Source organism: Homo sapiens, chromosome 21 (genome assembly GCF_000001405.40).
Source record: "Homo sapiens chromosome 21, GRCh38.p14 Primary Assembly".
NCBI lineage: Eukaryota > Metazoa > Chordata > Mammalia > Primates > Hominidae > Homo > Homo sapiens.
In genome coordinates this window covers 34,655,379-35,209,466 of record NC_000021.9, presented here as the reverse complement: position 1 = coordinate 35,209,466, position 554,088 = coordinate 34,655,379, and the positions used below count along the sequence as shown (strand labels likewise).

At 43.0% G+C, this 554,088-nt stretch overlaps 2 protein-coding genes and 5 long non-coding RNA genes across 26 annotated transcripts, besides 52 other annotated features; 3 read left to right on the top strand and 4 right to left on the bottom strand.

Moving 5' to 3' along the window:
- Positions 54,341–54,635: an enhancer, noted in NCBI's record as "tiled region #12281; K562 Activating DNase matched - State 5:Enh". NCBI's record gives its function as "activates a minimal TATA promoter and a strong SV40 promoter by Sharpr-MPRA in K562 cells {active_cell/tissue: K562}" and the evidence as "EXISTENCE:reporter gene assay evidence [ECO:0000049][PMID:27701403]".
- Positions 104,058–104,236: a silencer, noted in NCBI's record as "fragment chr21:36477528-36477706 (GRCh37/hg19 assembly coordinates)". NCBI's record gives its function as "represses an EF-1alpha promoter that drives an FKBP-Casp9 reporter gene in an ReSE screen in HepG2 liver carcinoma cells {active_cell/tissue: HepG2}" and the evidence as "EXISTENCE:reporter gene assay evidence [ECO:0000049][PMID:32094911]".
- Positions 115,276–115,432: a silencer, noted in NCBI's record as "fragment chr21:36466332-36466488 (GRCh37/hg19 assembly coordinates)". NCBI's record gives its function as "represses an EF-1alpha promoter that drives an FKBP-Casp9 reporter gene in an ReSE screen in phorbol 12-myristate 13-acetate-treated (for megakaryocytic differentiation) K562 erythroleukemia cells {active_cell/tissue: K562(+PMA)}" and the evidence as "EXISTENCE:reporter gene assay evidence [ECO:0000049][PMID:32094911]".
- Positions 160,165–421,666, top strand: RUNX1 (RUNX family transcription factor 1). Of its 18 annotated transcripts, none has more exons than NM_001754.5 (9): positions 160,165–160,299; positions 160,509–160,625; positions 316,504–316,542; positions 322,371–322,624; positions 328,754–328,910; positions 349,889–349,993; positions 374,866–375,057; positions 410,005–410,166; positions 416,857–421,666. In NM_001754.5, the coding sequence occupies exons 2-9, from the start codon at positions 160,568–160,570 to the stop codon at positions 417,330–417,332; spliced, it is 1,443 nt and encodes a 480-aa protein (NP_001745.2). In that variant the 5' UTR covers positions 160,165–160,299; positions 160,509–160,567; the 3' UTR covers positions 417,333–421,666. The 18 variants fall into 18 exon arrangements, with proteins under 18 accessions (NP_001745.2, XP_011528068.1, XP_011528069.1 ...); XM_011529766.3 differs by having other exon boundaries at positions 160,165–160,386; XM_011529767.3 differs by lacking the exon at positions 316,504–316,542.
- Positions 160,323–160,442: an enhancer, noted in NCBI's record as "active region_18417". NCBI's record gives its function as "activates an Ori minimal core promoter by ATAC-STARR-seq in GM12878 lymphoblastoid cells {active_cell/tissue: GM12878}" and the evidence as "EXISTENCE:reporter gene assay evidence [ECO:0000049][PMID:35858748]".
- Positions 160,803–160,942: an enhancer, noted in NCBI's record as "active region_18416". NCBI's record gives its function as "activates an Ori minimal core promoter by ATAC-STARR-seq in GM12878 lymphoblastoid cells {active_cell/tissue: GM12878}" and the evidence as "EXISTENCE:reporter gene assay evidence [ECO:0000049][PMID:35858748]".
- Positions 162,148–162,207: an enhancer, noted in NCBI's record as "active region_18415". NCBI's record gives its function as "activates an Ori minimal core promoter by ATAC-STARR-seq in GM12878 lymphoblastoid cells {active_cell/tissue: GM12878}" and the evidence as "EXISTENCE:reporter gene assay evidence [ECO:0000049][PMID:35858748]".
- Positions 163,189–163,238: a silencer, noted in NCBI's record as "silent region_13277". NCBI's record gives its function as "represses an Ori minimal core promoter by ATAC-STARR-seq in GM12878 lymphoblastoid cells {active_cell/tissue: GM12878}" and the evidence as "EXISTENCE:reporter gene assay evidence [ECO:0000049][PMID:35858748]".
- Positions 163,529–163,788: an enhancer, noted in NCBI's record as "active region_18414". NCBI's record gives its function as "activates an Ori minimal core promoter by ATAC-STARR-seq in GM12878 lymphoblastoid cells {active_cell/tissue: GM12878}" and the evidence as "EXISTENCE:reporter gene assay evidence [ECO:0000049][PMID:35858748]".
- Positions 164,789–164,888: an enhancer, noted in NCBI's record as "active region_18413". NCBI's record gives its function as "activates an Ori minimal core promoter by ATAC-STARR-seq in GM12878 lymphoblastoid cells {active_cell/tissue: GM12878}" and the evidence as "EXISTENCE:reporter gene assay evidence [ECO:0000049][PMID:35858748]".
- RUNX1-IT1 (RUNX1 intronic transcript 1) lies at positions 170,041–171,542 on the top strand. The gene has a single exon (NR_026812.1). It is a non-coding gene; the product is annotated as an RUNX1 intronic transcript 1 (long non-coding RNA).
- Positions 182,293–182,795: an enhancer, noted in NCBI's record as "fragment RE1". NCBI's record gives its function as "enhances activity of the RUNX1 P2 promoter in K562 and Jurkat cells {active_cell/tissue: Jurkat | K562}" and the evidence as "EXISTENCE:reporter gene assay evidence [ECO:0000049][PMID:21445863]".
- Positions 182,495–182,639: an enhancer, noted in NCBI's record as "145 bp enhancer 44 fragment used in the MPRA reporter construct; PK_construct_4135". NCBI's record gives its function as "activates an SV40 promoter by MPRA in K562 cells {active_cell/tissue: K562}" and the evidence as "EXISTENCE:reporter gene assay evidence [ECO:0000049][PMID:23512712]".
- Positions 182,559–182,576: a transcriptional cis regulatory region, noted in NCBI's record as "GATA motif; MPRA enhancer activity is reduced when this motif is scrambled". NCBI's record gives its function as "necessary for full MPRA enhancer 44 activity {active_cell/tissue: K562}" and the evidence as "EXISTENCE:site-directed mutagenesis evidence [ECO:0005528][PMID:23512712]".
- Positions 212,841–213,135: an enhancer, noted in NCBI's record as "tiled region #4684; HepG2 Activating non-DNase unmatched - State 7:EnhWF, and K562 Activating DNase matched - State 5:Enh". NCBI's record gives its function as "activates a minimal TATA promoter and a strong SV40 promoter by Sharpr-MPRA in HepG2 and K562 cells {active_cell/tissue: HepG2 | K562}" and the evidence as "EXISTENCE:reporter gene assay evidence [ECO:0000049][PMID:27701403]".
- Positions 218,301–218,595: a silencer, noted in NCBI's record as "tiled region #3099; K562 Repressive DNase unmatched - State 14:Gen5'". NCBI's record gives its function as "represses a minimal TATA promoter and a strong SV40 promoter by Sharpr-MPRA in K562 cells {active_cell/tissue: K562}" and the evidence as "EXISTENCE:reporter gene assay evidence [ECO:0000049][PMID:27701403]".
- Positions 219,307–219,416: an enhancer, noted in NCBI's record as "active region_18412". NCBI's record gives its function as "activates an Ori minimal core promoter by ATAC-STARR-seq in GM12878 lymphoblastoid cells {active_cell/tissue: GM12878}" and the evidence as "EXISTENCE:reporter gene assay evidence [ECO:0000049][PMID:35858748]".
- Positions 222,048–222,097: an enhancer, noted in NCBI's record as "active region_18411". NCBI's record gives its function as "activates an Ori minimal core promoter by ATAC-STARR-seq in GM12878 lymphoblastoid cells {active_cell/tissue: GM12878}" and the evidence as "EXISTENCE:reporter gene assay evidence [ECO:0000049][PMID:35858748]".
- Positions 234,888–234,977: an enhancer, noted in NCBI's record as "active region_18410". NCBI's record gives its function as "activates an Ori minimal core promoter by ATAC-STARR-seq in GM12878 lymphoblastoid cells {active_cell/tissue: GM12878}" and the evidence as "EXISTENCE:reporter gene assay evidence [ECO:0000049][PMID:35858748]".
- Positions 235,001–235,295: a silencer, noted in NCBI's record as "tiled region #10330; K562 Repressive non-DNase unmatched - State 8:EnhW". NCBI's record gives its function as "represses a minimal TATA promoter and a strong SV40 promoter by Sharpr-MPRA in K562 cells {active_cell/tissue: K562}" and the evidence as "EXISTENCE:reporter gene assay evidence [ECO:0000049][PMID:27701403]".
- Positions 235,108–235,157: an enhancer, noted in NCBI's record as "active region_18409". NCBI's record gives its function as "activates an Ori minimal core promoter by ATAC-STARR-seq in GM12878 lymphoblastoid cells {active_cell/tissue: GM12878}" and the evidence as "EXISTENCE:reporter gene assay evidence [ECO:0000049][PMID:35858748]".
- Positions 248,324–248,879: an enhancer, noted in NCBI's record as "NANOG hESC enhancer chr21:36332885-36333440 (GRCh37/hg19 assembly coordinates)". NCBI's record gives its function as "activates a minimal SCP1, AML or CMV promoter by ChIP-STARR-seq in primed H9 embryonic stem cells {active_cell/tissue: H9 hESC(primed)}" and the evidence as "EXISTENCE:reporter gene assay evidence [ECO:0000049][PMID:30033119]".
- Positions 300,781–301,075: an enhancer, noted in NCBI's record as "tiled region #10978; K562 Activating DNase unmatched - State 5:Enh". NCBI's record gives its function as "activates a minimal TATA promoter and a strong SV40 promoter by Sharpr-MPRA in K562 cells {active_cell/tissue: K562}" and the evidence as "EXISTENCE:reporter gene assay evidence [ECO:0000049][PMID:27701403]".
- Positions 319,140–319,939: a silencer, noted in NCBI's record as "silent region_13276". NCBI's record gives its function as "represses an Ori minimal core promoter by ATAC-STARR-seq in GM12878 lymphoblastoid cells {active_cell/tissue: GM12878}" and the evidence as "EXISTENCE:reporter gene assay evidence [ECO:0000049][PMID:35858748]".
- Positions 320,240–320,919: a silencer, noted in NCBI's record as "silent region_13275". NCBI's record gives its function as "represses an Ori minimal core promoter by ATAC-STARR-seq in GM12878 lymphoblastoid cells {active_cell/tissue: GM12878}" and the evidence as "EXISTENCE:reporter gene assay evidence [ECO:0000049][PMID:35858748]".
- Positions 321,080–321,129: an enhancer, noted in NCBI's record as "active region_18408". NCBI's record gives its function as "activates an Ori minimal core promoter by ATAC-STARR-seq in GM12878 lymphoblastoid cells {active_cell/tissue: GM12878}" and the evidence as "EXISTENCE:reporter gene assay evidence [ECO:0000049][PMID:35858748]".
- Positions 321,400–321,459: an enhancer, noted in NCBI's record as "active region_18407". NCBI's record gives its function as "activates an Ori minimal core promoter by ATAC-STARR-seq in GM12878 lymphoblastoid cells {active_cell/tissue: GM12878}" and the evidence as "EXISTENCE:reporter gene assay evidence [ECO:0000049][PMID:35858748]".
- Positions 321,590–321,679: an enhancer, noted in NCBI's record as "active region_18406". NCBI's record gives its function as "activates an Ori minimal core promoter by ATAC-STARR-seq in GM12878 lymphoblastoid cells {active_cell/tissue: GM12878}" and the evidence as "EXISTENCE:reporter gene assay evidence [ECO:0000049][PMID:35858748]".
- Positions 322,070–322,841: an enhancer, noted in NCBI's record as "H3K27ac-H3K4me1 hESC enhancer chr21:36258923-36259694 (GRCh37/hg19 assembly coordinates)". NCBI's record gives its function as "activates a minimal SCP1, AML or CMV promoter by ChIP-STARR-seq in naive H9 embryonic stem cells {active_cell/tissue: H9 hESC(naive)}" and the evidence as "EXISTENCE:reporter gene assay evidence [ECO:0000049][PMID:30033119]".
- Positions 322,266–322,405: an enhancer, noted in NCBI's record as "active region_18405". NCBI's record gives its function as "activates an Ori minimal core promoter by ATAC-STARR-seq in GM12878 lymphoblastoid cells {active_cell/tissue: GM12878}" and the evidence as "EXISTENCE:reporter gene assay evidence [ECO:0000049][PMID:35858748]".
- Positions 322,416–322,525: an enhancer, noted in NCBI's record as "active region_18404". NCBI's record gives its function as "activates an Ori minimal core promoter by ATAC-STARR-seq in GM12878 lymphoblastoid cells {active_cell/tissue: GM12878}" and the evidence as "EXISTENCE:reporter gene assay evidence [ECO:0000049][PMID:35858748]".
- Positions 322,842–323,613: an enhancer, noted in NCBI's record as "NANOG-H3K27ac-H3K4me1 hESC enhancer chr21:36258151-36258922 (GRCh37/hg19 assembly coordinates)". NCBI's record gives its function as "activates a minimal SCP1, AML or CMV promoter by ChIP-STARR-seq in naive and primed H9 embryonic stem cells {active_cell/tissue: H9 hESC(naive and primed)}" and the evidence as "EXISTENCE:reporter gene assay evidence [ECO:0000049][PMID:30033119]".
- On the bottom strand, positions 324,415–373,154 carry RUNX1-AS1 (RUNX1 antisense RNA 1). Its single transcript, NR_186614.1, has 2 exons — positions 372,521–373,154; positions 324,415–325,984 (listed from the first exon to the last, which is right to left on the bottom strand). It is a non-coding gene; the product is annotated as an RUNX1 antisense RNA 1 (long non-coding RNA).
- Positions 326,495–326,544: a silencer, noted in NCBI's record as "silent region_13274". NCBI's record gives its function as "represses an Ori minimal core promoter by ATAC-STARR-seq in GM12878 lymphoblastoid cells {active_cell/tissue: GM12878}" and the evidence as "EXISTENCE:reporter gene assay evidence [ECO:0000049][PMID:35858748]".
- Positions 340,894–341,559: an enhancer, noted in NCBI's record as "H3K27ac-H3K4me1 hESC enhancer chr21:36240205-36240870 (GRCh37/hg19 assembly coordinates)". NCBI's record gives its function as "activates a minimal SCP1, AML or CMV promoter by ChIP-STARR-seq in naive H9 embryonic stem cells {active_cell/tissue: H9 hESC(naive)}" and the evidence as "EXISTENCE:reporter gene assay evidence [ECO:0000049][PMID:30033119]".
- Positions 341,560–342,227: an enhancer, noted in NCBI's record as "H3K27ac-H3K4me1 hESC enhancer chr21:36239537-36240204 (GRCh37/hg19 assembly coordinates)". NCBI's record gives its function as "activates a minimal SCP1, AML or CMV promoter by ChIP-STARR-seq in naive H9 embryonic stem cells {active_cell/tissue: H9 hESC(naive)}" and the evidence as "EXISTENCE:reporter gene assay evidence [ECO:0000049][PMID:30033119]".
- Positions 342,968–344,167: an enhancer, noted in NCBI's record as "P300/CBP strongly-dependent group 1 enhancer chr21:36237597-36238796 (GRCh37/hg19 assembly coordinates)". NCBI's record gives its function as "activates an origin of replication core promoter dependent on BRD2, BRD4, P300/CBP, MED14 and CDK7 cofactors, with strong dependence on P300/CBP, by STARR-seq in HCT116 cells {active_cell/tissue: HCT116}" and the evidence as "EXISTENCE:reporter gene assay evidence [ECO:0000049][PMID:35650434]".
- Positions 343,208–343,487: an enhancer, noted in NCBI's record as "active region_18403". NCBI's record gives its function as "activates an Ori minimal core promoter by ATAC-STARR-seq in GM12878 lymphoblastoid cells {active_cell/tissue: GM12878}" and the evidence as "EXISTENCE:reporter gene assay evidence [ECO:0000049][PMID:35858748]".
- Positions 343,528–343,697: an enhancer, noted in NCBI's record as "active region_18402". NCBI's record gives its function as "activates an Ori minimal core promoter by ATAC-STARR-seq in GM12878 lymphoblastoid cells {active_cell/tissue: GM12878}" and the evidence as "EXISTENCE:reporter gene assay evidence [ECO:0000049][PMID:35858748]".
- Positions 372,471–373,670: an enhancer, noted in NCBI's record as "MED14-independent group 3 enhancer chr21:36208094-36209293 (GRCh37/hg19 assembly coordinates)". NCBI's record gives its function as "activates an origin of replication core promoter dependent on BRD2, BRD4, P300/CBP and CDK7 cofactors, and independent of MED14, by STARR-seq in HCT116 cells {active_cell/tissue: HCT116}" and the evidence as "EXISTENCE:reporter gene assay evidence [ECO:0000049][PMID:35650434]".
- Positions 400,612–401,111: an enhancer, noted in NCBI's record as "H3K4me1 hESC enhancer chr21:36180653-36181152 (GRCh37/hg19 assembly coordinates)". NCBI's record gives its function as "activates a minimal SCP1, AML or CMV promoter by ChIP-STARR-seq in naive H9 embryonic stem cells {active_cell/tissue: H9 hESC(naive)}" and the evidence as "EXISTENCE:reporter gene assay evidence [ECO:0000049][PMID:30033119]".
- Positions 400,612–402,197: a biological region, named in NCBI's record as "RUNX1 element RE2".
- Positions 400,626–401,136: an enhancer, noted in NCBI's record as "510 bp RUNX1 intron 5.2 fragment used in the pGL3-pro-L1A2G and pGL3-pro-L1G2A reporter constructs". NCBI's record gives its function as "activates an SV40 promoter by reporter assays in K562 cells {active_cell/tissue: K562}" and the evidence as "EXISTENCE:reporter gene assay evidence [ECO:0000049][PMID:26374622]".
- Positions 400,730–400,798: an enhancer, noted in NCBI's record as "69 bp RUNX1 intron 5.2 fragment (20bp+rs2249650(A/G)-rs2268276(G/A)+20bp) used in the pGL3-pro-S1A2G, pGL3-pro-S1G2A, pGL3-pro-S1A2A and pGL3-pro-S1G2G reporter constructs". NCBI's record gives its function as "activates an SV40 promoter by reporter assays in K562 cells {active_cell/tissue: K562}" and the evidence as "EXISTENCE:reporter gene assay evidence [ECO:0000049][PMID:26374622]".
- Positions 400,730–400,798: a protein binding site, noted in NCBI's record as "69 bp EMSA probe (20bp+rs2249650(A/G)-rs2268276(G/A)+20bp)". NCBI's record gives its function as "binds PU.1 in K562 nuclear extract {active_cell/tissue: K562}" and the evidence as "EXISTENCE:protein binding evidence [ECO:0000024][PMID:26374622]".
- Position 400,778: a transcriptional cis regulatory region, noted in NCBI's record as "rs2249650 polymorphism that affects RUNX1 intron 5.2 activity in reporter assays". NCBI's record gives its function as "contributes to RUNX1 intron 5.2 enhancer activity most effectively when present as A vs. G in reporter assays in K562 cells {active_cell/tissue: K562}" and the evidence as "EXISTENCE:reporter gene assay evidence [ECO:0000049][PMID:26374622]".
- Positions 400,998–402,197: an enhancer, noted in NCBI's record as "MED14-independent group 3 enhancer chr21:36179567-36180766 (GRCh37/hg19 assembly coordinates)". NCBI's record gives its function as "activates an origin of replication core promoter dependent on BRD2, BRD4, P300/CBP and CDK7 cofactors, and independent of MED14, by STARR-seq in HCT116 cells {active_cell/tissue: HCT116}" and the evidence as "EXISTENCE:reporter gene assay evidence [ECO:0000049][PMID:35650434]".
- Positions 401,415–401,484: an enhancer, noted in NCBI's record as "active region_18401". NCBI's record gives its function as "activates an Ori minimal core promoter by ATAC-STARR-seq in GM12878 lymphoblastoid cells {active_cell/tissue: GM12878}" and the evidence as "EXISTENCE:reporter gene assay evidence [ECO:0000049][PMID:35858748]".
- On the bottom strand, positions 424,581–463,642 carry LINC01426 (long intergenic non-protein coding RNA 1426). Of its 2 annotated transcripts, NR_038885.1 has the most exons (3): positions 463,451–463,642; positions 427,277–427,342; positions 424,581–426,886 (listed from the first exon to the last, which is right to left on the bottom strand). It is a non-coding gene; the product is annotated as a long intergenic non-protein coding RNA 1426 (long non-coding RNA). The 2 variants fall into 2 exon arrangements; NR_038886.1 differs by lacking the exons at positions 424,581–426,886; positions 427,277–427,342 and adding an exon at positions 461,100–461,686.
- Positions 462,261–462,555: an enhancer, noted in NCBI's record as "tiled region #10169; HepG2 Activating DNase matched - State 5:Enh". NCBI's record gives its function as "activates a minimal TATA promoter and a strong SV40 promoter by Sharpr-MPRA in HepG2 cells {active_cell/tissue: HepG2}" and the evidence as "EXISTENCE:reporter gene assay evidence [ECO:0000049][PMID:27701403]".
- Positions 462,762–463,261: an enhancer, noted in NCBI's record as "H3K4me1 hESC enhancer chr21:36118503-36119002 (GRCh37/hg19 assembly coordinates)". NCBI's record gives its function as "activates a minimal SCP1, AML or CMV promoter by ChIP-STARR-seq in naive H9 embryonic stem cells {active_cell/tissue: H9 hESC(naive)}" and the evidence as "EXISTENCE:reporter gene assay evidence [ECO:0000049][PMID:30033119]".
- Positions 463,262–463,763: an enhancer, noted in NCBI's record as "H3K4me1 hESC enhancer chr21:36118001-36118502 (GRCh37/hg19 assembly coordinates)". NCBI's record gives its function as "activates a minimal SCP1, AML or CMV promoter by ChIP-STARR-seq in naive and primed H9 embryonic stem cells {active_cell/tissue: H9 hESC(naive and primed)}" and the evidence as "EXISTENCE:reporter gene assay evidence [ECO:0000049][PMID:30033119]".
- LOC107985515 (uncharacterized) lies at positions 465,529–482,630 on the bottom strand. The gene is made up of 3 exons (XR_001755016.1): positions 482,450–482,630; positions 471,980–472,041; positions 465,529–466,836 (listed from the first exon to the last, which is right to left on the bottom strand). It is a non-coding gene; the product is annotated as an uncharacterized LOC107985515 (long non-coding RNA).
- LINC00160 (long intergenic non-protein coding RNA 160) lies at positions 472,285–485,660 on the top strand. The gene is made up of 6 exons (NR_024351.2): positions 472,285–472,357; positions 474,711–474,781; positions 475,426–475,506; positions 476,388–476,558; positions 485,271–485,421; positions 485,514–485,660. It is a non-coding gene; the product is annotated as a long intergenic non-protein coding RNA 160 (long non-coding RNA).
- Positions 485,400–486,177: an enhancer, noted in NCBI's record as "H3K4me1 hESC enhancer chr21:36095588-36096365 (GRCh37/hg19 assembly coordinates)". NCBI's record gives its function as "activates a minimal SCP1, AML or CMV promoter by ChIP-STARR-seq in primed H9 embryonic stem cells {active_cell/tissue: H9 hESC(primed)}" and the evidence as "EXISTENCE:reporter gene assay evidence [ECO:0000049][PMID:30033119]".
- Positions 491,244–540,473, bottom strand: CLIC6 (chloride intracellular channel 6). 2 transcript variants are annotated; one of them, NM_001317009.2, is made up of 7 exons: positions 538,705–540,473; positions 503,387–503,440; positions 502,078–502,187; positions 501,398–501,523; positions 500,661–500,767; positions 499,929–500,110; positions 491,244–493,146 (listed from the first exon to the last, which is right to left on the bottom strand). In NM_001317009.2, exons 1-7 carry the CDS (start codon positions 540,076–540,078, stop codon positions 492,985–492,987), a joined length of 2,115 nt encoding a protein of 704 aa, NP_001303938.1. In that variant the 5' UTR covers positions 540,079–540,473; the 3' UTR covers positions 491,244–492,984. The 2 variants fall into 2 exon arrangements, with proteins under 2 accessions (NP_001303938.1, NP_444507.1); NM_053277.3 differs by lacking the exon at positions 503,387–503,440.
- Positions 524,758–524,817: a silencer, noted in NCBI's record as "silent region_13273". NCBI's record gives its function as "represses an Ori minimal core promoter by ATAC-STARR-seq in GM12878 lymphoblastoid cells {active_cell/tissue: GM12878}" and the evidence as "EXISTENCE:reporter gene assay evidence [ECO:0000049][PMID:35858748]".
- Positions 538,761–538,840: a silencer, noted in NCBI's record as "silent region_13272". NCBI's record gives its function as "represses an Ori minimal core promoter by ATAC-STARR-seq in GM12878 lymphoblastoid cells {active_cell/tissue: GM12878}" and the evidence as "EXISTENCE:reporter gene assay evidence [ECO:0000049][PMID:35858748]".
- Positions 539,741–540,180: a silencer, noted in NCBI's record as "silent region_13271". NCBI's record gives its function as "represses an Ori minimal core promoter by ATAC-STARR-seq in GM12878 lymphoblastoid cells {active_cell/tissue: GM12878}" and the evidence as "EXISTENCE:reporter gene assay evidence [ECO:0000049][PMID:35858748]".
- Positions 540,474–554,088: the final 13,615 nt, after the last annotated feature.

Sequence of the window (554,088 nt, the reverse complement as noted above, 5' to 3'; positions counted from 1 at the left end):
TCCACTGGCTACTGTGCCGTGAGCTTAGCCATTACCAGGCAGCATTGTGTCAAGATGCCAAATCCTGTTGTTACTATTTTTGACAGCAGCTGTAACTTACCACCCAACCTTGGAATTGGAGGTCCAGGAAGGCCCATGTCCTCAGACACATCTGGTGCTGTTGCTAAAACCAGCTCTGTTTTGTCTGTATTGACAGCATACTGAAAATATCCAAGCTTCTCTGAAACAGAAAATCTGACAAGTAAAAATACCTCTGTAATGGTATTGAGTAAAGGAGTTGAGGTAATGGGTTTATTCATTGTAAAAGCAGCTGGTTTTCCTTGCGAATGTTTGTTTGGTTTAAAACAAGGGAAGATCCGAGTTGCCAAAGGAACGAATGGAATACACTGTAGTTTCTTTTCTTTGAGCTTTTTGGGCTTCTAATGGAAGTACAGGATCCTGCCAAAAAGCCCTGAGCCCCTTTGTCTGGATAATTTATTAGATAAGGTTTAAAATTCTAGGATACAATCTTTTCTTTATCACATGCCTCACTTTGTGAGTGAATCATCACTCACACCCACCTTCCCAACATGAATTCTACGACGGGGAAAAAAACCCCAGCTCAGCTTATTCTGGTGGAATACTGTGTTATGTTAAACATTTTCTTCTTACCTGGTGGGATCAGAATATATTTTAAGTTCACTTGATTTTTGCTGAGCCACAAAATATTCTTGGTGAGAGGGGTGTTGACACTTACCTATGCTATAAGATGAAGGGAGTATCGTTTGTGCGGTAGGAAGGAGAAAAGAGAATATCAATTTGGCTTTTTGTTACAAAACTAGTGGGAAATGAGGTCTTTGGTGACTTTTGTCTTTACTTGCCAAGTTTGTATATATGCCACAAAACACAAAACTATTTACCGTGAAAATGCACAGCACGGTTTAAGCTCCAAAGAAGGGTATGCAGATTTAATCAGCCTTCTGGGCTGGTAGTAGTATCATCATTGGTGTTTTCTATTTGGCAATGGGTGTTCTGAGGAAGAAGGTAAAGAGGGATACAGTGACCCCGAGGACGAGGAGGACCTCAAAAACCCGGGAGTAGTGTGGATCCCACGGGACGGAGGGTTCGTGATCACGGAAAGCCTCTCCAAACACAACACAACTTCATTTTTGATCTACGTTTTTCATATTTCCCAGAACCGTGGGCTGTTTACAGAGTCAGGAGAATTTTTGCTTTGACATGAAGTAATCTTGTCCTTTGGGAGCCCCCGAAAGTTAGCCAAGGTTTAAAAGAGTTCCAGAAACCACTTTTCAGCCCACTGTGAATTTGTGGGCTTTACTGTGGTGGGTGCTTGTGTTGGAGGAGCTAAACAACACTGCCAGCATTTTTAAAGCTTTTTTTTCTTCTTATAAAAATCTGTTGTGCTGTGAAAAATCATAAAACTACTTCAAAATGTTCTTCACTGTCGTCGAAATCAGCTTGGCTCAAGATACTATAACATCTAAAGTTAATTATACATCAGTAGTTTATTTTAACATTATCTGGGGCTAAAGGAAATAAATGAGAACAAAAATGGAAATAATTCGATAAAGCAGATTGTTTTTATTAAATATATTCATGTCTATTCAAATTATTTAAGCCCACATAGCACAGCAATTTCTGAGTGCCCCACAGCTAAAGCTGCAGGAACTGAGCAAATCTATTACTAGTTCTGCGTCCGCAGTAGGCTCCAGAGCCTGTACAAGGCTCTAGAAGGTTCCAGAAAGTTCCAGCTCTCAGATGAAGGGGTCATATTAGACAGAAAGGTAGATCTGGTCCTGCCAGGGTGTTAGGGGCATGGTTATCCTTTCCCTGAGATGGAAACTAGTAACAGTTCTCACATGATGATACACCAGGCTCAGGGAACAGGGCAGCCAAAGCCACACCCGGACACCCGCAGGGGTCCTGGAGAGACTCCCGGACTGGCGATCTCAGGGAACAAACCCCGCTTCCTGACAGGAGCACTGTGAGTGGCAGAGCCCGTGGGAGGCTAAATGTGACCCTGTGAGGAGCAACTGAGTTACAGGATGTCCTCTGTGCTGGGTGGAAGATAACCAGGAAGGAGCTGGACACCTACCCAGCCCCGGGGTCGTCTCCTCCCAGGTCTCTCCTGGCACGTCCTTAACACAGAGTGGTGCCTGGGAGGTTCCCAGCACAAATGCTGGTGCTGGGCACACAGGGGCCAAGGAGACAGGCCAACCCTCCCCTCAGCACTCAGGGTCTGCAGGGAGACCGACTGGAAACAGCTCCTCCCCAGGCCTGGGTGCTGCCCAGAGAGCCCGGGCCCCAGGGTCCTCTCCCCCGAGGCTTTAAGATCCCAGTTTCTACATTTCCCTCTTTATTCCAGAATGTGTGATTTTCCCGGTGTGATTCCCTTTTGTCTCTTTCAGTTGCAGAGCCACACAAGGGTATGCACTATTTCACTCTGATAGGGAAGAAAAAGTGTTTTCACAAATTGAAGTGTGTTGTGGTGGTGTGGGCACCCGCATGGTGAAATGGCAGAGGCATCCCTTGTGAGTGGTTTCTGTCCCTGGGAAGGTTTTGGAAGGCACAGATTCCTTTGGTATAGTTGGAACCTAATGTGGAGACTGCTGGTGGCAGGCATTTCCTAAACATGTGTGGAAGGAAGGAAGGAAAGAAGGACAGAAGGAAGGAAGGGAGGGAAGGAGGAAGGGAGGGGAAGGAAGGAAGGAAGGAGGGAGGGAGAAAGGGAAAGAGGGAAGGAAGGAAGGAGGAGGAGGGAGGAAGGAAGGAAAGAAAGGAAGGAAGGAAGGAGACAGAGGGAGGGGAGGGGAGAGAAGAGAGTCAGAGACACAGAGAGAGGAGGGGGAGGAGGGCTGAAGAACACAGGCGTTCAGACCTCTTCAGGCCTTGGTCAGTCTGAACATTCGTCCACAATCTCATGGTCACCTCCACCCCGACCTTCCTTCTTCCCACTTGTCCGGACATGCGAAAGTCTCCTAGCCCAGGCAGTTAAGAGAGGAGAAGTCATCATTCATGTGCTGCCAACACCTTTGAGTTAGACACGGCCGAGCTTTCTGTAGGTCTGCCTCTTCCAGCGGACACCAGCTCTCCCCACCGGCAGGCAGCAGGGCCCTCCCACTCTTGGGCTCCACCTCCTCACTGTCCCCAAGGCAAATGGAAAGCCAGGTGTGTGTATGAATTCCAGCAAGGCAAAAGAAGCAAGAAAGAGAGCAACTGAGATGTGGAGATTAAAAATAGGATAAACAGGAACTGAGAAGTCTGGGTTTCTATTTTTCTGGTTCACTTTGTTTTCATGCTTCCCTCAGTGAACTCTTGTAATTGTAGTCTCTCCCAATTAAGCAGTCATTTGTAGCTCAGGATAAGAAAATAAAGAAAATAAGACTCCTGAGTTCCCTGCGTGTAGAATTCCCCACCCCTCATCCTCAGAATGCATTCATTCCCAGCACACATGAAAACAATTGTCTGTAGGAAAAGAAGAATCAACTTTAGGCTTTGCCCAGAAATGCCAGCACAGTTCCTTCCATGGTGGTCGATGACCTCAAATTGGAAATGTGATAAATATAAGAATATCTATACCACATAAAAAACCAACAAGCTCCACACTTTGATTTTGCCCTATTCAGGGCAAGCTCTGATGTAAGAGGATGTCGGATGAACACGGATGCCCACGTGGCTACCCTAGGCCAGGGTTAAATCTCCTGGTGGTGAAAGCCTCTGTGCTACAGGGGAAAAGGTGTGTAGGCCGTGTGTGTGTGTGTGTGTGTGTGTGTGTGTGTGTGTGTGTGTGTGTATCCAGGAGATCAGCAGCCAGAGCTTCATTTATCACGGCTTTGCTTCCTAAAATGTAACTGGAGGCACAGAGAGCTCTTTATAAATCAAAAGGCCCCTAGCTTCCACTAGCCTGAAACAGTAGAGACGGTGGGAGCTGCCTGTGTTGAGTCTGAATGAAACACCCACTCAGCCCAGCTGCAAGCTATCTAAAGCAAATATCCCGACAATGGCCTCTTGCCCAGAAACGGCCTCAGCAGCCTGCCTCCCTGGACAGGAAGGAAGGCGCTCTGGAACAGAACCACTGCCCACGTGGTGGTGGGGGTGTGGGGAGCTCTCTCCTGGTCCCATCTCGCATTTGCCCCAAATCAAAGTAGAGGCTGCTAAACGGCTGATAGAGAAAGATGGACCGTCTAACTGCTAGTCAATGTTTATTGTATTCTTAGAAGCAGCGACTCTTCTCAACTTCCTGTGATCAAAAACGCTTGTTAATCGTTCTTATTAAAAGCCAGATCTCCCAACGTACAACTTTGTTGCACGTGGACTGAATTAAAAGCAGGAGATTGTTTTCATCTCTAGAATTCAGCGAATGCCAAAACAAATGTACATGAAATTGCCGGCCCTTTTTTTTTTCTTTCTTTCTTTCGTTATCTCTTTTCCCTTATTTCCCCCTACAGGAGGCAGCGAAACCTAGTAAAGAAAAAGAGGAAACTGGAACCTGAAGCTCAAAATTACGGGCAGGGAACTCGGATTCTGTCTGGGTGGAAGTGTTAGGTCACAATAGGATCCACTCAACCATCATGTTGCTTTTACTTTTCTCTCCTGCTGGTTTTCCGGGGGTACAGGTTTACAGTATGTGTCAGTGACTGAGACAAGCCCTTCCAAAGTGGCCGTTTTCTTGCTAATGTTAAATTATTTTTGATGCATTTTCTCTAGATTCCCCAGTTCTTGCAGGAAAACATTCAGAATGTGTTTTGATAAAATAGTAGCTCAGAAAAGCTCGTGCATCTTAGAAGCTTGCCATTTAAAATACAGATGTCCAGTTAAATTGAAATTTCGGAGAAGCAACTAATTTTGTTTAATGTTCAGGTAAACAATGAATGATAAAATATTACATGGAGTACATGTATGCTAAAAATGTATTCATGTTTATCTAAAATTTATATTTAAGTGGGTATCCTGTAGTTTTTAAATCTGATGACCCAGAACAAGTCAGCTCATTTGACCACATGTCTGCTGCACATATAGAGAGTTGAACACGTTCTAGGTAGTAATTATTCCCTGATACAATCATTTCGTCTTTATACCGCTACTCAATACCAGTACCCAGAAATGGTTGAGTCACCTAATGTAATTTTGCCAATCTGTTATGAGGTCATAGAAGACCGTCACTGGTAAGCTGCATAGAGAATCTAGGAATTGTTCTAACCGTGGTTCCTGACAAGCTCAAGCCCTCTAGACTTTACTTTTCCACTCCTCTAGCTTGGCTGGAAGGGCTGTAGCCACTTTCTGACTTTCTAGTCAGAGAGCCTTGAATATGAAGAAGGGTGGCCACGTTTCCATCTGCGAGGCTGACAGTCAAGGGCAGGAGTGTCTACCGTTTGCACAGTAGTCTGACGAAGGATTTCTCCCCAGTTGATTCCAAATTCATAATTTTCTGGAGTATAAAGGGACTGAACAGTATGGAGGTAGTCTAAGACATAAGACCTTCCTTTCAAAACTCAACTGCCAAAGTCAATGGAGCTTGCTACCACTTTAAAAACATTCCCAGGTCCAGCACACACGATCTAAAATTAAACTTAATTATCATCACTTGGAGATGCTCTATTAGAGGAAAGTCTGTGAGTCAATATGAAACGTCCTGCTGATCATCATCTGCAAAGTGGCCGAGCCAAGAACTGCTGGGACGCTCTGGCCACATATGGAACAGGACATGATATACATGATCTGATACTCTCATCTTAGACATACATTTTCTTAAACATCGAAAACAACAGAACGATTCTCCTGAGTGACTGTTGGATATACCTTTTTGTATTTTAAAAATGTGCTTGCTCCACTCACAGGGACCCTGCTGCCTGATCACTCAAATCACCTCATGGGAAACTCTGAGAAATGCTTTATTTAGAAGCAGTTCGGACTGTGAGTCATGCAACATTTTGCTGTGTTTTTCTTCTTCAGTTCTCCTGCTCCCATAAACATTTATAGGAAGACAGGATATTTCACTGCGTTTCAAGAGTCCATCTGCCACAGATGCTTGTTCCCCACCTGAAGTCATCAACTTTCAGGAAAGAAAATATCTGGTTTTCTTTCAAATGCTGATAAAGAAAAAAAAAATTGGCAAGGAAAAAGGATGACCCTTGAGTAGAATTACCTCTTCCCTGAGTGTTTCTCACGATTCTCTGTAAAGCATTGGTAGTTTAATGCTGGAATCCACCCTGTGGTCAGAGGCACAGTTTTATAAGATTAATAGTATTCTAAAGGAACACAACAACAAAAGATTAATAGTATTCTAAGGCAAAGAAGTCGCAAAGGACTTTGTCCCCTTCATGAAGCAGTGGAAAAAATTATTCCTTTTCTTTTCGAGGGGAGGGTGTCTGTGGGGAGTGGGGAGTGGCAGGCAGTGTCAAAAGCTTACTTTGACTTCCTGATCACATTTTCCTTCAAAATTTTTCACATTTCATTTAAGCCTGCAAGTATCCACTTACTGAAAATGACCTTCTTCGGATCTAAGAATTCTGATATAATTTAGTTGATTCCTTCTTGATTCTAGGGTAAGTTTATGGGCTTTCTTGACTTTGGATTAAAAGGCAAATTTCCTTTGAGATACAGAAGATCTCTCCCTTTATGCCAACATCAATCCTCTTTCAGTAGCAGTTTCCCAATATTTTCTTGATCTAAAAAAAACAAACAACAACAACAAAAACTTCTTTATTTTTGTTTTTCTCAAACACCTAGTTATCTACTTTCTTTTTGGATACTTTTCCTTTTATGTTTTTATTACCCTTTGCCTTCAGTATGTTAGAAGGAGGTTGCCAAATTTCCTCTGAATATTAGCTTAGTCACTAAGAGTACTGGATTTAAGAGGTTGCTTTTCTCTACTAAGCAATACAAAGTAGATGTTCTTGATTATGTCTCTTTTTAGTGGTAGAAAACAGTTCATAGTCATCACTGAACATCATTCACTGGGCCTGGAACCTGAGTCTGAAGGGTTGAGGAAGGCAGTGTCATGCAGTCTTGGGGAACAGAGGCTCTCTGGAGCCAAGACACCTGAGTTCAAACCCCAGTTCTGTCACTTGCTAGCTGTGTGAGCTTCAAAAATTGAACTAACTACTTGAAGCCTTGGTTTTTCCCTCTGTAAAATGGAGAAAAAAGTGGTACCTACCTCATTGGGTTGTGAGGATCAAAAAAGTTGATATTTGTACTTATAACAGTACCTGGTACATGGTAAGTGCTATGAAAATATTGCTATTATTGCTATTGAAAGATTGGGCCTATGGAGACACACTTAGGAAGCTAGACATAGAAATTTTGCACATCATTAATAATGAATGAATGAATAGTATTAAAATGTATTTGTTCAATAAATATTTAGGGAGCAATTACTCTGTACTGAACACTGTGCTAGGTGCAAGACACAAAAACTCAAAGCTATAGAATGTACTCTAAGGGAGCTTAGGCTCTGGGGAGAAAGCTATGGGCATTGTGGGCAGACCAAGGCTGTGGTGTCAGATAACTTTCAGCTCAAGCCCAGCCCCATTAGTGGAAAGGGATTGGGTAAGTGAATTTTCTCACTTGTGAAATGGGGATAATTCTACCTTATTAGGTTGTTTCAAAAAGTAATGGAGAATACAGAACATATACACATGTATTTTAAAAATATACTTACCCCAGTAAAAACTCAGTGAATAACATGTGTTATATGTTACATATGGACATGTCTATGTCTGCATATAGGTATTTAGAGAGGGAAAGAGAAGAACTATGATATGAGTTGATAGTCACTCTAGCAGGTTTGTTCCAGGCAAAGTCAAAGCCCAGAGGGAGGGTCTTGAGCCTGCCTAGAGAATCCCAGGAAGAGAAGAGGGGCAGAGACAAAAAAGACAACTAAGAGTCCACCTTTGCAGAGAACAGGCAACCTGGGGCCAATCAACCATGCGTGCAGAGGCCTGGAGGCTGAAGGACTGGTAGGTTTGAGACAGCTAAGAGTTCAATATTGTGAAACAGAATATGCAAGGCAGAGAGGCGGTAAAAAAAGATGTTGCACAAACAAGCAGGGACTAACTCACATCTTTGTCAGAATGTCACTTTCTTACTGATTTCTTCCCTGACTACCCTATGTAAAATGAACCCCTCCTCCAGCATTCCCTAGAATCCTGCCCTGCTTTGTTTTTCTTTGTCACCTTGTACACAAGTCACCTTCTAAAAATAAGTATAAATATACATGTATGTATACAAATGTACATATACATGTGTGTGCATGTCATACAAACACACACACATGCATGAGTTATTTTGTTTATTATCTGTCTCCTCTCAGTAGAATGGAAGCTCTACCAGAACAGGGATTCTGTTCACTGCTATTTCCTTAGCACCTAAATCAATGCCTGGCACACAGTAAGTGCTCAATAAAAACAGGTTGAACTGAATAAATGACTGCATAGCCTCCTCCGGCAGGCAAGAAAGGTGAGCTCATTCTTTGGTCAGAAGAAACTTGAAAAATCCTAAGCAAGGGAAGATGTGATCATATTTTCCTGTTCTAGAGGCATTGTTCACGGTGGACCGTCATGGAGTCCTTTCAATGATTTGAGCTAGCTGCATGAGGGCCAGACCCAGAGAGTGAGAGAACTGGGAACAGCTGGCAGAACTGGATGGCAGATTGGAGGGGACATAGGGAGAGTGGGCAGGTAGGATTCCCTCAGGTGTCTGGCTTGAGCAAACAAGTGTTATTCATGGAGAAAGGATAGGAACATGCGTCAGTGAAGCCAAGAAAACTTTTAAAAAATAATGCTTTTATTCCAAGGAGGGTGAAAGATATCATAGATGCTCAATAGCTAATGACTGATTGATTGAAAATGTAAGGAAAGAAATGGTCTGGTAGAATCCTATTAATTATTAAATCTATAGCTTTCTGAATTACCTGTGGCCTAAGAAAGGTGATGAGACTTGGGAAATGTCTTATGTAAAAGAAATGGGAAGGATTCACTGAAAAAAAAATCTGTGAAGAGCAAATAACTTTTTGAAAGACAGCATTTCACTTCACATTATTGTTATTTGCTTTAACGGGGAATCCTGTGCAAGCGCAAAACTTGTCTTCTCAGCTTTGAGTACTGCATTCTGTCCCTGTGGACTGGCATCCACAGGAGAAGCTAAAGAACCTGTAAAGGGCTGGGTATGGTGGTTCAAATCTGTAATCCCAGCCCTTGGGGAGGCTGAGGCAGGAGGATCGCTTAAACCCAGAAGTTTGAGATGAATCTGGGCAACATAATTAGACCCCACCTCTACAAAAAATATTAAAAATGTTAGAAGGCATGGTGGTGCACAGCTGTAGTCCCAGCTACTCAGAAGCTGAGGCAAAAGGATTGCTTGAGCCCTGGAGGTCAGTGCTGCAGTGAGCTATGATCGTGGCACTGCACTCCAATCTGGGCAACACAGTGAGACCCCATATCTGCAAAAAAATTAAAAAATTATTTTGGCATAGTGGCATGCACCTATAGTCCCAACTACTCAGAAGGTTGAGCCAGGATGATTGCTTGAACCTCGGAAGTTGAGGCTACAGTAAGCTTTGATTTCATCACTGCACTCCAGCCTGGGTGACAGAATGTGCACAGAAGTAAAACTCAGTGAATTTCCATCAGAATTCCTGGAACTCCTTTAGGGGCAGATGTGGCATTGAAGAGTCACCAAACCTGCATTACTACCCAGCTACAATAAATTTGCTGAGCAGCTTTCATAAGTAAACCCATGGACAAGCTATCATCTCCCTGACCTGGTTTGTGTGAAATTGCTGGTTAGGTTGCTGAGTTGCTTCCAGTTTTTGAAGAGGGGTGGTGTCCCTCAAAGTCATGCATTTGGTGTGGCTGGATGAAGCGTCCTCCCAAACACTGAGATCCAATAGCCCTAGACAATGGCAGGCCTGGCAGCCCGCCCTGGACTGGACTGGCAAATGCTGATGGGACGAGCCTTGCATGTGGCATTATCGGTGGATGAGCCTTCTCAGAGCCTGTTGTTTGGAGCAAAAGAGAGTATGGACATTTCAGCCTTTACTGTAACATGAGAATAAGAACACCCATTGTGCACTGCATTTATGAATTAAATGTCATCAGACCGTCTAGTGCTTAGCACAATACTGAATAGGAGGATGCAGTCAATGATTGTTAGTTTCACAGTCCTTGGGGTGTTCGACCCTCTCTCTTCACATCAGGGATGCTGAAATGTGTACATGTGCTAAAAGAGATATGTAGGAATAAGTTCTTAAGTGAAGAAAGTAGAAAAAATGGGAAAGTACCATGCTGAACATGAAGGTCACTGAGTTTCATGAAATGACTTGGTCAATTTTCTACATTTAGGTCTTTAGCTGAAATGTACAAACAACTGTAAACCAATTCAACATTTGTATGATACATATGTGTGTGTGTGTGTGTGTGTGTGTGTGTGTGTGTTCTATGACTGTTGATATTTTGAAAAAAGTGTTTTGTTGTGGGTGGTTCTTTTTCTTTAAGCTGTGCTTTTAGAAGTTTACTATGTTCTTAAATATATCTTTTACATGTAAGTGAAATCTTTGTTTCCTAAAAAAAGAAAAAAACACATCCTTGATTTTGCAATGGAAATCAGTGAAGCAACTGGCTATCAGAAATTCACTTTATAATATTTGAGAAGCTCCAAATTTAGTGGGAAGTACCACTAAACCAAACATATCAATATCTAGTGTCACTTTCACTTTTCTCTCAAGGCAACTTTGGCAAGACTCAATATTTTGAAACAACCCGTACATATGAATCCCCATTTGTAGTTTGTTTGTTTTTTTAAACTATCTTATTTTGAGTTAATTAATTTACCCCTTCCAAAGCCTATCTTCCCTCCCATCAGTTTCTCCAGGTTGTTTTCTTCTATGTTATTTTTCCTTTGTATTATAATTTGCCTTGTATAAGTCAATTCAACATCACACATCAAACACTAGCTATGTGTTTGTGTACTATGTGTTGTCACATCACATAAATTTAGAATCCGCTGAGATCAGAACAACATTTTATTCCTTTCTTTTCTTCCTTCCTCCAATTCCCAAAGTAGAGAATTCAGAAGAGTGGTGCTTGCCAGCAATTTTTGATGAGAGATCAAGCTGTTGGGGAATGTTCTTCTCCTCTTATTTCATTCCATTTGAATCTATGACTGTTGAAGTTTTCCACGTTCTTATACTGACTCAACAAATGTCCCCAGGGGTATTTCCATCTTCTAAGCATTAGTTCACTTTCTTTGCTTATTTACTCCCAGTTGCTTCGTGAACTGAGCCAGGATATCAGTGATTAATGACTCAGTACTATTTCAGGAATCCCCTGCATTTTCCATATGCTGACTCACCTACAGTTTTCTATGTTCACCTGTTGGGAGCATGGCTGTGGCATAGGACATGTGGCTTTGGATGGCCAGAAGGCCCTGAAAACTTATATGCAATTGCAAAACTGCCATCCGAACAAAGCCCTTTTGCCTGTTTTTCTTTGGCACTTTTCTTCCCTTGAGCAAGTTCCTTGAGAATAGAGATGGATTTGTCTTAGTCATCTTTGAATCAGCAATGGCTACCTTAGTACTTAGGGTTGCAATAAAATATCTGTACTCAATAACTATTCATTGAATGATGGAGTAATGTAATCTTGAGGAGTCTCAAAGACAGTTAATTTATGTTTGGTGAATTGTAATGGTTGTAAACGTGGAAGAACCATTTTAAGAAGATAAAGGCTTAGGCCAATATCCAGGAATAACTTAAATGCCTAAAGTCTTGGAGTTACTTAGAAAGAATGGTATGATGAGAAAACCATAAAAGGACCAAAAAAGAGTCAAAGCAGTTGAATGAAACCTGCCAAAGGTTTTATTACCATGCAGCCTTATTGGTGTTGATTCTCTTAAGCTGGTCTTTCCTGCAAAACACATCCCTTGTTTTTGTCTGTCTTTAGCACTAAACCCAACTCTTTTGTTCATACTAACCCCTTTCTTCAAATATATGACATGAATTACACGAAGTAAGTATGCACGATGTGTTAGGGATCCCCACAGCCATTCTCAGATTCAATGACTCACTAGAAAGACTTACAGGACTCAGCATATGGTCATATTCACAGCTACAGTGTATTATAATGAAAAGATACCAAAGGAGATGATCAAAGTGAAAAGGCACATGAGTTCAAGTCCAGAGGAAACAAGAAACCAGCTTCTATGAGTCCTCTCTCCCAGCGCAGTCGTACAGGACATGCTTAATTCCTTTAGCATTGAATTGTGACACATGTTGTCTACCAGGGAAGCTTGTTAGAGATTCAGTATCCAGAGTTTTTATTTGGGGCTTATCACATAGGCACTCTTCCCCTAACACACACCAACATTCCAGACTCTCCAAGAAAAGCAGGTGTTCAGCATAAGTCCCATTGTGTTTATAAACACTTCAGGTATGGTAAACCAACTTTATCAATTAGTTAAAGCTTATCAATTAATTAAGCCACTCTCTAGTGGTGGAAACATTACTGAAATCCCAATTTTCAGATGTGAACCAGGGACCAACCTTGCAAGTAGGTGTTCATCAGGCTAGCAGTCTCAGGACTGCTATATTTACTGTACAGTGTACACCAAGCTCATCATCTTTCCCTATCTTGGAATATTCCACCCTCTCAATCCCAGCTCTGTGCTTTGCTGATTTTATCATTCAAACTTGAACACAAACAGTGTCTCCTAAAGAAGCCCTAGCTGGCCGTACTATTGAATGTAGCTCCTATACCAAGTCACTCTCTACCATTGTCCAGCCCCTTTTGAATTTCATCTGTATGTTCCATGTTGGAAGGGATATTTGTTTTGTTACTTTCTCTACGCTCTGGACCCAGAAGAGTATCTGACCCTTACACAGGAGTTCAATAAATATTTCTAAAATTAATTGAATGACTTAGCCCTGTCAGAAGTCCTTTTGTTCATTTATGTGCTGACTTTTATGTTGTCAGGATACTTGGCACCCTGGAATGTGATCTCTGCTAAGTTGGACTTCTCGTATCTTGTTTTCTGCTGTATCTCTAGCAGCTGGAAGAGCGCTGAGCACATAGAAAGCTCTCCTCGAATACTTACGGAGGCTGCATAATTTATAAGGAAAAGAGGTTTATTTGTTTTACAGTTCTGCAGGCTGTACAAGAAGCATGACACCAACATCTACTTCTGATAAGAGCTTCAGGAATCTTCCACTCACTGGGGAAGGTGAAGAGGAGCAGGCTTGTGCAAGTCACATGGTGAGAGAAGAAGCAAGAGAGAGGGGAGGGAGGTGCCAAGGTCTTTTAACAACCGGCTAGGGGGTGAACTCTTGAGGGAACAAATAGAGTGAACACTCACTCACTACTGCAAGGACAGCACCAAGCCATTCATGAGGGACCCACCTCCATAACCCAAACACCTCCTACTAGACCCCACATCTAACAACAGGGATCAAATTTCAACATGAGGCTTAGAGGGGACAGATATCCAAATTATGCAAGCCAGTTATTATTCCGTACATTCTGATCTGTTTGTGGGAGAGATGGAACTGTATTTCTTCATAATTTCCTTCCAAAAGTATTGATAGAATACAGACTTTGTTTAGTCCATGTACCACAGTAGTCACTGGAGATTCATAGGTGACTGAACAAGTTCATTACTGGATTTAAGTTGTCCGTAGATGAGTAGGGTTAGACAAACTCATGTGAATCATTGTAAAGCAAGTGCAATGACTAGAGAGATAGATGATAGATTAGATAGAGGTATATAGATATACATAAATACATATATGTGCATATACATATATATATGTATATTACACAAAAATGCATGCATTATAAAGTAAATGAAATAATAGGTGCAGGTATAAGGTTTTATTCATATAGAAGGGAGAGGGCTTAGGCTAGCCTAAGGTGTCATAAGAGGAATCAGAAAGAGATAGTCCCTGAGCTGAATCACAGACCCTTCAAGGAGAACTGTGACAAAGTGGGTTTGGAAGCCTTCCAGGCAGGGCATCCTTGAGAACTTTAGGAGTTCCATATTGACAGCATGCATGAGTCAGGAGGAGTGAGAGTATTTCCTGGGGAGGTGACCAAAGTTCTTGCTAAGGCACTTGGGCTTTGCTTTGGAGGTGATAGCAGCCACTGAAGGGTTCATTCAAGGGACGTGCCATGTTTTGGTTTGATTTGGTACCAGATAATTCTGGTGACTCCAGGGAATGGCTTTCAGGAGAACACTGTTGATGGTGGAAAGAATGATTAGAGGCTCTTGCACTTAATCAAGGCAAGAAATGACTAGGGGCCTGCAGAAGCCAGAGTAGAAATGCATGAGAGGTGGAGAGGAGGTGGAGATAGGAAAAATCAAGAAATAACTTGGAATAAAGTAAAAAGAAGTTGTAGTGTGACTGGTTAAGGGCAAAGGCACAATGATGCCTGCAAGTTCCATTTCTCTAAATTATATGAGTGAATTGATAGGGAACAGATAGGAAGACAGAAATTTGTAGGAAAGATTTTGAGTTCTGTGTAGTACAGAGAAAGTATGAAATACCTGTGGGTTGTATGGTGTGCAATAAACAGCTGGATATGTGCATCTGAAGCGTGCTGTGGTGGAGGCCAGCATGAAAGTTGTCCACATTGGAATCTATGCCCTATACCAGGCATTGGAAAGCATGGGCGTGGACAGCATCACCCAGGAAATAACCAGGTGGGGTGAGAAGATAGCAAGCTGAGGATAGACTTCTGAGCAAAAACATTTCACTGATGAGCAGGAGAAAATGTGTCTGAGAAAGAGCTAGGAAGGGTGAAAGGAGAGCCATGAGAGCGCAAAATCACAGAAGCAAAAAAGGTAAAAAGCTTCATGAGAATAAACTTTCAAGATCTCTTCAAAATTTGGCTGGAAAAGTCCAAGCTCTTTAGTTTGCCATACCGGGACTTCCATCTGGCTTGGGGCGTGTCTGTCCAGTCTCTTTTCAAAAGAGGCTAGGACACCAAGAGACATGGAAATTAAAAAATGAACTTTTTATTAGAATCTTCAGTAAAAATATTATTGATTTCCTACTGAGAAAACTATTATAATTGGGTACTATGATGAAAGTCAGATTGCAAAGGACCAAGGAAGAAATGAGAAAAAAGTAAAGTGCATATAGGAAATATATATTGCTGTTTTGAAGACCTGTAGGTAAGATGGTGATATGGTTTGACTCTGCATCCCCACCCAAATCCTATCTTGAATTCTTATCCCCAGGTATCAATTGAAGGAGCTAGCATGAGGTGATTGGATCATGGGGGCAATTTTCCCCATGCTGTTCTCACGGTAGTCAGTGAGTTCTCATGAGGTCTGATGGTTGAAAAGTGGTATGTCACCTTTCGCACACACACTCTCTCTCTCTCTGTCTCTGTCTCTCTCTCTCTCCTGCTGCCATGTAAGATGTGCCTTCCTTCCTCTTTGCCTTCCGCTATGATTGTAAGTTTCCTGAGGCCTCCCCAGCCATGCGGAACTGTGAGTCAATTAAACCTCTTTCCTTTAGAAATTACCCAATCTCAGGTATTTCTTTATAGCAGTGTGAAAATGGACTAATACAGATGGGAATATGTAGAACAAGTTGGTGGTTAGTTCACCAAAACTAACCACCTGGAAAGTTCAATGCAGGAAGGAATGTTTAAATTGGGAAAACCTGGATGTATTAGTAGTCCGAAGTGCAGGTTCTAGCTGAGATTGGAATATTGGAGAGATTGAAGATATGGGACAGAGTAGGGATGATGAATGAAAAAGACTTGAGGAGAAGGAAAGAGATGCAAAGGCATAACTTGGAGACTTCAACAAAAAAAAGAGATGCCTTATGGACTGAAATGGGAATTACAGATGTTCAGGATTTATACATATATTAAAATAGATAACACTTGCAACAAAGTTGGGGAAGACACTGTCTGTTTACTTTAATATTTTATTAAAGTGGCAAGTTTGTCTGCCAAAATTAATGAGCTTGTATGAGATAGAGTTCTTGAGAAGACTGATGGAGCTTTTTCATAGACATTGAAGGGTATTGGAAAATGAGTCCCTGAATAGGAAGTAAATAAATTTATGGGAGATATTGGGAACCTATCTGATATATCAAATAATATATTTTTTCTAACAGTATCCAACCACTTTGTTATAGGAACTAAGAATGTGGCTTGAAACATTGATCCAATTTTGTAGTTTTGTTGAGGGGGTGTTACAGAATGATGGAGGGCAAGGAAATTGAGGGTCCTCGTTATTTTAATGATGGGATCCAGGGGAGGAAAAGAGGCCAGGAGAGGCTGATTCTGAAAGAACATTAGGTACCAAGGGACCTGGTAAATCTAAAAACCACATAGTTTTAGGAGTAACAGTAAAACCCAATGAATGAAAATTTTTTATCAGAAAGTGGAACATTTGTATTTGAGAATTCAAGGATGGAAAAATTCCAGGATTTAACCTTAAGAGGAAGTACCTGAAATGGAGCAGAGATGAAGGCCACTGGAGATGTGGAAGTTAAGATGGACAAAGGAAGACATTAGAGGGGTCATCCATCTGAACTCCAAAGTCACTGGAGATTATGGTGGATCAGTGGAATTTGGGTGGAGAGAAAACTTTGTCTCAGAGGCTAGATTTTTTGATAAATGTATAGGATTGGCTTGGAAGACAGCAGACAATTGAAACAAGTGGAAAAGATGATATGTAGAGAATTAACCTCAGTGGAGCAATGATATTTAGAGGGCATAGAGGATAATGATTTGGAAGCCTGTATGGGAAGTGAAGAGAGTACTTAATCCCACCTCAGGTGCCTAAGACCTAGAAAAATGATCTGAAGGGGCTTCAGGGAGGAGGTATAATGCTCAAAGAGAAAACAAACCACTCAACCAAACTGAAGTCGTATTTTACCCCTAAAATCCTTATCATTGGCTTCATCATCAGATGTGTTAACAGTCTACAGGTATCTTGCCCTCTCCTTAGCAGGTTTAATAATTACAACAGACACTTTTTAAAAACAATGGATATATTTGTATTTAAGCCAAAGTGATCTAGGCAAGCTCACATTTATTTATATTTATAAAATAAATTATGATATTCCATTAAGTAATTTTCTGCCAATTATTTTCAAGAGAGGATTTAAAACTGCTTTTTGGTACAAACATGTATTTCATAAAATTTTTCATGAAGTTAAGAATATCTGGTTGTCATTGTTTTGAGATGAGCTGTTTAGGGTGTAGGAAACTTTACTATGGGGAAAAATGCAGATACTATAAGTAGCATAAAGTCTGCTATTGACAATAGCACATTAATAAATATTACTATCTGGTTGTCATATAAGATTAATGAGTGATTATTTAGGGTTGAATACATATTAAAACCATTGGGCCACAAGGTAGCCTATTAAAATAGTGCAGGTGTGAAACTGCAGTATAATCCAGGAGCTGATAAAATATGGAAATATTTGTCTATCATTTAAAAACTATTATTCCATATTCATAATTTTAAATTCTTAATGTTTTTTGCAGAAGTCAGCAATTTGGCAGATCCTATGTGAGAGAACTAAACAGTTTCATAAGCTATCCAGGTGTCTCTCTCAGAATTACTCCTCAAAATGTTTTTTAAAAACATTATTCTGGAAAAGCATTGATTATGTAAGAAATGTACTGACTGACAGATATTTTACTCCTGCTTACATTATGATCTTTGTTGAACATATGAAGGCTTTTAGGAACTATTTCAATTTCTCTGAAAACATAGTATCATGTAGTTGTAAGTGGTAATAAAAATAATGATAGAAGCTAAAAACAAGCATGTCTTATGTCCTTGGCATAATATCAAGTGGATTTATTTGCATTATTTTATTTAATTCTCACATCCCCCAAAAATCAAAAAACCTAAAGCAAATGCTTTTATTCTTTCCATTTTAAGGATGAAGAAATTGAAGCTCAGAGGTAAGTGAGTAGAGGGTCAATTTGATGGCTTGTTGATGTCATCAAAAATCTGTGCTGTGTCTCTTGTTCTGCACAGAATCCTCAGGTCACAAGATAGAATTAATTGTTACGGAGGTCACTTGTAGGCACAGCAACAGCTGGCCGGAGAAGGGAGACACGTCCTTCCAGGCAGGGCTTTGTAATTAGAGAAGAAAACCTTTTCCAAAGTGCTCGAGATGCCTGCCTTCAGGTCCCAGTCCACAGCCAATACTCATAGCCCAGCTGCATGGGGGCTGATACATCTACTCTCTGATATTTTGGGACGCTGGTGGAGGGGAGCTTTCTGAGCAAGGAGATGTGTGGAGGTAGAAAAGCGTTGAGTGTAGACAACCCACATGGCTTACCACCCTACTAACTCCTTCATGCTTATACAGTTTAACTAATAGAAATCAAAATTTCATGAGTACTTATGTTTCCTGAATGACAATATGTAAGGCAAATAGAGCAAACATTGTGCTCTAATTTAAATGAATTATACCCAGACAGATATATTTATTTATTTGACTCTAAATAAGCAATGCTAAAGAATTTTAATTGAGAGATTGATTAAATGAAAAAGTACCCCTAGATAGAACAAAGCCAAATATGTCTCATATTTGTCAAAACTAATTGGCATTAAGATATTTACCTGTCTGGTGAAATTGTGTTTGGACTTGGGTGTCTTTTAATCTAATTTCTATCTTCCCTTACCTTCCTGTGGGCCAGAAGTCCCATGGTTGTCTGGCAAAAGTTTAACTGGACAAAGATAACTACATCAGCAATGTTGTTGAGCTCTCCCAAATCAAATGAATTGGAAGACTCCCCAGTGATGCTTAAAACTCAGCATAGAATGTCTTTATGTGAACCAGAACTTCATTTGACCTTTGCTAGCTTGAGATCAGTAGCAGCAGCCAGGAGACAATGACTCATTTCTGAATCAACCAGGATAATTTTCACACCTGTCTTAAAAAGCTTTGCCCCAGGAGTCCAGAGTCCCAGGGAAAAGACACTCTGTCTATTTCTAAAAGCCCTTCAAAGGAAACAGGGGCCACACTTACAGCCTAAGGGGCATTCGTTCTATTGAAAGAATGGGGTTACAGCATTGTGCCAGACCCCATGGCTACCATGGTTGGCAAAAATGTATTAACATATCCAAACACCAAAATCACCTCCAAGTAGTAGACAGGGCTATGCTGAAACCAAAGTTTAAAAAGGAAATTTGGGCAGTGTGCTGTGACTCGCACCTATAATTACAGCTACTTGGGAGGCTGAGGCACGAGTTGCAACGAGCTGAGATCGTGCCACTGCACTTCAGCCTGGGTGATGGAATGAGACTCTGTCTCAAAAAAAAAAAAATTGCTCCAAGTATAATTTGAAACACTAAGTATTAATCTATCTACCTATCTACCCATCTGTCATCTATGTTTCTATGAATATAACTACGTACTATCTGTATATATCTGCACTTTCCTATAATACAGATATATCATGATGGCTGTTTTAGAAAGGGTATTGTGTTTTTGAAATATTTTATACCTAAAAATATCTTTTAAACGTTTAGGGTGTGTATGAACACACAGACAGGTTATTATTTACATCCTCGTAATGCCGATTTGTCTTCCAGAAACTGTGAACAGCAATTCATTTTAAAGTTACTTTGGTATTTGGAGATGAACAGCTTGGTTATTCTTTGTTCCCTATCAAGCATCTGTCAAACTCAAGGATGAAACAGAGTGTTTTGTGTGTTTGTGAGCAGTTCTCCTGAAGTCACATGATTTTTTTCTTTTGGTAGCCCTTTCTGTATTAGTAAATATGTAAATGTATCCCCCACATGGAGCTTTCAACTGTGAAATTAACCTATCCCCAAGGCTTCTTTGAGTAAGACCAGGTGGTTCATACTATTTCCCTTCTAACTACAGCAAGAATCCCCTAGGGAAGAAGAGAGGAAGTGAGATTTTTGACATTTGTGCCGTGAAAAAGTGTCAATAGGTAATCTGAAAATGTCCAGAGGCATTCTACCAAAAGCCAGTGAAAATGATCTAATAAGTACTAACTTTTTAACTGTTAATTTGTGTAATACAACACTCATCTCTCTTTCTTGCTTAAAACAGAAAGCTCCCCCGCTCCCTTCTCGCATTTAAACTACAGTTATCAAAGGTTTAACGATTTCACCATTGGACATAGTTCAAACAGTACAGGCAGGAAAGAATGTTCAGCTGTCAGGGAACCAGCGCAGCCAGGGTGCTCCAGACAAATCGCTGTACATCATCAGCTGGTTTTAATTAAGAGCAGACTCTGTGCTGATTTTTCTCCCCCCCCCCACCCTTTCTTTGGTGAGTTTACACAAAGTGATTTGTAGTGTTCTGTCTTATATGGTATCTACTCCATTGGAAACAGAGGATGTTCGTGAAAATAACTCGGGCCAAAGTTTAAAGCAGATTGGACTATCTAAAGGATAACTTGAGATTTTTTTTTGTTTGTGTGTGTGTGTGTGTGTGTGTGTGTGTTTTATAGTTCACATCTTCTTTTTTTTTTTAACAGTTTACAGTTTTAAAAATATTTCTTTTTTTCTCTTTTTTTTTCTTTTTTTATTATACTTTAAGTTCTAGGGTACATGTGCACAACGTGCAGGTTTGTTACGTATGTATACACGTGCCATGTTGGTGTGCTGCACCCATTAACTCATCATTTACATTAGGTATATCTCCTAATGCTAGGATAGCTTGAGATTTTTATCTCGGCCCTCGAAGAAGAATGAGTTAAGTTTATTCATTTTCCCTTCTAAAGGGCTGAGTCTTTTGCAAAGTAGGGTTACATGGTTATTATTATGCTAGATTGTTATTAATGCTGATCTAATATTAAGGACATTTTATCTTGTAGTCAATGAAAAAATACTTTATGCTGCAAAGAGCTACAGTCAATAGATATCTTTAGAGCTTTATTTAATCAAAGTTTCGTTAGTGAGTAAAGACATTTTTCAGCAAGTAAAGACTTCCCTCAATGAGTAAATCCTTTTGTAGTCATCAAACAAAAAAAATATAATTACTGGAAGACACCTTAGAGATATGCAGTCTGACCCTTTGATTATGCAGATGAGAAGATATTGCTCTCCTGAAGAATGAATGAATGAAACTAAATACCCGGGCTTAGAGTTTTCCCTGAGGCCATGGGCCTTGGTACTCAGAGTGTGGCAGGCTGCATGCATATGACTGACTCCTTGGAAAAGGGGGTCTCAAAATGATTTAAAAACATTTAACATACTAACACAAAAGATTATGTTAAATACTAACACTTCTCTTTTACATGAAAACTGACAAACGCAACACTCCATTTGACTAATTGGCCATAGTGACCAATTAGCTGATTGGTAAAAGCAGAATTAGAACCCAGTATCCCCTAGTTGCCTTGAATAACATCAATCTTTTAATTTAATGTACTTCATTCAGAAATTAAATATTGTTCTTCACACAGTGGTTATTTTCCTCCATAGGCCTAGCCATTTTCTGGCCATGGAAGCACAGTGCAGCATAGTGGCCATGGTCGTGGACTCAAGCCGATCTACCGGGGTCCCAGTCTTCCACCTATCATTTACTCACTGGGGAAACTCAAATGAGTCCTCTAGCTTTCTCTGCCTTGGCTTTCCCATCTGAAAAGTGGGGGTAAAACTGTTACCTCCTTTCTGAAGTGGTTGTATTAACTATTAATATGTGTAAAGCTTAGCACTGTGCCTGGTACACAGTTCTATAGACACGCTGGCTTAGTAATGTGGATCTTCACCCTTCCTGATCCGACTTCCAACAACACGACGTCAAAAACTCAAGGCATCCTCTGTGGGCCTTTATTACTCTGTAAATTATCTTGGATCCAACACTCTTTGCTGTGGTTTTGATGTCTTTTGAGAAAGAGGAGGCTTGTAAATAGTCTTTCAATTTCAGTAAAACTCACTGGCATTTTTAATTGAAATCGTCAAGAGCAATGACATGCATACTACAAAGTGTCACTTGATGCCACCTTCAGGAGTACAACAGGGGCTGAATAGGTCACTGCCTTGCTGCAAGGAGACATTTGAGATGTCCTCATGTGACTCTGACTCCACATTGAGGTTACTCAAGATCACCAATTTATGAAGTTATAGAGAGACGAACCCAAACTCACCTTCTAGTTTTAGTAAATCACCACTGTGTCAGAATAGTTGTAAATGGCATATTCTGATTAATCACATAATTGGCAGAGAGGTTACACATATGTCATACCCAGTGCATCAAGCTTTGATGAATTACCAAAGGTTGGCAAATGGTGACTTGGGGAACAAATCTGGCCCATATCTTTTTTTTTATATGGTATCATGGGATAAGCATAGTTTTTCCTTTATTAAAGCATTGTAGGGCCTGGCGCAGCGGCTCACGCCTGTAATTCCAGCACTTTGGGAGGCTGAGGCAGGCAGATTAACTGAGGTCAGGAGTTTGAGACCAGCCTGGCCAACATGGTGAAACCCTGTCTCTTCTCAAATATAAAAATTAGCTGGGAGTGGTAGTGGTGCCTGTAATCCCAGCTACTCAAGAGGCTAAGGCAGGAGAATCACTTGAACCTGGGAAGTGGAGGTTGCAGTGAGTTGAGGGCACGCCAGTGCACTCCAGCCTGGGCAACAGAGTAAGACTCCATCTCAAAAAGAAAAAAAGCATTGTAAAAATAACAAAGAATATGCAACAGAGCTGCTTTTAGCCACAAAATTTAAAAGATTCACTATTTGGTCCTTTATAGAAAAAATGTGTTGATCCCTGAGTTAGGGTTTAACAAAATGAATCTAACATAAAGGCCACGTGGAGCATAATGTTTGTGATTCCAAAGGCACTTCTGACTCTTACAATATCCCAGGTTCAAGATTACAAACATCAGTTAGGATTGGACTACACAATGGTTAAAAGTAGGAATTTCTGAAATCAGACTGCCTTGGATGAAATCTAGACTCTACCACTTATTAAGTGTGTGATCTTTATCAAGTTACTTAATCTTCCTAAGCCTTGGTTCCCTCACCTGTAAAAAATGAGCATTATAAAAGCCACCTCATCCGGCTGATGTGAGGATCAAAGGAGATAATGCATACAAAGCACTTTGCACATGGGAAGTGTTCATTAAATGTTAGTTGTTGTCATACTTCCCAGAAAATTAGTCTGATTTCTTTGAACTTCCTGGTTATTTACAGGTTGTGTGATTCCAAGTAGACAACACTGTCATCCTGGCCAGAATGACCTATCCAGTTTCCTGACTCTAAGTGGGATATCTAATTGATGATATGTGCATTACAATGCATCAGATTTAGAAGTTCTATATGTGGCTTTCACCGGTAGCTGGAGCATGAAAAGACTGAGGGAGGAGGTTAATTCCTGGTGTATTCTACACTCGCATTTACATGGCCCTGCCATTCACCCATTCTGGTGCTGGTAGCCACATGTGAAGTGTGCACAATTCTGCACCTTCTAGCATCCTTAGAGCCTTTGGTGGCTTCAAAATGGCTGTCTTGCCCCTAAGCATTGGCCTGCAGTCACAAAGGCAGGATGGGTCTAAGTTCACATTGACGGCAACTCCTGGCTAACACTCTCAGCAAAAGGTTGCTCCTTTAATTCAGATGCCGGCATGGAGGAGGTAATGTACAACACATGAGATGAGTGGAAAACGAAACTTCATTTTTATAAGCCTCTCAGATTTGGGGGTATTTATAATATATTACTATAACATAACCCTGCAAAGTCTGATTCTTGCAATAACCAACAGGAAAGATCTACTCCTGTGGGACTTTCTAGTAAATCCAGGTTACTCAGATAAGGAGCATCACCCGTCCCCATTTCTAAATACAAAATTTAGAGAAGGGAGATCTTTGAGATTTGTGATTTAAAGGCACGAAGTCAATTAAGAAAAGGTAAATAACAGGCTGTAAATCATACTGGGAAGTGTTTCATCCATGTCCGAATGTTCTTACCTGCTTATATCTGTGTTTTTATGAGTCGAAAAAGTATGAATTTTCCTTTAGGCTTACATGACAAGTATTTCCTTTTAACACTTTGATTAAAAAATATATAGAAATTTTTGGCAGTAAGTAATAGCCTACCAACAAAACAAAGCCCAGGACCAGACAGATTCACAGCCGAATTCTACCAGAGGTACAAAGAGGAGCTGGTACCATTCCTTCTGAAACTATTCCAAACAATAGAAAAAGAGGGACTCCTCCCTAACTCATTTTATGAGGCCAGGATCATCCTGATTCCAAAACCCGGCAGAGACACAACAACAAAAAATTTCAGGCCAATATCCCTGATGAACATCGATGCAAAAATCCTCAATAAAATACTGGCAAACCGAATCCAGCAGCACGTCAAAAAGCTTATCCACCATGATCAAGTTGGCTTCATCCCTGGGATGCAATGCGGGTTCAACATACACAAATCAATAAACGTAATCCATCATATAAACAGAACCAATGACAAAAAACACATGATTATCTCAGTAGATGCAGAAAAGGCCTTTGATAAAATTCAACACCCCTTCATGCCAGAAACTCTCAACAAACTAGGTACTGATGGAAAGTATCTCAAAATAACAAGAGCTATGTATGACAGACCCACAGCCAATATCATACCGAATGGGCAAAAGCTGGAAGCATTCCCCTAGAAACTGGCACAAGATAAGGATGCCCTCTCTCACCACTCCTATTCAACATAGTATTGGAATTTCTGGCCAGGGCAATCAGGTAAGAGAAGGAAATAGAGGGTATTCAAATAGGAAGAGAGGAAGGCAAATTGTCTCTGCAGATGACGTGATTGTATATTTAGAAAACCCCATAGTCTCAGCCCCAAATCTCTTTAAGCTGATAAGCAACTTCAGCAATATCTCAATGTGCAAAAATCACAAGCATTCCTATACACCAATAATAGACAAACAGAGAGCCAAATCATGAGTGAACTCACATTCACAATTGCTACAAAACGAATAAAATACATAGGAATACAACTTACAAGGGGTGTGACGGACCTCTTCAAGGGGAACCACAAACCACTGCTCAAGGACATAAGAGAGGACACAAACAAATGAAAAAACATTCCATGCTCATGGATAGGAAGAATGAATATCGTGAAAATGGCCATACTGCCCAAAGTAATTTATAGATTTAATGCTATCCTCATCAAGCTACCATTGAATTTCTTCACAGATTTAGAAAAAAACTACTTTAAATTTCATATGGAACCAAAAAAGAGCCCATATAGCCAAGACGATCCTAAGCAAAAAGAACAAAGCTGGAGGCATCATGCTACCTGACTTCAAACTACACTACAAGGCTACAGTAACCAAAAGAGCATGGTACTGGTACCAAAACAGATATAGAGACCAATGGAACAGAGCAGAGACCTCAGAAATAACCCCACACATCTACAAACATCTGATCTTTGACTAACCTGACAAAAACAAGCAATGGGAAAAGGATTCCCTATTTAATAAATGATGCTGGGAAAACTGGCTAGCCATATGCAAAAAATTGAAACTGGTCTCCTTCCTTACACCTTATACAAAAATTAACTCAAGATGGATTAAAGGCTTAAATGTAAGACCTAAAACCATAAAAACCCTAGAAGAAAACCTAGGCAATGTCATTCAGGACATAGGCATGGGCAAAAGCTTCATGACTAAAACTCCATTAACAATGGCAACAAAAGCCAAAATTGACAAATGGGATCTAATTAAACGAAAGAGCTTCTGCCCAGCAAAAGAAACTATCATCAGAGTGAACAGGCAACCTACAGAATGGGAGAAAATTTTTGCAATCCACTCATCTGACAAAGGGCTAATATCCAGAAACTACAGGGAACTTAAACAAATTTACAAGAAAAAAACAACCCCATCAGAAAGCGGGAGAAGGGTATGAACAGACAGTTCTCAAAAGAAGAAATTTATGTGGCCAGAAAACATATAAAAAAAAGCTCATCATCACTGGGCATTAGAGAAATGCAAATCAAAACCACAATGAGATACCATCTCACACCAATTAGAATGGCAATCATTAAAAAGTCAGGAAACAACAGATGCTGGAGAGGATGTAGAGAAATAGGAACACTTTAACACTTGTTGGTGGGAGTGTAAATTAGTTCAACCCTTGTGGAAGACAGTGTGGCTATTCCTCAAGGATCTAAACCAGAAATACCATTTGACCCAGCAGTCCCATTACTGGGTATATACCCAAAGGATTATAAATCATTCTGCTATAAAGACACATGCACATGTATGTTTATGGCAGCACTGTTCACAATAGCAAAGACTTGCAACCAACGCAAATGCCCATCAATGATAGACTGGGAAAAAAAATGTGGCGCATATACACCATAGAATACTATGCAGCCATAAAAAAAAGATGAGTTCATGTCCTTTGCAGGGACATGGATAAAGCTGGAAACCATCATTCTCAGCAAACTAACACAAGAACAGAAAACAAAACACCGCATGTTCTCACTCACAAGTGGGAATTGAACAATGAGAACACGTGGACACAGGGAGGGGAGCGTCATACACTGGGGCCTGTCGAGGACTGGGGGGCTAGGGGAGGGATAGCATTAGGAGAAATACCTAAAGTAGATGACAGGTTGATGAGTGCAGCAAACAACCATGGCACATGTATACCAATGTAACAAACCTGCATGTTCTGCACACGTATCCCAGAACTTAAAGTATAATAATAATAATAATAATCTGAAAAAAAAAAGGAACGAAATTTTCCACAGATCTGAAAGGCTGACAAGCAAGATGAAATTTCCAGCAAATATTGGAGGTAGGTCCCCCAGATGGAACACAGAGGTGGGGTGAAGAAAGCAGACTTTTTTTTACAAGGTTTGGTAGACAAATAAAGTTTCTCCATCTCTCAAAACAGTCTTTGGCCAATGACAAAAATGTCCCCGTACTATTGAAAAAAAAATGTAGCCTGTGACTTACAGAAATATTGCAGTAAACTATTTGAGCCTCTTTCAGCCTCAAGCACAACGTCAAAGGGCTTTTATATGTTGGGAAAGATAAACCAACTTTTCCTTCTTTTTGCTTTATCAAAGAAAACATCAGTATATTCTATAATATTTCTACCATGTAACTTTAGTTAATATGCAAAAATCTTAGTGGAAAACTGCTTTTAAATTATTTCTAATTAACAAAAACTGTCATCTTTGATACTTGAGAAATCTAGGCTCAGATAATGAATGCGGGCTTTCTTAAGAATTTGATTGATTTTTTTCTTAGTAAGATTTTCCACTGGCAGTATTTTTCTCCATTTAGTCCTAAGAAGATGTTAAGGAGGAATTTTGTTGTACATTACATGTTGTTTTGTATATACTGTGAGTGCAATAAAATACTTGTTTTCCATTTCTTTAAGGAGTTATTTCTGTTTGCAGCACTGCCTTCTACTGCCATTAAAAGATTTCATCTTTGTTCATGGAATAAGTTACTAAAATAATCTAAATTTGTCCTGTTTGAGGAACAACTCTTCAGACTCAACTGGAGTAGAAAGCAGTGGGAAACACTATTCTTGAGGGTTCTGTGCAATTTTCACTAGAATTCGAGCCTGATTGCCTGGTCTCCCTATACGTCATCAAATGTATGAGTTAGTTCCGCTCTTGTTTTTCTTGAAATGCTCTTCTTTGACCTAGCAATGAAATATATCCATAACCATCATCTCTTCTATTTTATCCTTTCATCAGAATTACAGATATGAGATGCAGTTAATAATGATGAAAATTTAAAATTTTTTTTAATGATCAGTGCTGGTGTCGTGCAAATGGTGGCTTAATTAGAAACAGCATTTAATCCTGAAGCCCTTGGGGTCCTTAGTGTTCCATCTGTCCCATGGTGATTACTGTCCACTCACATTTTTTTCCAACTCCACCTCCGCCAGGAATGTATTTATCCTCCTTAAATATATCTCCTAGTGGGATTATTCTCAAGAAATACCTAAGCACTGTGGCCAGTTCTGTGATTCTCCCACTTCATCGACCTCTTCCATTGTCTTCTCAGGACCCAACAATGGCGACTTTCCATCTCAACAGGAATTGTGGTATTTTTCTCCTTTTCAACTGTAAGCCAGCCCAACAGGCTAGGCCAGCAGATGAAACCTTTTTTTATTCACCTTCCCTTTTTTGTTTTGGGTCTCCTGTAGCCTCCACCGGGAACTTTACATCTTATTTAATATTTCTCACAATGACTCTAAAAATAAGCGCTATAATTATTGTTATTTTGAACAGATGAGGAAACTGAGGCTCAGAGAGGTTTAGCGTTTGTCCAAAGGTCATACACCCAGGCTACAGAAAAACTGTATTATTCCAAAGCCTTCACAATACATTGCATCTTTCTCCAGCTCCTTCCGGGTTAATAATTTTCTTTAGTGTTTTTCTTTACATTATTTTGATCCATGTCAAATCTTCTTTCTGTTTGAATGAATCACATCCCTTCCCTCTCTTCCAAAGCATCTCTGATAAATCTTGCCCCCATCCATGCATTCATTCTTTCACGAACCAGTGTTTCCTAATCATCTCCTTTGCACAAGGTACTCACTGCATAGCCTTCTATTATGTAAGTCAGACATTGACATAAAAATAGAGTCATCTTGTTGACACTCACTCCAAAAAGACAGTCAAGATATGAACCTTGGGGTAATGTTGGTCAAAGTATGTGGACTTTCAGTTATAGGATGAATAAGTTGTGGATGATCTAATGTACAGCTTGGTGACCATTGTTAATAATAATTTATTGAATACTCAAAATTTGCTGAGAGAGTAGATCTTAAGTGTTCTCACTATACACACACGCAAAGGTAATTAAAGGTGATATGTTAATTAGCTTGATTATGATAATCATTTCACAATGTTATGTAGATTAAAACATCACACTGTATACCTTAAATACCTACTTTTTTGGCCAAGTATACATCAATAAAGCTGGAAGAAAAATAATACAATATTAAATTATAGAAAAAGATGTGGATCTTTCAAACTGTACATTTTACACAAAAGATAAGAGCTAAAGGGCTCCGATTTTAACCATGTTATTAAGCAGCTGCAAGTATGAGTCTGTGATTTTCTTCAACCATATGGCAGGATTCCCAGCAGTTGCCCATAGCCCATAAATGAGTCACATCTCTTGACTTCAGTGAAGTTAGTGGTTTAGAGGTGGGGGAACAGCAGGTGGATATGCTAGGGGTAAGGACTGAATCAGTCTTCAGCCCTAAAATGTTTTTTTAGAAATGTCCTCTTCAGCATCATGCACTTCTTATAATCTTGCAACCTTCATGTTTTTTCCTATGTAAATACCTGTTGATCTCCCTAGGGACCAGTTTTTATGACCAGGTTTAGTTTGAGGGTAATTGGATTACTTGTGTCATGGACTGCATTTCTAAAAGAAGTATTTTGATAATTTTTCAGATTAATGGCATTTATGTTGAAATATTTTCAACTCTATGAGAAGCCCTAGGGTTTCTCTTATCAGTTTCTTTTAGTTTTTTTTCCAACATTTTTAAATGAAAAATTTCAAACATAAAAATAAAAAGAATTGTACAGAAAATACCCACACCCACCACCTAGAATCTGCAATAATTAGTTTGTTAGATGTGCTTTATTATTATCTAACTGTTCTCTATCCATCTGTCTATCCATCCATCAGCCCATGTTATTTGTGTTGTATTTTGAAGCAAGTTGCAGGCATGAGTACACGTCATCTGTAAACACTTCTATGTGCATATCATTAGCAATAGTTCAATGTTTCTTTGTGTATATTTTTAGGAAAAAAAACTGCCTGAAGTGAAATGCAAAAGTTTTTACAGGTATCATTCTAAACTTTTGACAAATGCATGCATATGTACAATTCAATCTTTGGCAGGATATAGAACAAGCCCATAACTCCAGGTAGTTCTCTCATGCTCCTTCTCAGTCAATTCCCACCCACTTGAAGGTAACATTTATTCCTTTTATTTTTAATTATTCACGAAATGCTGTTTTCCAAATGAAGATTAATTCAGGGTTTACATATATTCTGCTGTTGGAATTTGGAGACAAATCATCTATTACTACCTCGAGTATAGAATCTCAAATAGGAGCCTCACACTTGCCCCTTGTCACACTTGACTCCGTTTGTCCCTTCTCTGAGTGTTTCCTCCACCATGGGCCAATGGTTGATTTGTCTTTTTGTGATGTCCAAAGCTGCTTGAACAAATTTCAGGGAAGTTAAGGCCAACACTCTGTGCTTCCCCTGTTTGGCCTTCACAGCTTCCGTTTTTCAATTGGTGTTCCCCCATTTGGCTTTGGACATGGTCTCATTCTTGGGCACTGCAGTGTACTGGGTGCAGAGACCACTTGTAACAGGCAGACACTGGAGATTTTTCTGCACTCACTCACTGGGGCTTCTTGGCATCATCTGGCATTGCCCATTTGACACGGGGTACTGTAGAGTGATAGGAGCACCTGCTGAAGCTATACTGCACAATGCTCAATTCAGGTCCAAATGTTACTCATATGACACATGCTTCTGACTAAGCTGATTTTCTGTATGTGTCACAGGATGTCATGCAATGGAGTGACCTTTTCCAACATGAGCTGGTACATTCCATTGTAATCAGAGGGTTTTTGTTGGATTTTCTACTTCAGGAATCTGCCAAAGAAAAGTTGTAAGGGTTAAAAAATAAATACATAAAAATAAAAATAAAAAACTATCTGTTGTAGAGTGAGTGCTCCTAGCTCAGTGGAGAAGAAAGATGACTGAGAAGCTGCAAACTTGGGCCCAAGGTATGTATTTGCCATTGAAATGTTCCTGGGCAAAAGCATGAGAAATGGGGTAGGGCATTAATAACCTATGACTTGCTTCAAAACAAGCCTCAAGAGTTTCATCAGCAGATATAGAGGAACTCTTTGAAAAAAGTAAGGAACACAACACAAAGCAAGGTAATCTCAGGCTCCTGTAGAGGCACATTTTCCACAATGGTGGCTCACACACAAAATAATCTCATCCTGTAGTTCCCACCTATAGACTGACAGGTCTCTAGGTTCTTGTTGGATATTCTTGTTGCATAGGTTCTAGGTTATTGTTGGCTATTCCAGGGTATAGGCCAATAATGGTAAAAAACGTTTACTAATATTTCTTGGTTCTTATCATAGTTGTGTGACTCCTAGTAGAAAGCATGTGCAGCCAACATATTGTGGAAATTGGGGAGAATTTAACTAAAGTAAATATTTACAGATATGTAAGCTTGGGAAACTACTAATAAGGAATTATGAAGCAGCCAGCCCAGGAGCGAGCAATCTCTAGGCCTGAAAAAGCGAGGCGGAAACAGTGGGTCCTCCAAGTCTCTAGAGAGGTAGAACTGCAGAGAAGGGAGTCAACTAAGAGCTCTCCACACATCTTCCCACACAACCGAATCCCTAGGGGAACTACAGCAAGGCAGGAGGGAGGGAAATTCTTGTTTGATTTAACAGTGCTAATGGGACATCCAAGAAGATGTTTTTCAGGTAATTGGAACAAAGGTCCAGAGCTCTTTGGAAGAGTTGGAGATCAGAGTTTGAGAGGCATCATATGTAAGCGGAGAGACTGTTGAAGTCATTGGAACGGATAACATTGTTCAGGGAGATGGTAAAGACAAGAGAATAGAAGCCAGAAATGTGGACGAGCAGGAAAAGGGTGGGCAATGTGGGGGAGCCAAGGCCTCAGAAAAGAAGCGCTCCAGAATTGAAGATGTCAAAGGAGAGGGCTTCATTAAGGAAAGAAGAGGGAAAGAAATAAACATCTCCTGAGCTGTTAGCTTGCACAGGCTAGGAGCTGAGACAGCTCATTTAATCTTATTGACATTCACATGAAGGGAGTTGATGTTCACATTTTGCAGAAATTAATAAAAACAATTTAGTTGAGAGAATTTTTACAAAAAGACACACACCATATTTCTAGTACTGGTAAAGATGAAAGCCAAATTCCACTCCTACTAATTAGATTTTCTTCTCCATGAGTTAGGGGACAAAGAGGGTGGAGTGAAAGTGTTTCGGGTGGGGGTGTTGATGAGAGTGGTGCATGGACAGGAGGCTGTGGTCTGAGAGTTGACTTTCAGAGTATATATAAGCTCTGGGAGGACAGTGGCTCCAGAGGATCACATTGCACTTTGCAAGTGCTTGCCTGTACAAGGTAGAGATGTGTGTGGTAGATGAAATAATATCCTCCAGCTCCCCAAGATGTCCACACCCTAATCCCTGGAACCTGTGAAAATGTTACCTGACACAGTGGAAGAGACCTTGCAAATGTGATTAAGGTAAAGGTCTTGAGATGAGGGATAATCCTGGATGGGCCTGATCTCATCACAAGGGTCCTTACAAAGGCAAAGCAGGAGGGTCTGAGGCAGAGAAGTTGTCACAGTGGAAGCAGAGATGGAAATGAGTGTGGCCGTGAACCAAGGAATGAGAAGGGCAGCCTCTAGAAGCTGGAAAAGGCGAGGAAATGGTTTCTCCACCAGAGCCTCCAAAAGAAGTGGTCTGCTGATACCTTGATTCTAGACCTAGAAGATCCATTTGGGGACCTCCACCGTCATAAGATCATAAATCTGTGATGTTTCGAGCCACTAAGTTGGTGGGAATTGATTACAGCAGTGATAGGGTTTGGCTGTGTCCTCACCCAAATCTCATCTTGAATTTTAGCTCCCATAATTCCTATGTGTTGTGGGAGGAATCCAGTGGGAGACAATTGAATCATGAGCATAGTTTTCCCCTTACTGTTCTCATGGTGGTGAAAAAGTCTCATGTGATCTGATGGTTTTATAAGGGGAAACCCCTTTCACTTGGTCCTCAATTCTCTCTTGTCTGCTTCCATGTAAGATGTGCCTTTCACCTTCTGCCATGATTGTGAGGCCTCCCCAGCCACATGCAACTATGAGTACATTAAGGCTCTTTTTCTTTATAAATTATCCAGTCTCAGGTATGCATTTATGGGCAGTGTGAAAACAGACTAATATAAGCAGCAATGGAAGGCTAACACAACGTGCCCTAAAGGCCATGTGCAAACAATCCGTTCATTTGGACAGCCACTCTGCCTTCCTGTCAGTACTCCCAATTCTCTCCCCCACAGGTCCCACTGTCACCACCAGAGGAAAACTTACTCTTACCTGTGAGAACTGTTCCCTCTTATGCTATGTATCCAAGCTCCAGCAGAACATCTGTATCTTTTGTTCTTGACGAATGCTTGTTTATTCCTACCTCCTTGTGTGATGGGTGCTTCCTGCTGAACAAAGAGGTGGGAATCTTACCTTGGGGGCATGCCCTAGATCCCCCAGTGGGAGCTTGGCTTCTGAGTCCCCATAGTATCCTGGACCCAGGGGTGACATTCTATAGTGCCCCTCATGGTTTAGTTTGATTCTGGGTAAAGAGGGCTCGCACAAGGATATTGAGTAGCAGATAACTAGAATAGTCACCCAATTTTGAGACACAACTTATTTCTAAGTGTCTGTAAACCAAAACATTATTTTATATTTTCATAGTCACCATGACTGCATGCCAACTACAGAGCAACTGTACCTTCCAACTGAAGTAAGAGATAAATCATACATATTAAATAGGGCATGCTAGAAAACCCCAACAGCCAATCAGAGCAAGCAGAGATGGTCATTCCACCAGGGGAATACGGTCCATAAAGGTGCTGGGCCTGAGCAGCAGAGTATCACCTAACTCCTCAATGCAAGCCAAGGGAAAAGAAGGGCTGAGGCTTGCCGAAAACGTTCCCAGAGCAACAGTTCTCAACTGATGTTGCCAAACATGTTGCAGTCTTAATTACCAATAGTAGTCCAAGAACAAAACTTTGAGAATAGCTTACAGAAATGAAAAACCCATAAGGCAGAATCAAGAGCAATATCTTTTTCAAACATTTGCATAGTAGTATCTTTTCCAAATATTTGCACTCTAGCAGGCTTTCCTGAATAAATGGATATGTTTATTTCCTAGGGCTCTTATAACAAACTTACACAAACTCGATGGCTTAACCAACAGAAATTTATTCTCTCATAGTTCTGGAGACTAGAAGTTCAAAATCAAGGTGTCAGTAGCACCATACTCTCTCTGAAACCTCTAAGAAGGAATGCTTCTCTGCATCTTCCAGCTGCTGGTAGCTCCTGCCATTTCTTGGCTTGTGGGTGCCTCACTTTGATCTCTGCCTCCATCTTCCCATGGCCATTCTCCCTGTGTGTCTTGGCTTGGTCCTCCCGTTGTGCACGTCTGTCCATGCATCTCTTCTCTTGGATTAGGACCCACCATAATGACCTCACTTTAACAACTTAATGACATCTGCGAAAGACCCTTGAGTTAGTATTCTCAGGTTGTCATAACCAGATACCATAGACTTCGTGGTTTAAACAACAGAAATGATTTCCAATTTCATCCGTGTCCCTACAAAGGACATGAACTCATCATTTTTTATGGCTGCACAGTATTCCGTGGTGTATATGTGCCACATTTTCTTAATCCAGTCTATCATTGTTGGACATTTGGGTTGGTTCCAAGTCTTTGCTATTGTGAATAGTGCCGCAATAAACATACGTGTGCATGTGTCTTTATAGCAGCATGATTTATAGTCCTTTGGGTATATACCCAGTAATGGGATGGCTGGGTCAAATGGTATTTCTAGTTCTAGATCCCTGAGGAATCAGCACACTGACTTCCACAATGGTTGAACTAGTTTACAGTCCCACCAACAGTGTAAAAGTGTTCCTGTTTCTCCACATCCTCTCCAGCACCTGTTGTTTCCTGACTTTTTAATGATTGCCATTTTAACTGGTGTGAGATGGTATCTCATTGTGGTTTTGGTTTGCATTTCTCTGATGGCCAGTGATGATGAGCATTTTTTCATGTGTCTTTTGGCTGCATAAATGTCTTCTTTTGAGAAGTGTCTGTTCATATCCTTTGCCCACTTTTTGATGGGGTTGTTTGTTTTTTTCTTGTAAATTTGTTTGAGTTCATTGTAGATTCTGGATATTAGCCCTTTGTCAGATGAGCAGGTTGTGAAAATTTTCTCCCATTTTGTAGGTTGCCTGTTCACTCTGATGGTAGTTTCTTTTGCTGTGCAGAAGCTCTTTAGGGACATGGATGAAATTAGAAATCATCATTCTCAGTAAACTATTGCAAGGACAAAAAACCAAACACCGCATGTTCTCACTCATAGATGGGGATTGAACAATGAGAACACATGGACACAGGAAGGGGAACACTCTGGGGACTGTTGTGGGGTGGGGAGAGGGGGAAGGGATAGCATTAGGAGATATACCTAATGCTAAATGATGAGTTAATGGGTGCAGCACACCAGCATGGCACATGTATACATACGTAACTAACCTGCACATTGTGCACATGGACCCTAAAACTTAAAGTATAATAATAATAAAAAAAAGAAAAGTACTCAAATGATATATATGTTAACATCAATAACTGAATTGTTGATGAAAGCAAAAGAAATTCTCTCATTGATTGGAAATGCCTATTAAAGTCAAGCCTTGGTAGCACCAAAGCTGAGAAAAACAAGATAAGTCACAAGAAAAAGGGAGAGAAGATGATGTTCATGTTTACAGCCCTGGGTTTCAGCTTCCCTTCTTTTTGGCGTTATATATTTCTGTGACTTCCATGGAAGATCAGTTGTGCATTTAAAGGGATGTTTGTTATATTTTATCCAAAATTTCTAGATGTTTTAAAGTCGTTTTTAGGTTATCTATTCTACCAGAGTGCCAAAACAGCAGATGGAAAAGGGATGCAAAGATGTCAGAGCTTAGCTGCACTGGTTCCCCCAGTGCACTCCAACCATAATTATCCTGAAGCCTGCAAAAGAGAATAATGAGATAAAGGAAGACTGATTCTTGATTAAAGGAGAAAATAAAGATAACAATTATGATAAGCAATAATGATTGTGGTGATGATCAGTAGAGAAAATAGCACAGACAGCATAAAACTGTGAGAAGCAAGACCCACAGCTATTGTAACAACTGGTGAATAAAGATAACCTTACTGGAGATGAAGAAAAAACAACTAGAATGGCATTTAACTCAGAAGTAAAATTCCCTAGTACCCTGTTTGGTACTTAGCCAACGTGGGCACCTCTTGGAATTAAAAAAAAAAAAAAAAAACAAAAACAAAACTTAAAAGATAACAACTCAACTTAGCGTTTGACAACAAACATATGATGTCTGAACAAGTTGGAAGGCAGCAGTTCTTTTGCATTAGCTAGACCATATCTAGAGGAGTATGTTCAATTGTGGGTATCTAAATTTTAGGACCAATGACAGAATACAATGTGTCCAGAGAAGAGAGTGCCAAAGAATAAAGGACCTGGAAAAACATCATGTGAGGAATAGAGGTTATGAGAATGTTTAAACTGGGAGGAAAATGGCACAAGAGAAATATGACATGTCTTCAAATAATTCAGAATACCATTGTTGCTATCAAAAGAAGAAATCTCCCTCTATTAAACTAGGGACTTCAAGTCTTGGTCTTTACTCATTCTCTCTTCCTTCACTTCATATCAAAGGAAGCATCCTTCTTTTCATTAACACTAATTCTCCACTTGTGCTCTTTATTCTATCACTTTCTGCTTCTTCTTGAATTTTGATCATCTCTTCCTCTTGCATCTTCAAGGCAATCTTTCTCCATAAACATATACATCTTTCCACTATTTAAAAACAAAACAAATGACCAAAGAAACTTCCTGTGAACCTGCTTTCACTTCAAGCTTCTATCCGCTATCTTACTTTTCTTTATTCCACACTTTAAGAAAAGTCATCTTCCCTCTTTTAGGCACAATTTTTGCCTAGTTTTGTTACTGCTGTATCCTCTGGCACATAGTAGGCACTCAATAAATATATGATAAATGAATTGATTACATGAAAAAAAAATAAACAACAGAAATGTATTTCTCAAGTTCTGGAGGCTGGAAGTTCCAGATCAATGTACACAAATTCAGTTCTCAGTGACGTCTCTCTTCGTGGCTTGTAGATATCTGCCTTCTTTCTGTGTCCTTTTATACTAGAAGAGAGGAAATGCTTTTTCTTCCTTTTCTAGTAAGGCCACAGTCCTTCCTGTTGGTTTAGGGCCCCACCCACCTGACCTCATTGAACCTTAATTACCTCCTAAAGATCTCTGTCTCTAGGTATAGTCACACTGGGGGCTAGGGCTTCAAAATATGAATTTGGGAGGGACACAATTTAGTCCATAGAAACCTCATTTTCAAATAAAATCACATTTATAGACACCAGAGGTTTGGACTTCAATGTATCTTTTTTGGGGACATAATTCAACCCTCAACAAAAGGTCATCAGTGTAGGGGTTCCAGTAAATGTGTCTGGAATTGGCATTGTCCCCTGGAGGGTGACTCCAGAGAGCCCACTTCCCATGTATGCCCTGGTGACAACCCATCCGAGAACAGAGACTCTCCTGCCAGCCCCCTCGGGGGTCCTGAATCCCAGAGCACAAAGGTAGCTGTAGCTGGGATGAGCTTGGGAAAGCAGCACTCTCCCTGCCTACACTTCCCACACAGGCCCAGGAAGGATTCCCACAAGCCCCAGGCTGCAGCAGCCCATCACTTTGGCAGGGGAAAGCAAACCCTCCCACATGGGCCCAAGCTGCTGCCTCTGGCCTGTGGCACTGGGGGCTTTTGCCCCTCTTTCTTCTGCTGCACAGATACCTTCGACATGTTGAACACACAGGGGGCCCGAGTCATTTCCTTCTTTTTTATGACACTGATTGGTTGCATATGCCCATTCTGTGTGGATCTGTACTGTCTGAGGCATTTGACACACCCGAAGCCCATCCTAGTGAGCTTGGAAAGGGCAGAGACCTGGAAGTCAGACACAAGCAGAACCACGTTAGCTCAGGGAAGCTAGAGTGCCTCCCTGCTCCCTGGGCAGGAAATAGCCTCAACTACAAACCCCACCTCTCACTGAGGGGTGTGCCTGTGGCATGACTGGGAGTCTGGAATATCTGCTTTTCAGTGTTGGTATATACATGAGTCTCGACAAGTTGGTTAAGCTCCCCAAGGCTTGCCTTCCTCATCTGTAGAATGAAGCTGATATTGTGTCTGTGGTGAGCATGTCTACGCAAACCTACCCCCAAAGTCCAAGGAAGCTGAGAGGTGAAGAAAGAGGCTGACAAATCCAGTTTCTTAGAAAGAAAAGTTGAATAGGGACTTAGGAACAGAAGCCATGTCTGTATTTCGGGCAGTGGCAAGACGAGATGGTTGATCCCTATGCTGTTACTCCCCAGACCAAGGGCTTGAGGACCATAGGGAAAGGGGGATTCCGAAGGGATGTATAGGACAATGGAAGTACGATAACACCAAGGTTGTTTAATCTAGGGGCAGGATTTACAGTAAGTATCTGCTCTTACCTAGGAAATAATAGACAAACAGGAAATCTTACAAGCCTTCCCAGAACTGATGTTAATCAGAAGCCAACATGGTAGATTAGCTTCCAAGATGGAGTTGCTTCAGCCTCCGCATACCAGCACCTACCACAAAAGATCATTGTAGAGACCAAGTGAGATGATGATTTTAAAATGCTTTGTGTATTATGCTTCGTACTGGTGATTAATTGTCCCCAAAATTAATAGTAATGCTTGCCATTTTTCTACACACATGCCTAGTAATATGTGTGCATCCAATGAAGCCTTTTATTGAACACCCAGGGAAGAAGAGAAGGAAGGAAGGGCTGCAAGATCCCCTTACCCACTGTTTGAAGCCACCTGCACAGTTCCCACCAGCTCTCCCACCCACCAGGTTGAGCTGGGGTGGAGAGAAGGAAATGTCAGATCTCTGGGGCATGTCAAGCTCCACCACCACCCAGGAAGCCCCATCATGAGCTGATTTAGGGAATGTCTTTAATGTGGCCTCTAGGACCTCTAAACCCTTTATAAAGTAGATTTATGCATGTCTCTGCTTTCACGACTCTTTTAACTCCAAGCTTGAGTTGTATTTGTTTCCCTGGTCCTGCCAACTTAGCCTTGTGATGGGGAGGGAAGCTTCTACTGAAGTGAGCTGTCACCCATGTAAAAGGAGTCTGCTATGATTTGCATATGTGACACAGCTGGTCCCAAAGCCAGGGGTGATAAAATACAGAGCAGAAGACTCACCTAGGACTTAATTATACAATGGGGATAAATGTTACCTACACATCATTTTGTTGTTAGAAGTATTCCTATCACTTATAATTTGGAAGAAAGCTTGTAAATTGAAGAAAGGTAGGTAACTGTTTGCTTTTGGTAGGTGAAGAAACTGAGGTTCATGGTGTTTTAATGACATTGAAGTCAAGAAAATGGGAGTTTAAATACTGCCTCTGCCTGTCTACTCATTCTATGATTTAGACAAGCTTATTATTTTCTTTGACCTTGCATTTGTTGGGATAACAGTATATATTTTTCAAGGTCATTGAACAGAAGAATTGGGTGGCATATACAAACCACTTAATTTACAGCTTGGTACATAGTAGATTATCTTACCTAAAGCAATGAAAAGTGATGCAAGTCTACAGGACAAGCATTCAGTAAAGGTCCCTGTACTTCAAACCCCAGGACCTAGACAGGGATCAGCAATTTTTTTCTGCTAAGGCCCAGATAGTAAGTATTTTGACATCACAGGTCATATAGACTCTGTCACAATTATTCAACTCTGCTGTTGTAGCAGGAATGCAGCCACAGACAAATACATGATGAATATTACTGTGTTCCAATAAAACTTTATTTATAAAAACAGACAGTGGGCCTGATTTGGCCCCTGGCTCATAGTCTGATGACCCCAGGTGTATATAAAACTATGTTTAAAAGCTTGAGATAATACAAATGACAATATCTATTAGATAAACCCTATTTGTCTTTTCATATTTTAGTTTCAACTCTCCCCTTTCTGAGAAATTTTTTCTTTCTGACGATGCTGGGCAGACTGAAGGCTTTCTGTGACCTCTGCCCTTTGAAGACATGACATGACGGCTACCTCCCCATTGTGGGGAGAAGGCAGGCCCATTTCCCAGTGGTCTGTGAGCTCCCAGAAGTCAGTGACTATGTCTTTTCATCTGTCTCAAAAGTGTATATGGTGAACAGCGATACTTCCTTATCTCCCCAGGAGATAGAAAAATAGTTAAAGGGCTTAAGCAGTAGTTGGGGGAATTTAGACTCACTGGTGATTCTCAGCGAGGGGTGACTTTTCCTTCAGGAGGGCATTTGGCAATGACTGGATGTATTTTGAGGTTTCTCTACTGGGGGGTGGTGTATTGCAGAGATGCTGTTAAACATCCTACAGTGCACAGGACAGCCCCCGACAAGAGAATTATGCAGCCCCAAATGTCAGTTGTGCTGACGTTAAGAACCGTGGACTAGCGAAAATGAAGCATTGTATAGGCTAAGAGCATAAATCACTGCACTTTGCAGTTTGTACAATGTGTCTGACCCTACCCTTTCAAAGGAGTGTCAGGAGAATCAAATGAGACAAGCAAGTAGAGAGACTCTGCATAAGTCATTAAGTGTTGTGCAAAAGCAAAGTGTTTATGGTGAGTTAACCAATCCTGGAGTGCCCATGCCTTGTAGGCTCTGAACATTCTTCAGTTCATCCGCCTAAATCTCCCCTTCAGTTTAAGCCTTTTTCCCATCACGCTCTTCTCAGCAGGAATGGGAGTGCCTCTGGCCACCTTTCAAATGCGGGGGAACTGTGAACCACACCTCAGTCTGCTTCTCTGCAGGCAAAATTATCAAATTCCTTTTTCCTTTTTCCCAAGGTCCTATTTTTGAAGGCTTTAATTACTTTAGTTTTGACAAAGACTCTCCTGTGGACTTGCTCCTAGCTTGCCACATACCTCCCACGATATTCAGTCTTAGCCTAAAAGAGCTTCCAATTAATCTTCCACTTGGACAGAATTACCCACTGGTTTTTGTGAGCCACAATGGCTTTTATCTCATGTACTTACCTGCGTGTGACATGGGTGATAGTCTGTCTTCCTGCTGAAAGAGTTGGGCCCACTTTTCTCTTTAATGTAAGTGAGCAAAGTGAGAAATTACAGTGGCGGTTGGTTGGAGGACCTGCTCTAAAACACCTAGTTAAACAAGGTGCACAATTCCTTGTTAGGTGTTCGCCCACTTAGGGCCACCGTGTGGGGCATGGTGGTAATCTCTCTCATTTGGTCATAATGGGTTGAATTGTATCCCCCTCCCAAGAGATATGTTGAAGACCCAAACCTCCAGTACCTAAGAAATGTGACCTCATTTGGAAAGAGGGTTTTTACAAAGGTAATCATATTAAACTAAGGTCATCAGGGTGGACCCTAATCCAACATGACTGGTGTTCTTATAACAAGGGAAAAATGTGGACACAGAGGCACACATGGAGGAAAGCTGATGTGAAGATACAGAGAGACAACAGCCACCTATAAGCCCAGGAATGCCTGAGGCTACAGAAGCTGAGAGAGAAATCTAGAGCAGATCCAGGAGTCCAATACCTTGATATTGGACTCCTGACCTCCAGAATTGTGAGACAGTAAATGACTCAATTTGTGGCACTTTGTTACAGCAACCCTAAGAAATTAGTATGGTCATTGATGCGCTGGCTAAGTTTCATGATCCGAGCAGAACATTTTTGCCAAGGATTTTTAACTGCCATTCCTCTTCATAGCAGATGCCATCACTGGCCCACCCATTTCCCTGCAGTCTATCTCAGTGGCTGCCAGCAGCCATGTGGATAGCCTCTTGCATCTCCTGGCTGAGGGCATCCTCTGACCACAGACACACACCCAGGTATAGAACAGACTGGAAGTGCCAGCAAGTTCCTAGAGTGACCTATTACCAATGAGAGGCAGCAGTTGCAAATAAATACCCCAGTTTCTTCACCTCTGGTTAGGATCACTTGGACTGGGTTCACCAAAAATTTTCAGAGGGTCCCCAGCAGGCCTGAGTCCTATTTGCCTAAAATGGAACCTACTAATCAAGGTGTCTCTTTGTAGCTTTCCACCCTCTACTTTCTCAGTTCCCTGCTCCCTCACAGTGCTTCCTGGCATCACCCGCCAAATAAAATACTTGGCCCAAATCTTTTTCTTTGGGTCTGCTTTTAGAGGAATTCAAACTAAGTCACTCGATAATGGGCATGTGAATGCCTAGAGTTGAGATCTGAGAGGCACTATCATCCCTGCAGCTTAAAACCAAGTAAAAGGGGGAGGAATGAGGTAAGGAGCCACACAACATCAGAGGCAAGGTTGGGACAGCCGATAGACTCAAGAGGTTCTGGCCAGGATCATGTCTGAGTGTGAATGGTCCAATCTACTGCCATTGAGGCAGGCGGTTAGCCCTACACTCATTCATGAACCCAGACAGCAGACACTGCGTGAGAGAAGGCCAGGGTCACAGAAGGAGAGAATATTCCCTGAACTCAAGGAGCTCATCTTCTTATAGGAAGAGACCAAGGTATAAAAAATCTGGTTTAAGTGCCATGAGACAAATGCTTAGTGGGGACCCTAGGGAACCAGATTCTGCCTAAGGAGTGTGGGGCTAGGGAGTGGAGCAAGATGGGTTAAGGGTTTGGAGGAGCTGGGTGGGTGTGGAGGGTGTGATGATGGAACAGAGAGGATGCACACCCCTGACCCTGAGAGGGGCACGTGCAAAGGCCCTCAAGTAGGGAAACATTATAGAAGCTGTGAGGTGTTCACGAGGGGCTGGGGTCCCCTTCTGAAGAGCCCTGGATGTCGTGCTAAGGAATTTGTATCTCTCACCTGTAGGGAGTAGCCAGGGCTGGCTTCATGAACAGGTGACCTGATCAGTAACAGGAGGCCCCATGCTTAGAAGGGTCCACACTCGGGTTAATGTTCCCCTGTCACCACCTTGAGATCCTTAATTCTTTTTCAACAAGGGGCTTCGATTTTGCAGTGGGTCCTGAAAATTATGTGTCCAGTCCTGGGCATAAGGAACCAAGAAATGAATACCCTGAAGAGTGGTTCCGAGCCAAGTCTATGGTGTATGTGTTGGAGATTTCTAAGGATGGCAGGGTGCTGTTGGAGCTGGGCAGGGAACCAACAGTGATTACTCCATTTGGGGGATTTTGAGGAACTCAGCGTCCAATCAGAATTTCTGCTTCCGATTATGTTAGGTGTGAAGGTAGTCAGGCATTCAAGGGATAATTTCTTTTCCTTCCTTCCTTCGTTCCTTCTTTCTTTCTTCCCTTCCCCCTTCCTTCCCTCCCTCCCTCCTTCTCTCTCTCTCTTTCTCTCTCACTCTTTTTCTTTCTTTCTTTTCTTTTATTCTTTCAATATATTTGAACTGTTTTCAAGCCCGTCGGTTTATTAATCTATTACTAAACAATATTTATTATAAAGTGAAAACCCATCTTTAATCATGTCATTTTGGGATGACAGTCAAGACTAGAGACTAAACAGTCTCTAATCTTACCATAAATTAGGCAGTATTTTTTTTCCATCTCCGAGTATAATTCTTTCAGTGTCTCTGTGAGGAAGGCGTCTCTACCCTTTTTTCACAGATAAGAAAAATGAAGCTCGGGGAGAGTTCGGTTCATTCAGGGTAAATCCAGACTTTTCCAGGGTCACCTCCAGAGTAGGAGTTGCAAGCCAGGACTTCCCAGGTGTTTTCTCCTCAAGGGCCCACTGTATTCACCACCCACCTCTCTCCCTAAATCATTCTCCTACTCTCATCTCTTCTGTAAAGCTGTCTCCAATGGGAGGTCTTCTTAACGCAGTCACCATATTTTGTATCCAGTTTTGTATCTGTTTTATGTCTCCTTCTTGACTGTCCTTTAGATTTGCCAAGTGTTTCTGAGTCTTTGTGAGGAAGTTCAGCCTTTCTCCACAGCACAAAATGTGTGCCTCCTAAGTACACACACTTGGCCACCGTATGGGTGCAAAGGGATTAGCCACGCCTGACTGGTCTAACGACAACCCCCTCCATTTGTCTGTCATGACTGATTTAGGTATAGTCATGTGACCTCGTTTTGGGCAGTGAGACCTGAAGGAAAATTTGGGGGAGGTTCAGAGAAAAGTTTTTCTCTGTCAAGAAAGAGTCACTAGATGGATATAAAATTGGTATGTCAGAGAGATGCCTGCACCCCCACGCTCATTGTAGCATTATTTACAATGGCCAAGTTAGGAGATCGACCTAAAGATTCATCAATGGATAAAGAAAATGTGGTATATGTACCCAGTGGAATACTATGCAGCCTTAAAAAAGAGAGAACATTGTGTTAAGTGAAATAAGCCAGGCACAGACAGACAAATACCACATGATCTCACTCATATGTGGAATCTGAAAAAGTCAAACTCGTAGAAGCACAGAGTGGAATGGTGGTTTCCAGAGGCTGGGGATGAGGGTTGGGAAACATGATGGTCAAAGGATACAAAATTTCTGTTAGACAGCAGGAATCAGTTCTGGAGATCTATTGTGCAGCATGGTGACTCTAGTCAATAACAGTATGTTTTATACATAAAAATTGCTGAAAGTGTAAATACCAAGTGTTCTCACTACCAAAAAATATGATAAGTAGGGTGATGCATATGTTAATTAGCTTGATTTAGCCATTCCACAAGGGATACATGTATCAAAGCATCATGATGTTCACAAATATATACGTTTATTGCTCGATTATTAATAAATAAATAGAATGAGTCACTAGAAGATTCAGACTCCCTCTGACCTCTCTACATAGCCTTTTATCCACCCATCTTCCAACCACCTGAGTGACCCTGGGTAAGTCACTAAAAACATATAAGGAATATTTTCATATACACTCATTTTTTTTTCAACTCAGATGAAATTCAAAAATAATCTTGATCATTTTAAAAGTGAACATTTCAATGGCACTTAGTACATTCACGATGTTGTACAACCACTACCTCTATCTACTTGCAAAACAGTTGCATCACCTGAAAGGAACTCTGTGGCCATGAAAAATCACTCCTTATTCCCTCTCCCGCAGCCTATGGCAACCACCAATCTACTCTCTGTTCCTGTGGATTTTCCTATTCTAGATATTTCATATAAATAGAATCATGCAGTATGTGGTCTTTTGCATCTGGCTTCTTTTGCTGGGTGTAATGTTTTTGAGGTACGTCCACGTTGTAGCATGTATCCAAATTTCATTCCTTTTTAGGGCTGAATAATACACCATTGTCTGTATATACCACATTTTCTTTATCCATTCATCTATTATTGGGCGTTCGGGTTGTTTTCATCTCTTGTCTCTTGTGAATAATGCTGCTGTGAACATAGGAGTACCTGTATTTGTTTGAGCATCTGTCTTTAATTCTTTTCAGTATGTAGGTAGGAGTGGAATTTCTGGGTCGTATGGTAGCTTTAACTCTTGGAAGAACCATCAAACTGTTTTCCACTGTGGCTGTACCACTTTGCATTCCACCAGCAATGTATATACCCTACCTTGTTTTGCCATGACTCCACCCTGATGAGGTTGGGTTACTTTATAAAGAAGGATCCTGAGACTCAAGGATGTAAAACCATTTGGCCAACTCAGTTTGTCAAGTGTCAAAGTTTGATTCCACATCTTTGACTACAGATCCCATTCCTTTCCATTGTATACACTTCTCCAGTCTTCAGCTTCATCCTTTGGAGAGAGAAAGCAGAGATCTATGAGGAATAAGCTTATCCAAATGCTGTCTAAGAATTCTGATAAAATCCCAGTGCAGGGCCCCAGGTGCTGAATACTGTGTTCACATAAGTATATATGTTTACTTTGCAGACTCAGCATCTGCAATCATACCTAGCCCCTAGTAAATCCTCAGAAAATATTTGTTGAATGAATGAGACTTATGCATTTATCTGAAAGCCTTTCATGTCTCTGGTAGTTAGCAAACCATATGCTGCCTTTTCCTTAAGATCTTTCTTTGCAAATGTGGCACATTCAGAAAAATATAGGACTGGATCGACCAGATGTGATGTGACTAACAATGGTAGAATGTCTCTCTCACACTCTAAATTGAAAATATGTTGTAATCAGATGTGTCAGTAGTCTACCTCAAATACAGTGGCAACGTGCCTTTCTCCGTTTCACTTAATATCATCTGATTATTTAATCTACAGACATACATCACTGATGTATTTTAATTAGCATGTTTGCTATGTATTTATAAATCAGTTTTCACCTTCTAAGACTTGGATGTTTTGCTGTCAAGAAGTCACTAGTACTAACCCCAAATAATGAATATGTTTTATAGTTAACAAAATTTTTCCCAGATCAATAAGGTTAATAAGTGATACTGTCACTTGGGCATGTTAATAAATTTTTTAAAAAATAGGCTGAGCCAGCTGAAAAGCTACAACTGGAAATAGATTATAGCATTTTGCCCCAGGCTTTGGCAGCAATTGAAACAAAGTATTTTGAAACACAGCAAATTGGCATTTCTCTGACTTCCAATGTTCAGTCTCTCCAAGCGGGACACCTGGTTCAACTACACAAAACAGCTATTCAGAATTAGAGTCTGGGCTTTTGTTATGCAAAAGGTAAATGAGGGTAGCATGAACTTTTCCAGGAAAAGCTGTTTTTACTTTTTACCCTAGGGAGACCTCTCTTCAGAAAGAAAGAAAAGAAAAAAAAAAGAAAACTGGTACTGACAGGAGATCAGAAGTTATGAGGATGGGTGGGTTCGAAATTTACTTTATAAAAGAAAACTTCATGCGATGCTGTAAAATGTTTCCACTGTAAATGAATTAAATTGAACCCCAAACCTACCCTGCTTGGGAACACTAGGTTCCCGTGGGACACTCTGAAGAGCTTTCACCAGGCTCACCTCTCCCCAACTCTCAGACTACAGAGACTTGCTTCTATTTGAGTTGCATTTATGTTGTAATAGAAATAGTTTGACCAACACTGTGGTTGGCTTGCTAAAAGAGGATCTATGCCCTATATGATAACATGTCTGTGACCCTGTACGTGTACTCTCATGCGTGCGTGTGCTTTGCGTGATACAGTCCAAACAAGGTTGGAAATTGCACTTGAATCTAGTGTTTGAGGTTGGTCATGCTACCCAACCCATGAATGGGAAAACCCAAAGTCCAGAGTGAAGGAGAATGCAGTGAAGGTTCTTTGACCAAAGCAGGCTCATCCAAGATGCCTGGCATTTGGTCCTATGACTTGTAACCCTTTGGATCCAATGGCCTTCCTATGCTGTGTTGGGTGGGTGTTAGGCAAATGTAAGGCCAAACAGCTTCAAAATCGAATTGAAGAGTCCTTGTTGGATGAGTATTAAGAGAGTCAGGGATCACCTGTCATTGCACCCCAGGATCAGCATCTTAGGGAGCCAGGCCCCAGACAGGCATTCTTCCCTTTACTTAATTGGTAGCTATCTCTTGAGTGACCAAGTGCTGGTGCTGCTCTGGGGATGGGACAAAGCCGTGCTCTCAGGGAGCTCACCTCCCAGCAAAGAAGACAGATGATAAAGACAGAACGAGGCCATTAAGTCATAGCATTTCAGATGATCAAAGTGCTGTGAAGAAAGCAGGAGGGCAGTGGGAGAGGAGGAGCTAGTTTAGATTATAGAATTGGAGAAAGCCTTAAGGAGCAGCGTTTTGGCAGAAACCTGCACAGTGAGAAGGGGCAAGCCTGGAGAACATTTAGGGGAGGCATCAGAGGAAGAAGGTACAAAATGTCCTAAGGTAGCAATGGTGCATCTGAGGAAAGCATGACTGGCCAGGATGAGAGTGACCCAGGAGGAATGCATCAGCGAGGGTACGCAGGATAGGCAGGACCAGAGTATGAGGGCCCTGTAGGGCAGGGTCTTCCTGCCTTGGCACCATTGGCATTTGGGGCTGGATAATTGTTTGTCATTGTAGCTGGTGGCGAGTCCTGTGTACTGTAGAATGCTAGCAGCATCCCTGGCCTATACCCACTAGATGCTATTAGCAACCTCTCCCCACAAATTGTGACGGCCAAAAATGTCTCCAGACATTGCCAGGTATCTTGGGGGTGGATGTGAAATCACCCTACATTGAGATCCACTGCTACAGATTATGGCAAGGCCTTTAGATCATGGCCTTGACCCTCAGCTTTAGTCTAAGCATGATGGGAAACCACAATAGAGTTTTAAGCAGGGGAGTGCTACAATATAACTTACATTTCAAAGGGAACCTGGCTGAGGGGCCAGATGGAGACTGTGGGGAGCAAGAGTGACAGCAGGGACTGGCGAATGTTCATGAAAAAGATAAGAGCAGGACCAGAAGCTTGGCTTCTACAGAAGATGGAGCTTGGGAAGAGATTTGCCTCTTCATGCGTGTCCCCGGATAGCTCACCGTCGTACCAAATGATAGGAATAGGCTCTTGATAGGAATGGGCTTCAGAAGAAGACGGCTTCTTAGGTGGCTGAGAGCTTAGTGGTCAGGAAGCCAAGGCTATGGCTTGGCCCATATCTAACCAAATAGATTTGAACAAACTCTACCTTGGGTATATTACCTTTCGCTAGCCTTGACTATCTCACAGTCACAAGGAGCACCAACTGCAATATTGCAATAAACCAACCCGAAAACAAACTTTCATGTTGGAGGGTCTTTCTTCATCTTGCCACTCCATTGTGGGGAAAATGCAGGTGCCACCTTGGTCTGCAGGCCTCTGAAAGCAAGTGACTTGTCATCTCATCTATGTGCTCCTCTCAAGCAGTGCATAACCTCCTGTAAACCTCTTCTTGGAGGAACTGAATCACCCTTGACTTTGAATTGCTAGATCTTTTCACCTACATCTCAGCTCAACATTTCCCACAACAGCACCCGGATGTTGTCCTATGTGGACAATGTCACTTCACCTCCAGAATTCAAATTTCTTTTTTTTTTTTTTCTTTTTCTTTCTTTCTTTCTTTTTTTTTTTTTTTTTTTTGAGACGGAGTTTCGCTCTTGTTTCCCAGGCTGGAGTGCAATGGCGTGATCTCGGCTCACAGCAACCTCCACTTCCTGGGTTCAAGCCATTCTCCTGCCTCAGCCTCCGGAGTAGCTGGGATTACAGGCATGCACCACCAGGCCCAGCTAAGTTTGTAGTTTTAGTAGAGATGGGGTTTCTCCATGTTGGTCAGGCTGGTCTCGAACTCCGGACCTCAGGTGATCTGCCCGCCTCAGCCTCCCAAAGTGCTGGGATTACAGGCGTGAGCCACCGTGCCCAACCCAGAATTCAAATTTCTAATCTTAGCTTCCACAACCACTTTGGAAGCTCTTATTGCAATTCTCCCACCCACCTTGCTGCTCTGAGTTTGCCTCCTAATTTCTTATAGCATTTCTTGATTCTCCGTAGGATCCTCTGCCTCCTCTCCTTGTTTCCCTCACTGACTCATCTTTCTTGGCACCACTCTTACCCGTTAGTGCTCCCCCGGGTTTTGTCCTCAAGGCTCTTCACATCACAAGTCTAGACGTTCTCCCAGGAAAGCTCCTTCATTCCCATAGCTTTAACTATCACTTCCATGTAGATGACTCATACCTTTATTTTCCCAGACTCAGGATCTCTCTAGATCTCCAGACCTTGATTCTCTGCCTCTAACTTGACCTTTCCCCCATTAGGGATGTCACCACCAAACCTCTCACCTAAGCTAGGCATTCAAAAGGTATCTTTGATTCTTTTCTTTCTCTCTCTCTCTCTTTGTTTCCCCAAATTCAGAATGGTCCCAGGATATTGTGATTCCATTGTTTTCCTTAAATATGTGGTCTCCTGAGTCATCTTTCTAACACGCATCTGATCATGTTATTCCCCTGCCTAGAAGTTATTGATGGCTTTCAGTTACTGGTTGTCAAATCCCAAGTCCAGTCTCCACGGCATCCTACCTTTCCAGCAACACCTAACTTCATCTTCTTACCCGGATAATTTTTATTCTAGCTCCATAGACACTGGTTGTGGTCCCTAAAATACACTATGTCCCCACTCCTTTTATTGCCTCCTCTAATTGTAATTGCTCCACCACTAATCCCCTTCTTTTGTATCCAGTCTTTCTCCCTTGTCCCTTTTCTACTATGCGAAACCATACCCATTCTTACAGACCAGGTGTAAATGTACCTCCATCCATAAAGCCACCTTCCTTGTGCCAGACAGAGTCTCCTGCTCCATTTTCTGGGTTCCCAGGGCCTTCTACATGCCTGTCTCTCTTGCTTGATTAAGCTCCTTTACTGTTGTAGCCATGTTTCATCCATTCTTGAAGCCCTAAATTACCTGGTATTACTCCTGACTTTCAGGGTGTGCTCTGAAAAATAGTAGTCGAACTAATGAACAGTGTCTCCTGCGATCACTTCTGATGGAAAGCTCTTCCTTGTTCTACTGTGCCTAAAATGCTGAGATTACAATCAAGCTCATGATTGGAATGCAGCAACAGAGATGTAATTATTTCAGTAGAACTAGATTCAATAGAACAATTGGGGGGAGTAGAAATAAGGTACTTATTTTCATACCTCAGGTCCAAAATATTGGGGACATGGCTGAGTGGAGAGAAAAGAAAAATAAAATAGTCTTGTTAGCACCACTTATAGAAGACTATTCCCGATTGCCTAGCCAGTAAGAAAATACAAAAGATATTGCCTCATTCTAAATTAATCTATAATTGTAATCAAAGACAAGATACATCCAGTATTTTACCAATAATTCGCTTTGTTTTTTTTGTTGTTGTTGTTTCTTTTGTTTGTTTGTTTGTTTGTTTGTTTTTTGAGATGGAGTCTCGCTCTGTTGTCCAGGCTGTCCAGGCTGGAGTGCAATGGTGAGATCTTGGCTCACTGCAACCTCTGCCACTTGGGTTCAAGAGATTCTCCTGTCTCAGCCTCCTGAGTTGCTGGGATTACAGGCACATGCCACCATGCCCAGCTAATGTTTGTATTTTTAGTAGAGACAGGGTTTCACCATATTGGTCAGGCTGGTCTCGAACTCCTGACCTCAGGTGATCTACCTGCCTCGGCCTCCCAAAGTACTAGGATTACAGGCATGAGTCACCACACTCAGTGGATTTGTTCTGTTAAAGGCAATTATATTGAAATATAGCTGTCAAAGTAGTTTCTTAAAATTTGTGAATAGTAACAGTTATGTATCCTTATTGACTCATTCAATATCAAGACCTATTGCCAAGTCAGACCAACCAGGTGATTGACTTGGTGGCAGGTTGATTACATTGGACCACTTCCATCATGGAAGAAGTAGTGTTTTTTCTTACTGGAATAGATGGCATAGATACAGATTTGTCTTCCCTGCATGCAATGCTTCTGGCCAAAACTACCATCCGTGGACTTAAAGAATTGCCTTATCCACCATCATGGTATTCCATAAAAAACTGCTTCTGATCAAGGAACTCACTTCACAGCAAATGAAGTGCTGCAGTGGGCCCATGCTCGTGGAATTCACTGGTCTTATGTTTCCCTCCATCTTGAAACAACTGGTTTGATAAAACAGTGGAATGGCATTTTGAAGACTCAGTTACAGTGTCAGCTAGGTGGCAATATCTTGTAGGGCTGGGGTAAGATTCTCCAGAAGGCTGTGTAGGCTCTGAATCAGCTTCCAATACATGGTCCTGTTTTCCTCATAGCCAGAATTGATGGGCCTGCAAATCAAAGGGAGAAAATAGCACCATTCACTGTTAGCCTTAGTGACCCACTAGTAAAACCTTTGCTTTCTGCTCTGATGACCTTATGTCCTTTGGCCTAGAGGTCTTAGCTCATTTACCGTATTAGTCTGTTTTAACACTGCTAATAAAGACTGGGCAATTTAAAAAAGAAAGAGGTTTAATGGACTCACAGTTCCACATGGCTGGGGAGGCCTCACAATCATGGCAGAAGGCAAGGAGGAGCAAGTAACATCTTACATGGATGGCAGCAGGCAAAGAAAGAGAGAGAGCCTGTGCAGGGAAACTCCCATTTTTAAAACCATCATATCTCCTGAGACTCATTCACTATCATAAGAACAGTGCAGGAAAGACCCGCCCCTCATAATTTAATCACCTCCCACTGGGTTCCTCCCATGACACATGGGAATTGTGTCCCCACCCAAATCTCATCTTGAGTTACAATTCAAGATAAGATTTGGGTGGGAACACAGCCAAACCATATCAGCTCCTGGGAAGGGAAGAATGCTTCTACCAGGAGACACACAATGATTTCATTGAACTGGAACTTAAGATTGCCATTCTCCCACTTTGTACTCCTCATAATGCTAAATGAACAGGCATAGAAGAGAGTTACTCTGCTGGTAGGGGTGATTGATCCTGACGAGTAAGGGGAAATGGGACCACTTGGAGGGAAGGAAGAGTATGTTTGGAACATAGGAGATCCCTTAGAGTGTCTTTAGTATTACCACGCCTTGTCATTAAGGTCAATGAGAAACTACAACCACCCACTTCAGGCAGGGCTAGTAGTGGCCCAGACCCTTCTGGAATGAAGGCTTGGATTATTCCACCAAGTAAAGAACCATGACTAGCTGATCTGATTGCTGAAGGCAAAGAGAATACATAATGAATAGTGGGAAAAGGGAGTTGTAAATAGCAGTTACGGTTACATGACCTGTTATGGAAATGAAGACTGTAATTGTCATGAATATTTCCTCCTTATTTTGTTCTGAATTTACTTGTGTGTATGTATGTGCACACAGATATAGGGCAAATTTCTGTGTTTTCTTCCTTCTATTATTCCTTTATCATGAAATATATAATGTATTGGTTTTATATTACTGTTTTTGAGTACAGACTATCAAGGAGAAGAGTAAACATTACTCAAGGGCTTTATCTCCTCCTCTTGGGAAAGGGTTAGCACATTTTTTATTGTGAGCAGGAAAGCTGTATCATGTCAGGCAGAATTATAAACTTGCTACTGTCTTCATGTGGTGATTAATTAAATACATCTTAAGGAGATGAGTATGTGTTCCAAGTTAACAACAGGTGGACTTGTAATGGTTAATTTTATGTCAACTTCACTGGATCCCAGAATGCCCAGGTATTTAGTCAAACATTATTCTGGGTGTTTCTGTAAAGGCGTTTTTGGATAGGTTTAATATTTAAACTGATGGACTGAGTAAAGTAGATTGCCCTCCCTGATGTGAGTGGGGCCTCATCCAATCAGTTGAGGCCTGAAGAGAACAAAAGGCTGACCCTCCCCCAAGTAAGAGGAAATCCTTCCTGCCTGATTACCTTTGGGCTGGAAAGTCATTTCACCGTCAGCTCTTTTAAGTCTCCAGTTTGCCAACCATTCTGTTTCTCTGGAGAATTTTGGTTAATATAGTTATCAAAATGCTTCTCTAAAAAATTGTGAATAATAACAGTTATGACTCTTTATTAACTCATTAAACTCATTAAATAACATGACCTATTTCCAAGCCCAAGGACTGTAATTTCAGGGTAGTGATGAGCATACACAATATTTTGGTACATTTGTAAGCACTATAATGTGATTTGAAGCTATCCATTATTTCAATCAACTGGTGAGAAAGTTACCCCCCCCCGCTTTTTTTTTTTTGAGACAAGATCTCACTGTGTCACCCAGGCTGGAGTGCAGTGGTGCGATCTTGGCTCACTGCAACTTCTGCCTCCCGGACTCAAGCAATTCTCCTGCCTCAGCTTCCCAAGTAGCTAGGACTACAGATGCACACCTTGCTAATATTTGTATTTTTTTGTAGAGACACATTTTTGCCGTGTTGCCCAGTCTGGTCCCAAACTCCTAAGCTCAGGTGATCTGCCCACTTCCGCCTCCCAGAATGATAGGATTACAGACGTGAGCCACCGTGCCTGGCTGAAAGTTACACATATTTCTAATACTACTGCAATTTCTTTTCTATATTTATGATAGAAGAAAATGCTATGTTTGAGTTAGGAGTTTGTAAAAATAAAGATGGAGTTTGTAAAAATAAAGATGTATTTTGTCCCAGCCAAGTTCACAACAACCCTAACCAAGGACCCCTCAAAGTGTCCAACAAAAGGACCCTTGAGATAAAGAAGAGCTACTGTCCCTCCGCTCCTTCCTGCATAGACTACACTTTGAGAAACTACCTTCAGAATGACATCACTATTTTCCAGCGGGTTCTTCGATTCTCAGGAAAGCCAAACATCTCAGTGATATAATGTGTGCAGTAGACAGGGAAACTGAAATGGACCTTCGTAAACAAAGGGAGTGAAGTCCCCTTTTTCATGATTGATTGGTATCTGGGACAAAATCTTTATCTGTTCCTTAAACTCATTTTCTCCCCTCTGGGCCCCTAGCATAGTGTTTCCATGTGACAGATACTGAATTTGCTGGATGCATGGCTACAGATGGATAGACTAATGATCCCACAAAAACATCACTTGAAGTTGCAAAGAAAGCATCGGCCTCACATAGGATATGTTGATGATGTCTTTTTTCTCGAATGTTCTCTTTCCTCTCTACTCATGCCATCCATGAGGCCCCAGAGCAGGTCTTTCCTTAAAGCAGCTGCTTCTGAACACTGCCGAGCTCCATCAGCCTGGAACCATGTGGCCTTACCTTCAGTTCCTTCCACACTAGAGGCAAAAGGGTAAGATGAGTGAGCCTCAGCCACTTGGTGGGGGAAGAGGTTACATCGCAGCAGGAGCTCTGCCCTCTTTGGTTAATGAGTCCTTTTCTAAATACACTCAGTGAAAGCACATCCCCCTCATCAGATAACAGAAAGTGTCATCATTTCAAACAACAACGTTTTGTTTTGTTTTTTTTCTGAGACAGAGTCTTGCTCTGTCACCCAGGCTGGAGTACAGTGGCGCCATCTCGGCTCACTGCAAGCTCTGCCTCCCGGGTTCAAGCCATTCTCCTGCCTCAGCCTCCCGAGTAGCTGGGACTACAGGTGCCAGCTACCACGCCAGGCCAATTTTTTTTTTTTTATAGTAGAGACGGGGTTTCACCGTGTTAGCCAGGATGGTCTCAATCTCCTGACCTTGTGATCCGCCCACCTTGGCCTCCCAAAGTGTTGGGATTACAGGCGTGAGCCACTGCGCCCAAACAACTTTTATATGAATTAACTTACATGTTAATCCTAATGCGAGCCCCAAGGAGAACTGGGAAATACAAAAAGAGGTGCAAATGCATTTCTGATCCTGCAACCCAAATATACATGCTACAGTTCTAATATTTCAGTGTATTTCCTTCAAGAATGTATAATATTTTGCATAGTTCTTTTTCTCCTCTGAGGATTTTTGTCAAGAATACATAGGAATTGGGAATTGTACCAGTTTGTGATAATTCTGGCATATGCTCTCTTGTTTACTTTCCCCTCCACTTAATATAACTTTTTATTTTATATATGTGTGTGTGTGTATATATATATATATTGCTTTTACTTATAATACCCTTTTACTAGCCACATATTATTTCACTAAATGTGCCATCATTAATGATACATTCACACCGTTTGATCTTTTCACTGTCACAGATAAGCCTGCAATGAGCATCTCTGTTTATCTATTTATTTTTCTATACTTATTTTGTTCTTGGGATGCCTTCAGAAATGTGCAAATGCTCCGTCCAAGAATGAAATTTCTTAAGGCTTTTAATATACGTGGCAACCAAGCTTCTCTCGATATGTTTTTTTTTTAAGTTTAAATATGTTGGTGGCTTAATTATCTAATCTGAAGGAAATGCCTGAAGTCGGAAACAATCTATTTTCTTTCATGGCAGACAAGTCTAGATCTTTCTTTGTGCTACCACAGGAGAGGCAGGGTCATCGAGTACAACATGGTGGTTAGAATATCACACTCAAAGTTAAACACATGGTTTCAAACTCCAGCTGTGCTCCAGACCTGCTGGGTAATCCTGGGACAGTTATTTAACCTCTCTGTGCCTATGTTTCCTCATGTTTAAAGTGAGGATAATAACAGTCTTTGCTGGGTATGAATACTCTGAGGATTAAATGAGTTACTTCATGTTAAGTAGTTAGCAGACAGTATTACTTCAACAAATTAATGGCTAGTATTATTGTCAGTCCCTAAGAACACAGTTTACAATCACTATGCTACTATTAATACTGATATATTTAGGGCATAATTTATTATTCTATTATTTGCTTTTTACTTCTACCTGTTTCTATATTTCTTTTTTCTTCATCCTTGTGTTCTTTTGCTTTTATGGAATATTTAAAATTTATTCTATTTTGATTATGAAGTAGAATATGAGTGTGATGGTTAACACTCTTTCAGTATTTTTTTACAGCTTACCTAGAGATTGCAGCTGGCTTTCCTGACTTACTCAAATATGATATAAATCAGTACTCTTTGCCTCATCTCAGTTAATGCAAAGACTTCTTTTCACTCCCTTCTAACTTATTGCTGTTGTTGTCATTTATTTTAATTGCATACGTATTTCTTTTTTTTTTTTTTTTTTTTGAGACAGATTCTTGCTCTGTCACCCGGGCTGGAGTGCAGTGGTACAATCTCAGTTCACTACAATCTCTGCCTCCCAGGTTCAAGCGATTCTCCTGCCTCAGCCTTCCAAGTAGCTGGGACTACAGGTGCACGCCACAATGCCCTGCTAATTTTTATATTTTTAGTAGAGATGGGGTTTTGCCATGTTGGCCAGGCTGGTCTCAAACTCCTGACCTCAAGTGATCCACCCGCCTCAACCTCCCAAAGTGCTGGGATTACAAGTGTGCACCACCATGCCTGGAATATTTCATATTCTATTCAAGTGTTATTATTATAGATTGGTATAGTCAAGATGCATTTCAATTTACAGACATATTTGCCTTTTCTTGCTTTTTGCTCCTTCCTGGAATCATTTTCCTTCTTCCTGAAAAATATCTTTAATATCCTCTTTAGTTCAGGTTTACTAGTGACAAATTCCCTGGGTTTTTTGTTTGTTTTGGTGGGGTTCTTGGTCTGAAATTGTCTTTATTTTGTTTTCATGTCTTCATTCTTGAAGAATATTTTCACCCTATATAGAATTCCAGGTTGGAGGATAACTTTCAGAATTTCTTTTATTATCTTCTGGTTTTCATTATTTTTATTTTATTTTATCATTTTATTATTTTTTAATTTTCAAGGCAGCAACTGTGAATTAATGTTCCTTCTCCAAAATTAGTGTTTCTTTTTTCCTCTAGTCTCTTTTAAGATTTTCTCATTGTCCTTGGTTTTCAGCCATTTTCTCTGATGTAGTTTTCTCTGAATTTATCTTGCTTCTTGAACCTCTAGCTTGATATTTTCTGCCAGTTTGGAAAATGGTCAGTCAAGGCCTCTACATATAACGTATCTACATCATTCTCATTCTGTTATTCTGTTAAAAGGAACCTCATGACATCTATGTTAGAACTTCTGTCTCTTACCCTTTCTTCTATATTTTTCATACTTTTTTTTATCTCTATGCCTCCTTCTGAATTTTTTTAAATCTATCTTTCAATTCACTGACTCTCTCTTACTCTTTGATATGCTTCAGTCCTTCCACTGTTTCTAATTTTAGCTATTGCACTTTTCAGCTCTAACATTTCCCTTTAGTTATCCTTACAGGTCCCAATTATTCATCAAAATTTCTTATCTTTTCTTGTAATCTCCTTAACCGTTTAAGCATTGTTATTTTAAATCCTGTGCTTGGTAACTATTATCTGGAGCCCCTTTGGGTCTGTTTCTATTTTTCTTTTCTTATTCTTCTCTGTGCCTTAATATGTTTGATTGACTGTCTCATGTATATAAAAAAGTATAAACATGATTGAAGACTTTATCTTTAACCTAGATAAAGAAGGAAGGTTTATTTTTCTTTATAGCAGGTGGCCAGAAGTATCAGCATTCTAGGATCAATTTCAAGGACTGAGATAATCATAAAACAGACTTCAGTTCTTGTAAGGCTACTTCACTTTTCATCCACCCTTGCTCCCAGGATATAGTACTTGCCTGTCTTAATCTAAAGCATGGAAGGTTATCCAGAAGCTTCTTCTGGGTGGGCCCTGGACTTCCATTTTTCTCCCACTCACTACGCGAAGCTGGCAAAGGCCCTGATTACCTTTGCAAGTTCTCTCTCGAGAACTCTCCTCCCTCTTCCAGTACTGGCCTCTGCCTTAGGGTAAATTTCATCTCTCTGTTTCTGCTTTCTCTTGGATCTTGGCCTTTACTGCATTAAGAGCTTTCCAATGCCTTCAATTAGATGATGATGATAATGAAGATGACAGTGATACGTGTGTGTATGTTTTGCCTCGATTTCAAGTTGTCTTAGCATAGAGTTGGTCCAAATCATCTGCATCATCCCATCTACTATTTCAGGAAGTAGAAGTCTGGAGTCTGTTTTTCAAAGGTATGTGTTTTTTTAAAATATCATTTTGAAAAGAGAGCCAGGGAAAAAAATTATGTTTAACATTTTCAAACTTAGTTTACTACAAATTCTTTGTTTTTGTGAGGCAGCCCATGGAACAAATGTTCCATGGCATCTCAACTTACAAAAGTCTTAGATTTCAAAAGGCTCTTCCTAAGAATTTTGCTTTTAAGTTCAGAGTGGTGTTAAACAAGGAATCATTGTATTCACTTTTATGCAAAGTTAAGTTACAAGAAGAGAACTGTGTTTCATGGTTTTCCTGTGACTCATCCCACTCCATGTAACATTTGCCACTCTCTCACCACTTTCTCTTTTTCGAAAAAAATACTTCTACTTTTATTTTTATTGTAATCATACACACAGGGAACATGAGATTGGTTAAGAAGAATCCTAAGGTCAGGTACATAATAACATTTTTAAAGTTTTATTTTGAAATAACTATAGATTCCCAGAAAGTTACAAAAATAATACACAGAGTCCAGTGTACCCTTCACCCAGCTTCCCCTAATGATAACATTTTGTATAACCACAGTACAATATCAAGACCAAGAAACTGATGTTGTTAGAACATCAATTGTTTGGCTCTTAACTGTACTGCAGATCTTGTTTAATTTTCACCATTTTTTACATGTGGTTAATACTTGTATGTTTGTATGTGTGCATGTGTGTGTGCGTGAAATTCTATGCAACTTTATCTAGTGTATTGATTTGGGTAACTACCAGTGCAACTAAGAGGCAGAACTGCTCTGTTACTACAGAGGTCACTCTGTGACCCCCTCAGGTCACCTTCTTACATTCATACCGCAGCATCATCAACCCTGGCAACCACCAACTTGTTCTCCATCTCTATAATTTTGTTCTTTTAAGAATGTTATATAAATGGAATCAAACAGCACAAAATCTTTTGCCATTTACTTTTTTTTCACTAAGCATAATGCCCTTGAGGTCCATCAGGAATGACATTTTTACTCCTTTTTCATCTTTCCTAGCATCTTTGATCCCTGTAAGATGCCATTTTTTAAATTTCCTTCTTTTTACAGAATGAGAAAATAAGACACAGGGAAGATAAATTATCAAAAATCATGAACAGAAGAAATGAAAGATTTCTTGACACTCCAGTTCAGAGTTACTTCCAACAGACTTTGCTTCCTCTAAGACCACTTCTTTCTTCCTGACCAGTTTGGAACAGATCAGCTAAAGGTCATGGTAGATAAACACAGCCACAGAATAGTTAATCGAAAGTTGGTTCTATGAAAATCAAATACTTGACTTTGCCTGAAGCAAAGTAGTGCATTATTTTCCATTAGTCAGAACTATCGGGCTGGTAATTTGGAAATCAGACGCATACTCTTAAAAGAATGTCTAAATCTGAATGGAATTTCTAAGCTCTTAGCTCAAGAGATGATTAATTGAAAAACAAGAAATGGATGCATTGACTGTGTTTACAAGTGATATGTCCTGGTTTTATTCTTTATCTGTTGTCATCTTTGGGGGTTTCCATTAAGGTCATCAAATTTTGAATAAGCCTGACAAGCATTCAACAGCTTTCAGCAGTGGGAAAGAATGTTTATGGAGGGGGCAAGAATGTTTTCAAGTCCAAGAGCAGACATTAACACTGAGGCCTGCATGAGTACTCTTGAAGAATCTTTTTATTTTATTGTATTTTATTTTTAAAGTACTGGTTACAAAGACGGCTAACATATCTCTGTAGCCAAATTTTCATGAGTGGCCTCCTCCCAAGGCTGTCCAGTTTGGACTGAGGGAGCCATTGACCCCAGTCTTTACCTGCTGCAGACTTTTCTTTCATGAAGCCCAGGAGAACATCCAAGGACTGGTGGGCCCTTACTACCTTTATCTAAGTGCTGATCACACTGTTCCAAAGGCACTTGGAATTGGTAGAATTTAGGGACAGGAAGGAAGTAGACATAATTGCACAGTATCTTACACGATTGGGATCCCCGACCAAACATCTCACTGGAGTCATGCTGTTTTCGGAGAGTATGAAACTCTATTCTTGGCACAGCAAATGTAGCCATGCAATTTTAGCCTAAGAAACCACAACTTGGTTCTTAAAAACATTAATATCTCAAGCACATTCTCTCCCAAACCACGTTAATATTCATCTTCAGAGATGTGCTGAATTTTATTGCTGGGGTCATGGTTCAATTAGTTATCTCCCCTATAGATATGAGAGTTGATCTTGTATTTGGGAAATTAGTTGACACAATTTATTCACCTCCTTACACGTGTTATAACAGGTGAACTACTCTCTCTTTAGAGGGTTTGAAAGTTCATTTAGTCTTTTTCCTTTAATATTTTTCATCATAACTGGATTTCTATTTATTTCGGTTCATTGGGTATTTACCTCGGAAAGTATTTCTTTCCATTTTAAACATGGTGAGCATTATAGTGGCTTAGAATAGATTTGAAAGCTAGAAAGTGTTTATCTAAAATGAGTCAGATTTTGAAGATTTTGCTGTTCTCCCATTAATGCTTAATGATTGCTTTTTCCATCAAATGAGGGAGACTGTGTAAAGTTTCCTAAGCAAGGAATGTCAGCTACTAGGAAGGAAGATCTTTTCTAATTCTCCCAATCTACAGTTCACAGACCTGAGACAATTTAAGATGTGGAAAATTCAAGTTGCGGAAAAAAGGCTAAAAATGCCAGTTTTTGAAGATAATATGCCCTTGGCAGAAAGGCAACATCTTTTTCCTAGGAAAAGAGCTTAAATAAGTCTTGTAAAAAAAAAAAATCACTCGGTATGTTGGACATCAAATACCTCTTAAACAAATAACATTTGGGTGAGCTAACTGCAAAGGTACCAATTGTGTATTAAATTTTCCTCTAAATAAGAAACCCATGGACATAAAAAATAAGGGGGAAAATTCACAGCTTTTTCTCACACCATAGGGTGGAGGCCACCCACTTAGTTTGGGGACCCTGCACTCTTCACATTCAAAGTAGATCAAAGCACTTAAAAACTAAAAGTTGACAATCAAGGGATATTTTTATAACACAAGGAAAAAAAGTATTTTGCAGTTTCCATCACACATGGGAAGGTGATTAATTGTATTGGAAGCGGGGAGGCTTATAATATTCAAAGAAATCATCTTAAGTGCATATCTTCTTCCTCATTTATACATACAAAGAGCTGTATGGCAATGCATAGGAAGGAAATGGCACAGGAAATGAACATTTTCAAGAACTTATTATTGAAGTTTATAATTTATATACATTTATTGTCTTCTCAATGATTACAAAGTCTCTAAAGGTAAATGAACAGTTATCATTTGCACCAAATGACCATCCATGCACTTCAGAAATACCATAAGATAAAATATAAAGTGCTGCTTTAAAAGACCATCAACGGATTCTACCTTGCAAAACCCCACCCATCTAACAATGCGATCATTTTATCAGCTTTTCTCCTGGAATGTGTTTTCCAAAGATGAGGCTGTCCTGACTTGTAGGAACAATAAACAATCTTGGGAGATTAAAATAAATGACTGCAGGCTTCTTTTAATTTTCAGCAAACCCTTTGTGAGAATAAAAGAATCACTATCCTTAAATAATTGTAGAATTACATCATTGATCAACTATGTCCCCAGCGGATAAGAACTCAAGGTGAGACATAGCGTGTGAAAAGAATTGCTTCTTTGGTAAAACCCCTCAGTAATGAAAAGTTCCAGACAAAGGACCTTCTCTCTCCATCCCCTGCACCACCCCTCCTCTCCCAACCCTAACGGGGGAAATGACCAGAAAGTTCGGTTGAGGGAGTGTGACATAGTTCTGCATATATTTGCCCTCTCTCTCTATGATTAATCATAAAAATATTATTTGTGGGTTGAAAGTGGCTTTGGAGAAAGTGTTTACAGGTATTACACACTTTGAATATTTGGGGAAAAACTTACTTTATTAACAGAAAGTTGATTCCAGTGGCATTTTTTCCTCCAGGTATGTTACAGTGGGTTTTAGTTTGTTCTGAAGACATCTCTGGGGTTGCATTTGTGCTAAGGTTTCTGAAGATCACTCCATAGTCACCATTATGATGGGAAAGGGAGAAAGATATTAAGGATGGGTTCTACTGAGTGGACAGTAGTCCTCAAGGGAGTCTAAACAGATTTTCTCTGAATACTGGAAAATGTGAAACAACAAATCAATAGGGTTCTTTAAGATTTTCTCTGGGCAAAAAGTGTCTAAAATGGTGCTTCTGAAATAGTGTATTAACTGTGTTACTTTGGAGGATGATATGACTATTTTATGTTTGTAGGTCAAAATGTTTTTACCCTTCTGTTAACTAGCCTGGGAGGAAGAGAATGATGACGATGACACTGACCATGAATAAAAGTGGGAAGTTAGTATATTCCGGATTCCTTCATAAGCATTTTTTGTGACTTTACTAGTTTATATTTGTCAACAATTATCTCAGATAAATACAAGTATTATTCCCATGAAGAAACCGTTTTCAAAATCTTATAATGCCCATGGTCCCAGAACAAGAAAGCGATACAGCCGAGCTAGAAGTCCCTCTGTGTCTCTGAGCCCTCACTCACTTTTTGACGGTCTTACACAGCAGTGACAATTTACAATTGTTATATGAAGGTTTTGTACAAATCCTTGCCATCTGAGAAGTGAGTGACATTCAGATTCTACCAGTTTTCCCTAACCAGATAGATGATTTTTCTTTACTTAATCAGTTGCTTTACAAAAAAAAAGGGGGGTGCTGGCGAGAAAGAAAAACAAGAACATAATTTTTTAAAATGCACATAAACACACAAACTGTTAGAAGAGTGACCCTGACATCCTTTGTCTCCTGTTATCCAGCTAGTGGCAGAACCAAGCCCTTAACTGAGGTCAGGGTTTGATCAATTTTAATATTTTAGTTTGAAGGGGAGTGAAAGGTTGGTTCATCTTTATAACTTTTTGACACAGTTATATTTTGACAAACTAGTTTGGTATAGTAAAGTAAGTTCAAAGCTTTCAATATATACATAGGCACTCTATTCCCAAACCATTATCATTGTATAGCAATGTTTAAGGGAGAGACATTTGCATTCACACATAATTTTTTAGAGCATCCAGAGAAACTACACACAGTGCTTTTAATTGTCTGTATCTGGAATTGCAATTTGTATTTTCATCTTTCTGGGCGGAAAGTGCCTTTTAGACAGGAAAGGTCTAGACTTGCACCTTAGCCGTCCCATAGTTGCGTTTCCAGCAGCCCAGCCTGGGCTCTAACTCTGCAGCAGTCTGGGCACCCTGCCAGCATGGAGGGACTCTAAATGTGTGGAGGAAAATTTTGCAAACATTTTCTACTTTCCTAAGATTTATTTGGGGACATGAAATTAAATAAGAAAAATATACTGCTTAGTAGTATCACTAAATTGAAATATTCATGTGGAAACTTGTCAGCAATTGTAGCATGTGAATCAAACCATGGACTCACTCTCATCAGACTTTCTTATCAAAAACAACACATGATGCTTTGAGATCCAGGTGTAATTTCCAGACACAGAAGGAAGCAAAGTGCCTTTCAAAGGCAGAACTGTTGACCATTTCAGCACTGTCTGCCTTTTCCTGACTTGGAGAACAGAGCACAAAGAAAGAAGTTAGGGAGGAAATTTCAAAAGTTGTAGCAGTAAAAAATGTATCCGGCGTTGAGGTGAATTGTTCAGGGGGCTGGCCTGGATTCTGCTGGAGGGATGGTGGCCAGGACCCTGCAGGGCAAAGCCTGTAGATTGTCTTGCCTTTTGAAGACACCTCCAATTTCTGTAGCTGCTACAGGACAAGTGAAAAATTGGCAGTGACACCTGTTCTACAAGAAGTCAGGACTTTGAATGCGTTAGGGGCATCAGAATTAGCCTTGCATTGCAAGCCTCCCAAAATGTGCAATTCTGACATTTCTAAGAAGAGTATGTTTTATTCCTAGTCACTTTTGGGGCCATGGTTGATATCATAGAACATATGGCAAATTTTTGCCTATTGTCATCTATAATCAAACCATGCAAATTTTAGGCTCAACACAAATCTAAGCCTTTGCCAGAAACCTTCCTCCAGAGAGCCCTCTAGACTGAGTAAAACCTTTGTCTGTCAGACTCTTCCCTTTGTAAACTAATTCCGTCATCATAAGGCTCTCTGAAAGGCAGCTATCACTATTTAACCTAAAGAGCAATGCAAAAGTGATCAATAGAGAAACTTTCAAGGTTGGCGTTTTCAAACAAAATTTACTCACTTGGAAAATGTGTTCATAATTTGTTGCATCCTTCTTAACTTTGGGTACAAATAAACCATTTTAGATTTAAATCTAATCTGCATTGAATCTATATATGAGGATTGTTGTAATTTCTGCAAAACAGGAGAGTAAATTTCTGTTCATTTATTTGTCATTTTTCACATAAGATATTGTGGCAGTTTGAGGGGAAAATTGTCCCTGGTGCCTTTTGTTCTTGCAAGAATCTCTAGGTTTCCACTCGTATGCTGTAGTAAATATTTGTGGTTGACATCCTATGGAAACACTTTTTATAGTCCTTACCATAATCTTAGTACTGAAAATAGAACTCAATTGACCCATAGGAGTATTTTTAATAGAGATGACTTTATTGTTTTTTATATTATGAAAATTATGAGTACACCTTCTAAAAAAATATTTAAAAATAAATTTTATAATGCCCCAAATCCCAACACCCAATGGAAACATTGTTAATATAAGAGTGGGGGCCAATTTTCCAGCCACAGCCATTTCAAATTCATTATTTTAGGAAAGTGCTGTATTTCACAAACAGATGAAAAGCCTTGTCCAAAGTCACACTGCTAGTGACTCAGTGGCAAGATCAGGGCAATCAACCATCCCAGTTTTCTCAGGATTGTCTCAGGATTGTCTCAGGGATATTAAGTCCCACATCCCAGAAAACCCCCCAGTCCTGGGAAAACCCAGATAATTAGTTGGTCACCATAGGCAAAACCAGTAGAGGACCCCAAGCCTAGGTTTTTGTTGTCAATGTAAACCTAGCCACTCATACATGAAAAATGAACTTCTGTGATATATAGTTTGGTAACTTTCTCTAATCACTTCTATATATGGAACATATTTCCATGTCAACAAGTGTAAATCTGCAATACAATTTTTAATAGTTGCATGTTATTCCACCATGTGGATCAATAAAAATTTATTTCACTAAACATTTACGGATGGAGGATTGGATTATTTCCAAAGGTTTGATATGATAGATAATCCTATGATGAATAATTTTCTTACGTATACATCTGAACACACTTTTCTCTTAAGACAATTTGTTTGAGATACAATTACCAAGTTAAACAGTATACACATATTTTGGGCCGAATGTGGTGGCTCACGCCTGTAATCCCAGCACTTTGGGAGGCCAAGGTGAGTGGATCACCTGACTTCAGGAGTTCGAGACCAGCCTAGCCAACATGGCAAAACTCTGCCTCAACTAAAAATACAAAATAGCCGGGTGTGGTGGTGCAGGCCTGTAATCCCAGCTACTCCAGAGGCTGAGGCAGGAGAATCACTCGAACCTGGGAGGTGGAGGTTGCAGTGAGCTGAGATCGCGCCATTGCACTCCAGCCTGGGTGACAGAGTGAGACTCCATCTCAAAAAAAGTAAAAATAAAAATAAAAAATATACACATATTTTAAGGCTTTGGTATATATTGCCGAATGGCTCTCCAGAAATCTTATGCCAGCTTGCTTCTCACCAGTAGTTGCTTTCACTACCCAAATGGATTTTATCAATCTTTCAATAATTCATAATTTGATGAATGAGTATCAATGTGTCACTAATATTTTAATTTACATTTCTTTAATTATTAAGAATAATAATTAAAGAAGAATAAAAAACTAATTTTATGTTTTCATTGGCCCTTTAAAATTTTTTGTGTGTCTATTTTCTATTCATTAGTTTTGATCAGTCTTGTATTGAATTAGTCATCTTCTTATTGGTTTCTAAAGGTTCTCATATAACCCTTTATAATTTATGTTGCAAGTATTTTTCCAAGTTTATGTTTCTTTCAACTACCTTTGTGCTATCGGTAGTGGTGATGGGGGCCACACAGAAAATTTTGATTTCTAAATGCTTCATTTAATTCCCAATTTAAATTTTTTTAATATTTTTTTTTTACCCAATATAATTTAAATTTTTTCTGCATATTAAAAAGAAAACTCTTACACTCAGGCATTATGGGAGTCCACATAATGTAGTGGACAGAGTGGGAGGTAGAGTCAGAAGGGGGGCATCCAGCTCTGCCTTGCCCCCCAAGTCAGCAGTGGCTCTGCCCATGGTTTCTCATGGGTGAGATTAGCTTCATCAAGCCCATTCATTTCATCAGCATCACAAGAGAGCTTGATCTAGGTCTGTGGTTTTCAGCCTTGGCTGCCCTTAGAATCCCCAGGACGATTTTAAAATCTCCAGATACCCAGGACATACCTGCGACCATCTAAATCAAAATATCCAAAGTGGGATCCTGGCATCTCCATTTTTCAAAGCTCCCTGGTGATTCCAGTGTGCAGCCCAGCTTGAGACCACTGATTTGGACTATGTGCTTTCCAGACTTGATGATTTCATTAATTGTTCCTCAGGCCTCTGGCCTATAAATTTGGATAGACAGACTGGGTTGGGTTCCAAGAACCTGTGTCATGAGCAAGCATTCAACAATTCTGGTATTTAGGCATTTTAAGCCACACGGAGCCATCCAAGGGTCCTTCCAACTCCAGGAGTCAGTTATTGTCTCCATCTTTCTGGATGGCCTTCTTGCAGAAATGTTATTCTGAAGCTGAAGTCATGAGTGAAGACTTGAATTATGTCCCAGGAATTAGCACTGTGACACTTACCCATTTTCCCTGACACCATCACAGATCCTTCAAACTGTATGAGACATTGGGAATCATCTATTCCAAATTCCTAATAAGAACCCAGAGGGACACACCCAAAGTCACACAGTTATTGAATGGCAAAGCCAGACCTAGGATCCAGGCACCTCAGCCCCTGATCCAACACTACTCTCCTAGCCCCTGTTACCTCCTCATGCCTCAGTCTTTGCATCTGTGAAGTGGGGGCAAGAGTCTCTTCTTACCTTCCTTTGAGGAGTCTTCTGAAAATGGATGAGGCAATGTCTGCAGGGCTTATGAGCAACTCAGATGAAAGGCACCATAATAAGTACAAAGTACTTATTTTTCACATCATACTTTAAAGCTCTGTAAATGTTGAAAGGATCTTTTTATATAAACAAGCAGAAACAACAGTAAAAAAAAAATAAGTAGCCCCTTTATCTCACTTTTTATATCCCCAGACTCCCTTTCCCCATTAATTTTGGTTGGCGTTGCATGAACAGCATGTTCGCCTGGTTGGGAACAGGAGGAATCGGGGCTCGTGTGGATGACAAAGCACAGTTCTACCTCACCTCCTCCTGCATTACTTTCCCATACCACTCTGTACTTTGCCTTCATAACACTAATTTCAGCTTGTGCTAAAATCCTTATCTTCACAAGCATTTGCTTAATGCCCATCTACCCTGCTAGACCATAAGCAGCATGAGGCCAGGCACAATACATTTCATGTCCCCAGATCCTAAGACAGTATATTCCCCAGGGATTTTTTAATAAATGAAGGCATGACTCTGTGAATTATTGGGGCCAGTCAAAGTCCAAGGCTCATCCCTGAGTGAGGCCATCAGGGATGAGCCTCCTGTGGCCAGGAGCGGTGGCTGACGCCTGTAATCCCAGCACTTTGGGAGGCCGAGGCTGGCAGATCACTTGAGGTCAGGAGTTCAAGACCAGCCTGGCCAACATGGTGAAACCCCGTCTCTACTAAAAATACAAAAATTAGATGGGTGTGGCAGCAGGCACCTGTAATCCTAGCTACTCAGAAGGCTGAGGCAGGAGAATTGCTGGAACCCAGGAGGCGGAGGTTGCGGTGAGCCAAGATCGCGCCAGTGCACTCCAGCCTGGGCAACAGAGTGAGATTCCGTCAAAAAAAAAAAAAAAAATTGGTGTGTGTGATGCTGGCTTTGACTTCAGTCACTGGGGTGTATGGGAGGTAGGTATGGGACTGGAGCAGTCAGCATTTTAGTTGACTTGACTAAATTATAAGTGTAGATAAGACAGTTCCCTTTGCAGCTGAGAGCCCGTTATGGGATAGTATGCATTACCTCATTCATTATGGCCAAAACTCTGAGAAGCAGGTGTGCTTGGCCCCATTTTGCATAATCCCAGCCTCAGCGAGGTTGAGTAACTAGTACAAGATCACACAGCTAAGGTTTTAACCAGGTGGTTATGTTTCTTTCTGTAACGTCACACAATCTTCCTGTAATATGAACTTGGGTCTATTTCCCTATACCGTTCTCCTTGATCATAAATAAGTCGGCTGCATGAAAGACAAAATGGTCCAGTGTTTGCAGAAGGATACGGTCAAAATACTTAACAGCTCACATGCCACAGCCTCAGCAGTAGGGACAAATGCTGATTATAAAACCCCTAGTTCATTCCACTGAGATTCCAGATAACATACAGGACCTCCATGCACTTTGAATTTCAGATGAACAACAAATAATTATTTTAGTATAAGCAATACAAAGAACATACTTATACCAAAAGAAAGTTTATGCGTTGGGTTGGAAGGCCTGAGCTTCTGATCTGACATCAGACACGTCAGAACAGCACCACTGGGAACAGGTCACTCAAACTTGCTAAGTCTCGGGGGTTGATTTCTGGTGAAAATGTAAGAGCTTAACCGGGCAATGCTGACTTAGAATCAGTGCTTAAAAATGATTTGTTTTCTGCCTGGCGCGGTGGCTCACGCCTGGAATCCCAGCACTTTGGGAGGCCAAGGCAGGCAGATCATGAGGTCAGGAGATCAAAACCATCCTGGCTAATATGGTGAAACCCCATCTCTACTAAAAAATACAAAAAAATTAGTTGGGTGTGGTGGTGGGCGCTGTAGTCCCAGCTACTTGGGAGGCTGAGGCAGGAGAATGGCGTGAACCTGGTAGGCGGAGTTTGCAGTGAGCCGAGATCGCACCACTGCACTCCAGCCTGGGTGACAGAGTGAGACTCCATTTCAAAAAAAAAAAAAAAAAAAAAGATTTGTTTTCTTTTCAAAGCCTGAACAGTTGTGGTTGGGGCAAGAATCTCAACTCTAGTCTAATCTATGTCCTGCATCCTATTGTGATTTCTGTGCAGGCTGTTATGACATAATTTTTATGATTAATGAATTTATATCCCTAGCAAATTCCCTACCCTTTTAGCTGAAGGGCAAAACAATGCAAGTTTGAAAAACTGTTAAGATAAAACAGCAGCATTACTAACATATACATTTATGTTAAAACACATCAGCACTGATCCATCATCATAATATATTAGTATACTATGTATAATATCATATTCATCATTTAATAGTGAATGCATATTAAAGCCATCCAAATGCCCAAAATGAGTTTTCCCTAGATTGTGGGCCTAATGGCTAATTTTTCTTTTCTTCACACATATCTACATTCTAACTTTTCTGTAGTGAGCATGTGTGGCTTTAATAATTTTAAAAAAGAGAGAAAGAAATTACTTTTATACTTTAGTCACCAACTAAGAACTTGACAGTCTATGAGGTCAGAAAGGCAGACGTGAAGGGCAATAAGGCTAAGCAACAAAGCTTCTTCCAGAGGAGCAGATATATTTATGGAAAAATGCAGCAATTCAACTCAGAGTGAAAATGCAACGACCATCACTAGAGAGTGGAAATAATCAGTCAACGAACCCAGGTTTTGTCTACATGACATAAATAACTCTTGGGGGTGGGTTGCTTTTTTTTTTTTTTTCCGTTCCATTGGCCAATTTAGGCATACTGTGAACAGAGAATTTGATTAAGCTCCAATGTAGTGTAAGGTATGGCTTAAAATTTGTTGTTAATATCCTTGAACCCTCACCTGTCCATAGCACCCACAGGAGCAAAAAGCACCACCTTCATTACTGCCCACATCCTTCCCAACTGCACTCTGTGTTCGTGGATCTGACCTAATGGGTGAAACACTGGGGTGTTTTCTCTATTAGAGCAATGTCATGAGGCAAGGGTGTGCTGTCTGCCCCTTGAGAACATTTGTTTGTAAAGGGGTTAGAGTTTTTAATATATATGCAAAGAATGATAATGAAATGTGTCTGGCCTGAACATAATCAAGCAAGATTCCATCGAGTTTCAACAATCCAGCGCGCCAGGGTTGAAGACATTTTTACCGTAACTCGTATTTTCAGCCCTGTGAAGTTGCCGCCCACACAGGAAATGACTTGGAACAGGTGGTCCTCAGAGCTTGCTGGTCTTGTCTGGCTCCGTGGGTAATGCTTGTGGGCTCCTGAGTCACTGAATAATTATGAGCCTGAACAAAAGGCTCTCAGATAAGCCCTCAGTCAAGACACAGGGAAAGGCAAGGTGCAGAAGATGACTGTCTGAGCGTGCTAACTGTTCAGAGCGAGTTGATGAATGAGGCTCTGGAGGAAACAATGCCTCCTTGGTTTTGCTCTTCTTGGCTCCCCTGGCACCTGGTGGCAGAAGGACGAGAAAGCACAGGTGAGGGGAGTGTCGTTGCACACCTTGGCTTTTAATGAACTTAAATGCATTAGAAAACACCCTACTTAGAAACAGTCCTCCCAGAGACAATGAGCTCTTATTTCTGCACTGTGTGCCCAGTGCTGTGCATGTAGAGGCTGTATCTCTTCTCATCCTTTCCCAGGATGGGAAGTGGTGATATAATCTTTCCCATTTCACAGAGGAAGGAACTGAGGCGCAGGAGCTCACATACTTAGCTTTATCTTTCATGAGGGGAAATGGATGGGGTTATGGGCTCAATTATGTCCTCCTATACACACACACACACACACACACACACACACACATCTGTGTATGTGTATAGAAGTCCTAACCCCCAGTTTCATGGAAAGTATCCTTATTTGGAAATAGGGCCATTGCAGGTGTAATGAGTTAAGATGAAGTCACATTGGAGTAAGGTGGGTCTCTAATCCAATGTGATAGTTGTCCTTATTTAAAAAAACAAAATGCCTTGTGCAGACAGGGAGAGGGCCATGTGCAGACAGAGAATTCGAATAATACATCTACAAGTCAAGGAGTGCCCAGTACTGCTACTGGCAACCACCAGAAGCTATGAGAGAGATGAGGAAGAAGCCTCTTTTACAGTTTTCAGAGGGAGCATGGCCCTCCGACACCTTGATTTCTGACTTCTAGCCTCCAGAACTGTGAGACAATAAATTTCTGTTATTTTAAGTCACCCAATTTGTGGTACTTTGTTATGGCAGCTCCAGAAAACTAATAGAGATGAGAACTCACATGTATTGGGGGCCTGGTATGTCAATGTTAATAGAACCTAAAATAAATAAATAAATAAATAAATAAATAAACAAACAAACTTCATCAGCTACAAGTAAGAAGGAATTACTAACGTGAGTATGTGATTCAAATGAAAATAATGTGAGTGGATAATGTATGGCCGAGAGGGTATAAGAGTTAGTGGTTCTGTTAAAAAGCACAGAAATGAGAAAGAAAGGGGTCCGTGTGCAAATTCTAGAATACACCTCTTGATGGGGGTGAATTAGACCCTACTTTAGGGGAAAAAAAAATACAGGTGAACTCCTGCCACCTCTATCCAACTGCAAAGTTAGAGCCACAGTGTCTACAAAACCACCTTCACTTCTGACATCAATTTCAAGTTCAGGGGGCTCTCAAAAACACACTCAGTGTCAATAAGTCACTAGAAGGAGCACAGGACTCACTAAAGCTATTCACTGGTGATTGCAGTTTATTACCGGGAAGAATGCAGCTAACATCAGCTAAGGAAAGAAGCACATAGAGCGGAACCCAGAGAGTACCAAAGGCAGGGCTTCCATCGTCCTCTCCCTGTGAATAACAACAGCATCACTTTTCCAGCATGCTGTGCAACAACACACCACGCAGGGAAACCCACCCGAGCCTTTGCATCCAGGGGCTCCGCTGGGGTCTTATCACCACCTAGGCATGGCTGGCTGCCCAGGTAACTGGGCTCAGTTCCCAGCCCCTCAGACCAAGCTGAGACCACATGACCTAAAGCCCCCATCTTCACTAAGGCTTGTTGATGTGACCCAAGGCCCCACCCAAAATCACCTTGTCACTATCTGGCTGGTCCAAGGCCTGCAGGCAAACAAAGCCACTCCTATCAGACATGACATTCCAAAGGCACAGATCACTTCCCAGAAGCTGAGAGCAAAAGGCCAGGCCTTTCTCTGAGCATATTTAGATTCTTTACTTCACCTTAGGTTACATACAGTCCTCTGTTTTTCCATCTGACCCAACCCTGATAAACAGCTCCACAACCCCAACTCTGGGAGCAACCTTTCCTCCCGGTAGAGGCTTGGAATGAGAAGGGATATCTCTCTCACCTTCCCACAGGCTCCCTTGTGTGTCTAGAGCAAAGTCTTCTCCAAGCCTCTCACAGGAAGGAGTCTTTGTGCAGCTGGGTCTTCCAATGTCCAGTTTGCCTGTGCTCACCAGGCTGGCTGTGTCTAGGAACAATAAGAGGCTCAGCCCAGGAAAAGCAAGAAAAACCTAGTTTTGCTTTGGTCAGCAGGGATGGATATGGGACAGTAGAGATGAGGGTCTTTGAAAAGGTGAGAAGACAGCACCCTGGCAGCAGCAGGACCCCAGGATGAAGGCCAGAGCCACTGAGCCAGCAGCTATCCCTGTACCAGAGACGCTGATGGATGAGGGTCCTCCCACAGCCCAAGTGGGGGTGGGGGAGGTACTTCTCTTCCTTGTGATTCTGTTTTTTATGCCAAAATACGGTGCGTGTGACCCTTTTCAGAAGCTGCCTTCCATAACCAAATTAACCAAAAGGAGCAGCAGATAACATTTATGTATTCTTCCTCCTGATTCTAGAATCAGTGACTGTTCCCTTTTCTGAAAGTTCAGAGTGTTTTTGGAAAGCAGCTGCTTCTCTTCTGCCCATAAGAGCATTCATGCATCTGTCTAATTTCTTACATTTTACCACCAAACAGTATAAGTTATTTCCACATTTTCATGCAGCATGCAAAACCATTTAAAATATTTTTACAATGCAGACAAAAATTAGTGTGAGGGAACAAGTTGCCTGAGCAATACTCTGTCCCAGCTGCTGCGTGAAAAGGGTCTTCCATCCTCCATACATTTTTTGATGCAAAATATGCTGCAGGCAAGAGGGGCAATTTTAAAAGGAAAACCAGAAAAGAAATGGAAAGAAAACAGAAAATTAGTGTAATCATTTATAGCCAATTTGAACTTTTTTCCACGACTTTACAGGATTTAAAAGACTCATTGAATGGTAAATGACTGAAATAAAAATATTGTTTAATGGAACTCTATGGACAACATACCTGCAACTGGAAATGGAGTTAAAGTTATCAAAATTATTTCCATGGATCCATGAGACCTACAGGATGGAAGAAATGTGTTTCAAATCTTGAGTTTTGACCCATCATTTGAAATTCATTTTCTCTGACTTTTCCATAAGCCATGCCAATGAAAACAAAGGAACCAGCCCTTGCCCCAGACCACAGCTCCCCCCGGCCCACCAGGCTCACCAGCTTTCTGACGCTGCCATGTGGATTCAGATGAATGCAAGCAAGTCGTCCTGGCGTCTGTTTTTCATTGACAAGAGCAGAAAATTAGCATCACCTTCGGCCAAATTCTGCGTTGTATTCCATAATGCATTAGGGGTCCCCTTCTGATTTTATTTCACGTTTGGCTTGATAGCACAGTTTCCCTTAACTTCAAAGGTTGTTCTCTGCCTGAATAGCTTATCCAGCTCAGAGGATAAGAAATAGGCCTTTATTCTAAATGGGGATTTACCCACCAAACCTATAAGAGAACCAAAAGGCAAAAAGTTCTTGATAGTAAAGTAAAGTAAAACCTTAATAGGACTTTTGATGTACAAATGCTTCCCTTAGTTTAGAAAAATCCAGATGCAGCCATATTTCTACATGATGACAAATTGTCATAGACTTCCTGACATAAGCCACTGCAAACCCTAGCAGGCAGAACTAACTGAATTTTTGCTTCTAATCCTGATGGGGCATTAGCAGGACTCAGGCTTTGCATGGTATGTTTGGGCTTTTCCAGTTTTACATGGATTTTTTATAGTATATTAATATCATGCGTAATGTCAACATTTGGAAAAGGTTCGTGACTGACGGGGCTGAAAAGGCATATTTCTCCAACAGCCTGTTTCTATAATTGAAGTCATTCTTCTTCAAGACTCAGACCACCATATGCTTCCACTTTTTTCCCCCCTGTTTTATCGAGAGACCTTGGCACACTGGATTTCAGCATAAATTTCAAATATATTAAGACAGTTCCAAAAACGCAAGCCAGCTCACCCTCAGCTCCTTGTGGTCCCCTCTCAGGAGAGTTTACTGAGGCCTGGACTCCTCTCAGCTGTGGTTGGGGTCAGCCCTAATAACAGTAATCACTGAGGTTTATTGAGTGTTTACTATATGCCAGGTTCTGTGCTAAGTGTTTTATGTGTGTTAGGATATTTAGTCCTCCCAAAAACTCTATAAAGAAAGATGAGAAAACTGTGGCATGGAGACAAGGAGTTTGTTCAAGGTCCTAGGACTAGTGCATTCATACAAGCCTTCAATGCCCAATCCCATGTTCTTCATTTTCACTATATTGACCCAGATCAGCAGACTAATGCCTCCTCACCACCCCTACACACAAATACACACCCACACACATCCCAACACACACACTCATTCTTGAATATCTCCCTTTAGGGACTCTCACTTCTGCTACTGAGGGTGCAATACCTTCTTCCACTCCCTGGCTCACTCTAAGCCCTCGTAGGGGGAGGAAGATTGTTCTTTTCCTGGCTGGGGTCCATCATTGTAAAATGCATTTGACCCACAACTAATTTCTTCCTAAAGCCACCCACCCGGGTGACAGAGAGATAACCCAAGACAGTACATATTTGTTAAGCACCAATTATTTATGAAACATGTGTTATTATGATGCAGCAAACTGTTTACAGACCCCTGCCCTTCAGCTACACACACACACACACACACACACACACACACAAACACACACACACACACGTTTGACCTGCTGGACTCCTGAGCCTTTGTGGAGTATTCTGCAATCCTGATTGGAAAGGATTGGAAAAAGGAAATTGGAAAAATCCAAAGGAGGATGAGTTGCCTGTCTTAGAAAGGACCCTGAGTCATTCCCAAGAGAAAAGAATCAGGAGTGATGAAGGAGAGACTGAAAAAGAGAACAGGGGACTTTGAGAAGAATCTTTTCTAAGGAGAAGTCTTACAGCCCTTAACTCTGTCTTTCCAAGGATGTAATCCTCCCCGTTTTGCCTCTTCAAGAGGCTTCAGTAAGAACTTACTTGACTCCCTGATGCTCTTGCAATCAGAACTGTATCTCTTTGAGATGTGTGACTTTGCCGAGCCAGGACTGATGGTGCAAGTTGAGCATCGGGAGGGGGTTAGACTAGGTCCTACCAAATACAGAAGGATGACCTCTGACCTTAGGGAGCTCACACCCTAATATGCTGTTTAAAGAAAATAGCACACAACTTTAGAGCAGCATAAACACATCACCAGCATGAGGTTACAAGAACAATGAAAAGAGACGTAGTGTTAGGAATCCAACCGGAGATGGCTTCTGTGTGTTTCCTGGAGAGATAGGTTTGGGACACGAGTGGAATTTGGAGGGGAGCTGTCTATGCATGAGGACCCTTTTATCCTGTCGCGCTTCCCACCTAGGGTAACCACTTTGTCCCGTGTCCTGGGAAGCCCACCAGCCCTGGGCAAACCAAGATGGTTGGTCACCAGACTCCTATCATCAGCCAAGAGCAGAAGGGCCTAACACTGTACATGTGTCCCACTTCATGTGTGCTCTTTATGCCTCATTTTTAGACAAGGAAACTGAAGATCAGAGAAATAAGAAGATTTGCTCAAGGTGACAAAATTAGCAATGGCTTGGGTTGGGATTTGAGTCTAGACACGATTCTAACATGAAGATACCTCATTGTCTTCCACTATTTGTATTTGAAGCCCTCAAAATTTTTCTCATTATTTTTAAAATTTTACTTCCTATTATTTCCTACTTATTCTTTGCACTTAGGCACGAGGCCAGCTAAAATGCTGTTAGTAGTAGAGTTGCCCTGTTAAATAGAGTGAAGGCTGTTCATGTGGATTTTGATTCTACTGCTTTACAGATACTTATAAGGTAGACTTAAAATGTACTGGAAGGAAAGAGGATGGCATTGGGGTTTGAAAAAGGCTTAGGGAGCATGAATAATAATGGATGATGAGAAAATTATTTTTAAGATACTGTATATAATTCTTTTTTTTTTTTTTTTTTTTTTGTGAGATTGAGTCTCACTCTGTCACCCAGGCTGGAGTGCGGTGGCGTGATCTTGGCTCACTGCTACACCCCGCTCCCGGGTTCAAGCAGTTCTCCTGCCTCAGTAATCTTGAGTAGCTGGGATTACAGACAATGTGTAATTATTTTACCAAATCATTACACTAAATATGTATACTCCAGAACCCTGCTACTCACCTTTTTTAGAACTGAAGCTATTTATGAAATCTGGAAAATAAGCTCTAAACAAGTTTATGAAATTAATAAAGATGCCAGCCCTACTTTGCTGATGGATAGGTGCCTATGGAAACCAAATAAGACAATGAATGTGAAAGTGCTTTGAAAAGTCACAAAGCATTAATTTCTGTAATGTGCCATTTTTATCTCAATGTTATTATTTTATGTGACGCATCAATGTTTTCTCTCTTTTTTTTTTGAGACAGAGTCTCACTCTGTCACCCAGGCTGGAGTGCAGTGGTGCGATCTCGGCTCACTGCAAACTCTGCCTCCTGGCTTCAAGCAATTTTTCTGGCCTCAGCCTCCCAAGTAGCTGGGATTATAGGCTCCCGCCACCACACTTGGCTAATTTTTTGTATTTTTAGTAGAGATGGGGTTTCACCGTGTTGACCAGGCTGGTCTCAAACTCCTGACCTTAGGTGATCCACCCACCTCAGCCTCCCAAAGTGCTGGGATTACAGGCGTGAGCCACCGCACCCAGCCAATGTTTTCTCTTAATGACCTAGAATTATATTGCTCAAAGTTATTGTTCAGGTTTAAAAGCGGGGGGAGAGGAGGTGTTGCAATATAAGGGTTTGTGGGATTTGCATCTTGTTCCAGCAGTACAGATGTGTTAAATATGAATGAAACGTGATCCTGGAGATAAACTCCCTGTCTCCTACATTTTTCCACAAAATCACATATTAAACGCCCTGACTTCAGGAATACTATAGAAAAATAAATGGGTAGATGGAGGGGTGGGATGGGGGTAGGGAATAGGCTGAATGGGAAGACGGATGGATAGGTGGGAAATGGAGAGATGAATGATGATGGAACCCATCTCTTGGGTGAGTGAGATACTGTTCTGACCCTGGGCCATGATGCATTGAGCTAATTCTGGTCAGGTTAATTGTGTCAGTCCACAGTGTGCTGATACACATGCGTGTGTGCACACACACACATACGCATGCACACACCCATCTGCTCTCAGGGAAGCCTGCTTTGGCCTCGTGCTTATTAGCATGTATCACCTTGAAAGAAAACAACCTTTGGCATATCTGAATATATGCCTCCAATCCCTTTGCCCCTCAACTCCTTCTTATAATAACACAAGTAAGCAGGCTTACTGTGGAGCTGGAAGGGTGTCTGTGGCACTGAGAGTTCCAGGAACTGCAGCTACACAGGGTGGTCCACCTCACCTTCTCTCTGCTTAGTGTCAGCCCTAGGTATGCACCAGATGTTTACATGATTATTATTATTCTTAGTGGGAACCAAGGGACCCATGGTATAGTAGAGGCTGGCCTGTCCTCTACGTCTGAGGCCAATGCCACTGATTTCATGGCTCCCCAAGGAGGCCCAGCCAGCAGAGCCCTTAAGTTCTTCTTGGAAAGGATTGTACCTGTCTCCTTGTTGGGTGGAGCATGGAGTGGCTTCCCAGTGGCCAGCCCTGGTGGACATAGGCCAAAGCTCTTTTGCAAGTTGAAGTTACCCAATGCTCCTGTGGTTGACAGGGGCTGCCAGTGTATGCTCCAGAGAGGTCTGGGTGGCCAGGTCTGTCTCTCTCAGACCCCAAACCAGAGTCTGACCTACCCTCCCCCAGCCTCCAGCTTGTCCCTGTTCAAGAGACTCCCAACATCCAGACCAGAATGAGTGCTGGAAAATACACAGCTACAGGTGTGCTAAGGAAAACAAAGAAGATGAACGGGACTCGGTCCTCCAAGGGAGAGGCCCCAAGGCCACACCTACCAGTGGTGATTCCAATTGAAGAAGAAGAAGAGAAAAACTGAAAAGGGATGAGACTCTTCAGGGATATGCAATTACAGCACCAAAAGTAACTTTGGAGAACTAAGAAGCATGCTTTTGATATTGAAAACAAATAAACTGAAAAAATGTGAATTTGTGTTTCAGAAAACCAAAAAGAAATATCTTACAGTTTGAATAAATCTCAAAGCAATGAAAACCATAAAAAAAGAAAACATAAGAGACTTGGAAGATATAACACAAATAGTAGGGATTTCAGAAGGAGAAAACAGTGCCTGGGGAGGGAAAATTTAAAAGCAATGAAAAAGCAAGAGAATTAAGGTATCTCTGTGACGCTAAATAAATGAGTTAGCCTTGACTATCGGGTACACATTGATTGTATGGGTTTTTGGTCATGGTATGGAGGTATGATTTTTTAATCCATCCTTGCAAAGGCAAGCTTGCATTCCTTTGGGTAGAAAGTGGAACTTTGCCTGGGCAGAAAGGCCATTTCTGGTTTTAATTTCTGGGTAATGAATGGAAGTAGACAGAAGGCAGATCCTAAGAAGGTGGGAAAGATGATTCTTTCTCTCTTTCTTGGTCTGAATGTTTAGGCAACTCATATGGAGCAAATTGCTCCCCAATGTTGCAGTGTAAAGACAAAGTAGGTAAAATACAGGAGAGGTGGAAAAAATACCAGGTGAGCTTGAGTTTTGCTGGTTCCATGGAAAGGGTTGAGCCTGCAGTATCCCCAGCCTTCTCATTCGTGTTTCCTTAATTTGTGATGTTCACTTTTCTTGTCTCACAAATTTTAGTAAAGCCATTTTGAATATTTCAAAATATTTAATGAGTACCAGTAGCCCCCTGGGTCCACACAGGCATGGCAAAAATTATCAGGACTATTCCCATCACCAACCCCAAGCCAAGCAATTGGGAAATTGCAAGAGCTTAATCTCTCTAGAAGAGGATTCTGTTTAGAGTCTAACTGGGTAGTTCTGGGTTTATTTTCTTGTTTTCTTTTATGCTTTACCACCTTCGACCCAGTTTCTGTATATCATATCTTTGGATAGATATTTCATCTGTGATGGATGTTTGGCAAATTAGCTGACTTTAAGTCACTGTATTTCAAATAGGATCTGTGAAGGCTACTCTCCAAAGCAGATGTGGGTGACCTATATATAGCTTATCTACTTCCTATGGGAGGAAGGACAACATCCTTTGGTACTCTGACCTACTGATACCCTCACTTCTTAGAGTTAGGCTTCTGATCTTGGCCAGAGCCACCAACAATGCACCTACTTGAGTGATAGTAACATGTGAATGGATAATGTATGTGCTCTTCCAGGATATTAAACTCAGTGGACTGTACAGTTTGTATGATATGATGGATTAAATATTTCTACCCCCCATTCATATGTTAAAATTCTAACCCCCAAGATGATGGTATTAGATGATGGGGCCTTTTTAAGACAATTAGGTCATGAAAGAGTAGGCCTCATGAATGGGATTGGTGCCCTTATAAATGGGATCCTAGAGAGCTCTCCAGCCCTCTTTCCACCATGTGAGGACCCAGCAAGAAGTCGGCCATCTATGAACCAGGAAGTGGGCCTTCACCAGACACAGAATTGTCTAGCACGTTTGTTCTTGGACTTCCCAGCCTCCAGAGCTGTGGGAAATGAAATAAATGCTTATTATTTAAGCCACCCAGTCTGTGGTATTCCCATATAGCAGCCCAAACTGAGACACAAAGCCTCTACCACACTGAGGCCTCCCCTGCTTTATCACATGAACCTCTATTAAGACACCAGTATTTACAAAGCAGACATGGTTCCTACTTCTTTCACATACACATCTGAAAACCTAGCCTCAAAGAAGAGCATAGTAGTATATTTTGTGTCTTGCACCTATGGAACCACAGAATGTTCTAGGACAATATGTCTGGAATTCCTGGTAGAACCAAGAACTGCTACCTTACACAGCAGAACCTAAAATGCTCCAAACTCCCCAAGTCTTTCTTTGCTTGACTTGTTAAGGGACCCTAGCTGGGAACTTGACCTGAGTTATTAAGACTAGTTTAAAAATCCTTGGCCTACATGCCAAGGCTGTTGCCCTGTGTTCTTTGGGCTCATTGCAGCTCTGAGTCGCTCGCTCCTGCTGGTGCAAGTAGGCCAAGGAGACTTCCTCCTGCCTGGCTCAGTAGGTCTCAGAGAGGTGAACAATAGGGATGCTTCTCTCAGTGAAATAGTCTTAATCATCATGTCCTAAATTGGGACACAATCTTTGGCTGCAGGGATTCTTGGAGAATGCCATTCTGTGTGTAACAGGGCTCTTGTGCAGTTTAGGATTTCCACAAATATCAAGACGGAACTTGAAAGACACCAGAAGGATTTGAGTTAAACATTAGGCCAGGGAACAAATTGCTTCCCAAAGACCTGTTCAACTCCTTGACTGGAAGTTTGATAAGTCTCTAGGAGAAAAACATGTGAAAAGATTAAGCTTGGTTTAATTAGACAAAAAAAGTAGGATATATGTCAATAGAGATAAATCTGCCTAAAGTTTCAGAAATCAGACTTCAGCATCTGCAGCTGCTCACTTTCATGGCCCTTGTAAGATTTATATGCACAATTTTATTGTAATCATTAATCTAGATGATCTAAGATTATGTTATTGCATTAAAGGCTAAAGTGATGAAAAGATCAAGGCGTTTAATGAAGTGCAAAATTCATCCCACTTAAAAAGAGCAATGTTTCCTTCCCAAGGGAAACCCCAACAGAAAATGAGGCTTTTTCATTTAAGTTGTTTTTGTTTAAAATCCTGGATGGCAGGATAAATTTCTGTCATTTTCACACATAAATAGCAACAAGTGGCAATGAGGCAATTGAATTCCTTGGCAGTGAGTCTCACATGCCTTCCTCAGTTTAATGAGACAGATCAATAGAAGGTAGCTTATGTAACTGAAGGGCAGAGATAAATAATTTTAACGCTCTCCCAATGTTGGTTTAGGAGGTAAAACACCTACTGAGATCTTAGAAGCTCAGGCCCATCACAATTCTGGCTCATCTATCTTTCATCTTCTTAAGTTTGCTATTTAGCTGCAGCTAAAATTTTGTTAGTTTGAATATGTATATTTAAATACATATTTGGGCTCATTGCAGGTCTGAGTATTTGAATATATATATATATATTCAAAATAGTCTGTTCTGAAACTATAATAGATAGTTCTGAAAATATCTATAACTATATATTAATTAGTTTATTCTATCTGAAATTATTTCTTCCTAACAAAGATATAGATAAGACTTAAGAGAGGAAATTAAGAAAGTAAGAAAGAAAATAGGTATAGTATGAATGCCATAGGAAAATCTGGCCATCTCCATTTAAATGGGAAGGAATTGTGACAAAATAACTGATTCCTGTTTGCCTTTGGTCATTAAAAATGTTAAGAGAAACACAAAGGAAAGCACACCACATGGAGAAACTGTAAATAACGCACATATGAATAATTCTAAATAAAGAAGTAGATGACGACTGGGGTGGATTCAGAATCTTTCCAACGTAGGAATTTTGAAACATTTATTCACTTTTCTCTTTTCGTATGCAAACAGAAGCAGATTGCAGCACAGCAAACCTTGCGCTGAAGCGTGGCTCACAGAGATGCTGCTCACAGATGAGTACTGACGGGGTGATGGTCAGCAGATGGGGAGACAGTCATTGGCACAGGAGTGTTCAGAAACAGTTGTTCATTTAAACCACAGCCAGTCAAAATATTGAATGAACTCTTTCCCAGGTCCTGAAATTCTACATTTTCATGAACAAGCACCAGATGCCAATCACTCTTTCCAAAAATGAGTGCACACACTATTTTCACCACTCTCTGTTGCATGACTGGCACCATTCTGCTCATTCTTATGCTTTTTCAGATGTGCCAGTATTGTTTCATCTTTCTCATCTAATAGCTCACAGAGGGGAGGCTTTATGCTGTGTTACACACATGGTGAGTGTCAAAATGTGGAGCTAACTAACCAATTCCTCAAACTTTGGGGTCTTGTAAAAACCACAATGGTGTGTTTCTTTTTTCTTTTTTAAATTTTTTAAACTGTTATATTTCAATAGGTTTTTGAGAAACAGGTGTGTTTGGTTACATGAATAAGTTCTTTAGGGGTCATTTCTGAGATAGATTTTGATGCACCCATCACCTGAGTAGTGTACACTGTACCCAGTGTCTAGTCCTTTATTCCTCACCACCTCGTACTCTTTTCTCTCAGTCCCCAAAGTCCAACGCATCATTCTTATGTCTTTGTGCCCTAATAGCTTAGCTCCCACATATGAGTGAGAATGTACAATATTTGATTTTCCATTTCTGAGTTACTTTACTTAGAATACTAGCCTCCAATTCCATCCAGGTGGCTGTGAATGCCAATATTTTGTTCCTTTTTATGGCTGAGTAGTATTCCATGGTGTGTATGTATGTGTATATATATATATACCATATTTTCTTTATCCACTCGTTGATTGATGGGCATTTGTGCTGTTTCCATATTTTTGCAACTGCAAATTGTGCTACTACAAACATGCATGTGCAAGTATCTTTTTTGTGTAATGACTTATTTTCCTCTGGGTAGATACCTGGTAGTGGAATTGCTGGATCAAACAGTAGATCTATTTTTAGTTTTTTAAGGAATCTCCACACTGTTTTCCATAGTGGTTATACTAGTTTCCACCCCCACTACAGTGTAAAAGTGTTCCCTTTTTACTGCATCCCCACCAACATCTATTATTTTTTGATTGTTTTGATTATGGCCATTCTTGCAGGAGTTAGGTGGTATCAGATAATGGTTTTGATTTGCATTTCCCTGATAATTAGTGATGTTGAGCATTTTTCCATATCTTGTGGACCAGTTGTATATCTTCTTTTGAGAGTTGTCTATTCATGTCCTTAGCACACTTTTTGATGGGTTGTTTTTTGTTTTTTTGTTTGTTTTTTCTTGCTGATTTGTTTGAGTTCTTTGTAGATTCTGGATATTAGTCCTTTGTCAAATGTATAGATTGTGAAGATTTTCTCCCATTCTGTGGGTTATCTATTAATTCTGCTGAATATTTCTTTTGTTGTGCAGATTTTCAAAAGTCCCATCTATTTATCTTTGTTTTTGTTGCATTTGTTTTTGTGCTCTTAGTCATAAAGTCTTTGCCTAAGCCAATGTCTAGAAGGATTTTTCCAATGTTATCTTCTAAAATTTTTATGGTTTCAGGTCTTAGATTTAAGTGTTTGATCCGTCTTGAGTTGATATTTGTATAAGGTAAGAGATGAAGATCCAGTTTAATTCTTCTACATGTGACTTGCCAATTATCCCAGCACCATTTGTTGAATAGGGTGTCCTTTCCCCAATTTATGTTTTTGTTTGCTTTGTCAAAGAACAGTTGGCTGTAAGTATTTGGCTTTATTTCTGGGTTCTCTATTCTGTATCATGCTGTTTTGGTGATTATGGCTTTATAGTATAGTTTGAAGTTGTGCAATGTGATGCCTCCAGTTTTGTTGTTTTTGCTAAGTCTTGTTTTGGCTATGCAGGCTCTTTTTTGATTCTATATTCTTAGGATTGTTTTTTCTAGTTCTGCGAAGAATGATGGTGGTGTTTTGCTGGGAACTGCATTGAATTTCTAGATGGCTTTTGGCAGTATGGTCATTTTCACAATATTGATTCTACCCATCCATGAGCATGGGATGTGTTTCCACTTTTTTTGCATTGTCTCTGATTTCTTTCAGCAGTGTTTTGTAGTTTTCCTTGTAGAAGTCTTTCATGTCCTTGGTTAGGTAAATTCCTAAGTATATTTTTTTTTTTTTGCAGCTGTTGTGAAGGGGGTTGAGTTCATGATTTGATTCTCAGCTTGGTCACTGTTGGTGTATAGCAGAGCTACTGATTTGTGTACGTTAATTTTTGATATGGCCTTTCTGTCCCCACCCAAATCTCATCTTGAATTGTTATCTGAATTTTAATGCCCACATTTGGGGAGGGACCTAGTGGGAAGTGATTGGATCACAGGGGCTGTCACCCCATGCTGTTCTCATGATAGTGAGTGAATTCTCACAAGATCTGATGGTTTTATAAAGGTCTCTCCCCCTTTGTTCAGCACTTCTTCCTGCCACCATGTGAAAAAAAGATGTTTTTGCTTCCCCTTCCACCATGATCGTAAGTTTCCTGAGGCCTCCCCAGCCATGCTGAACTGTTAAATAATTAATCCTCTTTCCTTTATAAATTAACCAGTCTCAGGTATGTCTTTATTAGCAGTGTGAGAATGGACTAACACAATTTTGTTTCCTGAAATTTTGCTGAATTTATTTACCAGTTTTGGGAGCTTTCGGGATGAGTCTTTAGGGTTTTCTACATATATGATCATATCATCAGCAAACAGCAACAGTTTGACTTCCTTTTTACCAATTTGGATGCCCTTTATTTCTTTCTCTTGTCGGATTGCTCTGGCTAGGACTTCCAGTACTATGTTGAATGTTGAATAGAAGTGGTGAAAGTGGGAATCCTTGTCTTGTTCCAGTTCTCAAGGGGAATGTTCTCAACTTTTCCCCATTCAGTATAATGCTGGCTGTGGGCTTGTCATAGATGGCTTTTATTACCTTAAGGTATGTTCATTTTATGCCGATTTACTGACGGTTTTAATCATAAAGGGATGCAGGATTTTGTCAAATGCCTTTTCTGCATCTATTGAGATGATTATGTAATTTTTGTTTTTAATTCTATTTATGTGGTGTATCACATTTATTGACTTACATATGTTAAGCCATCCCTGCATCCCTGGTATAAAACCCACTTGACCGTGGTGGGTTATCTTTTCTGTATGCTGTTGGATTCATTTCACTAGTATTTTGTTGAGAACTTTTGCATCTATGCTCATCAGGGATATTGTTTTCTTTTTTTTTTTTTTAATGTCCTTCCTTGGTTTTGGTATTAGGGTGATACTGGCTTCATAGAATGATTTAGGGAGGATTCCCTCTTTATCTTTTGGAATAGTGTCAATGGGATTGGTACCAATTCTTTGAATGTCTGATTGAATTCAGCTGTGAATCCATCTGGTTTTGGACTTTTTTGGCAATTTTTTTATTACCATTTCAATCTCAGTACTTGTCATTGATCTGTTCAGAAATTCTATCTCTTCCTGGTTTAATCTAGGAGTGTTGTATATTTCCAGGAATTTATCCATATCCTCTAGCATGTCCTCTAGGTTATCTAGTTTATGCTCATAAAGATGTTCATAGTAGCCTTATATAATCTGTTGTATTTCTGTGGTATCAGTTGCAATATCTTCCATTTTGTTTGTAAATGAGCTTATTTGGACTTTCTTCTTCCCTTGGTTAATCTTGCTAATGGTCTATCAATTTTATTTATCATTTCAAATAACCTGCCTTTTGTTTTATTTATCTTTTGTATTTCTTTTGTTTCAGTCTCATTTAGTCCTGCTTTGATCTTGGTTATTTCTTTTCTTCTCCTGGGTTTGGGTTTGGATTGTTTCTGTTTTCCAGTTCCATGAGGTGCGACTTTACATTGTCTATTTGTGCTCTTTCAGACTTTTTGATGTAGGCATTTAATGCTATGAACCTTTCTCTTAGCACCACCTTTGCTGTATTGCAGAGGTTTTTATAGATTGTGTCACTATTATTGTTCAGTTCAAAGAAATTTTCAGTTCCCATCTTGATGTCATTGTTGACCCAATGATCATTCAGGAGCAGGTTATTTAATTTTCATGTATTTGCATGGTTTTGAGGGTTCCTTTTGGAGTTGATTTCCACTTTTATTCCACTGTATTCTGAGAGAGTACCTAATATAAATTCGATTTTCTTAAATTTCCTGAGATTTGTTTTGTGGCCTATCATATGGTCTATCTTGGGGAAAGTTCCACGTGCTGATGAATAGAATGTATATTCTGCAGTTGTTGGGTAGAATGTTCTGTAAATATCTGTTAAGTCCATTTGTTGTAGGGTGTAGTTTAAGTCCATTGTTTCTTTGTTGATTTTCTGTCTTGATGACTGGTCTAGTGCTGTCAATGGAGTACTAAAGTCCCCCACTATTATGTATTGCCATCGATCTCATTTCTTAGGTCTAGTAGTAATTGTTTTATAAATTTGGGAACTCCAGTATTAAGTGTGTATATATTTAGAATCATATTATCCTGTTGGACTAGTCCTTTTATCATTATATAATGTCCCTCTTTGTCTTTTTTTTAACTGCTTTTGCTTTAAAGTTTGTTTTGTCTGATATAAGAATAGCTACTCCTGCTCACTTTGGGTGTCCATTTGCATGGAGTATCTTTTTCCACCCCTTTACCTTAAGTTTATGTGAGTCCTTATGTGTTAGGTTAGTCTCCTGAAGACAGCAGAAACTTGGTCAGTGAGTTCTTATCCATTCTGCCATTCTGTAACTTTTAAGTGGAGCATTTAGGCTATTTATATTCAATGTTAGTATTGAGATGTGAGGTACTATTCTATTCATCATGGTATTTGTTGCCTGGATACCTTTTTTTCATTGTGTTATTGTTATACACGTCCTGTGAGATTTCTGCTTTAAGGGGGTTCTATTTTGGTGTATTTGAGAATTTTCTTTTCAAGATTTAGAGCTCCTTTTTAGCAGTTCTTATAGTGCTGGCTTGGTAGTGGTGAATTATCTCAGCATTTGTTTGTCTGGAAAAGACTGTATCTTTCCTTCATTCATGAAGCTTAGTTTCACTGGATTCAAAACCCTTGGCTGATAATTGTTTTGTTCAAAGAGACTAAAAATAGAACCCCAACCCTTTCTAGAATTTAGAGTTTCTGCTGAGAAATCTGCTGTTAATCTGATAGGTTTTCCTTTATAGGTTACCTGATGCTTTTGCCTCATAGCTCTTAAGATTCTTTCCTTTGTCTTGACTTTAGATAACCTGATGACTATGTGCCTAGGCGATGATCTTTTTGTGATGAATTTCCCAGGTATTCTTTGAGATTCTTTTATTTGGATGTCTAGATCTCTAGCAAGGCCAGGGAAGTTTACCTTGATTATTCCCTCAAATATGTTTCCCAAACTTTTAGATTTATTTTCTTCCTCAGGAATGCCAATTATTCTTAGTTTTAGATGTTTAACATAGTCTCAAACTTCTTGGAAGCTTTGTTTATTTTTTAAATTCTTTTTTCTTGGTCTTTGATGGATGGGGTTAATTCAAAAGCCTTGTCTTCGAGCTCTGAAGTTCTCTCTTCTTCTTGTTCTGTCCTGTTGCTGAGACTTCTAGTGTATTTTGCATTTTGTTTAAGTGTGTCCTTAATTTCCAGAAGTTGTGATTGTTTTTATTCATGCTATCTATTTCACTGAAGAATTTTCCTTTCATACCCTATATCATGTTTTTTATTTCTTTAAGTTGGACTTTACCTGTCTCTTGTGCCTCCTTGATTAGCTTAATAATCTACCTTCTGAATTCTTTTTCTGGCAATTCAGAGATTTCCTCTTGGTTTGGATCGCTTGCTTGTGAGCTGGATGATCTTTTGGGGATGTTAAAGAATCTTGTTTGTCATATTACCAGAACTGTTTTTCTGATTCCTTCTCATTTGGGTAGACTATGTCAGGGATGATCTGGGACTCCAGGGCTGCTGTTCAGATTCTTTTATCCCATGGGGTGCTCCCTGAATGTGGCGTTCTCCCCCTTCTCCTAGCAGTGGGGCTTCCTGAGAGCTGAACTGTAGTGATTGTTTTTGCTCTCCTGGGTCTAGCCACACAGCAGAGCTTCAGGGCTCCGGGCTGATAGTGGGGAGTGTCTGCAAAGAGTCCTGTGATGTGATCTGTCTTCAGGTCTTTTAGCCATGGATACCAGCACCTGCTCTGGTGGAGGTAGCAGGGGAATGAAGTGGACTATGTCAGGGTCCTTGGTTATGTTTTTGTTTAGTGTGCTGGTTTTATGTTGCTTGGCTTCCAGCCAAGGGGTGGCACTTTCAAGAGTACATTAGCTGCAGTCCTATAGGGAGGATACAATCTTGTCTGAGGGACACCTGGTTAAGTGTTCAGGTTTCTCAGGCTGTGGGCAGGGCCACAGAGCTCCCAAAAGATTATGACCTTTGTTTTCAGCTACCAGGGCAGGCAGAGAAAGACCACCAGGTGGGGTTAGGGATAGGTTTGTCTGAGCTCAGCCTCTCCTTTGGCGGGGCTTGCTATGGCTGCTGTGGGGGATGAGGGTGCGGTTCCCAATCCAATGGAGTATTGTATTCCCAGGGGGATTATAGCTACTTCTGCTGAGTCGTGCAGGTCACCAGGGAAGTGGGGGAAAGCCAGCAATCACAGGCCTCACCCTACTCCCACACAGCCCGCAGTCCTAAAGGCTGGTCTCACTCCCACCATCCCCCTCCAACAGCACCCAGTCTATTTCCAAGCAGCTGGTGACCTGGGTGGAGAACTTGCCCCACACCACAAGCCTCCCTTCTGAGAAAGCAAGCAGACTTGCTTTTCAGCATCTCAGGGAGCCCACAGTAGTGAACCCAGTTCCTTTGAAGGGTCTATGGATTCTCTCGGCTTTCCTGGCATGTTTCTGTGGTCATTCTTGGAGCAAAAGTTTGGGATGTGAGTCTCCACACACTGCTCTGTCTGTCCCATGGGAGCTGTAAGCTAGTCCTGACTCCTATCCACTGTCTTATATAGGATCCCCACAATAGTGTGTTTCTTGCACTGAATTGTATAGAGAGTTTGACAGCAAAGCTGGCGTTGGGAGAGATGGTCACAAAGAAGGTTAATTGTGTGAGTACCACTTGCATCTCCAGTTTCAAACATGGACTGGGAGAAGAGGAACCTGAGAATTAATTTTTATCCTTTTCCCAAGAGCAGACTGGGAATTAAAATCTCCCATTGGAACTTGCTGGTGTTGAAGATCAGAGTGGATTGAGACAGACATTTGGAAGTATCACACAAGGTTTGAGTTAAAGCAAAGTGGGAAATAAAGACTCATTGGCACAAAGTGCAGCATCTTAACATCACAATGGATTCCAGTTTTCAGGCCGTAATAGGTGCTGAAAAATGTCATGTCACTCTTTAGGCATGAATGCTCCAGAGCAGATGTCTCTGCCAGAAGGGACCCACCCAGGGTGAGGGAAGGAGCCCAGAAGTGAGAACCAAGAGCCGCATGATCAAGGCTTGCCTCTGATGCTAATTGGTTTTGGAAGCTCAAACAAGGACATAAATTCAGTGGCTCTCAACTCCCCTGTAAAATAAGGCCATGTGGATGTCGAAGGTCATTGCTCGCTCCTTAGAACATTGCAGTGTAAATCACAAAGGAAAAAACAAGGGCTACGACTCTACTCATTCATGTTATTTGTAGCCTAAAAACCTTCCAACTGAAGATTTCCTTCCCAAGGCCACAGGGATGAAAGATGTGTGTGAGGTCATCCTTTTCTTCATACCCAGAGCTATCACTTTTCAACAAAAACCCAGTAGCCATGAGTGTTCTGAGCATTATTTGAATCTTGATAGGCAATAAGAAATCATTTGCAATTCTCTTAGATTGGCTGTTTAACTCTAAGCCTAATTCTTAATACTATATTCACTTTCTAGATTACCAGTTTTAATCAAGCTAGAATTATTAGTGAAGTCATCACACACAGTCAAGTGTCCAGTGTCCAACTTGCTCAACCACATTTGCCTTATCTTTTTCTAAGAAGCACAATCTCAACAGAAAAATTTGTTGGGGGAAAAATCCCAGCAGGAAAAGAAAAATTCTGGCATGCATTAGTGAGTGAAATATGTGAAGATCTCTATGCATATTAATGACTATTAATAGACACCTTCCCCGGTGCATGTTTAAACTTTAGCAAAATTTTAAAACAAAGTCATGCTGATTTATTATACATCTCAGCATGATTGCTTTTCCCTTTATTTTATTCATATGCTGGATATAGGATTTAGGGGCCTTCCCACATTTGAGGTACAGAGTTGTGTTTGGTGAGTGTGCACGTTTGTAACTGATTAGCTGCACTCAATACAGATGCCAGGATGGCGGTTCACACTACCTTGGTTGTAAATCCCTGCTCTAACCTGCGCATTTTGGAATGTTTTGTGAGCAAAATGTTTTTGTGACAAGCAACTAAAGTTGATATGGGGAGGCAGACTGGACATAGGAAGTCTGACCTAAACTCTTTGAGCTGAGTGTTGTTTCAGTGCTGGAGTCGGGGAGGAGGGAGGAATATGTCCTCGGGATTACTCCAAGGCAGTTTTGACCAACACCCCTGACCACAGCCCACTCATTGTGCTATCCCTACAGGAAAGGTGTGACTGACCCCAATTCTCATAGCCCTGGGAACCTGGGAGTGTTGAGAAAAGGACAGCAGAAGCAAAAAACTTTTCTTTTTTCTTGTTTCAATTTCACAAGATGTTTAATTTTAAGAGGTGGAAAATAAACTAGTATCTATTTTGAGAAACTAAGAAACACAGTTATCACATCTCATCTTTACAAATATGAAAATATATATTCACAAATATTACATTCATGGGTGGGTGTGCAATATATATATATATATTTATAAATATCATAGTTGTTACCCTTATCTTTGCAAATAAAGGTATACTGAGGGGATTGGTTCCAGTACCCCCAATATACCAAAATCTGCTCATATTCAAGTTCCACAGTCAAGCTTTCAGAACCTGCTGTATGAAGACAGTCCTCAGCACACACAGGTATTTTCAATTTGTGTTTAGTTGAAAACAATTTGCCTATAAGTGGACCCACACAGTTAAAACCAGTGCTATTCAAGGGTCAGCTGTATTAACTCATTTAACTCTCATTATCTCTATGAGATGCTATTTTAATATTCTTTTTTATTTTCATATATTTATTTTTATTTGAGATGGAGTCGTGCTCTGTTGGCCAGGCTAGAGTGCAATGGCATGGTCTCGGCTCACCGCAACCTCTTCCTCCCAGGTTCAAGAGATTCTCCTGCCTCAGCCTCCCGAGTAGCTAGAAATACAGGTGCCCACCACTGCGCCTGGCTAATTTTTGTATTTTTAGTAGAGACGGGGTTTCACCATGTTGGTCAGGCTGGTCTCGAACTGTTGACCCCGTAATCCACCCACCTCAGCCTCCCAAAGTGCTGGGATTACAGGCATGAGCCACCACACCAGGCCTATTGTTCTCATTTAACAGATGAGGAAATAGAGGCATGAACAATTTAAATAGCTTATGAGAAGTCACATAGCCAGCAAAGAACAGAGACAGGATCCTAGTCCCAGCAGGCCAGCTGCAGAGCACATGCTCTTTATCACCACAGTCCATTCCTTTCCCAGATAACCTATGCAAGGGGAGGCTGTCTGGAAGGAAAAGGAAAAGTTCTTCCAATGTCCCTCATGGGAAGTCTTTGCATGCTCCTTTCTGGGACTTCAGGCCTCATTGCCATTGCCCATGTCTTCTCTTATGTCCCCTCAATGGGCCTCCCAGTGATGCGCCACCATTCACCTTGACCCCAACCTGAGTCATCCCTGCCTGAGGCAAGAGGCATGTCTTAAGGTTCATTTTCCTTCTTCATGTCTTGTGGGTCTTCACAAGAAACAACCCCAAGCTCAGCCCATGATCATGACCCCATTTTCAGCACTGGGCTCCTGCCACTTGGTGCTCATTCTTGCAAATCAGACCACATGTGGGGCTGCCAGTGGTGGCTTTCAGGGTGCTGATCTGCTCCCAGACCCAGCTCTCCTTCCTGCCCTTCCATATTTGCCTGCCCAGGTCTTTGCTGTCCCAACCTAGAAGGTTACCAGAGTTTTTCCACCTCGGTACTGTTGAAATGTGAGGACAGATCCTTCTTTACTGTAGGATACTATCTTGTGCATTGTAGGATGACACCCATTAGATGCCAATCATCCCAGTTGTAATGCCCCAAGATGTCTCCAGACATTGCCCAATAGTCCCTAATTGAGAACCACTAGGCTGGATTTAGACCTGAATCCCTGCCATACTACAGTTGAGCCCTTCCCTGGACAGCTGCCTTACATTTCTCTGTCCCAGCCTTCACCTTGGATCCTACTATCCATGCACAGCTATTCCTGGTGACCACAGCCTCACACTCCAGTCCTCAGCCCACTGGATTTTCTACATCGGTGATCTACCTTCAGGTTGGAAACCCAGAACTGGCTGTTTCCAGAGTTGGCAAGATTATAAGATGGCTTGGACACTGGGTTAGATCTCTCTACTGGCATGTCCTCTTCTTTAGCCAAGTCACTTCTCCTAGCCCCCATGTGTGGATGTTATTCCTGGTTCCAATTCTGCCTTGAGAGAGCCACCATCCTTCAAACTTGAGACTTGAGCTAGGACAGAATCTTGAATTCAGGACCAAACAACCAACTCTGTACCTTAGCATTTATTTCTTAATGCCAAAGTGTCTAGGGTGGAACACCCAGGGGGAAAGCAGGTAAATAGCTCCACCCCTCAGCTTTTGGGAATTTGAATCTGAGCAGAATATATATATATACACACACACACACGTATATGTATATATGTGTGTATATATGTATATATATGTATATATGTATATATGTGTATGTATGTGTATATGTATATATGTATATATGTATATATATGTATATATGTGTGTGTATATATATATGTATATACACACACACACATATATATAAAATAGCCAATTTAATGGTGGCAAGAGCTTGCATTTGTGCACACACCCAACGAAATCACCTGGTAGCCAAAGAGTGAGAAGTATTTTATAAAAGTCAGTGGAGAATTTAAAGCATTCATTTTATAATTTTTATCTGATAGAGTCCATTTGCTGTATATAATTTAATTCAGAGCAGATATACAGAAGTGCATTTCAATAACTAAGTCCTGGTCTTCCATATTATCAAGGGTCTCTTATGGACCTACCCCGTGAAGTGGCCACAGAAGAGTAAGTCAGCCCATGGGGTCTTCCAGCTTAACAGGACAAGTGGTAATAGCCCCTAAGGAGGTTTGGGTTCAACAGTTTATGCCCATTGAGACACATTTGTATGTTGGACAATATGATGGTTAATTTTATGTGTCAACTTGACTGGGCCACAGAGTGCTCAGACATTTGGTCAAACATTATTCTGGATGTGTTTTTGAGAAGTTTCTAGATAAGATTAACATTTGAATCTGTAGGCTGAGTAGAGCAGGTTGCCCTCCATAATGTGGGTGTGCTCATCCAATCAATTGAAGACCTAAACAGAATAAAAAAGGCTGAGCAAAAGAAAATCCCTCCTACTTGACCATTTGAACTGGGACATTGGTCTTTTCCTGTCTTTGGACTGAAAACGAAAAATTGGCTTTTCAGGGGTTTCAAGCCTACCAGCTTTTCAACTGCAACCTACACCATCAGCTCTCCTGGTTCTATAGCCTTCAGGCTAGGACTGGAAATATACCATCAGCTCTCCTGGGTCTCCAGCTTACCAACTGCAGATTTTCGGACTTTTCATCCTTCATAATTATGTGAACCAATTCCTTATAATAAATCTCTTTATACACAAACATCTCACACATACAAACACACATCCTATTAGTTCTATTTCTCTGGAAAACTCTTACTAATACAGACAAGATACATAGTATCAGTACTCAATGAATATTCCATCAGAGGTGACCTTACGGTTCAGTAAAACTACTAACCATTAGCTATCCCTGGACATGTAGAATGTGAGTAATACAATTGTCCAAGCTTCCAAGAACATAATACAAATGACTTTTCATGTCATCTGAACTTGGGTTAAGGCAAACTGCATCAAAGAAAGAAAGAATGACTGACAGCCCAGGTTAAATAAGAGAGTGCTTCATGTTCTTAGCAAATATTGGTATTAGCTCTAAGAATCCAACAGTTTGGAAGACCTGGATGATACGTTAAATTAAAAATAATGACCATGACAATATTATAGACATTAACAGGTCAAATCTTTATTAAAAACATTTCTCTTTACTAGATTGATAAATATATGTTGTAGGAAGTTTAGAAATTACTATATGGCCGGGCACTGTGGCTCACACCTGTAATCCCAGCACTTTGGGAGGCTGAGGCAGGTGGATCATGAGGTCAGGAGATCGAGACCATCTTGGCTAACACGATGAAACCCCGTCTCTACTAAAAATACAAAAAATTAGCCAAGCGTGGTGGCACGCACCTGTAGTCCCAGCTACTCAGGAGGCTGAGGCAGGAGAATGGCATGAACCCAGGAGGCAGAGCTTGCAGTGAGCCGAGATAACACCACTGCACTGGGCGACAGAGTGAGATTGTGTCTCAAAAAAAAAAAAAAAGAAAGAAAGAAAGAAATTACTATATAAGCAAAGAAAATGGAAAAAATAAACCTATCTTTCATGGTTTTATGATACAAGGACAACCATAGTCAGCATTTGGTGTGTGTCATTTGAGTCCTGCTACCCCTTATGTGTGTACAAACACATGTAAACATGTCTGTGCATATATGTACATGGATGCACATGTGTGTACATGTACATAGATACACATATCCATGTCATACGACATACACTATTTTTACTATGTTTTCTGTTAGTATTTAACATATGTCATGAACACCATCACGTGTTATTAGACATACATGTGCCCATGTCAACATTCACCATGATTGCTTGACAGTCAGTCCTGAGTCTGGGTGCCCAGTGCTGGCACCCTCAAGTCCTAGCTCTCTTCTTCCACCTCATGCTCCTCTTCTGACCACTGAGGTAGATACCTGAGCTGCTCAGGACATTCTCATACACATATTTTCCCCACTTTGGACTGCATTGTTTTGGTAGGATAAGCCCCTAAAAGTAGAACTCTGGATCAAAGGGTATGGAGGCTTTGGGGACATGCTGCCAAATTGCCTTCCAGAACATTCTGCCAACCTGCAGCCCTTCCTGCAGCATGTGTGCCCCGTCTCCTCATTGTGAGGACAATAAATCCTTTCTTGATGTATTAAAGGGTGCTCCTTGGAGCTGCACATTTAACAGTTTGCGAACAGGAATATTTCACTCAGAATATTTTTTTTTTCTCTGAAAGATCGTGTCTTCCTTTGTCTTGTGGATTTTGGCCTCAACGATTATCTTTCCAGCCAAATTGGGCTAAATAAGCAAGCAAATGAGATATATTGAGGAGAAAAGAGTTCCCATTGTATTTCTCCATTCATGGATGATACCCGCAACTTCTTCGGTTTAGACAGTGTTTCTCTAAGTTCTCAGGAGAGCTGCCTTAACTTTCCCTATTTCTGTTTTTTAAGCATGTATTTTCTGATTATAACAATTACACAAGCTCTTATGATCCTTCAAAAAGCAACATGAAATAGAAGACACAGCATGAATTTTGGAAAGAGCCCTCTTATTTGTGACCCAGATCTGCCCCCAGAACATTGAGTTTGGTCAAATTACATGAGAGCCTGCCTTTACTTATCTTTAAACTGTAATGGAGTGTCTAATCCCTGTGAAATTAGGACAATAATTCCTGCCTCACACAATGTCAGGGTTCAGTAAGATAATGCATACATATAAACATTTACAAAAATGCTACTAACTAGTACTAAATGTGTAATGACACAATTAAACAGAGTAGAATGAGAGAACTCTGTATTAGTTTGCTAAGGAAGCTATAACAAAGTGCCACAGCGTGGGTGTCTTGAACAAAATGAATGTATTGTCTCATAGTGCTTGAGGCTAAAAACCCAAGATCAAGATGTCAGCAGCAGTCATTTCCTGTGAGGCCTCTCTCCTGGATTTGCAGATGATGATCTTTTCCCTGTGTCATCACATGGTTACATGTCCAAATTACCCCTTCTTTTTATAAAGACATGAGTCGTGTTGGATTAGAGGCCACTCTAATGACCTCATATTAACTTTATTACCTCTGTAAAGGGCCTATCTCCAAATAAGACCACATTCTGAAGTACCGGGAGTTATGACTTTAACGTATGAATTTGGGAGAGACACAATCCAAAGCATAACAAACTCTGTAGCTGAAAGGAAATTTAGACCTCCTGTATCATAATAACCTCAACCACTGGAAAGGCAGGTTCAGAGCAGGTGATGTGATCCACCAGAGACCTCCAGAAAAGCAGTGGCAGATCCAGGAATCAATCTTCCTAGATGATGAACTCAATTGTTAACTCAGTTCCTCATATTTCAATTCACTTTTATTCCCTCACACACTCAAGTATACATGGACCATTTTAAAACACAGATTCTAAATTGTCTCAATAAACGAGCAGACGAGGACTGTTCTTCCCTTCTTCTACAGAAGACGAAGGTTGCTCAGCTGCTCAGCTGGAAGGAGAGATAATTTCTGGTTTAGGTCAAAAAATCACTCTGTGATATTACTGTGTTCAAACTCAAGTATATTAAAGTACCCAACCTAAATGTTAATATAAAAATGCACACTCAGGTAAAGATTGGGAAAACAGAAGTTAAATTTTATAGATTATGTTCTACATGGTAGATACAATGTGTTCAGCATTTGCACATAGCTTATGTCAATTCAATATATGTGCATTTTAGGATCATTTAGTGTTTTTAACTATCTTCCTCAATGTTTGTGCCCAACCACAGGAAAACTAGAGGCTGCCTTTTCATCTTAGGGGATGGGAAAGTCAATTTTTTCCCCAGACTTGGCACTAGCTATTGGGCAACCACATTAAGTCTTCAAACTCCTTTGTACCTCAGTCTTTTCATCCAGAAAATGAGGATAATTGGCTCTGTGTTCTTTAATCTCCTACTAAATAAGAGATAAGATTGCTAAAGGCACTGAATTTACTAGATGATCCTGACAGAAACACAGCCAGTAAAAGTACTGGGATTACTATGTATTATTTCCTACAGGCCCAGCCTCAAGGAAAACATTTTTGAAAGTTTACCTTGGATGAAAAGTGGGGGAAGACACTTAGAAGTCAAACAATGTGAAGAAAATGGACATAAATCTTTTGCTCAATGTTACTATAAAAGCTAACATTTATTTTAAATGGAGAGGCTTGAGAAGTTTTTCCTTGAACGTCATGTAAGCTGCCATGATGGGGATTTATGAATGAAATCGATTAGGCACTAATTTTCCAGGCTTCACTTTCTGGAAATGGATGTACTGTGTTTTCAGAGTGCAGCATCTCCAACAAGGTTACCAGAATCAAAGCGGTGACTTTGGCTTCCAACGTTGTCCTTTCCTCCTTCCAGCTGGAGGCCTACCAAGGAAGTGACTAATAGAAAAAACCACAGGTGTGTGTCTGCACCCCAGAGGCTCAGGTACGTGGAGATGGGACCTCAGGAATGGTTAAAACATTCTATGTACATCCAAATACAGACATGGTGAGAGGGAAGCAGTTCCACTGTCACTTCTCAAGCACTCCTGATGTTCATCCTCCAAACAAAAGCAACTGTCATCCCAATGCCTTCTAATTTCCATGGCAGGTGCTGAGTATTTTGCCAGAGAGCTGCTGTTCTTGCCAGAGATTTATTAGGCTGGAAATATCCTTCCCACTTTAGGTCAGTTGAGTGGATGGGTGAGTGTGTGGAGCTAGAAATGGAAATTACTAATAAAAAAGCAATAGAACTGTATCTTTAACCATGCATATGTTTCTCTACAGCTCAATTATTTCTCACCTTTTCCAAATTGCCCTCTATTCACTCTTTTAATATCAAGGTCACAGAGATCCGTAGCTCCCAGATTCTAGATTGGTCTCATCCCCGCACATAGACCCTTGTGCTCATAATTGTAGTTTCCAAGGTATATTGAGTCTATCTCCACAAATATTGTTGACATATTATGCCTTTTGTTTTAGTTCAGTCCCTATGTCTTGTCCAACTATATATATACCATTAAAAACAATGGCAAAACTGCACTTTGCACCAACCTTCGAAATATATATATTCCATGTATATATATTCCAAACATATATATGTAATATTATGTAATATATGTAATATTCCATATATAAACATATATATGGAATATATGTTTCTAAGTTGTCCCTCTATGTGGCAGATCCTGTAGCCCATTTAGCAAACATTCTCTACTCCTCCTTTTTTCTCCCTTGTTTGAATTCTGACTTTTGTCAAGTATCAACTAGAGAGCTCGTAATATCCATAGAAAGTGGGTACACCCCAGGCCTAGGGATGAGTAGTGACTCAGAACTGGCCATGAGCTATGAAGGAGCACCTACCAGGAAATTGTGAGAACAATTTTTGGTCCCCAATTGTAGTGGATTGAATTTTGACCCCCCCAATGGTATGTTCAAGTCCTAATCCATGGCACCTAGGAGTGTGGCCTTATTTGGAAATATATATAGTCTTGGCAGATCTAATCAAGTTAAGATGAAGTCATACTAGATTACCATGGACCCTAATTCCAATGGTTAGCATCTTTGTAAGGGTAAGAAGATGTAGATTTGAACATACAGAGACACAGAGGAAACACACAGGGAAGAAGACCATGTGAAGACAGAGGCGGAAATTGGAGTGATGCAGCTACAAGCCAAGGGATGCCAAGGATTGCAGCAATCGCCTGAAGCTAGGAGAGATGTAGGAAAGCATCCTTCCCTAGAGCCTTCAGAGGAGCGTGGCCCTGCCAAAACCTTGCTTTTCGACTTCTAGCCTCGGGAACACACTTCTGCTGTTTTAAGCCACCAGTTTGTGGTACTTTGTTATGGCAACCCTGGCAAACTAAGGTACTGATTAAAGATGAGAGGGACACAAGCAGGTTTTTCTCTGCCATAACAACACCCCTGATTCTGGCTCTTATTTGAGGCCATGATGCCTGAAGCTACACCAGTCATCCTGTGGCCAGGAAGCACAAAGCCAATAATGTGCTCTAAGCATCACAGAGCATAGCATCAGGAAGACCCGGCGCCTTCTGTAGATATCACTGAACATCTGAACCCAATCAGCCACCGCTGGCTGTCACCATTTGGGTTATATGAAAAATATAAACACTCTTTATTAGCCACTTTTTTGAAGTGTTTACTATTACTTGCAGCAGAAAGCATTTTTAACTGACATACACTGTCTATTGCTTTTAATTACATACAACTTTCTCAACTGCACATCTGATCATCAACTTCCCAGTTACTTTCCTAATCATGTCCAAACACATCATTCATTCAGAACCCATCACGATGGGCTCTAGTTTCATCTACTATTCCCCTATCTAGTTTCTACACATTCGTGTACACAAACTTTTCATTTCGGTGAAACTGGAAAGAACCAATGTTCTTGAGCACACTCTACCTCTATTTGTCTTGATTTCTATGCCTGAGACATCCTATCATGATTGTTCATTTTTCTTCTATTCTTAGTATGTAAAACTGCAAAGTGCATGTCAGTACCGTGGCAAAAGTAAACGATTAGGAACAAAATTAGTGTCTGATCATCCAGGATTGGTTCACTACGCTATGACACATCCATACAATTGAACCCTCTAGAGCTTTAAAAATTTTATAAAAGCATAACATTTGATGATGTTATATGCAACATTCACTGTTAAGGTATTTCATAGAAACAGAGAATCAGAGTTTGAAAAGTCTGATGAGATGCCTAGTAGCCTGTTGTCTGTGATTATTTCTGGATAATAGGATTTGGAAGTAATTTCATTCTTTTTTATACTATTTTAATTTTTCAGATTTCCTACAGGTATATATTACCATTAAAATAAGAACTATGTATTTTTAAATCCTAAAGAATCTTCAGGGCCCCATTTGACATTTTCAGAAAATCTTCCCCGGATTTCACTGCAGGATCATCTCCTCTTCCTTTGCTTTTCAAAACAACGTTTGCTCTTCCCTGATGGCATGTGGATCACACTCTGGCTTGAAATAGACTTAGTAGTGTATGTATTTCTTTTACCACATTTTAAGCTTATTCAGCACTTAGATCATGTTCAGGTCATCTTTGTCTCACCCATGGGGAACAAACAAAACACTCTCTCAATATTGTGGAAGTAATAATTGCTGGCACATATTGAACACTTAATATAGCAGAATAAAAATAATTCTATGTCATTTCGTGCAGTCCATTCACTATTCTAATATGGAACCTGAGGTCTTGAGAAGTTAATTTGCCCAAGAAAAGAACTTTGAGCATCCCTGAATCCTCCCTCTTCTTTACCTTCATCTCCAGTTCCCAGGTTTTATTAATACTTGCTCTAACATGCTTTCTAATGTCCTTTCTTCGTTGTCCATCCTGTAGTACAGGCCATCTTCCTCTCACCTAAACTATTACCATTATTTAATTAGTTAGGTTTTTAGTTCCACAATGTTTTCTATTCTATAATTTGTTATTAATGTGACTATTGGTTTATTCAGTCAAAGTATGTTTGGATTTATCCACGTGGCTACCAATTTTTCTTTGCTCACACTCTTGATCATATCTGAGGTTTGAGATATTTCTTCTGTATTTATGTCCTTTTTCCCCGAAGTATGTCCTTTAGAAGTTCCTTTCATGAGGATTTTTTTTCAAGGTGAGAGTCCTTACATCTTATTATATGAAAATGTGTTCAACCTTGTTTTTGAAAGGTAGAGTGGCTTGGCAAAGTTATTTTCTCTTAGAATTTTATCGTCTTTGCGGATCCATTATTGTCAAAACTTCTGTTGATCTGATTATTATTCCTTTTGATGTCTGTCATTTCTCTAGGGCTGCTTTTAAGTTATTTTTATCATCTCTGGCATTTTGTAATGTCACTATAATACAAATATCTCCAGATCCAGAGGGGACAAATGTCCCCTCTGGACCTAAGGCCTTTGTCTTTCCTAATATCTGAAAAATCATCAACCTTTTATCCTCAAACATTTCTTCTCTCTCTAGTCTCTCGTTTTGAAATTTTAACTAGTCCTTATCATTCTTATTCACCCTTTCATATTTTCTGTCTTGTTGTGTCTGTGTGCATCATTCCACATTTCTTCAAACCTATATTCTAATTTGATACTTTCATGTTCAGTTGCTCCACAAAAGTAGGGCCTGTGTCTCTCTTGCTCACTCTCTTCCACACCTGAAACCTAGGAGGTGCTTAAAAGCATCTCTTGACTGAATGAATTAGTTTTACATTTGGTGGGATATTGAGGCTTAGAGATACCAGAGACTTGCCCAATGGCCCACCATAGCTGCACAGTAGGATGGTACAGCCCTAGGTCTGACTCCAAAGCCTGTGGATCAGTAAATGAGTGAATGAACAAATGAAAGTAAAAAATAATAAGAAAACAACTTCGTCCAGAGAGTAAAAATGCAAGTCATGATACTTTACGCATCTTCTCCTGATCACCGAAATGAAGAAGTTTTCTCAGAGCTTTTCTCTCTTTCCATTCCCAATATTTAGAATTAATCCCTCAAAATATCTCTTTATATGACTCCAGGACAGCTGTGGGAAATCACCGTAAGATTTCTCTCAAACATACATCAGTAGATGACAATCGGCGGTGGCATTTAGCATCTTCCGTTCACTTTAACTCTTGTTTATTGAGCATTACTGTGCCGGATGCACTGGTCACCTGGGGAGTTACAGAAAAATTATGATGGGGCTGGGCGTGGTGGTTCACGCCTGTGAATAATCCCAGCACTTTGGAGGGCGAGGCGGGCGGACTCCTTGAGATCAGGAGTTTGTGACCAGCCTGGCCAACATGGGTAAACCCCGTGTCGACTAAAAATACAAAAAATAGCCGGGCATCATTGCACGTGCCTGTAATCCCAGCTACTCAGGAGGCTGAGGCAGGAGAATCACTTGAGCCCGGGAGGTGGAGGTTGCAGTGAGCTGAGATCATGCCACTGCATCCCAGCCTGGGCGACAGAGCGAGACTCCATCTCAAAAAAAAAAAAAAAAAAAAAAAAAAAATATGGTGGGACCTGACTTTGCAAAGCTCAAACTACATGGTGGAATTTTCAATATGGTTCAGATTAAGAACCCAATATACTAAGATCAGAATATCTCGTAGAACTTTCAGGGACTTTCTCCATGGCTGAGTGGCCTCTTGTATACTGGCTGTTTAAAGCGAGTAGGCAGAAAATGAAGTTGGGAATCACACGTCGGATACATTCTTAATTTCTCCCCAGTAACACTGCGTTAGTCCTGGCACATCTCTGAAAAGCTGAAAACCTTGTCATAGGTTTTTCCAAAAGCCTTGGCTGATGGCGCTCGCGTGACCTACTGGGCAGGGCTGTGCTGTGCTGTGCTGGGCTGGGCTGGGCTGGGCTGGGCTGGCTCTGGCAGGACCTACCCAGGCACAGGCTCCTAAATCACCCTTTATCCTTGCCCCTTCCTGCTGTGTTGACAACAGCCGGAAACTCCTTTGAGAGCCTCAACCCAATCTCACAACTGTTGACGGACTTTAGAAAGAGTTTCTTCCCTGGCAGATAATTCAGACTGAAAGGAACAAACATGTTGAAAACCCCATTCAAGGAAAGTTGTTACTAAGTGTGAACAATGCTGATGATAACAGGGCTTTCTCGGAAGACCACTTAGAAGAGCATTGTTGTTGCCATTTATTTCAGGCCGCCAGGCTCTTATAGGCTCTTATCTCGCACGTGCCATGTGCTCCCACTTATCTGTCAGCAGTTGGACTCCACTGAAGCTGACAGTGACGTCCAGCTCCACACGACTGACCACCAAGTGAAGGTCAGGTGGCAGGAAAGAGGTTGCTCTCTCCTACATTTATTCTCTGCAGAATTGTGTAAGTGGCTCAACAGCAGTAAGCCAAGAATCTCTCTAAAACTGTCATAGTTATAGTTGTACTTAGATTTTGACTTTACTCAGGTGCCTAAAACAGCATCAGGATCTTATTTGCAGCAGCACTTGGAGATATCAGATGAGTTTCCAAATGTCCTTTGAATACTGGGGGCACGTATAGTTGAATAGCCATGGGGAGAACTAGCTATACATTGGATCAAATGGTGTCCACAGTCCGTGTAGATGTCCAAGGAGCTGATGCCGTACAGTGAAGCAAGGTTAAATTTGCAGTATTAAATTGAAGGACTACCAGGCACGGTGGCTCACGCCTGTAATCCTAGCACTTTGGGAGGCTGAGGCGGGTGGCTTGCCTGAGCTCAGGAGTTTGAGACTAGGCTGAGCAACATGGTGAAGACCCATCTCTATTAAAATACAAAAAAAAAAAAAAAAAAAAATGGCCAGGCGTGGTGGTGCCTGGTTGTAGTCCCAGATACTCAGGACACTGAAGCACAAGAATTTGCTTGAACCCTGGAGGCAGAGGTTGCAGTGAGTCGAGATAGCACCACTGCACTCCAGCCTGGGAGACAGAGCAAGACCCTGTCTCCAAAAATAAATAAATAAATTAATTAATTGAAGGACTGGTGTGACCTCTGTACACATACACACAGTCTGCAGGTTTGTGTTTACACATATAGGTTGTATGTACACACACACATATGATATTGAAAAATCTATGCCTATACATAGACACAGGGAGCATTGACTCTGAAGCTAGACTGGCTGGATTTGTACTCTAGCTACTTCCCTTAAGAGGTGTGTGACTTTAGGCCAGGCGCAGTGGCTCACGCCTATAATCCCAGCACTTTGGGAGGCTGAGACAGGCAGATCACTTGAGGTCAGGAGTTCGAGACCAGCCTGGTCATCATGGTGAAACCTCTTCTCTACTAAAAATACAAAAATTAGCCAGGCATGGTGGGGCGCACCTGTAGTCCCAGCTACTCGGGAGGCTGATGCTGGAGAATTTCTTGAACCCAGGAGATGGAGGTGACGGTGAGCCAAGATTATGCCAGTGCACTCCAGCCTGGGCAACAGAGTGAGACTTCATCTCTAAGAAAAAGAGATGTGTGACTTAAAATATTCAACCTCTCTGTTCCTTTGTTTCCTCATCTGTCTACCTCAAAGTGTTCTCAAGAAGATAAGACGAGCTAGTATGCTTAAAGGACTTAGGACAGTGGCTAGCGGTCAGGGAGTGCAGTAGAAGTGCTTATTAAATAGAATGCTCCCTCTCAGTTAAGAGGGAGATATGGCCTCTGTCTCTGGCTGAGCAGCCATGAGTCCAGCTACCTCAGAGGTTCTACCCCTAAAAATCTACAGATGGATTGGGTTAGTGGGGGGTGACCAGTAGCCTCTGCCATGCCTGTACCATAGGTCTAACTTTTATTTTTATTCATGTGAATATGTGAGCCCCTCAGGAGACAGCAGACTCCACTGGGTCAGGGACAGTTTGAATGTATTCCACTGTTTTCTCCCCTACATATAACAGGGTGCTTGGCCCATAATAGGTGCTTAATAAATATGTATTGGATATTTAATAGAATAACTACTACTATTGCTAGTGCTGTTGCCACTAATACTACTATTACTATTATCCTCAGGACGGGATTTAATTTTCTGCATCATAAATTATTGTACTGAAATAGGGGTTCCTGAAAATCATGTATAAATCGTGAAGATAACCTCCCAAAATGGTCAAATAATAATAGTAATAAAAAATAATGTTCTCCCTTTAGGTATTTACCCAGTAATGGGATTGCTGGGTTGAATGGTATTTCCGTTTTTAAGTCTTTGAGGAAATGTCACACTGTCTTCCACAATGGCTGAACTAAGTTATTCAACACTATTCACAATAGCAAAGACATGGAATCAACCTAAATGTCCATAAATAATAGTCTGGATAAAGAAAATATGGTACATATACATGATGGAATACTACGCAGCCATAAAAGAGAACAAGATCATGTCCTTTGCAGGGACATGGATAGAGCTGGAGGCCATTATCCTTAGCAAACTAACACAGGAATGGAAAACCAAATACCACAAGTTCTCACTTATAAGTGGGAGTTAAGTGATGAGGACACATGGACACACAGAAAGAAACAACACACAATGGGGCCTTTTGGAGTTTGGAAGGTAGGAGGAGGGAGACAATCAGGAAAAATAACTGTTGGGTAGTAGGCTTAATACCTGGGTGATAAGATAATCTGTACAACAAACCCCTATGACACAAGTTGACCTGTGTAACAAACCTGCACTTGTACCCTTGAACTTAAAAGTTTTTTTTTAAAAAAGTTAACAGTAATAATTAACTTTGTTGTATAGAACAATAGAATAATAAATAGAAAATAAGGAACTTTAAAAGTCAAAATTAAAAAATAAAGAATAAAAATAATCGAGGCTTTGTTCTGCAAAATGTGTAGTATCAAATAAATATTGGGAAAGTTTACAGAGAAAAATAATACTAGTGGTGTCAAGTAATTCACAGTCAGGAATAACTTGAAGAGGCACAGAATGAGTGATTATGTTCATGTACCAAATGAGTAGGGATAAAATATAGTTAACAAATAAAATGCATGTTGGATATTAATGCAGGAAGGTAAACACCATTATTTGCCCTCACCAGGATATAAGGAAGCAGGTTTTTAATTGGCCTAGAACACCAAGGTCTAGGAAATGCCATGTTCAAAAGAAATAGGATCAATAGCTAAGCCAGTCAAAGCCATATACACCTGGAGTGAAATGTGTGACCATGATGGAAGAATGTGCACAGAGAGTTTGGTTGAAGATTAAAGGAGGGAGGGAGAGTGGGACGATGCTGGAGACCACCCATCCAGATGGAGGAAGCACTGATGTTTTCCAGGCATGGATCAAACAGCACAGATGCTGCCAGAGAGGTTGGGTGACTGCAGAGGGAGGGGCCCGGGTGCAGGGAGCCCACAGGGACAGCTGCTAGAAATCGACTTCAGTCCAAAGAGGAAGCGAGGCAGAGCTGCTTCTCTGGATCTATTCTAACCAAGGAGGAAGTGACGGGGGCCCTGGAGATAAAAGGAGCAGGTTACTCTAGAGCCTCCCACAGCCAACCATGGGTGAGCTGGGTATTGTCAGGTGGGTGACCGCCTTTTGAGGAGGCAGAACTCTAAAAGCTTAGAGCAAAGATTGGTGGAATTCTAAGACGTGAGCATGAAACAAGTCTGGAGAGGGAAGGGTCCTTGTTCATAGCACAATCCCGACTGGGAAGAAAATGGGGAAGTATCTCAAGAGGTAGCCAAACAGGAAATTCTCTGGTAAAGTCAGACGTAAGAACACTTGTACAAAAAAAAAAAAAAAAAGGAAAGAAGATGAACATAAATGCAAGTAAGAAATAGTGTTGAGAATCTTTGTGCTTCAAAGAAGTTTGCAAAATTTGCTAAGACCTAAAATGAGAGTCAAGTAAAAGAACAAAGGCAGGACAGATCTTCTGTAAGGGCAGCTAATATATAATGTAAACAGACAACAGAGAGAAAGGATAACAGCTCAACTGGGTTACATTAAACAAGTACTGACTGGCTGTCTTCTCTGTAAGCCACAACCAGACATAGGGCCATGACCCTGCTCATGAGGAACTCATGGGCCAGATAAGGAAAGTATACAAAGAACAAATGATGATCAGGATGGTAAATTTCCATAGTATTGGGTATCTCTAAATGAGAGAGTTCAATTGGTTAAGGGATTCATTTAGGAAACACTTCATCAAGGAGAACTCAGTGGTAGGTTTTGCAGGATTCCGATAGGGCTCTTGGATTGAGAAACACTTTAAAGAAAAGCAGAGGAAGAGAAACCTGTTGAAGATCATGAGAAGAAATGGTGGGAGGAGGAAAGAGTTAACCTGGAGTAAACTATCATAGAAATCTAGGAGATAATTTCTCCCAACAAAGCACCTGTAGAAGTTGAAGAACATGAAACAAATGTGCATGAGAATAGGAAAGTCCCAGTAATTTAAAGATAGTTTGAGTGGCATGCTGGAACAGAAACAAGGTCCCCAGAAGGTTTATGAGATGAGGGAGAGCATTAATTAATTCCAAAAATTTGCCTGTGATGGAAGCAAAAGAGAAAGTGGACAGTATAGAAAGATATAAGATCAAGGATGAATTTTGTGCTTTGTTCTTATTTTTAATTTGGTTTGTGGATGGAGATTTAAACATAGTTATTATATGTGCTTAGAGGGAAGAGGCAATAGAACGAAAGTTACTAGAAATGAAAGATAATGAGATGATTAATAAGGCATGACCCTGAAGGATGCAAGTAGGGGATAGGAACTGGAGTCCATGTGGGAACATTAGCTGTGAGAAGTGGGTATCACTTTTTCCATGGAAATTTCAGGGCTCTGAGAGTAGGTCCATCTGTAACCAGTGCTTGAGACAGAGCACTGAAGGTGTCACTTTGAGTCAGTTTTCATTAATTGGAGTATTAAGAAGACCTGTCACCCCCTAAAAGAAAGAGAAGAGATAGTTCCAAGGGGGATTTGAAGACTGTAGAGAAACAATGATTTAGGGGAATGGAAGAGGAAGGTATTATGGGACCTGTGGAAGGAGAGTGGGATATAGCTGAGCTTCCAGTTCAAGCTGGAGGCTATAGCTGCATAGGGCACCAACCCTCATGGTATGTGAGCTTCACCAGTAGTCCAGGTGTAGGAAGGGTGGATGGTTGTATTAATCCAGGGATGGAGTTTACCAGTGAGTGTGGTGGAAAAATGAGAATGGGAAAGAAGATGTAGACAGACAGAGGCTGAAGCCATGAGCTTCATGGCTTCAAGGCAAGAGCCATGAGATCCAGGCCACTAAGCAATAGGAATGAAGGCAACAAGGAAATGGAGCAATCGGAGCCCCTAAGAGATCAAAGAACAGGTGTAGTAGGCACACAGAATGATGACAAAAGATAACACAATATTATGGGCAGTGAGAGGGATCCTGGCAGAGAAGGAAGAATTCCAGGTAATATGCAGGGTGTGGCCCTAGGAGAGTGTGCCTGGAGTTGGGGGAATTGGAAATCAATGAAATTGAGAACGTCAAGAAAAGCGTGTTGAACGGAACATTTTCTAAAACTCATTGCTATGTTTATTTGTACACAGAGGAAACATGTAAGTGTGCTTCTATGCTAAGGGGAAGGCCTAGTAGAGAGGGAGATGAGGATACTGCAGAGAGGGAAGAGGGTTGAGGGAACAAGGTCTGGAGGAAGCAGGAGAGAAAGCAGGTCAGAGCATGGCTGATGGGATTGGCAGGAGAGAGAGGAAATAAGGAGCAGGAATTAAAAACGGGTCTGGGTACAGATGCATTCATCTGGGCATTTGAGGCAGGAAGCTGAGGCCGGACAATCTGCTGTGAGACAGGAGGACAGTGAAGCAGAGCATGGGAGAGAGGCAAGAGCTTGGAACAGCCGCGGGAGCTTCCTGGTGGGACTGGTTGAAGGATCTTAGTGATTTTCTCCAGCTGGGCTCAGCCCCCAGGCTTGAGAGTGGAGAAGGCCAATGATGTATGGGTTCCCAGGTGGAATTTTGCCAGCTCTGAATGACAAGTAGACAAGGAGGGAGAGAGATTACCAGTGAGAACTGACAAACCCTGGCAACCAAGGAGGCCGGGCTGGATAAAGAGGGAAGTAAAGCCAGGTGGATCCAGATGGACTGAAAGCAAATGGAGGAACCGAAGTTCTGGGAGGACCGCGGGAAATTAAGAGTGGGTGGAATGAGAATAAACCTCTGAGGGGGTGTAGAGTAAGATGAGGGAGCTGTGGCTTAACGGAATTTGTGAGGATGATTTGGGCGTTGGACTTAACTGGAAGCGTTCTGAATCAACACTGAGATGAAACGGCAGTGATAGGAGTTGACCTCATTACAGTTGAGCTGAGGCATCACAAGCATCTTTCTCTTGTTTAACAGAGCTGGAGAGCTGGGAGACCTGTCTGTTCCACTTCAACTCTAAGAGTCCATGAGCAACTCCACCTAACACACATTGAAATACATACCAGTCAATAATCGTATTTTCCATAAACTCTTACCTAAACCAACTACAGCTCAGGGAGATGCATTTTCATTTCCTGTCTTCCCTGCACACTCTACATGCATGTGATGCTCCTTTACAGTACAGCGCATGCATGTACAGTGCATGTTGCATTTCAGGGAAAGGAGGAGCTAATCTATGGCATCACTAGTTTTATGCTTTGAGACATGGAGATTAAAAGGCCTAAATATACATTTTCCCCAGGTGAGTCCTGTGAGAATGAAGTTTCATCCCTGGAATTAAGCTCTTTGACAGCCCTAGGATAGGAGTCTATAAAAATAAGGTATTATTTGTGATAGGGGATTTCTTACTTTATAATAAAACCACAAAAAAAAAAATAGTAAAAGTGTAATAAGCACACTTGTTTATTTAATCTAACCCAAACATATTGGCTACAGTTTTTTCTTTATATCATATTATTGGGTTAAGTTTTTATATTCCTCTATATAGGAAGAGAGGTTTATTTGCAAACAGAGCAAAACACCCCAGTGGTAACTTGATTTTTCTTTAAACCTCCATATATTGTAGTTTAAACTGCAACTAAATGAACAATGCAAATTATTTATAAAAGCCCAGTTGAGTCCATGGGACCGCAGTACACACTGTGACATGCCAGGAGTCACAAGATGGAGTGCCATGAAGATAAAGTGCATTTACACCCCCTCTATCCCTCCCTGTCTCCACAGCTGCATGGCCACCCTCAGCACCAGCATAAACCACAGTTCCCAAAGACCAAAGGTCACCCTGAGGGATCCAGAATTAAAACACACCAGAAGGTTTACTTTTTCTACAGCTATGTTAAGAATGACCTAAAATGAGATAAATAATAGATGGGAGGGGTGAGAGGAAGAGAGAGAGAGAGGGAGATGGAGGGTAGGGAGCTATAGATGGACAAATAAATATAGTCTATAAAACACCCCAAACATCCAGTTCTTACCCCAAAGATGCAGAGCCATCTGAAAATTATGAGTTTCCATTTGCTTCCTACCTCCAGAAATGGCCAATCCTTGTTGCCTTTATTCCTAGGCCCAAAACTCTCTGGCAATAGGCAGGCCTGCCAGAGGCATTAAGTATAACTCTGGAGTTGATTATTTTAGGTTGGAGTCAGGTATTGTCCAATGTGCAGATGGCCAGGGAGGAGAAAGTCTCAGTGTTAGCTTTTATTTAAGTGATGATCTTATCTCCTCCACACACAGCATATTACTATCTCAAGGTGTTAGAAAATAAATTTCCTTAGGTCTAGAGATGGGTTTTAGGTCAGCAAGAAAAAAGCATTGCAAGCCAAGACTGTAGCAATGAAGAAAGTACCATTATAGTCTATCCTGCAGAATAAAGCTCACTACAGAAGGCTCTATACATGCCTGAACAAATGAACACATGAATGCACACAGCCAATTTCATTACCTAATTCCCAGGCACATTATATCAAAAATACCATTCAAATAAGATTAAACCACATCTGCTTGCAGAAATAATAGGCTTTTCTGGAAAAGTCTCAGTAACAGGATGGATTCTACCATCTTGTTTGTGTAGACAAACAATCTGTGTGATTCTGCCATGTTTGTGTATCCTTGTTATGGCCTCAGTGATGTAATTCATGCCACTTATTGACTTGGACAAATTATTTCAAGAGGTAATTAAAATATTTTTATTTTGATGTACCTGATGGATATAAACTTAGATAAAAATTGATGGATATAAACTTGGATAAAATATAACTTGTATAATTACAAAGCATCAAAGAAAAGGATAAAATCTCACACATTTCTATTTTGGATTAAAGACTGTTAGGCAACCTCTTTAAGTGACAGATGCTATCACTCTTACACCATGCAAATGAAACACAGATAGATTTGAATATTGAGGATGTTTATGTTAATATGTAACATAACGTTTGTGATCATATGTAAAGTTACAAACCCAATGACACAAATATTAACAGTAGGCAAACTATCTCCCTGACACTGTAAGCTTCAATTCTGTCTTGGCTTCTTTGTGTATGAAACACTTGTCAATATGCTGCTTAAAAATATTAAACTCCCATCACAGTGACTCAAATTGTTAAAATGATCTTTGAGGCAAAAAGTCAAAATGTTGAGGTGTATTTTACTAATGTTATAAAACTAATCTCTACAGAGTTCTCAAATAAGACAATAAATGGACTATTCTACTCATCAGTTGTTCCAATGAGACCATACGTGGTGAAATTTAAAGCTGACCTTGACATTGTTCTCCATGGACAGTGGGGAGAAGGGAAGCCCAGTGAGCAGTCTAAACTCTTTGGTCTTTTCAGATAATCAGAATAAAGAATCCCCATGGCCCGCAGCTTGCCTTGCTCCTCCACTGCATTCTACAAGGTTTAAGGATGGAAGAACAGAGATGTGTGAACTAGGCTCTGTAGACGTCCTCCCTGGGTTGGAGTCCCAGCTCCACTTCTGACAGCTGTGTGATCATGGACAAATCACTCAACATCTCTGAACCTAAGTGTCCTTATCAGTTGAATGGAGCCTGTAACGGTGCATATCTCATAGGGGTATGCCAAGGATTAACCAAGAAAATATAAACTGTGGCCAGAAATTAAGCACTCCAGAAGTACTCGCTATTATTGTAAACATTTATGAAACATTGTGAACCAGGGCTGTTTTACCTTTAAAATGGTTCATAGATTTTCTAGGAGATTATTGGGATCCATATGATTCCAAGACATTCTCAACAATATTTGTAGGGTACTGACCACATGCTCACACTCTGCTACGTATGGGATTCAAAGATAAAGAAAAAAATCACTAAAATTCAAGGTGATAACATCTAGTTTCTTTCCTCCTGTCTTTTTTTCATTTTAAATAATGGTGTAAATAAAGGTCATTGGGGGCAGATGTATGAGAATGACTAACTGTGTCTAGGGAGTCATTTCAGAGAACATTTAGCAGAAGTGGGTCACATATGGTTAGGAGCTTCACAAGGAAATATGAGTTGAAAAAGAGAGAGAGTGAAAATGGCAGAGGAGGAAACTTTATAAGTAGGAAAGCCTTTGAGGTAAGACATATGAGCAATGTGTTTCCAGATAGGGTTGAGACATTAGATGTAACTGATGCTTAAGATGAGGGGGGAGGGTGAATAAACCCAGAAAGCCTCCTGGACCTGTGGCTGTGGATGCTCTTGAATGCTGTGCTAAATTTGTTTTTTACCTGATATGGATGTGGGCAAAGGGTTAACCAACTAAACCTTCTCACCTTCTGTGTCAGAATTCATCCTTTGATTAGCTGTGTTCTCCTGGTACCTGATATGATGTTAGCTGTACTCCTGGGTGACATTCATTAGCATAAAAATAACCCTGATGGGTAGCTCACATCTGCACTGGGGAAGACTACAAATGAACCCAATTAGGGTACCCTGTTTTGAGATTTCCCTAAAGAAGAATTATAAGAGTGTGGTGACTCTTATAATCCTTAAGTGGATCGTAGAAGGAGTTATACCTCTGGAGATCTTGCAAGATATGCTGGTATAGAGCTTGGAAGCCAGGGTAAATTTCATGGGAGCCAATGTGGATTCATCTCCCTGCTGTGTAGACGACTGTTGCAAGAACTTCAACTAACAGGAATGCTGAATGCCACTAGGCTAGCAAACTGTGTCTCCTGTTCTGTATCCTCTAAGAGTTGAATATCAAGTGATAATTTATGAGCATGAAGATTTAGTTGAACATCAAGAAACTTTGGTAGGCATTGCAATGGGTAACAGAGAACTCAAGGAAGCAGTGAAGTAGGACTGTAGAAAGATAAGTCTGAAAATGTTATTCAAATTTATATTTATTTTAGCTATGGGGAGGAGTTTTCTAGAATGCAGAATTTCTTTATTTTTATTTTTTTACTGCTCCTTGCAGAGCATGGCTACTAGGCAGTGTGCCCAGTGTAGCCAGAATTTCTAAATTAAAGGATTTTATATGATTGCATAAAGCTCTAAAAATAAGACATTTGCTCAAAATAAAATTTGGAGGGCAGCTATCTTGACATGCTTATGTTGAAGGGTGAGGGAAGGTTTGTATGACTAATGGAAACAATAGAACAAGCTGCAAATGGTTGGGAAATTGTTTCCCTTGTCCAAAAGATACATTGAAATGGGCTGTTATGACCTGGTTCACCTCACATTTCTACAGAAATTAGATAATAATCAGTACAGAACCAAGTTCAGGTTTTACACATTTTTTTCCACCACATCTCTGCATGAAAATACATCAGACTGAAAGGGATTGCATTCACTCAGCAAATATGTGCTAAGATCCTTCTGTGCCAGCTCTGAAGATGAAAAGGTATGCGACGTGGTGGTCTCACCCCTAAAAAACCAAACTGTCTGTCTAGTGAGGGAGACAGACACACAGCTAATTACATTCAGTGTGCTAAGTGCCTGTAAGGAATATGCCCACATTCTCATAGGAACCCAGAAGGAACTATTAATTATGCTTAGCGGAACCTTCTCAGAGGGAATAACATAGTAGTCTGAATTTTCAGGAGTAACATCTTAGTCCAGGATGCTATAGCAAAAGACCACAAACTGGGTAAATTTTAAACCCCAGAAATTTATTTATCATGGTTCTGGAGCCTGGAAAGTCCAAGATCAAGGCACCAGGATGTTTGTCTGGTGAGGGTTTATGTCCTGGTTCATAAATGGTGCCTTCTTGCTGTGTCTTCACATGGTCGAAGAAGCAAGGCTCTCTCTGGGATCTCTTTTAAGAGCACTAACTTCAGAGCTCTTCCTTCATGTCTTGGTGATATAGTTTGGATATTTGTTTCCTCCAAATCTCATGTTGAAATGTGATCCCTGATGTTGGAAGTGGGGCCTGGTAGGAGGTGTTTGCATCATGGGAGTGGATCCTTATAAATGGCTTAGCCCATCCCTTTGGTGATGACAGAGTTCACACAATATCTGGTTGTTCAAAAGTGTGTGGCATCTCCCTCCTCTCTCTTTTGCTCCTGCTCTCATGAGGTGACATGCTGCTCCCGCTTCATCTTCCACCATGAATAAAAGCTCTTTGAGGCCTCACCAGAAGCTGAGCCGATGCCAGCACCATGCTTCTGTACAGCCTGCAAAACCATAAGCCAATTAAACCTCTTTTCTTTATGAATTACCCAGCCTCAGGTATTTTTTATACCAACACAAGAACAGCCTAATACACCGAGTGTCTTCCCAAAGGCCCTGCCTCCTAATACCATCACCTTGAGACTTAGGATTTCAACACATGAATTTTGCAGGTACACAAGCATTCAGACCCTAGCAAGTAAATAGCAATTTCTAGGTAGAGAAGAGAAAAACTGTGTGTATGCGTGCATGTGTGTGTTTATGTGTGAATATGTGTAGGGGTCAGGTGGGCAGAGGGTGGGGGAAGAAGGTAGATGAAGCAAGAATAGCAAAGAAGCTTCACATGGTGTTGACATCACATGCCACACTTTGCTCTGAGCATACACTCCCTGCAGATATTTCTGCCCACAGCAGCAACCTGTGCTCTGACAATAGAAGGACTGTCTTAAACTCCTCCTGGTGGATAAGCCACTGGCCAACAAGATTGAGTCTACAAATGGCCTTTTCTTCACTTGGACATACCTTGACATTTCTTACACTGTTATCACTAAACATTCCCTTCTGGTGAGCAGTAGGCTCCTGTTGTATGATGCAAATCATAGATGTATGGAACTGCTATCTGGAGATAGAAAAACAGGAGTTGCAGATGACTCCTGCCATCGTGGAACTAAACCACAGTCTAGAAGAGGAGAGCAAGTTTATGTGGGTTATGCATTACACTAAAGGTAAGAGTATTTCATGGTAGGAGAAGGTGTGCAAAAGAACAATATAGTGGTTTATCTAGAGTTAGATTACTAAGGGCCTTTAGGGGCTTATAAAAAAATTAGACATGATGAATATTGCAAAAGAGAGACGCTAACAGGGGTTTTAAGATGTTATATCTGGCAGCAGTATTATGTCACTCAGAACTGCAGAATTGCTGAAAGAAGTGGACATTCAAGGGAAAGACCAGACTGCCCAGAGATGAGCATAAAGGAGTCACTCCAGCCTGAGATTGGAGGAGAAAAGGGAAACAATCTAGTTTATAGAGCCCATGGATTGGAACCACGGGGTAGAAGCAGCCCTGGCTAGAGCTGCCACTCAAGTGGAGAGAGAGGAAGAAATACCCAGCCAGTACCTTCTCTTCCCATCAAAACTTTAAACTTTTCTTTTTCAAAAGGCAACACAAGGAAATAGAAGGGGCCTGAACAATGGTTCATGCCTGTAATCTCAGAGCTTTGGGAGACAACGCAGGAGGATCACTTGAGGCCAGGAGTTCAAGACCAGCCTGATTAACATAGTGAGATCTCATCTCTACAAGAAGTTGAAAAATTAATCAAGTATCAAATGCCCATCGATGATAGACTGCATAAAGAAAATGTGGTACATATACACCATGGAATACTATGCAGCCATAAAAAGGAACAATGCATTAGCTATTTATCCTGTAGGGACATGGATGTCCCCAGATGGAGCAGGGACACGGATGGAGCTGGAAGCCATTATCCTCAACAAACTAACACAAGAACAGAAACTAAACACTGCATGTTCTCACTTATAAGTGCGAACTGAACAATGAGAACACATGGACACGGGGAGGGGAACAGCACACAGTGGGGCCTGTTGTGGGGGCAGAGGGAGGAAGAACATCAGGATAAATAGCTAATGCATGTGGGGCTTAATACTTAGGTGATGGGTTGATAGGTGCAGCAAACTACCATGGCACATGTTTACCTATGTAACAAACCTACCTGTCCTGCACAGGTATCCTGGAACTTTATTAAATTAAATTAAGTTAAATTAAATTAAATTAAAAAGAAACTACCTACATTAAAGTCATCTAGTTTTAGGGAAAAGGAGTTGAAAATGCAACCAACTCTTGGTGAAATGTACAAATAAATCTTTGTTATACTTTATTTCAAATAAATTCTTTTCAAATTAAAAAATTTTCACTGGGTATGGTAGTGCCTGCTTATAGTCCTACGTACTCAGGAAGCTGAGGCAGGAGGATCATGTTAACCCAGGAGGTTGAGGCTACAGTGAGCTCTGATCGTACCACTGCACTCCAGCCTGGAAAACAGAGCAAGACCCTATCTCTGAAGAGAAAGAGAGAGAGAGAGAGAGAGAGAGAGAGAGAGAGAGAAAAGAATATAGAAGGACATGCCACAGATTGAAAGAACATATTTTTAAATCACATCTTTGATACAAGAATTGTGTTCAGAATGTATAAGTAATTCTTACAGCTCATAATTAGAAGACAAATAGCCCAATTTAAAAATAGGCAAGAGATTTGAACAGACGTTTCACCAAAGAGGATGTGCAGGAACATAAAAAGATGATCAGGATCATTAGGAAAACACAAAATAAAACTACAGTGAAATACTACATCATATCCAGTAAGACAGCTGAAATAAAAAAGACAGACAAATACAAGTGTTGAAAAGAATGTAGAAAAACTGGAACCCCCAAATTTTCTGATGGAAATAGAAAATGGAATATCCAGTTTGCAAACAGCTTGGCCTTTTCCTAAAAAGACAAATGTAGACTTACCACATGACCCAGCTATTCCACTCTTAGATGGGTACCCAAGAGAAATAAAAATATGTCAACACAAAGACTTGTTGGTAAATGTTTATAGCACCATTATGTATAATAGTCAAAAACTAGAAATGATACAGATGTCCATCAGCTGGTAAATCAATAAACAAGTTGTGGTATATCCATACAATGGAATACTCAATAATTAAAAAGAAACAATTACTGATACATGTTACAACATCGATGAGTCTCACTGCATTATGCTAGGTGAAAGAAGGTAGATTTGAAAGGCTCCTTACTATGTTATGGACATTATGGAAAAGGCAAAGATATGGGAACAGATATCAGATTAGTGGTCCTCAAGTGCCAGTGGCAGTAGGAGAGGATTGACTACCAAGAAGCTGGAGGGAGCAAAGGGAGACTTTGGTGGTGGTGAAGATGATCTGTATCAAGTTTGCAGTGATAATTTCACAGCTGTTTGTCAAAGCTCATCCAACTCTACACTTAAATAAGTGTATTTTAACATACTTAAGTTACACTTTAATAAACATGACTTTTAAAAATAAGCGTTAAACTAGTGGCAGGCAGACCAGCTAGGAGAACACTGCTGAGGGGGAGGAGCAGTGAAGAAAGGGAAGGGACTTGATGAGGAGTAGCCTGCCTCAGAAAAAGGAACACGAGAGAGACAGGCTTTCTGGAAGTGCAAGAGTTTACAATTATAAATAAAGAAGGCAGAATGATAAAATACATGAGCAGATGTGACAATAAAACTCAAAGTAGCCCCTCCACAGAGGGGAATAAACAGGAAGGTTCTGGTAAGTCTGACAAAAGCAAGGGAGAAAAGCATTCATGCAATCACTCATACATCCATGCGTTGACTCACTCGTGTCCACTCGTTCATGCATGATGCATGCATGCATTCAGTGTTTATTTTGTACTTAACAGTGGGAAGTAGCCAAGGGCAAATAAGCATATGGAGAGTTGAACCTACCTTCTAGGAGCAGAGTTCCTGAGTGCAAAGCCCAACTTTAGATTGGTTTAATGGTTCCATGTTTACCTCATAGCAGTTACCTCCCAATTTTGTATTCCAAATGTTAAAGAGAAGTCCTTTCATCCCCAGGAACTAGGCCCATGCTGAAGTCAGGATAGATCCTGCTTGGCCAGAACCAGCCATGGAAATCCTAATCTCCTTCACCAGTGATTAACAAGAGATGAGAACATGTCTTAGTTCTCCACAATGAAACAAAAAGGGCTTCACTTTTTGAATCAAAAGCCAGCTTAGGAAAATGCCTTTTGTGTCAGTTTCTTCCTTCCTGCTTGGATAGCTGGAATAAGAATCCGTCATCTGGAGCTACATCAGGCATCTTATGACTGTGAGGTGACAAGTATGAAGAGAAAAAGCCAACTGGTCGAAGATCACAGAGAAAAAAGAATAGAAACAGCCTGGGTCCTTCACGACACAAACCATCTGTTGCACCAAAGGTAAAACCATCTACCCCCAAACTTTATGGAAGATAACAAAATTATATCAGGATTCTGGCAGAGGATTTCAATGGGAGTCATCTCTGGGTCCACTTATGAGGTCAGAACCTAGCAAGAGCTTACATGATTGTGCATGCAGTCCCCACCCCTGAGGCTCTTCAAAAAGGTGGAAAGAGGACAGAAGTTAGAAAGAATATGTAGGAGGGAAAGATCCTGGGTTCCGGACAAAAATGCCAATCCCTGAGATGGAAACTAGTGGGAAAATAACAGGTATTAGAGACAGGATAATAGATTAGTTCCAGTCTCTGGAGCAAATGGGTGACAATAAGAACTAAAAATCAGAAAAAAAAAAAAAAAAAAAAAAAGACCCTTTGGGTCAGGAAAAAGGGGAAGGGAGTCCTAACTGGTCAAAGTATTTTTTGCACCCATGCAGAATGAACCCAAAGTATCCCAAGAATGAACCCAAAACATCCCAACCAGTTTATCTTGTGGTCACCAAGTCATTGAATGCAAATGAGAATGTGATTTACAATCACGTGATTTTCCATCCGTTTTAAAGGGTAGGCAGGGAGCTCTGAAATGGACAGATGGGGAATTAGGAGTTTGGATCTGTGCAAAGACAGTAAGTCAAGGCTTTTTGAGAATAGTCACGGGGTCATGCAGTTGAGCATCTGAGAGATCTTTGATAGCCGGCTTGAGTTTCTGTTCAGAGTTGAGGTTTCCTTCATATAATCTTTCTCCTTCTTGTGCTCCTCATAAAACCAACATTTTCACAAGGCAGCACTGCTAGGAATAACTCAGAAAAACTGGATTTTAGGAGAGAAGTAGAGACATAGTAGGAGATTTTAAGTTTTGGTTTTATGAAACAATGGAACCTTTTAAGAAATCGATGTGCCATCTTGAGACTACATTGTCAGTATCTTGTTCTACCTATTTCTCATTTTCTGTGTTTTAAAAAGTCAATAAAACTTTGGTGGGGTGACTATCCTTTTTCTATTTCTTGCCTTATAGTTTGGTTGTAGACCCAACCCTGCCTGAATACAGATCTCCAGCCATTTCAACCCAGCTTTGTCCTATCACACAAGTTTCCTTTTTGCAGTGTTCTAGCTCTGCCAGAGTTGACTAGAAATTGACGATCCTAAGTTTTCTTAACCAAAATCAAGGTAGCGGAGGCGAAGGTGAACTTGGTAGAAAAAACAGACCTTAATCAATGTTACAAAATGTGCATCTGGCCCTTGGTCTGCACTGCACTAGAAGTGTAATTTTGGAATAGTAGGTTAATGTCCCCTGCATCACAGTTTTTTCACCTTTCAAAAGGAGTCATTCATTCCAATTCCACTTTACACGGTTATTGTGGGGATGAAACAACAGTGAATAGCATCAATGTTTCTGAATAAAAAGGAGAAAAATTAAAATGAGACTGCGTGCTTTCAGCACTGATATGTTATAAAATTATGAAGAATTAATTTCCTTATTATTATTTTATTATATAATAAAATACAGAAACATAATGAAAACAATTTTAACAAATTGATCCCCTTGTTCCAACTTCCCTTTAAAGCCCAGAAATTTATCTTATCTAGTTTCTGTATTTATATGTAACAAAGAGCTAAATCAAAATGTAAATGCAAAATAATCATAAGTATTGTTTTATTAGGCATGTTTTTCTGACATGTTATTAGTTACATCATAGAAGACAGCTCAGTCAGCATCTTATGCTCTTTATCTTGCAAAAAGATGTTACCACACTAAAATTGAATTCTCACTCAAGATCCAGCATGGTAAAAATTATTTGACAAGAATAATGCTTTTCAATTGTTAGACAAATTTGTCCTATAGAATTTTTAGTGTTTTTAAGTGAGCATTTTTACTGAAGTTTAACACTTCTGATTCTAACTCTCAGGATTGGTTCATTTTCAGAAAATGAACAGACTTACATAACCACCCTACAAATAAGGAAATGAAATATTATCAGCACCCCAAAACTCCCCTTGTGTCCCTCCCATCTACCTCCCTCTACTCCCCAAAGATAACAGCCAACCTGACTATTTTCACTACAGATTAACTTTGCCTCCAGTTGAACTTCATATGAATGGAATCACAGAGTCCGTGCTTTTTATTGCAACTGCCTTTTTCTCTCAATACTTGATTTGTGATATTCATTCACTTTGTGTGTAGTAAGAATTCATTTATCCATTTTCATTGCTATGTGGCATCCCATTGTATAAATACACAATTCATTCTATTTTTCATGGAGATTTGGGGCTGTTCAGAATAGTACTGCTATGAATATTTTACACATGACATTTACTGCACATATCTGCGATTCAGTAATGTATAAACTGAGAGTGCAATTTCTAGTCAAAGTTTATGTGTATGTGTAACTTCAGTAAATACTCCCACTCATTTTGTCAAAAATGATAGTACTAATTTACACTCCCACCACACTGTAGGAAAGTGAGCATTCCTCAGTAACACTGACTAGTGCTGTAAGTTTTGTTTGTCTTAGTCATTCTGGCAGATGAGTGATGCAGTTCCACTATTAATTTTAATTTGCATTTGCCTTACTCAGTTGATGTTGAGCATCTTTGCACCTGCTTATCGGCCAATTAAATAGCTTCTTTTTCTGACTGCCTGTTTAACGTTTTTGCCCATTTTCCTATTTGGATGTCTGTCTTTTTCTTAGTGATTTGTCATGAGTCCCTTGTCACTCTCACTCTGTGACATGCACTTTCACCCACTTAATGGTGTCAGTGTGATAAACAGAAATTCTTCATTTTAATGTGATTCAATTCATCAAATTTTCTTAATGACTAATGCTTCTTGTGTCCTAGTTAAGGACCTTTGCCTAGCTCATGAAGGCAATGAACATTATCTTGTGTATCCTCTAGAAGCTTTTTAATTTAACCTTTCACATGTAGATCTACAACCCATCTACATTTAATTTTTGTGTATGGAGTGAGCTAGGGTTGAAATTCATTTTTTTTCAATGTGGCTGTCCTTATGAATATTTAAAAATCATTCTTTTCCCACTGGATGTTTTTGTTTCTCTTTTTTTCTCTTATCTTTTTTTTCTTTCTTGCCATTGATCTATTTTCCCAAAAGCAGTTATACTAACTTACCCAGTACCTTTGTACTGATATCACAGCTTCAAATCTGGTCATTTAAATCCTCCGACTTTGTTCTTGGAGATAAACAAGGCTCTTATTGATCCTCTGCATTTCTGCCTACATTTTTAAATATCAGCTACTCAATTTCCACACACAAAAATACAAACTTGTAGTGATTCTCATTTAGACTTCATTGAATCAAAAGTTCAATTTAGGGAAAGTTACTATTTTTGTAATATTCTAATTCATGGAAATTATTTATTTATTTTCTTGTGTTTATTTTTCTTTTTTATGTTCTTTTTACTTTCCCACAAAAGCATTTCATAGTTTGTTGCATAGAAGTCTTTCCTCTCTGCCTCAGCTTGAAAATTTTTTACTGGCCTACATTCTAAACAACAAATCTGCTCTCCAGCTGTGTGATCCCCTAGTAATCACATATGTGACACGGTTAAATCAGATATTGTAATTTTCATTTTTTTTCTTCTTTCTTGGTTTTGTTTGTTGATATGCCTGGTACTGTTTATTAAATCCTAAACACTATGAAAAATCATGTAAAATTTCTGAATTATTTTATGTAATTTCAAAAAGGATTTTCTTTGTCTTCTTGAGGCAGATCCCTTAATCCAATCAGAAATTGAGCTGGTTTCAAATTGGATTTTAGTCTTACAAGGCTTTATCTAATTTCTGGCTTGCCCTTATTCCTGAAATATAGTACAATCAGCCCTTAGTAACCACGGAGAATTGGTTCTAGGGCCCCAAGCAAATACCAAAATCCACAGATGCTCAGGTCCCTTTTGTAAAATGGTATAGTGTTTTCATATAACCCACACATATCCTCTTATATATATAATCATCTCTAGATTACTTATAAATTCTAATGCAATGTAAATGCTATGTAGTTAGTTGTTATAGCCTATTGTTTAGGAAATAATGACAAGAAAAAAAGGTCAGTACATATGCAATACAAACAACCACCTTTTTTTCTCCCCTGAGTATTTTCAGTCCTAAATTGGTTTAATCCATAGACGCAGAACCCACCATTAGGGAGGTCTGACTGTACTTCACGGGTTTCAGCTGGGTTAATAACTAGGCTCTTCTCCTTTGGCAGGCTTTGAACCACATTTTTTTCACTGCAGTATCATGAGATATCCAAGAATTCTGCATCAAGTTTTTGGCCTCTTAGCAACTGATTTCTACTCAGTTTATCTACCTTTCAGCAGGAACAATTTAATAATCAACCAAAAACTTTACGAGAAAAGCAGCTCAGGGTGTTGGTCTCATTTCTCTCTGCTTCCCTTTCCTTTGGAATTTTGGCCCCTCAAGTCCTGGTTGCCTTAGCAGGGCTGAACATCAATTTTTGTCTCCCTGGGGCCACGAGACTCACAAAAGCTCTGCTCAGAGTCTCTTCCTCTTTGCCACTGAGTTATTCCTGACTCACTTGCTCAGCCTCTTTGCCCAGGATATGGACAGGAAAAAGCCTTAGGGGAAAATCAGCATAGAATGGCAGGTTTCTCTTTCCCTCAATGAGCAGGCTTTCTCTTTAAGATACTGAACCCTCAAATCTAGTCCATTTTAGTGAGTCTTTACTCAGATTGTGTGTGTGTGTGTGTGTGTGTGTGTGTGTGTATGTGTGCATACTCTACTCAGCTTTTCGTTTTGTTATTGATAGCAGGTTTTGTCCACCTCTGGCTGGTCCTTCAGAGCTGTTAGCTGAAGCAGTGTCTGATAGATTGAAAAAGCAAAAAATAAAGGACTCATAATAACCTTTCTAGTAAATATCCTTTTTTGCCCCTTTAACATAGCCTGAAAGAAGGAATGTGAAAAAAAATCTCAGAATTATCAAATTTCCCCATAGAATTTCATGCCACTGATAATATTTCAGGCACAAAATGTTTTCTGTTTTTAAAGTTTTTCCATATATTGGACTATAAATTCTTAAATTATCATATATATGGTAGTCCTTAGTGCTGGTTTCCAGATATTCTGGTTCTTCCTTCTTCTGGCACTTCCACCTTCTAGAGGATTCCCCATCCTGGCTCCTCTGTGGTGGGATACAACTTGCTCTGGCCAATGCATTGTGAGTATAAGTAAAGTGCCTGTATTAGCAGTTATCTCATTGCTATAAAGAAATACCTGAGACTTGGTAATTGATAAAGAAAAGAGGTTTAATTGGCTCATGGTTCTGCAAGCTGTACAGGAAGCATAACAGCTTCTGCTTCTGGGGAGGCCTCAGGAAACTTACAATCTTGGTGAAAGGCAGAGGGGCAGCAGGTGTGTCTTACAGCCAGAGCAGGAGAAAGATAGAGGGGGGAGGTACTACACACTTTTAAACAACCCAGAGCTCATGAGAACTCACTCGCAACAATAGTACTGGTACTAAACCACTCATGAGAAACCACCCCCATGACCCAATCACCTCCCACCCAGCCCCCACCTCTAGCATTGGGGATTACATTTCAACATGAGATTTGGGTGGGGACACAAATCCAAACTATATCAGCCCCCCATTGAGACCCCCAGAGTTATTTTCTTCTGCCACTGTGACCATTACTGGTCTAAACTGTCCTGCATTTTAGGGTGAAAATGAGAACAACATGGAACAGAATTCCTTCCTAAGCCTCAGGAGATAAATAGCATGGGCAATAAATTAACCTTGTTTTAAATCATTGAAATCATGAGGTTGCTTGTTACTGCATCATAACACAGCTTATCCTGATTCATACATTAAAGATTGCAAGAAATATATAGAATCCCATTTTATTGATAAAATTAAACAAGGCTCAGATTCTTGCTCAGAAAAGCTCCTTGCGAACATGAACATGTCTTATTTATTTTTATTGGCCCTTCATCTAATATAGCTTAGCTAAACTATGCAATACAGAAGATGACTGAGGAATTTCTGAGACGACTGGATGAATGACCAAATAAATTCCTTTGTGTGAGTCAGTATACATAAGAAGACAGGAAGGCAGGATATTATGATCTCACAAGATAAATCTGGATTCAAATCGTGGTTCTAACTTTATCTATGTGACCCTGAGCAAGTATCTGAATTTCTCTAAGTCTCAGCTTCCCAAACTGTAAAATGAGAAAAATAATATCTGCCTCTAAGGGTTGTTAGGAGAATTGAAAGAGATAACTTTGTGATGACATTAGCCTACATTCTGGCACATACTAATACTAAAAAATGGCAGGCATTATCATTATCCCTCAAAAATTAGCGGGAAGAAAGAAAAGTATAGGAATCAATGTAGGTGGGGGATGTCAATATTTAATAAGTCACTGGTAACTTTTCTCTAGATTTATATCAAAGTCAAAGAAAAGGAATCTGGAGAACAAAACAAAGCTAGTTTCCAGAAAAATTAATGAAAGGCAAAAATAACTGAATCCATTAATCCATTCAAGAAACTATGAAATTAAAATATGAGGTGTGAATATGTACATATGTGTATTTTATATATATATATATATACACACACACACACACATATATATATAGGAGATGTATTTGAAATTTGAGACATGAGATGGATGAATAAGCAGGTAAACAGACAGATACATACTAGTTAGATATTAAGTGTAAGGGTTATATTAAAATATATTGGCAAAGCTCTCTTGAATAGAATCACTTTAGTGCAAATGAGAAGAGTTTCTAAGAAGAGAATGATTGTTACTTGGACATGGAGTCATTAAAAGGAAAAGACTAACAGCCTGGAAAAATGTACGTCATTTATGCATGCCGATGATGACACGAAACTTCCGAAGTTTCATTTTAAGAAATCCAGACTATAAGCAAAATACTTCTGATCACTAATGTTACAAAGATTTTCCAGAAAAGCCATGTTTGAGCTTCAGAGAAGTGGGTAATAAGATGCTAATGCAATCTCTACATCTTAAGGCTTGAATGGGGTGGACATCCAATATGGCGCACTCACAAAGCTGGCAGCTGACGCCGTCATCTGGGAGCATAGATGGGCTTGTTGACTAGGCCTACACATGGCCTCAGCATGACAGCCTGATTCAGAGGCCAAAGCCCAAGCAAAAGGTACCAGTCCTCTTAAAGACTAAGTCCAGAATGGCATAGCATCACGTTCACCAAACTCCATTGGTCAAAGTAGCCCCAGGCCAGCTAAGATTCAAGTGGAAGAGAAATAGTATAGTGTCTTAGTGCATTTTGTGTTGCTATAAAGGTATACCTGAGGCTGGATAATTTATCAAGAAAAAGGGTTTATTTGGGTCACAATTCTGGCTGGCTGGAAAGTTCAAGATCGGGCATCTGCAACTGGTGAGGGCCTCAGGCTTCTTCCAGTCATGGGTCAAGGTGAAGGAGAGCAGTTGTGTGCAGAGATCACATGGCAAGAGAAGAAGAATGGTGGGGAGGCATCAGGTTCTTTTTACAACCAGCTCTTGAGGGAACTAATGAAGTGAGGACTCACTCACCCCTGAAGAAAGAGGGTATTAATCTATTCCTGAAGGATATGCCCTCATGATGCAAACGTCTCCTATTAGACCCCACTGCATCCAACACTGGAGATTGAATTTCAGCATGAGGTTTGAGGGGAAACATTTCCAAACCACAGCAGACAACCATCAAAAGACTGTCAGATAATTTGCATCCATCTTTATTGTGCCACACTCTAGTACGTAGATGTCACTATGCAAATATCTTTCTAATGAGTGGGTGATTAAATACTTGGCCACCTTATGCTGTTCCTGACAAGGATGTTTTCTTTTCCTCTACCTTTGAATATATCAATTTTCTACACGTTCCAAAATTTTTAATTCTTCTCTTCCACTTTCCATTGTTACTTGGAAACATTGTTACTATCTTCCCTCCTTTTCCTCCTTCTTATCAATTTCTTCCTTTTCCTCTCCCTTTCTCTATCCTGCTCTCCCCAACACACACACACTGATATGGTCTGGCTCTGTGTCCCCACCCAAATCTCATCTTGAATTTTTTTTTTTTTTTTTTTTTTTGAGCAGAGTCTCACTCTGTTGCCCAGGCTGGAGCCATCTCGGCATACTGCAACATCCACCTCCCAGGTTCAAGCTACTCTTGTGCCTCAGCCTCCCAGATAGCTGGGACCACAGACATGCACCACCATGCTGAGCTAATTTTTGTATTTTTAGTAGAAACGGGGTTTGGCCATGTTGGCCAGGCTGGTCTCAAACTCCTGACCTCAGGTGATATACCTGCCTCAGCCTCCCAAAGTGCTGGGATTACAGGCATGAGCCCCAATTCCCAGATTCATCTTGAATTTTAATACGAATTGTAGTGCCCACGTGTTGGGGAAGGGACCTTGTGGGAGGCGATTGGATCATGGGGGCAGTTCCCCCATACTGTTCTTGTGATAGTGAGTGAGTCTCACGAGGTCTGATGGTTTTATAAGGGGTTTTCCTCCCCTTTGCTCTGCATTTCTTTCTCCTGCTACCTTGTGAAGAAGGACGTATTTGCTCCCCTTCCACCATTATTGTAAGTCTCCTGAGGCCTCCCCAGCCATGCAGAACTGAGTCAATTAAACCTCGTTCCTTTATAAATTACCCAGTCTTGGTTATTTCTTCATAGCAGAGTGAAAACAAACTAATACACACACACATCTCCCATGACATGGGACAATGGCAGTAATAAGACAGAGCTGGAGACTCAGGCCCACACGGCTGGTGTAGATGCTTCTGGTAAGTCATGTGTTTGCAAGTTGGCAATACCCCCTTTGAAGCTTGGAAGCAAAAAGAAAGAAAACAGCAGATGTATATTTTTCTTCATTGTACAAATTTGTGGTTTCAAGTCTACACTTTACAAAATATGATTTTCCTTTTTCAAATAAAAAAAGACTGAAAGATCTATAAATCACAGAGGCATCACTGAGTAACATCTTGATGATTTAAGTGTAAATGCGTAAGAAACATATGGATTCCATTTCATACAAAGAACACACATTGGGAGTGAGTGGGGGAAGCATCTGGCAAATCATGTTTCTGGTTTGGTAGAATTCACAGAATTGGGAGGTGTAGTTCAGGACATGAGCAGCCCAAATGCCAAGTGTGGGCTGAGCTCATTTCAACCTGATGCCAAGGCAAAGCTGGAGTTTTCATTCACGTTCACATACACCTCACTTAGGTCTTTTTCTTTTTTCTTCACATTATAGACTTGGCAAAATTTAAAGATTCCTTCCATTTTGGATTCATATGAGCTCTAGGTCCTGGCATGAGGAAAGTAATCTAATACAAAATGACATAAAGTTTGGGAAAAACGACAATTTGATCTCATGTTCACTTTAATATGGAAAGGTTGAATAACATTCAATTACAATTCATTCCAATTTTCATCTTCTCAATGAAAGACGAGGGGCTGCTGAAGAGGGGTAAGCAGGGAAGATTCTAGCATCTGTGGGTGGGGTGAGGTGGGGAAGGGGTTCTCCTGGAGCTGTGAGCAGCCCTGCAAAGATTCAAGAATGCAGAACAGTTTGCATTGACATGATCGTCTACCTTTCCTCCCTTTTGGTGACTAACTAATTCACAAGAAGTGCTTAAAAAGAACAGAATTACTTTGCTCTGGATTAGACATCAAGCATTTGAGAAACGATGATCACTAAATCTAACCAGAACTATAGATGGGGAGAAGAGAAGGAAGGCTGGTAGAAAGACAATTAGAGATGCTACGCACGTGTAAGGGTGTCAATTCCATCCCCAGGTAGGATGACAAATTTGAAAGTTTGTTTCTGCCTGTTGATCTACACAGACCCCAGCAGTGATCTGTAAATGGAATGAAGACCATCTGCATTGATTTGCACTCTTAAGTGTATTGTGCTTTCTGCCCCTCTCATTATCCTAACTCTGGCCATTCTCACAGGGATTCTTCAACTGCCCAGGTCCTGACCTCCACCTCCAATAGCAGAGCTGCACAAAATATCAGAGCGCTCTTCTGAAAAGGCAAGTCTGATCATGCCACTCTCCAGCTAAACAGCCTTTGGTGGCTCCCCAGTGCTCTCAAACTAAGGCCTGACTTCTGCAACATCTCAGAGGAGGCACAGGACAGTCAGCACCCAAGCACAGCCCTCTGGCCGCATCTGTTCACGCCCATAACCTTCACCTTCTAACATTCTGTTTTCTACCCATCAGGAATTTATTTCAGCTTCTTAAGCTCATGGGGGTTTGTTGTTGTTGTTGTTGCTGTTGTTGTTGTTTTACTTTAGGCTTCCTCTCTGCCTGGGATGCTCCTCCTTCCCCTGCCTCCCTACTTTCTCTGGCTCTCACCTATCTTTCTCCAGATCTGGGGAATTTAGCCCAGATTCTTTGGGCTGACAATTGAAGTCTTTCTCCACATTCTTTCGACAGCCTTTACTCACTTAGAGATGCTGTGACCTCCCCTGTGATTTGGTCCAACTGAAGACTCCTTGCTAACAGAAGCAAGGCATCCACTCTCACGTCTCCAGCACACATAGCACCATGCTTGGCACTTATTAGGTGCTCAGAAACAAGTCTGAATTTAAACCCCATTATGCACTGCAGTGTGCAGGTGTGACAACTTTATGTGTCAGCTTGGCTAGACTACTGTGCCTAGTTGTTTGGTCAAACACCAGTCTAGATGTTGCTGTGAAGAAGGTATTGTATAGATGTAATTAACATTTACAATCAGTAGACTTTAAGTAAAGTAGATTATCCTCCATAATATGGGTGGGTGCCAATCTCTTCTAAGACGAAGGCCTTAGGAGAGAAGCCTGAGGATCCCGAAGAAGAAGGAATTCTCCTTTAGACTACACCTTAGAAGCCCTGCTTGAGTTTCCATCCTGCTGCATTGTAGAATTGGACTCAAGAACGCAACCTCAACTCCCACCTGAATTTACAGCCTCGGAGCTGGACCTACAGACTTCAGACCTGCCAGGTCCACAAGAGAGAGTGTTAGTTGTGGGTCTGTCAAGTCTATAGATACATGGTCATATACGGCCTAACGAGAGGGATACTTTCCGAGGAATGTGTCATTAGGTGATTTTGTCATCACATTAACACCACAAAGTGTTGTAGATGACATAGCATGCGACACACTCAGGCTAGATGATCTATTGCTCCTGGGGGGGGACAAAACTGTACAGCACGTTACACTACTGAATACTAGAGGCAATTGCAACACAATGGTAAGTATTTAATCCCAGCACTTTTGGAGGCCGAGGCAGGCAGATCACAAGGTCAGGAGATCGAGACCATCCTGGTCTCGATGGCAAAACACCATGGCAAAACATGGTGAAACCCCGTCTTTATTAAAAATACAAAAAAAAAAAAAAATTAGCCGGATGTGGTGGCGGGCGCCTATAGTCCCAGCTACTCAGGAGGCTGAGGCAGGAGAATCACTTGAACCTGGGAGGCAGAGGTTACAGTGAGCCGAGATCACACCAATGCATTCCAGCCTGGGCAACAGAGCAAGATTCTGTTTCAAAAAAAAAAAAAAAAAAAAAAAAAAAGGGCGGGGTGAAAGGGCACACCTGTATAGGGCAATTACCATGAATGGTGCTAGTAGGACTGGCAGTTCCTCTGCATCAATCAGTGAGTGGTGAGTGAAGGGGAAGGCCTAGGACATTACTGTGCAATACTGTAGACTTTACAAATACTGTGCACTTGGGCTATACTACAGTTATTAAACATATTTGTTTACACCAGCATCACCACAAACACGTGAGCAATGCATTCTGCTATGATGCTACAATGGCTATGGTGTCACTAGATGATAGGAATTTTTCAGCTCCACTGTATGTTATGGGGCCACTGTCGTATATGAGATGCATCATTGACCAAACTGTCATTTCAATGTGTATGTGATTTTCTGTGTGTATGTGATTTTCTGATGGTTCTGTGTCTCTGAAGAACTCTAGTATAGTTAGAAAGGTAACATCACCAATTTCTATTTTGACTCTCTATTCTTTCCATGAAACTCAAAACTCATCTCCTCCAGTTTGGCAATGCCCTCTAGCCCAGAGTAGATGCCCAGTCCCAAGGCTATGCCATGCCAAGACATGGGCTGGGAAAGTGAGGCCCAGGTCTTCAGTAACCCTCTATTTCCAGGCAGGAACCTGCTGAGGGGGCATTCACCCCACCTGACCCTACATCTTCTTTGCCACACAGGTGAGTGGTCCCATCTGCCAGGCCCCTTTAGGCCTGGATTTCTCTCCCTCAACTACCTTGATGCCCCTCTGGAACTGACAGATGTCATTCTGCTGTATAAAGAACTAAGAAGCACTCAGAGACCTGTCTACCTTTGTAACCCAAACAGCCCCGAGTGTAAGCCCTTTCTTCCTTTCCAGAGTTTTATCCAGGAAAGAAGGCCCTGCCCAAGGTCTACACCCAGGAGGGCTCAGCAGCGTTTCCCTGGGACACATCAACTTCTAAGTTTCCCGCTCTCTAATGGGTTGAATAGTGGGCACGAAAAAGATATGTTTGTGTCCTAAGCCCCAGAACCTGTGAATGTGACCTTATTTGGGAAAAGGGTCTTTGCAGATATCACTATGTTAAGGACCTCCAGACGAGATCATTGTGGATTATCCAGGAGGCCCCTAAATCCAATGACAAGTGTCCTAATAAGCAAGGTAAGAGGAAAAGACACAGACCCAGAGGAGAAGGTCACATGAAGAGGCAGAGATTGGAGTGATGCAGCCATAAGCCAAGGGACACTTGGAGCCACCGGAGCCTGGAAGAGGGAAGAAGCCTTCTCCCCTTGAGGCTTTTAGGAGAGAACAGCTCTGCCAACACCTTGACTTCAGACGTCTGGCATCCAGGACTGTGAGGGAATAAATATCTGTTGTTGTGAGCAACCAAGTTTGTGTAATTTGTCACAGTACCTACAGGAAATGAAGACACCCCCGATTGCCTTCCCTTTTAAGGGATTCTTTAGTAGTCAAGATGAGGCATGGTAGGCTACCCTTACTCATCATAAAATTCCCCTCATCTAATGCCTATGCCAGGAGTCTTTTCCAGTCCCCCTTTGTACTAGGGTCCCGGTACTCAGGATATCAGTAAGAAACTAGCTGATTAAACAGGAGGGGGATGAATATGGAAGGTGAAAAACATTACATCAGGGAAATCCCTTTCAAGTGATCTTTCCTGAAAACATTAAGAAAAAGACTATTTTCTCTAAAATTGTCCTGAATTCTCACTTGGAGGGTAAGAACACAGTCCAATAGCCACATGACTTGGGACTTCATCACAAACGCTGCTTTTTAAAAGGCGGAAGTCAACCCATCCCCATTCTTGCATTTGCTTTTATAAGCGTACAACCATCTTTGCTAGATTTCCCTAATGTGGGAAGTCAACTCTCTGTGACCAAAAGAATTCCCATTCACTAGGAAATGATTTCCGGAGTGAAACTTCTTTGGCCCAGCAGTGGTTCCTGACTATTACTTGTCATCACTATGCATCTGAGACTCTGACTTCTCTCTCAGTTCCATAGGTTTTCCTGGATGCCTTTTCCCAATAACAGGGAAACTGCCAGGCCTTGAAAATCTCCAAGGCTCTGCATGCTATGCTGACCCCAGAGCCCTTCTGCTGAGTAAAGTTATAAATTACCTGTCACTGTCATCGTACAATGATTCTGTGCTGGCTTTGCCATCATGCAGACCTGGGTTCAAATTCTATCTTTGTTTTAATGGCTGTGTGTCTTGTAGCAAATTATTTAAACTCTTGGAGCCCCAATATCTTTCTCTTTACCTAAAGTAAGAGAGTTATGATATGAAAAGGAATTAGTACTAATTGTGTCATCTTTTCTCTAAGATTTTTTTACTTGTTCCTAAACTGATTCTTTACCAACCATACTAGAATATAAGGTAACTATTAACCATAGTGCTCTATACGAATGCTTAATAATACAGAAAAGGTCTGTGTGGTATTACTACATGAAAAAAGGATATTAAGCAGTATGTGCAATATGATTTAAATTTATATCTAAAAAAAGAAAGAATCTATAGAAATTATTGCATAAAAACTTATAGAGGAATAGAAGACATATACTGAAACAAATAGTGGTCATCCCTAATTGGTGGTATTTTATGTGTTGTAAATGTGTCTTTTTCTTTATATTTTTCAAATTTGCTGTATTATACTTACTTATAATCAGAAAAAAAATCCTGAATCTAAAATAAAAGTTAAAAAAAGAAAGAAAAACATATTTGGTGCAACTTTGGATAAGTCACTTAGCCTGTGTGCTTATTAGAAAATAAGAGCTTTTCACTATCAAAGGACTATATATGTGTGTGTGTGTGTGTGTGTGTGTGTGTGTGTGTGTGTGTGTGTGTCATTGGACTAAAAGGGAAATTTTAGCAACAAGTAGAAGCTCAGTTGCTCTAAGAATGCTGTCTGCTGTGTACCTGTGAGGGAGTGCATATGTGTAGCTGTGACATCTACTAATGCAGTAAGGGCGTGGACTTCATGGGCATGGACCTTGCAAGGGCCTGCGGGTATCTTGCACTCAAAAGGGCCTTGAGCTTGGTCCAATGTGTTTTGGCCACCATCTTGAAATTCTCAATAAGTTTTGGACCAGGAACCCACATCTTTATTCTATACAAAACCTCAAAAATGATATAGCTTGTCCTGAGTGTAGGTGACTGTGTGCATGTGCGAGTGTATGAGGTCTTGTGTATATTTTAAGAAATTGAATACAGTGAGAATGATGGATGCTAGATGAGGGAAGGAAGTGTGTGCAAACATGGCCAAGCCCGGAAGAAGCTAAGGCAGAAATGAAGTCAGAGTCTACTGGGAACTGACCAAGTGGGAATGGTAGTTGATCTCCTTTTGAAATATATCATAAATGTATATACTTAAACATATCTTATATATAATTTTTGAAATATGTAATTTGCTTGCAAACAAAACCAATTAATTCTACAGATTAAACTGAACTCTGTTTAAGGGGCTTTCTCCTCTTTCTCCTTGGTTCATATTAAACATTTGAGAATTTATTCTCACTTTAGATAAGATTCTAACTGAAATGGAAGAAAGCTCTATGAAAATAAAAAGGCTTCTTCTAAATGAATCAGTTGGCTCTGTGAGGGAAAAGTATTAGCTAGAAAGACACAGAGTTAAATTGTCCATAGGATCCGTTTCTGCCACTGAAATCCTTAACATGATCTATTAACCCGGAGATAAAAGATATCTTAGGGATTTGTGTAAGACTTGGCCGGATGCCCCCAGCTTTGCTCATCCTGACACTGAAGGCTAAGGTAATGAGGCGGGATGATAGAGGATGGGTGATCGTGGTTGGCTGCAGGGACTTCATTTCAGTGAATGTGATTGCCTATTTTGAAGTTGTATTTACCATACTGTCTGGGACTTTGGGGTGATGTCATCTTATCTCTGGGAGGAAGCTGGTTGCTGCCTGTTTCTGAATTAATCAGTTCCTTTCTTAGAGAAGTACCAGATTTTACACCAAGTAATTGAAAAGCCAAACGTTTGAAATCAGGGTCACCATCCCAAGAATTACTCAATCTCTCTTGGACCAAAGAATCCTTTTCTTATGTGTTCTTTTATAAGTGCTACAGATTTATTTTTTAATCATAGTAGCTAATTTTTAATTATGGAAAAATAATATGAAACATAGAAAAATTTTTGACACCCCTGTGTTTGTCTTTTTCAAACTGCCTCAGCATTCCAGGAGCTATTTTAAATATTGGATACAATGTGCTCTATTATTTGACATTTACATCCTTTGTTACTTTTAGAAATTGGGCACATTCAAGCTCACAGCTAAAAATGGGAATTTACAAAAATAACGGGTAGGTGTGTTGGTAGCAAGGAGCAATGGTCAACTTTGCTCCTTGCTCCCTACAGAAAAGATGCCCGTGTCTATATTAGGCAGATAAACTTTTAATGTTGTAACTTTTATTCAAATTTCATACTTACAAATGCTAATTTCATGCCCTGGCATGGTGCAGAGGTTAAAAATCTTTTCTCCCTTGTAGGTGAAATGTATCAACCAATTATCCTTCTTATCATGAAGAGTTCAGTAACTCCAAATTCCGAAATTTAAGAACCTTAGGATAGGTCACTAATTTTCTTTAGCTAAAAAGTATAAAATAAGCACAGTGTGTTTATCTAGGACAGTGATTTTTACACTACAAATACAGTTATAATTTTCTTAAAACTAGATATGAGTATGTTCTAAAAGGTTACACTCAAAAATCAAAATGGTTTTTTGATCTGTTGGTAGAGGTGATTTCTTTTATTTTGATTTTCCTTGCTATGTTACCAAGTTCCATATACTCAAAATGGTTGAGACATTGCTCTTATTTTCTGGATTTTTTTTAAAGGCTCAAGCAGTCAGATTCCACAACATTTTGTACTCTTTAAGAAGACTGGAAAATGCAAAGTGCCATTTAGCCAGTTTGCACAGATTCCAAAAAATGAACCAGGTAAATTTCCTGGTGTAGTTCCCAGTGTATTAGACTTTCTATTGCTGCTGTAACAAATAACCACAAACTTAGTGGCTTAAAACAAAACAAATTTATTCTCTTACAGTTCTGCAGATTAGAAATTTGACATGAATCTCATGGGGCTAAAGTCAAGGGGTCAGCAGGGCTGCATTCCTTTCCAGAGACTCTAAGGCAGAATCCATTTTCTTGTTTTATTCAGCTTCTAGAAGCTGCCCACATTATTTGGCTTGTGGACTCCTCCTCCATCTTCAAAGCCAGCAAAGGGTGGTTGAGTCTTTCTCATGTCATGCCACTCTGACACTGATGCTTCTGTCTCTCGAGTCCACTTTTAAGGATGCTTGTGATTACATTGGGCCCATCCAGAGAGTCCAAGCCAATCTCCCCATTTCAAGGTTCTTATCACATCCATGAAGCTCTTTTGCCACGCAAGGCTACTTACTCGCAGAATGGCCACTGGTGGTTACCAACCAGTTTAAGTCTTCCTTCTTCCAATACCTTGTATGAGTTTGACCTCAGTCCATCCAATTCAGAACTTGACTATAAGTTATTAGTTCTAATTTACCATATACCTACTATTTCATTGAGCTTTGGGAATGTTAAGGATGTATCTGATCTCTTCACTGTATCGCTAGTTCACATGAGACAAATGGACTGTCAGTCTTTGCCCATAACTTCAGTGCCCAGCGGGGGAGTCCCAAGGATCCTCTCCAAGCCCTTCTGTGCCATGTTAATGAGGAGCCAAGAAGGGAGGTTCATTCCTTTCTGCTCTGCTTAAAAAGCATCCGTTAGATCTCTGCTTATTTTAATAAGAAAACAAATAAAAGGAAATTCTCTCAATTCACTTTTAAGAGTTCTTGAATCTATTTGAGAAGTGGAAGTCTCTTCTCTCCTCCAATATTCAAACTAATTCCTTGAAAGGTGATGGTTGGAGATCAGGAAAATTGTTTTCTACCCTCTGAGGGCCTTAACCCTCATCTATAAACAGGTCTGCACTGAAAACCACAGAGAGAGAGATGTCCACAAGTGAGCAAAATCATCCCATGGTTTAGGCTAGATAAACCTCACCAAAAAGGTGGCCTTTCAAAAGTGATGCTACATTTGTAAAACAAAGATCTGGGTTCTGTAGCTGTCCAAAGAACCCCATCAAAAGAAGGAATCAGGCATGTATCTACTGTCTATGTTTCTCTCCCAACAGGTCAACCCTTCTTCCCTACCTAATCCCCTTGCTTTTCTCTGCACAACCATTAGAAGCTTATAATAGAAATAGTTTTGTCTGTATGTAGTGGAAAACACCAGTTTAAACAGGATGTTGGAGATCACAACAGCTGACCCAGAACACAGGCCAGAGCAGACATGAAAGCACGAGCGTTTCATTCACAAAGGTTTTCTGGGACCAGCTCTTTCTCAGCCTAAACAGAGTCACGCACAGGCTGGCCCCGACGCTCTCACACTGCCTCCAGAGTGGAGGCGATTGCTTTGAAAGCTCTGCAGAGCTGCAGCCTCCGTGGATGGCAGCCATGAGCAGGACTGGGAGCAATTAGGAGTTGAAGGGCTTGTTCCTCTCCAAAGCGAGCCCTTCTGCCAGCGACTCCCCTTGAAGAGCATGAGGGAGGGAGCACAGGCGTCCCACGCCTACTTGTTTTCTTTGCTTTCAGTGGGACAGTTTCAACTGATTTTGATTACCCTGGCGCCAAATAAATGAAAACATTTCATAGACATATAATCATCCATCACTGTGAAGAAAGGAAAAATGTTTCATGTTCAGTATGTTTATAAATATACTTAATGAAAAAAGGACAGTGCTGTCTTTCCTACCACCACACTGCTGCTGCTGTTGGCCAGATAGTCCTGCTTTCGGATCACCCCAGATCCCCCGCCAACCTGGCCTCAGCCATTCTGCTGATAGCCTGATGGCGCCCAAGTCGGTCAAGAGGAAAGGCCTGCCCCTCCAAGGCCACCTTCTAATCTCTAGCCCCTTTCCTAAGCAAGATGAGACAGTGTGCAGGGCCAGGAAAAAGGTATGTGGCTTGCAAATTAGAAAAGCAAAAGCCAACCATTTTTTCCAGCTGACTTAAGGCAGGGCAAGTGAAACAGCACCATTTCAAAGGATTAACAGTTGCATGTGCAGAATCAGCACAATCCTCACCTGGAGTTTTAGTTTTTATGTTTTTATTCACATATATATATATGTATATATATATGTATATATATATATATGTATATATATATGTATATATATATATATGTATATATATATATACACACACACACACATATATATATACACATATATATATATATACACAGAGAGAGAATTCTAGTCATATATATGAATTTATGAATATATAGGAATTTTATTCATATATATAGAGAGGGGGAGAGAGAGAGAGAGAGAGAGAGTCTCACTGTCTCACCCAGGTAGAGTGCAGCTGATATAATCAGCTCACTGCAGTCTCCACCTCCTGGGCTCAAACAATCCTCCTGCCTTAGCCTCCCAACTACCTAGGACCACAGGTACACACTATCATGCCAAGCTAAATTTTAAATGTTTTTGTAGAGGTGGGGGGCTCACTTTACTGCCCAGATTGGTCTCCAGCTCCTGGCTCAAGCAATTCTCCCTCCTTGATTTCCCAAAGTATTGGGATTACAGGTATGAGTCTGTATCCCAATGTACATGCACCTGGTGAGGGTTTGGTTTTAAATGAATGCCACGCTGAGTTTCATACAGCATGTGGGTTCTTAGCACCAAGAAAGACCTACGTTGTTGGTCTGAGTATCCCATTTGTGTACATACAATGTGCAATGGCATTGAAGGTAATTTTGAGTTTAGGATTTATACTTGCAGTGATAAATCTTTTGAAGAATCAAATCTGAAGCAACAAATTCTCTCTGGTGTCTTTCTTGTCCTGGCTAGGTCTTTTAATTTTAGATCCCACATGTTCGTGGGCATAGTAAATGCCCACAGATCTGTCTCAGAGGCATCAGTTGATGACTAATAGTATACATGGTCAAACAATGTGGGCTGTCTCCTACACATATTTAATTATTTGGGTCTTTTTTTTCCTAAATGTCATTTCTCACAATGTGTTAAATATTGGCATTCACATTTGACTCATAAGCAGAGCCAGACCACTGGGGTTTGCAAGAAACTCTTTACAAGCCATTTATGCAAAAGACATCTCCATTTTAATCACAGAGCACCACAAGAGTGGGAAAATGCATCCATTCTAGTACTCCAAATTGCGCTCTTTTCAATGTCATAGGAGCCTATTTCTCACTTCCACAGGGCAGGGAAAGCAGCCCAGGCAGCAGTAAAGGGGGAAGGCCCCAAAGCACTGTGATGTCACGAAACCTGGAAGGGGAGAACCTGGGACTATATTTACTTTAAGAGCTTGTTAATTCTTCAAGCAGAAATAAATGCAGAAGTCCAGATTTTCAGTGTGCCACCTTCCTCTGGTATGGGAGTCACCTAGAGCAGGAATAAATGTCTGTTCTTGCAGAAGGTGGTGTCACAGCAGCACATTTAAAACCTCTTCATATTTACAACAGGCTCCCGTGATGTCTTGCAGCCCTGCACCACTATGTACAATCTTCTCTGACTCTCAGGATGCAATTTTCAGACCCAATCTCAGAGTGGAGTGAAAGAAATGTTGTTTATTGGGATTTACACATCCTCTGCGGATGCTTTTCAGAATCTGTCAAATTAGTGGAATTGCAGGCAGGCTCCCCAGCCTCAAATGAAATAACAGCAGTGATAGTTCACAGATGCTTTTTTATAATTTACAAAGCAATTCAATGTGCATTGTCCCATTGAATTCTCATGACCATCTTAGGGAGGTGAGAAGTTGTGATTAAGGACATGACATGACTGCCTCATGGTCAGGCAGCCGTGAAAACACTGGGAACTCTAAGCCAACCAATGCCAGCCCCTCCCACTTTCCACTCCACAACGCCACTTCTCGTGCCTACAGTAAGGAAATGAGGGATAATCTAAGGCCACCCGGTGAGGTTTGGTCGTCACTATTTATTTATTCTATTTGTGGCAGGTTGATTCCAAAATTAACCCCAACTCTTCAGCCCTCCTTGTACACACACCCTTTGTAATGTGAGTTTGAATCTCTTCCAGTTAAGAGACAAAGTCTATTTCCCACCCTTTGAATCAGGGCTGGCCTTATGACTTGCTTTGGCCAATAGGATGTAGTTGATATAGCAATGTGCCAGTTCCAAGCTTTAAGACCTGCAGAGGCTGTACACATTTCTGCTTACTTTCTCTGTCACTTCCATGTGAACGTGACTGTGCTAGCATCCTGGAGGATGAGAGACCACATGGAGGTTAGTCCAGGTGTCCCAGCTGAGGCTGTCCTAGGCTAGCTGGCCCCAACATGTGAGAGAGCCCAGCCAATATCAACAGAACTGCTCACCCACCTTCAGCTGACCACAGTTGCGTGAGTGAGCTCTGCTGAGACCAGAAAATTTGCCCAGCTGAGGCATAAGGTGTGAACAATGATAAACATTCATTGTTGAATGCACGTAGGTTTTTGGCATGTTTGTTCTGCAGCATGATTGTAGCAATAGATAACTGATACACCACTTAAACAAAAACGTGATGGGCTCCTACAGCTTTCCAATTTTGAAAGGCACCAGAGCAATGAATTAGATATCCCCTGTAACCTCCAAATTTTACAATCTGTCAGGGAAGATAAGACTATAGCTATATAGTCTAGGGTGGTACACGATATTAATTTAATGAGTGATAAAAAGTGCTCAGAGTATTTTGAGAAAGGAAAGATTTATTGATCATTTTGAATTACGGCACAATCTAGAACTGCTAACTCACACCCTCTCTCATTGAATAAAATCTAAAGTAACCTAACTGTATTCTGACTTTTATAAACAAAAAGTAGGCCTGGACATGGTCAACTTATATTATCCCTCAACGATAATTTTAAATCTCCAAAAGAAATGTATGGCCCCTTTGTAGTATAATTGAACACCTTATAAACAATGTAAATCGTGGAGACAAGAAAGACAAGAAAATTTGGAAGCCACCTCCTACAAACCCTCTGAACTTTAGAGAAAATATTTCTATTAATCTGAAGCAAATGATCCTTGTGTTCATCTACAAAGCATGTGAAATTTGAATTCCTATTGAAACAAATCTCTTCTTTCCTATCTTAACTGAGTCTTGGATTAAGAACAAAAACAAAAAGGAAAGGTAAAGAATAGCTTGGACACTATTAGGCCATGGTGACTTGTGCAAAATTTGGAGCTAGCCTGCCTAAGTTTGAAGCCATGGCTCCCACACTTTCTATCTATGTGGACTTGGAAATTATCTACCTTCTTTTTTTTTTTTTGAGACGGAGTCTCATTCTGTCACCCAGGCTGGAGTGCAGTGGCGCAATCAGCTCACTACAACCTCCGCCTCCCGGGTTCAAGCCAATTCTCCTGTCTCAGCCTCCCGAGTAGCTAGGATTACAGGCGCATGCCAGCACACCTGGCTGATTTTTGTATTTTTAGTAGAAACAGGATTTCACCGTGTTGGCCAGGGTGGTCTCAAACTCCTGACCTCAGGTGATCCACCCACCTTGGCCTCCCAAAGTGCTGGGATTACAGGCGTGAGCCACTGCTCCCGGCCTATCTAGCCTCTTTATGCTATGGTTTTCTCATCTGCAATGAGAATGAAGATGAAAAAGGGGTAATGAAGATGAAAAAGGGATTATGAAGATTAAATCAGGTAATCCATGTAAGGTGCTTAGCGAGAGAGTCAATCTATGGCAGCTAATATATAACTAGCAAACTCTTAATGCATTTCATAGTTGAAGACATCAACATTAAATATTTTTGTCTTTTATTAATTTTTAATTCTCTTTTTTAAAACAGCAGTATTTTATAAGTCATCAACGATGGTTAATTTGATAATTAAAATAAATAAGATTATTACTTTCCTTTTCTGTTCATGTAAAAAAATCTTTCCAAGTGAAAATATGATCACTAGAGGAAGAGAAAACATTTCCTGTTATTATTCTTATTTTATATGTGTTTTAAAGACTATTCTCTTACTTTGGTTGAAATGCAAAACTTCATTTGTCCATGTCTACAAGAAATATTGGGTTTATTTGTTTAAGAGCTTAGATCTACTAAAAGATTTGAGAACTTATTAAAAGAGGAGTCATTTGGCAATTAATAAGATATGTAATATACCCAAGATGCTGGAAAAAGTGACAATGTGCTCAAAGTTAAGTAAATTTTACTCCCTTATCCCAGACCCCAGTGCATATAAAATCCCAAGCATGAGTGAATGACAAGGGGAAAAATAACAGAAGACTGAAGTTATTATCTAGAAAATTCTGGCCAGAAATTGACATAAATCAAAAATATATTTACAGTGTTTATCATCTGGATATTTTTTGAAAAAATAAAAAAATTACAGAGAAAACTCACCAACAAAGTCACAGGGTGTCAAAATCTGGAGAGATTTGCTTAAGCTAGATATCTGCCCCAAAGAGAAAAAAACTACTGAGGTTTAAATAGCCAAATAAGGGGTAACTAACATTATGAAGATAGTGAGGACAGTCAATGAGAGATTAATTTAAATAAACACACATGTTTAGTCTGAAAAGTCAAGGTGCAAAAGATGTGATTTACATTTTAACCCTTGTGAAGACTACAAATTAGAGTAACCACTAAGTCAATGCCAACTCATAAAATATTGGTAGCTAGGGGGAAGGGCTTGAAGTTTAAACAGAGTGGTACAAGTAGGACACAACTCTACTTTGCCCAGCAAATAAGTGTCTAGAACTTTATGTCACCTAAAACAGATTTTTGCACTCTTGATAAGCATGCTGAGGACAGGAACCCTGTTTTACGCATTTCTGAACCACTTACCTGCTTCCCCCAGAACCAAGACCCAAGTCCAATATAAACTAGTTACTAACAGAAGGTCTGTTAAATAAGTGAATAAGTAAAATGATGGTGAACTTAGATGAATGCATGGGTAGCGGATCCATAGTAATTTACTAAGGAAACACAAATTATTTGGGATGTAAGCCTTCCTTTTTTTTTTTTTTTTTTTTTTCTGAGACAGACTCTCATTCTGTCACCCTGGCTGGAGTGCAGTGGTGCTATCTCAGCTCACTGCAACCTCCGCCTCCCGGGTTCAAGCAATCCTCCTGCCTCAGCCTGCTGAGTAGCTAGGATTACAGGCATGCGCCACCACCCCCAGCTAATTTTTGTATTTTTAGTAGAGACAGGGTTTCACCATGTTGGCCAGGCTGATCTTGAACTCCTGAACTCGTGATCCGCCCACCTCGGCCTCCCAAAGTGCTGGGATTACAGGCGTGAGCCACCGCACCTGGCCAAGCTTTACTTTTTAATACATGAACATCTACTCTTCCTGTAAGAGTCAACCAACTAACAAAAAGGCAATCCTGGCATCAAATAAAGATAAAACAATGGGTTAGGTGGTCATTGGTTAGAGTCAATGTGTCAGTCAGGGTGGGCTAGATTAAGGCCACAAACTACACAAACTACCCGATCTCAGTAGTTTACAATCACAGAGATTGATGTCTTCCTCAGCTGATTGATTGATGGCTTCAGGTGAGTGCTGTCAAGACCTTGCTAGTCTCATGACAGGAAGATAAGCAAAAGATACAGAAGGTATGATGGCGAGCCACAGTGGGGCACAGAGAATATTCTGAATAGTAGCTCAGTCCCACTACCTGTTCAAAGAAAAACTTTAGACACGTTCAATTTAACAGAATGTAGGAACAAACAACGACTCATGAATCGGGCACCCCCCCACCCCGCCCCACCCCCAAACCAGAATAGATTCAGAGCAACCCCAGGACTGCTGCATGGATAATATTTACAGACAGAAAAAGAAAAGTGACGTACACAAAATAGAAGTGGGTACAGAAACAGCTGAATTGGTGATAGCTCAGTGTTCGCCTTTTAAGAACACAGGTTGAACAGTTGGTCCCCATGATTGGCTGAAACTCAACTGCTCAGATTGACTGAGACTTGGCTACTTGTTACAATCGTAGGCTACTGTCTGTTTAACCATCAGGTTAGGTTACAGTTTGCTATGCGTGGAGAAGCTGTTAGGCCAACCTTAAAATATGGATGGAGGCAGCTTTGGGCCAAACTTAATTCAATTTAACATACCCAAGATGATAATTCTAATTTTCAGGTAGGTGATTGCAAACATGCTTTCTACATGTTCCTATGGATAGCCCATATCATTGTTGTTCTAACAATTTTTCAAGAATTATTTAAAGAAACCATGTTCTTGATGTTTGGGGACCAAAGTAGAAAGTGACAAAAACAACTTCCTAAGTAATTTACTATCTGCAGGAGGGAGCATGAGTAAAAACCATGTCTACCCAGTCTTTCACTAATAGGTTTGGGGTAATGTTTCTTCCCTTTCATCATCATTTACGCAAAATGTCACATGGCACATTCGTTCATGTTAAACAGCAACACAACATCACCACCAAATAAGAGCTAATATGTACTTGGTAGTTAATATGTACCAAGAATTTTTCTAAGTGCTTCACAGGCATTAACCAATTTAATCCTCACAATGACCCTATGGGGTAAGAAATATTATTATTTCCATTTCACAGAGACCTTATGAAGGACTTAATGGTATTATTTCCATTCAACAAGTGAGAGAAAGGAGGCACAGATAGTTTAAGTAGATGGCTCAAGGACACGTAGCTAGTAGGTGGCTGAACTGGGATTACAAACCCAGGTAGCTCCAAGTTCATGTTCACAACCTCATTCTAAATTGTCTTGCTCAGTAAAACGGTGTCCAATACATAGAATGTGGTCAAGAAATGCTTGTTGAATGACTAAAGAACTCAGCCCCAAAGGTATGAAATGGTGGTGGTGTTTTTGAATGTCTCTCCCTATCTTCACCCTTAATCTCCACTTTCTAATTTTCTTTGGGATTTTTCTGCCAAAGCCATACTTGGGGGGGCGGGGAGGGGGAAAGAGAGGTCTAATTTTCCTTTCAACAATTTTGCAATTAAATGTTCCACAGATGACAACAAAACTAGTTATGTCCCTCCTCTTTCTCTGCATTAGTTTTCCCAGCACTATACATAACCTGTATCAGTTGTTTACTCAAAATAAATCAGGAGAGAACCTTCTTAAGAAAAGTTCCACGTCTTTGGCAGTATTGAAATCAGCTGTCCCAGGACAGAAGTGGGAGGGAGTCCTAGACCCAGATCTGGGACCCCCATCCCCATGAGGAAAGTCAGAAGCCAGCAGCCGCCCATCCTTGGGTGTTTTGTTGTTTGAGCATTTGCTGTCCGCCCATGGTGGTTGGTAATTGCTGGATTCATTGTATGCATTTGGTCTCTCAGGTGTATTTCCTAAACCAACATAAAAAGAAAATGATAAGGGCAAGCGCGTGGAGGTGTTTATGTTTTCAGCTCCAGCCAATTACTTGAGACCTAAAACAACAGTTAGTGCAGATGGAAGGGTGCGGATTATGATGCGGACTACAATGGAAACCCAAACCTTCTCTTGCAGAGCGAGCCCGGCACCCAGCTGTCGTCCACTTGCATTTAGTGTAGCTGCCACCCAGCAATTAACGCGCCTGGGCTCTCCTTTGGAAACCGAGCAGAGAAGAACAATACCACAGCGAGTTCGCCTGGACCCGAAAGCAGGTGAGTCCCGCATGGAGAAAACAAGGTAAATGATCCCTTTTGCCATTGTTTCTTACTGGTGGGCAAACCATTAGCAGGGTGAGCCTGGTATTTAACACTTCTCCAGGTCCTTGAAAAGGATGCAAGAAAAAAGGAAAAAAAAAAAATCCACAGCAGCCTGCAGTGATTGAAGTTCAATGGCGTACTCTATTATCTTCTCCTGTATGTTTAAATAAACCCCCAAAGCTTTCTGTTTCTTAGGTGAAATGTGTCCACATGCATGTCTCACATCTTGGCTGTCAACAGGGATTGCCAGATTAAATGAATTAAAGTAAATGAATTAAATCTGCCCAGTTAAGTTTGAATTACAAACAAGCAATGAATAATTCTTTACCCGTGTCCCATGCTGTATTTGGGACATGCTAAAAACTCATTCATTGTTTCTCAAAACTTCAGAGTTAACAATACATGCTGTTTTTTGTTTGTTTTTCTGTTTTGTTTTGTTTTGTTTTGCTAAGTCTGGCAAGCCTACCCTCAGTACATCAGAGAAATATGTCCTTGGTAGGGATAAACTTGAAATTCAAAGGAAGTGATGGGCCAAAAATATGTTTCTCCATTAAGGTGAGGGTTTGAAGTACGGTGGAATCACCTGATTTATCCAAATGTTTTCAGTCCACTCAAAAAGAGAGGGTAAGCTAAAGCTCCCTAGATTGGATAAGTGATAGGAATAAAAATGGAAGTCTTGGAGTTAAAATGTGTGTATGTTGTATATATTAATAGGTGAAGGGCTCTGAGTCTAAAGGAATTCATGGTTGAGTCTGCTTCTCACTACCTTCAGAAGCAGGTCCTAGGTAGTCCATGATCCACACTGTCCTGAATACAGCAGAACACAGAGACATAGTTGTCATCCCCGAGTCATGACTCCATCTCTTATTTTGAATTTCCTTTAGCTTCTCTGAAAAGGGTGCACTGCGAGGTACGCAATTCCAAGCAGGATGAAACTATTTTATCAGCATGATTTCCTGGTTTCATCTGAATTACCTGGGAGGCAGAAACCTAGAAGGCTGTTGTTGAACACTTGAGTAGATTCAAGGAAAAGATAGGTGGTGTGTGGGATTAAACACGAGTGGCAATATATTTATAACTCAGGCATCAGACAAGATAATCTCTGCATATTAAGATGCTGCAGAAAAAGGATTAATCCTTTAACTTATCATTAAATCAGTTATCTCCTCTAGATCTGCCCTCTGTGTGGTTGACTAACTACAGGAATGGGGAATACCCAAAGGTAATATGTTAGGGCTTGCCCAAACATTCGTGCCAAGTGAGGCCAGAGTTTAAAGTGAAATCAATATCCTGGACTAAAGCGTGTGTGTGTGTGTGTGTGTGTGTGTGTTTGTGTGTGTTTGTGTGTGTGTGTTTGTGTATGTGTGTTTGTGTGTGTGTTTGTGTTTGTGTGTGTATGTATGTGTGTATGTGTTTGTGTGTGTGTCTGAGTTTGTGGGTCTGTAGAGTTTTTGCAGTCAACCCTAATAATAGTAATTTATATTCTAGAAAAAAATGATTTTAAGTTTTATTTTTCTCAATTAAGACACAACTCTACGTTCCTCTGTAAGTAGACAGCAGGTATAGAGTGCCACAGAGAATGCAGCTAAATCAGAAACTTTCTGAAGAATCATTTTGCTGGACAGTCTTCTAATTGCTTCCTCTAATTATCATAAAAATAATAAAGATTTAGTAATGCCAATGAGTTAAGAAGTATTATATTAACTGTGTTGCACACTGAATTAAACAAGCCTTCTTGAGGGTCTCACGACAAAAGATAGACTACACTAACCCAATCACCTAAAGCCAAGAGCCGGGTCTTGGCCATATCTATATCCAAGTGTCCAACCCAGCATTGATAAGGGGAAGGGGATGAGTAATAATTAATAAATAAATCCACTGCTACTCACCCAGAAGATGTACAGACCATTATATAAACCATTATATAAGAGTCTTATCATGGATATAAAGAGTTATTTTAAACACAAAGAATTCTAATCATACAAGCCACTTAATTTTTTTTATTGTGGTAAAATATACATAATATTTATCATTTTAACTATTCATTCGTGTGCAATTCTGTGCCATTAATTACATTCACTTTGTTAAGCGACTATCACTGCTATCCATCTCCAGAATTTTATCTTTCCAATCTGAAATTCTATGCTCATCCAACAATGGTTTGCCTTTCCCTCAACCTGTCAGCCCCTGGTAGCCTCTATTCTACCTTCTGTCTCTATGAATTTGTCTATTTTGGCTACCTTACATAAGTAGAATCGTACAATATTTGTCCTTCTGTGTCTGGATGATTTCACTAAATATAATGCTTTTAATGTCCACCCGTGTTGTAGTGCACATCACAATTTCACTTCTTCTTAGGACAGAATAATATTTCACTTTACATGTACGCCACATTTTTTCTATCCATTCATCCATTCGACTCAATGGACACATTGTATTGTTTCCACTTTTTGAAAACTCACTTGATTTTTGTCTTTCACTATTCTTTTAAATATATTCAATGTGGGCGATCCTTTCTCTGCCTCTCACTTAGATAAGAAAAGTCCTATGGTCACTCTAAATCGCAGAATCTCAAATCATCAAAACTGAAAACTTGATTTGACTCCCATAGCCACAGTTGGAGCCTACTGGGGCGACTGCTTGGTTGGGTTAATGGAATGTGGCCAAGCTCCTTTCTTCCAGCAGCCTAGATTCCTCCATCCACCCTTACTCCTTGCTAACCAAGACATCTCACACTGCCATGCTGGGGAGGGTGAAGGGAGACAGGGAGGAGGATGGGGAGGCTGCTTGTCTGCTGCTAGTATCAGATGGCTCAGCTCTCTCTGGGCCTCATAGATGTTTATTGCCAATTGCTTCTGCCCTGTGTACTCTCATGGGTTCCACATTGATTGGCACTCCCATTAGGGTCCTTCTGCTGAAACTGCCCTTACAGAAGCTGTACCCTCTCTAGGCTATCGGCCCCTCCTCCCTTCCTTCTTGGCTGCTGCTCCCAGTGGTCTGTATCATAACCTCTCTGGGCTAAAATCTCCTTGCCTGAAAAGTCCACCTTCTTAGGCAAAATCCCTTTTAAAACAATGCCTAGCCAACATCTCGTTTAGGGATTCCATATTTGAGGATTCCTAAAGGGGCATGTGGGAAGTTCCTAATGCTATCCCTGTCTATCCTACTTTACAAGAGGACACTTCCACTCTCCCAGGGGATAAGTCAGACCTCGACTGATGGACGCATGCTCCCTGCATGATCCGATTCAAGCCCCTCTTGCTAGATTTCATGTGACAGACAGGCTCCCCTCTATGCTTTGGTCACTAAGGTCGGAGAAGACGAGTGCATCAGTTACATTTCAATCACTCTCTTCAAAGACTTCCTTCTTCAGTGCCCACTCTTGACCTTTTTATATCTTCCCTGAGGATCAGGTGTCCAAATAGTTCTTGAACACTCTTTGGAAATCCCTGGACACCTCACTCTGTTATCCCATATTCATCATATCTTAATAGCACCAGTGGCCACAGCATCCTGCCAAGACTCATCACCTACAGCTGCTGTGAACTGTCCTTCTTTTTGAAGGACCATCCCTATTTACCCCACAACAGCCCATCTCGAACATGCTTTCAAAATCTAGCTGTTGGAAGTCCTAGCCAAAGCAATCAGGCAAAAGAAAGAAGGTATCCAAATAGGAAAAGAAGAAGACAAACTATCTCTCTTCACTGGTGATATGATTTTATATAGAGAAACCCTTAAGACTCTGCCAAAAGACTACTAACTGATAGACAATTTTAGTAAGGTTTCAGGATACAAAACCAGTGTACAAAAATCAGTAACATATCTATACACGAATAATGTCCAGGCTAAGAGTCAAATCAGGAACACAATCCCATGTGCAATAGCCACAAAGGAAATGAAACACCTAGGAATACAGCTAACCAAGGAGGTGAAAGATCTGTACTAGGAGAACTTCAAAATACCACGGAAAAAAATCAGAGGTGACACAAATAAATCGAAAAACATTCCATGCTCATAGGTTGGAAGAGTCAATATTGTTAAAATGGCCATACTGCCCATAGAAATTTACAACACTATTCCTATCGAACTACCAATGTCATTCTTCACAGAATTAGAGAAAACGATTATAAAATTTATATAGAACCAAAAAAGAGCCCAAATAACCAAAGCAATTCTAAGGAAAAAGAAGAAAGCCAAAGACATCACACTACCCAACTTCAAGTTGGGTATAGCCTTCAGTATAAGGCTATAGTAACCAAAACATCATGGTACTGGTACAAAAACAGACATGTAGACCAAGGCAACAGAATAGAAAACTCAGAAATAAAGCTGCACACTTGGAACCATCTGACCTTTGACAAAGCCAACAGAAGTAAGCAATGGGGAAGGACTCCCTATTCAATGACTGATGCTGGGATTTCTGGCTAGCCATATGCAGAAGAATGAAACTGGACCTTTAGCTCTCACCATATACCAAAACTAACTCAAGATGGGGTAAAGATTTAAATGTAAGGTATCAAACTATAAAAATCCTAGAAGAAAACCTAAGAAATACCCTTCTCAGCATTGGTCTTGGCAAATAACTTTTGGCTAAGTCCCCAAAAGCAATTGAAACAAAAAAAAAAATTGACAAGTGGGTCCTAATTAAACTAAAGAGCTTCTGCACAGCAAAAGAAACTATCAATGGATTAAACAGACAACCTGCAGAATGGGAGAAATTATTTGCAAACTATGCATCTGACAAAAGTCTAATACCCAGAATCTATGAGGAACTTAAACAAATCAGCAATCAAAAAACAACCAATTAAAAAGTGGGCAAAGGACATAAACAGACACTACTCAAAAGAAGACATATCTGTGGCCCAAAAACATAAAAAAATTGCTCACTGTAACTAATCATCAGAGAAATGCAAATCAAAACCACAATGAGATACCATCTCACACTAGTCAGAATGGTTATTATTAAAAAGTCAAAAAACAACAGATGTTGGCGAGGCTGTGGGAAAAAGAGAATGCTTATAAACTATTGATAGGAATGCAAGTTAGGTCAGCCACTATGGAAAGCAGTTTGGAGATTTCTCAAAGAACTTGAAACAGAGCTACTATCATTATACCCGAAAAACACATGCACTCATATGTTCATCGCTGCACTTTTCACAACAGCAAAGACATGGAATCAACCTAGGTGCCCGTCAGTGGTAGCCTGGATAAAGAATCTATGGTACACATACACCATGGAATAGCACACAGCCATAAATGAGTGAAATCATGTCCTTTATAGCAACATGGATAGAGCTAGAGGCCATAATGCTAAGTGAATTAATGCAGGAACAGAAAACTAAATACCACATGTTCTTGCTTACAAATGGGAGCTAAATGCTGGGCACACATGGACATAAACTTGGGAATAATAGACACTGCAGACTACTAGAGTGGGAAAGGAGGTGGGCTGTGGATTAAAAAACTGCATATTAGGTACTATGCTCACTACCTGGGTACAACACACCCATGTAACAAATCTGCACATGTACCCTCTATACCTAAAATAAAACTTGAATTAAAAATAAGAATAAAAAATTTTTTAAAAAAAGCAGGAACAAGGAGTACTCAAAATCTTTCTTTACATGTAATTTATCTCTGTTCTATCAAGTACATGCTATATTAATATTTTTGAATTAAATTGAAACAGAAAAGCCATATAATCAACATATATATTCGAACAACATCAAAAGAGTAATCATTAACTTCATATTAACTTTCTATTCAAGCAGAGGAAGAACTGCTCATCTGCATGCCAGCAAAATTGGATGTCACCCTTCTGTTTAGTCTGATGAGGTGTCATGAAGGAACAGACCTCAAGTAACTCTTTCTTATCAAATCTGTTGACCTTTCCATAGTCTTTGTTTTTCATGCCTCTCTGTTTTCAGCATCTAACTCTGTTTCCCTTCCCTCCCTTGACAATTCTTCCTCCCTTGGCTTGCACTGTACTCCCTTTATCTTTGTCCTACTTCACTTGCCAGCCTTCCTCTGGCTCCTTTCTCCTCCTACTCCTTTCTTTTATTCATTCCCCACCTTCAGTTTTATATTCTCTTTTACTTTGCAAATTAACTGACTCAGTCTTGCAGCCACAGCTGCAGCTCCATTCTGATGCTTTCAGAATCTCTACCTCTTCTGCAGGAACTATTGCCACAATAATTCAGTCTTACAAGCCACCCAATAACTCTATGGCTTGAAACAACAATCCTGTATTATTGATCGTGTTTCTATGAGAAAGCAAGGCAGTCTGCTGGTTATGGCTGGGTTTGGCTGGCCAGTTCTTCTACATTGGGCTGGAGCTCAGTTAAGTGGCCAGTGGTCAGCTAGCTATCAGCTGGTCTAGGATAGCCTCAGCTGGGAAGACTGGCTCTTGTCTTCCATGTGTCTCACCTTCCCATACACCAGCCCAGCATATTCTGATGTGGAAGCACTTTTCCATTTTAAGCCTCTGGTTACATCAAGTTTGTGACTGTCCCAAAGCAAGTCATAAGGCCAAGCTCAGGGTCAGAGTGGGATGAGACCACAGTTACAGGGCAAAGGGAAAGATTACAAGGAGGTCCAAAAAACTGAGGCTCTTAATGCAGTCAACTATCACAGTCCCATTGCTTTCCATTCCTGCTACCCACATCCTTAGTTAAGGAGCTCGTTACTCCATAGCTGAATACTACAACCTCTGGTTCCCCAGCCTCTAGTCCTAATAAAGCCTCATCCATCCATTTATCCATTAATTCATTCATCAAAAAGTTTCTGCATATCAAACACAGTGATAGATGCTGGAGATACAGTAATGAGCAAAAATAGCCAAGACCTCTGCTATCAAGAGTCAATAGATTAATCAAATAATCATAGATGCCACTACTGGATCAATTTTCCAAAAGTTCTGATTTCATCCCCTCACTTTCCTGGGTTTTGGTGACTCCCCATTATGCACAGAATAAAAGCAAATTTGTCAGCCTGACCTTCAAGGTCCTCCTTTACTTGGACCAAGTTCTGTATTTCCAGACGGGTCCTTCTCTAGTCTCCTTCATCAGCTCCTCTTTCTCTGCCAGGTTGGGATCCTCACTTTCTTCCAAGCTGGGCTTATTTCTGATCTGCCTTTCACCTCATAGCCCTTCCCCTTCTTTCTCCTCCCCCTGTTCTTTTGTCGGTCAAAACTGTACACGTCTAGTACAGACAAAATGAAACTTGCATATGTTGTCAAGGTCCAGCTCAGGACTCCATTATTTTGTGGCTACAAGTTTTTCAGCCACAAAACCCCTTCCTGACTCAGACACCGCCCTCTGCCCAGCTCATGGTCTCTGCTTAGTTTCATGAGCCATACCCAAGGTCAGGACAATGGCAAGGCAAGAGAGGCACCTAAGGTGCAAAATTTAAGGAAGCCCTCACCCTTCAGGTTGTGCGACACGGGGTCGACACTGAGAGTCGATGCCTCTTTAAATTTTGCATCCTGGGAGCCTCACTCACCTTACCCTAGTTTTAATCCTGGCCATACCTGTGCTTTCAGTATTTGCTATTCATTCATTTCCAATGTGAATGGCTTATAAGACTGTAAACCTTCTTCTAAGTATAACCAACCAGGTTCATCTTGTCCATGGCTAGAAAATAAATACTCAGTGAAATAATTGAGTACTCAATAAATACTCAGTGAAATATATAAGGTTGCAGAGAAAGTGGGGTGTTCCTGATATTTGGTAAGGCCCAGGAAAAAGATCAGAAGAGATAAACAATGCAGGGATAAAGGGGGAACTGAATAATTCTACCTAAGATTAAGACAAGTAAATTTATGTTGCAATAATAAAAGAATTATAGGAGGCCAGGCGCGGTGGCTCATGCCTCTAATCCCAGCAATTTGGAAGGCTGAGGTGGGTGGATAGCTTGAGGTCCGGAGTTCAAGACCAGCCTGGCCAACATGGTGAAACCCTGTCTCCACTAAAAATACAAAAAATTAGCTGGGTGTGGTGGCACATGCCTGTAATCCCAGCTATTCGGGAGGCTGAGGCAGGAGAATCACTTGAACCCAGGAGGTGAAGGTTGCAGTGAGCCAAGATCGCACCACTACACTCCAGATGGGTAACAGAGCAAGACTCCATCTCAAAAAAAAGGAAAAAAAAGAATTATAGGATCACAGGAAAGCAATGTTGCTATGATCCTTGGAGCATGCTACACACTAATTATATAAAAGCATAAAAATCATGAGCCCAAGCAGGGTGTGGGGGGACAGACCCAAATGTAAACTCTAATAGATAAGGAAATGGAGGAAGGGCTCTTAGAGTTAGGTTTTGAGGAGAAGATAAAGCTAAATACACACATACATACATATGTATATGTATACACATATACACGTGTGTGTGTGTGTGTGTGTATGTGTACACACGTAAATAGGTATGGCCATAGCAAATATAGAGGGGTAGATAGAAAAGAGGTCCATCAATCATGGAAATGTGATTTAAAAGTAGCAGAAATTGGCAAGTGAGACCAATCAAAAGGATAATGATGGGATTCTTTGTTTAAACACAAAAGCACCACAGGAATAGGTTGAAGATCACCTGCAAAATTTGACAGTGCACGCTCCATGAACTTCTGTTCATTGATGACAGTACTAATGCAGACATAAGAAATAAAATTTCCAAGTAGCTCAGAATTTCTTTAAGAGCTGCAGGTAATTTCTGAAACCCCCTAATGTCTGTTCAGCATCAACTCTGAGTCTGAGTAAGGTCTGAAGGCTCAGTTCACACACTATGCAGTCCATGTGGGCAAAAGATAATATCCTTGGGACTTCATTTTCAATATAAAGTTAGAGAATTATGAACAATGCTAAAATGTGAAAAAAGCACAGGGAGACCAACTAAAAGTAATATTCCACAATAATCGAAGGCCTTTATAGCTCTGATGTGTCTGGCACACAAATAGCATTGCCCTCTGACTATGGAAACCAGAAGAATACTCTTCCTTTTTACTCCAAATAATGCTTTAGTTCTGCTAATGCTTGCTAATTCTCCAAATTATCTTATCCTGGAAGGATTAGTATCTCAGATACAAGCCTTGTGTGTGAAACAGTATCTTCAATTAGTATATATTTGATTTCATATGTGTGTATATACATACATATATACACACACAAACATTATACACACACACATATTATACTTGTTAGTGGGAATGCAAAATGGTACAACTGCTATGGACAACAATGTGAAGGTTTCTCAAAAATTAAAAATAAAACTACTATATGATCCAGGAATCCCACTTCTGGGTATTTATTCGAAAGAATTGAAATCAGGATCTCAAAGAGATATTTCTTTATACTCCCAAGTTCATTGCAGCACTATTCACAATAGGCAAAATGTGGAAAAAACCTAAATGTCCATTGGCAGATGAGTGAATTAAGAAAATATGGTTATATGCATATAGTGGAATTATTCAGCCTTAAAAAAGGAGGAAGTATAGCAATATGCAACAACATAGATGAACCTGGAGAACATTATGCTAAGTGAAATAAGTCAGCCATGGAAGGATACATACTGCATGATATTACTTAATATGAGGTATCTAAAATAGTCAAACTCATGGAATTAGCAAGTGGAACAGAAGTTACCAGGAGAGGAGGGAGAAATCTGAAATTGCTCGGTTGGCATAGTTTTAATTAGACGTGATGACTACTTTCTAGAGATGTGATGTACAGCATAATGCCTATATATAAGTATTTTTAACAATACTGTACACTTGAAAATTGGTTAAGAGGGTAGATCTCATGTTAAATATTCTTACCAAAATAAATAAATAAATAAATAGTATACATGATATGTAATACATATATGTGTAATATAATATCATATATAATATACAATACATATACATACATCCACATATATTTCAAGAGCCAGTGATGGCTTTATGTGGTGGATCATTCACAATCAGCCCCAAATGCTTGAAAGATCATATCCTGGTAGTTATAGTTACGTTAATGTGGGGTACAAGGTGATTTCTTCCTTCTGCTTTGAATAAACTAAAAACTTGAGAAAGAAATGAAATCAGAACCAGAACATAGACAAGATCATTCTTCCTGCTCTCCTTCCAAAAATCCAGCCAGTTTCTATACTGGCAAGAGGAAGGAAAGGGAATTTAGAGAGGAGGAAATTAAAATACACACCACACAATTTTAAGTACAATATTTTGTTTCTCAGTTGAGTTGATATTTTTATTTGATTTGGACATTTTGAGGATCTGAAAGAATTTTAGCCTGAATCTGTAGAGCTGAGTATTATTATTTCAAAGGAACATTTAATTCAAAAATTAAGTGGTGAATACTAAAGATCTCTGTAGCACCAACTACAGAGGGTATTTTCAGCTCGATCCTACTGGGTCCTCTCAGTTAGGGCCCTAAAGTCATGCCTTTATAATCCCTGGCAAGTGCAGATATTAAAATTCACATACTGGATGTTTCCATATTGAAATGTCAACCACAGATCTCTTTCTTGTTCCATTCAAAACCACTTTGCATAGTCCAGTTACTGACCCTCATAGCACCCCAGTGAAAAAGGCAGTGTTATGCTTTAGTTTCTAAATAGCCATGTGAAAGTTTGGTAATTTGCCTACCCCAGGGAAAAGAAGTAGCATTTCAATAAGAGTGCAAAGTTCCTGAATCCAGGTGCTTTGATCAGACTTGGGACATTAACCATTATTTGCCACATAAACTGAACTATTGAATTGTACACTATCTGACCAACATGAATTCTGGCTTCTCTAACTCCAAGTAATTTTAGTTTCCTCATTTCCCTTTGCTTTCCCTGCCTGGATCTCAGGCTATAATTAGCGTCAGGTTGGAGGAACTGGCTGGAAAGTTCAGTACCAACCCGGAATGTTTTCCATCATTTGACCAAACCTCGAATGCTGAACATTTCTAACATTCAAAGAGGGTTTGTTTAAGTTTTCCAGTTTTACCCTCCTGGTTTCAAATGCCACCAGAAGCAGAAGGGCCAAAACTCTGTAAGGAGAAGCTATTTTAAACAAGCTTTCTGGCCCAGAGCAGCCTGAAAGGACCCAGATGCGTCTGAGAGAAGTAGCCAAACCCCTGGGTGCCTGCACAAATGGAGCCTCTGGAACCTGGGAGGCTTGGCTGTTCCAAGGAAGCACAATTCAAGAGTGGGCCCTTTCTTTTGCAGCAAAGGAGGGCATGACCTCGGCAAGGCAGTGGCTGGAGAGCGGGGCCAGGCAACCCTCTGGGAGGGGGACAGCCCATGGCAGGACTGCAAGGCCACCTGCGACGCTGCCTGCCACGTGGACACGTGCTGTGTGTCTGGAAGAACTCACAGGATTAATGTGTTTCCAAACTGCAGACTAGGTGAAAACTGAGAGTCTGGTGCCCCCAGAGGAAAAAGCCTTCTGTTTATATACACATGGCCACCAGCTAGGCAGATGGAGCACAGGGAGAGCCTCCCTACATTGTGTGTCAAACCTCAGACTGTAAACTTGACCCAAACACGGCACTTGAGATGAGAGGTCCGAGTGACAATCCAAGAAAATGCTACCTTAGAGGACGTGGGCCTTGCCTCTTGTGGGTTTCTGCTGTCTAGAAACATCCAGGGCTTACAAAATTATGTCAGAGCAACAAAGTAGAAAAGTTTCAGAAAGCTCAAAGGAAGAAAAAGACATCTCAAAGAATGCAAACACCATGTTATTATTTCTCTACTAAATTCCAATAGATGCAAGGCTTTCCTCAGCAATGTTTCTCAAACTTTAATGTGTATAGAATCACCCGAGGAACTGTAAAAATACAGATTCTCATTCAGTAGGCCTGGGATACAGCCCGCAATGCAGAGTCTCAACAAGTTCCTGGGTGCCATCGACACTGCTCACCTGCAGTCTGCAAGCAGAGGAGGAAGCAGTTGAAACTCTTTCATTTGAAATAATTCTCCCTAGCTGCTCTTCATATCATTACATAACATTCAAGTGGCAGGTTGGTTTCAATGTCTGCCTTTTTTCTTTCTTTTTTCCTTTTGAAATCATATTTCCCCAACAATACCTCTTCATCTAGGAAAGGTTAAGAAGTAAATACTGAGGCCAGGCGCGGTGGCTCCCGCCTGTAATCCCAGCACTTTGGGAGGCCGAGGTGGGTGGATCACGAGGTCAGAAGATCAAGACCATCCTGGCTAACACGGTGAAACCCCGTCTCTACTAAAGATACAAAAAATTAGCCGGGCGTGGTGACGAGCACCTGTAGTCCCAGCTACTCGGGAGGCTGAGGCAGGAGAATGGCGTGAACCTGGGAGGCGGAGCTTGCAGTGAGCTGAGATCGCACCACTGCACTCCAGCCTGGGCGACAGAGCAAGACTGTGTCTCAAAAAAAATAAAGTCTTGGGTAGCTTAAATTTGAATTGCACCTTTATCTAAAGAAGTGAGAGGCCTGTGCGGAAGAGAGATGTGTCCTGTGTGGGCACCATCATGAGTGTCCAGGAAAGAACATCTTTAATAGCTGGGCTTCTAGGGCTCCCTAGCTGTCTCAAACCATTGGATTTGCCAAAAGCAGGTTATAGTCATCCCATGAAGCTTTGATGTCTACGTCCCAATTTAAAAATCATCCCTGACCTCACTGTCAGCATAGCATGGAAGTTTCTGGATAGGACATCTGTTAGAAAACAGATTTAGAAAATAAGGAAAATCCACGCTACATAGAGAAAATTCAGTAGCATTGTCCTCCTGGGATTTTAGACTCCATCCAATTTGGGTGGTCCATCTCTGCCTCCATTTTCTGGCCAGAGAATCTACTTTATAATAGACATGTGGAGTTCAGAGATAGCATGCGGCAATCATGTAATGAATATCCCTAACAGAGGGTGCTTTGATTGGATTGGACTGCACACAGAAGTCTATACATTAATTACAGGGTTATGCAGGTAAACATCTGTCAACCCTTTCTAGTATTTTCATAGGGCCATTAAAAAAGACACCTGAGCATTTTCTCCCCACCCCGCCCCCCCACCCATGGTGGCATTTAGAAGCTGCAGCCAATATGAGCGAGAATGAAAACTGTCATCCAATTCCTTGGCAAAGCCACAGTCCACTGCAGACTCTTGGGTACAATCCCCAAGCCAGAAACCCAGGGTCTGAGTCACTTGCAGGAACTAGGACAGAGGGTGTGGGTCAATACACAAACTTAAAGAGTCCTAAACCGTTCTAGTTAAGTTAGGATTAAGTATTTCTCCAGGCGGTTCATTGATGACAGACGTGCCCTTTTGTCTTGGGCTCCTAGGGAAGTGGTAAGGCCAAGTTCACCAGCAGCTGGCTGAGGCTTTACTTATTGTCATGACCTGGAGGGTGCCCAGAAAAGCTCCAACTGTTGCCTCACCAAGCTGCGAAGTTATGCTGCGGCTGCCGTGGCTGTTAACCCCGCCCAGGAAGGCCGTGCAGGGCCAGCGTGCAGGCCTTTGTATTCTGCCCCCTGGTGCCCTGTTGAAACCTCAGTCCCGAAGATGACAGCGTATAGTGAGGCTTCAACGAGCCCCAGCCTTAGAGTGTCTTTACACTCTAACCTGTCCTACAAAGACCCCACTGGAAGAAATAGATATCTGGCTAGAGCTAGGCCCAAAGAGAAAAGTTGAGAATTCAGGCCGTTCACTGCCTCATCCAAACCCTTCTCCTAAGCATCTGGACACCTAAGGCTAAAAGCATCTGGGGAGTTTCTAAAATTAAATCTCCCAAGGATATTCTGTATGGCCCCTTGAATTGCTAAGTCATTATTAAGTGTGAGTCGACTCTGCAGTGGCAGCTGCACATTACAGCCCTCGGCTCTTAGGGCCCTTCCAGGGAATATTAAGTGTGGGAGAGAAAAATGAACCTGGTTTGGGGTTCAACTCAGGCTTGACTTTATTAGGGAGGGTAACAACACAGGCCCATTATGTTCATTATGTTCACAGGGGATTTGCACTGAGAAGCAATATGAAACACGCATCACATTTAAAGATTCACGAGCCTCATAAAAGAGATGTAGCACTATTATTCTTTTTTAGATGTTAGCAGTGTCAACATGTGGCCAGCTAACTTCTCACAAGTGTAAGAGAAAGCGGTCTGTTGAGTTTCAATTCCTGCTTTAGTCAAAACAGGAGTAAGTAAAAATTGTGTCTGTTCCTTTTGAAAGACTTGTGCCATGGAAGCTACTATCGTTGTGGGTCTTTGTGTGTGTGAAATTAAGTGGATGAGGGAAAACCGAGGGAGTGTTGTGGGAGTTCAGCCTTTCTGAAGTGCCTGTGCTGGCTACTGCAGCTTAGAATCCAGGACTGGCATTTACAACCCATCATCACACAGGTTCTCTTGACCCTATGTGTCGAAATTTCACGTGCGCAGAGTGCTATGGCGGATGTAGGCAGAGCAGAGCCAAATGAATAAGGTAGTAAATCAGGAAAATAAGCCTTTCTTCATCTTGGAACTACAAAACAAAATGACGTTTTAGTTGTCAGCAGGTAAAGCCAGTGGGGCCGGAAAATGAAATACGTGTGACCACAGTGGTTTGCCCACTTACAAAATTATCCTGTTTTTAGCATCTTCAAACAGGCATGTCTTTCTAAGGTAGAGGACGCGCTATATAATATTCATTAGTCAGCCCCAGGAGAAGTGTCTCCTCCTGGTTCCCCTTCTATTGTGGCATCCTCATGTGCTCAAAGTGTAGTTTTACCTACAGGTGTAAATTAGCCTATTGATTTGAATTGAACTAGAGAAAGGCAATACAGGGAGCTTTCCCAAGTGACAATACAAATAAACATCTGCAGAGTAACCACTGCTTTGTCCCAAATACAGAAATTCTCTCTGCTTTGTTTTCCTTTAGCTTCCTAATTTGTGTGTGTGTGTGTGTGTGTGTGTGTGTGTGTGTGTGTGTTAAGACTGTACTATGATTTTATCTCTTTACTGAAAGAGATACATACTAAAGTTGTCCATTTAGGGGGAATAAAACCACATAATTTTGGTTTCATTAAAACAGTCCTTTTATTTCAAAAGTAAAATTCTTTCCCTTTCCCAGGCTTTAAAATACCTGTGAGTTGCCAGCCCGTTGTAGGGGTCAGACTCTCACCAAAACATTTCTTTTTATTTATTTTTCCCTTTTATAGTTTCACTTATGCCATGATAGACGTTACCAAGGACTTAACTCTCCCGGAGCTGATGCCTAGCATTTTAAATGATGGGATCCACATCCTGTCGGAGCAGCGGCTTGATGCCAGCGTTGAATTACTATTGAATAAGCAGCAATGAAATCTTTATCAAAATAATCAGTAGTTCCAAAAACCACAAATAACAACAGGAGCCGAGTTGTACTAAATCAGCAAAGACCATTGAGATATAATAAGTGACTGAGTCACTTTTTTCTACATCCCCCCCTCTTGCAAAGTCTACTCGGCTATTTTCTTGCACAGCCTGGGGGAGGGCAGGTGGAGGGAAGGAAGGGCATTGCTCAGAAAAGAAAAAAAAAAATTGACATCACTTAAGTCACATGATTGGCAAGAACCAATTGAGATGGGCTGTGGAAAGGGGAACAGTTAAATTTGTAATTTGGGTTGTGTGAAAACTTCTTTGGGCCTCATAAACAACCACAGAACCACAAGTTGGGTAGCCTGGCAGTGTCAGAAGTCTGAACCCAGCATAGTGGTCAGCAGGCAGGACGAATCACACTGAATGCAAACCACAGGGTTTCGCAGCGTGGTGAGCATCACCAACCCACAGCCAAGGCGGCGCTGGCTTTTTTTTTTTTTTTAATCTTTAACAATTTGAATATTTGTTTTTACAAAGGTGCATTTTTTAATAGGGCTTGGGGAGTCCCAGAGGTATCCAGCAGAGGGGAGAAGAAAGAGAGATGTAGGGCTAGAGGGGTGAGGCTGAAACAGTGACCTGTCTTGGTTTTCGCTCCGAAGGTAAAAGAAATCATTGAGTCCCCCGCCTTCAGAAGAGGGTGCATTTTCAGGAGGAAGCGATGGCTTCAGACAGCATATTTGAGTCATTTCCTTCGTACCCACAGTGCTTCATGAGAGGTGAGTACATGCTGGTCTTGTAATATCTACTTTTGCTCAGCTTTGCCTGTAATGAAATGGCAGCTTGTTTCACCTCGGTGCAGAGATGCCTCGGTGCCTGCCAGTTCCCTGTCTTGTTTGTGAGAGGAATTCAAACTGAGGCATATGATTACAAGTCTATTGGATTACTTACTAATCAGATGGAAGCTCTTCAGAAATGTTTTAATAAATACTTAGTTATGCTGTTGGAGTGTTCAGTCGGTGCGTGAGAACTTTGTCAAGTGCGAGTAAGTTGTGCTGGTCTTGTTTAAAGGCTTAGAGATTATGAAGCTTGCACGAAGCTCCCTGGGTTTTATTTTGCTGTCCCTTGCCCGGAATGCCTGTGTCTGAGTTATCCTTAACTCGGCATGCTGTGTGGCCCAGAATGCAGCCTGCCCTGGGGCTTAGCAGGCACATGCACAGAGCCAGCCAGGAGGGCTGGTGCCAGTGTGGGGCAGGAGGCGGAGGCTCTCAGATAGCCTTGCACCAGCCTGGGGACTTCAGGGCCAAAGTGGCAAGGCAGCTGTCTCTATAAGGCAGAGAGTACAGGAGACTGACAGACTTGGTTAGGTTAAAATCATCAGCATGGGGCTGTGCTGTGTTTTTCCTTGTAGCCTCAATGCAAAGAGACAACCAGCATCTTTCAAGAGAGAAAGGAAGCAAATTGTGGCATACCGAGGTCTCTCTGGAAAAGGGCAATAGAGAAGTTTCCCGAGTTAAGCATTCTCGCAGCTTAAGTCGTTAGATTACAGGCTTATGAATAGGAACAGCCAGGGTGGAAAACCTGTCTCCATTTTTGAAACCAGCCTCTTGAAATGGACAAAGCTGTGGTTGAGCTGTGAGTGTGTGAGTATGTGTGTGCATGTGCGTCTTGTGTATCTTTCGTGGTAAAAGAGGGCTGTGCTTAAACAAACAAAAATAATAACATAAAATGTCTCAAAGGCATTGCCGTGTGCGTCGGGGCACGCACTCTGACCAGTGCCTGCAAAGTGTATCTTGATGGTTTGGCAAAGCTGAGATGGAGTGGGCTGGGATGGGAGAATAATTAATTTTCTGGCTACAAACTCTCTTGAGCACCCAAATTGTATCTGTGACTCATTATTTATTCATACAGCTAAGTGAGCAGGGGAATGCAGAGGGCTTGCCGGCCACTTTATCACAGCAAATGCTATTGTGAATGCACGGGGCTGTATGTTTCCGGGTCCCTGAAATTAAAAAACTTGATGAGAGAGAGAGAGAGAGAGAGAGAGAGAGAGAGAGAGTGTGTGTGTGTGTGTGTGTGTGTGTGTGTGTGTGTGTGTGTGTGTGTTGGAGATGGCAAGAGAGAAGTTAAAGAGAAAGAGAAGAAAACAAGTCATTAACCAAGCTCAAGTTTCAAATTAAAGAGTTTTCAAGTGCTTCTTTACTGGCAGCAGAGGGAATTTTAGTGAAGTTGAATCATGCAGACGTGCGTTAGTCACTAGTCTTGCAGCGTCGTTTGGTTGGTAACACAGAGACACCGGCCACTGGTGAAAAGCTGCAAACGGCTCCCTGGCTGCATTTCCTCTGGGCTGCTAACAAGCAGAGGAAGCAATATTTGTATAGAATAACAGAAAAAAAAGATCTTCCTGGCTTTACTCTGCTTTCAGTACCCCCTCAGAACGTGTATTGTTTCCTATTTTATCAACTCAGGAAGGCAGATTCAGGAAATTTTTAAGCATTCCATTGAGCAATAGGTTGGGTTTCAGTGTGCAGTGCTGGCCCCTGGGGCTCTCCTTACTGGCCAACGGCAAAGATGGTGAGGGACACGCTGAGCTATGCAGACATCAGGAAATAGCAGGAGTCTGGCTATCTCCCGGACAAGCCCAGGGCTCCTGTGCCCGATGGACACTCAGCTGACCTGCGCTAGGTTAGGAACAAGGGTCGGTTAGCTTTCACGGAGGCAGTGTAGGGAGGGCCTGAGCTCGCACCAAGACTCAAAAGGGATCATCTGGAAAGGTTTTTCCACTCCTTCCTTTCAGTGAAAGGAACTCAGGGTTCTTTAGAATCTCTAATTTGGTAATATAATATTGAGATTTGATGTCAGAGGGCCAAGTGAAATCTTGGCAATTTCCTGGTTAATTTCATCCAAGTGATCCATCAACATAAAGGTTTAAATTGTCCAGGTTAACTGTCCACATCATTCACCCAAGCCGGAGAGGTAGCAAAATATCATTTCTTTTGATACCGTTTGGTCATCATCTTAGAGCTTGATGCTAGAAGAATCACCATCCCTGCCAACAAATGGCTCTCCCCCAGAGTTCTCAGCCTGTTGCCATAGCTGGGCCACTCGCAGTGGTCAATGCGGTCACTTCTGGCTGCCTATAATTTACAGCGTGTGTTCCCTCCCCAACGGCAACTGTGAGCCGAAAGGGAAGACAGCATCTTTGTTTTCTTCCTGGGATGGTACTTTATCAGTCCATGCAATTCTCACAGAAGGAAACCTGTAACTCATTTTTAGCCAGATACCCATGTGGAAATTGGGGGGAAAGAGAGGAGTGAAGCCAAGCAAACCATTGTTCCCTTCCTTGAGAGAGGCAAGCCGGAGTCTGAGAGACTGGCACATGAAATTGATGTGGTCTACCACAGAGAACTCGGGGCTTTTTCTATCACACCACACCAGGTTCCCACCGAATTTGCTTAGGAAGGAAGACAAGATGCGATTGAAATTCCCTGGAATTATCACACACGGTGTGCAACGTACAATTCTTGCCGAACCCAAACTTGGGTTCCCTTGAAAAGTGCAGTGTGTCGGCAGAAAGAGTTGAGGTAGGTGTGGGGAGGAAAAGCCTCGGCACGTACATATTTTTGCAAAATGGCTCAGGTAGCCTTGTTCTTAGAAGTGGCTTAGTGGTCTATGCAAAGCCTGAACACTCACATGCCTCTGCGTTCCTAGAACCACAGGTAAAAATCTCAGCGAGACCGACTCCCTGCTTGTCTTCTCAGCGGTTCAAGTTTACCCCACTGAAGCAGTCTTTCAAAGGGAATTGCCAAGTACAAAGCTGCATGTATAAAGTATGTTCTTCTCTAAGCATCGGCTTGCCGCTCTTTTCAGAAGAATATTTATTAAGACACTTCTTCTGGCTTGACTGAACACTTAAGATCTTAAGACTTCAGGCTTAAGCCACAGAAATTTATTTTCACACAGTTCTGGAGGGAGACTGGAGGTGTGAGATCAAGGTGTCGGCAAGGCTGATTTCTGGTGAGGCCTCTCTCCTTGGTTTTGCAGACAGCTCCCTTCTCCCTGTTTCATCACATGGTTATCCCTCTGTGTGTGTCTGTATCCTAATCTCTTCTTATAAGGATACCAATTGCATTGTATTGGGGCTAGCCTAATGACGTCATTTTAAAACCCTATGTCCAAATAGTGTCAAATTATGAGCACCTTGGGGTTAGGACTTCAATGTATTAATTCTAGGGAGACATACTGCAGTCCCTAACAGTGGGTCTTAGCAAATCTGACCCACCCTGGCCCACAAGGAAACTGTGGGATGGGGCATCCTGGCTGCTCTCTTGGATGTTAAAGAATCAGACTGTAGTTCCTCCTTTGTGAGATGGAGTTTCACATCTGAAACTGCCCACACATTTTGAAACTATAAAAAAAAAAGGTGTGATAAAACTATCTAAACTCACAATCATGCCTTTGCCATTTAGACTTTTTGCACGCTAAGAAACTGTAGAAAATGACGAGTAATTTTGAAATGTTTAAGTGTTAAAAGAGCAAATGGCAGCCGCCCCAAAGAAACCTCCTCTTGGCTCTGCTTTCTTGGGGAGGATTGTCTTTGTACTTCAGACTGACTTTATTAGTGGGGTTTAGGGGGCTGTAGGAGGCCCCACAGCTGCTCACACACCGAGTACAGGGGCATGGAGCAACCAGTAGCAGAAGCACCTTTGGAAACAGCAACTGACCCGATTCTGAATGGCAAGAAGCCTTTCTGAGCTTTTGAAAGCAAATGAGTAGCTGAGACGTTCCTACATTCTCTCAAAATAGATCCGAAAGATGTGCTCAGAAAATATGTAGCCCTTTACTGAGAAATCAAGCCTGGTGAGATGCTGGGACAGAGGACGGCTGCACAGCCGCTGTGCACACACAGACTTTAATAAGGAGCCCAAGGCCTAGAGAGAAGAGTCTGGAGGCATAAGAGCACCTGCTATTAGAGAAAGCAATGGCAGGAGGTCTGTGCAGGGAATGTGCTCAGATGACACAGTGATGGCCTTTTCTTTCTTTTCTTTTTTCTGGCTTTCATCAAATAGCATATAGAACTTCTCTCTTGAGCCTTAGTTTCCTCATCTGCAGAGTAAGGATTGCAATAGTACCTGTTATTAAGGTAGCTGTGTGGACCGAATTAATCTGTGTAAGGTGCTTTGCCCAGCCATATAAAGTAAGCAATAAATCTGAATGGTGGCTATCAATGTTCAGTTATCTAAGAAGGCAGCCAGTCAACCGCTGTCTGCTCTAGGGAGGGAGAGGTCACAATGCCCTGGAGGACATTACAGGAGGCTCCCTGGAGAGAGGGACACAGGAGTTGGGGGAGGGGAAGTTGGGAACAAAGGAAAGAAGGAAGAGTGGTCTAGGCCGAGAGTACAGCCTGGGCAAAGTTAGAGCTGCAGGATCCCACATGGGCATGGACAGCAGTGGGTAACTCAGTCCACCCTAAGGGCTTTTCACCAGCAGGTCAGCCTTCCTTCCCTTGTGGAAAAAGAACGAGAGCCCTTTATGAAATTCAACTTAACAAGTTTTGATTTTAAATATGGAGGCTAGTTGGGGCAGGATGTCATGCTAAGTCTTTGATCTGAACACACAAGGACAACAGAGATGTCTCTTTTCATTGAGACTGCTGGTGTAGCTTTATTTTCTCCAAGGCTCTTCTTAAGGAAAAGGCCATTTTGCCTGTATACCTTTGAGCAGGTTCTCTGGGCCTCTGAGAGACTCCCATTTTCCCTGCTCCTTGGGAACATTTGTAATCATGTACTTTGTCAAAGCCCAGACATGAAGGTAGCTTTGATGGCTTGTCTTGTTGGAGGCAGCAGAGGAGGCCCACACAGGAAACTCAAGCAAATTTTCAGTTTCTCAGGTAACTTCCTAGTGACCTAGATGAGTCAATAGATGTCTTTGTGTCTCATTTGAGTTCTGCAAAATGGGCTAATAATATTCTAGACAAGCTTGCATCTAAATTACCAAGTTCCTGTTGGAAGTCTTTACATGCATCAGAAAGAGGTACCATAAAACACATCACAAATCTTCTTAGCTTAATAACACAAAGCCACTTAAAAATATTTTATTTTCTGTTTAGAAAATAGTTCTCCCATCATTTCACAAATGCAAGATATTTTCCCTCATTTTCGTAATTGCTTTCTCCAACTCCCATTTTTCAAGAAATCTTCAGAAGCTACACTGGTGCCTGAACAGATATTAAAATGTTCAAAGCACTTTTCCCACAACTCTTGTTTCTCGGCCTCCCCTGCTCCTCCCCATCAGATGCCACCAGTCCCCTTCTTTAGCCTTTTTGCTGAGCCTCCAGCCAAGGCAAAGAGGTATGTCTTTCTTGACCTCTTCCCTCTCATAAAATATAATAACTAGGATGTCCTGGAGTGGTAAAAAGGGAGCATTTCCTTTGAGATCTTTGCTGACCGTGAACACAATCAGGGAGTACTTTACGAGAACACAGGCTGGCTCTTGAACACAAAACAGGGCTCAAAACCTCCTGTCACCTTCAACATGCTGGGAGGATAAGCTCAGACACACTGCTCTCACTTGCGCAGGCTTCACTCTTTGTTGGGGAGACACGTGTTATACTCTCTTGGCTCTCTGAATCTCTCTCTTTCTCTCCCTCCCTCATCTTGCAATAACACTGAGTAATGATGCCAGAAAGGAGCCAAGGTGGAGGAATAAACACTAAATCCGAAACATGACGGAAATTATGTATTTTATTGCAGTGACAGAAAGAGTAAGGCCCTTGCTCAGGTTTACCCATGAAAATTATGTTTGGCTGCACGTAGAGAAAAGCTGACCACAGTGGCTTGAGCAGACGGGCAGGAGTTCCAGAGTGAGCAGTCCAGGCTGATACGGTGGGGTGCAGGACACTCCTATGTTTTGGTCCCACCATGCTGAGGCCAGGGAGAGATGGCCTGCACCTCTGATCTGTCCAGGCAGAAAGGACATGGGAGGCCTCAACCCCTTCTTGTGGGTCCTGGTATTTTTATTCAGGAAGGGAAGCCCTTCTCTGCAAACTTTCGCTGACATATTGCTTAGGCCACAACTAGGTCACAGGCCTCTGGCTGGAGGGAACTGAGGACAATGGAGTTGTCACTTTCCAGCCTGGAGAGTGGAGGGAAGCAGAGAGGAAGGTAGCTGGGAGCAGATGTCTCGTGAACCCAGAGCCACATCTGCCAGACCTGGTGACAAAGACAGGCTGTGTGCCTTCCCAGTCATATCTTGTATCATTTGTTTTCTGTGCCAGCTGGGCTTTGGAAACAAATGCAGAGAAACTTTATGTTCTTCCTTCATTCCCTCTTGGAAGTTGCAGATGGATGCCAAGGGTGAATATTTATTGTTGACCCATTGAAAGCAAACTGGACAGGAGAAGGGATGAGGTGGGGGAAGGGGCTAGGTTAAATGGATCCAAGTTCACACCTATTTTCAGTGTCAAAGCCCCAAATCACACTTGAGCGTCTCCTCAAGTTAGAATGAGCAATAGAAAACCAGACAGCCCTGTATCTATGGGAATGTTGCTTGCATCAGAGCCACCACACCTTGCTGTGAGGTTGATCGGTTTCTCGCAGCTGGAAATAGTTGCTTCCCGCCCCCCATCTTCCTCACTCTTTTAAACTCTCAAAAATCCCCCAGCCTCCCAAATTTGTTTTAATTTTTAAGAGAATTCTTTTCTACAAAAGAGGGAAACCTTCTTTCAAATGGCCCTTCATAAATTTCCCTAAAGAGGTTTTTATCTCTGATAGAAATATGAAAAACAGATAACCAGATAATTGCCCTCTATCTAGGCTTTAAACACTTATTCATACATTGAATTTCTGCAAGTTACAGATGATTGTTGCTGTGTGATTACTGGCCCTGTCTATTTCCTCAGCATGGATGCAAATCTTTCTCCCTGAGAAAGTCATTGCTTCGTTAAAAAAAAAAAAAAAAAGAAAGAAAGAAAAAGAAGAAAGAAAGGATGAATGAAAAGAAAGTTGTTATTCAGTTTTTCTCTTGAAATTAGAAATTTCTTTTTGTTTTGCTTTCATTTTGTTTTTCTGCAAGATCGGTGTTCATTTAGAGAATTGTTGATTTTGTATGCAGCACTGCCCTCCCATGCCATGGTCCATATGTGTCCATTTTTTGATGGACTTCTTTTTAAACAATGAGTTCCCCAAGACATTTTTGGGGCCTCAAATGGGAAAGGTCATCACAAATAGAAATCTCAGTTTGCTAGTTGGGCTTGCTCAATCGCTCTGCTGATCTCAGGACTGATGCTGCTTTGCATAAATGCGAAGTTCATGTTAAATTGATTCTAAATCAAATACTCAACGTATTCAGTCTTGAAACATGTCCATTGGGAGAGAGAACTATGCAGCTCCAACATTTTGCAAAGATTCTACTTTGCTTTCTTTGCCAACATCCAACTTTTACTTCTGGGCGTTAGAATACCCTCCGTAGAGACTGTGACTTCTCAAAAGAAACTTTGCTAGTCTCGAATGGAGAATGAAATAATAAGATTTGAGCAATAAATCAAATATAGCCTGAGAGCAACACCACAGAGCAGCCTCTGTCATCTCCTCTCCTTGGGAGGTACGTGGGTCTTGATCAGCTCTCATGTGCTTCTGAAAATGTGTAGGTTTTCATATATATGTTTTTCATTGTTAGTAGATCCTAAAGAAAGACCCAGAAAATCTTGCAGCAGTCAGCTTGCCAGATGGGGGTTATGTTAAAAAGAGCAAACAGAAGTCAGAGCTCTGAACACACCGCAGGGTATTCCATAGTCACATTCCATTGTGGGTGAGTTTTTGTTGTTGGTTTTTTTTTTTTTTTTTTTTTTTGGATGGAGTCTACTAGCTCTGTCACCAGGCTGGAGTGCAGTGGCCCCATCTCAGCTCACTGCAATCTCCGCCTCCCACGTTCAGCCATTCTCCTGCCTCAGCCTCCTGAGTAGCTGGGATTACAGGTGTGTGCCACCACGCCCGGCTAATTTTTGTATTTTTAGTAGAGACAGGTTTTCACCATGTTGGCCAGGATGGTTTCGATCTCCCGACCTCGTGATCTGCCCGCCTCAGCCTCCCAAAATGCTGGGATTACAGGTATGAGCCACTGCACCCGGCCCATCCTAGGTGAGTTTTTTAAGGGAGACAAAAAATGTCAGAGTGGCACTCATTGCTCAAGAGAGAAGCACTTCCCCTTTTACTGTGCAAAATTTTATAATATGTATAGCTATCAATGTTTGTTTCTTATTACTGCCCCAGAATGTGCAAAAGAGAGTTTAGGTCAACTAAGATACATTGGTTTGAGTGCCATTTTTTTCAGGAGCAGTTTTAACACCAACCACAGTTTGCTGCACTTTCTTACACAGCTTCTGTTTGCACTTTGAACTCTGTGCACTGAGCCCCTCATTCCACACCATCTGCAGGCTGCATCTGGGCAGCTTCATCCAGCTCGGTAACAGTCACAGCTGAACTTGACATTCACCCACTTTGAAAGTATAGAATTCATAAAATCTGAAACCACATATGTGTATAAAACCCATGCAAGAGTGGGTAGGAACTAAAAGGAGGAGAAAAAGTAGTCCTCCCCTTCAGGAGTGTTCTCTCTTATCCCAGCCCCTTTCATGTAATGAATGGGTGAATGGGTGAAAATGAAATTATTTAGGCATTGACTGACAGGTAGGAACAGAAACTCAGGCTTCTAGTTTATTATTATTTATTATTATTGAATCTACTGTTTCTAAAGATGAGAATGGCTTTTACTTCCAAAGTTCTAGAGGAGAGGAACAACGTTAAGCAACCTTAAACAAATATTAGCACTGTGAAAGGTGCAGGGTCATATAAAGAAGTAGAAGTGCCGACAATGAAAATTCTATCCAACTGTCAATCATTCCATATCATTACTTCATTTTTTTAAATAAAGGCTGTGTCTCCCATATGCTTCCCTCCAGGTTGTATTCAAAACAAAGAAATAATTGTATTACAGATGTGAATAAATCTGTTTAAAAAATAAGTGAACCCTGAGACATATGAACTATGAGACATTGTTCTATATGATGCTTTGTAAGTTTTATGTGCTGTGTCATAGAGTTATATAGAGTTATGTATATATATAGTTCTGTATAGTTTCAGTTGGCATCTAAAAATTATATAACTTTATTTTTTAAAATCTATAATTATAAATATTTTTAAACTGCTAGAAAGGAAGAGCCGAATATTTGGCTGGAGTGATTTTTAGACATTTCTCTACCTTAGGGCACCAGAGAGGTTCACTTGCCCAGGGTTCCATAGCTGGTTGGTGCCAGAGTCCGAACGAGAAACCAGGTCTTCTCAGCTCCTGTCACCCACAGTTTTGCAGACACTGAATTTATGAGGTGGATTCCATTCAAGCATGCACATAACTAGCAGACACTTCTCCTAATCCTCCTCAATTCCCCTTTGCATTGCTCAGATACCACAATCCTTTGCAGGTTAAATCCCTTCACCTTGTGAACTCATTAGGCAGGGCAATGTATATGAATCCCTGAGTCCTTAAGAACGTCCTTAGGCTGTGTTAGAAATGCAGTTGCCATAGGAGTAACCGGCCCCTGCTGTCATTTGGATGTTCTCTCTTCCCCAAAATCCAGCACCACCTTGGTTAAGCACCCACCATGTGCCTGCCCACCTGGCTCCTTAGGCAATGTTACAATTAACCAGGTTGGTTTTGATGAGGGTCTAGGGCAAAATTTGAACCACCACAACAGCCAATGTGCACATCCATGCAGAGGGTTCAGAGATGGCCTCGGCCAAGGCTGCCAGGCTTCAGCTCTGGAAGGAGCCCTGGGAAGTGGGAGATCTTTGTATAAAAATTGGAACCCAAACTATAATTCCCATTAGGGATATATATGCTCACATCACTCCTGATTCAAAGCTCAGAAGTGGCCTCTCAGGAGAAATAAAGGTCTCTCTCTCTCTCTCTCTCTATCTCACACACACACACACACACACACACACACACACAGAGAGAGAGAGAGAGAGAGAGAGAGAGAGAGAGAGAGAGAGGCCAGCATTCAAAATTCCCATGCTTAGGGAATCCATTGGGACTTCTCCCCAGGATGTACTGAATTCAAGGAAGCTTTCTCTAGGTGTAGCAGAAACTGCTGCTGTCATGTCTCTGCTCACCAGGACGTAGCTTCTCTCTACAGACCTTTATTTCTTTCCCTGGAGGCTTCAGTCCATGTTGAAGTGTAAACTCCACTCAGCTCCAGGAGGAATCGTGTTTTCTTTATCACCAGGGGCTTCTTCTACGAGTTGCCTTTGATAGGGAGGCCAGGAGGAAGATAGGCCCAAGCTCAGGGGTGGGATCGGGGAGCAGGAAGCCTGTGGGCTTTAGAATCGAGGTATTGGTTTCTCCCTGTCACCATCATCCACCACCTGTGTGAACTTGAGCCATTTATCGAACCTCACGGAGCCCCAAGTTTCTCATCTGTAAACAAGGGGAATGAGCCCTACTTTGTATGGTTGTCAAGAGGATTTGAGACAATATGTATAAAGCAATGGACACGCAGAGGAAGTCAATAAGTACAAGGTAACTCTGAAAATGCCACCAAAGGGAGGCTAGGGACAGGAAAGCCATCTCCGCCAACCTCAAGAACGTGGCCCCGAAGCTGTTCCAGGAACTGGGCATGTATGAAGATAAAAAAAAAAAAAGAAATGTCTGCCTCTCTCATCATGTAGCAGTGCAGAAGTGATCTTGGTGCTCTTTGGCAGAAGGCTGAGTTTATGAACTTTAAAACCGATAGTAATAACAGCTAGCATTTATTGAGCATATGCTATGCGCAAGGCACTTGCACCGTTCCAAGCATTTTCTTGCCTTACTGTATTAAAATTTTGGCACAACCCTGTGAGTAGGTGCTCTCATTATTAATCCCACTGAGTGAAGGGGAAGCATGGCCTGCCAAGGTTACGTGACCTGCTTGTGGTTAGGCTGCTGGGAAAGGTGGAGGTGCGGTCCAAACAGAGGCAGTTCCTGCAGCAGAGCCCACTGTCTGTCTGCCCGTGGAGGGGACAGGTCGGTGTTGAGAATATCTGTTTGGCACATGAGGGAGTTTAGCCTTACAGAGCGAAAGGCTTGCCAAGGCCCCATGGACAGGAGGCGACGCTGTGGGGTGGCACCAAGCTGGGGCACTGGCCACCATCCTGGACTGCTTTTCTGACTCTGGATGCATTTGGTGGCTTTATGGCCCCACCACTGGTATCCAGACCTCTCCTGCCCACGTGTTTCTCCCATCAGAACTGAGAGAGATGTTCAGGCAGTTCCCAGACAGCCCACAAGAAACACGCCTTTAAGCCAGGGGTGCTCAAACTTGTTCCCAAGACGATGGTGACATGCTGGGGTGGGGAGAAACCACTGCTATGCCTTCTTCCTGACCGACCAGTTGTTTTCATTTATCAATCTGAGAATCCATCGAAGGTGATATCAGGGTGACATAAATGAGGCACTTCCTGTGACAAACTTAAGGCGACACTTGCTCCCATTGTTGTACAAGGCTGACCTTGCATTTACATGGGCTTGAGAGCGCACCACCTTGAATTTTGTGTCCCAGGTATATCTCTTGCCCTGTCCCAGTCCAGGCCATGGAACACATGTACAGAAGAAACCACAGAGTGATGTACCCAGCAATCAGGGGCCTGCCACCTGAGTCCCTCCTTCAGGGGTGGACCACCCCAACCCTGACTGACCCTAGCCAGGGTTTTCCGTGAAGCTTGCCCCAAACACTTCTCATCCACTTATTCCTGAGGCTAAAATAAAAATCGTAGCCAGAAGCAGTTGTTTCAGCTGTGATAGCAAGCAGTGGCCTCAGTCACTCATGTAAACAGGACCTCATACCACTAAGTGTCAGTGGCATAACAAGAGTTGAGATGCACACGCCTACTGGTTGGCCTTTGAGAATGGCCTTTCTGCAGAGGCATTTGTCATTTCACAAAGTCCATGTCACCAGTCCTCTGACATCATGATAATTCCTTTTGTCAAGAAGTTGGGGTTTTTTTCCCCTTCTTTTCCCCCTTCACCTTTATTGTATAAAAGGCATTTCTCCTCTGGTTATTCTACAACAGACTACTTCAGAGTCACAGAAAGTTCCTTCCCTTTCTGGAGGGGTTCGGCATGCTGAAGGATGCAATCATAAATGACTTTCTCCCCGCAAAGCCTGCTCACAGCCAGCCATGTGAGTGCCCTGATCAATGGAAATGCAGGGGGCTGGCCAGCCTCTCACGGCTGCTCTGCAAACATCTTAATGGGACAAATTAAAAGATGTGCAAGCTAATTATTCTCCACAATAAACAATAATAATATAATAAAATCATAAAGCTCCTTAGGAAAGGAACCTGCTTTTCTTATACAGAATGTACAATTAACAGGAAAGTAAAAATTTCATGCTATAAACTAGAGATTATATTCTGGGCATCCTTGTGATTTGCTGTGCTTCTTCCGGCTTATTTAGCACTTTCTGCACACACGCCAGGGCTCGGTGGCCCACCTGCTCCCTGCTCCCTCTTCTGTCTTCCCTCAGGGATAATGGCCTCCACTGTCACCTTCAGACCCAACTTGGGTTCTTCCTGAGGAGTCCTGGCCCCCAGACCCACAGCAGCCTCTGGGGAGGCCCAGAGTTCCAACCCTTAACCCTCTCAGTTTAGGATCAAACACATCATTTACATGGAAGCAGTTGGAGTTGTTTTAAACAGCCACATCACATCTCTCTATTCCTCTTTTCAATCACAACCACGTGACCTGAAGGAGCAGAAAGCAGAGAGAGACCTGCAGTGAGCCTGGACAGCCCCCACCTGTGCCCCACATGGGTTCTGAATCTGGAGTCCGCGTCAAACGAGAGGGAGAGGGAGGAACCCTTAGTGCTGTCCCGTGTCCTCCGCACTGTTGTCGTGAACAATTCTGGCTGACCCACTAAAGTTATGAGATGATGCCGTTTCATTGTGGCTTATGAATAATGAGAACAAATAACATTCACTTGCAATGGTGTGAGGCACACTGCCTCCATTGTCTCTTTTAATCAAAACCTCACGATATAGGCACAGCTACTAATTCCCACTGGCTAAAAATAAAAAATAAAATGAAGCAAAAACCAGGTTACAAAAGCAGCCCAGGCCACACGGCTTCTAGGAGGCAGAACTCGGTTGGAGTCCAGATTCTCTTCGGCTTTCCCACTCCCATCTGGCCTCTCTGTGATGTGACAGGGTGTGGGGAGGAGAGTTTTACAGGTGCAGCCTGTGGGGTCTGAGAGCCTGTGTTCAAATGCCAGCTCTGTCCTTTCCCGCTGAGTCACCTTGAACAGGCTACTCACCCTTTCTGTTTCTCCCTTTTCCTCATCTGTACAGTGTGACGATGATGATTACCCATGCAGCTGTTGCGAGCACTGAATCAGAAATACATAGAATATGCTGCCCGATACATGGTCGCTATCATCATGGACTTTTCCTTTCCACCCTGATTTGATTTTAAATTGGACACTATTTGACTGGACTTTCCCATTTTCTTCCTTACACACTACCCAAACCAAATCTAACAAGTGAACCCCAAGTGGGTTATCCCAGTGAGTGCGCGTGGTCACTAATGCATCCTTGTACACTGGATCTGTTCACTCCTGGCAGCAAACGGCTGATGCTTGGGATGAGGTGGGGAGTATAACAGGAACAGACTCAGGCTGAGTAGGGGTCTCAGCCCTGGCTGATGTGCCATTGTACCCTGATCTTCCTCCTGTACATCTCTCGGGTAAAATGAGAGAGCTAGTGGCTGGGATTACTCAGCTCCCATGGTCAAGGTGAAAGGCATCATGGAGGCTGAGGATCTGCCCTCTGCTCACACCAGACAGGGTTTCCCGACCTCGCCACAGTTGACATTTGCAACCGAATCATTCTCTGTTGAGGGGACTGCCCTCTGTGCTGTATGTAGGCTGCTAAGCAGCATCCCTGGCCCACACCCACTAGACACTAGTGACAACCCTTCCCTCCTCATGTTGCCACAACCAAATGTATCTCCAGACATTGCCAGATGACCCCTGAGGGGTAAAATCTGGAATGTTTTTTGGAGAACCACAGCTCCAGAAAGACCTTAGGAACCGAGGTACTGTTGCTGCTTCCCACAAAGAAATAAAATGATGTGGCGGGTTTGACCCTCTTTAGCATGTTTGCCTCCCACACACCTAATTTGACCTCTACCCCACCCCAGCCTACTAATGCTGGCTACAGATGTCCACAAAAACTGACAGTCAGTGTGCAAGGGCATGAAATTAAGACCATCAGCCATGTCCCCGACGTGAAGAGCAGAGAAGAAAAGGCAGCCATGACTCTGGCCTGCTGGCGCAACAAAGGCTTGCCATCTCTGTTATCTACACAGTGGAGACAATTACTCTCCCTAATTTTACAGATTGATGACTGGGCTATAGAGTGGCCAAATATTTCATCCAAGGTCACACAGCTGGGAAATGGCAGGGCTGCACTCAATCCTAGTCTGGTTTTGAAGTCTGGGTGCCTGACGAATAAGCTGTGCATTTTTCAAGAGAAGGCCTTCTAGAGAGGGTGTGACTTTGGTACTCTTGTCCTGTGAAATAAACTTAAAATAAGTTATCTTCGTGTCTAGTTATAGATGACATAGGAAGTAGGATAATGATTTGGTAATCAAAGAGCCCTTAACTCTTTTAAAATTATTGGAAGTAATAATAATGCTGTAATTCTGAGTCCTCCCAGTGCCTGATTTTGAATAACTCATTTTCCTTCTCTTTTCCTAGTGGGGATCATCAGTATTTCTTTGAAGACTTTAAAAATCTAGGAGGAAAGTAACCTAAAAGACAAGATAATGATAGATTTCAAGGACCTATAGATAATACATTTAGTCAAAAGTTTCAGAAATCCCAATGCATATTTAGTTTCATTTTTCTATGTGTTATTTTCAAATCCTCTCTGGGAGGTCACTTCTCCATGCTTATTTGAACAACTTGAATTTCTCCCGAAATTTCTGGTAGTAGTCATTAAAGGCACCTGACAGGGCTGTTGTTCAGCAAGAGAAGTCATTGCACAGGTTATGAGAGTTGGGACATGTGTCTGCATGAGGTGTTAGAGGGACAGAGAACAGGAATCCCACATCCCCATCACAGACATGGATGGACACACTCCATCTGCGTTTGCTCCCTGAAGCAGTAATACTTCCAGGCTGACACTCTGATGACCATGTCTTCTAGGATGCTCATTGGTAGCTCGTGCAAAGGATCACATTCTTCTTCTTGCTCTGGTTTATTTGCTCTTACCAAAACATAATTCCAGCTTTTCTGTTTATGAGTGTGTTCTTTCAGAGACTCTGAGCAATTTGAGAGATGGCTCATATGTCACTTACCTCTCCAAAAACAGAAACTGGCAGAATTTGGGCACTCAAGAAATGTTGGATGGATAGATGAATAGGCAAATGCATGGATGGACAGATAGTTGAATGAATGAATGAATGAGCCAGCAGATGGACAGATGGACAAATTGATGGATAGATAGAAGGATGAATGGAAATGAATGGATGGATAGGCAGGTAGATGGATAGATAGTTGAATGAATGGATAGATGGATGGATGAATGATAGAGGGATGGATGGATAGATGGATGGATAGACAGATAGATGGACCAATGGATGGAGGGAGCTTCACCAGTCCTGTGCTTATGGCTTAAGTGTAAAAACATCAGTGGATGTAAGCAGAAGAGGCCACACTGATCTCCTCTCACATACAACCACAGCAGGAAGTAAGTAACTGGGATTTCCACCCAAACTTGGTTCCCCTTAATTCCTGTGATCAGCTAAGGGTAAGAAGCTGTATGTGGGAATATTAGAGCAGAGAGGAGCAGGCAACATGGAGGTGGTTCCAATTCTGTCCAGAGGTGCCAGGCTGGAAGTCATGTAGGTGTCCCTTGTGGGAAGCTGGACAAGTGTGCAAGGAGAAGCATGTGAGAAACACCACAGTCAAGGGACATCTTACTGCCCATGAGCTGATTGGCTCAGGCTTTAAATTGAATACCTGTGTAGAAAACAAATGTCTATGACCAAGAGGATTCATAGTCACGGGACTGATCATAAAGTCTGGTCCGTTTCCCATTGGGTTATTTACAGGACATCAATCAAAGAACAGAAAGGATGCCCTCTTTTCCACTTTATCAGCTTAAATAGACTTTCTTAATGGAAAAACTCAACTCTTATTTTTCCTCTTCAAAAAAGGTAACTAGTGGGATAACAGAAGAGGTTTGCTAAATAACTTAGAGTAGATTCCATTCAGTTCTAAGTCCACCTATTTCAGCGACACTTCAGGAAGGTCAGTAAGGGCAAGGATTGTCCCACTTATCCAGCCCATTATTCTCAGTACTCTTTCTCCATATCTTTCTATTTAGGGGAAAATCTCCTTCAGTGAAATGTTGAGAGGTGATATGACATATGTGTGTTCCTTTTCCATTTCAAGGCTTGTGGCATGTGTCAAACAATCTGTAGGAGCTGGTGCTCCTGATCACCCCTGATCATTCCCCAAAAGCCCCTCTGTACCCAAATGCTTCTCAGCCAGGCTTGGCCTGCAGTCACTTAGAAGCACCCATCTGTGCCCATAGCCACATCCACATCTAAGACAGATTCCATCTGTGTTGAGGTTCATTCTTTGTTCCATTCAGGAATGTTCCTTAGTGGATCCTCCACCAAAATAAATAACTTCTTTTTAAAAAATATTTCCATAGACAGATAACAATGGTAGGTACCTTTAATGTACAGTCTTTTTAGATTTAACTTTTTAGGATTCCACATATACATAAGATGATGCAGTGTTTGTTCTTCTATGCCTGCCTTATTTTATTTAGTGTAATGTACTCCAAGTTCATCCATGTTGCTGCAAATGACAGGGTTTCTATCTTTTTTAAGGCTTAATAGTACTCCATTGTGTATATATTCATCACAGTTTCTTTATTCATTCATCTGTCGATGGACACTTAGGCTGATTCTTTATCTTGGTTATTATGAATAGTACCACTATGAACATGACAGTGCAGATATCTCTTCGACATACTGACTTCATTTCCTTTGGATATATACCAAAAAATCAAGAAATAAGATTTCTGGATCATAGGGTAGTCTATTTTTAATTTTGGGGGGAACCTCCATACAGTTTTCCATAATGGCTTCCCACCAAGAGTGTGCAAGAGCTCCCTTTCTCCACAACCTCACCAATACTTGTTATCTCTTGATTTTTCTATTTTTTTGAGACGGAGTTTCGTTCTTGTTGCCCAGGCTGGAGTGCAGTGGCACGATCTCGGCTCACCGCAACGTCTGCCTCTTAGGTTCAAGCAATTCTCTTGCCTCAGCCTCCCGAGTAGCTGGGATTACAGGTGTGCGCCACCATGCCCAGCTAATTTTGTATTTTTAGTAGAGACAGGGTCTCTCCATGTTGGTCAGGCTGGTCTCGAACTCCTGACCTCAGGTGATCTGCCTGCCATGGCCACCCAAAGTGCTGGGATTACAGGCGTGAGCCACCGCACCCGGCCATCTCTTAACTTTTTGATAAAAGCTTTCCTACCAGGTGTGAGGTGATAGCTCACTGTGGTTTTAATTTGCATGATGAGGAGTGATGTTGAGTATTTTTTATACTTACTGGACATGTGTGTACCTTTTTCTGAGAAATGTTTTTTTCAGGTCCTTTGCCCAGTTTTTAAATCACATTATTTATTTCCTTGCTATTGAGTTGTTTGAGTTCTTTATGTAGTTTGGAAATTAATACCTTATCAAATGCTATGATTTGCCAGTATTCTTTCCCTTTCTGTAGGTTTTGTCTTTATTCTGTTGAATGTTTCCTTTTCTGTGCAAAAGCTTTTTATTTTGAAGCCATCCTAGTTGTCTACTGTTGCTTTTGTTGCGTATGCTTTGAGATCATATTCAAAAAAATCTTTGCCCAGACCAATGGCAAGAAGCCTCTCCCCTGTGTTTTCTTCCAGTAGTTTTATAGTTTCAGGTTTTAGGTTTAAGTCTTTAATCCATTTTGAGCCGATCTAATGCCCTCTTATCTTTGCAATTTTTATACTTTTCTTTAACATTTTATCTCCTGGTTTCATTTCCCATGGGTCTATTTAGTCAATCTCCTTTTTCATTTATTTAGACCATATTTATTGATCTTGCCAGTTTAGTTTTTCCTCATTACTTTTCTCTTCTTCTCCATGCTTGTCACCTTAAAATATCTTACACCAGTGGTTTTTTTATTTTTTATTTTTTTTTGAGACAGAGTCTCACTCTGTCACTCAGGCTGGAGTGCAGTGGCACGATCTCGACTCACTGCAAGCTCTGCCTCCCAGGTTCACGCCATCCTCCTGCCTCAGCCTCCTGAGTGGCTGGGATTACAGGTGCACACCGCCATGCCCGGCTAATTTTTTGTATTTTTAGTAGAGACATGGTTTCACCGTGTTAGCCAGGATAGTCTCGATCTCCTAACCTCGTGATCCACCCGCCTTGGCCTCCCAAAGTGCTTGGATTACAGGCGTGAGCCACCGCACCCGGCCTCACCAGTGGTTTTTACCTGGAAGAAGGAGGCAGTGTGAGGAGGAAGGGGGTCATTTGGCACTGTCTGGAGACATTTCTAGTTGTCACAACTCAAGGGATAGAGGGGACTGTACTAACATCCAGTAGGCAGATGCCAAAGATGCTACCAAACAGCCCACAATGCGCAGAACAGAAATGTGATCGTGACAAGGTTGACAAATCCAACCTCGTACTATTACCAGGATCGTGGTTGTAGGACTTGCCAGAGTCCTAGAAGCAGAGTTGGGGGCACCACTGAAGTGGTGAGGAGGGTGCCAGGTGACCAATAGAACCATGCCAGAAGCCCAAGACGGAAGAAATTCCTACAGAGGTCAAAAGATCCCCTTAAGAGAGAAGCTAAGCACTAGGACCAGCAAGCTGGACCAGGAAGAGCAGTAGGCCTGTGATTGGGATGGTAGTGAAGGTGCCTGAGGCAAGGAATGGCTAGGAACACTAGGAAGCATTTCTCCAGAAAGATACCTCGCCAAGGGCTGGGGCCCTGTAGGTTGCCAGCACCAACCGTGTTCCAGGCTCTCTCAGGTGGTCTCCATAACTACCCCACTCACCTGCCCAATGCCTTAGAAGCCAACATTGTTATGCTGGCTCTGTTAATGAAAACACTGAGGCTCAGAGTTTAGATAACAAAAATTTTGAAGCTCAGAAAGGCTAAAGAAGAAAACCAAGGTGACACGGCCAATGATGCTAGCTGTGTTAGGATCAGAACTGAGGTGTATTGGCTGCTTTCCACTAAACCATGTTAAGCTAACTTACTAGTATACTACTGTTCTTTCAGTCTGCTTCATTATATGTAATACACTTGAAATTTCCTTTAACTTGAGCTTGGAGTTGGGCATTTGAGTTGACAACCCATCAGGCAGAAAGGAAGAAGGGAAGCCAGCCAGAGTGGAAGAGATGGTGGAGCAGAGATGGTGGAGAGAGGCCACCAAGAGCTCCATCACTAGGCAGTGAGTGTGAAGGGCAAGCATCCATCGTTTGGCTCATAGGTTTGGTGACCTTGATTTCAAGTGGAAAATTAACTATATTAAACAAAAAGGAACCCCTCTCCAATTCACACTGCAGACAGATGAGCTAGGGGTCTACACTCCCTTTTTCCCACTTCCTCTGTGTCTTTGATGACTGTATAACCAGATTCTCATGACACTCTCACCACTACCCCATTTCTCTTCCCAGCTTCTTCTGATCCTAGACCCATAGAGAGTGTCCCTGCTTAATAACACTCTGTAAAACATGTTGGTGATAGATAAGCCATCGGTAAATTTACTGAATGATCCATGTGGACATGACACTGCGTTAGAAAGTAGTCTTGAACATAAAGATTATATAGCATGAAATGGCTTCAGAGAACTTACTGTCTGGTCAGGGAGGCAAAGCCTAAGCATGAGAAATATTCAGTCAACAAAATGAGAATCGAGTGGCCTATCATTAATACCACAGCAGTGGCAGACCAGGAAAGTAACTGCTTGCTGAGTGGGAAGCCATGATCTGAAGAGAGTTCGGAGAGGAAGATGGAAGTCATTTTATTCCAGGGCTGGGGAAAGACAGAGGAGAAGAAATGAATGAGGCAGCCAGGTGGCTCCAGGAGTGCTCAGAGGGCAGTGAGGAAGTCACTGAGGCTCGCCTGTGAACAGCAAAATTGAAGCCAGGTCTTTGAATGCTGCAGTGAGAAGGTTGAACTTAAACCTGCAGACCAGGGACTCCTAAACTTGGCAGTACATAAGAATCCTCAAAGCGTTTGTTAAAATGCAGGTTCCCGGCACCCACCCTGAGAAACCATGATGAGTGAGGCAGAGAGGCCCAAGAATCTGCATCTTAATAGCCCTGTAGTCCCAGCCATACTTTAAGAACCTTTCTGTAACAGGAAGTCTTTGACTGGTTTTGATGAAGTCTAAATGAAATCTTCAGGAAACTTCAGGCCTAAGCAAAACTGAGCAGAACCTATTTTTACAGCTGACAACTGGCACTGCCTCTGGAGGGACCTCTATGTTCTAGCTGCTGTCTGGAGATTTTATTCATATACCATGGATTTCTTAGTCTAGTCTCTCAGTTCTCAGATACTACTACTAATTAAACATGACTCAGAAACATGCATTTTTAAATGTAGGCCACAAGATCCTAAAGCCAGTCTGAGATAACATTGGATCTAGAATATTCAAATATGGGCTCCAAATTCTGTACCATTACACAAAACCATTCAACTTCTGAAAAATGTGGACACGTGTGAGTTCTACCTGCAAGATGCAAATGTTTCATTGATAGGAAAGAACCTGTGGTTGGGCTGGGGTTTGTGTGTGTGTGTTTATATTTATTTGCCACATCCCACCCTTCCTCCCCCATCTCTTGGCTCAGAACCTAACTTCAACTCTCCCGAATCCCCAAGGCCACTCCCAACTAGGATTTTTTAAATACCTTAACCATTTCAAACTTTCCTTCCCTTTGGAACCTAAAGGAATTTCATTTTCCATTTTCCATTAGCAAGGTGGCTCCAGTTAAACCAGGGCCTCAGGAATAAATACAGCTTGGTTTAAATATTTGCACATCTATTAGGTTTTACTCTAAAGCAGACTGTCCCGACGACGCCTTGCTATTCACAGTGTGGTCTTTGGACTGGCAGCATCACTACCACCTGGGAACTTGTTAGAAGTGCAGAATCTGAGGCCTCAGCCCAGACCTGCTGAATCATCGTCCCCATTTGCTCAAGAGCCCCGTGATTGGCCTGATTTTCATGCACATAAAAGTTTAAGGAGCCCTGCCTAAATCTCCCGCCTCCAAGCTGTCCCCGAAATGTTGGCCTCTCTGCCTCTGGACGCTTGCAGAGATGGGGTAGTGGAATCAGTTTCATGTGGGGGTAGGGTGCGGGCTTCACCCCCTCCCTTCGCCCCCTGCCCCTCCACCCTGCCCTTCTTGATGCTCTCCCAGCGGCTGCACCTGCAGAGTTTTCACTTCTCTGGGAAGCCTCTTGACACAGACCCCGTCCTTGCCTCTAGGGTGGGGCCGCTCTACTTCTTTTCTTTCAAAGAGCCTGGGATGCTGACAGCCTCAGATGGAGGCATCCTGTTTGTCGAAAAATAAACCGGCAGTTAAAGCAGGGTTGCGAGAGCGAGAAAACCACAGGCCTGCGCGCCGCTGATAACGCGCGGGCAGGCAGCTTTTGCAGAAGTTCCGTCGCTGCGGCGCGCTGCGCACCAGAGCTGCGCCACCGCCTCCCTTCCTGTCTGGGCCGCTCGCGTCCCCGCCGTTTCTGGCTGTTGCTTTCTGCGTCGCTCTTTCAGTTACTTCGCCCATTGCTTTTTCTAAAGGATCCCCTTGCTGCTCCGCCATGAGGGATGGATCCACCAACAAGTCCCCGGGCGGATGCGCGCAGATCCTGGACCCATAGGAGGCCAAAATTTACGAGCTGTCATGAAAATGACACCGTTTAAGAGAAGCTGAAGTTGCTTTCTCTTCTGCAGTATGTAATGCTTTGACCTGGTTAAAATAAATAAATAAATAACAATTTAAAAAGAAAGAAAGAAATACAGAAAGACTACATCCTCATGAGGCCTGTAATGCCAAAATGAAAAGGGACCCCAAAGTGCAATATCCAGATTGCTTTTCTTCTTGGAGAGAGTTGACCTGGCCTGATTCTATGCGGTGAATAACTAATTATCAATCTTCCCCTTTTGAGGGGTATTAAAGCCTCTTTCCCCATTTGCCTGTTATCAGATAAGCTAGGCAGATGAGAAGTCAGTGGGTAACCACAGGTATAACCACGATATTCACTGGAAACCAAAAGATTTGACCCCCCGAGGTAAAGAATGTACTTGAAAATAAACCTGAAAATAGTTTTACAGGAGCTGAAAAACTCAGTGTTCCCGAATCAGTAATACGAACTTCTCTGAGCATTAAAAAGTACAAGCACTCCTAAAAAGGACATCTTGAGTCACAGAAGATGATGCCTGTTGGGGTTGATTGAGTCCCTTTGGAAGAGACCCCTGTGCCACGGTGCACCAGAAAGTCTCCATCATTGTTGGGGCCTCTGCAGTTGTTCCAGCTACCCAGTGCTTTTTTATTATTCTTCTTGTCCGAAAACATAGAGTAGAAACAGTCCATACTCATTCCTTAATCTTCCTGTGTTCATAACGAGCAAGCACCCTAGATGAGTAAGAATCTACCTTATTTTTAAGAATTAGCAGAGAACCATATGAGTTTCCCTTTTCCTCCCCTAGAAACGTCCTCAGGTTGGCTAACTTTCCTATTGAGCAATTCCTCACAGCAATCACTCCGCACACCTCTCATCTGAGAGGCTGTCTTCCCATTCCTATGAGCTTTTCTTCCTCTGTCTCATGGCCTCACTCCTAATTATTCATGTTCTCCTGCTGAAGGCCCCTTGACCTAAATATAGAGACCCGTATATTTTGGCTACTCATGTATAGACCCTAATAATGAATAACTCAACTTTATGGTGACATAAAGGAGGAAAACTCAGGCCAAAGAATGTTTAATTCTTAGGGAAGAAGGAGAGAGCTGGCCAGGGATAGCGTGTGCTGGGTGTTAATAGCCACGTGCATAGCCTGTTGGGGAACTTGGCTCTCTCTTGAATCTGGTGCAGGGCATCGGAACGTCTGGGGGAGGAGCAGATAGGATGCTGCTCAGGTTGAACAGGGCTGGACCATGAGAGCTTTGAATGCACTCAAGAAGGAACTTTCTTCAGTGGGCCGGGGCCAGGCCAGATTGATGAATGATCGATTCCTATTATTTACCTTGAGGTCCTCATGGAGATATTTTAAATGGACTTCTTTCTCATTTATAAACTGTCATAAACAAATGACTAAAAGATGTCTAAGTGGTGACTAGAAAATAATAAACCTCATTTTAGCCATATATTTCAGAATTTACACATCTGTTATTGTAGTGTCCTTCAAAGTCATCCCCTGGGAGGGAGAGGGAGCACCATTCTAACAGCACCATTATTACTTTAAACATCTTCGGATCTGCTTTTTTGAAATGACTTTCAGAGTTAGTTTATTGGCTAAACAAGTAAATCCTCCTTACTTTTAAATCACACCTCATTTTTGAACAAGACAGGTATTGTCAAGCTTCCTTGGTCACCTTATTTGTCACCAGTCTTGATCTTAAATGCCTTCTGGCTGTTTCTAAAAATCAGACCCATCACTTATATTCCAGACATTGAGGCTATTCTAAAGCATATGCACCATTGTATGAATTCTAACTGGATGCTGAGAATTTCATCATCACTAGAAAAGAATGTCAAGTTGCAAAGTGACTAGGATGGAAGAGGCAGTATTAGCTACAACATCTTAGGTGTATGTTTAAAAAGTAATCTCCAAATTAGTCACACCTAGTTAAAAAGAAAATAAAAGCCTGGTGCTGTCATACTGTAGTACTTTCAGGGCAGGAACCTAACTATATAACTGATCCTCACTTTCTGAGAAGTTAAAAGGATGGGATGCAGAAAGTGAGTTAAAAGTCAGTTCTAAGTCTTTTGAAGAATGCCCAGAGGTCTACTTTTACCACAGACATGCTCTGATTACTAATAGCACACACATAAAGACATTGTGTTGTATTAGGGTATTGGTTAGGTTGCTATGAGAGAGAGATTCCAAATTATCAGGGCTTAAACAAGATAGAAGTGTGTTTCTCTCTCTTGTAGAAGTCTCAGTAGATTGGCATGGCATCTTCACAATCACAAAGAACCAGGTTTCTGCTACCCTGATGGGCTGCCTTCTGCAATGCCTGGCATTTACCTCATGGCTCAAAATGGGTGCTCCAGCCCCCAACATCACATCCACATTCCAGCCAGCAGCAAGAGAGAATATGGAAGGGGAAGATCTACTCTTTCCCTTGAAGAGCAGGATCTGAAATTTGCCCAGACACTCCTGCTGACAAATCATTGACCAGAACGTAAACAAACATATGGAGGCACCTAGCTGTAAAGTAGGCTGGGAAATACAGTCTTTTGCTGTGCAGATATGTGCCAGGCTAAATATTTATTTGTTTATTGATTTGTATTTATTTAATATGTTGATATATATTTATAATTAGTATATAGTATATATGTAAACTATATAAATATAGTAAAATATATAATAATTTAATACACACATATATAATAAAATATATTTCACCTAATATTTAATTTATGTGTTTATTATTTTTACAAAAGAAGTCTGTGACACCATAAAACTGGTACCCACAGATGCTCTCCTTATTCTCACTTCCACCCATCCTCAATTGTGTACCCACTTGTGAGCCGTCACTCCTGTAAATCAGGCAATGTTGACTGGATTCCTGTGCCCCCCTTTCATTTCCCACCCTCAGGCTCCAGTCCTGTCTTTATCCAGATGCATTCACAGCTGGAGACTAGCCAGGAGAGAAAGCAAACCATTGGCCTCAATGAGGCAGGGCTGGAGACCAAAGTGCAGGGAAGCCCTACTCTGCCCTGCTAGCCCCGCAGGTCAACTTGAACCACCTGAGTGCCTCTGGCCTCCCGGCTAGGGAGGAGACAGTCATCCACAGTCCAGCCCCCTGCCATGAGCTGCAGCCTCAGTCTGATCCACCCACCCACCTGGGACAGGGAGAGAGTGACAGAGGAGAAGGGAAATGCTTGCAGGTGAAAATCTGCCTGCTTTTCCTACAGCAATGACATATGGGCTTCGAGTAGTTTCTGTTTGCATCATCTCACAAGACTTGATTGTTAATTTTCCGGAGTTTTGCAGGCTGGCAGTTAAACAAAGACATCATGCAAAATTAAATTATGCAAACTTAAGAGTTAAACAAAGGCCAGGTGTGGTGGCTCACACCTGTAATCCCAGCACTTTGGGAGGCCAAGGTGGGCTGGTCACTTGAGCCCAGGAGTTTGAGACCAGACTGGGCAACATGGCAAAACCCTGTCTCTACAAAAAAGTACAAAAATTTTCCAGGAATGGTGGCATACACCTGTAGTCCTAGCTACTGAAGAGGCTGAGGCTGAAAGATCACTGGCCCTGGAGACTGAGGCTGCAGTGAGCCGTAATCATGCTACTGTACTCCAGCCTGGGCAACAGAGCAAGACCTTGTCTCAAAAAAAAAAAGGTCAAAATCACTAAAAAATAATCTCCGCCTTATTATTATTATTATTATTATTATTCAAACAGAGTATCATTCATGTTGCCCAGACTGGAGTGCACTGGCGCGATCTCGGCTCACTGCAACCTCCACCTCCTGGGTTCAAGCAATTCTCCTGCCTCAGCTTCCTGAGTAGCCGGGATTACGGGCACCCGCCACCACACCCCACTAGCTTTTGTACTTTTAGTAGAGATGGGATCTCACCATGTTGGCTGGGCTGGTCTCGAATTCCTGACCTCAGATGATCCGCCCGCCTCAGCCTCCCAAAGTGCTGGGATTACAGGCCTGAGCTACAGCGCCCAGCCTCTGCCTTATTATTTTATTGCAGTTTACAAAGATCTATATGCACTTGTTTCTTATCTCTAAATGGTGGAAATGCTCTAACATAGAGTGTTGCTGTGAGAGGAACTATAGTGATCAGCAGTGATTGCTGAAATCTGCACATGTTATAAGTCAAAGCTGTTTATCCTGAAGAGCTGGTTGTTAAATGTTCCCCAGCTCCTGCTGGTTTAGGGATAGGAGATTACTGATACCAGACACCCTTCAGGCACTCCTGCGGGGCGCAGGCTAGAAAACCAGCGGACTCCATCAAGAGTAAGACCGAGAAGGAACCTCTCTTTACCACCCAGCCTATCTCTCAACATGCCCTTGCCTGCACACACCTGGTGCAGACGCTTCCACCCTCTTTCGTCTGTTCAAAGGTAAGCCACATTCCTTTGCCCGGTGCTGCTGGTAAACCACGGAACCGCCAATCAGCTCCTTCAAGACTATTGTCTACACCCGCTCTCAGCTACATGTTAGCCCGTGTTCAGTCTGGAGGGGACAATGATCCCCAGCAAACTGCTTCTGAAGCTGGAGTTGACTGTTTCACAATATAAACACATGTATTTCACATTGATATGTGTCTTGGGGATCATTCTCGCCTGCTCCTGGAGTTCTTGCCAGCCTCTTAAATGGGAACTCCTACCCTTTTGGAAGCATTGAGAGAAGAGCTCTGAGCTTCTATCTGCCTCTGCCTTCTTCCGCCTTATGAGAGGAGAGGCACATCCAATGGGAGAGATTGAGAGAGGCCTTCTGGGGACAGCCTGCCTGATATGGTGCATTCTCCTCTGCCTCTGTCTCCCTGGATGAGGCCTGAGGCAGGGCCCGCTCCCACCCCAGCTATGTCCTGATCTCAGGGCTCAGCAGAGATGAGGTCAGCGCAGGCCCCTGTGGCTGGCTGGGTAGGTCCCTGCAGGTACTTCTCATGCTCTGGAAGAAACCCCAGATGGGCTCTTTCTCCAACTCAACTCTACAAGCAAAATGCTGGTATTTACTTCTTCATTTGATTTCAGGGGTTTATTTCTCAGTTGCTTCAGAGCTTGACATGGGGAAGATAGTAATGTTTAGCTCAGTGTATTTATATATTATGTGTATGTGCACACGCATAGTGCTCATAGTGTATTTAAGTGACTATGTTTGGAGCTTCTATCATTATTGCTTATTCCACAAATAGCACACAGAAACATTTTCCCTGATAGAGAAAAAAATCAGCACCTAGAAAGTTAAGACCATTTATTTAGTTAGTTCATAAACACTTAGACAGTGCTCGCTCGCTATGTGCCAGGAATTGTTCTAGGTGCTTTGCAGATAATAACTCATGTAATCCTCAGAACAATCTTTACATAGTAGATACAGCTATTCACCCCATTTTGCGGATGGGAAACTGAGAAACAGATTGGTGTGCAGGGTTACAGGGCCTGACTCAGACTGACTCAGACTTTCTGGCTCCATGGTTCAATTTTACTTTGCCAGTCATGGGGAATGAGCATACTCCAAAACCTAGGGACAGAGTATCCCTGGTGGACACTGCCAAGATGGAATTTTCTCTTGAGAAAAGACTAAAGCTAAACATGTTATTGTCTCCCCAAAGTCATTACCCAAGTGCCTCAGCCAGCCAGCCTGAAGGTAAGTGGAGATGATGGGAAGCCCCAGATTCTTTGTGGGGACCTCATTCCCCTTCTCAAAGCTACTGACAAGGACTTAGGTCAGAACGTTCCATAAGTCCCCATAGAAGCAAAGTGTACTTTTAAAGGTTGTAAATACATTTTATAAATGAGACACTATTTAAAGGCATTAAACAAGCAACAGACTTCATTTATTTAGTTATTTGGGGGTTTTCTAATCAAGATTCTCACTTGCACATCAGCCTAGACCACAGAGAATCAGTCCTGGCTTAAATCTAAAACTGAGATGGATGATGGGGCAAGAGGAGGAAGTCGATGCAGCAGCCAGGTGACGTTGGCAGCTTCCTCTTCCCCATCCTCGAGGGGACAGTGACTAAGAGAGTACCTGGACCAATGTTTGTGGGTGCTCATGGAAATTCCTTTGCATAAGCCAAACTCTTTCGGGTCTCATTGCCTTCTACTTTATCCTCCCAGATCTCACCTCTGCTTGCTTTGCCTTCTCAATAAAAAGCCTTAGGAACATCCCCAAAGGCCTCAGACATTAGAACTAATTACATCTGTCTTCAGGAGCCACTTTCTCCATGAGGGTGATCAAACCCAAACACAGAAGCACTGTGTTTTCTACCCGTGGGTCACAGCAGCCCAGGATTCATCTCTGCTCCATTAAAAGCATGATGCTATGATGAAAAATGCTCAAGGGATCATTCTTTTGTTTATTACCAGGTCCTCTGGAAAGTAAGGTCGGGGAGGAACTAATGAAAACTTTCTATAGAGAAGGGGAACAGTTGTGCTATTTTGGTTAAAAAAAAAATCTAATTGCAACTCTTAAAGATTTAGAAAATAATACTTTTTCAGTTTTTTTATTGCTATATATACAGTATTAAATCATTTTGACTTGTTTTGCTGTTTTCCATATTTGAAATATCTGGAATTGGGAAACCCTAAGACCCAAGATGAATCCTGGTCCGCCTAAGACTATGTAAACAGCCCATTATCTGCTTCCCCGATACCAAGTTTGTCATGAAATTGACAGCTTCCTGATAAGGGCTTTCTATTTCTATAACCAAGCAGCCCTTCGCTAGAATCTTCTGGGGTCAGGAGAAAGTTGAAGCCGCGTGCACTGATCAGTGCACGATTTTCCCAGTGAGTAGCTGTGTGCAAAGGGCAATGCTAATTGTCCCCTTGTTCTGGCGATGGACTTGGCTTCGGCAGGTTTGGGTTTATGATTAACTAGGCAGAAGGCTGATTGTGGTTGTCGATCCCTTCCCTGGAAGGTTGTTTGCATAGGTCTTATTCAGCTTTCTGGGGGGTGTGGGTGTGATCCTGTGTGAGGTGCAGAGGCTCAAGGGCTCAAGGAGGTTTGCCACATTTTCTTGCTGTGATTCCAGAATGCTTTGTCCGAATATAGATAATCATTGAATTATTTTAATTTTTTCAGCATTAGCATTTTCTATGAGGTTGTTGCTAACTTGCTCAGTGCACTGGCAGTATTATGCCAGGCCTCTTACAGACATAAAAGAAAGCTATGTATCTTTGTCTCCCAGCAGTTTGAGGACAGAAGACATATACCTGTGGAATAGGTGGGGAGAATCTTAAACTGCACAGGACTAAGCAGGGCATGCAGTAATACCATAGCCATTCAGACGACTGGAAGGCTAGAAGGTGTCTCGAGCCATTACAGAGGACTCAGGTCAACTTAGGATTTTGCTGTTAAAGGAGAACAGGGAAAGGTATCCAGGAGAAGAAAGCAGCACCTGCAAGGCAGGAAGTGCCAGGTGTGGTTGAGGACGATGAGTGGATCACTTCAAATGAAGGGGATGCAGTGTTAGAAGGTAATGATGGGATGGTTGACCAGTTCAGGTTAGCCCAGGCCAATCTAAGCCAGATGGTAAGACTTCCTCCTGAAGGCAGTAGAGACCTATGGAGACTTTTGAGCTGAAAGTGTGGTGAAATTATTCCCTGTTTCCCTTCAACCCCCAAAGAAAACCAAGCTGCCTTTGTTCGAACAACTAACGTTGGCTGAGGGTGCTTGGAGAGTCAGCCCCAAGCTAAGTCTTAGGCCTCCAAAAAGATTAAGATAATCCCTATTCCTGAGGGGTTCCTGATCTCATGCAGGTTCACTGCAGATCGTTGGGCAGGTTGGACACTGTACAAAGGCACCCCACTGAGGGGGACTGTGGGAGGTGAAATCCAGCCTTGGCTCTGCTTGCCAAATCAAGGGTCCCAGGGTGAGGTGTGACTGCGTAGAGGAAGGGGCACCTTTTTCAAACAAAAGGATCATCCACTCACCAAGCTGTGTTCCTGAGGGGCTGCGTATGTCCAGAGTGCCTTATTTAATTCCCCCAAGTTAAGTGATAATTCAAACGATATCAGATCACACTAAGAAATCAAATTACTTGGGCCTACAGAGGAAAGATTTCTTATGAAAGGTTTGTAAGATATATGCATTCGTCCGCTCAGGCTGCAAAGTACCACCGACTGGAGGACTCAAGCAACAGAAATTTATTTTCTCCCAATTCTGGAGACTGGAAGTCTGGGATCAAAGTGTTGGCAGGGTTGGTTCCTTCTGACAGCCATGAGGGAAGGATCTGTTCCAGGTTCACCTTTTGAGATACTAGGGGCTGGGCCTTGGAAATATGAATTTGGGGCCAGGCGCAGTGACTTATGCCTATAATCCCAGCACTTTGGGAGGCCGAGACAGGCAGATCACTTGAGGTGAGGAGTTTGAGACCAGTCTGGCCAACATGATGAAACCCTAAAAATACTAAAAATGCAAAAATTATCTGGACATGGTGGCATGTGCCTGTAGTCCCAGCTACTCCAGAGGCTGAGGCAGGAGAATGGCGTGAACCAGGGAGGTGGAGGTTGACGTGAGCCAAGATTGCACCAGTGCACTCCAGCCTGGGTAACAGAGTGAGACTCCATCTCAAAAAACAAACAAACAAACAAAAACAGGAAATATAAATTTTGGGGTATGGGCACAATTCAGCCAGTAACAATATACTATACTCTCCATATTATTCATTGATTTAATATCTGGGGTGCCCTTGCTGGACCCAAAGCTACCAGCCCTTCCAATTCAAGTGGACAGTTCCACCGTTAAATCTTTGTTCTTTAGCTAAAGACTTTACTTCTTTCTCTGGAAGGACTGCTGGTCCTTTGCACCCGGGTGAATGCCCTGCAGCTCCTTTCCTGAAGACGGCTATGATAAAAGCCCACTGGAGAACACAGAACTATGAGAAGAAAGATGGCTAACACAGACTCCCCAGTGCTCAGTCCCCCAAAACATAGACCCAGAGTGATTCATAGCAGGGCAAACTTAGAGTTCCCACGTTCCCTGCTCATTTGATAGATCAGCACCTTCTGGCCCACGGAGGTGAAATAACTTATCCAAAGTCACACCAGATAGCCTGAAAAGTAGACCTCAGGTGTCCTCATTTCAGTCTCCTTGGCCCCTATCACAACTGGCCCCAATACTCTCTCATGTTTTCCAGTTGCTTAGGCGTGTGTAAAATGAGCCTGATCCCTAACCAAAATGTGACATTCTGACATCTGCAAATTGATGATGCAATTGTCCCCCCACTCTCCTTTCGGCACCCTTTGTTCACTCGGAGCTCCCCTAGCACAATAAGCTTTAGATTCTTCATTCCTGACAAGCCACATAGGTTGTGAGAATTATTTAAATATAAAAAGCACGTGTGCTGATCTGTCAGCATACCCCAAGACTTTGCATATTGAAGTCTCTGATCTCAAACTCTGGAAAGAAAGGCTTTACCCCTATCAAAGGCATTTCTTACCCTAAGAAAGTGGAGGAGGTCTGGGTGCAGGGAACAGAAGGTAGACAAAGACTGATTCCCCACTTCATACCTCCTAAATCACAAGTGAGCCCAGCTTGATTCTGAGGGAGGCCAGCTCCACCCACTCCTTCCCACCCCCTCCCATTTTTGCCTCTTTTCCATTTAAACCCTCACCCCCTTCCCATTACTGCTCTTTGGGCCCTTACTCTGCACTTTATGAGCTTCTCTGCCTGCCACCCACCCCTAGGCCTTGGCTACTCTGTATCAGCTACACACACACACACACACACACAATGTGCACACACTGCAAGTCCCAGAGATTCTACGGATTCTGATACAACAGGCTCTTCAGTAGGCTAATGTAGAGCCTCTTGGATGGGAAGGACATGAAACAGCCCTGGATGGAAGGGGGCCTGGGGCAAGTGCTAAGAGGTCCCCAGCATTCCTGTCTTGGTCCCTTTATACCTGGACCCTTCAGGCCCCAGAAATGGGGTATCAAATGACTACACTAGCCCCTGGACCATGGGTCAGGACAGATTAAGGCTGTTCTGTCCCCTCAGGCAGAAGAAGGAGCAGGATGAGGGAATTGAACTGTACCTATTTTATAATTTGCCTGAGTTTAAGAAAGGGAGAGGATGCTGCTTCTTCCTCCTCCAATATGCAGTCCCTCATCTTAGGACCCAGATCTCCAATTACTTCTGCAGCTGGCGTATGGTGGGCAAAACAAACTCCAATGGGCCTGGGCTATTCCATAAGCCTTATTCCCACTGTAACTTTATTTTAATAGAAAGCTTTACTCAAGCCCCAAACAACTGACTCACCAGTGCTCTTTAGGAGAGAAGCTGTCTACAAGAAGCTGTGTATGTCCTGCAACCTTTGTTCTAGATCAGCCACTTCACCTTGCAGTCACACCCCACGCGCAAGGGAAGCAGAGAGCACTGAAGACAATGGCATGTTGGGTTGCAGAGAAACAGCAGTGGAAATATAGCTAACCATATCCAAGGCCTGTCTTAGGCAAAACTGCAAAACAAGCATTGTTTCCATTATGCCCAGCATCCCCATTTGGTCTCTTTCCCATTGATGGACTCTTCAGCGTTTTCCAAAGCTGTTATTAGGTGACCAGGCTACTTGAGTAGTTCTGAAGCCTAAAATAACATGTATCAAGTATACTATCATAATGAAATGAAACTCACAACAAAGGTCACCCAATACACATTTGATAATTTCTGTAATTGCTACTGGGCTGCAGAGTGTGGTGCAGGACAACTTGTACACTGGAGTCATAAAGACTGAGGCTTAACTCTCTGCCCTGTCATTAACTAGCTCTTGACCTTGAGTGACCTGTCCACCTCTCTGAATCTCAGTTTTGTTGTCTGTAAAACAGGGACAACGCTTACTCCATAGAGTTCTTGTGAAGTTAGTGGGAGATGATGCAAGTCAAGTTCTCTTCTAGTCCAGGGCCTGGAACACAGTAAGCACTCAACAGATGCTCCTTTGCTTCCTCCTTCCTATGTGATCACTAAGTATGCCTAGTAGGCCATTGACTTTCGCATGATCAAAGCCTGAGATGAGTTTTCTAGTACTTGTTATGAGTGGCTGTGTTTGATGTTCGCACCTCAGCCACCACCTCTTCCACCACTGGCATCATTGTATCTCATTATTGGCGAGTAGGACGAGTTTCTTTTACCATAAAGCACCTTCTGTGATAAAGCAGCCTTCATCCTTCCAAACCCATTATCCCATGGTAAACATTCTCTTGTCTCCTAAATATGCTCAAGAGCTTCTCATACCAAAAACAAGGGGAAGAAAGCTAACACCTAAATATCCTGCCTTGGCTTCCCCTAGCAACAACAAGAAGAAGAATTATTAATTATTATGTGGTGTCTATTCTAAGCACTTCCCATATATTACCAAGTTTAACCCTCACAGCAACCCTCTGAGTTAGGTAGGATTATGATCCCCACGTCACAGGTGTGGAAGTTGAAATGCAAAGGGATTTAGGAACGTGCCCAGGATCTCACAGCCAGGAAAAGGCAGAGCTGGTGAATGAACCTGGGCAGTTTGACTTCAGCATCTCCGCGCTTATTCACTCCACGTTGCTGCCTCTTCTCCATCAGCTGTTTTCTCTCCCTCTTCTCCAAATCTGTCAAGAGTTGAGTGCACTCCCTTCCTTGTTTCCTCAGTTCCTACCAGGACAGCTGTGTGGGCTGTGCAGCATATGCTCTGCTATCCAGACCTTGTGGGAAACCCAGGGAGGGAAGACCAGGCTCTGATCAGAGCATCACCATGTGCTGCCAAGGGAGACGAACAGAGAAGTCGCAATAGTGCAGCAGTGAGTGCTGTGATGGATGTTTACAGGGAGCTGAGGGCTCCATGGCACACAAGAGTAAACGGCTGCCTCGGCAGAGAGGGCTCAGCCCCGTCTGTGGCTGGAAAGCAGAGCTCTGAGGACGCCCTGGCAGTGCCCATGGAGGAAGCTCCGATTTGCTAACATGGGTTGCTGTTACCAAAAGCACACATTGTAAAAACTATGGGGCAGTGGTTTCTACTGGCTCCCCTGGCTTAACATGTTATGGTTCTGGGTTTTCAGAACCACTGATAAGGAGAAAGCCATATCATGCTTGACCTTCCCAGGAACTCTTTGGAGATAAGCTGAGCCCGGATGTTTATCTCCTTTCCGTATATGTGGAAACTGAGACTCATGCGTTATGAAATGTGCCCAAGGCTAGAGATGACTAAGTATCGATCCTGGACTAGAAGGAAAGTCACCAGATTCCTAATCAAGTGTGTCTATGCCACTACTCCTCACCTGAACAACTATACACCTAGGCAGGATGTTTCATTGTTTAATTCAGTTGCTGCAGGAGATTGAAATATTAGACTGATTATGTATGGCACGCAACATGAAAACTGGACCCTTAGATACCAGCTGAAATTGTCCATTTCCTTAAAAAATCCAATTAATTAAAGTACAGCTGATTCTGGTTAACTAAGATAACTAAGATATTAATTTTTAAAATTATGTGTACTTTTGTCTTATTTCAAAAGTTCATTGGAGCAACCTTAAAACATCAGACATGTTTAAAGAAGTTAACATGACCCATAATCCTAGTAATTATTCCAGGTCTCCTGTTATCATTTGATGTCCTTTTTTCCATAATGTTAAAATGTATTTTTATTTGGCATCATACTCAAAGTGCTGCTTTGTAAACTACTTTTGTCTCTTTTAAAATGTTATGAATGAATATATTTTATTCATTAAAAATTCTTCTAAAATATCACCTTAATTTTTGCATGAATTTCTATAACACAGTAGTTTACTTAAATGGCCTTAAATTGTTGATAATTTAGATTGTTTCTAATGTTTCAGTATAATAATGTTGCAATGAACATCTCTGAACATAATCTTTGGGTGCATTTCTGATTACTGCCTTAGGATAAGTTCCTAGAAATAGACATCTGTTTCAAAGGCTACAAGGATTTTTAAGAGTTTTGGTACGGACACATTGCCCTTTCTGGAAAGGCTGTGCCAACTTATATTCCACCCCACAGTGCATGACGGTGGCTATTTTGCCTCCACTCTTATCATCACTGGACATTATCTCCACTTTGTTTTATTATTTTTTTTCATTGTAACTTCTCTCCAATTTGGGGATGAGGGTCTTTAATAAACTCAACTTTGCAATAACCTTCACCTCTCGTAATAACTTCTCAGAGTTGCTGTTATTCTGGTAGCCATTTCTTCCTGTCTGCAGAGCTGTGAAAAGCAAATAATGAATAAACTCAGTTGATATTCAGTTATAAACTAGATTTATATGTATAAAGGTGCTTATGTGTTGGTCTCATTTAGATTAGATTTTATAATATGCAAGGGCCAACTGTCAAATGTGTTGCCTCAGACTTTTTTTCTTTGCTGCAAGGCAAGGGTGAAAATTCAACTAAATCTATAGACCCCCAATATAATGTTATTTACTTACAGGTACCAATGGCTTACAAAAGGCAGGACATTTTTAAAGAAGGTAAATGATGTAGATGTGTGTATTCATATTGGGATAGTATGTTTGTATACATGCGATAACATGGACGTTCACGTTGTTCAGTCATCGCAAGAACTAGTGTTTAAATCAGGGCTCAGCAAACTGAAGTCCGTGGGCCAAATCTGGCCTGAGCCTGATTTTGTAAATAATGCCTTATTGGAATACAGTCATGCCCGTTCATTTATGTATTATCGATGGCTGCTTTCTTGCTGTGACAGAGTTGAGTAGTTTTGATAAAAACCTTATGCACAAAGCCTAAAATATTTATTGTCTGACATTTTACCATAAAAGTTTTCTGACGCCTGATTTCTACTCTACTTTAGAGTATCTAAAGGGTTTTCACCGAGAACACTTTCCTTTCTCTTTACCATGCTGTGACAGCAAGTGTAATCATTCATCTCAATGTATAGATGTGTAAATGAATCTCTTCAAGGTTAAATTATTGTCCAAAGTCATGCTCAGAGATTTTGTCATATGTCCATATAGATGTGGACATATGTCCTATGTCATATGTCCATATAGATGTCAAACCTGTGGGTCACTAATTTTTATTAATCCAAGTATTTTGTTCATTAAGAGAGAGTCGCCACCTCTAAAAGTGGATACCATTCAAGTCGATCTTGCCTTAATGATTCAGAAACCTGAAGCATCTTCAGAAATATCTGAGAGTTATACAAAAATCTATTAATTTATCATGGCTCAGAATTATAGATGTGAGAAATAGTCTGGAATCCCCTACAAACTTTGTAAAAGTGACTTTAACAAAAGAATAATTTCCCACTGTAATTTATTAATATTCTACTTGTTTTTCTCTCATAATCCTAGAAAAGGAGGTCATGTGGGTATTTGGGCTTTTGGACTGCTGGGCCTGATAAACAGGAAGGTCTTGGAAATTTCATCACGGACAACTAACCTGTACTCTTGGAGCAAGGCATCCAGACACATACACAAATAATAGATGCACATGCCAGCCGATTTTTAAACTTGCCTATTAAATTTGAATCTCACGTTAGATATGGAGGATTAAGCTAACGATCATATTTACTTTAGTCAACTATTTTTTAAAAAATCCCCCTAATTCAAAGTTTGTTTCTGACCAGCTACCTTCTTAATCCTGTAGCACCTGCCAGAAGACATCCAATAACCCACTCTTTAGGTCAGAGAAAAACATACAAAAGAGAAAGCTTTGGCTGGAATGACTCATGTTACAAGCCAGCTGCTTTCCAGAATCCGTTAAGCTTTAGGGTCCAGATCTCTTTTTGTGGCTTTCTACAGACTTTATTTGAACAGAGAAATTATAACAACACTGCCCACATAAAAGTCAAGGAAAGAAGCTAGTTGGGGTAGCGAGGGTGCCCTAAATCTTACTATACTTTAAAACAAAATGGTAATTAGCAAGAATTCTTGTCTGTTTCATGATGATAAATGCTCTTCTGCTTCCACTCGCTGTTGAAGTGATGAAACATGGATGGGATCAATTCCACTTGACAGTCAGCAGAGCTCTTGTCCACAGGCAGTGGCCATGGAGGGCGCTGAAACCCCTCCTGGCATTTTTTTATTAATGTAGATTTATTGCTTACCCTCCTCGGTTTCCTATGGATAATGCCAAGTTGTTTTAAGTTCTTTTCTGTTTCAACCCACGGAGGGATCCACCTGATCCCCAGACATTAACATATGAGTTGACAGCAAAGAGCCATGTCTATTCCAGGGATGGAACCTTTACTTTATCCCAAGTGACAACTCTTATGAATTAGTAGTGGCTGTCTCACTGCCCCGGAGCTGGGGCTTGAGAAGGAGTCTCGGTAGGAAAGTTGCCTGGATCAATTGTCATGTGTGTCATGGGCTTGGGATCAGGAAAAGGCCTGAGAAGGTGAAGCATCTTCACTATTCCTGAACTACTTAACCCTTTCCCTGTTTGTCCCAAGAATACTCACCAGCAGTGCTTGCAGGTGCACCATTTATCCCCAGTTAACTTTGCCATGAAATATCTCACTTTCATTGTTATTCACATCACTTTTAATGGCAAAAACCGGAATTATTTCTGCACCAACCTACTAGCAAATCGACTCTGGAAACAAAAGATATCATTCTATTTATAGCATTTTGATTTTGGTAGTGGTATCTTCACTTACAAAATATAGTAATTCTCAGTCACTGAAAATGTGAATTCTAGAAAACATAGCATTCCTACCTGTGATGTTCACATCATTCTCGAACAGTTGTTGGCTAAAGATGCATTTGATGAATCCGATTTTTCCAGAATAGATGATTCTGATGTTTCAGATGATTCTAATGATAGTTCTGTTTGGAAATAACTCCAAAAACAGTTTTTAGATTTTATTTTCACATTGAAAATCAGAGAGATTTTCTTCAGCCTCAACGAGTGTGTTTATGTAAAATTACATGAGTGCTGGCAGCGAGTTGCACATTTTTTTCTAAATGGGAATGGCCTGGGGTAGTTTCCTGTGTAGGACTTTGTGAATGAGTGTGTGTGTGTGTGTGTGTGTGTGTGCGTGTGTGTGTACTCACGGTAGTGTGACTGACCATATTTTATGTTTACCTGTTGATTCATTTAACAAACTATTATTAAACATCACTCTCTACCAAGTAGCATCACAGAAGCTAGGAAGAGAGAGAGAAATGCAACAGACAGCCAGGCAAAAACATTCTCGTCAACAAAGGACATGTCTTAATGTGAAGTGTCTGGTAAGAAGGCACAGAGCACCTAATTGTCAGGTGCTTTGAACCTCTGCATATTTAAACATTAAGGCAGAAGACCAGATTTTTTTTTAAAAAAAGGAGTGTAATTGATGGATTAAATTCCTAGCAGTTGTTGTTACTACCCCAAATCTATATTGGATATGTTTTTAAAAATAATGTTTTTGGAGCTTATGGAGTAATAATGCCTTGCTATTGGTATAAATTTAGGGAGGAAAAAAAAACACCTTGAAACCAAAATATGCAATATGGTTTTGTATGCCTTATAGCCAGAGATGAAACAGAACCCAACTTAATATTGCCACACAATATTCAGCTGTCACAGACGTCGTGCTTTCTCTGAACAGTTCTAACCTAGGCCCTCATTACCAATATCAACTTTCTATGCAGTTCTGTGTGAACACTCAGGATAGACTTTCATCCAGCCTAGTTATACCAGCGTGTGATTTGTCTAACACAGCTTCAGCATCAACTGATAGGACCTTAATGCTTGCAAGTGGCATATGGTCATCTGCTCATCTTTTACATATAAGAAAACTAAAGCACAAAAATGTTGAAGTATTAGGCCCAAGCTCCATGTTTGGTTAGTCAAAATTTTAAACCCTCCTGAAAAAAAATTAGAGTCACCCTTTAAGTATTTAGTTTCCATATTTTTTACTCAGTCACCTTCATTCCATCTAAATCAGAAGCATGGTGTGTCCCTGTTGTCCCTTAAGGGCTGGCAAGAGGAATGAGCAGGGCCAACTCTGACCAGTCCAGGTCACAGTGCATAAATGGGAGAAGTGCCCATTGTCCTCTAGCAGGCCTGGCTCCATGAAGCCTTTGAACCACCTTGATCTCCGTTTTTCAGTGATGCATGCTTAGGTGGCTGAGATGCTCATATAAGTGTGTCTTATCCCAGGAATATAATAATGTGTAATTAACACTAAAATTGCATTGACCGGAGTGTAATTATTCTTTGGAGAATCCGCCCAAACTTCATGGGCTTGTAGTGCCTCAAGATTATATTGGTGAACAACACTCACTCGGTGGGGTTTGTGCAGAAGTGTTGGTTCCTTCCTTGTGGATAAACTGCTAGAAAGCAGAGAAGACATCGGGCAGGATTTATTTCAGTCTTTAAAATCATATAACATTTTCACAATCCCAATTTGGGCCCCTAAAAGAACACGTGATCTAGCAGAGAGTTTTATCCTCGCATCAAATGCTAACAGTTGTTTTACCAACAACATTTGTGAGATTTTAAGAATAGGATACATCATGGAAAGTTTCAAGTGCAGTGGAGTTGGCACAGGGTTAAAAGATGCAGCAGGACCTCCCTCCTGATAGACCAGATTTCCTTTTGACGCAGTTCTAAATTCTTCAGGGCCAACAGGGAGACCACTGATAATTGCCTGTAATTCAACACACACACGACCTGCTCTCCTAAAGCCAAGCATCAACCTCTCCATTACAGTCGGTGGGCTCCGTTTTTTGTTGTTGCTGTTTTTCTTTTCTTTTCTTCTCTTTACCTTTCTTCCCTTTGGATCAATGGCTCTTTTCATGCAAGGTCCTACTTGACGTTCTAATAGAAGTGTAATTTTATCTTCTTCCAGAAGCCTACCTTATTCAAAGTCTGTAATGATCATTCCATAATCAGTATGGTTAGAAGCACCGAGTCCACCACTAGGTATCTGCCATATCGGTGATGAAGGAGAAGAGGGTGAAAGTGGCAGAATTAACCATGCTTGAGCATGTTCTGGGCTCACTGCTATAGAACTTTGATCTTTAAATATTCTTGCAGTGCACATTCAGCAAATATACTGAAGTAACAAAATTAGAAAGTCTGCCTATGCAGATGTGCACAACCTAACTTTTCCCTTTTTCTCTTTAAATGCTACTGTGGTCTGCCCCATCCTCATCAGTCCTCAAGGAATTCTCCCAGCCCAAAGCTGAGACAAGCCTGAGCATCGATCCTTCCAAAGACGTGTTAGGTTGACCCTTGTCTTTGCCTCAAGTCACCCTCACGTATTGAACACCTTCCAAATGGTGGCTGGAAGTTGATGCTAGTTGCTATGGAGGAGGGAGGATCAGAATGTGAAGAAATAACCACCAAATACTAAAGAAGTCCTCCTCTAGATGAGAATGGAAATGCTCACATACATTCCCCTAATATGAGGCCAACTCGAATGTGTACATGGCACCACCATGAAATTGCCATTGGTTGTAGGAAGATGAACCAATTCTGTTGGGGGGAGGGGCAGGGAAAGTTTTTGGAGAATGCAGGTTTTAACTGAGCCCTCAGGTTAGATGGAACTCCCCAAAGCAGATGAGGGAGTGAAGAGGACATTGGTGCCAAGGAGCACCATGGATCAGACACTGAGAGCTAAAAAGGTACAGCATGTGTTTGTGAAAAATAGCATGGCCCAGGGGTGGTGGCCGTGGGGTAGATGGGAGGAGGCAATGGAAATAACAGGGAATAAACCTGGATCCATAAAATGGGGCTGAGTTCTAAAGGGCTGTGAATGCCAGGCTGAAGAGCTTGGGTACCAGGGAGGATCAGGGACATATTTTAAAGCTGGAACATGAAATAGTTCTGGATTATAAAAGGATCTCATCGGCGTTTGGGGGTAATAGGAAGATAAGTAAGCTGATCAGCTTGGAGGATGTTGAAACAGTAAATATCACAAAATAAAGGGCCTGAACGAGGGTGGTGGCAGTGAGAGTGGAGAAGAGGTAGGAGAGAGGCCACCAAGGGGGTTGGCAGATGACTTGCTTCTGAAGAGCAAGGAGTAGAGGCCAGCAAGAGGTGACATGAAGGTCTGGACTCTGGTACCCAAAAGGGCTGCTATCCTGGAGGAGAAACACTGCAGGGAGACAAAGGGTGGAGCCAGGGAAGGGGAAGTGGTGGCACATGTCTGAATATATTGAATGTGGTGGCTTTAGCACATCCAAAGGACGGCGGGTCACCTAGAGAGCAGGGCTAACTGCAGGGATGCAGGGATGGAGACCCAACCGGGCCAGGGCATTAAGGCACAGTTCTGGGGTGGGGCTGGGGGAGAGCATTTCCCCCAAAGCCTGAGAGAAAATGTGGTGGCAGCCACAGCGTCTGTCCAGAGCACAGCTACATGTCCACTGCCCATGGGGCTCAACCTCCAGGACAGCCCTGCCCCGCAGAATAGAACACAAGCCCGCAGATGAACGTTCTGTAGCCACAATCAAGTAAGTGAAAAGAAACACGTGAGATTAATTTACTAATATTTTTAACCCACTATAGCCAAATGTTACATTTCAATATGCATTCTATATAAAAATTATTAATGCCATAGCTTACACTCTTTCTCTTTCCCGAGTCTTTGAGATCTGGTGTGCAGGTTACACTTTCGAGCTGTCTCAGCCACATGCTTCTTGCCCACATGGGGCTGGTGGCACCAATACCAAGCAGTGCAGCTGTAGAAGCCACCTAAGGTACCTCCTAGAGAGGGTGACAGTGTCATTTGTCCTCCTTAACTGGGTACTTCCCAGAGTGGAAAAGGAGGTGGCAAGTACAGTAAATGGGGACTGTCCTGGGTGAATCAGGAGCTCCTCTCTTCTATCTTTCCAGCACGTTTTGCCTGGTAGAGAAAGGCTCTGGGCAGGCCTTGATTCAGGCTCAGCCTTCACCCACTCTAAAGCACCACTGAGCCCCAGGATCAAAAGATGTGGTGACACCACTTCTCCATGCTCCTCATTCACCACTCAGACAAAGGAAATATTAATAACGATAATATTGACCAGCATGTACTGAGCACCCCTTATGTGCGCGGTGCTGTGCCCAGCACTTCCTATGTAACAACCAGGATACTGGTATTATTGCTCTCCTCTTCTGATCCAGAGAGGTTGCCTAACTTTCCCAAAGTCAACCAGCAGAATGGAACTCCTATCCATGTCTGCCTGAGGCTCGTTCCCAGGCCCTTAACCTCTGAGCCATGTGGGTAGTTTTCTTCTATGTCTGCTAGAGGAAGGGTGCTCTGGAAGGCTTGAAAGAGAGAGAGGGGGAGAGAGAGTAGTGTGGCTTTATTGTGTTAACCAGATGATGTCCTTCTCATTGTGTTTCCTGAAAAGTACATTTAGTTCAGTTTGCCTCCTTGAGGCTTTTATGGAGGCAAAGCAGATTTTCAAGAAAAACATTGAGGCTGTTTCATGTTTAAATCTCCAATCTTCCACGTGTGGGTGCCTCCATCTCCTTCACTGTAGCCTTTCTCTCAAAGACAATGCATACAACAACTCCACAATCCAGCACCTGGATGCAACGCTTTAGTTTAGCTCCTCAGCACTCAAAGGCCTGGTGACCTTAATAGATGAGACTTTTTGTCTGCCTTGTCTTAGAGAATGACTTAAAATTGGGATGAGCCTGCCAACAATGATGTGAGCAACTTACTCACTGTCAGAGACCCTGGAGAGATGCTTCCCAGCTGTGAAGACGTCATCCATAAAAACACAATCCCAGGCATTCCAGCTGGAGTGGACGTACTGGTCGCCACACATCCCAGTTGAAAGAAAGTGACATTAAATGTGTCAAGGCCATGAGGCACACCTGCAAATGTGGCAGGAAAATCACATAATAGTGCCACCCCATACTCACCTGACACTGGCATGAAATTCAAAGGGTACTTAAAAGATAAGAGATGGAGGGGAGGAGACTTCCAGCTGCAGCCAAAAGCCATGTTCTTCCTCCATGTACAGCATTTATAGCATGAGGGAAGGCAACTAGCTGGCGAGTGCTGAGCAGGTATATCAGGGTCGGTCCAGCAGAGTCTGAGCTGTAAGAAGGAAGCTAAGGGATAGCTAGGATCATGAATGTCCTTTATGATTAGGTGCCAGGGATGAGGATGGAACTGTGGAGCCTGTCTTTTAAGTCATATAGTATGTCTGGAAAACTGATAGTTCCTAGGCTTAAAAATAGAGAAGCTGTAATATGAAGGTTCTTAGTATAGATTAACTAAATTATTAATTAAATTATTCGTGGGGTATGGGGTGGGGCCATTGGTCTGATCTGACTCCAATTTGACTCAAGTGTGGAATTTAATTGTGGTGCTTTAGAGGACAGAAGAGGCTATTTCCTTGCATATACAATGAGTCATACAGAATCCTAATGGTGTTTATAGGACTGTAGACAAATTGTGGGGTCAGTGGGGGTCTTTACTGAGTAAAATGCAGCCTCTCTCATCTCTGTCTGTATCTCTGTCTTCATCTCTCCCGTTTCCTCATCACTCCATCACATTGGGTAAGCATATTGGTATGAAGAAGAAATTCAACTCTAATAAAAAAAAAAACATGATTTCTGGAGATCTCTGAATACATCAATAAAATCTACCTATGCCTTCTCTTTCAACAATTCAGTGGTGACAGCAGTTTTTGTGGTTTATGCTGTGGATAGAGAAAAGCAGAGGTGGTTAGTCTTAAAACTGTGGCACAGAAATTGAAGCTGATAATAAGAATTTTAACCATGTCTTAGGAAAAGCCAAATCAAAGTCCCCTGCTGATAAGAGAGTGAGATGAATTTGAAACATGGGCACCACATCCATGTTCTTGTAGGCCTGGTTTGTGGTCCAGGGCCAATTGTAAGCTGGGATCACAAGACAGACACTTCTCCAGCAAGCAGACAACAAGGGAAGGTCTGAACTTAAAGCTGCCTCTCTTGTGAGCCCGAAAGTTGAATGTCTCTGTTTCCCCAAATACATGATCCCTTGTCATTTAATAAAATCTTCAGGTACAGAAGCATTAGAAGTGGGGTAGAATCAGGTAAGGTCCTGCTTCAAACAGTCCATGGACCATTTGGGAAAATTAAATGATTACTTCAACAATGGACGGGGTGATAAAAACAGGATCAAAGTTCCCAGGTTCTAGTGTAAGCTTTATCTGTGACTTTACTCAAGACACGCCCTCAGCTAGGTCCTGAAATTGTCGTGCTGTTCTATGGAACACAGATGGGGAGCTGATTTTTCATAGTCCCTTGAGATGTGCCATAATGCTAAGGTCTACAACTCAGAAGCCATGATGGGAGCCACTATGGCCAAGCAATTGAGGTCTTGTTAATTCATACAAAAGTGGTGTCTTGGTTCTAGCTTCTGGGCCTCTTGTTTTCTAGAATTATTTGATACAAGAAAGTTCTGGCACAACCACAGGCACTTTGTCATCCCATGGAATGTCACCATCATGGATGTGACTGGTATCAAACCAGTCTCTTGGTCCAAGTGTACACAAGTAGTCAATGGCTGGCAGAGTCACGATGAATAACCACAGTTCTGTATTTCCAAGTTCTCCCTTCTTTGACTGGACCATGTCTAGAACACAGCTAATGCTTTCTCATCCCTTTATTTTCTCAACAGTAAATGGTGGTGGAAAAGGTTTACCACTTTAAAGAAATCTTATATGGGTGGGATTATAGAATGTGTGTGGATTATTTTGAAAATATGTAAATATGTTGGATCAATAGATAAGTAGAATTGGAAGGTAAATGCCTGTGCTCTAGCTAAAGAGTGTATTTGAACGAAATAAATCTAAAGAATATGGTTTTCTTTTTTATTTTTTTCTTTGTGAGTGTGTTAAAGATACAGTTTCTCCAGGTTGGATCACAGTGCTCATTTTAGGCACTGCAGCCCTTTCAGTCTCAGGGTAAGAAGCATCAGTTTCTCCTCTCAGAGAGACAGTGGGCTTCTCTTCCTAAGGGAAGCATCTGCCCCTGAGAATGGAAATACAGGAACTAAGCCTTGAAGAGGTGCCATTACAAAGTGTTGAGCTTGGAGATAAAGCTGTGGCTTTGTGGTGTTCTGTGGGAGATTTCATGGCTTCATGAGGTCAGTGATGTAATTCAGGCAAATGTTCCCAATATCTATTTAATATAAGACATGGTTGAGTCATCTTTTTTTTTAAAAAAAAAAAGACAGCTTTTCTCCTTCTTGTTCACTCATTATCATCAAAGTAAAAATCATAAGTTAAGTATGTGCAATTGTACATTTGTTTGGCATGTAGTCATGTCTACATGTACTGTTTCCCACTTGTGGGAGTCTCCCATTACCGTTCGTCCTTGTTACTCACATGCAGGCGAACCCATGATTTTCCTACCAGCTGTCTACTTGCTCCCTTGCTATTGAGACTTGCTCTCACCCAGCCAAAGTCAAGTTCTTGGCATCCCACACTTAGCCATAACTGCATCTCCACTCACATGGGGTCCTTTGCCATTACAGATTAAGATGGATTAAGATACACTGATGACTTTTTCAGACTGGGAAATGATTTCAAATGTATTCTGATTCAAGGAGCAGTACATTGGAAGGAGAGTTGATGATGTGAAAACAGCCCAAAATGAATTTGCTTTTCGAGTGGGAGGAAATAGATGAACTCACCACTTCTTTGGGTGTGTAATGAAGTTGTATTGTTCTTGCACCACCATGTTTTGCCACAATTTTAAATTCTGTTAAGGAAAATGTGAGGCGAAAATCCCATTAGTAATCACTTGTTGGTCTTGTCTCATTACAAAAATAATAAATGTGGATGTATTGGTTTTTCTCATACATTTTACACTCATGCTTGCATTTGATAAATATTTATCTTGAATGCCTGCTATGTGCCTGACATGTTTTAGATGCTGGAAATACAGCAGTGAACAAACATAAAACTTCCTGACCTCGTGAAATTTGTATTTAAAGGGGAAATTATAAAAATAAATAAGTAGGCCGGGCACAGTGGCTCACGCCTGTAATCCCAGCAGTTTGGGAGGGCAAGGCAGATGGATCACCTGAGATTAGGAGTTCAAGACCAGCCTGGCCAATATGGTGAAACCCCGTCTCTACTAAAAATACAAAAATTAGCTGGGCATGGTGGCGTGTGCCTGTAGTCCCAGCTACTCGGGAGGCTGAGGCAGGAGCATTGCTTGAGCCTGGGAGGTGGAGGTTGCAGTGAGCCAAGATCACGCCAATGCACTCCAGCCTGGGTGACAGAGCGAGATACCATCTCTAAATAAATAAATAAATAATAAATAAATAAATAAATAAATAAATAAATAAATAAATAAATAAAATGTGCTGTGTGGGAAAATGATACTAAGGGCAATGGAAAAGCATAAGACAAATAAGGGGCAGCTGGGGGTGCAAAGCTGGTGAAGGAGGGGCACGCTGAGAAGGTGATGAGTGTCATGTGGCATACTCACCTGAAGGAGGTGACACTGGGAGCCATGCTAATGTCTGACTCAGGAGCACACCAGGAAGGAGAAACAGCAAGTGCAAAAAGCCAGTTAGCATTTCAGGATGGGTCTTATTATTTCTGTAAAAATAGTAATAATAATAATAATAATATTGGGATTTTGATGGGGGATTACACTGAATCTTTAGTTTGCTTTGGGTAGTATAGTTATCTTAACAGCAGGTCTTCCAATCCATGAACATGAGGTGCCTTTTCATTTATTTTGTTCTTTAATTTCTTTGAGTAATATTTTGTGGTTTTCAGTATATGAGTCTTTTGCCTCCTTGTTTAAAATTTACTTGTACATATTTTGTTCTTTTCAATGTTATTTTGAATGAAATTGTTTTCAGTTACCTTTTTGAATTGGTCATTGCAAGTATGTAGAAACACAACTGCTCTTTGTGTTTCTATATATTCTACAAGCTTGCAGAATTCACTTATTATATCGAACAGATTTTTATTTCAGGATTCTTTAGAGTTTTCTACATATAATATCATGGCATCTGTAAAGAGATAATTTGACTCCTTACTTTCCAATTTGGGTGTCTTTTATATGTTGTTTTCTTAATTGCTCCGGCTAGAATTTCCAGTACTGTGTTGAATAGAAGTGGCAAGAGTGAACATCCTTGTCTTGTTCCTGATCTTAGGGGAAAAGCTTTCAGTAGTTTATCATTCGGTATTATGTTAGTTGTGGGTTTCTATATATGAGCTTTATCGTGTTGAAGTTTTCTTCTACTCCTAATGCATATTTAGTCTTTATTTGGGCAATTAAAAAGTTTTGGGAAAAATGAATAGTAATTATTATTGCCAACATTGTGAATGTAATTAGTGCCATAGAACTATAGTTAAAAATTCTTAAAATGTCAAACTGTATGTTATATATGCGTATATATATATATATATATATATATAAAACCATAACTCAAAAAAAATAATAGGCCAAAAACTTATTGAATTGTACATTTGAAATAGGTGAACTATATGATATGTGAATTATATCTCAATAAGGCTATTAAAAAAACTTTTAAAAAATACAAATAAGAAACTATTGCAAATGGAAGTAAAAAAAATTATAGAGACGGTAAAGAGAGTGACTGTTTTGGAGGTAAAACCAGCATTAGTCGATGACTGGTAGATGGAGGGAACGAGCAAAAGAAAACAGGCATGGAAGTATCACATGTTCTTCAGCGTAAGAAATCTGGAAACTGCAATTGCCATAGAGGACTATGGGAGGAAGACATTTGGAGGGAAAGACCAAAAGTCTGGATCTAGAGACATTCGAGGTTGCCTTTTGCTTTCTGCTGCCTTATCCTTAGCTCAGCCTGGCACCAGAAGAAGTGGCTCAGGGACAAACTAGTAACCAGGTGTTCCCTGCGTGTGCAGGGCTGTCATTGAGAGTGACTTCCATTCCCATTTTCCCTGGAACAGAACTCAGATTAGGAGGCCATACCAAAAGGCAATGATGTGAGAGACGGTTGAGAGAGATAACAAAGAATTTCCCAGTATTAAGAGTAGTTAATGTTACTTATACAAGTCCAAAGAACATGAAGCACTCAACTATGGGAACATGAATAAAATAGCTATCTGCCTGCCCTTCCGGAACTTTGCATACAGTCGTGTATGGTAAACATTTGTTTGCCAGTTGATTGTTAAGCTTTAGTGCCTGATGAAAATTATATGAGGCTGGGTGCGGTGGCTCACGCCTGTAATCCCAGCACTTTGGGAGGCCGAGGTGGGCAGATCACGAGGTCAGGAAATCGAGACCATCCTGGCTAACACGGTGAAACCCCGTGTTTACTAAAAATACAAAAAATTAGTCAGGTGTGGTGGTGGGTGCCTGTAGTCCCAGCTACTCAGGAGGCTGAGGCAGGAGAATGGCGTGAACCCGGGAGGCGGAGTTTGCAGTGAGCCGAGATTGCGCCACTGCATTCCAGCCTGGGTGACAGAGCAAGACTCTGTCTCAAAAAAAAAAAAAAAAAAAAAAGAAAGAAAGAAAATTATATGATCGTCTTCCCTCTAGATTTAAAAAAATCAGTAGACACAGTTTCCTTTTTGGGAATTATAACACCTCTTCCTTGAGACAAAAATTCCTTAGATACCTTTCAGCCTTGAGTTTTAAGATGTTTCAGTGCCTTGTATCCATAGTTCTAACTTTGGACATCATTTGCTTTTGTTTGGATTGCAATCAAATAACTGTTTGTGTAAAAGTCAAATATTATAAGCGTGGCTCCAACATCTTGGGTGAAAGCTCATCTCGTTCAGCCCGATAAAGATGAAGCTTAACCACTAGGTAGAGCCAGCTGAAATCATTTGGAAAATTTCACTTAGCTTTAATCTAGCAGGTTCCTTTCTGTTGAATGATACCAGTGGCGAGTTCCTTAGAAAGCTTAGTCTGACGCAATAGTCACACTTTTAAAAGGAGGAAGACCAGGATTTACACCGTCTTGTGCCTAACGGGAGAGAAGAGAGGGAGCCAGGTCTTCCACTCATTTTCCATGTGCTTTCCGTGGGCTGAAGGCCTAACCACGTGTGGTCACAAAACCCAGCACTGAAACAGCTGTCCCCTTTCATCTCGGTCCCCACATGTCGAACACTAGATTGTGTGTGTGTTTTCAATACTCTCTTCCAGGGAGTTCAGAACACACGTGTTCCTTTTAACTCCTACCAGACCCTGAGATCTGCAGGCCAAAAGGACCATTCTGGAAGGAGTTTGGAAAGATCAGGGGTCAGCTGTTGAGCAACAGCCTGAGAATCAGGAAGCGCAGGTCTCCCAGGTCAGCCCCTAACTCACTCACCCTCAGCTGTGGGGGCTCCATGACCTTGATGTATCTTGGTTTTGTCACCTATAAAACACAGATAGCAACACTTCCAAAACAGACACTAAATGGAATGCATTTTGTGATCTTTGGAGAAAAGGCAGCCTGTTAACATATGCTAACAACGTGTTATGCTGGGGCAGGCCTGGAGCCACGGCCTCCCATCACCACCAGAGTCATTTCATTTCAGGAACCTCTGCCAAGAACAGCCTGATCACCCCAGCCTCCAAGCTCCGGCTCTGGGTCCAGCTGGCATGAGATAAAGGGCCACTCTGCCCAGTTGTGTGTGCTGCCCTGCTCACCCAAAGGCCTGAATTCAGGGCTTCCAGTGCTGATGGCCAGCACAACTCACCTATTTCACCTAAGAACAGACCTCCTTATTGCCATGTGCCTGTCTCCCATCAAGTCTATTAACTCTCTCATTGGTGGGATAGAGCAGTCTAGGCTGGCTCCTTCAAAGAGAATGGTTTTGCTTTGGAGCACAGATTTCCCAACTGTACTTCATGGGTGGATATTTAGTAGGGTGAGAGCGTTTGTGGTTTGTTTTGGTCTTAAGAAAAAAGAGGCCGGGCACGGTGGCTCACGCCTGTAATCCCAGCACTTTGGGAGGGCAAGGCGGGCGGATCACGAGGTCAGGAGACTGAGACCATCCTGGCTAACTCGGTGAAACCCCATCTCTACTAAAAATACAAAAAATTAGCCAGGCATGGTGGCGGGTGCCTGTAGTCCCAGCTACTCGGGAGGCTGAGGCAGGAGAATGGCGTGAACCTGGGAGGCGGAGCTTGCAGTGAGCCGAGACTGGGCCACTACACTACAGCCTGGGTGACAGAGCAAGACTCCATCTCAAAAAAAAGGAAAAAGAAAAAAAGAAAAAAGAAGCTGACCAGATGAGATGAGGACTGGGCTCTCTGACTCCCTCTGCACTCTGTGGAGTTGACTTTCATGTTGCCCAAAGCCAAATAAAATTCTCTGAGGAGGAGGATGAAGGATGGAGGTGGGGGAGGGAGCAAATGTTGCCAGGAACTGTCGCTGTTATCTCTGAAAGTCACACGGTGGTCTCTGGACGTTGTGTGGTCCCTCTGAGGAAGCCACAGGGACGTTCTCAGGAAAATGGGGCTGATCTCTGTGGCCCCTGCTCAGGTCCCCTTTTCCTAAGCCCCCTGCTTTTCCTCTTCATCCCCTCTCCCAGCCCTTCTTGCTTCCCTAAATATTTTCTTGAGAGGAAACGAGGGCAGCAAAGATATTAATATTGACAGGCTCAACCCTTTCCTGATGGTCTCAAAGTTTAAAAGAGAAACATAGAAGATGCAATGCTTACCCAAGTCATACATTTGAGTGGTAGATGTCTAGATAATGTCACCAGGGCAAGGCAGAGGCAAGGGAGATGGGGGAGGAGAGTAGAGATGGCCCTGGATGTGCCAGGTGACCATACGCTCAGCCCAAGTGAGAGCCCAGTCCTGGTCCTTCCACCCCATCTTGCAGAACCTTCTTTCCACATGCACCCCAAATGCACAGAAAAGGCCAAAATGAAGCGCCCAGATTGGGGGTGTTGGGGAGAGAAGGATGATGGTCTTGAGTTATGAAAATCATCTTGGGAAGTTTGCAGGAAAAGAATAGTGCCTGGCAAGGCCCCTTCTGCACTAAGCTCCAAAGCAAGAGGAAGTGGGGTTGAATATCAGCATGAAGAATTTAAGATAGACCTAGGAAAGCATCTCCACACAGAAAGAGCTCTTCAGCCTGGTAAGACGTTCCTGCCTGGGGTGTAAGCCCCTCTCTTTGAAAGTCTCCAAATAAGCAACAGTTCTATCATCTATTGAAGCTGATCGTCAGCAAGACGACTTCCAGTGCCAAGACTACTTTACCATCTAATTTTAGCAATCCCTCTTGGCAAAGGAAGAGTTTCCCCTTTCCTCCGGCTATCTGGTGTTCCACACACCATCTCCTACTGCTTCCTTTGATGTTGGGGGATTCTGTGGACTCAAGGCCAGATACAACACAGGAAGAGACACACTCATAGGCATTACACTGCCCTATCTCACTGCAGCAATAAGAGGCCTATTTTTTTTTATTGTGAATTTGAGGCACTCAGTTTGAAAAATATGGGCTGTCAGGTTTGGGATTAAGACTCAGTATTGATCATTATGTCTACAGCCATGCAAAAGTTTCTTTTACTTTTAAGTGCTAGGATGTTTAAATCATGATTTTATTTCAGTTGTTCATTTAAAGATTTCATTCATGCTTTTAATTCACTGTCAGTGAATGCAATTTAAGCCCATCACATAATGATAGAAAGTGGCTGAAAGCCATGAGAATATGTTTCTCATTGTGGAAACTACAAGTTAAGTCATTTTCTTCTCCCGAGTAAATTTCTTCAGTTTGGCTAAGGGAATTTTTTTAAAAGGAATCATAAGTTCTGAATTAGTTTTTCATCTCAGATGTTAACCCTATGGAAAATGTGGCAATGTTTCTGAGATTTGCAAAATATTGTGATAGTATCTATGTCTTATTGCTCAAGATCTAAACTCTTATGTTTGGGAGTAGGGGTTTGCTGTGTATGTGTGTATTTTTTTTTAACATCTTGGCCTCACAGTGTAAAGTGATAAGCTCAGGAGGAATGTTGTGCTGCAGAACGCCTACATTACTAGATTACTTACGGCAACACTTTCTTTAATGAGGATCTCTGTGAAACCATCTTTTTTTCCACTTACAGTTTCAATAAGAGGAGATCAGTTATGAAATTAAGTAGGAGAGAACAATAGAGAGAGAGAGAGTTCAGCATTCCTCTTCAAGCTAGCTAATATTTTTAAAATGTCGACACTGTTCCAGGAACTCTGCTTTTTAGGCCAAAGATTCTGCCCTGGTCTTCGTCCTCTCCACACCCCCAGCATCTCGTGGGCTGACACATCAACAGGGTTTGAGAAAGAGACACAAAAGGTCAGACGCATGACACAGCAGGAACCCAGGAGGACGTCCCTGCAGCCTGCTCTCTTCTGATAGATCTCCCCCAGCCCCCAGTTCCCAGCCTCTGACCCCAGTCCCACCCTTATAATGTCCCTTTCTCTCTATTTTCTCTCCTGTACCACTTTTCCCTCCATTTAGCCCTCCTCCTCATCCCCTCTTAGGCAGAGTTATCACACCTGAGCTCTACAACTGAGCTGAGCAATATATACAAAACTCAAGCCTGGTTTAGGCAGGCCTGACCCCTGGGATAGGTCAGGGCGGTGGTTCCTTGGGAGAATTCCTGCTTGATGAGATGGAAGGTCCAAGTCAATAGCCTCATGGTCCTCCCAAGTCTGACAGTCTGCTATTCTACACACCTGTCCACAGGCTGCAGACATATAAAGGTAAATGTTCAGGTATTAGAAAATATTCAAAGAATTCTCAATGTTCAAAATTCTGAAAAGCAAATCTATGCTGAATGTGTGGTGGGGGCATTCTAAAAGATAAAAAATGATGGCTACAAAAAGCCAAGTATAAAAAGAAACACGTACATATACACACACATACACCTACACATGTACATTCGAAGAGGCAGAGGAGAGACAGAGAAAATAATTAAGACAGCATTAGTTCCTAAATAGCCTTTTCTATAAACTCCATGACAACAAAGGACAATGAGTAAACTGCAGTATCTAAAGATTTAAATCTCAGAATACCTGCCAGATGCCAGGCATGGTGGTTCACGCCTATAATCCCAGCACTTTGGGAGGCCAAGGCGGGTGAATGGCTTGAGTTCAGGAGTTCGAGAACAGCTTGGGCAACATGGCGAAACCCTGTCTCTACAAAAAATACAAAAATTAGCTGAGCATGGTAGCGCACACCTGTAGTCACAGCTACTTGAGAGGCTGAGGCAGGAGGGTCACCTATGCCCAGGAAGTCAAGGCTGCAGTGAGCTGTGATCACACCACTGCACTCCAGCCTGGGTGACAGAGCAAGACCTTGTCTCAAAAAAAAAAAAAAAAAAAAAAAGCTCCCAGAAAGTAACAGCCTTTATTTCAAAGAGGTCAAGTCTCAACAGAGTTGTCATACTTTTTTTTTTCAGTTAGGAAAAATGATGACTTTAATGGATTACTCATTTTATCGCTTTTAATTTACCAAAACCAGTGAGAAATTGGGTTCCCAGCTCATTAAGTTCCACCCTTTGTGGTCAGAGCTGAAAGGGTCAGAGAGTCTGCTGGGAAGGGTGGAGTCTGATGTGTAGGGCCAAAGGGGACATAGTGGCCTCACAAGGTGGGGCCTCCGTGGCCACCAGCCATGCTCAGGAGCCGGTCCCCACCCCTCAGTCCCCCAACATGGCACAGCCTGCTTGGCATCCATTGCTGACTTCGGCTACCAGTCAAGTTTCCTTTCGGGCTTAAATGCCACGGGTGTCCATGCGGGGCTGATTCATGTTCTCCTAGACTTCTTGCCACCCTGTTCACGGGCCTGTCTGGAGCTCCAAGACACTTGCCTGCAATGGCGTTGCGGTTCCAGCCAGGAAAGCCAATTAACTGCTTCAGAAGTTGGCTGAAGTCTCTGAGGGTGTACGGGAACAGAAGTGCCCAGTCAGTATTAGGCTGGAAGTTAATTCCTCTTTTCTTAGGTCAGTCTATATCTATTGACCAATTTAACTACAACCACAAAAGTCTGCATATATGTGTATGAGTCTAACATACCAAACCCTTCATTATGTCCTCATCAGTAGAAGAAGATAATAGATCATTTCGTTTATTTATTTTTCTTTTTAATTTTCAATTTTTACGGGTACGTAGTACCCGTAAATGTAGGTACCTAGGCATTTAGGTGCATAGTAGGTGTATACGCATAGCAGGTGCACAGCTGTGGAGCTGTGATCACACCACTGCACTCCTATGCACACATTGTACCTATACACATCTCATGTATGGGGTACATGAGATGTTTTGATATAGGCATGCAATATACAATAATCACGTCATGGAAAATGGGGTATCCATCCTCTCAGCATTTATTCTTTGTGTTATAAACAATCCAATTATACTTTTAGTTATTTTAAAATGTACAATTAAATTATTATTGACTATGGTCACCCTGTTATGCTGTCAAATACCAGGTCTTACACATTATTGCATTTTACATAGTTTACACCATGGGTAAATATTTTATCCTCCTTCCCAGTTTAGAAAATGTCTTGGAAGTTTTTTTTTTAATTTTCTTAAAAAATATATGAATAGCAATGGTAAAAAAAAATGTGGTTCCGTCTAGATGTTCTGGTACTGTTAAATGATCCAATGGTTGTCAAAACTTGCTCTATGTTTATCATCACAACCTTTACTTTCTCCTTCTCCATTCACTAAGAGGGGGCTGACCTTTCCTCTGTTGCTAACGGGGCTTTTGAGACAATTCCGTATGTTGCCAGCCGGCCCGGAGGGAACAACCCTTTCCCCAAAACCACTTGCTTGACTTCAAAGGATATGAAAAAATCTGCTTTTAGGAAAATTAGTGAGTGGAGAATCTCAGTGAATGATGTGGAATAAATTAGAACATTGCATTTATGCCAGGTCATTCATGTCACATTCCTCAGTCACATACCCGTGTGTGTGTGTGTCTGTGTGTGTGTCTGTGTATGTGTGTGTGTGTGTCTGTGTGTGTGTCTGTGTGTGTGTGTCTGTGTGTGTGCGCCTGTGTGTGTCTGTGTGTGTGTCTCTGTGTGTCTGTGTGTGTGTGCCTGTGTGTGTCTGTGTGTGTGTGCGCCTGTGTGTGTGTCTGTGTGTGTGTCTCTGTGTGTCTGTGTGTGTGTGCCTGTGTGTGTCTGTGTGTGTGTCTGTGTGTGTGCCTGTGTGTGCCTGTGTGTGTGTGTCTGTGTGTGTGCCTGTGTGTGTCTGTGCCTGTGTGTGTGTCTGTGTGTGCCTGTATGTATGTGTGTGTGTGTGTGTGTGTGTGTGTGTAGGGACAAACAAACAGACATTGTCCTCTGACTCTATTCTGGCTCCTATTAATGGTGTTTTACCTGAAAAGGCAAATCAAATGGAAAGTCCCTGAGGTTCCTAGGAGCCCCTCTGGTACAGTTTTGTTTGCCCCTAGAACTGCTTTTTTCTCTGAAGTTGCTCTTTTTTTAAGATAATGGTTTCTACCCTACATCTTACCTTACCCCATCCTATAGCTACATCAGTATGCTTGCATTTAAAATTATCCCTGTCCAGGAGTGACATCGCTAAGGCATATAGATTAGATTGGGAAACTTGGCCTTCTGCTCTGGGAAGTTTAAAAAGCTTCTGAAATTGCCACGTCTTCCTCAAAGCAGTCACCCTAGAAGTAGAGCAGAGGTGATGGCGTCCGCCAGATACGAGGTGAAGCACCCAGCACCTTCCACGAGTGCTTCCCAAAGGCCCCAGATGCCCTTCCTGGCAGGGCAAGAGAGTGGTCCTTTCAGGGAACCGTCCACCCTGCTGGCAGCTCTGCCTAGAGAACCACCCGGAGGGAGTCTCCGCTCCCCTCCCTGCTGAGGCCTGGGCGGGCTGCCTGCACAGTCATCCTCCTCATTGCTAGCCCTGACATGGAGAAACTGGACTTGGATGGGCCCCTCTGGCCACAAGGTAGCTGCATTGCAAAGCCCTGCCAGGCCAGCTCGAGGACTGGCTGAGTCTGAGCTTGCTGGGCACTGCCTGGGCTGCCACGAAGGCGTTTGTGTGGATATGCAGCAGTGAACATGGCCAAAGGGCATCGCCATCCCATTTCTTGGGTTGTTTTTTTTTTTCTTTTTTTTTTTTTTATATTTGTAATGTTTAATCTTGTGAAAGAAACGTCATAATCTTTTGAGAGGGGAGTTTTTCTTTATACCTCTTATCACTCTCTGAAATCACCACTTGTTTAATGATTGGGAGATTCATGGCTGGTCACCCCTAGGATGTTAATTCCATGGAGACAGAGACTGGGACCAATCTCACTGCCTAATCCATCCTCAGTGCCCAGAACAGTACCTGACTCATGTTCACTTCAGGGATTCATTTTCTAAAAAGGGAGATTGAAGCCCCAGGTGGCTGCCTCCTGCTTTCCAAAGTCTGGCTGCCGGGAATGTGCCCCAGGCTCCTGGCTCGTGCTCCAGCACTGTGTACCTCCCAAAATGCCATCTTGGGAGAGGAACATGCTGGCCTGCCTGTGCAATGTGTGCGCCATCTGGGAGTCCCCCACTACATCCACCACCGGGCAGAACTTCCAGGGAAGCAGGCCTGCTGGCTCTGTACCCTGTCCTGGGAAGGGGCAGAAATGTCCAGGCCCCTGGAGACACCGCCCGCTTCACTCTCCTGAGAGGGGGTGCGTTACTTTCCCATGCTTGCCATAACACATTACTACAAACTGGGTGGCTGAAAACAACAGAAATTATTTTCACAGCTTTGGACGCCAGAAGTCCAAAATCAAGGTGTTGGCAGGCCCTTGCTCCCTGTGCAGGCTCTAGGGGGAAATCCTTCCTTGCCTCTTTCTACCTTACAGCAGTTGCCAGCACTCCTTAGCTTCTGGGCTACATCAGCCCAGTCTCTGCCTCCAGCATCATATGAGGTCTTCCCTCTGTCTGTCCGTTTTTTCTTCTTATAAGGACATCAGTCATTAGATTCAGAGCCCACCCTAATCCAGGATGACCTCGTCTTAACCAGTTACTTCTTCAAAAACGCTATATCCAAATAAGGTCACATTCTGAGGTTCTATGTGGACATGAACTTTGGGGAACACTACACAACCCAGTTCAGACCATACAGACGTGGGAGCCGTTCCCCTATCTACCACTTTGTAGCCGTGTGACTTCAGGCAAGTCACATCACCGCTTTGTGCCTCTGCTTTTCCACCTGTAAAACAGAAATAACAGTCATCATCACCATCATCATCATCATCATCATCATCATCATCGTAATCCCTGCTAGGAATGCTGCCGGGCACATAGTGATAGCTATGCAGTTTGGTCAGATAAAGTCAGCCAAGTGCCCGTAGCTGCTATGTAGAGGTAAACTGCATGGACAGCCATGTCATCAAGGGCCCCACTGGGGGTGACACAGAAGGGAACAGACTCATAGGGCCAACCAGAATGCACAGGGCAGGGCGCCTACCCAGGCTGAGGGAGCCATGGCAGATGTGAATATTCTCTTTAACAAGGGGTATCTAGCCAAGGGAAGAGAGGACCGAGGGAATTTCGGGAGGAGGTAAAGGCATGTCCAGGGATCTAGGGGCAGGTAGGGGCCTGGCATGTTCAGAAAACCTGAAGCAGCTGGGATATAGCAAGAGAGGCAGGCAAGGTGGAACCACAGAGGCTGGGCCCCGGTCTTCGCCAGCGCAGCAGTGGAGACAGGCTTCCAGCATTGCTCCTGGCTTTAGTGATCAGTGATTCTCTAACCCCCTGGTTGGACAGAATGACACAGCGTTCCCTTGAACTGTACGGCTCTTTGTGCAAATAAGTGAGTGACCTGTGGCATTCTCCTCATGAACAGAGTTACAGATGTTTCTATGAAAAAGTTACTGAGCATTTGTCTGCTTTTATGCAAAATGTATAGCAAAAATTTATTCCCCAGCCGGGCACGGTGGCTCACTCCTATAATCCCAGCACTTTGGAAGGCCGAGGCGGGTGGATCACCTGAGGCCAGGAGTTCAAGACCAGCCTGGCCAACATGGTAAACCCTGTCTCTACTAAAAATACAAAAATTAGCCAGGCGTGGTGGTGGGTGCCTGTAATCCCAGCTACTCGGGAGGCTGAGGCAGGAGAATCACTTGAACCCAGGAGGCAGAGTGAAACTCCGTCTCAAAAAAAAAAAATTATTCCTCATATCCCAACATTATATCCGTTAATGGAAGAGCCCCAGTGGTATGGGTGCACGTCTCTGTGGTTCATCATATAACAGCAGCAGGATAATGAAGCTCAACCTCTCAAAAGCTTTCAACTAAAACCCTCCCTCTGATCCACCTTTTATGACTAGGCCTATTGCACTGGCTCATTTTTCCCCACTATGGCAAAGATCCATCACTGTTTCTTTTTAGCACCAGGAATGTCACACAGCGGCACACGTGCAGCTCTGCCATTCTGGGGGTTCCTGCTCTTCCCTGGGGAAGCTTCCAGAAGAAACTGCCTTGTCTGCAAGTCTTCCGTGGTTTGTAGGATCCAGACCCTACTTGCATCACAAACAAACTCATTTTAGAGATTCTGGTTTTAAAAAGAATCTTCCTATTTTGTCGGATCTGATGCCTCACCCAGCTGCATGAAATATCTGATGATTACTGGTGGTCAGGGGTCTCTGAATGAAACTGACAGGCAGAGACATTCAGGAGGGAGCAGCTCAGTGCAGCAGCACAGAGATAGAACCTTAGAGCCTTGAGTCAGTCCCTGTGCAGAAAAATGAACGATAGAGTCATAGAAGCTCAGAGTGGGAGGTGAGACTTGTAATTGTGAAAACAGCTCACATTTACTGTGCATCCGTTTCATCCTCCTTCCACCCTGTGAGCATGCTCCCGTCCCCAACCCATGAGGAGTGAGGTTAAATGACTTGCTACTTGGAGCGTAAGAGGTAATCCACCTTCTCCCCAGTGTACAGATGTGGCAGGCAAAGCCCAGGGAGTCTCTAGGGCCTGCAGAAGGGAATGAAGCATTGTAAGAGCTGGATCCCTGTGGTTTACCCTTCGTGCCAATGCTTATAGTGAGCTGAAAGGCTTTGGTCAGAAATCTTACTAGACATTTCAGCTTTTGCAGCACAAAGACATTTAAATTCTACCAGAACAAACACTCCTGTGGCCAGTTTTTCATAGTTTTTTCAGAAGCTGCTTTGGGTGGATTTGATGTATCAAAAGAGAAAGAATCATCCTCAGAGCTTCCCAAGTAGACTAGGAGGAGAGAAACTGCTTTAATCAGGGACACATCATGCCAGGCAGTTGCCCAAGGGGATGATTTCAGAAGCCTGGGAAAGACCCTGGCTTCCAAAAGTAACTTCCTCCCCCACACCTCCTAGCACAGCCTCATGCCTTTGACTTCAAGCTTAGGTAACCTCTGAGAAGTCAGCTCTCCTAGAAAGGTAAAACTATCAGTCATTTAAGCTGTAGTACGAACTAAGAAGCTACCCCAAGCAGAGTAGAGAATGGCAAAGATCAGTATAAAGAGATCTGGGGCCGGGCGCCGTGGCTCACACTTGTAATCCCAGCACTTTGGGAGGCAGAGACAGTCAGATCACCTGAGGCCAGGAGTTCAAGACCAGCCTGGCCAATATGGAGAAACCCCGTCTCTACTAAAAATACAAAAATTAGCTGGGTGTGGCGGCGGGCGCCTGTAATCTCAGCTACTCAGGAGATTGAGGCAGGAGAATCGCTTGAACGTGGAAGGTGAAGGTTGCAGTGAGCTGAGATCATGCCATTGCACTCCAGCCTGGGCAACAGAGTGAAACTCCATCTAAAAAAAAAAAAAGAGAGAGAGAGAGAGAGAGATCTGGGCCAGCCAAAGGCACATGTTCTGGATCTCTCCACTTTGCCTGAACCTGCACCTATTGGGATCATCTCAGTTCCCTTTGAGGATGTGGGGGCCTCAGAGCCTGGAAAGCCACACCCCTATTCTCCTGCCCACTATCAGCTACTGGATCAGAATCCACCAACTGTTGACAGGTTCAGCCAGTGTTCTCAAACAACCTCATGTGCAGGGTGCTCACTCAGGACAGGATTATGGGTGCCGGAGGAGACCATCCCAATAATAATCATAATAAGTTGTTGCACACACTGTCCGGATGTCAGGTGAGGGGATGAGTAGGGAAGAGCCAATCAAAGCTGGAAGCAGCAGTAGAAATAACAAGCTACTGTTCTCAGGGATGGCTTCATGGTAGAGGCAGCATCTCAGCAGGTCCTAGGGGTAAGAATGAGTTTGGCAGATGGAGATGGGAAGGACAGTTGTACAGGAGCCGAGGCGAGTGCCCACAGCACAGTTTTTGAAAGTACTAGATGATGCTGCAGCACAGAGCCACAGCAGGACAGCAGGCTGGGCAGCTGAGCCCTGCCATCCCCTTCCCTGGGATCTGCACCGCCCTGGTCCTTCTGGGCTCATGTATGAAAGGAGCAGCCCCAGGAATGTTGATGAAAGATGAGACTACACGCCTGGTGTCCTCGAAAGTGCAGCAATGCCAGTCTCTTAGCAACCATGTTTCCCCCGGCTGTGTCCACAAGTCCTTTGCAGATACAAGGGAAGAAGGACCGTACTGACCCCAGGGGCACCAGGAGCTGGGCTTCTCTGATCTTCCTTGGCACCCCTCCTCTACCTTAGCTGGCACCCGATGTGGTGCAGGCAATAGGGATGTCTTGGGATCCTAAGCCCAGCCTTGAGGAGGGGCGCATACTGACTTGTCTACAATTATAGGATGCTAGAAATTTACAGAGTGAATTCACAAACAGCAACTCCTCTGAGCCCCACAAAATCCTGCAAGAGAAAAGAGAGGTGGCATGAATTGTCTCATTCTATAAATAAGAAACCAAACTGAGGTTCTAAGAATCTCCGTGATTTCAGGCCACCTGTGCCCTGGGGATGGGAGTTGTTCATCAGCCTGGATCTCTGGCATCACACAAGACTGTCCCCTCTAGAGCAAGTCTGCACACGAAGCTAGCATTTTCCAGGCACTTCAAGAAATCTTGTCTTTCATTTTCTCTTTTCTGAGTGACTTGGGGTTCTGCCGAATTCCTGTTTCTGCAGAGGGCTGTAGCCTTTTCTCCTTTCCACATACTTTGGTGCTCTCCTAGCTAGGATAAAATGCTCTTTTTTTCCCCCTCTTTGGTTTTATGAGAATTTTTTTAGCGATGTCAGACTTCAAAGGAGGCCTCCTAACCATAAAGATCTCAACCAGACTCACATTTGTGATTCTTTCTCATGCCTGCGTGAAAAGGACAGTGGTGCTAACACATGGCTCATCTCCCCCTTGACATTCAGCCTCCTTTAAGTGATTTTACAAAGCCCCCTCACTTTCTCTTTCGGGTCCTAAATTAGTATGTCAGGAATCAACAGCTGCCTTCTCAGCCAAGAAGCTGGGCGCCTGGGGACTTCATTCTTCACCGCTGTCTGGAGCCCCGAAGATCTCTGTGCTCCCTGCCTCGTGTCAGCAGCCCGCTCCCCTCAAATGTCTGGCTTTCCTCAGCAACTGGCTACATGCTCCTGTTCTTGCTAAGTCACTGAAACCCTGGCCACAAGGCGGACGAAGCGAGATTTAATTGAATCTTTCAGCAATGATTCACAGAACAAAGCCTGACTGTCTGACCTGGAAACCACACAGTGGGGAGTTTAGAAACCCCGAGCCTAGTCAAAACAACGTTCCTCTTTCAGCCATTGATTGAAGTTCAAAGTAACAAAGCCGTAAGTCAGAACAAGCCATTGTCATGGCAAGGGCGGTGCAAGAAACACACTTACCTGGGCATGCAGCCTTGTGGGGTGAGGCTTCCCTGGCCTGTCAATCATGTCGGTCCCATTGGGACTGGCTTCAGGGACAACATGGCCTCCTGGGAGAAACTTCCCAGCTAGTCAGTGAAGCTCAGTGGTTGAGGTTAGGGGACTGTGTTAGTTTCCTGTGGCTGCCATAACAAATTGCCACAAACTGTGTGGTTTAAAACAACAGAAATGTATTCTCTTACAGCCCTAGAGGCTAGAATTCCAAGATCAAGGCGCTGGCATTTCTGTGCTCCCTCTGAAGGCTCCAGGAGAGGATCCTTCCTTGCTTCCCCCAGCATCTGGTGACTCCCAGCAACCCTTGACATCCCTTGAGTCATCTTTGCATTACTCCAGTTTCTGCCTCTGTCTTCGCATGGCATCTCTCTGTGTACCCCTGTGTGTCTTCTCCTCTTCTTATAAGGATGCTGATCATTGAATTTAGCAGCCAACCTAATCTAGTATGACCTCATCTTAACAAATCACATTTACACAAACCTTATTTCCAAAAAGCGTGACAACCTGAGGTTCTAGGTAGATGTGGATATTTGGGAGACACATAGGGAACCATGGCTTTTTTGCTAAATGCCACATATCTCCTGCTCCCTGCCCCCATCTTGTGGAGTTAGTTATTCCATCCTCAATTTTGAGACCTCCTCCACAGACTAAACTCTTGGTGCATGATGTTGAATCTTGACCTTTCAACTTTCAGGTTTGAGGAAACAAACAGTGCCAGCCTTTGACATAGGACCCAGTGTGATTTGATGGAAAGAGCATTGAAAGTTAATGCAAGGCAGACTGGAAGGTGAAACAGTGGACAGTATCTAGGGACATAAATGATCAGCCAAAACAGTCTGGGCTGGGTGCAATGGTTCATACCTGAAATCCCAGCATTTTGGGAGGCTGAGGCGGGATCCCTTGAGCCCAGGAGTTCGAGATCAGCCTGGGCAACATGGCAAAACCCATCTCTACAAAAAATACAAAAATTAGCCCAGTGTAGTGGTGCATGCCTGTAGTACCAGCTACTTTGGAGGCTGAGACAAGGAGTATCTCTTGAGCCTAGGAGGTTGAGGCTGCAGCGACCATGATCGTGCTATTGTACTCCAGCCTGGGTGACAGAGTGAGACCCTGTCTCAAAAAAAAAAAAAAAAAAAAAAAGTCTGGTCAGAGTTGTTGATAGACCACCAGACACTTTCTCTAAAACCATTTGTTACACCGCATACCACATCGTTGGAGAAGGAAATGTTGGTGGCAGTGAAATGACTATAATAATATAATATAGGATAATAAAATATGAGTGAATAAAATAGGTGTGTACCCCATTCATAACAGTCCCTGTCTGTCTGTGAGAAAGGAAGCCAAGTCCACTGAGGAATATTAAAGAAACCCCCATATGGTATCCCCAAAGGGCTCCACCCTAAACATTTGGAGTAGGGGTCAGTATAGGGATTGGTGTGTGGTTGCCCTGAGAGTGTTTTAATGCTCACCATGGGCTGAGAGCTTTCAGAGAAAAAATCGTGTCATCTCCAAGATCTCACATTCTGGAATGTTCTTCCATCCACAGCTTCTACTCCTTCCCTGCCTATTCCACTCCTACAGATTGTACTTGCCGTCTTCATGGTGACCCCAGACACCTCTGGCTACCTCTGCTCTCCAAGCCAGTCAGCAAGCACCCTTTGACAAACCTAGTTCTGCCCCGATGGGCCTGAACCCAAGACTGGGTCACTCCATTGAGGTCCTGCTGGCAGCCTATTACTCCCTGCTCTGTCATCCCTATTGCAAGAAACTATGATGAGACCATAGGGAAATGAAGGACCCATCAATCTAATATCAATATTAAATTACTGTACCTTTCAATGGAGTGCTAAGTTCTTTACCTTCATTTATTAACTCAGGATGACCACTTACTTTCTCTGCTCTTGTTCTAAGTCTTCTAAGTATTATTGGAATCACATAACTACTTTGACACAATTTTTTCATCCTAACCTGTGCACTGAATACTCAATATATCCATGCACAACCTCCTACCATGCTATATATTTTGGGGCTATTCCAAACCTGGCCTGGGCTGCCAGCCCTGACCCCCATACCATGCAGCCTGTCCTCTGGGAAGATCCTGTCACCCCTGTATTCCTGAGAAGAGAAATGAGTTCTATGGAAAGTACCTGATCACTTCCTTCCTTCACATGACGGGGTCTATCTGCATCTTCATGTGACCTCTCTCTGATGGACATTGTATTTGCCCAACTACTTTGCAGACATGTGCCACATAACTGTGCTTCTGCACTCAAGCCCTCCAGCTTCCTCTAGAACTGTTCCATCAACCCTTCATTCCCTTCTTTTCCTTCCTGCACTTCTCTCCTCTCCACTCCTGGTCTCTCTCCACTGGCTGGGCATTTCTCTTGTCTTAAAATACTCTTCTTTTTGATTCTGCTATTTCTGCAAGCCACCAACTTCTTTCTCTTCTTCCTTTTGCCACCACTTCCTCTGAAATAGTGAATCTCAAACCATTTTTCCTCCACAGCGCACCAAAGAGCCGTAGCTATTGCAGTGGCCTCCCCCACAGATAAGTTATATGGAAGACTGTGTATAGTTCTATAGTTTTTTTTCTGCCCTCATATGGGACCTTCTGGTGCACAATGACATACTGAGATTGGCCACTTTGCTAACTGATTTGCTACTCTGGGGCTTATAGTCTAGGCCACTTCATCCTCCAAGAACAAATTATCCATCCTTGGCCTTGCTTTTTCACACTGTGATGATTTCTTCTGTTATCTTATTATCACTGCTTTTTCCACATTTTTTTCTCTAGCTACTCTTCCTTCTCTCTTACTCCAAATACATCCTAGACCCTGTCCCAGGCTCTCTTCTCTCTCTGGTCCACCTTGTTCCCTTTGTGAATCTGGCCACTCTTGTCTTGAACACCATAGACCCATGACTGGCAACTCTAACCCTCCAGCTCAGCCCATTTCTGGGTGCTGGCCTTATTTTCAATTGACTTCTGAACACATCCACTGGGGATGCCCCTCTGAGGAACCTTGAGGCAAATATGTCCCCAGCTGAATTAATCATCTTCTCAGATTTTCCAGCTCCCCTATTTCTGGCAGCAGCACCATTGGCCCCTGAGTCAGCAGGGCTAAACTTCAGAGTTAATGGTGATGACCCTGCTCCACCCCCACACCAAACCACTAGCTAAGTTTTAGCTACTCCACTCTGCTATTTCTGCAAGCTACCAACTTCATTCTCCTCTTCCTTTTGCCACCACTTCCTCTGAAATAGTGAGTCTCAAACCATTTTCCCCCCACAACACACCAAAGAGTTATAGCTATTGCAATGGTCTCCTCCACAGATAAGTTTTATGGCAGACTGTGTGTAGTTCTAGGATTCTTAGTAATCTAAACCCCTGCCCCAGGTAGCCAAGAATCAAGTTTGTTGTACTCCCAGCACACAAAAGAGATTGTCTTAGATAAGACAGTAAAGAGATTGTATATCATTATCATTTCATGTAATTACCTTTTATTTGACATTTAGAACATGCTGTTAGATGTTCTGATAACCCAAAAATCAAAATGTTGATAACAACTTATGAAAAAGTGAAAGCTCTGTAGTAGAGTAATAAATTTATTTTGGTGTTATTAGTAGGGGTAGTAAATTTAAGTAGCTTTTCTTCTACCCTCATTTGTAAGTCTGTTAAGAGTTTGAGAGAAATAAGGGCCATTGTCTCTGGAAAGAATGACTCATTCAGTAGTTTAGCTTAGCGCTTCCTATGATTCACATCACCATTCGAGTTTCTAATGCTTAACCTTCCTAGAAGCTACAGTGAAAAACAAGACAGATGCCTGGAGTATGATTTGGTGGGTTCAATAAAGCCTTAATCCTCCAAAATTTCTACCTCATGCGCTTGCTGGTTAACAACACATTTAATGCCTTCTCTCTTTGTAACCTACCAGACATCATGGATGAGAGAAAGAACCAAAAAGGATGAAGAACTAGGTGCCTGGAATGTTCCTAAAGATTCACTTGGGAAACAGCTTAATATAGTGGACTTTGGCAACAGACCAACTAGGCTTCAAATCTTGGTTCTACCACCTAACGGTTATAAGACCTTGAAAGATGGTTTAACTTCTGAGTTCATTTCCTATTTCAAAAGTAAAGATAGGCCACATGCAGTGGTTCACACCTGTAATCCCAGCACTTTGGGAGGCCAAGGCAGGCGGATCCCAAGGTCAGGAGGTCAAGACCAGCCTGACCAACATGGTGAAACCCCGTCTCTACTAAAAATACAAAAATTAGCTGGGTGTTGTGGCACGCGCCTGTAATCCCAGCTACTCAGGAGGCTAAGGCAGGAGAATCACTTGAACCCGGGTGGCGGAGATTGCAATAAGCCAAGATCGCGCCACTACACTCCAGCCTGGGTGACAGAGTGAGACTCCATCTCAAAAAATAAAAATAAAAAAAGTAAACATAGTAATAGTATCGCAATCATTAATGAGGCTATATAAAACATAAACAGAAAATTGACAACTAGGTATGCTAAGAGGAGAGTGGATGGTAACTTTCCCAATCCAAACTCTCTCCTCCTTCCCTTTCTTTCTCTTTCTTTCCGTCACACACACACACACACACACCCCTTTTGACTTCATAATTGAGCCTTGGACTAACCCTGGGACCCTAGTAAGAGCTACCCCTTCATCAACAACAATCTTTATTTTACTTAATGAATGATGTAAATGGTAGTTCCCTGGGTAGCTTGGACTTAGAAGTCTATCCCTAGAAGAATTCTCTACACCTTGTATGTGGCACAAAAGACTAAATCCTTGGTAAGAAAGATGGTAGCGATTTATAGTTATAATGACTTGAGTAGATAAGCGCTAATATCCATGTGATAAAGGAAAGGCAGGAAATGGACAAAGGCATTTAGTGACCTGCGGATGAAATGAAGTGCCTTCTGTCTGTACGGCTCCTCCAGCATTGGCATGTACTAACGAATGTGCCCAGCGAACTGGCATTGAGCACTTCTGTCTCACTATCCAGCTGCATTTTTAGCAGCTGTTCTGAGACTCACCCTTGCAGGCTTTTGGCCAAGCATCAGCCCCATATAAAGAAGAGAGATTTGTTGAGGGGGGCTCCTTGCTGCACTGATGGCAATGACCTACAGATACAGAAAGACCGGTCTCAGAACCATTTTGTAGCTAAGGAAACAGATACAGCCATTGTGAAACATCAAGCCATATTATTATAGTGAAAAGAGACAAAAAAAAATAGGCCACCACTGGGTGTTTTGGAACATTTGAATAATCAAGCAAAATGGATTAAATTAACTATCAAGTAAAATCTTCTTTGAAAAATCAGTTACCAATATGGCAGGAAATAATATTATTCTGAATTCCATGGCTCATGTGGATCCAAATATTTGTAAAATCTAGTCATTACTAAATCCATAAATAATGAATACTCTTTTTTTTGGACTTTCAAATAAATTTTCCAGGAGAAAGTTAAATCCATTCCTGGGTGAGCTTAAGCTGATCCATGCAAAATCTATTCCTTGGCACCAGGCTTCTAGAATAGGTCCAGGGACTCCATATTTTTATTTGCTCAATGTTTCTTGTTTAAGGGGAAGCTTGAATAGTACCATTACAGATTTTCACATCTAATTTTCACCGAAATTCAGAAGAGTATTGCCATGCCTCACTTATCCTAAACAATAACAGATTTGTCATTCTGTCACCAGCAGAATTAAGTGTGTGTCCCAGGTTTCCATGGTTGGAACAAGGACTCCAAAGGGAAGCATCTATTTTTCTCACATCAGATTGGCGTGGAAGTTAAGGACTTCAAAACGAACTCCACAAGCAATGCTATTAAAGCCGCTTCCTCATGTTTAGACCCTCAGCTGTTGTTGATCTTAGGAGGGACCCTTCCACAGACTTGTCTTCTCCTTTGATATTTTAGCCTCTTAATAATTTTAAGTCAACCATCCATAGCTGACAGTTTTGCTGATAAAGTACCTTTATAATGATAGACTTGGTGTTTAAATTTCCGCCTACGTCTTCTCTAAGTTGGTGACCTAATTGTAGCTGATGCTTCCAGTAGAAATACTCACTTGGTAACCTCAAGCTATTTCTGGGCACAGCTGAAATAAAGCAAATTGCTTTTTAAGCTGATGATTCCAGGTTCTGTGTCTTATTTTCCATTTCTTCTTGTCCATTTTTCCATGTAAGTTTTATCTGCTACCTACAAACCATGAAAAACAAATTATTCCATTCAAATCTTTGGAAACGGCTGTTCACTGGCACACAATCACAGTGTCTTGATAGTTTTTCTGGTTTTGAATTTCTGGAAGGGAAATCCTCCTTCTGAGGAGACTTCACTTTCCGTCAGTAATGGGGAAAACTGTTTCCCTCGGGATAGCAGAGGTCATTTTAAAAGAGAACACTCAGCAGAAATGAAAATCCAAACAACTGATTTTTAATTCGTGTCTCTTTGTTCAGTGATGTTGGTCCTGATTCTGCCTATGAGACGGGAATAAAGAGAGATTTCGGGAAAAGTGTGAAGCCAAACATGGGTGCTATTTAAATACCACCCTCATAATTTGAAACAAGACCCAGCTCCTCCTATCTTCACAGGCAGAATACCCCATCCCCAGGCTACGTAGGACCTGATAAATGTGGGGTGACCCATACTGGCCTGGCTTATGCCCACTGGCCTGCGTTGGTGAATAAATTGTGTGGTCTCTTCCTTGGTGTGATTTTTCCCTGGGTACTTGCAAGATGCCTTATTTAGAAAGAAAACGACAAGGCTAATGGTTCCAGAGAACTTCGTCCACTGTTTATATGAAGAGACTGAGACTCAGTGGGGCTCCACAGCCTGCTCTTCAGTGACAAAGCCAAGACCAAAGTAATAATAGCAGATCTTTATATAGCCTTTGCTGTCAAGCCAGGTACTTATACATAAGCGCTTTATGTATATTGACTCATTTAATCCTTCCACCAACCTGCAGGATTCGTGTTGTTTAATCCCATTTTACAGCAAGTAGCTCGCTTTCGGCCATGCGCTAGCAGGGGCAGAGCTGTGTTCTGGGGCAGGCGACCTGGCTCTGGAGCCCACTGAGACGAACCCAGCACCCTCCACCTGGCAGACCCAGCACTCCTCACTCTTGGTCCTACCCTCTGTTCTCTGTTAGGTTGCTTTGGGACCAAGGGGAGAAAAAAACTTGTTAATGAAAATGGAGCCCAACATTTCAAAGCTGATGTTTTTATACTACTGTGAACATCATCAGAGTGCTATCTAATGCACTTAAAACCGACATGACTTTAAAACAGACGTGAAATAGACTTGCCAGATAATATATAGACATGTCTTTAAGCAAACATTGAGCAAAAGGTACCTCGCTGGTAACAACCATTCAGAAGGAAAGAAACGCTGTCATAAAATAATTAATATAGTCATCCCAGACAGAATGGCTAAATAGCAGTCTGGTGGTTTTTATGTTAGCATTTGTTTGTCAAGGTCTTCCTGAATGAGACTGTAAGTCCCTCCAAACCACATATGTGCCTATGTAGTTCTCTTGTAGAGCACCTGATAAAATACCTATGGAAAGATTTTTTTAATAAATATTGTAATATTGTTCAATGGCAGTTATAGAGAATCCTTGGTACTGACCTTTGAGTTGCCAACCTATGCAAACAAAAAAAAAAAGCATTGGTTATAAAGACTATGACTTATAAGAAAGACTTATGAGGATGTATAGCATATAACGCTTGAGGCATATCTTGGAGCATATATCTATGAACAAAATCAAATCCAAAAAGACTCTTTCTCTTATTCCGGGGGCTGTGGGTCACAGATGCTATTCCAGAACCCAGGCATGGGAATATATGCAGCATCCTCCAGACTTGACAGTTCCCAGTCAGCTGTGCTTGACTGGAGCCTTCAGGGCTCAGAGTTGCAGGCGAGATGGAAATTACGAGAGATCTTTACTCTCTCAAACTCAAGGGATAATGGTCTGTCTCATAAGAACCTACCTGGCCCAGGATGGACAAAGATGCTGTGTGTGTGTGTGTGTGTGTGTGTGTGTGTGTGTGTGTGTGTATCTGTGTGTGTGTTTTGTCTGAGAAGTCTGGCAAGGGAGAGACCCCAAGGTCACCTGAAAATCTCCTCTTTGCATCCAGGTGGCTTAGGAAAACATGCTTCAGTATCAGAAAAAGAAGCCTTCCAGCAGACAGAGGTTTAAACAATACAACAGCCCACAGTTTATCAGTAGAACTGGCAGAAACAGCAGACTATCCTTCAATTACCCTCTACAGTTGTTCATAAATATTGGAATTTCCTTGCCTTGATCTGGCTCACAAAATGAGCAGCAAATGTTGAAAAGTTTCGTGCTTTTTAACCAGGAAACACACAACTATGAAATATGTGAAGCTGCAGTAGACAAGTTTTAAAAAAACAAAAACTTTCCAATAAAGTAATGGTCTCCCAGTGACATCTTGTTATACTGGTAAAAATAGATCCCTAACTTTGACAGTATATTTTTCCTTCTGGGAAACTACAAATAATAACACATCAAAATTATGCTTTTTGTCACATTCCTGAGGACAGTAAAAATGAAAGGAAAGTTTATTTTTTATTTGTAAAACAACATTTCCATTCATTTATTCCACAAGGACCACTTATTTTTGAGTTCTGTAGAAAACTAACGTAGAATGAGCACCCTCATACTTATCAATAGAAAGTAAGTCATCATGGCAGAATTTTTTACAGATTTCTCATTGGTCAAAAAATACTGTTTATGGGCGGGGCGCGGTGGCTCATGCCTGTAATCCCAGCACTCTGGGAGGCCGAGGCGGGCGGATCATGAGGTCAGGAGATCGAGACCATCCTGGCTAACACGGTGAAACCCCGTCTCTACTAAAAACTACAAAAAATTAGCCGGGCATGGTGGCACGTGACTGTAGTCCCAGCTGCCCTGGAGGCTGAGGCAGGAGAATGGCTGAAGCAGGAGAATGGTGAACCTGGGAGGCGGGGCTTGCAGTGAGCCAAGATCACTGCCACCGCAATCCAGCCTGGGCGACAGAGAGAGACTCCGTCTCAAAAAAAAAAAAAATGCTGTTTACTCTAAAGACATTGGACATTTTACACATTGCCTCATGAATCCATGATGAAAACTATGAAGTAGATGGAATAACAGTTACCTTCCTTACATAGCAATAGGTCACACTAGAAGGATGTTGGAAGAAAGATGGAGACAGCTTTTTGGCCTCTCCAGCGACATTCTCCATTCAGGTTTACAGCCAAGTCATTCCAGTGTGTTTCCAAGCTCCAAATATCTTTGTAGAAGTAACTTCTAAAAGTATGTGTGAAGTCACACATAATCCAGTCTGGATCAAATACCTGACTGTCCCCACTTCCATGTGTATATGTTGTAATGACAGTTTAAAGTATGTTTTGGGATTGAAATCCTACCCCTCTCTCCGCAAAAGCAGGTAGTAATAGGTTAAAAATGATGAACCATCAAATTATAGTTTTGGCTGATAGGAGTCTTGGAGTGACTTGACCAAAGAAAAATTGTATAAGATTGTCAAACTGCTTGGTACCTAAATCCATAGCCCAAGCTCAGTGAACCAAGATAACCCTCCTGGGGTAGTTTTCCAGAGCTTGTAAAAGCAGTAAGTTTTTTCCTCTAAATGGAAGATCATTGAAAGATAATAGCAGTTCACCAATTATTATTATATTGGCTCAAAATTCCCTTCTTCAGAAGGATGAGCCATCGATCTTTGGGTACAGTGGGGAATTCAACACCGTGTAGACTACTCTTATTTTTCAAATTTTTCTTTTCTTTTTAAAGACAAAATGGATAATTTTGATTGATTAAACAGAAATTCACACAATAGCCATAGTCAGTAAAACGGCAGCAACAACAAAACACAACATTATATGCTCAACCACTCTAATTTATTAAATTATACAGAGATTTCTCCAAAGAATATCCATTGAATTGGTGAAGATAAATATTTTCACAGCTATTACTTAATGGAAGGAACATTTCCCCGTTTGAGTGAGGTAATTTGGATAGCAAGAGTAAATTCAAGACTTCAGAGGCATACTATGTTGATGCTCACCCTCACACTGCTATGTTTTGTGAGATCCACCTCTAGCATTTTTTTTTTTAACTTTTCTACCGATATCACCTAGCAGAATGCGTAGCAAAAAATAAAGGCAGATTATTTTACAGGAAACACTGGTAGCCTAAGGGACGTATAATAACCAACATGTAACTGATCATGGTGCTCTAGCAATATTGTCTTCCCCAGTAGTTCTCTAGGTTCTCTGTTTGATTTTTGAATCAAATCTTTCACATAGCCTATCAATTGTCAACCTATTTGGCTAGGAGATTGTATCCGTCCTCCCTTCTGTGACGCAGACTTCACCAGACATCAGAGAGCTTCCACGGTGTTCGTCAAAATGTCATGGCAAAGCAAGCTTGGGCCTACACCATGCAGTCCCAATGGGAGCAATATTGCACCCAGGGGGATGAAAATTAGTATTCAGGGATAGAAAAAGTCTTACAATTATAATGACTTGTGGACCTCCAAAGCTCAATCCTACTGGATAAAACTTATTCCTTAGTGTTTTACTTCCCTCATTAGGGAGAATTTAAATTTAATTTTATTTTTCTCCTGGAAGGATAGTGATCATGAAAAAAGGAGCCCATATATTTGAGGAAATTTTTCAATTTGGGAAAGGCAGTTGATGATATACTCTTGCAAGATATGTGCTAATAAATACTAACTTCAAAATGTAAGCAAGAGCTTTGTATTAATCTGTAATCTCAACTAGATCTCATTGAGCTTGAACAGTGTGAAAATGATTAGCTTTTCTTCTGTAATTTTTTTTTTTTTTTGGAAAGACCAATTGATGTATTTTTTTCAATCTCCCTCCAAATTTCCAATAAGACACAAGTAATTTTCAGAGTTAAACTCTGGCTTTCACCTACATTTTGTCCTGATTTTGTGAATACTGACTCAAAAATATTTGATAGCTTTCTTCTGCAGATAAAACACAACTCAACTGGCCGTGAAACCAAGACCTTCCATAATTTAGTCTCAATCCATCTTTCCAAAATTACTTTCCTTAACTCTCCTTTATAAACTCTTCACTTCAACAAATAATCCTCTCTCTTCTCTGTTTTCAGCCACCCTGTCTCCCCTCCAAAACTATTTCCGCCCCCCAAGAGCTACACACCCAACTGCTCTTCTGTGTCACAAATGTCACTGTTTTTACAAAGATTTTTGCAATTGCTACCCTCTCCACCCCTCCTTCCCTAGCTAGAAGCCTTCTCTCCCCTCTTCTAAACCCACACAGCTCACCATTTGGACAACTTTTAGGAAGTTTAGCACTTTCCACCACACACTATTGTTTTAAGTACAGTCACCCCCCAGTATCCATGGGGGTATTGGTTTCAGGACCCCTCTGGAATAACAACATCTTCAGATGCTCAAGTCTCTTTTCTAAAATGGTGTAGTATTTGCATATAACATGTGCACATCCTCCTGTATACTTTAAATCAACCCTAGATTACTTATAATACCTAACATAATGTAAATGCTATGCAAATAGTTGTTATACTGTATTGTTTAGGGAAGAATGACAGGAAAAAAGTCTGCGCATGTTCAATACAGACAACCATCCATATATACAGATCTATACGTAGAGAGATCCACAGTTGGTTAAATCCATAGAAGCAGAGCAGAGCTTCTTTATGAAGCCAAATATGTATCTTCATAATATCCCGGAGGGCAGAACTTCGGTCTGATTTGTAGGTATTGAGGTCTAATGAAAATAGCTAGGGAAAAGATCCAGGGGGAAGTCTTTTCCTCCACCACTTACTAGCTGGCTCTGCCTAGTATTACACTTGCTTGCCTTCTCTTTTAGCATATGGGCAATTTATCCAATCACTCTGAGCCTAGTTTCCACATCTAGCTGGCTCTGCCTAGTATTACACTTGCTTGCCTTCTCTTTTAGCATATGGGCAATTTATCCAATCACTCTGAGCCTAGTTTCCACATCTATAAAATACGGTGAGAACTTAATAAGTTAAAATTTCTAGCACATAGTAGATATTTAAAACATATTAAATAAATTCATGCCATTATAACGTCACAGTCTGTTACTTAAAATGTTTTCCTCAAAAGTCTCAATGGCTGACTCACAAAAACAGATTTGTTAATGGATCTGTTAAAATAAACAAGAGCAAAATAGCCTTTGCTATTTTTGTATAGTGTTAATCATTCTGTTCCTTAAAGAAAAGTCCCAGGGAACTACTTAGTGTGGGGAAGGCCGTTTCTAGAAGGAGTGCCGGCAGAGAGCAGGAGCAGGAGTTGGCATCACAAAGCTGGTGCTGTCTTCATCTACACCACATTTCATGTCAACTTCATTTTATTCATTTTGTGCCCCTCATCTGAACCCTCAGTTTCAGGTTTGGGAAACAGAACCAAATGGAACATGAAATGTAAAACAAGGTCCAGCCAAACACAGTGAGCTCTCTCCGGCTTCAAGTCAAAACTTGGCTGAACCACAAAGCTTCACCTGGTTTTGAGTAAAAACCACACTGAACCACCTTTTTTTTTTTTTCACGGTTTCGGTTTGCAAATGGGGTTTCATGCAAAGCTTGCCCTCGTTTCCGTAGAGTTCCCTGGCAGAGGACAGGCAAGTCTTCAGCTAATATGGACTCTGCCCCATGAGCACCCCTGGCCAGCCTGTGTGGAGGTGACTGGTGGTTACTTATTGTTCGGATCTCAGAAGGCCTGGGTGTTGAGTAGTCTTGCTCGTGTGATGATTAAGATGACAGAAAACTATCAGGCATATCAAGAAGAAGTACAATCAGTTAGTTTCTCTCTTTGCACTTGGCTTTTACGAAAACAGAGAAGAAAATTTTTGAAAAGCCATGAATTTATGAAGGGGTGGGAGGAGCATAGCCTAAAGCTCCATCTACGTGTGGAGGCAAAGAGATCTGAAACAATTCTTTGGATAATCCAGGCCAAAATTCCGATTCATCAGAAATATTGAGATAATAAAGGCAAAGTGGGCTAGAAGAGTGCACTTGTGGAAGTATGAAAACAAGCTCAATTTTCCCCTCAATGTGTAAATGTAGATAAAGCCATCATATCAGCGATGCATTTCTCCCTGGAGACTTGTAGTGGATTTGGTGTCATTCATGTGCTATGCTGGCAATAGTAGAAAGGATTAAAATGTTCCTTAGAAGCTAACAGTGTCAGATGAGCCATTTGCCCTGGGTGGTGATGACATTTGGGAATAAGGTTTAATATAAAGTGTCTCCAAACTGAGTTTTCTATGACATGGAGGGAGGTTTGTGTTGTTCTCTTGGTAAATTAAACTAGTACTTGGGATTTACAAGCAGATTTATAGGAGGATTGTAATGATGAATGCATGAAGAATGGATTGGATCAGTGATAAAACATTTATTATATCAATACATGCAAAGTTTGGAAAACTGTAAGAGAAAATAAATGGCCTCTTAAAAATCACTTATATATGTATAGTATCATAAAATTCACATACAAAAATTTCCCACACATGATGACACTGGATTAGTCCTGGAAAGATTATGTGACTTGTCCAATCCAGGTCAGGAAGCCAGTACGTTGCAGGGATTTGAGCTTCCCTCGTTCTTCTCCATTCACAGACAAAAATTTGTCCTTGGCATGATAACTATGTAGCAAGGGAGACAATCAAATACACCAACCACTACAATATAACATCACAGGCACCAAAGTGGGACTATCTTTTAGAGATGTGAGGGGCCTGAATAAAAGATTCCTACATCTGCCTCCTCCCTTTGTCCATATAAGCATGCAGGACTGAAAACTATGAGATAGTCTCTAAGAGACAGATGGAGGGAGAAAGAGCCTTACTGCCTATCTCTAGTGAGCTGGGGAATCCATTCAAGTGATTAGTTTGGGATATATTGGTTTTGAGGATTCCATGAAGTACACAACAAGAGCTCTCAAGGTTCTCCAGAAATGTCAGTCTAGAATTCCAAGGAAATAGTTCTGGGCTGGAGACATGAATTTGGGAGTCACTAATGTAAAAATAATAGATTAATGATCTCACCCAGAGCAAGATGTTGAGGGAGAAAAGTCAAAGGGAGCATCAGGCTCTCTCCAACCCGTGGGTCCAGTTGCATGCAACTGGACAATGGGATTATTATAAAAGAAGATGCCTGCCAAATGATGCCTGCTGTATGGAAGGCTGCACACCACCAATCTCATTCTTTGTAGAGTTAATCAATGCAAAGTCCCAAACCACTTGGTCATTTAAGTAGAAAGTCTTGTCTCTCTAAACCTAACATTTCAACACCTTGCTTATACAGAAGATCAATCAAGAGAAATGTTTTATTTTATGATAAGATTCACAACAGAATTCTATCAAATAGCAAATGTCTTTAGTGATGGTAACATATGATTCATTTGACAAAGCACAAAGCAAAAATTGCATTTATCCATACTTTTTAGGAACAGGAGTTTGCTTTTGGTTATTTTCATTTGTTTGCTGTATAGGGCAATGTATATTGTACATTTCTTTGAGTAGATAATGAGCAAGTGGACACATGAGGCCAGAGATATAAATAATTTTTACTTCCAGAGGTTATTTGTCATGGAACCTAGTAAAACTTCTATTTATTTAATTACCATAGAATTGGAAAATGTTTTGCCATAGAATATTGATATGAAGGCAGAAACCAAATGGACATTTCCCTAGATGAAAAGTATGAATTCAAGGCCCCCAGTGGTCAATGTTGGGCTCCTTAGTTCAATATTTTAGGAGTCATCTGAAAGTCAGAGCAGGACAGGCAGTGAAATTTCCAGTTTTTCTGGTAAAAATGAGCTTATCCAGGTGCCATATAAATGGAATGAACTACAGAAAGATTTGGGTAGTGGATATAAAAATGCCATGTAAACTTGAAAGTTGGCCTGTTAATGTGTTCAGGAGAAAGTGTTCTAAACTATATTTTTAAAATTATGGTCTCTAAGAGATCAGTTATAACCCTGCAAAGGGTCATTAAAATCATGCCTGAGATCATTCCTCAGTGAAGACATCAGTGCAATCCACTGCTTCATCAGGGTAGGCCACAGAAATCCTTTATTAGGCACTGGTGAACCACACAACATGTTGTTATGCTTGTTCTGTAAAATATGTGGTGCTTGAGGTTTGATTGTTGCAATTCATGGGCTCCAAAGAAGCCTTTCTGTCCCCTCTGAGCTGCCGGAGTTTACCTCCCTATCTCTTGCCCTCACATGGGAACCTGTGCCCTACCTTCTGGTGTAGTTAGGCCTGTATTCCCTCCTTCACTTCAGTGAAGGCTAGATATGCACCTTTCCTTCTTTGACAAAGACTTTGTTCATAGTATGTACGCCATACATAATAAATGATGGAAGGGTGGGTGGATAAGATAGATGGTGGTTGGATGGATGGATGGATGGATGGATGGATGGATGGATGGATGGCTGATAAAAATTTTAAATGTATCTGGAAGGTGATAAAAATGATCCAGATAGTAAAGTACCTTCTTAAGATAAAGCAAAAGAATTATCATTCTTTAGAGTGATTATAAGGAAGAATTAATATTAACAAAATTCTCAATGTTTGGCCTTTCCCAGGATTCTCCTTATCAATCTATTATTTAGAAATCAATTAAGGGAAGTTAAGAAATTTTAAGTTACATGCTATATCTTTTAAGATCAGAGTCTTCATTGGCAGCTACTGTGTGTCCTCATAAAATCTTCTTTGATAAAAAAGAACTGATCTAACACTGTATTTCTTCATAGCTCTAGGAGCCTAATACTAATAAGTCAATTCAAACTGTAGATAAGCACAGCATAGTATACATAATCCCAGGCATTTTGGACACATTCTTCGACCTCCCTGAGCCTCAGTTTCCTCATGGACACAGCTGAAATAAATGTATAATACCTACATAAACTATATACCAACATAACCTTATAAGTTTATGAGGATCAAATGGGCGATAGATATAAAACCCTTAGTTTACAAACAGCTAGTAAGTAGTTGAGCCATTACTGCAATCCAAACTTATCTAGCTCTGGAGACCTTTTTTTTTCTTTTAATTTTGAAATAATTTGAACGTACAGGAAAGTTGCGAGAGTAATACAAAGAATGGCTGTATACTCTTCACCCAGATTGACCAACTGTTAACCTCTTGCTACATAAGGCCATGGTTTTCATCAGTGTGCAGTGGGTCCATCATAGTCCATACAAGAACACAACCATGGTGCCTGCCTCACAAGGTTAGTGTGGGGATTAAATGAGTTTGCAGATGTAAAGAATAATATGCACACATTAAGAGTGCACCAAAGTGGAACACGACCTCTGACCAACGTAGGAGCCCAGTGAGGTAAAATGTAAAGGGTGAAGGGAAGTGGAGGGCTGAAAAAACACTGAAGGATTTTTCTGAAGGCTGAAGGTGACTTTTGAGGGCAAAGGCCAATCTTAAAACCCCAGCCATCCAGGATCAGAATAAAACAGCAGTGCCCCTGTTCTTCTGCCACATCTGTCTTCTCCCAGGAAAAGGGCTGAATTTGAACAATCTGCAAAGCATATGAACTGATTTAATTTGGAAAAGTAAGTGCTGCTATTGCCAACCTGATTTCGCCACCCTTAATGGTGTTGGAGTCATCTGTGGTGCTTCCAAAACTAACTGCTGTGATGAGTAGAATATCTCTCCACCACGTCTCCTGACATACCCCCAGCCTTGAAGTGAAAGGTTCCTTTTCCTGATGTTGCCATGATTCTGGGAAGTGAAAAGAGACCTTTCTAAAGCATCTATTTCATTTAGCTGCACAAAGTCTTATCTGAAGGCATGAAAAAGTGTTAAATACCGTAGCCCACATAAATTATCTCAATGCATAACAAGTGTGTTCATAAAGTAATTATCTCTGGAGGCAAGCCATAGCTTGGAGAAGGAAGACATGAACGTCTGCCATCCAGCCCTTCACATCTATGGAGGCTGCACATGGTCACTGCAAGAAATGTCAAAATCCCCAGAACAGATATGATCCATACCTTGTAAAATGTTCTGTATCCCACATAAAACAATCCTCAAGATGATCAATTTTGCAAAGTAAGCGTGACACCAGTCTTTTGTCTTTCTTTCAGTTCTCATTCCACTTTTGACTTATTTGTGGAAAGTTATAATTAGATTCTGCCTGGCCTTTGTTTTTTTTTTGCTTTAACTGATAAAGCGCTGTAAATCCTGGACATCACCCACGAGTGCAGTCATTTATGAATTTTGCTGTTTTTTTTTTATGCATTGCACCATATGCAGACCCAGCTAAGAGGCATGGGTCCGTGTTCCTGGCATGCAGGAGAGTCACTGAGAGATATCATATGGTCTCCTGGCAGAAGTACAAAGTGCCTCTCGCTGTTTGATCTACTGTCTTAAACTTAAATGCAAAATCTGATAATTGGGTCAGGCAGAAGAAACTGAGCAATAAAGTTCTTTTCATTTCCTTTTGCTATTTCTCCACGTTTCATCTTTTCTTCCTTTCTTGTCCTCTCTTTCTCCCATCCCCATTTTCTGTGTTTTTTTTTTCTCTGTTGGCCCCTGCAGGAGACAGCCTGCCCTGTGAGTAGAATGGATTAGAAGAGATGGGTTTGTGGCTAGACAACCTGTCAGAGGGTCCCCAGTCACCTCCACCTGCTCCCTGCTCTATGCGCATTTTTGCTCCATTAGCAACCACACTGGGTAACCATCTTCAGCTTGCAAACACCAAAGTCGTGGCAGGTTTACATGTTGAGAAATATTACTGCCTTTTCAGACAGGGTTGTGTTTGATGTAAAAGGAATTCATCGTAGTCGCCCCGGTTTGGGCCATTAAGCAGACAGAGGCCTGTACTTCAAAGGGCGCAAGAGATAAATGAAAACTGAACTTCCTCTTCACACTGAAGGAGACCTGTAATAGGAAAAGCCTGACTTATACCTTTCTGCTCAACAGTTTCTAAATGGGGAGGCAGAACTCTTCCTTCTTGATTTCATCACTCCAAGAACTATTGCAGAATTGCCGGCGGGGTTACTGAATTGTTTTAGCTACATGTAGAACCACGTAGGTCTCCTAAAATACATGAATTTGGCACTCGCTGCAGAGTTCAGAAAAGTTCAGAAATGACAACACTTTCTGTTAGCATCATTCTTTCAAATCACAAAGGGCAGTTACCCTCAGGTGAATCATAGAAGTTTTCCACAGATCAGACCACCTGCTCACAGTAGTAGATGCTGCATGGATACCCTCAAGCAGAGTTGGAATGTTCCAGAAACTCCTGGGGTTTGGGGAGGGGGTGCCTGGCAGCCAGGCACACTGGTTGTCCTCATCTACACCCCGTACTGATATTAGTATAGACAATCAGCTGGACTCAGGATAAAGAACATTCTAGAGGGTCTTAGTCTTGAATAAGAAGGCAACAGGGAGGCCACTGAGGAGCGGTAAGGTAGGAAAGGTGTTTGCCTCATGAGGATGTGGAGGATAAGTTTTCCCAATGGTAGCAAAGCCACCCTCTTCCGTGCTGGCTGCCCCACCTGTGGCTCCCCAGGCCACCGCTTTCGGAGGGTCTTGTCCCACATTTGGACTCTTCAGAGGCCACGCCAAAGGACCCTTTCTACCAGGACCTCCATTTCTGAAGCTTCCTAGCATCCTCTCTGATGATCCCATACTGCCTTGCAGCTCTAAGAGACTCTGCGAAGAGACACATTGCTTTGGAGGAATCAGCCCCAGGCCAAAGCAACAAGCAACACCAGAGTCCTGCGGAGAGCTGAGAAGCAACTCGCCCACTCAGACATAGACACACAGATGGACAAACTGGGATGCAGTCCTGGATCTAAACAACTCTGCAACCTGCCTCCTGGGGACATTCACGCCCTTGCCACAGTTGCAGGAAGCTGGATCGGGCGTTTGGGGCTGGTGAGGGAAATACAGCAGCCTGGAAATGTCAATCAGTGTTTTTCTCAGACTTTAAGGCACTGGGAAGTGGGGCCAGGGAGGCGTCCACTGTTTCTCTAGTTGCCTCAGCCACAGCACCTACATTAAGGAGGCTGCAAAACTGGTTTCAATCTGACGTGGAAAAGATGTCTTTCAGCAATTGGTGATTATATGAATTGCCACTCCCTTCGATGGAAGCTGCCTTGGAAATAAAGGCAGTTGCCCTAGTGAGTTCAGTGTGGTTTTGTCAGTCTTCTAGCTGCAGTCTTTCACTCAAACATTTGAGACCCTGCTAGGGAGAGCTCAGAGGATCCCAGTGTTGGGATTAATGAGTCACCCTCACTGTCACAATCACCTCAGGCCTCGTCATTTTATGTAATGTGACTCTGTGTCACTTCTCACCACTATGGGGCTGGAGAATCCTTTTCTCTTTAAAACACTACATTAGACCTTTTCAACTTAACACCAGACTCTTAGACACCCTGTGCATGCCTGCAAAAGGGCTGATTTGAGACAACACTGAGATCCTGTGTTCAGGGCTGGATGGCGAAGTTCAGCCTCCCCCGTGACACTGACGTGGCACAGTTGAGTCTCGGTGGCCTGGTGAGGGGTCCATCCATGATTCCATCAGTCCAGACGAAAGCTCAATGGGAAAACGCTATTCTTCTTTTTTTTTTTTTTTTTTTTTTTTTTTTTTTTTGAGACCGAGTCTCACACTGTCGCCTGGGCTGGAGTGCAATGATGCGATTTTGGCTCACTGCAACCTCCACCTCCCAGTTTCAAGCGATTCTCCTCCCTCAGCCTCCCAAGTAGCTGTGATTACAGGCGCCTGCCACCATGCCTGGCTAATTTTTTGTATTTTTAGTAGAGATAGGGTTTCACTATGTTGGCCAGGCTGGTCTCGATCTCCTGACTTCATGATCCACTCGCCTTGGCCGCCGCGCCCGGCCTGGGAAAATACTATTCTTAAAAACACGTTTGTGAATGTGTTTTCATTACATCCCTAAGATTTTTTTCCACTTACTGAAGAAATTGGATAATTGCATGAATAACCTTTTTATTTTTTAAATATGCCCTTACTCTTAGGACCCCTGCGCTCTCCTTCCTTCACCTCATCTGGCACATTTTCATGAAGAGAACGATTTACAGCCACTGCAGTTCTCTCGTTTGTAGCCTCCATCACCATAAAAAGTGAAAATCGAAAACTCTTGGGTGGAAATTAATGTAGATACAACATTACTACAATTCTTTTATGGCGTATATAACCATAATAGCATTTTCAGTGGGAAAAGCAAAAATAAATAGAAGGGCAAATGATGTTAATTTCCATTTGCAGCAAACGCATAATCAGATCAATTATCTGATCCTTGGGGAAAAAGTAAGTTGTCATTGATTGGTGGGGTGAAGCCTTCTCTGAATGTCCATGACAGAGTGAGATACTTATGGTGTTGTACATTGAAAGCAGTCAATGAGGGGGTGTGGGTTGGGGGCTACCTCACGCCTTCCTCTGGACAGCAGGGCAGTAAACCAAAGCATCTTCTTCTCCCTTCATTGGCCATGTGGCTTTAGGCAAGTGGCTTAACCATTTGGAGCTTGATTTCCACATCTGCTAACTGGGGATAATAAAAGTATCCACCTCATAGCATTGTAAGGTTAAATAAATTGATCCATAGAATGCACTTAAAGTGGCGTGAGGCACTTAGTAAACCCTTGAAAAATGTTTGCTTATCATTTATTATTATTTTAATTATTATTCATGATGCAAGGTAAAGAACAACGTTTGGACTTAGATAATGAAAATCCAAATTTAAGCTCCACTACTTTCTTGCCTTGTGATCTTGGGCAAATTAACCACTCTCAGCCTCAGTTTTCTGATCTGTAAAACAGGGCTCTATCTAATGTATAGAAGTGTGCAGATGAAGTGGGGTAAGAAATGCAAGAGCACTATGTAACTGAATGTGAGACCTCACCAATGTGCCTTTCTCCTGGGGACATCAGAGACCCACAGGAGGGGACTGCTCCATCGAGACCGCCCTGGGATGTGGCTGGCACATAGCCATCCCTGTCCTGGCATGCAGCAGTGAGGATGCTTACTTTCCCAAACTGTTAACCACAGGCCACACAGGTGTCACCAGGTGTGACCCTTAGCAATGTCCTCCTCAGCTTCTCTTTGCAGCTCTGGGGCCAGGTCAGAGAATGGCAAGGCACAAGGAGGTAGATACTTGATTCGGAAATGCCCTAGATTTCAGAGCATCCAGCTTCACAGGACTCCCCTGCCTGGGTGTGTGTGTGTGTGCTCTGTGTCACAGATTTTCATCTCGAGAGTCCCATAACTGGTGAGTATGACCACCAGGAATTCTAGGGAGGAAATGGGGCTCCACAGAAAGTAAACAAGGACATGCAGTTCTTTATACAAATATCCTGCATGAACACTCCAAACATCCTTTTTATTTTTTTGCCATGAATGGGAAAAGCTTTTTTTCTCTTTTTTTCTTTTTCGTGTTTTTTTCTTTTGTTTCAAATTCTTCTCTTGGCTCATTGCTCTTAATGCTTTGTCTCCCTAAAAGAGGTACCTATGTAAAAACGGAAGTATCTGGCCCTACGCAGTGGAAAAAGAGACTAAACCCGAGGCTGCGAGATCATCAGGATTGCATAAAAACGCTCCAGATGATTTTTATTTTCCTTTCCTGACTGGTCTGTTACTGCTTTCTGAAAATTTGGAAATAAAGTGTGGATTATAGGGCACTCAGATCTGTGTGTGTAGATGTGTGGATGTGCATGGCAGTGTGTTGGCATGTGTGTGAGGCTGTGTGTGTGCACGTGCGGGAGCATATGAGTATGTGTGCATATGTGAGAGTGTGCATGTTGTGGGGGACTGTGCACTTGTGTGAAAGTGCATGGAAAGGAGTGTATGTGCGTGTGCATGAGCATGTATGTGTGGATGTAGCATGTGCATGGAAGGCTGTGTGTGAGCATGTGTGTGTATTCACATCCCTGCCTACATTGGTGTGTGCACGTATGTGAGTGTGCTTGTGTGTGGTAGGGTGCGTGTGTGAATGAGTACATGCATGTGTACAAGCACATAGGTGCAAGCATAAGTGTGCATGCGTGTGAGTGTGAGCCTGTGTGTACGTGTGTGCTGAGAGCATTGTGGGTGTTGGTGCTTGTCTAGCCAGCCATCATGCCCTCAGGGCAAGTCAGAAGAGATCATAGGTATTTTGCATTCAATGCGCAGGTGAGGAAGCTGAGGCCCAGAGGACATAATTCACCTGGTCACAAAGCTGGTTTGTGGCAGACACTGGATCAGAAACCATCATACTACTTTTCCTTACTCTTTGCTCCTCTCTGAGACATCACCACCTACAAGGCTGATTCCTCACCTCTGCCTCCCTCAACTTTGTACTTCTTCAACATGAAGGCATAGGGCGTGTCTGTAATTCTAGATTAGTACCAAAATGTCCTTTCATGCCAAAAAGCACACAACCTTCCTTTGTCATCTGAACTTCTTTTCTTTTCTTTTTTTTTTTTTTTTGAGATGGAGTCTCGCTCTGTCGCTCAGGCTGGAGTGCAGTGGTGCAATCTCGGCTCACTGCAACCTCTGCCTCCCGGGTTCAAGCGGTTCTCCTGCCTCAGCCTCCCGAGTAGCTGGGACTACAGGCGTGTGCCACCATGCCTGGCTAATTTTTTGTATTTTTAGTAGAGATGGGGTTTCACCATGTTAGCCAGGATGGTCTCGATCTCCTGACCTAGTAATCTGCTCACCTCGGCCTCCCATAGTGCTGGAATTACAGGCGTGAGCCACCGTGCCCGTCCCATCTGAACTTCTTGAGTTCAGCTTCCATGGTGCTGCTGTTGGCATCACTTGTTCCAGGTCACTTGGTTGAGTTTGTTGGTTGTTCTCTGTTCCTCCAGTGGTCAGCACGTATCCCCCAACTGGGCTAGACCCTTATCGCAGTGGCTGATACTTCCTCTCCCTCATCAGTTCTGTGAGTACAGGGGTAAAACCTGGAATGAATGAATGAATGAATGAATGCCATCCCAATCTTCCATCTACATGATAAACTTTATCTATTTGAAATTGAGGCATGCAGGCTCTTAGAATATACAGAGATCAGGTGTGCTGCTTGCTTGTGCCAGGCTCAGGGTTCCTTGTACCTGACAGTCAGGCCCAGTGGGTCTCTCGAAAGCCTCCCTTCTGGAGGAATCTGCTCTCACATTAACTGTGCTCTGGATCTCCCTGTTTCAGCGTCGGGGTAGAGACAGCTGTGCTGAATAATGCCCCATTGATTCACCGTCAAAATCCACATCTTGTCTCGCCTCCGGACCTGCCCAGTTGTGATACTTCTTGGGGGTGGACTATAGCTTGAACAACTTACAGATCAAGGGAGGGAGAATCAAAGGCCACCCTTGGCTGTCAAAGTTCCCTTATTTCAGGTCTTTTCTTCTCCTTCTCCCATGGTTGCTGGGCAAATAGAAGGATGGATGTTGAACCTCTGAGTGCAACCAGCTCACATCATATTTGAAAACATTGAGGTTCAGTGACCAATACTGAGCTGCTCAGTCAGTGGCCAAACTAGGACGAGAGACGACTCTCAGTTCTGGGCTTTTTCATCCTCACGTAGCAGCAACCTGGTCTTACAAGGACTCCTCTCTGCAGGAGCTTTAAAAGGCCACTACTGTCCTGGACAGCCTCTCTGCAGATGTGCCGGGGGGAGGAGTGTCATCTTCCACGTGGACCCAGCACCTTCGTCCCAGTTGGCCATAAACACAGAGCAGTGGTTCAGGGTTCAGGGAAGCCAGGACTGGTCTTTGGAAACCAAAGAGTGTGCTCCTTCGCACCCTAGGTTCTTCGTGGGCGTTTCTTCTGTGCTGCCTGCTGGGCTGAGCGCTTAAAGATACAAACACCAGAGTCCCAGCCCTGTCCCAGGAGGACTGCAGTCTAACCTGTGCTCTGTTAACAGAGTTCTCAGCCTTGACTGCTCCTTAGAACCGCCTTCGGAGCTTTTAAAACTCATTGAGAACAAAGTGCTGATGTTGGGCAAGGGTGTTTCCTCCTTCCCTCCGTTTGCTGGGGGCTCTCTTAGATGATAATAGGGCAGGCCTGTGATGTGGTGGCAAAGTTCAAGAATACATATTCAGATTTTATTCCCATAGCCAAACTCACCAAGGTTGTCAGGACAGTGACAACGGTGAGGCAGGAAAGTGAGCACTGTGGGTCAACCTACTCATTTGCTTCTCAGAAGAAACGCCATGTTCCCCATCTCTGAATCACCCTTTGCAAAATGATTGCAACGCGAATGCGTATGTCTGTGAACGAGGGAGTGGAAACTTGCGTGGTGCATAAATCTGGATTTGGACTGTATAGCCGAGATCTTTTGGCTTAACTTTTTCACCCAAGCACAGCCTCAAAATGCCAGGGTGGCGTGGTAAAGAAAAAACACACAAACAACAATCACATCAATGGTTGAGCAATCTTAAGATTTAACAAAATAGAAGGGAAAAATCTTGCCAGATTACTACAAATTTTTATAAGTCGTTCCTTTACTGGCTGTTTGGTGATATTATCTTTTATATGCTAGCAAAAGGGAAGAGTTAACAGGAGAATGAAAAGCAGAGAAAGAAACTTTCTTTTGGTCAAACAGAACATCCTGTTTTGAGTTCTAAACAAACTCTTAGTTGTGGAGTTCTCAGTCCTTTGCCTCAGGCGAAACACAGCCTCTTCTTCCTAAATGTTTAAAAATATTTAGTGGGAGCAAACAGTGCAATGAACTTCTCAAACATCAAAACAATCTATAAATGGAAAAAAAAGAATTTAAATACAACTTACAGCTGGGCACAGTGGCACATGCTTATAATCTCAACACTTTGGGAGGCCAAGGCAGGAGGATCACTTAAGCCCAGGAGTTTGAAACCAGCCTGGGCAACATAGCAAGTCTCTACAAAAAATTTTTTTTCAAAAATTAATCAGGCAAGGTGGCATGCACCTGTAGTCCCAGCTACTCAGGAGGCTGAAATGGGAGGATCACTTGAGCCCAGGAGATTGAGGCTACAGTGAGTTGTGATTATGCCACTGCACTCCAGCCTCGGTGACAGAGTGAGACTCTGTCTCACAAAAGGAAAAAGAAAAAAAAATTCCACTAAAAACAATAAGAACTGTTGAATGTACCAGAATGCATACTGACAGAAGCACACTAATTCAGAGACATAATTTACTGAAAAATAGGAATCAATCCTTCAACACCAAATATGCCTGGTCCTCCCTCTTCTTATGGAAAATTTATTTGGCAAAGAATATTGTCTGTGTGTCATGACTAAAATTGTTGCTCACCTAGGGACTGTAACCGCCTGACTTACGGCCAGGTGTCGTTATTAGTAAAATATACGAGCTGCTACTGCTTGCCTTAAAGTCACTTTCCTCTGTCCTGCTAATACATTGTTAAAGAAAGTGATAGGCTCTTCACAAGCTACAAGGAACTGAAGTTCAGATGATCAGAATCACTAAATTGCAAAGTCTGTTGTGGAAATTTTACCCAGACTTTTCTTCAGATATCACAATTTGTCACTCTCTCATGTAGTGAGTCAAAATATTTAGAAAACGTATGAATGTCCTTGTTTCTGTTATTGTTATTATTATTATTATTATCATTATTATTATTATTATTTTGAGATAGAGTCTTGCTCTGTCACCAGGCTGGAGTGCAGTGGCGCAATCTCAGCTCACTGTAACATCCGCCTCCCCTGCTTCAGCCTCCTGAGTAGCTGGGACTACAGGCATATGCCACCACGTCCGGCTAATTTTTTGTGTTTTAGTAGAGACGGGGTTTCACCATGTTGGCCAGGATGGTCTCGATTTCCTGACCTCATGATCCATCCATCTCAGCCTCCCAAAGTGCTGGGATTACAGGCGTGAGCCACCACGCCCAGCCATGAATGTCCTTGTTTCTTAAAGTTTATTTGGTTTTGTTAAAATCTTGTCACTAATGAGGAGCTTTTATAGCTCCCAGACTACCTACGGCTTCTTATGCTACAAGACTATTTTATCTTCACAACTGTCTGCTAATTCCAAAGGACTCAGCTGATGATACAATTCCTGAATAAGAGGGGACCTTTGCAGGCAGCTCCCCAGCAGACTCCTCCTAATCTTCCCATTGTCATTCACCCCAAGACATTTACAAGGCTCTTTGTCCAATCTTCAGGCAGCTTTCCCTTCTCCCTGTGTTTACAGACACACACATTAAACACTAAGAGTTTGTTCATCGGTCACAGCCAGCACCATAAGGGATTCTTGGGGTAAAAATTATACACAAGCAACAAAAAATAAACTGCCTCCTAGAACTCAGCCACGGTTGCAGCCACCAAGCACCAAAGGGCCCTCTATTGCTTCATCTTAAGGCTGGGCAAGTCTCAGAATGTCTTTGACCTTAACCTTTGATTGATTCTATCCATGAAAGCCTCAGCTTACTGGTTTACATTTATAACACTGACAGATGTAACAACAAAATCCAGAAATCTAAGTAGTTATTGCAGTATGTTCCAAAATAGGTGTTCCAAATCAGATTCAGTGACCCAAGCTTCTTCCATCCATGGCTCTTCCATCTCCCAAACGTGTCATGTTGGTCTGCACCCAGTCAGCAGGAAAGGGTAAGAGTGGAGGATCTTGCAGGGGAGCCTTTGGGACCAAGCCTGGGATGCTCCCCACTTCTGTTCATAGTCCACTGGTCAGACTCAGTCACAAGCCAGCTTCCACCTATCGGGAGCCGGGGCAGCAGGGAGCCCAGGACATTTCTGTAGTCATGGACCCAGGAAGAACAGGAAATGGATTTGGTGAACACATGGTTGAGTCTCTACCACACACAGAACAGCTGTGTTCCTGGAAATTCCCAGATTTTGCCCCAAGCTTCTCTCTTGTGACCGATGCCCCGATCTGGTGCTGGACCCCTGCCTGTGTTACTGAGTTCTGCTCTTCTGTGTCTCTGCTCGCTGACCCCCTGTGCAAGCCGACCTCCACATGCCAGATTTCCCACTGGAGCCCTCTGAACATAACCTCACCTGCCAGCCCAGTCCTACACCCCTGGTGCTCCCCTCCTCATCCAGGTAGCCCCCTTGACCCTGTTACTAGGTTGCCCACCCTGCACAATTGCTCCTTCTCTAGTCCTCACTGTTCTTCCTCAGTACTGATGGGTTCCCAGCAGGGATCAGCCTCTCCCCAGAAGACTAGGCTTATCAGCTTTAGGACCAGCTGGAGGCACTCAGTGCTCTTGATACTTTTTCCTTCTAACTCCAGTTCCCAGCTGAGCTTTCTCCCTCAGGTACTCAGGTTCCTAAAGAAATGAACCACCCACCACCACTCATCCCAACCCGGATGAGATGCTTCCAGCTCCTTAACTTTTTCTAAATATTTGCTTCTTTAGTACGTTCAGGTCTTCTTATCTTCTCTCTTCTGGTCTTATTTTTAATGCACTTCAGGGCCTTAACTCTGTGTCTCTCTCTAACTGCCAAAGGAATCTGTAGTTTATTTTCTTTCTATTTATTCACCAACATCCACACTGCATTTATGATGTGCTAGGCACTGTTCTCCATGCCTTAGTATTAGCTTGTGTAATCCTCAGAATCCTATGAGGTAGATACATTGTTATCCCCATTTTGAGGTGAAGGAACTGAGGGACAGAGAGCTTGCGTACCTTGCCCAGGGTCACGCAGCTGGTAGCTTCTCCCAGGAAAGTCACAGTGCACTTCTTTGTTCCCCTAACAATACCACTGGAGACCTGTAGCTCAAAAAACATTGAGTCTTTTTTTTTTTGGATATGTCTTTTTTTATTATTATACTTTAAGTTTTAGGGTACATGTGCACAATGTGCAGGTTAGTTACATATGTATACATGTGCCAGGCTGGTGTGCTGCACCCATTAACTCGTCATTTAGCATTAGGTATATCTCCTAATGCTATCCCTCCCCACTCCCCCCACCCCACAACAGTCCCCAGAGTGTGATGTTCCCCTTCCTGTGTCCATGTGTTCTCATTGTTCAATTCCCATCTATGAGTGAGAACATGCGGTGTTTGGTTTTTTGTCTTTGCGATAGTTTACTGAGAATGATGATTTCCAGTTTCATCCATGTCCCTACAAAGGACATGAACTCATCCTTTTTTATGGCTGCATAGTATTCCATGGTGTATATGTGCCACATTTTCTTAATCCAGTCTATCATTGTTGGACATTTGGGTTGGTTCCAAGTCTTTGCTATTGTGAATAGTGCCGCAATAAACATACGTGTGCATGTGTCTTTATAGCAGCATGATTTATAGTCCTTTGGGTATATACCCAGTAAAGGGATGGCTGGGTCAAATGGTATTTCTAGTTCTAGATCCCTGAGGAATCACCACACTGACTTCAACAATGGTTGAACTAGTTTACAGTCCCACCAACAGTGTAAAAGTGTTCCTATTTCTCCACATCCTCTCCAGCATCTGTTGTTTCCTGACTTTTGAATGATCGCCATTCTAACTGGTGTGAGATGGTATCTCACTGTGGTTTTGATTTGCATTTCTCTGATGGCCAGTGATGATGAGCATTTTTTCATGTGTCTTTTGGCTGCATAAATGTCTTCTTTTGAGAAGTGTCTGTTCATATCCTTTGCCCACTTTTTGATGGGGTTGTTTGTTTTTTTCTTGTAAATTTGTTTGAGTCTTTAGAGCAAGGAAGGACTTAAAATCATTTGCCTAGCTGGGCTGGTTTCATTTTACGAATGTTCACTGAGCCTCTGTAGGGGAGGGGAAGGGGTTCGCCATAAGCACACAGCTGGGCGCTGGCAGTGTCTAGACTTGGAGTCCCGTGTTGTCTACTTGCTCAGTAATGGGCACTGTTTCTGCTCTGTTTTGTCCTGGCCACACATCAGCCTGTTAGACAGCCCTTTATCTCACAGGAGGTAAATAATTGTAATTCTTCTGAGTGCCCCCAAATTTGTCTGTCTTTCAAAAAAGATGAACTAGAAGGAGTTATTATTTTACCGCCATCCTTTACAAGGATGCATTTGTTGGGAGACTTGTACAAACAAACCACTGGCAAGAGAAATTCCCATTGGTGGCCTGACGGGCAAAAGGGTTGGCTACTGGGACAGACATCCTGCCCCATACCCCTCAGATGAAGCCATAGAGTAAACTGCCTACACTACATGTGCCGATAGCCGGACATGACATCAGCCTCGGGATTCCAGATGACCCTGAAAAGGCTAAAGATTTCCAAGACAAGAACACTTCAGTTTATAAACACAATCAAATGGCCAGAGGAGGTGTGTGCCTCATTCCGGGATCCTTGCAAAAGCTCAATGATTATGATGTGTGAATATCATCATGATGTGTGTCTAGAATGTACGAATATCTGAACGGCCCAGAGGTCTTCAGTCTATCACCCTGTTATCCTCGGATAATAGAGAAAGGATGAGGGAAAAGCCCAGGCCAAACTCCAAGTGGGACATTTTTTTCATGGCACCCAGGTGGCACTGGAGAGGTACACAGGCACCCCTTGCCCAGAATTCCAGGAGTACTTAATAAGGTAGTCTCTCAGGGGGCCACCTCGTTAGCTCAAGGAAGCATTTACCTTCCAAAGACAAATGAGTTCCTGGCTTGCCCCAGGTAAGGGCACTGTGTGTTGAACTTTTCACATTTCACGAGCCATCCTGGCTCCTGGCTTCCTGTCACAAACATTTATATTTCCTGCTCATTCGCCCCTAGTGTTCCAGGGAGTAGTGAGGTTTTATAATTGATAATTATCACATTTAGTGCCCCATAACGCTTTTCATCTTCAAAGCAGTTGGCAAATATTACCTAACACACCCACGATGTCGGCCAAGTCAGAGTTTCTCTCCCTATTTGGCAGAGAGGAGACAGCCTGGCCATGCGTCAGGTGAGCATCAGGTCACAAAGCTCAGAGGCTTCGTGGCCAGCTTCTTTCTTGTGTCACCTTTCCCTGGCATCAGATCCACTCCTTCCAAAAAGAACAATGTGGGTGCCTGTCCTAGGGGCACAGGCTGTGCTCTGTAACCCGTGGCCCTGCCACGTGGAAATCATCAGGTTATTTTTAAGCTCATTCTTTGCAGCAAGCCTGGTGGGTAAATTCAAGACTGAGGAACAAGAGTTAGTTTACCTCACAAATGGAAGTAATTTTGTAAGCTTTGAGGACTGAGATCTATGATGTAGTGGTATGCCCTGCATATCACTGTATATATGGGAGAGAAAAAGAGGAAGAGGAGGAGAACGAGCAGGATGGGGCAAATGGGCTCAAATGTTCTAGCAATTCAGATCAACTTTGCTCAGTAACCAGGGGCCTTAGAGCCACAGCCCATGAGTGAGCTAGTCACCCATTCATGCCCAAGAGCACAAAAACACAAAGTGGTATCTAGGGCGTGACATCAAAACAGCATTCATCAGGCCATTTGGTGACAAACAAGACTGGCCAAGAATGTGGCACTGTGTAAACAAAATGGCCCAGTCACTGTGTTTTTTATTTCAGTGGTTGTATCTCTATGGAGCTGCAGACATAAAAGTGGCCTTTCGAAGACCCAAGGAGCTTGAAATTTCACAGTAACAACTTCAACAAAAAAATGACTGTGTTCTGTCTACTTATATCCTTGTTCTGTATGTTCACAATTCTCTACCAGTTCATCTTTCAAATGAGAGACTTTTTTGAGTGAATTTTCAGGTAAATTCTGCCAACCAAAACTATTGTAACCAGAAAATGTATCTTCTTTCTGCTTGGGCTATGGCAAAATTCACAATGAATCTTCACACAGTTAAAGCTGGGCATGACGCTGTCTGCCTTAGTCACTGGAAATCCATCTCACTCCACCTGTGTTGCAGCTCATTTTAGGGTTTAAGGTTTGTGCCAAAACCCACATCTCCACCATCTCTCCCTTAAACAGAAAAAACAAAAACACATCTTTTGCTGAATTTTATTTCAGAAACAGGCAGGATTTACTACAAATGTGCTGTTTTGTTTTGGCTATTAGCTGAATTTATTTTTATACTTTTGCTTGCATATGCATGAGGAAAAAAAAGATGTTAGTTGAACTAAAAGAAATTTGAGCCAAACTCCTCTTGACAGTTAACCTGGTTGAAGTGCAGTTGACTTCTTGCCTATTCCGGAAAAGCAACCAAATGTTCCCAGTAGCTCCTTAATGCAATTACTTGATTAGAGAAAGGCATTTCATTTCCTAACCACTACAGGAATAAGCAATATAGCTGTCAATAATTTTTCAACAGAGCTTCAGGCATGGTGGTCACCATTCAACCACAATTTTATATGCTCATTAACGCATTTCCATCAATGCTTAAAAATTCACCTTCGGAAAGCCTGGGAGTCTTAAGGGATTTTGCTGTTAGGACAGCAACCTTCTCCTTCATCTGTTTTCAGGTTGTTATTCTGTTGCTGAATACTCAACACATCAATGATTTGCCTCAGTCTTCCGTTTAAGTCAAATCGGGTTACATTCAGTGTGCCTGCCCTCTTGGCTCCCTTTGAGTTCAGAGTTATAATCCTGAGAAAGAGTAATGCCATCTCCCTTTTTCCCCTTCATGGACTTGCCTAGCTTTTCTGACCAAGTTATTCTACACCACAGTGTGCTCTAATGATAAAAATAATTGCTTCCATATATGGAGCACTTACCATGGGCCAGATATAGTCCTAAAGTCTTTGTTCGTATTGTCTCATGCAATCCTCACAACTGCTTAGAACAATCATCCTCCAACTTTAGTAAGTGTAAGAGTCCCCTGGATAACTTTAAAAAAAAAAAATAGACTTCCTCCCACCCACAAAGATCTGGATTCGGTAGCTTCCAGATGGGCACACAGTGATTTGCAGTGTAATAGTCCTGTGGGTATTTCTGATGCAGGTTTTCTGTGCAACCATACTTTGAAAAATAAAAAACTGCCCTAGGAAGGAGGCACAGCCATTATTCTCATTTTTATAGATAAAAATCTGGGGCTGAAGAAGTTAAGAAACTTGCCCAAACTCACCCAGGAATCAAGCTGAAGGCTGTATTTTCCAACTCCGAATCCCATGCTTCTCATCAAAGGTGCACCACCTCTCACTTATTTTCCTTGCCAAGAAGTAATGTCAAAATCAGAGTAATTAATGCCAGCTGCCATCACAAATATTCCCATGTTTCAATGTCTTCATACCACCAACGCTTATTTCCTGCTCACACAAAGACAGATGCTTTGAAAACTTCTCCTCTGCGAGAATCTCTTCCACGCAGTGATTCAGGGTCCCAGGCTGCTCCCACCTTGTAGCTATGGCATCTGTAATTCAAGATATAATGTCACTACAGTGAGGGGAGAGAGGGTGGGTGGGATTATAATATAGGACACCTTTAAGTTCTCAACCTGGAAGAGGTTAGCTTATTCCCACTTACATCCCATTAACCACAATCTAATTAGTTGGTCCTGCCCTAACTGTAAGAGAGGCCAAGGAAAGGTTAGGATTACATGGATATTTGTTGAACACCAGAGGGAGAAGTCAGGGATATGTCATAAGCTCCTGAAGTTCCCTAGCATCGTTAGCCCCTGGGGTTGGAGCCCTAATTCTTTACCCTCCTGCCTTTGAGGCTCTGCTCCAGCCTGACCCCTGCAATGAAACAATCAGACAATCACTCCTGCCACAAGGAGTCAGAAGGGATATCCCAGAAGGGATCCCAAATAACTATTTCCCCTCTCCTTTTCTCCTTTCTCCTCCCACTTCAGTCAAAGACAGCTTTTTAACCCAGGCCTATGACTGTAGGACTGAATCTTATAAAAGTCATCTCTACTCAATTATAGCCAAATGTGTAAAGGAAGATGACTCTTTCTGTAGCTTAAGATATCACCACTGAAGTGATATGTTTAAAGAAAGAGACTTAAATGTGCTGGTAGATAATATCTCAAGTGACACAAACTTGCAGTTTGGTTTAGATCTGGGTCCACAGAACAAGGTCTAAAAGTCTATGACTAGTCAATGCTTTGCTGAAAACTTAAAGAAAATCATTTTGGAAATATCAAAGCCATTTTTTTGCAACCAACTTGCCATCACTTAAGCTCAACTTCTTGGAGTCCAGGCTTTCTTTTGCTTACTGAGTTTTCTGTTCCACTTCTTATCTTCCTCCATCCAAGGTACAACAAGCTTTTCTTGATACCTTCTTCTTAGCAGAATTAATTTCTTCTCTCTCTGGAATGCTCCCCACTGAGTTTATGTTTTCATTAGATCATTGGATCAAGTCACATTCAGACCATACTGTAGTGAGTTGTGGATTTGTCTTTCCTAAAGACTAATAAATATATCTTTTCCAGCTTTCCTGTAACTCCATAAGTTAGAAGTTGCATTTAGAGATCAGAAGAAAGTAGTCATTTAAACAAAATAAAAGTTTATTTCTTTCTTATGGTAATTCCAGTTGTAAGTAGCCCAAGGCTGACTGGGCAGCTCCACTATGTCATCAAAAACCTAGACTCCTTATATCTTTCTTCTCCATCATCCCCAACACTTGGCATCCATTCACAATGATGTTTTGTGGCCCAGGATGGCTGCCTGAGCTCTGGACATCATGTCCACATTCCAGTCAGAAGGAAAGGGAAGGAAAAGGCCCTTTAGAAAGCTTCCCTGGGGGTTGCATGCAGAAGTTATTCACACGACTGTGCCAAGCTACATGAAATGATGGGAAATGACATCTCTTACCTAAGCACACTGTTATCCTCAACAAAATCAGGGTTCTGTTTATGGCCACTTTTTGAAAGGAAGAATAGGAAATGGACATTGGGTATCACACAGAATTTGCACAAAACAGGCACTTGTCAACGCTTGTTGCATTAAATTAAGTTCACGTAGACGCATAATAATGCTGTAAAACGTAGATTTAAAAAAAAAAAAAGTCCCCAAAACAGAGACTTCTTGACTGAACTATCATAACTGTAGCCATCCCTTAAGTCTTTGTGCCTTTGTGCTTTGTGCCTGTCAGATTTTTAAAAATGGAAATAGCAATAGCCTTATACTTCAGTTGGAAGGGCAGCTGGGTGATGGCAGGAAGGCCACATCCTCTTGAGTAGCAAGCCTTGCGATTAGATGCCAGCTTGATCAGACATAGCCTGTGTGATTCAGCTCAAATTACATAACCTCACTGAGACTTCATCTGAAGATAAAAAGACCTACATACCTCCTGGTGTGAGGAGGTAGTTAATGAGAAACAAAAGACCTGCCTAACACCAGTACCCAGTATGTTCCCAGCAAACAGTAATTATGACCTGAAAGTGAGAAGAAAGAGCAGCTGCACAGACCTATGCATCTTGGTTATATTAAACGTCCCAAATATCAATTTCTTTTTCTGTAAAATGAGAACATTATTTTTTACCTTCTAGAGAGGTGTTGAAGAGATGATTAAATGAAATAATTAAATAAGAGAGCTGTAGAATCATAAAGCTATTGCAAACTTAAATATAAATTCACTCCTTCAAAGCATATATATTGACCCCATTCCATGCCAGACATTATCACGTATGAATAAAAAGTACCAAGTGGTGCCAAATTGCCACCTCAGGTACCCCCGTATAATGACAGGCCAATTCCATACTATTTTTTTTCCAATTTTAATAGCCATGTATATATTTTCTTTTTTATTATTATTATATTTTAAGTTCTAGGGTACATGTGCAGAATGTGCAGTTTTGTTACATAGGTATACACGTGCCATGGTGGTTTGCTGCACCCATCAACCCATTACCTAAATTAGGTATTTCTCCTAATGGGTTGCTATTCATCCCCTAGACCCCCATCCCCCGACAGGCCCCGGTGGATGATGTTCCTCTCCCTATGTCCATGTGTTCTCCTTGTTCAACTCACACTTATGAGTGAGAACATGTAGTGTTTGGTTTTCTGTCCTTGTGATAGTTTGCTGAGAATGGTGATTTCCAGCTTCATCCATGTCCCTGCAAAGGACATGAACTCATCCTTTTTATGACTGCATAGTATTCCATGGTGTGTATGTGCCACATTTTCTTTATCCAGTCTATTATTGATGGACATTTGGGTTGGTTCCAAGTCTTTGCTGTTGTGAATAATGCCGCAAGAAACATACGTGTGCATGTGTCTTTATAGTAGAATGATTTATAATCCTTTGGGTATATGCCCAGTAATGGGATTGCTGGGTCAAATGGTATTTCTAGTTCTAGATCCTTGAGAAATCGCCACACTGTCTTCCACAATGGTTTAACTAATTTACATTCCCACCAACAGTGTAAAAGCTTTCCTATTTCTCCACATCCTCTCCAGCATCTGTTGTTTCCTGACTTTTTAATGATCACCATTCTAACTGGTGTGAGATGGTATCTCATTGTGGTTTTGATTTGCATTTCTCTAATGACCAGTGATGATGAGCATTTTTTCATATGTCTGTTGGCTGCATAAATTTCTTTTGGGAAGTGTCTGTTCATATCCTTTGCCCACTTTTTGATGGTGTTGTTTGTTTTTTTCTTGTAAATTTGTTTAAGTTCTTCACAGATTCTGGATATTAGCCCTTTGTCAGATGAATAGATTGCAAAAATTTTCTCCCATTCAGGACATAGGCATGGGCAAAGATTCATGTCTAAAACACCAAAAGCAATGGCAACAAAAGCCAAAATTGACAAATGGGATCTAATTAAACTAAAGAGCTTCCATAATATTTTTAAAAGAAATTATCCTATTCAAAAGAATTATAGTTTTTTAGAATGACACAAAAGGAATTCCATGCAGCTTCTCAAGTTTGAGTGACAGGGGCCACTTTGGTGGGATTGCTGTCATTCCACCTCTCGCCGACTTTTAGAACACATTATGGTGTGGCTTCAAAACATCTGAGTCACCATGTGAACTATCCCTTGGGCAGATAAGTGGATGAAGTTTCCCCACCTGCAAGGATATGTCTAACACTCGGCAGCACTGTAAAACACGCATACCTTGTCACTTGACTTCCAGAGGCTATTGACAAATTGCTGCTAATGTCTCTTCTAACAAACTTCATAATGAGCTATTAAAGAGCACTACATCAGTAGCACTGCAATCGTTCACTAAATGTCAATAAAGGATTTATAAACAGAACTTTAATTATATTTTCTGGGATTCTGCAGAGTGTCAGTGCCTCCCCTAAACCACGCTGGAAGTTAGCACAGAGATGGACACCTGTGGGTCTTATGGTGGGAAATCTTGGGGGGCCATCCACAGGTACTCTGCCTACCACATATCCTCTCTGAAATGTAACTAAGTCATCACCTAACTATGTGTGCAATTTTTTTCTGAGACAAAGTCTAGCTGTTTCCCAGGCTGGAGTGCAGTGGCAAGATCTCAGATCACTGCAACCTCCACCTCTGGTTTCAAGTGATTCTCCTACCTCAGCCTCCTGAATAGCTGAGACTACAGGCACCCGCCACCATGCGCAGCTAATTTTTGTATTTAGTAGAGATGGGGTTTTGCCGTGTTGGCCGGGCTGGTCTTGAACTCCTGACCTCAAGTGATCCACCTGCCTCGGCCTCCCAAAGTGCTGGTATTACAGGCATGAGCCACTGAGCCCAGCCTATATGTGCAGTTATGTACAAGGCATTTCCTTGTTAAGAGCTTGAATCTTTTTGCTTATAGGCTCTTTTTGTTCATTATACTCTAGATCTGCAGTACAAAATTACTTTCCCATATTTCCTCAATACAGTTTCTTTCTCATAATTTCTGTTATTTATAATATAATTTGAAAAATAAAATATTACTTATGTGTACTAAACAACAAAATAAGATGCGGGTTATGAATGTTAAACAATGTAGCTGTGTAACAATGTAGCTATACCTATAACACTGTAGCTAGAAGACCTGTTGCAATGACTTAACTTTGTATCAGTCTCTCTCCTTCCAAAACCTGAGGGGCTTCCACCAAATAATAATCATGTTTGTTTAGCATTTGGCAGTTTATAAGGAACTATAACAATCATTTAATTTTAACTCAATTTGGTGAACGATCTCTAAGGCTGCTTCATGTTATAAAATTCTATGATCCTATGATGTCAGTTCAGCCGTGATTCTGTTATTCTCAGCACAAGATGTCAAAGCCCCATCATCCGCTTTATGCCAGTCAGTTCGGAGGGACATCACATGGTTTACCTGAAGGATCTATAAATTCCTTGAAGAAGGGCCTCGTGTATTATTCATCCTTGTACTCCCAGGGCCTAGTTCCTTGCTTGACAGAAAGGATATGACTAGTGAACATATGTTGTGCGTTGGCTAACGATGAGAGTAGGAGGCCCCCTTCCCACTCCCACTCCACGCTGTGACAGGACGGCAATCTTAGCACAGCCTCTATCAGCCTGCCCTCGCTGGCGCGGGTGTGGCATCCACAGCGATTGGGGTTGGAGCTACCTTCGTGGTTTTACTCTTAATTAACAAGTACACCTAGGGGAGGCCAATGTAGTAAGCAAAGTTCTCTTGCCTCATTCCACTGGTAGGTTACATCCTCAAACATCACTTTAACCATTCCTCAGCCAAACAAAGCATTCAACCCAGCCACATTGGAATGTTTCTCTGCTGAAGGTTGCATCTCTGCTTTTATTACAGAAAATTGTATTTTTAAAAATGACAAACACAATTCACTTTCCAGAAATTAACTTCACAGTTCAGCAGCTGGGGAGCGTCTATTCAATAAGACAGAGGTTACTGTTTTTGAATCTTGCCATTAGTAAAACTCTCCAGTAAGCCTCAGAAGTGGGCTAATGGCAATATTTAAACAACTTGCTCTACTGATACTGGTTGTTTAGTGAAAAGGACTTTGGTGTGTCATTTAGCTCATTTCCCCCACTTTTAGGTCAAATGTAACTAAAACATCACACACATCTGTTCATCTCTTTCTTCCAAATCTCCAGGCAGTGTAGCTGTTTGGGGGGATGGGGTAGGGAAGGAAATAAATGAACATCTCCAGGCAAGAAATTCTGCACATCCCGGCCGGGCACAGTGGCTCACGCCTGTAATCCCAGCACTTTGGGAGGCCGAGGTGGGCAGATTACGAGGTCAGGAGTTCAAGACCAGCCTGGCCAAGATGGTGAAACCCTGTCTCTACTTAAAATACACACACACACAAAAAGTAGCTGGGCACAGTGGCGGGCTCCTGTAATCCCAGCTACTCAGGAGGCTGAAGCAGGAGAATTGCTTGAGCCCGGGAGGCGGAGGTTGCAATGAGCTGAGACCGCGCCACTGCACTCTAGCCTGGGTGACAAGAGTGAAACTCCATCTCAAAAGAAAAAGGAAAAAAAAGAAAGAAATTCTGCACATCCCCTTGTTTAGGCACCCTGGAGATGGGCTGTAAGTGGTCTGCTCTGTACTGTCCTAGCTCTCCAGGTAGCCCCATCCTTGTCAATCAGTCATTCCCAAATTAGGAAATTAGGGAAGGGTAGACCATCACATCCACAAATGATACCACCTCATTCTCATCCCACATTCTCACAGCCCCAGAGCAAATGCCTGTGAGCCATGGCCCTGTCCCTGAGAGCCTGAACCTTGAGTAATTTAAGCAAAGCACCTTGGACCTCTTCTGAGAAATTCTCCTCTCAGAGCCTGTTCCTATACAGAACTTTTATAAAGTACTTTTGTGGCTGAAAACCCCGAGAGAATGAATACAGAGGAATGAAATGCAAGTCACTCTTGCTTGAGGTGGGGCAGAGATGGACTGATCCTCTTCCACAAGGCCCCCGGCATGGCCCCGTGAGGTCAGGTTAGGTGCACGTTGGCAATTTCTGCAGCTGTTGTTGGAGAGGTGTTGCCGTTGCTATTGATGTTTGGCTTATTGATGTTTGGCTTTTTAATTTATATGAAGAAATGATTTTTTAAAAAATATTTACCTATTCTAAATCTAGAGCTGAAATATGAGCCTTCATTTCAAAAGTGAAACCCCCCCCCAAAAAAAAAAAAAGATTTCTTTTGAATTTATGTCGGGGTGGGAGTGGGGATGATGAGGGTAATGGGGAGAGAGATGAAACAGCAGCCCGGAAAACCCACAGGAGGGGAGCTGACTGGGTGCTGGGGTCTAAGGCTTGGACGAGAGCAAAGAAGGTGAAATGTCCTCGGAGGACTGAACTCAGAGGCCTGCAAATACTTCCTCGCAGCATGACAGTCACTTTCCAAATGTTAGCAACATCCCACGTTGTCCAGAAGCGCTTCTATAAGGACCTCAGAGGAAACACTTTGGCGAAAGTTTGGAAGTTAGGAGTGGGTTCGTAGACAGCACAGCTGTGAAGTCCCTTCAGACTGTGGCGGACCTCTGAGGGAAATACAGGGAGAAAAATAAAGGCTTCTGTGGAGGAAAAAAGTCTTTTGTGCCATTTACCATGATAGACAGGGCTTCTGTGAAAACTATTTATACCACCAGTGAAATAGCTGTGCATTCCTGCCATCCATGGGACATGTTTATGAACACATCAGGGGAAAAAATGGACAAAAACAAAAGACAGGGGCTTCCTTATAATGATAAGGATTTCTGCTTGCAGGAAATAAATTAAGTTGTAGCATATTCACATGTATTTCTATAAATAATAAAATGTGAGATTGTTCAGTCACTCATGTAAGAGTGTGCGTGTGGGTGTTCATCTTTATTCTAAAAGCTGCCCCACCTAGAAGCCTTGTAAAAAGTCATCAATTTGAGCAGCAGATTGGTAAATAGATACATGTTTATATGGCACACGTGTTTCATTACATCAACATAGCTGAGAGTAATGGTAGCCAAAAAAATCTGAAACTTCATCCTTCAATGTTTATTCAACTAACATGTATTAAATTCCAGCTATGAACACAGGGCTATATTGTGCATTATAATAATAAATAAAATTTAGTCTCCAGACTCAAACATCTTATAATCCATTTGGTAAGATGACACATGCAAAGCCAGGGAGAACAGTCATTGAACCACTTGAGGCACAGATAGAGTGCCATGTGTGACCAGAAGAGGGAGAGAGTGTTATGACTATGGGTTGAAGAAAGACCATGGTAGAATTGGCCTTTGAGGTGGTCTGTAAAGAATGAAACTGCTTAACTAAGGTGAGGAGAAGTAGCTCATTACAGACCCAAGGGAGGACCTAGTGGGATGCAAGTGCATGAGTCTGAAGGTGGACGAGCTTGCCTTTTCTCTGGAGCTCAGCGACATGTGATGCCTACATGTAGAGTCACATAGGAATTACCAGTCCCTTTGTGATAAATGAGAAAACCTAGAGAAAGCCAAAATGTCACAGCCCAAACTCACTTATGACTGCCACCCCATCCATGTCTGTAGGTCACCAGACAGCCCTGACCCAGGAAGCTCTTGTACACTCAGCTTGCAAAGCTGTACCCTTTGATAAATAAAGCTCTGCCCCCAGCAGCCACTTCCTAAATTGATTCATCAACCACCTGTTGCTGTATTGCTATGAGACCCTCTACAGTCTTTTTTTTTATATAGCACATGAATCAAGCCGAGCTATGGAAAAGTACAGCACCTTATTGTAACTTCTCAAACATCACCAAAAGAGGAAGTCTTCCTGGAGACTATGTCAACAGAACTGGGCCTTGAAGGATGGCAAGTGCAGAAGTGTGAAGGAGGAGAGTCCACACAGCTCTAGGGGCATATACAAGGGGACAGAGAGGGGAATGTGCTATGTGATCTGAACCTCCCCCCAAGCCCATGGTATTTGTGGGACCATGGCTACATGCTTGAGAAAGAGCAGGAGAAAAGGTTAAAAACATTAATTTGGAGGGTCAGGATAGAATAAGGCATTTGTGAAGACAGAAATGTCACAGTGATATCATTTCTTTGGCAAGGTTCATCTGCAAAACGTGTGAGGCACGGAACAGAGTGGAAAGAGACTGGCATGAGGGAGAGCAGTTCAGAGAGGGAATTCATGAAGAGCTGAAGAGAGGAGGTGGCAGGACTAACTAAAAGTGGGACAGTCACTTGTTATAGTGAAGGTAGAATGGACAGAATTGGGCAACTAATTAAGAGGGAGAACCCTCTAGGAGAACAGGAGAACGCATCCAAACCTGGAAAACCAGGAAGAGAAGATCCTTGGTGAGAAGCAGTCAATGAGTTTGCTTTGGGATATGTTGAGTTCCCAAACTCATCATGAGGTGAGGCTTCCAGGTAGCAAATGAAGACATGGGACTGGAGTCTGAAGAGAAGCCAGATCTGGAGAAAGAGCTTCGATAGTTCACATTCATAGATACAATAGTCAAAGCCCAGGAAATACCCAATTCTACAAGAAGGTTGTACACAGAGAGCAAAGAAAGCCTTAAAGAATCTTACTTTAGGGAGCAAGAACAAAGAAGATGAAAGGAACTGTCAGAGAGGTGAAGAAAAGTCTCGAGTTGCCACAGTGTGGAGAACATACCAAGGATAGAGAGCTTTTCAAGGAGGGCATTTTCAAGGGTGTTGCAGAGAAGTCTGGGAGGGAAGAATTGAATCAACTGGTGGTACTTTGACATTTGAGAAAGCAATTTCAGGAGAGCAGTGGGAGTAAAAAGCAGGTTCCTGGGGCTGAGGAGTGGAAGATAGTGAGAATTTGGAGGTGGAAAATGAGGCTGCTTTTTGTGGGGTATGTGGCGGAGGAGTTGGTAGGGGAAAATGTACTCTCAAAGAAACTAGGCTGCAAGGCCAAGGTCAAAGGATGGTGGGTTCCACTCATTGGGCAAGCCTGAGCATGTTTGTAAGCACAGAGAAATGGACCCGAATATGTTTGTGAGATTGTAGAATTGTTTTATTTTTGAAAAAGAAAAATTCTAGGATGCCTTTGGCTGTATTTTATGTAACTATGATACTATAGTCCATCTGAAACTGTAGATGTGTGCATACTATAGTTCATATCTGTAAGTGATCAATAAATGTTTACCACTGTATGGCTGGCACATCACAGATACTCAACAAATATTTTTGGCAAATTATACATCTTGATAATATCTATATTGGCATGCCTGTTCTCCATGAAATAACTTATTTAACTGTGCTCATATTAATCTTAGTTATGAAACAGATCATTTAGAAGGTAACATTGGAAACAAAAGGCTAAACTCAGATACATAATTTGCCAGGCCTCATAAACTGTGCTTTGATGTTCTAACAACTTCCCAATAAGTCAGAAGCCATCTGTTAAACAAGCAATTCATTCAGAGTGGAGGTATTAACATTAAACTGTCTTTCATATAGTTAGTCATTAGTTATTATACTATCTGTCTCTCATATAGTATAGTTAGTAATTACTGAAAATAAGATAATCCTATTAATGGCCACAACATGATTCTGATGGTTAGTATATTCTCTAGCCACAAAAACCCAGACCTAGGCCTCCCCAATTCTGCCATTCACACTGCAGCATGTGCCATCTGTCCTAAGAGGAGACGACAGGCTCTCCTCTTCCTCCATAGATTTCATTTGAACTGTGAGAACCAAGTTTGCCAAATGACATTTGTGCTAGAGGAAGCACTCACATGAGGCCAACCACCCAAAGCAATACAATATTTAACCACATATTTCAGTGCTGGCATTCGTACCCACACAAATATTAACCAATCAAAACTTATAGTCTCCTTGCCAAATTCTCAGAAGAATGGCTGAAGAAGTATCACATGGTCTGAATCTATACAACTTTACCCAGATTCCTGTGTAATTCAGGGGAATTCTCTAGTTTTGTTTAGTACGAGTGAGAAACTCAAAGAATAAGAAAATTGTTGGGGACAGGCACAGTGGCTCATGCCTGTAATCCCAGCACATTAGGAGGCCAGCTGGAGGACTGCTTGAGTCCAGGAGTTCGAGACAAGCCTGGCCAACATAGTGAGACCCCACCTTTACAAAAGACAAAAATAATTAGTAAGGCCTGGTGGCATGCATTTGTAGTCCCAGGTACTTGAGAGGCTGAGGCAGGAGGATCACTTGAGCCCAGGAGTTTGAGCCTACAGTGAGCTGTGATCACACCACTGCACTCCAGCCTGGGTGACAGAGCAAGACCTCATCTTTAAAAAGTAAAAAAAAGTCTTGAGGGCTATAGTAAGCACAAGAAATTATTTCCTTAAACTCCTTTTTTTTCTTCCTACGCTATTAAAAAGGAAAAGATTTGGGGAAAAGAGAAAGGGTGTGATATAAGCAAATGCTCTATATCGGCAAATCTCTCTGTAACTTTCACCACTACTATCTCTGTCAGGCGAGCATAAAGTGAAAATATTTAGCTCAACATTTGTGTAGGAGGATTTGCGAGGGTTCCAAATTTTCTCCCCACAATTTTGCAAAATCCAGTTGCCAATAATCAGGTAATTTTTACTTGAGTGCTTTAGAGCAACCCCAAAGACTGAATTTTATTTATCTCTGAGTCTCTTTAGGGGGTGAAAAAACATCAACATAAACAACTGAAGGAATATCACCTGGTAAAATCATTGACCCCACACCGGGACTGACTCCATGTTCCCTCCCCAAGCCATATTGGCTTTCTATAACAACTTCTGTCTTTTGTATGAAGTAAGATGGATTTTGATCCGTTGATCCCCTTATCTTTCTTTGGTGTAACAACTGGAAAACTGGCAATTCATGTGAAGTACTTTGCCAAGAGGATAGTAAAGATCCTTTTAATGTTTTAAGCATCCTTTGTTGAGTTATTGTGTGCTGGAATGGGCCTAAGGTCCATTGTGTGGTTCATGTTGGAGCCTGGATGGGTACATCTGGTAAAGACAGCAAAGAAGTTAAAGGGGGAAATGTTCCTCAAGACAGATTCTTTTCTGTTTTTCAGTTCCTGGGCAGTTCTTTGTATTTTTCCACACAGGGTGAAAAACACAGTCATAAAACCCCGAACAGTAGAACAGTCAGAATGAAATTAGTTTGTTTTCACTGAAGCATTTGTGCTTGTTTCCTTCAGAAGCTGATCTTGATGACATGATTGATTGTCCCTGTGGATCCTTCCCCTTTATGCTTTCCATATCCCCCAACTGCTCAGAGATTGACCGCGTGCCAATGCAGGCAGAAGGGACACGGGTTAAAAGCTGCCAAGGCGTACTCGCTGCCCTCAGCCCAACACAGGGAGGCAGTCCTAGGAGCTTGACTTGACTTCAGGGTTCACAGTTGATATGTGCATCTGGTCCGGGGAGAAAGAGGGAAACTTTCCTTCAACCTGACCCAAGGCTCTAAGCTCACTTGCTGCCTCACTCTTTTCCTCTCATAACACAAAGTTGTGCCATGCTGAGTGGAGCCTCCTGGCTCTGAAACCAATGTGGTTTGCCATCTAGATCAATGCAGACTTCATTGTGCACTGAATGCCAGCAAGAGAGGGGCATCTGGTGTCATCTCAACCATGGAAAGGGTACATTAGCCCTGCTAATTGTCCTCACCACTATGCCTTAAAAATCCCCACTCACCCTTCCCAGGTGGCTGCAAAGGATCACTCATATTCACTTTGTGTCTGATCCTGGTATTTAATGCCATTTGTATTCATCAGACTAATGGAAATATCAATTAAGCCCAGTCAAGACTAGCTCTTAGAGCAATAATGGACACTTGTACCTGAGCTCAGAGCAGAGGGAAGAAAGGCATCTGGAGGTAAATGGTGAATGACGGTCAAGTGACTATGAAACCTGCAAGTGAACCAATAAAGTTAAAGTATTGGTACAAATTTGTACACATTTATATAGCCTTACCAGGTATAGTCATCAGTGTACAGGCAAATGATTTTTTTTTTTTTGCTTGAGTGCATTAGAGAAAGTCCAAAAATGCAGTCTTATAAATCTTGGAAAACTGCAATTTAAAATAAGCTGTGGAAGATCACCTAGCCTAATAATTGAACCAACACTGGGATCTAGCCCCAAATTCTATCACTGTGAGCACACAGGCTCACTCCAACATAGGCGGAACCTCGGGGAATGATTTCTAAATATCCCATTACCATAAAATCTCTGGTATTTGAATCTCACTAATTCAATCTGGTATTTGATGGATGCAGCAGGGGGTGGCCGAGACATTCATAAAGTTTGAAGGTACTTTTTCTTCATTGTTTCCTAGTTTTCCTTGAGGAATCAGATGATATTTTGCATAGTTCAGAGTGCCCTCCAAAAGAAAATCAACAGTTTAAGGAGTTTTCTGCATTACTGAGATGAAGTAAGCTTACAAGCTTTAACTTGCTGCATATGTCTCTCATTAAAGAATCTTCCAACCTTCAAAAAAAAAAAAAAGGAAAAAAATAAAAGAAAAAGAAATCATCATCTATAGCTCAACATCAAACAATAAAACTATTTTCAGCCTTCCATACCATTAAGAAATTAGATTCTATACATTAATATTTCAGTTATCTGGCTTTAGTAAAATCACCTTCAAAAAGAATGGAGGTGAATAGAGATAAAACATTTTTTTGTAGAGTATATGGGCTGACATTTAAGTGAGTTCTTTAGTAAGAGTCTTAACATGTCATACATGAGAAGACAAGAATTTTGAAAGACCGATTGGTAGATTATGTTAAGACCCACAAAGCAAAGTATGTTTCTTTGGTCCCATGTTTGTGTAGGTCTTTGTGTCTCACAGCCAGGCTCTCTGTGTAGTGAAGTTAGATGCCCTGCTCAGGATGTGTTGAATTGGGCAAAAATCCGAACCCACATGAAAGAACAGAGAGCTATTCTTACAAAACAGCAGGTGGATTGTATTCAGGAGGAGTTCCAGGAGTTGCTGCAGGAAGAGAGAAATTCCAGGAGGAAAGGAGGGAGACTATACTAGTGGTTTAGAATACGGTTAGCATCAGCAGGGAGTCACTAGCTCCCTCTGCTCCTACCACAGGCACCCTGGAGGCACAGAGGCTAAAGGGAGCCAGAGGGACTCCTGGACATTAGAGGGAACACAGGGTTGTCACAATCGTGGACGAAGGCTTATCAGAGGATATTCTTGTTGTTCACACACTGGTCAGATGACTGAGGCTAGAGAAAGGGACAGAGTAATTCTGTCCGGACCTTTAGCATACAGGAACCTGAGGAAAGACCATTCCATACTCTGCATAGAAGTGGTAGCCACAATTCTTCTATGGCAGTGACAAGATCCGACATTTCTAGTTCTCTGTGCTGATATTTTAATAGTACTGGCTCATTGCTGCCATTGAGAAGGCAACCTAGACCTGAGTTTATTTCAGTCCAACTTGAAGGGAGCAAATATATTTTTGAAAAAGCCAAAAACACAAACCAAAGGTTTCTGAGATCAATGGAGGAGATGCCTGCTATTCCCTAAGTGTGTCTAAATTCCTGCACCACTTCTGAAAGTTCTAGATGAAGCGTCTTCTTACCTCATGTGGGGAGCAGCACAGTTCAAGGCTAAGTGGAACTGGTTAGGGGAGAGACTTCTGAAGAGTTTACAAGCCTTTTGCTCCTAGAATAAAACTCAATGTAGCTGATCTTGTTTCTTCCCTCAACTCTGACTTAGGGCATAAAGCACATAGGATGAAAATTCTCCTTTTTAATTCATCTCTGGGTTAGAGAATGTATATGTATATATGTGTATTCACCTGCACTCATACATGTAAGAACATGAGCATTGCGCTATCAGAGAACTGATGTTAAAAACCATGAGGAAAATTATTCCTGCTGGGTGCCATTTATTATTTTCTGTGTGTTTAGAACTTCGCTTGAGAAATTCTAGATTTTGATGATTAACATAAAACACTTTTAACTGGGACATTAAAGAACGAATGGCTGTGTACCACTTGGGAGATCACATGGAACTCTTTACTTAGGGTCCAAGAAGTCTAGGCTGGGGCTCATGTGGAAACTGCCATCATTAATTTTCCTCATAAAGCATTAATGTTTCCCCATCCCATTGACAGCTTCCATTCCACAAGATTCTCAGTAGCCACTTTCTGGCATTTTTTTCTCAACTCATACCACCCATGAGGCATGCACAGCAAAAAAACCATCGGAATTTACTGTGTACCAGAAAAAACTAACATGATTTTTTTACAAAAATCTGTTTGGACACGGAAAAGAATCCAGAAAAGTTATGAGGCTGAAATGCTCCAGCCTCATCATTGCAATCATGAAATGGGTGGCGGCTGTTGATTTCCCTTTAAATTAAAAACAAAAGAAAATAGGAAGGGGAGAGGCATGCTTGGTTACATGTTGCGCAATCGTTGGGCTAACCTGAAAGGTCTTGTCTGGGAGGAAGAAAAAATAAAAATAAAAAAACCTGGAAACAAAGTGATACAAAGATCACAGCATTTGAAATGTTCCAGAACTTTCCAAACCACTCTTATAGACGCTGGTTGGGATCTTCCCTAACACATCTTCCCTAAAACAACAGCTTCTACAAGCTATTGTTTTCACAGATATGTTTCAACTCCCTGGATGGAAAGGTTTTTTTAGGTCCTCTCTAGTTAGCCCCTGTTGCAGTGGGGGGATTTTTGGTGCTTATGTTCCAAACCTCCCTGGGGCCTAAGTGCTAGTGTGTATTTAAGGTGCTCAAGACTGAGACTAGAGGGCCCCTCTTTCTTCTCTCATTCTGATATGGCAGGTGGACCCGGATTTGCCTGGGCAAACTCTCTCTTACGTGTTTTCTGCTATGAACGTGTAACTTTCCTACATATCACACATGATCATTATATTCTTCTCCAATGGAAGAATCAAAGTCTATTTTAGTAGTAGATAAAGCTACACAGAGGCAAAATGACTGCATCGTCAATTGGCAGCCCAGCAGACATGACCATTTCTGCTATGAAAATAATATTTGTTCATCTGATGCTGTTGTCTGCAGAGGCAGCTGTTAGAATAAAAAAGTGTATCTGTTGAGCCTAGCAAAGTATCACATTCTATTTCTTGAACTGTTTTGTTCCAGAGGATAATTTTTTGTGGAAAATCTAACATTTGATCCATTACGATTCTCTAATGTAGAAGGCATCTATTAGATACAGCAACCATTTACTTGTTTTTACAAAGTATCAGATACTGGCAGAGTATGTTCATGAACTAGTCATCTGATTTATTTATACATTTCATCTATAAAAGTTTTGTGAAGGGAACATTTAAAATAAGAAATTTGCCGCTGTTTGAGCCGAATCTAGAAAAATGTTGTAACTATGAGTTTTGCCAGTGGAAGAATAAAGTCCCTTGATCTCAACACTTTGACACATAGGTAACAAAACCAAGATCACATTTTACCATCAGATTATTCTCAGGAGCCTATCTGATGAAAAGTTACTATCAGAAGGTTATTCCTTCTGCTACTCTATGTGCAAGCAAAAACATAATAGGGATTGTAATAAATGATTATATCAAGCACAACAAAATACTGAGAAGAAACAGAATGTTATCTGTTACAGAGGTTTTAATGAAGGGCCAAGTTTCCAGCCTCATTTTTAAACAATGTGTGTTCATCATTTTCAGACGATGTGTCATTTGGCAGGTCAGGAAGATCTCCACATATAGCAAAGCATTAATTTCCAAGAATAAAAGAAGGAGGAAGAGGAGGAGAAGGAAGAGAGGGAGGAGGAAGAAGAAGGAGGAGAAGGAGGAGGTGTAAGAGGAGGAGGAGGAGGATTGCAGAGCAGAAAGAAAATGAGAGAACTATAAAATAAAACTTGTCTGCATTAGACCCTGAGCAAGATATTAGACTGAGAGAATGTATCTAAGGTTAAGAGAGAATAAAGCCATTCCGATTTTTCATTCTAATAGGAACCTAATTTATCCCTTAATTAGTAACTGAAAGAGTTTAGTTAAATATTAAGTTCTGAGGAGGAGTCACTTACTTGTTGTTTTGATGGGGATGACTCAGTGAAAGAAGATAAGCAGAACAATTTTACTTCTCCTGGGAAGATAACTGGCATGAGACTACTTCAAAAAAATCATATTCAATACATATAGGCATTTAATATCTCAATCACTTCATGGTAACTTTGAGGCTTTTCACTGTGTGGATATTATGTAACTCATGATTTATTAATTGCTCCTATTAATCAAAATGTAAACTGCAGAACCCATACATGTCACTAAATGGCACGGCACTATGCATATCTGAAATGCAGGACTGCCTGCATTATCGAAGCCCTCAATGAACTAAGATTTGGCATGTTGGGGAAAATATGTAAAAGAAGAGATGATAAATTTAACTTCCAATTTCTTCTAGAGAAGGGGACCTTTTGTGTTACCATTAAATCCATGAGTCAAAGAGAAAACAATTTTAGAAAAAGAAAGCTCAACCTTGCCTGGCATTTTCTGTTGAAAATCTCCGGAAAGGCAGGAGAAAACTAGGATCACTGGGTCAGCGGGGATGTTCTCTTTCTTCCTGCACCCAGGCAACAGGGTATTGTATCTTTTCTTTCTGGTTTTTTTTTTTTTCATGGGAAACTGCACCACCTCATAGAAGCAGGTATAAAAGATGAGCCCAGAACCCCACATTGAGCCTCAAAAAACTTTCTGATCCAATTTCTCAGAAATTTTTTCCAATGGAAAGAAACTATTCCTTGAATATTTAGAGCGACTTCACATAAAAAGTGACTGTTAATAAGGTAATCTTGCAATATGCTTGATAGTTATTTAATTTATTATTAAGTTGTATCTTACAAAGGAGATAAAATGTATATACTGAGGAATAAAAGAAAACTTCATCGATTAACTTATAGGCATGATTTCAGAGACATTATCCCCAGAGCCTATGAGTCACTGGAGGAGTTCCAGCTCAACAATAGATTATTGTACCTTTTTTTTTTTTTTTTTTGGCTGATGGCCACAATGTTACAATGGCATGTTCCCAGGTCCATCTGTGTTTTTAAATATTACAGTAACAATAACAATAATAATAATAATTGAGTATTAAGAAAAGATGACATTAAACAGAGAATGTTGCATAAGTCAGTCCAGCAGAATAAATGATAACCTAGTCTTTGATTCAGTGAGGCTTTATTAGGTGACAGGTGACAAAGATTGGACCCATGTGTGCATAATCTTGCGTGCTTCAGGCCAGGCCTCTGTCTGTGTAGGGAGCAAAGAGACATGGCACGCCTAGGTCAGTCATACAATAGAATCCTTTGTCTCCCCTCTGTCTGTTCTGTGCAGAGTTTTTTAAATAAATACTTTTTAAAAAGCCAAATAGAGAATCATTTTCAGTTTTTAAATCAAATTAACCCCTTTTCCCACTAAACCACCATAAATTATAGTCTGGATAGGAAGAAAAAAAAAGAATTCTTTTCAACTGTCAAGTATTTACATAGAAATTACAGAAGATGTTATATGTTCTGCTAAAACCAGAGACGAATGCTTCGAGAGCTTTAAAACAGAGTCTTTTCTTTTCCACTCCAGCCGGCAATTACAGCAAGCAGACTGCACCCATGGGGTCTCCCGGCCAGGATCCTGCTAAGCGTTCTATCTGTCGATATTTCTTGCCATGCTGAGACTTTCTTTTGCTTTGTGCATTCGAGTGTTCTTGCAGTCCCATCCCTGGGCAATTAGATGAGATGCCACACCTGTAGCAGCCTCGTACATTTACACAGTTAGCAGCTTTTTATCACAAATGCCTTCTATGGGGACGCCCATCCTGTTTCCATTTAAATTCGTGAACATCTGTTACACAGGAGATGGGTTAGCTACCAAGCACTACTGTTAGATTTCTCGCCAGCAAGTCTCATTCCTTCATGTGGTTTCTGTTTTCTTCTTTAAACAGTTAATTATGTTTTATTCTTTCTTCTATAAAAGCTAAATTTAGCCAAGTTTTGTACTAATTTAAAACATTTTCTGGAAATGACAGAGTGCTATTTTTTTTTAAAAAAGAGGGGGGCTGAATTCTAAGTAGTTATCACAAATGAATATGAGGGGGGAAACGAACATGGCAGCTTGTGTCTTTAAGTCTCAAATTTTATTTGATGTATGCAGACAAACAGCACTTGAGTCATAAATTCAATTCACAGTCATTACTCACATATGTGTTGTGATTCAAAGGGGGGCTTCTGGGAAGGGGGGTCTCCTGGCTTTTTATCCCGCCATGTTAGTCACCTCTTAGTGTGGACTGAAAGTAAACTCCGAATTCTGTTTGTCACTGGCTGCAGCTGAGTACAGCCGTGTGCTATGTATAAACATTGGCAGATGTACTGTTGTGTATACCAACTGCATTAGCCCATTTGCTGTTTGGAGGTATCTATTATGTTTGCTTTTTAAGTTTTAGTCAACACGTTAATATAAGGAGGAAAACTATAGCTCTAGTGGACATGCTGTATCCCAGTGGTTCTCACCTGGGAAAGATTTTACCCAGGAAGGGACATTTGGCAATGTCAGGAGACATTTTTGGATGTGACATCAGGAGTAGGGGAGGCTAATGGCATCTAATAGGTAGGGGTTAGGGATGAGCCAAAACATCCTACAATACACAGCATAGCTCTCCACAGCAATGATTCATCCAGCCCAAAATGTCAAGAGTTCTGAGGTTGAGAAACCCTATGTTAACCAGGTTACAAAAAAAAAAAGTGTCTCAACTTGTTCACTGAAGGGCTAGCTCAACTATTATTGTCATTCACAGCAATCATATTCTTACCACAATACTAAAATTCCTGAACCCGAGAGTTTTGTTGAATATGTTCAAAGTCATATTTAAACATTATTTCATTTCTTTCTTCAACTTCCATATACCGTATGTGTTTGTGAAGGTATTATCTGTGTAAAAAATCAGAAACTAAGAAACCAGGCACTTGACTCTTAGGATGTTTGGATATCAGAGTCAGGATTTAAACCAAGGTTTAAGTCCAACCACATCCCAGTTAGGAATCAGCAATGCTATGACTCCGTGAAGGAAATCATGGCAGTGGAAGGAGAGCTCACAGCTGTAGGACCCATTTCTCGGTTGTCTTCAGGCTCCCAAAGAACACATCAACTAGAATCAGCTAACGCATGAGTGACAGATTATTTTCATTATAGAAGTGTATTTCTATTTGCTCTCTAAGCCTCTTTATTAATTTCACTCTTCAAAACATATACCACTGGGTTAAGAATTCATTAAATGTAAAGATGTCACATTTTGAATCATCAAATGTAGAATAAAGACAGAATCAAAAACATGAAAAAATAATAGCAGTAAGGGAGAGAGAGGGAAAATGAATATGGGGAAGTCTAAAAAATGAAAAAGGGGAAAAATGAAGGAATATGCCTGCTGTTTCCTAATGAGTAGCTGAAAGTCTTCAACCTATGAAGCCTCCTGGATCATCTGCCAATTGTTCAACACAACTCCCACCCCTGCCTTCATCCTCTTTCCCTGATTCACACCCTCATGGCCTCTTTTCATTACAGTCAAGGTCCATCCCAGCTTTGACCTCATGAATCCATTATGCCCTCCTCTGTTACTGCTAGACCTGCAGACCCAGTGTCCACAAAGATGCTCCTATATTCTTTATTCCTGCTTCTCTGGAATGGTTTTAATGCCCCCTAAAGCACCAGCATGTGAATCGACCTTTGTGTTCATATCATGGAGTCCTCTTAGCTCCTTGGTGCCTCCAAGGCCAAGCTTCCATCACCTGCCAAGACACAGCGAGCTGGACCAATATTTGTGTGGCAGGTTGGGTGTGACATGAATGTCAAAGCCACCCTGAATTGAGGGATTCTGCTCCCCTTTGTTGAACTTCCTTTGGGTGGTAAGCCAGACATTGTCATTCAGCAAACATGGTTTCAATAAATATCTAGATGCAATCAAGAGAAACATGAAAATGACATGGCCTCAGTCCTCCAAGAGTTCAAATCTAACAGAAGGGACAAAAAGTGTCTTAGCCTAAGATGATTAAAAAAAAATTAAAAAAAAACTTGACTCAAAAGCTTATATGCTTTTTGGGGTGGGGCAACAGGGTGTACAGTCCCAAGGAAGTAAAAGTGAAAGCAAAAGAAAAGGCACAGAGCTAGTCACAGCTCATGAGAAACTTAGCTAAGCCTTTGCTCTCTCAGGACATACACAGAAAAGCTGTACGAATCTGCTGTGTCTTAGAACAAAGGCAAGCAACTTATCTGCTGGATTCTCCCTATCCACTGCCTCTCATTGATCAAAAGTTCACCCAATACAGTATTAATTCCCCCTGCACTTGCAAGTTGTTACCTGGAACCCCCAGGTAGCCACTGGGAAATCCAAGCATCTCTAAGTTCTGGCCAAGTAGCACATAGGTACAGCTGACTCCTCTTGTCAGTGAGCATCACACATGGGAATTCTTTGGTCTGTGATGGCAATAGCAGCAGCTGTGGCTTTATGACAGTATCCTTTGCCCCATTTCCAAGGCCACCCAGACCCAGAAGCAAGACAAACTCCCAGGCACTGAGCCAGGAAGGTCTGGAGTGGTGCGTGAACGGGGTCCATCACACCAGTGAGTTCAGTGCAGTGTACTGCATGCCCAGCCAACCCAAAGACCAAGGCAAGACCTAGGAACTTTTTATTTCAAAAGGAACATAGGTCTTGAAAATACTCTACTTTCAGCTACTATACGTCGAACACAGTAAAACAACAGTATTTGTTCCCTTTTCTGGTAATAAATCCTAATGACTCCAGCTTGCCAGAAGTCATAAAAAAAACATCAAAACTTGCTGAAGGATTGATAACATCCCACCACTCATAAAATGTCAGATGTTGGATTCATTGTTAGTGACCTAAAACATTAGAAACTTAGATTCAATGGAAAATAAGTGTAAACACATCAGAGCAACACAGCCTAGCTCTGGATGTAATTTGACCTAGTTATGTAGACATTTGGAAACACTGGCTTCTACCTGAGGGGCTACTTGTAGCATGTAACAAGGACGCATCTCACAGTACTCATGCACTAACAGCTCTGCAGAAGGGCACTGAAGGTTGAGGAAGAGGTGTTTAGTTTGAAACAAGTCCACCATCGAGATGTTCCCAACCACTAATTTTCCAAGATAAACTGTTATGTCCTGTGTGTATAGCTTTGCAATCCTGATTAAAGCCAACAGCTTTGGGTGAACACACACCACATTATACCCATATCTGTCCCACAATTTTTGTGCAAACTCTCTTAATACCACTTCAAAAGCATGTGATCATTATGCACACGTACATGTACGTACTAAAGTGAGAAATAGGAGTAGAAGTGAATGCATAAAAGAGGATGCACATGCAATAAGAAGAGAGATGGGTATAATGTAGGACAGACTGGCTAATTGGTCAGAAAATCATGGATGAGAGAAATGGGTAAATGGGAGAGGAGTATGGGAAATGCCGGGGGTAATGAGGTTCCACTAGGCACCGTTGGTTAACATGAGATCAGAAGCATGGCATGAGCATTTTCTAGAATGTATCACTTAGTAGTGAGAGACAGTGTGGGGAAACAAACAGGGGTAAAATTTAGAAGGAAGGCAACTTGGATTTGAATCTCAACTCTACTACTTGAGTTAGTAACCTCAGTAGAAGGGGTATAATATTGTCCCCAATATTAGGGAGCCATAAAGATTCAATGATACATTGTATCACAAATGATATCACATAATGGACTCCTCAATAAATTGTAACTGTTTTACATAGGTAAAGATCACCGGCATGGTTTTCTAAAAGAAAATCATAAATCAGCTATATGGAAAGTGATATGCAGGAAGTAGTCGTTTAGAGGGGAGAACCCACAACCCAGCAGTGGTATAATGGTAGGTTTGAAGAGGACTGGAAAGCTATGTCTGAACTGGGGACATCTCTACAGAGGGCCCTGCCAACACCTGAAACTTAGAATGTATAAAATATAACTTGTCCTCTTTTCCTCAAAACCAGCTCCTCCTCCTAACTTTCACTTACTCTTTCATTCATTCATTAATTTATTATCATATATTACTCAATAAACATGTTTATAACATCTATACTGTAATAAGCACTCTACATGAAAACAGATAAAAAGAATACAACTCTCTATAAATTAATTACCTTCATTATAAATTAAAACACCCTCTCAATCATCCAAAATGGGAATCTCATGGTTATCATTTGCTCCAAGGCAGTTCTAATGTTCCCACATCTGCACTGTCCTTACCTTTTCTTATTTAAGCTCCTAGTTTATTGGTTATCCTCCCCCACTTCAGTCCATCTTACATATGGCCAAGTTTGCTTCCTAAAAGTTCAGATGTTGTCATATTGCTATAATGCTCAAGACTCTTCCACTCCCCACTGCCTAAGGAATTCAGTACAGACTTCTCAGGGCGCTTTGAACACAAATCCAACCACTCTACGCAGCCCTATCTCCCACTGTCCCCTCCACAAGCTTCATTCTTTATTAAGATGGGGACTATCTGGTATGCAGATAGCCAGCCACATCTTCCCCTCTTGCCTGTTGCAGACATCAATAATTGATCACAGCACTCATTCTTGCTGTGCTCAGTTGTGGTCTCAGTGTCCTTCCTTCAGCCAATTCCAATCAATCAGAGTTGGGACCCCAGATAAACCTTATTTGGCCATCCCTCCTCTAGTCATCTCATCAGATAAAAGAACCACAGTCTATTTAGGCGCATATATCACGTTATATACATATAAAATATAATACATATACGTGTATATATAATGTAATACATATACATGTGCATAATACATATACATTATATACATATATAATATAATATATACATTATATATAATATATTGTATACATTTATATATGCTTTATATATAATATATACACGTGTATATATTATATACATGTATATATTATATATACACATATATATACACATGTATATATATATATAAATGTGTATATATATATAATGCATGTTGATTAACTTGTTTTCAAATGCAGACAACCCTAGCAAACAAAGACACTACCTTCCAGACGCTTAGAAAAATAATAATATTATTGGAGGGATTCTAAAGAAGTGAATCACCTCTAGGCAGCACAGATGTGTAAGGAGGATTAGCACAACCCAAGTCAAAATTCCTTTTATGCGTTCATCAGAATGCTGGGCTCCAAGAATCACATAGAGAAACTCAGAGGTAAATTAGATAATCCTTCTACTAGACAACAAAACCCATCTGATTCCGGCCCAAATGAGAAGTGGGTGGCAGTGATGGGGCCTCTCTTGCCAATTCTAGCCAGCTCTGTCTGCTACCATTGTGACTGCTTGTGATCTCTTAGGATATTGGATGTGAGTTGCCTGGCAGATTCAACCAAGAAAGTTTGGAAGGTTAGGATGAGGAACTGTCATCTTCTTCAAAAAAAGTCTAGGAAGAAATGGGTGACCTTACAATTGAGAAACTACTTCTATATATGGTTCACTTGCAGTTTTCTTCCTTGTCTTTTCTCAAATCTCAAAATTTTATCTCTGAAAGGAATTGGGTGGAGTGTGTGTGTGTGTGTGTGTGTGTGAGAGAGAGAGAGAGAGTGTGTGTGTGTGGCAGTGTAGCCATTCAGTATTCATTCCAATTGAAGAACTCAATATGAAATCTAGAACTCTGGACTCTAAGTGGTGCAACAGAAATTTCCACGATTATGTAAATAGTCCATAATTTTACACTGCCTAATATGGCGGCCACTAGCCACATGTGCCCATTGAGCACATGTCCCCTCTTGCCTGTTGCAGACATCAATAATTGATCACAGCACTCATTCTTGCTGTGCTCAGTTGTGGTCTCAGAGTCCTTCCTTCAGCCAGTTCTAATCAATCAGAGTTGGGACCCCAGATAAACCTTATTTGGCCATCCCTCCTCTAGTCATGTCATCAGATAAAAGAACCAGAGTCTAGGTTCATACTATTCAATGGCTAATGTTAGTTGTAAAATTTTATTTATTTATTTATATATATATATATATATATACATACACACACACGTATAATATACATATATAATATGTATATATAATATATATACATGTATATATGTATATATAATATATATGTATATGTATGTATTTTTTGAAATTTGGTTTTTGCAGCTAAGAAATTAATATTAAATGACATTAATTTAAATTCAAATATATATATTTATTTTTAAATATATATCTTTATGAGATATATTTTCATGAGATATGTATATATATGGAGAGAGAGAAAGAATTTATTCTTGAAACATATGTCATTCATTTGTCCTTACAAAATAAAGAGTTGTATCTTATTCTTTTGCATCTACTATAGGGACTAATACTTAAAAGGGGATATATGAATACTTAAATACTAGGAAAGTTTCAGAATTTTCCGGGATGACAACAGTTCAAGGAATACCTGGATGGCAGCTTCAGGAGCTCTGAAGAGCTCACTGTAACATAAGGAGTTGTATGTGTGTGTTAAAAAGGATAGACAGTGACAGCAGAAGTGACTTGGGTAAAGAATATTCAACTAAGGTCTTTTGAGAGGCTGTAAGCTGGTTCTTAGCCTCATCTCTTAAAAAGCCAATTTTTGTTCATGTCACTTGTTATTCTCAGATGAATTATATATTGAGTATTTTAAAAATTTTCCTCACTGGTATTTTATTCAAAACCAGTGCCAGTCTCCAGTGTCATGTTGTTCAGCCAAAAGGTATTCCCTCAAGGTATTGATCTGGGCATCTTGGCAATCATGAAACTCAATGGCAAAATCTATAAAAAGTCAAACATATGAGAATCTCTCTTAGATAAAGAGCAGAGAGATCAGCGTCCTCCCTGGATGTACTCTTTCTCTGTTGTCCCTCACCCACCGCCCCTAAAAATGTATTTCTGAGAATAGATCTATTTCTGTGAGTTCATAATGAGTCAAATTATCAAAGCCATGCTATTTCCAGGTGATAAACTGCTGGCCCCAGCTTTTGTGTTTTTCCTTACAGTGGTCCATTCTACAGTGTTGCTATAGAAGTGTTTTATAACCAAATCCCTAAATAAATACACTGTGATTAAGTCAGACAGCCTGTTGAGAACCCTAACGTGTATATGATTTTCCAGGGAAGGACTGCATCTAATAATTTGCATTACTGAATTTGAAAGGTAATCTGCTTCTCATCTTCCATTTTTCTGGTGACAAGTTGCTTCAGGCTGATGTACAGAGTTGAGATAAAGAGGACATGCCTAGATGCTTTCTACAGGTTCGAGAATTTAAGAGAGAAGGGGGAGCTCTAAAGTGGATTTGTACACAAAGTGAAATCTACCCCCCCCCCCAAAAAAAATCTGTAGAAATAAGCTTGCAATACTCTCAGGGATTTTCTGAGCCCCGAAACTTAACACTGCATTGTGTGGAGACTGTTCTTTTTTAATGAGCTTGGCAATGAGGTGGAAGTAGTCATTATGGGATAACCATGGACACTGACCACAGCTGTGGGCTTAACAAAAAACACTACTGTTTTGAGTTGTGCATCAGATCTTTATCTCAAGAAACATATAACTTTGGCCAAAAAATCTAAATCAGCCTTCTAGTTGTAACTTGGCCTTTTTTTTTTTTTTAAGATGGAGTCGCACTCTGTCGCCCAGGCTGGAGTGCAGTGGCGCGATCTTGGCTCACTGCAACCTCCACCTCTGGTTACAAGCGATTCTCCTGCCTCAGCCTCCTTACAGGCATGCACCACCATGCCCAGCTACTTTTTGTATTTTTAGTAGAGGCGGGGTTTCACCACGTTGGCCAGGCTGGTCTCGATCTCCTGACTTAAAGTGATCCATCCACCTCGGCCTCCCAAAGTGCTTGTATTACAGGTGTGAGCCACCGCACCTGGCCTCGTAACTTGGCCCTTATAGAGATGGGTATCAAGATAAAGAATCTATGGCAAGAATATTTTACTTCAAATTCTTTTTGGTAGTATGGCCATTCAGTATTCATTCAGCTTGAAGAACTCAGTATAAACCTAGAGCTCTAGACTCTTAAGTAGTGCAACAGAAATTTCCACAATGATGTAAACGTTCCATAACTCTACACTCTCCAGTGTGGTGGCCACTAGCCACATGTGGCTACTGAGCACTTGAAATTTGGCTATTGCAACTAAGAAACTAATTGTAAGTGATATTAGCTTAAATTTAAATTATCACATAAGACTAGTGGCTATTTATGGATGTTGTCACTCCATAGTGATGACTAATTCTGGCCGCTTATTGAAGTTACTTGGAGAACTTTTTTTAAACACCAAAGACTGGGTCCTACCCCTCAAGGATTCTGATTTAATTTGGTATGATAAATAGCCTGTGCATTACAATTTTTTAAAACTCTCCAGGCAATTATAACGTGCAGTATATTTTGAGAACCACTGTTCTAGAGAAGACATTGCCAGAGCTAACTCGCTGGTCCATCCATTAGCTGTGGATGGATTCACATCTCTGAATCTTATCAACCAAATATACAGTTTGATTTGTGTCCCCAAAGCAAGCTCTTTTCAGACAACAGCCTTCACGAGCCTACTATGTGGCAGGCCCTCTGTCTATACTAACAGTACCATTAATGTGCTCTAAAATATTCATTGTATGGTGCTCTGCGCTTGCAAGCTTCCATCCATGTCCAAAGTAAATGGCAAATTCGAGGCAAGGGAACCTTATTGAATTCAGAGTCTGAATATACAGGTAAGTCATCTATAGTCAAAGGAAAAGGCTCAGGAGAAATGAGTAGCCCCCTGCATCCACCCAAGGCGCAGAGGAGAAGAGAAACCGTTTTTGACCCAGGGCACTTGCATGGCACTCACCAACATCTGTCCAAGACAAAGCATAATGTCTGGGAAACTAGTTGCATCATAGATAAGAGTCCGCAAATGAGAAATCCAATTCACAAATGAACATCAGCTTGCCCTACACGTGCGAGTCCAGAGAAATCACACATGTGGCTTGGTGTCTTGTGCATTCTGTGTTACGTGGAGTGTGGCAAGGGAAGAGGAGGCTGAAGCCCAGCCTGTTACTAAATTTGTTAATGGTACTTCCCAAGACTGACTTCTTTTCCTGCTTCACAATCCTGTAAACTCCAGCTCTTTAATGGCCTCACTTTCTTTATGAATTTTCCCCCTGCTCTTATAAAGTGGGAGTCAAACTTTCTGAAATACTTGAATTCACACTTTCTTTTTTTTCCTACTGCTGGCGGAGCAACTCTTTGGGCAGGCAACTGGTTCCTCAGCACTAAACGACTCATTCCAGCAACTGACCTTTGGACAGTGCTTTAGCCAAAGGGACCTCTGGGGAAAGGAAATGCAGTGAGAGAAACCACTCCAGAACTGCTGAGCCACCCTTTGTAGACACTATCTGCAGCTCTTCCTTGCCTCACACTTTTCTGTTGAGTAGTTTTGATTTTCTCTCTAAGGTGCTGATGTCTTTAGGGAATGTCTGTTTTATCTGTCTGGCCAATGGTGAAAGCTAAATGCTTTCACCATTCTTCCTGTGCTTAGAAAAGAAATCCTCTATTAAATCTTCAGTTCTTATTGCATTATGTTAAATCCCACCTGGAGAGACTATTTCACATACCTTAACCTGATATGTTCAAAACATTGGTTAAAAAGCCTGCTTTATAAGAAACCCCAAAGAGCTTTAGAAAAACACAATTTGTGTTTGTTGTAGATCAAAATGCTGACAGATTTAGTCAATAATAAATATGTGCTGTAGAAAAACACAATTTGTGTTTGTTGTAGATCAAAATGCTGACAGATTTAGTCAATAATAAATATGTGCTGTCTTTTTTTTTTTTTTTTTTTTTTTTGAGACTGGGTCTCACTCTGTTGCCCAGGTTGGAGTGCAGGGGCATGATCATGGCTCACTGCCCTACTGGGTTCAAGGGATCCTCCTGTCTCAGCCTCCTGAGTAGCTGACAGGCATGTGCGACCACTTGGGCTAATTTTTGTATTTTTTTGTAGAGATGGGGTCCCACTATGTTGCCCAGGCTGGTCTCAAACTTTTGGGGTCAAGCAGTCTGCCCACCTCGACCTCACAAAATGCTGGGATTACAGGTATGAGCCACCACGCACAGCCTGTCTTTTCATATTAAGCACATTTGTATTTTTAAAATACATACTTTTAATTATTAAAGGAATACATAATTTTTTTATTAGAAAATATAATTAAAGCAAAAGGTTAATCAAAATTACCCAAAATATTACCATTTAGAGATAACTTCTGTTAACAATTGTGTATATGTTCTGCCCTTATTTTTGCTTTGAATGACTGTGATAAGAATAAGTTAAGTGACAGAGAAGCACAGCTTTTCCATGGCCCAACGAGATGCACAAGGAAAGCACTCTATAGTACTAGCCTTTGGGAAAAACAGGTGACTCTACACCCTTCTGACTATTGTGAACTCCCATCTCCATTTCATGCACCCATTCAACATTTACGTACCAATTATTTCTCGAACCTCTTTCTGAGCCATGCTGTAATCATGCTAAAATATTTCATCATTTTTCTACCTCTAAGGATCTTACAATATAATTAGCTGTATTTGTTCCCTAGGGCTGCCATAACAAAGTACCACAAACTGGGTGACTTAAGCAAACAGAAATTTATTGCCTCAAAACTTTAGAAGCCAGAAGTCTAAGATCAGGAAGAGCCGGGCTTCCTCTGAAACAGGAAGGGGAGAATCCTTCCTTACCTCTTCCCAGTTTTTGATGGTTGCCAGCAATCCTTGACACTCCTTGGCTTGTAACTGCATCACTTCAGTCTCTGCCTTTGATATCACAAGGCTTTCTCCCATTGTGTCTGTGTCTTCCCATGGCTTTCCTCTTCTTATGAGAACACCAGTCATCTTGGATTAGAACCCTCCATAATGACCCATCTTAACTTGATTATAATTGCAAAGACCCTATTTCAAAAATGGTCACATTCACAAGTACCAGAGATTAGGACTTCAACATATCTTTTAGGAGGGACACAATTCAACCCATAACATTGAGGAAGTGAAAATAAACTCACATGATCCAATTCAAGAGTAATGAAAGACCTGTATAATTATGTTTTCAGATACGTAACCCAAACTACCAGTGCTATGGAAATTCATACAACTGTTCTAAAGGATAACATAGTTTGGGAAGAGTTTATGGACTTCATTGCACCTGCATAGAACTCACTGGGAAACACAGATTGGGGATGTTAAGGACTCAATGTTTGTATCCTCCCAAAAGTCATATGTTGAAGCCCTAACACCCCATGTGATGGTATTAGGAGGTGGGGCCTTTGGGAAGTAATTAGGTCATGATGATGAAATCTTCATGAATAGAATTAGTGCCCTTATAACAAGAGACATGAGAGCTTGCCTCCTCTCTCTCACACATACAATGTGAGGATACAATGACAGCATGGCCATATGCAAACCAGGAAGCAGGCTCCCTCCAGAGCTGAATCTTAATCTTAGACTTCCCAGCCTCCAGAACTATAAGAAATAAATGTTTGTAGTTTAAGCCACCCAGTCTATTGTAATTTGTTATAGCAGCCCAAGCTGATTGAGACAGGGAAGAAATGGAAATTTCAGGAAAGAGATAAAATTGAACTCTTCAGCATAATAAACATGATACTCCTTCAAATGGCTCCCACGTTCCTCTTTGGTCTCATGCCCAAGGAGACTTTTTCAGTGATACTAAACCGCATAGGAGTCTCCCAAACACCTTCTTCGTTTGTACCACCATGACTGTGCACATGTTGCTTATTCCAACTCGAATGTCTCTCCTCTTCTCATCACCAACACACCACAGCCACAGGTCAATTTCCTACTGTCCTTTAACAAACTCTACCCTGATATCACTAGCTCCAGGAATTGTGTGCCTTCCAAGACAATTAGTCACCAGCCACCCTGTGCCACCTCTACACCTTGTAGCTATTGAGTATTAACCTGTTGTACCTTAAGGAAAGAGACTGTGTTCCATTCATCTCCATATTCCCAACACAGAGCACAGAGCCTAGCACTTAGCAAGTGGTCATCAAAGATGAACTGAAATTTAGTTGAAATGAATTGAAGGAAATGAGGAGAGGAGCTAAGTTGGGCCTAGCAAAGGGACAGGATCCCAAGTTGGATTGATGGGTAAGCTGTTGTGAAGAGAAGTTAGCCATCATAGGGGAAGAGGCAAAACCACCATGGCGGGGGGTGGGTCACTGAGTGAGTAAAGGCCCCAACTTGTGAACTGCCCTGTCACGTATGAAAACACAAAAATGTCAATACAACAACAGCATTAGATTCAAGAGGGGGAAGACAGGAGATGTGGACAGTGGGCCCAGTGGCCAGGACCTCCTGGCACTGGGGACTATAGAAGGCTTTCAAGCAGGGAAATGTGTTCAGATTTTAACGCGAGAGACATGGCTCAGCAGCAGCGTGGAAGATGGCAAGGTGGGAGTCAAGGCCAAATCGAAGAGATCTACTAAGTAAACTCCAGAGACCAGCAGTGGGGAGGAGGTGAGGGACATAACCAGAGGATGGGGAGGTGGTAAAATCAACAGAGTTGCAGTGTTGGGAAAGAAAGACTTGAGCTTTTGCATTTGAATGATGGTTGACAGAATTGCTGTTCACTGAAATGGGAAATATAAGAAGAGCAGAAGGTATGGGGTCAGCCACAAGTTCAGGTTGGCCTTTGTGCACCTTGAATTCCCGTGGAATGCCTAGACTTTATAAACTAGGTCAACAACTAGGTTATGGTTTTTAGAGTTTGGACTTTTTTTAAGTAACAACTATAATTAGAGTTTTGTTTGAAATGAAGTTCTGGCTGTTCAGAAAGGTGCCACAAGTTTTCATGACGTCACAACTTAAAAACGTGCATAACTGTCATCAGGGTGAACAGGGCCGGTCTCATCACTATTCAGTTTCTTCACAAATCCAATTCTGAACTGGAAAGAAATGAAAACCACAAAGCTAACTGACAGTGACAGCCCACCTCTTAAGGAGCCCAATTTAAATATAGATATTTCATCTTTACTGTTGCACAAGATGAAAGGGAATCAGCAGCCCCTGGGTGCTTGATAGTCATTATTTTTCTTTTGGGGCACACTGAGCTATACAGCCACCCGTCCTAACGGCCAAGGATAAGCCATACCATAACAGAGGTAATCAAGACATAACTGTATCATGCTAAGGTGAGAAAGTTGGCTGTTAGGGTCTAATACATAAATAGGACATTGGTAATGACCATCTGTAGTTTTTTGGGCTTACATATTATTCTAATCAAGGCCATGCCAATTGCTATCTATTTTCTCCCTCTATAAAATAGGGTAATCATAGAACCTACCTCTAAGGATTGTTGTGAAGATTTAGAATGATAATGAAGGTGAAGTACTTAGAATAGTGTCTGGCTTAGTATAAGCGCTCAATCAATGGTAGATACTTATTCAGTAAAAATGATTCTGATGTTTTCCATCTGTTTATGTCAGAAATTCCCAAGCAGCAGAAACCCAAATTGAGCAGAAAATATCCAGCCTCTCCAGGTGTCACTGGTGCTATCCTACCAGAAGGACAATGAGGAAGAGATGAGGGAACAGGGGGCTTCCCCAGGCCTCACCACCAGGGGGGACTCCAGCAGGCAATTGTGGTGACCCTACTTGTAAGGACATCTTGCAGTTCTCCAAATTCCCCCATGCTCCTTCATCAGCCCATGTGATGTAGATCACTGTTTCTCTCTTTCTGGAAGACTCTTCACCCCTTCTCTCCCTTACCCTGTTAATACCTGCTTGGAACATCAATGTAACAGAGTAGTTAAGAGCTATAAAGTGATGTGCTTCTTACTAGGTATGTGACCTTGGCCAAACTAATCTCACCAAACCTTAATTCCTTGTCTTTGATATAAAGACAGTAAAGTACCTACCTCATAAAACTATTAAAAGAATTACATAAAATAAGAGAGATCAAGTTCCTAGCCCAGGGATGGTACATTGCATGCATTTCTCTTCAGTTCTGGTCTCTCCACCGCTACCAAACCCCTCCTGACAATCCTGGAAGGGCAAAGCACAACTGCTGTCTTCTCCTCTAGAACCGGCACACACCTTGCTTGTGGCACACAGAGCACCAGCCTCGAGCCCCCCACTTACAGTCCTGTCTCCTCTGTTAGAGACACTTGAAGCAGAATCCTCCAGATCCAGCAGGCTGCTCAGTACATGCTGGGCGGCCATCAAGTGTCTATTAAAGACATAGATGAATCTATCAGGAGGGTTGGAAGTATTCAAGATCAATTAATTAATATTATCCTATCCTGCCACAGATTTTCAAAAGGGATTGATCATAGTTGAGTCTGTCACAATTTTTAAAAATCAATTATGTAGGCCTGGTATGGTGGCTCACGCCTGTAATCCCAGCACTTCAGGAGGCCGAGGCAGGTGGATCACTTGGGGTTAGGAGTTCGAGACCAGCCTGGCCAATATAGTGAAACTCCATCTCCACTAAAAATACAAAAAAATTCGCCAGGTATGGTGGTGCACACCTGTAATTCCAGCCACTAGGGAGGCTGAGGTAGGAGAATGGCTTGAACCCGGAGGCAGAGGGTGCAGTGAGCCCAGATGGTGCCACTGCCCTCCAGCCTGAGCAACAGAGAGAGACACTGTCTCAAAAGAAAAAAAAAATGATTATGTCAATAGAGTGAATAAGAATGTTTATATTTGTGCACTCTTGTTCATAGCAGCATGGGTCGCAATAGCCAAAAGGTGGAAGCAACCCAAGCCCATTGACACACAAATGGACAAACAAAATGTGGTTTGTACATACAGTGGAATATTGTTTAGCCTTAGAAAGGAGGGACTTATGCTACAATATGGATGAAGCTTGAGGACATTATAATGAGTGAAATAAGTCAGACACAAAAAATACTGTACAATTTCACTTAGATGAGTTTCCTAGAGTAGTCACATGATAGAGACAGAAAGAAGAATGATGATTACCAGAGGCTGTGGGGGAGGGGGAAACAGGGAGGTGGTGTTGACTGGTTCAATGTGTAAAGAGTTTTCATTTGGGAAGACAAAAATGTTCTGGAGATGGAAGGTGGTGATGGCTGCACAACAGTGTGAATATATTTAGTGCCACATAACTATGCACTTTAAAATGGTTGGGTTCAGTGGCTCATGCCTGTAATCCCAACACTTTGAGAGGCCCAGGCAGGCAAATCACTTGAGGTCAGTTGTTTAAGACCAGCCTGGCCAACATGGTGAAACCCCGACTCTACTAAAAATACCAAAATTAGCTGGGCATGGTGGCAGGCTCCTATAATCCCAGCTACTCAGGAGGCTGAGGCAAGACAATCGCTTGAACCCGGAAGGCACAAGTTGCAGTGAGCCAAGATCACGCCACTGCACTCTAGCCTGGGTGATAGAGTGAGACTCAGTCTCAAAAACAAATCAAAAAACAAAAATACAATTGTTAAAATGGTAAATTTTATGTTATATATATATGTTACCACAATAAAACTAGAAAAAACATGAAAAAATGTTTATTTAGCTCCTGGTATTTACACAAAAGGACTTTCTTAGTGAGTATGTGGCTTGCCCATGTGGATGTGTATATATAACTTCTCAACATATCACATCACAAGAGAAATAGGGATGGCCTCAGAACGCAAGTTTTTAACTCTAGGTTTTATGTAAGGAACTGAAAAGTTCCTTAACAATCTAAAAGTTTAAGACCTTCTCCAGACAGTCATACCAAAAGATCTTTCCAGGTGTTCCCAGGTATGTAAAATATACAGCTTAAATATGAAACAAAGGTACAAATGCTTACATGGGATTTTTTAAGTGACTATCCAATTTGGTCTGAAACTGGTAAATTTCATGGTGTGTTTCCAGTTGGAAGCTGCCCCCAGTAGGTAGTACCAAAATCCACAAGCATTTTCATTCTTGCTTCACCTCATTGTGCAGAAATGGGACAATCACCGTCTCTAATAATGGCCATAATTTGCCATCAGGAGGAGAAAAGGCTGGGGTTTTGGGAAAGACCTTGGTTGTGGAATAAGAAAATAGTGAAAGAAACAAAAGAGAGTGGGAGTAAAGCCTCAAAGTGTGCCTACGTGCTAAAATGTATCTTTGGGAAAAAAATAATTGGGATTCCCAAAATTGGTAAAATAGTATGGAGCCAAGTTTCTAAATATGAAGAGTACTTTTTTCCTTGATGATGGTTATTTTGCTATGTCCACACACCACACATGCAATTAGAATTCATTTCAGTGTTTCTATCTGCACCTGGAAGGTCAGCTCCTGAAAGGAAGAGGCTTTTGCTGTCTGATTCACTGCCCAAGTCCAAGTACCTAACGCAGAGCCTGGCAAGAACATCTGCTCAATTACCGTGAGGAAGGAAGGAATGCTTAAACCTACTCCAGTATGTTTCAAAAATACAGCACTAATTCAGGATGTGCTTGTTCCTTTCACAATTTGATTCACATTGGAAAAGTTTCATCTGAAATAGTTCGTTCTAATGTCCTACAATCGTTATTTTGGGCAAAAACCTAAATCTAATAATACTCAATTATCAAGCATCAGTTACCAAAATGCATGCCACTTCCTGAATCTAATTTTGTTTCAATTCTATAAGGAGACCACTCAATCGAAGAAGAAAGTATTTTTATCTCCATGCTAATTTGGTAAATCATTTTTTCCCCGGAAGAGTCAGGCTCTGCTGGTGTGAGCCAAATATGTGGTGAGAATAAGCCACTAAGGAGTGAGTGAAGCCCCCAGACTTATTGCAGCAAAAGGCAGGCCAATGGTGCCTGGTCAAACCCACAGAGAGCAGGAGCTTCCATGCAAAATCGATATAGTTATGTAGTAAGTCAGTAGGTCAAGAAGTCAAAAACACGGGATGGGTCCCTTATCTGTTCTCCAGTAACAGGGCTCAAACGTAAAATGTGGTCTTGAATGAGTGTAGTTGTCTTGGTTCTCACTGGTCACCAGATCAGGGATCCCTCACAAAAGTCCCTTCTCTCCATGGTCATCACTTTTCAAAGACTATACTTGCAAATCCACCTTATTAAGTTTGAGTACCAAGGGAAACAGCTTCGACTAGTTAAGACCATGCCTCAGGAACCAAATTGTCTAGGTTCAATCCCAGCTCCTCCAGCTGTGTGATCTTAGGCAAGTTAATCAACAACTGTGTGCCTCAGTTTCTTCATCTGTAAAATTAGTGTAATAGGAACAATACCTACCTCATAGCATTGATGCGAAAGTGAAAGCCCTTTTTGTGTTCATTTATAATGAATTGATATATTACAACAGTGTCTGGCATATACTAAACATTATGATATATCTCAAAATACACTCTACTGTCATTTCACACATACATTTCATGTATCCTTTTATTGTATTTTATTTTTTTGAGACAGAATCTCACTCTGTCACCAGGCTAGAGTGCAGTGGCATGATCTCAGCTCACTGCAACCTCCATCTGCTGGGTTCAAGCGATTCTCCTGCCTCAGCCTCCCCAGTAGCTGGGACTACAGGCACACCACTATGCCCAGCTAATTTTTGTATTTTTAATAGAGACAGGGTTTCCCCATGTTGGCCAGGATGGTCTCGATCTCTTGACCTTGTGATCCACCTGCCTTGGCCTCCCAAAGTGCTAGGATGACAGGCGTGAGCCACCACGCCCGGCCTCATGTATCTTATTTCATGTACTTTTTTAAATTTGTGAAAGATTTACAGTATAGGCCTCAGGATTTCAAAGCCATGATATTCCTTCCTAACAAAGAATAAAATCAAGGGCATCCATGGCAGCACAATATATAAGATAAGCAAATTTTAAAACTAAAATAATCTGTTAAACATAGATCCTTCCTTCCACATAACCCTTGCAAGGGGGGATGACTATTTCACTGGGTACCAGTGTTAATCTGGCAATGCTGATAATGATCAGCTACATTTTTTTCAACTCAGACCAGGGGACAATTGTCACAAACCTATGTTGAGAAGTCTCCCCAAGAGGTTTTCAAGGTGAGAATATTGTCATGCCCCTGCATCTCTCATCTCATGAGCACCCCCAAGGGATTGGGGTGCTTGGATTATTGCATAGCGATTTATCAGATCAACTTGACCTTAACACACAGCATCATCACTTGGGTAAAAGCCAAGGACTTTTTTTTTTTTTTTTTTTTTTGAGACAGAGTCTCACCCTGTCACCCAGGCTGGAGTGCAGTGGCTCAATCTCAGCTCACTGCAATCTCCGCCTCCCGGATTCAATCAATTATCTGCCTTAGCCCCCTGAGTAGCTGGTACTACAGGCACCCACCACCAAGCCTACCTAATTTTTGTATTTTTAGTAGAGACAGGGTTTCACCATGTTGGCCAGGCTGGTATTGAACTCCTGACCTCATGATCCATCCACCTGGACCTCCCAAAGTGCTGGGATTATAGGCATGAGCCACTACGCCCGGCCAAGCCAAGGACTTTATAACAACCTCTCATTCTTCTGTTTATGCGTTTAGGGTCCTGACGAGCCATCTTACAAATTGATTCTGACTTCCAGTGATGATGATTGACTTGCCTTTCATACTGACCAAGCCCCACATTCATTTCAATGCTTGTATGAGGGCTCAACGTTCCAGGCTTTCTCGCTTGCTTTCTTTATGTGTCTGACCACCTTTCCATCTGTCTATCTTCTTTGAGATATTTCTGCCAAGAATGAGAGAGATATCAAGGGATGTTGTCATTTTATTAAATTTGTTACCCAGCAGAAATGCCTCTGATTGATGTAGTATTAAAACTCTGGTCAGCATTTCTCTTACTGTCTAATAACCAGTCACGCCTTTAGGTGTAGGATGTAGAATGCTAATGCAGAATTCCAATTCTTTTTGTTCAACTGAAAACTGCCTGATGATTTGCAATCATCCCAGTCACCCAGGCTAAACACCTGGACATCTGCATCTGTGCCCTAGCCTCACCCCAATGTCTAGGCTCCAAAGTTCTGAGTGTCCTCTTTCACCCTGTCTCCATCTGCTTTCTCTTTCCTTGGCTTCCACAGCCCCTTCACAAAGACATGTGCCCTATCTCCCAGTTGGCCGATGGGCTTTCAATCTCTGCCTACTCATTCTTTTCACTGATTCCTCAGGCTCTACCTGAAGCATGGTCACTTAGGTTTCTCTGCTGCTCAGAGTCCTTCTGTGATGCCCACCTGCCCATGGGAAAGAAGTCTCCAAACCCTAGCCATAGACTTAGTTATAGGACTTCTACTGTGTCGGAACAGCATGGGGTCACAGCATGGCCTTTGCTATTTTCAGTCCTGAATCTAGGTCCTGGCTCTGCCACTTGCTGGCTGGGTGTTCTTGGGTATTACTGACCCTCCATAAATCTGCTATTTTATGTATAAAATTAGAGCAATCATGATGCCTTTCCCAAAAGGATTTTGTGAGCATTAAGTTAGATAACACATAGAAAGACCTGGCAGCTCAGAAAATGCCGCCGCGACCCAGGGCTGGCCTCCCTTCCTGGCCTTCTGTTCTGCCTGGGCCCTCTCTTCCCATGCTGATATGTCCCGCAGCTGCATCCAACATGTGCCATTCCGTGACATCCCCTGTACTTTCCCTCTTCCTTGACTTTGCTTATGTCATGTGAGCTAGCTCAAATTCCTTTCCCATTTTTGCCTGTCTAAACCCTGCACTCTTTCCAGACTCAATCTAGTCATCATCTCCTCCTCCGAGCCTCCCTCCTCAGCCCTTTCAGATGGAACTCATTTCTCCCCCTTCCTGTGCTCCCATAACACTTGCCTTATACCTCTGTGATCTCATTCATTGCATTCTACATCGAACTCTCAGTATTTGGTAATCACACTGCCACTTCCACTAGACTGTGCATTTATTAACAGTGAGGGACCATGCCTTCATCAAATGTTACCCCTCAAATTCTCCAGGACAGGACTTTGCCCACGGGAAGGGCCCATATTATGTTCGTTGAACATGGGGTTCATGTTTGTTGCTTTCTTCCAGAACTCTTTAGAGTATATTAATGATCAGGTAACAGAAATTATCCCTTTCTCCCACCCGTGAAACACAAACTTATAGCAGCTGTAATGCAGCCCTGCATTTAACAGGGGATCGTGTGTCTGACATGCAATACCAATGAGCCACTGGCGTTGCCTTTCACTTGTTGTGTCAGAAAATCAATCAGTGACTTCAGCAAAATCTTGAGGCTTTCTGCCATCACTAGAATCATGGTAAATAATTCATGACTCTTCCCCCTCTCCCCTTCCCCACACACACAAAAAACTCTTCTATTCTTAACCCAAATAACTTTCAGAATATGGATTACTGAATCTGCTTGGATCTCATTACTGTACTTTCAAAGAGTTAAGAAGACAACCTATATCTCTGGGTAAAAGCTTTTCACTTCCAAAAACGAGGAATGTGAAGAGGCTGTTGATATTCAGCACTTCAGACCCCAGAGAATACTTTTTTCATATTTGTATAATGTTAACTTTTGTTCTCTATCTCAGCAAAATAACACTGACCTAGGAAAAATGGAATTTGCAAGCCTTAAAGTTTGAAGATAATTATAAAATGAGTCACCCAAACATCATTGATCTCTTGCACTTATTCCTCTGGTCTGACAACACCTTCCACTTTGCCAAGAAACAACAAATATGTTAAAATACATGATCAAAGTAGTCATGTGATTGTTAATAATATTTTACATTTGCATAGAATGCTTCTTCACATGCTTTTAAAATGCTTTTCCCCTTTGAGGCTCATAAAACAACCATTCTCTGCAATTAAAGCAGATTCCATGAACATGAGTCTTTTTGCCTATTTGTGTTTAGGCTGGACAAGGAAGAATGAATGGTCATGTAAACAGTTACCAGAGGAATGTCAAGTATTGTCCTCAGCTCAGCAGGACCAGATCAGTGATGAGCTTGACTTTACCTGTGAAGTGCTTCCTATACACACCTCTTCTTCCTCATAAAGGGTGCACTCCCTTGTCTCCACATAGTCATTAATTCTTCCCTTCAATTTTCCTCCTGTAAGTTTTGGTCAGAATTTAAGATGTTTCCAAAATATTGAAAAATCAAATAGCATAATATGTTAAGGTTTTTAAACACTTTTTCTACATCTTTCTTCTGGTACTTTGCAATTAAAAAAAAAGTTCAAGTCCTATTAACTGGGCAACTGCTAGGGTAAACAAAGTCTAAAAGCGGTCTCGTTGAATATCTCATTTAGTCCTCATAACGGTGCTGTAAAGGAGGAATCGTTATCCTCATTCTATAATTCAGGAAACTGAGCACGAATGACCAGGCCAAGGTAAGGAACACAGCTGAGAAGCAAGGCCTCAGCTCACTGTGCATCAGGTTTAAGTGGGCTCGTTCTGCCATCATCACATGTCCTGGCTTTACACTCAGATTGAAGGACATGCAATGAATGGCAGCCCTCTTGAGTTCCAAATCAATTAGGACACAGGCAAAAAGAAGTGGGACACATGCAGATCCAAATGCCAGCTCAAGGCCAAGTTGCAGAATGGGGCTGTGAAGTGCAGCCACACAGGCTTCCCAATGCTGAATTCTCTCACCTGTCTCAGGCGCAGTTGAACCAGTGTAAAACATGCCACATGAAGACACTGACCAGAATGTGTGCTTCCTGCAGGCACTAGCTCCAAGTGGAGGGAGGGAGGAGGGAACTGAGTTCCCTGAGTTGCCACTTCCTTCTCCCATACGCCCAACTGACCATATGAAGGGGAGAAAGGCCAGAGTGATAGCTCCCAGAAGTGGGGAAGAAATGCTGCCCCCCGTGAAATGACCCTGTCAAGAGATTCATATTGTGGGTACAGTAGGTGTTGAAATATACATGGTGACTTCCTGGCAGTTACAATATCATCCTCATCACAGAATTGCCACACAAATCCCTACAGAAGCCAAAATGTCAGGAGGTCCTTGTTCCTAATGCTCCACTGACTCAGTGCATGACCCAGGGCAAGCCACTTAACTAATCTTGGTCTTAACGTCCCCATTAATAGTGTCTGCATTGTTGATGGGAATCCTCCCTGTGTATAATTCTTCTATCATGGAATGTCAATGAATGGATCTTGCAAACTCAGCTACAGACAAACTCAGCTCCTGCCAGGAGACAGCCGCTCTCAGAACAAAGCTCATATTTGCCTCCTTCCAAGAGTCCTTAGCAAACCACGTTTTGATGGAATGGCTCCTGCTTCACACTGACTGAGAGAGAATTCCCTCGGCATAGCCTGAGTGACTTTAATCCAGAGTGTTGGCCATATTGAGTAACAGTAGGTTATTTTATGCCTCCTGAATGTTCGAAGTCTGAGCAGCTACACACACTGGAACCCATATTTTACCCCATTGACAGCCTGGAAAGGACATATGGTTTAGATTTTTAGACAACACGCCATGTAAAAAGCCTTTCCTTTTATAGAGGCATATTTTTAGAGTCTCCTAAGCTAAACTCTGGGTGGAATTTAATCCATACAGCCCTCGGTTCAATCAAGAGCCAAAACACAACTTCGTGTCAGTGTAATACATTGTTAACTGATACGTCAGAAAATCAATTAATTACTTTTAAGAAGCAATTAAAAGTAGCCCTACGATGCTGCCATGTGAATTATTAAAGAATACAATGTAAAGGGTCCCCATGCCCACCCCAGATTGAAACCTTGTGGCATAGGGTGGTGCAAAGTATGCATTCTGCCCTGTCTCAACTGAAATTAGTGTGAGTTTGAAGGGGCAAAAAAGTAAAGAGAAGGTGACGAGGCTTAAGACGTGTGGTGTCCAGCTGACGCAGAAGGCTGCAGATGCCACCAACCACTGTTCCCAAAGCTGACACTCCTGGCCTGGGGTTTCCATTCTGTCTCTACACCATCTCTGCAGGAGATCCACTTCCATCTGCACCTCTCCATTCTTTTGTGGGTGAACAGCCCCGCATCAGAACCCAACAGGTTTCTTCCTTTCCTGAGCCCAGTTCATCCCAGAGAAAAGTCTACGCAAAGCCACTGCTCCCTCCTTCTCCTGCCATTATTTCTCTTCTCCTTCTCCTTCTCCTTCTTCTTCTTTTTGAGATGGAGTATCCCTCTGCTGCCCAGGCTAAAGTGGAGTAGCACGATCTTGGCTTACTGCAACCTCCATCTCCCGGGTTCAAGCAATTCTTCCTGCTTCACCCTCCCAAGTAGCTGGGATTACAGGTGCCCACCACCACCCCCAGCTAATTTTTTGTATTTTTAGTAGAGTCAGGGTTTCACTATGTTGACCAGGCTGGTTTTAAACTCCTGACCTCAAGTGATCCACCTGCCTCAGCCTCCCAAAGTGCTGGGATTACAGGCGTGAGCCATCACGCCTGGCCTCTCCTGCCATTTCTATGCCTGCTTCTAGATTAAACTAGACCAGGTGAAGGCCCCCCAGCCCCACCCCAAGTGAAAGGCCAGGGGCTTCTCCCCACACCCTAGTTTGCATCGGTTTGGAATGTTGAGCTCAGATCCAATCACTACTCATCTGTTCATATCCTATCTGTCATCACACATGTCCTGTATATCTGGAAACAATTACGTGACTGATCCGGAGTTTCAGGTATGCATCAGATGTGTGCTTTCCAAATGCCTGCATCTCAAAGACTAGGAAGGCAATGGGAACAGTCTTCTGAGGGTGTAAAAAGAGGGACCCAGGCTGGGGCAATGGGACTGAGGGGACTATATAGATGAGTCTTCCTTGCTGTGTTTCTGTAGTTTTGACTTGGCCAGAAATGTTTTCCATCGGAATGAGAAAAACCATATATTTGCATAACCAAAACATCGGTGCAATATGTTAAGCAGAGGCCTCCTCGACCTACTGGCCAGTTGTGGTTGCCACTATGCCAGAAACTCAGAAGTGGTTGCTTAGGTTGTTGACCGCAGCAACCTCTAAAGCCCTCAGGGCACCCAAGAGTATCGCAAAACAGAGAGGACGGGTGATGGAGATTTCCCAGGCTTCTAGCCTTACTGCCACCCAGTGATAGAAGAGTAAGTAGCAAAGGAAAATATTTTTTCACCACTCAATGCCTGGCAGTCATCATCTCCTTGCTCTGAGATCTAGGATGCCTCAGGGTACGTAGGCTGGAGGAGGTGGCAGCTACAGTTCATTGTCATCGATTGATTCATTCATTCTTAAGAAGTGTCTGTTGACTATCTACTCAGTTCCAAGCACTTTTCTTGATGCTGGGCAGTGAACAGGACAAAACTTATCCTTCACTCCATCCACTCCCTCTGTCACTTGGAGGATGGACAACAAATACATAAACACAGAAATCAAATAAGACAAATGCAATGGTGAAAAGAAACCCGTGCATGTGACATGATAGTTGTGATGGTTCAGGGGTAGGGAGCGGGGTTACTTTACCCATTACTTTAGTAGATGACGGTTGAGCAGCCATGGGGAAAACTGGGGGAGTTTAGAGACAGGAAAGTGGTCCAGGCAGAAGGAAAGCCCCTGAAAAGGTCCTGAGGCAGAAAAAGCTTGGCGCGTCTGTGAGACAGACAGAGGCTATGGCAGAGCAAGCCGAGGGAGACAGGTGCTCCCAGGTCTAGGTGATGGGCTGGGCTGGTTTCCTCCAGGGCCTGGAATTCTGAGTGCCCTGGAAAGCCGTCAAGGAGTTTGGGTGGAGGAGAGACACAATCTAATGTGTATCACTCTCTGGCTGCTTTACTGGAGTGGGGCAAGGGCAGAGCTGGAAGGATGGCCAGGGGTTCACTGCAGTGTGGGGAGGAGACATTCGCTGCCCAGGAGGGTTGGCTGCAGAGGCTGTTCCTCTTTTCTCCCAGCCACAAACTCCAACCCTGAGCAGACTGCAGAGGGTTCCTCTATCTGAGTATGGGTTCAAATGCAGCTGTCAGGCACCTTGGTGGATCTCCCATTCCTCTGTCCTCATGTATGTAAGATCTCCCTCCCAGGGTTGCTATCTATGAGATGTCTGGTAATAGACGCAGGTGGCAGCTGTTGTTAATATCACCTTTGTTCCTTACCTGATCCCAATAAATGTATTGTCGACATTGATTTTCATCAACCTTTATTCAGCAAATATTTGTTAAGCACCTACTCTTCTTCTCCTGGGTCCTGTACCACCACTAGAAGCAGCTGTATGATGCATATCAGGAAGAGACCCCTTCCCACCTAATGGGATAGCTCGTCCTGCCCCCAGTGAACTCCAAAAAATGCTTTCTGTGCCCTCTTTGCAGGCCTTTTACTGAAATATTATGCGATATTTAAATAAAACATCAGTATGAGCTAATTGGAAGGCTGAGGCAGGAGGATCACCTTGAAGCCAGAAGTTCACAGCCAGCTGGGGCAAATAAGGAGACCTCATGTCTAAAAATGTTTAAAAATTAGTGGGGTGTGGTGGCGTGTGTCTGTAGTCCTAGCTACTTGGGAGGTTGAGGTGGGAGGAGCCCTTGAACCCAGGAGCTGGAGCCTGCGGTGAGCCACTGCACTCCAGCCTGGGCAACAGAGTGAGACCTTGTTTCAAAAAAAAAAAGAACAACAATAACATAACGACAAAAAATACAAAACACCAGCATTTGCATTCAGAGTCCTGACTGGAAGCATGTGATTCAGGAGCAAGCCCGCCCTGGACATGGTCCTGGCCTGGATGAGGACTGAGGCTGGCATCCACTCACAGGGCAGCACCTGGACCCTGTCCAGCATCTGAAGAGGGCTTCATCTGGCACAGAACAATTGCAGGGTTTCACTGGGGAAGAGCGAGGCTTTCTGTCTCACCCTCATGTCCAGGGCTGGTGACAGAGAGGACAAAGGGCAACCGACAGTGGCTTTTGCCTCTGCATTTAGCTTTCATTATACAGTTCTTGACTTCAGAAAGACAGTTCATTTGTTTCTTAGTTCCCAGAAGCCAAAATGAATTCTGTACCAGAAAAAAAAAAAACAGTTCTGAAAATTATCTTCATTGCTGGAGTTTCTATCAGGAAATTACCAAAAGGAGAAAAATAGGACCTGGGAGAGTCCTGAGTGCTCCAGCCAGTGAGGAGAAGGTGGAGAAAGCAAGAGAAGTTGGAGCCCTTTGCTGGCTTGCCAGAGACTGGGAGCCACATGGATGTGGTTTCCCTGCAACAGAAGGCTAAGGGTGAGCTGCAAAGTCTGAGAACCCACTGGGAAGACAGCACTGAACTAGGAATATGGCGAGTGTTCCAGCTGGTTTGTAGAAGCTGACTTCAGAGCCAATTTATGCAAATCTTGATTTGTTTAAAACTACATTAATCACTGGCTTCTTTCAGTGGCCAAGCTGGCCTGTAGAAGTTCCTCACACTGCAAAACACTGGGGGCAGCCCAGGCACAGCTTGGTAGATAATAGTTGAAGAAGAAGGAGGAGGAGGAAGAGGCGGAAGGAAGCAAGGAGGGAGGAGGTAAAGAAGAAGAAAGGAAAGAGGAACTGGAGGAGCAGGAGGAGGAGGAGGAGACAATGGAGATCATGGTGTGAGCAGAGGAAATTTGATGAAAGGACCCAGAACCCTAAAGATTAAGTTTTAGTCTTGCTAAAATGTATCAGCTTGGCTATACTTTGCAACAATGAAACAAGCTCATCTCTCATGGAGGATGGCCCTCTGTAGCCAGAGACCCGGGGGACTTGCCTAAGGCAGTCTTCCAGACTCAGCTGAAGAGGTCACTCTGGAGAAGTGCAGGTTATCAAATAGAACACCATCTTTTTTTTTTTTTTTTTTTTGAGGAACAGTGACCTGGTCTGTATAAGAAAGTGATACTCTGTGTTTGTAGCCACATGTGAGCTGCACTGAGAAATTGCCTCTGTGCCCAGAGAAGGAAGGAGTACCACCTTCTTCATCTATCCCATCCTATATTTTCACTGTTGCAGAGGAGGGTTTGATGTGAGACATGCAAAAAATGACAAGGGAGGAACAAAGTAATAAACCTATCTGATGTGCTCCAAGTGGATTCTCTCTGTTTTCCACATTTAAAAGATATAAGTGATATGAGCAAGCATTTTAATTCCTCAAGCAAGGTTTGATACTCAGTTCCAGAGATCACCATATCAAAGGCAAGCGAAGCAAGAATCTTAGGGTCGGGTGTACTGTCAGGAGCATGGGGACTGCACACGGGAGTGAACACAGAGTGGTCCTGGTGTACTGTCAGGAGCATGGGGAGCCACACGGATCAGACCCCGAAATTAGCCCTACCTGCAATGCGGCCTTTAGTACAATCCTAGACAAGTTGAACTTTAAGATTCAGGTTTAATTTGTGCAAAACTAAAAGGCATAAATTATTGGTATAGGATAATCTATTGCATTATCTTCTAAAGGTAATGAGATTGTACATCTTACCCCTAGCACACACATACACACACACAGACACACACACACAGACACACCAGCCCCAAGAAAATATAGAAGAAAGGTCAATGGCTCTGTTCCTCTTTCTTTAGAATTATAAGATAAGCCTGTTACATATCCTGAATCATTGGTCCCATTCTATGTATATGCAAAAGAAGTTCAAAGGCTGACTTTGACAAAGGGTGTTTGGAGAAGGATGATAAAATGTGTCTGATAAAACAAACACAAAAGACTTTTGCAATAAAGACCTACAAATTGGGAAAGCAGGACTTGGGCAGCAGGGTGTGAAACTGTGTTATCTACAGCTTCAGCACAAAAAGATAGTGGCTTGCAGCAGAAGTCTTTATCTGGCCTTCACAAGAATGGAGATTGCACCTCCCCCGACCCCCCTGTCCACAAAACCCAGGAAACACCTTGCAGAGTTGATGCAATATTTGCTATCCCAGCCCTTGGTGACAGTTAAAATAGTGTTACAACATAAAATTGAGCAACGACCTTGCTGTATCATCCAAGACTATGTTTTATACTACTTTTTTTCCCCGAGGACATTTTGCACATTTTTTAGTTCCTCCCTTACTTTCAGTTCAGATCATTAATGGGAAGAAACATTGTCTCTTCTTCCTTTCCAATACAATTTAAAAATACCTTCCTGATTGACACTTCAGGAAGAAGATTAATAATAGTTACCCTTTTGCATCTCATTGCATTATTTCTTGAGAATTTCAAAGAATTCTCTGTATCTCTTCTTGGAGATGTATCATTACTCTGTTCGAATGACTTTTTTGGGGCTGGAGTTTAATTTATGTGATTGCAATCAGGAAACCACTTTGAAAGGGAAGAAATCCATTTAGCTTTGCATGAGTTGTAAATTTTCTGTAAATACAATTTCATAAGACCCTCCCTTTTTTAAAGAAGTAGCAAAACGGCTCTTGGAGGAGTGGCAGAGCATGGGGGTGGACCACAAATTCACAGGTCAGGGGGTCCCAGATCAGCCACTGTTTCGGGAGCTTAGAAGAGCCACTCACTTTTCAGAGCCTCCTTTTCCCTCTATAAACTAAATGGATTGGACAAAATGTTTGCTAAGAATCTTTTCACCTCTAAACAAAATGACCCAATGTTTGCTAAGAATCTTTTCGCCTCTGAACGAAATGACCCAATGCTATTCCACAGAAGGATGGCCTTCAAAACAGCTTCACTCTGTTTTATTTCATAATAATCCTTCACCTCTCATGACTGTTTAGCTTGACAAGGCACTTCGGCAGTTATGATTTAATTGGTTTTCTTGATAACTTTTACATGGCATGATTTTAGACTTGGCAAAGGTGGAAGCGGAGGCACAGAAAGGAGAACTTCAGAGAGTCACAGGGAGCCAAACACCAAGTCAAGTAACAAATTGAGTACTAAGAAAATAAGACATTTTAGGCTAGAGGCTTGCAAACTTTTTGAATAGCAAGAAACAGTAAGAAGTAAATAGTATGCCAGGGCTCAGGGGAGATACATCAATCAAAAAAAGAGCTTCAGGAAGCAGTATTCACCCTTACTACTGATGAAGCACTCTATTTTCCAGTTATTCTGTTCTATTTCTTCTTCTTACCTTGCTTTTGTTATTATTATTATTAACAACCAATCTATGGGTCACAACCTATTGTTTAGAAGTCACTGTTTAGAAACTTTTCACATGGCAGCATACTTCTTTTTGCTAAATTAGAAGTCTATATCTCCTTCTCTGTGCCCCTTACCTGTGGGCAGATGCTAAGTGGGATTCTCCTGTTTAGGTTTTCTTGCTGTCAAGAGCCCCCAAAGACTGTACACCAGGAAAGTGCTGTCCTTAGAGTCAAGGTTTTCACTGAAGGGGGCACATGACCCTCCTGGCTGACTTTGAATACACGATCAAGTCCTCATGAATAATGAATACTAATGACAATATCAAAACACCTATTTGCATTGTACACTCACTAAAGTCAGAGGGAGAATTGGGGCTGCTCCCACAAAAGGGCACGTGACTCTCTAAATAAAGAGCTTTAATGCATTTTATATTTAAACCATAAGGCCATGGGCTCAAACCCAAACTGAGATGGGCTCTGCTTCTTAAGTACTATTCTGGAAAGGCATTGAAATATTTATCCATCTATCTGGGTTCTGTGTTTCTAAAGCAGTTCCTTTCCTTGTACTGCAATCCAGAGTGGGCCTGTTTGCAAATCCCCTTTAACTGGAGAGTGGCTGCCCTTCAGAAGCAAAAGGAGTCCTTTGGGAAAGTCATTGTCTATGAAACTTATTCAATGAGAACTATGAAGAACAGCCTTTTTTTATTTAAATGCATGTAATTCAAAGATTGTCTACTCTGTGCACTGACTGGGTCAAATTCTTACTTTCACTGCTCCATCTCTATGTGGCCTTGGGCAAGTTGTCTAACTTCTTTAAGCCTTAGGGGATAATTGTTCCTAAATTAATAGTATTACCAAAAGGATTAAATGACATAATGCACAGAAAGCCCTTGCCACAATGTCTGAAGCTCAGAATAGCTCAGTAAATGTTAAGGACCTCTACTATTTGTCCACTAAAATTTGCTCAGTTGTTATAACCCTATTAGCACAAATAAGGCTTTTGCTTTTGAGGAATGAATTCCACAGCTTTCTCTGTCCTCACGGACTAGCAACACTTAATGGATTCCTAGTGACGAACCAACCCAGTTTCTTAAACCCCCAAACCTGTCAAAACCCAGCATAACCCAAATCTAATGCATTCGTAGGCTGCTGTTCTGCTACCCAGTCTCTTCCTGGTATGATAAACTGTTTTCTTGACCAACAAAGCCAATAGTATGTACACTTATATATTAGTTTAAAAAATAGAAAAGTACCACATTTACTTTCGAAAATCCAAAACTTTGTCTCAAAGGGGAATTCAGGTTATTTTCAGAAATACTGAAGCTCCTTCCCTTTTGTTCATAGCAAAATAAACAGACCACCAGGAGAGAGGATTCTTGTTTTATAGGTTGCTATAGAGGAGTTATGTGAGGTATACATACTCAGGGCTTCAACATTTAAAATTTTTAAAGATCAGTAAAGAGAGGATGCTTTTTTTCTAGAGAAGTTTTTATTTTTAGGTTCTGTAGGGGGAAAAGCTACGTGATAAGTTTCAGATGATCCAGCATTTTCTAGATATTTATCCCACACTTAATTTTTTTAGATCCAGATATTTCAAGCTTAGTAAAAACCAAGGAAGTATTAACTTTTGTTGTATCCATTCTCTGTAACTGAAGAACCAATGTGCTTTTATGCTTCCATATAACTTCCTACTTTGTATCCAAATTTCCTAATTTTACTCATAAGCATTCTAGAACACTTTAAAGATGACAAGTTAACAGAATAACATTCTGGCTAAAGAAGTTTTTCTCTTGCTCTTTACCTTAAGGCAGTGTCATATCTTCACTAAAGGAATGTCTTTTGGGGAGAGTGGGATTAATTAAATCTGTGTTTACCATGATCAGAAAAGAGCATCATACACAACGGTGAAAATAAAGCTTACACATAATAACGTTATTTCCTTCTCATTCCCAGTAACGGAGGGGTTAACCTGAAGTCTTAATCCATTTCCACTCTAATTGGGAAAGGTGGGGGATGGGGAAATCATTTAGGTAGCAAAATGAAAATTGCTAGCCTGGATATGCCTGAGGCAAAAAGAAAAGAATGAATTCTCTTGTGAGCGAGATTAGTGAGGGGGAAGAAATATCTACATCTTGCACTTCATTTCATGTTGTCGTTCAATTTGCCGGTGTTAAATAATGACCTCCAGAGCAGTGGGTGAATTGGGAGAAGGGGGCGTGCGGGTCTCCTAGAGTGAGTTCACTGTGCACGGTGTCTGGGCACTATGTGTCTATCATTCAGCTCAATCAGGACCTGACTCAATTTGACAGCGCAGCTCCCAGGTGTAGAGGTTTGCAGACTAAAAGTGGAGCCCCCACTGGCATATTTGGTAAAGTTTTCTTCTTTCCTCCTTAGAAGTCTACTTCATTATTTGGTGTTTTTGGTTAAAGAGAAGGCTAAACAAAATGATTTCTATTTTAGAAACTTTACTATTTCTGCATTAAGGAAAAAGACTTGATCTAGAATATTCTTCTCTAAAACGTGAGGTTCTTCCTAAACCGAGAAGTTGACAATTACAGAACCTCCTAAAACAGAATACTTCTGAAACAATCTTAAAGTCCACATTTATGTAAATATTTGCTGCAGGCCCCCCTTGAGAACTTACCTAGAAGTGCTGTATCAACCAATAATACATTTTAAATTCTCCTCAAAATGGGTATCTTCACATGCATTTGAATTGTTAAGATAACTAGGAAAGAAAAAAATGGGAGTGTGCTATGTAGTTACTTAAGATTAGTGCACTAATTGGTCAGTGGTTCAACTAGAAATGACCTATAATTTATTTTTGGGCTCATTTGTGGTAATATTTTGGTGATCATCTGTTTCTTTGCTCTGGCTGTTTTCAAAACAACCTACTCTGCAAAAATATGTGATAACATTTTTCAAGTGTTGTTTGTATGTTTCTAATAATTTTTGGATGATCTCTGAATATAGATTTCATTGCACGTATAAATATAAATTAAAAATTAGCTATCAAGTCATATCTATTTTCAGATGTTTTAGTTTAATTTTATTAAAAAAATCTTTCCACTCTTTCTCTCTACCTTTCAAAAAGATAACTCTACAGAAATATCACCATTTTTTAATTCAAAAATTCTAGCAAAATTTGCCTTACCTTTTAGAATATAGTTTTAAATGGTAGTATTTTTCTAAGCAAGTCCAAAACAATCATATAAAAAAGTTTAAATCTCACTTAACTATTGTTTGAGAGGTAGACAATGATGTTTTATGAGAAGTCTCCGCAAAAAATGTTTACTATTCCATTTCAATGTATTACCCATAAAAAGGTATCATTTATTGAATATCAATTGTATAATAGTAATAATGTAACCTGAAAATATGTAACCATTACAATACAGATCTTAGCAGTTTCATGAAATTTAGAAAATATAATTACGTAATTAGAGAATAGGATTATTACTTCTATTGTTGCTTTTTCCAGCTATTTTTTATTTCAGACTACAACATGAAATTTTAAAGTTTTTGTAAACTATGGCAATTTCATGACCCCACAAGAAAGCAGGATATTGATAGTCTTAGCCAACTGTTTCTTATAACAGTCTGTTTTCCAAATTTGAAGATAACAGGATTAATATGAAAGTATTTGCCATCTTATCCGAGTGCCTATAGAATACTCTAAGGCTGATATTTGGCAATTTATTATTTAATTGACAAATGTAGATATCTCAGCACTTCCTTCACAGATCAAGACCTTGTAAGCAAGACTGAGATCAAGGTCTTACTCTGGATTCTTGAGTAGACTTTCTATGTCCCAAAACAAATAGGTGATTCGGCACCCAAAATTTAGCTAAAGCTTCTATATTCCCTTTCTAAGGAATTCTGCTATGTTTGTGGGAAATTTCTCTATAGTCTATATGGGATCATAAATAGGAAAAATTTTATTTTAGTAAAAAAGTCACAAATTTGAGGTAGTAACAGTTGTAATAATAATAATGAAGCTTATCTGTTTATTGAATAGGAATTAAACTATATTGTACATCCATATTATTTTTAAACTATTATTTTGTAATATACATAGTGAAACTTCACTAATTTGGTGGGCATGGAGTAAACAGAATTAATCAAAGAGCTGAATTGTAATATTTTTAGTGATTATAATAATAAATTATTTTGGATAACACTGAGTAACTGTGGGTCTATTCTCAATCACCATGTAAATTATAGAATACGATAGCAACATGTCTGTGATTTTCTAGAAGATGCAGAATCTCAGAGTTATTTTTATGTGTATACTTGTTTTAAATCATATCTTCTTGAATCTGCTTTTTAAAACAGGCAATACTTATGTGAAATTAGAGAAAACCTATGTGAAATGGGAAAGTCCTTAAAATGTCCTATCTCTAGTTGATTCTGGGTCCTCTTTTTCCTTCCTGGCCCCTTCCCACTCGAAACCCAAGTTCACTCTAGCCATATGCTGACATGGGTAAGCACCAGACCCGGGCCGATTTCCCACAATTCCAAGTGGCATTTGCATAAATGTTCCTGGAGCTGGAAAACCCACCTTGTCCAAGCCTCTTGTTTTGTGGATGAGGAGGCTGAGGCTGGGGCAAGGTAAGTAACTAACTTGCTCACATGGCTAGTAACAAACTTCCTACAGGTTCCTCTACCTTATGAGATAGTGAGTACTCCTGCACTCAAATATATTGGGGTTCATGTTAATTGCATGAATTAATCCAGTCATCAATAACTCTAAATCTTAAATTTTGAATTTGGAATCTGAGTGAATGATTACCTAGCTATCATTTGAAGATAATATATTTGTGTGTGTGAATCTCATGTATACCTTTATATAGAATATATATGTATTTATGTCTTTATAATATATATTGATGTCTTTACTCCAAGTATCCAAGAATTAGTTGTCCATGTAGAAATTTGCTGTTTCAGCCAGCTTTGGGGTATTTCCTTTGCCTGTCCTGTACCCACCATTGTCCACATTTAAGGTCTAACATAGACCTACCTACTGCTCTACCAGCTCACCAAGGGTCGTCTTATCAAGCTGGTCTGCAGTTAATCCCCTACCCTCCTCCCTTCAAGAACCAATTAAAATCACTCTGTTATTTTTGAACACAAAAGTTGCTTAAGGAAAAAATACTTTCTATCTCATAATTCTCCTAGTGAAAGAGTAAATTATAAACACAAAGAATCCAAATAAATGATTCTGTTTGGGAAGGAGCATTTGCTGTGGGATAGCATGTGGGACATGAGGAACAGGACCCCTGCTTTCAATTCATACATTCATTCATTTCTTTTTTACTCAACTTAGAAAAATCATGTCACATTTCCTATTCATTGTGGTGGAAATAGCTTTAAATATATTAACTAAAATGCCTCAAATAAAGCAGATTACAAAAGAAAGCAGACTCCAGAAGTATTAGCAACTTTATAGACTCTGCATCTATCATCCACCAGAAAATCTTACTAGTGTGACATTCGCCAATTAGGGAACTGAAAGCCATGGACAAGTCCCTAAACTCCCCTCCCTGGAGCGCAATTTTCAGATGCTCCACTTGGATACTTTCTCACAATGCTTAGCTGAAGGATATCACTCGAAGAGAAGACTGGTTTCATGTGGAGAGTGACTTCTCAGTCTATCTCTTAAAACATAACCTCTGTCTGTAGCTGACGGAACCAAAGAGCATGTGGAGAAGGGCCCACACCAAAGAGAATGTGGAGAAGGGCTCACACCCTTTCCAGGGTCCACACGTTGGCCCCTTAACCTCTGTCTTCAACCCGTAAGACTAACAGATAGAAACTGGTATTGTTATTATTATTATTATTATTTATTTTTGAGACGGATCTGGCTCTGTCCCCCAGGTTGGAGTGCAGTGGTGCCATCTCAGCTCACTGCAACCTCCGCCTTCCGAGTTCAAGCGATTCTCCCGCCTTAGCCTCTCGAGTAGCTGGGACTACAGGCACGCGCCGCCACCACGCCCAGCTACTTTTTTTATTTTCAGTAGAGACGGGGTTTCACCATGTTGGCCGGGCTGGTCTCAAACTCTTGACCTCATGATCCACCCGCCTCTGCCTCCCAAAGTGCTGGGATTACAGGCGTGACCCACCGTGACCAGCCAGAAACTGTTATCTTTGCACAAAAGAGACACTTGGACCTTCAGGGGTTCCCAGCAGCCCCTTAAGAACCAACACAGGCAAGTAGGGGCAGTGGTTTCTGTTGTGAACCTCTCCCCACATTCCCGCTCCTTGGTTATTTCTTCTGATGAGGATGGATTCCATAGCTTAGACCATTAGACCAGTAGCTCCCTCACTGAATTGATCTATTACTGTGTTTTAACTGGTAGATTGCCAGCAAACTGAAACATTGATGGCTTTTTGAAAAATTTATATGCTATATTTCAAAATAAACCTGTTTATAGGAATTCCTATTTGAGAGTGAGTATCGTTTAACCAATTGGAAATTCTATTTTAAAATCATGGCCTATTAAAAATAGAACCTCCAATTTCTGATCCATAATGCTTATATTTAAAAATACGTCAGGTGTGTTTCATAGGGAACTGGTTTTGCTGGAAAAGAAAGGGACAGGAGATGCTTTTGTAATATTGTTTCCGAGCTCAAGGAAACCAAAGCACTGTTTTATAGGCTGAGGCATGCATGACTGGTGAATGTTAAGTGGAAATGAACAATGTGTGAGATTAACTTGTGGCTATCCATGGCTGTAAAAATGCATTAGTGGTGTTGTCAGTGGTTAGTAGGCCTTTGCAACTCAGTTATTGCTGCTGAGTATGTGTGTTCTTCCACCTTTGAGTCAATCAAGTCATGCTGTAATAAAAATTCTGAACTTTGCTTCAGGACAGCTCAGAGGGAAAACACGAGTCAAGTAAGATGCACTATTTAGTGGTCCTCACTAACAGCAGTTTAAAAACAGCTCACTCAAGCACTAGCAGACTAGTAGCAAAATTGCTATCCAGGGTGAATTGTGTTTTGAGTGGTTCCTGTAGAACTGTACTGTCCAATATGGTAGCCACTAGCCACAAATGAGTATTGACCACTTGCAATGTGGCTAAACCAAATTGAGATGCGCTATAAATGTAAAATACACACAGACTTTTGAAGACATAGTACAGAAACAAAAGAAAAATGTAAAATAGCTCATTAATAATTTTCATATTGATTACATGTTCAAATGACAATGTTTTCAATAGATTGGGTTAAATAAAACATATTAAAATTTATTTTGCCCATTACTTTTTTAATGTGGCTACTAGAAAATCTTAAATTATGTATATGACTCTCATTATATTTCTATTGGATGTGCTGCTCTAGAATAAGAAAGAATGTCCACATAGCTTTTGTTTGTTTTTTGTAGAGATGGGGTCTTGCTATGTTGCCCAGGCTGGTCTCAAACTCCTGTGCTCAAGCAATCATCCAGCCTTGGCCTTCCAAAGCACTGGAGTTAGAAGCTTGAGCCTCTGAATTCAGCCTGTCCTAATGGTTTAAAGGCAACTTGTCAGGATCTAATAAGGAAATTTGACTGGTAATACAATGTTTTGACCATCTTGCAAGCTGCTGGCTGCAACCGGGCACTCTGCAGGCAAACTGCATGGGCTGAGAATGGGTGAGCTGATTACTAAATCTTAAGTGTCCTCATTTGTAAAGTGAAGGGAGTAATGATGGACCACTCACTGCTCAAGAATTAAATGGGATAATGTATGTAAAGCAGCTCCTTGTGAGGCCTGATAGAAGATGTACTGGTGACTTCTATTACCATACTTGTCTTGGTCAGCTCAGGCTGCTATAACAAAATACCACAGACTGGGTGGCTTAAACAGCAGACATGTATTTCCTCACAGCTCTGGAGGTTGGGAAGTCTGAGATCAGGGTACCAGCACGATTGGGTTCGGTGGAGGGAGGGAGGGAGAGAGAGAGAAAGAGAGAGAGAGAGATCAATCTGGTCTTTTCTTATAAGAGCATTAATCCCATCATGAGGACCCCAGCCTCACAACCTCATCTTAATCTAATCACCTCCCACATATCCTACTCATAGCAGCACATAGAGGATTAGGGCTTCAATGTGAATTTTGGAGGGATACAAACATTCAGGCCATAACAACAGCTTAAAAAGTCCAATCGCACCAGGCGTGGTAGCTCACACCTGTAATCTCAACACTTTATGAGGCCGAGGTGGGCAGATCACTTGAGGTCAGAAGTTCGAGACCAGCGTGGACAACATGATGAAACCCCATCTTTACAAAAAATACAAAAAGTACCTGGGCATGGTGGCACGTGCCAGTAATCCCAACTTCTCAGGAGGCTGAGGCAGGAGAATCACTTGAACCCAGGAGGTGGAGGTTGCAGTGAGTGGAGATCATGCCACTGCACTCCAGCCTGGGTGACAGAGTGAGACTCTGTCTAAAAAATAAAAATAAAAAGTTCTATCTGAGATACTGGATCCTCCAACTCTGAGTGCAGACCTTGAACCAGCGGCAGTGGCAACACTGGGAGCTTATGGGAAACCAAGAATCTCAGGCTTCTTCCGAGACCTGCTGAGGCAGAATCTGTAGTTAACCAGACTCACAGGGGCTCAGGTACGCATTCACTTTCTGCAGTGCTGCCTAGGGAATTTAAAGGTGAGTAAAACACAGCCTCGCTGGCAAGGTGTTCACAATCCACTGGTGCGTTTGTGTGGGAATGAGAGTGAATCTAGAGAGATGAAGACAATTATCTGGTGGGCTGTTAGGAGGCTCAATAAAAAACACCCCTGCTCTCCGGTGATCCACAATCAACAGTGAGATGACAAAGGAGTCAAGCAGATGGAGATAAAAATACCAGCTTGGTCACTGATAGAACTTTTGGAGAGCATGGCTTAGGTATGTGGCTTCCTGCTACTGAGCTCCAGAAATAGGGAGACTCACTCACCAATACCCAAGCAGTGTCTCCCCAAAAGAATAAGGAGAGGGAAAGAGCATGCCCAGGGTACTTGTTTTCTTATTGCTGTAAAACGAGCAAATTGCCAAGCTTAGCACCTTAAACAAATTTAGCCCACAGTTCTGCAGGTCGGAAATCTGGTGGTGCTGTACTAGATTCTCTGCTCACAGCTTCATAAGGCCAAAAATCCAGGGGTTGGATAACCTGAGCCCTTACTTGAAGGCTTTAGGGAGAAATTCACCTCCAAGCTCATGCAGGTAGTTGGCAGAATGCAATTCCATGGGGCTGTAGCATAGTGGCCCTCGTTTCCTTGCTGGCTGTCAATCAGGGGTCACCCTCGGCATCTAGAGACTGCTCTCTAGTTCTTGCAAGTGCCTGCTCTGTCTTCTAGCTACAATGCTGACTTCACTTCTGCCCCAGCCTGAGAAAACACTGTGTTTGTAATGGTCTCCTGTGATTAGATTAGGGCTACCAGGAAAATCTCTCTGTTGCATGAGTCAAAGCCAACTGATTAGTAACCTTAATTACATATGCAAAAAAAAATCTCTTTTTTTCCATGTAACATAACCAGAGCATGACAACTCATCATATTCCCAGCCCCAGGGATTAGGGTGGAAAGTTTGAGGGGTTCATTTTATGCTTCTGCCTTCTACAACCAGTTTCTGCTTCCAACGCTACTAACTAGGTAATTCAATCTTTTATGGTGGAGGAGGAATGAGGGTGTAAAAAGAGGTCAAGAGTTTTACACTAAGGAATGTTGTTCCACATGGAAACCTGAAGCCAGGGAAGGGGTGGTTCCACCACTTCCTCTCACCCGCCCCACCACCCAATATATTTAAATAGCTATAACCCAAAATATATTATAATTCAAGTCACATAGGAGATGTGGAAATGATGATAAAGCATGTGATTGGTCTTTAAGAGGCAATTTCACCTGAGGCAGAAGGATCTGCCCCCCTCCAAGATGAGGACAGGAAGGGTAGCTCTTAATCCTGCAGAACTGTGCTAAAGACCTTGCATTGAATTCCAGATGCCCAGGAGAACACAGCAGAACTATGGTGCAGGAGACTAATCTGGAAGTACTGTATACAATTAGCAGGAACCCCCTTTTTCAGAGATCTTTGTAAGAAATCTTCAGAGAGGTAATGAGAACTTGAACCAGAATGATGTCAATAGGAATTGAAAGGTGGGGGCCGAATTGTTATCAACCAAAGAAATCAAAAAGAGATCTTGGCAACAGACTGGATGAGGGCAAAGATCAATCCATGGATCCAAGTCTGGAAACTGGGAGAATGATGGTGCAGTGGGGAAAACAAGAGGAAGACCTGGGTTGAAGTGGAAACTGATGAATTTTATTTTCAGTAAAATACACATGGCAAACACTAATTTTCTCAGGTTGCTTCCATCTTACACACATGCACACATATATATACACAAACACCTCTCAACACTGGTCTTTCTCTCCTCCTGCTACCTCACCAGTTTCCCTCCCTCCTCCAACAAATTTCATTCTCTCCTTCCCTACATCCCATTCGCTTTCTACTCTCTGCTCCATTTCTGCTGCTGCCACTCAACTGAAGCTCCTTTGGCAAAGGTTACATGGCACTCTCTGTAGACAAATCCAGTGGAATATTTTCATATTTTCAGTCCTTGTTTTCATGGCCCCTTTGTGGCCTTTGGGCCATGGTTTTCCTCCAAAGCTGGCATTTTCCTTTATTCTTTTCTTTTCTTTTTATGAGACAGAGTCTCATCCTGTCTCCTAGGCTGGAGTGCAATGGCACAATCTTGGCTCACTGCAACCTCCGCCTCCTGGGTTCTAGTGATTCTCCTGCCTCAGCCTCCTGAATAGCTGGGATTACAGGTGCCCACCACCATGTCTGGCTAATTTTTGTATTTTTAGTAGAGACAGGGTTTTACCATGTTGGTCAGGCTGGTCTCGAACTCCTGACCTTAGGTGATCCACCTGCCTTGGCCTCCCAAAGTGCTGGGATTACAGGCGTTAGCCACCATGCCCGGCTGCATTTTCCTTTACTCTTATTACTTATTCTCTCCTCTTTCTTTTCCTAGCTCCATCTCCTTGGTTGCTCCCTCTTCTGCTCACCCTGGAATGTTGATAATCCCAGAACCTGAGAATGGTCTCTTCTCACTGGAAACAGTCTCTGAAACTAGCATAGAGTTTGATTGTACCCTAGATACAATCTGAAACTACAATAGATATTCTAAGGATGTTCAGCTCATTATTTCTACATGAAACCTCTCCCCAGAATTCCTGTTTTCCCCACCAGCACCTCCTATTCTGTTCTGGGCATCCAAAGCTCAGAGAGACATCACGATGTCTCTCTGTAAACCCGCTGTTTCTGGTCTTCTCTACTACTATTAAAGGACAGATGCTGGGGAGACTCCTCCCCCTCCCTCACCTCAATCCCCTCTTCCATCTCCATTGCTTAATCCAGATCCTCATGACCCCTTGTCTGACAACTGCTATAGCTCCCCACTCCTCATCTCTACTCCCTCCAACTCACCGAGCTGTTGTTGACAGACTTATTTTTCTAATATATATATTAATTTTGTTATTTCCCTGTTTGGCTTTGACAGATCAATTTTCCCGCATGTTGAAGTTCACATTTCCTCAGGTTGCTTGTGCTTCCAATGACCTATCTACGTCTATGTATTTTTGAACTGCTGCACTCCCTCCCCCACTCCCCAACCTGGTCTCAAACCTATGCCCCAACTGTACTGGAACTGACACACTGATGTGTTTCATAAACTCACGCCCTTATTCATGATGCTTATTCAGCCCAGAGCACCATTTCCCCACCCCACCGTCACCTCCCTAAACCCCTCCTCTAGCTCTTTGAACCACCTAAAAATCTACCCAACCTCCAAAAGTCAAGTCAAAAATCACCTCTGCTAGGAAGGAAGTCTTTCCTGAGCCCACCAGGGGCTGTTGGCCCCTCTTCCTCTTATATTCCCTCCCACCAGTTCCTGGGACCCTGGACATGTGTCCACCAACAGCCATGACACTTCTTTACTCTCATCTGTTTGGTGTTTGTCATCAGTGAGCCTAGCACCTTGCCTGGGACAGAGGAAGCATTCAAGGAATGCTGAAGGCAGGTGAATCAAATACCTTGTATCTAGGAAAGTCCTAAAGATGCCCTTTTAAACTAGTGGAGGTGGGAAAAGACTAAAACGCCATTTTATATTATTATCAATATAAAAGCTTCTCAGCCAAATGGACCTTGGCTTTCTCCTCAAACTCTGTGGATGACAGAAATGACATTAAAATCTGACTCCTAATGATATGAGGTTTGCATGGTGAAGAATTTCCAAGATATTTTCTGATCTAGACCCTGAGACGGGGGGGATAAAAGTGAAAGATGAGATCAGAGTTAATTTTTTAGAACTCTACCAAGGATAGCCACAAAAATAATCATGATCCAAAAGGAACATAGCTTACCATGCATGTGGACCTATATGTAGATATGAATATGTGTGTGTGTGTGTGTGTGTGTGTGTGTGTGTGTGTGTGTGTGTGTGTTTCTATGTAGGTCAAGAGTGATGTGAATTTGGGCAAGTTACCTGAACTCTCCAAGGGTGAGGTTCCTTATCTGTAAAATGGGGGTAGCAATGATGTTCTTGTGAGGATTAAATCAGGCAAAGTATATAAAAGCACTTCACCCATTGCCTGGCATATAATTACATTCAATGGGGGATGTAGGGAAGAGAGAGACAGAGAGAGAGCATGCAAGCTAGCACACTGGAGGATGGGCTACCAGATTCATTGTTCACTGTCTTAAACACACGCAACCTCCCCTCTCTTGCAGTTTGGGTTCTGGCATCTTTAACAGTTTCATGGGCAAATCACTTCAAACCTCCACAGGTGCTACTTCACCTGGGCAGCAGTTGCTCACCCCCTACCCCTTCCCCCTCCCCAATTTAACCACACTTGCTGTGTTCTCAAGGCTGCTGATACACAACAAACTAAGAAAGTTTTTAATAGTTACCAATCACAGTTTTCAAAATCCACTCATTTTTGCCCTTGTTTTTGGGTTTAAAAAATCCTGGCATTTTCCTCAGAATTGCTGAACTATTAGGTGTGTAGATGAACTTGTGTTTTCTTGCTCTCCTACTCCAATTTCTTAGACTCAGACATGGAAAAGCTTCTCTGGGTCTCAAGACATAATTTCCAGGGTGCGTGGTTCCGCTGGGTGTGCTGTCTGGTCAGTCTTACCGTTGTGGATTCCACACCCCCACCCCACTGCCCCAACACCTATTAAAGCTGAGCTGACGTAACTTCAGGATACATTTATTATTTCTTACCTTATCATTCACAATTAGTGCAAATGATTAGTTCTCTGCCTTGCTCTTTAAAAAGAAAAGTCTTCATGGAGTCATTTTATCTACTTGTGAACCACAATCTCGTTTTTTTTTGGATGCTCCTTTGAGACTATACATATTTAATTCCTTTAATATTTCATCATAGAGCAGTCCTTCAGAACCTCTTATTTTAGTTGTTCCTTTTACTTTGGCAAAAATATAAGACTAAAGAAGCTGCAAATCTTGTTTTCCTGCCTATTTAAACAGCATCTAGAAATCTGAAGTAATTGTCTCCTCTTATTTTAAAGGTTTTTTTTTAAAAAAAAAAAAACAGCATACTAAATATTGTGGCATGGAGTTGAAAGCTTTAGGTCTGCAGCATTTGAAATGCTCAAATCCTGTCTTTAAAGAACAGTATTTCCTCTTTGTGACTCAGTGCTGTTATCAATATACAAGGCTGATAGAGTAATTTCAAATTCACAACATTATATGTAGATATTCAAAGGAAAGAAAAAGAGCTTCATGTGACTTTGCTTAATGGGTTTACCTATAGTTGTAAATGTATACAGTAAGTGATCCATATTTGGGAATTATCATGTAACAATTATTTCTAATAATAATTGATATAATCTATTAGAACTTGTGAGAGGTTTCGATGTAAATAATTTACCTGCCTAGCAGAGAGAAGGGAAGGAGAGTAAGCAGGGGAAAATGTTTCTAAAATGTCCTATCATTGGAAGTAAATGATCATAAATGTTTTTGCGTTAAGTTAGGGTTTGGTTTTAATTTTCCCTTGAATTCTAATGTTCCTACACCTTCCAAATATATTTTAAATCTTCATTAAATAAATCACATTTTAATCACACACGGAGCTTAAAAGAGGTGATTCTATGACAGATATTCAGTATTAGCTAGTGAAGGAGAACATTGGTTGAAGGTACCTAAAACCACGTGCATAAGGAACAGTTTATTTCTTATTTGGTGATTTACTATTTCAAGTCATTTTTGTGTCAAAGCTATAAAAATCTCCAGTGCTAAAAAGTGTAAGAAGAAATGAGCTAGCAAAAAAAAAAAAGTCGGGGGAAAGTTAATTTTTAAACTTGCATTACTTTTATTTTCCTACTTTCTGTTATTTCAGAATGCATACTTGGAATGAATCCTTCTAGAGACGTCCACGGTATGTTAAATTCCAAGTTATATTTTTAAATAAAGTACACACCTTCATAGATGTGTATATGATTTTATATCTATGTATCTCTATGTATAACTTGTGATATAATTTAACCAAATAATTAAGGCTGTTTCTGCTGATTCCAATATACTTAAAAGCAGTTCTCCATATTGTAAATGTTATACCATATAAAATATTTCAATGAAAGCTTAAATGATACCCTCAGTTCTACAGCGTTTACCATAGGTGCATTCTGATGCTATTAAATGCCTCTATACAACTCTCTAAAAACAAAACAGAGCTTGGCTTCCCTCACAGCCCAGCTTATTACCTGTGTTATAGCAGTGGTAATGCAAGATTTTTATGAGAGTAAAATGTTTACTAAGCATTCCTAAATTTTAAAAAGATTAATTTTAAAATGTCCTCAGCTTGCTACTTGTGAGGTACACAATGGGTTTATGAAGTGAAAGTGAAATCATCACACATTAACCATAGCATCCCACAGAAACATTCAGATGGAGGAAGGATGTAATGGAAGAACTAAGGGCTCTCCTCCCCCCTCTCATAGTAATTAGATTTGAAAAGTGAAGTAATCTCAAAGCCACTTCAGAAGAAAAAAATGTTTAATTAAATTCCAATGTTCAAAACTGGATAGTGTGTATGGCAGGTGATTTGTACATACATGTTACTCTTCATCAAAATTGTTTTCCATCCCTGTGACATCAATACAAACTGCAGCTATTTGGTTCCAAACCATAGCAAGATACATTCTATTTTTTAAAATGTAAATGGTCATTTAAAATAGAAATAATTCTTTTAGACGTACTGCATTTTTACAAATGTGATTTTGGAAATATATTGCTCGCAAAGGGTAATTTTAAGAGAATTGTTGAGATTCTAATCCCATCTTTATGCATATTTTGGGGAGGCTTTTGAAAGAGCAAAAAGGTAAAAGATTTAGTTATCTTCTGAGACCACCTATAGTTCTTTACCTAAAGTTGTAGAAGAAAAACGTCAATGCACTGTTACTGTTTTCCAATGAAATTATTTTTCTTCCAACTAACCAAGCAGTACTTTTTAAATCCACTGCAGAAATGTACATTTCATTCCTGTTGTGAGCCGTTTTCAATTCTCCTCCCTCCCTCTCCCCGCAACAAAATTTGGAAAAATCTGTCACGTAGCATCCGCCCAACGTATCGCTTCGTTGTATTTTTTTTTTTTTTAATTTTGCATTATGACAAAAGTAAATTCTAGCATTACTCCAGGGAAACACTGGGAATGAACCTGGTAATGTTTCCTTTCCTTTCTCCCTTAGGCAAAGGAAGGGGAATTCTGTATTGTCGCTAAAATGAGCGCTCTTGGTGGAAAGGAATTCCTCACTTCGTACACGCTGTGGCTGTCCTTGAAAGTGCAGGCTCCGTAAAATGCCCGGCCGACTAAGGGGTTCCCTTTCCCCGGAGCCCCTGCCTCTTTCCATTCATTTTAGATCCTCAGTAAGGAAGGGCAGAGGTTGGTCTGTTTCTTCTTTTCAAGAGGGCACCGCGCTGCGCAGTTAACAGCCTGCGCCGCTCCGGGGAAACCCAAATGTCCCGCGATCCCATCGAGTCAAGGAGCAAAAGCTGTGATTGCTATCAGCTTTTTGTCGGGCTTCAAACTCGGGGTTTATCGGTTGAAACTCCTAGCTGAGCAGCTCCCACGACGCTGCCTCTGACGGCTAAACTCGGTGCATGCAAGGCTGGGACCAACTTTCCTTACTCGATAAAGGAACTTGACTCCCTCCTGGGAGACCGCAGCCCGAGTCCGACTCGCAGCCCCCGTCGCGGGGTTTAGGGTTTTAGGCAAGCGGCCCGAGACCCAGAGGAGCCTCCCTGGACCTTTCCGAGGGGCAAATCACCCGAGTCTGCTATTTCCCCTGGAGTCAAAAGCCTACTTTTGGAGCCGCCACACCCTCGTGCTCCCTCCCGCATCTCGGGGGTTCCGGGGGATGCACGTGGGGGTGGCCCCAGGAGCCCTGGGTGGGATCTCGGGGAAATGCATTGGAGACCAGGCGAAAAGGTTTCCCTTGCCCAGAACTTGCCTCTAGAGCGGGCCGCGTCCGAACCCGCAGGCAAAGGCGCTGCGGCCCCTGCGGGCGGGCGGGCGCGCGCGATGCACTCTTCTCAGGGACAGAGTTAGAAAGTGGACGTTTGGGCGGGGGGAGGGGGGGATTTACAACTGGAATTAGGCTTAAAAAAATCATTTTAAAAGAAAAATGTAGTAAGTTTTCTTTCCGAGACCCCAGGTCCATTAAAACAAAACTGAACTCGGGTGCTGGCAGTGCCCAGGGGGAGCGGAGGCGGAGAGGGTTGAGGCCGCGGGCCGCCCGCCTTAGCCCCCCGGAAGCCCGGGCTCCTGAAGCACAGATAGCCAAGAGCGGCCCGAGTCAAGCCCCAGGAACAGGGGCTTCGGGAAGAGACCCCGACCGGGCCGCACAGCGGGGAGGCCTGGTCCGAGAGTCCCCACCTGGCCGGCTGCGACTCTATATTGGAACCTCGGAAACGCGCCTTGGCCGTTCCAGCTCAAGTGGGCTCTGGGGCGGCTTCCTGTCTTTTATCCTCGAACGCTAGTTCTTCCCGGGCGACCCGAAGGCCACGAGGCGGGCCGCACAGCCCCGCGCCGTCGGGGGCGTTCCGGGAGCTCCGGGGACTGCGCGCGGCGTCCAGGGAGGGCGGCTGCTGCCCCCTGGCGTCCGCCAGAGCCCGCGGCGCGTCCCGACAGCTCCGCGCAGTCCGGGCCCGCCCGGGAAAGGCCTCCACGCCAGTCAACCCCGGCCCCCTCCTGCGTCCGGGCCCGCGGCAACGCCCGGGGACAGTCCCTGCGCGGCAGCGGCCACAGCACCCTAGCCCTGGGGGAGGGAGGAGCGGGCGTCAGGGGCCCCGTGAGGTCGGCGAGGGACCCCCGCGCCGGGGAGCTTAATTGAGGGGCTCCGCGGGGACCACAAAGCAGCCCGCGGTGGAACGGGGCCGGGATCCGGGGACTGGGTTGCAGCCCCGGGGTGGATGAGAGGCCCCGGGAGGTGCAGGGCCCGGCAGGGAGGGCGTGGAGGGACTCATGGTGACGGGAGCAGCCTCCGCTGGGAGGGAGCCCCGCCGGGCGGGGTCGGAGTTGGCAGCGCACGCCGGACCGGGGGCGGGGCCCTCCGAGCTCCGCGAAAATGCCCGCAGCACCGCGGGGACCGGCGCAGGGGGAAGCGGCCGCCCGCACGCGAAGCCGGGGTGGGTTCCGCACCTGGGGCCGCTCGAGCGCACGGGGGCGGGGAGAGGAGCGGGGGCCGCTTCCGGGGAGCCGGAGGGGAGACGCGGGGCCCGGGCAGGCTGTCCGGCTGCTGCGGGTGCCGGCGCTACAAGGCCCGGGAGCAAGCCGCGTGGCTGCTTTCAACTTTCCTTCCAGCCGCGCGTTCTTGGGGTCTTTCCTGACTAGGAAACTCTTCGCTGGCCGCTGACGCACGCAGCAAGTGAGACGCGCGGAGGGATCGAGCCGCGGCCCGGGCGCAGCGGTAAAAAACACCCATTACAGAAACCGACCCAAGGGAAGACGCTGAGAGCAAACGGCACGCGCGGACGCCGTCCGGCCTCATGCAAGGAATCAGCGCCGCTTCGCCGCAGCTGCCAGCCGGACGGTGCAGGAGCGCGGAGTGGCTCCCCCGGGCCCCGCGGCCAAATCGCACCCCCGCCCTGGAAGCGGAGGCCTGGCCCTGGGCGGCCGCGCAGGATCTGGGGCCGTCCGCGGGCTGCAGCCCGGTTCGGGAGCCTCGTGGCGGCCACTGCGCCTGCCTGCAGCGGCTCGCGGGGCCGGGCCTCTCCGGGTGCGGCGCGCCGGCCGGGTCCTCCTCGGGCCGGCGGGGCCTGCTTTCTTTTTCCAGGTCTCCGGACCGTGGCCACTCGCGGAGCCGCACAAGCCTGCGTGTGGCTGCGGAAAGGGGTCCGCACGCGGGCGGGGCCCCGGGCCAGCATGCAGGCTTGGATGCGGGGCGCGGGGGTGGCCTCCGACTCCCCGCCCGGGCTGCGTACAGTAGCGCGCGGCGCGGCGGCGGGGGCGCGCGGGCCAATTCCAGGAGCCGGCGGCGGCGAGCCGCGCCCTGGCTGATACCGGAAAGGCCTGTGATTGGCCGCCGGCCGCCCCTATGCAAACGAGCTGAGGGAATGGAATTCCTCCGGCCGGGCTTACAGTAAAAGCACGTTCATTTCCAGGCACTCTCATTCATAGAGCCAGCGGGCGCGGGCGGGACGGGCGCCCCGCGGCCGGACCCAGCCAGGGCACCACGCTGCCCGGCCCTGCGCCGCCAGGCACTTCTTTCCGGGGCTCCTAGGGACGCCAGAAGGAAGTCAACCTCTGCTGCTTCTCCTTGGCCTGCGTTGGACCTTCCTTTTTTTGTTGTTTTTTTTTGTTTTTCCCCTTTCTTCCTTTTGAATTAACTGGCTTCTTGGCTGGATGTTTTCAACTTCTTTCCTGGCTGCGAACTTTTCCCCAATTGTTTTCCTTTTACAACAGGGGGAGAAAGTGCTCTGTGGTCCGAGGCGAGCCGTGAAGTTGCGTGTGCGTGGCAGTGTGCGTGGCAGGATGTGCGTGCGTGTGTAACCCGAGCCGCCCGATCTGTTTCGATCTGCGCCGCGGAGCCCTCCCTCAAGGCCCGCTCCACCTGCTGCGGTTACGCGGCGCTCGTGGGTGTTCGTGCCTCGGAGCAGCTAACCGGCGGGTGCTGGGCGACGGTGGAGGAGTATCGTCTCGCTGCTGCCCGAGTCAGGGCTGAGTCACCCAGCTGATGTAGACAGTGGCTGCCTTCCGAAGAGTGCGTGTTTGCATGTGTGTGACTCTGCGGCTGCTCAACTCCCAACAAACCAGAGGACCAGCCACAAACTTAACCAACATCCCCAAACCCGAGTTCACAGATGTGGGAGAGCTGTAGAACCCTGAGTGTCATCGACTGGGCCTTCTTATGATTGTTGTTTTAAGATTAGCTGAAGATCTCTGAAACGCTGAATTTTCTGCACTGAGCGTTTTGACAGAATTCATTGAGAGAACAGAGAACATGACAAGTACTTCTAGCTCAGCACTGCTCCAACTACTGAAGCTGATTTTCAAGGCTACTTAAAAAAATCTGCAGCGTACATTAATGGATTTCTGTTGTGTTTAAATTCTCCACAGATTGTATTGTAAATATTTTATGAAGTAGAGCATATGTATATATTTATATATACGTGCACATACATTAGTAGCACTACCTTTGGAAGTCTCAGCTCTTGCTTTTCGGGACTGAAGCCAGTTTTGCATGATAAAAGTGGCCTTGTTACGGGAGATAATTGTGTTCTGTTGGGACTTTAGACAAAACTCACCTGCAAAAAACTGACAGGCATTAACTACTGGAACTTCCAAATAATGTGTTTGCTGATCGTTTTACTCTTCGCATAAATATTTTAGGAAGTGTATGAGAATTTTGCCTTCAGGAACTTTTCTAACAGCCAAAGACAGAACTTAACCTCTGCAAGCAAGATTCGTGGAAGATAGTCTCCACTTTTTAATGCACTAAGCAATCGGTTGCTAGGAGCCCATCCTGGGTCAGAGGCCGATCCGCAGAACCAGAACGTTTTCCCCTCCTGGACTGTTAGTAACTTAGTCTCCCTCCTCCCCTAACCACCCCCGCCCCCCCCCACCCCCCGCAGTAATAAAGGCCCCTGAACGTGTATGTTGGTCTCCCGGGAGCTGCTTGCTGAAGATCCGCGCCCCTGTCGCCGTCTGGTAGGAGCTGTTTGCAGGGTCCTAACTCAATCGGCTTGTTGTGATGCGTATCCCCGTAGATGCCAGCACGAGCCGCCGCTTCACGCCGCCTTCCACCGCGCTGAGCCCAGGCAAGATGAGCGAGGCGTTGCCGCTGGGCGCCCCGGACGCCGGCGCTGCCCTGGCCGGCAAGCTGAGGAGCGGCGACCGCAGCATGGTGGAGGTGCTGGCCGACCACCCGGGCGAGCTGGTGCGCACCGACAGCCCCAACTTCCTCTGCTCCGTGCTGCCTACGCACTGGCGCTGCAACAAGACCCTGCCCATCGCTTTCAAGGTACTGGCCCGGAGAGGGTGGTGGGAGGACAGGCGGAGGCCGGCGAGGCCGGGGGAGATCCGCGAGGGCAGCGGCCAGGCGGGCGGGGCCGGATTCTGGAAAGGGGCCCCCGCAGCCCCGGGTCGGTCTTCCTAGCTTGGGATGTGGGGGATGCTGTGTTGCCGTGGCGACCCTCGGGAGGCACTCGTCTCAGCTTTCTGGGGCGGCCTCCCAGGAGGGCTGAAAACATCAGGGTGTCCCCAAAGATATCCACTGGGAGCCGGTCGGGACCTCCCTGGCAGGGGCCTTAGCTTTGATACAAAGTAGGAAAAGTTATAACCCAGCCCGGCAGAGACAGCCCGTCTGCTAACTTACTGCTGCCCCTACCGCTGGATTAACACCCAAACCATTTTGTCTTCCTCAGATGAAAGGATCAGGAAATAAAATAGTAAGACTTTTCTGCCTTCAAGTCAGTGAAAAGAAACTAACTAGGGAAACTGTCAGGGATTTTTTTTCCCCTTCTCTAACCGCCCTATAGGAATTAGCATGTCCAAAGTCCACAGCGGGCGTAGTTAAGTTTGCAAAAGTTTTCTGAAGAGTTCTCTGAGCTTTTTAGCCTGCTCCTGCCAGAAGCCGCAAGTATCGAATCCTGTTTCTTTTCCCGGAACCGTTCTGAATGCTATCATCAGCTCACCTAGATTAAGCCAGGGGTAGCGAAAGGTGACGAGGCTGTTTTCGGAGAGCCAGGGGTCCCAGCGGCCCGCTTTCCTGCTAGAGGAGGGGGCGGCGCGTAGCCGGAGACTTCAGCGCGGCGGCTCCAAAGATCTCCCTTCACTTTTCACCCCTGATCATCCCCAAAGCTTTGAGCTGCCTTTAAAAACCTTGACCTTCAACAGGGGTATGAAAACAACCCCAGGCGTTTCTAAACAATCACCCTACTACACTAGCAGCAAGCAGTAGGAATTTAATTTCTGCAGTGGAGATTCTGTTTTGTCTTTGGTGGGTTTGAAAAGATGCGACTAAGTAAAATCAGTGCGGGTCATTTCCTGTTCGTTTAAAGGGCGAATCAAGGCAGGTGGTTCCAAGTGTAAAGATAAGCTACTAAAAAAAAAGTTTAAATAATTGTCCCCTTTAAAGGGAGATTAATTTAATATAAGCTTTTTATAGTTCCAAGCCTCAGCTGGGTCTTGATCTTATTACAACGACGAATATTCACTTTTTAAAAAAGTATTGTTGCGGTTATTTTTAAGCTTTATACAGTTTCCACACTTAGATTGTGATTTCTAAAACAAAACGAAATTTGCAGTTGGCTGTGTCTATAGATTGGCCTCTTTTTCCACTCACTTTTCTAAAAGCAGTTTTTTTTGTTTGTTTTGTTTTTTAGTGGGGGTGGAAATGAGGAGAAGGAACGAAGGAACGTGGTGGCTTGCTTGACTCTTTTTTCCCTCCCTCCGTTTACTTAGATTTGGGTTTGGGAGACCATTTTACTTTTAAATCATTCTAACCCTTTGCCTAAATGGACTCAGCGATGACTCTTTAGGGCACCCGCATTGAGAGGGGACCCAACAGGGTTGGGCCATGGGGTCACTATCAGATAAAGAGCAGAGGCAAGACGGGCTGATAACCACCAAAGGCCATTAAAACCTGGCTGCCCCAATGCACTAGGGCTCTAAGAGATTTGTGGCTTCCTTTTGGGGGGGAAATCAGGGTCTCTTCTGAACTCCCTCCTCTGCCAGGGAACCCACACTCAAATATATTAAAAGACTAAATGATTAATAAATAATCTTCAGGAATTGGAGCAATTCAGAGTCTCAAGCCATTACATGAAAGTATTTATTTTCTTCTAAAAAATGAAAAATTATACATATTGCTTTTATGAGCTGTCAGAATTCTTTCTAGCAGAAACCATAATAACCATAGAGTTTCCTTTTTAAAATGACTTTTGGCAATTCACTTAAAAACAATTAATTTGTTTTATTGAGTGATAATCTATAGGCTACTAAAAATCCAAATACAGAGCTCTTGAAAAAAGTTCAAGCAGATCCCCTGAGAACATTTAGGGGAAAGGAAAGGATAGCAGAGAAATCAGACCATTTGATTATTGTCTGTCACCACCCCAATCCTCATAAAAAGAGGCTTCTTCCTGGAGGAGACCTGCTCACTGCATAACTAGAAGAGTAGACAAAATGTTCAGTGAGACAGTAAACGTGAAGGGATAAAATGTTAGGGATAAAAGCAAGCAAAACATCAAAACCTGCCTACATCCCGGGCTCATTTAGTGTGTGTCCCTGGCTTCACTCTATCTGCCCACCCAACCACCTCACAAGCAGCTTCAACAGAAATTATTACTTTAAAATTTGGATCTTAAATAAGCCGCAGGCAATCTCCCTAGGAAGTTAACCAGTAAATAATTATTATATTCCCTATGGTAAAGAGAAGCAAATGTGAAACAATGATAAGGCCTGATGATATTGATGAAAAGATCACTGAAGGCCTTCTTAGGAATCTCCTGAAGTTCTGTAGGTAAATCCTCTACGTCAATCTTCTGAACTAAAGAGAGATTTAAAATTATGAATTTTCTTTAAAATAGATTACAATAACCCTACTTGCTTATTTTGAGCCCCAACCTGTTCTCCCCCTACTCCTTCCCTCCCATGGAACACCTTTATTTTTTACAGTATGAGAGATACATGTTTTTTACTACTAAGAAAACCTTAAGTTTGCTGTGTGTTTTGCTGTACTTACAGAATTAGCCTAAAAAGCTGTTTTGATGACTTAGGATGTATTTGGTAATACCATGGTGTTATAGCTTGTTCAGGCCCTGGTACACCAGAGTCCAAAGACGTAAACGTGCCTTCAGCAGGGAAGTTCGGAGGTCTTGGATTCTGATGGTAATATTCTTTTCATAAAAAGGAAATAAGTAATATTTTTGTCGGCAAGATCACAGTCCCTAGCTATGCCTTAAATATCATCTCAGCTGAATTCTGTGTTCCACTCCACAGCCTTCTTTGCAACACTGGAAGGTTAACGGATTTGAAGTAAATGAATTGTAACTGTAATTTCAACCTAATTAGAATTGGTTTAAAATGCCAGTTTGGACCGTGAACAGGCTAGCCAAGAACAGTATTGGGAGGTCCATGTAATATAGAAGAGAGTTGATATTTGGCCCAACTTCCTGATACTTTAAAAACAGAGAAGTAAAACAAAATATGAGATATCTTTGGCCAGCAAGTCCCTTCTTGCCTGTTTGGTCTGTGTTAAAATGTAAATGTTTGTGTTTCCTTACCTATTGTTTATAGCTTTTCATTCCAGTTGTTTCTTTTTTCTGTTTGAAGTTAGATATTTTTACATTCTCTCCATATTGCCCATCAGTGACAAAACCTGTATCAAATTAGCACGCATGTTAGTTTTGAATTAAAAAGAAACTTTTTAAACCTGGCTTAAGTATGCTTGTTAACAATTGGACGATATACAGTATTAATGAATTGCCCTGGATTTACTAGTTCCCCTTTACCCACCCGCCTCCACCAAAAAAAAACCCTCAGAGATCAATACAAGGCCAAGTGAATGATATGTAGGTGCCCAAATATGGTTGATTCTGCTGCATTTAAAAAAAAAGAGGAGTGGGAGTTAAACTTCTAATTTTTTTCTTCTTAAGTTCCAACATCAACAGCCTTTTCTTATTTAGCCTCCATGATAATTTTATTCTATGTTTGTTTCGACTTGGCGAAGGTCTCCTGAATTTGCCAAATTACCAATGAGGATAGTATTGGAAAGATGAGAGAGGCACAGGCTTGGAGCACTGTGAGGGGAACAGCAGTAGGAGGCAGATAATTCAGAATACATTCCTGTAGTTATAAAAGAAGATTTATTTATTTTCACCTTTTTACAGATCCAGACCCAACAATGAGTTATTCAGTTTGAAACCCACGTAGTGGAGGCAGTCTCTGTATACCTGCTGAATGTTGAGTTACAATAGAGAAGCCTGGGTTACCACAGGGAGAGGAGGATGAGGAAGTAAAAATATGTGTTCAAAGAGGGCATTTCAACACTGTGAGCTAACTTTACAACGGGAAGTGAAAATCATGAAAAAAAGGGGAAAATTTGTTGTGAGAGACTAAAAAGAGCAAAATAAAGCAAGCCCATTTTTCGGGAATAGAAAAAAAAAAAAAACAGTAGCAATAACCAAATAACTGATCAGGGAGATTTATTTCCGTGATATCTTTTTAAAACAAAAAGGGAATTGTCGTATCACTGCTCTTAATTAAATGGCAACAAACACACTTATAATGGGAACTAAATAGCTAATTAGAGGGTGCTTGGGGAATAAATAGCAGAGTTTTAAAATCTCCTATATGGAAAACATGTCCAACAATTGGAATGAAAGGATTAAAAAGAGAGAAAAGGCCCAGACCTTGTTTGGCAGTGCAAGTTGGATAAAATAGAGGAAAATGCCTCCCTGCTTCTATGAGACTAGATTATCCTGGTGTAGTCTTGGGGTTGGAAGTATGTTCATCTCTCATAGTGAGTTAGTTCGTGTTCTGTGCCACAAGGACTGAAGCAGTTCTAATGAATAAAAACAATAGATAGTCATCTGGAGGCCACAGGGAAAGGGTGATGGCTAAGCAGATCATGAAAATGGGAATCTTGAGAAACATGACTTCGATATCATACAAGTGAGTCTATGGCAGCCTTTTTTACATATAGAAAAAGAGGCCTGAAAATATATACTACAAAAAATTATGTAGCAGTTATTAAGGTAAAAATTGGGAAGTAGGAGGCAGAGGAAGGAGTGATAACACTAGATTAAGGAATGCTTTACTGTTACCAATTCAAAAACAGCAACCAAAAATGATGATGTAATTGGAATGAGTAATATAAATGTCACTACTGACTTTACCGTAAAGAATGTCAGAAATGATCAGAATAAATACAGCTTGGGGCATTTCGATTTGAAGTTGTATGACTGCTTTGAAAAATAGAAACAAAGGAAATACAGCCAATAGTAAATGTCTAGACCAAGAAAATAGTTTCTAGAAGGCCTAAATGATAGCCAAGAAATTGATGCTATTGTACAAAGTATCTTTAGGTCATGCTTTTCAGAGTATTTTACTTTGGAATTCATTTTCTTAATTACCTGAGTATAAAAACATTTATCTACCAGTTTTCTCCAATAGCCCTGATAAGACTTCATACTTACTCAGTTACATTAAATAAATTCCTGGTCAAGATCAGCTGGGCTAGCAGAAAACCTCAGGCATCTGTGAGGACATGAGTTTACACACGCTGAGACTCACAGATACAAAAATGCAACCCAATTCCACCCCTGAATTGAGGGGAGTGCATAGAAGTGAATGTCCCGTCTTTCTGAGGTCTGTTGATTTTGTAATTAGTAAACGAAGGGTGCATTTCTGATTTTTTTTTCTTGTGTGCTAGAATTCATTGCTAGTAAAACTCAAGATAATAGCGATGAGTAGGAGGTATCAAAGATGAACTGTAGAGGGACAGTTTAAGTTACTTAAGAATCGTCAGCAAGATGAAATCTACTTTTAGCAGAAATTGGGTTTTTTTGTGTTTTTTTGTTTTGTTTTATTTTCTAAAAGTAAAGTCTGCACCTTGTTCAGCCTGTTAGTGGAGGTCTGAGCAAGTAAAAGATGGGTTGGATTATAAACTTACAAACACAGGATGTTCTGTTTCTCAAACGGGAGAAATTAAGAAGAGATGCTTGTATTCAGGAGACGGCATAGCTACTCAAAATCCTTGATATCTTGCTATGGTTAGTCTTGTTCCAACTGTGCTATGTGACCTACTATGGCTTTATGAGGTAAATTTAGTATATGTGTCACTATTTGAAAATTTACATATAGTTATACATAATGTATTAGGTTGGTGCAAATGTAACTGCAGTTTTTGGAGTTAAAAATTGCAAACACTGCAATTACTTTTGCACCAACCTAAAATATAATAAAAAAGTGTCTTCTCTTTATAACTTTTCTGTTGTTTTGCTTAAGTTATCATTGCTATTCCTCTGCAACCTAAAAAGAAATCATTGAATATACATTTAATTTTAGAATAATCACTACACAAATGCCCTAAAAGTGTATGTATAACATCCCTGATGTCTGCATTTGTCCTTTGACTGGTGTTTAGGTGGTGGCCCTAGGGGATGTTCCAGATGGCACTCTGGTCACTGTGATGGCTGGCAATGATGAAAACTACTCGGCTGAGCTGAGAAATGCTACCGCAGCCATGAAGAACCAGGTTGCAAGATTTAATGACCTCAGGTTTGTCGGTCGAAGTGGAAGAGGTACGTTATCTGTCAAAACTATGCTTGAAACACGTTTCATGGCAACAAACCCACATTTCAAAATTCTAGTGATTTCTGTGATGGAATCCCTAGAAACTCGGTCTGTCTTAACATTCTTATTGCTATGTCAAGCTCTTAAAAATATTTATTTGAAGTTTAATATTTTTAGCAGAATCTCTATATTATTGCTTTATGTTACTGAGTGGATTTAAGACTGATTTGGAACATGCAACGTAGGAATTGTGAATTTCAAAGAAACGCCTGAGATTTTTACTAAAATGCAAAAAATATAAAACTGACTTTAATGAAACTAGGATTATACAATTACAATGAGGATTCTCTCTTGGATAACAATACAAAAGCTATTTAATGGAAACTGTTGACGTATGATCTGTGGGCTATCTGTGAAAAGTGACAGAGTTTCGAATGACCACTTCTAATAATTTTAGGGATTTCTAGTGTATGATGTTGAAACATGGTTTCAAGCAAGCTTACCTTTTTAGAAAAAGACATGAAGAAATAATGTTAGTACCATTGATGGCAGTATGATCTTCCTGTTGTATTTCTTTTCAATGCCTTATTTAGGAGGAGGGGTTGGGCCTGGTTAGCATTTTAGATACTAATAATATTAGAGATTGGATTATCCAAGAAATTGTTGCATTACTTCAGCTCCATGTGTGATTTTATTTTTCCTTGCCTTTAACTCATTATCAAAGCATTAGAGCAGAAATAGGAATCTTGGCTTATTGTAATTTTTTCTGGTTTCCAATTATTTTCAAGTATTATGTTTTCTTTACATTGTAAGAACCAAATCATATTTTATAAATAGCAACAAGTAGTAAAAGTTTAGTTGAGGGAGGTAAGATAGTTTTTTAAACTCATTTTTTGTAATATAGTACCGATTAAGCTTACAAATAAGTTATTTCAAGTATAATAAAAAGACTTATGGTAAATACCTAAATAACAGTAATAGTTCTCGTATTGAAAAAAATGGAAGCACCAATCAAACAACATTTAAAATAAGAGAAATTATTACTCTTTAAAAAGGCATTTAAAAACAAGAAAATCTCAGTTCTCAGAGAATTTGATTAGTCAGAAAGGAGAAAGGGGTAAATGTGAGTTGATTATTTTGGTGATTATTTTTGCTATCCTAGCTATCTGGAGCATTTTCATAATAGAATCATAGCTGGAGAAAATAAAAAATTTATATAATGTGATTGAAAATATATATTCATAGTACTATATTAATAATAGGGTAATGCAAAGAAAATTATATCCACTTTTTGAAAGCATGAGTGATGCTATAAGATATAAAAGCATAAGTCATTAAATGGGTTCACTTGTTGTATTAAAAGTCCCCACCTTTCAGTAAATGGAATTTGCATTATGATTCAGAGATGTGTGTCTAGAAAACATCTTAAAGGCTTCGGATGAGTAGCTGGCAGAGTGGGTGAGAAGCCAATAAAAAACAAAGGCCCCACAGCCTGGTCCATGCCCATCGGCCTAGCTAACTCTCTTAATTCAGTTCTTGTGGATTTCTGCTGTTAGGAATCAATAGCTAAGTATCATTGAATTGCTTTTCTAGAGAAAGTGTTATCATCATACTATGCATCTGTGTGGGTCTTCAAGTTAGGTTTTGGTCATAAAAGTTTTAAAAACTATTTAGTGATCCGTGCCAGTGACATTTTCCCACAAGAAGTTCAGTAGTGGCTTTCCGGCAATGCACAGTAAACCAGTGATAATAAAAAAATGAGATTTTGAAAGCAGTGTGCTTTCTTTTCTGGCATTGATGGCTGATCTTGCATCCCTCATTGACCATTTCTGTTTTGAGTGGGTGACTAATAGGTGCTTGTGTTTACTTGGGTAACAGTGAACTGTTTCCCCAAGGTGTGGAGTGTTTGCATTTGGCTGCAGGATTCGTGCCAGTATGCCCTTGAGTTTGCATAAACCCCAAAAAGTAAAATAGCTGCAACCAAGGCTGGGCTGTCTTCCCATACTCTGGAATGAGAAAATTAATTGAAATGCCATAAACAGACAATATTTTGAACAGACTCTCCTTCCCACCAGTGATAATAAGCAATAAAAAATACGGAAACCCTAATGGAACATTTGACCCAATTGTAATTACTGTGGATATGAATATTGTTGGTCTTGAGATGTATATATATATGTGTGTGTGTATATATATATATATATTTTTTTTTTTTTTTTTAGTCAGCGCTACAAAAGTAAATGAGCTGTCTGAAGGCCCGATTTGACTCTGTCATAATTTCTTTCCATAGTCATAAAATATAACTTGATTTTTCTCTTTCAAGTGTAAGTGTCAACACCAAAGCCTGCCAGATTTTTTTCTTTCTTTTTCCTTCTTCTTCTTTTTTTTTTTTTTTGCAATTTGCTTCCCATTAGGAAGAGAGCAGATCATTCTGACTAATTTTAACAATTAGTCTTAATCTTCCTCACTGAATCTTACCTTTAACAGTTTCATTACGTTTTATTAAGTGATCTTAAGACAACTGTCTCATTTTCTGTTTTTGAAAATGTGCTTGAAAATATACCCTTGGCATGAACACACCACGCCATGGCTCAGAAGGCCCTGGCTCTTGGCTCATCCAAACTTTCAGTGCCAATTTTGAATTCTGTCAAAAGCCACCAGTCTGATGGATTCTCCAAGGGGCCTAGTAAGTGGTGCAAAATGAAAGGTAGAGAAAGAAGTTCTCTTTCTGTGACCAGCTGCCAGTCCATGGGGATTGTAAACCTCATAGAAACTGCCAGAGGTTGAACATGGAAGGGTTTTTCTCTGTTCTACAAAACGAATCTATCTGGGCGCTGGCTGCCATCCAGGATCACAGCTCCTAACCTCGGGTTCATTCCGTAACTGGGAAAACCTGCCTGTCCGGCTTTGATGGCCTCGCTGGCTACACTGGCCCTGTAGAAGCCTGAACCTTCTCTCTTTTCTTCCATTCCCTCCTTTTTCTCCTTGGCAGTTTAAATCTTGGTTCAGAGTGTATCTCACCCTTGGAATGTTTCTCTCTTTGATTCAGTATCTCCATGTAAATCGACCGCTCCTTTACAAAGGAGGAAGAGATAGCAGCTCCCAGGAGATGAGGGTTAGGGAGCTCTGGGGACCGGGCTGAACTCCAGAGGTCATGTGAGCACAGAGGTTATTGTTCAGAATAATTCACATTTTAGCCAAATGGACTGGGACTCCATGACACCCCCAAAAAATTGAAGTTCAGGGTCAAAAGGAATTCTCTTATGTGAAACGAATTCACTGAGCAGCTTATATCAGTTTACATCTGCAGTTGAGGCAAGTGCTACATCACCTGCCACCTTTAGAATGACAAGAAAGTGTATCATGGCTTCAGCTGAGAGAAATTTAAGAAATTTTAGCAATTGGTATCCGGGCACAGTGGCTCACACCTGTAATCCCAGCACTTTGGGAGGCCGAGGTGGGTGGATCACCTGAGGTCAGGAGTTCAAGACCAGCCTGGCCAACATGGTGACACCGCCATCTCTACTAAAAATACAAAAAATTAGCCAGGTGTGGTGGCGGGCGCCTGTAATCCCAGCTACTCAGGAGGATGAGGCAGGAGAATCGCTTGAACCCAGGAGGTAGAGGTTGCAGTGAGCCGAGGTTGCGCCACTGCACTCCAGTCTGGGCAACAAGAGCAAAACTCCATCTAAAAAAAGAAAAAAGAAAAAGAAATTTTAGCAATGAAATCTGTGACTGCTTCATCCCAGTTGGAGTATTTAATCAGTCAGAGAATAACTGATCAATCAGGAAATACAGCTTTAGTAATTTCATTTCAGAACCAAAGAAGAAATCTCTCCAGCTGCTTTATCAGCTGCATTGTTGCTGCAGGAGGAAAGATGGTCTACTGCACATTTCTTTCTAGTTTTTTCTTAGAATATGATTTTTAATCTTTGGGGAACATCATAGATACTTTTGAAAATCCTTTGGAAGGCTTTTTCCAAGGACAAAAAAAAAATGCACGTGTTCACTTACACACAGAATTACGTATATCATTTCAGTTTCTAGGCTACCAGAACTCATTTATGGACCTTCTGGGGATCCACAGACCCTAGGCCAAAAATTTGTGAATTTGGAACTTTGCATTGATCATGGAGGGCCAGCTTAGCCCTATGCCGCATATAGTAGACACCTGAAAATGAATAAATACATGTACAAATGAGCTAGACATTTTCTTGAACCTGTGCTGTTTTGGTAACACCTGTGTTTTTGTTATCGCCGGGGTCTGGTTTGTCTAATTAAGAAAGTAGATCTCCTTGAAACCACTGGCCAGGCCTTTGGATGGCCATCAGGTATGCCCACATATCATCACGGGTAAAGGGGAGGGGGCCTATTCTGTCATTGAAAGGACAGTCGCTTCCCTCGTACTGTGTCCACACCCAGCCCTGTAAGGCCAAGTGTTCTGTGGCCTGTCAGGATGGCGTTGAGTTTCTTGGCGGAATTTGTGTTTACATTGACCTCCCTGGCAGCTTTAATCTTGCCCACTTTCAAAATAGTATCCTTTCCCAACACATTTATACAATGAAATTCCTTCGGTATGTTCTTGCTGTGAATATCTTCCCAGACATAATATTTATCCTGTCACAATCTGGGTTATTGCATATTTGTGTAATGTTAGTTGCTTAAGGCATTTTCATTCTTAAATTATTCTACATTATTTGGGCTAAAGTGTGGGAGGTTGCCCTTCAGGTGAGTGGAAGACTGTGGTCAAGAGGAAGGGAAGGTACATTTAGGGAAGGATAAACGGTACTGATATTCTAAACAAAGAGACATGGCTTGGCTTTATGTAGCGGTTGTTACCAAGAGATGATCTGAATGACTCGCAGTATTATCGTAGGATCCCAGTCCTTCTCTATTCTATTAACAGATTCATATAATAGAAGAAGGAAAAATTCATCTGACCACCCCAGAGTTGTTTCACGGGTAATGTTCATGGTATAAACTGGCAGTCAGATCTCCTGGAGAGAATATAAGGAAAAGACATGAGTTATATTAAAATCAACTCTCCCATTTTCCCACTTTCTTCTGTTACATACTGATCTACACTTTAAAATAATATATATACTGAAATCTGTATTCAGATCTCATTGCAAGCAAATATAGATGAATAAAGACCCAGTCTCTGATATACCAAGCCTCAACCAGCCCTAACAAATGCTGCTTTTCGACGGGCAGGTCAAAAGCTTGCCTCCATGATCTGATGTAGAATTCATCTCTAGAGACCAAGTTTCTCATTTCGGTTTCACATTTGCCAATAAAAGGATAGCAACACTTTCCTAAAGCAAGTTGCTCCCTGCCCTGCTTAAAGCCTGGGGTGGCCCAGTCATGGCAAGGACCAGCAGGAAAAGCTTTCTTGAAAACTGCTTGTGCTTGCAACAGGCAGTTTCGCAGTTGATCCCTTCATAGTTTTCTTGCTGATTTTGTGAAGTGTCAGGCATTGCTGATGGCGTCACACAGCTTTTTTAAATTGAGGTTATTTGTATGAACAATATTTTATAGTTTGATGGGCAGAAGCTGTACTTCTCTCCACCCACCCTCAACCCCTTCCTTGCCAGCCGGCTTGTGTTTGGTGGAGGCATTTCTTTTTGGTCGGGACAGAAGACTATCAATCAGAAAGTGCCTGCAAGAGAAATAATGGTTGAGTGATTTTTAGAGCTTCCTGTTTCAGCAACAAGCATTATAGACATAAACAGTGATCCAGCCAACGGCTGCAACCCTGCTCTGGTTCTAATAAATCAGTTTTGTATTTTCTTTTTTGTGCTGGTTGGCAAGGGGCAAGAGAGGGTGGAGAAGGTTGGCTAAAGAAGAACATATTCTGTGTTTCTGGTTTTTTTGTTGTTTTTTTTTTAAGGAAAAATTACTTGTTGACAAGGAGAGATGGTGTACTGTCTTTTTTTTTTTTTTTTTTTTTTTTTGAGACAGAGTTTCCCTCTTGTTGCCTAGGCTGGAGTGCAGTGGTGTGATCTCAGCTCACTGCAACCTCCACCTCCCAGGTTCAAGCGATTCTCCTACCTCGGCCTCCCAAGTAGCTGGGGATTACAGGCATCCACCACCACGCCTGGCTAATTTTGTATTTTTAGTAGAGACGAGGTTTCACCATGTTGACTGGGCTGGTCTTGAACTCCTGATCTCGGGTGGTCCACCTGCCTTGGCCTCCCAAAGTGCTGGGATTACAGTCGTGAGCCACCGTACCTGGCCGGTGTACTGTCTTAAGGCTGTTTTCTTTCTGTAGATGATTATGACACAAGTTCAGATCAGTAAAGAGATGTTTATGAATAATCATATACTGTCAATATGGGGAGAGTGTATGCTTTTGAAGGCTTCATTGATTCTTAGCCAGTGGAGTGTGTGTGCGTGTGTGTGTGCGTGTGTGCAAGGGGGAGAGAGAGAGAGAGAGAGAGAATGAGAATATCCATACTTCCATTGAGAGACTTCTTGGGCCAAATTATCTTTGAGGACTAAATTCATGCTAATAACATCTTCTCATCTAAAGCCCAAATAAAGCAATTAATGGAAATTAATAAGTGAGCAGTGTGGATTTAATGAGCTGCCTATGAATACTATGACATGCGCTCGTTTTGTCGGCTCCCTGGCGGGGCATGGGGACAGATCGCAGCACTTCAACGTCTGTATTTATAAACATGCATTCCTGGACTTCAGGCAGCGCGCATACTCCATCATTGGTTCTGCTGTGAGTCCTACATTCAACGGAGATGTATTTTGATCTCTGTTGAAGACAGAGCAATCGACGGCATTCAGTTTGCACTGCACTGATTTGGGATTCCAGTACATTGCCCAGTCCCTGTTAGTCTATATTGGGCAGCATGTCCCATTCAGGAGCTCCATTTGACATCACCGAACGTTCTCCAATGAAGGTGTCAGGCAGTTGAGGTCCATAGAGGAATCCCAGCAACTTCCTTTGAGAGGCTCACGGCCATTCTGCTGCTAGACTGAAAATGCGTTTCCTCTGATTTCCTTAGTGAGGAAGCATTCATTTAGGAGCCATTTAAACTGTGTTTTTCTCAAAGAAGATGTAAGTACATTTCCTGTTTATTTCTCAACTTAGATTAATTTGGGCTTTTACCTTGAGATTTAAGACCATCATTAAGAATGTATGGGCAGGGCCATCTGCAGAACTACCCCACCTCCCCCATCACCTATCCCAAGGACGTGCCTGTCCAGTTAATAGGAGGGCTGGCCAGCACTCTGGGGTGGTGTATGGCCCTAATTGAGTCACCGTATGCAAACCAAGGTAAATCACAGGAATATGGGCAGATTGAGCATAATTGGTCATCTGTGTGCTCATCAGATCTCTGGAGGTGGAAACACTCCAGTTTGCTCAAGGCATTGGGTTGGGGTCTTTACAGATTTTTTTCCTTCATTCTATTTGAAACTATTGTATAGAGGATAGTCAGTATTAATCATCTATCTTTCTATCTATCTATAATTAGTAAGGAGCTAGTCTAACTCACATCATAATAAGGCTTTGTCTGCCTCTTTAAATGGTGTGTCTCTAGTACCTAGGACAAATGTCCTGCCTTCATTATTCTATCTGAAACCACTGGGCAGTTTATTATCAGTATCTTGTCTCCCTGCTTATCAATTTTGATCATAATCTTGCTCAGTGTTTCCCAGCTGGGGTGATTTGACTCCCAGAAGACATTTGGCAATATCTGCAGACATTTTTGGTGGTCGTGTATTGGGTTGGGGAGTGCCGGTGGCATCTAGTAAGTAGAGGCCAGGGATCTACTAAACGTCCTACCATGAACCTGACAGCCTCCCCAACAAAGACCCAAATGTCAGTTGTGCTGAGATTGAGAAACTCATCTAGCTCCAGTCATGCGTGATCTCGCCCTGATCATGCATAGGTTGTAAAATGTTTCCCTTGCCCCTTTTATTCTGACATTCTGCCTCCCTACAAACTTATCAAAATGTATGAAAAACTTATTTTAAATTTTATGAAAAACTTATTTTTAAAACATTGCACAGAATAAAAAATAGAGAACATCACTGAATATTAAAAGTTTTTTTTAAAGGGAAAACAGCAGTGTTCTGTATGCATAGAATTGCACCATCCCCCTGGCGCCACTGACCCTGCCTGCTATCCTGGGTCAGGGATGTGCAGTGGCTGGAGGAGTGGCTGCAGGTGGGGGTGGTACACACAGCAGGGCAGCTTCTCCGAGAAGGCTCCCCACTGTAGCCACCCCCTCATGAATGTCACACAGGTGAGGTCCACGAGGACTGCAGAAACTAGGAAGCCCTCTGCCAGAGGCTCACTGCTTTTCCCTGAATACTTCAGCAGAGAGTCCATGGAGCCACTGATCTAGGAATGGGAATTGATGTCAGTGGACAGTGTCCACTCATATTAAAAAAGTGATAAAGAGCCGGGCATGCTGGCTCACACCTGTAATCCCAGCACTTTAGGAGGCCAAGGCAGGAGGATCATCTGAGGTCAGGAGTTTGAGACCAGCTTGGCCAACGTGGTGAAACCCCATCTCTACTAAAAATACAAAAATTAGCCAGGAGTGGTGGCACATACCTGTAATCCCAGCTGCTCTGAAGGCTGAGGCAGGAAAATTGCTTGAACCAGGGAGGCGGAGGTTGCAGTGAGCCGAGATTATGCCACTGCGCTCCAGCCTGGGTGACAGAGCAAGACTCCGTCTAAAAAAAAAAAAAAAAGTGATAAAAGCAAGGTCTTGGTGTGTGTCACTGACAGACAACTCCCAGACACCAAAATGGCTCAGTCTGCATACCCTAAATAAAAATGAAGGCACTACGTGGCAGGAGGGGAGACAGGACCAAGGTTTGTGGGTTTGCCGCCCACAGGATGGGCTTGCAGATGCCACCCGCAGACAGATGGCTGGGTTCCTCTGGAGCTTTATCCCACCTGCCCCAGCATGTCAGTTTTGCCATCACCGGTTTTTACACTGAGATTCAGGGCACGATGATTTGAAAACAAAAATCCGTAGGGAGACTCCCCTAGGTGTTCCCAGTGCATCAAGGTAGAGCCTGCTGCAGGTTGAGTTTCTGGAATAGGTCAGGCTGTGTCTGCTTTGTTTGTTTGTCCGTTTCCTTGCTTTTGTGCTGCATGGGGACCCTCACGCCTAATTTTCCTTCTCCGTGTATACATCTGCTTCCTTTAAGCTCCCTACAGTAGAGCAACGCTCCTAGATTCGACAGAGATCACTTGTGTGTCATGTAATCTGTGACTAGTAAGCATTAACTATCCAAATGGGAGTTCGTGGACGGTGTCTGAGCCAGGGACTGCACAGAGCTCACGAGTTGCTGTAGGTGTGCTCTAGAGAGAAGGTCACTGGGGAAAAAGCTTGAAAACAGCTGTGGCATGCAAGGGTGTGTGTAGGAACGGAGACCCAAGCACTGTGGAAAGGAAGATGTGCTCAGGAGCCCCGAGGAAGTGGGCTCACAGGAATTTTCCAAAATCAAGAGATCCAGCCTTTAACTAGAAAGCTCCAGGTGGTATCATGAGTGACATTAGATGATGCCTGATACATGGTCTGTGAATGAATGACTGTTCAGGACTGTTTGTTTTTTTGTTTTTGTTTTTTTTTGAGATGGAGTCTCGCCCTGTCACCAGGCTGGAATGCAGTGTCGTGATCTCAGCTCACTGCAGCCTCCGCCTCCTGTGTTCAAGCAATCCTCCTGCCTCAGCCTCCCAAGTAGCTGGGATTACAGGCTTGCACCACCACGCCTGGATAATTTTTGTATTTTTCATAGAGACGGGGTTTCATCACGCTGGCCAGGATGGTCTCGATCTCTTGACCTCGTGATCTGCCTGCCTCGGCCTCCCAAAGTGCTGGGATTACAGGCATGAGCCACTGTGCTGGGCCCAGGACTGTTTTGATGTTAGGCAGTACAGCCTAGTGGTCAGCACGTGGACTTTACTGGCTTCCCCACTGTGTTTCAACTTGGGTGTTGCTGACATTTAGGGCCAGTTATTCTTTGCTGTGAGTGGCTTTCCTGTGCATGGTTGAACATTTAACAGCACCCCTGGCCTCTACTCAGGGGCTACTAGCACCCACCCTCCTGGTTGTGACAACCAGAAATCTCTGAAGCCATTGCGTCATGTCCCCTGGGGGCAAATCGCCCCTGGTTGAGAACCACTGGCTTGGAGCTATCTGTCCTTGAACAAGCTACTTGACCTGTCTAAGCCTGATTTTGCCCTTGTCTGTGGGAAGACAGAGGGACAATGAGGATTGATTACCTGAGACAAGACATAGGTTAGGAGTTGTTACTTTTTGCAGTGACACCAACACCATGGGGCAGACAATGGGGACTCTGTGAGTGCATAGCAAACAACAGCAAACAGCAACAACAACCAGAGGTCTGCTTTTTTTGTTTGTCTAAATGGGTGAGCTTCCAAGGAGGAAACACAATCCTTATCCTTATTTCAGGGCCCCATACGGTTCTGTGGTCGTGAAAGGGTTATATGCGGCAGGCCCTGAGATTCCTGTTAGCAATAGGAGAAACGAAATTAAATATGTACTGTAATTTGAAGCACTGCTTTTCATGGGAAAAGAAGTTCTCCCAACTCAGCCTTTCCAACTCTTTTGTCCAAACATTAATGGCATGCAAATATTTATGATTCATATGTGCCCCTTTTAATTCCCAATCGTATTTTAACAGTAAACACTTCATTTTAATAATGAAGCAGAATAATCCCTTTGTCCTGTCGCTGGGTTACACAGGCTGGCACCTGGCAGCATCACATTCTTCCTGAGTGATCATTGCTGCCTCCACCCAAGTTGAAGGGGTTTTGTAGCAGTGCCACGGCAGCTCGCCTTGGACTACTTGAGGACTTCCGGATGTTCCGCTGGAAGCCATTCTTAAGGTTGTGTCTCAGCATTTTCATAAACTGCAAGTGAACATCCATGCATATTTTTCTCTTTTGGCCACGTATAAACTCAGCACTGGTTCATCTGGCTGTCACTTGGAAGGGTTCTTACTACACTATTATCTTGCATTCTGGCCAAATCCCTGAACTCTAGATTACACCGAACCCATTGTGTCCTATTTAATATTCCTTTGATTCGTAATGATGACATAGAAAACACACACATCTATTAGCGATGATTCTGTGAGTCCTAGAAAAGTAGCATAATGTAATATGAGAAGAGGGCACACCTGTAGGACTCAGATGTGCCAGCCTCAGTCTCCCCATCTGTGTTCAATAGGTTTAAGAGTGCCTTTCATCTATGACTTATATCATCTATGTTAGGATGATAAAAGCGAGATGGTGTGTATGTAACTATACTTAGGAAGAAGAGCTAGGGCCCCTCTTGATGATGTTCTTCCTTCTACAGCGAGAATCCCTGAGGGAGGAGGGGAGAGAGCAAGCCAGAGGCAGCATGGGTCTTGCTGAATTTGAAAAGTTGGGAATGATGCTGTTTTTCAGGGCCCACTCCTCGATGGCAAGGAATTTATATTCCTTGGTCCTGCTAAGGGCCTACTAAAATGAGAGTGCATGAGATAACAGCAGGCATTCCATAAGTATTCACAAGTAAAAGCCTATGTAATAATAATATAATTACAAACTTTTATTGGGCATTGACCCTGTGATGGAAATATAGTACCTATTCCTGTTTTATTAGAACTCTCCCTCTGCCCCACCCCCCAAGGTCATTTACTAAGGGCATTTCTTTCATTCATTCATTTATCAGATATACATTGTGCACCTACTGTGTGCCAGGAACTGGGCTAGCATGAGAAATACGACGGTCAGCCAAAGAGAACCCACAGCCTTGGGGGCTAGTAAGGAACATGGCAATTAAGTAGGCCATCCCTGTTGTGAGTAGATAACACATGATAGATGGGTGTGGCGGGAGCCAAGGCTCAGAGGTACAGAACCTGGTGAAGGTTCAGAGGGTCTCCCTGGACCACTTGTCATTCACTTGAGACCTGCAGGTGACAAGGAGACTAACCCGGTGGAGGCATGAAGAATCATGTCCCAGCAGAGAAAGCAGAGTGAGGAAGGAGCACCTGGCCTGTTGGGAGCTGAGAGATGCTCCAGTGGCGGTGGTTGGGGAGTGATGGCGGGGAGCCTTACAGAGAGATAGGGCGGGGATTGCCTTAACATCCACGTTGGGAATTTGGTCTGATCCTAATGAAATGGAGAACCACTTATAACTAACTCCAGATACAAATTGTGGAAAGATACTTGGCTTACAGTTTAAAGAATGGAAAGGACATTTGGAGGGTGCGTGGGGAGCTTAGAGACCCATCCAGAGACTGAAAGCTCTCCTTTCTCCTTTCAAGCAGCGCCAGGCATGTGTATATCCAGCTTGCAAGGACCCCATTTGGTAGATGGCACTGTACCTAGAAGTCAGCTCCCTCCTCAAGCTTGCCTCAAGCTTCCCTCTCTTCCCTCTCTACCTCCACACTCACCTGCCTTTCTTCCTACCTGCAGTGGCAAGTGCTGCAAGGCTGGTGAGCAGGAGCTGACGCCCCCCAAGCCTTCCTTCCCTGAAGAATGTCCATGCCTCAGGCCTCCCAGCTGCAGCTCTGTGTGGCCTTGGGCTGTGTGTTTGAGGCACCCGGCTAGGGGCACTATCGGAATCAGGAGGAGGCCAGGCCCAGGAGGTCACTTTGGTCACTTGCCCTGTGTGACCCCAGCCCAAACACACAGCCTGATGGATGAGTGAAGACTGGTAAATCTGGTGGCTGTCCTTGGGGGAAGCACAGGGCAGCAGGTGTGGCCTTGGTCTCCAGGGGGCTGCGAATTCAGGGTTTTGGGGTGTTTTGGTTAAAACTTGGTTCCCCAGCTGAGATCCTAGGGAACTGTGGTATCAAAAGGAAAAGGAAGATTAGAAAGGGAAAATGAAATCTCAGGAAAGGAAATGCAAGATTGCATGAGAACATCATGGTGTTTTGTGGGATAGGTGATATTCTGCCAAATAAAGAGGCCCGCCCCTCCACTCCTTTTGCAAACCTGAGCTTTTCCCCTGCCTGCAGTTGAGCCCAGCATACCTGTGCCTTGGAAAAAGCAAGCTATGCCTTCCAAGTGAAATTCGACGTTGTAAAGGACTGGCTGTCAAACTGAAAGTTTGCAGAGTGATTCATTGATTTTTAGAGACAGGGTCTTACTCTGTCACCCAGGCTGGAGTGCAGTGGCGTGATCTCGGCTCACTGCAACCTCCGCCTCCTGGGTTCAAGTGATTCTTGTGCCTCAGCCTCCCAAGTAGCTGGGACTGCAAATGTGTGCCACCATGCCCAGCTAATTTATTTTATTTTATTTTTTATTTTTATTTTATTTTATTTTATTTTTTATATTTTTGGTAGCAATGGGGTTTCACCAAGCTGCCCAGACTGGTCTTGAACTCCTGAGCTCTAGTGATCCTCCCGTCTTGGCCTCCCAAAGTGCTGGGATTACAGGCATGTGCCACCATGCCTGGCCTCATTTATCAAACTTTTCTTTATTGCCTCAGAATAGAAGATACAAAGATGAATAAAATTCTGTCCCTGTCCTCAAACAACTCATTTTCATAGAACATCTCCAGAGAAAATGCTTTGCATGTCTTCGGTTTTCTCCAAGTAAAACAGCTATTTTTCAAACAATCCATAATTCCAAACAAATGCCATTTCCATGGAAAACTGAGTTCTATATTCTAAGGACCTGATTTTCAGTCTGACTTTTGAGGGTAGTCCTGGTGCCAGTAGCTTAGGCCTCAAGTCTGCATTTTGCATGTGTGATGTGAGTGCGATTGGATCAAGCAATCTGCAAATACAGGCACTTTGCACACAAGTATATACAGTACGCCGACATCTTAATTCAATTCAGCATGGAGAATCAGGAAATTATGTGCAAGTTGAAGGATTTGTATCCCGTCCAGAAATCCCCAAATAAATTAATTATACAACTCCACTGTCAAAAATAGTGGCAAATGTTTGGGTAAGGAAATGGAAGAGGAGCATAAGCATGAATTTTGGCTGTTAGGTTGTTCCAGTGGAAAAGTGAGAAATCAAAATTAAAAATACTTCATAAAAAATACTCCAAATGCAGACTACTCCTGGAATCCGAGGGTACGTTAATTTTTATACTTAGTTATCCGCAATTAAAATTAGACCCAAAGCCATCTATTGTAAAAGGAGAAATCTCCCTGCAACCTTTCAGGATCTTGTGGGATTTCCTGAATTTGCAAAGAGCAGAACCTGAGCCTTCACTGACTCTCTTGGTTTTTAAAAGCTGCGATGTTTTTCTTTTATTTTTCCTTTCTCACTCTTTGGGCGTTTCAAGACTCTGGGCACAACTGGCTTTCCTGCAGACAAACACAAGAGTGAAAAATGTTGCGATTGTGTTTCCTAAGGACTCTGAGCCCCCAGGGCAGACGGCTCCTTTGTGTCTGCAGCCTTCCTTTGCGTGACAAAGGGCAAGTTTCACATCCCCTGAAACTGTCCCCAAAAGAAGAAGATGACTCATGCTTACAGACCTACACTAAGGAGAGTGACAGGAACAGAGTCTGCTGCAGAGCCAACTCAGGTAGACCGGGGATACCTGCAAACTAGACCTGAGGAGGCCGAGTCACAACAGGAGTCGGGGCTCGCCCGTCAGACACGGGGTGTTATAGGAGGATTCTGCTCTGATGTGGCCTGGATGCACTTTTAAATATGTTCTTCACACCTAGGCAAGAAATGACCCCGAGCTGCATGTCTTTTTGCTTTGTAATCTCCTTGCCACCCTCAGCTCTTTGGGGAGCAGTGTGCACATTTGAAGCAATCCTGAGGTTTAGCCACTTCCCAGATGTGGTGAGGAAGTGGAGAGTGCGCTGGGCCATGCGGAACTGCAGGTTCCAGCCGTGGCTTTATTTGACCACAATTGGCTGTCAGAGTTCACCAGCCCCAGGGCCGCCAACGTCAAGACTAATCAAGCCTAGACCTGGGGCCTCCCCGCTGACTGGCCCTGGGGAGTGTGTCATGGCAGCGAGTGTCCAGGAAGACTCACCCCTTGACCTTCTTCCCAACTAAATAAAGCAGTTAGTATTTTGCCCTGGCATTTGGATGGACACACTGGCGTCGAGGGAGACAACACATGTTGCAGTGAGGAGCACTGGCCTGGCTTGTTTACATAGCATATCAGCCACTCACAGTTGTGCCTTACAAAGGTCGCCAGCTGGCGGGGCAGGAGTGAACTTGAACTTGAAGTTCAAGTTGCGTTTAGGCCTGGTAGCAGCCCCATCACCTGCTGAACACACACACACACACACACACACACACACACACACACACACACACGCACAAAACCCCTCCTCATGTCAGACGTCAGTGCCTACTTCATCCCCAGCTCCTTCTTACGGGATCTGTCACAGCTCTGGTCTTTGTGGAATCACCTTTATCATGTCTTTAATGATCATTCCACTGACATTTACTGAGACCTTTCCCTGTGCTCTGCTTGTATATTCAGCATTCCATTTAACCTGCAGAACAATGCTACGAGATGGAATGACTGTTATTAACCCCCTTTTACAGATGACAAAGCTGAGGCCCCAGAGAGGTCAAGTAACTTGCCTGAGGTCACACAGCTAGCAAGTGGCAGAGCGAGGTTTTGAACCTAAGTAGGTTGCCTTGAGAGTCCACACTGAATGAATCACCACTGTGTTTCCACCTTCATGGGATTTTATATGGAATTCTTCTCTCTCACTGCTTCCAAGCCTACATCAAGACAAACCTCATCTGCCCTGTTGTTTTTTGTTCTCACCTTCTTATTCAGTATGAGTGTCGTTTGGTGCTTCTAATGGTCTTCTAATGGTCCTCCTGGAACCCAAGCCCTGGCTGGAACTGATGCTGCTGTGGTGGTCAGGGTTCAGTGAGCAGGAGGAAGGACTTGGTGTTTACCCCTTGTTTACCCCTTTCCTTGGCTTCCTTCCATGCAGGCCACCCTGTGACCCCGTGGTGGCCCCCTCTGGAACCAAGAGCTGCCGACTTCCAGCAGCACACACAGGATCAGTGCTGGGGCCATCTGTGCACTGACCAAAGCCTCTGCTGGCCTCACCAGACCAAGGCCAGTGAGTGCTTCAGGGAGCCTTGGATCCTCCAGGCTGCCAACAGAAACACCGGCCCTCTCGGCAGCAGCCCCATCCTTCCACCCCTGCACTGGGTCCTGAAAAGCCCATTTTGGGGCCGTTGCTATTTAGCCAACCTGCCCTCCCTTGCTCTCCTGTGATTTCTCACTATTCCGGCTGCAGCTCGCTGGGAGAAACACTTGAGAGTCTTTTGTGCTCCACACCCATGTACTTAAAATACCAGGCCTATAGGTCATTTCAATGAGGGAATTTGGCTCATAACACGTGTGCCCCGAGGCACAGATCCTACTTCTGCAGATGCTGGCCAAGAAGGGCTGTGTCCCAGCCGCCATGGGGTGGGGCCACAGAGAGGGCAGGGCCACGTGGAGGGCAGAGCATGTGGCTCCTGTCAGGTGCGCCCGTTGCTGACTGCAGCCCAGTATCAAGGCTCTGCTGGGTCTCATTGGAAGAATACAAAGGACGTGTAAGGCAGTTTTCGTGCTGTGGAAAAATGTCACCTACACCTGTGAAGAAGTCATCACTGTGTCTGTAAGATAATAAGCAAATGTCCTTGTACCCAAAGCTGTAAACAAGAGCCCTTTGTGAGGGAGAACCACATGACTGGCCAAAACGCCCCACCTACTAGTGTGTGCTCGGTGGAAATGTCTTGTGACTGTGCTTAAAATGAAGGGCATGATTGGGAGGCCAAGGTGGGCGGATCACAATGTCAGGAGTTCGAGACCAGCATGGCTGACATAGTGAAACCCCATCTCTACTAAAAATACAAAAAATTAGCTGGGTGTGGTGGTATGCACATGTAATCCCAGCTACTCGGGAGGCTGAGGCAGGAGAATCGCTTGAACCCGGGAGGCAGAGGTTGCAGTGAGCCGAGATCACGCCATTGCACTCCAGCCCAGGAGACAGTGCAAGACTCCATCTCAAAAAAAAAAAAAAAAAAAAAAGATGGGCATGAAATAATGAGAATTCAGATAATGACCATTCATTTCACAAATTATCACTTTGATTAAGTTTTACTCCTGATTATATAGGTTAGTCTGTGGTTTACCAGATGGGGTGTCATGAGTGCTCAACTGCCAGAGGCCCAAACGCAGCTCAGTAAGAAAATGCTTTTGAGCTATAACCCAGGTTGAGTACCATTGGTACATTAGAATCACAGAGTCAGATTTTACTTTTTGGGGCAGTGGTAGGTGTGGATAAAGTATCTCCAGTCCAGATTTCTTGTACTGGTGCTATTGGGTTTGCGGGTGGAGATTTATGACCTCAGGGATAATAACCGGAAGAACAGTGAGTAGAAAGCTCAGGGATATGAGTTTTGCTGTATATCAAAGCTGTGTGACTTTGGGAAAATTACTTAACCTTTCTGGGCCTTAGCTTTGCTACCTATTCATCAAGAACAATAAAATCCATCTTGTTTATTTCATGAGATTGGTGTGAGGACCAAATGAAATAGTATATGGGAAGGTGTTTAAAAAGTTGTAAGTTCTACACGACTTAAAAATGCCAGTATTATGAATGCAACCATTCTTTGTTGTCATTTGGGTAGTCGTGGATAGCGTGGTGGTAGGAGAGCCACTATCGGAGCAAGACTGTTCCAGAGGGTAAAACACACGCGTGCCTGTAGAGCAGTTGTCACTGGTAGAGCCATGATGGGAGCTCTTACTACATTGCTATTTGTACTGAGTTAAATAGTGTTCTCCAAAAAGTGTATGTCCACCTAGAACCTTAAAATATGGCTTAAGGTCTTTACAGGTGTAATCGAGATAAAGTCATACTGGACTTGGGTGGGCCATAAGTCCAATGACTGATGTCCTTCTAAGAAGAGGGAGGGGACACCCAGTAGGAAGACAGTCATGTGAAGATGGAGGCAGAGGCTAGAGTGCTGCAGCTGCAAGTCAGGAAACGCCAAGAAATGCTGGCCACCATCCGAAGCGAGAAAGAGGCAAGGATCCTCCCTAGAGCCCTCAGGGGGAGTGTGGCCCTGCTGCCACCTTGATTTGGGACTTCTGACTTCCAGAATTGTGAAAGTCTTAATTTCTATTGTTGTAAGCCACCCAGTTTGTGATAATTTATTACAGCAGCCCCAGGAAACAAATACAGTATTTTTATGAAGTCACTGAGGTGCTAGAGTTGTAGGCAACAGAAGAATCACACGTGGACCTGCCCGCCTGCACATGGCTATGGGCATCTCAGGCCAGCTGCATTCTTGGAAGATGAAATCAGAGAGTTGAAAGGGACATTGCATGCATCCCATGAACCCCCCTCATTTTGCTGATGAGGAAACTGAGATCTGGAGAGGTAAAATCGTTTGTATTGCATCCCCAAACTTGTAACTCTCTTGCTGAAAGAACCACCTCAGTCTCTCTCTCTCTCTCTCTCATACACCCACATGCACCCCTAGACCTACTCAGGACTGGGACAATGGCATTATCTATTGTTGTGTCCTCAAGGGACTTTTTTTTTTTTAATTTTAAATACCCCCTCTCTCCTAAAGCCCCTTCCCACTTGCACCCTTTCCCACCTTTCTGTGAGGGCTACATGGGTATATAGAAAAGGGTCCCCACCTTCTGGGAGACTAGGTCTACACAGCCGCAAACTGCATTCAGTATGACACCCTAAATAATCAAAGGTGAAGGATGATTTATGAGGCAGCCCAAACAGCCATAAAGCAAAATGTAGTCATCAAGGAAGGCTGCCTGGAAAACAAGTGACTGAGTGACTGCCCGTTGCCAGATGCTGAAGGGCAGGAAGACTCGGGTGAAGGGTGCAGCAAGGAGCCTTGGATTGGCGAAGTGGCTGGAGGAAGGAAGACCTCAGCATCTCAATGCCATGGCTCATGGGTAGAACTCGGAGGGTGCACACTGGGAGTCAGGTATGCGGAGGAGAGGGGGTGAGTGAGAAATTACTTGGGGCAGGGTCTTATTAGTGAGAAGATCCTAAAAGCAGGTTCTGGAGTTCAGTCTTGATGATACAGGTGATAACCTTCATGGGTTCTTGACAGAGAGGGAACAGGCTGACCATGAGGCTTGTAGGACAATCTGTTAGTCAGCTCTGGAACATGTGGATGTGGCTGCTCCCCGTCTGTGGCTGTCATTGCTCCTGGATCTGTTCTTGGAAAGCCAGAGACTGCCCAGTGAGATGGGCAGTTGCCCCCAGGACCTGCCTCCCTCTGCGGCAGCATCTTCCTCCACATCACATCACATACCCTGCTTGCTGGGCCTGGCCAAGGCCTCTTCTACCCAGTCCTCTCCTTCAGCTAGATGCCACGGTAGGAAAGCATCCAGAGTGTCGCCTGATAACATCTGAACGATGTCCTAAAACTGGCAAATCCCCAAAGGCCAACAAGACTCGTCTCTAGGTTCTGGGGACAGGCCAGTTGATGGGAAAGATGGATTTGGAGGCAGAGTCTCCTGGCATCCCTGATGCTCTGCTCCATGGAAGTCACTCCCCAGAAGCATCCTCACCTCGTTTATTGGACAGGTCAGCTGAGACTTTAGTTATAAAGGCACAATGGGCAGAGCAGCCTTCATCATCTAATTGTTACTTGCTATTGCTCTTTTTATTATAGACTTTAATACAGATAGAATCCACATCTTTGGGGAGTGTTCGGTGGAGATTTCTCACGATTAGGAATCGTGGCTTGCTGTGGCCAAAGATTATATTTTCATTGAGCATTTTTCTGTGGCCTTCCTTTGTATTAAGACACGCATGACATTTGTTTTTCTGTGGCCTTCCTTTGTATTAAGACATGTGTGACAATTGAAAATATTTTCCTTTCATCTGTCTTTGATTTACTTTATGCTACATGATTAAGAGGAGAAACTATGTTGATTAAAGAACTACTGTATTGATGTAGGAAGATTGAACATCAGACTTAATCAAATGTTAGGGTCCTATTATAGACCCGTGAGAAACAGAGAAGAGAAATAAAGCAGACAACATACACACACACACACACACACACGCACAGACACACCCTGTTGAATACCGTGTGCCAGATAACTGTTTTAACAGGGTTACTCACGGTAAATCATTTAATCTCCCCTAAAACTCTCTAAGGTAGGAAAATTTGCATGTAACCATCTTCCTGGTAAGGATACTGAGGAACATAGAGGTGTCTAGTGACTTGCCAAAGGTCAGCTAGCCAGATTTATCTTCTGAATCACTTTACCAACAAGAAATGTTTTTAGATTAGTAAATCTATGCAATGAAGATTTTCTCACCTTTTATAAATATATGTAAAATGTGTAATGGAAATTTTGTGCATTTTTTATTACTAGTACTTATTGAATCTCAGTCTGTCAGTTACATATACTTAAGTCCATTTATGAGTCATCAATTTTATTCTGACTGATCCCATGAGTACCTCTAATAACATCTGGCATTTTCAAATAATATTTAAAATCAGCCAGACTTCGTCTTTTAAAAATATAGACAGAATGATTCTAATTTAGCCTGTTTTCAAACTTAGAAATTCTATCTTTCCTGATCTTCAAAGGTACAAAGTAAGAAGAGAAAGATGGATATGGTTTCTTCTACTCTTATTTGCCCTGAATTATAAATAATTGGGAAAGATGGGAGCAGGGAAGTTGGGAACCAGAAGTGGAGAGCTGCCAATCTGACTCTATGGTTTCCGGAAATCCTGACTTAACAGAAAATAAATTCTAATCTTTCTTGATCTTGTATTGTTTATTGATGATTACATTAAAGCCATATAACTATGTGAAGTGTTACACTTAGGCAACTATCATAGGTGTGTATTCCAGAATTGAAGCAAAGCCAAAATTCCGGGAGTGTTGTCAAAACTGGTAACTTGTGCTGAAGGGCTGGACAGCATAAATTAATGATTGGTTATTCAACAGATATGTTCAGGCCACCAACCTCATTCTGTTTTGTTCTCTATCGTGTCCCCACAGGGAAAAGCTTCACTCTGACCATCACTGTCTTCACAAACCCACCGCAAGTCGCCACCTACCACAGAGCCATCAAAATCACAGTGGATGGGCCCCGAGAACCTCGAAGTAAGTGCATCCACTTGGGGCTGGTACACCCTCCAGGCTGGTACACCCTCCAGGCTGGTATACTCAGGGACCATGTCTCAGATTCCTTGGGTTCAACCTTTCCCCCAGGGGGATGTCAGGCCCCCGTAAAGCCAAAAAGTTGCATTGTCAATACTCTCGCTACTCAAAGCTTGTTTCTGTGCACTGAGCTCTTTTTGAAGCATCCTTTTAGAGGGCAAAAGGAAATTAGGCTGACTGAATCATATGTTAGAACCATTCAGGGCAGCATGAAACTAAGGACTGCTTCCTCAATATACAGTAAAGTTCAACAGGATCAGAAACAAATAGTAAATGGAAGATTGGCCAGGCACAGAGGCAGCCCAAAGAGGTCTGAGGGTCAGAGTGGACCACAAGGGAGTAATTACCGTCTATGCTGGCCTTTTATTAATTCATGAGGGCCAGAGATGAAAACTATGAAAATGACCCTTTTCTTTCTATGGCACAGATCAAAATCTTATTACAGGCATTTTTAAGATAGAGAGTGGGAGGGTAGAAGAATGTCTGGGGAAAACCAGTAAATATAGAAAGATAGTACCAAAAAATAACTCCTGTGAGGGAAGCTTTTAAAAAAATGAGTGAGGTTGTTTAGTCTGCAGAAAAGATGTCTTCACAGTGACTTAATGACTATCTTTGAGTAAACACCAGAGTAACGCTCTTTTCCAGAACCACACCCTTCCCCAGGATCTGAGGCTGGGTTACAGTTCCAGGTCTGTGGAACTGCCCAGCACCCCCGCCCAGCATCCAGATGTCTCCAAACCGTATCAGGTCCCTGGTGGAAAATTAATATACTCTCTTCTTGGAGTGAGGGATATTGAAAAACAGGGCTTCCTACTGTCCCCAAAAGCCAAGATGCAGGGAGGTCAGGTTGTAAAATGAAGTGGTTAAGAATTTGGGCTTTATGGGCAAGCCAGTGGAATTCTTAAGCCTTCAGTGAGCTACAGAGCCTTGCTGAACCTCACTTTCCTCTTCTGTAAAATGGGGATAATAATGAGAGCTTCTTTATAAGATCAAGCCAAATGATGCTGTGTGCCTGATGCAGAGAATGAAGGCAGGAAATGTTAGTGATCCCCAGTAGGGCATCCCTGCTTTCATCCCTGGCTACTGCTCCAGTCCCCTCTAGATGACCTTCCCTGCATGGTGGTTTCTAGGTGGGGTTTTAAGGTAGTTCTCTGCAGGCTATCCTGTGATCACGGCAGCTTTTATGGCAGCCTTCCCTGTGGTCCTGGCCACAACCTCATGGCATCTGGGTCACCTTCTGGAACCATTCCCCAAGCTGCATCAACTTTCCCAAAGTCCTTGAGTGGATGGAGCTCTGCAAATAATCACCATGCCCACCAGGGGCAGGCCACCAGGATATGGTGTTCCTCGTCTGCTTTTTCCCTTCCTTCCATTTGCTGTGCTCGGTGACTCCCTCCAGATCTGACTGCATTTTTCCCCAGAGGGCCCTCTCAGCTTTTTCTGATCGAGACTTTCTGGCCATGCCTAGACTTGGGAGACTGTGGGACTTGATAACAGACCCTGATTCTTCTTTATGAGTGAAAAGCAGGCCATAGACACAGACAGGACCACACAGGTCTAAGGAATGACTGTGAGCTCTTCTTAGGTTTCCAGAGTAGGAATGTCAACCTGGACATTCCTACGTTAATGTAACCCTGCATTAAACAGAACATAAACACCAAAGCAAGTTTGTTCTCCACAGAGGACCAAAGAGGAAGCAGGCTTGAATTATGGCAAGGGGCCTGGCTGGGAGGGAGGCAGTTGTTAGGTATAAGAAAATCGACTTTGAGGGTGACTAAACTTAGAGAAATGCTCCTTCAGGAGGCTGTAGAACCACTGTATTTAGAACTAGAAGCAACAGCCGTCTCTGGGACAGTTGAAATGCCGACCAGCCTGAAGAAGCCGAAGCCAGGTGACCCTGGGTATACCCTCTACTTCTCTTATTTCCTCATGCATAAAGAAGGCTGGGTTTTGCCTCACTGCCAGCATTTCCTGTAACATTCAAAGAAATAACAAAGTTATTGAGCTTCAGAAAACAAATGGTGGCGACTCTGACTTTTAAGAATTGGCAGTCAGAGGGGAAAAAAGATGTCTATGCGATTGTAACGGTCTGGCTGTATATACAGTTTACTCTGCCCCTGCTGTTTTACAACTTAAGAAAACAGTTGTTATATGGAGAAGCACCCTCTGAGCAGACAGAAGGGATTTGCGCCAAAGAAGCATCCATTTTTACACAGTCTTCCCTGCCAAATGGAATTTGGGGCCTGGGGAAAAACTAAATGCGTGGAATAAGTATAAGTATGATATATAGAGGTGCAATAGCCCCAGGTAGAAAGTCTCACATTTTACAAGGGACTTCTAGAAAAAAGCCAAGTGCATGCAGACTCCCAGGTTGACTTGGGTAATGCTGACTTTTCTATTTGCCCTGTGAAGCAAGAGGGGCCATCACTGCTAATTTTAGTATGCTGGTTTCTTATGGTTTGAACGTCTTCATTCAGGGTGGGAACTTTCTATAGTAAGCTTTGCTCACAGTTGCTTTCCAGTGTAACATAAAGAGAGGACACTGCATGTAAATCAGGATGCCCAGATGTTGCCAGATCTCTGGATGAATAAGACCTCCCGAGTCCCCTCCATGATTATGGTGCAATGAATTCTGGGAAATCCTGGCAAAATGGCCCTGGCATTGCCAAGGTCAAATTGAATCATTTTGGAAAATTCTCTAGTTTCATAAAATCAAAGACAATGAGAGCTAGGAGGGGCCTGAGAAGAGCCTTTAGGATCATCACCCCATAGGTAAGGGAAAATAGCCCCAGAAAAATGAAACGGTTTGCCTAGCTTTAAAAGAGATAGTTGATGATGAAGCGTTAACAGAATGAGGAGTTCCTGATGTCTACTTCTGTGCTGTCCTTCATTTATCTACCTGTCCATTCATCTGTTCATCTCTCTATCCATACCATACTGTCTGTACATCATCTATTTCTTTCTTATAGACTCTTTGACCTGGCCTCGGTATCCTCACATTTAAAATGAGGAGTTGGCTTATATGATTGGCTGGCATATTTGGCTCATCTCGAAGACTGTCTATTATAGAAGGGCAAATGGTAGTGCCTCATTGCAGGTGTGGAGCCTTTGACTTGAGGTATGCGTGCAAGCTTAACTAAATAAAGCAGTTATCTGGCATTTGGAGGGACAAACTGCCATTCAACCTGCCATTCCGCTGACTAAGTTAAGGACTGAGAATGAGAAGCTGTGCCACAGCTCGTCTGTTTTTCATGCCGACGGGTAAACTTGATGCATCCCTCCCCTCTTCCAGGGTTTTCAGTGGTGAAGCTGTAGCCAAAAGTATACGCCAAAGGGAATTTAAAGTGTTTTTCGTTTCAGATGGTTTCTTGCTCTTTTACAGTAATGGACCTGCCCCTTAGAAAATCAAAACTTGTTTTTCTCATATTCCATAGGATTTTAAGAAATATCTTAGAGTAATATAGAAATTATTAATTGTTGAAAAATTAACTTTATCATGGAGCAAGAGCACCATCAAAAGGTATCCTCTGCCTGGAATGGGTTCTTACCAGCACCAAGGTGGGCTCTGTTTTCGGTTAGCACGTAGAGCACTTAGTAGCTTGTTGATATACTGAGAGTGTCTCCTCCTTAAGCACAAAAGATAGAGCGAAAGGATTTTTCAAGAAAAGGATATTTGAGAGTTTTTTGTTTGTTTGTTTGTTTGTTTTTGAGACAGAGTCTCACTCTGTTGCCCAGGCTGGGGTGCAGTGGCACAATCTCGGCTCACTGCAACCTCTGCCCCACTCCCAGGTTCAAGCGATTCTCCCGCCTCAGCCTCTGGAGGAGCTGGGACTACAGATGCCCACAACCACTCCCAGCTAATTTTTGTATTTTTAGTAGAGACGGGGTTTCACCATGTTGGCCAGCCTGGTCTCGAACTCCTGACCTCAAGTGATCTGCCCACCTTGGCTTCCCAAAGTGCTGGGATTGCAGGCATGAGCTACTACGAATGGCTGAGAGTTGTTTTTTTAATGTATGTTTTATATTTCTAGGATCTAATGAAAAACTCCAGCTCTCAGCTCACAAATCTGTAATTTAGGTGTCTCTATGCTAATATTGAGATCCCAAAGCATCTTCTCTACAGAGATTTCATTAAATAATTTCAATGCAGGAATTGGTTCAATGCCATGGAGGAAGATATTTTGCCAAGGAGAGGTTGAGGAGAGTGAGCAGTGGGGACCCTAACTGACCCGTCTTGGGGGGCTGGTCCTGGTGGTATGGATTGGGCAGCCTTTACCTGTCTGGTCAGGTGTTTGTTACGTCTGGAACATTGAGAAACTAAATTAAAAATCAAAAAGGTTAATTAACGTATTGGCCATTTCTGAGATAACTTCTGTCTGTCCCCAGGTTAAAGGAGTCTTTCACGTGACTGTGTTCTGCTTGAGCTCTTGATTTTTTTGTTTGTTTGTTTAATTAAATATAGTTATTTCTATTTTAAAAGTGAAAGAGCTGGCTGTAATTTTGGAAAGGTGTAACCCAGCAGATGCCGGGAAGTACAAACCTGGAGGGAAGGACAGGCCTCTGCAGCTGCCCCCCTCCTCACAGGCAAGGATGACCATGTCTAGAGCTCACGGGATTCCTTTTGGGTGGAGGCAGCGTTGCCTCTGCTCTCTGGGCAGCCCGTCCTTGAGGACCAGGCTGTTAACGTAGAGTCTTGTGATGTGGTCTGTTTAAGGGTGGGGCTTCTAGCATCCATACATCAGGTGACATCTGGGATACTGGCTTAGAGGGCAGCTAGGGAGTAAGGTAAAATGTGCAGCTTTCTTTTTTCTTTTTTTTTTTCTTTTTTTTTTGAGGTGAAATCTCACTCTGTTGCCCATGCTGGAGTGCAGTGGTGCGATCTTGGCTCACTGCAACCTCCGCCTTCCAGGTTCTAGCGAGTCTCCTGCCTCAGCCTCCTGAGTAGTTGGGATTATAGGCATCCACCACCATGCCCGGCTAATTTTTTAATTTTTTTCATAGAGATGGTAAGGTGGAGCCATTACTTACAAACTGTAGAGTGCTTCCTGAGGCACTAGCTTTCTTTCTGTCTGATTTTTGTTTTTAGAGGGAGTTATAGTTAAAATAGGTTGATCAAAGGGCCTAATCTTCACTCAGCTACTTTTTAAAGTACTTGGTTGAGATCATGTCATATGAGTATAATTCTTCTATGACTTTGAGTGTGTATAGCAAACCTATTATATATGTGAACATGAGAAATAGGATCTTTATATATGGAGAATGTGCTTCAAGTGAAGAAGAGAAATGCATGAAAAGTACCTATGGGCCAGGCGCAGTGGCTCCCGCCTGTAATCCCAGCACTTTGGGAGGCCAATGCGGGCGGCTCACTTGAGGTCAGGAGTTGGAGACCAGCCTGGCCAACACAGGAAAACCCCATCTCTACCAGAAAATACAAAAATCGGCCTGGTGTGGTGGTACACGCCTGTAGTCCCAGCTCCTCAGGAGGCTGAGGCAGGAGAATCGGTTGAACCCAGGAGGCGGAAGTTGCAGTGAGCCGAGATGGTGCCACTGTACTCCAGCCTGGGTGACAGAGTGAGACCTTGTCTCAAAAAAAAAAAAAAATGAAGGAAGGAAGGGAAGGAAGGGAAGGAACCAACCTGTAAACTGGTGGTGATAATGGACCTAAAAATAATTGCTCTTAGGATTGAGTAACACCTAGTTCACATTGTTATTTTCTCTTAATCATAAAAATACTCGATAATAGCAATAGCTAACATTAAATAGTGTTATTTGCCCAACACTGTTCACAGTGCTTCACGCATATTAATTTATATAATCTTCAAAAGAACAGGCAGGGAAATTGAAGAAAAAATAAATCGTATACCTTGCCCAAAGTCACGCAACTAGTAAGCCAGCATGTAAACTAAGGCGTCCAGATGCTGGCACGCACCGATGCCAGGGTCTGTTTTTAAGAACTGCACTGGCCGCTTTTTGAGCTTCATGGTAATGTAATTCCTGTATTTTTTATTGGGAGAGTTTATCAGTAAAGTTCTGGGTCACATACAGTTTTCTTCAAGAAAGCAGAGCCCTGTTGCTTTGGCATTCATCATTTTTTTTGTACTGACAGGAGGGAATCAGTGTTTTCCCCGGCAGGGCTGCAGGAAGTACCCTCCCCTCCCACACCTCCCCAGAGTTCATAATACACAGCCATGGCCATGCTGGTCACAGGTGCCAGCAGTTGGTTCTGCTTCTGTCACCAGGGTCCACTTGGGGACCTGGCATGAAGGGGGACCTGACCCCGGGGTGTTGTACAACATAGACCTCTTCTTCCGGTGTTGGCCTTCACGAAAGATGGGTAAAGTGGAGTGACCTGCAGAGTAGTGGTCCAAGTCTGGGTCCCCCTTTAACAAAGGGTTTCGTGGAGGGCCCGTGTGCACAGCACGTAGCCGCCGGGGGGATGAAAAGATGTGTCACTCTTTGCTCTTGAATGATTATGAAAATGTCAGATGGTTTTATGGATCTGTGATCTCAGGATTGTAATTACCAATCCACAATCGCATTGCTCACTGGGAATTGCTTCAAGCGTATTTTCCAGGTAGTGAATGATGAGCTACTTAATTCCTCTTCCCTTGAATTCATCAGATTTGGACTTGGACTTTAGTTCTTTCTAGATGCAATCCTGATCCACACAGGAATTAGAAAGTAATTCTTCCTCCCCTCCCACCTAAAGCAGGAGCAAGGCAGAGGCTCAAAGAGGAGGAAAATGCTGTCGTGACTCACATCCCCTCCTCCCCACTTTGAAAGGCATTTCAGGCCAAGCTGAAAGTTCTGGGGGAACTTCCCCCTGGTACTTTTAATTCCTTCTGTGTTAAGCTCCTCAACTACCTGATGACTTGGCAAAGGCAGTTTTTAAAGCATTAATAATAATCGTGCCTAAATGTTTCCAGCGAATTTTAGAATGTCTTTCTGTTGAATATTTTTAGTAGTATCAAACCAGTCCAAGAAGAAGAATTTTACATGCATACAGACTTCCTTGACCCTAGAGTGGAGGTTAAGGTCTGAAAGGGCCCCTGGGGTGAATGGGAACCTAAGAGGACCGTGAAGGGAATGGGCTTCTGTCCCAGAAGCGGCAGTAACCCACCTGGTGCAGCTCTGAGTGAGCTGGCGTGGCCTGTGTATTCTTGGTAACTTTTCCTGTCTTATACAGAAACCACTGAGGTTTTTTGTGTGTGGTTGTTGTTTTGTTTTGTTTTGTTTTGTTTTGTTTTTTGAGACAGAGTCTTGCTCTTTCGCCCAGGCTGGAGTGCAGTGGCGCCATCTCAGCTCACTGCAACCTCCACCTCCTGGGTTCAAGCAATTTTCCTGCCTCAGCCTCCCGAGTAGCTGGGACTACAGGTGTGTGCCACCACGCCCGGCTAATTTTTTGTATTTTTAGTAGAGATGGGGTTTCACTGTGTTAGCCAGGATGGTCTCCATCTCCTGACCTCAGCTGATCCACCCGCCTTGGCCTCCCAAAGTGCTGGGATTAAAGGCATGAGCCACTGTGCTTGGCCACCACTGAGATTTTCTAAGATGGCATTTGTATTGCTATAGAAAGAAAACAAAATAAGAGTTCCTTCCAGGTAATGTGAAAACCCAAAGAGATGATCTAGGCACCTTCTCAATCCAATGTGGGAGCAGAGAAGAGGGAAGAAACTTACACCATTACATTGAATTTCTCTTTCCGTCTGGACCCTCGCAAAACCATATCACTAATTTGAATGCCACACCAGTGAGGTCAGGATCTAAACTAATATATTGCAGTCCTTGTTAGAATTCATTGTATGACATGCCATAAGAAAAAAAAAACCCTGTCTGCATTTAGGCTTCTGTTTCTTAAGCTTCAAACATGTAAAAAGTTTTCTGGATCCTGAATTTAGGGACCTGGGTTTTCACACTGGTGCCACCAGGCCAGTGGGTGTGAACTTGAGCAATTATCTTAAATACTTTCGTCTTCATTTTCCTCTCCTGTTGAACCAGGCAATGGGACGAGATAATCTCTAAATTAGTTCTCATGCAAAAAGGGTAACAAAATATGGTCAGCAAAATAAAGCCGTAAGTTCGTTCCCGTAAACTGGCCCCTTAGAGGCCGAGGCCTCCAGGCCTTCCCTGGGCAGTGCCATCCTAAATCACATCAGGCAAATCCACATGCACTCAGGTGGTACATGAGATAGACGTCGTTTTTTTGCTGTAAAGTTTTTAAAGGGCTTTCTAATTTGTTCTGAAATTCTCTGGCTGTAAGTGGCTGCCCTGCCTTCTCTGCCACCAACATGTAATCAAGACTAGGGGTTGAGGTCTCCATTTTGGCACTTGCTAACACTATGAGAGCCGATTCCTGGGGGAGCAGCTGGTCTGACTGAGCCTCTCCAAAACGGGGACAGTTGGTAGTACCACCGTCACATCACTGGAAGGCTGAATGCAGCAGCCTCTGTGGCTTAGAACCATGCCTGGCACACAATACATACTCAAAAGAGGACAGGTATAATTCAGATTTAGTCTTGAAATCCTTCTGGAAATGAGAAAACTTTAACCAAAAAAGATCTGTGGCTCCTAAATTTAAAAATTCATGAAGTTGCCATAATGGTACACTTTTTTTTTTACATTTAATTAAACATTTATAAATTTTGATTTATTTTTCTGGATTTCGTTTTGTGTTGAGACCCAGTAAAATTTCTTTTCTAGTATAGCATGGGCCCTGGAAACACTCTGGGCACTGTTCCTAAGTCACTAACGGGTGAAATGGCCTTGCCCCCAAATGTTGCACTTTGTGAAAAAGTCAGAAAGAAAAGTCACGTGTGGGTGACATCAAACATCAGTGCTTAAGATCTAACACATGGGTCCTGTTCAGTAGAGGCATGACACAGCTGCAGAAGTCTCCACACTGTCCTAGAAACGTGACGTGTAATGTAGCAGGTGTCTTGGGGTCGGAATTCTTGTACTAGGCAAATGCAGTGTGTCTCCCAAGCGTGCCTGGGATCTCTCCCCGCAGCCAAGCTTTGCAAGCACATAAACATGGCCGGCCACCCACTGAGTTTCCTAAATCAGTGACCAGCACTGGAGACCCTTCCATGTGTGCAAGGCAGCTCCGCCTGCTGCCTGTGTCCTTTGGGGGTCTGATGGGGCAGCCCCAGTCTGAGATGGTCAGGCCTTGTCATTGGGTGCACGTCTCCCATGGGGATGGATGGACCCACAGCTTTCAGATGGATTGCGGTTGGCAGTCACAGCATCCCAGCACATTAAAATACATCAACTCCTGTGCTTTCAGGTAGATTTAGAATTTTTCTCATACCCTAGCCACTTTCCATTTTTCATTTTGAAAAATTTCTCCTTGAGTTTTCTCAAAGGCTTCAGTTTTTTTTGTTGTTGTTGTTTTTTCCTGTAAGCCATGTAACTAGGAAAGGCATTAGTAAGAATTTGATACACTGGGTCTCATGGAACTCCACTACTACCACCAAAATAATAATAGTAATAATAATAATAATAATTCCAGTTTAGCTTAAATAAGTAAAAGCTACCCCCTTACACCATATCTGCATTTAAATTCATTTGAGCTGATAGGCAATTTCTGTGTTCTCCTGTTCATCGCATATTCTTTTCCTTTAAAGGCAACTTTTAGAGAAGGTTTGCTTTTTTTTGCTATCAAAGTATTAATTATGAAAAGTTGGCAATACAGAAAGGGTAAATTAGGTATAATCTATTACCGTACATTATGGCTATATTATCAGACATATCACAAGCCAGTGACATTTAGTTGGATGTGAAATTCCTTTTTTATAGTATGATTGACACATGGTATATTTTCATCAACTTCTATGTGTAAATTATGCCGTGTCACTGGTAAAATTTGCTGTCATGAATAGCCAAATATTCTGGATTCACATTCATAGGTGAAAGCCAAGCTAATATATATATATATAATATATATTATATATATACTATATATTATAATATATAGTATATATATAATATATATACTATATAATATATTATATATAGTATAATATATTATATATACTATGTATATAGTATATATAATATATTATATATACTATATATAATATATATAGTATATATAATATATATATAATATATATTATATATTTTATATATAATATATATTATATATATATTATATATATATATATGTACCCAAAGCAAAGTTCTTTTCTGTTTGCCTTTTCAAAAAGTAACACAATGGAATCAATCTGCCAACTCTCAAGACCCCTAGAAAGTTATTTAAAGGCAGTACATTGGTTTGGTACTTTCATGATATACATATACTTAGTTTCCATTAAAGCAATTATTGACAAAAACCCAGACTGCTATTGAAATCTTTCAGTGTACTTCCATATACTGAAATGTCGAACATTTGATACTTGTTTGATTTTGTATTTGTTTTTGTTCACCATGGCTTAAAAGTCATATTCTGATTATTTAAAATAAAGAGTAAACATTTGAAATAAGTTCCTAGATACTACATAGATTTATGGCCCTTTGAATATTTTCCTGGTACCACCTTATTTTCACTTACCTTTGAAGTGGTTGTATGATATTTCCAGTTCATTCATTTGAAAGAGCTAGGAGAAATATGCGGAGCCACGTCCCACGCGCCTCTCGGACACTACTCGCCAGGCATAGCCCAGTGTTTCAAAAGTGAACCAGGGGGCTGGGCGCGGTAGCTCACGCCTGTAATCCCAGCACTTTGGAAGCCCGAGGTGGGCCGATTACCTGAGGTCAGGAGTTCGAGACCAGCCTGGCCAACATGGTGAAACCCCGTCTCTACTAAAAATACAAAAATTAGCCGGGCATGGTGGCAGGCGCCTATAATCCCAGCTACTCGGGATGCTGAGGCAGGAGAATCACTTGAACTCGAGAGGCAGAGGTTGCTGTGAGCCGAGATTGCTCCACTGCACTCCAGCCTGGGTGACAGAGTGAGACTCTGTCTCAAAAAATAAAGTGAACCAGGGTGCTCAGGTAGCCTCGGTGAGCGAGAAAGGAGTTTGGAGCTTCAAGTCTAAAACTGCGTTTCACAGTTTTCCCATCTGTAGAATGGACTGCATGATACCTCTCTTGCTAGGGGATGTGAGGATTAAAAGAGATAGCCTGAAAGGCGAGCTGGAGCAGTGGCTGATGGCGAAGCTCCAGAGCTGGCTTCCTGATTCAGCCTGGCCTCCCCTTCGGGATCAGATTAACCTCCCCACCCTCAGCCTCCTTGGGTATAAAACCAGGAGTATGATATCCCTCTGTTGGGGATTATTGTGCGGATTGAATAAAATAATTCATGTTAGGGCATAGCACCGTGCTGGGCACAGAAGTGTTCCTTAAATATTAGCTGCTATTATTAAAGCACATGCTCTAGACGGGTAGGCCCCTTGACCATGTCCCAAAGACCTTATGAGAGGAAACAAATGGAATTCTGTTCAAGTGGGGGCCAAATATTTACCATTGCCAAGTACTTAAAAAAAAAGAAGAAAAAAAAAAGCTTGGCAGATTTGGCCCTCACAATACAGTACAATAAGGGCTTTTTCTCTTTTCCTTCCATACTACCTATTATTAATTCCAATTACTGCATCACTGAACTGGCTTCAACAAATGTATTCCTCATTGAAACATAACCCTGTCAACCATGTTGCCCTACTTCCTTGAGGGAGAGGTGATCTTTTTCCAATTAAAGGTTTTATCAAAATGCAGTTCTGCTTCTTAACATGAAGCACCTATGCTGTTGTGTGACCTGCAAAGCTCTGAGCATCTAGAAGCTTCCCCTGGGTCATCTATAAGATGGGAATAATACTATGAGTTCTGCCTACTGCACAGGGTTCTTGAGGACACATTGAGATAATATATATCAATGTGCTTTTTAAGTAGTCTGTCAATTAGATAATATAAATATAATTAGATAATTAAAAAATAGAAAATCTATTATTGTTTTGCATGTACTATATTAAAATCTTAGGGATTTTAAATAAAATTAATTGATTTATTGAAAGTAGATATTATCTCGTCGTGTCTTTCAGGATTGGTGAGAAGAAATTAAAGAGAAAAAATTTAAACATTTAAATCAGACCCCACTGTGAATCCATACTTTTAGAAATTTTACCTTTTTCCATTCACATATCTTAATGTTTTCTCTACCTACAACTAGATACCCTTTTTAAATGTTGGAAACAAAAGAAGTAACCTTGGCAAATAGTTGAGAACTGAGTTTTATATGAATATACTTTTCTCTTGCAAGACCAAATACAGTTTTTCTTCTAAAACTCTGTTATTCCATTTTCTTTCAATGAAATGCTCACAGAACCAGAAGGCTTGGGAAGAGGCTCAGAGCACCTAAGAGTTGCTGAGTCCGTATTCCTTTTTTCCCCTGTGGCTTTTTATATATGCTGCTCGCCTGAGATTTCTGGATTTGATTTCAGGGAGGTGAAATGTTACACCCCTGAGTCTCAGTGCCAGTTTCCCAGGACGAGTCAAAAACTGCAGCTGCTTGGAGGTGAGAATCTTCCAAGGCTCCAGAGGCCAGCTCGCTGTCCTGTTCATTTGCTGACATGCTGCCGGGAGCAGCTTCAGAGAAACCCGTTCTATTCTTCGGGTGATTCAGCCAGTCTCAAAATAAATAGGTAGCTGAGTGCAGGGAGAAAGAACTGGAAACCACTGAAATTTGAGTCTTGAGGGCTGGTCTGTTCTCGGGAGCTGCTCTGTTGAACTCTAAAAGGAATCTTGAGCCCTGGGCGAGGGAGTGGCCTGACCTGGTGGAAAGACTGCGGGCCTGCCCGTGGAGTCTATGTCTGGCCCTGCTAGCTCAGTCAATCTCAGCAGCTCATGTCTCCTCTTAGACCCTCAGATTCCTCATCTACAGAAGGAGAAAGAAGAGGAGATTGAATGATTTTTAAGGTCTTTATCAGCTTCTAAAAGTTTGATTTGATGGTTGTAGGAGCAATTGTTCTTTCAAAGCACCATCTTCTAACCTCAGGAAGGAAAGCCCAGGGGCCCCTGGGATGTCCTGCCAAACTGGGAAGACAAAGATTGTGACTGAGAAGGTGGGGGCAGGGCAGGAGAAGGGGGAAGAAGGGAGAATGGATCAACCCCAGGCCGGGGAAAGAGATGAATGAAGGTCCACGCCAGAGTGACATGCTCTAAGTAGGGGAAATCTTCCTAACTAGAGTTCCCATGACTTTGGCAACATTTGAAAAAAAAAAAAAAAAAAAAAGACATCCTTAAACCCACAAAGTACTCAATTGTCCAAGCCCCATTATGGCCAACTTCCCAAAGCTGGCTGGTCAGAGACCTTGGTGTTAATTCCTCAGCCAACTAAAAAAAGATGGTGTGAGTTCTGTTGACTTAATTGTTGGAGTGTTTCTGAGTGGGGCCGCCTCCCTCCTCTGCCTCCTCACAGTATTATGGGCTATTCTGCATTACCTGCCCTACCTATCTTCATAATCTAGCCGCAAACAGCTTTGGTTGACCACACCACTTCCCTATTGAAAGTTAATACTGTTTGACTCATTCTGTGTTACTAACCTGAAGCCAAAGAAAACAAGGCAGAGAATAACTGGCTTGTGTGGAGTTTGGAAAGCTCTTGGAGGCCCTGCTTTCAAAATCCTATACAGTAGCTTTACTATATCTCTCCGCTGCAGCTGCTGAGAAAATGAAGGAAGCAGAAGTGGTTAAAAAAAAAAGTTGGGGGTGGGGAAGAGACTGGGAAGGGAGTGGGGCGGGGTCCCCCTCCGGCTGGGAAAAGACAGGGTAATCTGCGGCAGTTTATGAGGGCTGTCTCCCTGAGCTGAGGTCTTGCTTTCACACACCAGAGTGTTCACACAGAAGAGGGACTGTTGAAGGAGTTAAAAGGAGAGGAAAGTTCAAAACAGTTGTTGAAAAGGCAGCTCTCCTATTGCCTGCGTAACACAGAGGAGCTGGGAGGCTGGTCTCACCAGGCCAGGCAGCCATAGGCAGAGACTCAAGGTAGACAGGCCAGGGGGAAGTTGTGTACCTTTCGAATCGGGAAAGGATTGAGGAGGGGGAATGTTGCCGGACAGAAGGCTGTCCTGGGCGTCCATCCTTGCCCTCCATCCCTGTCTCCATCCCTGGCAAGGATGGAACCTTCCCTTCCTTCATTTCCTAACTGGCTCAAATGTGGTCACCAAGGTGAATAGGAGGCACTAGTGTCTTGGAATAAACAGAACTTTCCCTCCCAATGTTACCTGGCAGACAGTGGGACCAGCATCTTCATCACCATGCTGTGCTCTGTGGGAGTCTAGGCAAACAGCCACTTGCCCATTCAGGTAACTTTAGAAGAGGTCTCCCTCCTCACAGATGCCCTTCTCAGCAGGTGGCTGCTTCTGGCACGTGGACAACAGTGCATAGAAGTGAGCCTGATGCCTGAATGAGGCTGTCATGACACAAACAACCGGAAGCCTTATTTGTGAGGGAGGGTCAACGTTCTGTTCAAAACAACTTGCTGCGGTTGGCTTTTGTACTAGTGAGTACTCAGGAGCTGTGAGTGGCCAGGGTACCCTGTCCTTCTGTACCAGCCAGGACCTGCTCAGCCATCTGTCCAAGGGCTTTGCAAGGCCAGCCTAGAACCTCAGTTGGCGTCTGTGACAGGAGAGAGCGTCAGAGTCAGATGCTGTTCCCCTGCTGTTGGGAAAGTCCCCGAGGCCCAGGGGGCAGGGCTTTTAGAAATAGGAGGGAATTTCCTTCCCTCTTTTTAGAAGTACAGAGGAGGAGAGATCATCCTCCACACTGCTGGATGAGCATTCCAGAATAAATCTAGTCCAGGAAAGGGGCTCACTCATTCATTCATTCACTCACTCACTCATTCATTTATTTGTCCAGCATTTATGGAGGCATCACCCAACCTTGGAAGGGCCCTGCCTTTACCTCGGTCCTGTCCAAACATGCTCAGTGTCTCTGCCCATTATGTATGAGATCTGCTGCTGCGGGAGGGGAACTGAGATTCCTGCAGGGAGGTTAGGAGGCCAGTGTGGAGAGCCTCAGTGCTGGTAACATGCTCACGCAAGCAGTGTGTGTGCGCCTCCTGGATCTTCTTCTCCTGGCCCCCAGGTCTTGCCTGTCTACCCCAGGACTAGCCCTGCTGATGCCTGAACTCCAAAGCCATGTCAGAAGCTCCAGGCAGCGTTCTGTGAGTCAGTGCTCATATCTCCATAGTGCGCCACCCGCCACCAATACTTTCTTTCTCTTCTGCAAGTCGCCTTCTCTTTAGAGTCTGTCCCTGGGCAGGAGCTACTCTGATCAACAAATCCATGTCACTGGTGGTTACCACTCTCTGGTTACTTTTCAGTTACGCTGTAACTGGGGGTTTCCTTGAGATAAGACCTTAACCTAGGGAGGGTTGCTAATATTTGGGATTATAGGCTGGTAGAAGAAGAAAAACCTTGAATTTGGGAGCTGTCTGCACCCTTCTTAAGAAACTGCCTCCACTTCCCCCACAGAGGGCTACCTCTGGTCAAGAGCAAAAGCCAGCAGGTGGCTTCTCTGCCCTGAGCTCAAGTTACCTCCTTAGTCACCAGACAGAAATGGACAGTGAGCCCTGGCGACCGGGGATGGCAGATTTAGATTTTGAGTGCTCTGCTTTTAGGAGAGGCCCGAGTCTCATGTGAGTGGGCGAAAAACTCCACTGCTCGTGGCAATGAGCCCTGGACTCAGGGAGCAGAGTTTTGTTTGGGTTTTTGTCCCGTGAGTCTTGGGCGCATGGTGCAGGGGGGCTGGGGAGGGGCAGGCCTGTGTGCGTCTCTGGCTTGAAGTTGTATTGGTTGTTGATCTTGCCTTGGCGTTGGCCAGCCTTTCCTGTCCATTGACTGTTGCTTGCTACACTTGTCTTGGCCCATGTCCTGAGGGCGATCACAGAACGGTGTGTGTGTGTGAGTGGATGTATGGATGTGTGATGGATGTATATGTATGTATGTGTATATGTGTGTATGTCAGTATGTGTGTATGTTTGTATATATGTGTCCCCATGTCTGTATATCTGCCTGTGTGTATATGCATGTGTGTCCCTGTGTGATATATGTATATGTGTGTGTGCGTCTGTATATATGTGTCTGTCCTGGTTTGTGTCTGTATGTGTATGTGTGTCTGTGCATGTCTTAATATATGTGTCTGTGTGACGTATGTACATGTGTCTGTGTGTATTTATATGTGTGTATCCCCATGTGTGTTTTATATCTGTGTGTGTGTCCAGGTGTCTGTGTATGTGTGTGTCTGTATGTGTTTACATGCATGCCTGTGTTTGTGTGTATATGTCCATGTGTGTCTGTATGTGTGTTTATACATGTGTGTCCATGTGTATCTATATTTTGTTTTGTTTTGTTTTTTGAGACAGAGTCTCGCTCTGTCGCTCAGGCTGGAGTGCACTGGCATGATCTTGGCTCATTGCAACTTCTGCCTCCTGGGTTCTAGCAATTCTTCTGCCTCAGCCACTTACTTGTAACTGGGACTACAGGCACGTGCCACCATGCCCGGCTACTTTTTGCATTTTTTAGTAGAGATGGGGTTTCACCATACTGGCTAGGCTGCTCTCGAACTCCTGACCTCATGATCTGTCCGCCTCAGCCTCCCAAAGTGCTGGGATTACAGGCATGAGCCACCGCGCCCAGCTGCATCTGTATGTTTTTATGTGTATGGCTGTGTCCGTGTGTATGTTTGTCCATGCATGTCTGTATGTGTGTATGTGTGTGCATGTGTGCCATCTGTGTTTTTGTATGTCTCTCTGTGTGTGCGTGTGAGAGGGTACTCACTACAAAGAAACAGGAGAAGCTGGTGGACTTTGCTTATGTCAGAGTGCCACTCTCAACTCAGCAAAAGAGCCTTTGACCTATTCTTTTTGATTTTTCACTATGAAAATAAATGAGTTTTCCTGATTGATTTAATTTTTTTTTTTTTTTTTTTTTTTGGAGAGGTCTCCCTCTGTCACCCAGTCTGGAGTGCAGTGGAGCGATCTTGGCTTACTACAGCCTCTACCTCCTGGGTTCAAGAGATTCTCCTGCCTCAGTCTCCCAAGTAGCTGGGACTACAGGTGCGCGCCACCATGCTTGGCTAATTTTTTTATATTTTTAGTGGAGATGGGGTTTCACAATGTTGGCCAGGCTGGTCTTGAACTCCTGACCTCAAGTGACCCGCCTGTGTCGGCCTCCCAGAGTGCTGGGATGAGCCATCAGGCCCGGACTGATTCAACTTCTAATGAGACAATTCTCATGAAACTGCTCAGTTATGATATTGTATTTTTTCTCAACAAGAAGTTTTTCTGTAGTTACATTTCAGCTGAAAACTTTAATTACAACTTCCTTCACCTGAAATGATTTCTGCTTTCCCACAACCTAGTGGAGGGTGATTGGACAGCACCAATCATGAAGGACCTGAGTACTCATTCATTCATTCAGCCAACATTAGTGAGCCTCCTAGGCTCCAGTTGGTTTTATAGGTGCTGGAGACATGGCTGTGCAGAAAAAATACAAAATCCCTGTCTTTGTAGACTTTACAGTCCCATGGGTGCAGACAGACCCTGGATAACATTAACATGTGCTATGGAGAAAACCTAAGCCAAAGGGCTAGGGACTGGCTGGATGTGGGATAGTCTGCAACTTAAAAGGGGATCTCCAGGAACTCCTCAGGGAGAAGATGACATTTCAGCAAATACTTGAAGGGTGGGAGGGATCAGGTCCACAGGGATCTCAGGGAAGAGCTTCCTGAGCAGAGGAAACAGTAAGTGCAAAGGCCCCAGGGCAGTGACACAGGGGCAAGAGCAAGGTGGCCACTGCTGCCGGAGCAAAGAGGGGAGCTCAACCTATCTGCCTTCTAGTTTCAAGTAGGAGGCATTTGCCTTAGAAAACAGGCTTAAGAAAATGCCACCTGACCTCAGGTGACATGACCTGTACTTCATGTCACCTGAGAGGCCACTGTAGGACCATGGTTCGGGAAGGCCCAGAGTAGGAAAGCCCCATACACAGGTGGACCCAGTGAGTGCTTGCTTTCCTGTTACCACCCACAAGAGTACAAAAGCTCTTTCCGACCAAAGGCTCTGCTATTCCTGCTGGTGATTCTCTGGGGCTAAAGCATCACCCCTCTAGAAATCGCTGAGTGGGTAAAAGGGATTCCTAGGAAGTGGAGGTATCCTAGGGGACTTGCCAGGATTCATCCACCTCTAAGAGGCTTAGGGGCATGAGCTAGAGGAACAGGGGCCTGCACAGGGAGTGTGGGCGGGGTGGGTGACAGGTACTCACCTAAGACTTATGTGCCTACTGCCACTGATGGAAAAGGTGGGCATTCAGGGCAGATGTCTCATTGTTTTCCAACCCAGACAAGAAGCTGGGAAATGAGAGCCTGGATGAGTGTTCCGCAGAGTGGCTTTCTTCCCAGGTGCAGCCTCTGACAACTTCCTAGCAAATTTTAAGGTGTGTTTAATGTCCCACTCCCTCTGGACTCAGCCTTGGGATGGTAGAGGGGGAGGGGTGAAAGCAGAATGGAATGTCCCAGTCAGTAGGGTAGCACGAAAGGCTCTGTGAAGGCTTAAGGGAGAGAGGAGGGCACCTTTGAATACTGAAGTCCAAGGTCACTCATAACTAACTGTCCAAAGGGTCACTGATGAAACAGCTGGAGGCAGAGGGAGAGTGAATTCTTAGGACACCTCGTGCAAAGCTGCTGACCCCCAGCACACAGAAAGATAGAGCAGGCCAGGTGGGATCGCAGGCTGGGCGACCTGGTGGGGATCAAGACAGAGCTCTGAGACCAACCTGACAGCTAGACTTGGCAGTGGCTCCCGCAGCCAGGTGTCTGCCTGAAAAAAGACAAAAGGGAAAACTTTGAAAGTCGTAACCTCATTAGAAGTTGTTCAAGAAAGACCGTGCTTAGAACCAGTTGAGTAGATAATGGCAGCAGATGTAATTGTTGTGGATGCTTTTAGAGTCCCTTGGAGTAATCCTTCTTAGTCTCTTAATTCCAGGCTTCCAGATACGGAGCCTCAGTGATGAAGAGACTTGTTCTTGTCCACAGCAAAGGTTGGTAGAAAAGCAGATTTAGAATGGAGAATTCTTAACGCCTACTCTAGCATTCACGTTTCCCTGGGACCATGTTGTTTCTCTAGAGGGGAGGAGGATTGTGGCATCTGCATTAACACCCGGTCCTGTGGGCACTCAGAGAACTTAACTGCTGCATTTGTGGAACGGAATAAAGGTTCCATGTAACCCTTCCCTGCCATTCCCCAAAGTCTTTCTATAGATGGCACAGCAGAAATTACTTCCTACTTGAGAATCTGGGGTTCACCTTAGCAATCAGACTGATTATCATGACAGTGACTCTGACAGAATGTGCCCAGTTATTGTAGGAGACAGAGACGGTCACACACCGGCCTATCTGCAGGGCAGAGTTTGGGCATTTTCAGCTGCTCTGTGTGTATTGAAGAGTTAAAAAAATGAAAAGACGGCCAAATAGTTATCACCAAAAGGAGGCCGTCAGTCATTGCTCATGAACACAGTCTAAACACAGTTCAGGCATATTTAGTTCGCGTGTTTCTCCCCAGCACACAGCAAATCAGAAGCAGGCAGGAGAAGGGAAGTAGTAATGCACATTGGAAGCTTGAGTATCAGGAGGAGCTCTCCCTCTCATGCAGATATTCCCAGCGTGCTCCCTGTATCGGCAGCCTCAGCATCACCTGGGACCTTATTAGAACTCCAAATTCTCAGGCCCTTCACCCTAGACCAACCTACCAAACTAGAATGCCCAGGTAATTCCATTGCCCACTCAAGCAGGTGAAACACAGCCTCACAGCCTGCAGGTCACAGTGTGGCTGGGGCTGTCTTCTGATTCTACACACACACTGGGAGCAGAAGTGAGATGGTTGAGGCAGAATGCAAAAGTTCAAGTGCTTTCGTGTCTCTGAGATCTAAAACTATGAAGCATTGTGCACTTCTCCACCCTGTTCGCTTTGAGTTCACAGAAATGTGTATTTCTAGGTGCACTGAGTGTACATCCCGAGTGTGTGTGTCGGTGGGTGTTGAATTTCTAGGCACACTGAGTGTACATCCCGAGTGTGTGTGTCGGTGAGTGTTGAATTTCTAGGTGCACTGAGTGTACATATCTGAGTGTGTGTGTCCGTGGGTGTTGAATTTCTAGGTGCACTGAGTGTACATTCCGAGTGTGTGTGTCGGTGGGTGTTGAGAGTGTGTGTGTTTTCAGACCTGCCCTCTTCCTGTAACTGGCCGTGTGAGATTGGGCAAATGACATAACCTCTCTGAACCTCACTTCCCACACATTAGTTAAAAACCAAGGCTGATTTCTGTGGCCATTCTCCAGTTCTGAAGTACTCCAACCTTGTGGTGTTGTCTTAGCTTAACGATATGAGAAGAAATTGGGGTGGGGGAAAGTGAGGCTACCCATAGTTACGTAGCACTGGACAATATATAAGCATGCATATATAATATGAATTAGAATGTATACTGACATACTATATACCATTATATAGTTTATATTATATAGTATATATAATATACATGTGGTATGGTAAATAATATTGAAGAATATTTCCCAACATTAAATTAGCCAGCATATGGTTAGGTTTGCAATTAGGGAGATTTATTTTACCATCTGCAAGGGGCTTCAGGAAGAGTCACATTCAGTACTGTCACTTTGAAATCCTAATGACCCTGCAACCTAAAGGTTAGACTGTGATACCAGGAAAAGTAAGCTGTTCTCTACACACATTGATTTCTTTTCCATTGTCATAAAACAGTAGCAAATCAAAGGAAGAAAACCCCATATTTTTATATCCAGATTCATGTAGTGAGTATCCAATTGACTGGCCAACATCTTCTGAAATACAGATATCCTTTTAAAATTGACTATATAAAATTCTTATATGCTTTTAGAAGAACCACAATTTTATACATGTATATACAGAGAGAAATATATCTTTTTGGTATTATGCTTTTGCATAGATTTGGCTCAACGGCTCATCATGACAGTCTTCTGAGTATATACCTTCCTCATTTTTCTGCTAAGAATCTATCAAGAAAACTAGTAAACCCATATCGGAAACATAGACTAATATGTTGTTGACTGCCAGAAAATTCTTTATTCTATCTAACCAAAATTTTCCAAGAAACGGTGGCAATTTAACCTTATCTGGTTTCTTTAATGGAAGATCATATATTACATTTATGTTACTTACAGCCACAGATCACAATGGTGTCTTGAAAAAGGCAGCTCGGTTATCAACGAGATATGCATACCTGCTCAGTTTATTTTGTATGGCAGAAAAGTGAAAGCTGGTCTCACTATCCGTCACAAAATATCATAACATTTAAGGATGGCCTAATGAGCAGCCAACCCCGAAAACAATAGGAATGCCTTTGGAATGAAGTAAAATTTTGCAAACGGCATTGACTTATTTTTATTATATACAATTTTTTCCCCTTTTTTGGATTTTTATGACTCTGCATACATAATAAAATTCCAAGCAAGTACTTTCATTTTTTTCAAAAATGAGAAAATGGTACTAGAAGAATTTAGGACCTTTTTCAACTCTGCTTAAGATTAAGATGTCCCAGGGTGAAATCTTGATGTGCCCACTACTTTAAAGCACCGCCCTGTAAACATTCACAGTTGATTCCAAACATGCTGAAGAAGCCAAGCTGCCAGCATGCAGGTGTTCAGAGCTGCATCCTGGTTCTACCCAAGGGCTTGACCCAGGGTCGAATTCCCTGTTGCCCTCTAAAGCCCGGTACTCAGTGAGAAAGAAGAAAAGTGAATTGGATAGTAGACATTTTCCATACTCCTCTATTTAACATTCGGGGGGCAAATGAGCCTTTTAACTGAACACAGATACAGGAAACTGAAGACATAAAGTATTCATTTTCCCCAGCTTGAAAGTTTATATCGGAAGTTCCTATATTTCATGCAAAATATTGCTATTTGGCACATGAGGTCTGATGGTTTCAGAAAGTAAGAATTAGATGTTCCTTCGATCTAGCTTGTAAGTGCATCCAAACCACACCCTGAATATGATAATGCTTCTCATTTCCCCTGTGCCTTGGTGTCACAGCTCTCCAGCACCATTGTGAGCCTGAGGGTCAAGACCCCTACCAAGGCAATAACGTTCCTACTGACTCCCAGGAACACACGTGGGGAGAGTGGAATGGGCTCTTCCCCAATCCTCCAGCATTAAACTCAGCCCTGAGACTCCCAGGGCTTAGAAAACAGCTTAGAGTGAAGAATTGTTTTCTCTGAGAGTTATGCCTGAACACTTCTGCTAAAGCAGACAGTCATCAGTTAATCTCTATAAATGACTACAATTTTGGCAGGTATCAGCTGGTATAGAAATTGCTCACAAGTTAAAGCTCTCATTTCTAAGTATATAGTAATGAGGGGGACTAATTAAAATAAAAAACAAAGAAACAAACAAACAAAAAATACCTCACGTTGTGCCTGACCACAGGACTGGCTTACCTGGAATGATGATTCCTGTTGGGTGTCTCCGTGGCACAGGTCCCCACGCTTGCTGGCTAAGAGAGACACAACTGCCAAGAGCTGTTTTTCCAAGCTGTGGCTGTAGACTCTACCACGTCAAGTGCTGTGTATTCAGAATGACCTCGCTCACATCACTCTCCTGGGTCACCCACTGTCCTTGACACAGTGTTCTTCAAAAATGCCACTAAGTGCCTGAGGAATGTGAAGTTTTGAAATGAGCACAAAACCTGCCGGCAGCCTTTGCCGACTGGCATTATTTCTGAGGCAGATAGAGCTCTCCACAATCATTGTTCCTGCCTTCTTCTTTACCCCAACTCGTAATGCCAGGCATTAGACTGTGGTAGGAGGTTAAAGGGCTGAGTTATTATGTTTTGAATGGTTGTTCCATTGGAATTGTTTGTTTTTCTGCAAGAAAACTGCAGATTTTTCAGTTTGATCATCAGGAAGCCAAGGATCTATGGCAGAGATAAGAGGAGGGAGGAGCTAAGGAAGGCTTCATCCAGAGGCACTGAGTCACACCATGGCTGACCAACACAGAGCGCTCTAGAAAAAAGACATTTTCATACTTCTGAGGGAAAGGGATGATGGGGGTTGCTGCAAGACCTGGCCCCATGGCCTTTCATCCACAAAGCCGGTGCTTAAAATACGCAGCCAAGAACAGGCCTCCCACATGCATGCTGAGCCTGCGTGACTCAGGCTGTTTGCGTTCAAGTCTCCTGTTGTGGGCTGGAGCGCTGAATCAGAGTCCAGATTTGCCTTGGTGACACATGACAAGAGGGGCCATTGCATTTGAACTACATAAATATTATGCTTAAGTGTTTTTCCTCATTTTGGAGCCAAACAGGTCTCGTTAATGATAAAATCACTGCAATATAGTGGGCCCTTTTTTTCTGGTCTGGAATTTGAGACAATGTCAACTGTGCCAAGGGGCCTGGCAGCAGGAAGAAATGGCCAGCCATGGAGATTTGCAGCCATCATGCAAGTTATACCATTTAATTTTATAATTGTAGCCATTGGGAGCTGGACTACAGTGCACTTCTCGTGGTCTGCTCTTACCCCAGGCTGCGGGAGTGGAATCAAGGGGGCCTCTTTCTAGTCTAGGATTGGGTCAGGGCATGTGAAATAGCACTTTATGGGGGCAGCGGGCAGGCTGTTTCTCAGTCTGGCTTTGGGGACATTTGGCAATAGGGAACAGAGGTTGTGCAATCGATCAAGGACTCTTTATTGGAACCATAAGGCTGAGGAAGCAGCAGGAGGCCATTGTCTTTAAAAGAGAAATGAATGGCCCAGGCCTCCTGTGGCTACCTCCCTACCTTGGAGCCTCAGCTTTGCACGACAGGACTGGCTCTGGTTTAAGGACATTTTGAGAAAACCGTAGGCCCCAGTCCCCCATGAGTGGCCTCTGCTTGCTGCTTCCTGGTGACGGTTGTTTTGGTGAAGAGCATGATGAGGACACTTGCTATCTATATAGACACTGAGGGGCCCACCATCCCACCCTATATAGACACTGAGGGGCCCATCATCCCATCCCACCAGTCCTGAGCCCCCTGGGGAAGCTCACCAGATAGGCTGTAGCTACCTCTGGGCTCCAGTGGGCCTATTCTGCTGGGAATATTGGACAAGACACAGGCGAGGCCTTCCTGTCAACTCCTCCTTAGGGGTACATGGGGGAGTCGGCTTCAGGGAAGAAGGAATGCTTGTGAAAAGCCTGTGAGGAGAGGGAGAGGGAGAGGGGCTGAGGGGCTGAGGATGCCCTGCGTGTACCTGGAAATGGGACCTCCCCAGAGGCTGTGGGTTTGCAGCCACGCCTCATTTCCTCTTGGAAGGGGCCCTACCACTAAGCTGCGGGGCCCACTTTGCCGCCTCTAAAACGTGCCAGTGGCTGGGTTTGCAGTAAGGAACAGCCGTTCTGATGCCCCTGGGAGGCCACCTTTCCTGGCTGCCACAGCATAGCCCCTGGCATGTGGCCATGTGCCAACAATTAATGCGCCTCTTTCCCTCCCGGCATCACCACCACCGCCAAGTTCTGTATCTCAGTGAGTTGTGCCCATTGGAAGTGGGTGTAGAGGGTTGGGGAGGGTGCCAAGGCCCAGACTGGGGGAGCACTCTGTGGCCGAGGCGGTGAAAGGGGGCCCATTCTGCTGAGAGGACAGTGGCCCCAAATTCAGCTGGCATATCTCTAGCGAGTCTATGTTGGGGTGAGGGGAGAGAGAGGGGAAAGACAAGAAAAGCCCCAGTTTTAGGAAATCCACAATACTTTTTCTGATCTCTTCCCTCCCTCCTTCCCTCCCCCCATCCCCTCCCCTCCCTGCTCCCCACAATAGGACATCGGCAGAAACTAGATGATCAGACCAAGCCCGGGAGCTTGTCCTTTTCCGAGCGGCTCAGTGAACTGGAGCAGCTGCGGCGCACAGCCATGAGGGTCAGCCCACACCACCCAGCCCCCACGCCCAACCCTCGTGCCTCCCTGAACCACTCCACTGCCTTTAACCCTCAGCCTCAGAGTCAGATGCAGGGTAAGTACCAGATGGAGCCCACTGCCCGCCTCTCCTGCACCTGGGCCACCACCCACAACTGGCCCCCATGTGCACACACCTTCCCAGACCAACTGGGGTTTCCCCTTGATGCTCAGAGAAAGGCCTCGAACCAACAGCACCACCTGGGAGCTGTTGGAAATGCAGAGTCTTGGGCCCCACCCACCCCAGACCCACCGAGTCAGATCTGCATTGTAACCAGATCCCCACAAGGAAAAGCACTGCTACAGAGGATACGAGGAGCTCTGGGTATGGATATCCATATTGGATAGATAGCTCTCTTGAATTTTTTAAGAGTTAGCTTTGGCTATGCTATTTTTTTACCTACCCATTAGGCTTGAAGACACACACGCAGACACACACACACACACACGTCAAGCAAAGTGAAGATGGGATGTTTCAAGTTCTCGCTATTGCCAGATTATTTGTGGGTTTTGTATCTAGTGTTTTTTTATTATTAAGAAATAGTTGAAATGTATGGATGTCATCACATCAAGGGTGTTATTTGCAAATCAATAGAGAATGCAGGTCCCCCCAGCCCATGGGGCTAGCTGGCAATTACTAAAGCGCTGTAAGATGCAATAATTGCCTAAGGCCCACTGTGCCAAATTAGATAATACAAGAAGTTCATTTACACTGTAGACCAGTGACGTCAATGACTGTTTGCTCTGTGATACCGTTTCAAAAATCCAAAATGCAGACTTTTCTCTGTGCCATGCAGGATGCAGCTGTGTGTGATATGGTTTACAGTAATATTTCTTTCTCAAAGTAGCAGGCTTGTTAAGGAAAAGATAAGCAACACATCTGGGGAAAAGGGCAGGTGGCCAGCAATCGATGTGGTAGCTCTTTGCCCCTCTCGGACAGCAGGAATTAGCTTCCCCAGGCATTTTCTGTATGTGAGTTGTATTGTGGGATGTACAAATATCATCTGTTCCTTTGGGTTTCCAGGCCAGTAGCTCTCTATTTTGGGTTCAAACATGGGTTCTCAGGCCGGGCGCGGTGGCTCACACGTGTAATCCCAGCACTTTGGGAGGCCAAGGCGGGCGGATCACGAGGTCAGGAGATGGAGACCATCCTGGCTAACATGGTGAAACCCCAACTCTACTAAAAATACAAAAAATTAGGCAGGCATGGTGGCGGGTGCCTGTAGTCCCAGCTACTCAGGAGGCTGAGGCAGGAGAATGGTGTGAACCCGGGAGGTTGGAGGTTGCAGTAAGCCGAGATTGCACCACTGCACTCCAGCCTGGGCAACAGAGCGAGACTCCATCTCAAAAAACAAACAAACAAACAAACAAAAACATGGGTTCTCAAAAGGCATGCCCACTGTCTCCCATGGAGCTTGACAGCCCATGCCATTAGCTCTCACTGTTAGGTTTCTGGGGAAGGTTCTTCTACTTGATTGGAAAATTTCCAAATAAATCTTTCCAGAAGATACTATGCACACAGCTAAGTGGCCTGTCTGTGGAGTAACCCTTTTGTAAACAAACAGAAACCTAAAGCTTGATGTTTTGGGGGGCTGCCTGTCATCTATAGGTTCATTTAGGTGTATTTAGGAAGAGGATCCATGAAACCACTGGTTTCCTGTTACATAATAATCATTAATAATGATTTAAAATGTGTACATTGATTTTTTTTAAATTCCAAAATACAAGCGTATATGGTAAATTAAGTCAAATGGTATGTTCAGTGAGCGAGATGGGCTTGGGGCAAAACAATACTTTGCTTCCAAAGAGGATACAACTCTCAAGGAGATTCTTTCATCTTGCCTTTAAGGTCATTTAAACTAATTCACATAATCTTCAGAAAACTAATTCACATCATCTATTCATGTGTAAAATCAAAAGGAAGACTGTTTTCTTAGTCTCTCGTTGCCTAACTGGCCATTTATACTACTAGGTTGATTAAGGGATTTGCCTTTTTCTGCTGATATGGGAACAAAAAGTCTTAAGCATTTTTAAAGGCAATGGAAAATTCAGCCACATGGGGGAAAATTGATATTGTCACCATTGAGTTGCTCTGTTTCTTGGTGAAGAGTGAATCTAATCTGATTTCCTTCTTCATCAGATATGCCTCTTTAACAACAAAAACAAAAAAATGGGGGGAAGTTGCACATTGAGTTCTCATCCTCTGAAGCTCCTGGGCAAAAGCATTATTGTGGACCGTGTGATGGGCATTCGTCAGCTCTTTGGAGACCTATATGCTTAGTAGAGTATCAGGTTTAACACTAAGCATCGCCCCTTTTTTGTTCCTCTTGAAAACTTTTACTTCTGCAACATTTAAGAAATCATAACTCGCTTTTAGAGTTCCTACGGGCTTGGTTGCTACTCTAAAGAATGTGTGAACTATATTGCTGGTGTTCTTTCTTTCCAAAATATGAATTTGATATTCAGTACTTCACTTGTAAAATTTTAGGAACAACTTTTAAAAAATAAGTATCCAGAATATTTTCATGTGAAACAACTTTTCCTTTTCCTTTTGTTCTTTCTTTCCTATAAGAAAACGCTGTTTTACGCTAATCATGTTTTGAGTAGACCCTTGGGCTTTTTCTCTTGAAATTGGAAAGTTAACAGGTATAATATGCAAGTCTTGTTCAGCCAAGACCTTCAGTTTGTTCTTGACAGTAGGAAAATGCTTATTTTCCAGGCTCAGCCCTGAAATTTCTATGTTATATTTACGAAGATACTTTAAGAAATACAGCATGTGTTTCTGGCTTTCTTTGAAATGGCAGTGGTAGTTTTCAGAAAAATATCCAATTTGTCAGAGTAGTTCCACAGTGGTGCTGTCCAGATGCATGAATGTTTTTCAGCTTTACAGAAATGTCAGTAACCGGGGGTTTGGCGAGCTTGCCGGGATTTATAGAAAGGCTCAGGAACCCTACCTTGCTAGGACTTTGTCAGAAGGGTTATGCCAGCTCCTCTGACTCTGTCAGCAAGAAAATACTGATATAGAATAGCACCAATACTTACCTAGAATCACATGTGCTGGAGGGTCACTCAAAATAGACATCTCAAATTATCTGAAGCACGGTACAGATTGAGAGGGGGCAAGTTGTCATGCCACTAAACCACTGTTTATTTGTTGGGGTCTTAACTATTAAAGGGCTGAGGTTTATTTCAACTTCCTATTTTACCAGGTCTTAAACTGGTAAAGCCATTTTGTCATGAAATAGAATAGAAAGCCATTTTGTCATGAGTAGACCCTTGGGCTACACGTTTCTCCCAGTCAGGACACCATCATTAACTTCTACGATCGAGTCTTAGAATTCTTTTTTAATTTATTTCAAAAGATAGAACAGGGCAGATTCTAGAGCTAGTGGTACCGATGCCTGTTCAGTCACAACTCCCACCTAGAGATGGGTTTGGGCAACCCGAGTGAGTGATTTTAAAATTTCACCCCTGATTGACCAAATATGATGTATCACATTTAAGGTGTCGTAATTTCCTCCTTTCTGGGAATATGAGGATGGAGTAATAGATGCTGGTACAGAAAACTGAAACCTAGATAAACTAGGAAGCCCATTTTGTTGTTCTTCTGCATGCTGGTTGTCATAAGCATGTAGGAAGAAGATTTAACTCTTTAACTGGACCAGTTGTGAGCTATTTTGACGTGGGTCAGACATTTGTACATATTATTCCATTCCCTCAACAATCCTGTGGTATCATTTATAGACAGAGAAATCGAAATTCAGAGGTTAAAAATTGCCCAGTATCTCAAAGATTGTAAGTGATGAACTTGGACGCAAACCCAGACCTTCCTTGCTACAAAGCCAGTGCAAGTGGGATGGCCGTTCCCTGGGCGTGCACTCTTGGGTCAAGGATCGATTTACTACAGGGCTGACCAGTGTCGAGAAGAATCCCAATCACCAAAGGAGGGATGGAAAAAGTGTTGGGCTATCCACTCACTTGGCATTCTTGTATTGAACATGTTCTATTATAATTAGATGTTGATAATAAGAAGAATTTTGGGGCCAGGCTGTGTGGTGGGCACCTTAATAAACTGTCTCCTTTGGTACATGTGCATTTGTTTATAAAGTTTGGGAGAAAAGAAAACTCAGAATAATGAATCTCTAAATAAGAGTGAAAGAGGGGGTATATGAGCAGGGAGAAGGCTTACCAGCCACTCTGTTTACTTTATTGGGGCCATTGCCTTCCTACTTTTGAAGTTCATTGGGACCAAGTGCTTATCATCCAAACCCAGTCAACATCTAATCCACTTTTATGAGTATGCGTGCCTCACTTTGAGTGTTCCATATGGCCAAGAGGGGTCCCTGACCTCTCAAATCATCTCTTGATTTTTAGTATTCCAAGTAACTTCTGTCTTGCTAATTATTTTCCCCCAAAATTAAAGTTACTTAGGAAGGACTATATTCTGGTGCTGCTGTCTGCAAAACTCTGAGATACTGAAATGACCCTGTTTCTCAGTTGTATAGAGTTATTTAAGTCCGTCTGATTCTCTCTTTATCATCTGGATAGACAAAAGGAAGAAAACCTTTCCACCTTCCTGTAGGAGAAGGAGATAAATCCTCTTTCCAGCCTTGGAGGTAAAATATCCAACTGCATTGCATTGCTTTCCTTTCTCTCTCCCTCTCCTTCCCTCTCTTCCTTACTCTTCTAGCAATTTGAAGTTTGAAAACAAAGGGAGTAGGGACTATTTGATTACCTTGAAAGTGGAGGCTACAATCAAACACCAGAAATCCTCATATGTGAATCTATAAATGGTCATTTAATGGTTACACAAAGTAACATATTCAGAATGTGAGAAATTAATTTATATAATAGGCTATAAACATGACAGGTGAATGATTTCATTTAAAAATAGCTTTTAACAAGGTGTAGTAGGGTATGAGAGCCTTTCCAGGTCTATAGCATTATAATCTTACCCCGACAACAAGCCTGAATCAGGTGTTCACAGGAATAAATAAAAATAATTAAAGGAAAGAAGGGAGAGAGAGAGAAGAAATGAAAACCAGTGGGATGACTGCAGAGATTCACTGCAGGGCTTGATCTTAGTGATGAAATATTTCTTCTGTAGACTGCATATGTTCTGAACTTTCCCCTTATGCTTGTAAATATGTAGGCCAGCACACCCATGCACTAAAAGGTTTCATTTGGAAGATTAATAGTTTCAGCAAAGTTGTAGTTGGAGCATGTATTTGATATTGATGGCTACATATCAGAAGGCTTGAGCTGGGAATCTAATAGCCAAGAAAGATAGCAGATCATAGTGGCTAAGAAAGAATGAGGGCTCAACAGGCAGACTACCTTAGTTTCTACCACATTCACTATAGGACTTTTGGCAAGTTACTTAACCTTTTAAAGCCTTAGTTTTCTTATCTGCAAAAGACGAGTAATAATTATACTAGCAGATCCTAGGACCACTGTGAAACATAAAGCAGTGGACATTAGAGCCAGCCCATGGTTAACACTCAAAAACTGTTAGCTGTTATGATCAACATCAATAATATCAAGTTGTCGTAGTCTTATATATTATAGACTGGGTAATATATAAAGAAAAGTTTATTCGGCTCATGGCTATGGAGGCTGGGAAGTCCAAGAGCAAGGTGCCATCATCTGCTGAGAGTCATCCCATGGCAGATAGGTGGAAGGGCAGAGAGCATCTGTCAGAGAGCTCACTTTTATGACAAAGCCACCTCCATGATAACTAACTTACTCCCTCAATGGTAGCATGAATTCATTTGTGAGGATGGAGCCCTTATGACTCAATCACCTCCCAAAGGCCCCACCTCTCAACATTGCCATGATGGCAACCAGGTTTCCAACATATGAACTTTTGAGAAGACACATTCAAACCATAGCATTCCACCTCTGACCTCCCCAAATTCATGTGATTCTCATTTTAAAAATACATTTATTCCATCCCAGTGGTCCCCAAAGTCTTAACTCTTTCCAGCATTAACTCAAAAGTCGAAAGTCCAAAGTCTTGTCTAAACCAGATATGGGTGAGATGCAAGGAAACATTTAAAGCAAATTCCATTAGCTTTGTGAAATCAAAAACAAGTCTACTATAATACTTCCAAAATATAATGGTGGGACAGACACAAGGTAGAAATTCCTACTCCAAAAGAGAAAAACAGGCAAGAAAATAGGGGTAACTGGTCCCATATAAGTTCAAAATCCAACAGGGTAAACAATATTAAGTCTTAAAACTGGAGAATAATCTCCTTTGACTCCATGTTCTGCCTTCTGGATACAATGGGGCTAAGACTAGGCCCCCAAGGCCTTGGGCAGCCCTGCCCCTACAGTTTTGCTGGGCTCAGCCCAAACTTCACCTCTCTCACGTTGAAGTCTTGTGTCTGCAGCATTACCAGGCTAGAGTTGCACACTGGTGGCTCTGCAGTTCTGGGTTCTCAGGGATAGCCCCAATTCTGTGTCTCCATTAGGCACAGCCTTAGTGGGGACTCTTTGTGGCAGCTTCAACCTCACATTTCTGTTCAACATTGCCCTGCTAGGTACTGTCTGCAGTGGTATTCCCCTGTGGTAGGTCTTGGCCTGAGCTTCTAGGCAGTCTGTGGCATCCTTCGTAATCTAGGTGGAGGAAGCCATGCTTCCACAGCATGTATTCTGCATGCCTACGGAATTAGCACCACATAGAGACCATCAAGGCATACTGCTTGTGCCCTTCAGAATGGCAGCCTAGGTATACCTAGGCCCACTGAAGCCACAGCTGGGGTGGCCAAGGTGTGCTGCACCAGGATGCAGGAAGCAGAGACTAGAGGCAGCCCTGGGCAGTGAGCCCATGAAGGGTGCCCCAGGCCTGTCCCCTAAAATCATTCTACCCTCCTAGAGCTCTGGGCCTATGATGGGAGGAGCAACTTGAAGATCTCTGAAATGCTTTTCGGGGTCTTTCTCCCATTGTTTTGATGAACAGAATCTGGCTTCCTCGCATTCATACTAATCTCTTTGGCAAATGGTTGCTTGGCCACACCCTTAGTACTCTCTTCCAAATACACTTTCACTCTTTACATGGCCAGGCTGCGAATTTTCCAAATCTTTCCACTCTGCTTCTCTTTTAATTGCAAATTTCATCTTTAAGTCATTCTTTTGCTATCACATCTCACTATATGTAGTTAAAAGTAGCCACACAGCAGCCTCAATGCTTTGCTGCTTAAGTATTTCTTCCACAAATATCCTAGTTCATCCCTCTTAAGTTCTGCATTCCATTAAGTCCTAGGACACAGACACAATTTCACCCAGCTCTTTGCAACCTTATATTTTATAAATATGGCCTTTACTCCAGTTTCCAATACCTTGTTCCTCATTTCTATCTGCAGCCTCATCAGAATGGCCTTTACCAGCATTCTACCAGCACTCTGGTCACATACACTTAAGTAATCACTTAAGTAATCTCTACGAAGATTTAGACTTCCCCTAGTTCTAAGGTCTTCTTTCAGAGCCCTCACCAGAATTGCCCCTAATGGCAGAACCGTTCTTGGCAATGCAGGCTTTTTTCTAGCCTGCTCCTCCAAACTTGTTCAGCCTTCACGGTTATACAGTTCCAAAGCCACTTACACACTTTCAGGTATTTGTTGTAGTAACAACCCCACATCTTGGTACCAACTTTCTGTCTTAGTTCTTTTGTTAAATGCCTGAGACTGGGTAATTTATAAAGAAAATAAATTTAATTCACAGCTGGGCACAGTGGCTCATGCCTGTAATCCCACCACTTTGGGAGGCCAAGGCAGGCAGATCACTTGAGGTCGGGAGTTCGAGAGCAGGCTGGCCAACATGGTGAAACCCCCATCTCTACTAAAAATACAAAAAAAAAAAATTAGCTGGGCATGGTGGCACACACCTGAGTCCTAGTTACCCGGGAGGCTGAGGCAGGAGAATCGCTTGAGCCGGGGAGGTGGAGGTTGCAGTGAGCTGAGATCATGTTACTGCACTCCAGCCTGGGTGACAGAGTGAGATTCTGTCTCAAAAAAAAAAAAAAAAAAAAAGAAAGAAAGAAAACAAAAGAAATTTATTTCATATGGTTCTGGAGGCAGGGAAGTCCAAGAGCATGGTGCTGGCATCTGGTGGGGTCCTTGCTGCATTAACCCAAGGCAGAAAGCAAGGGGCACAAGAAAGCATGTGCAAGAGAGCTTGCTTTTATAACAAAGGCACTTCACCAATAACCCACTCACATGATTATGGCATTAATCCATTTATGAGGGCAGAATCCTCATGACCCGTTTGCTCCCTGCAAAGGCCTCATCAACACCACCACAGTGGGATCTAAGTTTCCAACATGTGAACTTTTGAGGGACATAATCAAACCACAGCACAAGTATATTAGTTTCCTGTGGCTGTTTTAACAAATAACCACAAACTTGGTGGCTTAAAACAACAGAAATGTATTCTCTCTTAGTTCTGGAGGCCAGAAGTCCAAAATCAAAGTGTTGGCAAGACCATACATTCTCTGAAGCCTCTAGGGGAGGATACTTCCTTATCTCTTCCAGCCACTGGTGGCATTCCTTGGCTTGTGACTGTATCAGACTGTATCATTCCAACTTCTTCTTCCCTCTTTATATGGCCTCCTTTGTGTCATCTCTTTTGTCTAAGGATACATGTTACTATATTTAGACCCACCCAGGTAATTCATGATGAACTCAAAATCCTTCACTTAATTATAGCTTCAAAGGCCCTTTTCCAAATAAGGTCACATTCACAGTTCTGGGGGTGAGGAAATGGTTCTGGAGCCACCGTTCAAACTGCTGTATCTTTGTACAAAAGACAGGGGACATCAGACCATTGACCAGGCACAGCAGGTGAGTCCAGAGATAACTCTCCCAAGTCCATCCCCCAGAACAAACATGGTAGACAGGTAAATGTGAACTGAACATCTCATGCACAAATGCCCCAATCGTGTTACTATAACCTCAGTCCATCATTTGTTTGAACGCAACATCATAGTATTTTTATTTCCCAGCCAGAAAAATGTATGATTTTTTTTAGATGAGATCAGATATTTCCTTAATATTTTCTAGAGCACCTATACCGATGGAATCAGAGGTCCTGACAGTGATAGAGAAAGAGCTCTCTTCCCTGTGTCCCGGGAGCAGTGCCAGATGGGGAAACAGGAGGCCCAGGTGCCTCTTGTCCTAGCCTCCAAAAGCTCATGACAGCTTAGATGGTAGGAACAGAAAAATGGGAACAAAAGATGACATGATGACCAAAGCCAGACAGTTGGGATGGACTCAAGAATTTGACCTCCCAAAGCCAGGCATGTCACTGTTGTTTTGAAGCAAGCTGCCTTTTAAAAAAGTGACTTGATTGCCAGGCATTGTTGACTACACACCCATTTCTAAAGGATGGTGATTTACAAATCGCCTGAAGATAGTCTTTCAAATTTGGACATTTAAAAAAGAAACTTTTACTGTAGTCATGAAGTAGTATCAAAGTTTACCACAAGTTTGTATTGAGAGAAGAACAAACAATATATGCTAATATGAAAAACAGCTCTACTTAGAAAGCTACTGCTTGGGTTTTCTTATTAGGCATAGTTCTCCAGACTGAGTTGGTTTTACTCATCTACATGATTTTTCCTTGCCTTATGGAACAGAAATTCAGGCCCACTCGAATTCAGTTATTTTAGGGCTCTTTAAAATCCAGTATTTGTGATTTAAATGATGCGGAGGGACTTTCATTACCTGTGTCTTTGCTTATTTCTCTCTGGCCCTCAGAACACCCCACCCTGACCTTTAGGGGAAATTGACAGAGGCAGAGGGTTTCACCTGCCTCAATTGTCACCAGCCCTGTTACATTCTTCCTTCCAAGCCTTAGCCTCACAGGGACCTTCTCATTATTGAACAATTGCCTTCAAAGCAGTAGAATAGCCCAATTGTTATGGAGATTAAAGATACCGATTGCAAAACTCCTGTAAATAAAATCTTCACTGACAAACCCAGTTTCTTTTCATAGGCTTTTCTTCTGTAATCTCTTTCTGGCAGAACATCTCATGTTTTGATGTTAGAGATTCAGTTACCAACCACAGTAAATAAAGCAAAATAATAATAGAAAAATAGTATAGAACTCACCCTAAAAACAAACATTGGCCAACCATGTTTATTTTTTGTCTCTCTTTGCACTCCTGAGAATTGATAGGGGAAGAATGTACCACCTCTAATTCAGGTGATTTCTGATTAGCAAGCTATGGAAAGTCTTCAGGTTGAGTTTTAGCCAGTTCACGCTCCCCTAAATGGCATGGAATAGACTATTTTCTGTTTTAAGAAAAAATAGAACAATGGCACTAAATGCTTGACTGAATGTTTGACTAAATGTTGACTGAATCATGGATAGGAAAGATTGGGCAGAAAAGACAGCCACTGCCTCCAGACACAGGATGCCACAATCCTGGGCACCATCATTATTCCATACAACCTTAGGGTCATTTTTAGGGTTTAGAACTTTCTCAATAGGGTTTCAAGATTTTGAAAAGTGTCTTCCAATTCTGATCTCCGTAGATCCTGTTATGGGAATTAACCTTTTTGGAAGGGGATTCTTGTTCTTAAAGATGAAATTCCCTACTTTCTTTCCTGGAGGGAATCAGTATGGGCAGAGGGAAGAGGAGATGGCGATTCTGACCTGTGTGTCTCATGTCACCTAACACCTATGGGGTGGCATGAAACTTGAGCTTTAAAACACACCAGGGGCCAGGCACAGTGGCTCATGCTGGTAATCCCAGCACTTTGGGAGACCGAGGTGGGTGGATCACCTGAGGTCAGGAGTTCGAGACCAGCCTGCCAACATGGCAAAACCCCGTCTCTACTAAAAATACAAAAATCAGCTGGGTGTGGTGGCGGGCACCTGTAATCCCAGCTACTTGGGAGGCTGAGGCAGGAGAATCGCTTGAACCTGGGAGGCAGAGGTTGCAGTGAGCCGAGATCAGGCCATTGTACTCTAGCCTGGGTGACAAGAGTGAAACTCCATCTGAAAAAAAAAAAAAAAAAAAAAAAAAAAAAACCCACCAGGAATGGAAATGGTGCTTAATTCCTCTACCGTCTTGGTTCTTCCACACAATCTGAACTGGGTCACTGAATCTTAGCCTCCGTAAGTCAACATCATCAGTTCCGTTTAATAAGACTTGGGCCACTATAATGTCCAGCTCAATCCTCCTGGAAGTATGGAGGACACTGCAGGATCCTTCAGTTGATGTCATAAAAGCAAAGCATCCCTAGGGAAGATCTGTGAGTCAAGCCTCAAGGCCCTCGCTGAGTCAGCGCTAACTTGAGTATCAGGAGCTCACCCGTCTGGGACGGTTAAGTCTCCCAGCCCTGTAAATTGCCAGTTCCTGCTATGGATGATGTCCTCTTTACCTTACGGCTTTATGTGTTCAACCTGAGTCATTCTAAAGCCAGATCCAAGACCCAGAGAGCTTATGCTGTGCCAGTTCCTCTTTATATCACTGGAAGGACTACATATGTCCAGTTGCTTTGGGATTTTTTTAAAGAACATCTCAAGATAAAAAGGGAGGAAGAAATAATGTGACTAGGGATTGCACTTCCTGGAGTTGCAGGTCACATGAGGGACACGAACATGGTGGTTTGATTAAGTCTCGCGGGATTATAACACTGTTGTGGCCACTCTCACTCCATTAGTGCATCTCTCCGCACATATCAGATAGCAAATTATATAATGATAAAGTTATTAAAATATCTGTAAAAGTCAGCACAAGCTCAAGGGCTCGACTTGGCCTTTCTGCCCACTAAGTGGTTTATTTAGCTCTCTCATCTCAAGGCCGGTTAATCTTCATCTATACTTTGTTGTAAATCACCCGCTATGTGGAACAGCCATAACTGCCTGAGTTTTAAGATGCGCTTCTGTTGGTCGTCCAACAAGGCTGGTATCTTAAAGATGAATGCAGAAGCTTTTGAAGCATGAGACTCACCCACTTCCCCGTTTTAAAATGATAGCCTTTGTTTGTGATTGTGTCTATACCTGGGTTATCACAGAGCAGTTATGACAGCAAGATTATGACAAGGACATTGCCTGGTTCACATGTTTACTGAAGGGAGTAATAAAATAATGATAGCTCGTATTTATAGAACAGACCAATGTTGCTGGTTCATTGAATCCCCACCACCAGTCACCTGTAGGTGCATGACATGGTTAGGGGGAAGCATTGCCCGGAAGGTCCTGCCTGTGGTGTCTGGTTTGTTTTCACGTGACCCAGCACTGTTTCCTTTACCACCAAGTCCCAGTCCCTCATCTATCATGTAAGTGATTAACCAGGTTGTCTTCAACACTAACATTCTGTCATTCTGGATACTGCAGTTCCCGTGAATTAATGGTCACCCCTAACTAACATTCTCAGGAAAACCAGTAGGGTTGCCCCAGAGCCCCTCACTCTGCTGCTTATTTGGAAGGAGCCTTTATAGTTCTGCTGTGTGAGAGGCTCTGAGCCACCATATGTTCCTAAATGAGAGAAGCCGTTGCCCAGACATGGATCTGTTTAATTTAATATGATTTACCACAAATTACGAAGCATGACTTCAAAATTGAATTTGTGCAAAATTACTGATGGCCAATTCAGTGGAAGGGAAGGGAAATCTTGTTATTCCTATTCCAGAATCTCTTCCTGATTTCCTCATTTGATTCTTTCACGCCTTGGGGTAGGGGAGGGGAATGCATTCGCGGCTCTATAAAGAATTGTCCTTATTTTCGAACTTTCTCCCTGGTCACACATGGCTCCCTCAGAGGAAGACACAGCACCCTGGAGATGTTAAGGCAGAAGTCAGTTCTTCTGTCCATCCCTCTCCCCAGCCAGGATAGAGCTATCTTTTCCATCTCATCCTCAGAAGAGACTCAGAAGAAAGATGACAGCCCTCAGAATGCACGTTATGAGGAAGGCAGAATGTGGGTCTGTAATTCCTCCGTGTCCCTTCTCCCCCTCTGCAAACCGTCGTAACAATAATAGTTCCTAACACATGGGACAATTGTGAGGATTAAATGAGTTAGCCTGCAGAAATCACTTGATGCACAGCACATGGGAAGCATTGTGTGTATTTATTAATCCTTCACAAAGTCTTTGAGATATATTTTTATCAAATATTTAGCATGGATCCCGGTACACTTTCAATACTTAATAAATGGTCAATGTTATTCTTTTTCACTATTATTGCTATTTATGTGCTCTTATTGGCGGCATTGTTGTATCACCAGTTAGTTGTACCCATCGGTCCTCTCCAAGTCACACAGCTACTCTGCGATAATTCCCCCGGTGTCTCCTTATTCCTCGGGAGCCCCAGAGTGGATAAAGGTATTGGTGGTTTTAGTGGTATTTTCATTTGAGTTTTGTTTCCTTGGATAAACCCAAACAGGAGACCTTCCCATAACCACTGTTCCACAAGACCAAATGGTAAACTGTTAAAGTTGAAAGGACCTTAAACTTCTTTGCTCAAAGCCCTATATTTTACTCATGAGACACTCGAGGCCCAGGGAGTTTCAGTGATTTTCCGAACTAGAGGCAGACCTAACATCCAGGTTTTCTGGCTCCTGGCCCAGTGCTCTTCCCATTGGCTGGTTCGGGTCTGCCTCAGAGGTAGCCTCAGAACAGTCTCTAGGGTTGGTGTGGATCATTCACTTGGGCACTGAACCATGCTGTACGTCACACTGCCTTTTTCTGGAAATACACCATCTCAGGGAGATGCTAGGTCCCATGGTTGGGTTCAGTATCATGTGCTGCTTCTGAGTCTCCATTTTTAAAAGGTTGAATTCGTGCTAAGGAGGAGTGATGCTTTTTTTTTTTTGAGACGGTGTTTCACTCTTGTCACCCAGGCTCACTGCAACCTCTACCTCCCGGGTTCAGGGGATTCTCCTGCCTCAGCCTCCCGAGTAGCCGGGATTACAGAGTCGGGATTACAGAGTCTGCCACCACCCCCAGCTAATATATATATTTGTATTTTTAGTACAGATGGGGTTTCAGCATGTTGGCCAGGCTCGTCTCGAACTCCTGACCACAGGTGATCCGCCCGCCTCGGCCTCCCAAAGTGCTGAGATTACAGGCATGAGCCACCATGCCTGGCTGGAGGAGGGATTCTTAAAGCATGCAAGGAAGGGAAGTCCTCCTCAAAGCCACACCTACCCTCCTCAGCCCCACTCAGCAAGGAAGGGAAATCCTCCTCAAAGCCACGCCCATTCTACTCAGCCCCACCCAGCAAGGAAGGGATATCCTCCTCAAAGCCATGCCCACCCTCCGCAGCCCCAGCCGGCACCCCAGCCCTGCTCCCTGTTGGGGACAACCAGCTACAGGAGACCGACAGGTCACTTCCTGAGCACAAAGCCCACGTGGGTAGCAGGCAAGGGTGAACCCTGACCTGTCCCATTACTTGCATGAATTGGATGCATTCAACAAATGTGAATGGTCAGCCTCTTTGGTGTTTTTAATGAAGCAGCTACAAAAGGATTTCTTTTAACCAAGTTTCACCGTCCTGTGTGATTTTGAGTAAATACCATCCTGTGCCGATTCCTCCCACAAGCCCGGCCCTTTAAGCCTGCTTGGGGGCTGTGGCTTGGGCTGGCGGGCCAGAAGCAGGATGGCAAACAGGTGTGCGAGTGTGACAGGGCAGAGGCTGGAGCCACAGCTGTGGGAATACGAGGCTTTGGCAGGCCGAGGCCAGGAGGGGCGGGAGGCTGGTGCTGACTGATGGTCCTGTCATCCCGGTTCAGGATGCCACTGCCAAACTTCATGCCAATTGCTCCCAACAGAGTACACGGCTATGAGAGGGAGAGAGCTGGGACCAGATGAAGGCATCCCTGTGACGGCCACGTCCTTGTCCATGAATTCAGGGTCAGGGTGACGAATGGCAGGGCCAAAAGCTACCCTGGAATGTCACAGGAATTTGCAGAGACCAAATGCCCTTCTTTCAGAGGCACCAGAGTGGGGGCTCCCGCATTGACGGGTGGCTTCTGGGCCCCCTCCCTTCACTAAGACTTGGTGACTTGGTAATCCTCCCTCCTCAATGAAACTTATCTAAGAATTGATTAGGAAGAGGGACTGGAGCATGGCAGTAACTAGCAGTGCAGACCTGTCATCTCCATCTTCCCCTCCCATAGCGTGTGGCTCTTGCCATGTCATGACCACACTCCCGGGGGCTCGAGCTCTGGGCTTGCCTCAGCAGTCTGAGAACCACAAGTTTCTAAAGAACAGGTATGAGGAGGAGAGACTTTTCTTGCTCAAAGACATGGATCCACTCAGAAACAGCATTCAATGGTGCTGTGAGTTTCCTCCCAAGTGTAATGACCTCCTCTGACTTGGGCACTTCTTACAGTGACTTTGAACTTCTGAGCATTAGAGATGAGTGAATCGCAGAAAACTAGACCCCTTGTTAGATGGATGAGCCCAGAGAGGTTAAGAGACTTGCCCAGGGTCACACAGATACCACCCATATCAGAGCGCTCAGCTTTCCTTTCCCCTCCTCCCCAGCTTGGACACATTCCTAGGATTTGGATGTAGCAATGTGAACCGTCCTGAGCAGTCCCTTCAAAACAGCACTTAGGCGAAAGAGGGGCTGTTGGAACAAGACAGGACAAACACCCGTGTGCCTCTGCACGCTGCTCCACCCAGTTTCTCATCTTTATATTACAGAAAAAGAGTCTCAAATAACCCAAACAGGCAGGGTATGATCTGCAGACAGTCTGCAGGCATCTGCCCAAGAAGCTGCCGGTCGGCTGGTCCATCCTCCTCTGATTTATGTTGTGTGTGTTAAGCCTTAAATTGTTGAGTCTCTGGCTGGCTGCAGTGGTATTACTGGAGGGCTGGTGCATGTTTTCGGCTCACAGAGCTGGCTCCGGTACTGGAGGTGTTGGCCCCGAATCAAGTCCAATCTCACACCTGTCTGAGACAATGAGGGCCTTGTTAGACACATCTCCAGTCGAGGAGGTGCAGGCTGCTTATTTTTCACATTCAGAACCAGAAGGAGGGGGGTCTGGGACAAGGGGGATGGGAGAAGCCAAGGGGAGACGGGAAATGCTGGGGTCAGCTGCCTCTCGGGCCCTTTCCCTCTCCTTCTCCCTCCTCCCTTCCCCCGCTCTTATTTAATAAACTTCTCCTTACTTTTGGAAATTAAAAAACAAACAAACAATACTAACAGTTGCCCTCTTATGAAGGATAATTTCCTACTGCAGAACAAGGAGCTCGTGGCCTGTTGTAGGATAAATTCCCAGTCATCATGGGAGTGGAGCAGCCCAGGGGAGGAGTGGGGTGAATAGGCAGGGGCGCAGCCCCCACCCCACCCCAGCACTGAAACTTGAGCTCTTTGCACACTGAGGGCGCCTGTCAGTGAGAGGTTTTCTCTTCTGGTTTTCCCTCCACTGCTGACATTTCAGTGACAGCCGCAGAAAGTAGAGGGGACTTTGTCCCCAGCTCCATATTATTCATTGATGAAACCGCAAACTGTTCTGTCCTGGTTCAGCCTTCCTGTCCCCTGTGATCAGAGCAGACAGAGCAGGCCACCAGGACTTACGTCTGCAGACACTTTGCAAATCCAGTTCTCAAGAGGCCCTGACATGAGGCGGCCCCGGGCAGGAGTCCTTCTGGGTACAGGCTGGCACCCCTCAAGGGTGATGATCGCTCTGAAGGATCATTACTTAGTCAAAGCCACCCTGAAATGACTTTCTATTGCAGGACCACACGACGTGGAGGCCCATAGTGTAGGAGTCAGGAAAAGAGCTTCCCAGAGTTATCAAAAACCACTCTTTACTGCGAGAGCCAACAGTAAGGAGCCTGTGTAGAAGAGCTAAGAAAATCTCACACATGTAGTGGCCATGTCTTGGGGGCTTGAGTAACTCGACAAATCTCCCAGCTCTGTTTGTGATCAGGTAGGCTCTTACCTGAGCCGGGAGGCATTTAGGTGCCAGCAGTCACTCAAACAAGGAATGGGCAGCCCTATCCTTCTCATCCATACACAACTTATTTAAGCACTAAGCCCCATTGCTGACTCCTAATTTGGCCTCAGCGACACAACAGGGAAAATCCATATGCTGTTTATTTCATTTGAGACTGAGGACTTACCAGAGATGAGGTTGCGCCAGTCTGTTTCTTGTAGTATAAATCATTTGTAGCTCAGCCACCCTTGTATCTCTGTATGTACATCAGTTGACAATCCCAGAGAAACAAAAGGACAACTTTTCAGAGGCAGCAGAGTGACAGACGGTGAATAGCAATGAGCATAGGCAACCTGGACTTCTGGCTACACTCCAGCCTGAGTTTGAATCCCCTCTATGTGACCTTGAGTGACGTGTGAAGACCCAATGTGCTCACTGTTGATACTTTGGCCTTCAGAGAGTCCAGGGACTGCACTGCATAGGTTCCCTTAGCCCTGCACTCCTGGTAGAACCTGTCTGAATATGTCACCTTTGGAGGAAAGTGGCCGAAGAAGCAGGTGTTGCTATTTCAGGTCAGCTGATGCCAGGGAGGCCTGATACCTATGGAGACCATGGAACCACCAGTTTCCTGTCTCCTTCTCTAGCCATGCCTCCCTGCCTTGTTCTGGGCCACAAGGTGCTCCATTCTTCCGAAGCTCATTCTTGCTCTGAAATGACCAAAAAGTCAAGCCAACGAACAGGAGGGAGGCTGGACACTGAGGTGGGTGAATGCTGCAGATCTTCCTGCTTGATCTCTGAACACCCATGACCAGTCCTGCCCACAAGCTTTGGTCCATGCTGGATGCCTACCCAGAAAGTTCCTTCCTCTCCTCCCCACCACATCCCCGAATCCTGCCATTCTTCAGGGCACCTCACCTGCCCCATCTCCTCCAGAACATCTTTGTCCTCACTGAGGCCCAGACTGACTCCCTTCCCGACTCCTGACTGATCTGTTGGTCTCTGTCACTTTGGCATTTCCCCACACATTGCCTTCTGCTGTTACCAGATAGGCTGCATGTTTGAGTGACGCTTCACCAACTGTCATGGCTATGATTTTCCACCATCTGTGCTGTAAGACAGTAAAAACTCAACCACCACCACCGAGATGCCATCCAGGCAGGCAACCCTGAGCGTGCCCCCACCCGCTACACACTCTTCTCCCCAGAGCACATCAGGGTTCTGAGATCAACAAGTTGGAAGGAGACTTCCAGGTGGGCAGGAACGCTCTCTCCTTCCCAGGACCCCCACGAACCTAGCCCAGAGCTGCAGAGAAAGGGGTGCATGAGTCGTTGAGGAAGGATTTTTCCTTGCTCCTGGGACAGCAAGTCAAAACTGTTTGTTTTAGGTTTTAAGTTAATTTCAGAATATCCTGCCCTAAACAATTTCTTTCCTTACATAGCACCAACTCTCTGCTGGGGCCCTTTGGCTGTTTCCTTTCTCCATTCTTTCCTTCTCCTTTCCCAGATCCCAGCTGGGAACCTGGGGGGAGAGCCTGGCTGGCACCACCTGCCCTTTCTTGGGCCATTTCCCTTCTTGTTTGTGATGAGGAGGAGCCTAGGAAGTCTCCATGCTTCTTGGCTTTCTGGCCCTCATCACTTTCACAGCCTTCTGCTAACTAAGCTAGTGAGCCCCCCTGCCCTTTCCCATTCCCTCTCTGAGGCCAAACTCTCTCATCCCAGCTTCTTTCTTTTCATCTTCCTTCCTCTAAAGACTGCTCAGCCTCATCGGAGGCTGCCTTCTGAATCCTGACCCTGCTTTCCACATTTTGTAAGACATCTCGGCCCCAGAGTAAGAGTGCATGATTTACCTACCACTTCCTTGGATCCCAACCCCTACTCACTGCTAGCTCCTGGCAGTGGCGTTCTTCCTCCTTCCTTGGTGTGCAGATGTGCCCCTGTGTGGCCTCCTTCTCTAAAAGCATTCTAGATTGTTCTTGGTTCCAGCACTTCTGAAACCCATCCTTCCAAGTTTACTCTTTTTCTTGCTATCCCTCGTATTTTCCCACTCCTCATGGAAGCTTCTTTCCCACACCCACCCTGTGCCCTATGGCGGGGGCTTCAGGACCCCCAACCCCAGCCCTGGAGCGTTTCAGTGCTGCCATCCTGCTGGCTTCACTTGGTGCTTCCTCCACAGCAACTACAAAAGCCAAGGAACCTTCCCCAGTCCCTCCCCTCCCCAGCATTCTCCTAGCAGAATTACATTTTAATTTTCAGCTGAATGGATGAAGAACCATTCCAACACCTCTGTGTCACCCACAGTTGTCTAAAACACACAAACAAAAAAAAGTCTGGGTCAGCAGAGGGGAGACCATGGTCACTCTCCTTGTCAACCTTCCCTTTGCCCATTCTTTGTTTTCTCTTCCCTCCACCTCTGTTCCTCTGAAACCTCTTTTGTTCAAATCAAGGGGAAGGTAATTCAGAGGTGCTGTTGAGACTGGTTTGCTTTTTAATTTTTTTTTTCAAAGAAGACGGGAAGTTCCTGTTTTTTGGAAAGGTTGTTCATTTCCAAAGAAGTTACACAGCCAGTCAGCTATAGGATGATTCCTGGCTGCATTTTTTCGGGGTAGTACACAATACAAAAAAATAAGTCAATGAGAGAGAGAGAGTCAGTCAGTGAACACAAAGGGAGATGTTATAATAGGCTTTTGTTGGTACTTGCATTTTCTTGTTGAAAAACAGAGCAAAGACCCCGAGGTGCTGAGGTGTGGACAGAAGCCTGATGTTATCAGGCCCCCAGAAATCCTGCCTGCAGTCCAGTGGCAGGCAGGATCCAGAACTGGAAAAGACGGAGGCAACTGGTCCTGCTCAGCACAAACGGTGCTTTTAGTCTTTCGTAAACAGCCTGTGCCCCAGGGCTCAAATCCTTCAAAAGTTTGCCTGGGTAATTGCATTTCATTGCTGTCTGGCATGTGCTCATCAGTCTAATCTGGAGGTTCAGACAGCCAGGCCAAAGCTTGCGAGACTGGAGGAGAGCGAGCCTGTGAATTTAATCCACTTGAAAGACAGAATAATACAAGTGCATCTAACTCATTATTTTAAGTGATGCTAGTCGAAAAGGGGATGGTGCTTTCCATAAAAGCATTTAAAATCAGCACGCTGCAGTTGCAGCCACTTGGCAGTTTAAGGCCATTAGAAGAAAAGGCGCACACAGGTGACAGTGTGATCCCTGTCGCCGTCTGCTTGTCCCTGAAAGCCTTCCTCCTCCCCACGACCACCTCAAAACACAGAAGGCAAAAGGAATGGTAACTTCCATCCCTAATTTTGACTTTGGGTTATTTGTACATTTACAGCAACAGACACCAACTTTTATTTGAGATTTGGGGTCATTTTGGCATCGTTTCAGGGTGGAGAGAAGACATAAATGAAGTTAGGACTTCCCAGTCCATCTCACCAAGCTCAGGATCTCACAGAGCTATAAGCAGGCAAAGGTGTTCCCCACCAGAACCATCTGGACAATGTGCTTTCCAGTGACTTCTTTTTTTTTGAGGTTTAGCTAGGTCTTTTTGTTCTGTCAGTACATGGTAACTAGATTGATGGGAGGGTTATAGTTTCTAACTATCATGTAGTTAAAGCAGTAGTCTACAAAGAGCCAGAAGGTCTGTCCCTGCTCTGTTGCTATCTGCTGTGGAGAATAGGGGGAGTCCCTTCACCATTCCGCACTGCAGCTTTCTCTGAGATGGGGCTGGCATGGTTGTCTCTGCTGTCTCGGAGGTTGCTTTCTGCTCTATCATTCCATAAGACATTAGAATGAAACCTTAAGTAATGTTGACGGTGATTTGCGTCATTATCTAGTTACATGTGACTCATGCCCAGGAAGCCCAGGAGAGGCAAGTGCTAGCCTGTACCCTCCCAGATGGCAAAGCCGACGGTCAGCTCAGGAGCAGTCTTGTTGGTAGTTCACACCTGCAGCTCACCCAGGGCTCAACATGCCAGCTCTAAGTCTGGGTGCCAGGCCATGAGACTGAGAGAGCAGTCGCCTTAAACCTTACATGGGGATGGAGTTTCCCCCTGGGTGCATCATGACTGCAGCCACCCAGGATTCTCACAAGGGCTCCAGAAAGTGCTCACCACACACCTCATCTCCTCATACCCCTCAGTTCATTTGTACTGTGCCCAGGGGACAATGCTGTGTTAGCTTTCCCCGATCCTGAAGAGCACCTCTAGAAGTCACATCTTCCGTCTTGTCATCATGGTAGCTGAAACCATTGTGGCAGTGTGTGCTTTCCCTGAGCAAGGTTTTCTTTGACACTTTAGGGCACGCTTGATCTTGTGGGCAGGATCATTCTCTGTTGTAGGGGCCATCCTGTGCATTGTAGGATGTTGAGCAGCATTCCTGGCCTCCACGTACTAGATGACAGTAGCACTCCCCCTTCCTCAGTTGTGGCAACCAAAAATGTCTCCAGACATTGCCAGAAATCCCCTGGAGGAGAAATCACCCGTTTGATGATCGCTATTTAAGAGTAATTGGGAAATTCACAAGGATCTTCTAGTCAATATACACAGGATCTCAATGCCTGAAAAAAATGTGAGTTACTTAGCTATCTAAACTTGGTAGTAAGTCAATTTTGACCCTTCAGTTCTGTAGGTCCTAGCATTCCTGTCTTCCATAGGTCATCCCTCTTGTTGAGCAAGAGTTTCATAGTTGTCTGCTATCTCAACCTCTACATTTAATTTTTTTAAAAAAAATTACTCCATTTTAGCCCAAGTATATGGCTTCTATGAGAAAGCCTTCCTTGGCCTTGTAAATCAAAGCAGTTCTCTGGAGGGAGGTTTCCCACTGCTGGGCTGAGTATCATCTTTCTCAGGGTGACCTCATCTATTGAAGTATGAAGGTTGTATTTGAAATGCCATTTACTTTCTCTAAGTCAATAAACGAAGCTGTGGATCTGTAGATCATCAGAGGTCTGCTTATTACCAAGCGGTTTTGTGTGTGTCATTTTTTAAATCGAGATCTGTGTTGGAGTTTAAAAGAATTCTGGCAGATTTCCATTTGCCTTTCTGAATCAGAGTTTGGGGTGAGCGAGTGTAGATTGCCCCTAGATGAATCTGACTTTATTAGTTTGTGTCCTTTGTTCAGAGCACCAGGGATGAGCTTATGAAAGCACAAATGGCTCTTATCTTCAAGTGTTTCCTTTATGCTGCAAATTCCACCTCACCAACCTGTGTTATTAACCCACTGCAATCCCAATTAGTTCACATCAAGGTCAACTCTTTGGGGTGTGCAAAATGGCTGCAAACTTAAGTGAACAAATTCCCCTTGTGTAGCTCTCACATGAAGGTGGGGGAGAAGACTGCAGCAGGGGAACTTAGAAGAAAGAGGGAGTTTTCTGATACCATAGAAGAAAGTGATAGTGATTCCCCTTGGCTCACAAGCCAAAGAAATCCAATTATTCCAAATAATTCAAAACTTGCATAGGAACTTGTCACCAAATGAGGGAACATTTTAGCCTCTTATTCACTCTGTTGCTTGGTGGCAAATATTTAAGAAATTTCAAAAAATAGAGAGGTGCAAGAGAGCTATTTCTCAGGGGCATGGAGGTTTCTTGGGGGCATTTCTCGGGGGTATAGAGGGCTGTTTCTTGGAGGCTATTTCTGTGCATGGAGAAGCCTTGAGTTTCAGAGGTATAATAAACACTACTCCTCCAGAAATATGTCTGTGAAAAATAAGCTGGAGCGGGTGGGTCTGCAGGACACTGTGTTTAGGAATGAAGGCTGCCTGTCCTGCCATCTCTCAGGAGCTCCCATCAGAACAGACAGTAAAGACAGGAATGGCATGTCTCCAGTTGTGGGGCAAGGCCCCTCCTAGTGTGAAGAAAATATACTTCCTGGATCTATCATTATCTCTAGCATATCAGAGGGGGGAATAAAAACAACTGGGGTGGCAAGGCCCTGCTGAAAGAGAAACTCATTGTTCTGCACATTCAGAGACTTCCTAGTTGTAAAGCCGTTCAGAGCTCTTGGAGGTGAAGGGGCAGCCAGGGAATCACATAGAGTGAAAGACCTGTGTGCAGCGGCCAGGTCAGAGGGCGTGTAGAAGACGACATGAAGCATTCCCACAGGGCAGTTCCCTGAGGTTCTGTCCTCCAGCTCTTGCTGCAAGGAATTCTAGAAGCCTTGGCCTGATGTGTGGGAAAGGAAAACAAGGTGAAGAGGATGCAGGTAGGAAAAGAAGAGCTGTGACAAGGTAGTCAGATGGGAGGACTGCATGAGAAAAACAGAGGAAGAGAGCACAGAAGCAGCCCTTTGATTTCACTCGCGTTTATTGAAGGGGACGAGGCACTTCCACTTGGGGAATTCTACTTCCCTTTGTCAGGATATCCTTCAAATTGGGAGCATGGAATGGAAGCTCTTAAAGAAAGAACGGTTGCCATTCATTGTGGGTCACACTTCACAAGACAAAGAGCAGTGAATCCTCGATTTGTAAAATGCAGCTTTCAGAATCTGTGTTGTGGCTGGCACGGTGCAACACTGCTGTGAGGCCCTGACGCAGCTGTGTTCTGCAGGGTGGCTATGGTGCTCCTTGTGAAGGAGGAGGCTGCTGCTCTGCAGGAGGAAGGGCTTATGTTGCATCCTAGCGGTGCATGCTACCCCGCTGGAATAGTGCACCTTGGAACTCTGGCTGCCTAAGGAAGGTCTCATTTCTGGTGGCTTTGTGAGACCAAGCCTCTCCCTCTTCTGTTACCTGGAGCAACAACCAGCTAAGCCAACAGTACTCTCCAGACACTGTTATCCTTTCCTGGAAGGGCAGGGGAGAGAAGACTGTTTCCTGCCTTCAAGGTGCCAGCTACTGCATTGACAATATCGGGCAGAGGGGCACATTTCACCCTCCCAGGAATCTAAGGGACAGATGCAATAACATCTCCTTATGGGGGGAAACTGAGTCTCCAAGGCATTAAGTTACTTGCTTCAGCACACTGTGAGTGAGGGGCCAAGCTAGGGTCTCTGTCCTTACCTCTCAGACTGCAGAACTATGCCCTTATTGTATCCTTACTGAAGCCCTTTTGGCTTTTAGAGAGACAGCTCTGGGATGAGGTTCCCAAATCCTGAAAATGTTTGGGGCCAGAACAAACAAAAGCATCTTTATGTTAAGCCATATTTCATGTTTATTGTTTTGAATTCTCCTTTTCCCCCATTCATATGAGTTTTTCTTCTGATTTTATTAGAATGCCATGCCTCAGAGTTTGCTGCTTAAAACCAGAATCCCTGGCATAAAATCCAATAAGCCTGCCTTAGGGCCCATGTCATATGGAAGCAGAAGACAACAGAGACTGCTTGCTGGGCTTCAAGCCACTCTAGAATTTTTCAAACAGTTCTAACATTTTACAACATCAAAAAAGTGCCAAAGTAAAAACTAAGGCTGCAGCTAGGAGAATGCCCACTGAGAAACCCGTGGTTGGGTTTGTGTAGAGAGGAAGGCTTTTGAGATCACTGCTCCATGCCCCCTCGGCCTCTCCCACCAGAGGTCTGGCTCAGGGACAGCACTTGGGCACAGAGAGCTGGGGCAGTGGCAGAGATGGATGGGGTAGTCACCAGAGGAAGCCCAGGCTGCAAACTGGCATGACACACACCTGTGTGGAACAGATCTCCATCTGAGCTGGGCTCAAAAGCATCGTATTCTCCAATATCGACAACTCATAGGTTAGGGGGTTCATCATTTTGTAGCCTCTGCAGTCCCAGACGTAAAGTCACTTCTTTTTTTTTCTTGCGTGCTGACACCCTAAGGCATTACATGGACCCTGGCAAATCTCAGCCATGTTACTTAACATGATCTGCCCCAGCGACAGCTCTTAACTGTATCTGTTTAGCCAGAGATATCACAGGTGCCTCTCTAGGAAATCCCACCGGCCCCTCATCAGCACAGTGGAGATTGGCTGTAAAGCACGGCCTTCCATGCCCAGCCTGGACTGCAGGTTGGAGATGACAGTCTCCCAACCCAGGCCTTCCAAGCATAGACTATCAAGCGTGCACAATCCTCTTGATATCAGGTGCCACCTCAATGGAGTGTTCTTCAGAAAATTCTGTTTCTTTAGCTGTGTGCAGTCCTGGGAGATGCTGTGCCTCTTCTGCTTGAAGCTTCCCAGCTCCCACTTGAGGTGTCAGTGATTTGTTTTACTGGAGTGAGTATCCTCATTCTCCACCAAGGGTCCAGTCTCAGGATGGAGGCTGCTTGAGATATCCCAGCCCTCAACACAATATTTCTGGCTCATGTTTTTCAAGGAACTAAGCGGGGCAAAGGTGCCAGAGGAGTAGAAGGGAGCAGAAAGTTGTCTTTACCCTCCTGGAGAAGAAGGACATGGAGGAGTGGAAGGAAATAAATAGGGTGGCCATAGAAGAATCTAAACATCCATGATGTGCTGGTGTTGCAGGAATGTACCCAACCTGTCTGTAGAGCTCCTTCAGGCCTGGAAAGTTGTATACGGGGGGCAGAGGTGCAGAAAGTGCACAGTGCAGAAGATCCTTATGGAAAAGATGTCTGCAACAAATGTTTATTTAACAAAGTACAGAGAAAGAATCTGTCTGCAAGGGAGGAGGCAGCAGAAACCAGAAGGTGCCTTCTGTTCCCTCTGAACTATGGTCCCTCCAGCTGTGTGCACTGAAGGCCACTCTCCCTCTGCCTCAGGGACACGATGCCAACTGAGAATGAGACATGTTCTAAAAACACCCATCTTTTCTGGAAGCTAGTGACCTATCCTTGAACCCTCCCTCCAAAAGCACTCTGCCTAAATACGTAGCCCTTTCCCAGACGTGTCTCAGACTCATCTGGCTGAGGGTAGCAGCCTCGTGGTGCAGGGTGAACTGTTTCCCCTGGGAACCGTCTGACAGTGCTAATGAGGAATTGCATTTTGCGTTTATAGAGCACCTTTCATCTGTGGATCTCAAAGCTGCCCCACAAACATTAATTAACTCTCACACCTGTGAGGCAAGTGAGCCTGGTTACCCCCATTTTTAGAGGTGAGGAAACAGAGGTTTGAAAAGAAAAGGACTCCAGGGTGAACCAGCAGGGTTGGGGGCGGCCTGATGTGAGGAACCAGCATTCTTGATTCACAGGGCCCTGACCACAAAGCCACAAAGCTTCCCCGGCGAGGTGATGAATACGGGTCCCGGAAGCAGGGAGTGGTGGAGAGGCGGACACAGGGCTCCCTTCTTCCTTCCCGCAGGCAGCCTGCCACCTCCCAGGCTGGCAGGTCGGCAGTGAGGATGGGATCCCTCAAAACCTGAGGCCTTTAAAACAGCATACCCAGGCAGGGTTCTGCCCCGGCTTGGTCTGTCTGCTTCTCTTCAAAGTAATTGCTGGAACAACGAATGCATCTGAGCTACACATGACTAACCAAGATGTCTGCAGCCGGCCAGAGACGAACGGTTGGCAAATCCTGGAGCTGTTTCACAACCTCCCTTTTTTCCAGGATCCAGAGCTGGTGCTGACTGACTCATGTTATCATGGGATTTCAATGATATAGCAACAGTGTGCTGAGCCGGTGTCTGCTACCTGGGGGTACCTGTAGTAGGAATAGGTGACTGCTCTTCTTACTTGTGCTGTGCCGGAGCTTTGCTCCCTGCTGCAGAGGCCAGAGGAAACACTGCTTCTCAAAGACAGTGGAACTTTCAGGGAAATGTCCCTTTCAGAGCAGAGTCACCCACCCCCAGGGACTCTGAAAGGCCCCTGACATCACACACCTCTGACAGATGTGATGCTGGGAAGCATCTGGGGTCACCCCCTTTGTCTGCAAGGGGAGCCTAGGCCTTTCTTCCCAGGGGTCCCAGACAGTGAGATGCAAACCACCACTGGGGCTCGCCCTAACACATCACCCTGGAAACTGACTCACATCTCTGAGTCCTGAGTCACATCCTGTTGTGTGTTCTGAGGTCTCCAAGAGGGCATTACACCAGCTCCCCATGACTGAGGTGAATCTGGAGGGAACCCTGGGAACGTCCCTACCTTCCTCCAGGATGAAGGAGGGAAAAAATTCCTCCAGGGAAATAACCAGGGCTGCCCCTAGGGTTTATATGTTCACCAAGCTGATTTGCCTTTTTCAAAAATAGATGGTAGAACCCTGTGGTCTATGTGACTTTTATTTTTAAATAGCTCTGAGAGATGACTGAAAGACCTGGCGTTTTAAAGATGTCAGCCACACAATCAAGGAAGGGGCTTTCTAACTATAACCTTCTCCAAGCCCAGGATGAAGGGTGCCACCGCTCAAGGGGTGCTGTTGGAAACCCAGCTTCTGAGGGTGGGTGTTTAAAAGACCCTAGAGTGGACAGTCAGAGGAGGGCCGGGAGGGGTCTCTATCCATCTTCTCCCAGCGCCTGTGGGGAGCACGAGGACAAAGAGGGATGTTTTGAACTTTTCAAAGAACAAGATATTTTGTTCTATTGATTTTGTCTATTATTTTCCTGTACTTAATTTCACTGGTTCCTAGTCTAATTTTTATTATTTCTTCTCTTCTGCTTGCTTGAGGTCTGTATTGCTATTTTCTCCAGTCTCCTGAGGTGGAAGCTTCAGTGACTGATTCTGGATCTTTCTTTTCTAATATATGTATTCAATGCTATAAATTTCCCTCTAAGTACTGTTCTATCTGCATCCAAAAATTGTAATAAGTTGTATTTTCATTTAGTTCAAAACATTTTTTAATTTCTCTTGAGACTTTTTATTTGACTCATGTCTAATGTAGAAGTATGTTGTTTAATCTCCAAATATTTGGAGATTTTCCAGTTATCTATTATTGGCTTTTTAATTTAAATCCATGTGGTCTGAGAAAATACTTTGTATGCTTTCTATACTTTTAAGGATCTTAAAGTGTGTTTTGTGGCCCAGAATATGGCTTATCTTGGTGAATCTTCCATGTGAGCTGAAGAATGTGTATTCTGCTGTTGTTAGAGTATTCCATAAATGTTAATTAGATCAAGTTGACTGGTAGTGCCGTTTAGGTCAACTGTGTCTTAATTTTCTGCCTGCTTGATGTATCAATTACTGAAAGAGGGTTGTTGAAGTCTCCAATTGTAATAGCGTATTTACCTATTTCTCCGTGTAGTTCTATCAGTTTTTGCCTCATGTTTTTTGACACTCAGTTTTTAGGTGGACATATATTAAAGATGCTGTCTTCTTAGAGAATTCACCCACATTATCATCATGTAATTCCCTTCTTTATCCCTGAAAATTGTCCTTCCTCTGAAGTCAGCTTTGTATAAAATTAACATCGCTGCTCTGGCTTTCTTTCAATCAGTGTTAGCATGGTGTACCTTTTTCCATCCCTTTACTTGTAATCTGTATAAATATTTTTATTTAAAATAGGTCCCTTGTAGACAATATGTAGTTGGGTCTTGTCTTTAATCCACACTGCCAATCTCTGTCTTTAAATTGGTGCATTTAGAGTATTCATATTTAACCTAAGTATTAATATAACTGCAGTAGTATCAATCATATTTATAACTTTTATATTTGTTGCACCTGATTCTTCCCCCCACACCTCTTTTTCTACCTTTTATAGGTTTAACTGAACATTTTATATGATTCCATTTTATCTCCTCTGTTAGCATATTAATCATTCTTTTTAAAAATGTTTTTAGTTACTGCCCTAAAGTTTGAAAAGTACATGTATAACTAATCTACATCTAGCATCAAATAACTACCACTTCTTCCTTCCTGTTTATATCATTACTGCCTTTTATTTCATTTATCCACATGCTATAATCACTCAATACTTTGTTACTATTATTGTAAACAGTTATCTTTCAGATCAGTTAAGAAAAATAAAACTTAATTTTACCTTAATATAGTACTTTTCTAATGCTCTTCCTTTTTTATGCAGTTCTTTTTGACATTTCTCATAGGGCAGGTCAGCTGGCAATGAATTATTCCAGTTTTGTTTGTCAGAAAATATCCTTATTTCTTTGAATTTGAAGGATAATTTTGCTGAATGCAGAATAATAGTTTGGTAGCTTTTTTGTTGCAACACTTCATGTATTCTCCTTTCTTTGTGTTTGCATGGTTTCTGAAGAGAAAGATAATGTAATTCTTATCCTTTTTCCTCTATGGATAAGGTGTTGGCTTTTCCCCCTCTCTAGCTTCTTTCAAGATTTTCTCTTCTCTTTGGTTTTTTGCAGTTTAAATATGATATGCCTGGGTGTAGATTTGGTATTTATTATGCTTGGTGTTCTCTGAGCTTTCTGGATCTGTGGTTTGGTATCTGTCATTAATTTTGGAAAATTCATAGCCATTAATACTTCAAGTATTTCTTCCACTGTTTTCTTTTTCTTCTCCATCTGGTATTCCAATTACACATTACATCTTTTGAAACTTTCTCACAGTTCTTGGATGTTCTTTCTTTTTCCTCTTTATCTTTTTGTTTGGTAAGTTTCTGTATCTTCAAGTTCATTGGTTCTTTGCTTTGTCATGTTCTGTCTACTAAGTAAGCCATTCCTCATTTCTGTTAGGGTGCTTTTGGTTTTTAGAATTTGCTTTTGAGTGTTAAGAGTTTCAGGCTGGGCACGGTGGCTCATGCCTGTAATCCCAGCACTTTGGAAGGCCGAAGTGGGTGGATCACCTGGGGTCAGGAGTTCGAGACCAACCTAGCCAACATGGTGAAACCCTGTCTCTACCAAAAATTACAAAAAAAAAGAAAAAATAGCTGGGCGTGGTGGCAGGTGCCTGTAATCCCAGCTACTCGGGAGGCTGAGGAGGAGAATCACTTGAACCCAGGAGGCGGAGGTTGCAGTAAGCCAAGATTGCGCCACTGCACTCCAGTGTGGGCGACAGAGCGAGACACTGTCTCAAAAAAAAAAAAAAAAAAGTTTCCATCTCCCTGCCTACATCATCCATCTCTTCTTGCACCTTGTCTTCTTTTTCCACTAGAGCCATTAACATGTTAATCATTGTTAAATTCCCTGTCTTGTAATTCCAAAATCTGTGTCACATCTGGGTCTGGTTCTGATGCTTGCTTTATCTCTTCAGACTGTGTTTTTTTCTTGCCTTTCTTGTAATTTTTTATTGAAAGTTTAACATGATTTATCAGGCAATAGGAACTTAGTAGGCCTTTAGCGTGAGTTATTATTCTCATGTACCCAAGAGTTGGGCTGTATTTAATGTTTTCAGAAGGTACCAGAGACTTCAAATTCCTCTAGCGTCCTTGTTTTTGTCTCCCATGTCATCTGTGAGCTTCTCTATGAACTCCTCCTTAGTCAGTATGTTGAAGCTCTTTCAGCCATAACCCACTGTTATAATAATATATTGGATCCTGTGAGAATCTGGTGGAGTTCCTGAATGAAAAACCCACAACAGTGCACTTCCTCCTGAAACTGTAGCCCCTAGGAGTGTCTTATTCGCACACTAGTCTGTACTGAGCCTCTAGCAATCTGTCAAAATCACCATTAAGTGTTCTCATCAGTTTATGAATTCAGAAATTCTGCTCCCAGCAAGCAGACCTCACTATGATTCTCTATATTTGCCTGCTTCTCAAAATTTGGGGTTGCAGTTTGCCCTGCAACTTCAGCTTTCCATTGGACTTAAGAAAAGTCATGGATTTTCAGTTTGTTCAGCATTTTTTCTTATAAAAACAAGAGTGATGACTCTCAAGCTCTTTAAATTTTGGAACTGAAACTAGAAGCAACAGGACATTCTGACATGAATTATTTAAAAGGGTCATTGTTGACTCTAGAGACATTTTAATATTGCTGCATCAAAAGATAAAAGCATTCTCCTTTCTTCTTGTGTGATATATGCCGTGTACACCTCTGAGCTCACCACTAACCTCAACTCTACCTTATCCCTAACTTCCCATTTCAAATGGAAGGGAATGGGGATCAAGGAGTAGAAGGCCTGTTTTACCCATTATTGATGATTAAAAAGCTGAAAATAACCCATCACAAAATGGCCTCAGTAAAGTGGCTGCATCAGACATCATTTAGCCTGGAAAACCAGTATGCATAAAGGCTCAAATTTAAATTTTTGAATCCAGTGTTTTTTATTTATTATTATTTTTTTTTTTCTGAGACGGAGTCTGGCTCTGTCACCTAGGCTGGAGTGCAGTGGCACGATCTTGGCTCACTGCAAGCTCCACCTCCTGGGTTCATGCCATTCTCCTGCCTCAGCCTCCCGAGTAGCTGGGACTACAGGCGCCCGCCACCATGCCCGGCTAATTTTTTGTATTTTTAGTAGAGACAGGGTTTCACCGTGTTAGCGAGGATGGTCTCGATCTCCTAACCTCATGATCCACCCGCCTCGGCCTCCCAAAGTGCTGGGATTACAGGTATGAGCCACTGCGCCCGGCCCTGAATCCAGTATTTTTTAATAGAAACATGAGTTGGTTGAGATACTGAGTTCCTGCCTTCTCCATCCTAATCCCAAATTTCCAATCTTTGGAAATTTGCCCCTTTACCATTTAATCTCCTGAGCCCAGCTCCTCTCCAGCCTGAAGAGTGTGTCTGTCAAGACTGTAGCTGTGAACAAAACACTATTACTTGAGCCTTATCCTGGAGCAAATGTGTGTGGTCTCACCAATGAACATCAGATAAGTCCCTTGGCATGGATTTCTTTTCCTTTTTAGTAATACAATCATAAAGGTTATTCAGACTTATTGAGCATTTACTATGGCCAGAAATTGTGATACTTGCTTTCCATATAGTTTATCTCACTTACTCCTATTACCCTTTGAAGTCAGAATTCTAACTATGAATCAGAGAAAATAAGTGACCTGCCTAAGGTCATCCAGTTGGTTTATGGTGAAGGCAGGATGCAAACTGAAATTTGTCTGTGATTTGAGTTCGGTGCTTTCCCTAGTCTCCTCCTCTCAGAGGCAGAACATAAGCATGTAATAGATACCACTAGGGTTCTTGTTTCTACCTTGGGAACAGCTGTTTGCAAGTCCAAATTAGGCAGCTAATCTAGCAGTTAGCCCAGATACAGCCCTTGGGCACCCTAGTAGCTGTAACTTCCAGAAGGCAGGAACCTTCCATTCACTAGTGAGTCCCCAAAACAGTGGCCCAAGTGAAGCAAAAATGTTTGTTGGAAATATGAGTGAATGAAAAAGTAATTTCATGAACACATGAATGAATAAATGAATGAAGCAACACCCAGTATGATGATTAATGCCACAGGAAGATGCCTTTCCAAGCATCACAAGATCCTGGGATCTTCACTGACTGTAAGTGCCTGTGGGGCAGGGACCATGTTGGTCTTATTCATCACTCTCCTGCCAGGTAAATTAGCACATTCCTGGCACACTGTAAATGTTCAATAAGCTTTTGTTCTTTTAGATGGATTGACTTATCAGAGGCAACTCTTTCAAGAACAAGTAGCCCTGTGCTCTGGAGAATGATTTACAGTGGTTCTCTTCCTCAGCCTGGGGCCTTTTCTGGATAACTCCCATCGTACTCTCCTCTACTTCCTCTTCCTAGAATACACAAATTTATTATTACAGGCACCACTCTTCACCCCACATCTGATTCTTCCCTGACTCTGCTTAATGTACAAGTAAAGCAAAGAAATACTGTGTAGGACCTATTGGAATTAGAATCCTGCTCTGTCACCATTGGAAAGGATTTAGGGATCACCTCCTTCGGAGGTGAGAATAAGAAAGTGTCAGTGAGTAATCCAATGTCACCCAGTTGCTCACCAGACAGAAAGACCAAGAGTTCACCTCTCCTGCCTATTAGTCCAGTGCTCGGGTGGCCCATGAGTTCATGTTGGCCCTGTCAGACCAAAGACAGTAATGAATATTAAACCCAGAATGCACCATATTATCAGGCCTTTTTTGTTTTTGTTTTCTATTAGTAACACAGGTAGAAGAGGAAACAACTAAAACCCCAACATTAGAGGCTCACCATCCCCACCTTCTGGCCCACCACTGGCAATGAACCCAAGCACAGGTCACTGTGGTCTCATGAAAGAAAACTGATGTGGGGGTTGGGTGGGCTTCAGGGTGTTGACTGCCATCTTCCCCTCCAGCACCTGAAAAGCTAAGTTATGGTGTGAAGTCAGAAAATGTGGAATCTGCAAGCCTGTCTTTAAAAAACAAAAAAACTCATAGAACTTGGACTTTAATCATAAAGATCATTTTACCAAAGCATATTTTTTAAAGGCTGTGAAATATTATGCAACGTTTGCATGGTTTAATTATGAGTTTAGAAAAGCCTAGCACGACTTTTTCACTACAGTAAAACATGACGGAGCATGAATCATGGCATAGTACTTTATGCTTAGTGTGGCTTTAGACATGGGGTTAGAGGTGTGAGGCTGTCTACACAACAAGGCGTGAATTACTGTACTGCAGTTCACACCCCGGGGGGCTTTATGACAGTTCTGAAACCTCTTTTGTTTGCTTTTAAAATGATTAAAGTATTGGAGTACTATATATTCACTTAGTAAATGTGTGTATCTAGTATATACGCATGTCTTATACAAAATATCTAAGTATATGATTTTTTTTTCACTTGGAGCAAAATACTTGCAGTAGCATGGGGATATTGAACCGTCTGCTATTTCTGTTTGCCTTTAGTCATTGGAAACACTGTTAGCTGTAAGATTACACAGGAGCTTCAGCCAAGGTTGAACATTTATTTTCTGCTGAGTTTAAAATGGACCAGCTCCTTTTGTTCCTTGCCAGCTCTTTAAATCCTCTAAAATTTGGAATAAAATGAAGACCTTTCTTTAATATTAGATTTCAAAGATTCCAAGTTAAACTATTTGCCTGGGAACTACCAGGTTTTTTAAACTTAAAAAATCAGTTATTTTCACTCACACACAAAAAAGAAAGAAATGAATCAGTATGAGGGAGGGAGGGAGGCTGTCAGGAGAATACTGGGGAGGAAGACTTGGGTCTCCAAATGTCTGATTCTGTTATCCACTGTGGCAGCTTCAAAGAGATAAACAGAAAGGCAAACTTGAACTGCTGGAAATGAAAAGCCCCTGGAGGAAGCAGATCTGAATATTTTATAATGAGCAGAAATAGCTCATTTCTTTATGTCCTGACCTATACAAAACTTATACCCAGTATTTTCCTAAAGAAGTCTGCTCTTCCTACACTGCTACCTGCAGGATCATGAAGCTCTGGCTATGAAGACCCTTGGGAGTTACGGTAGTTCACTGTTATCTTTGTCCACAAAGTTGGGACATAAAGAGAAAATTAATGTTTAACTCCAAAGAAATGTAAAACTGTCTTCTAGTGGGACAGTGTCCAATTTAAGTTTCCTTACACATTTGCCTAAGAATAGCGTTGGTTTTCCTCCCCTTTTCATCTGCAAACAGTATGATGCTTTTGAAAATTAAGACTCCTTTGAACGCTGGAGTCAAATTGACAAAATCCACTTTGTCTAAATCTTTTGAAGTCAGACTTTTGTCTCTTCTCTATCCCAGGCCTCTTATAATGGCAATCTATAAAATACCTGCTAAAAACTCTGACTTTTAAAAGTTGCAAACTCGAAGTCCTGAAAAGGAACAGAAGGCTTGGGTTGATAGGGCCAGTTCTACTGCTGGGTTTGTGAACTAGTCATTAGACCTCATTGCCGGTTTCCCAGCCAGACCTTCTTTCCTGTCATCCTTGGGAGAGAATTCGCCTTACTATAAAACATTTACCAGCCCATGGAATACTTTTTGCCAAAGGTAAAGGTATAAAAAAAAAGCCCAAAACTCTACGTTCTTACCGAACACAGACAGGTGATCCCCTGAGTTTATAAAATGTTTCTGATGATGATAATTGTAATTATTGGCAAAGCTGAAATCATGTCAGCAGTCATATGATACTTGAAGTTCTCAAGTGCTGCAGTTCAACAGTCTGGACATTAATACTTCTACCTTGAAAGTGTAATCCATTCCTCTCATCATTGTTAGCATGATTAAATAAAACCTTTGGAAGGAATAGTTATCAGGTGAAAATCTCCAAGAATCAGTCTCTTTTGGGGGAAAATAATCCAACAGAGGCAGATACTTGGACTTGAGTAGGCTTATTAAACCCTGGTACATAGGCCACATACATGTATGTGACATATTTGAACAAGGGCCACTCATTTCTTATTAAAAGACATTTTTTAAATCCCACCCCACTTTACATATAATTGACCTTTCTGATTCTCTTCAGATACAAGGCAGATCCAACCATCCCCACCGTGGTCCTACGATCAGTCCTACCAATACCTGGGATCCATTGCCTCTCCTTCTGTGCACCCAGCAACGCCCATTTCACCTGGACGTGCCAGCGGCATGACAACCCTCTCTGCAGAACTTTCCAGTCGACTCTCAAGTAAGCCACTTGAAAACACATTCTTTGCAGCTGAGCTGGGGTGGAAGGTCCAGGAGACTAGAGGTGCATGAAGGAGTTGGCAGAACATTATTGAGTAAAACATGGTTTAAAGGTGACCTATCTCTACTCTGAGTCCCATGCCCATGCACTGATTTTCTTGGATACATAAGAGGCAGAGATTGTGGATGTGAAGGCAGAAGTGGCTTGGAGAAGTAGGTTCCTTAGACATCTAAAGTTGTTCACATTTGGCAAGAAAGGATGGTGACTGAAGGGTTAAGAACAATATAAAAAGCCAAAGTTTTCAACTTTTAGGACTCATTATTCCAAATGAATTCTGGACTAATGGGACTGGTCCATGCGGTGGTGGTAAATTTTCACAGATCACATGGACAGCACACGGGAGTACATGTGGAATGGGAAATAAATACAGCCGCCCCTTGGTATCCATGGAGGACTGGTTCCAGGACCCCCCATGGATACCAAAACCCATGGATGCTCAAGTCCCTCATATAAAATGGTATATTTATATATAACATATATATCCTCCCATGTATTTAAATCATCCCTAGATTACTCGTAATACCTAATAAAATGTAAATGCTATGTAAATACTTGTTATACTGCATTGTTTAGGGAATGACAAGAAGAAAAGTCTGTATATGTCTAATACAGACACAACCATCCTTTTTTTTAATAATATTTTTGATCTACAGTTGGTTAAACAGGTGCAGAACCCACGGATATAGAGAACCGACTGTATACCCCAAATTAGACATTCCAACTAAGCGCTGTTCATACAGAGGCCAGAGGAACAGCGTGAAAAACTCAGGTGTCATGGTTAGCATAATTGTTGTTAATATGAGCTCATTAAGTATTAGTCATTTAACCTATGAGCCCTTTGGGCTTGGCACTCACCTTTGCTCGTGGGCAGGGAAATCAGAGTTACAGAGAAAAATTCCTTTGTTGAAGGCAAAAGAAGAAACTTAGTGTTTGGGGCTTTGAAATTGGAGCTGCACCAAACTGTGAAAATACTTCAGAGAACTTCAGTGTTATGATGCCTGCAAACACACTCGCATGTGTGTTGGGGGAACGGGGCGGGTCTTGCTTTTCAGCTCTTGGGATCAAATTATAGCAGATTAGGGGGCAGGCACAGGGGCAGTGGAGTCATGTCTGCCATTTTAAATGTTGTGTAATGTTGTGTTTTCCAGACAGTTGTGATTACTTCAGGTTTCACCAGATGCCTTAGCTGCTGTTCAGAGCTTCACAGAATGCCTTCTAAGAGCTTCACAACGGCAGTACTATTGACATTTGGGGCCAAATAATTCTTTGTTGGGGGGGGTCTGTCCTGAGCATCGGAGAATATTTAGCAGCATCCTTGGCCTCTAGATGCCAATAGCATCCCCCTCACCCCAGTTAGGACAATAAAAAATGTTTCCAGACATTGCCAAATTTCCCAAGGGGCAAAACTGTCCCCAGGTGAGAACCACTGCCTTCCAGTGTTCTTGGGTGGTACAGTAAAATAGGAAAACCAACTTAAGTGCTTGGTTTTCACATTACTTTTGGCCATTAATGCCAATATTTTCATGGTACATTCTGCTCCAAGGCATTGAGAGTAGCACAGGTATCTTGGCATCTTGTTTAGCTTGTGGTTTCTAGAAGCTTATCCCTCAAGAACAAAGGCACTTGTCAGCTTTTACTGATTGTTCTCAGGGCACCCCTCTGCACACCGGCTACGGTCTTCACCTGAAATAATGCCTGTTCTCCTTCAAATGTTCCTGCTATGGGTCTATCCTTTGGAATTTATTACATAAGTCTTTTGACTTGGTCATCACCCAAGATCAGCACCTTATAGTCCAAGAACCCTAGGGGCCAACTCCTCCAGCTGACTGGTGTTCAGATGGTAGGGTGACTTTTTAAATAAAAGGAATGAGTAACATGTGCACTCCAAAGTCCCATATCACAGTTACATTTGTGAATATCCTGGACTTCAATCACCCAAGGAGTAAGAGAGAACATTTTATGGCATGGGAGTGTGAAGTAGATAAAAACCATGCCTCATTTCAGAACCCAAGAATGATTCTTTTCTTTTTGGAGGGAGGACAGAATTCCAGATGAGCTTTCACAGTGGCATAGAACAGTATGGGAGACTGCTCTTCAATTTGGCAGAACTCCCTCTGAGAAATCAAGCCTGGAGCACAGGCCTGAAAAGTGTTGTCATAAACCTGGAGGCAGGAGGGGGGTGGAATACATAAAAGGAAAGTGGCTGCCTGGCCGACAGCTTTGAGAACCTGACACTGCTCTGTGGCTGCTTTGCCTTTTAATCCAGCCCGACAGCTTTGTGCTCTGCCCCTCTTCCCGGCCCCAGCCCCACCTGGGCTTCCTTCTGCGCTGGGGACTTGGACTCTGTCTGTCTCTCTCTCTCTATCCTTTGCAGACAGACTCCACACCTTGTCTGAAAAGAGTTGTCATCTAGAGGTTTACTTTTTTTTTTCTTTTTCAAAAAAAATTAATGTTTAGCTGCCAACCTGGGCGACAGACAGCATGCATTAATCTGAGTCATGCAAAAGCTCCTTTTAAGGCAGCCATTACCTGCTCAGGTTGTTTAATCCTCTGGGGGCAGTAGGAGGGGCCCTGTAGCGAGGCTGCTTTCATCCATGTCAAGCTGGAGAGCGAAGACTTGAGCTGTCATGGCAAATATTTAGCCCCATCAATGGGAAAACACTTCCAACCAAAATACCTGGACCTCCTAAGCCCCAGATTTCCTACTCTTAAAAACTCTCTGTGAATATCAGGGGATCCCAACTCCCCCCACACTTCTGCTGAATCAGGGGACACCAGGCCAGCCAAAAGGACAGAAGAGCTACAGCTGGATGGGTGAACTGCGCAGACTGATGGGTTTGAATAAGGGATCTGAGACAAGACACAAAGATGAAAACCAACATTTGAATATAGCATTTGAATCTGAGCATATCTAGAAGGCCTAAGATATTGTATTATCAAAATGTGTGTAAAAAAGATAGTTTGACCAAATGGATGGTCTTTTGTAGTATGACGTTGCTCATGTGTACATAGAAGAAGGATCACAGGCAGCATTGCAGCTCTTTCTTTTGGATGTTCTCCTCACAAGTGAAAGAACTATTTTCCCCCAACAGCTGAGACCATAACATCATTCCAGTACTTATGTCCATGACAAATCACGGACTCACTCTGGATTCCAGTAACTTGGTACCATCACCACATTACCATGTAGTAGTTGGAACCTACTGGCAGAGCATGTCCAGACATTGCTGTAAAACAGGGTGACCTTTCGTTCATTTTCCAGTGGATTCACCTTTTTGTCTCAGGGCAAATGAAGCAAGAGGAATAATGGGCAGAGTCATTTATTTGTGTCCAGAGTATTGCATCAGATGACAACAAACTGACTGTATTTGCCTAATGCTTTTCCTCCTGTCCCAGCTTCTCCGTAGACTCTATAAATCTAAATGGAAAAATGGAGTAAAGCTTCCTGTTAACTCTCAAACATGTCACAGCTCTCCATGTCAGCAAAAACAAGTGACACAGGGCTTGCTCACAGATGGCCCCAAAGAGCGGGCAGGGATGAACCCTGTGGAATGAGGTGTGGCCTGGCTCGAGAATGACTAGAGTGTGGCCAAGGAAGGGCAGCCTCAGAACCACTGTCCGTTTACAACGTTTTCCCTGCCCACATGTCTGCCTGGCTTTGAAAAGATTAACAGGAGTGTTTGTTTGAAAGTCAGACTCCTGGTTTCCTCATTAGTGAAGGGATCTGCTACAGACTTGGGCTGTTTCTATAAACTTTAATTACCTCTGATGAGGAGTGTATCCCCTCATCACATTCACCCCAAAGGTACAGAGGAGTTCATTTTTAAAAATGTGTTAGAGCAATAAAAGGCCATTAGAGGGAGGGAGGATGGGGTGTGGAAGAGACGAGAGAGCGAGCGAGAGAGAGAGAAAACACACTAGCTCTCCCTGCTGGAATAATAGGCTTGAAATATGAGGAAGTTGATCAACTGCCGCTGCCTTCCAAAAACAGATTAATCCACCTTGGTAGCTTTCCTTTCAGAGCAAGCTTTTGGCTCTGTCGACTTTCTCTATCAGCCTGAACTCAAAAGGACACAGGCCACATGCCATCTGAGCTTAAGAGTTATTTTGTGTGTTGATCTGAGAACTTCACATTTTAAAACAATGAATTCATGTTTCTACTGTTTGTTGCTGTCTGTGGATTTGCTGATATAAAGAGGAGAGTCCTAGCCTGGTCATTTAATGAATAATTCTAAGGAACCTGAACTTCTCCAGGGTGCCCTTCTACATCTGCAGTGGTGGTTCTCAGCTGGGGTGACTTTGCTTCCGTCACCCCACCCGCAGGATATCTGGCAATGTCTGGAGACATTCTGAGTTGTCACAAGAGGGGCGGGCGATGCTACTAACACCTAATGGGTAAAGCAGAGATGCTGCCACACATCCTACGATGAACGAGACAGCCCCCTCCACCCCAGCAAATCATGATCTGGCCCAAAATGTCAACAGTGTCAACAGTTGAGAAACTCTGATCTACAGATATAGGGAACCCTGCCTAATACACAAATCCTCCGTAGTTCCCAAGGGCGGCCTGTAGGTAAGAAAAATGCAGAGAGAGCCAGTGAACCACAGGACAGCCCTAAAGCCAGTTGGTGAAACTGTAAATCCATAATCCTAACAAAATAATGTACAGTCGTAACAAAGTGAGTTTTAGAGACAAAGCTTTACAATTTCTGGTAAAATTTCCACATGTGCAAAAAACAGAGTAGATAAATCAAGGTCCTACATCTACTTGTGTTAACAAACTAGTGAAGTGCATAATAGAGAATACCAGGTGAACTCAAGGCAGTACTGTTTCTAAAATTGTGGAACTAGTATGAAAGTAGATATGGAGAGGAGGAGTGGTAATGGTATTCCCTGACATTCGCTCAGCAGTTGCTACTGAGCCATGCATTCGCTTAAATACTAGGAAATTATCAATTTTTCAACTGTCGAAGGCCTATAAAAATGGCAATTTTCTATCATTCAACCTAAATACTATGTGTAATGTATTATTATATATTAATATTGTTAGGATATATATTATGTATAACATATTGTGTTAGTAGTAACATATTTGTGCATCCTTTACATTAGTGTCAAATTATCATCTGCTATATTAATATCACAGATTAATTTATATTATTGGTATATTAATATATTGATCAAATAGAGGGTCAGCAAACTTTTTTCTGTAAGGGGCCAGAGAATAAATATTTTAGGGCTGGGCACGGTGGTTCATGCCTGTAATCCCAGCACTTTGGGAGGCTGAGGCAGGTGGATCACTTGAGGTCAGGAATTCGAGACCTGCCTAGCCAACGTGGTGAAATCTCATCTCCACTAAAAATACAAAAATTGGCCAGGCCTGGTGGCGGGCGCCTGTAATCCCAGCTACTCGGGAGGCTGAGGCAGTAGAATTGCTTGAGCCCAGGAGGTGGTGGGTGCAGTGAGCCGAGATCACACCACTGCACTCCAGCCTTGGTGACAGAGCGAGACTTTGTCTCCAAAAAAAAAAAAAAGAATAAATATTTGCTCTGTGGCTCCTGCAGTCCCTATACTGACCACCTGACTTTACAGTAGTGGCTCTAAAGCAACCACAGGCAGTACATGAAAGAATGAGTGAGGATGTGTTCCGAAGTATGGATGGACACTGAAGTTTGAATTTCCTGTCATTTTAACAGGTCAGGAAGTATTCTTTTTTGGATTTTTTTTTCAACCATTTAAAAAATGTAAAATGCATTCTTACCTCCTGGGACATGCAAAAATGCCAGATTTGGCTGGCAGGCTGCAGTTTGCCAACCCTAGGATTATATCAACATTTTATATACGTTATACATATTATAGTATATACTATTGCACATTATATCTATACTATACATATTATGCTATACTACATCATTTCATATATCATGTCATATTACATTACATGATATTCTATATTACCGTATTATATTACTGTATATTATACCATCCTCCTGGGCAGTAGCAGCCTCCTGATCCCCGTCCTCCTGGGCATAGCATCCTGGGTGACCTCATCTTTTTGGGTGGCAGATTCTGGGTAGAAACCCTCTCCCTAGGCAGCAGCATCCTCAGTAGCCCCCATCCTCCCAGGTGGTAGCAATCCTGTGTGGTTCCAATCTTCCTGGGCGGTAAATTCTGATAGAAACCCATCTCCCTGGACAGTAGCATCCTGGGTGTCCCCCGTCCTCCTAGGCGGTAGCATCCTGGGTGGTCTCCATCCTCCCAGGTGGTGTCATCCTGGGTGGTCTCCGTCCTCTCAGGAGGTGGCATCCTGAGTGGTCCCCGACCTCCTGGGCATAGCATCATGGGTAGTCCCCATCCTCTTGGGAGGTGACATGCTGGGTGATCCTCGTCATCTCAGGAGGTGGCATCCTGGGTGGTCCCTGTCCCCCTGGGTATAGCATCCTGGGTAATCCTCGTCCTCTTGGGAGTAGCATCCCGGGTGGTCCCCGTCCTCCCCAGCAGTAGCATCCTGGGTGGCTTCCCATCCTCCTAGGCGGTATCATCCTGGGTAGCCCCCTGGGGCAGAGGGAAGAGCTGTGGCCTCCGCAACCTCCTACTCACTTCCGCTCCGTTCTCTTGCCCGCCCTGCAGCGGCACCCGACCTGACAGCGTTCAGCGACCCGCGCCAGTTCCCCGCGCTGCCCTCCATCTCCGACCCCCGCATGCACTATCCAGGCGCCTTCACCTACTCCCCGACGCCGGTCACCTCGGGCATCGGCATCGGCATGTCGGCCATGGGCTCGGCCACGCGCTACCACACCTACCTGCCGCCGCCCTACCCCGGCTCGTCGCAAGCGCAGGGAGGCCCGTTCCAAGCCAGCTCGCCCTCCTACCACCTGTACTACGGCGCCTCGGCCGGCTCCTACCAGTTCTCCATGGTGGGCGGCGAGCGCTCGCCGCCGCGCATCCTGCCGCCCTGCACCAACGCCTCCACCGGCTCCGCGCTGCTCAACCCCAGCCTCCCGAACCAGAGCGACGTGGTGGAGGCCGAGGGCAGCCACAGCAACTCCCCCACCAACATGGCGCCCTCCGCGCGCCTGGAGGAGGCCGTGTGGAGGCCCTACTGAGGCGCCAGGCCTGGCCCGGCTGGGCCCCGCGGGCCGCCGCCTTCGCCTCCGGGCGCGCGGGCCTCCTGTTCGCGACAAGCCCGCCGGGATCCCGGGCCCTGGGCCCGGCCACCGTCCTGGGGCCGAGGGCGCCCGACGGCCAGGATCTCGCTGTAGGTCAGGCCCGCGCAGCCTCCTGCGCCCAGAAGCCCACGCCGCCGCCGTCTGCTGGCGCCCCGGCCCTCGCGGAGGTGTCCGAGGCGACGCACCTCGAGGGTGTCCGCCGGCCCCAGCACCCAGGGGACGCGCTGGAAAGCAAACAGGAAGATTCCCGGAGGGAAACTGTGAATGCTTCTGATTTAGCAATGCTGTGAATAAAAAGAAAGATTTTATACCCTTGACTTAACTTTTTAACCAAGTTGTTTATTCCAAAGAGTGTGGAATTTTGGTTGGGGTGGGGGGAGAGGAGGGATGCAACTCGCCCTGTTTGGCATCTAATTCTTATTTTTAATTTTTCCGCACCTTATCAATTGCAAAATGCGTATTTGCATTTGGGTGGTTTTTATTTTTATATACGTTTATATAAATATATATAAATTGAGCTTGCTTCTTTCTTGCTTTGACCATGGAAAGAAATATGATTCCCTTTTCTTTAAGTTTTATTTAACTTTTCTTTTGGACTTTTGGGTAGTTGTTTTTTTTTGTTTTGTTTTGTTTTTTTGAGAAACAGCTACAGCTTTGGGTCATTTTTAACTACTGTATTCCCACAAGGAATCCCCAGATATTTATGTATCTTGATGTTCAGACATTTATGTGTTGATAATTTTTTAATTATTTAAATGTACTTATATTAAGAAAAATATCAAGTACTACATTTTCTTTTGTTCTTGATAGTAGCCAAAGTTAAATGTATCACATTGAAGAAGGCTAGAAAAAAAGAATGAGTAATGTGATCGCTTGGTTATCCAGAAGTATTGTTTACATTAAACTCCCTTTCATGTTAATCAAACAAGTGAGTAGCTCACGCAGCAACGTTTTTAATAGGATTTTTAGACACTGAGGGTCACTCCAAGGATCAGAAGTATGGAATTTTCTGCCAGGCTCAACAAGGGTCTCATATCTAACTTCCTCCTTAAAACAGAGAAGGTCAATCTAGTTCCAGAGGGTTGAGGCAGGTGCCAATAATTACATCTTTGGAGAGGATTTGATTTCTGCCCAGGGATTTGCTCACCCCAAGGTCATCTGATAATTTCACAGATGCTGTGTAACAGAACACAGCCAAAGTAAACTGTGTAGGGGAGCCACATTTACATAGGAACCAAATCAATGAATTTAGGGGTTACGATTATAGCAATTTAAGGGCCCACCAGAAGCAGGCCTCGAGGAGTCAATTTGCCTCTGTGTGCCTCAGTGGAGACAAGTGGGAAAACATGGTCCCACCTGTGCGAGACCCCCTGTCCTGTGCTGCTCACTCAACAACATCTTTGTGTTGCTTTCACCAGGCTGAGACCCTACCCTATGGGGTATATGGGCTTTTACCTGTGCACCAGTGTGACAGGAAAGATTCATGTCACTACTGTCCGTGGCTACAATTCAAAGGTATCCAATGTCGCTGTAAATTTTATGGCACTATTTTTATTGGAGGATTTGGTCAGAATGCAGTTGTTGTACAACTCATAAATACTAACTGCTGATTTTGACACATGTGTGCTCCAAATGATCTGGTGGTTATTTAACGTACCTCTTAAAATTCGTTGAAACGATTTCAGGTCAACTCTGAAGAGTATTTGAAAGCAGGACTTCAGAACAGTGTTTGATTTTTATTTTATAAATTTAAGCATTCAAATTAGGCAAATCTTTGGCTGCAGGCAGCAAAAACAGCTGGACTTATTTAAAACAACTTGTTTTTGAGTTTTCTTATATATATATTGATTATTTGTTTTACACACATGCAGTAGCACTTTGGTAAGAGTTAAAGAGTAAAGCAGCTTATGTTGTCAGGTCGTTCTTATCTAGAGAAGAGCTATAGCAGATCTCGGACAAACTCAGAATATATTCACTTTCATTTTTGACAGGATTCCCTCCACAACTCAGTTTCATATATTATTCCGTATTACATTTTTGCAGCTAAATTACCATAAAATGTCAGCAAATGTAAAAATTTAATTTCTGAAAAGCACCATTAGCCCATTTCCCCCAAATTAAACGTAAATGTTTTTTTTCAGCACATGTTACCATGTCTGACCTGCAAAAATGCTGGAGAAAAATGAAGGAAAAAATTATGTTTTTCAGTTTAATTCTGTTAACTGAAGATATTCCAACTCAAAACCAGCCTCATGCTCTGATTAGATAATCTTTTACATTGAACCTTTACTCTCAAAGCCATGTGTGGAGGGGGCTTGTCACTATTGTAGGCTCACTGGATTGGTCATTTAGAGTTTCACAGACTCTTACCAGCATATATAGTATTTAATTGTTTCAAAAAAAATCAAACTGTAGTTGTTTTGGCGATAGGTCTCACGCAACACATTTTTGTATGTGTGTGTGTGTGCGTGTGTGTGTGTGTGTGTGAAAAATTGCATTCATTGACTTCAGGTAGATTAAGGTATCTTTTTATTCATTGCCCTCAGGAAAGTTAAGGTATCAATGAGACCCTTAAGCCAATCATGTAATAACTGCATGTGTCTGGTCCAGGAGAAGTATTGAATAAGCCATTTCTACTGCTTACTCATGTCCCTATTTATGATTTCAACATGGATACATATTTCAGTTCTTTCTTTTTCTCACTATCTGAAAATACATTTCCCTCCCTCTCTTCCCCCCAATATCTCCCTTTTTTTCTCTCTTCCTCTATCTTCCAAACCCCACTTTCTCCCTCCTCCTTTTCCTGTGTTCTCTTAAGCAGATAGCACATACCCCCACCCAGTACCAAATTTCAGAACACAAGAAGGTCCAGTTCTTCCCCCTTCACATAAAGGAACATGGTTTGTCAGCCTTTCTCCTGTTTATGGGTTTCTTCCAGCAGAACAGAGACATTGCCAACCATATTGGATCTGCTTGCTGTCCAAACCAGCAAACTTTCCTGGGCAAATCACAATCAGTGAGTAAATAGACAGCCTTTCTGCTGCCTTGGGTTTCTGTGCAGATAAACAGAAATGCTCTGATTAGAAAGGAAATGAATGGTTCCACTCAAATGTCCTGCAATTTAGGATTGCAGATTTCTGCCTTGAAATACCTGTTTCTTTGGGACATTCCGTCCTGATGATTTTTATTTTTGTTGGTTTTTATTTTTGGGGGGAATGACATGTTTGGGTCTTTTATACATGAAAATTTGTTTGACAATAATCTCACAAAACATATTTTACATCTGAACAAAATGCCTTTTTGTTTACCGTAGCGTATACATTTGTTTTGGGATTTTTGTGTGTTTGTTGGGAATTTTGTTTTTAGCCAGGTCAGTATTGATGAGGCTGATCATTTGGCTCTTTTTTTCCTTCCAGAAGAGTTGCATCAACAAAGTTAATTGTATTTATGTATGTAAATAGATTTTAAGCTTCATTATAAAATATTGTTAATGCCTATAACTTTTTTTCAATTTTTTTGTGTGTGTTTCTAAGGACTTTTTCTTAGGTTTGCTAAATACTGTAGGGAAAAAAATGCTTCTTTCTACTTTGTTTATTTTAGACTTTAAAATGAGCTACTTCTTATTCACTTTTGTAAACAGCTAATAGCATGGTTCCAATTTTTTTTAAGTTCACTTTTTTTGTTCTAGGGGAAATGAATGTGCAAAAAAAGAAAAAGAACTGTTGGTTATTTGTGTTATTCTGGATGTATAAAAATCAATGGAAAAAAATAAACTTTCAAATTGAAATGACGGTATAACACATCTACTGAAAAAGCAACGGGAAATGTGGTCCTATTTAAGCCAGCCCCCACCTAGGGTCTATTTGTGTGGCAGTTATTGGGTTTGGTCACAAAACATCCTGAAAATTCGTGCGTGGGCTTCTTTCTCCCTGGTACAAACGTATGGAATGCTTCTTAAAGGGGAACTGTCAAGCTGGTGTCTTCAGCCAGATGACATGAGAGAATATCCCAGAACCCTCTCTCCAAGGTGTTTCTAGATAGCACAGGAGAGCAGGCACTGCACTGTCCACAGTCCACGGTACACAGTCGGGTGGGCCGCCTCCCCTCTCCTGGGAGCATTCGTCGTGCCCAGCCTGAGCAGGGCAGCTGGACTGCTGCTGTTCAGGAGCCACCAGAGCCTTCCTCTCTTTGTACCACAGTTTCTTCTGTAAATCCAGTGTTACAATCAGTGTGAATGGCAAATAAACAGTTTGACAAGTACATACACCATATCCAATTGGTTTTGTCTTTCTCTGAGATGGAGGGTTGGGAAACTGAGTAAGGCCCACTGCACACACTAGGAAGATACCTCCAGTGAACAGCTTCAGGCTGAAGCTATGTCCTCACCCCCGGTGCTCCTAGCACACTCTGGCTTCTGAAGGCATGAGGGCCTGGAAAAGGCGCAGGCTCCCAGGGTTGCTTCTTTGCATATGAAAGAGCACTGAAGCATGTTTTAATGCTTGTTTTAAAAAATAATAATAGGCCGGCGCGGTGGCTCACGCCTGTAATCCCAGCACGTTGGGAGGCCGAGGCGGGCGGATCATGAGGTCAGGAGATCGCGACCATCCTGGCTAACACGGTGAAACTCTGTCTCTACTAAAAATATAAAAAATTAGCCTGGCGTGGTGGCGGCTGTAGTCCCAACTACTCAGGAGGCTGAGGCAGAAGAATGGCGTGAACCCGGGAGGCGGAAGTTGCAGTGAGCCGAGATCGCGCCACTGCACTCTAGCCTGGGCGACAGAGCGAGACTCCATCTCAAAAATAATAATAATAATAAAGAAACTAAAAAGAGTTACATGACACTAGCCAACCCAAAGTGGAAAGGGCTGTATGTTCAACCTAAGGCCAGGAAGCTTCATCTGCCTTCATTGCTGTACATTGCAGGAATCAGGCTTGGGTAGTGGTTGGGAGTTTTTTAAAAGAAATACTTCTCTCACCACCACCCCAGTGCAAAGTATCTTTAGTATTTTAGTTTCAAGACTCTGGGTTCAACTCAAGGTATCTTCCCACCAAGAATTACTGTCTAAAGTATCTTCCAGTTCTGTCACTGCTGTCTCATGGGACCTCATGACTGATGCTAGAAGAAAATCTTCAGCCGAATCAAGTTTAAAGGAGTTTAACTGAGCAATGAACAATTTGTGAATCGGGCAGCCCCCAGGAACACAGCAGATTCACGGAGACTCCAGGGGTGCCTCGTGGTCAGAACAAATTTATAGACCAAACAGGTAGAGTGATGTACAAGAATCGGAAGTGAGGTACAGATACAGTGAGATTGGTTACAGCTTGGCGTTTGCCTTATTTGAACGCAGTTTGAACATTCAGGAGTCTATGAGTGGTTGAATTATGACCACTGGGATTGGCCAACCCTTAGCTATTGTTACAGGTGCATACTATTAAGTTAGGTTTTTAATTTTGTCTGACCATTAAGCTAGGTTACAGTTCATCCACAGGACTCAAATATAGAAATATGGAGTCCTTCTCAGGCCATATTTAGTTTGCTTTAACATTGATCTTAAATGGTCTGCAGGAGGACCACAAAAAATGTCAGGAACCAAAGTGGGGTCAGCAAGAAAGGATGTGACCTAGAAGTCACCGCTCCTGAGCACAGGTAGGAAACAGGGGTAGGATCAGGCAGTACATGGACATGGCCATGCACAAAGAAGAAGAAAACAGAAGCTTGTCAGTGAGATGCTTGATTACCACGTCTCTAGCCAGTCGTTAAACTAAACTTTAGTGTCAGAGAGATTTTGTACCTTCTGAAGAGCTCAAGTTATTTCAGAGGAGAAACCTAGGCCTGAAGAAGAAAACAACAAACATTTGTGCCTTGATGTTGACCTTGATCGCCTGGCTGAAGTAGCGTTTGTTATATCTCTCTTCCAGAATGTTACCCTTTTATCTCCCCCGACTTTTCACTGTCCCCTTTGGAAGGAAGTCACGATGCACAGCCCCACTTAGGGAATGTGGAGCTATGCTCTCGTTTCCTTCAGGAGGCAGGAGTCCTTGGCTGAGGACACCAGGACACCCCCCACCCAGTGGCCTCATGCCTCATGGGAAACAGAGCCCAGGTGTCCTCCGTGTGAAGGCTCTCTCTGCTCCAGAGAGGACAGGTAGCTCCTCCCCCTGCTAAGGTGCACCAATGCCTACCCCCACCCCTCCAGCCTAGAGGATCCAAAAGTTCAGAATGTTCAGGGTTCTAGAAGCAGCTCCACATTGCCCACTTTGGGCTGTCTTTGTATAAGGCCAAGCTTTCCCACCCACACTCCACCCACCCTCCAATAATGTAGACAAAGTCCCCACCAGAGTTTCCCAATGTGGCTCAGGATTCTAAGAAGTCACCACCATTTCTTGGGGGTCGGGGGAAAGAACTGGCTGGGGTTTATCTTATAACCTCACAGAATTCCCCACATCTTTATTCAAAATGAGCCCACCCTGTGGTCATGACGATGCTTACCTGGGTTCCCAGAATCCTAAATCCCAGAATCTAAAGGGAACTCACAGATGAATAAATGCAATCCTCCCTCAGATGTATAAATACCTCTCCCCACCCCTTGGGGTTTCTCCACAGATAGTTTTGCCTCCTTCCTGACTGATATAATAGAACTAAGTTCTCATGTTCATGTTTTTTTCAGAGGGAGAGAAGATGGCATGGAATGTGTTTCCTGGCCCAGTGGGAGGAGTGTGAGTTGTGTGGCAAATTTTAATATTGGTAATTAAATTTTGCATACCTCAAATTCTCCTTCTAGTTTCAATTTCATTGATGCTGTTGTAAGAATTAATTAATGTTTTGAAAGTGTTTTGAACATGAAAAGTCTTACACGCATACAAAGTATGATTATTTGTTATTACGAATAATTGCATGCAGACACTTTTTTTCCTCTCACCGCAGTGATTCTGTGAGGCTTTCTGCGGACAATTAAAAGCAGCAATGTCTTGCTTACAAAATGGCTGCCTTTCATCAAAAGCTTATTCTTACAGTCATTCACATATTGATTCATTTATTCATCTAACATTTGTTGAATGATGGGCACTGGGGAACTGAGGATAGTCACAATCCATGAACCAGGCAGACAGACAAAGCCAAGTTTATGGACCACACTCTTACAAGGACCCCACACTTCCTATATGGTTCTGCTATCTCCATCTTAATTTTTTTTTTTTTTTTTGAGATGGAGTCTCATTCCATTTCCCAGGCTGAAGTGCAACCGTGCGATCTTGGCTCACTGCAACCTCCACCTCCCAGGTTCAAGTGATTCTCCTGCCTCAGCCTCCTGAGTAGCTGGAATTACAGGCAGACACCACCACGCCCAGCTCATTTTTGTATTTTTAGTAGAGACAGGGTTTCGCCATGTTGGCCAGGCTGGTCTCGAACTCCTGACCTCGTGATCTGCCCGCCTCAGCCTCCCAAAGTGTTGGGATTACAGGCGTGAGCCACCGCGCCTGACCCATCTTGAAATTCTTAATAGTTTCTTGTAACAAGAGTCCCTGAATTCTTATTTTGTACAAGGCCCATGAATTATGCAGACAGTCTTACAGACAGGTAAACAGACATCCAAAGTATAACATATGGGGCTATAACATAGGTATAAAATACTCCAGAAAGGTACTAGTGAAACTCAACCTGAACAAGTTGGGGAGGACTTTAATAAATAAGTGACATGTGCTTTCAAAAGACAGATGGAGGTTTTCATGCCAAAAAAGGAGAATTGTAATCTGTACAGAAGGAGGGCATGAACCAATTACACACATTTTTTCCTAGAAATCATGGTAAGATGACCAGGTTGACATTGAATTCCGTTGAAGCTCCTTGCCTATGCACTTCGGGAGAAATGTATGAAAGTGTTAGGAGATGCAAAGTAAGAAACACTGCAACTAAGCAAGCTGAGAATAATTTTATCTGAAGGGTGATAAAGGGACAGTTCTCAGAGATATTTCTGTGTCCAACATTATGTGTATGCACTTATATATGCACATAACATACACATGTGCATACACGCATGCACACACTGTTAGGTCAGCTGCTTAGAGCACCAGGCTGATAAGGCCAGGGTCATCTGAGCCATTAAATGTACTGGATTAAAGTGCCATGGGGATGAAATTCTGGGTTCAAATTCCTGAGAAAACTTACTAGCTTTGCTCTAAGTCATGGCCCCAAAGTGCTTCCTAGCCTCAGGCTGCTGTCTGTCAACAGTAATCCAAAACAGTACTAGAAGTCCCCCTACCACACACACACAGACAGTAGCCACCTAGAAATATCCCTGCATAGGGTCATTATTGTGTCAAAAGAGAGAGAGGGACAAAGTTACTATTATGGGTTGGACTGTGTCCTCTTAAAATTCATATGTTAAAGTCCTAACCCCCAGGACCTCAGAATGTGACCTAATTTGGAAATAGGTTTGTTGCAGATATAACTAGTTAAGATAAGGTCATCAAGGAGTAGGGTAGACCTCCAACATGACTGGTATCCTTATAAAAAGGAAAAATGTGGACACAGAAACACGCACACAGGGAGAATGCCACATGCGGATGAAGGCAGAAATTGGGGTATTGCTTCTATAAGCCAAGGAATGCCAAATATGGCCAGTGACCCCCAGAAGTTCAGGGAGAGGCCTGGAACAGATTCTCCTGCACAGTCCTCAGAAGGAACCAGCTGTGCTGACACCTTGATCTCAGACTGCCGGCCTCCAGAACTGAGAATAAATTCCTGTTATGTAAGCTGCCCATGTGTGGTGCTTTATTTGGGCAGCCTTAGCAAATTAATAGAGACACAGCCATGGAGAAGGCCCAGATTTTCTCCTAAGAGGCATGGGCTGTGGTGCATCCTGCATCCCCTTCCTGTGCCTGGCGCTGACTCAGGCCTCGCCTCTGCATTACTCCCCTGCACCAGATGAGCTCAGCCTGCACCCTAGAGTCAATGTGAGTGTTCAAGCGTGGTGTTTGTCACCGATTTTATTTCCCAGAAAAATGTCCCATGGGAAGGGGTGTGATCTCAACACTCCCCTCTCAAGTGTTCAAAGTGGATTATCCACCTGGTGAGACAGCAGGCTTTAATCCTGTTTGGCTTGCCTGGGTCACCCAACATCTCTTCCCCATCAGTCAGTGTGTGCTGAAGGAATGCAAATGACATACCATGATCACAAAGCAAAATATAATTAGTAGGGTAAATGTGCTGAGTGAAGACATTTATAAAATGCATTGAATAGAGAAAGCAGAATTTTTCCAGAATTGGGCTTAATTGTCCTGCTCAGTACAAATGGCATCTACCAGCCACTGAGAATGCTCCCTCCGGGTTGCTGTTGTAAGTCCTTGAATGAAACCTTATCATCTGTGAGACGGTGAAGCATAAGAGAATGCTGCCTGAGAATGCTCCCTGAGGCACAGTTGTAACTCCAACACGGGCTCGCTGGGGTTCTGTGGGCACGTTGCAAAATACCTCTGCACCTCACTTTCCCAGTCTGTAAAATTAAAATAATAGGTTTATTGTGAGGTTGACATGCATTGAAGCACGCCAAGCTCTTTGAACAGTGCCTGCTACCTTATGAATGCTCTAAAAAATATAAGCTATTATTACCCAGTAATTCGTTCAACAGCTCTCTGTCCTGTGCTTTCTCTCTGCCTATTACTGGGGATTCCAAATTGAATAAGACCCAGATCATGCCCTAGGATAACTCACACTCTCCCTGTGTCCTAGTTCCAGAGAAAAGAACCACATCTCTGGTGGGAAGAACTGCATAAGATCGGTGAGTTTCTAGATACCAGTCTGTATTAGTCTGTTTTCATGCTGCTGACAAAGACATCCCCGAGACTGGGTAATTTATAAAGAAAAAGAGGTTGAATGGACTCACAGTTGCACATGGCTGGGGAGGCCTCACAATCATGGCAGAAGGCTAAAGGCACTTCCTACATGGCGGCTGCAAGAGAGAAAATGAGAGCCAAGTGAAAGGGGGAACCCCTTATAAAACCGTCAGATCTTGTGAGACTTATTCACTACCACAAGGACAGTATGGGGGAAACCGTCCCCCATGATTCAATTATCTCCCACCAGGTTCCTCCCACAACATGTAGGAATTATGGGAGCTACAATTCGAGATGACAGTTGGGTGGGATTACAGCCAAACCATATCACAGTCTCAGGTATCTAGCAGCCTGGGCAGGCACTAGGTTCAGACGTCCACATGAGATGCGTTTCGCCACCTGTGTGCAGCTCCTCTGTCACTGAAGAGTCAGTCACCCGCTGCAGGTGGGAGTGGCGGAGGATGCATCAGAAATGGCCACAGGAGGTGCTGGGAGACCCACATACCAGGTTCAGCTGAGTGAACTTTTATTCATTTTTCCAGGAAGTATTTGTGGCATCTACTCTGTGCCAGGCCCCATGCCAGCCACAGGAGACGTGGCAATAAACACAGACAGAATCCTCTCCCTCCTAATGGGGAGGCAGACCCTAAGCAAATTAATAAGTAACATATTGTATGGTGGACGGGGTAATTGTTTCCTCTAGGGCTAATATAACAAAGAACCACAAACTTGGTGGCTTAAAACAACAGAAATGTATTGTCTCACAGTTACGGTGGCCAGAAGTCTAAGATCAAGGTGTCAGCAGGGTGGATTCCTTCTGAAGGATCTGAGGGAGAATTTGTTCCAGGTCTTTCTCCTTCTCCATTTCTGGTGGATTCTGCAATCCTTTGTGCTCCTTGCTGCTACAGTTTAAATGTGTCCCCCAAAATTCCTATGTTGAAACGTAATCACCAACCTGGCAGTAGTCACAGAAGTGGGGCCTTTAGGAGGTGGTTCCGTCATGAGGTTGGAGCCCTCATGAATGGGATTAGTGTCTTACAAAGGGCTGGAGGGAACCAGCCAGGCCCATTTTTACCCTTTTGCCCCTTCCACCACGTAAGACACAGCATCCATCCTCTCTGGTAGCAACGAGGCATCATCTTGGAAACAAAGACCGAGCTCCTGTTAGACACCAAACCCACAAGTGCCTTGGACATCCCAGCCTCCAGATCTGTGAGAAAATACATTTCTATTGTTTATAAATTGCCCATTCTCAGGTATTTTATCAACACAAATGGACTAGGATGCTTGCCTCGATGCATCACTCCCATTGCCGCCTCCTTCCTCAAGACCTTCTCCCCTGGGGGTCTCTATGTCCAAATTTCTCTGTTCTTACCAGGATGCCAGTCCTTGGATTAGGCCCACCTGAATCCATCTTGATTCATCTTGATTGTATGACCTCATCTTGATTCTATCTGGAAACACCTTATTTCCAAACAAGGTCACATCCACAGGTCTTAGGCGTTAAGTCTTGAATATAACTTTTAGGGGACACAATTTTAGGCACAGTAGATGAGGATGTGGCTATGGAGGGCCAAAGAGATGGACACACCAGGGTTGGGGTGCTACAATCCAGGGAAGGGCCCCCTGTGAAGAAACTGGAAGGATGTGGGAAAGTTAGCCAATTTAGGTAAAAGGAATAGTGAGTGTAAAGGCGGAGCTCGCCGGAGGCCAGTGTGGCTGAAGGACATGGCATCACAGAGGTACCTGGGCCAAGTTCCATAGTGCTGCCATTGTGAGATTTTGGCGTTTCTTCTGAGTGAGAGGGTTTTGAGCAGAGAGGTAACACGAACTACTGGGAAGTTGCTAGATGCCTGTAGAGGGCATCTTGGTATATATAGAAAAGGGTGCCCCTTCTTCCAGGTGGGTGCAGCCTTGGAGAAAGGTACACAGCTCAGCCAGTGGAGCAGGGTTGGGTTTCAGTTCCCATTCACCCACTGGGACCTCCATGTAAGAGATTATTGCAGTGGCAGAGGTAAGAAGTTGTTGGATTCTGAATCTATTCTGAAAGTAGATCCAACAGGATGTGCTGTTGGATTAGATATGGTGTATTAGTTCATTCTCACATTGCTGTAAAGAACTACCTAAGCCTGGGTAATTTATAAAGAAAAGAGGTTTAATTGACTCACAGTTCTGCAGGCTACACAGGAAGCATGGCTAGGGAGACCTCAGAAAACTTACAGTTGTGCTGGAAGGTGAAGAGGAAGTAGGCACGTCTTACATGCTGGGAGGAGGGGGAAGGGGAAAAGGAGGAGGTGCTACACACTTTTAAACAACCAGATCTCAGTCTGGCAACATGGCAAAACTCATCTCTACGAAAAAAAAAAAAAAAAAAAAAAAGATGCAAAAATAAGTTAGCCAGGCATGGTGGCAGATGCCTGCGGTCCCAGCTACTTGGGAGGCTGAGGTGGGAGGATCACTTGAGCCAAGGAGGTTGAGGTTGCAATGAGCTATCACACCACACTGCACTTCAGCCTGGATGACAGAGTGAGACCTTGTCTCAAAACAAAACAAAACAAAACAAACAACAACAACAACAAAAAAACAGATCTCATGAGAACTCGCTATCACGAGAACAGCAAGGGGGACGTCCGCCCCCATGATCCAAGTCACCTTCTACCAGGCCCCTCCTCCAACACTGGTGATTATGATATGACATAAGATTTGGGCAGGGACACAAATCCAAACCATATCATATGGTGCATTAGAAAAATACGGTTTGGGGCCTAAACAACTAGAAGCATGAAATGGCCATTCTCTGAGATGAAAATTTGGAGAGGGGCAAGTTTATCTAGGAACCCCAGTCTGATAGTGGGGCAGAAGGGAACCCTGAACTCAATGCTCTTCAAGATTTCTTCCAGTACAACTATGAAGAATCCACTCAGGTGGAAACTGTGGTAGCTGAAGAAAAACTGGTCTGCCCTTGTCAGGAATGGTGCATGAGAGCCATATACATGGACTTAACAGGAAAGCAGTATTCCATCTTCCAACATGTATTCGGTGATCCAGATCTGACCCTTTGCAAAGCCAGAAGACCCTTGAACTGTCCTCCCCATGGTCTCATTGTCCATGTTAATAGGTGAGGAATTTCCTCTTCCTTTGGCCTTACTGCTGATGGGCAGTGGGCTGAGTGTTGGCTCCACCTTCTCCCTACATCACCTGGCAGTGAAGAATGGAGGGAGTTCACTAAGCCTGTGCGTGCCTTGAGTTTGATTGTCAAACAGAATTCCTTGCATGTTAAAACCTACAAAAGCAATAGGATTTATATAGCTGAAATACTTGTACCTTTCTTCCATTAAAGAACTTTAGAGAGGTAAAAATTTCTAGTTGCCTACCCCAATATCGGTTTTCCTTAGTCATAGATTCCCTTGGGGACATGACGGCCTGGAAGAAAGACCACACCACCCAGCCTCCTCACAGCTTGGTGTCCCATATGACAAATTTCTGGCCAATGTTATCTAAATAAAGGTGGGTATGGCAGTTTCCAGAAAACTTTCTTTAAAGTTTACATGCTTTGCCCATTCTCCATTTCTGCCCCAGCCCTACTGCCTGAAATGAAGAGGTGATGATTAGAGAAAGAGCACCACATCCCTAGAAGGGTGGATGGTGTTAGGAGGAGCTTGGCCGAGTGTCTTTGTGGAGGCCCCATCCCAACCCTGGATTGCTTGTGTCTGGATTCATCTACCATGAAAGAAGTTAAACATCTATCTCTCACATAAAGCATTCAAATGTGGGGTTCTCTGTCACTGCAAACAAACCGAATTATAACTGACATACACGTAAATGGTTTCTATGAGTCAACTTTGGCAGAAGCACTGACCAGGGGTAAAAGTGCTTTATCTTCTTTCAGATTCTGATTTCTTCCAGATTCTTAAGAGCCCTTCAGGGTGTTCAAGGACTACAAAATAATGAGGCAGCGAGGGGAGGTGTGAGGGTAGCACTAGCATCTACCATAAGGTGCTTCCCCTGCTAGTTCATCGGCAACTCTGCCCCAAGTTTCCAACAAACCTAAAATGTCTAGGTGGATTTGTTAGAAACCACTTCGACTGTGATCCATGTGCCTGACAAATGCCCTTAAAATTCCATCCAACTTTAGAGGTTTTTGCAGTATTTCCATGTGCCATTTTTATTTGCCATCTTGCTTTTTTAAATATTCAATATATCTAAGGCCATCTCTCTTTTTTAAATCTTTGATAAGCAGTCATCAAATTTACAGTGTTTTGTAAATAATGAATTTTTTAAAAACATTTTGGTGTTGTCTTAGTCCATTGGGGCTGTTATAACAAAATATCATAGACTGAGTGGCTTATAAATGATAGGAATTTTTTCTCTCAGTTCTGGAGGTTGGGAAGTTCAAGATCAGACTGGCAACATGGTTGGGTTCTGGTGAGGACGCTGTCTGAGTTATAAACAGCTGACTTCTTGCTTTGTCTTTGCATGGTGCAAAGGGTGAAAGAGTTCCCTTGGGCCTCGTTTGTAAGGGTACTAACCCCATTCATGAGGCCTCCACTTTCATGACCTAATCACCTCCCAAATGCCCCACCTCCTGATACTCACTTTGGAGGTTAGGATTTCAGTATATGAGTGTAGAGGGTATGCACACATTTAGAAAATAGCAAGTGTCATTTTTCCTTGTGAATAAATGAGAGACTTTTAAGCCAGATTTTCTAAAGATACTTTTCTCAAAATTTAGTTAATATTTTTTTAGTTAGTTTTAATCAATTATGTTACCTTGTGTTTAGTTTTACATGAAGAGCTTACAGATGTGAAACTTTCAAAGAGGTGAATTTTAAGAGAATTAGCCATTAGGTGATCAATCATTAGGCAGGTTTTCTATGAATTGGTTTTGGGTGACATGCTCCTTGACACATGTCGCATTTCCAGAACCTATGCTCTATAAACGTAGTCAAATGACTTGAAATCTCCAAGTCTCAGCTTCCACACATGTAAGATACAGATTTTTAGATACCCATCTCATTTAGCTACTGATATAAAAGGGAAAAATAAAAAAGAAGACAATAGAAAATGTCAGAGAGGATAAAGAACAATGACAACTCTCACACTTTGCAGGTGGGAGTATAAATAGATATTACCAATTGGAAAAATAATCTGACATTACTCCTAAAAAACTGAACACACACTTATAATAAGTCCTAGTATATCCCTAAGACTATTTCTAGTAGTGTTTTCCACTGCTAGAAAAATACTTCACAAACTCCTTTCATGTGTACCCGAAGATGTATGCAAATGCTTACAGCAGCACTTGTACTAGCAAAAAGTGGAAACAACCCAAATGTCCACAACAGAAGAATAGATAATAAGTTGTGTTACGTTCTTGCAGTGGAATAGTATATAGAGATAAACAGGAATGGGCTGGGCACAGTGGCTCATGCCTGTAATCCCAGTACTTTGGGAGGCCAAGGCAGGTGGATCACCTGAGGTCAGGAGTTCCAGACCAGCCTGGCCAATATAGTAAAACCCTGTCTCTACTAAAAATACAAAAATTAGCTGGGTGTGGTGGTGGGTGTCTGTAATCCCAGCTACTCAGGAGGCTGAGGCAGGAGAATCACTTGAACCTGGGAGGCGGAGGCTGCAGTGAGCTGAGATCACGCCAGTGCACTCCAGCCTGGGAGACAAGAGCAAAACTCTGTCTCAAAAAAAAAAAAAAAAAAAAATGGACTACCATTACATACGGCAAGATAAGTTATGGTGAAAAAATCAGAAGAGCACACAGAGTATGATTCCATTTATATAAACTTCAAAAGCAAACAAAACTAAATGATGTATTTTTTATGCAAGCATATCTAGATACTTTTAAAAATCTAGGGAAATGATTAACACAAAATTTAGGATCCTAGTTTACATTTGGTAGCAGAGGGGGAGTGACGGGGGAATTCTGGGATTCAGTTGTTCTGTTTATTAGCTTAGGTGGTTAAAGAATGCATATTTATTTTGTCATTATCCACAAAATTTGGTTGAAGTAGACTGCTAACATGATCAAAACTCAATTTTGGATCAACTGAGTTTGCTCTGGTCCATAGTCCTCTTGGAATCCCATAAACTAATCTGTAATGTGACCATTAAATACCTGTGGTCACCAGGGGAACCAGGTAGAAAAGCTTCGGATTCCACATTCCAGTGCCTGTGGTTCTTGTATGCAAGGTAGAATTTATTTCTGTTGCATCATTTGGGTCAGAGGAAAACGCCAACGTGCCGTTGAGGCTGAAAGTATTCATCAGTGTAAGTCACATGGTGATCTGACTTTCTTTGAATGTTTCTTAACAACCGCCATCCTCAAAGCCCTTACAATGTCCCTGCAGTTGTTTATGAGCCCTCTCGGGTTGTTCCATGAAACAGAGGCTATAGGCATGTTGTCCATAGATTAGCCCTTCCGGATGTGGCTAATGGTTTCAATACCAGGCAACGGGGATATATGTTTGTGGGCACTGAGGAGTAGGAGATGGTTAGAGACCCTTCATCAAAGTAAAACAGAATGGCACCAACCACAGATTTAATTCAAAAACAAAACACTATTGGTTGTGGTTTCAATTGTCTCTTTCTTTCTTCACAAATACCTCACATCTGTGTAAAGATTGGCTCAAACCCCACTTAAAAAGCAAGCCCTTACCAAGATTCTAGTTCATTGATTAACAAGGAGGGAAGAAAGCTTGCTTTATGCTGTAAAAAGTTTGATTTAATTGCCCTCCTCCCTGGCCTCTTTTTGTCTAAATTGCAAAGTCCCGCAGTCTTGAGACTCTACTTGGATTTCCTCCCAATATTTGAATACATAAATATAGGTCTGTGAGTACGCTGCCACCGTTTATGAGCCTTTTAAAGATCAAAGAGTCATTTTCAGCTCTTGGGTTTGTCACTTTAAAACATACCGTACTTTACAATTTAATGGGTAGTTCTTTCAGAATAGCCCATTAGCTCTCCCCATTTCTGTCTTAACAGAATCCTACAGTTTATATAAAGAAGAAATGCCTTTAATGCAGGATGCAACTCAATTTCCAACATCTTAAAATGCTCAGAATCTCCCTTTACTGGAGCTGAGTTTTAAAGGGTACAGTTCTGAGCCACCATACATGTCATTCTAAAGATGCCAGTAGCTCTGATTCAAAATTGGTTGGTCACATTGACAAAAGAGAACATCAAAAAGTCAGGAAGAAGTAAGAGTCCACAGAACACCACTTCTCCAAGTGCTTGCAGAGCTTGAAATGTAAAGAATGACTCTAAAATTATGTAGCCTGGGGACCAGGTCATATTGCGTAACAGGTTAACAGTGACGATCCTTGCATGTTTACCTAATGTTTTTTGGGGCAACACCTTTAAATTCAGCATTGGGTTCAAATTTGAACTTTTGGACAGCTTCAGTATTTCTTACACAGATTAAGATGACTATAGAACAAATAAGAGAAATAATAAAATGAGGAAAAATAAACATCTTAAACTTTTAGTTTAAATTGATGCACTGGCTGAAATCATAAGCATGATCTGTGTGTTCACAGAACTGGTTCTCAGAAGCATACCAGGTTGCCTGCCCTAAAGTTAGGTGGAGTTATTTATTTGGTTTGTGGAAAGTAGGTTTTGAAAGATTACTACCTCCATCGATGGTGGTGGAATAGTGTGTTACAAATTAACACTCACACAGAGAAAAATTAACAATTTTAAATCACTTCTCTCTCTCTCTCTGTGTGTGTGTGTGTGTGTGTGTGTGTGTGTGTGTGTGTGTGTGTGTTTGGAGACATCAAACCAAAGTAGCAAGGACTTGAGGAGCCAATATCTTGGGGAAAAAAGGAAAGTTAAAAAGAAGTGAGAAGTGAGATAAGTCTGACATATGTCCATTACTTTATTTTTCTCCTCAAGGCATTTTATGTTTCTCAGAAAGATGCTGAGAAGCTAAGAAACTTCTGCATGTCTTGCAGGGAGCAGGAACAAAATTGGAGTGAAGGACTCTCCAAAGAAAAGAGGTGCTGGTAAAGAGCACAGGCTTTCCACTGGGGTGCTCAGAGAGCTATACTTGGGAGAACAGCCTCACAGGTACTGAAACTCAGACTCTAATCACCCCAATATCTGCATAGGCAAGTCATTCCAAACCAACTGACTTCAAAACATACAGAGCTGCAAATTGTCTCAACAATTTTTATACAAAATGCTTTGTGTTTAATTGCAAATTACTTCATACACCAGGAGACATGAACACATAACAGAAAACTGAGAGAAATCAACAGAGAAAGGAACAGCCTCACAGGATTTATCAGATATTTAGTTTAAAATATATGTGATTAATAAATCCAAGAAATTAGATGGCTATGTGGAAACCCTCAGCAGAGAACTTGAACCTGTAAAAAGAAGAAAGTGGACATTCTACAACTGAAAAATGCTTGAACTGAAATTAAGAAATTAATGAATGAATATAATAGTAAGTGACAGAAAGCTGAAAAAGGAATTAATGAACTGGAAGATCAGTCAGAGGAAATAACCAGATTGAAATAGTTTTGTTTTGTTTATAAATGGTACATACAGAAACATACAAAAAGAAACATAAGAGATGTAAGGTTACATGATGAAAGGTCCACTATGTATGTATTCAAAATTCCAGGAGAGGAGAATGAGAATAGGTAGGAACAGTGTTCAAAGAGACGATAGCCAAGAAGTTTCCACAACTACTGAAAGGTAACAAGCCACAGTTTAAAAAGTGCTAAAAACACCAAGCAGGATAAATACAGTCATGTGTCACTTAATGACAGGATAGGCTCTGAGAAATATATCATTAGGCAATTTTGTCATTGTGTGAACCTCAGAGTGTGTTAGTGTGTACTTACATAAAACTGGATGTATACATATTTTTAGTTACACACACACACACACACACATATATATATGCTTCATATGAAAAACCAAATGTCTCAGCACCAATACTGAATATCAATCATTTCCCCTATTTGATTTGTAATGCCAACATCAAGTGCCGTACATCAGGTTTCTATTTATGCTCCATTACAATCTTATAGGACCTCTGATGTGTAAGTGGTCTGTCATTGACTGAAACATGGTTATATGATGCATGACTGTACTAAGAAAACTACATCTAAGTACATCATAGTAAAACTGCATTGAAAACCAAAAACATGGCCGGGCACGGTAGCTCACGCCTGTAATCCCAGCACTTTGGGAGGCCGAGGCGGGCGGTTCACGAGGTCAGGAGATCGAGACCATCCTGGCTAACACGGTGAAACCCCATCTCTACTAAAAATACAAAAAATTAGCCGGGCGTGGTGGCGGGCGCCTGTAGTCCCAGTTACTCGGGAGGCTGAGACAGGAAAATGGCGTGAACCTGGGAGGCAGAGCTTGCAGTGAGTCGAGATAGCGCCACTGCACTCCAGCCTGGGCGACAGAGCGAGATTCTGTCTCCAAAAAAAAACGAAAGAAAGAAAGCAAAAAAGGAAACCAAAGACAGAAAAAACTGTTAAAGCCAGAGAAAAGAAAAAAGACATATTATCTTCAAAGAGCAACTGTAAGACAAATGACTTCTAAACAGAAAAAGTAGAAGTCAGAAAGTAATGGAGTGGCATCTTCAAAGTGCTAAAAGAAAATAACTGCAAACAGAACTCTTTACTCAGTGAAAATATATTTTAAAATAAAGACAGAATAAAGACAGTTTCAGATCAACAAAAACAGAAAATTTGTCACCAGAGTATTGCAATACAGAAAAATTATAAAAAGAATTCTTTGAGAAGAAGCAAAATGATTTCCTATGGAAATGTACACTGCAAGAAGGAATGAGGAGCAATGGAGATGGTAAAATACAACAGTATGAAACACTAAAAATATCTTGTGAGGCTTAAAAATAGACAGAGAATTAAAATATGTGATAAAAGTAACCCTACAGGCAGGAAAAAACAAAGTATCCTATGGACTTTGCCTTGTCCATGAGTGATTTAAAAGGTATTAATTTACATTAGATTTTAACGTCAAAGATGCGTGTTGTAATTTAGAGTAACCACTAAAAGAAGGTATAATCAACAAACATTTAGCAGAGCAAAGGAATAAAAAATTATTCCAAATAAGGCAATAAATATGTATTAGCTGTCTACTGATTTGTAACAAGTTGTCCCAAAACTTAACACTTAAAACAACAAAACATTGAATGTTTCACAGATTCTAGGAGTAAGGAATTTAGGAAAAAGCTAAGCTAGATGGCTCTCAGAGTCTTTCATGAGCTTGCTGTCAAGGTGTTAGCCAGGGCTTCAGTCACATGAAGTCTTGCCTGGGGTAGAAATACAGTAACTGCCCCCCGACCCCCACCCATTAACCATGGTTTTGCTTTCTGAGATTTCAGTCACCCACAGTTAACTATGGTCTGAAAACGTTAAATGTAAAATTGCAGAAATAAACAACTCAGAAGCCTTAGATTGCACACCGTTCTGAATAGGGTGATGAAATCTCATGCCAACTGGGACGTGAATCATCCCTTTGTTCAGTGTATCCGTGCTGTATACCCTTCCTTTCATCACTTAGTAGTCAGTCATCTCAGTTACCAGGTTATCTGTTGCGGTATCACAGTGCTTGTGTCCCAGTCACCCTTATTTTACTTAATAATGGCACCAAAGCACAAAAGTAGTGCTGCTGGCAATTCAGATAAGCCAAAAAGAGGCCAGAAAGTGCTTTCTTTAAGTGAAAAGGTGAAAGTTCTCAGCTTACTAAGGAAAGAAAAAAATCATATGCCGAGGTTGCTAAGATCTATAGTACAATAAGATATTTTGAGAGAGAGAACCACATTTACATAACTTTTATTACAGTATATTGTTATAATAGTTCTATTTTATTAAATATTGTTAATCTCAATTAATATATAAATTAATTATAAAATTTATAAAGCAGGTACATGCCTTTTTTAATCTAGTCTTTAAAAATCACTGACTGTCATTTCTGCCTTATTCTATTTGATAGAAATGACTCCCTAAGTCTAGGCCACACTCAAGGAAAAAGAGATTAAGTTCCACTTCTTATCAGAGAATCTGTGGACATGGTTTAATACTGCAATAAAATGAGAGAAAAAGAATTACAGAAAATGAAACAAATAGAAAATCAAAGACAAAAGGGTAGATTTCAAACCACATATCTCAGAAACTATATTAAATACAAAGATTAAATGTTTTGGTACAATGACAAAGACTAGGAGACATGATAAAAAATATGCTGCTAATAAGCACAACTTAAATATGAGTATACATTTAACAGAGTAATGGAATAAATAATTACTTTGAATAAATAATTTAAGGCTTATGAATTGTTGATTTCTGCAATTTTCCATTTAATATTTTCAGCCTATAGTTGACTGTGGGTGACTGAAACCTCAGAAAGCAAAACCATGGTTAAGCGAGCATTACTGGAATTCAACCCCAGTAAAGCCTTCATATGACCACGGCGCTGGCTGACACTTTGATGGCAAGCTCATGAGAGGCTCTGGATTAGAGCCACCTCGCTTAGCTGTTTCTGAATTCCTTACTCCCAGAATCTGTGGAATATTAAATGTTTTGTTGTTTTTAGGTGTTAAGCTTTGGGGTAACTGGTTACAAATGAGTACATAGCTAATACACACTGCCTTTCTCAAGATCTTTCTCAAATCTTAAATATGATAAAGATTTAAAATAAAAGGATGGAAGTAGATATACACCATGCAAACACTAACCAAAAGAAAGTGTGTGTAGCCACATCAATACTAAAATAGTCCTGAAGGCAAGAAGCATAACTGGATACAGAGGGACATTTTATAATGATAATGACATTTTGTTATAAAAGGGTGAATGTACACAGAAAATATAATAATCCTAAACTGATATGCCATTAACAACACAGACCCAAAATATAGAAAACAAATTTATCAGAACAATAAGGAAAAATAAATAAAAGATCCACAATCACAGTAAGGAGATGGAGTATTTTAATACGCAAATAATAAACTTAACCTATTTGATACCTATACAGCACTATATCCAACAACTGTAGAGTAAAAGGCATGGAACATTTAAGGAAAAATAAATAATAGATCCACAATCACAGTAAGGAGATGGAGTATTTTAATATGCAAATAATAAACTTGACCTAATTGACACCTATACAGCACTATACCTAACAACTGTAGAGTAAATGGCATGGAACATTTACCACAAATTGACCCTATGCGGGTTTACAAAGCAAGTCCCAACAAATTTCAAAAGATTAAAGTCATACTGGGTATGTTCTCTAACCTCAGTGGGGTTGGATTGGAAATCAATAACTAAAAGGGAATTAGAACATTTCCAAACATTTTGAAATTAGGCACTACACTTATAAATAAATCATGGGTTTATGCAGAAATCTTTAAAGAAATACATATATTAGATATAAATATATGTAATATAAATTATATATTACAGATTTATATAGAGATATACAAGTCAATAAATATAAATTATATATGCTATATATTGATAAATATAAATTAGAAAATACATCAAAACTGTAAAATGTAGCTAAAGCAGTGCCTGGAGGGAAATTTGTAGCTCAAAGAAAGTAGATAAAAGGGCCGGGTGCAGTGGCTCACGCCTGCTATCCCAGCACCTTGGGAGGCCGAGGCGTGTGGATCATTTGAGGTCAGGAGTTCAAGACCAGCCTAACCAACAGGTTGAAACCTTCTCTCTACTAAAAATACAAAAATTATCCAGGCGTGGTGGCATGTGCTTATAATCCCAGCTACTCGGGAGGCTGAGGCACGAGAATAGCTTGAACTTGGGAGGCAGAGGTTGCAGTGAGCCGAGATTGTGCCACTGCACTCCAGCCTGGGCCACAGAGTGAGACTCTGTCTGAAAAAAAGAAAAAGAAAAAGAAAAAGAAAGTAGATAAAAGGAAATGATACAGATAAGAGCAGAAATAATGAAATGGAAAACAAATGCAATGAAGATAATTTTAATTGGCCAAGATGAGTTCTTTGGAAAACGTGTGAAACTCATAAGCTTTAGGCAAAACTGATTATGAAAAAAAGAAGGAAAAAAACCATCAATGTCATGACCAAAGAAAGGGAGACTTCACTACAGACATTAAATAGATGTAAGATATTATAAGCAACCCTATGCCAATTAATTGAAAATTTAGATAAAATGAACAAATTCACGGAAAAACACAACATATCAAACTGACAGAAGAATAAAAACTCTCTAAATAGATTAAATAATAATTTAATAACTAATTATTAAAATAATTAGTTCCATGATTTAAAACCTCCCCGTAAAGAAAACTTCAAGCCCTGATATTTCTTTGCTGAATTCTCTCAAACACTTAAGGAATTAATAACACCAATTTTACATAAATTTCTTCAGAGTTTAGAAGAAATAACATTTCATTTCATTTTATGAAGTCAAAATAACATTAATACCAAAACCTAAAACAAACATTGCAAAAGAAGAAGGGAAAAAGTACAGAACAATCTCTCCCATAAGCACATCAGCAAAAAGCCTAAACAGAGTATTATCAAGCTGAACTCTGCAATCTACAAAAGAATAATATATCAGACCAAGTTGAGTTTGTTCCAGAAATTCAAAGTGGTTTGCCATTTAATAATCAATTAATATAATAGACTAGCATAAATCATGGTGTATTTATGCAATAAGATACTATATAGTCCTGAAAATTAATAAACTTATTAACAAAATTAATAAATTTATTAATAAAATTAAAGTTAATAAAATTATTAAGAATAAACTGCTGCAACAGCAAGATCTATCTCAGAAGCATTCTTTTTGTGTGTATGTGGTGCCATCTCGGCTCACTGGAACCTCCACTTCCCGGGTTCAAGCAATTCTCCTGCCTCAGCCTACCGAGTAGCTGGGACTACGGGTGTGCACCACTACGCCTGGCTAAGTTTCATATTTTTAGTAGAGATGGGGTTTCGCCGTGTTGGCCAGACTGGTCTCGAACTCCTGACCTCAAGTGATCTGCCCAACTTAGCCACCCAAAGTGCTGGGATTACAGGCGTGAGCCACTGCACCCGGCTATCTCACAAACATTCTTTTTTAAAACACAACTGTTACCTTCGTGTTTAAGAAGCAAAACATAAAATAATACATACTGTATGATTCTGTTTATATAAAGTTCAGAAATAGGCAAAACTAATCTATGTTGTAGAGGTCAGGATAGTGATCACCTCTACAAAGGATGCAGCAGGTAGTGGTTAGGAGGAGGCTTAAGAGAACTTCTAGGGTCTGGATAATACTCTATCCCTCATATGGGTGTTAGGTTCTCAGGAGTGTGTTCATTTTGGAATAACCCATCAAGCTACATCATTAGTTATGATTTATGTATTTTTCTGTCTCTCTGTATATTTTCATGCAAAAACCTCTATAAATGGATTTACACATTGGAACTAAAAGTAGTTGTTTAGATATTCCAGATCTAACAATCCAAGTTATATACTAAATCAAAGTTGCATAGCATTTACAATCCAAAAAGTGCATTTGTACATTACTTGTTCACTCTTCACTTTAGTCATCAGAGGTAGCATAGGGTGTACATGTTTCCATTGTACATATGAGGAAATGGAAATACTAGTAAGTGCAGTGATTTTTTTCAAGATTACATAGCTACTATCATAATACCAAGTCATCCAAAAATTTTAAAAACCCAGAATTATTGAACTATCGACCATATATTTGCCTTGGACTACAATTTAGCAAAGTTCATTTAAACTACTTCAGTTAAATTCATGAACATGGCTATATAGACTCCATTTTCCCCCACTGATTTTTAGAGCCAGATTATCCAGCGTAGGGTGATGGATAGAACACAGACTGCAGTAAGGCCAAATGTTGGCAAAAAAAAAAAAAAAATCCACACCTTGCCATGAATTTGGATATGGTACTTCATTGTTCTAAACCTCACTTTCCCAATGCACAAAATGGGACTAATAACATACCTTTCATAGGGTTATTATGAGGGGTAAATCAGATGACATGGAGGAAAAAAATGCCCCGCAGAGTGCCTGAAAGTAACTTGTGCTCAGTTATGGCGGTTTTACCCCTTCCTCCCAGCCACTAACTTCATTTAGGAGGTGAGTCATCTGCCCCATGGAGGTCAACCCAAAAGCTCTTCAAATAATCATAGAATAAGGCATAGAGGGGCACTTGAATTTATCTAATGCAGCAGAGGCACCTATGGGTGAACTGGCTCATTCAAGGTCATTAATTAGTCAGACACAGGCCAGAATCCGTCCTTTCCCTTTGGCAAGTGGTAAATGTTTCCAGAGTGCATCCAGGATCATATTTTGGCATCCTGCTGTTGGGAATGAGGCTGGGGCACAAAAGCCACTGAAGTCAACCCAGCCATGGACTGGGGCAGCCCAGGGTCACAGGGGCATTTGAGGTAAGGAATTGAGACTCCATTCCCTGCATTGAGAAGGATCCAGATAGAGGCCCTCCATGCATGGATCTATAAGGGATATTTAGAGGGACTCAGTTTTGTTTTGTGTTTCCCCAAGACTCAAGTCTACCTGGTGGCTTCTACTTCCAGTAGATGATTTTATTAAAGGGGCCACACACATTTTTGGTAAGGGTGACATGCACCCCCAGAAAAGAGACAACAGAACTTCTCTGGTGCAAGAGCAGGGCTGCATTTAGCCATACTCCTGCTAAGTGACAACAGCAGTAACAGTAATGGTGGCTGCTGGCAATCCTCATAAAGGACAAGCCTATTAAGTGCTAACCCTGTGCTTGGCTCTTTATGAAGCACTTGGCATGGATTATCTTATTTAAATGATCTTTGAAATAACCTCTTTAAAATATTTATAGACATATAAAACAATATATGTCTATATATAGACACACATATATACACATATATACCCATACATGGCAGCCTCTCCATCCTTCAGACAGTCACCAATATGTATGGGTATATATGTGTATACATATATTCTTTTTAGAGACAGGGTCTCACTATGTTGCCCAAGCTGGTCTCAAACTCCTGGGCTCAAGAGAGCTGCCTACCTCAGCCTCCCAAAATGCAGTGATTGAAGATGTGAGCAATCACACCTGGCCAAGAGATATATTATTATTTTCATATTACACATAGAGCAGCCGAGCCTTAGAAAAGTAGCTTGTTCATAATTGCACAGCTAGTAAGTGGCAGAGCCATGACTCCAACTGAAGTAATCTCTCTCCAGAACGCATGTTCTTGGCCCATATTCTATACCACCTCCCTACAGAGTAGGTTCTTTGTTTAGTGAATACATTAATGAATGAGTAAATGAATAAGTGAGTGAAAAGAAATATGGATTGAGTGCCTATTACATTCCATGCAGTGAGCTAGGGCTACTGCTAAATTTCCAACTTGCAGGTAGATGATGTCATCAGGTCCTGAGATGAAGAACACAAAAGTTCGAGCATCTGTGAGGCGGAAGGTGGTGGACTGAGTTCTGGCCATATGATGCTAGGATGTCCATGCGGGACATTTTGGGAGGTCTTCATCATAATCTCCCCACATATTTTCTTTCCCTAAGTAAGTCTCTGATCCATGCAGAGATAGACAACAGACAAGCTGAATTTCTCTGGGGTTGCTCATGTATATGTCCACTGAGCCTGTCAGGATCTTCCTGATCAGACTGGTAGCTCTTAGAGAATAGGGACTGTTAGCCTCACACACTTGCAGGTCTCACATCACTACTCACTGATTGATGATTCAATGTGGCTGTTCTCAAACTTGGGCCATAAATCGCTTGGGGGAGCTAACGTCTTAGGAGTTCACCCATCAAGCTTGCTTCTTGGTGACACTGTACATATATGTCTCTTGACCAAGCAGGAAGAATTATGTTGGCTTTCTGTGAGACACCCATGACATGCTGTCAAAGCTGAATTATGTGTTTTCAATTAGTTGTCCTTGAGCTTATTCCAGAAGCAGCAACCTTCAAGGCTTAGTACAATTCCCATCTTCTCCACAAAGCACTGCTGGCCCATGGCAGCCTCTGCATCCTTCAGACAATCACCAAGACTCACTGTCTGGGCCATAATTTGGCACTTGCCTTTTATTACATCATTCATTCTATATCGTATACCAACTGTAAGCTCCATGAGGGCAAGAGCTATGGCTTCCACTTCTTTGAGTAGCAAGATAAGATTTTTAGATACATATTAATTCTACAAATCTTTATGGGGCATCAGTGATATGCCACCCATAAACAACAGAAGCAAAGCAGATTAAAATTCCTTTTCGAGTGGAGGTACTCTCTTCCCTACACTTCCTTATTCTCCCCACAACTCTCTTCCTTTATTGCTACAGTGGTATATGCTAACCACTGAGAGGGGCTACAAAGAATACAGAGATCAGGGCCAGGTGCAGTGGCTCACTCCTGTAATCCCAATGCTTTGGAAGGCTGAGACAGGAGGATCACTTGAGGCCAAAAGTTCGAGATCAGCCTGGGCAACATACAGAGACCCCCATCTCTACAAAAAAAAAAAAAAAAAAAAAATTAAAACTAAAATTAGCCAGGTGTGGTGGCATGTGCCTGGCTAATTTTATTTTTTTAATGTATTTATTTATTTATTTATTTATTTATATTTTATTTTTAGCCAGGACTCTAGCTACTCAGAAGACTAAGGTGGGAGGATCACTTGAGCTATGATTACAGCACTGCACTCCAGCCTAGGTAACAGGGCAAGACCGTGTCTCTAAAAGAAAAAAAGAGAGAGAGAGATCAGAGTAAAAGTTATGCCTTTGGTGTTCCAAGTCAGGCCTCTGGGTGTCACATCAGGGTCAAGGTTTTTAATTTGCAAGAGGAGGTTTTTGAACTCCCAAAGAATATCAAGCCCTGGTCAAGGACACTTGGTAGAAAAGAGCACACACAAGAACTAGATGACCGTGACCCTTTCCCTAGAGACTAGACAAATTTTTCCCCACAGGTAAGCTTGGAGCTGGCCCATGCTGGCAGCCAATTGTTAAATTTTCAGGAATTTTGTGAACTGCTTGAGGCTGGTAGCCTGAAATTGACCTTAATGGGAGTTTTCATGTCCCTGAAATCAGCAAGTGCTATAGATTCAGGCCTTTCTGCACACCTCTCCCCTTGCTATCAGAGCCAATTGGGAGACATTTGCCAGCACACCAATTCCTATCACTCCTTCCCCAGCCTGGGCCCTCAAAGAATTGCTCCCCTACTTCCCACCCCCAAAAGCAGTTGAGTAGAAAAGGCAGCAGGGCTAAGAAGAGATGGCCAAGATAGTACCAGAGAGCCTCAGAGAGCACCAGAACTTGTCCTCTCTCCCTGAGAGGGGTGTGCCTGGGACCTCACGGTCAGGATAGGAAGGAATCAGAGGTGGGGGCTGATGACTGGAGACCTCAGTAGGGTCTCCATGACAAAGACTCTCTCTGATGGAACTTTAGCCAGCCTTCTCAGGGCCCTCCTCTCCACTAGGCCTCAGCCTTGCAATAAAGACTTGAGCAAACGCTAATGTCTTTTCTAACAGCCCAAGGCCACATCCCTAGGATGGCCCTACCCTCCTCAAAGTGCCTGCATGAGAAAACTCAAGGCTAGCAAAAAAATCTACTGTTTGTTCCAGCCAAAACCTGAGGACAGGGCTTCTGCCTCCCAGTCTCCATGGGAGGAGAGAATCCTAACTTTGATAATTGTCAGCCAGCAGACACAGCTGGCCTAGTCACATTTTTGCTGGTGAACTCTGTGTAATTTTTCACTTTCCTGATTCTGCTGAGCCCCCACTTGCCCCTGCCTGCTCCCTCATTCTCCCTTTAAAATGTGCAGTTACCTCTGTACAAATCCAAGTTCAAGTCACATTGAACTCTTCTCCCCATTGCAATAGTTATTCCTGATTAAAATCTGTCCTCGCCACTTTAGCTAGTATCTGGCTTTGTTCATCTTTAACAACAGGCATCTCATAACATAACTAATTATTTTAATCATTATTATAAATAATTAACTAAATAGAAGTGGGCCATGGTGAGAGTTTGGCATGACCCAAAGTTTATGATTAATCCAATTCTGTGTACCTGCGATCCAAAAGATGAAGAAAAAGAAGGAGGAGGAGGAGGAAGGAGAAGAGTAAAACACAGACAGCCATGTGCTGACTGCCATGTTGGGACCACAGGCATCTTGGCCAAAGCCAAAGAGGGCAGAGAATGTTGACACCAGATGCTGTGGTTTAGGCAGCTGCTTTTCTGGGAAGAAAGGAAAGACAGAAACTCCTGAGCTCACTGAGCTAAGTCCTAAACTATCCAAGAAAAATCCAGTGTATATGAATGCATTTACCCTAAATTCATTAAGATTGTTTCTACCACTAGGTGGAAGGAGGACTCTGAATGGAAACTGAGTTGACACTGCTGGTGGGGCTGTGGCTGGTGGGGCTGTGGCTGGTAGGCTGACTCTCACCAGGGCCAATGCAGGCCTAAATTATCACAGCCTTGCAGAGGGAAATTTGAAAACATCTATAAAACTTACAAAAGCATTTGCCCTCTACCTTAGTGATTGCTTTTCTGGAAATTTTTCCTATCAGCCTTCCTATCGGCTGTGGTTATTCACTGCAGTTTTGTTTATAATAAGGAAAGATTGAAAACAACCAATTGTCCCCCAATAGGAGGCAGGTTAAATCAATAATGGAATATTCTACAGCTATAAAACAGTAAAGAAGCTCTCTACGTAAAAGTATGGAAAGGAAACAAAGAAATCAAGGTGCAAAATGGTGTATGCAATAGGCTTTATGCAAAAAGGGAAAATTAAGAACATATATTCACTTTGGTTATATTTTTCAAAGATTCATAAAATCTAAGAAAATATAAATAAGACGTAAAAAGTTGTAGCTTTTTTGTATTGGTTTTGCTTTTATGTAATATGATTGTATAATCTATTAAAAATAAGGGAAGAAAACCAAATCTATATTTCTACATAGCTGAGTTTGAGACTTGTGAAAAATTACTACCTTCTCTACCTGTACCTTCCATATCAAGGGGTTCAAGGAGCACTTGCTGATTGGCTGATTCCAAGCCTACTGAGTCATTAATATTACATCCTTCAATCCCGTAAGAATGTGGTGAGATCCAGGCTATGCTTGACCTGACCTGACAAGCTGCATGATTTAAGGGAAACAGCACTCGAGTCAAAGTAGACTACTGGAGCCAAGATCTGGTTAATTTGCATATGACTTTAGGCAGGTCACAGACCCTCTTGTAGCTTCAATTCTTACATCATAAAGTAAAGAAATCAGCTGAGGTTAGCAAATATTTATTGGGAGATCACTGCCATCTTGGAGCCTCAACACTGCAGTAAGACTCAGTGCCTGTCCTCAAGGCCTAGAGGACTGATGGAGGAGGGAAGCAAGATGGAGACAAGGTCTGCAGAAGGAGTCAGGAACCAAGTCAGAGGGCTCTCCATGGAGCTCTGGATCCCAGAAGAGGGCCACACCCATCCCATCCCACGGCTCATGGAAACCTCTCTATAGGAGAAGGATTTGAAGAGAAGGTATCTCAGCAAACAGAATAGGAGGAAAGAAGGTGTGACCTGGGACCCATAAGGGAAGCTCAGGCAGCAAGGATTACTGAAGTATCGAGCCTGGGATGGGAAGGAGTGGCGGGTGCAGCTGTGACTGTGCCCTTCCAAAGATCCAGCCAGCTCTGACTCTCCAGGTGTCTGTGTTCCACAGGATGGTGCAGCGAGAGCACAGGCCAGGTCAGGGACAATCGAAACAAAACGGGTTCCACTGAGGACCAGGACCAAGGAAAAGTTCCCTTTGCATCCACTGGGGACCTATGGCTGGGTAGGCAGGAGCCTTTCCTCTTCAGCCCGAGCTCTGCCAAGCCTTGCAGGAGCTGCATGCATGAGTGCAGAGGAGTTAAGGAGATGGTCCCTGGCACTTGAAACCCCATTCCCACCTCCAGCATCTTCACTGCATGATGTCCCTGGTGCCCAGGGCTCGTTCTCCCCTTAGGGACATGGGCCCACCTGAGATCTCTTCTGCTGTCCCCGCCTCCTAGGGTTAGCACTGCCTCTAGTGTTGGCATGCCCCACTGATCAGTGGCCTTACAGGGACCCAGTGGCCTTGCAGGGACTATGGTGCATGGCATTACCCTCATCTCATTTGATTCCCACCACAATCCTTCGAGGTAGTATCACTGCATGCATTTTACAGATGAGACAGTGAAGCTTAAAGCAGCTAATTGCCCCATGGTCCCAGAGTTAGTTAGTAGTAGAGCTAGGATTCGAATCTGGGTCTCTCCTCCCCAAGCCAGGGAGCTGAAGCAAGGTCTTTCTCTGCCTGGAAGAAAGGGCCTGTCCATTTGCTTGACAAACAGGTTGGCTATTCCAAGCTTTGTCCCAACCATCTTGGCCAGGCCACTGAGCTCCTCCCATATCCCAGCCCACCCCATTCATCCCCTAAATCCAAGGCCAGCTCCTCACCCTCCCCTGAGCATGGCTGGATCAGATGAGCAAAAGCAACAGCGCTCACAAGATTGCCCCACTTGGCTCCAGCAATTAATTAAGAGCCGTCTGAGAGCCTCCAAGGGGCCTGCAAGCTCCAGCAAGATGCGGCACACATGGCTCAATCCAAAATATTCACTGTGTTTTTCCCTAGCTGGGGAACCAGTCCTTACCTGTTACCTGAACCTGATTAAATGCCCAAGCCGCTCACTCTTGGTGCCAGCCAGGAGCCAGCCTGCTGGTCCTATGGAAGGTGGGGTGGTGGCTGGAAACTTGACAATGATAGTCATCCGTCAATAAATACGGCGTTGTTTATGGGCTATAACATGAAGCCTCCAGGGCCTGTGCCAGGCACTGCTTATTCTGGTCAACAGGCTGCTGGTACACAGGAGACCTATGGGCTCAGCTGGGGCATGGGAGGAGCCCGAGACTCAACCCAGAGGGGACCATGGGGAGGGCTGCTCTAGGCCATGTTGGGGGCCTCATCACCACCATTCTGGTTCCCAGGTGGTCCATCCTCCACCTGGCACCGGACAACCTGGGTCAGGTATATTTTGTTGTTATTCCTCTGCATAAGACCTTCCATTGCCTTCGCATATACAGTTGGGCCCTTGAATGTTGGAATCTGATTTAGACATAACACTTCCTTGGAAAGCTCATACACCAAGAAGAAAGACACCTGCTATGACGGTGGTGGACCATGGCCCCTCATAGTCTTAGACTTGTCTTAGGGATCAAGTGACTCTGTCCCACCCTGCAGCATAGTCTATGTTCTGCCAGCATTAAAATTAAAGTCCTACTGGCTCTCACTCCAAAATACATCCGAACCCATCCATTTTCTCCACCAACACCTAGACCAGGGAGAGCTCAGTAGCCCTTTTTGGTGAAGAGCCAGATAGTGCATACTTCAGGTGTTGTAGGGCAAGAGGCAAAATCAAACCTACTATGCAGTTACTTATTATTATTTTTTTTTTTTGAGACAGATCCTCACTCTGTCACCTAGGCTGGAGTGCAACGGTGCAATCTCAGCTCACTGCAATCTTCCCTGCCCGGGTTCAAGTGATTCTCCTGCCTCAGCCTCCCGAGTAGCTGAGATTACAGGTGCCTACCATCACACCCAGCTAATTTTTGTATTTTTAGTAGAGACAGGGTTTCACCATGTTGGCCAGGCTGGTCTTGAACTCCTGATATTAGGTGATCCACCTGCCTCGGCCTCCCAGAGTGCTGGGATTACACGCATGAGCCACGATGCCCTGCAGCAGTTACTTCCATAAAAAGAGTGAAAGCACATTTCCATACTTTTTTATTAATGAAAATTAAAATATGACAATATTATTAAAAATCAAGGATATTAAAAAAATACAGTTCAACTAATGAGAAAAAAATGAATTCTTTTTTTAGAGGGGATAAAATCTCACTTCATTGGGGCTCAGAGGTAGTATTCTCTCATCAAATCAATCGAGAGTGTTCACCATTCCTACTTAATGGGCCAGACAAAACCCAGCAGCCGGCCAGATTGGGCCCACAGCCTACCGTAAGAAGATCCTTGCCCTCGACAGAGGATATTGAAGCAGGGTATTGCCAGGACATTGAGACAGCCCCCTCGCCCCCCACCCCAGATCTCCCTGCCTCCATTTTGGTTTCCCACTTGAGGATGGACCAGACAACCTGGGTCAGGTATATTTGGTTATTATTCCTCTGCTTAAGACCTTCCATTGCCTTCCCAAAGACAGGCTCTTGAATGTTGGAATCTGATTTAGACATAACAACTCCGTGGAAAGCTCATACACCAAGGAGAAAGACACCTGCTACGATGATGCCCATCTGCCTCCAGGAAGCCCGGAGCAGGCCCCAGAGGTCTGGGCACTTGGATGCTGCCTACAGGTGATGCATCAGGGCTCCAGAGGCCACCTTGGCAGGACTCACGGCCCTCTGCAGGCAGCAGTTGCTCTGCCTGATCCCTTAAGGGGTTACGTGGGACAATGATAGAGGAATCTAGTCTGACTAGCTAACTAGCTGCCAAACAAGAATTTTAGAGCTCAGTTCTGAGTAGGTTAGTGTGGACAATGGGCAGCATGGTTTATGATAACCTGCTCTGAGCCAGGATTGGGAGGGCTGGGCTCCATTTCCAGCTTCTCCTCTAACCGGCTGCTGACCCTAGCCATGCCACTAGCTCTCTGAGCCTGTTTCTTCAGGAGTAAAAAGTGAGGAGGGTGGTCCCCTAAACTGCTGGTAATCAGAATCACATGTGGAACTTTAAAGACCCAGATTCCTGAGCCCCATCCACAATCTAGTGAATCAGGAGGTAGGGATACATAGATATACACACATACGCATATACATATAATATACATAATTATATATGCATGCATATATACATATATACTCATGCATAATATATGCACAATGTAATAATGTATATCTATAATGTATACATTATTGTCATGTATAATATACATGTGTATTGTATATATTATACACTCATGTATATGTGCAATATGCTCATGTATAATATATGTGTATTGTATATATTATATATCCATGTTGTATATCTTTACATACATACACGTATATACACATATAGATGTGTACATGCATACCAGCATATATACACACCTAGACATACACACACAGACCTGTGAGTGTGTATATCTTCTTGGTAATTTTGATAATTAGACACATTTTTAAAAACACCGTCCCTGGCCGGGCGCGCTGGCTCACGCCTGTAATCCCAGCACTTTGGGAGGCCAAGGCAGGCGGATCACGAGGTCAGGAGATTGAGACCATCCTGGCTAACATGGTGAAACCCCATCTCTACTAAAATACAAAAAATTAGCTGGGCGTGGTGGCGGGCACCTGTAGTCCCAGCTACTTGGGAGGCTGAGGCAGGAGAATGACGTGAACCCGGGAGGCGGAGCTTGCAGTGAGCCGAGATTGCGCCAGTGCACTCCAGCCTGGGTGACAGAGTGAGACTCCGTCTCACAAAAAAAAAAAAATTGTCCCTGGGGCTTTCTAGCTTTAAGGGTTTATGTGATAAAGAAAGGTGCTGTATTTCGTACAGTCTGATGATAAGCATATTCATGAACAATTGCTCGGCCCAGAAGTTGAAACCAAGTGAGGGAGTCGCATGTATCTTGGGGTGAAGAAAGCTGCTAATAAACGATTTGATTTAGGTTATATGAAAGACTCTAAATACATTACAAAGCACTTCACAGTTCACGGAGTCCTTTTATTAACTTTATGCTCTTCACAAACTGGAGTTTTACAGAAGAGATTCACAGAGGCTGTGACTTTTCCAACCTCATGTAGCTAATTAATTGTCTGGGATTGGACCCTAAGCTTCTAAACTTTGGACTCAGTATTCTCTCCATCAGGGAAAGAATTACTGTGAACATTTTTTTCCGAGAAGAATTGGTTGGACAGGCATATGTTACTGCAAATGCCAAATTAATAGAATCCAAATTAATGACTTTATAGTTATATCACAGGTGGGTACATAAGAAATTATCGTTTTTTCTAATTATTACTTGTAATTGACAAAAATAATATATATTTATGGAGTCTAGTGCAATGTTTTGATATATGTATACAATGAGGAATGATTAAATCAAGAGAATTAACATATCTACCACCTCACTTACTCATCATTTTTTTGTGGTGAGGCATTTGAAATTCTCAGTAATTTTGGAAAAATTATTAAATTCCTTTATAAATTTAAAAACTCTCTGTCCCTACAAATTTTTACTGAGAAAATTTTCCACTTGGCTCAGGGGTATAAGGTTTCTGTTTATTTATACAAGCAAAATAGAATTTTTTTAGCTGGACTTTTTTTTGACAATTACACTAAAAAAAAGAACAGCCTGTGGACTGAATTATTTTGCTGTTGTCACCTCTGGGCAGAGACGACAGTGTAGGGTAACGCTAACACAAGTTACATTCACACATTTGTTCATTCATTCATTCAGCAAACACCTGTGTGCTCACAGCATCATTCTCTGGAAAATTACTTTCATCATTTTATCTCCCAATAACCACACAGAACAGAGAAGCCAGGAGACAGTATGACCCCTGAACACGGGAGGACAGGAAGGCAGTGGAGGCATCATGCTATTGAGTCACTTGGTAGGTGCCAATCCAGCTTTGAACCTCGTTGGGACTTCTCCCTTCGTGGGTGCTGCCTGTTGACAGAATTATCATCCTTGGTTCCATCAACACCAAATCCTTGTGCAGTGTTGGGAACTGCCCACAGCTTATGGGAAGCAGCAGGATGAAGGCTGAAGACAATCATGGATCCACAAGTGGTTTTTTAGAGACAGGGTCTCATTCTGTCACCCAGTCTGGAATGCAGGGGCACGATCATGGCTCACTGTAGCCTTGAACTCCTGGGCTCAAGCAATCTTTCAGCCTCAGCCTCCTGAGTAGCTGGGACTATAGGCACTACCACACCTGGCTAATTTTTATTTTTTGTAAAGACAGGGGGTCTTGCTATGTTTTCAAGGCTGCTCTTGAATCCCTGCGCTCAAGCGATCCTCATCTTATCTCTGCCTCCCAAAGTGCTGGGATTATAGGTGTGAGCCATGTACCCAGCCTACAAGTGTTGACATGAGTAGGGCTCTTGTTAGAAATGCTCCCCAAACGTGTCTTTATTTTATCACAAACATTTTAACAGTCTTAACTAATACTTGGTACACCATATAAGACCCAAATCAGTATTTCTTTTTCATTAGGCTTCAAATCAACCCACACGATTTGTTTTCCCCATCTCTGCTTCCCACCATGCAACCTATAAAAGGCAGGGCCCCCGGATGTCCCAGTAGGGTCCTAGGATCTGCTCTCTATGTACCACTAAAGAATCAGACCTTGACTTTGGCTGCACACAATACCCTGAAGAGCTTCACAAGATACAAATGCCTGGTGGCGCCCCCAAAGATTCTGATTTACATGGTCTGGGCTGTGGTCTGGCCACCAGGATTTCTGGGACCTTTGTGTGGTACTAACACACAGCCAGAGTCAGAAACGTCATTTCTATCCTGTCTCAGAGTCAAAGACTTGTAGTTCTGGAGGCTCCAGCTCTAAGGAAAAAGATCAAGGCTCTTTTGGATTTGGGAAAGCAATAAATATAGCTAAGTGACTAAAATTACCTTACATTCGCAGCCCTGCAGACCACCAACAACTTACTACAGCTCTCAGAGGGAGATGCTCAGCTCAGGCCTATAAACGGGGACCCCAGCCCAGTGCTCCCTGCAGCTGTGGGCTCTGTTCACTGGGTGCGGCTTCCTGCCCCCCAGATATGCCTTCCCAGCCTCTCTCCTCGGTCCCTTTTTGTCCAGGCTGGGAATCCAGAAACTGAGTTCTCACTCGCACACCTTCACCTGGTCTGGCTTCCCTGCCCTTTTCTACTGGGAAATAGCTTCTGGTCAGAGTAGTAGAAATGTGGGTTTTTCCCCCTTTATTTTCCTTTTTCCCTCCTGTTTTCTCCTCTTTTTATTTTTCCTATACTCATCTTTCCCCCTTTTTGTTCTCCTTTTTTCTCCTCCTTTTCGTGTCTTTCTTCATTTCTTCTCTCTTCATTTCTCTTCCTTTATCCTTATCTAGTTCCCGTTTTCTCTTCCCCTTTCCTATCCTTCTTCCTTTTTTCTCTTGTCTATTTCCCTTTCCTCATCACCTTCCTTCTTCTCCTTTTCCTGGTAAGTATTCCTAAGGGTTTCCAAGCAACAGGCAGGGACCCATTGACTCCAGGACAAACCACGATGAAGACAGAGCCGAGGACGCTAGGCAGCCAGAGATGGGGAGGACAAGACGTCACCAGCCTGGTTAGGGAGGTATCGCCGGCATAAGGCGCCGCGCTAAGCCCTGCAGCAAGTGGGAAACCATTGAGTTGTGGAGATAAGACACACCCATGTGGAGAGGTGGCGAGACAGGCAGCACAGGAGGCGTTCAACCAGAGGACAGACAGCACCCCAAAAGTTGTTTGTAGGCCAGTGGCTTAGTACTTATACACAATGTAATACCTTGCCCCATAAAAATGCCTCCAAGAGGGGCAGGTTGCTTGGCTAGCTCGTAAAAGCCAACATCATCAAATGTGTTTAAAGCATGGCTCTCAAAGCACCTTTTCAGGTCCACCTACCTATGTAGTGCTGGTTACCTCAGCAGGAAAATTGATTTCTCGTTCCAACTTGCTACGAAAACATTCCCATTATCCCGAGGGTGGGGGCCGCAGGGCGGGAAGGGTTGGTTGTTCTGGGCATCAGGAACTTGCTGAAGCTTTAAGCGTGTGTGGATGAAGGCCCTCTCCAGGCCACGCATACCCCTGAAGATCTGAACCTGGAAACAAACCTAGGTGTGTGGGTTGTTCATGAATTAAGCATTTTGAAAGCAGAGTCCAGCCTCCTAATCAGATACTTGATATGTGAGGCAGAAAAAAAGAAAGGGGAATCTCGGTCAAGGACTCTTCAGGAAGGAGGCAGGGATTGAACTGACCCAGAAGGACAAGCAGGGTGAGGTCAGAAAGGACTCAAAAAAGGTATAGCCAGAAAAGGGCCCTGGGCTTTAGGCACCACTGAGAGTTGGGCAGCGCCACCTCCAAAAGAAGCTGGAGAGATGGTGGGGGCAGCAGTAGGAGGTGGGGCACATTGGTGGGAACTTTGAGAACCAGGCTTCAGATTTCCAGCTTTGCCTGTGTCAAAGTGTGGGTACAACCCATTCAGGGGTTTTGAGATGAAGGTAGTGGGGCACCTGCAGCATGAATTCCAATCAAGTGGAATCGAATCGAATGGCGCGGAGTGGAACAGGAAACAGCAGAAGGAATGTCACATAGGAGTAGTGAACAAGAATTCTTCCATGAATCTTGCTTGTTTGTGTGTGTGTACACATATACATATATATCTACATGTATGTATGTAAGCATGTATATTTGCACATACTTGTGTATGTGGTGGGTCATACTGATTCTTTACTGTAGCAGGTTTTTCAGAGGTTTTGAGGAGTGACGTCTTGACATGGATGTTTTAAGACGAATCTAGAAGTGATTTGGAAGATTGGTTTCAGGGGAGAGGGTTGGGCAGGAAGTGGCCCAAGGAGGAGGCAATTAGAAGAGTGGTGGGACCGTGGTGGGGGCCTTAAATTTGGGTGGTGACAGCAGGAACAGGATGAGTGGCCACCAGCCTCCTTGCAAAGAAGGTAAGCCCCACAGTGTCTGTAGAATCAGAGACAAGGATTCAACCATTGCCGGGGAGTTCGGCAGCCCACCTCTCAGCTCCAGGTGTCAGCCCCTGCAATTCCCAGGTGCCAGGAGAGAGAGAGAGAGAGAGAGAGAGAGAGAGAGAGAGAGAGAGAGAGAGAGAGAGAGAGAGTGTGTGTGTGTGTGTGTGTGTTGCCAAAAATTTTATTTTTCCTAACCTCCCTCTGTTCTGTGTCTCCTCCCAATTTCTTCTTGGATTTTTGAACTTTTAATTTAAAGACTGCGCAATTTTAAATACTGCATTCTAAAGAGAACTGTTTTAATTTCATACTACCGTACACCAATAAGCATAACACCTGTGGTTCATATCATACTTGTTGACCTACAGAAGACATTTGTATTCAGAGTTTGGAATAACTGCAAAGAATAAAAACCCAAATTTGGATCTGATGAAGGAGACCATGTGGGAGACTTATTCTAGCCTCTTCATTCATTCATGACAGGCAAAAAGAAAACACAGATTATTTTTTCCAGGTGTGTGGTAACTTATTCCCAACCATCTAGAGATCTTCATTCAGAGCATGTACATTCAGAAACATATTCCTTGTTCCAGTCATTTCATCTTGCTAAATGATATCAACAAATTAGACAAGCGTTTGCTCAAATTGCTGCTGTCTCTTCATAAGGCTCACCTGGCAGGAGTAACTGATTGCAGTTTATAAAGAAGCTGACACACCAACACCAACGCACAGAGGAGAATCCAGTGCCGGATGTGGTAGGAGATGTCGCAGGGAAAACGAAAAGGAAAACAAGGCGGCGGGAGGATGGGGGTGGCAAGGGAGTGCTTCCTGCTTCTCAGTCCCCGAAAGCGTGAAACACGAAGGTGTCCTTTGTGCCTTGAGGAAGGGTCAGGTGGGCCAGCTTGCACCTAGTTTGCACCTTGGCAAGTGGGTACCCTGCTTCTGGATGTAAATCCAGAGATGAGGGGTGCAGTGGATGAATCATGTCCTCCAGAGTTATGTACAAGTCCTGCCCTCCATGCCTGTGCATGTGGCCTTATTTAGACCTACGGTCTTTGCATTCATAATTAAGTTAAGGATCTAGGTGTGAGATCATCCTGGACTAAGGGTGGATCTTAAATCCAGGGACTGGTGTTCTTGTATGAGAAAGAAGAGGGATATTTGAGACACAGTGAGAAGTCAATGTGAAGATGGAGGCAAAGACTGGAGGGATGGGTCACTAAGCCAAGCAACACTGGGGGCTGCCAACCACCACTAGAGGCCGGGAAACAAACATGGACTGTATTCTCCCTCAGAGCCGCCAAAGGGACCAATGCTGTTGAGGCCTTGGTTTTGGACTTCTGGCCTCCAGAACTGTGAGACAATACATTTCTGTTGTTTTAAGCCTCCCAGTTAATGGTGATTTGTTATGGCAGTGTTGGGAAACTCATCCAATGGGAATATTCACTTATTGCAAGTGAAGTGTGAGACACTGATGAGAATAAAAGGGGGAAATAGGCTCACACAATCACAACCCCTTCTCCCAATAAAAGGAAAAAAGATGCAATGCCTTAGAAAACCCTGAGAACTTGCTATTGTAGCCACGGCTGCAGGACCACCACATGGGCCTGGGCTGCTGGCCTCGCACTCCCTCTCAGGGAAACACAGCCTGGTGAAAAGTCAGGAGCCAGTCTGGCTGGGTTTGAACCCTGGCTCCATCCCTAGCTGTGGGGCCTTGGACAAGATATTTTATCTTTCTCCCTCCTAAGGTTGTTTTGACAATTAAATGACCTACTTATATGTGTTACATATTGGTCCATTTTCACGCTGCTGATAAAGACATACCCGAGACTGGGCAATTTACAAAAGAAAGAAGTCACAATCATGGTGGAAGGTGAAAGGCATGTCTCACATGGCGGCAGACAGGAGAAGAGAAAGAGAGCCCAGTGGAAGGGGTTTCCCCTTACAAAGCCATCAGATCTCATGAGACGTATTCACTACCATGAGAACAGTATGGGTGAAATTGCCCCCATGATTCAATTATCTCCCACTGGCTCCATCCCACAACACAAGGGAATTATGAGAGCTACAATTCAAGATGAGATGTGGATGGGGATACAGCCAAACCATATCATGCTGTGTGTAAAGTATTGATAATAAACAGAGCAGTGTTAGCTATTACTATTAGTTCAGAGATCATATTTCAAAAGTGGGAGTACAGGTGACTGAAGCATGGGAGGAGGATAATACTAAAAGAATTAACTAGACCCTTGTCTCCAGTAACAATTTAGCTCTGACTTATAGGGCTGAGCTACAGAAACCTCCCAGACCTGAGCCATGGGCAGGAGACAGCACACAGCGCAGTCTGGTGAAGGCTGAGGGGACCAGCAGGGAGGTGATGAGGGAAGGCTGGAGACACAGCCCAGCCATGAGCCCAGCTGAGGACTGGTGGGTGACCACCCAGGGGTCTCTGCTGCATGTTTCCCGGTGGCATCAGAAATCTCAGTCACACTGTGTTCTCTTCCAATAAAATCACAAAGAGCACACAAAATGTCTCCTTTAAACAGAAGTCAGCTGCGTAACAGAATGAAATCATCACTCCAGAAATAATTGTAAAAGAAGACTCCACAATTCACGCCAGCAGCCTTGACAATAAGTGGCCCAGTCAAAAATTCACAAGATGATTGACCATAATGGCTGAAAGTTTGAGGTCTGGTGTCCAACTTTGTGGGTGAGAATCCCATCCCAGCAACTACTAACAGTGTGACGTTAGCCAGGTTCTTTACCCCCTCCGTGTCTTAGTTTCTTCCGTAAAGTATAAGGATCAATGAGATTTTATATAAAACCCTTAGTGTAATACTTCACCTGTAGGAAGGCTTCAGTACTTGTGAGCATTCAGCATTGTTTTCTCTAGACAAAAGCACATATATATTGGCATCACACATAACCAAGTGTCGTAATAATAGACAAATAACTCCTAAAATCAATGAGAAATACAATCACCCCAATACAAAAGAAGGATAGAAAGCTTCTGAAACAAGCAAGTCAAAAAAGAAGAAACCCAAATAGTCAATGCACATGGAACAAAAATGATCAACCTGACCTGCAATCATAAAAATACAAAATAAGAACACACACACACAAAACCAAACAGAATATGTGAAATTTAAAGGACTACCAATACAACGTGTTGGCAAGGATATAGAGCAACTGGAACTCACATGCACTTCTGGTGGGAGTGTAAACTGATACAACCACTTAGACAAAAGATTTGGAAGTATCTACGAAAACTAAATATACAATCTGACTCAACCCCTCCTCTCCTAGGCACATATTCCTTGGATGTGGGTGTTCATGTCTACCAAATGACATTACAAGAATGTGCATAATAGCCCCACACTGAGACAACCAAAATATCTTTCCACAGAGGAATGGTTTATCCATGCAGTGAGGTATACCCAGCGATGAGAATGAGAAAAATACCAATACACACCAACACAGGTGAATCTCACAGACATCACACAGGGCAAAAGAAGCCAGACACAAAACAGCAGATATTGTACATTTCCACTTATATGAGGGTCAGAAAAAGGCAAGACTGTTCCAAGGTGAAAAAGCCTAGAATAGAGATTACTTTTGATCGGGGGACATTAGCTGGGAGAGGGCACAGAGAGCCTTCTGGAGTGGTGGGAATGTTTTGTACCTTGATCTGGGTAGTGGTTACATGGGCATCTCTATACACAAAAATTCATTGAGTTGTGCAATTAACATGAGTGCATTTTCTGTAAGTTGTATCTTCACAAAAGGTAAAATTAAAAAAAAATTAAATAGTAATGAGATGTCGGCCAGGCACAGTGGCTCACGCCTGTAATCCTAGCACTCTGGGAGGCCGAGGGGGGGCGGATCACCTTAGATCAGGAGTTCGAGATGAGCCAGGCCAACATTGCGAAACCCCGTCTGTACTAAAAATACAAAAATTAGCCAGGCATGGTGGCGCATGCCTGTAATCCCAGTTACTTGGGAGGCTGTGGCAGGAGAATCACTCGAACCCAGGAAGGAGAGGTTGCAGTGAGCCAAGATCGCACCACTGCACTCCAGCCTGGGTGACAGAGCGAGACTTCGTCTCAAAAAAAAAAAGTAATGAGATGTCATTTTTCTCATATAAACTATAAAAATATTTTGTAATTAAGTGATACTGAGTGTTCCCTTGGGTGGAGAAGACACATGGTACAATGTTTCAGAAGAGCATTGGATTCTGCTTATCTAAAAATGTTTTCATGGGCATCCTTTAACCCAGCATTTTCACTTGTAGAATTTTATCCTGGGGAAAGAATCCAACAGATGTATAAAGATACTTTTTCCAGAATGATTATCACTTCAGTGCTAATAACAGCAAAAAATTTGAAGCACCTAAATAAGCGACAATGGAGGGCTGATTAAACAAATTTTGCAACATGTATGAGTCAAAGTTTATTAAGCACCCATTTAAAAAGATGGAAGTGAATATTTAACAGAATGGAGAACACGGCACGTGAAGAGAAAGGTCACAAAACAATGTGCTCTTCATAATTTTTACTTCAAAGTAGGTATGGGTGTATATGTGTGTGTGTAGAGATTTATATAGCTGATGAACATCAGTCAAAGGGGACCATTTTTCTGTCTGAATGGTGGATGATGGGTGATGTTAATTTTGTTCTTGGTACTTCTCACTATTTTTTTAATTTTCTATTAATAGAAAACCTGGTAGCCCTTAAAGAAAATACACTGTTCTCATAGGCAATAGAGGTTTAAATGAAGAAAATCCCAGAAAGCAGTGTTCTTTCCTGCTGAGTTTAGCGTTCAACATAAACAAAAAACTGATAGCCCCCTGGCAGGATTATGTAGGGTTGGACAGAACGATGGGTGAAAACGTCTGGCGTGAGATAGACAAGTTGGCCAAGGTGGTTGTTCTCTGAGATCTCCCTAATGACACCACACACACACACACACACACACACACACACACACACACACAGTGCCTCTTGCTACACCACACTGATCTAATCCAATCCAGTCTCTTGGGAGTTTGAGATTAGACAGACACCAAGAGTTGAGACTGGGGCATGGGAAGGCAGGTCCCCGAGAGAGGGACACCTGGCCACAGAAGGGCCAACTCAGTGCCCCAAGGTCACCTCTGAGCCCATGAAATGCGTCTCCTTCCAGTACTTCCCACTTTTAGTTACACCGAGATTAAACTGATAAACCAGAATCCATTTCTGTGGTTTGTAACCAAAAGAGCCTCACCGGTGCCCAACCGCTTTGAAGAAGTTAGACTCCTTTCCCAGCTTTGTCCATTTCTTCCCCGGCACATCTGTTCTCTCAGCAAGCGAGGCTGGAAGACACACCATTGGCAGAGCACTGTGCTCAGCGCCTTTTAGACTTTCACGTGGAGTAATATCACGTCGAGGTCTTGCCGTTGAGGTTGTCGTAATGCAGCTACAGGAGTTGTGTGGGCTCTTTAAAAATGACATGAAGCAGGGCACAGTGGCTTACGCCTATAACCCAGCACATAGGGAGGCCAAGGCAGGCAGATCACTTGAGGTCAGGAGTTCGAGACCAACTGGCCAACATGGTGAAACAGCGTCTCCACTAAAAATACGAAAAGTATCTGGGTGCGGTGGTGGGTGCCTGTAACGTCAACTACTCAAGGGGCTGTGGCAGGAGAATCACTTGAACCCAGGAGGCGGAGGTTGCAGTGAGCCGAGATCATGCCACTGCACTCCAGCCTGGGTGACAGAGTGAGACTCTCTCTCTGAAAAAAAAAAAAAAAAATGACATGAAACTGACTCATCAGAGCTCCATCAGGCCACGGGCTACAAATGTGGCTGGGCCACGTAGACAGAAAGACACACGGCCCTGGTGTAGGAGAGGAAAACACACTGTTTTCAGGGAGGTGGAATTAGGGGTTTCCCTGTCCCTTCTCTCTCAAAGCCTTTTCCAATGAATCTAGAATTTTTAGTTTCTTAATAATGTTCCTGTTGCTCTTCCATCTGGATGCAAAGGAGATCTATTCACGACATCTCCAAGAATGAACTCCATAAGAGCAGCAGAGTGGTCAAGGCCTACTTTCCCAGGGGTTCATTTTCTTTTTGCCTTTTTTTTTTTTTTTGAGACAGAGTTTCACTCTTGTTGCCCAGGCTGGAGTGCAGTGGCACAATCTTAGCTCACTGCAACCTCTGCCTCCTGGGTTCAAGGAATTATCCTGCCTCAGCCTCCCAAGTAGCTGGGATTACAGGTATCCACCACCATGCCCGGCAATTTTTTTTTTTTTTAAGTAGAGACAGAGTTTCACCATGTTGGCCAGGCTGGCCTTGAACTCCTGACCTCAGGTGATCCACTCGCCTCGGCCTCCCAAAGTGCTGGGATCACAGGCGTGAGCCACCGTGCCCGACCAAGGTTCATTTTCAATGCTGTTGACACGAAGGCTAAGATCACAGGGGAGGTCACAATTTTAGGATCTCAGCTTTTAGAATGCTGTCTTTTTAACCCCTTCAGCATTTCCATCTTATTGGAAAAGGGCAGGCAGGAGGGCAGATGGGAGGGAGGGAGGCAGTTGGGCTTTCTTCCTGTCCAGGGGCCAGCTCTGCCTTCCTGGTCCTCACTCCCAGCCCCACTCCTTCCTTCCCCTGTTCTGTGCCTCTCCTATCTACTCCTTCCACATCCCTAGCCACCTCACAGGCTCTTCATGGGGCTCAAGTGAGATAATGCAGGGTGTGAAATTCTTTGTCAATGAACGCATCAACTCTACGTTCCATTTGCTGTCATTATCTCCTGTATCTTTGTTCCACTTGTGCAGGTGATTTGTCCCCCCGCCAGTCCCCGTCCCCTCACCCCCAGTTTCATGGATAAGGACCAGCTGTAGACTCTGCCAGGCCCTGGGCAGTGTTGGTATCGTGCTTGGAGGTGCTGCTCAGTTATGCAACCCACCCTCCTCCCCCAGCCAGAGCCACAAAGCCACTAGGGCACTGTACCAGTTTGTTTATTTATTTATTTTTGAGATGGAGTCTCCCTCTGTCACCCAGGCTGGAGTACAGTGGCACGACCTTGGCTCACCACAACATCCGCCTCCCAGGTTCAAGCGATTCTCCTGCCTCAGCCTCCCGAGTAGCTGGGATTACAGGCGCATGATGTCACGCCTGGCTAATTTTTGTATTTTCAGTAGAGTCGGGGTTTTACCATGTTGGTCAGGCTGGTCTCAAACTCCTGACCTCAGGTGATCCACCTGCCTTGGCCTCCCAAAGTGCTGGGATTACAGGTGTGAGCCTCTGCTCCCAGCCCCACCGTGTTTAGCTTGGTTAGGCACAGAGCCTTGCATGAACCAGCACCTCGGGGACCCCATGACGAGGTCAGAGCGGGTGAGAGGCACGCACCAGTGTGACTGAGCCACTCGCTGGGACTCTGGGGGCAGCGTGGTGGGGCTTGAGATCAAGGAAGTGCCTGCAAGTGGATTCAACGATGAGACACTTCCCCGGCCCACAGGGTGGAGGGGTTGGCTGGAGGGGTTGCCTGTACTTACCAGAGACGGTCCCCGAGCGAGCTTGATAAGCTGAAAGAGACGCTCAGGAGAGCCCTGACAGAGCTCCCCAGGCTGGAAAGGACAGAACTCCCCACCGGAACTTTCATTTTCAAAGTTCAGCACCTCAGTTAAGTAATTAATAGGTCTGGTCACGTTCACAGCTCTCCAAAAGAGACTGATGGAGCTCTGCTTTTCCTCCGGAAGTGCTTTCATGGCAAGCCCAGAGAAGCCCCCTAGGAGGCAGCCTGTCATCCAATAATCACTTCCTCTCTCAGGCCCAAATTCCAAATCAGCTCAGCAATGGGCAGGGCGGCCCTGAGCCACGTCCAGAGGTTGGGATTTGCTGACTCCTGGAGGATATTCTGAGTATAGCAAGTAAGTGAACTCGCACAAACAATGCGTTCAGCAATGGGAAGAAAACAGCTGTTTTTGTCCGAGAAGTGTCTGGCATACCCAAGACTTCTTAAAGAGAGGAAAATATTAACCTAGAGCATAACAACCCCTTTCTCTTTTCAGTCAAAACCTAGACAGACTGTGTTGATATTAAGTTAACAAGTTCCATGGGCTAATACCTTCCGAATGAAATGAGAGGGTTCTTAAATTAATAGATGAAAACTCCCCTTCATACATCAGAGAACTAAGGAAAGGTAATTGCCCCCAATATTTATTTTCGATTTGGAAAATCCAAAGCAAGAAGGCTTTGAAGAAGTCAAGATCTGATTATAATTCTAGGCTCGGTGCCAATGGGATAAATTATCTGGCAACTTTTTTTGCACAGTTATTGATTCTATTTGTCTCTGACGCCAAGCGCCCAGCATGGCACAAAGCCTCACAAAGTGCTCCGAAAAGGGTGTCATCCCCACACCGTTGATAAGGCTCAGAGTCTCTCCACGGCCATAATGCAACCCCCTCCTCCCCAGGGGGCTGTTGGCACCTCAACCCACTAAGGGATCAGGAAGTAGAGTTTGCCAGTGAGGAGCCTGGAGACTTCAAGCCTGTTTGGCCTTGGTGTTCTTGTGATTTAGTGCCCTGGACTGGCAGGTCTAGGGACTTTTTGCTCTAGACAAACTTTTTAAATAGGCCAGGTGCAGTGGCTCAAACCTGTAATCCCAGTGCTCTGGGAGGCTGAGGTGGGAGGGTTGCTTGATCCCAGGAGTTTGAGGCTGCAGTCAGCCATAATCACACCACTGCAGCCCAGCCTGGGAGACAGAAGAAGACCTTGTTTCAAAAAAAATTTTTTTAATAAATATAAATTTAAAAAATAAAAAATCCCAACACATGCACACACATACATGCACACACATACATGCACACACACACATGCACACACATACATATATATGCATGTGCAAAAGGTATGCCCAAGCTATACTCTCTTTATTTGAGTTTTAATTTACAGAAGTTTTCAACCTGGCCAGGCCTGGAATCATGGAGAATGGGCTGGGAATGGGTCTGCAGAGGTTCCCAAGGACATGTTTGAAAAGCATCCTCCACCTGGGAGAGCTGGGTCAGAATTAGCACACTCTAGGAGAGTTGGGGAACAGCTAAGAGCGGGGCACACCAGCTCGACTAACTGAGCCTGAGCCAGTGGGAAAGTCCTCATAGCAGTGGTCACTGGAGCACGAAACAGGGACATGGCTGGCTGGGGCTCCTTCCTCCGCCCCTCCCCAAGCACAGGTGGGCATGCCGTGGTGGGGCTGGGAAAAGGCCTATGGCCAGGGAAGCGCAGGATGACAACAAAGGAATGGTCAAGGCCTAACAAACAGAAACAGCGATGCAAATTGCCTAGGAGATGGAGCGGCAGTCACTGGAGCTGGCGTTGCCCAGACTTTGGTTGGCTTCAGGGTGACAGTTCAAGAAGGCAGCTCCTCCTGTGGGCCAGTGAGCTTGCTCCAAGAGCAGCCCTTTCCAGCTGACGCCCAGAGTGACCCAAAGGCTCTCCCGGAAAGTCCGGTTCTAAGACGATACAGCTGCCCGTCATGGAGCAACCTGCCCAAAACCACAGGGGGAAAAAAATCCAATAACCAAATCCCGGTGACCACACCCTGTCTGCAGTTACTCAGAACTCACTGGCCAAGGTCCAGGGAGCAGACCGAGTCAGGCTGAAGTCTATCCACATTTAATTTTCAATTGAAAATGGAAACAAGTCAAGCCAAGACAAACCCAGGGCCTGATTTAACAGCATCTACTGCCATGGCAAAGACATTGTCATGTGGGGTGCCACAGATCAGCCACCACCACCCCAGGGAAAGGTTGACACCACCACATCCAGACACTTTTCACTCACCTTTCATATAGAAGCTCATCCACTGCATAGCAGCTCAATGGTATTGTTACTGTTATGTTCTTTTTACAGGTGAGAAAACTGAGGCACAGGTTAAGTGACTCACTAAGCTCTCACTGTAAATGGTGGGGCAGGTTTGAACCCATGTGTCTGGCTCTTTGGTTCTACATGCGTTAATTCTGATTATAGTGAACGTCTGAATGGCTAGAAATATTTGGAGATTGTGCCCGGATGACAGCTGCAGAGAAGTGACCGTGGCTGACCCTGGACAGCAGTGCTTGGTCTTGCTGGGAATCGTCAGGTCCTCTGCCAGGCTTTCCTGGGGAGCACCAGGTGAAGTATCATGGATTTGAGGTCCTCTGTACTGGAGGCAGGACGCAGACACCAAGAACACCTCCAGGCAGGTGCTGATTCGCCGGCGGAACATTTGCAATGTGCTCACCCCTGTTGTGGGTAGGGGATGTGGGAATATTTGCACTATTGGGTTATACAGGGCTCAGAGGGGAAGGCATCGTGGAAAAGGATTTGGCTTGAGGAAGGAACACAGGAGACATGGCCATGCCATAAGAAGGAAGATGCCTCCCTTTAGATCAGGATTTGACATCAGAAAAGAAGAGATCACTCCAGTGAAGGGCCAGGAGACCTGCCTCCCAGGGCAGAGAACTCCCCGCTCCAGCCCCTCCTGGGGGGACCCTCTCCAGCTGCAGACCCCATGGTGGGTGATCAGGGATGTGATACCTTAGATGGGTCCCACATCCCCTTCAGACGCTAATGGTGTTTGGCTTTAGCCGACAATGCTCCTCCAGGGTGTGGCCTCATTTCCAATGTCCAGCGTCCTGGAGTCTCGAGGTAGAACCTTGAGGACTACCCTTGTTGCCCAATCTCATGTTTCCCTCTAAGGGAAAGGCTCATGTCCCCACTGCCAGGCAGCCTCTGACACAGGGGACTCTTGTAAGCAAGTCAACACACAGCATGGATGTGTGGAGGGACTCAGAGGTCTCTTGGTTGTGTCCCCTGTATCGAATCCCGCTTGCACAAGGAACTTGACTTCTCTGAACATTTATTTCCTCCTCTAAAAGATGGCCACCATTAGGCTGGGCACCTATGTTAAGTAGAATTTTAAAAGATTGATTTAGTGAAATATATACAATAATAATAGGCTTGGCCCAGGGTTTGCAGGGAGAGCGCGAGCTTTGGGAGGATGCGACACATTTTTGGGTATTAGAAGATGACAGCAGGCAGAAGCAAGATACCCTAGAGGATAGGCCAGGAGGTCCCCTCTGAAGTCTGCCTGTCTGGAGACTTGCAAGGCAAGAAGCAGGTGAACGAGAAACAGGTGAAGGTGGAAACAGCTCTCCCCTCCTGGCGACTCCTCTCCTGGGGTAGCCGGTGCTCCTGGGTGTGTGTTGAGCCTACTGCGTAGAACTTGGTCTGATCAGATACAAAGGGAGAAGCAGGAGTGACAGGCACAGTGGAAAGCTGAGCACCCCACAGACCTGAATTTGTATCTTTGTTTAGATGCTCACCAGCCATGGACCTTCAGACAAATTCTGACTTCCCATCTGCAAAGTGGGGTCAAGAGTCCTTAGAATGTTTGAGTGAAGAACACAAGATAGAATGCATTAAATGCCTGGCACACAATCCATCCATTCATCCTTGGGTTTTCCCTCTTTTTTTCATACTTATTTCTATTTGTATTTTTTAGAAATAGTGTCTTGCTCTGTTGCCCGGCTGGAGTGCAGTGGCGAGATCATAGCTCAATGCAGCCTTGACCTCCTGGGCTCAAGCAATTCTCCCACCTCAGTGAGGGGGTCCATGTGTGTTCCAGCATGTGTGCATGTTTTGGAGGAGAACCTTTCAAGAGGTTAAGAGCCACTGCTCTGAAAACAACTTTTCCCTCAAAGACCACCACAGTCAGGCATGTAGTATGTCTTGGGGGTGGTCCCGGTATAGCAGTACCTGGGGGTACATGAGTGTGCAAAAGTGGTGGCATTTGTGGCGGCATGAGAACACACCAAGTTGGGCTAAACCTTACTTTTACAAGTAATATGCACCAGGCTCTTGTTACCAAGCACTTTTGGAGCACTATCTTCCTGTGTGCTAATATATCCAAACACTGGCCATCGCAGATATTTTTGTTAATAGATCTATTATGCAGGCGGAGGCCTTGACAATCAGAGATTTTGTGGCTAGTCCAAGATTGCTCAGCTGGTAGCCTGGTGGCCTGTTATGCAGAACCCCTGCCTTCAGGTGACACTTGGTCCCACAGGCTTGGTGAGGGGCCTCCAGTCTGAGCTACTCACTCAGTTGGTGGAGGTGACAGAAAGGAGTCCACGACAAGGATTCTACAGCTTCCCTGGCTGGAGGAACACCTGGTTTCCTCCAGGTCTCCCACTATTCTCTCTTGCTCTTCTCTTAGACCAGATACTGGTGTCAGTGTCTTATTTAAAAATTGCTCCTTTGAATAAACATTCTGGGTCCTTGGCCAGAAGGCAACAAGTGCAAACTTGGTAATGGCTCAGTGCCCACCATCCTCCTGAACTCCCCACACCACACAACAGAGTCCTTTCTATCCAAGCAGTAATCACAGAAGGAAATTGGTTTGCTCGAAGAGAGAAAAGGTCTCTGATGTGAAAGGCAATGGGAAAAACAGGACCATGAGATGAATCGATCTCTGGATGGCCTCAAAGCTAACGTGCTTGAGGGGAGCAGGATTGGGAATGGTAAGCTACCAGGACAATGTGGAGAAGGAAGAGAAGGGAGAAGGATGGAAAGTAGGGAGAAGCAGAAGTTTAAAAGTGGTTGCTCTCTGCTGGGAGAGCCTGCCAAGCTGGAAGCACAGATCCCCCAGACCCTGGACATTGGAGTTCCTTCCTCTGGGGAGCAATGGGCAGGCGTATGCTGCTGACCTTGTTCTCATGACCTGCATGCCCACAGCCAATGTGTTGTTGATGGAATCTGAAAGGCTGGCACTGGAAGATGCTTAGTGAACGGTGACATGGCCCATTTCAGAGACAAGATTGAATTGAGCCCTTTAAAGCAATGGAAGGGAATGCTGGACTGGGAGAGCCCCAGGAGGTAGAGACCACATCTTATTCATCTTTTTATTTTCAGGGTCTACCTCTGGTATGTAAATTGATGGATGGATGGATGGATGGACGATGGGGCAAATTGATGAGTGGATGGATGGATGGATGGATGGATGGATTTGTAGATGTGTGGGTGGATAGATGGATGGGTAGATAGGTGGGTGGATGGATAGATGGATTAATGGACAGGTAAATAGGTGGGTGGGTAAATGGGTGGATGGATGAATTATGTGGTAATTTGGTGTGTGGATGGATGGATGGTTGAATGGATGGATGGGTAGGTGGATGAATTATGTGGTTTGGTGGGTGGATGGATGGATGGATGGATGAGTGGGTAGATGGATGGAAGGTTAGATGGGTGGATGGAGGAATGGATGGATGGATAGATGGATGGCTGGTTGGATGAATGGACTGGTAGGTGAATGCATGAATGGATGGATTTTTTAAAAAGGAAGTCAAGGGTAGATTCACTTCTGATGTACTCTAGGCCTCTTTCCTCAAGTATCAAGTAAGGCAGGTCAATTTAATTATCTCTAAGACCACTCCATGCTTTGTCATTTCATATTTTTATGGTCTCATGATTCTAAGCTGCCCAGGACCCAGGGCTGATTTATGGGGCAAAAGAAGTAAGTGTCAAAGTATCTGTCACCACTTAGCACCAAGGAGGTAAGATTCCTTAAAAAAAAAAAATCAGATAGAGCAAAAGAGTACTGTCTTCTGAGACCGCAAAGAGGCTGATGGCACTTCTATTCATGCACCCAAAGGTTCTAGGGCCTGAAGTGGCCCCCCACCCTCTCTAGCCCCCCTGTGAAGAAAGATGCTGGTTTGGGGCAGCACAACACCTGCAGAGATGCTAACGCTGTTCTCCTGCCCTCACATAAAAAATGCCAGTCCCAGTCAACAAGGAAAGATCCTGACACTTTTATCAGCATTAGAAGCAGTTCCCCAAAGGTTGATGCTCAGTGAAGCCCCAGGATCCATGATCTCAGAGGTACTTACAGAAATTTTCACCAAGTGGAGCAAACATAATTTTAAAATAAATAAATAACATGTCATTATACCCTAAAATGATTTCTAGGTAATCCTTAAACACAGCCTTTAAACTATATATTTAGCAAAAAGGAGATGGAACTAAAATGGTTTGAGTGCTGTGTAGTTTGGGTCTTCCAGAAACAGATACCAAGATGGGATTAGACACCTGAGGGATTTCTTGGGAGACACGGTCTGGAAGGGGCCAAGAAGGTGGGAGAACCCTCAAGCTATGGTGCAGGTCTGGCCCTGTGAAGGTCAGAGGGAAGGAGGAGGAGGAAAGGAAGGAAGCTTGTCTAGACACTGCAGCACAGCTCCAAGAAAGTTCTAGCAAGGCTCAGGGAGAGTCCTTGAGCCACAACTGTCTGTCAGAGAAATCCCACATCTCTCTGGAATGGGCCTGTCTTCGCATCCCTGTAGGGCCCAGTCACCACCTGGGAGCAGCTGTGGTAAGTGTGACCTCCAAGCAAACCCACTAGTGGATCCAAAGGACCAGTAGATGGGCTCATCCTCCACCCGGGAAGCACACTTTCACAGCTGCCATGAGTACTCTGTATGGGGCCAGAGACTTCCTAAATGTCTCCTTCAATCCTCACCTATTGCTGTTGCACATTGGTATTACTAGCCCATTTTGCAGATGAAGAAACTACATTTCAGAAAAGTTAAAGTACTCAGGGATTGTAAATGACCAAGCCAGGACTTAACTCTCTATAACTGGCTCCCAAGGCCCTGCTCATCACATCCCAGTCTCCCTGGTCACCAGAGCCCTGTACTGAGAAGAGGAGTCTGGGGTTAGCTTTTGAGAGATGGCAGAGTGAGGTCAGAGTGTTGAATGTAGGGAGCAAGAAGCAGAGGAAATGAAGAGAAATGCTCTCTGGGTTAGAGGATGGAGGTGACACATTGACCAGCAGATGCGGGCAGCTCAAGCATCCCCACCTCACAGCCGTCTTGGGTGAAGCCTCTTGCCCTCTCCTGATTCAATACTTAAATAAGGACCATCCAGGCATCGTGAGAACCATGGCAGGGAGAGGTGCTCATATGTGGTTCCTGGGATGAGAAGGAACGCAAGCTCTAAATCTGTGCTGTTTGCAAACTAGAGAAGGCGGCTGGCCTTCTGAGGATAGCCTTTTTCCTGGGCTACAGCCTGCCCGAGGGCCAAATTTCCTTCCCTGGTCTTGCAATGATGGATGGAAGGACACTGTGCACTCAGTTGTCCCTCCATGATGATCAGATGGTAAACACGGCTGCTGAGCAGTGTGGTCTTGCTCTCCCTGCTCTCACCAGCCTATGCTCGCAAAGGCAGAGAATTGCTCTTTAGATTTAGGGGAAGTGGGAAAGGCAGGAAGAAGGAAGAGCTGTTCGCTTCCTCCATCCATGCAGAGAGAGATGTTCACATGGAGGCCATGACATCAAATTGTGAATGCCACACATTTTCAGGGGATTAATTGACCTCAATTTAGGAGCAATAAGATTCTTCAGACTGAAGCAACTTGAAAGGCACTTTTACAGGTACCTGTAGAAATTTTTAATGGAACAATCAATGAGCTGTGATTCTTGCCACATTTGCTGTCACACTGCCTCCAAGGATTAAACCTTGGGGTGACCAGCCACCCCCGCAACTCTAATGAGATGGGAAAGAGCCAAAAAAGAGACCTTTCAACCCAAGCCCTGCTCTGCATCACAGGCAGCTTTTATCTCCATAATTAGAGGGCTCGTCATGCTTTTAAATAAACTACTGGAGCCCAGGCTGGGCACTCAGAGGGGAGCTGACTGTGGGGAGTCAACAGTGGGGAGTGTGGAGGAGTGGGATCTCACAGCCTGTCCCTGGGACGGTGGGAAGTGAGGTATCCTGGGAAACAGAGGCCTTCCACAGAAGCTTCTTTCCAGATAGGGAAAGGTGTGTGGACTTCGGCAAGTCACTGATTTTGTGGACATTACGGGAAATTACTGCATTTTTCATTTATCCTTAAATGTAAACAAGTAACATGGAGGTTCCAGATGCATTTTTTTTTTCCTTTTAGGAGACAAAACCAGAACTCTTTAAATCCTCTTTCTTAAACATAGGAATAGATATTCAAATTCGATTACACTGAGATTGGGAGAAAAATGCAGAGTTGGGTAACTCACTCTTTGGTGGAGGCTGTGGGACTCTTGTGTACCGCCAGTGAGCATGTGAATTGGCACAACCCCTGCAGAAAGAAACAGAGTGATCATTAACAAAACTACAAATCCACATGCCCTCTGACCCAGTCATTCATCTTCTGGGAATTTGTGCTGCCGAGACACTTTTAAGATGACATGTGTGTGAGATAATTCATGGCAGCTTTGCTGGTGATGGCAAATACTTGGAAACAAACCTAGATGTCCATCAAGAAAGGATTAGTTAAATAAAGCATGCTAGATTCAAACAACTACTATGCGGCTTTAAAAAGGAATGAGGAAGCTCTCTGTGTACTGATGGGGACAGAAGTTCCAGGACATTTTGTAAGGTGGCTGAAAAACAAGGTACAGAATATTGTGTATAGGATGTTACCTTTCATGTAATAAAAGGGGGAGATAAGAGTGTGTGTCATATTTGTTTGTATTGGGATACACATATTCTAGAATACATATGCCTCCACAAACAAAGAAGTCATCTGTGGGAAGGGAGCCCAGGCCGATGGGGGAGAAGTAAAAGAAAGGAAACCCTTTTAGACTTTTAGATTTTGAAGCAATGTGAATGTCTAGCATGTTGAAAATTTTCAATGAACAAACTGATCTGCCTTAGATGAAAATATCCAGAATAGGCAAATCTCTAAAGACAAAATGCAGATGAGTGGTTGCCAGAGTCCAGGAGGAGGGAGGAATGGAGAGGGACTGTTTATTGGGTACAGAGTTTCCTTTAGGGGTGATGAAAATGTTGTGGAAGTAGGCAGTGGTGAAGGTTGCACAACATTGTGCATGGACTAAATGTCAATAATGGTAAATTTTATGCATGTATATTTTACCACAATAAAAGGTAAAAGCCTATTTGTCATAATGGCTACATTTCAAATTCCATAGGAGGATTTCACTGGAGCTTCATTGTTAATTCAAGAATTCTCCCTTCTGTCTCTAAAGCAAACTCGGAGACATTTAGAGTTCAGACAGGATCCACTAAAGGGTATTTCCGAAGTTCTGCTCATTTCAGAAAGCTGGAGTGCAAATCTGCATTCCAGGCATAAACTATGAGCTCTTGAAAAACATGGGCTCACGGGAACCCCTATTTCCCTGAATTCATCAAAAGCTAGAAGCCAATGAGTGCACGGCAGTAGGGGTGGGATGGGGCCAAGGGAATTAGTCAGTGGCTTCCTGAGATGCCAGATGCTGGAAAAAACAAGGATGTGAAGCCATGGTATGTCCCCGGGGCACTGACCCACCGGGTGCAGGGACTGTTGAAGAGACAGAGGAAAATGTGACTTCCACAGAGCAGAGAAGCAACTAGGTAACCAAACACACAGACCCAAAGACAAGACATCTTTATTTTCAGGGATGCTGGTGTCCATCTGTCAGAGCCCTGAGCAGGTCCAAGTCTGCATCACCATGCCTGGCACTCCACAAAGTTCCATGTCAAACTGCTGGTTAATTGAGTTACCAGGTTACCTGGGCAGACAGATGATTACGTATCATCAACTAAGCACTAATGGGTTAGGAACATAATCAACCCATTCGAGTTGGGAAAAGGAAGTCAGAGCAGAAAATTCCGAGGTTGAGCCTATGTTCATGACCTCCCAGTAAAAATTCGATTTCTGGATATGGCTGTTGGGGAGGTTAGTTTATAGAACAAAACTTTTCAACATATTATCTCATTCATTCCTCAAAATTAACCTATGAGTAAAGGCTTCTGTGTTATTGATTAGGCAACCAATATTCTAGGATTTAAAAGTGGCTTCCCCAACTTGCTCAGCCTGTCAATTACCAGACGTTAGCTTGAAATCCTTATCTTTCTCCAACATACTATTCCATCTTCCACCATGATTCTGAATGGTGTGTGTGTGTGCACATGTGTATGTATGATCCAGTCTTCATCGCTTATTTGCTGCATGGCTTCGAAGATATTATTTGTCCTCTCTGTGATTCAGTTTACTCACCTGTAAGTGGAGACAACAATAATGCCTCCTTCGTAGGAGGATAATTGTGGGCATGACACAGAGAATGAATTTGAAGCAGACATAGAGGGCCTGTGACCACAGTAAATCAATGCTAGCTGGGATTATTTCAAAAATAATGCATAGTTGTAACTGCAGTAAGTTCTCTCTTATCCAGCATGGTTGAAAACAAAGTTTCCTGATTAAGAAAAAATGCTGATAACTATATTTGTCACATATATCACAAGTGCTTATGTTTCAGAAATTTAAACATAATAAAATATGCTGGAGTTGGATGCTCGATAGATGCTTTTCTTGGACAATCTAGAAGGCCTTTGGGCATCTGGTGGCACCTTATAATGAATACCAATTTAATTTCCATGCAACTATACAGGTCTATAAAATGATACAGGCAGTGGAAATGGGTCACAGAGAATTTACGGTTACAATGTGAAAACGTCAACCCAACGCCATGGTCTACTTCGTGCTTGGAAGCAAAGCCTGGCCTGGATGCGGTATGCACTCATGACTCAACCTTCTGTTGTCACTTGCTGTTTTTGGATTCTTCCAAGTTCAGAGTCAACACAAAACTCTTCCTTTAAAAGAACAGCTTGGCCCCAGGAGGCTGCTGAGTGACATGTCAAGCTGTCCTGAGAGCACACTTGTTTCCCAACCACCTGAGTCATGACAAATTGCTTGAGGCTTGTACCAGAGTAAAGTCTGAAAATAGTTCTTCTCGCCCTCCCTACCAGACAGATGCTTCCAGAATCAATCACCGAATGGTGGATCTACAGCCAACCACCCATTCTCTTCAGTCACTGAGGCAAGTACCTTAGGGGTCCTCATAATTTAGGGAGAAATTCAGTCTCATAACTTCTCATAAATCTCCTAAGAGAGCACAAGGCCTCTCCTCCAACCTGGTCAATCTCCTTATTCTTTCTACAACTCACTAGGCCCATTTCTACCACCTGGTTGCTAATTCTCTTCTCCTATTGATATTCCCAACCTCATCTCTATAGGCCAAAGCATTAGCAAACTCATATCGCCCGTGGTGTCTGCATCATTCCAAAATTCCGTCATATTTTGCCTTACTTCTCAGTATCAAAGCCTCCTTGGTCTATGTTGTGACTCCTATGAGCTCCTTGAAGGAAGGATCTTTGTTCAATATGTCCTTCTGATCCATATGGTGCCTAATATGGGAATGGGCATTCAAGATTAAGTGTAGAAATGAATAAAAGAATCAAGTGTGATAGAGATCATTGGTAAGCACTCAACTCTTCTACAAATGATGAAAAATACTGAACTGTCCCACAAAAGGTTTAATTTAGCACGGCACAGAACACTGTTTCTCAAACCGTAGCAAGTATTTGAATTCCCTAGAGGGCTGGTTAAAGCAGAGATTGCAGAGCTTCTGACTCAGTAGGTCTGGATGGGGCTTGATAATTTGCATTTCTAATGCTTTCCCAGATGATATGATGCTGCTGGTCCAAGGACTACATTTCGAGAACCCCAACCACGCATGGATTGTTGTCAACTATGAATCACAAGGTTTGAATACTAGTTCCAGCATTGCTGTATGTGGCCAAGGGACCTAGGGCAAGTAATTTAAGCTCTCTGGGCTTCTTCAGCTGAAATTTGTCTTGTATAATTGCTAATGTTGCCTTTATCTCCAAAGTTATCTGAGCAGAAAAGGTCTAAAGTACCCTTCCTTGTGTCATCTGCAGTGCTATCATCTTCATGAAATCTTAGGCAGCAAAGGCACCAGTCAGAACAGCAACCACTTTTCAAATCTTGAACTCACAGAGATCAGCCCCAAGTGATGGGCCAGGAAAGAGCTCAGTAAAAGAGGAGAAAACTGAGGCCAGGACTCAGGAAACTCACAGGGGCAGGAGATCCCCTTGAAGGAGGCCAGACCAGATTCTAGTATGGACTCAGAGCCTGATCTAAGTTGAGATGCTGTCCCTGTGCAGCAAGTCCTGAAGGAGTTTTTTAGGAAGCTAAAGTTGCGGGCTCCACAGAACCCAGTGTTGGCTCCATGGCCAATGCCCCAAGAGAGATGATCCTGGGACCAGATATAGAAAACGGGTCCTTCTCCTGTCTCTAGAATAGATCAAAAAATTGTACCTTTGTTTTTCTCTTTGGCATCTCCAAGGATGCGTTTCACTCAAGAATGTAATCTTCACCCATGACTGAGTATATGAAGAGGTATCCGTCCTCGGACATACTCAAGTGGGGAGAATTACCAGGACTGGTTCCATATCCTCAAAAGGAAAGGGCAAATATGGAATATTGACATACAGAGATGACAAGCCAGCCCCCATGGTTGTCTTTAGGAGACGATAATGTAAAAATTAGGGCCTTGGCATTCTTGACACTGACACCCAATGTATTTCATGTAAGACCCATTCTTAACTTTTGTGTTGAGCCAGATTTCCAGGGTTTTGTCTGCTGCCTTCCCTGCAAGCCCTGCCATCCACTGAGACCCAACCTCAGCCATTCTTGGCACATCAGCCCATGAGAAGTCTGCCACTCTTTCTTCCTAAGCAAAGCAGCATCCTTCAGGGCCTGGAGCTCCTGGACACAAAAGCCATTTTTGGGAGGTAAGTAGTGTAGCTCTCAACTAGTGGGTTAAAAGGAGGGTTGATGTTCTTTGGTCTTAAACATTTTCTCTTAGTCACGCCCATCTCTATTCTGGTTCTTAAAAAAGTTTCTCAATTAATTTAGAAAGTTAGTGACTAACCAGATAACCATCAACATAATGAACACGTGTGTTACACCTTGCATTCCTATGTGTTCTCTCATGTAATCCCAGCTGCTTTGTAATATTAGGTTGGCGCAAAAGGAATTGCTGGTTTTGCCATCTCTTTTCATGGCGAAAACTGAAATTCCTTTTGCACCAACCTAATACTTGCTTTCTCTAAAGATTTATGGTCATTTTTAACAGTGACTCACAATCTAGATGATACAATGGGGAACAGCTAAAAGCACAGAAGGCAGAAATATGACTTATGCCTTTCAAGGCCCTTCCCATGCGTTTTCAACTAGAGGAAGTCAATCAGACTAGATGTTGATAAGGGTCCCCTTATCCACATCTTGGCTTGTGCTTGGCTATGGCTTCAGAAGCAACCTAGATTCAAAGAGAACCTCCTTCCAGGCTCCCAGGTCGAGGGGCTCTTCCTGAGGAGGTTTTTCAGGGACAAACGGTATCTGGGACAGAGCTAGGCAGTTAACATTAAAAGTATTTTGGAGTGAGATAGCACCCCTTGACACTGTTGCTTAGACAAGGTCAAGATAATTTTTCTTCCATTTCCTCTTGCAATCTCAAAAAGACAGGTGTGATTCTTGTTGGCATTGAGGAGAAAAAGTGGCCTATTCAAGGCCTCCTCCACAACAGACTGACTTGATTCTTCCACTCAGCTCTCTGCCCATAAGGCTGCTCTGCCTCCTGAAGCCTCTTTCTTCATCCTTCAAGGAGTTGTCCAAATGCAAATTCTCCTCCTATTGATGGCTCTGCATTGGTGTCAATTGCTTCTGATGGAAACACTTATTGTATACAAAAACCTAGCCCCAAACCAGGAGAAAACATAATCTTTGCTTGTATCTAGTATTTCCAATTTTTATGCACTTTCCCATTCATTCTCATAACAGTTCCAAGAGCTGGGTAGAAAAGGTGTTTTCCAGGTGAGTAAGTTGAGATTCAGCAAAATCAAACAATTTGCCCAAGGCCACGCAATGTTTTGCCCAGTCATTTTGAGTCCCAGTTCAGGAGGTAGGAGAAAGAAAGATGGGGAATAAGACTGGTAAGATTGGTCTTAAAGAAACATCTACAACTGTTTGGTAGCCTCAATACCCACACTAACCATACTTATATGCCTCACCCAAATAAGGTGAGCCAAACTCTGAAAGCATTTGAAAAAGGAAAAATGCTTTATCCCTGAATAACCCTTTCTATTGTTTTAAAAGTTCTGGAAAACAGTGAACACTGTAGGATTACTGCTTGTGGATAATCATCCAAATTGATCCAAAATGTTCTTCATTGACTCCTGAGTCAACTCAAGTCAATGTCAATGGAAACCAACATTCACCATCGCACCAAAGCTCATCTCTACCAGGTTAAAGCAGCCATTGTGTGCCCATCTCCCTGCCAAGCCCTACTGATTGCTCTGTTTATTAAATCTCTACTGGCTTCTGTTTTGCATTTTTATATTCTGCCCAACAAAGGATATGCTGTTCTTCACTAAGATCCCTTGATTAAAAATCCAAGACTGAGTCATCTTGCCACTCTCACCAATGCTAAACCCTGTTCCTGGATTCTCATCCACTTCAACTTCCTCCTCCATTCCCCTTATGAAGAGGGGATCTGAAATCCGTATGTTTCATATTGTCAAACACATATGCACATGTATAAACGGTATATCCTGAAGGCCTGAGGATGGGGAGAGGGAAAGTGGGCAGCTGGGACCTGCCATTCTCCTGATATTACATGGTGCCACAAAAATGAGCTTCAGGCATTAGCGAATAATCAGACTCTGAGTTCTAGATCCAAACTTTTACACAGCATGGGAGAGAGCCAGGACTGGCCAGACTCCATTGAGCAAACAGAGAAGGCTCTTGTGATCTCGGGATTTAAGGATTAGATTTCCTGGGGTGGGAAATCACCATTGCACTATCAAGCCCATCAGGAAAACACCTCAGGGGCTTCACCAAAACAGGGAAGCCTAGTATTCCAGGTGCAAAAGGCCCCTGCCTTGGCATTGCGAACATGGTGGTCCCTGAGGGTAGCGTTTCAAATTTTGCCTGTGAGTGCCACTGCGTTTCAAAAGCTTCTCCTCTTTAAAAATGGAAATGAATTGTCAGACTTCTCAGAAATACCGAGTAGAAGCTCTTTCACAGAAAATCAACATCATTGATATCACTCTGATAGGTGATCTAACCAGTTCTCTGGCTGCCGGACAGGGCCAACCTAGGACATCTCCGAGAGAGGAGATGTTTCCTTTATCAAGATCTCCTGAGAGGAAACGTCGTTCCCCCTCATTTCAGCCATTTCGGTGTCTAGTAATTATTCCTACCCGGAAATGTCTTACAGAGCCAAGTCAAATCTCACCTATACTCGTGGAGAACATTTCTTGGATCTGGTCCTCAGGACAAGGTGGGAACATGTTATTCTGTGAAGATCACATTCACAGGGAGGCCCAGAAAATGTTCTTATTAATACAGATAGGAATCATTTTATCTGTGAAGACATATTGTGGTTGAAACCATATATTCATTTCTCACCAAGGAAACTGCTTTTATTGCATTCAACTTTAATAATGAGATAGCTACTGAGAACAAAGTCAGAATGCCTTGGTTGTTTTTATCTCTCTCAAAACAAAATAAAAATGTTATTTTGTTCCCAGAACATAAAAACTCAAGAACCAGAATGGTAAATAGTATTTTTTAAATTTTAATTTAATTTTTTAAGACATAATGGCATTGCATTATTTAATATCTGTCCCCAGGAGATGATTTTCTGGTGAAAATTAGCAAACCAACCCAAACTTGAGAGCTGGTCACCTGCCATCTCTTCCTGCTGTGAGATGTTCATGACTTATTTGGAAGTGGCTCTTATGAAAGTTGTAAAGTCATGACATAGCTACACAGGCTGTGTGGAGAATTGTGTGTCATATAGAATCAAGGCATTTTACTGCTAAAAAAAAGAACTCTGGAGACAACGTGTAGGCCAGATTTCTCATTGTGCACTAAGAAGTCTGAGGTCTGGGGACTAGGTCTCTGGCCACGTAGTGTCTGCTCTGACATGTTTCATTTTACAAGGAGGCCTCTCTTGGTTCTTGTGTCCACACAAACCCAGAGTGACATTTTTACCTCCACTCTCCAACTCAGCGTTCTTATTTTGACAGCGATTTTCATGTCCTCGTAATTTAAAATCCATAGGCTTGGCCAGTCGTAGTGGCTCACACCTGTAATCTCAGCACTTTGGGAGGCCAAGGTGGGTGGATCACTTGAGGACAGGAGTTTGAAACCAGTCTGGCCAACATGGTGAAACCCTATCTCTACTAAAAATATAAAAATTAACTGGGCATGATGGTGCACACTTGTAATGCCAGCTACTCAGGAGGCTGAGGCAGGAGAATCGCTTGAACCTGGGAAGCAGAGGTTGAGTGAGCTGAGAGTGCGCCACTGCACTCCAGGCTGGGTGACAGAGCAAGACTCCATCTCAAAAAATAAAAAGCAAACAAACAAACAAAAATCCGTAGGCTTATGACTCTGAAGTGTCTTGCAACACAAGTAAGAGAAACCCAGTCCATTATCCCCACAACTCTTGTCACTTGAAAAACTATGCTTGGTTTGATGCATCATCCAAGAGTATCCATGGCCAAAGGATGGACAATAAAAGATGCATCAAGACATGAAACCACCAAACAGGCATTGATGAATAACACGGGATGAAACTCACAGAGAATCAGGACAAGTTGGTGTCTGTTTTGTTTTTCTAAACTCCACGTAACTCCTCCCAGACTATTTGTTTCTTTCTAAAGATAATCTTTCTTACAGCAGCAGGGACTGTGACCTTTATTATTCCTATTATTATTCTGAATGTGACCCACTGGCTGGGGACTGAATGCAGGGAAGACCAAGGGGGAGAAATCTGTTTACCTTGTACCCAAGACACTTGGCCACCTGCACAACATGAAGCAAAATTATAACAAAGCATTTCATTGACCAACTGCAAAAGAGCCCTTCCTTCTTCTCCACCCTCTCTCCCCACCCTCTGGCAAAAGCTGAGTAAATAGGTACATTTGGTGCCAGGACTAGCAGGTCAACAAACTCCTGCTTTGTCAGAGGGACCTGGGACTCAAGTCAAGAGGACTTCGCGGAAATGCCATACTTCCCGCTCCACAGGTGTTTGAGCCTAAGGATTAGAAGTAAAAGTGTCTCAAGGAAACTTGCCAAGAAGATATGCAGCAGACACCTGATGCTAGGGTATGGCCTGGGACCCCCTGAAAAAGTGAGGTTTTACTATCCCAGCTGATCTCAACCCTGGCTTGTGTATTGATGAGGGCGACTTCCCCTGGAAGGGTTATCACAGATCCCCAGACTCATCTCTAGCAGGATAATTTGAAGATGACCCCAAGATTCCTGGGCCTTGGTGTTCATGCCCTGTGTAACTCTCCCACCCTCGAGGGTGGGTAGGACCTATGAATACGATGGAATACCACTCCTCTGATTAGCCTGCATTATAGGGCAAAGGGGAAGGGATTTTGCATATGTAACTGAAGTTCCTTATCAGTTGACTGTTTTGGGACATTATCCCCTATCAGCCTGATTTCATCGGTTGACTTTAAGTTAATCAGAGTGGAGACTACCTATCCTGGGAGGGGCTGACCTAATCATGTGAGCCTTTTGAAAGAAGGTCTAGAGGTCAGAAACGGAGAAAGTCGGAAAGATTTGAGGCAGCAGAGACATTCTCCCATTGGCCTTGAAGAAGCAAACTGCCATGTTATGGAGAAGGCTGTGTGGCAAGCGAGTGGTCTCTCAGAGCTGAGACCCTCAGTCCCACAAATGCAAAGAGCAGAATTCCATCAGCAACCAGTGAGCTTGGAAGCAGACTTCGAATCTCACTCACATCAGAATCACAACCCTGGGCTGACCTCGAGTTTAGCCAGTGACACCCGAAGCAAAAGTCCCAGCTACTCCTCGCCTAGATTCCTGACTCAAGGAAGCTGTGGGATGATAAATACAAGTTGTGTTAAGCCACTAAGTTTGTGGTTACATGACAGAAAACTAATGCGACATCCTAGGAACTGCAGAGAGGAAACGTACCCACATTTTCTCCATATCCATGTTTTCTAGACCCACTTTTCCCCTCAAGGTGAATCCTCAAAGTCAAGGCTTGTTTTATATACAGGCCTGATGAATTGCTGCATGGATGAGAGGCAGGTGGTGGGGGTCCTGGGAAAGGCTCATAAGATCTCTGGCTGTTGGGGTCATCAAAGGTCTGGTTGATCATGTAGAATGTGTTCTAGGAAAAGAAGCTCATTAGATCTTGTAGGTGATTAATCCTTTGATGTTAGACAATCGAATGATTAGACATTGCTAATTTAGACACAGACTACATTAATGTCCTAAATTTAGGAGTAGCTGTACCAGAAAGCAACATGTCTACCAAAAATCCCTAAAGCAAGTGGCTAGCAATGTCTGAACTCAGAATCAGACCTGGGGCATGAGCTGCAAGGAGCATGATGCATTCCTATGCCTGGGGGACTATTCTCATATGTTATTACTGATGCTAAACCTGTCTCTCTCTGGCTTAGCGTTTAGAACTTAACAGCTGGAAACTGCATAGCAGATTATGTCATCTAGTTCCTGCACTTAACAAATGAGGAACTGAGGTCCAGAGACATTAGCTGCTTTTCCCAGAGCCACACAGCCAGAAGTGACAGAGGCAAGACCAAAACTCAAGTCTTTCAGCTACTTCCCATCTGCTCACCTTTCCTGTAGCACAAAATGAGCCAATGGTTGCCTGTAGGGTAAATCACCAATGCTCTCCAACAGGGCATCCATTTCGGGTCTTGCTTCAGTCTGAACCCAGCTGTCCTTGCTGTGCCTGGAAACAGGACACAGCTCTCCTGACAGCCCAGCTTTCCTCTCATGTTAGCTGTGCTATCAGCTCTAGCATCTTTCATTGCTAAGCAATGACGAGGTGATTCAGCTGTCTTGAGACCCAAACCTTACCGAGTGGCTTAGTTTCCTGTGGCTGCAGTAACAAAATACCACAGACTGGGTGGATGAAAACAACAGAAGCGTATTATTCTCTCACTGTTCTGGAGGCCAGGAGTCTCAAATCCAGGTGTCAGCAGGGCTGTGCTCCCTTCAAAGGCTGGAAGGAAGAATCTTTCCTTGCCTCTCCCAGCTTCTGCCGGTTGGTGACCATCCTCGCCCTTCCTTGGCTGTGGCTGCATCACTCCAGCCTCTTCCTCTGTTCTCACATGGCCTTCTCCTCTGTGTGTGTCTGTGTGTCTTCTCTTCTTTTGAGGACATGCGTCACATAGGGCTTAGTGCCCACCTTAATCTAGCATGAGCTCATCCAAACTTACCAGTTACCTTGGCAGAGACCCTTTTTCCAAATAAGATCACATTCAGAGTCTTTGGGTAGACACGAATTTTGAGGGGACTCTGTATAATCCAGTACACTGGGTTTTATATGTGCGCCCAGAGCTAATCTCAACCAACTTCCCCAAGAGTAGAAATACTTGGTAGGTGCAGCCTTCTCTATCACTTCTGTTCGTCGCCCAGTCCCACCAGATGCTGTTTTAACCCATCCCCCAGACATTAGACAGAGCTAGAAATCACTTTACAGAGCATCCAGCCAATGGCTGTTAATCCTGCTCCCCCTGAGAATCACCTGGGGAGAGTTTAACAACACCAATGTCCAAGCCCAGAGATTCTCATTCAGCTGGTCTGAAGTGTGTCATAGGCATTAGTAGTTTTTACAGCCACACCGATGATTCTCATATGGAGCCAGGAATGAAAACCCACCAATTGCTGGGTGCGGTGGCTCACACCTGTAATCCCAGCACTTTGGGAGGCTGAGGCAGGCAGATCACCTGAGGTCAGTAGTTTAAGACCAGCTTGGGCAACATGGTGAAACCTCGTCTCTACTAAAAATACAAAAAAAAAATTAGCTGGGCGTGGTGGCAGACACCTGTAATCCCAGCTACTCAGGAGGCTGAGGCAGGATAATTGCTTGAACCTGGGAGGTGGAGGTTGCAGTGAGCCGAGATGGCACCATTGCACTCCAGCCTGGGCAAAAGAGCCAGACTCCATCCCAAAAAAAAAAAAAAAAAAAAGAGAGAGACAAAAAACAAAAAAAAAATCTAGCCCAAGTTTTTAGTTTTCAGATGAAAGATTCCAGGCAGACGAGCCTTCAGCCATCACTCTTCCCTCCGTCTACTGCCATCAGTAAGCCTTTAAGCCACCAATTCTCCAACTGAAACGTTCTGCCCCCTCTAGATGGGGCAAGGCCCCCAAAGTTGGCAGAACAGAGTCCTTGTGGTGCCCCACACCCTTTACTCATGAGGGAGAAGCAAATAAGACCCCTGCATGACTACTAGGCAAGACCTGCATGACCACCAGGCAAGCGAGGTGGCTGCCGTCACAACCTCCTCATCAGTGAGTGACACACACTCATGACCTCTGGAACGACACAGTGCTTGTGTAGGCTTTGCACACTGTAAACTGCTCTGCAAATGTATATCATCACTCTCATTACTTTATTTGTGGTAGCAGCCCCTCAGCCTCGGCAACTTTGCAAAAGTTCTTAAGTGTATACTTCGCCCACTTATTCATTTGGTTTCCACGATACTTGTTCTTGGGTCTCTTTCTGGCCACTATTCTATTTTCTCATTGGAATTGCACATTTTTTAAAAGCAAGAGCATTTTTGTTGCCTTCTTTTTAATCTTTATGCATTCCAGTACTGTACTCGAAACAACAAATTCTTTCCCTTGCCCAAGCTGGTGAAAATGTGCCAAAGTATGCAGCAGAAAGGTCTGCCCAGCGCCTGAACTACCATCAAAAGACCCAAAGTTTTTCTTGTGAACAATACTGTCTTTTGGGACCAGTAAGTCATTTATGAGCTGAAAAACAACAACAACAAAAACAAAAACAAGCCATTGAAAGATACCAATGGAGGCAAAGCAAGTCCTACCACTCAGCACTGTCCAAGAACTCCAGGCACCTTCCTATCTCATTTTCTCTCTTTCTTGGCTCCAAATGTGGGAGATCCCAAGATCATGAGAAGGAATCATGTGACCAGAAACAGGCCTCTGCAGCTCAGTCAGTGACACATATAAAAATGAAGAGGCAAAGAACCTTAGGAAAATAACTTGTGTTTTTTCTTTTATCTTAGTTCAGTCCACATTTTGGGGAAAATGTATCCAAATGATAAGTATATACTACTCTATACATTTTAAATGATTTAACACATGAAATGACAAGAAAGGGCTGGCTGGAGTCCGGGAAGAGTGTCCAGGCAGGTCTGGGGGCCACTGGCCTCCCCCTATTCACAAATCTCATCACAAAGCAAATTGCAGCTTCCCAGAAGGTCTATGGGGCTTACACACCTGTGGCCTGTGCCACAATCTCCTCTGCCGTTGCCATGGAGTCTCTCTCCTCCCATTTCCTCCCTTCCTTCCTCCCTATCTCTTCCTTACCCCTTCCCCACCCCTTCTCCACACCCCTTTAAGTCCTGTTCCTGGAAACCTCAAGGTCAATCTCTTTTTTAGATTTGGTGGTTTGTTTTTCTGAGCAGAAAAATGTGGATAAAGTCACTCCTGGGCCACCTGTCTGTGAGGCTGTATGGAAGCTGCCTACTGGTTTGAGGAGAGGCTGCTGGGTTCTTTCCTTTACTAAGGATTTGCTTAAGTCAGCCCTCCAGGATCCAAAAAAGAGCCAGAAAAAAGGTAGGCTTTGGTGACAGAGGAGCTGAGCACTGCATTGTGATAAAAGTCACAAACATATCACAGTAAAATCATCACTTTTTTCTTCTTCTCAGCCAGCAAAACAGCTGAGGCACAGACTAGATGGTAGTCCAAGGACCAAGACCTGGCCAGCCAGAGGGACCAGGTGTCCAGACCCCGGACTGTTTTCAATACAGTTATACAATGAAATCAAATAAATGGATGTATTGATTGCTTGGCAATTAATGGGGGAACAATTAATTTGGCCATAGGATAGGGGCTCATCCCCATGGACGCTTGAGTGTCCAGCAGTGATCTCTGTGCTCCCACCAGCAGCGGAACCCCACTTCCTTACCCTCTGACCCCACCATGTGCAGCGCCCCCATCCCTCAGGGTCAGGCGAGGAGCCATAGAGGAAGTTTGGGGGACACAGCCATGGGGTGCAGCGGGGAGACTGCCTTCTCCCACTGACCACCTGCACAGGCTGCCCTGGGCCTTCTGGGGCAGGAGCTATGAGGACAGGTGGGCCCAGGGAGGTGTGCTGGCCCCAAGAGCCAGGGCTAGCAAGGAAAGGAAGCAGGAGTCTCGGACCTCAGGATCCAGAACCTTGCCCCTTCCATCAGCTCCTTACCCATCTCTGAGCCATGGGCTCCTGGGTTTGGAGAGGGAAGGTTTCAGAGTGGTCAGAGAGTTCTCTCCAACTTCTGAAGTACATGAGGTGGTGCCCAGCTACTCCCCCAACACTGTCTGTTTTCACAAAAAGAAAATGGGTGAGAGGTACCAAGAGCAAGTTGTCTTCGAGTTAGGCGTGACAAGGGCCTTCTTGTCCTTGAAGGTATTTCCATGGCAAAACAGAAAGCCACAGGACAGAGGGGAGCTCCTCCTCCTCCTGCAGACACTCCTTAGCACATCAGAAAACACAGCCTGGGTGTGGCCGTCCTGGAAGCTGGGGCTGAGACCAGCAGGGTCATTTCACGCTTGGCTTCTCTGGCCCGGAAAGGCCACCCTTTGATGCGTGGGCCACCCTGGGCTGACACCCAGAGGGCTGGGCTAGGTTTGGATGAAGTCCCAAGGCTGTGTGGGCATCAGTCCATGGGGGTCAACCCAATAGTACCTGTCAAGGTAAAGCCCACCTGGCTACAGGGAATGGGAGGAAGCGCCACCTAGTGGTGAGGATGAGAGCCTGGCCTGGGTGGGAGGAGGGCTTTGACATTAGGGAGACCACCCACATTGATTGATCTGCTTTTCCACTCCTGAGAGCCTCAAGTAAATATCACACAACTGAAAACAGTGTCTCCAAGCCAGACTAGAGGGCTCCCAGATAGAGCTGTCAGCCCACTGTGGAGGCTGTCCAGTTCACTGTGCCTGACAGACAGCTGGACCTGCCCTGGACAGCCCCCAGTGACCGGCCGAGGGGGACAACTGAGTAATGACCAATATCACAGGGTGCTGCCTTGTTGTAGGGAGCCAGGAATTCAGAGCATAACCGCCTTCTGCCTCTGTGAGGAAGGTTCAAGGTCTTAGACACTCGTAAACTCAAACCCTGTCCATTTTGACAAATTACGTTTTTTAGGGCTGTTACCCCATAAGAAGAACAAATTCCAGAAAAATTAAATTGTATACAGTCAGCTGCTTTGCAGCTTTTATAGAGAACTTCTAAGATACCACCTTCTACATGATTGTGAGATATTGTTCCAATTTTCCAGATGAGAAGAGTGAGACTGAGAGGTTAAATGTTCATTCAGATATGCCAGAGGTGGGCCGGGTGTGATGGCTCATGCCTGTAATCCTAGCACTTTGGGAGGCTGAGGCAGGGGTGGGGGATCACCTCAGGTTAGGAGTTCCAGATCAGCCAGGCCAACAATGAGAAACCCCGTCTCTACTAAAAATACAAAATCAGCCAGTGTGGTGGTGAGTGCCTATAATCCCAGCTACTTGGGAGGCTGAGGCAGGAGAATCACTTGAACTTGGGAGGCAGAGGTTGCAGTGAGCTGAGATCGCATCATTGCACTCCAGCCTGGGAAACAGAGCAAGAGTCCATCTACACAGCTCACTGTGGACTCCATCTCCCAGGCTCCAACAATCCTCCTGCCTCAACCTCCTGAATAGCTGGGACTACAGACAGGCACCACTCCACCCAGCTAATTTTTTTTAGTTTTAGTAGAGACAAGGCCTTGCTATGTTGCCCAGGCTGATCTCAAACTCTTGAGTTCAAGCAATCCTCCCACCTCAGCCTCTCAAAGTGCTGGGATTATAGGCAGGCGCCATCCTGCCCGGCTAATTTGTTTTAATTTTAGTAAAGACAAGGTCTCGCTATGTGGTCCAAGCTGGCCTCAAGCTCTTGAGTTCAAGCAATCCTCCTACCTCAGCATCCCAAAGTGTTGGTATTATGGGTGTGAGCCACTGCACCCGGCAGAACTTGTTACATCTTAACGCCAGGAAGGAAAAAGCAAGCAGGAAAACAAAAACCTTAATGCTATTTGAATACATCCCCTTTAACAAAACCAAGAAGCATTCTAAGCAAGGACGGTTCTGTCCCCGGGCCCTGGAATTCTCCTGGAACCTGGGTAGATCCAAAAGATTTAAAGAGCCTCAGAATGTCCTAGCAGGTGCTGGTTACATGTGTAGGTCAGAGCTTCAGAAACAGACCTAACTCAGACTCGCAAGTGTCAGCCACCTGGAAAGAGGCCTTTGCAGGGAGACAGAGCCCAGCAGATCGGCTGAACCATGGGGAATCCTAGGCCAGCCACTGATGGCTACTGTCCTTGTCCACTCACCCAGGAGTACATCACAGAATCCACTACAGAAGGGGATCGAGGAAGAGATGGGAGAGGGAGGTGTCATCAAGAAAAATAGTTTCTCTTCCAGAATGTTGTTAGGACAAGCTTACAGAGCCAGGGGCCATGGGAGCCAGAACAATAGGGTAGGACTGAACAATAGGGTAGGCAGTCCCACAAAAGGGTAAAATGAATACAGGTTGGATAAGATCCCATTGGTGGCCCGATCCCAGGCCTTATAACCTAAGTAAATGGCTTCCTCCTCCCAAATATGCAGCTCCATGCTGCTGAACACAATTTCCTCTGGACCATGACTTGACCCGCCACTTCCCCAGGCAGCTTTCGACTCTGCCTGCCTAAATGGCCTCCTTCAAGGCAAGGCTCATAGAGGACTCCACCAGAACCCTCTGCAATGGGAACAATGACCGTGTCAATCCACCAGCTGCAATGGCAGGTGCCACTCCTGCTGGGTCCCTGAGATCCCAGAAGCAGAAAGGGCTTCCTGACACCCCAGACCTGCAAAGGCCCTGAGGAACAGTGTAGTCAGTCCCTTTGTGACCAGAGGCCACACACATCCCTTACAAAGTGGCCATGGCCTGAAATGCATGTAATTTATTAAACCAAAATACCAATGTGTGAAGGGAAATTGGCCACAGGATAATTGAGACTTACACCCATATATGGAAAGAGAAGTCATTTTGTCATGTGAATAGCATCCCCCAATGCATCCATTTCATGTATGTAGGGCTTTGTTAATTATGTGTGCTTAGAATGAAGGACATCTTGGTTCTCTTAACTGTAAAATAAAAGAAGGGTTGAGATTTTCTTGTAAAAAAAAAATTTTTTTAATGCCTGCTGGACATGGTGGCTCATGCCTGTAATCCCAGCACTTTGGGAGGCCACAGCGCATGGATTGCTTGAGCTCAGGAGTTTGAGACCAGCCTGGGCAACATGGTGAGACCCTGTCTCTACTAAAAATGCAAAAAAAAAAAAAAAAATAGCTAGGCGTGGTGGTGTGTGTCTGTGGTCCCAGCTACTCAGGAGTCTGAGGTGGGAGGATTGCTTGAGCCTGTGGTGGTGGGTACTGGGGATGGGGTGCAGAGATGCAGTGAGCCGAAATCACGCCACTGCACTCCAGTCTGGGCGACAGAGTGAGACCCAGTCTCAAAAAAAATTAAAATGTAAAAAAAAAAGCCATTAATCTAAAATTTTCCAAAGCCTAATTATGAACCACTGGAAGGGGGAACTTCAGGGCAGGGTGGGTTGTGCTAAGAGTGAGTTACTGCTTACGACTGGGGGAGGGTGAGAGGGGAAGGAGTTCATCCTGCATGCGGGGTGGGGGTGGAGGGTGTGCATGAATGTCTGTCTGTGGGAGTGTGCTTATGAGTATGTGAGAGTGTGTGACAATGGTGTCACAAATTGGTGTATACACGTATGTGTGTCTAGTGTGTGTGTGTGTCTGTCTGTCCGCCTATCTTGGGGGTGAAGGGCTTGAACATATAATCAATTCTTAGAGATAGACTTATAGAATGGAAATGATTGAGACCTCTGGTCTCTGGAAGTCCTCTTCTGGGCGGATTCTGTCATTGCATTTCCGTATGCTGCAGTATCCACAAAGTAGAACCTTGTGATGCTCTCATGTTCCCTTCCAGCCTGCTTTAGGACATTCTGTGTTCTTAAGGAAAGTTTGGAGGCCGGGCGTGGTGGCTCACACCTGTAATCCCAGCACTTTGGGAGGCGAGGCAAGTGGATCGCCTGAGCTCAGGAGTTTGAGACCAGCCTTGGCAGCACGGTGAAACCCCATCTCTACTAAAAACAAAAAAATTAGCCTGATGTGGTGCCCTGTAATCCCAGCTACTTGGGAGGCTGAGGCAGGAAAATCGCTTGAACCTGGGAGGCAGAGGTTGCAGTGAGCCAAGATCGAGCTACTGCACTCCAGCTTGGGCGACAAAGCGAGACTCCATCTCAATTAAATAAAAAAAAAGGTAAAGTTTGGGTTTTTATGAACTAATTTTCAAGCCTCTCGGGCAACTAGAATTGAGAATGGAATCCTCTCCGTCCAGAAAAACTTCCACACAGCCTGAAAAGAAGAATTTGTTCATTATTCGTCCATGTTTACATTTTGTATGGTATCTCTTGAAGAACAAATGCATTTTGTTTTTTAAAACACACTGTAATGAAGATTTTGGTCCAGCAGAACAGCTCTGGAATATTTCTTACCTCCTTACACACATGTAGGTTTTTAGGAGAATCAAGAGGTGTGGGCTGGGGGCGGAGCTGAAGGCAGAGTTGGGACAGGGCTGGGGAAGACCACCCAGAACCAGCTCCTTTCCTACAACTCCACGTAAAAGTAGAACAAGAACACCCAGCAGGGTGTCGATGCCAGTCACCTGGACAAGGACTGTTCATGGGTGTCTTTGGAGGCCTCTTTAAGGTTCCTTTAAAATGTCTTTGTGATTCACAACTGAAGTATGGATTGTCTCTAATTCAAATGCCCATAATCTCAGGTTCAAACTTGCTCTCACCATTATTTTATTTTATTTTATTTTATTTTATTTTATTTTATTTTATTTTATTTTATTTTGTTTTTCATTTCATTTCATTTCATTTCATTTCATTTCATTTCATTTCATTTCATTTTGAGACAGGGTCTCACTCTGTTGCCCAGGCTAGAGTGCAGTGGTGTGATCTCAGGTCACTGCAACCTCCACCTCCCAGGCTCGAGGTATCCTCCCACCTCAGCCTCCCTAGTAGCTAGGACTACAGGTGCCCACCACCATGCCTAGCTAATTTTTGTATTTTTAGTAGAGATGGGGTTTCACCAGGTTGGCCAGGCTGGTCTTGAACTCCTGACCTCAGGTGATCTGCCTGTCTCGGCCTCCCAAAGTGCTGGGATTACAGACATGAGCCACTATGCCGGTATGCCAGGCCTGTCCTCACCATTTTAAAAGAAGCCCATACCATTCATTTTATTTCTTGAAACCTAAATGGAGAATGGGGAATGCAAAAAATAATAAAAAATAAAAAATAAAACCCAAAAGAAATTGGTTCCATTTAAACATTTTTATAATTTGTTTCATTTTCAAGGCACAAAGAGTTTATGTCAATCATTTTAATGTCTAAGAATACAAAGTTAGCACTAGTAACATCTGGTAGTCTAATCATTTATCATGCTTAAATGTAACATTACAAAACTACATTTTAAAATCTGCCCCCTAACCAGATGTGAAACAACGTGGACAAGGGTGACATGTGCTAGACCCAATCTCCAAAAACGTATGGTTGACAAAGACAGCTGACTGCTGGGGTAAAACTGCAGCAGTCATAATCGAAGAGCGAAAGAGGCCACTCTATTAAAGACTTTGTTTCTTTTGCTAGACATTTTTCACCTAATCCCAGGATAGTTTCTGTTAATGCATCTTACTCTCTTTCAAACGAATCGTCCCTAGAGCAGGTGTACACATTAAAAATGAGCTTTATAGCATCAAACACATACCACAACCAACTCTACAAGGAGGGTTTTCTGTAAGATGTGTACGACTGTCCGAAGAACACATTCTGGCTGATAAGTCTCAGCTCCTGTGAGGTCCTGATGAGTATCTAAACAACCTCACATTTTCTCTTCCACGCCTAGGGTTAAGGCCAGCACTCAGCCCACACACAAAGCTGTGATGAGAGGTTGGTTAGGGATGGTGGAGGCAAAGCCACAGATCAGCCAGAAACTCTTTTGAGTCAATAGTTTCTACTCCCTCCCTAACTGGACCGTTTACCAGAACTGCCCAGGACTTGTCACCATGAATTTAATCTCCCTGGATTTTCCCTGCTTGATGTCTAGATGAGACAATGAAGGGCAGAGAAGTATTGCTATCCCCACACGATACCACCAGCACTGAGGGACTGCAGCCTTGGGTCTCAGAGAGAGCCGCCCGGAGAAGGAACCAAAGTGTGCTTGGTTCACATTTCAGGGCAGGGAGGTTCTCCAAGTTGCAGCAGATATTAAGAGTCCTGCTGAAGGCACAGTCTCTAAGAGAGGGGAGGGAGCAAAGACAGGAAGCTGGAACCAGAGACACGGATAAGCACCCTCCCCCTTGCCTTTCCTGGAAGCAGAGGCAGTGGCATCCTGGAGGCAGAAATGAGGCAGAGTGGGGGTGACCCAGGGCTTCCGGTTCCTGCTGGTCATTGCGTGCGCATCTGTGGGCTTCACAATTCCCCACTCCTTAAAATCTAACCTCAAGCATCTTCTCTGGCACTGCGGTGCCCAATATTTTTGTATGGTGTAAGTCCTCTGTGTATGATCATCCAGGAATCACCAAGAGGTCCCCTCACCAGTGCTTTAAAATAAAATAATGCAATACCATATATGAATGAAATTGTGTGTGTGTGTGTGTGTGTGTGTGTGTGTGTGTGTGATAGAGAGAGAGAGAGAGAGAGAGAGAGAGAACAAGATACTGAAGATTTGGAACATGTTCTCCAGTAAGTTTTCGGTAATTAAGTGGAGTAAAATTGAAGGCGATTGTTAAAATGTCCTTCTTTACACCCTCTGATATTGCTTTAAAATATCAAGATAGGTGTGTCTCATTTTGTAATTACAAAGCAGTATTTTCATTTTGAAGAAAATTAAACTAATGTTTTAGAGAAGAAAAACAGGCTCTCAATGATTTAAAAAACTCTCAGAGACCAGTTTTTTAAAAATTGAAGGAATTGAACCCAAACCTAATTTGTTTTCAAACACACTGTTTTCGTATCCTTGCTCACTCAACTGAGAAATAAGACAGAAAACAGCCCAGCTTCATTTCATTCTTTTTGCAACATCTGAATATGCGTGTTCAATCTCTTGATCAGCTGGACACGTATTTGTGAACTCATCTCTAGCATAAGCATTATTCAAGTATCTCCAGATGCCAGTCATTTCAGAAGGAAATTCAAAATCTCTGTACTTCTTGGCCACAATCTGAAAATGAAGAGAAAATGATCAGTAAAGGGAAAACTTGCTAAGGTAGGCTCCCAAGTCAGACAGTCCATTCTTCTGAGGCATGCAATACATTCTTTCCCAGTTTCCCATGTCATCCCACAGTCATCCGGGCTACCCACCACGGCATCTTGACTTGCATAGGGCCATCTTGGGTGTGAGGAGGGCTATGAAGTTCCTGTACTCACTACAGTGACTGCACATAGTTCTGCCCACCAGTTTGTCACAGATGGGTCTTGGAATCCGCTGGCACGAGTATGCTCTGGACTCTGGTGGATTTCTCTTTGTGTTGCCTGTTACTTTCTTTCCATATGTTGTGCTACTGTGTTACTTGGTGCTATGTGAATAAAGACGCATGGTGGATCTGCTGTTTAAATGGTGCCCTCTCTTCTTCCTACTTGCTGAACCTCACTTCTCCAGTCCCAAACATCTGTGCATGTTAATCCTCCTGAATGCCATCATGCTGCCACTAAGAGCATCGTCTGATCGTGGGGCCCGCCTGTGCGGAGGAGAGATTCATGAACAAAGCAGATGCAAATCCCTACCCTCATGGGGATGGTGGGTGTAAGGAAGAAGCAGTCGAGAGACAGCACCAAGAGAAACACAGCAGTGTGAGATACTTCCTCTAGCAAGAGGGGTACAGTTGGGGAATTAGTCACAAAGATGTGCAGAACACTGGGGACTGTACCAGTTTGCTAGGGTTGCCATAATAAAGTAACACATGCTGGGAGGCTTAGAACAACAGAAGTTTACTGATTCCTAGTTCTGGGGGCCAGAAGTCCAAGATCAGGGTATCAGCAGGGTCATGGATCCTCTGAAGGCATTAGGGAAGGCTCTCTCTCCACTTCTGGCAGTGCCTTGGCTGTGCAAGCATAACTCCATCTTCACAGAGCCTTCTCCCTGTGTCTCTCTTTCCAAATTTCCCCAGTTTGCAACGATACTGGCCATCCTGGATTAGGTCCATCTCACTCCACGATGACTTTATTTTAACTAATTACATCTGCAAAGATCCTATTTTTAAATAAGGTCACATTCTGAGCTACTGGGGGTTAGGATCTCAACACAGGAATTGGGAGGAGGGCACAATTCAACCTGAAGTGGAGACCCAGAGCCATAAAGGCCAGTTGGGCTTTGCTGCCTCCTGTCCCACTGGTTCCCAGGATGTCTGCATGATGCAGGCATGGGGTTAATGAGAAGATCTTTGGGGCTTACTGCGCAGACTTTGGAGGCCAGCAGTCATTGATGCAATGTGACAGCAAAGAAGGACCATATAATTTTCAGAGAGCCTCCTAAATTGTTTGACACCTCTTCCTTGAATGCCAACTTCTTGATGCTCATGTTAAGAAGTCCGTTTTACTTTTGTTTGTATGTACCTGGTTTTTCTTTGCCCATCTTTTTATTTTAACATTCCTGAGTACATTGTTTAAGGCCATGCCTATGAACGTGACACTGAACTTGGTTTTCTTTCTTCTGTATGCATGTGTGTGTCCCTCTTTCTGGTCATTTAAAAGGTTTATGGTCATGTTAATTCTCCAGTGGTTTCCTACATAAATTTAAATATATAGGAATTCTCTATTTCTTGATTTATCAAGTTTTTTTTTTTTTTTTTTGTTTTTTTGAGACAGTCTCGCTCTGTCACCCAGGCTGGAGTACAGTGGAGGATCTCGGCTCACTGCAACCTCCACCTCCCAGGTTCAAGCGATTTTCCTCCCTCAGCCTCCCGAGTAGCTGGGATTACAGGTGTGCACCACCATACCTAGCTAATTTTTGTCTTTTTAGTAGAGACGGGGTTTCACCATTTTGCCCAGGCTGATCTCGAACTCCTGGCCTCAAGTGATCCACCCGCCTCAGCCACCCAAAGTTCTGGAATTACAGGTGTGAGCCACTGCACCCGGCCTTGATTTACTAATTTTAGATGCTGCCTGTTAACTCCTGATGATGACAAATGAGGGAATTTATGTATCTGTGCTTCTTTCCATTTCTTCTGTATTATCCTCCTTCCAATGGTGGTAATGACATAGTTTATTATATTCTGACTCTATTCTGTCCGTATAATTCCCACTGCTGTTTGGTCTTAGGACTAGTTTCAGATTTAAAGGGGTTCTCTGTTTAGGGCCTGTTCTTTTATTTCACACACCTTCTCTGTTTCTGGATTCTTACTTTGATTATGATTTTGTTATTTCATCATAGAACAATTTTATGTTTTTTAAAAAAGAGACCAGAGGTCTAGGTCAAAACGGTAATTGCCTAGATATAAAATTCTTACCTCATACATCATTTTCTTTAATTCTCTGTAGATGTTAAACCACAATTTTCTGATTTTTAATGGGTTCATGAAGACATCTGGGGCCAGTCTGAATTTCTTCCCTGTTTCACTGGCTTTACTCTATTTCATTCTTTTTATTATTATTACTGTTGTTGGTATTACAGTATTATTATTGTCTAGGTGCCAAAAAGGGTTGTTTTTTATTCTCAAAGCTCAGTAATGTATCAAGTATGTCTCAGTGTGTTGATCTTTCTGGGGCAATGTTTAACATGGCATGTCATTTAAACTGAAGATTCAGGTCATCCTTTAGTTCAAAGTAATTTCCCCATTGAACATTCTCTCGTTTTCTTTTATTTTTTTTTCCTTTCCTTTTCCTTTTCTGTTCTCTTGTTCCTGATCATGTATATCTGGGATCTCTCTAATCACCTTTTTTATTCTTCCCCACTTGATTTTAGATGATTTTTCTCAGGCTTGTCTTCCAAATCACTGACAGCACGGCTACAAACACATTCCACATGCCAAAACCAACTCTATAAGATGTGTGCGAATGTCAGAGGAAATCAATTTCAGCAATGTCTTCGTCTGTGTCTTACTGCTTCTAACAGGACTTTTATTTCTGCAGTTCTTTTATTTGTCTTTACTTTTCTTCTTGAGCTCTTCCAGCCTGATTTCCATCCCCTTTGTGATAATATATTTTTGAACATCTTGTGTCTTGTCTTTGAGATTTTTCTCAAAAAGCCCATATTCTCTTTCATTTCTTTGAGGCTGTAGAAAAATTTCTGTAAGAAACGTTCTTTAATGTGCTGGAGGAGCAGTTCTTGATCATATATGTATTTCCCATCTGTCTTTTTCTGTTTTTGTTTCTTGTCTTTATCATTCCTCCCCCCACCCCCTTCTTTTCAATCAACTCTGTCTACCCCAAGGTCTCACTGGCATTCTCTCTGGTATTGGCCTTCTTTGAATGAGGCAGATCTACTGGACCTATCATTTGCTTAAAAGCAGTGGGGAGGGCAAAGGGAGTGAGACAGGGCAGGTGGCCAACCAACTGGAATATTTGCTCCCAAGCACCTTGTCGCCAACCACTGCTCTGCCCCAGAGAGACACATTAGAGTTGGGGTTAGGGCTGGGGTTAGGGTTAGAGTTACGGTTAGGGTTAGGGTTAGGGTTAGGGTTAGGGTTAGGGTTAGGGCATCCTCCACTCTGAGGCTCACAGATTAGGCAGAAGGCCACTGTGGCTAGAAACGAAGTTTGGGCAATTCTAGTCTCTCTCTTGACTGGCTGGGGCCTAGATTCTTTTCTCTGCTCAGCAGTCACAATGCAAAATGCCACTTCCCTCCTTTCCTCCCTCTTTACCTCCCCTCCAGACTGTTCCTCTGGATTAGGTGCTGGGTCACAGCCTAGAAAGATGGCGTCTCTGTGTGGCTCCTCCTTCAATTCTGCCTCCCTAGAGATCTCAGCTCAACAAGGGTCTCTATAGGGAAGTTCTGTGATTCCCTCCTGGCCCATCTCATGCTCTAGGCCTCAAGCAAAGAAGTTTGAGTTGGGTATTTCAGGACTGTGTTCTTTACCTTTTGAGAAATCTGAACTTTGCTAAAGATACGGAGAAACATGTAATGGTTCTGTGGCTCCTCCCACTGAAAGAAGCTTCCTACTCTTTAAGTCGATGATCTGTCATCCCTTTGTAGTTTTACAAAAAAGATGAAGCTAATACCCTATTTTGATATTGTTTTTGCTGGGTTTCTGGCAGGGGAATAAATTATAAATCCCTTCACACTCTCATCTTTTACCATAATTCCCTTAGATTGATTCTCATTTCCTTTCAGAAGTACTCCATCCTGGAAGATCATTAAGCTGTTGGGTATTGTGAGTGCTAAATGGCCTTGCAGATTTTTCTTCTGGGTCTTATAGTGGAGCCATGAACTGCAATCTCACTCTAAAGCTTACCCTTTCTACTGAAATTTAAAATCGTCTTTTCTCATGGGAGCTAAACAAGGGGCCATGAATGCTCTGTGGCTGGGATATTTCTCCCCCTCTTCTTCAAGTTTCATGTGTTTCTGCAATGCTACGCTGGTCACAGTAGGGACTAAAAAGCATTTACCAAAAGGGACTCAATCAAAACACAGCTACATAAATATCCTGTTAGAAGGCAGCTCCCAAATTTAGCAGGTTTTGAGGGGTGGAGATGCTTTCATTAAATTTTGGATATTGGTGGACTGGCAAAGCTATTGAAAAGACATCTGCCCAAGGGATCAGCAACCTCCTGAAGGCCTGCATTTCAAGTCAGTATCCTCACGCACAAAAAGGAAGGGAGAAGAAGGGAGCAACAGGGCCAGGACCGAGAGGGGAAGAGGATAGAAAGAAGAAATGCAGGAAGACAAAGGCAAAAGAATGAAGCAGAGTCACCAGGGGTGGCCGGGAGCCCACAGGAGCCTCAGCACCATAGACTGTGTGAAGCTAACATGTAATTTATTTATTTATTTATTTATTTATTTATTTATTTATTTATTTGTTTGTTTATTTGACAGAGTCTTGCTCTGTTGCCCAGGCTGGAGTGAGTGCTCACTGCAACCTCCGCCTCCTGGGTTCAAATGATTCTCGTGCCTCAGCCTCCCAAATGCATGGGACTACAGGCGCACACCACCACACCTAGCTAATTTTTTTATTTTTTGTAGAGATAGGGTTTCTCCATGTTGGCCAGGCTGGTCTCAAACTCCTGGCCTCAAGTGATCTGCCCATCTTGGCCTCCCAAAGTGCTGGGATTACAGGCATGAGCCACTGCGCCTGGCCGCTACCTTGTAATTTCTAAATGCTAACTAAATGTGTTATTAGAACAAACAGTCCATGACTTATTTTTCCTGGTGTTTCTCCCATCTCCCCTACACTTATACCAACCACCTGGCTCTGGCCCTGGCAGGATTTTAATCATAAAAATGCCCCAGAGCCAGGCATGGGCTTCTTCCTGAGGTATCTGGAGCTGCTAAGGGCCAAGGACATAGCAATCTCATCACAGCAATCACATTCAACTTCTATAAGTGATAGAGCGGCTGGGAGCGCTGCTGTGCTGAGAGACAGCAACAGCTACAGAGTCCGAGTGTGGGGATATCCGCTTGGAGCTCCAGGGGTCACTCTTGGAAGCTCCGATTTACTAGCGCAGGCAGTGGGTCGGGGACTTACATTTCTTGTTTTTTTGGGGTTTTTGTTTGTTTGTTTTTTGTTTTTTTTCTGAGACGGAGTCTTGCTCTGTCACCCAAGCTGGAGTTCAGTGGTGTGATCTTGGCTCACTGCAATGTCTGCCTCCCGGGTTCAAGCGATTCTCCTGCCTCAGCCCCCCAGGTAGCTGGGAGTACAGGTGCCCGCCACCACACCTGGCTAATTTTTTGTATTTTTAGTAGATAGGGAGTTTCACCATGTTAGCCAGGATGGTCTCGATCTCCTGACTTCGTGACCTGCCCGCCTTGGCCTCCCAAAGTGCTGGGATTACAGGCGTGAGCCGCCATGCCTGGCCCGGGGACTCACATTTCTAAAAAGCTCCCCAGACAGTTTGTATGCCTACTAACATTGGAGAACCACGGGTCTGGCAGGTCTTTAAGCCCTAATAATACATGACTCATGGCTCTTAAATCATGTTCAGCTACTATATGGGAAGGCAGGGCAACAAATATGGCAGAGACTCAGCCAAAAGCTGCCAGCTGCTTCCTGGATGTTGAGGGTCAATGTTTTTTTAAAATAAATAAATAATTAATAACCTAATTGTTTTTAGAGATGGGGTCTCACTCTGTCACCCAGGCCAGAGTGCAGTGCCACCTCCTTAACTTGCTGCAGCCTCAGGTTCCTGGGCTCAAGTGATCCTCCAGCTTCAGCCTCCCATGTGGCTGGGACTACAGGCACACACCACCATGCCCAGCTAATTTTTTTTTTTTATTTTTTGTATAGATGGGGTCTCGCTATGTTGCCCTGGCTGGTCTTGAACTCCTGGCCTCAAGCAATCCTCCCACCTCAGCCTCCCAAATCACTGGGATTACAGGCATGAGCCACTGCACCTGGCCAAGGGTCACTGTTAAAAGCTAATAGAACACTCCTCTGTCATCCCTAGAAGGGGCCATGTGGAGCCCTACAATCACCAACAGTAGACTGCGTTCACATTTGAATAGCCCCAGATTCTACGAGCCTCATCTCTAATTCTCAATTGCTAACACCAGGTATAATCTACGAAATTCCTCAGGCTGCTTTCACATAACCTGTCTTTAGGCTGTGTGAGTAAGGCTGAGAGAGAAGCAGAAGGTGGGGCCATGTTCCCAGGCACTTTCTGAGAACACCCGAAGCCCATCTTCTGTGTGTGTGAAAGCTGGGGCTTGGCTGCCCCGAACAGAACTAGTGTTTTTAATCCAAGTCTCCACATTTCAGACTGTTTAAATGTCTGGCCCAAACACAAGTAAAAACAAAATAAAACAAAGCCCCGTTCGTGTACTCGGCACACGTGTCGGGAGGGAAGATGAACCTTAATAATATGGAGCTTGGGTAAGAGGTTGCAGTCAGCCAGCGTCAGCTCGTCCCCATCCAGAAACTTCCTTCCAGAAACAGTGACATCCTCGGTGCTGTAGGCATCTATTTCATCAGGCAGAGGGCTATTTAAGTAATTATCCAGCTTCCTCAGGGCCTTCAGCAGGTTCTTTTCATGAACTAAAACAGAAGGGCAAGAAATCACAAAGAGAGGTTTGCAAGTGCATGTCACTTTTCACCAGCTGTGATGGAGTTTGCTTCCCTTCCTCGCTGAGATGTGGCCAGCAAGCAATGGGTGCTGGGAAGGCAGCAGGTGGATGTAGAATATCTGAATAAAGGGCTCACTCCTCCCTGGAAAATCACACTGCTGTCTACACAATATTGCTCCTTCTAGAAGTGATTTATTTATTCAAAAATACTTATGGAAAGCCTGTGGGGAGACGTGGACTGGCAGAAACATCATTGAACATGATTCCCATGGTGTGTCCGGAACACCTGGGTGATGACTATTTTCCCTAAAAATGTTGTTTTCTGAGTTCCCAGCCTCAAAAGAAGCATTCATCTCTTGAAGCCCACGTGCAGATTCAAAGTTGGAGGCACTTTTTCTGTAGCTCCAGACTCACTTCTCTACCCACTGGGAAATAGATGGGAATACCCCAGGAGCGTATGGGCCGCCATGCTAAGACTCAAGTCTGTGTTGAAACAAAACAGGAGGATGGGAGGTACTCACTCTCATTTGCATCCTTCTTCGTGTTTTTTATAAACGCTGAGAATTTGGCAAACACGTCATTTCCTGCGGAATTAGATTCGGGATGTTGGGTCCCCAGCTTGGGATACCTTGAAAAGTTCAAAATTGGAGGATCACAGACAAGTGATGTTTTAGTGAAGATAATACTATACAATGGAGAAAAACAGCTTTCTCTGGGCATAAAAATGAAAAGCTTTCCTTCAACGTTTTCCTGACCCTTTTCCTCTCAAAGGTTGGGAAGTAACAACATCTAGGAGAATGGCACTGGACGGAGAGGTTTGGATTGTTGCTGTTTCCTGGCAGTGGCCAGTTCTGGGACACAGGACCCCACCTGGCCTTGCTGGTCTCAGGTGCTTCCCTAGTAAAACGAAGGGGATGGAGTAGAAATAGCTCCCCCGAGGTCCAAAAATCCATGATACTTCTTCCTAACACATACTCCATAGCTTCCAGCAGGGTGTCTAGGATACAGCCAACCACCCACCCTGGACCCATCTCCTCCCACTTCCTGCCATCAAACTGTGATTGCCAAGCTGCAGGTGCAGCACAATGAAACCCAGGTCCCCGAACTCTAATCTGGTTACACCAGGGTTATGATTAAGGAAGTGAGCACCGTGGGCTGCAGAAAACCACACACACACACACTGCCCAGAGCTTTAGAACTGACTACTAGTGGGGGAAAGTGACAATCAAGTTATGAACACTGGTTTTCTGAGGCCTACCTCGGGGGAGCTAATTTCTCCTCTAAGAACTCCTCGATCTTATTCACATCCGTCTTGACTTCACCATCAAAAGTCATGAAAGGAGGGTTTGTTCCGGGAGCCAGGTTCTGCAGGTCTGCGGGTTTCCTAGGTGGGAGGAAACAGCAGTGTTTATGGGCCACCGTGAGAATCTGGACTCATTTCCAGGGCTTAGCCGCGTCCTCACCAGTTTAAGAGAAGCAACTCTTGAGAACTGCAAAGTAGATGGTGGGTTTATGAAAATGTCTTGCTGGCGATGAAAGTAAAGGCATTCATTAACAAATGATGGGCTTGTTGAGGTGCCCCTTTGTGAATACGGAGCACAAAGGGGCATATCAACAAACAGAGGTGAAAAAGTTAACTCTCCCCAGTGTTATCAGCCAGGGATGGTGCTCAGACAGGCTTGGGAGAGTCACAGCTGACCAGCAACTGGAGAAGCAGGTTCTTCACGGCACCCCCAACTCCTCCTCCTTCCTGACTCCAGCCCAGCCGACCCTGTCATGACTGCTTGGCCCACATGTGGGCTTCAGTTCAGACTCCGACTGAGGATGGACGTGCCCATGCAGCACCGTTGGCCTCAGGTGTGTGTGTGTGTGTGTGTGTGTGTGTGTGTGCAGAGAACTAGGTACAGTTATTTCAGTAAGGCAGACGCCTTGTCTTACCTTTTCAGGTCCACTGTGGTCACATTAAATATAACGCCTTTCAGCCAGAGAATCATAAAGAGACGCTGAGAAAACGGGCAATTTCCGATACTCTCACCATCATAACCAGCCTACAAGTGGAGAAGGAGATTTCTATCTGAGCCAGTCTCACAATTATAAGTGCCAACACCACAACATGCACATGCAAAATCATTGCAGGTTGATAAGAACGGTCAGGATGCTGCGAATATCCTCCTGAGGCCATTTTACCAGCCTCAATGTGGAGTTGGCGGTGGATGTAGGGGTTAGGGGAGAGAACACCACACACGCACGCACATGCACATGTATGCACTGCACTGAGCATTTTCTTTCTTCCTTCCCCACCACCTCACCACTGCCTGCCACACTGGGCCTCTGAGCAGCAGCTCACTGATGGAAGGAGCAGCAATGGGAACTCCCTTTATCACCAATGTGAAAAAGAAAGACACGCCCTTTCCTTCCCTCTATCTCTCGATCCTCTCCAAGGATCAACTATTCTTAGCAGCTTTGGTATAATAGCTAAAACCTGGAAACAACCCAGATACTATCAAGAGTAGAATACTTGTGTCAGTGTAGTATTTCCATGCCTTGAGATACTACACCACAATGGAAAAGAATTAGCTATTATACAAGCAACAGTGTGGGTGCATCTCACACACACAATGTTGAGAGAAAGACACCAGACTCAAAGCTTCCTGCATGATTCAGGGTAGGTAGAGGGCAAACTTGTCTATGATGGTGGAAGTCAACAGCAGATGTCCCTGGAAGATACTATTGTCTCAGAAGGACAAAAGGAAGGCTTCTGGGTGGTGGCAATGTTGTTCTATGTCTTGATCTGCACGGTGGCTACACGGGTGTATGTGAGTGATAAAAGTCTTAAGGTTTGGGTACTTTACTGAATATAAGTGATATGGTTTGTATATTTGTCCCAGCCCCAATCTCATGTTGAATTGTAATCCCCAGTATTGGAGGCAGGGCCTGACGGGAAGTGATTGGGTCGGGGGGTGGATTTCTCATGAATGGTTTAGAACCATCCCCTTGCTGCTGCCCTTTCGATAGTCAGTGAGTTCTTGCAAGATTGACAAGATTGAGCTGTTGAAAAGTACGTGGCACTTCCCTCTCTCTTGCTCCTGCTCTGGCCATGTGACGTGCCTGCTCCCCCTTTGCCCTCCTCCACGACTGTGAGCTTTGTGAGGCTGCCCCAGAAGCTGAGCAGATGCCAGCACCATGCTTCCTACAAAGCCTGCAGCATTTGAGCCAATTCAGCCTCTTTTCTTTATAAATTACCCACTCTCAGGTATTTCTTTATAGCAATGCGAGAACAGCCTAATGCAGTAAGTTTTACCTAAATACAAAAGAAAAGAATGTTAAAATAGTAATTTAAAAAATATACAGAGTTTGATTCAGTGGGTCCTGCTGCATGGGGCCTAGGAATGTGAATTTTTAACATGTTCCTCCAAAGTGATACAATGCCAGTGGTCAGAAACCATGCTGTGAGAAGTTCAGCCTTAGTCCAATCTCGGGCAAGAGATAAGGCTGATGCTACCAGCATTATTGTCAATGTGTAAGACAAAACAATGTGAACCCCCAATTGGATGATCCATTGATAAGAAGACTTGCAGGATGATATCACTTTCCAGGTGATAAATACAGCTCCATAAACACAGAGTTAATAGGTGACCTTACTGCATATGAAGGGGCACCAATAGACCCAGATTACTGAATTCAGAGTCCCTAAGCTCTGGGCCTGTGCGTCACATCCTCTCCCACTCTCCCCTCCCCACGCCAGCATTAATTTCCTCTCTGCCTATTAGAGGGGAGGGTCTGAGAATCTCTCCAGGTATCTTGAAGTTGCTGGGAGCCTGAAGGGTGGAAGGTGGACAGTTATGACACATACATCCAAGTGGTCACAACAAGTCCCGGCAGATGGGCCCTGAAAAGCATCCCCTCGTCCACCTGAGGCTGTTCCCCACCTTGGGGTCCCACCACCCTATGGCCATTTCGAAGGCCACCCCCATCTCCTCCTCACTCCCTGTTCTGGAGCAAGTGGAAGTGCAGAGCTGAGTCAGAGAAAACTCCCAGTGGCTGATGACCTGGGAACCCTCTTAAACCGTGGAACTTTCTTAACTACTGCAGGTTTGAGCAGTCAAGCCAAGCAAAGGCGGAGCGGGGAGAAGAAAGTGCAAGGACGCATGTTTTGGCCAGTCCCGACTTGCTCTGCAGCTTGTAAACCTCTCATTTTTATAGTAGTTACATGAAGCACAGCAAAGTCTAAAATAAGTTCTGCGAAGTGGGGCAACTGTGTTCGTTTTTTCTCCCGTCTCTCTAACTTTTGGAACCCTCTTATAACTCACTGTGTATGTGGCAAATCTCTCCTGAGTGTGTGTGTCCCGTTCCAGTGAGGGGCATCTTGTTCAAGCACCCCTAGACAAAGCTCTGCCTCTGGAATGGACCCTTCTTGCAGTGGCCTCTTTCCACCGTGGCATCTGCAGAATAATTATATTGCACGGGGCTCTCCGCCTGCTCGGTCTCTGGTCTCAAACTCAAGTTAGTGATTTCCCTTGAAATTGTTTTTCTTGCTATTTCCTGAACTCTGGCAGCTACTTCTTTAGGGGGAATAAAGCCGGTAGGAGCAATAAATTTTTCAAAAAATAAAAACTGCCTTAGTCAGCCAACTCAGTAAAAACTTAAACTTCTTAACAGGCTCCTTCTCGGATCTGCCACTGGAATGGAACATCTGGCCAGAAACAGGATGGGACAATATCTGTTCGGCCACAGCTTAAGACACGGAAGAAAGTTGCAATTATACATTTCCCCCTTTGTGGCCTTAAAACCAAACTGTGTCCCGACCCAGCATGGCTAGTGAACCAAAGGCTGTTAGGCATTTAGAATTAGCCAGCAGCAGTGACTGCCAATAAAACAGAATTTACATATCCAGTATTGCCTCATCGCAAATTGCTCTAAAAAATTCCTTTCTGTCTCAGTCTGTTGTAAATGAGGGGGTTACGGGAACATGGTGGGAGTGACTGGGATGACTTGCTGCCTAATTTTATTACTTTAATGTGCTTCAGGGCCTGGATGTGCCAGCAAAAATAAAGGCGAAGATACGCCATCTCCATTGCCCATTATTGAGCAATAATGGGAGAGGATGGCCTTGGTCATATTCATTAGCCCGACAAGATGATGGGATAAAGACATATATTCCGAGGGAATAACTGACACTGTCGCCATAATTGGGACATTTTATCATACACAGCCTTCATTTTCCCCCAGTGCTGATAACTCTCTCAGGCTAAGTGCACTCTGGGCTAAAATTTCTCAGCAGGATTCTCAGCTTAGGAAGGAAATTTTTGTACATATACATTTCTGATCAAATCAAAGTAAGCAGTTTGAGAATGTAGAGTGTCTTGTTTCCAGCGAAGACTTAGGTGCTTGGATAACCCAGAATTGCATGTTTGCCTTTCGAATTCAACTTTGTTGAGTTCCTCCAAAGGTAATTCTCGAAAGAAAGAAACGGTGCCTCCAAAGCCTCTGACACCACATTCCGAAAAGCTCTCGGGATACCAGCCTCGTCATCTGAGAACCTGGGGATTCTGCTGGGTCCTGGCCTTGTGAACCTCCCTGTCTCAGGGCTCCCCACCAAGGTCCGAGTCGTATGGGTCCAAATGGCACCACGAGGTCACCAGTTCCTCCTCACCACACGCCCTCTCTAAATTACAGACTCTCCTGCCGGCTCTTTTCATGCTTACTCTACCCAAATTTAGAAAAAAGGCCTTTTTCTTAATTCCTTCTTTTTGTTCAGGCAAATGGCCTCTCCAGTGGTCTGGAGTTACATGTACAGGGCACCACCCACACAGCCACCTCCCACTAGACAGCTCTCTGCCCCACCACTGCCTTCAAAGGACCAAACACCTGGCATCCCGACGCAGACCTGACGGGGCGATGACTCCCCAAGACATTCCTGGCTGCTCCTCAACACCCCACACTCTCCTTCTCACCAGAGCAAGCCACCCCCTACCACCTTCTTGATTCTACCATCTTTCTAGAAAATTCTGTGTGGGCTTACATGGTGAACACGTTCCATCAAGTAAGCACTTTTCTCTACTCTGCCCAAATATAATGAAAAACAATTTGGAGGTGGTGGAGAGAAGATAAAGAGGCCACAAAGCGGTAATATTTTAATTGGGTATTTTCTGATAACTGGCTTTCAACCGAGGAGGCAGGAAATGCATCCGTGTGCAGGGAAGGATGCCAGTCCCTGCAGAAAACCAGGAGAAAGACATGGCGTCTGGTGGAGGGATCTGGGAGCAAGCAGCTGATTTGCCATCGCAGGATGTGGAGAGTGAGTGAGTGATAATGGGCCGCTCCATTCCAGCGTGCCAGGGGGACTTCAGGCTGAATAAAAACAGTAGGTGACCAGAGGAGGCCAGAGTCAGAGACAGAGTGAGGTGTGGGAGGCCAGAGAGTTGTCCTCAGAGGGGAACAAAGGGGCCAGAAGACCCAGCCAGGGCTCTCTCTGTTGGCAGCTGAACCAAACTGATGAAAAGCCAGAGAGAAAGAGTTAAGGCAGATCAGACGGGAGGTGACTCCCTCCTCCCAGTCCCACCCACACACTTCCCTGAATCCCTTCCCGGCCTTTTGCTGGATGCCCAGTGGCCTCACACACTTTGGACACTGGCAGTCAAGCATGCATTTCGTGGCCAAGCAGGAAGATCTTGGCCTTCAAGCCACACAGCCAGCCCTCCCCACCTCCGCTGCGCCTGCCCTGCCCATGGAGGCTGGGTGTCAGTCCCTGAAGCACAGGAAATTTCACTGCATGTACAACTGACGCTAGGGGGTTGACGTACGGGGTTGATGAACACCCCTCGTGGAATGTGTGAGTTGTAAACTCAACCCAGGAGAGCCTGAGGGATATTACTGTCAGCATCTGGCATATGGAATGGCGGGTGCTTGTGAAAGAGACACGCGGGAGCCCTGGCTGCTCGCCACGCCCCCAGCCTGCGCCCCCACGCCTCTGCATGGAGGCCTGATATTTGGATCAAGACAGGACCCAGAGATTGTCCCATCCCCTGCAGACGGTCCTGGGACACGGGCAGGTTTCAGCCCTATTGGGTCTTCCATTGCTTCCACGAGGAAAAGGTGGGGGAGCTGGGGTCTCTCTGCCCCTTTCTATGAGGGTTTCCGGAGTCAACAGCCCCCCATCTTCGGTCATCAGGGTGTTCCTAGAGCACAGGAAACGCTCACAAAATGACGGGGGCCTGAATCCAGTGGCTCCCATGCGCCTGGGGCCGGGTCCCCCGTAGAAAGTGCCTCACAGCTCCTCCCTGCTCATTCTTTCCTGGGCCAAAGTCCATGAGCTTTTTCCCTTCCAGAAGTTCACAAATTCTCACTACTAAGAGATCACCCACCGAGAGTCACATCTACGGGAGGAGGAGAAGAGGAGGTGGGAGAGAAAGTGAGAGGGCCTGAGTCACCCGCAGCAAGTCCGCCAGGCTGCCTTCTGTGCCCAGCCCCCAGTCTGATGGTTATAACTTAAAATGCAATATTTAAATTGATGAGACTTCTTGATTTTGAATAGTTCTGTAAATTAAAAAAAAATTATGAGTTTATCCATTTGCCTGAGGAGTTGAAATTTCCCTTTTCAGGCAACATCAGGTTTCTCCAAGGCAACATGGTGGACGGGAATGGGTGCTGGCGTTGGAGCCAGGGAGAGCTGTTGGAACCTTGGCCCCCTACTTACTAATTGTGTGGCCTCGGGCGATTCAGTTGTTCTCCCTGAGCCTCAGTTTCTCCCTTTTTTAAAAAAATAGGGATACATGCACCTACATCATGCAAGATCTGTGTGTGATACACTGGAATCCCTGGGCACCCAATAAAGGTAGCTATTATTGTCATTATCATCATCAACATCATCATCATTACTCTTCCAAACCTGAACACACCAGAGCAGACAATTACGGAGTGCAGGGTGCCTTTTAACGAGCCTCAATTAGTGAGATTTTTATGCCAAATTGTGCAGTCCTTAAAGAACCACTGATTTTTTTTTTTTTTTTTTTTTTTTTTGAGACGGAGCCTCGCTCTGTCGCCCAGGCCGGACTGCGGACTGCAGTGGCGCAATCTCGGCTCACTGCAAGCTCCGCTTCCCGGGTTCACGCCATTCTCCTGCCTCAGCCTCCCGAGTAGCTGGGACTACAGGCGCCCGCCACCGCGCCCGGCTAATTTTTTGTATTTTTAGTAGAGACGGGGTTTCACCTTGTTAGCCAGGATGGTCTCGATCTCCTGACCTCATGATCCACCCGCCTCGGCCTCACTGATTTTTTTTCTCCTAAAAAGTAACACATCCTATACCTACTCCAAGTGAAAATTAAAAACTTAAGTCCCTTTCTAAATTGCAAAGCAAACAGATCTTCAGCCAGGAGACAAAAAGGCAAAAATCCCTGGCCAGGCATTCGTATCTAGGAGCCAGACAAACCTCTTGTGAAAGGTCCAGAGAAGGGCTCACCTGGACGGCTGAGCACACCTTGACCCGTGGCGGAGGTGGCAAGCGTCCAGAGAACTGCTTCCTTTTCCAGAAATGACACCACAGTCCTCTGTAGCGGTGAAAAGGCTAAGGTCCCTTCTGACTGTTGGGGTCGGTGTTAAGAAAGCCTGAGCAGTGGGCGGCTGACTTTTCCTACCACCCCCTCGAAGAGAGGGAATTCCAAGGAATGGGAGGAGAACACAGCCACTCCCCATGACAGCTTGAAGTTCAACACCATGGGAATGCGGAAGCACGTGAAGAAGGGTTATAATGATACAGGAGTTAAAAAGAAATTATTTAGGCAGGTAGTGAGGTAAGGAAGTCCTCACTAAGGTTTCCCTTTTTATAAAAAGCAGCCTCCAAATCATTTCTCTTATTCTTTTCTTTTCTTTTTTTTTTTTTTTTGAGACGGAGTCTCGCTCTGTCGCCCAGGCTGGAGTGCGGTGGCGCGATCTCGGCTCACTGCAAGCTCCGCCTCCCGGGTTCACGCCATTCTCCTGCCTCAGCCTCCGGAGTAGCTGGGACCACAGGAGCCCGGCACCACGCACGGCTAATTTTTTGTATTTTTAGTAGAGACGGGGTTTCACCGTGTTAGCCAGGATGGTCTCTATCTCCTGACCTCGTGATCCGCCCTCCTCGGCCAAATCATTTCTTTTCTAACAAAAAGCAGCCTATAAAATCAAGCTGCAAACACGGATAAGCAAGCTGGAAGCTGACACCGGTGAATGCCGGCAGATGTGACAATAGGAAAAGGCCACCTGGGGGCCAGGTATGTTCAACATGGCGGCTCCATCTTCCCTTTGCTTTATCAACCACGTGTACAGTGAAGGAACAGGCAACGTGGCTCCAGCCGGCTTAAAAAAAGATTAGGGTGGGGTGGTAGCCAGCTTCTTCCTGCCCTATGTAAACATCATGCCCAGTCCTACCAATCTTTGGGCTCTATTTAAATCAAACACCACCTCCTCAAGCCAGTCTATAAAACCCCATGCACTTCACCACAGGAACAGAAGACCCACTGGGGTGCCCCTGTCTCTCTGCAGGAAGGAGAGCTATTCTTTTTTCTCTTTCTTTTGCCTATTAAACCTCCGTTCTTAACCTCACTTCACGTGTATCTGTGTCCTTGATTTCCTTGGCATGAGGCAACGAACCTCTAGTATTACGAACGATGCTGCTTCAATAACAAGATGCAGGAGGAACAAACTAGCCCATTCCTTTGCAGAACAGGAATTAAGGAGAATATCCTCCAAAAAGCAACAATTTCTAAGGTGACTTTAAAAACAGATAATAGGTCAGGTGTGGTGGCTCACACCTGTAATCTCAGCACTTTGGGAAGGCCGAGGTGGGCAGATTGCTTGAGCTCAAGAGTTCAAGACCACCCTGGGCAACATGGTGAAAGCCTGTCTCTACCAAAAATTAAAAAAAAAAAAAAAAAAAAAGCCAGGTATGGTGACATGCGCCTGTAGTCCCAGATCCTTGTGAGGCTGAGGTGGGAGAATTGCTTGAGCCCAGGAGGTCGAAGCTACAGTGAGCTGAGATTTCCCCACTGCACTCCAGCCTGGGTGTCAGAGGGAGATCCTGTCTCAAAAACAAAACAAAACAAAACAAAACATGACAGCTACCATTCACTGACTACCTACTCTGACTTCAGGTAAGGTTCTAAATCATTTGTGGATGTTGTTGAATTTAATCCTCTTAAAATCGTGTAAGACATGTCCTATTATTCATCCCATTTTATAAACAAGGAAACTGAACTTCAGAGATGCTAAATAACCTGGCCAAAGATGCAAATAGACTTCAAAGAATAAAGTGCGCTCTCTCTCTCGCTCTCCTCTCTCCACTCAATGGCCCCACTGTTTTTCCTGGTGCTCAAGATGGAAACTGGACTCTTCCCTACCCTTTACCTGATCATCAGTCTCTTGCCCAGCACAGCGTTTCTGCTTTTGAAGCCACTCTTGCCGGGTCTCAGAGCCTCGGGCCTGGGGGGTCTCTCTGGCTGGAATTCCTAACCCGTATCCTGGACAAGGTTAACCCTGATAAGATGCCATTTTCCTTAGGTCATTCTGCTGGAATGTTATTAAAATGCAAATTGGAATCACAGTGCTCCCAGGCAGTGTGACCACTGGCAAGTCACCTGACCTTCTAGTGTCTTGTCTTTCTTCATGTACAATGAAAGCATAATAGTACCTACCTCTTAGTGCTGGATAAGAATTAAATGAGATGGTACACATACGACGCCTAGAACAATGCCTGACACAACACTTAGGACCTTGGATAATCTGCTCTCCTTCCTTCCATCCTCCCTTCCGTCTGTCTTTCTCTTTCATTCCTTGCTTCCTTCCTTCCTTCCTCTTTCCTTCCTTCCTCCCTTCTGTCTTTCTCTTTCCTTTCTTCCTTCCATCCCTTTCCTTCCCTTCCCTATCTCCCTCCCTCCCTTCCTTCCTCCTTCATTCCTTTTGTCTCTTTCCTTCCTTCCTTCTGTCCTTCCTTCCTTCCTTTAGCACCCAATTGGTTACTAATTGTTTCCTGTAGGTGACATTCCTTCAGAGCAGGACAGTGTCAGCCTCCCTACAGAACAAGTGCTAATGCCTCCTTGTGGCGTGGCCCATGTGAATTTTCTTCCCACTCCCCATGGAAGCACAGGGCCAGGACCACGGAAGGTACCCCATGAAAACTCACATCATGGAGCACATGACCACTGTCCTCACAGGTCTATGAGACTCCTCATTACAGGCAGCTCCTACAGAGACAATGAAACCCTGTCCTCACAGGCCTATGAGATTCCTCATCACAGTGAGCTCCTATAGAGACAGCGAAACCCTGTCCTCACAGGCCTATGAGATTCCTTATCACAGTGAGCTCCTATAGAGACAGCGAAACCCTGTCCTCACAGGCCTATGAGATTCCTCATCACAGTGAGCTCCTATAAAGACAGCAAAACCCTGTCCTCACAGGCCTATGAGATTCCTCATCACAGGCAGCCAGAGACAGCAAAACCACTCCTCCTGAAGGAGAGCCTTGGCAGGCCCCGCAGTTCTCCTGGCCTCAACTATCCCCAAATGTCTCCCCAGCTTGCCTGTCAGGGGCTCCTTTCTCCACCCACCCAAAATGACAATCACTGCGTGACCAACTCACCCTGGTTTGCCCAGGACTGTCCTGATTTTAAAACTGAAAATCCCACCATCTCCCCCTAAGTCCTGGGCAAGCTGGGATTATTGGTCACCCTATTGTCTGCCCAGATAAAAGCCTTATTTTTAGATGGGGAAATACCATTGTTGATGTTTTCCTCACCAAGAAGCAGGCCTTTGCTCCTCGCTAATGAAAACACCAGCATAGATGCATCCATCAGACTTGATGGTTAACACTTTGAATGCTGAGGAGGTGGGACCAAAGATAGGGAAATAACAGCTGCTGAGAAGAGAAGGGAAGGGGAGGGGAGGGGAAGGGACCAGATAAACAGGGCTGAGGTCTGTCAGTGTTCAGGGAAGAGATGAGAATTTAAGACAAGCCTAACAAACTCCCCAAGTCTGTGGAGAACCAGCTAATACAGGGACGGCCTTTCCCCTCCTGGCTTTGGCCACCTTTGGAAAAGTCTGCTGCTCAGCTCAACTAGAGATGCAGTTAAAAAAATCACTGGCGTAGCACAGGTGGCAAACCTACCCCAGAATTGTGACAGACACTCCAGACCAAAGGGCACCACCCAAATGGGCCAGACACCAGGCCCTCCTCATTTCTGAATCTCTAAATCACTCTCAACAAAGGCTGCAATTTCTCTTTGATCCTCTATACTGTCCCTGGATTAAAGAGAAAAGCAAGAATCTCTGTCCAAGTCCAATCAGAAGACCCTGCAGGCATCCCCAACCCATCAGCAGCTGGTGAGAAAAGAGTGCCCTGTGTACCTGAACGGGTGCCGCGTCCCAGGAATTTAGAGATCAAAAGATCAGTATCGATTCATACATGCCACCTTGGAACATGCCCCCAATTCTCATTCTAAAAAGGAGATACATAATTACATGCATTTCTCAAAATAATACACCTGAGGCCTTAAGAAGATCGCAGATTCCAGTTCTGTCTTTTACAAATGTGATGATGAGCAAAATGGTTATGTTGCAAAATAATAATGGTAATGATGAAAGTGATAATGATAGCAACTAACACATATGGAGCATGTGCTCTGTACTACTCATGGTTCTGAGCACTTGTATCAACTCAGATTTAATCCTAGCAACAACCCTATCAGGTGTAGGTACTACTACTGTCTCCATTTAAGAAAACCAAGACACAGAGAGGTAGAGAAACTTGTCCAAGGTCACAAAGCAGGATTTGAACCCAGGCAGTCAGCTAGGATCCTTCTCTCATTCCCACCCTGGACAAATGGAGGGGACCCCAGGGCCAGCAGGGTCCTTCCTCAGAGTGATGGGAGTTGGCTTGTTTATTTGTTTGTTTGTTTGTTTTACCCAGCTCTGCTCTGTAAGGTTTGGAATCCATGGTGATAAGAGAACACATATCAGAAGCAGGTGGAAAGTGCAAAGTACAAACAGTGGTTAGGACAGAAAATGGAGCTGGGTTGAGGCTGTAAAACATGCATGCCCTGTGTGCTTGGGGCATTGGAGAGAAAACATTCGGCAGCCCTGGTGGACAACTTTGGTGGCCAGGTAGGCCAGGGATGGGGGGGGTCTCTAGTCATGTGTGCATATTCTGTCCCCTCTGTAGGAAACCCTTGCTACAACTCCAGATGACAATGGGTTTGATGTTGCATTCCCCCACACCAACACCTAGAGTGCAAAATGTCCTTCTGCCTTATTAACAACAGGCCTCATCCTCCATTCCCATGCCCTTAGACAACCTAGTGGGGCAGACATCCACATGCAGAAACCAGGAAGTCCTGCAAAGCCTGCATCTGGGCAAACAATTCCACCCTTTCTTCCAACAAGGCAGGCAGGGCCATGGATCTCCTTGGAAAATCTCATCGAATCTGCTTTAATCCAGGCCATCATGGCCCCAAGTAGCACATTTCATGTCGTTTAGCCAAAAGAATTTGGGTCTGGAATTTTTTAAGGCAGGTAAAACCAATGTCTGCCTTGGCTATGAATAGCTTTCAATAAAAGCACCCAGAGAGCATAGCACACCAAGTAAGGCCACTTCCTCATGTAGGAAAGGGACTTTTCAGACTTGCTTTTCTCATTTCAGAGTCTGAGAAGACACTGGTTAGGGTCAATAGGGCAATCCCCAACACAGCCAAGCAAATAACCACAAACTGACTTTCCAAATAGGTCAACCCTTGACCACACTCTCTCTGGCCATGGCCTGGAATGACCATGACAGAATGTGAGAGAACAAGCTCTGGGGCATTTACTCGTGCAGTAGGAAGAATAATGACCTCTCAAAGATGTCCATGTACTAGTTCACAGCATCTGTGAATGCATTACCTTGCATGGCAAAAATGACTTTGCAAATGATATCAAGGTTATGGATTTTGACATGGGGAGATTATCCTGGATTATTAGGCAAACCCAATCTCATCACATGAGCGCTTGAAAATGAGAACCTTTCCCAGCTGTGGTCAGGACAGGTTTGATTAGGGAAGAAGGGTCGGAGAAATGAAATATGGCTGGAGTAAAGACGGAGGATGGGGCCATGAGCCAAGACATGCAAGCAGCCTCTAGAAGCTGGGGAGGTGAGGACCTGGATTATCTCCTAGAGCCTCCAGAAAGAAATGCAGCCCTGCTAGTGCCTTGATTTTAGTTCAGTGAGACCCATGTCAAGTTTCTGATCAACAGAACTGTGAGTTAATAAATTGGAGTTATTCAAAGCCACCAAGCTTGTGGTGTAATTTGTTATGGCAATGATAGAAAATGAATACAGCTGAATTTCCACATGGGAATCCTCAACTTTTCCCCAGCACAGTTCAGCAGGTCAACTACTCATCAACTTGCAGAGGGAGGAAACCCTGAAGCAGGTAGTACTTAGCCTATTTCAGAAACTTCCTGCATAGAGCCACTCTGCTCATTTTCCAAAGACTTGCATGATGGCCATGGATGCCATGGAGAAAAAGTGAGAATCCCTGCACCAAACCTCTAACAACCAAGGTGTATTAGTCCATTCTCACATTGCTACACAGAACTACCTGAGATGGGGTAATTTATAAAGAAAAGATGTTTAATTGGCTCATGGCTCTGCAGGCTGTACAGGAAGCATGGCTGGGGAGGCCTCAGGAAACTTACAATCATGGCAGAAGGTGAAGGGGAAGCAGGCACATCCTACATGGCTGGAGAAGGAGGAAGAGAGCAAAGGAGGAGGTGCCACACAGTTTTAAACAACCAGATTTCAGCCTGGGCAACATGGTGAAAACTTGTCACTACAAAAAAATACAAACAAAAAATAGCTGGGCATGGTGGCATGCACTTGTGGTCTCAGCTACTTGGGAAGCTGAGACTGGAGGATTGCTTGAGCCCAGGAGGTCAAGGCGGCAGTGAGCTGAGATCACACTGCTCTACTACCGCACTTCAGCCTGGGCAACAGAGCGAGACCCTGTCTCAAAAATAAAAAAGAGAAACAAAAAAATAACCAGATCTTGGCCGGGCGCGATGGCTCACGCCTATAATCCCAACACTTTCGGAGGCTGAGGCAGGAGGATCATGAGGTAATGAGATGAAGACCATCCTGGCTAACACAGTGAAACCCCGCCTCTACTAAAAATACAAAAAAAAAAAAAAAAATTAACCAGGCGTGGTGGTGCTGTAGTCCCCAGCTACTTGGGAGGCTGAGGCAGGAGAATGACGTGAACCCAGGAGGCGGAGCTTGCAGTGAGCCGAGATCGTGCCACTGCACTCCAGCCTGGGCGACAGAGCAAGACTCCGTCAAAAAAAAAAAAAAAAAGAAAACAACAACAACAACAACAACAACAACAGATCTCATAAGAACTCATTATGAAGAGAACAGCAAGGGGGGAGTTCTCTCCATGATCCAATCACCCGCCATCAGGCCCCTCCTCCAGCACTGGGGATCACAATTCGCTGTCAGATTTGGGCAGGGACACAGATCCAAACCCTGTCACAAGGCAAGACCACAACTCCTCTACGTCGACTTGTGAACTATAGTAACTGTTTCGACCTGAACTGTGGGCAGGCCTGCTTGTTCCTTCACATCACCTTTGGGGCCACAGCTTCTAATGGACAAGCTCCAAATGGAACTTTCTATTTGGCTTCACATGGTTATTTTTCGCCAATTTTTCAACTTGGCAAGAGTGATTTGAGGTCCCTCTAGCCAAAAATCTAACAGGGCACAGACCTGGATCATCACCACAAGAGGATGAAGGGACTACCCATGACATTTTGCCTTTTTAAATCTTGGTTCCTTACTATGGTTTTTAGAACCTACCCTCAAACGTCAAGGTAGGGAAACAACTTCTGGAGGCCATTGGTGCCCCCTAGTGGTCAAGAGATGCACTCATTTATCACTTTCCCTTTTACGGTCTCCATTCCTAATTAGGTTTTGTGGGAAAATGCTACAAGTTAGTTTTTAGCCCCTAGTGGGGGACTAAACCATCTAGATTTCCCTGGGACTCAGTGATTCCCTGCTACACAGGATTTTCAGTTTTAAAACCAGGAAAGTCCTGGAAAAACTAGGACAAGCTGGTCTTTCTAACCCCTGACAGACCTCCTAGACTTCACAAAAGAATCACCGGAAGAAGGCAATGTCTTTTTGTCTAGGCACCTCAAACAGAATTAGGACCTGAACAGTGTGCTTTTAAAAATGCATCTTGATTTGAGGTCAGCAGCTAGATGGTGCATACTTTGCCTTATGTTAGGAAAACAGCAATTTACGATTGGTAAATTATTTCTCGACTCTCATTAAAGAACAAGGGGTGGGGCTGGGGAGGAAGTCCAGTGGTGGGAGAGTAGGGTCACCCCATATGCTGGCAGAGCAGACCAAGAAAAAGAAATTCTAATTATCTCTAAAAGTGTTCAGACTCAGCTTTCTCAACTGGTTCAGAATTCCCCAGCTCTTCTGCAAAGTTCTTTAGAAATGCACAGCTCCCTGGAGGTGGGGGTCCGGGGAGGCACCTGCCTTCTCTTCCTCTTTCCTTATAATGTTTTTAAGTTTTAAAGAGGCCAAAGGCCTAGAGCAATCTATTAACAATGAAAAAAGTCCAGTCCTTCAAACATACTCAGGTCAGTTTCAATGACCAATATATGAAACTTCTCTGCAGCTGGGAGCTGGGAATTGTATAGTACTTTTTGTTTACACTGAAACTAGTGAGTAAACAGAAATATCTTAAGGGTTCTTAAGGGAATTATTATGAGATCAGGTTTAGAGCCAATATAGATTTTAGAACACTTCCTTTTAAAAGACTCCAGAAATCAGAGGCTTTGCAGTCAGGTAGAAAGCAGGTGATCATCTATGTGGTATGATTTGCGAGATCTGGGAGAATCCACCTATCTACAAATGCCCCCACCAGCCTTTCATGAAAGTCTGAATCACAGAGGATTGTCTAGAAAAAAGCCACAGTCCGTCAAGCTACATATGTGGTCATCTTCCCTCAGGCCAAACTAAAAGGGGGCACCAGCTCCAGTGACCTCTAACCTCCCCATGAGTTGACACTATCTGTCCATTTCCTTATACACAAAGTGAAGGTGTTCGTTTTCATAACTTTTCTATACCTTCTCAACGGTGACACCTTCTCAGAGGTGGCTGAAGAAGTGGCAAAGCTAAATGAGCACTCTTGTCTTAATAAATTACATTTTGTAAAGACATGCTTGTCAGATCTCTTTCTAAAAAGTTTGAGGCAGTTTTGAGAAACTGTCTTAGTGACTACAGCTGGTCATTGTTACCATAAAGTATCCTAGTATTCAAATGTTAAAATTAAGTCACCTGGAATACTGAAAAAAATAGCAACCTAAAATACTAAGAAGATTTGGATTGCTAAATTAAAGTTCTCAATAGATCTCATGGATGACACGTTCATTGAAAAGTTTTGCTTCATTTTAAAGGGCAAAAAGAACAAGAGCCACCTGTAGTCAATTACATCATCAGTTTCTCCTGCAGTTGCCTTCCTTAATGGAACAATTTCAACAAAAAAAGCACGCAAATGAACGGCTCTCAGCACAAACAAAATTGCTTGTAAAGGAGCAAGGCAATTGCACAATGTGCTGTAGGACCAAACACCAGATCAATGGTAGAGTGGGATGGTATTTTTCATTTAAATGCAAATTTGGTAAACCTTGCCCTATATCCTCATGTTTAAGAAACCTCATCTGTATCAACCTGCTAGTTTTCCCCGACACTCCCTTTTTTTTTTTCCTGGCCACAGAGATTGAAAGGAAAGCCTGTATTACTAAACCAAAACTTCGGGTTTCACAAGCTTTACACTTAAGCCAGCCTGACATTTTGCATTGGTGAAAGCAGACAAAAGAATCAACCAGGAGTGCATAAAAATCATATTATGTATTAAATCAGAAAACTTGGCTTTAAGCTTCAAGAGAAGGGAAATCAGGGTCAGAATCAAAAAAAAAGTGTGGCATTTAGGGAAATCACAACATTTTATTAGAACTATCAATATGTTCAGAGGAGTGACTTCTCCAGTTTTAACTGTTAGATTCCAGTTTTGCATTTCCTTGTAGTCTCTGAATCTTTACAAGTTAAAGGGTTCCTAGTTCATGGAAAATTTATTTGCTAACCTTGAAAGTTCTATGTCAGTGAGCAAAGACATACAATACCTCCCTGTAGAAGTTAGCAATTTAGAGAGAGAGCTTTAGGATACCTCAGACATTATGGAATTATCTGGAAACTTTACCTTCCCCCATTTTCCACTGTGAGTGACTACAACTATATGGCCTGGTTTGACCCACACGAGAGGAAGGCCGTGGCCCAAGACCAAAGGGGATCAGCTGCTCTCCAAACAGGGAGAAACACCAGCCTGACTGGCCAAGTCTGGGCTTTATTATAAGGAATTCTTTTCTGTGCCACATGCTTTTTTTTTTTTTTTTTTTTGACATGTATTATAACTCCTTTCCCACCCTCACCCTGGGGAAAAGAAAAGGAGGGGGCACCCACACTATTTCAGGATTCACTAACCCTGACCCAGGCTGAAATCAGCTTCATGTAATTGTCCATAAAGCAGTTGAGGAGCAGATATTCAAAGGCTCCTGTTTTCAAAGGGGGCAGTTGTGCTCAGTGACCAGGAAACCAATGTCCCTAACTGGCTGCGAATCATATGGCGAACACAGCAACCCAGTGTCAGGGTAATGAGTCACTTCATCTGCCACCTGCAGATGAACAAACACACCTACACCACACAAAGGAGAGGCTGGCATTTTCCAAATAAGCTCATGTGTTACGCTAAATCCAATCTAGGCAAGTCCAGTGACTTAAGAAACTGCCATATTTCAGTCCTGTGTTAAGGGATAAAGGAAAGTGAGGCTTTAGAAAACTGGAATTCGAAAAGGAGGCGATAAAATATATTCTCTACAGAGAATAACTTGCAAATATTTTACAATAAGGTACCAGCAGGCAATTAAATAGGGAAAGATATGTGCTTGTCTATTTCGAGAAGAAAATGTCATGTGATGATAACTTGGCTGTGCTGTGGGGTGACAGCACTGGCCTCGAGGCTGATCCTGCACCGCTGGATATCCAGGCAGCGCTGTGCCCTCACCCTCTCTGAGCTGTGAGCCGGACCAGAGAAAGATCCCCACTCACCCCACCCTCACCCATCAAGAGGTCTGTCCTTTGTCAGGGAATATACAAGGGTCTGGACATTCCTGCCGGAAGCTCCAAACAAGTTCCTGTGATCCAACTATGGGAAACAGACTCAGAAAATAATGAAAGTCTTTTCCAAGAATAAAGGAGAAGAAACTTGTCTAGCCTCAAGACTAGAGAGCTAGAGTCAGAATGGCTCCTAAAAGGAAAAGAGAAGAATCTGTTTGGATAAGACAGTGTGGAGCAAGAAGCATAATTTCACGCTGTGTTGGGGTGAATCAAAAATGATAAAGCGTTCAAGGAAACATCAGAGAGCCAACAAAGACATGGAGTTGTCCGAAAGCTTCTGCCAAACCTAAGAAAGTGGATTGAAAAGAAAAATCTTCAGCAGCCGCAGTCCCCAGAGAAGGCCCCAGCCTGACATTGCACAGCGTCTCAGGGCGCATTTGTATTCCAGCCTGCACTGGGGAGTTTAGTGCCCCTGGAGCTGTGTCAAGCAGTATCAGTGGACACCAAGTCCATCCAGCCCCAGAAGATTCTCAGGAAAAAAAAAAAAAGCTTCAGATCCCTTAACTCACCAAACGAGACACTTGTTAGAGCACCTTCTATATAAGAAAGTGGACTTGCAATGAGAATGAGCAAGACATAATAATAAACAATAATACTCCGAATGGTAGTGAGATACAAGGCACGTGGTTTGAAACACAGACCGTGGAAGCCATCTCTGGTGTTGTTCTGCACGCACCTCCCAATCCCCAAAGGAAAAACATCATTCTTCATCCAAGTACCTTCGAACACCAGTTCACCTGGGCTTCTCCAATGTCAACACGCACCTGTGGGGTTGTGCTGAGCACTGACAACGTCTTCCTAAGAGTGGGTCTCACCACGACTGCTGGAGGTGTGGAAAACCAAAGGGGAGGTGCATTGCCCAGAAATCCATCTCCTTCTCTGCTCCACCCTCTCCCTGCATCTGGAACTGCAGTTCATGAGGAAGAAACAAGAGGGCTGTTGGCTTCAAAGATGCAGGTGTGGGCAGGGTCCTCCTCAGGCAAGGGAAGAATAAAGAAGGAGCCCTTTGCTCTCTCTTTGAACTGCGAGAGAGCTGGCCCACCTCATTCCCTCACCCCACACTGAGAGCAGCTTCACAAAGGTGCCCTGAGAGATTAGAAAGGAAGATCCTGGCTGGACAAGTGGCTCACACCACCACGCCAAACCTATTTCACAATTTCTAGAAGGGACTTGGACACCTTCGAAGGAGTCATAGAATACAAGCAGGCTTCTTTGGGGGAAATTTTGACATTGCGGCCATCAGAATTTGCTACTTCAGCTCAAATTCTGGAATTTCTGTTTCCCCTTAGAAACAAGTCAAGTCTCCCTTAGAGAAGGAGGAAAATCAGTCTCATTGCATCCCAGTCATGAGACCCACCACTGAGGTCCGCTCAGCTGTCTCCCTGCACCCTCTGCCCAAGCCTTTCTCAGCTCAGTCACCTTCTTCTCCCTTCTTCCTCTACAGTCTATATTAGCAAACTAGAGACCCTCGCTGGTCTTATCCCCCACCTCTTGGTTAGGCGCAAGATGGAGCTACCTGAGGTGGAGCAGGCGTCAAGCCATCGTACAATGAAAGGGACAAGGGCAGAGCAGATGGGCCATACAGGGCGTCTATGCAGACTATCTGTAAGGCGTCTCTGCTTCTTAGCCTCTCTGTAAGGCCAGGGGAACGCCAGCCGCAGAGGAGACCACCCGGGTGAACCGTCGTTCTCCGTCTTTTGTCTTCCCTCGCCTGCGCTCTAGTGGGGAGAAAAAATAGACAGCGAGGACAGCAACAGCCAGCAAAACCCAGCAGCAGAAATAAGGCTCCGAGCCGAATAAGAGTCAAACCAATGGTGGGGGGCGGCCACACTGATGAGAATTGAGGGGAAAGACTATTGTGTCCCCTCGTTTTCACATCTTTGCTAGTATTGTCCATTGTTATTATACCAGCTCAAACTATGACACAAATAGTAGGCATCACACTTCTTGTAAGTCTATAAAGGAAACATGTATCATCATTGCAGCAAGGCCTATTTTAGAAAAGAAATTTTTTTTTGTAAATAAATAAAAGTCCACACTTTCTAGACTGACTTTGTTTGCATGCTCAACCAATACTTTACACTGCATACCCCCAGTGGAGCGGACAGCTCCATCCCAATGCTCGTTGTCTGTAATTATCAGTAAAATTTATTGCCAGATTCCTCATTCCAGGCCATAAAAGGAGCTAGGCTTTCCCTTAAAACAGACTTCTCACTCTTCATTAAAACTTAGAAATTAACTTTATTCACTCCTACATTTAGATGCTAAGAAATATATTTTAGATCTTAACACTTTCAAACATAGGTGTAAACATTTAAAAAAAACTACTAATCCTAAACATATTCCTAAGTATGTATAGTATTTTTTCTTTTCAGCTGTTGTAACAATTAATTTATTATTCAATGGATTAAGTGGGTGACTACCCTCGACTCACATTGATTAATTACTGAACCACATTGCTCCTAGCTTTCAATTCTAGCAAAAGGCTTAATTATGTTAGTGTTCATTGTAACAGCAGGTGGAATCAAGGCATAAGAAGTCCTTGAGCAAACAAACTGGTATTTGCCATCTATTCTTATATATGAATTATGCTTTAAAAACTCCGGGGCTATTTTTAATCCATATTTAATAATATGGCCTGATACCAACTGAAGCTTTTACATGGAGATGAAAAGCTTATTTCCTTGTGAAATTCTCACAAGGAATTATTGCAACAAAGGAACATCTTGTTCTAGAAAGCCTGCTTAATATTGCAGCCTGTTTTTATATATCCCGGTGGTTTAGGTTCTTGAATGACAGAGTAGTCCAATCCCTACAGTGACTCAAAAGGGAAAAAATGCAGGCACCAAATGGAAGAACTGGCTGCATGGAGCCTCCTTCCTTTCCTCTGATTGCCCCCTCCCCTTTAGAATTGCTTTCAACTGTTACTCCACACCTCCCATCTGGCCCTGTCTTTTCACCCACTCAGATTTCACTAGCTTAGAGGAGACATCAGTCATGGCATATCCCAGTCACCAATTGCCACGTAACAAATTACCCACAATTTATCAGCCTAGAGTACCTGGTTTATAGTATCTCATGATTTTGTGAGTGAAGGATTTGAGCGAGGTTTGCCTGGGCGATCCTTCTGTTCCGTGTGGCACTGACGAAGGTTACTCAGCAGTGTTCAGCTGGCAGATGGGCTGCTCTGAGGGGCCAAGACAGTTTCATACACATGCCCAGTGTCTTGTGGATGGTCTGGTCTGAGGGGGCCAAGACAGCTTCACACATGTGCCCAGTGTCTTGCGGATGGGCTGGTCTGAGGGGGCCAAGACAGCTTCACACACATGCCCATCATCTTGCATAGATGGCTGGAAGGCTGGGCTCAGCTAGGATTGTCAAATGGAGCACCCACAGGTAGCCCCTCCAGCATGGTGACCTCAGGATGGTCAGTGAATAAGGCAGAAGCCACACAGTCTTGCAGGACAAAAATCACCCAGCATCACGTCCACTATATTCTGCTGGTTACGAAGTAGTCACTAAGGTCAGGCCAGATTCAGAGGGAGGAGAATCAAACCTCACTTCTTAATAGGAGTATTAAAGAAATGGCAGCCATCTTTAATCCACCACACTATATGATTCCAGGCTGTGCCAAAATGCTCAAAGCATATGTTTTTGGTTTTGGGTTTTTGTTTTGTTTTGTTTGACACAGAGTCTCACTCTGTCACCCAGGCTGGAGCGCAGTGGCGTGATCTCAGCTCACAGCAACCTCTGCCTCTTGAGTTCAAGTGATTCTTCTGCCTCAGCCACCCAAGTAGCTGAGACTACAGGCGAGTGCCACCATGCCCTGCTAACTTTGTATTTTTAGTAGAGACAGGGTTTCACCATGTTAGCCAGGCTGGTCTTGAACTCCTGACCTCGTGATCTGCCCACCTCAGCCTCCCAAAGTGCTGGGATTACAGGTGTGAGCCACCGTGCCCGGCCAAAGCATATGTTCTTAATCATATTAATAAATGCTTTGAGCATTTTAGTTATTTACTAAGTTGAACTGGCTTAACCCATTTATGCCTGAGGTTGCAAATTTTTTGTGTGAAAAAGCAGACCTTGGTGATGACATTGAGCAGTAGGATATAAATAACTTCCACAAGCTTAGCGGTCCAATAATGGAATACTAGGCATAAATGGGTTAAGAAAACCTTAGTAGTGTCTAAAAGCAATGGAGTTGTTGTTTTGTACTCAGCCATGGGTGGAGCTACATATGTGCAGGACTTCCCTTAGCCAGAGCCTCAATACCTGGAGAGTGACAGAACATTCTTGCTTTATTGCTGTTATTTATGATTCAAAGCATTATAATATATTAGTAAAAAGGGCAGCTAACAAAAAAATGTCCCCCTCCATGTCTGATGTGTTAATAGCTCTGTGTTTCTTTAAGCACTGGATTCTCTGTTTGGAGAGTTACATGACACAGAGAAGCCGCCGAGTGCAACCTAAAACTTCATCCAGTTTGATCATTTATGGGAAGAGAGTTGAAGACATCCAACCCGGAGTTAAAACAAAGAGAACAAAGCTGGGGGAGAGAGTTAAGTCTTTCCAAGGTTCTTTGAACTCACCTCCAAGGCTCTCACACCAAAGGCACCAAAAAAGTGTTGATTTTTCTTATTTAGGGAGAAAGAGTATCACTGGATCTCCAGACCAATAACACCTTTAGTTTGTGCGGCCTTCAAAGCAGATGATGGCTGTGATGTGCCGACGTCTTGGACAGGCCATATGGCCTTCACCCTAAGGACCCCATCAGAATATCACTGTGTGTTCCAGCCAGGGAATAAAACAGTGTCCTCTGTTCATCTCTGCTTTGATTCATCATCCCCATGTCCCCAGGTGGCTAGAGGAGGACCAGGGTCACCGCTTGGGGGATTGCTGGAGTGCATATCAGCTTCTTCCTACTGGACTGCAGCATCCTACACACCACCCCCCACCCTGCCACCCCACCAAAGCTAGGAAAATAAAAGCATAAAGCCTTGAGAACAATGGGTCCAGGCTTTCTTCTCTCTCAGTAGCCAGGTACCCTCTCCAGTGGAGAGTCTCCCTAGCTGGAAGGCAAAATCTAGGTTTATGGAAAAGGACCCAACTGCCTGGCTTCTCCAGGACAGTTTTGAACTCTCACACCTGGAAACCAAAAGGGTGCCCTGAAACTGACAGCCACTTCATCAGCACTGTGTTGCCTCTCCTTTGTAAAAATAAGGGCTGCTCCTTAAAGAAATAACTGCAGAAAGGGGACATGGAATGACCTAGGTCACATTTCCAGGTCCTCCTTGCTTGTGTACTATAATTACAGTGATTTATTTTCCTCTCCCTCATTTTGGCCTTCACTTACACTCCTCACTGTAGTCTCCTACCGTAGAAAGAGGAAGAAGGAAATAATCTTTCATGTGCCATAGAGCTTTAATAGTTGTAAAGTTACTGTGCTCAAAGTCAAGGTCTGTAAACACAATCTGGCTGCTGAGACATCACTGGCTTAGGTGAAAAGAACTTATGGATAGTAATATAAAATTACATTCTACAAAATGTATAATTAAAAATGGACCACCTGACAGAGTAGCTATTTCTACATGGCTGTCATTCATACATCCATCTGTTGTGCAGATAGATGGATAAATTGATTCATCTTCCAAATAGACAGGCACATGGCAGGGGGCCAGGCCTCATGGTCAGAGATCTAGAATCTAACTTTCCCCTAGACTGTTGTCACTGCCCAGCCTGCCAGCCTGCTCTTCCCACCCGGCCCAGCAATCTCCTGTGGTCCTCTTCCTCATGTTGCATAGTAGTTGTTTCTTTCTGGATCACTGTCTAGGCTGAAGTTCTCCAGAAAAGCAGGGGCTGTGTTTGTTCTAATCACTGTTACACCCCCAGCCCCAAGCACAATGTCTGCTACTTGGCAGGTAATCAATAAATATTTGTTTAAAATATACATTTGGGTGCAAAACAGCACTTGGTAGTGTGAAGGACAAAAAAAAAAAAAGCAGCGTTTACTTCTCCCTACTTATTTTTATGTGAACAGCCATATACTATTAAAAGAAGAGAAACAGTGAGTTGAGGGATAAAATCCACAAACCTAGTAAAAATCTGGAATATGTCAACAGAGTCTGTGTTTTCCACAAAAGCTTCAAAATTATTTTTTCAAACAACCTTTGATATTTGAGCATTTCAGTTCTCCCTCTGTATTAGTCCACTTTCACACTACTATAAAAACTACCAGAGACTGGGTAATTTATAAAGAAAAGAGGTTTAATTGACTCACAGTTCCACATGGCTGGGGAGGCCTCAGGAAACTTACAATCATGGTGGAAGGTGAAGAGGAAGCAAGGCACATCTTACATGGCAGCAGGGTGGGGATAGGGGAGAGTGCCACACTTTTAAACCATCAGATCTCATAAGAACTCACTCACTATCATGAGAACAACATGGAGGAAACTGCTTCCATCATCCAATCACTTCCCACCACATCCCTCCCTCAACATGTGGAGATTACAATTCGAGATGAGATTTGGGTGGGGACAAAGAGCCAAACCATATCACCCTCCCACTCCGTAAACATAAGCTATAGGTAGGCTTCATTGTCCTCCACAATTCTCTGGATCTCCTCATTCTCTATAAATTTTGGTCAATTCTTTCAACAGACTGGAGCACAAATAGAATATCTGGCCAAGAGACACAACCTCAGAGGCAATATTTTTATATCACTGCATCACAGGTGATATTTTCACAATGGTTTTGATTTATGGGAATCAAATAAATTTCAGTAGATATTATGCAAAGATCAAAGCGATATATCTTACATCTGAAGATGGGGTGATATAGGCATGAAGTGATCCTCCTGTCTGTACAGTTTAAACTTTGTTTTGAAAAGGGATTCTTACCATGCCACATGGAGTTTCATTCTAAAAGGGCATACACTTGATAAAATGTACCTGTTAATTAAAAATAGAGGGAAAGGGGGCCAGGCGCGGTGGCTCACGCCTGTAATCCTAGCACTTTGGGAGGCCGAGACGGGCGGATCACGAGGTCAGGAGATCGAGACCATCTTGGCTAACACGGTGAAACCCCGTTTCTACTAAAAATACAAAAAATTAGCTGGGCGTGTTGGCGGGCGCCTGTAGTCCCAGCTACTTGGGAGGCTGAGGCAGGAGAATGGCATGAACCTGGGAGGCAGAGCTTGCAGTGAGCCGAGATCGCGCCACCGCACTCCAACCTGGGAGACACAGCGAGACTCCGTCTCAAAAAAAAAAAAAAAAAAAAAAAAAAAATGGAGGGAAAGGGGTAGGACTGGAAATACCTGATTCTTCAGGATTTAAGAGGTTATAGAGTATAAAGTAAAGCAACCTTTAAAGATGTCAATGAATGAAGTTGGAGATTCTAAGAGTGCCATCATCATCCACACTTTGCTTTCCCATGCATCAATTACAAGAAATTACTAAGACTAAAAGGATACATTTTCAAGTGCAAACAGTCAGCACACTCTTATAAAAATATATGGAACACATGTGACAGACAAAAGTCTAACTTCTTTAACATCAAAATCAGAAAGAATAGGTCAAAAGCCCATAAGAAAAATGCAGAGAATATAAGCAGCCATCTCACAGAAAAACAAATATCAATATATAAAAGAATACTTATATACTTTTTAAATATATAAAAGTATACTCGACCTCACACATAATAAAAGAAATGCAAATTACATGACAATGGACATTATTTTCACCTCTCAGATTCAAAATATTTGATAATACCTCAGCAGAGAAGTTTGTGGAAATAAGCATGGCACTGATATAGTGTCAGAGGAGCATTACATGGTATCACCTCTTTGAAGAGGAAATTTGGTAATGGTTATCAAAATCTTAAATATGCACACCCTTTCCCGTAGCAATGCCATTTCTAAGAATTTAGCTCCCATATATTATTATGCATCTGTGGAGGGATATTCACTACACCATTATTTAACATATCAAAAAGAGGAAGCTACCTAAACAACTACCTACAAGAAAATGATTATAGAGTATACACATCACCAGAATACTATGACATTTTTCACAAGAATGTGACAGAGCTAGAGGCACTGATAAGGAGTGATTTCCAAGACATATTGTTAAGGGAAGAAAGCAAGATGTAAACCAATGTATTTCCAGTGTACTATTTTTTGTGGAAAAAAAAGTAGATGTGGTATTTTAAAGATTTGTCCACAAATTCTTTGCCTTTTCTTTTAATTGGTGGAGCCTAATTCCACTTTCCTTGAGGACTGGACTTAGTGATCATATTTCTAATGAATAAAATAAGGCAGAAGTTACAGCATGTAACTTCTGAGACAAAGTCATAAAAGGCATTATGGCTTCTTCCTTGGTCTCTCTTAGATCATTGCTCTGGAAAAAGCCAGATGCCATGTTGTGGGGACACTAAAGAAGTCCTATGAAGAGGCCCAAGTGGTAAAAAAAACTAACTGCACCTCCTGCCAAACGACATGTGAGCCAGCCATCTTGGAAGTGGATTATCCAGCCCTAATAAGTCCTTCAGATGAGACCATGGCCCTAGCCCCAATCAATCCTTCTGATGAAACCACAGCCCTAGCCCCAATTAATCCTTCAGATGAGATCACAGCTCTGACTGACATCCTCACTGCAACCACATGAGCCAGAACTACCCAACTGATAAGGTTTGGCTCTGTGTTCCCACCTAAATCTCACCTTGAATTATAATAATCACCATGTGTAAAGGGCAGGATCAAATAGAGATAATTGAATCATGGAGGCAGTTTCCCCCATGCTGTTCTTGTGATAGTGAGTGAGTTCTTATGAGATCTGATGGCTTTATAAATGGCTTCCGCCTTCACTCAGCACTTCTCCTTCCCACCATCATGTGAAAAAGGGCATGATTTCTTCCCCTTCTGCCACGATTGCAAGTTTCCTGAGGCCTCCCCAGCCATGCGGAACTGTCAGTCAATTAAACTTCTTTCCTTTATAAATAACCCAGTCTCAGGCAGTTCTTTATTGCAGTATGAGAATGGACTAACACAGTAAATTGGTACTGAAGAGAGTGGGATGCTGCTATAAGGATACCTGAAAATGTGAAAGCTACTTTGGAACTGGAAAACAGACAGAGGTTGGAACAGTTTGGAGGGCTCAGAAGAAGACAGCAAAATGTGGGAAAGTTTGGAACTTCCTAGAGATTTGGAGGGTTCAGAAGACAGGAAGCTGTGGGAAAGTTCAAAACTTCCTACAGACATGTTGAATGGATTTGACCAAAATGCTGGTAGTGATATAGACAATGAAGTCCAGACTGAGTTGGTCTCAAATGGGGATGGGGAACTTATTGGGAGTTGAAATAAAGGTGACTCTTGTTTTGCTTTAGCAAAGAGACTGGCAGCATTTTGCCCCTGTCCTAGAGATCTGTGGAACTTTGAATGTGAGAGAGATAATTTAGGGTATCTGGTGGAAGAAATTTCTAAGTGGCAAAGCATTCAAGAGGAAACAGAGCATAAAAGTTAGGAAAATTTGCAGCCTGATGATGTGATAGAAAAAGAAAAACCAATTTTCTGAGGAAAAATTCAAGCCTGCTGCAGAGATTTGCATAAGTAACAAGGAGCTGAATGTTAATGACCAAGACAATGGGGAAAATATCTCCAGGGCATGTCAGTGACCTTTGTGGCAACCCCTCCCATCACAGGCCTGGAAGTCTTCTAGGGAAAAATGGTTTCATGGGCCACAGGACCCCCTGCTGTGTGCAGCCTAGGGACTTAGTGCCCTGCATCCCAGCTGCTCCAGCCATGGCTAAAAGGGGCCGAGGTACAACTCAGGCCATTGCTTCAGAGGGTGCAAGCCCCAAGCCTTGGTAGCTTCCAAGTGGTGTTGGGCCTGCTGGTGCACAGAAGTCAATAATTGAGGTTTAGGAACTTCTGCCTAGATTTCAGAGGATATATGGAAATGCCAAGATGTCCAGGAAGAAGTTTGCTGCAGGGGCAGAGCCCTCATGGAGAACCTCTGCTAGGGCAGTACAGAAGGGAAATGTAGGGTCAGAGCCCCCACACAGAGTCCCCACTGGGGCACTGCCTAGTAGGGCTGTGAGAATAGGTCAACCATCCTCCAGCCCCCAGAATGGTGGATCCACCAATAGCTTGCACTGTGCACCTGGAAAAGCCACAGACACTCAACACCAGTCCGTGAAAGCAGCCAAGAGGGATGCTGTACCCTGCAAAGCCACAGGGGTGGAGCTGTCCAAGGCCACATGGGGGCCCACCTCATGCATCAGTGTGACTTGGATTGAGACATGGGATCAAAGGAGATCATTTTGGAACTTGAAGGTTTAATGACTGCCCTGTGGAATTTCAGACTTACATGGGACCTGTAGCCCCTCTGTTTTGGCCAACTTCTCCCACTTGGAGTGGGTGTATTTACCCAATGCCTGTACCCCCATCGTATCTGGGAAGTAACTAACTTGCTTTTGACTTTACAGGCTCATAGGTGGAGGAGACTTGCCTTATCTCAAATGAGACTTTGGACTTGGACTTTTAGGTTAATGCTGGAATGAGTTAAGACTTTGGGGAGACTGTTGGAGGGGCATGATTGTGTTTTAAAATGTGAGGACATGAGATTTGGGAGGGGCCTGGGTGGAATGATACGGTTTGGCTATGTCTCCACCCAAATCTCACCTCGAATTGTAATAATACCCAAGTGTCAAGTGTGAGACCAGGTAGAGATAATTGAACCATGAGAGAAGTTTCCCCCATGCTGTTCTCGTGATAGTGAGTGAGTTCTCACCAGATCTGATGGCTTATAAGGAGCTTCCCCTTTCACTTGGCACTTTTCCTTCCTGTTGCCATGCAAAGAAGGATGTGTTTGCTTCCCCTTCTGCCGTGATTGTGAGTTTCCTGAGGCCTCCCAGGCCATGCAGAACTGTGAGTCAATTAAACCTCTTTCCTTTATAAATTATCCAGTCTTGGGCAGTTCTTCACAACAGCGTGAGAACAGATTAAGCAACTCAAAAATCCCATCTAAGCAACTCACAAATTCCTGACCCTGGAAAACTATGAATAATATAAAATGTTTGTTGCTTTAAGATTCTAGGTCTTGGGACAATTTGTTACACAGAAATAGATAATACATTGAGGATATGTTTGAACTTGCATAGAATATCTCTGGAAAAATATTTGGTGGTTATCTCTAGGGAGAAAAATTGGGAGGTTGGGCTTCATGGGCGAAAGAAGACTTAATTCTCATTATATTATATCTTTTTATGTTTCTAAATTTTACTATTCCAATGTATTATCTTTTCCAAAAAAATGGTAAGTAAATTTTACAAAATAATCCCATGGACTACATAAATATGTTATACTAAAATTTGTATAAATACATTTAACCTACATTTTATGTTGACTTTATATAAATCAAAATTTTTATGGTTTTTGTAGGCAAAAAACAACCATTTCTAACAATATATAGATGTTTAGTGTCTTAAATATTTCTTATTCACTGTGAAAGAACCTGCCAGTTCTTTCTTCTACAACAGTTATCCTTTTTCCTTCTAAATCGAACTCCAATTTTGTATGAATGGCATTGTATCTAGCCCCAGATGATGAATAAAAGTAGGTATAAGCTAGGAATCGGTAAACTTTTTCTTTTTTTTTTTTTAGATGGAGTCTCTCTCTTGCCCAGGCTGGAGTGCAATCTCGGCTCACTGCAAGCTCCACCTCCTGGGTTCACGCCATTCTCCTGCCTCAGCCTCCTGAGTAGCTGGGACTACAGGCACACGCCACCACGCCCGGGTGACTTTTTTTTTTTTTTTTGTATTTTTAGTAGAGACGGGGTTGCACCGTGTTGGCCAGGATGGTCTCAATCTCCTGACCTCGTGATCTGCCCGCCTCAGCCTCCCAAAGTGCTGGGATTACAGGCGTGAGCCACCTCACCCAGCCAGAAACTTTTTCTTAAAGGGCCCAGTAATAAATATTGTGGGCTTTGTGGTCCACAGAGTCTCTGTTGCATCTACTCAACTCTGCTGTTGAAAGTGAAAGGAGTCATACAGGATACATCAAAGAACAAGCATGGCTGGGTTCCAAAAAAAAGTTTGTTTATGGGCCCTGAAATTTGAATTTCATATATTTTTCATGAGTCATGAATTATTCTTCTTTTAATGTTTTCCAACCATTTAAAAACATAAGTCATTCTTAGGTTGTAGGTGTACAAAAACAGGTGGCAGGCTAGATAGGACCTGCATGCCACAGTTTGCTAACCCCTGGTATATATACGCCAGTCTCATACCCTTGTGCTTGTAAAAGGCCTGGAGGGGGTTGGGGCACAGAATCCAGTTCTAGCCATTAGACACAGAAAAGTCTGCTGCAAGAGTTGTCAGGAGCATTTCTCCTCCCTGATGAAGGAGGAATGGGAATAAGAAGAAAAATCCTGACCCTTCCCTTTAGTTTCCTACTTGAGATATTGCTGGTCAGGATTTGGTGCTTAAGACTAAGGCATCCATTTTTTGATGATACAGGGAGACAGAACACAAGGAACTAATCTGAGCCCTTGATGACATGGGTAAGATGCTTTATCCACCTATCTCTGGATTTCTTGTTGTATGAGAAAAATATATTTCTGATTAAAGGCACTTGCTACTGGATAGTTTATTAATTGCAGCTGAACACACTCTTAATGGTGTTCTCTTCAACATTAAATACCATACTGTAGTACCAGCTGGGGCAAAAGTATTCTTTATAACAAGCTCTTAACATATACCAAATTGTTAGCCCATTTGCCACCTAACTTGAGAGCAAAGTTTTGAAAGCTTGGCAGAGCAGATGGTCCCCCATGCAAGAGCAGGAAAAAACAATAAGAGACTGTCTTAAATTCAAAACTGGGAAATTTTCATAGCAGCATTAAATGAAATAGATTTTATACCTAAGCACCAACAGCTCCAAATTAAAATGCTGCTTTCAGAAGGAGGAAGTGGGGCTGTCAATACAAGCACGGATTTTAGCCGAAGATGGACTTGGATACCGTCTCCCTGTGGGGAGGAGAAAAGGGCTGACAAAAAGCATGGGGGTGGTCTTTTGGAAACTCTCTATATTGTGAAGAAAATGTCTCCCCCAACTATGCCCAGATATAGGGCCCACTTTATAAATCAACACTCAGGCAGAAAAAAAAAAACAAAATTAATGCTGGAAAATTTTAGAAGATTTGAATACCTTTATAACTCTCACAAAAACTTTTTCTTTACTAATATGACAGGAGTTCAGAGAATGATAGACCAAAGATCACCTGTTTTAGAAAATCCTGAAGAATCTATACTAGGCATTATCAGAGGATCCCACTACTCTGTGGACTGGAAAGGAAAATGGTTGTGTCTCCCCAAATGTAATTAAATCAACAACTATTTAGTGATTACCACTGTGTCTGCAGGTCCTCCTGCTGCTGCTGCATGCTCCTATGGCCTGCTGCTCATCGTCCATCCCCCTTCCCTTCATACCATCATTAACTGGCTGGCTGTTATGTGTCAAACAGCATGCAAAGGGCTGAAAGAACAATGATGGGAAAAACTACATGGTCTTTGCAGTGCAGGCTTGCAGCCCAGTGGAGATGCTACAGACATAATGTACTACATTGCCCAATGTCTGTCTTCTGTGCTAGATGGTAAACTCTGGGAGGGCAAGAAGCTTGTCAGTCCTGCTTACCAATGTGTCCCCAGAATCTAGCACAGAGTCCAACACACAGTAGGTAATATATCCATATGTATTGAATTAATATATGGACCCATAGCATGAGGATCCCTCTGAGCCCTCAAGCATGGATTGGAGTGTTGGCTTTTACATACTCCTTCCACTTCTAGGTTTTATCTAGGTGTCCGAAAGGACACAATACATTCACATGACTAAAGGACCCAGTGTAGTATTTCTGAAGGTTTTCTGTGGGTCTTTAGATATTCAAGGAAATGGGATATCTGAGTCGGCCCGACAAAGGCTGGCTGTGTGAAACCAAGGACACAAAGGAAACCCCATGTGAGGGGAGGAACCCGTGCTGAAGGTAAAGAAACATAATTGCTCTCATGAAGCCACATGGCCTGTCAGCCCAGACAGAGACGGGAGCTGTGATGTGTGCACATGGCAGGAAAGAGCTTCAAATTCCCAAAGCCACCAGCATCCTGTAACCCTGCTGCCAAGAGGCCTTCATGGAAAAAGGTGGCTCTGTTTCTCTCACAAGGGACACTGGGCTGGGACAGTGGAGAACTGGGCTTGTGTCTTACCAATTAGCCATCCACCCGACCCACTATTTATCTGCACCAAAAAGCACAGTGGAGGGCCTGCCATGAGCCCACTGCAGTGGCAGGTGGTGAGAACCGAGAGGCAATGACGATAGGGCTCTCACTGAGTGTGGCAGGGGTATCCCCACCCCCAGCATGCATGTGCACACCTGCACCTGTTTGTATGCAAGAGGTTACGCAAAACATCATGCTCCACCTGTTTCCACCCCCAAGTAACCCGGTACTGATTTCATATGTGTAATTTGTAGGCAGGTTTTCTAAGACAATAAAAAAAAATTACAAAAAATTTGTTTTTAGGGGAGAATTAAAGTCTCAGAAATGCATCTTTGCTCACTTTCCTTCAGAACACATAGTTGTGAAAATAACATCTCCCTTTCAAGCTCCCTGGAGACCAAGCCCCATAGAACAAGTCCCAACATGCTCTCTCCCAGTGACATGTCCACAGAGAGCCACAGCTTACCGTTCTACCAGGAGTCCATCAGACGCTGGTCCTGGCTCATTCTTGCCCAGCCCTGTGGTATGGCAATGCTTGGAAGGCTCTTTTTTTTTTTTTTTTTTGGAGGGGCGGGGGCTCATTTCTGGGTGACAGTGCTTATTCAAAGGCCATGTCCTTCTTGAGTTTTACTGTGTTTCATCGGGTCAGTTTCACCTCTTTGGAGAACCCAAATGTGAATACAAATGCAAGTTTTTTTAGCTCAGCAATAACTGCATGTTTACAAGTAAACAGGTGGTGTCTAAATCCTGGGTGGCCCAGGACTAATCACTGGTCAACACTGAAGTTTTTTAAGTCATGTCAAATTTGCCAGGAAAGCCGTAGCTCAGACTGTCCCACCCAAAGACCCTGACTCAAAGCTTACACGCCAGATTAGGGGAACCAAAGCCGTAAGCAAGACTTCCTTGGCGACTAAATCTCCACTACCGCTGAACTCCTTACTTAAATGAAGTTCTTACTTAACTCTCTGCTGCTAGTGTTTTGCCTGTTGTTATTATGTTGTTGTGTGATTATGTGATTATGTTGTTACCCTTTGTTATTATGAGGAAAGAAAAAGAACCTTTCTTACTAAATATATTGCAGAGTTACCCTATAATTTGATGACAAATAATTAACACTTCTTTGAGAAAACAAAACTAAAAATTAGCATAATCAGCAATTAATTTACCACAAAATAATTTAAGACCTTTCTTGGCTGGTTCTATATGTTCCTGGCTTCTGTACAAGAATGCATCCTTGCATGCTTGTAAAATAAAACAAACTGACAAATTAATAACATGACAATTCTCATAAAGATGGAGAATATATTAGATGGCTAATTAGAAGCAAATGTGGGACAATTATTATTACATGTTACTACATAGTTAGCCATGACTTTCTGGTATATTTGTAACCAATATATTTATTTTTAACAAAATAGGAAGAGAGGCCAGGCATGGTGGCTTGTGCCTATAATCCCAGCACTTTGAAACGCCAGAGTGGGAGGGTCACTTGAGCCCAGGAGTTCGAGACCCTCTGGAGCAAAAAAGTGAGACCTCTGTCTCTACAAAAATTTTTTTGAAAAAACTAGCTGGGTGTAATGGTGTGTGCCTGTGGTCCCAGCTACTCAGCAGGCTGACACAGGGAGACTGCTTGAGCCTAGGAGCTGGAGATCAGCCTGGGCAACATAGTGAGACCCTGTCTCAAAAAAAAAATTGGAAGAAATGTGAAAGCTAGGAGTTCCCAAATAAAATATGGGCTAACTGATTTTAAAATGTGTTTGCTCAGCTGTCATATGAAGGCTAGGAGAATGTTTGAGAGAATATTGCAGTACTTTCCTTTAAACCCAGCTGTGAATTCCACACTCCAGCTATGCCATACAAAACCCACCATGAAGACGCATCTAGGCATGTTCACAAAACCCAGCTCAGGTGTCCACTGTAGAATAGAACCCAGACAAAACTGAGCCCAAAAAAGGAGCCTAGAAAAGGCTAATTCTGGCAAAGAAATCCTATTCTGAACTAATTTCCAGATTTTACATCAAGTATTTCAAACTCAGAAAATATGAGTCTAAAGGGTGTTTTTTTGTTTGTTTGTTTAGTTTTGTTTTTTGCTTTGATGTCTGTCTTTTTTGTTTTTGTTTCATTTTGTTTTCAAAGAGCATAATTGGTAGGATAAGAAGAAACTGAGACACAATATCAATACTGTGAGGCTCATGATAAGTGACCCCTCAGAAGTTAACAAATCTCAGCCAGGTGTGGTGGCTCAAGCCTGTAATCCCAGCACTTTGGGAGGCCACGGTGGGTGGATCACCTGAGGTCAGGAGTTTGAGACCAGGCTGGCCAACATGGCGAAACCCCATTCTACCAAAAACACAAAACAATTAGCCAGACGTGGTGGCGCATGCCTGTAGTCTCAGCGACTCAGGAGGCTGAGACACAAGAATCACTTGAACCCAGTCTGTGGAGGTTGCAGTGAGCTGAGATAGCACCACTGCACTCCTGTCTGGGTGACAGAGCAAGAACCTGTCTCAATTAAAAAAAAAATAAAAAAGTTAACCAATCTCATCATTTGGAGATCTATCTGTTTCCTTAAGAAAAAAAAAAGTTAGCAACTGAGCACCAGATCAATCATCAGAATAAAGCATTGTGGGTAAGCTGCTCGTGCTGGGCCGCTGCTGGTGCTAGGCCACATGCTTCTGCCCACACAAACTCCTCCCAAGCAGTATTTGAGGAAGCAAGTTGTTTTTACTTTTCACAACATTCTTATCCCTAGAGATTGGAGGTAATTACGTACCTAGAGGGATTTTCCCTAAAAATAAATAAAATAAGTAATGGCAGGGATAACTGTTTCTGTGCAAAATCAGTGCAAGTTATGCGAGCAGCACAGATGTAACAATAGGAACTCACATGTGTACTAAGCTTATTTCCAGCCAGGCACTTTTCTAAGTGCTTTGTGTAATCTAATTCTCAATTTCTCACGGTAACCTCAAGGGCTAGGTACTATTACCGTCCCCATTTTATCAATGAGACCACAATGATACCAAAAGATTAAGTAACTTGCCCAAGGTCACACGGCAAGAAATTAGCAAAGCCAAGATTTGATCCCAGACCCACTGGCTCTAAAGTCCGTGTTCTTGATCACCACACTATCCAGCAGCTAGCCGCCCATTCAAGCCTTCACCACATCCCACACCTGTGTTCTGCGCTGGAGATAGAATGATGAATTTCACACAGCTGAGGAAAGAGACATAGCAGGCTGAGGGCAATGCCTTAACAGGGTCATCCGACTGGGACTGGAAGATATGACATCCATGCTAACTCTTGGACTTGTGGCAGATAACTAGGCAGGAGGGCAGACAGGGGCGAGGAGGAGAAACTCCATTCAGACAGAGGGTACATAATGTAGAAAGTTTCAAGGCAGGAAAGAACGTGGCTCCCTCAAGGAACAGTAAGTAGTTTAATCCAGGTGGCATAGCGAGACCACAGGTAACAAAGGGTGGGGACACCCAGCAATGCCAAGGCCAGAAAGAAAGAAGGCAGAAATAACATCACAAAGGGCCTTGTGGGCTGCCTAAGGAGTGGGGATTTACCTGAAATTCTGCAATAAACAACTGAAGAATTTTACACAAAGAAATAAAATGATCAGATCTTGTCCGCAGCTCACTGGCTATTACAAAGAGACTAGATTGGAGAGGACAGAGAACTGAAACAGGGAGACTAGCCAGAAGCTGCTACTGTCCATCAAAACTGTGCTAAGAGGCCGTGTGCCAGAATCATGTATCCTTACAACCACAGCAACGGGAAATTTCTAAAACCAAGGTGATGGAGAGGAGCAGATTTGGGGTCACACAGCAGCACTGCGCTCCAGCTCTTCCCAGCAGCCTCTCAGGGGCTGGTGTCCTGAGGTTATGTCCCAGGGTCTTGAAAAAAGCCAGAAACAGCACCTTCTCACTAGGGAAGAAACACACACACACCCCTTCTTTCCCAAGCCCCTCGCCACCCAAACAATTCTTAAAATTCTGATGTTAATCACATTGGGAGCATTTCCTTTTACTTATTAAAATGTGCTTGCATTTCAGCCAGAGAGATTTAGATGGTAACTGGTTTCTATAAGCCTGGAAGTATTTCTGAAGGATTATGATTCAACATGAAATGCACATTCTTGACCTTATTATCTCCAACTTTCCTGGGTCTGGCCAAAGGTCCTCAGAAAAGGCTTTTTAAACAAAGATCCTGGTGTGAACTGCTGCTGAGCTTTGTTCTTTCATTTTTCATGCCTTGTAAATAATTCCTGTTTAAATTCAAAACTTCCTCAGTTGTGTCTCTACAGATTCCTTCACAGAATCCTTGCTCTCTTCCCATGTGAACTGAGGTTAAAAACATGACATACAAGCAGATGATGTTCAAGTCACCGGCATCTTGTATTCTTCCAAATTCAATGTTAAAACGTTCAAAAAACATTATGTCAATAAGGCTCCATTCCCCCCTAAACGTACATTGTTGATTCTACCAAAATGGAATACCTTTTTGGAGTTGAAAACATTGACCAGCTCTGGGTCTCCGAGATTGAGTCTGGAAGGCACCTCCCACATTGAACCTACCTGTCTGCGTTTTTTGGCTTCAAGTATTAAAGCTTCCTTTGGCAGAAATCCCTTTGAACACCAATAGGGTGCGTTGCTTTTCTTCTTCTTCTTCTTTTTTTTTTTTTTTTTTTTTAACTTTTTAGTTAATTCGTTAATAACCTCCTGACTAGGAGGGCTGGTTAGGATGTTCAGGTCAAAGGACAGTGGGATGCTGAACCCACAACCCCACATCCTCATTGGCCCCCATCGCACTCCCCGTCGCCCCCACCCCCAAAGTCTTTGCTTCCAAACCATTGAGTCCTCCCGCAAATGCCCTGGAAACTCTTCTCCGGGAAATCCCGGCTGTCCCGCCTACCGCCCGCGCATGGAAGCGCCTGATGACAATCAGGATACCACCAAGGGTTCCTCCCTGCGCGTCCCTCTGGGATCTGAGATGACCAAGACCTCGAATGGAAGGGGGTCGTCCTAAGAATTGAGGGAAGCGAGCTTTACCTTGACGAAGAGGGTGATGTCGTGCTCCTGCCCCAGGGCCCGGGGCTCGGACGCCTCTCCGTCCTCCCGGCGGCCGTTCACGCGCGCGGCCTCGCCGCTACCCTCGGCGGGGCCCTCCTCGGCCAGGTGGTTGCTGAGCTGGGCCTCAGGCTCCGCGGCGCCCCTGGAGGCCTCCCCATGTGGGCTGCTGTCGGGGGATTCCTCTTCGCCCCCCGCTGCTTCCTCCTCCCTTGGCCCCTCCGGGCTCCGCTCTCGTCTCTCTTCGTCCTCCCCCGGCTCCTGCTGTGGCCCATCCCCTACCCTGTCCTCGCCAGCGTCTGCCCTTGCGTCCCCGGGGGCCGCTTCTTCGGACCCCTTTACCCCCGGGACCTCCGCCTCCTCCGCTGCGTCCCAGGCGAGCTCACCGGGGCTGCGCCCCGCACTCTCCCCGGCTGCGACCTCAATTGCCTCGGCCTGGGGCGAGAGGCTGCCGTCCCCCGATTGCTGCGGCTCACCCGAGACCCGGCGCGCCCTTCCTGCCGGACCCTCGGCGTCCATGCTGTCCCCCGCCGGGCCTTCGGCTTCTACGCTGTCCCCCGCCGGGACCCCCGCTTCTACGCCGTCCCCCGCCGGGTCCCCCGCCTCTACGCTGTCCCCCACCCGGCCCTCCGCGTCTACGCTGTCCCCCGCCGGACCTTCCGCGTCTACGCTGTCCCCCACCCGGCCCTCCGCGTCTACGCTGTCCCCCGCCGGGCCCTCGGCTTGTATGTTGTCCCCCAGCGGGCCCTCCGCGTCTACGCTGTCCCCCGCCGGACCTTCCGCGTCTACGCTGTCCCCCACCCGGCCCTCCGCCTCTACGCTGTCGCCCGCCGGGCCCTCCGCTTCTATGTTGTCCCCCAGCGGGCCCTCCGCGTCTACGCTGTCCCCCGCCTCCCCGGACGCGCTACCTTCCGGGACCTCAGGCCTCTGCTCCGCCTCCTCCTGCCTCTCGGGGGCCGCAGAGTCCTCGGGCTCCCTCTGAGCCTCCCCGCGGGGCTCGCCCTGCGCGCCGCGTCCCGGGCTCGCCCCCTCCACCTGCTGCGCGCCGCTTGTCTCCTCCCCTCCTTGGGGCACCTCGGCACCCTCCGGGGCTCCCTCCTCGGCCTCAGTCTCGCCGTGCGCCCCCCTCGTGCCCCGCGCCTCGGCCTCCGGGCCCCTGTCTGGCCCGCCGCCTCCTGCCTCCTTCACAGCGGCGGCGCCCCTCGGCGCCTCCTCTGCGCCCTCGCTCCCCTCCGGCCCTTCTGCCTCCCCGCCCGCGGCTCCTGGCTCTCCGGGTCTCTCAGCCAGAGGCGCGGGGACCTCCGGCGGCCCCTGGGGACCCGGGGCAACCCCCTCCGGCTCCGCGGCCTCGGCCATGGCCGCAGATCCCTGTCCTTGATCGGGACTCCTTCCTTGACGCTGCTTAAGGGTCGGTGGCGCTGGGCAAGGGGCGTGCTACGGGGCCCTCTGTGCTCCTTGAAGGACGCCGGCTCCGGGATCCTGCGGCAAAGGTTTAGCCGGGGCACTGGGGCCTTGCGCAGGACCCGCAGGGCAAACTCCGCTTGGCCCCAAGCCTCTGCGCCCCTTCTGCCCAGCTGAAACTCCCTGGACTCTTCCTCCACTGCTGGAGCTTCTCCCCGATTGCGCGTCTGCTTCCCACCGGGACCCCAATCTCGCCCGCGGGCCGCGGAGGTGCAGTGCACGGCTGGAGAGGGCTGCTTCGCTCCTGCGCCTTTGGAAGTGCCCGGCCCGCTGTCCGCTGTCCTGGGGTTGACCAGAAGTCCTTGGTGCCAACTCCATCCCCTGGGGCTTGGGCGGGGTTTGTCTTCCCCTCCTCCCTCCTTTGTTTGGGTAGCCTAGGAGCTTGGCCAATGACAGCCTTTCTCGTGACCCTTGTGGATGTTGATGAAAAGATTCTGGTTCTCCTGGCCGCTTGGGTGTTGTTCTCTAGAATGGCTTCAAGTTCCAGAGTCACTTAAATCACCCCCTCCAAACACACACCCCGACACCCAAACACCTAATCCCCACCTTACCCCAGGAGTGAAGCATCAAGCTCCCCCGGTACCCAACTGAAGATGTCCACATTGTGCCTGATGTCCAAGAGCAAGGGTGTAAATCCCTGAGAGAAGAAGCTGGGGAGGCTACGCTGGCCGCCTTCCCATGTCTGCAGGGCCCCCGGAGAGGTTCCAGAGGCCCCTCATATAGACGCACAAGGAGCCAGTCGAGTTTCTCTGACCAGAGATGGGCGCTGTTGTCCATGAGGGTCCGCTTCTCCGGGCCTGTCTGGAGGATCGTGGGAGCCCTGCGCTGGAAAAAGGTTACACCTTCATCTCCCGGGTCTCTTAAGACTGTAAGAGTCTGTGTATCTTGCTGATTCTCCTAGATTTCTAAACTCACCACCAGTGCTTCTGCCTCCAAGTTAAGAGCTTGGGAATCTGGAGGTGGAGAAAAGAAAATCCAAGATGTGAAAGAGGGGAGCTATGGAATTCCCTGGGTTAGGGTTCTCCCAGGATCACAGACCCAATACCTACTTTAAAAAGGAAGTTATTATGGTGAAAAGTATGTCGTAAGTTTATTATAAGCCAGGCTACTTCTAGTGGGTTACCAAGAAACTGGGTTACCCAAGGTGGCACTATGTAAATGTGGTGGAACGGGGATCCCAGCTCAAGACTGACTTGATTCATCAGGCTTTATATGGCTTTGATATTGGCCTAAGATACATGAGCCCCTCATGCCCACAGAAGGTTGTTTTCGTTGAAAGAGCTGGGTGTGCCTTTGATGTGGCTTGGGGTCACACCTTTGGCCATGAACATAATGTGTCTCCTTCTACTTCCCATTGCTCATCACTGATGGATGACAGGACAGGAGCCCAGAGACACTCAGCTTCATGCTACCTTTCTCCAAGGCTGTGCTCTGTCTGGGTAGGTACAGGCCAGAAGCTTCATCACCACAAAGTGGCATCTAGTCAAAGCATGACACTCACACAGGTGAGCCAGAGATGCACGTGAGCCGTAAAAGCTCTAGGCACCTAGAAAAGGAATCCTGCTGCATTCACCGGGGCAAGGTAGCAGCCATCACCCTTATCTTGTAAAGAAAGATGAAGCCAGCACGTTCAGCCCGGAACAGCAAACACAGTACAGGTTTACAGTGCTTTATGCAAATCCCATGAGCCCGGATGTGTTTCAGAAAACAGAATTGTTAGAAAGATGATTGAGTGATTTTACTGTATATTACATAACACAGAACATCACTTTGTGATCAAACACATTAATATTTCTGCAGTAAGACAGGCATCACATTTGGTGAGATATGGTAAAATCATACAAGCTTCAGGCCCCCCACCCCCAGTTTAGGTTCACCTCCAGCTGAGTTCAAGCCTTTCTGGTTCTGATTCTAGATGAGTTCCCAAAACAGCTTTCAGTATTCAGAGCCTTTTAGGATTTCAGAATGTGTATAAAAGGATTGTGGACCTGTGAACCATTGAAGGGCTCTGGGTTTATTTGCGCTGCTTAGAAAAATGTGAGATTAGTTAGATACATAACTTTGTCCTTAATAACAAACCGTCTTCAATGCTCAATGTTTACAAAGAACCAAATTAAAGACACTCATGCGAGTAATAATATTTAGCAAATTCTTTTAGCAAAGTCAGTAGATAAGAATTTCTGTCAATAGAGTGTCTTGTGACATTAGCTTACCCCCCAAAGTATAAAACTAACTGAGGAAAGTATTTTCCAAAACTAGTTCAGGTTGGTGCATATGTATTTGAAGGCACGTGTGTATTCAGTCATTCAGGAAATATTTCATAAACTCTAACTCAATCAAACTTGATAGAAATGTGCTGGCTATTGGGGGGGGGTGTGGTTGGAATATCTAGAAAAACCTCCTTTTGAATTGAGCTAAAGATGATCAGCTACTGTTTGCAGACTTGGCACAGTCGGAAACAAAGCTGTTGGCTGAGTGGCTGAGAACTGGCCTGAATAATGTCCTTGCAGAAAAACAATGCTAATAAAGTCTATTCTGTCCTGGAAACTGATCCTGTGGATCACACAAGGCTATTTGATCTTATAGGGTTTGGATTTATTCTTTTATAGGGTTTGGGGTCATTTACTCACATTAACATTGGCTCTCAAAATAACATTCTGTCTGCAGAATGTAGAATTTTTCACTTAATGATAATAAGCATTTTAAAATTTTCTATTATATAATTTTGCAAATTTGTTCAATCTTCTGAAATTAAATAAAGTTTGTTTTTAAATAAATGCAGGCTCAATGCTGAAAATGCAGAAGACAGAAAATAACAGCTCCTTACAATTTTTCTGTAACCACATTACCGATAGCTAAATACTTTCTTTTAAGAGAGAAAGAGAAAGAGACAGATTGTTCCAGACACTGGATATACAGCAATAAACAAGACTGGGAAGGTCCCTCTTCAAATGGTATAAAGCAAAAAAAAAATAAAAATAAAATAAGTAAAAAAAGAAATGAGATAATTTTGGATAACATTAAGCTTTATGTAGACACATATGCCAACGTGTGCACAGACATGCCCAAACTGAAAACCTTAGCTCTTTTCTTCCAAACCCTACATCCAACCTGCCAGTAAATCCAACTGGCTTCACTTTTTAAAAATATATACCCAAAGCCAGGCATGGTGGTGCACCTGTAGTCCCAGCTACTCGGGAGGCTGAAGCAGGAGAATCACTTGCGCCCAGGAGTTCTAGACCAGCTTGGAAGCAGCATAGTGAGATGCCATCACTAGAAAGTACACAAACACACACACACACACACACACACTCACACACGTAAAATCCAACCTCTTCTCTCTATCTCCATTACCACTGTACCAGTCCAAGTCACCATCACCTCCTGTCACCTAGATTATTGCCACCACCTCCTAACTAGTTCCTGGCCTTCGACAGTCTGCTCTCCACTCCACAGCCAGCTGATCCTCTTTGGAAATCATGAATCAGACCATGCCACTTTTATGCTCAAAATCTTTCAAAGGTTTTCTGTCTCACAGTAAGAAAAAGTCAAGTCTTTATGCATGAAGTATAAGGTCCTATAAAATCAGGCAATCCCAGTCTCTTTCTGGCTTACTAGACTTCTGCAGCCCCTAAAACACCAGCCTGCTTGCCGTCCCTAGAACTTGCTGGGCCTCTGCCTGGGATGCCCCCTATATTCTCATGGCTTACTCCCTTACCTTGCTGCAGTCTCTGATTAATTATTTTCCCCAAGCACTCCATTTTACTTTTATAAAATGGCTAGAGTGCAGTGGTGTGATCTCGGCTCACTGAAGCCTCCAGCTCCCAGGTTCAAGTGATCCTCCTGCCTCAGCCTCCCGAGTATCTGGGACTACAGGCGCATGGCACCACATCCAGCTAATTTTTGTATTTTTTTTAGTAGTGATGGGGTTTCACCATGTTGGCCAGGATGGACTCGATCTCTTGACCTCGTGATCCGCCTGCTTTGGCCTCCCAAAGTACTTGGATTACAGGCATGAGCCACCATGCCCGCCCCAAGCATTCCATTTTAAAACACAACCCCTACTCTCTGGCATCCTTCTCTGCCTTATTTTCCCCCATAGCAGTTATCTTCATCTGACACATAATATATTCTAGTTGTTATCTGTCTGCCCTACCTCACCCCACTAGGATGGTGATTCTGTGAAAGCAGGGGTTTTTGCTTGTCATTGCCTAGGATAGACCAGGCACATAGTAGAGCTCCATAAATATTTCCTGAATGAGTGAATACACACGTGCCTTCAAATACATATGCACCAACCTGAACTAGTTTTGGAAAATACTTTTCTCAGTTAGTTTTATACTTTGGTGGGCAAGCTAATGTCACAAGACACACTATTCACAGAAATTCTTTTTTTTTTTTTTGAGACGGAGTCTCACTCTTTTGCCCAGGCCAGACGGCAGTGGTGCTATCTCGGCTCACTGCAAGCTCCGTCTCCTGGGTTCATGCCATTCTCCTGCCTCAGCCTCCCGAGTAGCTGGGACTACAGGTGCCCTCCACCACGCCCGGCTAATTTTTTGTATTTTTAGTAGAGACAGGGTTTCACCGTGTTAGCCAGGATGGTCTCGATCTCCTGACCTCGTGATCCACCCGCCTCGGCCTCCCAAAGTGCTGGGATTACAGGCATGAGCCACTTACAGAAATTCTTATCTACTGACTTTGCCAAAAGAATACTTTAGCAAATTCTTTTAATTATTAGCAAGGGCTCAGTCAGTTCATATAAAGGAACACAAAGGAAATACCAAATAAATAGACGTGTGAAGGTCGCTATGAAGTCACTTAGAGACGTGCACGTTGTTAACCTGGCCTCCAACACTAGATTAGCTATTTAAATACCAGGGAGGGTTAAACAGAGGTGACAGATTCAGAGGTGGATGACAAGAAATGAAAGCGTTGATATTTAAGTAACTTTTAATAATTATACAGTCCTTCTGCCATATATTATAAGGAATCATGAAGCAGGTAAACTCGGATTACAAGAAAACCTTAAGGGCTTATAAACAATGTAAGGGTTTGTTGCTTTTGTTGCTTTTCCAGAAGGAATGGCCTCATCTCCATAGAAATCTGCTCTTTCTCTAGCAGGTATCTGCTCCTTTCAGAAGAGCCCGTGGGATTATAATGTATCTGTAACATTTAGATCACAGGATACACTTAGAGCTGAGTAAAGTTTCTCCTTGCCTGGAATTCTCCTCAAACAGTTGCACTCACTTACCTACAAGTGGCCCCAAACCCGCTTCTTAATCTGGCTGGCTTTCTTCAGTTACTTGGTAAGGTACATTTCAGTTAAAAGAAGAGTGTCACTGCAGAATAGGTTGTACTAGGAGGCAGGGATTTCAAAGCCTGCTAGTCAGTAGATCCTGAAGCACGTACACATCATCTTGCAGGTCAGTAAGAACATTACATGGAACTGACACACATGACAATCATGGTGAAATGGGTGGTTCTTGGATTAAATGGTCTGATTTAAATCCCTGCCCTATCTCGTAATAACTATATGATCTTGATTCAGTTTTTCATCTGGAACAGTGAGGGTTATAAAAGGAACCTTGTCATTGTCAGTTGTTTCACTGATACATATTTGTACATTATTTATGCAGTACATGTGATATTTTATTACATGCGTAGAATGTGTAATGATCAAGTCAGGGTATTTAAGGTATCCATTACCTAAAGTATTTATCATTTCTATGTGTTGGGACCAGTTCAGGTCCTCTCTCTTTGTTATTTTGAAATAGACAATATATTGTTGTTAACTTAACTATAGTCACCCTACTGTGCTACCACACATTAAAGCTTATTCCTTCTATCTAACTGTATGTTTGTACCCATTAGCCTACTTCTCTTCATCGTCCTACTCACCCACACTCCCTTTGCAGCCTCTGGTATCTATCATTCTACTCTCTACCTCCATGAGACCAACCATTTTAGCTCCCACATAGGAGTGAGAACATACAACATTTTGACCTTAACATAATGACCTTCATAGTGACCTTCAGTTCCATTTGTGTTGCTGCAAATGACATAATTTCATTCTTTTTATAGCCACATAATATTCCATTGTGTGTATATATATATACCACACTTGCCTTATCCATTCCTCTGTTGATGGACACAGGTTGATTCCATATCTTGGCTACTGTAAATAGTGCCACCATAAACATGGGGGTGCAGGCATCCCTTTTTTATACTGATTTCTTTTCCTTTGGATAAATAACCATTTAGTGAGATTGCTGGATCATATAGTAGTTCTATTATTAGTTTTTTGGTAATCTCCATTCTGTTTTCCATAGTGGCTGTACTAATTTACACTCTCACCAACAGTGCCCTTTTCACCACATCTTTATCAGCATCTGATTTTTTTGTCTTTTAGTAATAGCCATTTTAACTGGAGTAAGATGGTATCTCATTGTCATTTTGATATGCATTTTCCTGAGGATTAATGACGTTGAGCATTTTTTCATATACCTGTTGGTCATTTGTATGTCTTCTTTTGAGAAATGTCTATTCATGTCCTTTGCCCACTTTTTTTATTGTATTATTTGGTTTTTTACTGTTGAGTTTTTTGAGTTTCCTGTATATTCTGGATATTAGTCCCTTATCAAATGATAGTTTATATTTTCTCTGATTTGACACAATGTCTTTTCACTCTGTTGATTATTCCCCTTGCTGTACAGAAACGTTTTAGTTTAATATAGCCCATTTGTCTTTGGTTTTGTTGTTTGTGCTTTTGAGTTCTTAGCCAGTTTAAATCCAATGTTTCTTAGCTAATTTTCTGTCTAGATGATCTGTATAATGCTGATACTGGGGTGTTGAAGTCTGCAACTATTACTGTACTGAAGTCTATCTCTGCCTTTAGATCTCATAATATTTGCTTTATATATGTGGGTTTTCTGGTGTTAATACATATATGTTTATAATTGTTATATCCTCTTGCTGAATTTATCCCTTTATCATTATATAACAACCTTCTTCATCTCTTTTTGCGTTTTTGACGTAAAGTCTGTTTCATCTGATATGAGTATAGCTACTGCTGCTTGATTTTGGTTTCTGTTTGCATGGAATATCTTTTTCCATCACATTACTTTCAGTCTATTTGTGTTTTTACAGGTGAGATGAGTTTCTTGTAGGTGACATATAGTTGGCTTGTGTTTGTTTTTTATTTATTCAGCCAGTCTATATCTTTTAAGTGGAAAGTTAATCCACTTACATTTAATATTATTATTGATATGTGAAGTCTTATTCCTGTCATTTTATTAATTGATTTCTGGTTGTCTTGTATATACTTTGTTCCTTTATTTATCTCTTATTATTCATCATTGTGGTTTGGTGGTGTTCTGTAGTGGTAACATTTGAGTCCTTTTTCTTCCCACTTGTGTGTCTGCTCTACCAGTGGGTTCTATACTTTCATGTGTTTTCATGATGGTAGATATTATCTTTTCATTTCCAGATATAGGGCTCCCTGAAGCATTTCTTGTAGGACCAGTCTAGTGGTGATGAATTCCCTCAGCTTTTGCTTGTCTGGGAAAGACTTTATTTCTCCTTCATTTAAGAAGGATAACTTTGCTGGGAATAGTATCCTTAGCTGGCAAATTGGGTAGTTTGGTTGTTATCAGCACTTGGAATATAGCGTCTCATTCTCTCCTGGCCCGTAAGGTTTCTGCTGACAAATACACTGTTAGTCTAAGGGGAATTCCCTTATAAGTAACTTTATACATTTTTCTTGATGGTCTTAGAATTCTGTCTTTGTCTTTGCCTTTTGACAGTTTGATGATAATGTGCCATGAAGACCTTTTTGAATTGTATCTATTTGGGAATCTCTGAGCTTTCTGTATCTGGATGTCTAATTCTGTTGAATTTTTTAGCTATAATTTCATTAAATAAATTTTCTGTCCCTTTCATTGTCTCATTGCATTCTGGGACACCAAAAATTTTAATATTTCATAACTTTATGGTGTCCCATATGTCACATAGGCTTTGTTTATTCTCTTATTCTTTTTCTTTATTTTTGTCTGACTGGGTTATTTCAAAACACCTGTTTTCAAGTTCTAAAATTCTTTCTGTTTGATATAGTCTATTCTTGAACTTTTGATTGTATTTTATATTTCATTCAGTAAATTCTTCAGTTCAAGAATTTCTGTTTGGTTCTTTTTTATGATATCTATCTCTTTGGCAAATTTCTTACTCATACCCTGAATTGTTTTTTTTCATTTCCTTGCATTGTTTTTCTGTGTTCTCCTGTAGCTTACTGAGCTTCTTTAATATCATTATTTTGAACTCTTCCCCTGGGATTTCATATATTTCTTTTTCATTGGAATCTGTTGCTGGAGTATTAATGTCTTCCTCTGGAGTTACCATATTTTCTTGTTTTTTCATGTTTCTTATGTCCTTACATTGATATCTGCACATCTGGTGTAGTGGTTGCTTCTTTCAATTTTTTGAACTTGTTATAATAGGAGAGGATTTTTTTGCTAAAGATATATCTGTGGTATTGGTTGAGTAGCACACAGCACTTTGGCTTTGATTCTTGGTGTGTGCAGTAGTATACTCTCCATATGATTTCTTCAGTTGTAAACAGAATCTGTGCCATCTTTGATTTCCTCAGTGGCTTAGACTGTGGTGTTAGTAAAGCCTATGGTGAAGTGTTTTGCTGGGGACAGGAACATCAAATGAGCCAGTCCTTGGGTACCAGTGCATTGATGACAGCAGTGGACTGAGCATGCTTGTCCTTGAGCCTCAGGGCAGGATACACTAGCACTGGTGTTAGCAGGTCCAAGTGAACCAGTTCTTGAGCCTCTAGGAGGCTTGTTTGGGTGGCAGAAGTGGCAGTGGTAGGCCAGGTAGGTGGACAGATCCTCAGGTTCTTGAGCAGTGGGCATGGTGTGGGCAGTGGCAGTAGCAGTGGTGGGACAATCATCTGGCTCTCACATGGTCCGTGCTGGTGTTGATAGTGGCTGGGACAGGCTGGGCAAGCCAGTCCCCAGGCTTGCAGGTGGCATGTGCGAGTGAGTGCCACCTGTAGTGGTGGCAGCAGGTTGGGTCAGCCCATCCTTAGAACCCCAGGAGGAGTGCTCAGGTGCCAATGATGGGGCAGGGCAATCTCCAGGGGCAGGGCGCTCTCCAGGTCCCCAGGCAGCATGCTCAGACACTGGGGAGGGAGGATGGAACTGGGCTGAGTATAAGCACTGGCTGTGTTAGGCAGAGATGAGGTGATTTCCAGGCCCCTGGAGAAATACTCAGGTTAAGATGGCAGCAGCTGCACTGCAGCCCTGCTGCTGAGGAGGGCAGGGTTGCTTTCAGTGGCAGCATCTTTAAACAGGTGGCTGGGGAGCATGCTCTTCAGCCCTAGGTGAAGCTGCATAGCCTTTTTGCAGGGCACTTGTAAACGCATAGCAGCCCTGCTTCTGGGGGTGGCAGGATCACCGCCAATGGCCCGTTCTTAGGCTCTAGTGGCAGCAGCCAGCAGTGGCACCTGGCTATGAGGAGTGGATGTTATTGGGGCTCCAGGGATGTGGAGATGCAGGGGTTGTTGGGACCCAGGGCAGGATGCACTCTGGTGGAGTCTAGACTCTCAAAATAGCACCTTTCTGTAGCTGTTTAGGACTCAGGGGGTGTGTAGTACTCAATGTGAGCTCCCTCTCTGGAGCAATGTTGTGACAGTGCATGGTCTTTAGTTAGCTGCTCATGCTAATCTCAGAGCCGGCATGGATTGAGGAGCTTTCCCATGGGTAGGATTGCAGGGATTTGCAGTGGAAATGTAGGCTGCTGGGGGTCACTCACTTACCCTTTCCCTGCATTGGGGAGCCTCTCCAGGATCCTAGCCAATCAAAACTGAGCTCTCTGCCTTACTTCTCTCTTCCTCCTTGCCTTAGATGTTTCCTATCACTTCTCTGTTGAATTCCAGCATTCTCTGTTATGTGATCTATTTAAAATATGATTATCTACTTGCTATTTTGGTCCTAGTTTGTGGAGGGAGTGAGTACCAGATGCCTCTCATGAGCCATCCTAAAGCTCCTCTTCTGTGAGTTTTAAATTGGATATAACATATGTATCAAACTTAGCACAGCATTTGTTATTGCTAACATTATGACCCCATTATTAGTATTGTCCCAGAGAACAGAGCCGTCACATCTTGACAGGAGTGTGTAATAAGAGCTGAAAGAGTCATGGAGAACTAGGGGGAACACTTTGTCCAACTTAGCCAGTGACAGTCCCAGAAATCATGCCTGTTGTCTCAAAAGCGTGATTGTAAGAGCACCCCCTGTCACTCTCAAAAATGCTCTAGTTTGAACAATGAATTATATAATCACTTTACCATGAACTCATCTAGTTAGTAAGAATTTTTTGTTTTCTTTTTTATGTTCCATGTGATCTTGCACTGTTCTCAAAACAAACTAGATTTTGAACAAACATGTCCAACTATTGAAAAAATAAAGGAAGAGGAGGAAGAAGAGAAAGATGAGATTCCTCCATGATTTTATTGCTGACCACTTGCCAAAAGCCCTTCTAGAAAAGTATGCTATAATATGAAAGGGAAAGACATAGGAGTATCCTAGGCCTCAGATAGAATATGGCTCCCTAGTCAGCCCCAAGGTAAGTGTGGAAGGGTATGTAACCCTTGAATCAGGCTGGCTTCTGGACTCCTGGAGACTGCAGTTTGAACCTCTGATTCTCATATTACCTTCACTTCTGATGCCAGGAGCAACAGTAATGATACTACTGGAGATAGAAACAATACTAAAATTTAAGACAGGAATTCCATTTTATACTGTTCACCTCTATCTGTAAGATATTTGCTTAGCATTGTGGTGTTTTTCTAAACTGTTCAATCCTCTGTATTTGCTCTCTACAAGTTTTTAAAACTTGAGGTCTCATTAACTATTTTAAACCTCAAGCTTATAGTCTCCACCCTCCACTCCTCCAGATCCCTGAAATTTATGGTGAAGGATGTTGACCTGATGAAACAGATCTGTGGTCATGGGTTTGAGAAGTGGCTTTCAACAAGGGGTGATTTTGCCCTCCATGGATCATCTGGCAATGTCTGGGCACATGTTTTAGTTTCCATGATTGGAGGATGCTACTGGCGTCTGGTAGGTAGAGGCCAGGTAAGTTGTAAAACATCCTACAATGCACAGACAGCCCCTCAACAAAGAATCAACCAGCCAAAATTGTTAATCGTTGTGTTAGAGGAAGGTCAGCCTCGCTCCAGCCCCCTTATTATAGTGTATTCCATGGAAAAAGCCTTAATCCAATGTGTTGACTCTACCAGGAACTTTGAAGGTGTAGATAAGGGAATATAGTTTATGTGGAGAGGACCCATCATCCCTACAAAATCTCCCTACGATTACCAATGAATCCTGACGAGAGACCCCTTGGGATGATGGAGAGATTATGTGATTTGCATCTAGAAATCTGGGTTTAAATCCCAGTTACGCTGCTTACCAGCTGTGTTATTTTGGGCAAGCTACTTGTTGGTTATAAGACTACTGCATTGAGTTCTTCCGAGCATTGAAACATATAAGATGTGAAAGTGTTTTGCCAGCCATGAAATTTATGCACAATTGCCAAGTAAAATTATTAATTTGCCTGCAGGTGATGGCTGATCCTATTGTTTTTCACTGCCAGATACTGAAATTGACCTCATCCTTCTATAATACATGACATTAATATGAAATAGTTATCCTTTGACTGACTTTTGTAAAAAAGCCAACATCCACTGCCCTGAGCACCTACTGGCATATAACAGTTTAGATAATTCAATTTCCTAAACTTCAATGTCTTACAGGAAACACTAGGGGGAAAAAAACAGATAAATAAGGCTAAAGAGAAAGGATGTCACCAGAGTGTGTCTGGTTCCCATATATCCAGAAAACATCCCTCATCTGCCAGGAGATAGGTAAGTTGTGAATGGCCAAGAGATGTGCAAGCTGGCCATTGTGATACTTTACAATCTTTTGCTTTTACCATTCTACCTGTGACTACAGATCCATGGAAAAAACGTGTAGCGTATCTCAAAATTAAGTCGGCATCTCTATATGATATAGTCATAAAATTATGATCTAGAAAGACTATTTCTATACTATTCACAAAACTGAGAAGAGCTATCCATCCATTATCCACCCATCCATCCACCCATCCACCCAACCATTCATCCATCATCCATTCATCCATCATCCATCCATCACCCATCCACACATTCACCCATCCATCCATCCATCCATCCATCCACCCATACATCCATTTATCATTTCATGAACTTTTTCTGAGGACCTTTCTTGTGACACAGACTCACTGGTGTTGGAGAAATAATCATAAACAATCCAAGGTTCCTGCCCTGTTGTGTAACTCTGCAGAATGGAAAAAGTTGACTAAACTCTTGAGTTTCTGGTAGTTTCATGCTGATGTCTCATGCCATGCTTCATCAATAGTTTAAATTGCAGATTTATTTTGAAGTTCCCTAACTACACCCTATAAGCCAAAATATGTCAAGACCACACTTTGTAAAATTATTTTTACTACTCGTAATTTGAACTATATTTCTTAAAAACTTGGAATTGAGTGTTTGAAAATGTGTTTATGCAGCACACATAAAATGAAATCATTTAGCTTATGATTCTATTGTAGAGTATCTTACTAACATTTGAGTTTTTCTTTTTAATTTGGTTGAGTTCAATCCAGGTGGACCAGAAAGAGATAAGGGCTAAGAAGGGTGGTCTGCCAGTAGTGAGAGACTTGGCTTTGCTGCATATTCCCCTTGGAGACATATGTGTTTGACTCCACGAGTTCTGTGCTTTTGGATAATCCCTTTCACTTGATGGGGTACCACTCTGGATGCAGACCTTGGATCAGATGGTCTTGGGATTCTTTTATCACTTGAATTCTGTATCCTATGACCTAACATCTCACATATTTAGAAGTCACTAATCAGAGTGGAATAAAGCCCAAAATCAAAGAGTAAGCAAAAAAGATCTCCCAAAGCAAAAACTATGTAATAGAGTTTGCCTCTTAAATAAAAGTGTGAATCTTAAATAAAAGTGTGAATGTTTTCTTCAAAGATGAACAACCTGGACTCTCATTTGGAGGCTATAACTTTATTCTAAATTCATTCTAACCTGTTATCTGGTTTCTTAATCCAGAATACATTAGAAACAGCAAAATAGAGGGGCTTAAACAGTTGTCTTCATAAAAACAAAATGCTTAAATTGAAAGCAAAAATAATACTTGAAGTCTTAAGTTTTAGTTATCAATATGGTATATTTTCTAATTTCAAATGAACAAAAAATGACTTATTGATTGAAAGAAAGAAAAAAGGAAGTGAGGAAGAAAAGGAGGGAGGGAAAGAGGGAGGGAAGAAAAGAAAAAGCCTGATATGCCTGGCACGTAGTCGATAACAATGAAGGAAAATTTCAAAAGCAAATTGATGATTATGCATGTTAGGGAAAAACAACATAGATATTTGGTTTTATTATATTAATGAATTGGCATCATATTATTGGGACAAAACCCCAAAATGTGAATACTTCAAGTAGAATAACTTAATTTAAATAAACTATGTATAACTATGTATTATATAATTATCAATCTTGCAAAAAAAAGACATCATATATCAATTAGAAATTTACACTGGGTGTGGTGGCTTACACCTGTAATCCCAGCACTTTGGGAGGCCGAGGTGGGTGGATCTCCTGAGGTCAGGAGTTCGAGACCAGCCTGGCCAACATGGTGAAACCTTGTCTCTACTAAAAATACAAAAATTAGCCAGGCATAGTGGTGCATGCCTGTAATCCCAGCTACTTGGAAGGCTGAAGCAGGAGAATCACTTGAACCTGGGAGGTGAAGTTTGCAGTGAGCCGAGATCACGCCACTGCA

Bases quoted from the DNA above. Each gene is read 5' to 3' on its own strand.
- RUNX1 (NM_001754.5), top strand. From the start codon at position 160,568: ATGGCTTCAGACAGCATATTTGAGTCATTTCCTTCGTACCCACAGTGC. The intron at 375,058-410,004 runs GTAAGTACCAGA...GATTCTCTTCAG, and splicing joins GCCTCAGAGTCAGATGCAGG to ATACAAGGCAGATCCAACCA. The intron at 410,167-416,856 runs GTAAGCCACTTG...CCCGCCCTGCAG, and splicing joins ACTTTCCAGTCGACTCTCAA to CGGCACCCGACCTGACAGCG.
- CLIC6 (NM_001317009.2), bottom strand. From the start codon at position 540,078: ATGGCCGAGGCCGCGGAGCCGGAGGGGGTTGCCCCGGGTCCCCAGGGG. The intron at 500,111-500,660 runs GTGAGTACCTCC...CTTCTGTTTTAG, and splicing joins GAAGAAGGATGCAAATGAGA to TTCATGAAAAGAACCTGCTG. The intron at 493,147-499,928 runs GTTCATCTTCCC...CTTCATTTTCAG, and splicing joins CCAAGCTCCATATTATTAAG to ATTGTGGCCAAGAAGTACAG.